General features: G+C 33.0%; 2 protein-coding genes, 1 long non-coding RNA gene and 1 other non-coding gene across 5 annotated transcripts; 2 read left to right on the top strand and 2 right to left on the bottom strand.

The window, feature by feature from the left end:
* Nucleotides 1–6769: 6769 nt before the first annotated feature.
* Nucleotides 6770–6852, bottom strand: Trnal-cag (transfer RNA leucine (anticodon CAG)). The gene has a single exon. It is a non-coding gene; the product is annotated as a tRNA-Leu (tRNA).
* A 147545-nt stretch (nt 6853–154397) lies between these two features.
* On the top strand, nt 154398–533201 carry LOC114331488 (patched domain-containing protein 3). The gene is made up of 16 exons (XM_050642776.1): nt 154398–154715; nt 357963–358236; nt 385218–385432; nt 441829–442010; nt 444554–444741; nt 455290–455448; nt 465542–465742; nt 466674–466805; nt 495608–495914; nt 499009–499228; nt 502229–502438; nt 507500–507710; nt 514473–514742; nt 514865–515018; nt 518297–518536; nt 524699–533201. Exons 2-16 carry the CDS (start codon nt 357963–357965, stop codon nt 524931–524933), a joined length of 3198 nt encoding a protein of 1065 aa, XP_050498733.1. The 5' UTR covers nt 154398–154715; the 3' UTR covers nt 524934–533201.
* On the bottom strand, nt 348386–349823 carry LOC114331487 (uncharacterized). The gene is made up of 3 exons (XR_007696154.1): nt 349604–349823; nt 349243–349504; nt 348386–348895 (listed from the first exon to the last, which is right to left on the bottom strand). It is a non-coding gene; the product is annotated as an uncharacterized LOC114331487 (long non-coding RNA).
* On the top strand, nt 432893–572926 carry LOC126879610 (cilia- and flagella-associated protein 251-like). Of its 2 annotated transcripts, none has more exons than XM_050642778.1 (2): nt 432893–435051; nt 572495–572926. In XM_050642778.1, exon 1 carries the CDS (start codon nt 433487–433489, stop codon nt 434297–434299), a length of 813 nt encoding a protein of 270 aa, XP_050498735.1. In that variant the 5' UTR covers nt 432893–433486; the 3' UTR covers nt 434300–435051; nt 572495–572926. The 2 variants fall into 2 exon arrangements, with proteins under 2 accessions (XP_050498735.1, XP_050498737.1); XM_050642780.1 differs by lacking the exon at nt 572495–572926 and adding an exon at nt 565831–566234.
* The last annotated feature ends 3790 nt before the right edge of the window (nt 572927–576716 follow it).

The raw sequence follows: 576716 nt of genomic DNA, 5'->3' as shown, positions 1-576716 counted from the left end.
AGGTCATACAGCTTTTCTCAAAAAATAGTGCGTGGGTGCTTAACGGCAATGTTTTCGTGAAAAATAAAATTAACAAAGTTTTTCGCATTCACAGTGAGCCCGAATTGGAAAAAATTTATCATGGAAACTAACCACTATGCTATGAATTAATAAAACACCGAATTATGGTATGGATTAAAGTTATTTACATCTCTTCTTTGCTGAAGGTAACCTTGTATGCTGTGTTTTATGTTGATTGTTTGTGTAGATAAGTGATATTTGTCTATAATAATACAATATTTAATAATAAAATTATTACATTATAAGACTAGGTACCTTTCTAACATTTAAAAACTGGCTCTTTTCTATACTGTTTATTATTCATGTCTTCATTTTTTATTATTTTTTTCTTCCGAATCGATATCAAAAAATATCAAAACTTTTCGTTAACTAATATTAATAGCCTAGTAGCAAACTTACATTATAATAATATAATAATGGGTAGGCTTATCGTTCCATCTTATTCAAAAAGTCGAAAAATTTATGTATATGTATACGCATACTTACTTTGTAAAATTGTAAACAATAACAAAACAAACAGAAACTCTTTAAAAAATGTTATTATCTATTAGTAGATTTTCTTTTTTGTATATATTTTTTTTTCTTTCTTTTTTTCCGGGACATTAGTAACTACTTAGATAAAGTTAAATAGGCGGATTGTGAGATAAAATTGAAAAATATGAATTATTTAGTTAGGGCACTTTTTTTACTTATTAAAACTTTTTTAAATAATCTTTTGGGCAAAACTGAACTGTGTAATCTGGGAAGAGGTAATTTGACCTACATTGGTGCGGGGAGAGGAGCTATTATGGGATATGGCTAAGTATTTGGGCACTCGACAGTTGGAAAATAATAACGACGATTTTTTAATAAGAAATTTGAGTAATTTTTCAGTAGGCCATTTAAATGTACGATCTTTAAATACTGGTTTTGACGAGTTTACAAACTATATGATGGAATTGGACATTGACATGTTGGGGTTGACTGAGACTTGGCTAAACTCCGAGATGCCAAGTTTCACCTACAGACTTCCGGGATATAGGTTTGTAAGAAAGGACAGATTGGCAAGAGGGGGTGGCGTTGCACTTTATATTAAAAATAATATAAAATTTTCTTTGATTAATTTAAACTTTCCCTTTTTTGAACACATTGCCATAGAATTCACTGTAAAAAATATAAACTATATACTTATTAATATTTACAGGCCACCTTCTGTAAGCGAATCTGTTTTTCTAGACCAGTTTGAGGATTTACTGGGTTATGTAACCGTTGCACATAACAACATTATTATTGTCGGCGATTTAAATATCAACTTTTTAAGTAATACAACATATCCAAACAGACTAAAAAACTTGTTAAAAACTTTACAATTTGATCAACATATTAAAGAGCCCACGAGGTTTAATTTTACAAATAACACATCTAGTTTAATCGATATAATTATTACTAGTCAAAACATACAATGCATAAAATCAGGATCATTGGCAATATCTCAATGTGTGACGGATCATAACCTGGTCTATACAATACTGAATCTACCTAAAATAACCTGCCACAAAAAACTGTAACGTACAGAGACTACAGTAACATCATTTATGATTTATTAATGGAAGAAGGAAGAATGCTCGATTGGCAGCAGCTTTTCGTGACTGATAGTATTGAAGAAAAAGTGGAGATTTTCACGTCTCACATAAATAAAATTTTAAATAAGCATGCTCCAGTGAAAACCAGGAAAATTTCCGAAAAACCTTATTTGCCATGGATAACTACCAACATAAAGCAGTTGATTAAGCTTAGAGATAAAGCACATAAAAAATATATGAGAACAAAAACGGAAGGGTCTCTACAGTACTACAGACAATTGAGGAATTTTACCAAACATGCTATAATACGGGAAAAAATCACATTTTTTAATACATTTGGACAGAGTAAAGGGAAGGAATTTTGGAAAACAGCAAAAAAACTCAATCTTACTTATAACGAAAATCAATTCTATATACCAGATAATCTTAACAATGCGACAAATATACACAACTTTTTTTCAGAAATCGATAACAAAAACAACACAGTTTCTACAGATTTGATAGAATTTTATAAAAGCAACAGGCTTACAGACAACACTGACGAGTTTAATTTTACACTATTGGACAGGGAAAATTTAAATAAAATCGTCTCCAAAATATCGTCTAATGCCGCTGGTGATGATGGGTTAACAATAAAAGATATAAAATTGTGCTACCCTTTTTGTGCAGATGCATTATTGAATATAATTAATTCGTGTATTTTGAATTCATTCTATCCATCTGGCTGGAAAAAAGCTATAATTAAACCATTACCTAAAATACCTGAACCAAAGGAGCTGAAAGATCTGAGACCAATAAGTATACTTCCTGTCTTATCCAAAATTTTTGAAAAGCACTTATATAATCAAATTGAGTCATTTGTTGAAATTAACAAAATAATACCTGATTGCCAGTCGGGTTTCGGGAAAAATTTTAGTACCACTACAACACTTGTCAGCATCTTGAATGACATCAGAGAAAATGAAGAAAAACAAAATAGTACTTGCATGACCCTTTTGGATTTTAGTAAAGCATTTGATACTATTGGTCACGAGATGCTGTTGGCCAAACTTCATTACTTTGGCTTTTCCAACAGTGCAGTCAATCTCATGCAAAACCTACTGACGAATAGATTTAGTTGTGTTCCTGTTAAAAAAGACTCGAGTGTTGATAAGTCAGAATTTAAATTAGTTAAAAATGGCGTCCCACAAGGTTCGGTAATTTCACCTCTGTTATTTTCCATTTATGTTGCTGACATGAAAAACTGCATTAATTTCTGCAAATTTAAGCAGTTTGCTGATGACTCCCAGTTAAAAATACCTATAAATAGACACACTATAATAGACACTCAAAATAAATTAAATGCGGACCTTAAATGTTTATCTTCCTATGCAGAAAATCACAATTTACAATTAAATGCATCCAAATCGCAAATAATAATTATAAATAAAAATAAAAATGCCAGAGAGCTTATCGAAAATACATTACAAATTAACATTAATAACAATTCAATCCCCATTGTAAAACATGCAAAAAATTTGGGTATTATCTTTGATAATGAACTTTCTTTCCAAAAACATGTAAAGAAATAGTTAACTGCAGGATATCTCAGATTAAAAAATTTATATAAAATAAAAAAATACTTAACATCTAAACAAAAATATTATCTTTGCAATACTCTTGTCTTGTCCCTGTTTGATTATGGTGACGTTGTTTATGGCGACTCTATATCTTGGTTACTTAAAAAGTCAATCCAAAAAATCCAAAATAGTTGTGTAAGATTTTCATATAGAATTCCGTATAATCGCCATATAACACCTTACCTTAATCAACATAACATCCTCAAAATGGTTTATCGAAGGAGGCAACATATGTATAATTTTATATACAAAATTGTTAAGACTGGGAAACCTCCATATTTAAATGAAAAATTTTCAGATTTGTCTAGAATACATACTACACGGAACACTGGAACATTTCTTCTTCCGCGACACAGAACTGCGGCTTTCCAAAAATCATTTTCTTATCTAGCTGTCAAAATGTGGAACGGGCTGTCAAAAAGAACAAAAAACTTGTCTCTGGTTAAATTTAGAAAGTATATAAGAAACATGTTATTACAAGAACAACTTAACTAAATTAAATTATTAACAACTATTTTTCTACCATCTATCCAGCTGTCGAGAATCTGCACACTGTCCGGCTTCTCGTCCTTGGCACTTTTTCGTTGGGTCTAGAAGTTATATTATAAATATTATCGTATTTGATTTGTTAATGCCCTTCTCCTTCAACACAGTTCAGTTTTGGTTTAGTTTATTAATTTTTTCTTTTGTCTTATATTAAATATTACTTCTCATTGGGGTCTTTTCGCAAAGGTCTACCTTTGTGGTGGACTTTTTGTAATCGGTTTTATAATCGTGAGAAGATCCTTTTTTTGTCTAAAAACGTTTTGTATATTCTCTGTTGTATATTGTAATATTCTGTTTTTTTGGCAAAATAAACTTTTTGTATTGTATTGTATTGTATTGTATTGTATTGTTGACCCTTCCCAAATTCTACGCCACTGACGAAATTGTTATTTAGTGAAATTTTTTGATTTTGCAATAGTTTTTATGTAAATAATATATTTTTCATTCGTAACGATAAAATGATTAGTTTTCGAGATATTTGAAATTAAAAATGAAGCGACACAATACACTGATCAAAATAACCGTGTGGTTTTATTTTTATATTCAAATAACTCGAAAACATATGACTTTATAGTTACGAATAAGGAGTATATTATTTTCATGGAAAGTATTGGAGCATGCAAAAATTGAACTAAAATAACAATTTCGCCAGTGGCGTAGAATTTGGAAAGGGTCAACCATTCACTTTCCCCCGTTGTACGCCTCTGGTAATACCCATAAACGTTTTTTTAACATAATTTAGTAGCTTGTATAGTACCTATACTTTCTGCCAAGTATGAAAAGGATACGTCGAATAGTTTTAAAATGCTGGGCAAAAATATTTTTTAAATTTTTAGATAAAACACCCTGTAACTCAGTAAGGAACCACATTTTATTTAAGAGGATCGGTACGTATTTTCGGCTGCAATGCTATTCAAATGGGGATTCATTTTTTTCGAATCCTGAGAAAACTAATAAGTATTTTTGAAAAATTTAAACGCAGAATGAAAGATCACGTTATTAGCGAGGGCCGAAAGTCCCTGAGAACTTCTATAATGTTTATTTTAATAAGTTACAGGGGTGAAAAACTAAGAGAAAATTTAGTGTGATTTTTAATTTCAAATATATCATTCAAAATAAACTTTTTATTTATTCTAAGGGACTTTCGGCCCTCGGTAATAATTTAGTCTTTCATTCTGCGTTTGAATTTTTCAAAAATATTTATTGGTTTTTTCAGGATTCGAAAAAAATGAACACAATGCCGTGATAATATTTTCCAAATCTATCTTTGTCTTACAACGCACTCAGCCGAATATAATATTGTCAGCATATATTGTCAGTCAGACACTGACAATCAGTGACAATTTTAAATATTTGACATTGCATCGGGAATATGTTTAGTTATTGATTAAATATTATTGAAATATAGTGTATTTGATAAATAATTGATTTAAGACGTAGGGCCAGTTGTTCGAACGCTGATCAAAAATGATCATTATCAACTATTTAATTACAATTACATTTGATTAAGCGTACTTCTGATAGATGTCACATTTTGAGGTTATGTTGACATTTTTTACTGATTTATTTTATTATTTTGGTTTTAATCTAAAATAAACCATAATTAAACTCTTTCTGATGTTAATTTCTTGTTTATACTTACAAATCAATAATAATAATAAGTATTTTTTAATAATTTAACAGCTGCGGCTATATTTTAATTACTGCTTTACCTACAATCAATGAATGGTTAGTGTTTAACATGTATTTTTGATGTCTCGATTGATTCCCATCAAGAAAATTGATTACAATAAACTGATTGATTATAATTAACTTCTTGATTAGCGTTCGAACAACCGGCCCGTAAACTTAATAAAAAGTTATTTATTGTGTATTATTTGTGGAAGATCCAAGCAGAGAATACATCAGGATAATATATTCTGTGATCCAAGTATTTTGTTGTTAAAGATGTTCAAAATTGTAAGCGTTCCATAACAATATATTATTAAAAAATCACTTTAACACTTTTCTTATTTTCTCGATTGAGTATTAGTCTTTGTTGTACAAATAAATTATTACAATCACTGAATACATAGTTAGTGAAAAAATTATCACATTTATTAACTGAATTAATAATTTCCAATTATAAAAATAACAGTTATCCGAGAACATTCAAAACCCATCTCTTTAAATTAATGATGACATTTTCAAGTTAGAATGACATTCTAGTAATGTTTACATATCAATACCAGTGTGAATTTTACTATACCCTATTCCACGAACATACGCCTGTTTTGGATTACTTCGACAACGAATATTTTACTGTGCAAAATAAGAAGAACGAAAGTAAATTGCAAATTACATTGTTGTTTATTGGAATAATTATTAGCGCCATTTACTTTCGTACTTCTTATGTTGTACAGTAAAATATTCGTTGTCGAAGTAATCCAAAACAGGCGTATCTTCGTGGAATGGCCCATACACGTAATTTGCCGTGTAAAAACAGAAAAAGTAGGGATACACGTAAAATATTTGCGAATTATGTACCCATAGCCTTAAGTGTTTTAGGTTACATCTTCGTATTTTGTGCTAAGGTTTCTCCAGTTACTATATGGACAATTATTAATGAAACACCCTGTATATAAATAATCGTAAACATTTCAATATTCATTTCAGTCTGATTATTTTGCCACATACGGCATACTGTACCAAAGAAAAATCTAAAATAATGAAAAAAAATTAGCGGAATCTATTAATTAACCTGTTCACGAAAAAGTCAACTATGAAAATGAGCATAGTTTTCTATATTCCTAACTTATACCTCGCAGTATACCGATTATAAGGTATTAATTAATACATAATTTTTGCTTTTAATTTACTATAAACAGTTATAAGCATATTTGTGGATTGTTAGCAACTTATTATAATAGTCAATGTTTTAATCAATATACTATCATTATTATAGTCAATTAAAAAAAACATGTAAAAAAAAATAAAAAAGTTTGTCAGAAGTGGGATTCGAACCCACGCCCACAGAGTGGACTGCGACCTGAACGCAGCGCCTTAGACCGCTCGGCCATCCTGACTTGGAAACAGGTTTTCTTATAAAAGTAAAGTAAATTTAAATAGTACGTACTGTTTAATTTTTTATTCAGTAATATTCTTATATTCAGTTATTTCTCAGATTATATTTTTAAAATAAGTATCTTTTGTGATGCATTGTTAATAAAGCACATGAATGATTCATGACTAAATGACGGATTTCCTTTTTTGTATTGGCTTGAATAGATTTTATTTTTATAAGTAGATTAATTATTATTATAGGTATTTTTATAAGTAGGTGTACCTAATTATTTTAGATAACGAGAAATTTATGCTAATATTGATTATACAGGGAAGGTATCCCGAATAAAGTACGTGCTTCCTAGTGGCGGGATACGGGCAACAATACATTGGGTCTATTGAATAAAAATAAGTATTTGCTTTTACATGTTTTTACTTACAAATATTTAAGTATTTATTTAATAGTAATTGAATAAAGTCATTTCTTTAATGCTTTATTTAATAACTATTAAGTAAATACTTAAGTACATACTTGTAAGTACAAGCAAATACTTCTTTTCTTACAGTCCTTACAGTAGGGATCCTGGCCTATACAGAAAAATGCAGGCGGCTGTGGGGTAATACTGCACTTTGGTTGCATTGGTGGTGTATTGGCTAAACGTGCAGGGCAGGGTATGGTGCTAACAGAAAAGGCATTCAGGCATCAAATATCCAAAAATCTTTTCAGGCCATAATAATGAAAAGACCTTCTCCAAACGCAATAAAAACTTATACTGAAATGATTCCGGAAGTAAAATGAGCCTCCGTTCGGATCTCCGGGTGAGGACTATCTCAGGGGGAACACCATTGCAGGTTAGAAAAATCAGGATAGGGTCTTGGAATCTTGGTAGTTTTACAGGTAAGAGTCTGGAGTTAGTGGATGCGCTCAAACGAAGAAGAGTTCAAATTGCTTGTATTCAAGAAACTAGGTGGAGATGACAAAGGGCGAAAGAACTAGGTGATGGATATAAATTGTGGTATGTAGGGAGTAGTAACACTAGAAATGGAGTTGGTATAATTGCTGATAGTGAAATGAAAGATAACGTAGTAGAAGTTGTAATAACGAGGGATAGAATGATGTCAGTGAAATTTGTAATTGATAAAGAGGTATTGAATGTTGTGTGTGTATGCTCCTCAAACAGGTCTGGGTGAGAATGAAAGAAGAGCTTTCTATGACCAATTAGGAGACGTAGGTACTGAGTGATATTCCAGCAGAGGAGAAAGTTATAATAGGAGGTGATTTCAATGCACATGTGGGCCAAACCAAGACAGGATATGAAACAATACATGGGGGATTGGGCTTTGGAACTAGAAATGAAGCTGGAGATGACATGCTAGAATTAGCAACAGCATTGGATATGGTGATTGTTAACACATTCTTTAAAAAGAGAGAAACTCAACTTATTACCTACAAAAGTGGACAACATCAATCCCAAATAGACTACTTCATGATAAGGAAAGAAGACATACGTGAATGCAAGAACTGCAAGGTAACAGTTAGTGAGACAGTAAGCCAACAACATAAGCTGCTTGTTCTGGACATCGAAGGAAAAACCGAAACTAAACAAAAATATCGGAGAGGACCACAAAAAATCAAGTGGTGGATGCTAAAAGATGAGAAGGAAGGTCTATTCAGGGAAAGAATAGTAGAAAAAAATATGTTGGAACATGAAAGGAAGCCCTAATACAATTTGGACAAAAATGGCCAATATTATTAGAGAGACGGCTATTGAAATACTTGGGAAAACGTCAGGAAAGAAGTTTGAGGATAAAGAGACTTGGTGGTGGTCAAATGAAGTGCAAGGAAAAATAAAAGAGAAGGGAAAATTATATAAAAAGTGGCAAGAAACCAGATCGTACATAGATCTTCAAAACTATATGGTCTCCAAAAAGGAAGCGAAAGTAGCAGTAGCAAAAGCTAAAGCAGAAGCGTATTCAAACCTATACGAACAACTTGATACCAGGGAAGGCGAAGCAAAGGTATATAAAATAGCCAAACAGAGAGCAAAGAAAGCAAGAGATTTTAATCAGATTAGATGTATCCGAGATGAAAATAATAAAATACTAATTCACGAAAAGGATGTCAAAAAGAGATGGAGAAAGTATTTTGATAGTTTATTAAATGAAGAATTTGACAGACAGCCTGTGGAGTTAACGGAGACAGTAACAGCAATGGTTACCAGAATAACAAACGAGGAAATGTCTCAAGCGTTTCAAAAATAAAGAAAGGAAAAGCAGTCGGACCAGATGATATTCCTGGGGGAGTATGGAGAGCATTGGGTGAGACAGGAATAAGTTGGCTAGCAGGTCTATTTAATAGAATTATGGAAGTTGGACAAATGCCAGACGAATGAAAAAGCAGTATATTAGTACCTGTCTACAAAAACAAGGGAGACATACAACAATGCACAAACTACAGGGCTATAAAACTACTTAGCCACACCATGAAAATATGATAGTAATTGATAGACGGATACGTGAAGAAACCGAAATATCCGATAATCAATTTGGCTTTATGCAGGGCAGATCAACAACAGATGCAATTTTCATTGTAAGGCAACTGATGGAAAAATACAGGAATAAAGAGACCAACGCCAACGCTCATATGGTATTCATTGATCTTGAGAAAGCATATGATAGAGTTCCTCGAGAGATTCTGTGGTGGGCACTCAATTAGAAAGGAGTCCCTGACGAATATGTAAAGATTGTGAGAGATATGTATGAGGGAGTAACAACTAGGGTTAGGACAGGTGTGGGAGAGAGTGATAAATTTCATGTGAAAGTAGGATTGCACCAAGGCTCGGTGTTTAGTCCTTATTTATTCTCATTAGTTTTGGACCAGATAACAGCGAAACTACAGGGTAGTATTCCATGGTGCCTAATGTATGCTGATGATGTAGTGTTAATAGGAAATAGTGAAAGAGACAGAACAAAAACTGGAACAGTGGAGACAAGCTCTGGAGGAAAAAGGTTTAAAACTTAGTAGGACAAAAACAGAGTATTTGGAATGTTGATTTAAAGATGGAGTTACTACAAATAAAATGGCATCTTTGGATGGTGAAATGATTGTGGAAAGCAATAGTTTTAAGTACCTAGGATCGGTATTACAGAGTAATGGAGAAATAGATGGAGATGTATGCAGTAGAATTAGGGATGGATGGATGAAGTGGAAAGAAGCGAGTGGTGTGTTGTGTAACAGAAAAATTCCAATGAAGCTGAAGGGAAAATTCTATAAAACAGCCATAAGACCGGCTATGATGCACGGAACTGAATGTTGGGCAGTGAAAAAGAAAGAGGAACAACGAATGCATGTGGCGGAAATGATAATGCTTAGATGGATGAGTAGAGTGACAAAGAAGGATAAAATTAGAAATGAGTATATTAGGGGAAGTCTAGGTGTGGCACCAATTGATGCCAAAATGAGAGAGCATAGGTTAAGATGGTTTGGTCATGTTCAACGTCGAGACGTTAATCACCCAATACGAAGAATAGCTGAAGTGCAGATTCCTGGAAGGAGTAGGAGAGGAAGACCAAAGAAGACCTGGGGAGAGACGATAAGGCAGGACATGTTGGTAAAGGGGATTAACATTGATATGACCCAAGATAGAATTGTGTGGAAAAATGCAATTAGGGAAGCCGACCCCGCTTAGGAATAAGGCAAAGAGAATGATGATGACTGATCATACAGGGAAAGGTAAGAGGGAGTAAGAGGAGGACGGAGTACCTATAGGAAAAAGGAGAGCAGGGGCGTAACAGGCAACCGCAGCATGAAGCTTGCGAGGGGGCCTATATGCCAGGGGCACCATCTTGTCGTCTAATATAATGCAAAAATGTGTTATTGTTATATTATTTTGCACATACATATTAGTGTAGGAAACAAAGGTTGAACCTTGCAAAATGGACACAAGTCCGGTTTTATTTTTTTTCTGGTATATCAAGGGGTGCTTATTATAAGACTAACTTTTTCTGAAAAAATTTCGCCCCGGAACCTCCCTTTTCACCCCTTTAAAGGGGGTAATTTGTGGTTTTTGCGGAACGTAGCCCTTCCTGTAACTTTTACAAAAAATTTCTTTTATAGAAATATGAAATGGACTATATTTTCTACGATTTATTTCCGACACCATCTCTCTATTATCCACCGTTTAGCGGGGGTGGCGCCCTAAAGTTGACAAGTGTTTAAAAAAGATGTTTTTAAAAAAAATATATTTTTCCCTAACTGTAACGGAAATTAAGAATAAATCCTGCGGCAATTATTCACAAATAATTGACTGATTTTTTTGTATAGGTTTCACTTAAGGCTAATTGCCCTTTTTTTAATTACAGGGTGTTACATTTTAAAAAACCTCTTTTTATACCATCTGAACCGTTTATGCTGGAGTAAAAAGACTTTCAGCGATTACCCATGTACTTGTGCTATTTACAAATTTGTATAATGCACCCCCATTTTTTTCCCGGAACCACCCCAAAAAAAAGAAGAATTAATAAATAAATTTATTTTCTTGGAATCCTTCACACACAATGCCCGTTATTAATATGCTTCATATATCACTTTGTGCACGTTATTATTACCCATGCATGGACACCACAAGCAATTTCCTAGCGCAACCCCTGTAGCAAAAAAAAATAATAAAATGGGTGGTTGAAAATTTCTTTTTGTTTTTTGCTTTTTGATCCATATGGGCATATGCTTCATCAATAGTGCTTTTCAAAAATATATATGGTTATTGCAACATCTCTGCGAAAACCACCCCTATCCTTGAAAATTTACTGCAGAATCTACCCCTATCCCTTGGCGAGCATGTTTTTACGATTTTCTCATTACCTATGTATTCTTTTTAAACAAAACTTATACAAGGTTAAAGACCACTATTTATTCTAAAAATTATGTTTTATTCATTTTTTCGTATAAGCAACCGTTACGGCACAGTGGCGCCGTAAACCTCATATATGCTTTGGCGGGCTCCAGTTTTTGTTTTTTTTTTCGTCATCTGTTCGTTTTATTGATAAAGTACTTATGCAAAATAAAACAACACAGTGTAACCTACAAATTATGACTTATGCACATTTTACATTCTTTGCTCCCCAAAGCCACAGTGGTGGCCCAAAATAAATGTTTGCATATTTTCGCCACCTACATGCATTTTATTGCATTAATGCTACCTTAACAGCACAATATTTACCCTTAGGTGGTCGCTACGCAGTGGCGGATCCAGGGAGGGGTGATGGAGGTGATCACCTCCCCCCCTCTCAAACCAAGTGATATTATATTCAAAGATTATAAAAATATTCATTTATTTTTATAGAAATTTAACCAATTGCCACCCCCCTCTTAACGATGCTGGATCCGCCACTGTCGCTAAAGCATAAAAAGTCATTCTTATAAAAATAATATTAATATAAGTATTTCTATAAAAATAAATGAATATTTTTATAATCTTCAAATATAATATCACTTGGTTTGAGAGGGGTGGGGGTGATCGCCCCCATCACCCCTCCCTGGATCCGCCACTGCTTAGCGACCACTTAGGGGTGAATATTGTGCTATTAAGGTAGCATTAACGCAATAAAATGCGTGTAGGTGGCGAAAATATGAAAAAATTTATTTTGGGCCACCACTGTAGCTTTGGGGAGCAAAGAATGTAAAATGTGCATATGTCATGATTTGTAGGTTACACTGTGTTGTTTAATTTTACATAAGTACTTTATCAATAAAACAAACAGATGACGAAAAAATAAACAAAAACTGGAGCCCGTCAAAGCATATATGAGGTTTACGGCGCCACTGTGCCGTAACGGTTGCTTAAACGAAAAAAATGAATAGGACCTAATTTTTAGAGTAAATAGTGGTCTTTAACCTTGTATAAGTTTTGTTTAAAAAAAATGAATAGGTAATGAGGAAATCGTAAAAACATGCTGGATAAGGTATAGGGGTAGTTTCTGCAGTATATTTTCAAGGATAGGGGTGGTTTGCGCAGGGATGTTGCAATAACCATATATATTTTTGAAAAGCACTATTGATGAAGCATATGCCCATATGGATCAAAAAGCAAAAAACAAAAAAAAATTTTCAACCCCCCATTTTATTTATTGTTTTTGGCTACAGGGGTTGCACTAGGAAATCGCTTTTAGTGTCCATGAATGGGTAATAATAACTTGCACAAAATGATATATGAAGCATATTAATGAAGGGCATTGTGTGTGAAGGATTCCAAGAAAATCACTTTATTTATTAATTTTTCTTTTTTTTTGGTGGTTCCGGGGAAAAAATGGGGGTGCATTATACAATTTTGTAAATAACACCAATACATGGGTAATCGCTGAAAGTCTTTTTACTCTAGCATAAACGGTTCAGATGGTATAAAAAGGGGTTTTTTAAAATGTAACACCCTGTAATTAAAAAAAGGGCAATTACCCTTAAGTGAAACCTATACCAAAAAATCAGTCAATTATTTGTGAATAATTGCCGCAGGATTTATCTTTAATTTCCGTTACAGTTAGGGAAAAATATATTTTTTTTAAAAACATCTTTTTTAAAAACTTGTTAACTTTGGGGCGCCACCCTTGCTAAACGGTGGATGATAGAGAGATGCTGTTGGAAATAAATCGTAGAAAATATAGTCCTCTTCATATTTCTATAAAATAAATTTTTTGTAAAATGTACAGGAAGGGCTACGTTCTGCAAAAACCATAAATTACCCCCTTTAAAGGGGTGAAATGGGGGGTTCCGGGGCGAAATTTTTTCAGAAAAAGTTAGTCTTATAATAAGCACCCCTTGATATGCCAGAAAAAAAATAAAACCGGACTTGTGTCCATTTTGCAAGGTTCAACCTCTGTTTCCTACACTATATGCAAAGTTTTTTAAGCAATGTAGGATTGAAAATTAAGTTGCCCATCAGATAGATACAATGTATCGTATGTATGTATTGTATGTACTAATAAAATTGTAGATATATTCGCTGATAGTAGTGCACGTAGAAAAATGTTCATCTCATAGAATAATACTATGTAATAATGTAGTCGTTTATTAATTTTCTTTCTATTTGATGCTATACGAATAAAGATGAAAAATGTAAGTTGTCATAAACAGTGCATGAATATTCTAATAGCCCAGTAAATGACCGTTTTGGAGTGTAATTTTATCAGCGTCACGACATATTTGCTTGGCAATTTGGATTTCGATTTTACTTATCCTCATAATTTCAAAGTTGGAGTTGTGCCGTTGGTTGCTTTACTTGGGGGGTGAAAGTCATCCCTTCTCTGGGGTGAAAAATATATGCGTTTAAAATAAGTCCGGAAATGGATAAATTGACAATTATAAGTAACTTTTGTTCTATAGAGTCTTCTTTATCTAAGTCAATACTTTCCAAGTGACTTGCGAGTGAACATGTTTATTTTTCAACAAAAAAACCATGTATTCAGGCGGCTTTTCGCAAATAACTCAAAACATAAATATTTTATCGAATTAAATATTATATAAAAATTATCGAAAAAATATTTTTAGCAAAAATGTAGCTTATAAAAAACAAAAAACAAATGGTGTACCTATTCATGAAGTCTATCGACACAGTAAAAAGAAAGCTCTAGCTCATTAAAAATTGTTCTTATCCGTTCAATTTCAAATCGAATATTTTAACGTGAAATAACCAACAAACGAAGCACTTTTCGGGGAAAACCCATTGAAACTTTTTTTTAATGTTTAAAAAAGTTAACATTTTATAGCAAACTTCTACCATCAAAACTAAGCGAGTTACGCTCAAAATAAAGTTGGCCCCTTTTTTTACTAAAAAGAAAACATGAAAATCTCCCCCTAAGTTGGATCGGTTCGAAGTTATTATTTTTGAAAAAAAATGGTTTTATAGTAAAAAAAGTTTTTTATTTTAGAAAAATGCCATTTTTTCAAAATAACTTAAAAAGTATTAGCAAGGGCGGATCTAGAGAGCCCAGAGCCCCCCCCCTTAAAATAATATAAATTTAAATATTTGCCATTTAAATGAATTTAGTTTCAAACACATATCCCGCTTGCCACGAGAAAAATGTTTTCAGCTTTGTGCTGAACGGTAGTTAAGAATAAACAGTAGCGATGAACAGGTAGCAACAAAATATAACTTCGGGAGATAGTATCATAAACTTTGGCAACAGTGGTAATCTTTGACATTATCTAAGATTAATATTTTGACAATATCATAGTCGAGCTAAATGGAAGTAATAGAAAACGATTTTATTATTAATAAATAGATATTTATAAAAATAAACCAAAATGGGTGAAAATTTTATGTTAAGATAGGTATTTAGAAAGGTATTTGCATGAAATATCTAATAAAACAATAATAAATAATCATATTTTTCGTTTGATTTACTTTTTCCATTTTGTTAAACTATTGATAATATTTTTAGAATAAAAAATCCTCCTAAAACTTTATATACTCGCATTAGAATTCGAAATATTTTTACGTAAAATATACTTACCTACCTACATATAACTAAAGCTCACAATTAACAACAATCTATTCTTTCAAAGAGGCCAACAACTTATACAACAACAACAAATATATAATAAATTAACTAGCAATAAGCACTACTTTCTTATGAAACGAATTCTTAAATTAACACACTACTGCACTAAACAGATATCGATAAAGATGACAGAACAGATTAGAAAAAATCTGACGCAGGTTTGTCAAAATGACAGTGATAATTTCTCTATGTTGCCTAATTAGTTATTTAGTTATAATATGTTCGATTTCTTGTTAGAAATAAAAAATTTTAGTAGTTCCAAGATTACACAAAATCTAGCCATGGGATAAAAAAGTTTATTTGAAGAAAGTTTTTCTTTCTTCTTAATGGCGGTACAGGCTCCTTTTTCCAATATTTTATTTAGTTATAGAGTAATTTCCACGTAGTAACATATTTCTGAAATTGGGCTCTGTACCGCCATTCTTTATTATATTACGAATATGTGTGCCAAATATCTCGAAAAAATATTCAAAATTAGAGCCGCAATCTTGGAACGCGATTGTTGCTACCTGTTGATCGCTACTGTAGCCTCTTAATGTGTGAGGTAACTTAAGCTATGCATGTATCATAAAAAAAGTTCATGGTCCCTCCGAAAATCGGTCTTGGATTCGCCCTTAAGTATTAGTGATACGAAAAATCTCAAAGAGTAAAGAAATGTAGGTTTTGCTTTTATAAATATTTTGGTTATTTTTTGTTTTTCTGTAAGACAAAAATTCGTTCAGATATGGCTGTTCAAAATGTGCACACACTCGTAATTAGTGACTCGTTAGAGAGTCCTTTCAAATAAAACCCATTTAAAAATAAGCACTTTGACCGGTGAAATTTACAGGTCATATAAAAAAAGTTAAGTAATTTGTAAAGCGGTAATGATTAGTTTCATGATACAATAACAGATGGGTTATTGTATCATGGATTAGTTTCATTTGGAGTGCTAAATAGGGGGAGATTTTCACATTTTTTTACCAAAAAAGGATTTAACTGTATTTTGAGCGTAACTCGCTTAGTTTTGATGATAGAAATTTTTATAAAAAGTAAAAATACCTAAAACTTTTTTAAACACTTTAAAACAGTTTTAATGAGTTTTCCCCGAAAAGTGCCTCATTTTTTGGTTATTTCACGTTGAAATATTCGATTTGAAATTTGACGAATAAGAAAAAATTTTCAAGAACTACAAATTTGCATTTACTTGGCCGATAGACTTCATTTTTGTATAAGCTACACTTTTGCTACGTACTTACGAATACTTACTTTTTGAGTTACTTGCGAAAACCGACTGGAAAAGTGTTTTTTTGTGTTGAACCATGTTGAACATTTTTACTCGTAAATAACTCGAAAAGTATTGACTGGACCACATCGGTGAAAATTACACGGTATCGCCGTATTTCACGTTCATTTACTGGGCTATAACACATATAATTTTTTGTTACACATTTCGCATTTAGAAATATTTTTTAAAGGGTGCCCCATTTCCAATTCTGCAGGGGGCCCGACGGATTTTGTTACTCCACTGAAGGAGAGTGTCATGGTTGAAGAATTTAAGGGTCTGCTTTAAATGCAGTTCTACAGAACTCTTCACAGCAGCGGTAGATAGAGTAAAGATAGTAATGATGATATCCAACATCCGATTGGGAAACTGTACTTAAAGAAGAAGATTTTAGATAATATTTTGGGATAGATAATATGCTAATATTGTTATAAAAAAAAACAAAGAACAAATAGGTACATAATTGCAAATACCTTCTACAACCTACTCATGTGAAGACTGTATACCTAGAGACCTATGTGGTGACGGTGAGGCAAAGGACAAAGGACTCGCTGCTAAGATGGGAAGGAAAGAAGAAAAGAGGACGACCACGAAAAAGGGGATAGAAACGTGTATGGGAAAACCTGGAAACAATCGGGATCACAAATTGGAGAACAAGAAAATTGGACAAAAGGCGAAAGAATTAGGCAAAGGAAACAAATTGTGCTATGTAGTGAAAAGTACTACCAGAAATAGGGTTGGTATAATTGCTGATAGAGAAATGAAAGAAAGCGTAGGTACTAGAAGTTGTAAGAACGAGAAATAGAATAAGGTCATTAAAATTTGTACTTGATAAAGAAGATTGAATGTTGTGTGTCTGTGCCTGTGCGAGCATATGTGAGTGTGTGTATATGCACTTCAAGTTGAAAATGTACTTCGAGTGAATTTGTCAAGTGAAAGAAGGTTTATTCAGATCATAATTCAGATCAATAAGTTAATGATCGCCACATTCATGAAGGAATAAAGACAAAAAGCAGCAAGAAAGTAACATAACATCAGTCATATGTCATATCATTCAGATATAATTGAGAAATGTATTCAGAAATACACGTTTTGCTATCGAGTTGCTAATAGATGATAACGACTTTAATAATTATACAGTTTTATTATTTTATTGTTATCAAATCAAAGCATCACATTAGTAGATATCACACAAGAATAATATTTATGACACGTAGAGACTCAAAAACAAAATAACATTGTTGGTGCGTCACTGGCAGATTTCCAGATTCAGGTCGATCTTCAACAAACTCACAAAGGGCCATTACATTCGCAAACAAAAAGAAAACAAAAAAGTAAGCAGAAAAATAAAGGAACATAGAAAACATTGGATACGGTTATTATCCGAACAGGTCCGGTTTGACCTTAATAAGAAAAAGCGGGAGATGACGATAATAGTTGGGGCAGGTTTTAATAAAACGAAAATATTAAAATGAAAAAAAAAATGTATAAAGAACAACATTTAGTAATAAAGAAGATAAAAGAAATGTAATGAAAAACTGGTTCTAATATAAACTGGATATTAAGAGTGCTTTGATTTTAATGATAAATTACAGTGAGCTATATGCTCTGTTCTGCAAACTTTTGAGTTGAAGGTGAACACACCGAATATGTGAAAATCATGAGTGGAGTGAGGCAAAGCTGTATTTTGGCCCTCTAATTTTTAATCTTTACTCTGAAAGACTATTTATCGAAGCTATGTACAAAACTGAAAAACGTATTTTATTTAAATAACATCAGGTATGCAGATGACACCATAGTATTTGCGGACAACCTAGAAGATCTACAAATCCTTATGAGCAAAATTACGAATTACAATCAACAATATGGACTCAATATAAACGTAAATAAGACAAATCTTATGATCATCTGCAAGAAAAATATATCAGAAGGTCAACTCTACATCAACCAAACTCCTGTAAGAAGAAGAACATCCTGAACCTGGTACAACACAACATCTTTTCCGCGTCACTGCAGATAAAATAAAGATTGTTATGATGATCGCCAACATCCGTCACGGACAGACTCATCCAGAAGAATAGGTTCTGTTGAAGTTATGTAATTTAAAGAAACAATAATTGAAATTAGAAACCAAATTGATTATGTCTTAATAAATAAATGATTCTAAAATAGTACTAAAAGAGTTGCCTCTTACCCTGCAGCAGATATTAGTTCTTACTATATCCCACTATAGCGATACGCTTTAATTACTATTTTTGCTAATTGTAATTTTAATATTTTTTCTCAAAAACAAAACAACGTTAGTCATTCAAACTGCATATTCAAATACGAAGGTTATGGCCTTACCCTGTGACATCTGTTGTTCGTCTATGCGGCAACAAACTGCACCCTCATTAATTAAGTATTTTATCAGACAGTTAATGTGTCAACAGCCTAGCTATGCATTCGAAATTGTTTTTCTTAAAAACCGTAAAAGTAGACGCCAGACTTGATAGTGATTTATGTGATCATCTGGTCAGGGGAAAAGGAATACAAACATGATCATCGTTTGTGGTTGCTTTCTTTAGTCACTACGCAGCATGCGAACCATTCACACATACCGACGCGACCCTCTCCGAGAGACCTAAACGAACACATTTTCGTTGCAAAAATAAAATTACCGTTTGTTTTATTATATCCATTTTTAATTAAATTCCGCAACTCACCCATCGGAATACCACTAATTAGTGACTTTATGTTTAAAGGTCCAAAAAAGGATACAAAACGTTGTGCAAAAACTACAGAGGTATAAGTATAACCAGTGCAATGGGGAGGTTGTACGGCCGAGTACTAAAGAAAAGGGTGGAATTAGAAATCGAGGACATGGAAGAACAAAGTGGTTTTCGCGCCGGTAGATCGTGCACAGATAACATATTCGCGATGCAACAAATAATAGAGAAAAGAAAAGCCAGGAATCTGTCTACTCACCTAAATTTATTGATCTGGATAAAGCCTACGACACGGTACCTTTAAAGAAACTCTTTGAAATTTTGACGACGATAGGCGTAAGTGAAGCATATGTGCGAGCAATTAAAAATATGTATCAAAACCCGAAAATCTGTATTAGGCAAAGAAAATCTGTGGCGAAACCATTCCGTGTTACAAAAGGTCTGAGGCAAGGTTGCTGCTTATCGCCAACACTATTTAAAATATACATCCAGAAAGCTCTGGAGCAATTGAAGAACACAGTTGCTGGGATGGGAATAATGATTGACGAAAAATGCTTAACTACTTTTTTGTTTGCTGATGACCAAGTAATTCTTGCCAACGATAAACATGATATGGATTATATGCTAAGAAAGTTACAGATTGAATATGAAAAATAAGACCTATGTATGAACATGGAGAAAACGGAATCTCTGAGAATACGAGAGGAAACCGAAGATCCGGAATTAGAGTTAAGAAGTATAAGAAAATGTAAGGAATATAGATATTTAGGAAGCATAATATCTGAAGAAGGAACTACAAAAAGATACATACAGGATTGGATACAGCAAGGAAGGAAAGCAACTCATATTTTAAATGCTCTGCAATCTGCAGAACAATTGTGGAACCTATTCTAACTTATGGGGCAGAGTGTTGACAAGTCACAGGAAAGGAAAGGAAAGAAAAAATATAGAAGTAGCGGAAATGGATTTACGGGCAAAAAAAGCATTAAATTACACGCCTATAAATAGAAAAAGAAGAGGAAGGCGTATAGAAACATGGAAGAAAGGCATAGAAGAGTCTATGGAAGATAGAGCTATAGAAAAGAAAGAGTGGATGAATAGAAAACTATGACGAGCGAAATGTGGGATGCGGAGGAGACCGTAGGAACCCCACTGCTTGTAATATATCATCAAAGGTTAAAAATACGTTGAATATAAAATTGAAGCGTTAAAAAATAATAAAACTAGGGAAAATAGTACAAATGTAATTAGAAAACTAACACTAAAAAAACAAAAAATACTACAAAGAAAGCCTCACAATATGTTTTAGTTACAAAGGAATACAAACTAAGGTCCTGTCTTTTCACTTCCGGATAACTAGTTATCGGGAGATGAAAAGACCGAGCCTAAGAAAAGTTGGAGGACACCATAAATAAATACATATATAGCGATACGCTTTAATTACTATTTTTGCTAAATTTTTAATAACTTTTCTCAAAACGAAATAACATTAGTCATTTAAAACTCACATTTAATATACACACCATATGCTAACACGGGCCGTTAAGTTTAAGAAACGAAATGTATTAAATTTTAGCAGCAGATTGTATCAAATTAATGTTTTTTTCAAGGAAACACTAATAGATTTCGAGTCCAGATTGCCACTCTCTTTATGTCAACTTCTTAAAATACAGAAAGGTTCTCATATTTTAAAACGCAGATGTAGTAATTTATTGCCTTTCTAGCCATATTGTAAAACCGCAAGAGCATGATGACATAATAGAGTGTGGTGGTCTCGCAGTATCGACACAGCAGGCGCGCGGTTCAGACACACCCTCGCTAAAACAACAACAAAACCCTTACGAGATAATAAACGAAGCACGCTTGTTTACCCAAAAATAAATAAGTATATTATTGACAATTGTTTGCGTTTTAATTAATATTATTTTCTATAATTGTTTCCGTCAACACACCACCAACGGAATAAATAGATAATTGCCAAAAACAAGTCTCTTTCGACTTTCACACAAAAAACTCAAAGGAATAGCAAACACCTTCAGGAAAAGTATCAAGGCAAAGTACTCAAAAATGACAAAAGACAATAACATTCCAACAGATCCCAACGAGCTATGCACACTCTGGCAAACATATTTGATATATACTAGACCTTTTCTCTAACGATCTTAACTTAGATACTACGAATGAACAGACAAATTAAACTGGACCATCCTTATTAGAATCAGAAGTAGAATATGCCGTCTCAGGTTTAAAAATTAAAAAAATATTTAATTACCAGAGAACGGCAGTTCTCGCCAGTGGTGCACACCAACATCCCTCTACACGCGACACTATATACACGAAATTTTCGATTTTCTAAATCTGACTGATTTGAAAGATGGGCCAAGTTCCATCTTAAAGTTCAGGAAAAGACTCACCCATTCATATGTCAACCATCCATTTTGGTCTAAGGGTGTGGATTTTGCGGCCCTTTCTATTTAGGGTCTGTTTTTCGTTCTCGTCCCCAAAACACCCAAAAACTTCAAAAATTATTCAAGTCCGACCTTTACGGCTTCTAATAGTACTGATCATTACCTTTCCAACGCATGTCTAATTTTGAAAATCGGTTATACCATTCAAAAGTTACCGAGCTCAGAAGTATGACTCAATTTTTATTTAAAAAAGGGAAAATGTTTGTGGATATGTATGTATATATATGTATGTATTGTGTTTGAAGTTTAAACCGATTTGAATTTATTTTTCTGTGTTTGAAGAGGGGGTCAAGGCCGATTCAGAACCGGTGTAGTTTGTGACTTTTGACCACCCATAAGCCAGCTAGAGGACTTGGTAAGTACAAAACGGCATATTTTTTGGGGGTATATATCTTCAGATCAAGAAAAGACAGGAGAACCGCAAATACACCAAATCAATAGTGTTGAGTTAAGCTTTCAAGTGGTATCTAATCCGTCAGGATCAGACATACACCACGGCTCAGTATAGCCGAAAAACTGAAAAACTATACTTTGAAAATTTTGGTTTTTCGACAATTACTCAAAATTTCAACCTACGAATTGCGCCAATAACTGAGCGTTTGTAGAAGGACTCTAGACTCTAGACAAATCTAACGGTGTATACGTCATATCCGGGAAAACTCGAATTTTTAAGTTATAGGTTTCATAAGTATGATCAAATCTATTTCCTACGGGAAGAACGGTTTCTCAAGCTCAATAATTCCTGTAATAGTTTCAGTTATCATACTGACCTTAGATCCGTCAGATACTATTGGTAAATACGTTTCAAACTTATGTTTACTGATCAAAATCGGTTAAGCCTTTTAGAAGTTATTAAGCTACAAAAGTATAATCCAATTAACGATTATTCCCGAAATGGTTTACGTAGTTGTAGTGATTACGACGCTAAATTTGATCTGGCAACGGGCAATCCGACTTCATTTACCGGTCATCTTAATATTTTTTTTTCAATCTATTTCGAATAGAAAAAGATCTAGTGTACATTCTATGGACACTAGATCATTTGGGAGATAATACAACAAAGGTGACCATTTATAAAGCTTAACGAGTAATAGAGGAACATTGCATTTAACTTCATACATTTAATTTATAAATAAATTTGAAAAACTCCTGATACAAGAATAAAAAACCGCTAAACGCCTTAAAAATGAGTGGCGCATACAATATTCCAGCTATAAAAGATCTGATATGAATATTACGTGGCGCGAAAATGTATTTTCATTTTGATGTAAAACAAAATTCTAGTTTTATTTTAAAAGATTTTTCCATAATATTTGCTAAACTTGAAGTAAACGCGCCACAAAAGAGTTTCAAAATTCAAACTGTATCAAAGTTACTCTTTTGTTGCGCGTTTACTTCAAATTTACCAAATATTATGGAAAAATCTTTTAAAATAAAACTAGAATTTTGTTTTACATCAAAATGAAAATACATTTTCACGCCACGTAATATTCATATCAGATCTTTTGTAGCTGGAATATTGTATGCGCCACTCATTTTTAAGGCGTTTAGCGGTTTTTTATTCTTGTAAAATATACAATAATGCGACAATATTATCAGCTGGCTGAAGCTTTCAACAACTTTCGTTTCAAAGAAGCACAATGCCAGTCGTATCAAATATAATTGCTTAATAAGCTTAATAAGCCACGCACTTAAAGCGTTCTTAAAAGTAATTCATAAGCTGATTTACAATAATCGTGAAGAAGAGAGAACAAGAGATAGTTCAATTGGATGCTGTTAGTGATGTAGAAATGCCTGAGAAGCACCGGAGAAAGCATGTCTTTATTTAATATACTTTATAGATTACCAAAAGGCGTTTTACAATGTAATGGCTTCTTGGCTATTTGACTAACACAATGTAAGACATGATCTGTTAATATAGGCGTTAAGGGAGACTAATTTCTATGGAAAAATATAAGGATGATCTAACAGCAGAATCGGTGACAGTAAAAATGATCTAAATAATCCAAGGGCCGAATCAAGGATCACCTCTCCCCTTTGTTATTTAACATATATGTAGAAAAGATTTTTCAACAAGAAAATAAATAGAATTCCCTCAAATAATTTGCAATATGCTAATGATACATCTGTCGTCATATAGTAGGCCAATATGGCCAATAAAAATGGAAGGCAGCGCGATCTGGTCACTAAGATAATATCGCTAGACTGTAATAAAGAGTTCGAAATGTGGTGTCTCAGTAGATTGCCTAAATACGCCAGGGAAATAAGGCAAAAAATATACCATGTTCGGGACACTTGGGCAGCCAGGTTTCAAATGGGTTTTTTGGGTACTATATACCTAATATATTATAAATACAAAAATAAGTATCAAAAATGGGAGTTTTTTCGTTTAAATCGCTACAGGTAAAAATAGGGAAATTAAATATCTTATTTATAATATTTTTCTTTAAGTAGATGAGCCAAGGTTTAAAATAGCGCTTTTTGAATTTTGGTCCGATTATTTGTTGCTTCGGATATTGCAAAATAAAACTAAAATTTCGAAAATAAAAAATTTGCTATAACTTTTGCGAAAATGAATTTAAGACTTTCATATTGCAAGAAAAGTTCAGTTAAATAGTCCACACAATGCACAAAAATTTTTAAGACGATTCGTCAATTAGTTTAAATTTTAATCCATTTGTTTTTCCCAAAGAGCTTTTTTCGCAATGTTATTGTTCAGAAAATAATAATGATATAGCAATTCCGTGGAAACAACATGAAATAAGAAGAGTCATATTTTTAATGCATTTAAAATAGTTATTTTCCTAACAAGTACAGAAAGTCATACTTTTCCGCACGCGACTGCAGTTTGCCGAACGACGCGAAGCGGGAGTTCGGCAAGCAGTCGAATGCGGAAAAGAGACTTTCTTCAAGCGTTAGGAACAATATTTTTTCTACAAGTCTTTAAAAAATGACCAAATCTTAATCAATTAATGTAATTAATATGAAAATACATACACAAATTAATTCTTTGACAAGGTTGTCAAAACCAATAAGTTTCAGCATAATTGGTTAGCATGACGACGATCTTGGTTTCCATGACGACGATTCAAAACCACTGTTATTGTCTACTGATTTGACTTTCGAATATTATGTCAAAATTATTTTATTTTATCGAATTCTCAGTAGTAATTGCACAAGAGCTCTAAAATTCTATATTAATTTTAGAGATCGAGTGTAATTTGTTGCGATTATTTCATGAATAAAACTGTTCAAAACCAAAATTTTATTGTAATTTATTTATGTAAGTACACATTAGTACTGTTAAACACACAGTTGATATAAAATATTTTTTCTACAACCGTGTTAAAAATGCAATTTTTAACACTCCATACGAGCGTTAAAAATGCTACTTTAAGGCACTAGTACTTTAAAATATTTTTAAGGCACTGCAGTTCGTATTGACCGTATAGGCTCTGAGCTTTGCTGGTGGCGCTCCTGGCGGATTACTAATTCAATTTTCACCGGTAATTTTTAAATTTATTATTTAATTGTTATCGCTTAATATTTACAACGCAAAAAATTAATTAAATTATACTCGATTTTTTATAAATTTTGCTAATCATTTTGACGTTCTATTGATAAAATATGAATTTCTTACTTTGGATACTTTCCCAATTATCGTGTAGATGGCGCTAAGATTACCGTTTATTTCAATCAACGATATTACGGAACATTAAAAAAACTTAAATTCAGTATTTAAAACGTAAGTATATTTAAGGTAAAAATATATACCACAGCTTTCACCAACTAATATTTTTTATAATTAATGTTTTTACTTTTAATTTTAAATTAACCACTTTGACATTTATGTCAAATTTCCGGTAAACGTTTACAGACTTGCCACTACTGGCGTTCGCGAATTTGTAAATATCCCCTCTACGTACGAGCTCACAGCGTATAGACAATTTTGGTGTAATGTCAAAAAAATATAAAAATGGAATGTCAGTCACGTTCAAGTAAAAGTTTTTGTAGATATTGTCATGTAATTACGTTTGTAGAAAAAATATTGTATGATATGGGTGTTAAAAAGTACATTTTTAAGGCACTCATGTGGATTGCAGAACTCGCTATCGCTCATTCTGCAAACTTTCACATGCGTGCTTTAAACGTGTACTTTTAACACTTATATCATAAGTAACTAATACGGTTGAAAGTCATCACTTTTATAACTTTTAAAACATTAATTGTCATTAATGTCACTGAATATATTTTTTCGTAGCAACGAAGGGCATCTGACGTAATATACTTGACGACGGGATATTATCAAAAATTATCACCTTAATTTGCATTTATGTAGCTTTCTATTGGTCAGAATCTCCTATGAATGAAATAATCGCGTTAATTTCATTAAAACATGTAGACAATAAGATATATTTGAAATGAATTAGTAAATAATATCTAAATATTAGTTTATTGCATGTATTATAATTACTTTAAAACTTTAAGGCCATATTAACATATCTAAATTAACACGCGTGCGGAAAAGTAAAACGCGTGCGGAAAAGTAAAACGCGTGCGGAAAAGTAACACGCGTGCGGAAAAGTAAAACTTTCTAAACTAAAATGCGTGCGCGAAAGTAGACATTTTTGCACGCTCGTAGAAAAAAATCATTAAATAGTTATTTATAATATAAGTGTTAAAAGTACACGTTTGAGGCACGCATGTGAAAGTTTGCAGAATGAGCGATAGCGAGTTCTGCAATTCACATTAGTGCCTTAAAAATGTACTTTTTAACACGCATTTCATACAATATTTTTTCTACAAACGTAATTACAGAACAATATCTACAAAATCTTTTACTTGAACTTGACTGACATTCCATTTTTATATTTTTTTGACATTACATCAAAATTGCCTATACAGTCAATACGAACTGCAGTGCCTTAAAATTTTTAAAGCACTAGTGCTTTAAAGTAGCATTTTTAACGCTCGTATGGAGTGCTAAAAATTGCATTTCTAACACGGTTGTAGAAAAAAGTCATTTTTATCACTCCGAAATTATTTTACTAAAATAGAGTCATTTTTAGCTTATAAACAATTTGAATAACTTTGTAAATATTAACTGTAGGCTAAAACTACAATGGGATTTGAAAAACTGGTATTTTTATACGAATTTTCAAAGAAAAACTGATTGCCTAGGTTACTTACGCTTAAAGTTAGCCACTTTTTTTATTTAATTGACGGCTACTTTGTTTATAACAATTAAGCAACTTAACTAGAGCCATTTTGAAGTTGAAGGTATATAGTTTATGTGTAAAAGTTTGAGTAAACTTTGAACCTAAATAGAGTGGTTAATAAAGTTTTAAAAATGGCATCCTAACGGAACGGGTAGCACATTTTTTATTTTTGAAATTTTAGTTTTATTTTGCAATTTTCGAAGCAAAGAATGATCGTACCAAATTTCAAAAAGTGCCATTTTAAACCTTGGATCATCTACTAAAAGAAACATATTATAAATAAGATATTTAATTACCCTATTTCTAATTGTAGCGATTTAAACGAAAAAACTGCCATATTTGACCGTTATTTGTTAATAACTAAAATTCTCGTCCGAACTGTGACGGGAATTTTTGTATTTATATTGTATTAGGTATATAGTACCCATAAAACCTATTTGCAACCTGGCTGCTCAAGTGTCCCGACAAAAACCTTATTTCTCTGGTCTAAAAATTTCATTTCAATTCTAGCTAATACCCCAAGAAAGCTTTTAAATATCGTTAAACAGCGAAAGGTCTCATATGTACGACTCAGTTTAAGGGACCACAAATAATATAACCTTTTAAAACCAATTTTGGTGGGCAAAATTAAAGGCCAATGTAAAACAGGTTGGAAACGATACTCTTGGTTCAGAGACACAAGAAACTGGTGAAGTATATCTGATATTCAATAACAAGGAGAGAAGAAAGGTCCCTACGCATATTCCAACCAGCATGAACGCCTACACGCTGCATACTACGGCATCAGAAGAAGAAGAATGATTATAAAAATACTTACATCATAGTCTAAAATTCTAAGCTACGACTTAATCTGGAATAAGCTGGTGTCTTATCGGCCTATGGAGGACTTGGTGACACTCCTCCATAGATCCCTACCGAAAGGGCGTTGGCGCCTAAAATCGGTGATATAATTTATAGGTTCGTATCAGCTCAGGTCTCAGCAGTGACAACTGTCTTTCTCGTCTACATACAGCTATATTTACTCTGGTCTTTATGTTTACATATTCTGATCACTTTAGTTCTTTGTTTTTTCTCTATTATTTGGCCGCTGGATAGATTAAGCCAATATACTGAAATAATGCAAATGTATGGACAACAAAAAATTTCAAACATTACGATGTTTGCAAACAACACTAAGATGACTCGGACACAGTTAGAATTCAGGAAGGAAGAGTCCTCAAAGGATTAATAAATACTGAAGCTGGCAGAAAAAGGAACAGAGGACGACCACGAAGAAAATGGATGGAATCGGTAAAAGACGACTTGGGATTGTTAGTAGTACAAAAAGGGAAAAACCTAGCACAAGACAGGAAGAACTGGAAGAAAACCATTGAAACCTTGGGCCTCTAGGGCCTGTTTGAGCTGATGATGGATATATTAAATCTTAGATAACACATTTTCATCGCTTGATTTAACTATTTTGTCTTAACACAACAAAAAGGAGGAAAAATGACATCCACAACAAAGACTATATATAGCAAAAATCGGCGAATAAAAAATTGATATAATACTTAGATAGATAAACTACTGGGTAAGTCCGACTGTGATCATTTTCCAAGACGACCGACAGGGCGATATCACGTGCTGTTCTAGTTTTTCGCGTGTTGATCTCAACTTGCAATACGAGTGGTTACAATCAAGAAATATATCTGAAGTTTTAAAACTTTAAAGTGATATAGTAAACGTAAATAAGAGAAAGCTATAAAAATATATAACAACGTTTATGTGAGCTAAAACATTAGGATTCTAAATGGATTAGAACAAAGGAAATACAAACTTTTTTCTAAAAACAAAAATACAATCAACAGAAAACCACAAAGCAGGCTTGGAAATCGATGGTTTTCAAACAAAAACTTGGTATTTATTAGGATTACCTAAAACCAAATTATAACCAACATCAATAATAAAGACAGCATCATAATTCAGAATATCCATATGTATACAGGGTGAGGCAGATAGTCGGCCTATTAGAAATATCTCGAGAACTAAAGGCAACATAATAATGAAAATTGGAATGAAGGGGTTTTGAAGAGTGATCTATTTAATGAAAATATTTTCATCTATTTGCTACTTCCGTTTATACCAGAAGTTGCTTATAACTTCGTTTTTTTTTTAAATGTGATACCCTGTATATTTTTACATTTTTGGATTCTCCTTGATGTCTTTCTTAAAATATTAGGTTTTGTAATATTATAAAGGGCAATTAAAAAGATAATTGCGTGCTTCTTTTATTAATTTCGTAGCGACATTCACACTCTGTAAAATGTAGTATTGTACTGATATGACATCAAAAACTCTATTTATGATCAAATGATTTTTAATATAGTCTTATTGTTAAGAATTATTAGCATAGCTAAATTTTTAATTTTAGTGTATATACTTGGTCGAAACTCGGAATGAGTATTTTCTGAGTTTTCGTAAATCGAACACCCTGTATTTTATTATTGTAATGAAATTATATTTTATGGTACTTTTTTATTTCTTAAGCATTCCCTATACCGAACTGCATTAATTTGTAAGATATTTGTGATTCCAGCCAAACATTAATTGCAACAAGAAATACGTGAAATTTTATTAGGTTGGCCGTAAAAATATTAAATCACAAACATTTTTTCGGAAATAAATACATATTAATCTAGACTAATCCTTAAAATTACCAATAATTACGTAATACATAATACGTAGTTAAGATTGTTGGTGCGATTAACAATAGGGATGTTCACAAAAAATTAAAAAGTCATTTCAAACATGTAAAACGATTAAGAAACACCCTAGGAATAATTGTCCAAAATTTCAACAAAATTGAAAAAGCCTTTCTATAAAAAATCTTTATTAGAAATCTAGCATTATTTTAAATTTCAAGAACGCTTCTCTATTGGCCTGACGTCACTAGTTGCATACCCCAAGCGCGCGCCATTCTCATAGTGTTACTGTTTACCTTTTTGACGTTTCAGGTCATTTTATTTTGTTCTCTTCTTGTTTTATCAGGGTTAAAGTGGAGTTTTATAGTGAATTTGTTTAGTTTAAAGTGGATAGACTGTTTGTAAGGACATATTTTGGGTTTTACAAAAATAAACAAATAAAATGGAATAAGGTTTTCAGAAAGCCGATTCGTATAAACTACCGACTGTAGTGTAGATGTAACAATGGTATATGATTTATTGGCATCTTGTAAAAAAATAAATCTACCACAGCTTTACTGAGTGTATATTCCATATAATTTTCCATGTCTTCTTTAAGCTAAAAAAATAAATGCTTAATACTCCACAAAAAAAAATAGAGAAAGTTGTATGCATGCATTGTACGCATGCATATTGTATACATACTACAATACATACATTGGCTGGTTATTATTTTACCTTGGTTAGGTGTATTAAAAATAATTTTATTCTTCTTCATGTGCCTTGTCCGTTGTGGACGTTGGCTATCATCATGGCAATTTTAATTTCATTTGAGGCGTTTCTGAATAACTCGATCGATTTTTGTCCAAATCATTGGCGTAAGTTTTTAAGTCATGAGTGTCTTTTCTTCCGGGTCCGCGTTTGCTCTCTATTTTACCTTGCGTTATCAGTTGGAGTATACAATATTTATCATGCCTCATGATATGACCGAAATATTTAAGATTTCGTTTCTTAATTGTAAAAGAGATTTCTTTTTGTTTTCCCATTCGACGCAATACCTGCACGTTGGTGTGGGTCGCCCAGGATATTTTGAGGATACGTGGGTACACCCACATCTCGAATGCCTCTAGCTTTTTCATTAATGTTTCCATTATTGTCCAGGCCTCTGCGCCATATAGCAAGACCGGAAATAATAACATTTTAGCAGCCGCATTTTTAGTGGGAGAGATATTATGTCGCAATGGGTGAAAATATTTCTCAAGCATGTTGTTAAATGTTGCTATGTCCTTTTCAACTCTAGATCTTATTTCGGTTGTTTCGTATTTCGAGTTGACAACTGTTCCAAGGTAAAAAATATTTTTGAACTTGGGTATTATACATTTTCATTTCAACCAATCTTTTCACTAAATTATTAATGATTTTAATATAATATAAAGTCATACCTACATCCACATGTAGTTATTTCAAGGTTTACTTTTACTGTATGTATTATTAGAATCCCGTTTTTAGGAATATCCCAGTTTAAGGAATATAAATTTGAGGTCCCGAAACTTTTTCATTTACTCTTTAAGGGGGTAGGTGCAAAATCTTGGTCCAATGCTATTTAAATTCATTCATTTTTTTCGAATCCTGAGAAAACTAATAAGTAGGTATTTTTGAAAAATGTAAATGCAGAAAGAACAATTACATTATTACCAAGAGCCGAAAGTCTCTGGAAAACTTCTATAATGTTTATTTTATTAAGTTAGTTCTTTAAGTTAGTTATTTTAAGTTCTAGTTGCAACAAACCATTTCTTTTTCTGTTTTAAATTGGCTGGAACGGTAATAAAAATCTTGTCAGAACTGTTTTTTGATGTATTTACACACCCAGGAACAAAACACCACTTATTTGGCTTTATTTTTAATAATTAAATACGTAAAAAACTGCGCACATTCAAATACACTGAGTAAATAAGTATACAAAACTAGTCGCCGATCAAAGACGTTACGACTGCTGACGTCACAGACCGTAGCCTCGCTGCAGGGTACCGTTTTTCTAGCCTCCAAGAAAATCAACATTATGAACTCATTTATCTTAAAAAATATACATTTTTAAACAGTTTTATGATTGTTACGTTTTTATATACCTTGTAATCTATTGAATTTAACTATATTTAAAAATTAGTGAACATCCCTATTAAGCACAAATTAAAGCAGTTAAATATTTAGCTATACTAATAATTTTTACTACTTTTTACGGCTAAATTTTGAACAGCTAATAAGAACAACTGAAGACAGAGAAGAGTTTGCAATTGTTTCTGATGTCAAACTACTAAAATTCTACAGTGTGAAAGTTGCTACGAAATTAATAAATAAACGTAATTATGTTTTAAACTACCCTGTATAGTGTATAATATTACACAGCTACATATTTTAGAAAAGAAGAAATCGAGGAGAATCAAAAAATGTAAAAATATACAGCGTATCCCATTAAAAAAACGAAGTTATACGAAACTCCCGGTATAACCAGAAGTAGCAAGTAGATGAACATATTTTCATTAAATAGACCACTCTTCAAAACCCCTTTATTCCGATTTTCATGATTCACCCTGGCTATATACATACTCAGAAAGATAAACAGACAATTAGATGACTTTGAAGGAGTTTGAAGGCACATTTAGCAAGACTTAATTTTATTAGCAGTTGAACATGAACATGTGTAAAATGCTATAGACCTCTAAATTTTACACCTAATAGTCCAAGCTGTGGGTGAAAAATAGGTCGATTTTAGGATATAATTCAGGAATTTTTGAAACCTATCAAGTGTTGTAAAGGACGATGACAGGAATAACTTATACTAAAATGTAACCAAAAATTTTGTGCGCTTTTTACGCGTTACATTTGTCATTTTTAGAGATCTTTAATTTTGCAGCTTAGGATATTCATTTTAGAGAAAAACATTTAAATAGAAAGTTGTAGTAAATTAAAAACCTACAATCTGAGCTATGGCAAGTTTAATTTCGTTAATTGGTTTTTGCAAAGCAGCCTGCGAAAGGTCCAAAATGGCTGTTTTTTGCAATTGCATTATTTATTGTAAAAATAACTTTTGTATTTTTTTAAGGCTTTAACATGAAGATCTTTCAATTCCAAACATAAAAAATTTGTAAAGCCCGATTGGTGAACTCGTTGCTTAGATATTATAAATTGTTTATCTCGAAAGGTCAAATGTCGAAGGCTATAACTTTTTGAAAAAAAAATCGTAGAGAGTTAATGCTAGATCCACTCTCCTTCTAAAGACTTATATATTTTCATATCTAATGTAAATAAATGCATAAAACATTTTAAAATCTCTTATTTCGGGTTTTAAAATAAGGGGCCAAATTTCGTTATAAACATTTAAAAGTGAAGCGGCCCCTATACATCTTATGAGTTTCTAACTTGCAGATTAATTATTATTGCTGGAGACAAAATAAAGATTTGAACCTCCTGAAGCCGAGATAATTGTTTTTGTTTTCTTAAATAATGGTGACTTTATTTATAACAATTAAGAAATTATTTCACAGTCATTGACTAAAGATAGACCTACGTTATCTTAAAATAAAAATTTATTTTAAAAGAAAATTACATTTAATTAATAAAAATGATTTTTAAAATGGAGTGGAGAATTATTTTTCTTTACGATTGTGATTTATTGTATCGGTTACCCTTAGCAACGTATAGTACATTGAATCACTGTGTTTGCCCCAAATTTTTAAAGAACCGCTTGGATTGATATGAAATTTGGCATACACATAGATAACATCTCAAAGAAGAAAAGTGGTATTGGGCCGATGTGTGCTTTTGCTCTGGGGGTAAGTTTAACCTCTTATAGGGGGTGAAGAAATATACGTTCAAAATAAGTCCGTAAATGGATAAAATGACTAATTCTAAGCAACTTTGGTTCTATAGCATGTTTTCACTAAGTTAATACTTTTTGAGTTATTTTCGAGTAAATATGTTCAGTTTTCAACGTTTTTAGTCAGTTTCTTGCAAGTAACTAAAAAAATAAGTATTTCATTGAAAAAACATTCTTAGCAAAAATATAGCCCACAAAAAAGTGAAAAAAATGTTGTATGTATGTTAAATATTCATTTTGTCTTCAGCAACAATAATCTGCAAGTTAGAAACTCATAGGATGTATAGGGTCCGCTTCACGTCTAAATGTTTATAACGAAATTTGCCCCCTTATTTTCAAACCTGAAATAAGAGATTGAAAAATGTTTTATGCATTTATTTACATTAGAATTTGAAAATATAAGTGTTTAAAAAGGAGAGTGGATCTAGTATTAACTCTCTACGATTTTTTTTTCAAAAAGTTATAGTCTTCGACATTTGACCTCTCGTGATAAACAATTTATAATATCTAAGCAACGGGATCATTAATAGGGCTTTACAATTTTTTTATGTTTGAAATTGAAAGAGATAAAGAAAATTTTAAAGCCTTAAAAAATAAAAATAGTAATTTTTACAATAAATAATGCAATTGCAAAAAAGAGCCATTTTGGATTTTCGCAGGCTGTTTTGCAATAACCAATTAAGGAAATTAAACTTGTCATAGCTCAATTTGTAGGTTTTTTAATTTACTACAACTTTATATTTAAAAGTTATTCTCCAATATGAATATCCTAAGCTGCAAAATTAAAAACCTTTAAAAATAGCAAATTTAACAAATGAAAAACGTCATAAATAAAAAAGCGCACAAAAGTTTTGGTTACATTTTAGTATAAGTTATTCCTGGCATCGTCCTTTACAACACCTGATAGGTTTCAAAAATTCCTGAATTATAACACATTTTTTTACTCACAGCCTGGGGTATTAATGAATTGCTTATCATATTATACTTTGGGTCTTTCCTTGTTCGATTGTACAATCGTACTTTTGACGGTAAATTTTAGCTATCTAGCTATTTTTAAAGGGCCTTCCTCATGGCTTGGTGGCTGTTTAGATTAATGATTCGTGTAAAAATGGCTCCAGTACACGTTGGGCCAACTAGTTAGCCAATGAGTTGGGACAATAAGTTGGGCCAAGTAAGAACACTGATTACACGTTGGTGGAGTTGCTCGCCGTAAGTAACTAAAAAATACTGGTATTGAGTAATTACTTCTGATATACACCAATCAACTTAAATAATGATCCACAAGGAAAAAAATTCCTGTAGCCTGGATGTATACCATTAATCACAAAAAATGTATTGAAGAATATTTTATAAAAGGTATAAATTTATTTGAAAACCTTCAAAGGGCCACATCTAAATCACAGAACGATTTCGATCTATGTACATAGATTATCATCAGTGCTGATACAGACAACTCACATGCTGAGCCACGAAAAATACATGCGTAAAAACCCTTTAAACCCTAACAAAATATGTTAGATTTACATTATTATTATAAAATCCAAGTGATGGATAAAAATCCGTATGGATACGGCCTTTGGAATCTTATGACTCCCCACAAGGCACTTGGGTTGCTTGCTTGAATTCTAGTATGTATTTACATTACAGATACTGCGGTCAACTTACACATCCGAGGTTACAAAAATTACCATCAAGCTGAAAATTGGCAGAATTGTTCAAAATAAATGAAATCTAAAGAGTCCTCATAAATCCGACCCGAGCTAAAAAATTTACGCGGGGTCAAAGCTCACCAAATATAGTTTTTAGCGATTTTCAGCGAAACGGTAAGTTTTAGCATAAAATTAGTTCTAACAAAAAATGTAGATCAAATAATTATCTATAAAAAATGTCTTATTACTTTTTTTCCTAAGAGCCATCGTTTTTGAGATACAACGGTTCAAAAAGTTGTAATCGTCATAATATGCGCACACGTTTCCACATCACCTTTTAGGTAGTGTACTTAGCGCGTTTTTTTAACGTGGTTACCCCAGTAGGCCTATTTTATGGAACTTTTATTATTCCGCTTAATTTGAAGCTATTGAGTAATTTATATTGGCAACGGTTACAAATGATAAAAGTTATAAAAAGCGGTATAAATTAAAAAAAAAAATGGAAATTTATCCAACTGGTTCATAATTTTCTAATACTTCTGCTTCCTCTTCTCCTTGTTCTTCTTCTTCTTCTTCACCTTCTAGTTTTTCTTCTTGTTCTTCTTCTTCTTCTTCTTGTTCATCCTGGGTGCAAGTAAATTGTTCCAATAATGACACATCGCATGGCTCCTCCATAGAATCAATTTAATCCTCAATTGTTGGTGATTCAACATTGGAGCACGACCAGTTTTGACAATTAGTGCATGCTACCAAACAAAACAGTCCAACTTTTTTGCAACCACATTTAGCGCTACATCCCTTTTTACAGTTGCAAAAAATTGTGCTCAGGAGTTTTTCCGGCGCAGGTGGGAGTAAAGTTTGAATTAGTTCTAATGAACTGTCGACTAATTTCCATCCCCAGTCTTTTGGATCTAGCTGATAACCAAGCCACACTTGAACTTGGTAATATACCCGAAAAAGATGTTGATGAGCAGCCGCTGGGGTTGGAGGAAGACAAGATAACTGCACTTGTTTTTTATTTCGAGTATTTTTAAAGAAACATGCATATCGAAACTTATCTAACACGTAGTTTTTTTAGACGCTCCATACATAGAGAGAAGAAAGCTAATTCCGTTGGAAATAACTTCTTGTGGAGTTAAATTAGTTTTTTCAAAAACTTTCATTAAAAGCAGCACATTCAAGTAAATCTTATTTTTCAATCATTTTAAAAACAGTCGTTTTACCCCTCCTAAAAAATGCAGATGTATCATAGCCAGTTATTGCGTGTAAAAGTAGTATATGATTTTGACACTTTGCAAAAGTAGATAAATTTTTCGATGAATATATTTCCGATTGTCGTTGAGCTTTTCCAGTTAAAAAAAAGATAGTTTTTTCGATTGGAGTTCGAGCAGTGAGTAGTACGAGCAAGTCTACATCTTCACCTACAACAATAGTTGTATTTGTTAAATTGAATTGCTCTATAGCTGTTTCAATTATCTGTTTTTTTTTCAAATTTTCAACATTTTTCCTAGAAAGTTGGCTTTCATTATTATGTTCAAACCCTTCTGAGAAAAGAATAGGTAGGGTGATTAGATTAGCCGACGTACGGATAGTACGTGTTTATTCCGACAAAACCCATCTATACAAATTGAATTAGACACATAAGTAAGAAGAATTATTATGAGATATATAATTGATATAATTGATATTACTTTGTAATATCAATTTACTATTTTTGTTAAGAATAAGCCGTAAAATTGAAATAATAATTCTTATTATTTTCGCGTTATATTAACTTGGTAAAAATTTTTTTGTTGGCACTGTAATATAATACAGCTTATACATTGCACCCCTCGGTAGACCGCAAGCTGTATAGTAGAAACATCATATTTATAATATCTTATATTATTATGTATAATATAAGTTAAGTTGACCGATAGAATATTATCCTTACTTGTATTACAGCTTCAGTGATGTATATACGTGGTGTACTAATATTATACATGTACATATTATATTATGACGATTAGAACTCTTTCAACTCTTTGAATCATTGAATCTCAAAAACGGTGGCTCTAAGAAAAAAAGTATTAACATATTTTTTAGAGATATTTATCTAATCTACATTTTTTGTTAGAACTAATTTTATAATAAAACTTACCGTTTCGCTGAAAATCGCTAAAAACCATATTTGGTGACCTTTGACCCCGCGTAAATTTTTTAACTCGGGTCGGATTTATGAGGACTTTTTAGATTTCATTTATGATGGTATTTCAAACAATGCTGCCAATTTTCAGCTGGACGGTAATTATTGTAACCTCACTCCTATTTTTGAGTCTAAGTAGACCGGTCTAAGACGGTGAGTAGCAACTGGTTGCTTGTTTATTGTAGTATATCTTTACATTACAGACGGTTAGTGGCAACGATTCAAACAAGCAACTCACGTGCCTTGTGGGGTGTCATAAGATGCCAAAGGCCATATCCATACGGATTTTTGTCCATCACTTGGATTTTCTAATAATAATGTAATCTATCATGTTTTGCTAACCTTTTAAAGGGGTTTACCCACGTATTTTTGGTGGCTCACCATGTGATCTGCCTGTATTAGCACTGATGATAATCTATGTAGATCTAAAACTTATTTCTGTGATTTAAATGTAGCCCTCTGAGGGTTTTATATTTAATTTAATATAATGATGCCATTCTCCGGAAAATCTTAATATCAGACAGACTTCGATCTTTCACAGTAACATATATACTAAATAAAGTTGAATTGATAGAAAATCAAAAACCAATTTCCATATTTATGTAGATTGGTACATAAAAGTAATAAAAATGCCATCAGAATATAACCGAATTGTATGTCATCTTCTTAAATTTTATCAGGATACGCGAACAGCCAAACGACAACCAATTTGCACAAATCTATTCTGAGGGCATCTAAGCTGATTCTGATTAGATTAAATACAGTTTATGTGGAATTGTGTAGAACAGTGTTTTTCAATCTTTTTTATTTCGCGACCCCTTTACAGGTTAAAATAATCTGGCGACCCCCATGGTATCATAGAAAGCCAAAGAAATAAATAAACTACATACGTTCTGCAATAATTTTTTTCTATTTTGATACATTTATCTTTTATTCTACAAATCTTTCCGACTGTGCACAGTTTGTAGTATTTATGCGCTTTGAAACAGATGACAGTATTGTATCATGGAAGAAATATTATTTTGCAAAGCACTTTCTGCTGTGTTTGTACTGTAACGTTGCAAACGTCACATCTTTGATATTTTATTTTTAAATAATTAGTTTACCTTATTTCCTTTAATATTTCATTAATAATTATCTTCTTCTATTTGGTTTACCCACTTCCCCTTTAAAAATTGGTTGGCGTCCGTTCTATAATAGGCAACCCTATTTACATTGTATCATCTCTTGTGTTCCATGTTCGTTATTTCAAATTTCGGTCCAAGGTTCGTTGTCATGTCATTTTAATGACAGTGACAACCCCCATATCTCATTCTCAAAATGGAGGCGTAATGTTTTAAAAGGCAGAGCAGCTTCAAAAATAAATCATTTCTATTTCAACAAATCTTCCTCTTGGGGTGAGTTACATATAGTTAGTTTTTTTTAATAATTTCTTACAGTCATTATATTCCATCCATTCCATTCCTTCTTATAACATTTTTTATATCTAACCTTCAAATGTTCTATCATGTGTTTGGTTTTTATATTTTTTTTCATCTATTAATATGCACGTGTGAATCAAATTTTAACTATTCTCCTCATCTTAATTTCATTTAAGTAATTTGTTCTTGTCATCTGCTACTCTTTTTGATTTTATCTTGAAGAATGGTAGACTGGCACACTTTGGTTATTAACTTCTTGATCGTTGATATGTGTTTTACTCTTCTAGTTTTTGGGATAAAAATCAACGTCCTCACTCCGGGAGCTTCAGGAATCCTCAATCGCCGGCGATATAACAACGAGGGACATGTCATCTAGACTGCAACCACATTCCATCTTGACTGCAACCAACCAACACCTGTAGGCCTGGTGGCCTAGAACATTCACGTCTCCAGAGCCAGTTGCATAACCAGCAGCAGTACCATTCAACATCAAGAAGATACCATCAGCTACCAAAAGCCATAAGTATAATCCAGAATTGTTAGTTTTTGGCAAGAATTTGAATACATTTGTTAATGCAATTTACTAAGTCATTTTATTTATTATATCTTTATGAACAATAAACATGATTAGTTAAAATTATTGTTTTGTTTGCTTCCATTTCAATTTTCATAATTCATATCTAAGGTTAGGACAAGACGAACACACACCTGAGTGACTGAGCTAAGCTAAGGGTGTACCGATGGCTATCTTGGATGATTGAGGTAATATTTTCGAATATTATTTCAATTAGCTGGGTAGTCTATCGCTGTACTCGTTTCACTGGCGCCCAAGGTGGGGCGCCAAAAGTGAGGCGATAAACTACCCCAGATAATTGAAATAATATTCGAGAATAATATTTCAATCAACTATGATAGCTATCGTCTACCCTAGACTAGCTCAATCTCCCAAGTTGTGAGTCCACCTTGTCCTAATTAAAAACATGAACAATGAAAATGCAGAATGGAGCAAACAAAACAATAATATTTAACTAATCATGTTTATTTTTCATAAAAGACATAATCAATGTATTAAAAAATAATTTACAAGACCTTGCCGAAACTTTATAGATCAGAGATTATACTTATCGATGGCACTTGGTATCTGTCTGCGGGTTCTTGGTGTCTTGCTCTTGTTCCGCAACGGGCTCTGGGGGCTTGTAGATGTTCTGTCCACCAGGCCTGAAGGTGTTAGTTGATGGTGTGGTGTCTATGCTATGTTACTGCAGCATCGCCGGCGATATTGGGGGCTCCAGGTTCAGGGAGTCCTCCCACGAGGTGAAGGGTTGTCCGGTGAAGATTATTATTTGTCCAGAAAACTAGAATACATACAGGTACATTAGACACCAAGAATAAATGAAAGATATCCTTGCCATTCCAAGAAATAATCCAGAAATGTTGCAGAAAGGCAAGGTTAAACAAAATGAATAGTATTAAATAATGTTAGTAGTTAAATAGTTGTGGATTACTACATACATATGAAGATAATAGATAATATAAATAGTTTTACCATGCGGTACAAAAATAAAAAGTACGAAAAGTAAGGTTAGATAGGAACATAAAAAAGATTACAGATATAGGCTTAGAAAAATGTGTACAATTATATTTAAACACTTACCCCAAACAAGAACGTCTGTTTGAAAATGTTCTTCATTTTGACAAAGAGGAAGGGTTCACTTGACATTGACAGAGTTGGTGAGTGGGGGCTTAAAATTTGAAATGAGAAACGACAGTGCGAAGTCACTGTCATGAACCACAGAACGATTGAATAAGAATGTGAATTCTGAGATAGAACAAGAATGTTGAGATATGCCTATAAATACCGAAAGAGGGCGCCAACCATTTTTTAACGGGAAAAAAGGTAAAACAAATAGAAAAGGATTATTATTAAATAATTATTAAAGAAAATAGAATAAAATAATTATTTGAAAATAAAATAGCAAATATGTGACGTTTGTAACGTTACAGTACGAATCACAAGTATGCATGTGTCGTACAAACACTACTGACCAGTGTTTGTACGATATGTTTATAGAAAGCTCTTCTTGCGACTATAATATTGATTGGAAAAAATATATAGCAAAAATAGTGAACTCATTGCAAAATAAAAACGACAATGCCAAACATATCCTGGACACACTGTTTTCTTCATCGAGAGGCTTTAGCCGCTAAGGTAGTACCTTTTGATTTAAATGACGTGCTCAAGGAGGTAATAAAAATTGTAAATTCTATCAAAGGTAAAGCTTTGCAAACCCGGCTATTCAGAATCGTTTGTGAAGATATAGGCTCATTTCAATCAAAATCTTCTTTATCACATAGAGGTCAGGTGGCTATTCAAAGAAAGATATTGACAAGAGTTCTGGAACTGAGAGCTGAATTGTTAATTTTCTTACAAAATGCAAAATCTAAATATGCTTATCATTTTTCTGGCCACATTGACTCTTAACATTAGCATTTTGGCAGGTCTCTTTAGCCATATTAACAATTTGAACAAGAACTTTCAAAGAAGAGAAGAGAATGTTTTAACAACTAAATATAAAGTAAAAACATCTCACGCAAAACTTCGTTTGTGGTCAACCTTTCTGCAAAACAAAATGTTTGAGTCTATTCCATGTGTTCACAAGATTGATGAAAATAATGCAACATGCCAATGTTTTTCAGTATCGGCTCAAATTCCTTGCATCATTCAGAGTTTGCATAATTTACAAGAGCAACTTTTGACATACTTTCCAGACTTGTACTCGGAAGCTAACAATGGGCGTAGATGGATTTTAAACCCTTTTTGTTGGACAAATCAATAGATCTGGCTGATGTCACCAAAAAAATAAAAGAATGTGTTCCAGATTTAGCTGTTGATGGCATGCTTAAAATGGAATTTTATTCGCCAAGTGTCCAAGTACTTTGGATGAAAATAAAACTCCAACATCCAGAGCTGGTAAGGGAAGCTCTTAAATTATTAGTGCGATTCGCCACTTTATACTTGTGTGAACTGACATTTTCTTCAGTGGCAGACATTAAAATAATTAAAAAGAGAAATATACATATGTAATACAGTAATACCTCGACTTACGCTACCACGACTTACGCGAACCCAGAGTTACGTGATTTTCAAATCTTGTCAATTAGTCATTTCAGCGCCACACAATTGCTCGATTATCGGTGAAATAGAATTACCGCCCATAATATTATTGCTTATCCAATGAAGATATTTGGACTTTTCGCACGAAATCAGCACATCACTAAAATTTATTTTGTACACAATATTAGGTATTTCTTATCCACAGTTTTGTCTGCGAGTGGGTGTTTGTTATTTTTATGAAATTAGTAAGGCGATTAAAGAAGTTGTTGATAGTGATGACGTTGAAGAACTGTTGAATTCCCACGATCGGGAGCTAACTATTGATGACCTCATAGAAATGCATGAGGAAGAACAAGATATTGAAAATCTTGATTGTTTGTATCGTGGTTTGGATCCAGTTTAAACTGAAGATCAAATAATGGTTGAAAACTTGACTGAAGGTCTCAGTATAATTGAAAAGGGCTTATAAATTTTAGAAAATATAAACTATAACAAAGATCACATTTCTTCTACCAAACAAGGGATAAACAAATTATTAGCCTGCTATGAAGAAATTTTGCGGGAGAAAACAAATCTTTCAGTTGCCTCTTTGTTAGATTTTATGCAGCCTTCTACATCAAAATAAATTAAATATTTTACGACGATTTTATATTTGTATATGCTATTTTTCTTAGCTTCCGGTCCCAATTAAAAATAATTTATATACATACATATGCGCAATTACACCCCGACTTACGCGAATTTGACTTACGCGGTTATTGCTTGGTCCCACCTATCGCGTAAGTGCGGGGTATTACTGTACTGCAATTAGAAAATGATTTGATCATTAACCTTTTAAAAAATAGCACAACAATTTGATAAACTTTTGAAAAACAGATAAGCACAAACACCCTTCCCACTAAAATTGTGTTTTAAGAACCTAAACTTTTTCTTTCAGTCGGCGACCCCCTGAGAAAGGCTTCGCGACCCCCCGGAGTGTCGCGACCCACAGATTAAAAAACACTAAAACACTGGTGTAGAACATTTCAAAATTTAAGTAATCAATATGAGTGTTTTGATGTCTTGTTATTTTATTTATTTTTTGTCCATGTAACGCTAAATGTTTACAATATATGTAGCTAGTCTCATATTTATTGACCATAGCAGAACGAAAAATATTTGCTGCAAAAAAAGATAGCAAGTTTTCAGATTTTTAACGATAATTGTTTTTTTTTTTCTAACATTCTTACCGTACGAATGGATTGTACTCTTCTTCTTCATGTGCCATGATCGATTATGGAGTATCGTTGGCTGTCAAATTGGCTATAGTCAGACCCGGCTCCAGGGATGGGAAAACTGGGTGGCTGCACAGGGCGGTGAATTTAGGGGCGGCAAATTTTAGAGGACAGCCAATTTTTGAAATTGAATTAATAATAAATTATGTTCAATATTATGAACAAGAGCGGCAAAAATGTAACTGTAAAAACGAGTAAAAAATAAGTGAAACAATAGCAAATGCAAGGTTCATTCGACGGGACCGTCCTCTTCATCATCGCATAAGAATAGTGGGATCAAAACTACCCCTCCTTACCCCTTCCTCACAGGATAGTTTTTATGGTTCAGGTGCATTCACACCGACTGATAACTGATATCGATATCTGTTCTGTTGACTCGCGCTTTTCGTAACCTGTTACCAAGTTTCCATAGATCATAGATGTGTCGTTATAACATAGATGTATTAACATAGATGTTTCCATAGATCATAGATGTGCCATAGATCATAGATGTTATGTGTGTTATTAACAATTTTATTGTATGTGTGTGTGTATTTCGTTTAATTGTATAGGCTTGCTGGTATTTTACTGTATTTAGTTTTTAAATCAATTCAGATCAATAATTGTTGTATACAGTGTAGTTTTCGTGCCGGTGTGTTCTAGGATACTATTAAGTGTTTAGTGTTATTAAAAATATTTGTGTAAGTGCAATAATGGATGGTAGTCACTACAGGAAAAAGAGAGCAGAGAAGGAGATTGAAACAAAAAGGCTTAACATTTCCCTAGGTAAATTTTTAAAACCGTTACACACGGATGATGATTATACGTTGCAGAGGCTGAGTTGTGCCCGAAAGATAATTCAGATTGTAGATTTACAATTAACTACTACAGTTGTTAGTTGTTAGTATAAAATACTATGTATTGTTTTTTCTGTAAAATATTTTCCAATGTCAAAAATTAAGGAACAATATCGGATTGGGTGGAACAGATGAAAAACAACCACCTGTACGAACAAATGGGTCTCAAATATTCGAAGGCTTTTATACATAAACCTTTGAAGAAGAGATCCAAAGATCTAATATAATCTCTGCTAAATCCAATTATCTTCTTTATAAAATATATCCTTAAATTGTTCCAGAAAATTCCTTGCAAATTTTGTTTGCACGAATGATATGGAGAATTGATAATTTCGGCATGATAGTTGCCAGAAAATTTTTTTTACTAGAAATAAACATTCAACATAATTTGATAAAAAGCCTTTATCATATCAAATATGTAACAGGACGAATCTCTGATCTTTTTCGATATTTTTTGATTTTCCTGACAAATTTATGCCTCCAATTTATAATATTGCAGCGCTTCATCATTACCGTTTCTATTTTTTTCGCAAGTAACATACAATAAATAATAAATGAATAATGCTACCTCCTTAGAGTAAATTAAGAGTGCACAGGATATCTTAACGTGAGAGCCATTGCATTTATGTAAAATAAATTTATGAGGACAAGTCAGTTCAATTAACCCCTCTCGTTGTAAGTAAACTCCGGTTGAAACTCTTTTAATTCATTGACAAAGATTTTTTGGAATCTTGGGGCAAATTTTCAGCAGTCATTACACAAGAGCTCTAAAATTCTATATTAATTTTAGAGATCGAGTGCAATTTGTTGCGATTATTTCACGAATAAAACTGTTCTAAACCAAAATTTTATTGTAATTTATTTATGTAAGTACAAATTAGTACAATTAAACGGACAGTTGTTATAAATATTTGACGGTTGAAAGTCATCACTTTTATAATTTTTAAAACATTAATTGTCATTAATGTCACTGAATGTATTTTTTCGTAGCAACGAAGGGCATCTGACGTAATATACTTGACGACGGGAAATTATCAAAAATTATCAGTTTAATTTAGATTTCTGTAGCTTTCTATTGGCCAGAATCTCTTATGAATGAAATAATCATTATTATCCAATGTTTTCTGACGAATTTCCCGAAATGCTCTGTCGCTAATGCCAAGTATTACCTATACTTGTAGAAGCAATTTGTTTTGTAGATCGAAATTTCTTTTTGTAGAATAAATTAACTTATTTAAAATCATTTGCCATGCTTATAAATCTTAAGTTTACCTTTGATGAAGGTTGTATTTTTAAAGGCTTCGTGGTGTGTCTACAGCAGGCAAAATAATTACATTTATAGTAACCGGTTAGCGCTTATTCTCGAATGCACATTATTAGCTGTTAGCTACCAAATCGTTTATCATCATCATCATCACACAGCCAAATTTGTCCACTGTCGGACATAGGCCTCCTCAAGATGTCTCCACTCTTCTCTGTCCTGCGCAGCTTCAATCCAGTTTGTCGGTATTCTTTTAATGTCGTCGGTCCATCTAGTAGGTGGTCTTCCACGACCGCTTGTCTGCACTTGGTCGTCACTCTAAAATCTTCTTGTCCATCTGTTGTCTCTTTGTCTTGCGACGTGTCCTGACCATTTCCACTTCAACTTCGCAATGCGTTTTATGACGTCTTCCACTCCAGTTCTTCATCGTATCTCACCATTTCGTATTCTGTCTCTCAAAGTTAGGCCAAGCATCGATCTTTCCATTTTTCGTTGTGCTACTTGTAATTTGCTTATTGATGCTTTAGTCAATGTCAGTGTTTCAGCTCCATAAGTAAGCACCGGAAGTAGGCACTGGTTAAATGCTTTTCTTTTTAGCTTTATTGGGATGTTTTCCTTGAACACGTTACTTAGTTTGCCATACGCTGCCCATCCTAAAGCTATTCTTCTAGATAATTCGCATGTTTGGTTGTTTCTACTTATTTGTATTTCGTGGTCCAGATAGATGTATTTGTCCACTGTTTCGATATGGCAGTTTTCTAGTTTCAATGGTTCGCTAGGTATTAAATTGGTCATCATTTAGCACCTCTGCTCAAAGAGTGTCATAACTCAAAAAATTTTAAAATCGGTTTTATTGCACCAACAGTTTAATAAAACTATAAACTCGTATCTCACAAAGTGTCACGTCTATGGGTCAAGTATTTCTCGTTAGATGGCACTAGTGTCATATAATATAAGACAGTATAGGTGATTACTTTATTCAAAACAATCTGCGTATGTGCTCAAGAAAAGTGACACATTTATCACTAATTTATCTTTCTTTTTGCAATATTTAATACGCTATTTTATAGAGCTTCAAAAACCATTGTAACTGACTAAAGTAGTTATTATTCTAATTTTAATAGTTTTTTAATTAAACCCGAAAATGTTGTAGTACAATCTTTAAACGTCGTTTTCTCGAAACTTTGCTTTTTTGACTTATATGACACTCTTTGAGCGGTTTTAGTTTTCCCAAAGATTATTTTCAACACTACTTTTTGGTAAACTCGTTGTAGTTCTTGTAACATTTCGTGGGCTTCCTTAAGTCGTCGGTTATTAGAACGATGTCATCTGCAATTCGTAGGTCGTTCAGCCTTTCGCCATCGACCTTCAAACCTCTGTTTTCCCATTCTAACATATGGAATGCATGCTGCATTACGGCATTGAATAGTTTTGATGACATGATATCTCCTTGTCTAACTCCCCCTTTTAGGTTTATTTTTTGAGTTTGGGTGTGGACGTTTATTGCTGTTATGGCATTTGCATATACTGGATGGTGCAAATGTTTGGAATAAATTCGTTATTTTGTAAGCCAGTGGCTTTATGGAAAAATCCTGAAACAGGTCGATTTTTATTTTTGAATTATGATTTTTTGACATATATAGCTATCATACTAGTGACGTCATCCATTTAAGCGTGATGACGTAATTAAGAATTTTCTTAAATAATAATAGAAATCGTGTGCTAGCTCATTCGAAAGGTTATTTAATGCTCTATTCAGTAATAGAAACATTGACATAATTATTTTTACAGTTTGTCCAAGAAAAATTATTTTGAATTAAATTAATTTTCACAAAAAGAAGAATGTATGTAATTTATTCAATTCAAGATACGTTCTACTGCTATCAGAAAACAGAAAAAATGTTTATTTGATAAATAAACATTGCTTTTCGTTTAAATTCAATGTTCTGACTGCCAAGAGGCAGATGGGTGGCAGATTAAACATTATGGTAGGGGAGTCCAAGCGGGGATTTTTGCAGTAACTCGAGCGCGTCAGATTATCATATGGGGAGAAACCTGGTGCCCTGCAGATGTACCTCTACCATATATTGGCTCTTAACACAGGGGAGTTCGTTAAGGGGGGCCGAAAAAAAAATCTATCCTTAAAAATACTCGAAATTGTCAGATTAAGATAAGGTAAGTTAAGGACATGCAAAACAGTGTATATTTCAAAAATCTGACGATTTGAGCGTAAGGAAACGGGCGAGTTAAAAAGTTTCACAAAAAAAACGAATAATTCGCGAAATGAACGTTAGATCTAAAACCTAAAAAATACGTTTTTAAAAATCTATCGAATGATACCAAACATGAACCCCCACGGAGAGGGGTGGGGGGTAAATTTTAAATTTTAAATACAAATCCCGTGATATTTCGCAAAATAAACATTAGGCCGAAAAACTGCAAAATACACTTAATCAATATTTTTGAAAAATCTATCGAATGGTACCAAACACGACCCCCCACGCAGGTGGTGTGGGGGGTTACTTTAAAATCTGAAATAGGAGCCCCCATTTTTTATTGCAGATTTGGATTTCTTACGTAAAAATAAGTAACTTTTATTCGAAACATTTTTTCGAATTATGGATAGATGGCGTTATAATTGGAAAAAACGATTGTTGGAAATGGAAAATTAAATTAAAAATGGAAAATCCCCACTAAAATAGAAAACTTTACTTAACTTTTTTTGGTTTTAGGACCTACTCGTCACAACCCAATAGGTCCACAAAGCGCTCGAGTGACTGCACATTTAGCAAACTTCACTCCCCTACTATTAAAATTAAGCGAAAAGTAATGTTTATTTATAAAATAAAAACATGTTTTCTGTTTTCTGATAGCAGTAGAATGTATTTTGAATTAAATAAATTACATACATTCTTCTTTTTGTGTCAATTAATTTAATCCAAAAAAATTTTCTTTGGCACCCTGTATAAATAATTATGTTAATGTTTATATTACTAAATAGAGAATTAAATAATCTTTTAAATGAGCCAGCACACGACCCCTATTCTCATTTAAAAAAATCATTGCTTTTACTGTCAATACGGGTGGCCCTGTATATTTGAAAATATTTTTAAATTATGGTCCTTTCCGTGCCCCAACTTTTACCTAAATAACTTTTTTTCGTATCTCTTACGACAAACGTGTAATTGGACTTTGTCCAGTGACACTAGGGATTACATTTAATTCCTTTTTTTTTAGTTACAATAGTTTTTTTCGATCAGATTCATCATAATCTAAGTGTCTAGTCCGTTAAAACCGTTCTAGTATACCCTCAAAAGTTTCTCTTCTTGGTTCGCGTCTATCAGGGAAATGTTGATGAAAAATTCTTATTGCTAGTAACACATTTTTGTTATGCTCTCCTAGTACAAAAACCATTTTAATCAGTTCTTCATTAGAAAAATTCATATTAGTAATGGTAACAAAGCAACTGGAACTATAAAAATAGTATGATGTCAAATGTTTAAGCAAATTTAGTGTCATAGCACACTAGGTAGGATATTGTCTGTTTTTATTAATATTTCACGTACCAACAAATTTAAGTACATAGGTATTTTGATATCTCATCCAATATTAATAAAACAAGGATCGGTCTAGATTAACATGTATTTTTTTTAATTATTTTTGTTTGAATATTTTCACGGTCACCTAATAAAATTTCACTTAATTTTTGTTGCAATTAATGTTTGGCTTAAAGAATCACAAATAACTCACAAATTAAAGCACTTAGGTATAGGGAATGCTTAATAAATAAAAAAGTATAAAATATTATTTTACTATAATACTAAAATACAGGGTGTTCCATTTAAGAAAACTAGGAAAATGCTCATTCCGAGTTTCGATCAACCCTGTATACTAAAATTAAACATTTCGCTATATTATTAATGTTTAACAATAGTAAAATATATTAAAAATCGTTTAAAGATAATAGAAAGGATGTCAAATCACTACAATTCTAAAGGGTGTGAATGTTATAATATTCGCATAATATTACAAAACCCTATATTTTAAGAAAAAAGACATGGAGGAGAATCAAAAAATGTAAAAATATACAGGAGGTTTCATTAAAAGAAAAACATAATTTTGTGTTACCCTGTCACTACGGGTGGCCCTGTATATTTGAAAGTATTTTTAAGTTATGGTTCTGTCTGTGCCCCAACTTTTACCTCAATAACTTTTTTCGCATCTCTTATGACAAACGCGTAATTGGACTTTGTCACACTAATGCCCCATCCTGTATATAAACAATTTCCCATTCAAAAATTTATTATTCTAACTGTGAAATAAGCCACAATTTAACTTAAAAAATGATTTTATTGACGTTTAAACTTCCACCTCGGACGTCGTTATCAAAATACAAAATATTACTAAAATAACCAAAAATTTTGTTGCTTAGTAAAAAAAATTCTTCTAATAATTTAATTTAATCTGACTCATTCATATCGGCAATTTAGACATATTAAATTATGTTATACATTAAAACGACATTTCCAATATTTATTGAGTTGCGTTCCTGGGACGACTTTATTGAAAGATACTTCATTCGATTACATGAAATCAACTTTAACTCAAGAATATCCGGCACAAAAAAATCATACCATGCGATTTGTCTTTAAAAAGACAACAACATGCAATGGTGACAGTAAAATTCTCGTGTTAGTGACGCCATAGTAAATCACGAGGAAACACCAGGGAAAGTTATTTAGTATGGAACCACTAACACGAGAATTTTACTGTCACCATTGCATGTGGTTGTCTTTTTAAAGACAAATCACATGCTATGATTTTTTTTGTGACGGAGAGCTATTCTTCTGTTAAAGTTGATTTCATGTAATCAAAATCAAATGAACTATCTTTCAATAAAGTCGTCCCAGGAACGCACCTCACAAATACTGGCAATATCATTTTAAAGTATTCTACTTTAAAATGTATAATATATATGTCTGAATTGCCGATATGAATGACGAATGAGTCAGATTAAATTAAAATATTAGAAGAATTTTTTTACTAAGCAAGAACATTTTGTTTAATTTAGTAATATTTTCTATTTTGATAACGAAGTCCGAGGTGGAAGTCGAAACGTCAATAAAATAATTTTTTAAGTTAAATTGTGGCTTATTTCCCAGTTAGAATAATAAATTACATCATAAATGCCACAAATAAATAGATTCATAACCATATAAATATCGAAAAATAGATATGGTTATTATTATCAAGAATTTTTTTATTAGTTGGACTTTTGAAAATTTAAAATTTTTTCATTTGTTGCATTTGTAATTGATTTGTCTACTATGAGAATGAAATTTTGTTTTGAAAAATTTTAGTCACAATACCTACAAGTTATACGACCACTATAACAACGTCTCCCGTAAAGAATTCTGGTATTTCCAATAGTTTAAATCTACATGTCTCCGGTAGATGGCACGTGGAGTAAGTGTTAATAAAAATTATAGTTTTTATTAGTAGTTAATCTGGTGAAAGTTTAATATTTTTTTAATTCACATAATTCATAATACACCTGAAAATAAAAATATAATTTAATATTTTCTTTTATTTTAGTAAGAGAGAGACAGATGTTGGCATTAAAAATATTAACAAAAAAATTAGGTATTTAAAATACAAAAACTACGTATGTACGTATAACTAACTAAAGTACGTACATATATAAATATTAATTAATTATAAATGTGTAGTTTTAAATAAATATAAATAAGAAAATTATAATAAAAATGCACTGCAAATAGTAAATAAGCAAATAAAAATAGCAAAGTGAAACAGTCGAAATTTGTTCCAATCAAGTATTCCTCTTCCTCTTCCTCTTTAGGTGCACTGTCAGCTAGTCAGCAGCGAACGATGGCTAATAATATTCTAACATGGCAATTGTAATCGTACCACTTCTAAAGTAAAGAACCACTTCTATAGTTTTGGAGTCTCGAGTGTCTTGTCCTGCCACTCCCCTGCCTGCTGTAGGTATATTTTTCTCTGGATAATCAATAATCAGTAAAAGTAGACGGTACTATCTCTTATCTTGTCTTAATACCTATGTGGCCTAGATATTCAAGTTTTGTTTCTTTAGTTGTACTTACAAATTCTTTCTCCTTTCCAATTCTGTGGATTATCTGTATATTAATTGAATTAAATCAGGTGGCTGAGTTTAGATAAATTAAGTACACCCAAATCATAAAACGCTCTACTTGGTACTCTATAATAATGACTGATCACAGTAACAGAGTGGGTGTTTTATAGGGCTTTTCATTCACAGTCATTTGTTTCGAGCTTCTGTCATATGTCGTATAATCCGTTTATATTAATATTATACACATATTATACAACATATGACAAACTCTGTGTAACTATAATATTAATATACAAGGATTATACGACATGTGACAGAAGCTCGAAACAAATGACTGTGAATGAAAAGCATAGATATAGAAGCATAGAATAACACATATATTAGGCCAGGTCCGAAAAAAAGAGTAACGCGGAGCAGTTCGGGTCAGTGGTCTATCTATCTCTCTCTACCGGTGCTTAGCTTTCTCTCTCTAGCATATGATGGCCGCCGCCTCTGTGTCTGTGTCGTTCCATTACTCCCACCTCTTGGTAGATCCCGCTGTACTTGATATTGGCGTTACACCCCGATGCATTGAGTGGCATATCCCTAGCCTGGTCTATCGTTAACATGTCTATGATGAAAAGCCCTATAGGGCTTTTCATCGATTGTCATTTTTTCGAGCTTCTGTAATGTGTCACATAATATTAATATATCTACGTCATACGTCTTTGGTTTGTATCATTGGTATATGCTTTTTCTCATGAGCATCTTTCAGTGCGTCACAGTTTTTCGGTTTCATTAAATTAAATTGTATGTGAAAGAAAAAAACACACGTCGGTGATTACATTTCATCGGTGACATTTATAACATTTATTCTAGTTGTTAATAGATGGCGCTATAATCGGAAAAAAATTATTTACGAATTATATAATATATCTACGAATATAATCTGTACAATTTATAAGACTATACAAATCAAAGAAAATACGATTTTATAAATGCAATAAACACAATTGATTTGTTTTTATGCCAAATTGCAAATAAAATGTGACAACTGTCAGATTTAACTAAAATGTCATGCTACTAAAATGTATATTATCACGGACTTACCTTTTTTTCTATCATTTGTGACGCACTAAAAAATGCTCATGAAAAGAAGCATATACCAATAACGTATGATGTAGATATTAATATTATGTGACACATGACAGAAGCTCGAAACAAATGACTGTGAATTTTCAAAAATACACGTATTCAATATTTTTGAAAAATCTATCGAATGGCACCAAACACGACCCCCCAGGGAGATGGGGTGGGGGGTTACTTTAAAATCTTAAATAGGAGCCCCCAATTTTTATTCCAGATTTGGATTCTTTACGTAAAAATAAGCAACTTTTATTCGAGACATTTTTTCGAATTATAGATAGATGGCGCTATAATCGGAAAAAACGATTGTTGGAAATGGAAAATAAAATCAAAATATGGAAAGTCCCCCACTTTATGGAAAACTTAACTTTTTTGCTTTTAGGACCTACTCTTCACGCCCAATAAGTCCCCATAACGCTGGAGTAACTGCAAATTTAGCATACTTTCCTCCCCTACTATTACATAGTTTCCCACCTTTAGGCGTCTGTGGCAGGAGAATTTTATAAAATTCTCTTGTCACAATGACAGTTGTCATACTCTTCCGATACATCTAAAGGTGGGAAACTATGTAATGTAATCTAAATTTATAAGTTCCTATCAATAATCAATTTACACCTCTACTAGTTTCATTTCTTTTTAGTTCACAACGTTTTCAATTAAATTTCAATGTTTTCCATCTTTTGCGTTATTTTGCCGGTTTTTAGCGCGCTCATCACTGTATAAGTAATGTAGTAAAAATTTACGGTACCGAGCCCAATTTGAGAAATATGTTCTTCTTCTTTGTGTGTCGTGCTTGTTAAGCGTTGGCTGTCGTCGTCTTAACAAGCTGATGAAATGTTTCTTGGTCAGCAGCTATATGAAACAATTCCTCCACCATTCGACCTGTCCATTGTTGTCGCAGACAGGACAGTTGTTTTCTTAAAACCCAACGTTTTCCTTCGATTTTGCCCTGAATGATCAACCGGAGTAAGCGATATTTAGGTCCTCTCATTATATGACCGAAGTATTGAACCTTTCTGATTTTTCTGATGTTGATCAATTCTCGTTCTTTGTACATGGTCTCCGGCAAACGTTCGTTGGATATGTGTGCTGTCCACGGAATTCTGAGCACGCGACGGTAACACCACAACTGGAACGCTTCTAATTTTTTAAGATTCTTCAGTTTTGTTGTCCAAGTTTCACATCCATAAAACAAAACGGACCAGACGTAGCACTTCAATACTCTTAGACGTGTGGTCAATGACAAACTTCTGCTGCATAATACAGAACGCCAACTAATAAAGCTTTTTCTGTAGCCAATCCTGCAGGCAAACTCTGCAGTCAATCCAGCTACCCAGATATCTAAAGTGTTACTCTATAATTAAATAAAATATTACAAAAACGAGTCTGTACCACCATTCATCATCATCAATGGTACTACAGCCCTAAGAAAGAGCCTCGATCTTCCCAAGTCTATTACGCCAGTCAGTCCTATCCATTGCCAACCGTTGCCAGTTTGCTGCCTATTTTTCACCTATCCTCATCTACACCATCCTTCCATCTAAGTTTTGGCCTACCCCTATTTCTACTTCCCACAGGTTGTGACATAAGGATTCTTCTAGGAGGGTTGTTATGCTATGATCTTGCTAGATGTCCTGCCCATCATAGTCTTCCTATTCTTATAAGAGATACTACGTCTTTGCCAAAATGAAAAAGTTCCTATGCAGCCGGGACATAAATATAAACTTAAAAACGAGAATGTTAAGATGCTATGTTTTCTCCGTTCTGCTGGGACATAAATATAAACTTAAGAACGAGAATGTTAAGATGCTCTGTTTTTTCCGTTCTGCTGTACGGCATGGAAGCTTGGAAACTGAAAAAGATAAACATCAAAAACATTGAGGCATTCGAGATGTGGTGTTACAAGAGAATGTGGAAAATACCATGGACAGAAAGAGTAACAAATCAAGATGTTTTGCTGAAGATGGGGAAGGAATGCGAAGTCATAAAAACCATACAAACGAAAAAACTGGAGTATCTAGGCCACATAATGAGAGGAGAAAAGTACTGTCTGTTAAGACTCATAATCCAAGGAAAAATCTCGGGAAAGAGAAATGTGGGACGTAGGAGGATTTCCTGGTTGCGAAATTTAAGGGAGTGGTATGAGTGCAGTTCAATACAGTTGTTCAGAGTTGCAGCCAACAAAGTTAAGATTGCTGTGATGGTAGCCAACCTCCGATAGGAGACGGTACTGCAAGAAGAAGAAGACGTCTTTCCCACCAAATATTTGTTTATATCTGTGGTATACTTCGTAGTTATACCTCCTCCTCCCAATACTATTTTCACAGATGCCACCGAATATTCCTCTCAGGATCCTTCGTTCAAATATAAGCAGAAGGTTTTTATCTGCCTTGGAGATGGTCCATGTCTCCGATCCATATGTCAACACTGGTTGTATAAGGGTTTTGTATATGCTTATTTTTGTTTTTTTGGCTTAAGTTTCTGCTTCTCATATGTCTACTCAGTCCAAAATAGCATTTGTTCGCTAGGATTAGTGTTGTCCAAATGCAAGACCAAGACGAGACTTGGACAGTCTTGGTCTTGGTCTTGCACCAGTACACCTGGTCTTGGTCTTGGTCTTGGTATCGCACTCCCAGTCTTGGTCTTGGTCTTGAGCAAGAGTCTTGCAAGTCTCGCAGTTACCCACTAGCATATTGCTATTTATTAATAAACAACTCACATTAGGTGGGTTTGAACGCACGATCTAAACTATCCCTGCCTATACTCTAACTAACTGGGCTATCTACCATGTCCCACGGGAGTCAGTCTGTTTCTTAATAAACGTTTGACTTTAATAACCTGACATGTGCTAAAACATGGTGAAAACACAAAAAATCAAACAAATGACATAAACTTATCTAGACTGTATTTTAAAGAACATTATCTGTCTAGAATGGGATTGATGGACTCTCACATTAGGTATATGAAATGAAATGGAATAAAAGAGTTCTACAATTTGCCATTTATTCAAATAAAAAATAAAAAAAATACAAATTAAATTACAGCACAGTACGCAATAGCTTTGACACTATTATTAGTTGAAAATTTTTGTTTGCTATTAGTTGAAAATTTTAAGATTGACTTTTTTTTAACAAGAATTAATACAAAGTAATACACGCAGTTTAATTATATAACATTTATACAGAGTGAGTTTTATGCATGGAACGCCTCAAATATCTCGGAAACGACTTGAACGATTTTTATAGAATTTGGTGAGTAAAGGTCTTCTAAGGCCGATGCCACATTATGCGTTTTGACCGGATGCGTTTTCGACGCATCCGGTGAAAACGCATAGTGTGACAGATCGGTCCGGTTGCGTTGAAAACGGATGCGTTTTGAGTCATCGGTACGCGCTTACAAACTTCACCAGACTAAACGCATAGTGTGACAGGTTGGTCCGGTTGCGTTGGAAACGGATGCGTTTTCACCGCATCCGGTCAAAACGCATAATGTGGCATCGGCCTAATGCTGCAGATATTATAGTGGTAATTACAGATTGTTACCAGATCTTGCGTTTTTTTGAAAATATAATGAACTTTAGTATTTCGAATAGAACACCCTGTATATTTTTGCATTTTGAACCATAATAACTACTAATTAATTTTCATGTAATATTTCCTATACCGAAATGCCGTAATTTCTGAGATATTTCTATATTTATTTAAAAAAAAATTAAACAAATTATAAAAATCAATTGTTTTAGCCCTGGCAGACTTATTTTAGGTTCTTTGAATCATATGGAACAAAAAAGGTCTTTTGTAGTTTTTGTCTAAAGTTATTCGTTTCCGAGTTATAAACAATTTAAAACTGAAAAAAATCGAAAAATGACGACGTTCAAGGCTCAAAAACACAAGTAATAGCTATTTGTATAACAAGGGAGGAAAGTGCTACTTTTTCTCCCGAGAATGAAGTTTACTGCCCGACGCGTAGCGGAGGGTAGTAATCATTCAAGGGAGGAAAAGGCACTTTACTCCCATGTTATACACTGCGCGTCATAGAAAACGGGCACCCTAAAAAATGGGTCACTTTTGATGTCGCGTATCTCCTAAACCTGTTGTCCGATTTAAGTGATTTTTTGAATATGTTATAGCCCTATTCTTTGTCAATATCACTGTAATAATATTTTTGCAAAACAGGTAAATTTTCATTGTAGACCGGGTGTACGAATCAAACTGTGTTTTTTTCTCAAAGTTCGCAACACCCTGTGGAATATTCTAGCATTTATAAAATACTGAAATTAAAACCAACTATAGCCTCAGGTTTTCTTAACATTCTGTTTTTTGATTCATTCGCTTATGTTGGACAATAAAAGAGTTATGTACTTTAACAACTAGACATGCTCTTTATCAGTACAGGGTGTTTCTAAAGAAGTACGACAAACTTTAAAGGGTAATTCTGCATGGAAACATAATGACCGGTTGCTTTATAAACATATGTCCGCAAATGGTTCGTTTCCGACATACTGGATGTTGAATTTTTTCTTACAAATTGACGATTCATTTATTGCCCTAAAACCGGTTGAGATATGAAAATGAAATTTGGTGGGTTTTAAGACATAATTTTTGAACATTTTTTGACATACAATTAAGAATTTTTTATTCACCATTGGCGTGCATACGAATAATATGATCGGTCATATTACACGTATGCGCTCCAATAGTGAATATAAAATTTTTAGCTGAATGTCAAAATATGCGCAATAACCATCTCTTAAAACCTACCAAATTTTATTTGAATATCTCAACCGGTTTTATAGCAATAAATAAATCATTAGTTTGTAAGAAAAAATTTAACATCCCGTATCTCAGAAACGAAGCTTTTGCGGATATATGATTATAAAGCAAACTGTTATTATTTTTAATGCAGAATTACCCCTTAAAGTTTGTCGAACTTATTTAGTCCCTAAAACCCCTTAGACTTATAACACCCTGTTATGTACTACATGTAACTACATGTATAACACATGTACTAATGAAGAACATGGCTAGTTGTTAAAGTACATAACTTTTGTATTATCCAACATAAGCGAATGAATCAGAAAACATAATGTTAAGAAAACCTGAGTTTATAGTCGGGTTTTAATTTCAGTATTTTATAAATGCTACAATATTCCACAGGGTGTTGCGAACTTTGAGAAAAAAGCACAGTTTGATTCGTACACCCGGTATACAATGAAAATTTACCTGTTTAGCAAAAACAGATTTAGGAGATACGCGACATCAAAAATGACCCATTTTTTAGGGTGCCCGTTTTCTATGACGCGCAGTTTACATATGGTTTTTCCACCTTCCTCAAATAACAAGTCATTTTTTCATTTTTACTTAATTTATTTTATGTAACTAACCAATAAAATTTATTAGAACTAAATCTAACAAGTAGGTACAATATAACTGTCAACTGTCAAATATAAGTCAAATTATTAATGTAAACATTGTTAAATCAAAATAACAATTTACTGTTTTTTACCATTCTGCAAAATACAGAGTGTTTTATAAATAAATGTTAAAATGTATATATACTTACGTAATAGAAAATAGATATTATACAGGGCGTCAATAAGTTATATTTCATGAATGACATACCATGACGTTACTTTTACTTTTCCTCCCTAGGGAGGAAAAGTACAACTTTGCTCCCTACAATCAGGTCCGAAAAAGTATACTTTCGGTAGAGGTAGGTGGAAAAAAATATTATTTTCGAAATCTCGAAGTGCCTAAACTGAAGTTTAAACTTTATTTATCAGTTGTCGATAAGTAATTTGTTTATTTCATTTTAAAAAACATTGTTTTTTAGTTTTTAATACAGCCCGATCACCCATCCTCTCATAAGTTCTTCATTAACAATAAAAAACAATGGCAAAATCACACATCGGCCAATATCTCTTTTTATATAATAATAAATATCTCTTTTTTTGAAATTTGAAGGTTTTGCAGCATTTTACCGTGCGCGAATGGACTATACATGGTAGTCAGGCATCATCTTATCTACTGCTTTTTCAGCAAAAAATTTTGTTTGGCCGATTGATCTAATATCTAATTGCACACCGTGCAAAAAGTAGGACGTTTAGTCTTTACGATATGGATAAGGAAAAACAATTGAGTGGTTGTCCGTAACAGTGAATATGGTATTCGTATTATATTTTTATCACCTTATAGGCGACATACTTCTTTAAAAGTTTCAATGCGATATTGTTATACACACAACACAAGAAGATTATTTTATGAAAGGTTGCTATTCTCAAAATCTAGACAATTGCTCAATTGTAATTAATTTCGGAGCGAAGGCGTCGTCTGATATTAGGAAAGAATGAAATATTTTATTTTTACATTGTATAATAATTTATTATGACCTCTGAGTACGTATCCAATAAATAAGTGTTCATATTTTTAATTCGGTATCGGTATATATGTTCATCGTATTGTTCATAATGCGGATAAATCCATTTTTCCAAATTTTTGTTACATATTTTTTTGTATCTCATAGTCTCTAAGCATATACCCGAACTAATATACAGGGTGTAACAAAAATACAGGTCATAAATTAAATCACCTATTCTAGGACCAAAAATAGTTCTAATGAACCTAACTTACCTTAGTACAAATATGCATATAAAAAAAGATACAGCCCTTTGAAGTTACAAAATGAAAATCGATTTTTTCCAATATATCGAAAACTATTAGAGATTTTTTATTGAAAATGGACATGTGGCATTTTTATGACAGGAATATCTTAAAGAAAAATTATAGTGAAATTTGTGCACCCCATAAAAATGTTATGGGGGTTTTATTCCCTTAAACCCACCCAAACTTTTGTGTACGTCCCAATTAAATTATTATTGTGATACTATTAGTTAAATTCAATATTTTTAAAACTTTTTTGGTTCTTAGTATTTTTTCGACAAGGCAGTTTTTATCGAGTTGCGGCTTCTTTTCTAATATGTATGTTTACGTAGAGATTTTATGGGGGTTTTGTTCCTTTAAACCTCCCAAATGGTTGTGTACGTTCCAATTAAACTATTACTGCGATACCATTAGTTAAACACAGTGTTTTTAAAACTTTTTTGCTTCTGTGTATTTTTTCGATAAGGCACATTTTATCGAGATGTGACTTCTTTTTTAATATGGTTTAAAATATACCTAAATATGTATACCCATGTTCATTTTCAATAAAAAATCTCCAATAGTTTTCGATATATTGGAAAAAATCGATTTTCATTTTGTAACTTCAAAGGGCTGTAACTTTTTTTATGTGCACATATGTACTAAGGTAAGTTAGGTTCAATCGAACTATTTTTGATCCCAAAATATGTGATTAAATTTATGACCTGTATTTTTGTTACACCCTGTATTATTCCATAAAACGACACTCAAACTGCAAGACGCAAGAGTCTCGCAGGCTTGGTCTTGTTCTTGCTCAAGTCTTGCACGGTCAGTCTTGGTCTTGGTTTTGCTAAAATAAGGCGGTCTTGGTCTTGGTCTTGGTCTTGCTAAAACGCAAGAACAAGATCAAGACTGCAAGACCAAGACCGATTTTGGGCAACACTAGCTAGGATTATCCTTCGCTTGATTTCTTCCGTCATGACGTTCTACTTGGTGATCAGGGAGCCTAAGTATAGCCTAAGCCTATGTGAATTTGTCCACCACTTCAAAGGTAGAGTTATCAACAGTGAATTGGTGACCGATGTTTCTGGCTCTTTTGTTGGGTGTTGATGCCAACATCTTAGTTTTCTCCTCGTTTACTTTCAGGTCCATATTTTTTGAGGCATTTGAGAAGGTGGTATAAATTTCTTCTAGTTTGCGTGCGGGCAACTAGGTCCACGTCATCTGCATATGCCAAAATTTGGGATGATTTATTAAAAATATTTCCTCTGTTGTCTATTCGTGCATCTCTGACCGCCTTTTCCAGAGCTATGTTGAAGAGGAGACACGCCAGCGCATCTCCCTGTCGCAGCCCAACATCTGTTTCAAACGCCTGTGATTGTTCGCCCTGTATTTCGACTTTGCAAACGACTTTACGCATTGTAGCCTTAACCAATCTTATCAGTTTATCAGGGATGTGGAATTCATCCATGGCTTCATACAATTTATTTCTTAAAACACTATCATAGGCCGATTTAAAATCTACGAAAAGATGGTATGTGTCGATATTGAATTCATTCGTTTTTTCTAGTATTTGCCTTAGCACAAAGATCTGGTCTATTGTTGATCGATCAGGCCTAAAACCACTTTGATATTCTCCAAGCAGCTCCTCTGAATGTGCACTTAGGCGACCATATAAGATACTCGAAAATATTTTGTAAGCTGTATTAAGGAGGGTTATTCCACTATAGTTTCTACATTCCAATTGATCACCCTTTTTGTGTAGCGGGCAAACGATTCCAATACACAACTCTTCCGGGATTTGTTCCTCATTCCAGGCTCTTAGTATTATTTTATATATTTGATTAGTCAGAGTAGCGCCTCCATATTTAATAAGTTCCGCGGATATACCACCACTTCCTGGAGATTTATTATTTTTTAGGTGTTTTATTGCATCCCGTATTTCTTGAACTGATGGAGGCTCTAATGGTGTATTATTGGTTGCTCTTGGGTTTGGTTGATTTGGATCTTCTACTTCGATGGTAAGTAGTTCTTTATAGTGTTCCACATACCTTTTCAATATTTCTTCTTTTGCATTGAGTATGTGCCCTCCTTATCCTTACATAGTCTTAGCCTTGGTTTGAATTCCTTTCTTGCATTATTCAGAGTTTGATAAAATTATCGTGTTTGATTTTTCTGTTTTAATACCTCAAGTTCTTCCAGAATTCTATTTTCATAAATTCTCTTTTTTCTTCTATGAATGCACTTCTCTTCTCTTCTAAGGTCTTTATATTTTTGTTGTTTTTCTCGGGTTATTCTTTGCTGCATCTGTTTATATGCATCGTTCTTTCTTCTTGTAATGTCCTCACACTCAACATCGAACCAGTCATTGCGTGATGGTGGTTTTTCTGGTCCTAGGATATTATTGTACCACCATTAAGAAGAACAAAAAAATACACTTTCTTCAAATAACTTTTTTATCCCATGCCTAGATTTTGTGTCACATTGGAACTATTAAAATCGATTATCTATAATAAGAAATCGCACTTAACTGACTGATTTGGCAACATTTAACGCACTTATGAGTATATTATTATCACAATATTGTGCTTTCGTCTCTGACAGTGTCATGTACAAGCGACGCACTGGCACTGTTGCCAAAGTTTCGCAGAACTGTCGAAAAACGGTGCGGCTATTACTATCCTCTCGAATTACTATTCATGACGCGCTGTTGTAGCCTCTTAAAGAAAGCTATGAGAGGAAGGTGCTGCGTAAGATGTATAGAGATGTTAGAAATTAGGACGGAATACGGAGAAGAAAAATAATTAATGAACGACGAAGTAATGAAAATGTACGTAAGTTTTTATTTGTACAAAAAAAATATTTTTTAGAAGCTTTACGTTTCATATGGACATGGAGTGATTGCGAAGAGGAGTATAAAATTTAATATTATTATCACGTTCACACAAACAATGTATTATTTAAATCAAAATAGCAGAATTATTAGTTGGTAAATTTAAAGAATGATGGTAAACCGTTTGTGGTGGGCTGTTCAAAAACAAAAAAAAATTCTTTGTCTTTAGCGATTGTGAGTAATAACATTTTAATATTCTTTTGCAGTATCCTTCGTCCTGATGGCCATCAATCACCACAATTTTTATATTCAATAATATTTATTGTCAAAATACTATTGTTTCCCAATTACTAAATACCACGATTTTATATGACTAATAAACAGACAAAATGACGTGGTGTATACCTGCAAACCTTATTGGTGGTTTGCTCAAAATATGTTATTAATTTGATTACTATATCTTCTCAAAAACATCTTATAAAAACCAGTCATATGGTTGTTTAACAACACAGCATGTTTTTGAAGCGGTTAATGTATTGTTCCTTTTAAATAATATATATATATATATATATATATACAGTGAGCACGTAAAGGTTGGAATAAATTCATTTTCTCGAGAAAGAACGATTTTGGAAAAAAATCCTGAAACAGGTCAATTTTTATTTTTAAATTACGACTTTTTGACAAATATATTATACTAGTGACGTCATCCATCTGGGCGTGATGACGTCATCGTTGATTTTTTTAAATGAAAATAGGGATCGTGTGATAGCTCATTTGAAAGCTAATTTAATTATCTATTCAGTAATATAAACATTAACATAATTATTTATACAGGGCGTCCAAAAAAAAATTTTTTTGAATTAAATTTATTGACATAAAAGAAGAATGTGTGTAATTTATTTAATTCAAAATTCATTTTACTGCTATCAGAAAACAGCAAAAAATGTTTATTTGGCAGATAAATATTGTTTTTTGCTTAAATTCAATATTAAAGCAGCCACCCACTAGGTTCGTGACAGTTTAAACATTTAATTCAAGCGAAAAGCCATGATTATTTTTCAAATAAACATTTTTTTTCTGTTTTCTGAGAGCAGTAAAATTTATTTTGAATTAAATAAATTATATACATTCTTCTTTTTATGTTAATAAATTTAATCCAAAAAAAATTTTTTTTGGACACCCTGTATAAATAATTATTTTAATGTCTATATTACTGAATAGAGAATTGAATTACCTTTCAAATGAGCTATCACACGACCCATATTCTCATTTAAAAAAATCATTGATGACGTCATCACGCGCAGATGGGTGACGTCACTAGTATGACATATATGCCAAGAAGTCGTAATTTAAAAATAAAAATTGACCTGTTTTGGGATTTTTTTCCAAAATCGTCCATTCTCGAGAAAATGAATTTATTCCAACCTTTACGTGCTCACTGTATATATTGTTATATTTCTATTTGATATGAAAATTAAATTTTGATAATTATAAACAGAATTCAATTTAATATAAAATATTTTCAATTTTCTCAACCACGGGCATATAAATTTAGAACAACCTGTATACAACAAATTGTTATATTTAATTTTAAGAAGTGATTAGAAAAAGCTTACGGAAATCGGGACAATGCGCTTAGAAAAAACAAAGTGAATGGCGCGTACCATTATCGTTGTTCGCGGAAGGTTCGATCATTAGCCTATGCTAAATAAAACTCAAGTGAAATCGATAATAGGTCATTATCGTTGTTCGCGGAAGGTTCGATCATTAGCCGATGCTAAATAAGACTTAGTGGAAATAGAGAATAGGTCATTAAATTTTGTAAATAGTAGAAAGTAATTTTAGAATGGGAATTAACTATTTTCTTTGAAATCCATTAAGCATATTTAGAAAGATTAAAAATTGGTTTTGAGGAAGACTGCGAATGAGAGATGGTGGTGGAAGGTTGATTTGTGAATCTGGAAGGGATATTTAGAAAGTAGGGGAATGAATGACAGATAGAGATCAGAATGTTTTGAGCTGTCGAGAAATGAAGTCCAGTAGTAGACGGTAGTGTACGGAGAGTGAGAAAGCCGGTGTAGTTCCGTGAGTGTGGAGTATCTATCGTGGAACGAGAGGTAGGCCAGGTTGAGAGTAAAAGAACCTCCTTGAGCCAAGAGTGTCCCGGTAGCAGATTGCAGTTTCGAAAAAGGCAGAATACAGCATCACGACATAAGCAGGAACGAGAACTATACGAGCTAGTTTTCAAAGGAGAACATTACTGGAAGCCAGGACGAGGTTTTGATCGCAGCCAAGGATAGCAGGAAACGGGTCTTGTGTGAAGACATTCTCAGTTCACCAGAAAAAGGTCAGTCTCATTTGTTTGGACATGAATGTATGGGTTTTTCGTATTAAATACCACATTTAAAATAGAAGAACATAATCAATAATATCAGAAAAGCTTCATCAAACTTAAATAGAATTGTTGCAAATAAATCATAATAGTTAAATGTTAATAAAAACTTTCAATTGGAAACCAAAAGGAAATAAGATTCCCATGTGTAAATGTTATGTTTAAGAATAATAAGATATAGCAAATATTAAGCAGTGATTGCCATTTAAATAAAATAAACAATATTTTGATTATAATTGTAACCCATATGTGTGTATTATTTAACTCTTTTCTCTCCTATCCCGATTAGGAACCATTGAGAAATACTTAGAAGCCACGTAAGTAAGTAATTAATTTTATAAAAAGCCCTGAGATTGAAAACATATTGATATGTGATCTGGTAAATTAATTAGATTATTATTAATGCATTGATTAAATTAAATGACATATAAGAATATTATCTCATATCAATAATCAAGATCACATCAATATATATATATATATATATATATATATATATATATATATATATATATATATATATATATATTTTATATATATATATATATATATATATATATATATATATATATACATATATATATTGATGTGATCTTGATTTTTGATATGAGATAATATTCTTATATGTCACTTAATTTAATCAATGTATTAATACTAATCTAATTAATTAACAGATCACATATCAATATGTTTTCAATCTCAGGGCGAATTATAAATTAATTACTTACTTTCGTGGCTTCTAAATATTTCTTAATGGTTCCTAATCGGGATAGAAAAGAAAAGAGTAAAAAAAATACACATATGGGTTACAATTATAATCAAAATATTTTTTATTTTATTTAACAGGCAATCAATGCTTAATATTTGCTATTTCTTATTATTCTTAAACATAACATTTACAAATGGGAATCTTATTTCCTTTTGGTTTTCAATTGAAAGTTTTTATTAACATTTAACTATTAGGAGTTATTAGGAACAACTCTATTTAAGTTTGATGAAGCTTTTCTGATATAATTGATTATGTTATTCAAATTTTTTATGTGGAATTTAATACGAAAAAACCCATAAATTCATGTCCAAACAAATGAGACTGACCTTTTCCTGGTGAACTGAAAATGTCCTCACACAAAACCCGTTTCCTGCTATCCTTGGCTGCGATCAAACCTCGTCCTGGCTTCCAGTAATGTTCTCCTTTGAAAAACTAGCTCGAATAGATCTCGTTCATGTTTCTGTCGTGATGCTGTGTTCTACCTTTTTCGAAACTGCTATCAGCTACCGGGACACTCTTGGCTCAGGAGGTTCTTTTACTCTCGACCTGGCCTACTTCTCGTTCCACGATAGATACTCCACACTCACGGAACTACACCGGCTTTCTCACTCTCCGTACACTACCGTCTACTACTCGACTTCACTTCTCGACAGCTCAAAACATTCTCCTCTCACTTTGTCATCCATTCCCCTACTTTCTAAATATCCCTTCCAGATTCACAAATCAATCTTCCACCACCAACTCTCATTCGTAATATTCCTCAAAACCAATTTTTAATCTTTCTAAATATGCTTAATGGATTTCAAAAGAAAATATTTAATTCCCATTCTAAAATACTTTCTAACTATTTACAAATTTTAATGACCTATTCTCTCTTTCAAATGAGTCTTATTTATCATAGGCTAATGATCGAAACCTTCCGCGAAAAACGATAATGAACTATCATCTATTTCACTGAGTTTTATTTAGCATAGGCTAATGATCGACCTTCCGAGAAGAACGATAATGGTACGCGTCATTCACTTTGTTTATCTAAGCACATTGTTCCGAGTTTCGTACGCTTATTCTAATCACTTCTTAAAATTAAATATAACAATTTGTTGTATACAGGTTGTTCTAAATTTATATGCCCGAGGTTGAGAAAATTAAAAATATTTTATATTAAAGTGAATTTTGTTTATAATTATCAAATTTTAATTTTTATATCAAATAGAAATATAACAAATCCCCGCCTTGTATTCGATAAAATTTATCTGCATTTTTAAATAAATTTTCTCGAGGCAAAACCAACTCCCTGTATATTTCCTTACTTTAATCTACGTCTTATATCCTAACTTACTATCTACTTCATGTAATTCTGTCTTTTATTCGTGATATTTGTATACATCGTGAATATTATAAATTCCTCGGATCTTTTCCGAGTTCCTGTGCCTCAACTCATAACTATTTATCCCATTTTCATTATTCACGATGTACGGGCCTTCGAAAACAGGCATCAACTTTGCGCAAATGCCGCCAGGAAGATTTGATACTCGTAATGCCCTCACGAGTACTTTTTCACCCTTTTGGAAAGTCACTGGTCTTCTTTTTCTATTTTGTTCCTGTCTTTGGATATATTTTTCGTTGCTTCGCCGTAATCTTCTCTGTACGGTTTCAATCACCTGTTGATATTCTTTTGGCTCTTGGTCTTCCCATGACCTTATCGGCAATACACCCTTCATGATGTATTCTGGGGTCTCTTTTGTTACTGTGCTCGGAATTGTATTTAGATACCTTTCTATTTCCGCCATTTTCCTGTCCCAGTGGCGATGTTGACCATCTGTTGCAATGCGAAGAAATTTCGTCACTTCCTGTATGAATCGTTCCGAAGGATTACTCTGTGGATGCCTGATGCTGACAAAATTTGTCTCTATTCCTCGTTCTCGAAGTTGTCCCTTGAAACGATCATTTCGGAAATACGTTGCATTGTCCAGTAGGATCTTTTTTGGTGTTCCTACTATGGCTATAAAATTGTCGATTTTTCTTAATATTTCCTCCCCCTTTGTGGTGCGGCAACTATATAATTTTACGTATTTTGAAAACACATCCACCATTACCAGAATATGTTTGTTCCTTTTAGTGGTCATAATTAGATCGCTTAACATATCTATTGCTACAATGTCTAGTTTGTTTCGGGCTTCAATATTTTTGGCAACATTTTCGTTTTTGAAATTCCGACTCTTATATTTTTGACATACATCGCACTTCTGGGTAATTTCCTTTGCAATGCGGTAATCCTGTCGGCTGATGTAATTTTCCCTAAAAACGAGCCAAACTTTTCTGCTACCGATATGCCCATTGTCCTCATGTAATTTCTTTATTATCTTTTCGGCCAATGTCTGTGTCACTAAATATAGTTCCTTTCCGTCTATTCTCTTAAAATATATGTCATTTTCTACTTCCGCTCTTCTTTTCTCTCTTTCCTCTAGGTCTTCTTGGTTTGTCCTTATCTCATTTAACGAATATATCCCTTCTTCTTGTATTAATCTATTTAGTCCCACCTGTAGAGTAATTGTTTCCTTTTTTCCCGTGTCCTCATCCCGTGTTAGAGCGTCGGCTATTATGTTGTCTTTTCCTTTTATATATCGGAACTCAAAATCATACTCCTGTAATAATAGAATACCTCTATGTATTCTATTATTTACTAATCTATTCTTCATGATATGTACTAAAGCTGCATGGTCTGTTTCGATTGTGAATTTTGCTCCCAATAAGTAAAACCTCAATTTGTTTACGCAATATAGTACACTGGCAAACTCCAATTCTGTAACACTATATTTTCTCTCATGTGTTTTAGTCACTCGCGATATAAAACATATCGGCACTTCTTGGTCGTTTTGTATTTGAGACAGAACTCCTGCAAATTTTTGTATGGACGCATCAGTTCGGAGTATAAAAGGTAAATTGTAAATGGGGTGGTATATTTTCGTTCCTTTTGCGAATTCTCGTTTTAATGTTTCGAAAGCTTCCTCCTGTTCTTCTTTCCAATTCCATTTTATTCCTTTTTTAAGCAACTTTATCAGAGGGATTTCCTTTTGGCTCAAATCGGGAATCAGTTTTTTAAAATAATTAATCGTGCCAAGAAAACCTCTCAATGTTTTCAAATTCGTTGGTCTTGGGTATTCATCTATGAGCTTGACTCTGTCTTCGGATAATCTTACTGTTTTGGTGTCCAATTGAAAACCCAAATAAATGACTTCTTTTTAAAAAAATTGACATTTTTCAATGTTTAATTTCAATCCCGCTGTGTCCAATTCTTCCAGAATTATTTCTATGTGTTTCAGATGACTCTGAGTATCTTGTGAAAAAATTAATAAATCATCGATATAATGAACTATGAAATCTTCGTGGCGATTCAAAATGGTATGTAGAGCTCGGACGAGTGCAGCACAAGCACTCTGCAATCCAAACGGCACTACCTTAAACCGGTAGACAATACCATCAATAGAAAAAGCGGTGTAGTTTCTACACTTTTCAGCTAACGGTATCAACCAAAAACTGTGTTTTAAGTCAATTTTCGAAAATATGTGTGACCCGGTGATTCTTCCAAAAATGGCCTCGATGTTTAGAGGTGATTCATATTGTGATACAGTGTGCTGGTTGATATTCCTGGCATCTAAACATAATCTCAATTCTCCACTGCTTTTCTTTACTATCACAATCGGGTTAACATACGGTGAATCACATCTTTCGATGATTTGATCTTCCAACATTTTATTTATTTCTTCTTTCACCTCTTGTCGATACTTGTATGGAATCGGGTAAGTCTTTGATCGAAAATTTCCCAAGTTTTTCACCTCAAATGAATGTTCGTACTTTTTAGCCACTCTGTTTTCCTCATTGATCAAATTTTCGTAGTTTCTTAACATCAACCGCAATTCTTTTTCTTTCCCTTCTCCACATATCAATTTTCTGTCTTTTTTCTCAGATTCTTCACACATGTTTACCGTGCATACCTCCTCTTCAAATACCACTGTTTCAATCATATTCTTTTCACTTTCATTTTTTAGCTTTATTTCTTCTTCTCCTGAGCCCGTCTCTTCTTTTGAGGAATCCCAGGTTTCCTTTGTTTCTGATACTCTCAAATTTTCTTCTTCTGGGCTCAACTCTTCTTTTGAGGAGCCACAGGTTTCATTTTCTTTTATCTTTTTCTGACCTTTTCTCCTTTTTCTTCTTTGTCCTTGCTTCGCTGCCAAATTCATTTCCACTGTTTGTTCTTTACCTGATTCGTCCGTATTTTGTTTCTCATGTTCCTTGTCCTGTTCTTTTTCTTTTTCTTCTGTTAGTTTCATCGTATTATTTTTAAAATCTATCACTACATGTTTTTCTGCCAATTCGTCCACTCCTACTATCATGTCATGCGACATGTTTGGCATTATTACACATTGTAGTGCATACATATTCTTACCCAGTCGTACCATTACTCGTATGCCTTCATTTATAGTTGCCAATGTCCGTTTGTTTGCGCCCACTAAATTTACCCTAGGTATTTTGTAAATTAAATTTGTTAAGTTAACTTCTTCTATTAGTTTTCTGTTGACCAATGTTATTTCAGATCCAGTGTCTATCATAATTTTAATTGGTTTCTCGTTGATAAATCCATCCACAAATTTTAAATTAACTCCATTTTTCTTTTCGTTGTTTCCTGCCAATTTAATAAACTCCTTGGGGTGACAAAAGATTCCTGTTTGATTTTTGGTTTTTAGTGAGCGCCGTCGTGAAAAGACGCCGGTTGCTCATCGTTGTTTATATTTTCGTCATAATGTCTCTCTCCGTCATATTCATCTGTCTGGGTATTATTTACTTCTCTTCTATTTTCTCTTGGTCTGTCGGATCTGTTTCGGTTTTCTCGATATCCCTGTTCATTTTGTCTACCATTATTTCTGTTTTCTTGATTTGAGCGTGTGGTGTTTCTATTCTGGTATTCTCGATTTCTGTCCTCATTCCATTGCCTATTTCTTTGTTCATAATTTCCTCTTCCGTTGTCTCTATTTTCGTTTTCCCTTCTGGGATTAAAATCTCGTCTTGTATAGTCTCTCCTATTTTGATTTCTATCTCTGTAATCTTGTGTTTCTCGGGGCCTGTAATCTTCTCGCGACCTTCTTGATTTTCTTTCTCTTAGACGTGATTCTCTTATTTGTAGGAATTGGCATAAACTATCTATGTCTTTGTAATTTTGCAATGTGATATGGTCTTCCAGCGTTTCCTCGAAATGTCTTGCAATCAGTTCGACTAATTGTTCCGATGGGTAATTATATTGTAAATGTTTTGCATTATTGTAAATTTGCAAAGCATATGTCCTTTCTGATACACCCATCCTATCATTGTATTTCCCATTTTGCAATTCCTTGTTAATTTCCAATTGTTGGACTTTTCCCCAGAAATAATTCAAAAATTTTTGTTCAAATTGTTGCCAATTGCCGAATTCTTCTTCTTTGCTATCGAACCATAGGCTTGCTTCATATTTGAGATGGTTTCTGATAGTTTCTTTTGCTGTTTCGAAATTTCCGATGTGCTGTATTTTCTTTTTCAGGCTATTTATGAACGGCACTGGGTGTAATCTTCTTACATCCCCGCCAAACCTTATCTTCACGTCATCTGTGCTATGTATAACCATTTCTCTTCTCTCTCCGACATTCTGTTGCGTATTGATTTCCGCAATCTTTCTTTCCACTTCTTCTATGTCTGCTTGAATAGCGTTTTGCAACTTGTTTTCCAAACTTTCCATTTCTTTTTTCTGGCAATTCGTTATCTCCTTTATTTTGCTTTTGATTTCTTTAATCTCTGTCTCTTGTTGTCCCATATCGTTCTTGATCATTGTCAAAAATCCTTTTACTTCCTTTTCATACTTTCCTATGCGTTCCTCCATTTTCTTGTTGTTCTCTTCTATTGCTTGTTTCATTTTTTGTTGTGTTTCATCCATTTTTTGATCCAATTTTTGTTGTGTTTCATCCATTTTTTGTTGTGTTTCATTTTGATTTTTATCCATTGTCCTTTTTGCTTCATCCATTGCTAGTTTTGTTTCCTCCTGATTTTTATCCATTGTCCTTTTTGCTTCATCCATTTGTTGTGACTGGAGTTGCATCAGTTGTAATAGTTTATCTATTCCTGATAATTCTTGCTGTTCTGATGCCATGATTGTCTTGTCTAAAATATCTTCTTGGTCTGAATGTTCTTTTTGTTTTTTGTTGTCCTTGCTTTGGCTTCTTGTCACAGACATTTGTTTTCAAGAAGTACTGTCCCCGCCAAATATGAAATTTTACTAGTATGTTACCAAGACGACTTTTTCTCACCCAAATATTATAAATTGTCAATAAATATATCAAATGCAAATATCGTAAAAATAAAATATTAAATCAGTTATGTAAAATTTGTGCCTAAAGAGATCTAAAATTTTATGTTATCAAATGTAAGTATCTCACTTTTTACCACAGGCATATAAATTTTCAAATACCGGCTTTACTCTTTCTATCCTTCAAATTTGCCACTAGAAATACTTTACAATGCTTTCCACGTTGGACGACAGTTGATGTGATCTTGATTTTTGATATGAGATAATATTCTTATATGTCACTTAATTTAATCAATGTATTAATACTAATCTAATTAATTAACCAGATCACATATCAATATGTTTTCAATCTCAGGGCGAATTATAAATTAATTACTTACTTTCGTGGCTTCTAAATATTTCTTAATGGTTCCTAATCGGGATAGAAAAGAAAAGAGTAAAAAAAATACACATATGGGTTACAATTATAATCAAAATATTTTTTATTTTATTTAACAGGCAATCAATGCTTAATATTTGCTATTTCTTATTATTCTTAAACATAACATTTACAAATGGGAATCTTATTTCCTTTTGGTTTTCAATTGAAAGTTTTTATTAACATTTAACTATTAGGAGTTATTAGGAACAACTCTATTTAAGTTTGATGAAGCTTTTCTGATATAATTGATTATGTTATTCAAATTTTTTATGTGGAATTTAATACGAAAAAACCCATACATTCATGTCCAAACAAATGAGACTGACCTTTTCCTGGTGAACTGAAAATGTCCTCACACAAAACCCGTTTCCTGCTATCCTTGGCTGCGATCAAACCTCGTCCTGGCTTCCAGTAATGTTCTCCTTTGAAAAACTAGCTCGAATAGATCTCGTTCATGTTTCTGTCGTGATGCTGTGTTCTACCTTTTTCGAAACTGCTATCAGCTACCGGGACACTCTTGGCTCAGGAGGTTCTTTTACTCTCGACCTGGCCTACTTCTCGTTCCACGATAGATACTCCACACTCACGGAACTACACCGGCTTTCTCACTCTCCGTACACTACCGTCTACTACTCGACTTCACTTCTCGACAGCTCAAAACATTCTCCTCTCACTTTGTCATCCATTCCCCTACTTTCTAAATATCCCTTCCAGATTCACAAATCAATCTTCCACCACCAACTCTCATTCGTAATATTCCTCAAAACCAATTTTTAATCTTTCTAAATATGCTTAATGGATTTCAAAAGAAAATATTTAATTCCCATTCTAAAATACTTTCTAACTATTTACAAATTTTAATGACCTATTCTCTCTTTCAAATGAGTCTTATTTAGCATAGGCTAATGATCGAAACCTTCCGCGAAAAACGATAATGAACTATCATCTATTTCACTGAGTTTTATTTAGCATAGGCTAATGATCGACCTTCCGAGAAGAACGATAATGGTACGCGTCATTCACTTTGTTTATCTAAGCACATTGTTCCGAGTTTCGTACGCTTATTCTAATCACTTCTTAAAATTAAATATAACAATTTGTTGTATACAGGTTGTTCTAAATTTATATGCCCGAGGTTGAGAAAATTAAAAATATTTTATATTAAAGTGAATTTTGTTTATAATTATCAAATTTTAATTTTTATATCAAATAGAAATATAACAATATATATATATATATATATATATATATATATATATATATATATATATATATATATATATATATATATATATATATATATATATATATATATTTTAAAACTCACACATTTCGAGATAATTTTTAATCTTTAACTGGATTAACACTTACTACTGTTTATGTTTGTGCCACCAAATTTGGTTTGTTATAAGCCTTTTAGTACAGTCACTGAAGGCTTTCAACTTCGATTTCGTTGAACCTCCATCGATTCTTGGTGAGTACTTAGGTAATAAAAAAACAAAGAGATTCGCGTCGAAAAGACCCAGGAAAACCCAATAACGACTGATATGAGTTATTGATTGCTCTTTAAAGGATGGTTATTTTCTAAGAACCTCGAAATGGAGAACCTTCAAATCTCAAATAACTCGAATGTACTGCAATTTTTTTGGAAAACTTAACAGACATCTTTTAAAACTCATTAAAGAACGTTACAAATGGGCTTTGATAAAAGTTTTTTGCATAAGAACTAACTGACTATTACGAAAATAAAGTCGCTCCCTGCTTTTTTGAAATGTAACAAAATTAAACCCTCGTCATTACAATTCTAATAGAAATGAATAGCTTCCCACTTTATTTAGGCATAATTCATACGATCCATGTGATTTAACCGGTTTGGAATGCTTAGTTTAGAAAAAATAGTTGATTAAATCGGAAATGACATTTTTATAATAAGAAAGTGCATTTTTCTTAAATAAACCTAAAAGTATTCATAATATGAAAACATATTTTAAATATTAATTGTAGGATTTCTTTACTAAAAATTCTGATTTTTGTTTGTTTTTGTATTATGAATACTTTTAGGTTTATTTAAGAAAAATGCACTTTCTTTTTAAATTATAAAAATGTCATTTTCGATTTAATCAACTATTTTTTCTACACTAAGCATTCTAAACCGGTCAAATGACATGGATCGCATTAATTATACCTAAATAAAGTTAATTTTAAGTGGGAAGCTATTAATTTCTTTTAGGATTGTAATGACGAGGGTTTAATTGCTACATTTTAAATGTAGCAATTAAACCCTTTTTCGTCATGTCCTTAACTTAGACCTCATTTGAAAGGTTTTTTAATGAGGTTTAAAAGATGTTTCTTAAGTGTTCCCAAAAAATTGCAGTACATTCGAGTTATTTGAGATTAAAGGTTCTCCATTTCGAGGTTCTTCGAAAATAACCATCCTTTAAAAAGCAATAACTCTGTCGTTATTGGGTGTACATAGGTCTTTCTGACCGTATCTCTTGGGTTTTTATTAGCTACAACTTTGTTTCTAATGATTTTTTCTGTAAAATTAATTTTTTTTAAGTTATTCATGAAAACGGTATAAAACGTGAGTTTTTCAATAAAAAATGCCTAGTTTCAATCGTTAATAACTTGGAAAGTATCAACTTTGCAAAAAAATTTTATAGAACAAAATTTACTCAGAATTGGTCAATCTATCGACTTCCATAGTTATTTTGATTGAAAAAATTTTCATCTTCTAGATGGGGTTGTTTTCACCCCAGGACAAAAGCCAGGTTCGGCATAGAGTAGATTTTAAAGAAGAGAGTCAACCGAGCTTAAATCCAGATTTTCATTGAAATCTTCAGTTTGCGTATCTCGGAGGGTTTAATGTTACGGGCGGTTATAAAGGGATAAGTTCATACACGTCCGATTAGGGAGTCCAAAACGGCAACAGATATAAATAAAAATTAAAGTTATTGGAATAATATTATAAAACAAGATTTTTTCTTTCAGTTCCGAGAAATCTAGAAAAAAACATTTGTGCTCGTAAGCTATGAGACCATGCTTTTACACTTTTCTGATGTGACTGAGTATCTAGTTTTTAAAGCATTCAATAATTTTTAAATAGCAATGTCATTCAATGTAGACTGACTACTTTTTTTCTTCTTCTAGGTCCATGACCGTTATTAATCATTGGATATCATTTTGGGTACCATGCTCGCTATTGTGGCGTTCGATTGTCCATACTACTGCCTTAGATTTTTCTAAGGTATAATGTTTTTCTTCTACCAGGACCACGTTTACTTTGGATCTTTCCCTGAATGATCAGATGTAAAAGTTTATATTTTTTAGGGTGGCTCATAATGTGACCGAAGTATTCCAGCTTGCGTATCTTTATTATATTGACCAATTGTGTTAAGGTAGAATTCCGCACCAAGCGACCGAGACAGGAGACCGCGACAGGCGACAGATAGGCGAGGTCTCCCCACCACTGCTCTCAATGCAATTATATCAGGGTAGTTCTGCAGCCCGCGACCGAGACCAGCGACCAACTATCGTCTATCGCGACCTGTCTGTCGCCTGTCGCGGTCTCCTGTCTCGGTCGCTTGGTGCGGAATTCTACCTTTAAATTTGGTTCAGGCGACTTAGGACCTCCTCATTTCTAACTCTGTCGATCCAGCTTTTTTTCAGTAGTAGTACAACACAAAAACCAATATATACGAGGTACAGTTTTCTCACCAGAGAAAACTTTTAAAAATATAGTAGGTACACAGGAGAGCACTTCAATACAGGCTTCACAATATGCGCTATTGATATACTAAAGTATAAGAATGTATTCAATATTTTGATTTATTTAGAATAACAGACAACTTAAAAGTCTAGGGTCTAAAGTAACAAATCTCGTATCATCTGTATCATTAATTATTCCATATTATAACCAGGGCCGCCGAGAGGAATGGTCGATAGGGGCAGACAAGACAAGAATTCTTGTCTTGACCAGTGACGGTTTAAGGCATCATGGGGCCCTAGGCGGCCATAAGAAGAAGGGCCCTTTATATCGACCATTTACTTAAAACTTTACAGATATTTATGTTGATTTGGAAAGTAGTTATTCCAAAAATAAATTACAACAATGTAAAAAAGAACATTTTTCTTTTTTTTACATTTCGCAATAACTCATTAATATTCCATAGCTAATATGCCAAAGAAAAAGGGATATTGAGTCGATATGTGATTTTGCCCTGGGTATAAGTGCCACCCCTTCGGGGGTGAAAAAACATACATTCAAAATAATGGATAACTGATTAATTCTAAGTAACTTTTGTTCTATCGAGTTTTTTCACTAAATCAATACTATTTGAGTCATTCGCGAGTGAATATATTCATTTTTCAACAAAAAAAAAACACCATTTTAGACGGTTTTTCGCAAATTACTCCAAAATTAAGTATTTTATCGAAAAAACATTCTTAGAAAAAATATAGCGTATACAAAATTTTAAAAAATGGTGTACGTATTAAGTATGTAGACCCAGTATAAGCAGAACTGGAGCTAATGAAAAGTAGATTCTTATTCGACAAATTCCATATCAAATATTTCAACGTAAATTACCAAAAAATGAAGCACTTTTCGGTGAAAAATCATCACAACTTTTTTAAATTGTTAAAAAAGTTTTATTTTTGTTTTTTTTTTAAACAAGTTTCAAGTATCAAAATTAAGCAAGTAAAGCTTAAAATAATGTTGATTCCTTTTTTTGGCACAAAAATCTTGAAAATTTATGAAAATTTTGAAAAAACTTATAAGTATATTATTTAGACAATCTGTAAGTTTCACCGCTTCACAGTGCTTATATTTCAAAACATTGGGATTTAAAGTAAAACAAATTTTTTGAAATTTTGAAAAAAGAAATGTCTTTTTTTTTTCAAAATAACTTAAAAATTATTAGTGGTACCAAAAATCTTAAAGAGTAAAAAATATAGGTTTTGATTTTCTGAATATTTCAGAATTTTGATTTTTTGGAAGATAAAAATTGGTTAAGAAATGACTGTTCAAAATTTGCATACCCTGGGTAAAGAATTTTTCATTTATTAAAAATTAATAAATGAAAATAGTTTCTATCCTTGTGGGATCGGTACTCACCGGAGGGACCGCAGACGTCCGGATACAATTAGCGTCTCTTTGCAAAAACAATGACGACTTTGCTAAGTAATAAGACATTTACTCAACACACACACTACCCACTATACTAGGTACCTGATTGGAAAAATCCACTCTACCATGCCAATGGCCATTAGTTGTCGAGGCATTAAGCCAAATAAAAAAATTGCATACACTCGTGATTAGTGACTTGTTCAAGCCCTTTCTACTACAGCCCTTTTATAAATAAGCACTTTATACCGATTAAACTTACAGAGCATATAAACAATACATAAGTAAAGTAGCTTGTGAAGCGGTAAGGATTAATTTCATTTGGGATGCTAATTAGGGTTATTTTCACCAGTTTTTTTATCCAAAAAATGGGATCAACTTTATTCTGAGCGTATATTGCTTACTTTTTATGATAGGATTTTTTTTAAAACAAGAATAATGCTTTTTTAAAATATTTAAACAAGTTATGATGAGTTTTCCATGAAAAGTGCTTCATTTTTTGATTATTTCACGTTGCAATATTCGATTTGGAATTTGACGAATAAGAACCTACTTTTCATTAGCTACAACTCTGCTTCTACTGGGTCTACAGACTGCACACATACACCATTTTTTCAATTTTTTAAAAGCTATATTTTTGCTAAGAATATTTTTTCGATAAATACTTACTTTTTGAGCTATTTACGAAAAACCGTCTAAAAATGTGTTATTTTTTGTTGAAAAATGAAGATATTCACTTGCAAATAGCTCTAAATATATTGACTTGACGAAAAAACTCTATTGAACAAAAGTTGCTTAGAATTAGCCAGTTTATCCACTACCGGACGTATTTTGACGGTATATTTTTCACCCCCGAGAAGGGGTGGACTCAACCGTAGAACAAAAACACACATTGGCACAATATCACTTTTTTAGTTGACATGTTAGCTATGCTTATACCAAATTTCATGTCAATCCAAGCTCTTGTTTCAAATCCAAAGGTTCTTTAATATCCGGAGGTTTTGCAATATTTTACCGTGAGTGAATGGACTATAAGGCCCATCGGTGGGTAGAAATTGAAAACAAAACGTACCATACCAAAATAATTACCAGCTTTTATCAAGATTTGCTTGCAAAATTGATTACCAAATTGAAGGAATGATTAGAACATGGAATACAAAAATGCCTTTGAAGATAACTGCTTAATTTGTCTTGAAGTCGGTTGTATTTTTCTGATATTTGACAAAAGACAAAGCAAAAAACTGGCTGAGTTTGATTGGAAATTATAAATTAACCATTTTCTTTTTTTTGTCTCAGTTAGCCCTATTTGATTTTTTTAACATTTTAATTTTTTTTTAAATAACTGCTTAAATAATTAAATATGAATTAATGTATTTGTGTGGGCTGCGGGCCCCAACAAGTGCCCGGCCCTAGGCGGCCGCCTAGTCCGCCTAATGGTTAATCCGGCACTGGTCTTGACAACAACTTCTTGTCTTGTCTTGAGAAAAAATCAAGAAATTTAAAAAAATCTTGTCTTGACGTTTTCTTGACATTTTATATCTTGTCTTGACTCAAGAAATTTCAAGATCTTGAAATTTCTTGATTGCCCCTGTTCGGTGATTCCCCGGCGACCTTTTTATTGCGTTGCGTGTTAACACGGCCACTGGGGGGAGTCCCGATCGAAAATCTAAATAAATGCAAAATATTAGATAAAGAATGGGTTCTGATCAGTAAATTTTGTCAGTATCTGAGAAGCTTTAAAACACTTTCTTCAATACTCGAAGGCTCGAAAGGGAAAAATATTGCACACTCTTATTGGTGGTAATTAGAGTAAACTTACTTTTAGACAAACTGGAAATATTGGGCTCATTAACTTGATAATTAAATTGATAGAGACACTACCGACGAGTAATTAATTTACTCCATTCAAGCTGCGAGAGATAAAATATTGAAACCCTATAACAAAACTAATTGGATATACTCTATAGTTCTTATTTTGGATTCTCGGCATAAAGTAGAGGCATTTTCCTCTTCATATTGGAGAAAGCTTCTACAATCAGAGGCAGTACAAAAATTTGAGGAAATACTTTTAATAAATCTCAGAATGATCAATAGTAATACCACTAGTGATTCAATTTTCGCGATAAGTCTGTCGATTTACTTCTAAACGAAACTGAGTTGCTTGAAAACACCACGAGTCCGTAGGACGAGTGGTGTTTTCTTTAAGCAACTCAGTTGAGTTTAGAAATAAAAGATAGACTTATAAGATAAATTAAATCACGAGTGGTATTTTATTAGACTATTTCACGAACAAAGTGATAGGTCAAAAATTCAGTAGAATGAGAGGAAGGAATTTAATAATAATACATTTGATCTAGGTAACCCAAATCTACCCATTTTTTGAATAATTCACAATTAGTCATAATCATGAAATATTTATTATAACTATAAATAAATAAATTATAACATCATAAATTGTCTCCATATATAAGATTTAGATTTTCTTGTGTTACTCGGTATATTTTCTTCAATGTTTTGGTTTATAACTTCGTTTGAAGTACCACCGAAACGACTCATTTTGACGTATACAGCTACAATAATTTTTTTGGCAAACGTCAAACTTTGCTTTGCGATCGGTATCCATGTCGGTATCCATGGTTACGTCGTTGAAAACACGAAGCTGATAGACCAATCAGAATTAAAAGACAGTTGGTGTCAGTGTTGCCAATCGCATTTCTCTAGATTATCCGATGATCGCTCGAAAAATATCCGATTTGTCACGAAAAGGTACGCTAGGTCAAAAATTATTCTGTTATTAAAATCAATGTTGCCAATGTTATTCTTTTAGTCCCCTCAACAACCATCAAATAAAAAAATCCGTTGTTCATACGCCAATCATTTGATTGTAATCAATTATCATTATGATAATTAACATAATTGATTGATTAATTAATTATTAATTATCAATTAATGTAACAATTATTAACATAATTGATTAATTAATCAATTAATCTCATAATTGTAATAAATTATGTTTTCAGCAACCCAATCAAAGTTGACATTGTCAGTTATTAAATATTTGATAATGATCAGTTGATTCCATTTCTAATTAGTGTTCGAACAACCGGCCCTTTAATCTACTGGATTCTCTATTTCACAGTTTAAAAATTTTTGTTTATAGATGAAAATCTCGTATCCTAGCTGATTATTACCTGATTCATGTATGTAAATACTATTTACTTACTATTATTATGTTATTCGTATTTTGTATTATCGTAAGTGTTAAATTCTAAATAAATAAATAAATCTAAATATTTCATTATTTGGATCGTTATATTAATTTATTATAATTATTTAAGTAAAAAAAGACTTTTAAATATTATTTTATTAAAACGTAATAACTACCTAAAACTAGGTACTGGAAAAATAAATATTAAATAAATCAATACAAAATAAACTACAGCTACATTAATAGCATAGGCGCAAAATTTCTGGTCAATGCATTTTAAAATGCATTATTTTTTTCGAGTCCTGAGAAAGCTAATAAATATTATTTAAAAATTTAAACGCAGAATGAAAGATTACATTATTACTGAGAGCCGAAAGTCCCTGAAGATTTCTATAATTTTTATTCTAATATGTTACAGGGGTAAAAGAAAAGAGAATATTAAGTGTGATATTTAATTTCAAATATCTCATTCAAAAGAAACATTTTGTTTATTCTAATGGACTTTCAGCCCTCGGTAATAATGTAATCTTTTATTCCGCGTTCAAATTTTTCAAAAATATTTATTAGTTTTCTCAGAATTCGAAAAAAATAAATACGTTTAAAGATTATTGGTCCGAAACTTTGCGCCTACGCTCCTTTGACAACTAAAGATTTATTACAACTAAAAAAATAGAGATGTATTTGACAGTCTTGTAGTTATTATAGTTATTGGTATCAAAGTTATTATCCATAATACCCATGGTTCGTTCAACGTTAATGCCCGACTAAATAATTTTTATAGGCAAAAAAATTGAAGGATTTTTGAGTTAATTAGTAGATATCTAGATATTACTAGTTTCAAATAAGTAGATTTTTCTACAACCACTATTCCAAATGCATTTTTCTGCACAATTTTATGTTAACAAACTTAATATTTTCTCACACCATAACTGACAGTAGTGTGCAGAAAAGTGACGTTTCTCCGCAAAGTTCTTTTCTGCATAGTACCATTACATTCCTCAAAAAAATCATAAATATAATTAGGTAAGTATAACATGTTTTGAGGAAATGGTTTTGTTTAAGATATTAGATTTGATAGAACTTTACAAAAACTAACTACATCTCATGTCCGAGAAATCGGAAAACGTTTACTTAAGCACTGCACTACATAAAATGAAAATAAAACTAAATCGCGCGTGAATTAGCTTTCATAAGTTTAAAGACTAAAAACTAAAAACTCATAAATAACATCGGAGGGCAGACGGTTTTTGAAATTTGAATTGGATTAGTATGCCTTAAGTGGATGCACTTGTGCATTTAAATTCTAAACAAAAGAATCGGCACATGTCCCTTTTGTCAAAAGATGAAAAGTATCGGATGTCACTAACATTCATCCAGTATAGGCTATTTATAAAAATTTGGGTGAAACCAAACAAAATTAATGTGTTGCTGGTGTTGGGAATATATGGATGAGAAAGTTTTAGTCGATGGTAGATATCTACACTGAAAATTATCCGCAAATATCCGATTTATTGAAAGATACGAAGAAGATACGACAACTCTCAAAAAGGTACGCAAATCGGATAATTATCCGCCGATTGGCAACACTGGTTGGTGTTTTCGCTATAACACAAGCTGTCTTTGGTTTGTGATTTGTCAGATTATGTGAAAATTTTAAGATGAGTGAAATAGTCTACAGAATCCAATACCAGAGCACTTAGTCTGAAAAAAGAAGAAACGAATTTGATTTAGGTATTACTTACCTATTTAAGAACGCTGACAATGATAACTTACAATCTTGGAAGTATGAAACTTTTAAAATACATAAATGAGCCTAGGCCAGAATATACTGGTCCGATAATATACTTGATTGGTGTGGAAGACACGAAAATATCTACCCGTCATTATCGACCAAGGATTTTCTCGGAAAGCCAGTAACATCTGTACCTTCGGAAATGCTATTTCCAAGAGCAGCTTTAAAGCCAAGAAATCTGCTAGGCGTTGACTCCATGAGAAGTGTTTGCCTTAATTCATGGCTTATCAATTCTGATTTAAAAATGTGCTAAATTTGTTATTTAAGATAAAATCTCGTTTGCAATTTTATTTTCAACAGGATTAGGTAAGTATCATTAATTATTATTTTTAATTTACATTTTTGTAAATCGTTTTAGGAAAAAAAGTGTTCAATAAATTAAAATATGTTTTGTTATGTTAAAATAATGTTGTCTTTTTCACAAAAAAATACGTTTTAGAGTTTTCATTATTAGTCAAGATATTTCAAGATTTCTTATTTTCTTGACAAGAAATCTTGGTATTGATATAAAATTTCTTGTCTTGTCTTGAAATCTAAATCAAGACAAGATCAAGACAAGATCTTGAAATTTTCAAGAAGTTGGCGACCCCTAGGCCCCGGTAAGAAGTGAAGAGTCGGCCCCCGGCAAAAAGTGAAGAGTGCCCCCGGCAAAAAGCGAAGAACAAAAAAATTGTTTAATTTTTCTAGAAATAAAATTATTAATAATAAATACAAACCTAATAAGAAACATTTCAACTATAAATTTTATTAAATTTTGATTATATTAATAGTGAAAATATTTATAATACAGCTGCTTTTTGACTTTTCAGATTGGCAACGATGTCTCAGAAAATCGCAAGATTTTATTAAATCATTCTTAACGCACAAAGTTGCTCGGCCAGTTAACGAATCCTGTTTCATTATAGATCTCCTATAATGGCAACATTGTTTATGCGAGAAAGACAACTAAAGTATCAAGGATCTTTCCGCTTCTGCAACTGTCACTGGTAATGTGCAAAATACTCTTAACGCAATAAAAAAGTTAGGAAATAATGACTCAAATTTGAGATTTTAATAAGTAAATATATTGGGGAAAGATGAGATTCACCAATATTATCATTATATGTCGCTCTCAAAGAACGAAAAATTTCATCTATCAATTCTTCTCTGGTGTCATTATTAATTTTTTTCTTAATATTGTCGTCATCTTCATCTCGGAATGTCCACAAAATGTTTTAATAGTAAATGAATTTCGTTTACCGCATTAAATATTTTGTTTAAATTGCTAATAATACAATCTATGACAATATTAAATATTTCACAGCGAAATATTGCGCCGGGCTGAATATTATTAGTAACGTAACTACTAGGCCCAGGTAAATCATCAAAAAATTCGCAGGCTTTTTGCATCATTTTTCTTTATTTGATGTAAATTCTGGATTTATTCCATAATGCTGGCAACTAATTTAGATTCTTCAACAATGGAGACCATGAATTTCTAATTTTTTTGTAAATCTTGCATAAAGGTCGCCCAAATCATCATATTTCAATTCTATAAAGTACGTTAGATAATTATATAGAGTGCTTTTTTATATTTAAAAAAATGGCAAACTTCTATATGGTATAGTTTTTGTTGTGCAATATTTTAAATATTTTTAATTTAGAATTATTATGCGAAATATATTAAATCGATTTTAATGAAATTTGGTGGACTTATTATATGACAAAAATTTTCTGGGAGAATGATGAAAGTACTAAGTGCAATTTAAGTGGTTGAAAATCATTGATTAAAAACAATCTTATTTTCTCCCATGTTTTCTATTTATTTCCATTTATGCAAGGGTAATAAATTAAAACATTTTTAACCAGCCGTATCGAATAAAAAATTCAATTATCGTTAATTTAATTTCCGCACGACTTTGCTTCAAATGAATCCTTTTGAAGTTATAGGCAAGGAAAGTAGAAAAGCCATGTTTTGAGTAATTTTTAAATATTTTAAATATCCTTTTATTAATATTCCTGGCTTCTTAAAAAGGGAGGATAAGTCAATCATTATTACTAAATATGCCACACAAGTTTTCTTAAAATATCAAAATTCCACTTTTCACATCCAAATGTGGTCGTTTGTTTACAAATCAGCATCTAAAGAAGCCCTGATATATTTTTAATCTCCATATCCAAAGTTAGCTGACTGCATTGTAATATTATGTATTTGAAAAAATTTTAAACCAAACAGATGACATTAGTACACATATATGCATATGTGTATACCGTTGTTATATTTAAATTTAATTACTTCTTCTTAGAGCTTTATTATTTCCAGGTAATTTCTGTGCTAGTGGTTTAATGCTTTCAACCCTAGCAGACGATCAATGAAAGGGCGGTAACCAAAATATCAACGTATGATGTCGCAACACAATAAAATATATTTCAAAATAGAGGTAAAGGTCATATTAAATATAGCCGATTATTAATTGAACGCATATTGGACATAAAGTGAATAACAAAAAAAAAACGGGGAAAATTACTTCTTTGGTCTGGTCGACGCCGGGCCCCTTACATCGCCGGGCCCCTGTAAAATGTACCGACTGTACCGCGCCCTCGGCGAGCCTGATTATAACATTCTAAATATAAAATATAATGTTACAAAAATAATATTTCGTAACTTTATTTTGCATAGACAATAATAGTAGCTCCAATCGATTTTCATACTCCACGAAAATAAATAAATAATAAAACAGTTATAATCCTAATGACTAAGGACACTAAGGTGAAACAAATAAAACTTCTTTTCTAATTATTGTTATGCGAGAGTGACTTTTCTGATTTATTTTTATATTTAGACACTTATAATCAAGTATATTCAAATGGGAAATAAACCACAATTTTACCTAAAAATGATTTTATTAACGTTTCGACGCCCAAGTTGGGTGTCGTTGTCAAAATACAAAATAATACTAAATAAACAAAAATGTTGCTTAGTAAAAAATTCTTCTAATAATTTATTTAATCTGACTCATTTATATCGGCAATTCAGACACGTATTATACATTTTAAAGTAGACGACTTTAAAATGATATTGCCAATATTGATGAGTTGCGTTCCTGGGACGACTTTACTAAAAGATAGTTCATTCGATTACATGAAATCAATCCCAACTCAAGAATATCCGCCACAAAAAATCATAGCATGTGATCTGTCTTTAAAAAGACAACCAAATGCAACGGTGGTACTGAAATTCTCGCGTTAGAGATTCCATAGTAAATCACGAGGGAAAACCAGGAAAAACCTCGTGATACTATCCCGACATCGTAAGTATTTGGGTTTACATTTAGTTTACTCTCAAAAACTAATACCAAATTCTGACTTGATATTTTAAATTTTAAATAATACTAAAATACTAAATATGTACTAACTCGATATGTTACTGATTTACTAATTGTGGTATTTTCTTTCTATTGACTTCCTCCTTTAATATGGGTAACCACATCCTACTGCATTCTACCGAGGAATTTGCGACACAATTGGTTTCATTTAGCATAATTAGAGCCGCTTCTTTTGGGATGAATAATTCATTTTTGAGTTGGGATTGATTTCATGTAATCGAATGAACTATCTTTTAGTAAAGTCGTCCCAGGAACGCAACTCATCAATATTGGCAATATCATTTTAAAGTCGTCTACTTTAAAATGTATAATACATTTTTATTAGAAGAATTTTTTACTAAGCAACAACATTTTTGTTTATTTAGTATTATTTTGTATTTTGACAACGACACCCGACTTGGGCGTCGAAACGTTAATAAAATCATTTTTAGGTAAAATTGTGGCTTATTTCCCATTTGAATATACTTGATTATAAAAATGCCACAAGAAAATAGCTTCAGAACAACATTTAAACACTTATATTTATATTATAACTTATATTTATTTAAATAAAAGGACTTACTTCATTTTATTTTATTTACAAACACAAAACAACTAATACTAAACACAAATAACTAAACACATTTAATTTATTTATAATCTCAAATTACAATAATTGATTTGTTATACGGACCGCGAGAGTATCCAACACCGCCTGAGTGACTAATTTAAAAGCGTCTTATATACTCTAGAATCTAGAACATTAAAATATTATAGAAATATTTCGAATAAAACTGATTATTACAGAAGATTTTACAGTGTAAACACCTTTTTCTAGAATAACAAAGAATATTCACTTAAATAAATCAAAGACAGGCCATACATTATCCTCATTTAGGTAGACAAAAAATTGTTTGCCGGAATCTTCGGTGGTCAATCGCTGTCTAGGAGCGACATATTGCCCCCTCTTTAGGAGATGGTCCCTCCTGGAACCTTGTCGGGACTCAAACTAGATGTTGGTATCGGCAACTGGACACTCTTGTACAACTCCCAGTTGTATAAAAGTGGCAAGGGACGGTCTTCGCTTCGCACCAGTAACTATGGGGATTGCAACAGAATAACCTAGACCTCTATAAAAATTTCTTCCACCATATTGCGGACAACTCTCCAGTCTAATTGGCGGCATTCTAACTTTGGCATGGCTAACTTTTGCACGTCGGACTCCAACACGTGTTCTCTCAATTAGAATGATGTATCCCCTATATCTTGGTAGGTAGGTTGGTCATAAACAGTGTTTTTTGTTACCAGATAGAAAAGGTAACGTGATGCATCTTGGGGTTTCAATTCAGATGCCAACCCTCATGCGTCTTTAATACTGGCCGGGATGGTATGGGCCAGTGAGTAGTCATCGGGAAGTGCGAGTAGATTTTGCTCTTCTTCAGTGGTAACACCATGTCTCGCTTTACCGGTACCTCTATAGGACCCCATGAACTCCTCAAACGTGAGGTGAGGTACTTCTCGGACTTGGTTCACTTCCTCTTCTTCATCTACTTCGTGGTCTCCCTCGAATGGCACCAACCGGTTATGGTATCTTACTTTTTCGGTTGATAACGTCGTTAATCTTCTTGAAAATGAGGTACGGACCTTCCAGAACTAATGTAACTTAAGGGGGATTAACCCTTTCGCTTCTTTGCCAAACATCCCTTTTCGGCTTGGGTGTCGTACCGTTTTTCATTAGGTCGCTAGCCGAGATAGATCGATCGCTGGATGGGAAAGGACCGACTCGTGTATATCGCCCATTCTTCTTCGCAACTCATTCATAAATCCTCACCAGCCACATCTTCTGCAGGTCGACGTCCAAACTCTAGATCACAAGGTAGACGCATCTCGCCCCAAATAGGACTTTTGCTGGTGGTTGGCCTGTTTACTCATTGACACCGGATCTGTAGACCATTACGAAGAATGGAAGGTACTAGTCCCAGTCTCGCTGGTGATTGGACACCATCTTAGTCAAATACTTGCCGACTGTCTTATTTATTCGCTCTACCATTCTATCCGATTGCGGCTGCTAGACTGTATTTCTTGTTCTTTCAAACGGACTTTCAACAGTGTACTATATTATAGGAGCCTTTTTTCCGAAGTCCGTTACACATAGCACAGGTAAATTTCACACATTTCTTACACCAGTCCTTTACATCGTCGGAACTATTCATCCAATAAAACCGTTCCCGAATTCTCTGAATGGTTTTCTTTACACCAAAATGCCCTCCGTATGGACTACCGTGTAGCTGATGAAGTACTTCGGCTGTTCTGCTTTTGGAATCACCAACTGTGTCCTCCTCGCTGAACCATCATCATTTTCCAGTACTCGTTTAAGCAAGCTGTCTTTCATAATAAAGGAGTCCCACTGGGCAAAATACGTCTGAGCTACTGATCCTAGGCTTGATATTTGTTGTCAAGATGGTAGACGATTTTCCTCTTACCGTTTTCGAATTATCTGTTCTTCTTAGCATCGCTGCTTCCTTTGATTCTGTTTTGTTGCAAATGGGAACACTCCGCAGGGCTCGGCCTTCTAGAAAGAGAATAAGCGAGAATTTGCTCAAAAAGTAACTCTAGAGGTATTTAGCAGATACCATTTTATAAAAATTGTTATTAAATAAACCGTTTGAAAAAGGGCTGACTTTTTAGTTTATAATTTATAAACATTGTTATAATCAACTTTGACATTTTTTATGGCACCCGCTTGTAGGTAGACTCACTGAACAGATGGTGAAAAATACAAAATTAAAAAAACAAACGTTTTATGACCAACACGAACCAGGATAGCATTTTTTCTTACTTTTAGAACATTCAAAAATGTGTAGGTATAAGATGTGTTCAGTTGTTTTTTCTTTACTGGCCTAATAGTTTACATATTTGTTTTTAAGAAAATTGAGCTTATTTAATATATTAATTAAATAAAGCTAATTTTATAGAAATAATGGAGAAATCAGAGATGCAAACATATTATTTCTAAGCGCAGCTGTTTTTGCTTTTTAACCCAATACTACAACACTACCTTCTAAAACTTTTTTTATACTCAATAAATGCATGTGTATAAATAGTAAATAAAAAATCTCATCAGACAGGTCAGTTTCTTATGTAAGGGTTCCAGGTAGAGGAACTCAGGTAAGGCATTCCTCGAAGAATAGTGACCCTTGGACTACAATGAAGGTATACGGTAATTTATGCCATTTTATACTCACTTTTCAATTCTTTTCCAAAGTCTATGTCTTGATCGTTTCACATAAAACTATTGTACATAAACTTTAAGTTTCAAGCAAAAGTATCGCTACAAAATTGAACACCTGCGGATAAGTAGTTTTGGTTAAAATTCAGGGAAATTTTAAAGAAATTAGAAAAAGGTCCTTAAATAAAGGTCCATTCATTGTAACAGTTAAAATAATTTAATTTTAGAGGACATGGTTTTATTTTAATAAAAAGTTACTAAGTTACTTATATAAAAAGTTACTTATATAAAACTTATAATCTCAACAAAATTGCGATTTTATCGGTTTGAACGCTATTACTTGTCTATCTCGTGGTCTTGAGAAAACTAATTGATTTAATGTAAACATCTTATACATATATACTCCATCTAATTTACTTACCGTTGCACGTCATCCGCGTCATAGCTCGTGACGTCACATGATACCAACATGAAATATTTAGGCGGTAGGTGTGTTCTTTTTTAGAATCACTTTGCAGTGTACACTGGCATTACAGCCACTAGACATATTTTATTATATACGCATAAAAATAATATTTAAAGATTTCTATTAATGTTAACTTAAAGAAATACACAATAATATGTTTCATTTAATTTGTATAAATGTATTATAAAGCGTTTTTATGAAGCACATTTGTTCGGAATACACTGTAACTATAATCGAACGAAGGTGATATTTTGGTATAAATTGGTAACATTTATTTGACAGTTGCGGTCATGACACTTCATATTTGTTTATATTCTTTACTATAACTATTTGTTTCATTATATTTACTGTTTTTATTATGTACTTTAACGTAAGATTATAACTTAATTCTTGTTTTCTATTTCTAAAGTTTTTATTTATTTAGATTGAATATTAATTTGTTTTGCTGTATAATCATCCACTTCCGCAAAAATTGTGTGATGTATTTGATTTAAAATAAATTCAAAAATTTTTTGTAATTGGGCAACAATGTCAATTAGATCTCTAACGTAGATAATGACGTGCAACGGTAAGTAAATTAGACGGACCATATTTGAATGTTCTAAACGGTATATGAGGGGTAGTTGATGAAAAATCTGCGAAGCCGTACAGCTGATTTTGCCTTTTTTTTAAACAATCGTAAAAAGTAAAAAAAAATTTGCCTAAAAAACGTTTCTTATACATTTCAGAGAAAAATGGCTTAAATAGAACATGTATTTCATAAAAAGTTTTTAGTAAATTCTTTCACGGTTTTTGCTGTGAATTTTAAAGAACCGTTTGGATTAACATGAAATTTGGCATACGCATAGCTAACATGTCACAGAAAAAAAGTGATATGGTACCGATATGTGCTTTTACCCTGGGGTGAGTTTCACCCCATCTCAGGGGTGAAAAAATATATGTCCAATATAAGTCCCGAAATGGATAAACTGACTAATTTTAAGCAACTTTTGTTCTATAGAGTTTCTTCACCAAATCAATACTTTTCGAGTTCATTGCAAGTGAATATGTTCATTCTTCAACAAAATAACCACGTTTTTAGACGGTTTTTTGCAAATAACTCAAAACGTAAGCATTTTTTCGAAAAAAACATTCTTAACAAAACTATAGCCTATAAAAAAGTGAAAAACGGTGTATACATTAGGTCTCTATATAAAGCAAAAGCAGAGTTATAGCTAATGAAAAATAGGTTCATATTCGAAAAATTCCAAATAGAATAATTCAATGTGAAATATCTAAATAATAAAGCATTCTTGGGGAAAACACATTACAACTTTTTTAAAGTGTTTATAAAAAGCTTTATTTCTGTTGTTACAAAAAAATTTCTAGTATCAAATATAAGCAAGTTACGCTCAAAATAAAGTTGGTCCCTTTTGTTTTGGCAAAAAAAAATCAGGAAGATCACCCCCCATTAGAAACTTAAATGAAATTAATCGTTACCGCTTCACACGATACTTTACTTACGTTGTGTTTATATGATCTGTAAATTTCATCGATTCAAAGTGCTTATTTTTAAAAAAATTTGGTTTTAAAGTAAAATTTTTAAAATGCCTTTTTTCAAAATAACTTAAAGATTGTTAGAGATACCAAAAATCGTATACAATAAAAAAAGTCAGCTTTACTTTTATGAATACATTGTATTTTTTTGTTTTTCTGTAAGACAAAGATTCGGTGTTTCTAAATTTGCATACACTTGTGATAAGTAAATCGTTCAAGTTATTTTAACTACAGCTCTTTCAAAAATAAGGACTTTAAACCGATGAAACTTACAGATCATATATCGTCGGTATACTACGAAAACCAGATAAAAATGTCGAAATACCGAAATCGAGAAAAAACGTTTTTAAAGTTTAGCGCTTTATTTTGAATTAAGCGTACCAGTTGTGTTTGATATTCGATATGCTAGTGAAAGATGCATATATCAGAAATAATATTCTATCAGTAGTTTGAAATAGTTAAGAGACCTAGCTGATTAAACCTAAATTTAAGATCGAGGTGCGATCACTTACCTGGTTTTACCTGTAAATCTAAATAAATCACACTGTGTTAAAGACACTTATCACCTTTTTACTGAATATGGTAGATATACAGCAGTAGAAATATATTGTTGTCCGGCAAATATATATGTGCGCTTAGTTGGTTTTACATGCAACAGAACTTTGATTTTATGGAAGTAAGTAGCGATATATTGTTTTATTTGAAAATGAAAAGTTGGTTAGGTGTAACTTATTTGTTTATTACACAAACTATCTGCTGAATGGTAAGTCGTATCATTTATTGAGTTTTACCTGTATGTAGAGCGTAAAAACCTGAGAATTTTGGTATACTTAACTCAATATTTTAAAATTTTTCATTTATCTGGTTTTCGCAGTATACCGACGATATGATCAATACATACGCGAGTAAAAAACTTGTGAAGTGGTGACAATTAAGTTCATTTGAAATGCAGTTAAGGGGTGATTTTCCCGATTTCTTACCAAAAAAGGGACCAACTTTATTTTGAGCGTAACTTGTTTACTTTTGATGCTAAAATTTTTTTTAAAATACATAAATTAACATTCTTCAAACACTTTAAAAAAGTTAAAATGATTTTTCCCCAAAAAATGCTTTGTTTTTTGGTTATGGCACGTTAAAATATTCGATTTGGAATTTGACGAATATGAACCTATGTATTTTTCATTAGCTATAACTCTGCTTCTACTAGTAGGCTATTGATTATGTACTATAGAAAGGAACTACAACGTTAACGGGGTTTTATTATTTCATATGGTCAATGAATCTCTCTATATTCTCTCTATATGAAAAAACCGTGGAGTGCTACCATTTAAAGGGGTGCGTTTTTGAGAAATGGGTGAATTAGTCCCTGGGAACAGGTTACATTAGGGTGAGTTCTATGCACTTTTGGTACAAACACGTCTACATAAAAATTGTAAAAGGTTAAATTTCCTATCTAAATGTAACTTTTTAAAGTCAAAGATACTTTTTTTACAAAAATATATTCAAAAGAAAAAGCACAAAGAAACCCAAAAGAAAGAAATTTTGTTTTTTGTCCCATAACTTTTGTCCACGGGGATATAGGTATAGACATTGCTTCACAGAAAAAAAACTTACATATTTTCTCTTTAAAATGATGTTTAGTAGAGGTCCTAAGGATTTACAGTTTTTGAAATATGATGTTTCAAAGTTCACCACTCACAGCAATTTTGGGCAATTTTCCTTGTTATTTTGCAAATATTGTTCTGTAACTTTTTTCTACGTAACTTTAGGTATATGCAATGCTACATGTAAGAGGAATAGAAATCAATTACCTTTAAAATGTTCTACTGAATAATGTTGTACGACTTCTTTTAAAGAGGTTATCTTTTTCAATACTTTTAACGAGTTTTTATATTTTTACGATTATTTTTAAATTTCCCATTATAACTTTTTTCTATATGATATATATTATATAATAAAAAAGAAATCTTATTCTGTTTACTTTAAAATGGTGTATTATAAAAAATTCTAGGGTGTTTTTTGAATAAGATATGCTTTTTCAAAATGTAATAAGTATTTGCAACGATTTTTGATTTTAGGATTATTTTTTAAATTCCTCATTATAACTTTTTTATGTGATTGTGTGTTATGATTGAATCTTATTTTTTATAGGAAATATTTTTGATCCACTTGACTCGGCCGGGCAAACTTGAAAATATGGATTAATTCCAATATTTACTGTCAAAGCTCCTGCACCACAAGCTTTGCTTGAAAAAATAGCATGTAAATGTACCAAAGGATGTACAAAAAACTGCGGTTGTAGGAAGATAGGAATTAGTTGTTCAATATTCTGCAAAGGGTGCATGTGCACATTGTGCATGGGTACTAATTGTGGGAACTCTAAGATAACTGAGGTGTCGGAGGAAGATATTGAAGCTAATGCCAACGAAGAGATCGACTTTGATTTTGAAAATTTTTTAAATGTCAACGTTTAAATAATTTTAACTAAAGTGATGTTTTTTAAGACTAACGTTTTTGTAATTTTTGTAAAAGAAATAATTTTAAATAATACAGAAACAGAAAGTAAACCCTCTTTGTTGCGCAATATATAGATAGTATATTCATGTACAAGAAAAAAAAAGTTATAATGAGAAATTTCAAAAATAATCGTAAAAAATAATATTTTTTTTATATTAGGTATTATATAATATATAATAATTTTGTTTTACTTTGATATTATATTTTATAAAAAAATCGTTAAAAGTATAAAACCTTGAAAAACCACAATCTCTTTAAAAAAAGTCGTACAACGTTATACAGTAGACCATTTTAAAGGTAATTGATTTCTATTCCTATTACGTATACCATTGCATATACCTAAAGTTACGTAGAAAAAAATTACAGAACAATATTTGCGAAATAACAAGGAAAATTGCCCAAAATTGCTGTGAGTGGCGAACTTTGAAAAATCATATTTCGAAAACTGTAAATCCTAATGACCTATACCAAACATCATTTTAAAGAGAAAATATGTAAGTTTTTTTTCTGTGAAGCAATGTCTATACCTATATCCCCGTGGACAAAACTTATGGGACAAAAAACAAAATTTATTTCTTTTGGGTTACTTTGTGCTTTTTCTTTTGAATATATTTTTGTAAAAAAAAGTACCTTTGACTTTAAAAAGTTATATTTAGATAGGAAATTTAACCAGGAACAATTTTTATGTAGACGCATTTGTACCGAAAGTGCATAGAACTCACCCTAATGTAACCTGTGCCCAAGGACTAATTCACCCATTTCTCAAAAACGCACTTAAAAGGTAGCACTCCGCGGTTTTTTCATATATAGATGTCCATTGACCATATAAAATAATAAAACCCCGTTAACGTTGTAGTTCCTTTTAGCTATCTTATTTTGAATATAATCAATAGCCTATAGGCATAGTGACCTAATATATACAACATGTTTTTCACTTTTTTGCGTGCTATACTTTTGATAAGAATTTTTGTTTCGACCAAATACTGACTTTTTGAGTTATTTAAAACCGTCCGAAAACGTGGTAATTTTGTAGAAAAATTAACATATTCACTCGTAAATAACTCGAAAAGTATTAACTTGGTGAAAAAACTTTATAAAACAAAAGTTGCTTAGAATTAGTCATTTTATCAATTTCCGGACTTATTTGGAACATATATTTTTCACCCCCAAAAGGGGGTGAAAATCACCCCTAGGGCAAAAGCACACATCGGCACAATATCACTTTTTTTCTTTGACTTGTTAGCTATGTGTATGCCAAATTTCATGTCAATCCAAGCGGTTCTTTAAAATTTAGAGGTTTTGCAATATTTTACCTTTAACGAACGTACTATTTTCAATTTTGGAGTTTCCAAATTAAAATCCAGCGTTGTTAGGTTTGGTCCAAAACCAACAACGCACAAGACATCAAAGAACAGCATCTATAAAATACCCTGAGAAAGTAAAATTTTTAATGTGAGAGAAACCACAAGATCACTGAGTTTTAGGATAAACGAGCATGACACATACATCAAAAAAAGAGACTTCGACAACAGATATGCAAATATAACTGGGACAATGAGCATACAGTACAATGAAAAGATGCATCAATAGTCATGAAAAAACAGACAAGAAAAAGAGAAAAATCAAAGAGGCAGCCCTTATTCCCTTATCCTCCTTAATGAAGAAAAATGTATAGCAAACCTATCAGCAGAATGTAACCGGTTCTATACTAAGTTTGAAAATTATTGCTAGCACAGAATCTATTCGAAGTATTCGAAGTGATAAACTACGAATGCAATGCAACATACAAAACAAATGATCTGCGTCGTAAAAACTGTGCTATCAATAATTGTCAAACGGATGATAGTTACTTCTAAAAGAAGTCGGCAAAAAGAATATACCAACATTCTCGGGGTCCCGGTGAATTTGTAACTATTTTAATCCCCCATCCTAATTACAGGCCAACTGGCAACTCTGGCGCGCATGTAATTTTTCGATAACCCACTAACTACCGGTGAATTTGTAACTTTCATTTTTTAAGTAATGTTGATAATCTACTACCGGTATTCCAGGTATGTACCTGTATAAATTACCCTCTTTGAAGGTGGTGTAAAAGGTATTCATCATTTACGTATTGTCTCCTGGAACAGTTACTAGAGAAAATCCAAATAAATTTTGTGAAAATGGCTGAAATTCCTGTAACAGATTTCGTAATGAGTGATCGTGGGTGTAAGTTATTGGTGGTAAATAATTTTAAATTTCACTTAAAGAAAGTGCTAAAAAGTGAAAAACATTTATGGTACTGTTCTGCATCTGGTTGCAAGGCAACGTGTTATACCGACGGTAAGTTTTTTTAATATTTTGAGTAGTAACAAACACTTATATGTTGGTTATCAACAATTTGATGTCAAAAGTGCACATTTTTGCTATTTTTTGTCTACCAGTAAGAAGAAAAGCATTTAAAACAAAATTTAAGATAACCGCATTATAGTACATGCAAAACAATTTAGACAAGGTTTTATAAATCTTGCTATACTTAATTGTTTCTTATAAAACTATAAATTAAGTCAATTAAACGTTAATAACTTATGTAAAAATAAAACTTCTATCTAGATATTACGTGAAATAGCCCAAAGAAGTGAGTAAAAATACACGGTTTTTATGACACTCAGTGTAACTACTATATGTCACAATTGTTTTAATTTCTGTACGGATAGAATAACAAAATTTATGCAAATCTCACCAATTTTTCTCAATTTATTCATTTATTGACAATTTAAATGAAAAATAACCGATTTTAAGAATTTTCGTCTATAACTTACATTTACCAAAAAACTGAAAAAAGAACCGATTAGTTTATTGAAATAGCTTTAAAATGAGTCGAGTAAAATAGAATTGGAGCTTTGTTTATCAATAAACATTAATGAGAGGTATACATTTACGATAGGCCCCGTGTTGACTTAATCCGTTACTGTTCAAATTTATTTCTTACGTTTTAACCTAACTACCTGAGGTATTAGATTTAATCCATGGTTTTGAATTCATCTGTAGAAGGTTTCGAGTTGGCAGGTTCAGGTAGTAGAAAGTCCCCAGATGATATTCCTGGGGAAGTATGGAGAGCATTGGGAGAGACAGGAACAAGGTGGCTAGCAGGTCTATTTAATAGAATTATGGAAGTCGGACAAATGCCAGACGAATGGAGAAGCAGTATACTGGTACCTGTTTACAAAAACAAGGGAGATATACAACAATGTACAAACTACAGGGCTATAAAACTGCTTAGCCACACCATGAAAATATGGGAAAGAGTAATTGACAGACGGATACGTGAAGAGACCGAAATATCCGAGAATCAATTTGGCTTTATGCAGGGTAGATCAACAACAGATGCAATTTTCATTATAAGGCAGTTGATGGAAAAATACAGGAGTAAAGAAACAAACGCTCATATGGTATTCATTGATCTTGAGAAAGCATATGATAGAGTTCCTCGAGAGATTCTGTGGTGGGCACTCAATAAGAAAGGAGTCCCTGGTGAATATGTAAAGATTGTGAGGGATATGTATGAGGGAGTAACGACTAGTGTTAGGACAGGTGTGGGAGAGACTGATAAATTTCATGTGAAAGTAGGATTGCACCAAGGCTCTGTGCTTAGTCCGTATTTATTCTCATTAGTTTTGGACCAGATAACAGCGAAACTACAGGGTAACATTCCATGGTGCTTAATGTATGCTGATGATGTCGTGTTAGTAGGAAATAGTGAAAGAGACTTAGAACAAAAACTGGAACAGTGGAGACAAGCTCTGGAGGAAAAAGGTTTAAAACTTAGTAGGACAAAAACAGAGTATTTGGAATGTTCATTTAAAGATGGAGCTAGTACAAATAAAATGGTATCTTTGGATGGTGAAATGATTGTGAAAAGCAATAGTTTTAAGTACCTAGGATCGGTATTACAGAGTAATGGAGAAATAGATGGAGATGCATGCAGTAGAATTAGGGCTGGATGGATGAAGTGGAAAGAAGCGAGTGGTGTGTTGTGTGACAGAAAAATTCCAATGAAGCTGAAGGGAAAATTCTATAAAACAGCCATAAGACCGGCTATGATGTACGGAACTGAATGTTGGGCAGTGAAAAAGAAAGAGGAACAACGAATGCATGTGGCGGAAATGAGAATGCTTAGATGGATGAGTGGAGTGACAAAGAAGGATAAAATTAGAAATGAGTATATTAGGGGAAGTCTAGGTGTGGCACCAATTGATGCCAAAATGAGAGAGCATAGGTTAAGATGGTTCGGTCATGTTCAACGTCGAGACGTTAATCGCCCAATACGAAGAATAGCTGAAGTGCAGATTCCTGGAAGGAGTAGGAGAGGAAGACCAAAGAAGACCTGGGGGGAGGCGATAAGGCAGGACATGTTGGTAAAGGGGATTAACATTGATATGACCCAAGACAGAATTGTGTGGAGAAATGCAATTAGGGAAGCCGACCCCGCATAGGGATAAGGCAAAGAGAATGATGATGAGGTTCAGGTAGTAGAAAAGTTACGAATTGACCAGTGTATATTTTATTTGAAAATGTTTGTTATTAAAAGTTGCGAGTTGGCGCGTGTCCCATTCTCGGATGCTTGGATGAAGTCGCACACACATAATCTACAATTACATAATAAATATACTATTCACAATACCGACATAAACACATAATTTACAAACGCATATTACCCAAATAAATATTACACAAAATGTTCAGAATTTGATATCATCCTGAGGACGCAAACACCACCCTTAGATTTTTTCTAAGCAGAATATAACATAAGAAATTTTTTCTAACTAAAAGCATAGCTATTTGTCTATTAGATTGAGGACAAGATAGTTTGAAAAAACATAATATCTAAACACAACTTGTTATAATTTTCTCACATTTTGTAAAATAAACTTTTTTGGAAACGATATCCGGAAATTGAAACGACGAAAACAATAATTATAAAAAAATAAAATCAATGGGAAAATCCCAATAGTTGGCTGTATACCATAGTTTAAAAAACTCATACACAAGTAAAAACTTCAAGTTGTATACTGGTATAAAATTGTTTATTAAAAAACTTCATGAAACGTCGTGCAAAACGTTTTTGTTCTAATTCAGAACATCTTCAGTGCCTAGAATGAAGTATTTCCACGTTAGATTAAGGCAAAAGGTTAAAATTGTGACTGTTAATAAGAAAAACATGTGGAGAATACTTACATTCTGCTAAGTTATTGTAACTAGCACACTATTTAAAGTGGTAACTTCATAATACATGGTTTACATTTTAAATTTTGTAAAAATATGGTGACTACCAGTCGATGTTACAAAATTAAATTAAGTGCATGCTTAAAGGGCACCATGCTTCCCTGCTCGAAAAATACTAGGTACTTGCCAGTTCAATGGGCACAGACCAACTGATAAAAAAGGAAATGGACTTTCAATATGACAAAGAGTGACATAACAAGACAAGGTGAAGTCAATTTTTGGTTAAGAACTTCAAAAAGTGCAATTTTAATTTTGGATTTAATTAAAATGTAATGGTTGTTAATAACTGTTTGAAAATGTAATTAAAATTGTTTAAAATTTTTAAAAAAATTAGAATCTATTGTAAAGTCTAAATTAGCAACTCTCTATTCCAGAAATAACTTTTGGATTGTTGGATATAAGGTGGGTATGTTTCATGGTTGAAAATGTGACGTCATCGATTGTAAAATGATAAGGTGAAAGTTTAATTTAGTTTAATAAAATGAGATATATACTACATAGTAAACAATTAATGACCTGACGTGGAAGGATTGGAGGCTAAATAAGCTTACAATCGATGACGTCACATTTTCAACCATGAAACATACCACCTTATATCCAACAATCCAAAAGTTTTTTCTGGAATAGAGAGTTGCTAATTTAGACTTTACAATAGATTCTAATTTTTTTAAAATCTTTTAAATAATTTTAATTACATTTTCAAACAGTTATTAACAACCATTACATTTTAATTAAATCCAAAATTAAAATTACACTTTTTGAAGTTCTTAACAAATTGGCTTTACCTTGTCTTGTCATGTTACTCTTTGTCATATTGAAAGTCCATTTCCGATTTTATCAGTTGGTATGTGCCCATTGAACTGGCAAGTACCTAGTTTTTTTCGAGCAGGGAAGCATGGTGCCCTTTAAGCATGTACTTAATTTAATCTTGTAACATCGACCGGTAGTCACCATATTTTTACAAAATTTAAAATGTAAACGATGTATTATGAAGTTACCACTTTAATTAGTGTGCTAGTTACAATTACTTAGCAGAATGTACGTATTCTCCACATGTCTTTCTTATTAACAGTCACAATTTTAACCTTTTGCCTTAATCTAACGTGGAAATACTTCTTTCTAGGCACTGAAGATGTTCTGAATTAGAATGAAAACGTTTTGCACGACATTTTATGAAGTTTTTTAATAAACAATTTTATACCAGTATACAACTTGAAGTTTTTGCTTCGGTATGAGTTTAATAATTATAAAATGTAATTTTCATTCTCTTGGACAGAGCACGTCACCAACAACGACGTGCTGAGAAGAATGGGGACTGAGAGAGAACACCTAAATATTGTAAAAACCAGAAAAACGAGTTATCTAGGACATATTTACAGAGGAGAAAGATACAACTTTTTACGACTCATAATGGACGGAAAAGTGGAAGGAAGAAGAGGTCCAGGAAGAAGAAAATGCTCCTGGCTGAAAAACGTAAAAGACTGGATAGGCATGGACACACATTCGATACTAAGAACCGTTCAACATACAGAGCAATTTGCTGCAGCTATAGCCAACCTTCAGTAATGGAGAAGGCACCTTAAGAAGAGGAAGAATTTTCATTAAGAAAACATAAATTAAGGCGAGAATAGAACGAGCTAGAGCAGCATTTAACAAAATATGAAAAAGCTCGTGATAAACAAGGATTTGCCTCTTACCCTAAAACTACGCCTAGTTAAATGCTAAATTTTTCCGATCATACTATATGGCGTAGAGCTCTGGACGCTGACAGAGGCGCCCATGAAAAAACTGGAAGCATTCGAAATGTGGGTGTACCGACGCATTCTTCGTATATCCTAGACCGAACATGTTACCAACATAGAGATAATTAACTGAATCGGAAAAGAGAAAGAAATTGTGAGCACAATTACACAAAGAAAACTTGAATATCTAGGCCACATATTGAGATACGATTAGTACCGTCTACTGCAATTGAATATCCAGGGGAAAATGTAAGCGAGGGCCAGGCAGAAGACGACACACGTGGCTTCAAAATCTGCGGACATGGTCCGAATGGACCGAATTCGGACCGAAACGGTCCGAATGCTTGAAGAAGAAGAATATTCATTACAGTAAATTGTCGCTTAAACCCATATAAACATATAGCCGGGGAGGTAGCTTCAAATTTGACCGGAGCATTTTAGCATGTTTTTTTTTCTATAGTTAGTTGTTCCAAAGCTTATTAACAAATTATGCGCCAGCTGGCTCAAAACCGGGGCTTTTAGGCAAGAAAAGATAAACTATGAAAGTAGATGGAAAAACCCTGCAACTTATATGTCAAATATTTATCTCCGCGCCTTTCATCCATAATGGCTTTCACCCAAGGCGAGTCGGGTTCGATTTCCTGCGTCGGAAATATTTTTTGTTTTTAAAATTGACATTTTGATTTGAAAAATAATTGTTTTTATACTATTTTTTTTATATTGTCTCATATAAATAATAAAAACGTTGTTCAAATCAAAATGTCAATTTTAAAAATCAAAAAAGATTTCCGACGCCAGGAATCGAATCCGACTCGCCTGGGTGAAAGCCAGGAGCCAGGTATTCTAATCACTAGGCCATTATGGATGTAAGGCAACGAGATAAATATTTGACATATAAGTTTCAGGCCAGGGCTTTTCCATCTACTTTCATATTTTATCTTTTTTACCTAAAAGCCCCGAACTCGCGCCAACTGACAGACATTTTTGTTATCAAATAAGTATGTTGTTCTGAAGCTATTTTCTTGTGGCATTTTTATAATCAAGTATATTCAAATGGGAAATAAGCCACAATTTTACCTAAAAATGATTTTATTAACGTTTCGACGCCCAAGTCGGGTGTCGTTGTCAAAATACAAAATAATACTAAATAAACAAAAATGTTGTTGCTTAGTAAAAAATTCTTCTAATAATTTATTTAATCTGACTCATTTATATCGGCAATTCAGACACGTATTATACATTTTAAAGTAGACGACTTTAAAATGATATTGCCAATATTGATGAGTTGCGTTCCTGGGACGACTTTACTAAAAGATAGTTCATTCGATTACATGAAATCAATCCCAACTCAAGAATATCCGCCACAAAAAATCATAGCATGTGATCTGTCTTTAAAAAGACAACCAAATGCAACGGTGGCACTGAAATTCTCGCGTTAGAGATCCCATAGTAAATCACGAGGGAAAACCAGGAAAAACCTCGTGATACTATCCGGACATCGTAAGTATTTGGGTTTACATTTAGTTTACTCTCAAAACTAATACCAAATTCCGACTTGATATTTTAAATTTTAAATAATACTAAAATACTAAATATGTACTAACTCGATATGTTACTGATTTACTAATTGTGGTATTTTCTTTCTATTGACTTCCTCCTTTAATATGGGTAACCACATCCTACTGCATTCTACCGAGGAATTTGCGACACAATTGGTTTCATTTAGCATAATTAGAGCCGCTTATTTGATTTTTCTCTTTTTACTATCTGCTTCTTTTAGGACTATACTTGAATCTCTCCACTGAACTCTATGTTCATTATCCCATGCGTGTTGACATATTTGAGATCTATCTAAAATAATTTTTAGGTAAAATTGTGGCTTATTTCCCATTTGAATATACTTGATTATCAAATAAGTACTATCCACCAAAATAAATTCAAACAATCCGTGCTAAAATCACCGTAAAAAATTGACACTATGCTTCTTTTCATAAGCATTTTTCAGTGCGTCACAAATGATAGAAAAAAAGGTAAGTCCCTGATAATATACATTTTAGTGACATGACATTTTAGTTAAATCTGACAGTTGTCAAATTTTATTTGCAATTTGGCATAAACACAAATCGTTTATTGCGTTTATAAAATGGTATTTTCTTTGATTTGTATAGTCTTTTAAATTGTTCAGATTATATTTGTAGATATATTATATAATTCGCAAATTATTTTTATTTTCGATTACAGCTCCATCTATTGACAACTAGAATAAATGTTATAAATTTCACCGGCGAAATGTAATCACCGACGTGCGTTTTTTCTGTCACATACCATTTAATGCGTTAGAAAGAAATCGAAAAACTGTGACGCACTGAAAGATCCTCATGAGAAAAAGCATACCTTCCAGACTAATGTAAACGTTTCAAAATTCAAGCAGAATCATTTTTTCTTTTACTGCCCAAAAAAGGTTAACTGTAAGTACTTACTGCTATTTTTTTTAAGTTTCATAAAATAGCTATTTTCCTTTAACTACAGCCAGTCTTACATCTCATTTAATAATTTAGCAATTTCTTTTTTGATATTGCATTTATGTAACAACGCACTAAGAACAATAATATACATATTAGACCAGGGTGCATCTGTAAAAATATTAGTACATTATTTGGACGTTGAGAGGTGACTCAAATTTGTTTGCAGAAATTGCTTGAAAAGAACTGAAATAATAATATTTGAGTTATCCTCCCTCTCAAAAAGGTCCGGAACATTTTTTAAATAATCAAAATGTCAAAAAATGAAGGAAAAATTCGGTTTTTTTCTTCGTTTTTTGATTATAACTCTAAAAGTATTCATTTCCGAGAAAAGTTGTACTAACATAAAAGTTGGGTAATTAAATTTCCTACAATATAGAATTAGTTACAAATTTAAAAAATAGTCACCTTTGTTGCAAAATATCAACAATTGCGAAAAAACCATACAAAACAAGTATTCGCATTTTACATTTTTCAACCACTTTTGCTACACTTAGGACCTTCATGTTTCACCCAGAAAAACTTTATGATACAGTTAAACAATACTGTAAATGTCATTAAGATCGGTTTAATAGATTTTGCAAAATAAATTTTGCAATCCAGCGTACGCAAAAAAATTCATTTTTTAAAAATGTTACAGGACTGAAAACAAAGCAGATAGAATTTTTTTTTACATATATAAGAATACCGTACCTTTCATTTGCAATTTGCAAAATTAAAAACGGTTAACTACCACGGCGTCAGGATTTTTTTTTAAATAAACATTAATTTTTGGTGCTACGCGCAGGACAGCGGATACGCTTGCTCTGATTGGGCATTCCAATGACCTTTGATAATGATTGATAAATTTTAATTTCTAGTACATTTCGATATAAATAAATAAATTTGTTTATTGCAAAATTAAAACATATACTTTGTCCTTTGAAATTACACTTTTTTTTTTACCAACAACTTTCTTTGTTTATATATTTTAACTTAAAGAATAAAAAATTATTATTCTTAAACGTATGCAATTGTTTAAACAATATTTCACAAACAATAACTAAATGAGTTTGATTTTTGTGAAATTAAAATTGCTTATAGAGAAAGTTTTTTGCTTATAGAAGTATACTGTACCTTTCATTTGCAATTTGCAAAATTAAAATCCATTAACTATTACGGCATCAGAAATTTTTTTAAAATAAACATTAATTATTGGTGCTACGCGCAGGACAGCGGATAGTTTGCTCTGATTGGGCATTCCAATGCCCTTTGATAATGATTGATACATTTTAATTTTTATTACATTTCTATATAAATAAATAAATTTGTTTATTGCAAAATAAAAACACATACTCTATCCTTTAGCCAAAACTTTCTTTGTTCATATATTTTAACTTAGAGAATAAAAGTTTATTATTTTTAAACATATGCAATTGTTTAAACAATATTTCACAAACAATAATAAAATTAGTTTGATTTTTGTGAAATTAAAATATTAAAATACAACAAAATATAGAGTAAGAAAATAATATATTAGATGAAGATTGGAAGAAATTTTGGTGGAAATCAACTTGTGTGAATCGAACACCGCTGATTCGAAATTTCTTGACGCCGTGGTAATTAATCGATTTTAATTTTGCAAATTGCAACTGAAAGGTACAGTACACTTCTATAAGCGCCCTGAACTAATATATAATGTTATAATCAATTACTTTTTTATGCAGCGCTCTAATGAATCTTTGATCGATTCAGAGTAGCAGAGAAAGTGATAGAAGATTCATTTACAATGCATGTACTGTTTGCACATACTTACCATTTACTTACCATAAAATAATTTATACTGAACGCATTGTTGCATAATTGATCTGTTATAAAACTAGTCCTCTACGTTATTTTGGTATTACGAAATGGTTATAAGAAGTCCTTTTACAATAAATAATAGTCCTGGATCCCCCGTACCAAATAAAAGATTATTAATAGCAAGCTGAAAATTTGTTCATAGCTTAACGGTGTCGAGTCGGACGACCTTTCATGTATGGGAACACTGGAACAGAGGAATCTTTAATTGTGGAACAACGTGATAAACGTGTCATCCTGACAAGTTTATGATTATAAAAACTAGAAGGCTGTTTGTAAGGTTATTCAATAGCCAACGTTATATAATAACTGAAAAAATATTTGTCCGACAAAAATGTTGGCCATTTTAATCAGTCCGACACGTAGAACATGTCAAACGACAGGAATTATGTTGGTGGTTAATAGCAGTCTGATTTTTGCATGAGAGTTTAATAAATGAGTAAAAAATCAATTGGAACTTCTGTCCGATAAAATTCATGGGAAGTTTCCATAGTCCGACGTTCGAAACCTGTAAGATATAGACAGTTTCGAACGTAGGACTATAAACGTGCGACTACGAAAATTTCCCATTAATTTTGTCGGACAGGACTTCCAATTAATTTTTTACTCTTTCATTAAACTCTCATGTAACGATCAGTCTGCTATTTATCAACAAAATAATAATTCCTGTCATTTGACATGTTCTACGTGTCGGACTGGTTAAAATGCAAACATTTTTGTTAATATTTTGTTATATATTATTTCGACAAATATTTTGTTATATATTATATAACGTTGGATATTTACTTTAACGCGATATTCACTTCGATAAGATATGCTGGCTGAAGTGACACAACGTGTGAAGTGTGAAAGATATGACTTTATTGGCTCTAAAAACAAGAAATTAAACAGTAAAATATAGGATAAGTCCGCTAACACTTTGAACTGTCTAAGCTTGATAAAACCACACGAACCACTTGAAGAGATTGTTGCACTCTAAAGAAAAAATCTGACAGAGCGTGGAGCGACATTCTGAGTGAAATAGAAAAATGTAACAGAAAAAGATAAAAACTGAAGACGGGATTCAACCCAACGTGAAAAAGATTAAACGCAATGAGAGATAGAGAAATTTCTGTCAAAATTTGGTATTTATGACCCTTAAAATAACACCAAATGCTAAAATTTATTGCCCTGTGGATGTCTTGTCAACCGAGGGTACGATCAGTCGCGTGGTAATTTTATGGTCAAACTACGTTTTGTTCTAATTTTTATCAGTATGAGAATTAAAAAAACCAACTAATATTTTTATCTCCACCACTGGGGGCGGTTACCTTTTTGGTTGCCTGTATTCTTCGGGACATATGCTGTGACCCATTTTATCACAAAGTAAATATTACTAATTTTACCGTCTTGTAGGGTAACTGCGTTCTCTTTCTTTTCCACTATTATATATATTATATCTCTCTTTTCCGACGTTTAAACTAGAACCCACTTGAAGTTCGCTTCAACACGCTCTTCGACCTTGTCGTGAGATTTCCCCTTAAAGGATTGTCTCACCCTATGACTTGGCTATGGTTTTTGACGACTCGACGACTGCTTTTCGACTGCCCTTTTCGTATGAGAATTTGTAGATATATCGGCAAAAAAATTACCACGTTGCAACGTCATAAGAAAAGGCATGAAATTAAAATAACTTAGAAGAGGGCATAAACAGATATTGAATAAAGGACACCGCACATATCTTATGGAAAATATAATATCACTCAAATTCAATAAAATTTATATGAATAGATTCGTTTCAAATTAACGGTCAATTCTTATCATTGCGTCAACTCTGTATTTTCAATAATAAGAGCAGAAATTGATATAAATAAATCTGAAATCAAATGGGTAGGTACATAAGTTAGAGAGAGAAAAAATATTTTAAAATACCCAAATTACCGGTACTCCATAAATCAGCGGATTAGTTTCACTAATCCGCTTAGGCCCAGCGGGGTTTAAGCTGTTTTGAATAGCACCCAGAGCAATAGTGATTGTAACTGACACATTTATGGAGTCCAAAAATGTGATTTCGATAAACTTTAATTGCAATTTGCGCCGTAATGAATCATAACTAAGAGTTGGCGCAATGATAAGAATTGACAGTTAATTTAAAACGAATCTATTCATATAAATTTTATTGAATTTGAGTGACATTATATTTTCCATAAGATGTGTGCGGTGTCCTTTATAAACAGCCTGCTAGTTTTCACAATTATAAACTTGTCCGGATGACACGTTTATTACGTTTCACAATTAAAAATTCCTCGGGTAAAGTGTTTCAATATGTCAAAGTTTGTCCGACTCGACAGCGTTAATCTGTGGACACATTTTCAGCTTGCTATTATAGACCAGGTCGCATCTGTAAAAATATTAGTACATTTGGACGTTGAGAGGTGACTCAAATTTTTTTGCAGAAAAAACTTGAAAATTACTCAAATAATAATATTTGAGTTATCCTCCCTCTCAAAAAGGTCCGGAACATTGTTTAAATAATCAAAATGTCAAAAAATGAAGAAGAAATTCGATTTTTTTCTTCGTTTTTTGATTATAACTTTAAAAGTATTTATTTCCGAGAAAAGTTGTACCAACGTAAAAGTTGCGTAATTAAATTTACTACAATATAAAATTGGTTATAAAGTTAGAAAATAGTCACCTTTGTTGCAAAATAGCAATAATTGTGAAAAAACATACAAAAACAAGTATTCGCATTTAACGTTTTTCAACCATTTATGATACATTTAGGACCTTCATATTTCACCCAGAAAAACTTTATAATACAGTAAAACAATACTATAAATTTAATTAAGACCGGTTCAATAGATTTTGCAAAATAAATTTTGGCATCCAGCTTTCTAAAAAAAAATTCATTTTTTCAAAATGTTACAGGACTGAAAATAAAGCAGACAGCAAGTTGAATTTCTTTTGGCATATAGAAGTGTACTCTGCCTTTCATTTGAAATTTGCAAAATTAAAATCGATTAACTACCACGGCGTCAGGAATTTTTTAAATAAACATTAATTATTGGTGATACGCGCAGGACAGCGGATAGTTTGATCTGATTGGGCATTCCAATGAACTTTGATAATGATTGATACATTTTAATTTTTATTACATTTCGATATAAATAAATAAATTTGTTTATTGCAAAATAAAAACACATACTCTATCCTTTGAAATAACACTTTTTTTAGCAAAAACTTTCTTTGTTCATATATTTTAACTTAGAGAATAAAAGTTTATTATTTTTAAACATATGCAATTGTTTAAACAATATTTCACAAACAATAATACAATTAGTTTGATTCTTGTGGAATTAAAATATTAAAATACAACAAAATATAGAGTAAGAAAATAATATATTAGATAAAGATTGGAAGAAATTTTGGTGGAAATCAACTTGTGTGAATCGAACACCGCTGATTCGAAATTTCTTGACACCGTGGTAATTAATCGATTTTAATTTTGCAAATTGCAACTGAAAGGTACAGTACACTTCTATAAGCAAAAAAAGAATGTGTGTGTACTTTGTACGCACGTAAGAAGTTATACTTCTATTATAATATAATTTCAACGAAATAAATATACCTACTTAACAGTTACAATACAAAAAATTAACAATAATTACCAAAAACCAAAACTTAACAATGCCAAATATTAAAAAAAAAAGAAAAAAATACGAATCGTCCGGGATTTGAACCCGCAATCTCGCGATTTTTTTATCTCTGGTCCAAAGCTCTACCAACAAGGCCATCAAGCCGCATGCTACTTACCTTTCAGATATACATCATTATACATCACGGTGACAAGTGAAATATAAAAATAGATGTTTTATTATTTTACGCCCAAGGAAGACAAATCCAAAGACACAAAATTATAATAAAAAACCTTTTAAACCACCTTTTTCAAATTGCGCAAGTTGTATTATTAATATTAATGTTAATAAATGAAATATAAATATTTTGACGTTTCACAATTTGACAATTCACTTTTAACTGCAGTGCCTTAAAAATTTTAAAGCACTAGTGCCTTAAAGTAGCATTTTTAACGCTCCTATGGAGTCCTAAAAATTGCATTTTTAACAGGTTTGTAGAAACATATATTTAAAAACAGTAATATATTCTTTCCACACCTTTTCTGGACTGATACATACATAAATTAAAACATTTTGAAGTATAACTTCAAAAATATAATATGAAAACTATTTAAAAAGGCAGTATAACTACATATTAACTAACCTTTGTTGTTTCTCTTCCCACAAATTTTAAAACGCAACAACCATACATAACGAAACCGTCAACCGTCCAAACCACAGCTGCGCTACAGCTGCCATATTGGATAATTTTTGACATGTCATTTGAACATCCAATCAGAACAAAGTTATAATGCGCATGCGCCGGGATCGTAGGTTTTAACATATAAAAATTCACCCTCATATCGCGCGTAAAGAAGTATAACTTCAAAAAAAATTCAACTTGCTATCTGCTTTATTTTCAGTCCTGCAACATTAAAAAAAAAATGAATTTTTTTTGCAAAAGCTGGATTGCAAAATTTATTTTGCAAAATCTGTTAAACCGATCTTAATGAAATTTACAGTGTTGTTTTACTATATCATAACGTTTTTCTGGGTAAAATATGAAGGTCGTAAGTGTAGGATAAATGGTTGAAAAACGTAAAATGCGAATACTTGTTTTTGTATGGTTTTCTTCGCAATTATTGCTATTTTGCAACAAGGGTGACTATTTTATAAATTTTTAACCAATTCTATATTGTAGGAAATTTAATTACGCAACTTTTGTCAGTACAACTTTTCTCAGAAATGAACAGTTTTATAATCAAAAAACCAATAAAAAAATCGAATTTTTCCTTCATATTTTGACATTTTGATTATTTAAACAATGTTCCGGACCATTCTGAGTGGGAGGATAACTCAAATATTATTATTTAAGTTATTTTCAAGCAATTTCTGCAAAAAAATTTGAGTCACCTCTCAACGTCCATCTTAAAATAGATGCGCCCTGGACTATTAATAATCTTTTATTTGGTACGCGAGATACAGTACTATAATCAATATTTTGAATTATCGAAAGAAATTTCGCTTCTGCGAATTTTGAACTTGTTTAAATCGAATTAAGAAATGGCCATTTCTTGTTGCCGGTCGTTAAACTTTTACTTATTTTTATATAAACCCATTACATCGTACCGGATACGATAACATTTTTAAAGATATTGAGATATTAAAAAGAAAAGTAGTAGCATTTCAAAATCATAATATATAATATGGTACAAGGAAGATATTTATTATCAATCAGTACACACTATTAGGCTGTGGTCTCCAATACACGCTTTACGCAGCCTACGGCGTCTATTAGAGAAAACCGGCTAAGTCAGTGGTCGCTTCAATTCACCCCGTAATGTGAATTTGTTTAAGAATTACTCTTTTTAAACTATTTTCGGTTATAAGATCGTTTTTGTCCTTCGAAGTTTATTAAAAGTAACGAAAATGAACAATCCTCCTACGGCGTGACGCTGTACGCAGTCTACAGGCAGCGTCTATTGGAGACCACCAGCTTAGATAGCTATCATCATCATGACATCTACGTCCTAGCGGAGTGACTGCCGTCCTCTTTGGGATCTTCCGATTCTATACTTCTAATCTACTTCTAACTATATTTCTAATGCTTTCCAGATTTTCCGTCAGGTTTGCCACTCTCAAAAAACAGAAAAACTGATTTATTAGGGGTTTTTGGGGATTATCTTTATTTTATAGAGTTCGAAACAGATCAAATCATAATTCTTTTACCTGAGTTCTTTAAACTCTTCAAAAATTGGGCTCAACCCCTTCAAGAATAATGTTTTTAGGGGTTTTTGAGATCGATATATCCCGAACAATTTTTTTATTTTTTACGTGTTTTATGAGATTAAAAAATAAGATCTAATTTTATCCCGCCATCCATTTTCCCCCTAATTAAAAAAACTTCATTATTGATTTTTATGTTTTTTAGGTAGGATACAATCAATTTAAAAATTTAAAAAAAATTATAGGCACAGTTCAAGATTTTAAAAAACATGTCTATGTTTTATAACCCGTAGGTTGAGTGTAGATAAGCTCAAAATGAACTTCTTTTCAAAAAAAGAATATAATTCTTTCTATTTGATTTATTTTAGCAAAATCTATATTTCTCATATTTTTTCAGATTTTTCAATAAGGTGTGCCATGTTCAAAAATCAGAAAAATTGGGTTTTTAGGAGGTTTGGGTGATTTTCCCATTTTTTAGACTTCAAATGAGGTTTTTATAGCTTATATACTATAATATAGATAGTCCGTCCGCTATAACTTTTCCCATGCGGTACGATTCATTTGCAATCAAATTAAGTCAAAACAGAAAGTGAAACGTACGCCGATGTGTGTAGTATATAGTATACAGTATATAAAATGTATATACACATCGACGTTCGTTTCAATTTATGTTTTGACTTAATTTGATTGAAAATGAATCGTACCGCATGGGAAAAGTTATAGCGGACGGACTATACCTATAATTTGAAGTAACTGAGTCATTTAGGACATTCAAAAATTTAGCGAAATATGTTCAATCCCTCCACCTTAAAACCGAAAATAACCCCACGTTTTTGGGGGGTTGAATGTGTTTTCCTATTTTTGACCTATAAAAAAACCTTGATTGGATCTATTTTGAAGTCAATAAAATGGGAAAAATCCCCAAAAACCTCTAAAAAACAAGTTTTTTGGATTTTTGAAGGTGACCTTACGGAAAAATCTGAAAAATTAGAAATATAGTTTATGATAAAATACAAAAAAAATACCTGCAGCCATCTCAAAAAAAAAGTTAAATATTAGTTTCCAAGAAAAAAAAAATAGTAAATAAAAATACATTTGGAGGTTATGTACACTCAACTTTCTTCTTCACGTGCCATCTCCGCGACGGAGGTTGGCAATCATCATGGCTATTCTGATCTTAGATGCTGCTGCTCTGAACAGTTCGGTTGATGTGCATCCGTACCATTCCCTCAAGTTACGCAACCACGAGATTCGTCTCCTTCCTACACTTCTCTTGCCCTGGATTTTCCCTGTATAATTAACTGAAGTATGTTGTATCTCACATTACACTCAACCTAGGCGTGTATTAGGCAATCCATCGACCTGTCAAAGATAAACCACGTGATCTTTGGTTGGCACACAAAACTGTTCCTAACCTAAACTCAATGTAATTATTGATTTTTCTTATTTGTTTTTTGTCGTGATTTTGAGGTAGTATAGTATTTAAAGACATTCATTAGATTAATTATTTTATAAACTTTACGTTTTTGGTGATTTTAAGTGCTGACAACATGCCTGTGACTTGTATAGTAGTGAACTGTGGAAGTCCAACTGATCGGGATAATGTTAATTTTAATTTGTTTTTTGTCCTGATTTTGAGCTAATATAGTATTTAAAGACATTCATTGGATTAATTATTTTATAAACTTTACGTTTTTGGTGATTTTGAGTGCTGACAACATGCCTGTCACTTGTATAATAGTGAACTGTGGAAGTCCAACTGATCAGAATAATGTTAATTTTAATTTGTTTTTTGTCGTGATTTTGAGCTTAATATAGTATTTAAAGACATTCATTAGATTGATTATTTTATAAACTTTTCGTTTTTGGTGATTTTAAGTGCTGAAAACATGCCTGTAACTCAGGAGCGTCATTTGAAATTTTGTTTGGGGGGGGGGGCAAACACTATATATACAATACATTATATATGATATTATGATGAATATTGATGTATTTTCTGTAAATTTCAGTCATTTTCAGGGCCAGGGGAGGGGGCAAATGCCCCCCTGGACGCCCAAATGACGCCCCTGCTGTAACTTGTATAGTAGTGAACTGTGGAAGTCGAGCTGATCGGTTAATGTTAATTTTTTTCGTGTTCCCTCTAAAGGGCTTTTCATTCACAGTCATTTGTTTTGAGCTTCTGTCATATGTCATATAATCCGTGTATAGTAATATTATACACGGATTATACAACATCTAACAGAAGCTCGAAACAAATGACAATCGATGAAAAGCCCTATTAGAAACTCATTTATGTTTCCTCGCCTAACTAAATTATCAAAAAACAGGACGCACTCATGCTAGGAATTATGGTTTTTATTAATATTATTACAATTATTTATATGTGACACTAACGTAACTAGTGACAATAATTTTTAGGCCAATGTGACAAACTTTATTAATACTAAATTTTAACATTTATCCCCTATTTTCTTAAAACAATATTATTTTGTTTTTCATTATATTCAAAATAAATGCAGTTTTGACAGGGAATTTGTTTTGTTACTTATTTATTCCATATAGACCTGGATCCCGCGTATCAAACAAAAGTTGATTAATAGCAAGCTGAAAATTTATTAATAGCTTAACGGTGTCTAGTCCGACAAACTTTGATGTACGGGAACACTGGAAGTTTTAACTGTGGAACAGGTTAAAAATTTGGAACGTCAAACTACGAAAATGTTTATGTAATTTGTCAGATAAACCTTCCAATTGATTTGCTAGCAATTCATTAAACTCTCATGCAAAAACCAGACTGGTGAAAAAATCACCAACTGGGCATTTTAATGAGTAGAACACGAAGACCATGTCAAACTACAGGAATCATGTTGGTTAGTAATAGCAGTCTGATTTTTGCATGAGAATTTAATGAAAGGATAACAAATCAATTGGATGTTCTGTCCGACAAAATATGTGGGATGTTTTTGTAATCTGATGTTCCAAATCTGAGTTTCCAAACTGTTTCACAATTAAAACTATCCCTGTTCCAGTGTCACAATACATCAAAATTTGTTCAACTGGACACCGTTAAGCTATTAACAAATTTTCAGCTTGCTATTAATCAATTTTTTTGGTACATGGGATCCAGACCTTATAGGTTTGTTCGTACTATGACACAAACGATTAGCAACTGCTGCCAACCATCAGATGCATGAGCAGTTAATAGTTAGCATTCATAGACTACGAATGCGCATGTGTCTGATGGTTGGCAAGAGTTGCTGATCATTCTACGAACAAACCTATCAGTAATCACTATTTGTGATATCCATGGGTAGTTACTAACAGAAAGAGGCAGGATTCGATTTTTAAATCATTTATTTTAGAGTCAAAACATAGTCATACCTTAAACGATAAATGTATATTATCATTACAAGTTGATACTAATTACAAAAATAAATACACATTTAAAAGACCAATACATAATTACTCATGATGAAGAAGTACATTATAATTAAAAATGAATAACCATTTTCATATCGCTGCAACACAATGCCAAAGCCATCTTATATTTTAGTTCGTTTAGTGAGCACAACAATCACTCTGACCGAACAGTTTCAAAACTCATTAGTTTTTCATCAGAGAATGCATATGTTGCTATCTCCAAACCATGTAGCTGTAACATATATGAACGTGCATTGGGTTCTTCTTCGTCTGTCTTGCCCTGGACATACTCAGCTAAAAATAGGATTGCTGCAATATGGCTGCAGACTTCACTATTACCGACCATACGCATACAATGTGCATTTGCTATGTCATCAGAACTGGCTATCACCCCACCCAAGCATTTAGTCGTTTAGCATTAGCTTTTTGGAAATGCTTCACCTAAAAAAATATTTTATTTTTTTGGAAATTCTTCAACTACAAAAATTTATTTTTATTAGAGTATTTGCGTTCTTTACAATGATTGAGAATATTTTATTTAAAATCAGACATTCATATAATATAATTTTAGAACAATCATGACAGTAATTCAAATAGATGGCAGTAATCAATCATTTTCAGATAATTATGGAGTTCGCAGTTTACAGATTAGGACGACGATATGTCTGGTTTCATACAGATATATAAACGTAAATAAATCTAATATTTAGAACAAATTTATCCAAAAGACACTAATACTGTTATCCATATATTTCTTAATGGTGAATAAATAAAATAAAGGCATACGTTTCCAACAATAATATGGAAATCAGGAAATCATTAACAATTTTTACTCCATTCAAAACAAATCCAGCTGTAAAATATTTATGTGCCTGAAGGCTTTTGTATGCTTTCATCTGCTGCTTAGAGTAGCAACTGCGAGATTCCACCAGATATGTATAAATATCTATAATAGTAACTTGATGGTCTGCACTTTACTGTAAAATCCAATTCTGACTGAATTGCGTATGGATCTAAATCCCAAATTATTTTCAGCTTCAATAAATATCTAAAACAATAAAAGAAATAATGTTATTGCTTGCAAAATTCATCATTATTGATAAATATCCGGGCAAAATGAACAGTAAATAATAGCTATTTGTATAACAAGGGAGGAAAGTGCTACTTTTCCTCCCGAGAATGAAGTTTACTGCCCGACGCGTAGCGGAGGGCAGTAATCATTCAAGGGAGGAAAAGGCACTTTACTCCCATGTTATACATATGGTTTTTCCACCTTCCTCAAATAACAAGTCATTTTTTCATTTTTACTTAATTTATTTATGTAACTAACCAACAAAATTTATTAGAACTAAAACTAACAAGTAGCTACAATATAACTGTCAACTGTCAAATACAAGTCAAATTATTAATGTAAACAATGTTAAATCAGAATAACAATTTACTGTTTTTTACCATTCTGCAAAATACAGAGTGTTTTTAAATAAACGTTAAAATGTATAGATACTTACGTAATATAAAATAGATATTGTACAGGGCGTCAATAAGTTATATTTCATGAATGAAATACCATGACGTCACTTTTACTTTTCCTCCCTAGGGAGGAAAAATATTTTCCTCCCTAGGGAGGAAAAGTACAACTTTGCTCCCTACAATCAGGTCCGGAAAAGTATACTTTCGGTAGAGGTAGGTGGAAAAATTTGTTTCGCCTACCTTTCTCGCAACATCTGGAGTTTCCAATAATAATTTCCTTAAATAATCAGTTTGCATTGTGGTAAAGTTTATAAAGTTCACAAAAACAGGAAACGAAATCCAAATGAATCCAAAATACGACGATAAACAATGAAAAATCATTGAAAAATAGATACAAACATAACCTCTTTGTTAGTTTGTGTGCCAACCAGAGGTCACGTGGTTTGGATTGCCTAATAAAAATATACATGTTTCATAAAACCCTCAAATACGCGTGTGATTTTTTGAAATTTTGAAATTGACTTCATCTCACCTAAAGAAAACAAAAACAAAAAAATTATGTTTAGGAGGTAGGAGGAGGGCGAGGAGTGGCGGGTAAAAATAGAACGTAAAAAATGAAAAAAATGGAATCTGGGAGTGAGACCATTTTACCTTTAACAAGGGGTGCCTTTTGAATAGACTCTTTCTTTTATTATTTAGCTTAACTAACTGTAGGTCCTCTGTAGGTTCTACGGAGTTTGTCCACTGAAATATACAAAACTATATACAAGAATTTGTATAAAATGGTGAGTTACATTTTTGCCTATTGACTAAATCTGAAACTCGTGTAAATGCACTGAATATACATTCCAATATTAGTCGTAAATAATCTGTTTTGATCCTTTTTCTTTTCTTAGGGTTTTCGAAGGTTCTCGACCATCATGTATATTAGAACTTCAAACATAATAAAATAAGAGATTTTATTAATAAAAAAAAGGATGTGTGTGTACTTTGTACGCACGTAAGAAGTTATACTTCTATTATATGATTTCTTAAAAATAAATATACTTTAAAAACTTTGTTTTAATTTTGTTAAACACCAAACTAATTTTGTGCTTACCGCTTTCAAAAAAATAAAAAAAAAAGTATAGGATTGCTCCGGACTCGAACTCAAGACCTGTGATCTTTGGCCGAATGCTATACCAAATACGCTACGAGGACTGTGTCTGTATCGGTTCGGACGTACCTAATTACACTTCACGTTAACAAATATACAATAAAATGTTTTAATAATACTCATCTTACTCCTGAGGAAGACAAATCCAAAGGCACAAAAATTATAATAAATATATTTACTAAAAACACTAATATATTCTTTTCACACCTTTTGTTGCACTGATATATTTATACATAACTTGAAAGATTCAGCAACTAAACGCCATACTGTCTGTGTGCGCATGCGCGCAGTATTATGAAATTTTACTCTCAATCGCGCCTAAAGAAGTATAACTTCAAAAATATTTTAAAAATGGATTCCAATCTGGAAGAGGTCATGTTATGATTTGAGCTTTATTTGATCTACCTTTTATCTCTACGATATAAAAATGTTTTAAAATAAAAATAAGATTTTAAAGTATCTCATTATTTACTGATTATACAGGGTGTAACAAAAGGCAAGTCATAAATTAAATGACATAATCTGGAACCAAAAAAATTTAATTTACATTAACTAACTAACTTACCTCAGTACAAATGTGCACATAAAAAAGTTCATATCTTCAGTCCTTTGAAGATACAAAATGAAAATCGATTTTTTCCAATATATCGAAAACTATTAAAGATTTTTTATTGAAAATGGACATGTGATATTATTATGGCTGAAACATCTTAAAAAAATAACAGTGAAAATTGTGTGCCCCATAAAAATTTCATGAGGGTTTTGTTCGCTTAAACCCCCCAAATATTTGTGTACGTTCCAATTAAATGATTATTCTGGTAACATTAGTTAAACACAATGTTTTTAAAATATTTCGATAAAAACTGGTTTATTGAAAAAATACTAAGAGGCAAAAACTTTTAAAGACATTGTGTTTAATGGTACCACAATAATAATTCAATTGGAACGTACACAAACATTTGGGGGGTGGTTTAAGGGAAACAACGCCCCATACCATTTTTACGGGGTGCACAAATTTCACTGTTATTTTTTTTAAGATGTTCCTGCCATGAGAATATCACATGTCCATTTTCAATAAAAAATCTCTAATAGTTTTCGATATATTGGAAAAAATCGACTTTCATTTTATAACTGCAAAGGGTTGTAACTTTTTTCATGTGCATATTTGTACTAAGTTAGGTTCAATCGAACTATTTTTAGTTCCAGAATATGTGATTTAATTTATGACCTTAATTTTTGTTACATCCTGTATCTTGTTTATTATTTCATATTTACATGTTTCTGTAGCTTTTCCCAACTTCAGTATTACTTTAAATTCTTCTATCACTTGTAGTTCATAGGGTACCTACTTGAATATTACGTTGATCTTACTTAATCATTTTCTGCCTAATGGAAGTTATAAATGTATTACATTGCAGAAATATCCTCATTAGTTTACAGAACATGACGTTTCATTCCATTTTGGTCTGTATCTGAATTAGAACAAAGGTACTTAACTTGTCACGATATGCCATGTAATGGGGTTCGTGCAAATATTTTTTAAAACAGAAGTATAACAATTGTTACATATTCTACAGTTGGTATCAATAACGCAATATTGCAGAATAAATGTATGCAAAATAATTTATAAAAGCAAGATGTTTCGAGTTTCTTGTTTTTAACATTATTCTGTGACGATAAAATAAACCTTTCAAATCAAGATTGGACTTAACAGACAAATAATTTATAAGAGGTAATTGAAATGTGTCTGAATACATCAATTTTCAATAATTAATAATTTAGCATTTTTCTAGACAAAAAAAATATTGGTAGCAATCTATAACCTGTGATTTTTACAATATTTAAAGCAAACAGACCGAAAAATAATGGACATGAACGAATCTACGATTTGCATTCATCACGTGTCTACTTGTATACATAAAGGTCAAACAGAATTATGCTTCCTTACTACTCATGGGCGAACAAGAAATCAAAAATACATCCTAATAAGATCAAGATGGAAGTCGTCGGCCATCGACAGTACAACATATCCTGGCGCAGACTGTGGAAGCGATCATCAACTCCTGATATTTAACATTCGACTTCGTTTTAATGTCCCCAAAAGAAGACCCAGAGAAAAGTCATGTCTCTAAATCCATCAAAAATCAGTGACTTCCAACAAAACCTAGAAGAAACTCTTTCTTTAGACCAAGTAGATAGTGACCCTGAGAGCACTTGGATCTATCTCAAAGATAAGGTAATCGAGGCTGCAAAAGACTTCTTGAAGGTCTTGCAACATTATTCTAATATCCTTTAAAGTAAAAAAAATCCACGGGGAAAATAAAATTCCTGTAGCTGGCTGTATACCATAAATCACAAAAAATACTGGACTCTTCGTAAAAGGTATATTTAAAAGACCCCAATAAGGGTTACATCACATTAACAAAACGTTTTCGGATTAACAAATAATCCATCATCAGTGTTAAAAGCCAATAGCATACATGCGGAAGCCACCAAAATGTTATGGGTAAAAACCCTTCAAATGTTACAAGATCTTAAATGGTACTACATATTGTTTAAAAACATGTAGTACCATTTAAGATCTTGTAACATTTAAAGGGTTTTTGCCCATAACATTTTGGTGGCTCACGCATGCATGCTATTGGCCTTTAGCATTTGGTAGGTATGGCTTATTGGTAGCTTCACTACCATTGCGGCGTTGATGTTGTATATTAGCTTAGTATATCGATAGTCGATACGGCATACACGTAAAGCATTTAAGACTGCGTCCAGCTCAACGATATCAAAGGCCTTATGGAAGTCCACAAAGGCAAGGACAAGTGGCCTATTAATTGTACTCAATTGATTTTTCAATTACCGTCTTAACACTTTGAAGATGATGATTTGTTCCGAATCCACTACGAAAACCGCCCTGTTCTATTAGTTGGTAAAAGTCCAATTTGTTTTCCAGTCTAGTGGTCATTATTCTTGTGAAAAGTTTATAGAGATGGCTCAGTAAACTAGTTGGTCATTAGTTTTCCAAATCAGCTGTATCCTCTTTTTTGTGGGTTAGTATCACTAAGGTGTTATACCATTTGTCTGGTACAGTGCTGTTAAAAAGACAGAGATTTAACAACTCTCTTATTTTCTTGAGTAAATAGTTACCACCAGGGCCGGCGATAACGGGCCTGCAAGGGATGCACTGCAGGCAGGCGCCCCTGTTTGGGGGGCGCCAAAATGACCTTTTTTCTGTCGGTGCTATACAAAATACTAATTTAAAAGACACCGAAGGTCGCCTATGCTTCTTTTGCAGGCGGGCGCCTTATACCCTAGCGCCGGTACTGGTTACCACCAATCTTAATTGCATCAGCAACCACACACTCCTCGCCAGGGGAGTTATTGTTTTTTGTTTTCTTCAAGGCTAGATTTATTTCGTTCAGGGTGATATCCGGTTGTAGCTCAGGTCCTTGCTTTACGATACCTTTTTTAGTTTTTAGTAAATCTGGTTCAGCACCCGAGTCAAAAGTGAATTCTTTTTGGCTTTTATAAAGTAGCTGGTAGAAGTCTTCAACTACTTTAAGGATATGTTCTCTATTTGTTGTAATACTTTCCTGTTTTAATTAAAATATTATTTGTTTATTGATGGTAGAAAGATAGAAGAGAAGAGACTGACAAAATAATGAGAATTTATAGGATACGTACATATTTTATATTCGAGACACAAAACCTTCATACTCAATTATTTTCATAGATTAAAAACAGATTGTTCGTGTATAGATTATTATTATTGTTTAGGGAACATTATAGGGAAGAGGAATATACAATGAAAATAATTGTTAAATAAACAATTTGTAAAACATATGCTCTAATATATTTGTTATTTCGAATGTAGGAAATTAACAATTATTTCTGGATTTAAAACAATTTTTCTAATATACGTCAAAAAGATTATTATCAAAGTTTTCCATAAACAATCAAAACTAATTTATTATGATAATATTTAGTAAACTATGTGTAGTTCCTTTTATATAAACAATTATTTACCGATATAATCATATATCTATTAAAATATTATGTTCTGGTTTATTAACTTATCTTTACTAATAATAATATATTATAGGTCTGGATCCCGCGTATGAAAAAAAAGTTGATTAATAGCAAGCTGAAAATTTGTTAATAGCTTAAGGGTGTCTAGTCGGACAAACTTTGATATATGGGAACACTGGAACAGGGGAAGTTTTAATTGTGGAACAGGTTAAAAATTTGGAACGGTCAGACCACGAAAACGGCACATGTATTTTGTCCGACAGAACAGACTTAAACTCTCCGAACAGAGATTAAACTCTCATGCAAAAATCAGACTGCTATTTATCACCAAATGGGCGTTTTAATGAGTGGAACATGTAGAATATGTAAAATGACAGGAATTATGACAGGTGATAAATAGCAGTCTGATTTTTGCATGAGAGTTTAATCTCTGTTTGGAGAGTTTAAGTCTGTTCTGTCGGACAAAATAAATTCGCCGTTTTCGTGGTCCGACCGTTCCAAATTTTTAACCTGTTCCACAATTAAAACTGCCCCTCTTCCAGTGTTCCCATATATCAAAGTTTATCCGACTAGACACCCTTAAGCTATTAACAAATTTTCAGCTTGCTATTAATCAACTTTTTTTTCATACGCGGGATCCAGACCTATTATTTTTAATTTACTGTAATCTCCAAGTAACTGATTGCTATAATACTAATTTTCCTTTAAATATTTAAAAGCTCTATATTTAGCTTTAAAGACTTTTAACTTTAAAAGAGATATAAAAGTTATAAAGTTAGAAAGCGGTTTCAATCATTTTTTTTAATAAAAAATATACTTCGGGTCGAAGTGTAAAGATTTATTTAAATTTTAAGGATATACCAGAAATCTTTTCCGAAATCGAGAATTTTTATTAGCGAGTTTTTATCAAAAAAACTAAGTCTGGTCTCTTGAGCACTCCGCGCACCACAAGACAGACTGAGTGTTGAAGTTCTCGTTTTCGACAGTGGACGTTTTATGCATAAGACTGTACAGTCTTATGGCTAGGACATACACCTATGTGAATAAAGCAAAACCAAATAAACAGAGATGAGTAGATTTGTTGATTGAAGGTGACACACATATTTATAGGACAGGTCCTGACCGAATACGGAGCACCGGTGGCGCTAGTAGTAGCACAGGGGACAGTATTTTCACCCCGACTGTACTGCATATACACAGCTGACGTTCCAGAAACACCTGGAACTCTACTCAGCCTATATGCAGACGACACTGCTATAGCGGCGAAACATAGAAGTCTTGATATACCAGTTGATTTTAGTTGTCTTTAGACGGCAATTGATACAAAAGGAGGCTAGTGTATCCAATTTAAAAAAGCAATAAATCCAGGGAAGACCCAACAGATTATCTTAAAAAAAAGAAAAAATCACTGAAGAACAACAACTAATAGTATAAGACAGATTCATCGAATGGAACAACGAAGCCAAATATCTGGAAGTCACATTGGATAAGAGTCCCCATCGCTTGCATGGGGACACGTGCAAAAATAAAAAGAAATAGTAGATAGACGACGAAAGTTTGCTAAATTTGCAGTTATTCGAGCGTTATGGGGACCTATTGGGCTGTGAAAAGTAGGTCCTAAAACCAAAAAAGTTAAGTTAAATTTTCTATAAAGTGGGGGACTTTCCATTTTTAATTTAATTTTCCATTTCCAACAATAGTTTTTTCCCATTATACTGCGATCTATCCATAATTCGAAGAAATGTTTCGAATAAAAGTTACATACTTATTTTTACGTAAGAAATCCAAATCTGCAGTAAAGAATGGGGGCTTCTATTTAGGATTTTAAAGTAACTCCCACTCCACCTACGTAAAAGGTCGTGTTTGGTATAATTCGATAGATTTTGCAAAAATATTAAATACGTGTATTTTTCAATTTTTCGATCTGATGTTCATAGTGCAGTCACTGAAGGTTTTCACCTCCGATTTCGTTGAACCTCCATCGATTTTCATGAAAATTTGTGAGTAATTAGAGGATACCCCAAGGAACAAAGGTGACATGATGCCAACTTGCGCTTTTACCCTGGGGGTGGATGCCACCCCTTCTCGGGGGTGAAAATTATTTTATTTAAAATAATACCATAAGTCGATAGAGGGACAAATTATAAGCAAAATTATATAAAGTTATTAAAATAAATCAACACTTTTTGAGTTATTAAAGACCAAAAAATTTATTTTTTCGTAAAAAAATGCATGTTTTAAATCGGTTTTTTACGTATAAATAAAAAACTATAAGCTTTTACAAAAAAGTTGTTATTACTGAAATTGAAGATAATAAAAAATTGAATACATTCTTCATATAAAGAACTAAACTGATGTTAGTTCAAAGTGAGTTATTGGCAATTGAATATGTGTTTTTTTGGCCAATTACTCAAATCTAAGTATTCAAGCTTAAATAACGGGAAAACGATGCAATGTATAAAATATTCCTGCTAAACATTTGTCAAAGTACTTTGGAATACCTATAAAATGAGCTTCAGAACAAGGTAATAGCGTCAAAATTAAGTAAGTTATAATGAAAATAAAAGAACCGTTTCGAATTTTTTAGGAAGAAGTGAAAAATAAAACATACGCCATTTCCACAAAAATTAAAATATATAGTAATCCTTAAAAAAACTTCTTTATATTAGCATAAGTAATGTTTTTGATAATTTTGACCGGTTTAGAATGCATATTTTTGAAAAAAAAGATATAATTTAAAAAAATCATAATTTTCAAAATTATTGTAATTGTCATACATATTCTTTTGATAATACTCCAAAAATACTCAATATACGTAACAAATTATACGTAACCAAATTTTAGTTTTTTTTGTGCCCAATATTTTACCTGTTTTACTATTTCTATAGGGGAAAAATAACCGAGATAGAAACGTTTAAATCTTAAATTTTGCTGTGAGAACCATGCAACCGGGGCCATTTAACCTTTTATTTTTAAAAAAGAAAGGAGTTTAAAAGATTAGGTTTAACGTGCTTAAATAGCACTTGGAATTAACTTTGAAACAGTTTATAGATGAACCTGATATCGCAAACAGGAACGGAGTTATTAAAAAAAAAAACAATAACATTTTTTGGAAAAATTTTTTAAAGATAAATTTTGAAAAAATTTTGGAGCATAAATTTTAACGCTATCAACATGTTCGGGAGCTCATTTGATAGATATTTTTAAGTACTTTGACAAATGTTTAATAAGTTTATGTTATAAAATGCATCAATGTTCAGTTATTTCAGCTTGAATAGAGTTTTTTACTCGCCGAAAAAAATATACATTCAATTACCTATAACTTACTTTTAGTTAACGTTAAAAGGTTTTTCTAGTAAGCGGTTTCGCGGAGGTAATAGCTCATATCCACCTTCAGTGACTCCACTATCATTCATTTCATGAAATATAGCGGGGTTCGTATTTGAAATTTGAAATTTACCCCTCCCCCTCTCCGTGGGGTGTCGTGTTTGGTATCATTCGATAGATTTTTGAAAAACTGAACACATATTTTTTAGTTTTTCGATTTGACGTTCATTTCGCGAAATATTCGCTTTTTTTGGGAAACTTTGGGACAACCTATTTCATTACGCCACCCTCACATCGTCAGATTTTTTAAATATACACTGTTTTGCATGTACATGGTTAACTTACCTTATCTTAATCTGACTAATTCCGAGTTTTTCTAAGGATATATTTTTTTTTCGGACAACCCCGAACTCCTTTGTATTAAAAGCCAATATATGGTAGGGGTACATTTACAGAATACAAGGCTTCTACCCATGTGATAATCTGACGCGCTCGAGGGGCTCCCCTACCAAAAGAAGATACAAGCAGCCCACAACAATGTTTAAACAAATAATAAGATGACAAAATAACCACGTAGCTTTATCTGAAGAATCCAAGTCCAAGTTCAAATCGCAAGAAGATAACACTTTACGCACAGAATGTAACAATTTATCCCAAAAAAAAGAATGTGTGTGTACTTTGTATGCACGTAAGAAGTTATACTTCTATTCTTCTTCTTCTTCAAATGCAAATCCACTAATGGATGTTGGCGATCACATTTTCCATTAACTCTCTGTTTCTTGCAATGTGGATCAGTGATTGTATGTCGGTAATCCCTGTCCATTGCCTTATGTTTCGGAGCCAGGACATTTTCTTGCGTCCTATTCCTCTCTTGCCTTCAATTTTACCCTGGATTATAAGTTGAAGGAACTGGTATTTTTCGTTTCGCATGATGTGACCCAAATACGCCGTTTTTCTTTTCTTGATGTTTTCGAAAAGCTGACGTTCTTGGTTGATTCTTTTAAGGACATCCACATTTGTGACTTTCGCCGTCCATGGTATCTTTAGGATACGGCGATAAAGCCACATTTCGAAGGCTTCTAATCTGTTTATATCCCTCGTTTTGATTTTCCCTTCGATATACTTCTATTATATTTTATAATTTCAACGAAATAAATATACTTAACAGTTACAATACCAAAAATTAACCAAAACTTAACAATACCAAAAAAAAATAATATGAATATGAATCATCCGTGATTCGAACCCGCGATCTCTCGATCTCTGGTCCAATACTATACAAACCGAGCTATGAAGCCCCGTGCTATTGACGTGTCGGATATAATTACACATCACGGTGACAAATAGATCAAAGTGAAGTATAAAAATAGATATTGTATTATCTTACGCCCGAGGAAGTCAAATCTAAAGACACAAAAATTATAATAAATAATACATTTACTCTCTCTCTCCTGTCGTTTCCCCATTACTGAGGATCGTGATTTCTTCCAATATTCCTAACAATGTTTCTCCATTGGTCTCTATCTTCAGCTGCTCTAAGAGCTTCGCAGAATGAGTTTCTAGCTGAATGCTTTATTTGGTCAGACCATCTAATTGGTGATTGTCCTCTTGATCTTCTCCCCGGAACGTTTCCAGAAACAATTAATCTCTCCAAACTGTCGTCACCTCTGCGAACCACGTGACCAAAGAATTGCAGAATTCGTTGCAGACATATTGTGGACATATACATTTACTAAGAACACTATAATAAGAACATTTACTAAGAATCTATAAAGCAGCAATTAGACCTATATTGACATACACGGCGGAGACAAGACCTGACACATCTCAAACGAGACGACTACTGGAAACAACAGATATGAAAATACTCCGACGAATATCAGGGAAAAGTCTGTTGGATAGGGAGAGAAACGAAATCATGAGAAGATCATGCAATGTAGAAGACATAAATGAATGAGTGACAAAACGGAAACAGGAGTGGAACGAACACATTAGTAGAATGGCAGAGGATAGGATATTACGAATAGCATGAGATAAGTCACCAAATGGACGAAGAAGTATTGGCAGACCAAGAAAAAGATGGTGCGATAAATTAAACAATTAAGGAGGCTAATTTTAAAGAAGAAACAGGCTTTAAAGCCTACATATAAAAGGAAGAAGAAGAAGACTAATAACACTAATATATTCTTTTAATGACTTATTTGCGCTGATACATACATAATTTGAAAGATTAGCAACGCGTCTGTCCCTGTCCCTGTCCCTGTCCCTGACCCTGTGTGTCTGCGCATGCTCCAGGAAATTATAAAATTTCACCCCCTATCGTAAAGAAGTACCTATAACTTCAAAAAATAAAAAAAAATAAAAGTTTCCATTGGGGTTCCAACTCGCTTATCAGCGCAGTTAGTATTAAAATTCATTCACCTTAAACTTTTACCCACGGAGACCATGTGTCATCATGTGCGAAGATCAACTAACTAAACGGATTAAACTTTTGACGGTTCTGAATTTAACCAAATTATTTTGATTTTGAATTGAAATTATTTAGAATTGAAAGAAATATTAGAATACAACAAAACATAGAGTAAGAAAACAATATATTAGGTGAATATTGATAGAAATCTTGATGGTAATCCAATTATGTAAATCAAAGCATTACATACTATTTTAGTAGGTTCTTTTTAAATTTTCCAAATAGGTAGGTCCTACCTATGAAATTTTTTATTAGGATACTGAAACATTTTCAATTATTACGTACCTGTCGCTTTTAAAAACTATTTAAAAAGTCACTACAATATTATAAACTTGCATTTTTTTCTGCCATCACAACAATAAAAACTAATATACACAACATTAATTTGTTTATCCAAAATCTCCATATTGAACAATTATTGACAGATGATTTTAACACCCAATCAGATCCCGTATAACGTTTATGCCATACTGTCTGTGTGCGCATGCGCGCAGAATTATGAAATTTTACTCTCAATCGCGTCTAAAGAAGTATAACTTCAAAAATATATAAAAAAAAACAAAAACCGGCATTGGCCAATAAAAAAATTAACAAAAACCGGGTTAGGCCAGGGTAATAAGACAAAAATATACCCTGTTCGTGACACTTCAGCAGCCAGGGTACTGAAGCGTTTTTTCGACAAGTAATACCTCTAGGAACAAATTGTAACTATTTTCTGCGTAGGATCTGGCTGCCATTTTTATTTATAAACACTTAACTGTCAAAAAATGGCATTTTTCCCTTTTTTTTCAAATCAATGGAAAACAGTGAAACTTATGATTTTTTAGTACAAACATCTTTGAGATTGTGGAAAAAGCTTTACAATGACATATTACAAAGTTTTATATACTCATTTATTGTTAATATAATTGCGAAAAAAGTCGGAATTGCAAAAAAAATTATTTTCGCAATACCTGTTGTAAAAATAAGTGTACAGGTTTGAAATTTTTGTCAAATGAGGGTTCTTTGGTGCTTTATATGTGATAAAAATTTCAAAGCGATTCATACAATTGTTTAAATTTTATTCAAATTGTTTTTCTCAGAGAGCATTCTTTTTGCAATAACATAAGTCAGAAAAACATGACGTTAGAACCATTTCATAGGTGTCAAATGAAAGAGCATGAGCTATGTTTTCAACTTGGTTTAAAAAAAGCGAATAAAAAATGCATTTATTAGTAATAAATAATTATGCAAAAGTATCGTAAATCTTTTTTTATAAACTTTGTGGATAACTTTTTCCAAAAAAATTAACTTTTTTACCCTGTTTTAAGTGCACAACTACCAAGAAGTAATGCTATTTATATCATAATTGATAAAAAATTTTAATAAATATATATAATTTCTTATATAACAAAATAAAAAGTTTATACGGAAAGATTGACGATACTTTTGCATAATTATTTATTACTAATAAATGCATTTTTTATTCGCTTTTTTTAAACCAAGTTGAAAATATAGCTCATGCTCTTTTATTTGACACCTGTGGAATGGTTCTAACATCATGTTTTTCTGACTTATGGTTTTGCAAAAAAACTGCTCTCTAGGATAAACAATTTGAATAAAATTTAAACAATTGAATGAATCGCTTTGAAATTTTTATCACATATTAAGCACCAAAGAATCCTTATATGATAAAAATTTCAAAGCTGTATACTAATTTTTACAATATATATTGCGAAATTATTTTTTTTTTGCAATTCCGACTTTTTTCGCAATTATATCAACAATAAATAAGTATATCAATCTTTGTAATATGTCATTTTAAATCTTTTTCCATAATCTCAAAGATATTTGTACTAAAAAATCATAAGTTCCACTATTTTCCATTGATTTGAAAAAAAAAAGGGAAAAATGCCATTTTTTGACACTTAATTGTTTATAAATAAAAATGCCGCCAGATCCTACGCAGGAAATAGTTACAATTTGCTCTTATAGGGCTTTTAATCGATTGTCATTTGTTTCGAGCTTCTGTCATATGTTGTATAATCTGTGTATAATATTAATATACACGGATTATACGACACATGACAGAAGCTCGAAACAAATGACTGTGAATGAAAATCCCTATAGGTATTACCTGTCGAAAAAACGCTTCAGTACCCTGGCTGCTGGAGTGTCATGGGAAAAACCTTATTACCCTGAACTAGGTACTCGACGTCCGGGCAAGAAAAAGTCGGTGTCAGAAAGTTGGCCGAGAACACTTCGTCGACGGAAAATTAGTCGACAACATTAATTTGGTCGACAAACAGTTGGTCGAATGCACAATTCATCGAATGTACAATTCATCGACGAACATTTGACCGCGTTTTTCCACACGCGTTTTAACACGCGTTTTTTCACCTCCACGAAGGGGTGACTGTCACCCCCCAAGTAAAAGCAACCAACGGCATAAGTTTAGCTTTGAAATGGAGGGTAAGTAGAAGCTAATCCAAATTTTCGTGCAATTCGGAGTTGACGCAGAAAATTACACTTAAAAACCGTCATTTGCTGGGCTATTTTCAGGTAATTGATATTTTATTGGAAATAAAAATGTATACCATTTTTATTCAGTTGCAATGCGAAGGCAAAATTGTCTTATTTTTCACTTGGAACAGAGAGTGTAAGCCAGCACTCTAAATCGACGATTTTCGACTCTATTTGGAGTCATCGTCAGAAAGGCGTAGGCCTGCTGATCTCTGCCCCAAGTTACCAATCTCCGAGAGCTTATCCCCGCATTGCAACTGACGTTAATGGAGTAGGTGTCTAACGACATCTAGTAACTGAAAGTCAATGTTTTAAAGTTTCAACCTAATAGAAATATTAAAAATATTAAAAAATATTAAAAAATATTAAAAAATATTAAAAATATTCCTAAAAGATATTTAATTGAAAACTTCTTGGACCATTTTCCTGGTAATACCTGCATGGCTTCTGAAAATTGCAAGCCAGATGGATGCTGAAGCGAAGAAGACAAGAGGGAATTCAAAAGCTTACAATTCACGACCCCGTCTGTTCAGCTGGTAAATTCCAACGGAAAATGGACCTAGTTACTCAAAGGAGTAAAACCAACATAAAATGAAATAAAAATGTATACCATTTTTATTCAGTTGCAATGCGAAGGCAAAACTGTCTTATTTTTCACTTAGAACAGAGAGCGCAAGCCAGCACTCTAAATCGACGATTTTCGACTCTATTTGGAGTCATCATCAGAGAGGCGTAGGCCTGCTGCTTTTTGATTTCTGTTGGAATTTACCAGCTGAATAGACGGGGTCGTGAATTATAAGTATTTTGAATTCCCTCTTGTCTTCTTCGCTTCAGTATCTATCTGGTTTGCAATTTTTAGAAGCCGTGGAGGTGTTACCAGGAAAATGGTCCAATAAGTTTTCAGTTAAATATCTTTTGGGAATATTTTTAATATTTTTCAATATTTTTAATATTTCTATTAGGTTGAAAACTTTAAAACTTTGATATTTAATTGTTTTAATATAGACACTACATTACTTTTCGACTAATCGTACTGGAGGATTTTTTTCAAAATAAATTCCAAAAAACTTCTTTTTAAAAATACTCTTTTAAGCATAATTTTTTGGCCTACATTTTATATTTTCTTAGCTTTTGATATACATAATATATTCAATTTTATTTTATATAATATCTTTCTGCTAAAAATGCCCGTTATTTAAAATCGTTCTAAACTAATTATTTCCTAAATTTTCCTAGAAAGTTTTCTAGCATTTTCCAGTTTTTAATTTGGATAAAAATGTTTTTATGAAAAATTTAAGATTCTCAAGGTTATTTTCTTTTTTATACCATCGCAAAAAAAATTTTTTCACACACTTGCGACAAATATTCTAAATCAAATATTCCAAATATTGTTACACGTCTAAATACATATTTTAACTTTATTCACATTTTTGTTCATTGTTTAGTTTTCACTCATTTCTAATTTTAACCTTACTAAGTTAATATTTACACTAAAAATTATTTTGACGAAAAGGCAAATAAAAATTAACAAGGTTAGTAAAAGTAAATTAAATCTTAGATTTAAACGAAATTTTAATGTTTTTAACTAAATTAAGTGAATCAATAATTAACTGTATGTACTTGTTATTGGTCATCAACAAATTAAATTACAATAAATTAATAAACTTTTACAAGAAACTATCACCTACCAATTGAGCGTTTGTTAGTTTGGAAATGGAACCTTAAGATCGTAGAAAATAGAGGGCAATAGTGGATACGGCTAAGACTCACCCCAAATTGTAAGGCCAGAAAAGAATGAGAAATAAGATGCTTATGCCTGGTTGCACCAACAGAGAACAAAAACTTGAATGGTGGAAACAAGCTCTGGAGGAAAAAGATACTGGAGGAAAACTTAGTAGGACAAAAACAGAGTATTAGGAGTGTTCAGTTAAAGATGGAGTTACTACAAATAAAATGGTATCTTTGGATGGTGAAATGATTGTGAAAAGCAATAGTTTTAAGTACCTAGGATCGGTATTATAGAGTAATGGAGAAATAGATGGAGATGCATGCAGTAGAATTAGGGCTAGATGGATGAAGTGGAAAGAAGCGAGTGGTGTGTTGTGCGACAGAAAAATTCCAATGAAGCTGAAGAGGAAATTCTATAAAACAGCCATTAGACCGGATATGATGTACGGAACTGAATGTTGGGCAGTGAAAAAGAAAGAGGAACAACGAATGCATGTGGCGGAAATGAGAATGCTTAGATGGATGGGTGGAGTGACAAAGAAGGATAAAATTAGAAATGAGTATATTAGGGAAAGCCTAGGTGTGGCACCAATTGATGCCAAAATGAGAGAGCATAGGTTAAGATGGTTTGGTCATGTTCAACGTCGAGACGTTAACCACCCAATACGAAGAATAGCTTAAGTGCAGATTCCTAGAAGGAGTAGTAGAGGAAGACCAAGGAAGACCTGGGGGAGACGATAAGGCAGGACATGTTGGTAAAGTGGATTAACATTGATATGACCCAAGATAGAATTGTTTGGAGAAATGCAATTAGGGAAGCCGACCCCGCATAGGGATAAGGCAAAGAGAATGACATGAGTCCGTATTTTACGTGTAACAACTGGGCGAATAATAATTGACATGTGCAGTCTTACTTTAGATTTTCCTTATAGCAGCTTAGATCGTAATAATAATTATGATAGGGAGTATAATACTCTATTCTTCGCAGCTATCCTCGCTGAGACCTCTTTTTTTGTGTGGTTGTCATCTGTGATTAACGCCCCCAGTTATTTAGACTCTTTTACTACTTCGAAGTTGTGGTCATTAATAGTTATGTTTTGCCTAACTCTTGGTCTAGGATTTTTAGTTACGATGTATGTCGTCTTCTCTTCATTTATTCGAAAGCCCAGACTACCTGTTTCTTCCTCGAGTTCTGGAATAACCTCTCTTGCCTGTAGAATGAGCGACTGCATCTAGATCATCAGCAAAAGCCAACACTAGTTTTGATCCTCGATTCGCAAATCCCCCTATCAGCTCAGATGAGATGTTACTATTGCAGATTCTAAGGCCAGATTGAATAGCAATTGTGATAAGGGGTCTCCTGATGTTATAAATAACAACCTTAAAATGGAATTGGGCAGAATGTGTAGTAAGACTTTTTTAATAGCTTCTAACTTTTTGTTTATCCAGTTATTTTGATTCATTTTATTTATGAAGTTGCATCAATTTTTCGCTTTTTCATAGTTTTTTCGCTTTTCTTCAGATGGGTTATTTAACAATGTGATTCTGGTGATGTTTCCTGTTACTCCTAATGTACCACATTTTGGTCACACCAGTATTTGTTTTCTTTATTGATTATTATTGTTTTCTTCTTCCCTTCTATTTTGTTTGCTGCTGTTTTTTTATCTTTTATTTGTTTCCATTTTTCATTTATGCATCTCAAACTACCCGGGTCTGATCACAATCCCATAGTAGCTGTAACCCAATTAAAATTAAAAAAGGTGATCAAAAAGAAGTACATCTTTTCTTAAATTATTACCCTTTCTGCAAAATATCAATAAATACAAAATAAGGGGGCAAAATAAGCCTGTTTTTGTTCAATGTTTTTCAACCACTTTGGATGCACTTAGAACCTTCGTAATTCGCTTAGAAAATTCTTACAACATAGGTACTTAATCCGTCCCCCGAATTTCATTAAAATCGATATAATAGATTTTGCAATACAGTGGAACCCCGATAAGTCGGCCCCCGATAACCCGGAAGTCCGGCTAACCCGGACCGATTTTCATCAGACAAACATTTTAACAAATAAACAATTTAACAATTTTATCAAATAAAATTGTATGTAGGCAAAATAATATTTGAGAGATAATAATATGTATTTGTGTAATTTGAACTATTGATAGTAATAAATGACTCATGGCACACGGCGGCAGAGCGACCGTCTCGGCTTATCGGAAGGAACAGGCACATGTGTGTATTCCTTTTCCTTTATTTATGTCAAACTGTCTTAGCATTGTTTAAAATAGACTAAAAGACTATTTAAAATTTTTTTTTAAACAATGGTCTTAGTCTGTTCTTAAATAACAACATTGTTCCTTGTGACCGTATTGTGTGTAGTACAGTCGCGTCATATTGTTCACTTCCGTTCTGTAGTTGTGCTTCAGATTGAGTTTGTGTGTTTTTTGTGTACGTAATGGCAACAAAACGTAAAAATGTTGTATAGTGGAGTCACTGAAGGTGGATATGAGCTATTACCTCCGATTTCGTTGGACCTCCATCGATTTGGATGAAAATTGGGGAGTGGTTAGAGGATATCTCAAGGAACAAAGGTGACATGGTGCCAACTTGCGCTTTTACCATGGGGGTGGGTGCCACCCCTTCTCGGGGGTGAAAATTATTTTATTAAAAATAACCCCATAATTCGATAGAGGAACTAACTCTAAGCAAAATTTGTTATATAAAGTTATTGAAATTAATCATAACTTTTTGAGTTATTAAAGATTAGAGATTTTAATTTTTCTTGAGAAAAATGCACGTTTTTAACCGATTTTTTATAAATAATTCAAAACCTATAAGTTTTTACAAAAAAGTTATTATCACCAAAATTGAAGATAATAAAAAATGAAATAAATTTCTTACTAGAAAAACCTTTTAGTGTTAACTAAAAGTGAGTTATAGGTAATTGAATGTATATTTCTCTCGGCTACTACCCAAATCTAAGTATTAAAGCTTAAATAACGGGAAAATTATGCATTTTATAACACAAACTTATTAAACATTTGTCAAAGTATTTAAAAATATCTATCAGATGAGCCCACGAACAAGTTGATAGCATTAAAATTTATGCTCCAAAAATGTTTCAAAATTTATCTTTTAAAAATTTTTCCAAAAAATGTTATTGTTTTTTTTTTTTTAATAATTCCGTTAATTTTGAGACATGAGATTTGCCTAAAAAACCATTTGAAAGCTGAAACTAAAGGCTTTTAAACCATGTTTAATTTAATTTTCTAAACCCCTTACTTTTTTACAAATAAAAGGTTAAATTTCCCGGTTACATGGTTCTCGCAAGCAAAATTTAAGCTTTAAACGTTTCTATCTCGGTTATTTTGTACCCTACAGAAATAGTAAGACAGATAAAATATTTGATACAGAAAAAACTAAAACTTAATTATATATCATTTTTTTCGTATATTGAGTATTTTTGGAGTTATTATTAAAAGAAAATAAAAATTACAATAACCTGAAAAATTCTGATTTTTTTAAATTACATCTTTTTTTCAAAAATATGCATTCTAAACCGGTCAAAATTGTTGAAATCATTACTTATGCTATTATAAAGAAACTTTTGTAAGAATTTCAATAAATTTTAATTTTTGTGGAAATGACGATGTTTTATTTTTAACTTTTTCCAAAAAAAAATCCAAAGGATTCTCTTATTTTCATCATAACTTGCTTAATTTTGATGCTATTAACGTCTTATGGAGCTCATTTTATAGGTATTCGAAAGTACTTTGACAAGTTTTTAGTAGGTATATTTTATAAAATGCATCGTTTTCCCGTTATTTAAGGTTGAATACTTAGATTTGCGTACTCGTCGAAAAAAATATACTTTCAATTACCCATAACTTACTTTGAATTAACATTAGTGTAGTTCTTTAAATGAGGAGTGTATTCAACTTTTCATTATCTTTAATTTTGGTAATAATAACTTTTTTGTACAAGCTTATAGTTTTTAAGTTACACGTGAAAAACAGCTTTAAAACATGCATTTTTTTACGAAAAAATAAAATTTTTGATCTTTAATAACTCAAAAAGTATTGATTTATATTAATAACTTTATATAACAAATTTTGCTTAGAATTTGTCCCTTTATCGATTTATGGTATTATTTTTAATGAAATAATTTTCACCCCCGAGAAGGGGTGGCATCCACCCCCAGGGTAAAAGCGCAAGTTGGCATCATGTCACCTTTGTTCCTTGAGGTATCCTCTAACTACTCACCAATTTTCATAAAAATCGATGAAGGTTCAACGAAATCGGAGGTGAAAACCTTCATTGACTCCACTAGTAGTGACAATGGAAAAGAAACTAGAAGCATTAGGTAGGATTGATAAAGGCGAATCTTTAAAATCAATTTATTGCAGCATCATATGGTCGGTACATCTACAGTATGACTGAGTTTTTACCAAGAAATGAACAATACTCTACACTCTATACAACTATACGTTTTTGTAATTATAATGGAGGTTATCTGTAAGTATACCGTATTTTATTAATTTTTACCATATTCTCCGGCTAACCCGGATTTTCGATAACCCGGATCGGCCGCGGTCCCGATTAATCCGAGTTATCAAGGTTCCACTGTATATACTTTTTTTTTAAAAAGTTAAAATTTTTTAAAAACTTTCTGAGCAAAAAGTAGACAATTTAGAAGTTTGCTAATTTTTTTACATATCAAGAGGCGCTCTACCTATCTAATACACTTTACAGAATTAAAATCTGATTATTTAAGCGGCCTCAGCACCGTTTTAAAGTTATAAACAAATTTTTGGCTTATAAACAAATATATTGAGGACTTGAGGACGCTTGGGTTGGAATAAATTCATTTTCTCGAGAACGAGTGACTCAGGAGATAAATCCCGAAACAGGTCGATTTTTATATTTACATTATAATTTTTTGGCATAATATATATCATACTAGTGACGTCATCCATCTGGGTGTGATGACGTAATCGATAATTTTTTTAAATGAGAATAGAGGTCGTGTGCTAGCTTATTTAAAAGGTTGTTCAATTTTCTATTCATTAATATAGACATTAACATAATTATTTATACAGGGTGCCCAAATTTTTTTTAATTAATTGAGACAAAAAGAAGAAAGTATATAATTTATTTAATTCGAAATACATTTTACTGTTGTCCGAAAACAGAAAACAATGTTTATTTGATAAATAACTGAAAAATAAATTTATACCAACTCAAAGGTCCTCACTGTATTTGTTTATAAACCAAAAAATTATTTATAACTTTAAAACAGCTGAGGCCGCTTAAATAATCCAATTTTAGTTCTGTAAAGTGCATTAGATAGGAAGAGCGCCTCTTTAAATGTAAAAAAATTCTTCTAAATGGTCTACTTTTTGAAAATTTTTTAACTGTTTTAAAAAAATTTAGATTGCAAAATTTATTAAGTCGAGAGAGAGAGAGAGAGCGTGAGAGAGAGAGAGAGAGAGAGAGAGAGAGAGAGAGAGAGAGAGAGAGAGAGAGAGAGAGAGAGAGAGAGAGAGAGAGAGAGAGAGAGAGAGAGAGAGAGAGAGAGAGAGAGAGAAAGAGAGAGAGAGAGAGAGAGAGAGAGAGAGAGAGAGAGAGAGACATACTTTATTGATACAATGGACCAAACGGCCATCGACCGAAGTCGTCGATTTTAATGATTGGTGGACCATTCAAGTAGGTTTTAAGAATTTTCTAAGCGAATTACGAAGGTTCTAAGTGCAACCAAAGTGGTTGAAAAACATTGAATAAGAATATGCTTATTTTGCTCCCTTATTTTGTATTTATTGCTATTTTGCAGAAAGGTTAATAATTTAAGACATTTTTAACCAGACGAATATGATACAAAATTTAATTATCTTTATTTTACTTCCCCACGACTTTTTTTCCAAAATGAATCGTTTTAAAGTTATAAGCAAAGAAAATAAAGAAAATCGATGTTTTTAGAAATTTTTATATATTTTAATGTTTTTATTAATGATCCGGGCATATTTGAGAAGGAGCATAAGTCAATTATTATTATTGAAGCTGTCACCTAACCTAACTTTATCTGCAATAATCCGAATGACACCTCGCACATCCAAAAATAGACGTTTTTTCACAAATTCGTCCTGGTCTATTAGTCTATTTTTGATTTTGACTAAGACTGAATTAAGTTTTTTGTTGGTTTCTTGTTTTAAAAAGATATTCGATATGTATTTTATTTTATTTTTAAAAAATAATTCAAAAAATGAAGTTTTTTTATAAAAGCATTACTATGTATACCTGTTTAAATAAAAATTACTTTATCACAAATCTTTCTATCTCCAGAAGCAGATTAAATTTCGTCTCAATTTTCTTAGAAAAAAGACGCCATAAATCGGTTACCTGACGAATTTTGATCTTTCAGCTTTAAATCTAACACTTTCACATGATAAATGATAATGCAATATTCTAGTGGCTTTTTACCTAGCCCAACAATTCTTTTGTCGTCTTTATTAAGTCTATAACTTCAGCGAAAACAAACCGGAAATAGAACTTACAGAGTGATTTAAAACACTAAACCTATTTTATTGTTTGTTGATATATTTCTAAGACAAACATAGTTAAAAAGTAAACATCGTATGTAAGCTATTTAGAAAGAAGCTGTAGCTCTTAAGTTCCTCCTATTTTTAATAATATTTTTGGTAACAATATAAGACAAAAATAATGCATGAAAGACGTTTCGTCGATATTAGTGTATGGCAAAAATCTCACAACATTATTTTAACTCACGACTTTATCTCACGACAAACTTATTTTATTTATAATGTCCCAAAGAAACTAGAAAACATATTTTTTGTATGAAAATTGGAGATTTTTAAAATAGAGCGCGCCGCACCGGCAAAAAAATCGGATGAACATGCATATTTAACAATTAAAAAACAACGATTTAAATTAAGGTTAGACGCAATCACTTAGAATCTTAAAGCTGAATGTTTAGACTTCAATTTAAGTATGTGGCAACCCCAAAAATACTAATTTAAATATGAGTTTTTAGTCCTCGAAACTGCGTATTTTCGGAACTATAATCGATCGCCTATAACTCGAAAACTATCAATTTTTAGGAAAAATTACAAGATACCTTTCTTGTTTAGAATGACCCAGAATCCCTTAAAATATATATATATATATATATATATATATATATATATATATATATATATATATATATATATTTATGCACAGATATCAAAGTGAGGTCCTGACATTACGCGCACTTAGTGAGGACCGGTAGAAAACGTAGACATAATCGTTTCAACTCTTCATAGTGACCTTGATAAGTAAATAGCAATTAAAAAATGACCAGTATACACAAAAAAGTATACGTATAAGTGTCCCGTATTGTTCAAGTATATTGCCACCCAAGTGAGGCCATTACACCCAGCTATTAAAGTGAGACTGTATATACTTTTCAGTTATGCGCACAAAGTGAGGACAACTTTACGTGTATATTTCCTTACAGCTCATCAAGTGAGGACCGTACAGTGTTGTCGGTAAATATGAGATTAGTCGTTTCTACCGACGTTTCCTGTTTCAGTCACTTGTAGTTATAAGAAGGATGTTGACGAATTGTACTTGCTCGTACTGTTTGTTAATTTTATTTACAGGCAAAACACTTATTTGATTTCAACTCCACTATAATAACAAAAATAAAACTAACAAAATAAATATAAACAAAGTAATAACTTTAATACATACAGGGTGTTTGGTAAAGAATGGGCCATAGTTTTACCTTAGATTCCTGTGAGCTCTAAATAGGTCGATTTAAGCTAACTTACCTTAGTAGAGAATTTGATAATAACCTAAATACAGGGTGTCAAAGTTAAACTTTTATTTTATTTATTTTTGAATATTTCCTGATAGGCATGGGACAACAACACGAAATTTGATAAGTGGTGATCTTATTATATAATCTACTAAATTATGTTAAACAAACGTCTCTGGCTACTACCAGAGGCGTACGACAGGGAACATGGATGGTTGACCCTTCCCAAATTCTACGCCACGGGCGGAATTGCCATTTTAGTGCAATTTTTTGATTCTCTAATACTTTTTATGTAAAAAACATACTCTTCATTCGTAACGACAAAGCCATTAGTTTTCGAGATATTTGAAGCTAAAAACGAAGGAGCATAATACAGTAATCAAAATAAGGGTGCCTTTTCATTTTTAATTTCAAATTATTTAAGTTCAAAAATTATGCTAAAATAGCAGTTTTTTCAGTGGCGTAGAATGTGGGAAGGGTCAACCATTCACTTTCCCCTGCCGTACGCCTCTGGTATTAACCACAAACGATTATTTAACATAATTTAGTAGGGTGTACAGTACCTACACTTTCTGCCAAGTACCATAAGGATATGTCAAATAGTTTTTAAAGTTCTTAAAGTTTTAAATAAAGAATAAATTATTTAAAAAAATACTTTAAAATAATTTGACATATCCATGTGATACGTGGCAGAAAGTGTAGGCACTATACACGCTACTAAATAATGTTGAATAATAGTTTCTGGCTATGACCAGAGGCGTACGATAGGGGAAAGTGAATGGTCCTTCCGAAATTCTACGCCACTGATGAAACTGCTATTTTAGCATAATTTTTAGATTTTGCAATACTTTCTCTGCAAATAATATACTTTTTATTCGTAACGGTAAAGTCATGAGTTTTTGAGATATTTGAAGTTAAAAATGAAAAGGCACACTTATTTTGGTTAATGTTTTATGCTCCTTCGTTTTACCTTCAAATATCTCGAAAACTAATGGCTTTGTATAATAAAGTATTGGAGAATCAAAAAATTGCACTAAAATATCAATTCCGCGAGTGGCGTAGAATTTGGGAAGGGTCAACCATTCACGGTCCGCCGTCGTACGCCTCTGGTAGTAGCCAGAAACGTTTGTTTAAACATAATTTAGTAGATTGTATAATACCAGCACCATATACAAATTTCGTGTTGTTGTCCCATGCCTGTCAGGAAATATTCAAAAATAAATAAAATAAAAGTTTAACTTTGACTTTCGGTGATTAACAACTTTTGTACCAAGGTAAGTTAGCTTAAATCGACCAATTCTAAGCTCAGGAATCTGAGGTTAAGTTATGGCCCATTCTTTACCAAACACCCTGTATATTCAATTAGATGTAGATATGCACTAGTTTGATATTAAATGTATAGTTATAAACCGCATTGTAATAGTGGTAGGGGAGCCCAAGCAGGGATTTTTGCAGTTACTCGAGCGCGTCAAGCGAAACTTGGTACCCTGCAGATGTACCTCTACCGTATATTGGCTGTAAACACAAGGAAGTTCGTTAAGAGGGGCCCGAAAAATAAATCTATCCTTAAAAATACTCGAAATGTCAGATTAAGATAAGGTAAGTTCAGTACAAGCAAAAGAGTGTATATTTCAAAAATCTGACGATTTGAGCGGGGCGTAAGGAAATGGGTGAGTCAAAATCTTTCACAAAAAAAAGCGAATATTTCGCGAAATGAACATCAGATCGAAAAACTAAAGAATACGTTTTCACTATTTTTCAAAAATCTATCGAATGAACATGACCCCCCAAGGAAAGGGGTGGGGAGTAAATTTAAAATTTTAAATACAAACCCCACGATATTTCGCAAAATGAACATCAGATCGAAAAACTGCAAATAACACTTTCAAAGTTTTGTTGAAAAATCTATCGGATGGTATCAAACACGACCCCCAACGGAAGTGAGGTGGGGGGTTACTCTAAAATCTTAAATGGGACCCCCAAATTTTTATTGCAGATTTGGATTCTTTGCGTAAAAATAAGCAACTTTTATTCGAGACATTTTTTCGAATTATAGATAGATGGCGCTATATTCGGAAAAAACGATTACCTATTGGAAATGGAAAATTAAATTAAAAAATGAATTTTACTTAACTTTTTTTGGTTTTAGGACCTAATAGTCACAACCCAATTGGTCCTCATAACGCTCGAGTGACTGCAAATTTAGCATACTTTGCTCCCCCCCTATAGATTGCAACATTGTCTATAGACATGAATGCAGTAACAATAAATACAAAATTCGGAGATCCACACCCCAGATTTGAACTCGAAACCTCTGGTTTACGAATACGAGGTCTACTCACTAGGTTATCGCTCTTATACAACAATTTTTCCTGTAACGTGGTTATACAGTAGAACCCCGCAAATCCGAACTAATTGGGGGGACAGCCTGTTCGGATTCCGAAAAGTTCGGATTATCCGAAAGTTAGCCTAAGAAGCTAACGAAGATGATTTTTAAAAGATTTGGACTGCCACCGATCCCTTTATGAAACCCTATCCGCACGTTTATGCCTCCAATATTCTAAAGCTGAAAAATATTTAGATCACTGAAATATTAAATCGCTAACGCCAGTAGTTTTGTTTCGTCAGGGGACATGGAAATTCGGCCATGTAAATGATTCATTTAATTTGTAATCTGGATATTGATTACACTATGTTTCTCATGTCTCTTATCTTTTTCAATGTTTTCGTTCATAGTATACCATGGAAAATGTGTATTATGCACATTCCTTTATTGATTGTGTTTAGTCTAACTCGACGCTTTTATTCACCCATTAGTGTTCCAGTGTTTAATACTGTAGCTAGCATCTTACGCAATTATTTTCTCACATAATAAACATGTTTTTAAATTTTTATTTTGAATTTTTAAAATTTTTTTTCACTTTCCGTTGGTTCGGATTTGCCGAAAGGTCGGATTTGCGGGGTTCGGATTTGCGGGGTTCTACTGTATACTATTAACAGTAACTTCTTATAATATCTACACCTCAAGTTTCTGAATATTTTTAATTGGCTTATTACACCAATCTAGTATGTATTTAGACCACAAACTGCAATAATATCATATTTAAAATATATTTTAGACAATAAAATGTAGTTTACTGTAAACTTATGCGATATACATTTTGACAATGTCAAGTAATTTTTATTTAGGTGGGTACCTAATAAACGTCAAAATCCTAGCTACCTATTGGTAGGGGAGCCCAAGCGGAGATTTTTGCAGTAACTCGAGCGCGTCAGATTATCATATGGGGAGAAATCTGGTACCCTGTAGATGTATCTCTACCACATATAGGCTCTAAACACAGCGGAGTTCGTTAAAGGGGGCCGAAAAAAAATGTATCCTTAGAAAAACTCGAAATCATCAGATTCAGATAAGGTAAGTTAACTACATGCAAAACAGTTTATATTTCAAAAATCTGACGATTTGGGCGGGGCGTAAGGAAATGGATGAGTCACAAAGTTTCACAAGGAAAAAGCGAATATTTCGTGAAAAATACGTGCTGAATATTTGTCATAAATCTATCTAATGATACCAAACACGACTCCCCACGGAGAGGGGTGGGGGGGTAAACTTTAAATTTTTAATACGAATCCCGCGATATTTCGCAAAATGATCAGATCGAAAAGCTTAAAAATACACTTATTCAAATGTTTAAAAAATCTATCGAATGGCACCAAACACGACCCCCCACGGAGGTTGGGTTGGAGGGTTACTTAAAATTTTAAATAGGAGCCCCCATTTTCTATTGCAGATTCGGATTCCTTACGTACAATAAGTAACTTTTATTTGAAACAAGTCCCCACTAAAACGGAAAACTTTACTTAATTTTTTTTGGTTTTAGAACCTACTCTTCACAACCCAATAGGTCCCCTAAGCGCTCGAGTGACTGCAAATTTAGCATACTTTCCTCCCCTACTATATGTAGTTTCATTTTTTAACTAGTGAAAAAAGTAATACAGTAAACTCTCTCTTAACGGACACCTCTCTTCGCCGGACAACTCCTTTGTACGGACGATTTTTAAAACAAAAATCATTCGGCAATATGCGAACCTGTACTTTTTAACTCCTTTCAACGGACACTCTCAACAACAGACGCGGATAATAAATAATGGTACAAATGCGGACAGTAAATGTGAAAATAAAAATTTTTATCCAAATATTTTACATTATATTATGTTATAGAACTAACTAGATTTATTATTTCAAATCAATACAGATATTACAGATGTCCATGAGTGATGAGTGATATTTGATATTACAAATGTTTACGTTATCGACACCAAGCAATAAAAGTTTGATGTTTCCGCTTCACATTAACAAACTGTATTAAGCAAAGCAAGTGAAATAATAAATTTTACTAATGTCCTGTGTCAGCCGATGAAAAGAATGCCGATATGTAAAAGGAACGTTAAATTTTATAATAACGTTATTGTGTTTTGTCTAGAATACAATTTTAACGGAAAATTGCATATGAAGCATATTCAAAAATTCAAGTTAAATTTTGATATTTTCGGATTAAGTTTCGCAATTGATTTTATCTGAACATCGACCTATATAAAATTAAAGTAACTGAAATAATTTTAGTTTTAAAGTTTTTGCAACGTAAATAACATAGCGTCCACCAAAAGGAAGTTTTTAAGTTTGAGAGAAAAAGTCGATATGGTTCATTATGAGGGGACGCATAAGTCGAGTGTTAGAAAGTTGGCAGAAAAATTTTGAATTGGAAAAACTCAAGCCATTAAAATTTTGAAACATAAAAGTTATTTAATTAATCAATTTTCTGAGTGCGGAAACCTGGAAGCCAAAAGAAAATTTTTGAAAACCGAGGGTGCTGCATTAGACCAAATTGTTTTCGATTGGTTTTGTAAAGTGAGGTCTAAAAATATTCCCGTTTCTGGTAAAATCATCCAAGAAAAAGCAATAGAAGTTGCAAAGGAGCTAAGTGTTGATATGAAAGCTTCTGGTGGATGGCTCGAGAAATTTTGTAAGCGACATAATATTTCGTTCAAATCCATATGTGGCGAAGCAGCTGCTGTAGATTTGTTAGTGGTTTCTGACTGGAAGGAAAAACTGCTCACTTTAATTAAAGGATACTCTCCGCGAGATATTTGTAACGCAGATGAGACGGGATTATTTTTTAGAGCCCTACCCAACAAAACTTATACCCTGAAAGGAGAAAGATGCACTGGAGGTAAGGCTTCCAAAGAAAGAATCACAATACTATTTTGCACCAACATGATAGGGGACAAAGAAAAACCACTCGTAATTGGAAAAAGTAAAAACCCCCGTTGTTTCAAGGGTTCACACAGAGAAAAATTACCTATCGAATGGTATAGCAATAAGAAGTCGTGGATGATAAGGGAAATCAGGACAGACTGGCTAAATAAATTTGATAGAAGAATGCAAAGAGAAAATCGAAAAGTTCTTTTGTTTCTAGACAATGCCACGTCTCATCCACAACTTGTTTTATCCAATGTTAAACTAATATTTCTACCGCCAAATACTACATCAGAATGCCAACCCTTGGAACAAGGGATTATAAAATGTTTTAAAACATACTACCGACAATTTTTGATTCGAAGGCTACTGTCGTCAATTGACGAATATGATTCTAAAAAGGAGATTGAGAAGTCTATTAATATTACCAACGCCTTAATTTGGACCGTAAGTGCATGGAAGAAAGTGCAACCGAAAACAATTAATACTTAATTGCTTTCTTAAAGCTGGATTCGGTTCACAGACCGATATTGTGATATTGTGGCTGAAGAAGAAGATTCTAATGACCATCTTCCAGTTTCTCAGTTGTCAAAAATAAACAAAGACTTTTCTACAGATTTATTAACTTATACGAAAATTGATGAAACCTTGTTGACAGAAAATCCCGATATAAGTAGTTAAAAGTGTGTACGAGAGTTTCAGGTGAACCAGAACCAGGCTGTTGCAACTTTATCAGAAAGTGAAAGTAACGACGAAGAAATGAATAGTTCGAATATAAAAGATATTAATGAAGCCTACAAAAACATTAAAGACGTTAAAACATTTTTTGTGTTAAAGGGAAATTCTAGTCTGGCAGAAGGCGTCTCTGAACTTGTAGATTCGGTAGAAACTCAAATTTTAAAAAATAAATTAACTAATCTTAAGCAAACCACCTTCGACGGTTTTTTTAAATAACGTAGATATTGAAGTCTACACTTTATAGTTTAATTAAATATTTAGTATTCAGAACTTATTTCTATTAAACAACTGCAATTTATTAAATGAAGTCATCATCATCATCATCATTCCTCAACCTTTTGCATCAATTGTTGGATATAGGTATCCCCCATATTCTTCCATTGTTCTCTATCTTGTGTTTTATGTATCCAATTTCAAACCGTCTTCATCAAGTCATCCATCCTTCTTTTTGGTGGTCTACCTAGGTGTCGTTTATCCTCTCTTGGTCTCCATTCTATGAGTCTTTTGGTCCACCTATTATCATTTAAACGTGCTACATGTCCAGCCCATCTCTATTAGGCTTGTGCAATTTTTTCTATGACATTTGTCACATTAGTCCTATCTCTAACTATCCTATTTAGTATCATATCACTTCTTCTTATTCCCAACATTGCTCTTTCCCTTTTTATTTGGGTAATTCTCAATTTCTTTGCATAATGTTTAGTCAAAGTTATGGTTACGGAACCATAAGTTATTGCCGACAGTATACATTGGTTGTAAATCTTTTTCTTGAAGTAAATCGGTAGCGTTCCTTTTAGATATGTCCCAGCTTGCCAACTACTGCCCATCCCAAGCATCTACGACGCTGGATCTCACAAGTTTGATTGTCTTTCCCTATTCCATGAAACTAATAGAAGAAGAAGTCTTTTCCTATTCTAATTTCATCCCCTAAATAGATCTAAAAATATGAAGTAAGTATGTACATAAACTAGTCATATTTATGTATATAGGTACGTTATACAGGGTGTCCCGAAAAGATTGGTCATAAATTATACCACAGATTCTGGGGTCAAAAATAGGTTGTTTGGATCTCACTTACCTATATACAATATTGCACACAAAAAAAGTTACAGCCCTTTGAAGTTACAAAATGAAAATCGATTTTTTTTCATATATCGAAAACTCTTAGAGATTTTTTATAGACATGTGGCATACTCATGGCAGCAACATCTTAAAAAAAATTAAAGTAAAATTTGTGCATCCCATAAAAATTTTATGGGGGTTTTGTTCCCTTAATCCCCCCCAAACTTTTGTGTACGTTCCAATTAAATTATTAATGTGGCACCATTAGTTAAATACGATATTTTTAAAACTTTTTTGCTTCTTAGTACTTTTTCGATAAGCCAGTGTTTATGGAGATATTTTGAATATTTGTCGAATCCACCACATATTTGTATATGGTTAAGTACGATTATAGAGACCTGTCAATAATCTGAAAATTTATTTATAATTTACATTATTAGGTATATTTTGAAAAAGAAGCCATATCTCGATAAAAGGTGACTTATCAAAAAAAGACTAGGAGACAAAAAAGTTTTTAAAACACTTTGTTTAGCTAATGGTTACTACAATAATAGTTTAATTGGAACGTACCCAAACATTTGGGGGGTTTAAAGAAACAAAACCCCCATAAAATTTTAATGTGGACATATTAAAAAAGAAGCCGCATCTCGATAAAAACTGGCTTACCGAAAAAATACTAAGAAACAAAAAAGTTTTAAAAACGTTGTGTTTAACTAATAATACCACAATAATGAATTAATTGGAACGTACACAAAAGTTTGGGGGGGTTTAAGGGAGCAAAAACCCCATAAAATTTTTATGGGGTGGACAATTTACGGCATAATTTTGTTTTAAGATATTCCTGCCATAAGAATGCCACATGTCCATTTTCAATAAAAACTCTCTAAAGTTTTCGATATATTGAAAAAAATCGATTTTCATTTTGTAACTTCAAAGGGCTGTAACTTTTTTTATGAGCATATTTGTATTAAGGTAAGTTAGGTTCAGTTGAACTATTTTTGACCCCAGAATGTGTGGTATAATTTATGACCATTCTTTTCGGGACACCCTGTATAATGTATGTGCCTGCATGCATTTATTTTTAAAAATTGTAAGTTTACATATTTATTTTTACCTTCAACGGACACCTCCATTAAACGGACACTTTATGCGGAACGACTACTATTCGTTCAAGGGAGAGTTTACTGTATGTACTTTATGAACTGTAAAACGTGTATTAATATGAAAGCGATACTTTATGCACGGCTGTAGAAAAAAGTAATTTAATAAATGTTTACCAGTATTTAACCAGTTTATTTAATAAAAGTATTGCCACCAGTAATAAACAGGCAACATCTAAGGTGATCTTTAAATTCTTGTAATTCAAGATAATTTCTGGATTTATTGGAACTTTAAAATAGAAATATTTTTTGGTTTAAACTGGTTTTTAGGAACTAAATATTAGAGAAGTGTAAACAAAAATTTTAATGATGTAGTTACTATTTTTCATTTAAATCAAATTGTTACAGCTTTGTGTAGGTATTCCTTTATATTCAAATGTATAATTAGTTAGAAAAATGGGTGTTACTAAGCGGTCTACCGTCGTGTTTCTGCTACAGTTTGCGGTCTACCGAGAGAATTGGCGTATAAGCTTTAATATTACTATGCCGATAAAAAAATGTTTAGAAATCATTTTGTATTTTTGTGTATTTTTTAAAAACATGTAGAGTTTGTGTAAGGTCTAAAGTTAATAATTTTCGAAATATTTAAAATGGCATGAGAATTTAACCAGTATAGTGTCATTTTTAAATAATTTAATATCTTTGACATAGGTATATTAATATAATATACAATGTGAACACTATTTGCACATAAAATTTTGTTTTCATTTTTTTAAATGGTACACCCTGTATATTAGTATTGCATTTTGTAGTAAATATTACAGGACAGGCTTTCTTTTCATATCAGGTTGTATGGACCTAGCATGTTTCGTTTTGTAGATATTTAAAAAATAACTGTATATTTTACGTTTTTGCGGATTTTTTATTACTAAACAAATACATTAAAATATCATATTTTAAATTAAATAAACAACAAATTTTAAAGTCTACCTTGGTAATTTTTCTACCCTAACAGGTAGTGGCATCGGCAATCCAATCGCTGCCGATACAGTGGACGCAGTGTGAAAAATTAATCCGATGCGTACGATGCGGACCTATGGACACTTGCCTTTACCTATGGTCGAAAGTCCGTTAGAACTTCTATATTTATTTTAATAAGTCACAGGGGTGAAAAAAAATTAGTCTGATATTTAATTTTAAATATATTATTCAAAGAAACTTTTTGTTTATGATAAGGGACTTTCTGACCTCGGCAATAATGTAGACTTTTATTCTGCGTTTAAATTTTTTAAAAATACCTATAAGTTTTCTCAGGATTCGAAAAAAATAAATGCGTTTAAAAAGCATTCCACCGAAATTTTGGGCCTACGCTCTCAAAAAGGATTAAATTATACATTTTTATACTGTTTGAATTTATTACGCGACGATCCACTGTTTTAAAGATTGGTTGAACGATGTTGCCAGTTGTATGGTCCTCACTATGTGTATCGTAAGATATTCAACAGGGCATAGAATATACATGGTTAGAAAATATACGCCAAAGTCAGCGCCTCTATGCGGAAAATGTCTGAACTAAAAATTGATGTGTACCATACAAAGTGAGGTCCCACTTTTTTTTGTAAAAAAACAGTGTTTGCTATCAGTACATGTCTACGAAAAAGTCTTACATTGATTGACAAAGTGAGGTCCGTATATTGGACCTCACTTTGTATAGGACCTCACTTCAACCGCAGTTTCTTTTGATAAGTGGCTCACTTCATACGCTGGGAGTAAATATATATATATATATATATATATATATATATATATATATATATATATATATATATATATATATATATATTCCAGAGCAAAAACACGTGATCGGTTGTATTTGTTTAAAAAAACATTGTTTAAACAATTTCTGCCAAAAATTTCGCCCGGCACCCTTCAGATTTGTTTAAACGGGACATTTTAGAATAGGAATCCACAAAGAAACTTAATCAGAAATTTTTCCAGACGGGAGCGGTCTCACCACATGGACTAAATTGAGATGGTATAGCTGCTAATAAAGAAATAAGATAACGTAGTAGAATTTGTAATAATGGGTGATGGAATAATGACGATAATGACAGTGAAATTTGTACTTTGTTGAATGCTAGGGTTCTTTATGCTTCTTAAATCGGTCTGGTTGATATCGCAATACAATTTTTTATAATCATTTACAATAAATACTAAGTGATATTCCATCAGAAAAGAGGATAATAATAGTAGGTGATTTTATTGCACATGGGCGCCAAATGGAGAATATTAAGCAATACATGGACGACTAGGCTTTTGAACTAGAAATGGAGCTGGAAACAATGTGTCACAATTAGCAATATCATTGGATATGGTGATTGGTTCAATAGATTCCTTTAATAGAGAGAAAGTCAACTTATCGTACACAAAAGTGACTAAAATCACTCTAAAATAGATTATTTCATGACAAGAAAAGAAAATATACGTGAATGTAAGGACTGCAAGGTACTAATAGTGAGATTGTGAGCCAACAACATAAGTTGCTTATGCTGGACATAAAATTAAAATGCTAAGAGAGACCCACATATCAGAGAGAATCATAAAAATCAAGTGGTGAATGTTAAAAGAAAAGAAATAAGGTCTATTCAGTGCAAAAATAGTAATTATAATAGTTAATAAATCTTATTTAATATTTTATTCACCCTATAAAAATCCCAAGACACTTTACACCTTGCCCAACTAACTCTATTATCAAATCTTACCGTTCTTGCTGTCTGCAGCAAAATCAAGAGTGCCCCTCATATCATCATCGTAGTCATCGAGAGATAAACAAATGAGGACCGAAACAAGTGGGAAACGGGCCCAAATCCGACTGGATCGCCTGTAGAAGGCCCAATCAAACCCTTAGATACTATTCCAGTGCCAGTAATACACAGAAAATTGCCAATGGGTAATTTTCTACAATACACCTCTCTTTTTAAATATTGTTGAATATACAATTTACTTATTGTTCCTAATATTAATTACAATAAATCAATAGATCTAAAGAAAAGGTTATTCAACAGTTGTATTCTACCAGTTATGACCTATTTAATGGAGACCTTAGAGAGGTATCAGCCAACAGATTGAGAATGACACAGTCATGGACAAAACGACAATTTGTTTTGCCCACCGACTGAAATAAAAATCAATTCCATAATTATAAAAAAAAGAGAAACCGGGAGCCGCCAAACAAAAATAAAATTAATCCCTTACAAAAAATAATTGAGAACCCACTTATTATAGGGATGGTAAGACTAAGTGACCTCGCATCAGAGAAAAGTAATTAACTCATTCTCAAGATTCATGAACCCCCCCTCCAAATTTCTGGATCCGCTACTGGCTATGTGGGGGGTGTCTCTGAGGGAGCGTATGCGAAATGAGGACGTGCGAAGTAGGTCGAAAGTGAAGGATGTAATTGGAAGATTTGCGCAAATGAAATGAAACTGGGTAGGAAACGTGACACGGAAAAACAATGAAAGGTGGACGAGAAACATTATACATTGGAGACCACGCGAGCACAGTCGTGGTAGAGGAAGACTACATAAACGATGGCTAGACGACATCAAAGCAAAAATGGAGAGAAACTAGCTCCAAACATCACAAACAGAGAAGAATGGAGAACTTATGGGGAGGCCTTTGCCCAGGAGTGGATGCATTCAGACTGAAGAAGAAGAAGAAGAATAATTACATTATTACAGATTTAAATATATTTGGATGTTAAATAAAAACATTATCACAAGTCCTAGACAAATTAATTTCTTTGTCTCTATTTTTAGCTGTTATTATTCCAATCAAGTCTATTGATTGATTTTGCTCAATAAACCCTGCTTGAACTAGAAAAAAGACGAAGAAGTAAAGTCAGAAGTGTTAAGAAGAGTTACAAATAGAAGTTAATAAACATATTTTTTGTGGTAGTCCAGTATTCCATTTCTTTTTCTAATCTCATATATATCATATTATGATAATTTGTAAATAAAAAGTAATTAAATTTTTTCAAAGAGCTTAGAGCGACCTATTTACTAATAAATCGCATTTCATATTTGATTCATTCTATAGAAACTCTTTAAATAGAATTTGGCAAACAAACGAAAGATCGGAAACAACAAAAATTAAAATCTTTAATAGTAGTTGCATTAAAAGTATACTGCTCTATGGAGCAGAAACATGGAAACACGACGAAAATAAAACTAAAAAACTACAAACATTTGTAAACAAATCTCTAAGAAAAATCCTGAAAATATACTGAAATTTATATATATTATATTTCCTGAAACATAGAAACAGGACGAAAATACAACTAAAAAACTACAAACATTTGTAAACAAATCTCTAAGAAAAATCCTGAAAATATACTGGCCAAACAAAATAACTAATACAGAACTATGGGAAAGAACAAATCAAACTAACATATCTACTACAGTCAAGGAAAAAAAATGGAAATGAATCGGCCACACTTTGAGGAAAGACCAAAGCAGCATAGACAAGCACTCCAATACCAACCAGAGGGGAAAATAAATAGTGGCAGACCAGACAACAGCTGGAAAAGAACAACAACGAGAGAACACAAAAAATTTGACTAAGTTTGGGCGAAGTTAAAAAGAGAGCAAAAGATAGAAGAGAGTGGATTGCAGAGAATAAAAACAATAGAAGATGCGCTGTCCAGGCCAGACAGCAATCCTACACTTTTGGCCAAGAAACGCATAAGCGCCAATACTCCACAAGGAAGGATGGAACGAGAGAGATTGTTAAGCTGTTATTGCCCCAATCAAGACTATTGAGTGACTTTCTTCAACAAACCTTGCTTGGACAAGAAAAAAAGACGAAGAAGTAAAGACAGAAGTGTTAAGAAGAAATAGAAGTTCTAAGACATATTTTTTGTGTGGTGCAGTATTCCATTTCCTTTTCTAATGTCATATCTTATAATACATATATATGTAAATCGAAAGCAATTAATTTTTTTTTAAATAGTTTAGAGCCAGCTACATATTTATTACTAATAAATCTCATTTCATATTTGATTCACCCTATAGAAATACCAAGACACTTTACACCTTGCCCAACCAACCCTCTTATTAAATCTTACTGTTCTTGCTGTCTCCAGTGAAATCAAGAGTGTCCCTCATATCATCATCGCAGTCATCTAGAGAGAAAAAAATGAGAACCGAAACAAGTGGGAAACGAGCCCAAATCCGACTAGATCGCTTGTAGAAGACCCAATGAAACCCCAAAACATATGTGACACTATTTCAGTTCCAGTAATAACACAGAAAAGTGTCAATGGACTATTTTCTACAATACACCTTTTTTTATATATTGTTAAATATTGTAGACAATTTACTTATCGTAACTAATAATTACAATAAATCAATAAATCTAAAGAAATCAACAGTTGTATTCTACCAGTTATGACCTATGGAATGGAGACCATGACACTTAAAGAAGTTAGCCAACAGATTGAGAACGACATAGAGAGAGGTCGAACGAGCTATGTTGTGGGTGTCTCTGAGGGAGCGTACACGAAATGAGAACATGCGAAGCAGGACGAAAGTGGAGGATGTAATTGGAAGTATTGCGCAATTGAAATAAAACTGGGTAAGACATGTCCCAAGTAGCACAATAAAAACATTTTAGTTTTATTTAAGGTCTATAAAGGTTTTATTGTGGTAAATAAGAAGATACAAGTTTTAAAGTTACCTTGTAGATATACTGCCAAAACTTTAAAACTTTTAAGCATTTGTCACTAGTCTTAAAGTATCCAACAAGAGTATCAAATAAGACTAATTAATCTTAATAGATAATTTGTCTTATTGTAGTTTTAAAATGGTTTATTCTCAGTTCACTTTAAAACTAATCAGTTTTATGAAGAACTTCCGGACTGTTTGGTTTTATTAGATTCTAGTTTGTGACCTTTTAGTTTTATTGCAGTTTTAAATATTCTCTTAATATGACTAATAAAACCTATTATTAAAACTACTTGATCTCAAGACTATTATGTCAGTAAAACATATGCCTTAAAACTATTTCTTTACTTTCTTTAAAGTTGCTTTCTTAAAAGCAATTAGTAGGCTATATTAAAACCAAACGCTCTTAACTGAATCAATTTGGTTATCGTAAATACTAAACTATGCTTCTTGTTAGAAACAATAAAACTAAACTCATCCTCTCTTTTTTCATGTCCAAAATGGTCGGCCATTTGATTTAGAGCGAAACAGTGGTGCAGTGTGTTGTAAGAAGTGGAAGTACAGTTAGTATGGAAGAAATAAGTCGCAAGTACTTAAAATATAAACCAACAGGTCATTTTAAAAGAAAAAGACAACACACACAGCACTACGACGCCCCTATTTTAGGTTAGATTCACATTAAAACCGAGTGGCATTATTGACAGCAGCATTAAAACTAAACCGTTTTAATTCCAAGGCAACCTTGCATTTATGTAGGATATATGCTCTTGGAAAGGCTTAAAATAAAACCATTTGATCTTAACAATTCTTTGTCGATAGACTAAATAGTTTTATTTGGATTTCGGCCATATTGCTTTCTGGGGATGCTGAAAGCCATGATAGATTACAATATAAGGCTTCGATTTATTTTAACATTAAAACATTAAAATTGTAGATAAAATTATTTTTCTTTCAAATTAATGTCTTTTGGATTCAAATTTTTTTATTTATTTTTATTTTTTAATCGACAAAAGTCAGAAATTTTAGGGCGCGTGAGTTATTTAGACCTATATTTGTTAACATTATCAATAAAGTTGGATGCGCAAGTGTCTTCTATCTTGACAGTCTGAAATAACCAAGTATGTACTTTTTATTATTTTATGGTTACAAATACGTATCAACCTATCATAACACATGTAAAAATTTGTTGGGCCTATATGGAAGTATAGGTATGGTTTTAAAGAATCATTTAATATGGTAAATTGTCTTTAAAAGTCTCCATTTAAGAAACCTTTTTAAGTTTGATATGCCTGGACTGAAAGTGTCTTTTAACATGGTTTTAAAAGTATCTTCACAGCAGCTTGCTCTCCAGTTGCTTAAGAAAACAAAGTTTTAAGAAGGTTTTTATTTTTGGTTTTATTGATCTCTTTCAGAGTGGGCCCTTTCATGCTGAAAGCGGTTTTATTGCAACCTTAAGGTTTACTTAGATACCAAATAGTGTTAATTTTAGTTTTATTCTACAGTTTTAAAGCATCCTTAAAAGACTTAATAAATCCGTTCGGTGCTACTTGGGGTGACACGGCAAAACAACGAAAGGTGGACGAAAAACATTATACATTGGAGACCATGCGAGCACAGTCGTAGTAGAGAAAGACCACAAAAACGATGACTAGACGACAAAAATGGGCAGAAACTGGCACCAAATAGCACAAAACAGAAAAGAATCGATAACTCATGCCGAGGCATTTGTACAAGAGAGGGTGCAAACAGACTGAAGAAGAAGAAGAAGAATAATTACTATATTACAGATTATAATTGTATTAGAATGTTAAATAAAAAATAGCACGAGTCCTAGAAAAATTAATTTCTTTGCCTCTATTCTTAAGCTGTTATTGTCCCAATCAAGTCAATTGATCAACTTTCCTCAACAAACCCTGCTTGAACAAGAAATAAGACGAAGAAGTAAAGTCAGAATAATTGTTAAGAAGGGTTACAAATAGGAGTTCTAAAACATATGTTTTGTGGTGGTGCAACACTCCATTTATTTTTGTAATGTCATATTGTAAATAAAAAGTAATTAAATTTTTTCAAATAGTTTGGAGCGACCTATTTACTTTATTTCTTATTTGATTCACCCTATAGAAATCCCAAGACACTTTACACCTTGCCCAACCAACCCTCTTATCAAATCTTAACCGTTCTTGCTGTCTCCAGCGAAATCAAGAGTGCCCCTCATATCATCATCGTAGTCATCGAGAGAGAAACAAGTGAGGACCGAAACAAGTGGGAAACGGGCCCAAATCCGACTAGATCGCTTGTCGAAGGCGAAGTCGTAGCTTACCAGTCCATCGAGGACGGCACACCGGACGATTAACAGAAGACGAGCGGTGAGAAATTTGTACCGGAAGATATAAAAGTGGGGTGAACATTTCATAATTTTTCATTTTTTTTATCAAGTAAAATTTATATTTTTGGGATTTTGGGACAATATGTGGACATAAACTTTTGAAACGAATAAAAAACATTGTGTTACCGCGAGTGAATTTTGTTTTGTTTTTGTGAATTTTTGGATTACTTGGAGTAACAATATTTTTAAGGTTTGTCATCTAAATTCTATATTATTTAAGCAGAATTTAAAATATTTTACTTTTTATATCTCAGGAAAATTAAAACACGGTTACAAACAATTTTAAAATATTTTCTAAAAAATGAGTACCTAGTACAATAATGTTTTTCTTATTTAGTATTAATTTTCTAACATATTTTTAATAGGTATATTTTATGTTATACACTCATTTTTGATATAACCGTTTTAAAAATCATCGTTCAATTGACAATTCTTTCACAACAAAATAAGATATCCAAAGGACTAAAAGGGGGTGAAATTTCATAATTTTTCATTTTTTATCAAGGAATTTTTTTTTATCTTTTTGGTATTTTGGGAAAATATGTGGACATAAAATTTTGAACAGAATTAAAAATATTGTGTTACCGCGAGCGACTGCATTTTGTTTTAATTGGCGAAAATTGTATAAATTTTTGTATTATTTGGAGTAACAGTATTTTTATGATTTGTCATATAAAAGACATTTTTGTCATTGTCTATTATTTAGGCAACATTTAAAATATTTTATTTTTTTATGACTCTCAGGAATTTAAAAAAAATTCTTATTTAGTATTTATTTTTTAAACGATGTTTAGTATGCAGATATTTGACATACTCATTTTTTATTGAACCACCTATTTTAACTTTTAGTTCACCACCATTTTTCTAATTAAGAATAAACAGTAGCGATCAACAGGTAGCGAAAACGCGTTCCAAGATTGCGGCTGTAATTTTGAATATTTTTTGGAGATATTTGGCACACGTATTCGTAATATAATAAAGAATGGCGGTACAGAGCCCAATTTGAAAAATATATTAATATGTGGAAATTACTCTGTAATTAAATACATTAAAAAACAAGCCTGTACCGCCATTAAGAACAAAAAAAAAACACTTTCTTTAAATAAACTTTTTTATCCGATGCCTAGATTTTGTGTCATTTTGGAACTACATACTAATGAAATAAAAAATTACAGAGTAATTTCCACATATTAATATATATATTTTTCAAATTGGACTCTGTACCGCCATTCTTTATTATGTTACGAATACGTGTGCCAAATATCTCCAAAAAATTTTCAAAATTACAGCCGCAATCTTGGAACGCATTTTTGCTACCTGTTGATCGCTACTGTATCACCTTAATTACAAAAACAAAAATGGTCATTTTATTATCGAAAATCATCCTAGAAAAATATGATTTGAATTTTATGCACTTTTAGCAAATTATGAGATTTAAGAAATACTAGGATAAAACCACGGGCGTCATTTGAAATTTTGATTTGGGGGGGGGGCGGTTGGGCAAGCAATATATGTAATGATGAAAATTGGTGTATTTTTTGTAAATTTCAGTCATGTTCAGGGTCATATCAAATGACGCCCCTGGATAAAACAAAAAAGTAAGCTTTATCGATAATAAAGTTTTTATACTTTTAGAACGCTCATTAAAGCGGCTTTTGGATTTGTAGCTTTTTCATTAATTAAAAAAAAACAGACTTGAAAATTTGACCCACTACCCCAGAAACTCAGAAACCAAAAGTTTCTTTAAAAAAAAAGCTCGTTAATTTATACTGAGACGGGGAAGCATTTTAATGCAAAATTTATGTAACCAAATACTAATACGTAACTCAAATGTAACCCCCTACTGCCCCTCATCAACCTCCAATTTTTTTAAATAGCGAGTGTGGTCGAGTGACACATCATTTGAAAGGTAGTTTTATTCTCTACAAGCCACTAATTTTTTTTTAAATTAGCGGAATAACTTTGAAGATAATTTTGGATTTAACTAATTTATTGGTTGAACGTCATAATAACAAAAAACAAAAAAATTCATCAAATTAACCAATAATTAAATGTTCGAAATAACCTTCTCTGACCTCCCTACAATAATACAGTCTATTTTCAAAGCCTCTTCGTATACATATTTGCAAACACCTCAATATTATATATTGAGATTAGATATTCAACCAATAAAGTAGTCAAATTCACAATTAGAAATTTTGGTTCCTGAGTTTCTGGGGGGGGGGGGGGGGTCAAATTTTCGTTGGAACACGGTGTATTTAGATTTTATTCAAAATACTTAGTTTATATTTAAAAATTAGTTCTTGCTACCATTTAACAAAATTCCATATAATTTTAACGAATTGCTGTTCCCCCTATTAATTTGTTAGTGCAGTTGAGTTTTTTATGTCAACAATTCTCGTTAGGATCCCAGATGGATAACAATTATTCTTATAGTTTTGTAGAAAAATTAAAGATTGTTTTGGAAAATATCAACACATGAAGGTATTGTTGGACAAATCAATGTTAAGTATATCCTTTATATTTTAATCATCGACTGTTATTATTTTAAATTAGTAACCGATTGTTACTTATATGGATAGAGTATGGTTTTGATTATAAATCAACATTATCGACCGTTCATTACAAGCCTTCACCATTTTTTCATTTCATCATTTTTCTTGTGGTGTTTCATCGAGGAGCTAAAAGCAGATATTGCGATGGGGCAGCCTACGATGTAACAGCTACGAGATATAGCTTTGACAATAAGTTCACAATTAATATAGCAGGCAGAAAAGACTGAAAGACAGGTGTACCCATACAAGCTGCTGCTGCTTGGTACACTGATGGGTTAAAAATCATCGAAGGTGTGGGAGCCGGCATAGTGCATAGTAGGGGCAAATCAAGGGATGGACATTTCCCGGTAAGGTCTATCTGAAGGATGTCACAGTTTTCTAGGCGGAAGAAACAGCAATCCATGACCGCGCGGAAGAAATAGAAAGATAGTAAAGAACTTTCCGTTCAAATGCCATCTTCACAGGTTCACAGATAGTCAGGCAGCGCTTAATGCACTCAATTCTGTAGAGGTCAATTTTAAGCTAGTGTGAGAATGTGTGGATGCCTTAAATAAACTAGGAGACCGTAGCAAGGTTACGATAGTCTGGCTAGTCATAATGGCAATGAAATGGCCAAACAACGCTCATCAATGCCATTAGTTGGACCGGAATCCTTCTGCGGCATTGCAAAGGAAGTAACGAGAACGGCTACAAGAATGTGGGTAGCTCACGAATCTTTGGAATGGTGGAGGACTTCACCAGGACAAAGACAGGCGAAATAGTTCATTATAGAACATTCGCAAAAATTTACAGCAGAATTATAAGCAAAGTTATGAAAACAGTCAAAGCCATAGTAGGTCTGCTAACAGGGCACTGTAAACTGAATAGGCACTTAAAGCTGATGGGATTGTCAGATGACATGTACAGATTCTGTCACCTGTCAGTTTGACAGTCTGGCAAATGTGCGGTTCTTTGCATTAGGAAAAGAAAATCTACCGGCAAATATCTACATTGAAGGTTCATTTTCGAAGCTATTATATTAGACCTTTTAAAAAGGGTCAGGCTGGCGAATGTAATCTAGGACTAAAGGACCACAATAGAAAGGTCGAAGTGGAATAGGCCAAAAGGCCGCCTCTTTAAATTCATCTGTCTATCTATCAACCTGCAAAAAGGGACAACATAAATACAAGGGTGCAATAGTCACATTAGCAGGATGGCAAAAAAATCATAAGAATAGCCCGAGATACATCACCAGTGGAAAGAAGGATACCTAGACCTAGAAAGAAATGGAATTATAATATTCGAATAACAAAAGGGACAATGCTCTAGAAAAATTTGTAAATGTTTTTTACACATAAACACTACATAAACTAACTATTCACCTAATACCCTTTAAGGGCGGGTTTATGGTACGATGGGGACGTGGACGGCATGGGGCACTGGTGAGTTTATCTTACAACGGAACGGGGCCACACCGGGAAGCATCTAAACATTCCGTATATGTATTTGGAACTTAGGAGTTTTCTATTGGTTCGTTACAGCACGCGGTCATATTTTAACCAATAAGCGGCGAGGTTCCAAACGCATATACGGAATGTTATTCGGTGTCAAATTCATATACGGAATGTTAAATATTCGTACACCGAAAAAGATAAGTTTTTATTAGAGTCTGTTAAAAGGAGATTGATTTTAAAATACTTGTTACTGTATTATTAAATAAAAATGAAACAATTATAGTATTTGGAATGTTTTTTTGGTGCGAAATTCATATACGGTATGTTAAATATTCGTAGAATAAAAAGACGATTTTTATTAAAGCCAGTCAAAAAGGGACTAATAGTATATTATGCAACGAGCATTTAATGATGGTCATTATAAAGCGAGTGTAAGGGAGAGTACGAGCGTCATGATGATTATTGATGATAATTAAATGCAAGTTGTATACACGATTTTTTCTATGATCATTCACAAAAAAATATATTAAAATTTAGTAATTTTGTAACGCAAACAAATTAAGTACTTTTTAAGTCTGACACTTGGTTTACATATTGAGAACTGTCAAAGCGTATGTATGTGACTCGCCATTGGTTACTGCGCGTGTGCCACTTTTATCGCGAATGTCATATCGCGATCCTATTGGTTAAAAATATGTATCTTAATGAAAATCTGTGTCATAATGAAGTTCATTATGATACAGGTAGTGACATCATAATTGATATTATAGTATGAAAATATAAAAATTATTATTAATGTATTATTAAAGATCCACAAGGAAAAAGGTTTTCCTGTAGTTGGCTGTATACGTATACCATATAATACACAAAAACGAATCCTTTATAATAGGTATATATTTAAAATTCCTAAAAAGGGCTACATCACAGAATTAGTTTTCGATTGGTTGACCAATCATCATCAGTGCTTTCCTAAAATGAATATAACCTTATAAATTGGTGCAAAGGTTTTAAAATTTTGACTACGGTTAAAAAAAGTTGTAGGTTATACTCACGTGATCTTACAGGTTAACCACCAAAATATTTGTAATTATGTAATACATGTAAATAAAATTTGTAATATTTTGGCGGATAGCATGGTAAGGTCACGTGTGTATAACCTACCTTTTTTTAACCGTAGTCAAAATTTTATAACCTTTGCACCATTTTATAAGGTTATATTCATTTTAGGAAAGAAAAAAAATCCACAAGGAAAAAGTTTTCTTGTCTTTCCTTTCCTTTCCTTTCCTTTCCTCTTTTAGGAAAGCACTGATGATGATTGGTCAACCAATCGAAAACTAGTTCTGTGATGTAGCCTTTTTAGAGATTTTAAATATTGACCTTTTATAAAGGATTCGTATTTTTGTATTATATGGTATACAGCCAACTACAGGAAAACCTTTTTCCTTGTGGATCTTTAATAATACCATTGTTTATATAGGGAGATAGTTGGTCAGCCCAATAGGAAAATATGTTTGATTCAAATTGAGCCAGCCACCAGATGTCCTCACATTTTATGTCATGGTCGCAATGTCTAAATGCATAGACACCAAGTTGGATACGATCCTATTCATAACACCCCAACTCGCATACATATTAAGAATTGAATTAATGATGTATGCTATATAATGTATAGTAGAATTCAATTTCTAAATATATTCTTCCATATATATTTATTTTTCTTAATATGTATGCGAGTTAGGGTATTATGAATAGGATCGTATCCAACTTGGTGTCTATGCATTTTGACGTTACGACCCTGACAGAAATTGTGGGGACATCTGGTGACTGTCTCAATTTGAATCAAACAAATTTTCCTATTGGGTTGACCAACTATCCCTACATAAACAATGATAATACATTAAGAGGATGGGTACGTATTTTCGGCTGCAATGCTATTCAAGTAGGGATTCATTTTTTTCGAATCCTGAGAAAACTAATAAGTATTTTTAAAAAATTTAAACGCAGAATGAAAGATTAAGTTGTTATTGGCGAGGGTTGAAAGTCCCTGAGAACTTCTAAAATGTTTATTTTAATAAGTTACAGGGGTGAAAAATTAAGAGAAAATTTAGTGTGATATTTAATTTAAAATATCTCATTCAGAATAAACTTTTTATTAATTCTAAGGGACTTTCGGTTCTCGGCAATAATATAGTCTTTCATTATGCGTTTAAATTTTTCAAAAATATTTATTGGTTTTTTCAGGATTCGAAAAAAATGAACACAACGTCCGTGGTAATATTTCCAAATCTGTCTTTGTCATACAACGCACTCAGTCGAATAGATTATTGTCAGCATACTGTCAGTCAGACTGACAATCAGTGACAATTTTAAATATTTGACATGGCATCGGGAATATTTAGAGTTGTTGATTAAATAATATTGATATATAGTGTATTTGATAAATAATTGATTTAGGACGTGAACTTAATAAAAATTTCTGTATAGGGATTTTAACACATATACCTTTTATAAAGGATTTTATGTAATAAAAATTTATTTATTGTGTATTATTTCTGGAAGATCCAAGCAGAGAATACATCAGGACAATATATTCTGTGATCCAAGTATTTTATTGTTAAAGATGTTCAAAATTGTAAGCGTTCCATAGTATCAATATAATATGTATTATTGAAAAATCACTTTAACACTTTTCGTCTTTTCTCGATTGAGTATTAGTTTTTGTTGTACATAGTATAAATTATTACAATCACTGAATACATAGTTAGTGAAAATATTATCACATTTATTAACTGAATTAATAATTTGCAATTATAAAAATAACAGTTATCCAAGAACATTCAAAAGCCATCTCTTTAAATTAATGATGACATTTTCAAGTAGAATCACATTCTCGTAATGTTTACATATCCATACCAGTGTGAATTTTACTACACGTAATTTGCCGCGTAAAGACAGAAAAAGTAGGGATACCCATAAAATATTTGCGAATTATATACCGATGGCCTTAACAATAATTTTTCTATTCTCATACTTATATCAATTATGATGTCACTACCTGTATCATAATGAACTTCATTATGATACATATTTTCATTAAGATACAGATTTTTAACCAATAGGATCGCGATATGACATTCGCGATAAAGGTGGGACACGCGCAGAAACCAATGGCGAGTCAAATACATACGCTTTGACAGTTCTCAATATGTAAACAAACTGTCAGACTGACAAACTACTTAATTTGTTTGCGTTACAAAATTAATAAATTTTAATATATATTTTTTGTGAATGATCATAGAAAAAATCGTGTATACAACTTGCATTTAATTATCATTATGACGCTCGTACTCTATACGAAACGAGCCGCCTAGCGGCGAGTATCCCTTATACTCGCTTCATAATGACCATCATTAAATGCTCGTTGCATAATATACTATTAAAAACCAGTCTCATTTCAACTGGCTTTAATAAAAATCGTCTTTTTGTTCTACGAATATTTAACATACCGTATATGAATTTCGCACCAAATAACATTCCAAATACTATAATTGTTTTATTTTTATTTAATAATACAGTAACAAGTAGTTTAAAATCAATCTCCTTTTAACATACTCTAATAAAAACTTATCTTTTTCGGTGTACGAATATTTAACATTCCGTATATGAATTTGGCACCGAATAACATTCCGTATATGCGTTTGGAACCTCGCCGCCTATTGGTTAAAATATGACCGCGTGCTGCAACGAACCAATAGAAAACTCCTAGATTCCAAATACATATACGGAATGTTTAGATGCCACCGGGAAGTGCCGAGGACATGCGCTTTCTATTGTTCTACGCGCCGTTCCGTCCACGTCCCGATGTAAGATAAAGCAGCCTTATTATTCAGCTATCCACATGTACGACAATACTGTCTGTGTTTGTGTCCCTTAATGGTATTTAAACATCAGGGCCAAGGGTTTACGTGGTTTTGTTTTTGCACCTTTATCTTCATTATATTATAATATGTAAAAATTCGTCTTTAAATGGAACTTAAGTTTTTAAATGATACCTTGAAGGTAAGGATGTAGCAGTACTAAGATTATCAGAGTCAATATTTCAGCTTTAGGCTAAGTATATATTTGCAATCATGCCATGTAATTATTGGATAAAACCTGTAATCACATGTTATAAAAATATAAATGATACACATAATTAGTCCAAAAAGTCAGGCATTGTAAATTGATAATAGGGTATAATTATTTAGTGTGATCTGAGTAATAAAAAATAAAAGAGGTTTTAAACCAACTTGGTGAGGAAAGTAAGATATTTATAGAAAGTTTAATTTTAAAAAGGTTCTGAAACGGTTTTCTTTTGGCATGACAAACAAAACACAAACAAGAAAAATATAACGAAAAATATGTAAAATATTACGACACATTTAATAACTCGCTTAAAACTTAGCACTAACAATAACTAGCTTAAAACAACACAAAGTTAATTTGAGAAAATGTAAACTAAACTTCTATCACACACAAAATCCTAATGAGGAAAGCCAGTTACCAAGGTCAAAAACCAAGGGGACACACATTTGGAGAAGAGGAAATTCTAGAATATTCACACAAAGAAAGGTAAACTAGGGAGCAAGGCTCATAACGTCACCTCTACCAAAGCGGCATCACCGCAGAAAGGCCTCTTAGATGCCTCATTTTCCAGAACATCCAAGATAAAAAAAAATTAAATCCTTCCAACGTTATGTCTGCGATGGGGATGGGTAGGTGGTAGCTTGGGAGTCATGGGTCTCCACGAGACGTGACCCTTTGATCTTCGGACATGAGTACATTACTTCGAGAATCTTATGTTCCCTGGAGCTGAGATGTACGGCCCCAAAAGCACTCCAAGTGGCTGCTGTCCTCTTTTGGACGACCTACAACTCAGGATTGGGAAAAAAGTTAAGTAAAGGTTTGGAAAGTAATATTTACCATAGGTGGCGAGGCATGCATTTCCAGGCGTATTGTGCCGTCACATGCCTCGTGTAAACGTACTTATTTTATTTTTTGTTATGTTTCTCTCTTTAATCTTCGGGTTGATATCCTACTAGTTGGTGTCTGTTATCATCGCAATTTGTTAAGTTCCTTAGCTATTCATTCGCATGATTTCTTTCTAGTTCGTTGAACATTCCATACGGTCTTTCATTAATTTTATCTAGAATCCTTACCGGCTAAAGTCCTTAGAACGGGGTCGAAGATATCAGCTTATTCTACATCTTGCATTCCCCCAGGATACCTATTTCAGGATTCTGGATTATGGAACACTTCTATAAACATACATTCCGTTCAAATCTATTGTTAGCATAGTTTGTACGATACAGCTTATTTGTATTTTATGTTGTATTCGAAGTATTTGAAGTTTATCGGAGACGTTATATTATTAGTGCTACTATAGTATGCGGTTTACAACGTCGATGTGGTCTACCTGTGCATATCTATTATAGTGTGCAGAATGGGCAGGCGAACTTTTGACACCAAATTGTGTGTGTACCTGAGGTAATCGAAGGGTCAAATTTTATTTCAGGAAGTTTCGACACCGCGCCTTAAAGCAGGTAAGATAGGCAGGTAACTTGTCGCAATGAAAATTTTGTGTTTTTAAACCATCCTGAATTTGATATAATTTTATTTTCTTGCGAAACAAATATTCGTTTGTTGTATAAATTAAAAACTTTGTCTATGGATGGTACATTTTCATACAGTACCAAATTTTTTCTCCAACTATTTACTATGCATGGCATGAAAATTATTTATTAATTATGGTATTTTATTTATTGCGCCCCTATTTGGTGTCGAATATACATGTAAGATAAAAACAGGAATTGGGTCTGGTGTCGAAAATTGCCATTAAATTTTAGTCGCTACCTGTTTAGTGTCGAAATTTCCTACGCCCTGCAGAATATGCCAATTTTGTGGCTTATTCTAAACTAAAACAGCTAATTGATATGACAAAATATTAATTTGTAAAATTAAAATAATAATTTTTCTGGTTTATGAGTTTGATCCACTTTATAAAGATTTTTTGCCGGCACTGTAATATAATACCTGCAGGTTACAATAATAGACCGCTAGCTATAGCAGAAACGCGACGGTAGACCGCATACTCTAGTGACGCTCATATCATTTTATAATTTTTCTTCTTTAAACAGTCCTGTATAAAGACCGCTTTTTTAAGGAAATTACTTTTAGTGCACTAATTTTCTAGTTATCGTATTACCAAAAAGTAGTTCCGTTTTTCCGGTTTTATTCCACACGAATGAAAAGTTTAGTGCAAGCAGATCATTATCTATACGGAATATTTTGTGTATTCACATTGTGTATATTTTTAGAATTCACCCTCAAAATACGTTAATTACTTCTCCGTTATTTGCTATTATCTTGTCGATCATTGTCGACATTTCTTGAAATTCTGAGATGGAAAATTTCAAGGAATTCTTGGCTGTGTTGATAAATAGAGTATACTCCATCTAATTTACTTACCGTTGCACTTCATCCGCGTCATAGCCCGTGACGTCACATGATACCAACACGAAATATTTAGGCGGTAGGTGTGTTCTTTTTTAGAATCCTTTTGCCGAGTACACTGGAATTACAGCCACTAGACATATTTTATTATATACGCGTAGGAATAATATTCAAAGATTTCTATTAATGTTAACCTAAATAAATACACAATAATATGTTTCGTTTAATTTGTATAAATGGACTATAAAGCGTTTTTATGAAGCACATTTGTTCGGAACACACTGTAACTGTAATCGAACGAAGGTGACATTTTGGCATAAATTGGTAACATTTATTTGACCGTTGCGGTATTGACACTTTAGATTTGTTTTATTCTTTACTCGTATTTGTTTTATTATATTTATTGTTTTTATTATTTACTTTAAGGTAAGATTATAACTTAATTCTAGTTTTCTATTTCTAATGTTTTTATTTATTTACATTGAAATTGAATATTAATTTGTTTTATTGTATAATCCAAGTTTGCAATAATTATGTGATTTATTTGATTTAAAATGGATTCAGGATTTTTTATACCTTGGCAACAATGTCAACTTAGATCTCTGACATAGATAATGACGTGCAACGGTAAGTAAATTAGACAAACTGTAGATAGGTAATATTCGATTTTATAGATACTGATATTAGTCCAGGGTAATAAGCTAGAAATAGACCATGTTCGGGACACTCAAAGATCCAGGTAGCTGACTACTTTTTTAGTAATTATAGGCCTATAGGAAGAAAACCTACCTGTTTTCTGCCTAGAATTCGCGTCCGTTTTTTAACTATTAACAATTTAGTGCAAAAATCGCGATTTTTTCGATTTTTTGCACCCCATTCAAAAGCTAAACAGTTGACATAAAACTACAAAATTTAATTTTTTAGAACATTGAAAAACCTTCAAATTGCCGATTTTTGAAAGATAAAATGTTAATTTGTTGCTACGGAAACTGCAAAATAAGTGAAAATCGTTATTTGTTAATAAGTTTTACTAAAACTACTTTAGAATTTTAGTGTTTCACCCAAATTTGTGCATTGGGGTACTTAACAAACCCTCAAAATTTGAGACCGATCCATTAATTAGTTTAAAAGTTATTCTATTTGTTTATCCCAGAGACCTTTATTTTGCAATAACATAAGACAGAAAATAATGAAGATAAGACAATTCTGCGTATGTCAAGTGAAAGTAGAATCGTAATACTATCAAAATGTACTAAAAAAATAAAAAAATTATCTCATATAGTCAAAAATACTAATGCCAAATTTTTGAAATTTTGTAGTTTATAAACATTTAGAACAATTTTAAAAATATTGTCCGTAGAAAAATCATTTTATATATTCGAAAAGTTGGTATTTTACACGAGTTTTTAAAAATGTTGTTTAGTTGGTGACTAGTCGTGGTAAGTGAAGGGGGAGCTGGGAGCCGACAAATGCATGAGTTCAAAAACTAAAAAAGGCAACTTAAAACTACTATCATTTTCTATATCTCGAGATCTGCTGAATATATTTTGATCTTTTTTTTAATTAGTATGTAATTTTTCTGTACATTACAAATATGTAATTCGTCTATTTGCAATTTGACATTTGTTAATTAATAAAAAGTTTAATTTGTTTAAACAGTTTTTGAAAAAATAATTTTTTCCCAAAAATCTAAGCTTTTAATCAGACTATCATAAATAATCATACAAAAAGTTAAGGTATACTTTAATAAATAAATCATCTTCAATAAATAATTATCTAATAAAAATATTTTATTTATTAAAGTGAACTTTAAATTTTTGTATGATCATTAATGATACTATGATTAAAAAATAGATATTTGTAAAAAATATTTTTTCCAGTATTGTTTAAACAAATTAGACTGATTATAAATTAATAAATTTATAAACAAATTGCATATTTGTAATGTACGTAGAAATTACATACAAATTAAAAAAAAAATGAATATCCATTGAGTTGATCCGGAGATACAGAAAATTGTATTAGTTTGAAATTGCTTTTTCGGTATTTTAAACTCGGTGGATTCGTAGGTTCCCCCTAGTAACCGTTTGAACTACAATTTTGAAAAATCGTAGAGGGTGCTGTGAAGATACAATGTTTATGCAAATTTTTTAACCAAAAATACGAATCCCATTATTTAAAATGGCATCAATGAAATTCCTTAATTATTTTATATAACAAATTAGCTGTGAATTAAAAAAAAACACATGGCTAACTTTGTCCCTAATGAACCCAGGCTAAATTTTTTTATTTGAAAATTCGTGTTCAAATACTAGCTTTTCGAATATATGAAAAGATTGTTCCTACGGACAATATTTGTAAAGTTATTCTAAATGTTTATAAACTACAAAATTTCAAAGATTGGGCATTAGGATTTTTGATTTTATTGATTAATTTTTTTATCTTTTTTTAATATATTTTGATACTATCACTCTTGTACTTTCATTTGGCATACTCAAAATTGCCATATATTCATTATTTTCTGTCTTATGTTATTGCAAAATAAAGGTCTCTGGGATAAACAAATAGAATAACTCTTAAACTAATTAATGGACCGGTCTCAAATTTTAAAGGTTTGTTAAGTACCCCAATACCCAACTTTGGGTGAAACACTAAAGTTCTAGGATAGTTTTAGTAAAAGTTATTAACAAATAACGATTTTCACTTATATTGCAGTTTTCGTAGCAACAAATTAACTTTTTAACTTTTAATAATCGGCATTTTAAAGGTTTTTCAATGTTCTAAAAAACTGAATTTTGTAATTTTATTTCAACTATTTAGCTTTTAAATGGGGTGCAAAAAATCGAAAAAACCGCGATTTTTGCACTAAATTGTTAATAATTAAAAAACGGACGCGAACTCTCGGCAGGAAACAGGTAGGTTTTCTTCGTACCATATTGTAGAAATTGCCAACGACTAATTCCCAATGAGAGATGGTTTAAAAATGAGTCCAATAGGTTATTTATAAAAACATTAAATAGAATAAGATCAAATCACGCACCTACCCCAGCATACAAACACAGCATAGGTATCAGTGATAACCCATATTGCGCCTGTGGTGGAATTGGAGATCTACAGCACCTCATATTGGAGTGTGGACAGTACAGACAAAATATTAAAATAATGTATGAAGAGTTAGTTGATCTAAATTGCCCTTTACCTATTAATTTAAATGAAATTATTTTTTCAAATAATAAGCAGACGTTAAAATGTCTTTACAAATATGTAACGTCCTGTAAATTTAAATTTTAAATAGGCTTAGGTAATAAAATCTATATATATAAAAGAAAGTCGAGTTATGTTAGTTACACTGATAATAACTCGAGAACGGCTCATCAGATTGTTATGAAATTTTACAAGTGTATTCTACCGGACTGGGAATAGGCATAACTCTGAATTCATGCCCGTACGTCATAAAGGGGCTGGCCCCCCCTGATATATTTTTTTAATTTTTTGACAAACCGTTTTTTCTTAATTTTTTATGATGTAGAAGCAAAAGATACATACAATCCTAAATTTTCACTTTTTTATCTTCCACCGTTATTTTTTAATAGCCATTTAAATATTTTACATCTATATATATAAAAGAAAGTCGAGTTATGTTAGTTACACTGATAATAACTCGAGAACGGCTCATCAGATTGTTATGAAATTTTACAAGTGTATTCTACCGGACTGGGAATAGGCATAACTCTGAATTCATGCCCGTACGTCATAAAGGGGCTGGCCCCCCCTGATATATTTTTTTAATTTTTTGACAAACCGTTTTTTCTTAATTTTTTATGATGTAGAAGCAAAAGATACATACAATCCTAAATTTTCACTTTTTTATCTTCCACCGTTATTTTTTAATAGCCATTTAAATATTTTACATCTATATATATAAAAGAAAGTCGAGTTATGTTAGTTACACTGATAATAACTCGAGAACGGCTCATCAGATTGTTATGAAATTTTACAAGTGTATTCTACCGGACTGGGAATAGGCATAACTCTGAATTCATGCCCGTACGTCATAAAGGGGCTTGCCCCCCCTGATATATTTTTTTAATTTTTTGACAAACCGTTTTTTCTTAATTTTGTATGATGTAGAAGCAAAAGATACATACAATCCTAAATTTTCACTTTTTTATCTTCAACCGTTATTTTTTAATAGCCATTTAAATATTTTACATCTATATATATAAAAGAAAGTCGAGTTATGTTAGTTACACTGATAATAACTCGAGAACGGCTCATCAGATTGTTATGAAATTTTACAAGTGTATTCTACCGGACTGGGAATAGGCATAACTCTGAATTCATGCCCGTACGTCATAAAGGGGCTGGCCCCCCTGATATATTTTTTTAATTTTTTGACAAACCGTTTTTTCTTAATTTTTTATGATGTAGAAGCAAAAGATACATACAATCCTAAATTTTCACTTTTTTATCTTCCACCGTTATTTTTTAATAGCCATTTAAATATTTTACATCTATATATATAAAAGAAAGTCGAGTTATGTTAGTTACACTGATAATAACTCGAGAACGGCTCATCAGATTGTTATGAAATTTTACAAGTGTATTCTACCGGACTGGGAATAGGCATAACTCTGAATTCATGCCCGTACGTCATAAAGGGGCTGGCCCCCCCTGATATATTTTTTTAATTTTTTGACAAACCGTTTTTTCTTAATTTTTTATGATGTAGAAGCAAAAGATACATACAATCCTAAATTTTCACTTTTTTATCTTCCACCGTTATTTTTTAATAGCCATTTAAATATTTTACATCTATATATATATATAAAAGAAAGTCGAGTTATGTTAGTTACACTGATAATAACTCGAGAACGGCTCATCAGATTGTTATGAAATTTTACAAGTGTATTCTACCGGACTGGGAATAGGCATAACTCTGAATTCATGCCCGTACGTCATAAAGGGGCTTGCCCCCCCTGATATATTTTTTTAATTTTTTGACAAACCGTTTTTTCTTAATTTTGTATGATGTAGAAGCAAAAGATACATACAATCCTAAATTTTCACTTTTTTATCTTCAACCGTTATTTTTTAATAGCCATTTAAATATTTTACATCTATATATATATAAAAGAAAGTCGAGTTATGTTAGTTACACTGATAATAACTCGAGAACGGCTCATCAGATTGTTATGAAATTTTACAAGTGTATTCTACCGGACTGGGAATAGGCATAACTCTGAATTCATGCCCGTACGTCATAAAGGGGCTGGCCCCCCCTGATATATTTTTTTAATTTTTTGACAAACCGTTTTTTCTTAATTTTTTATGATGTAGAAGCAAAAGATACATACAATCCTAAATTTTCACTTTTTTATCTTCCACCGTTATTTTTTAATAGCCATTTAAATATTTTACATTTTTACATCTATATATATAAAAGAAAGTCGAGTTATGTTAGTTACACTTTGTTAGTTTGTTGCCATACTCCTCCGAAACGAATTGACCGATTTTCATGAAATTTGGCAGGTAGATTCCCTGCTGAATTCCGAACAAAACGCTGCTATTTTTTCTTCTCTAGCGCAGTCCGTTTCCGAAATAGCGAACCGTAAGCCGTGGCAAAATTCTGAGCACAGAAGAAGAACCAATGGGAAATTTCATAAAAGAAAACTGCAACAGATTAGCTTTTGGACTCAAATTGGATAAAATATGAATTTTTTAATTTTACGAATTTTTAAAAAATCTTGCTTTCGCGTGGGCAAACCATCCAGTTTATTTATGTTTAGTAGATGAACTAACGAAAAATATCATGTACACTATTGCATGTATTAAATGATTGATAATATTTTTTGTTATTGTGATAATTAATTAATATTTAGAATTTTAACCTTTAACTACCCGCACATCAAAATATAACATAACTACACGCGTGGCGTTCTTTATACGCCACAAGAAAATATACTTAAAAACAGCGGATTTGTTTTTTTTTTGAAAAATTACACTTATTTGTTTGTTATAAACCTTACTCGGCGTCAGCGGATACTTGGAGTTCCTTCTCAGTAAGCAAATTGGGATATATAACTGGAATCTGATTCCATGATAAATAAAATTGCTAATAATATTTTTTTGAAACGATATTTTTTACCTGAGAAAAAGTATTGTTTATAAAGAAAAATATATTTGTGCCATAATGACTAAAAAACATTTGAAATATGTACTTATATTACTAATTGTATTACTATAATTGTGGCGTATGTTATCCACCACCGGAAACAACAAATAATAAATTGTAAATTACGATCTTCCTAGAATGCCGATTATAACGAAACTAAATCCAGTGTAAAGCACATTCCAGTGATAGGTTAGATAAATAAACAAAGACAAAAATTAAATTTTTAAATTCATTTGTAGTAGAATTCTTATATGTGGCATACAAAAATACGCCAGCGCGTGTAGTTAAAGTTTAAGGTATGAATTAAAATAATAAAATTTATTTTACTTTAAAACCTAAACAGTTTTTCCATTCTCTTAGGCCAAAAATATTTAGCTACCTACTACATTCTCATATTTTGACGTTTATTTGTGTCAGTCGAAATGATTTGTAAATTTTGAGGTTAATGCCCCTTAATGCTAACAACCATATTGTCATCGAGAAAACTCAGTTGCCTCAGTTATCTCAATATAATACAATGTATGTATTTATGTATCTAAATCTATATATTGTATGTTCCCTATGTCCAGCTGAACGATTTACGTACTGTATACGTGGAATATCATATAATTTGTCATATTATGTATCTTTCTTATGTATTGTACCCTCGGAGATCGCTGGGAAAATTTAGACTCAAAATAACAAAATCCAGTTTGGCAACACTGTGTGAATGTTGATAGTATCATATCCCTTTTAAGATAAACATATCTGTAATTTAGTCCAGACAAATTAATATATTTTTGGCCAGCAAAAATGAGATTTTTCAACCAAATACTGTCTCAAATATGATATGCAAAATAATTTTTAATTGTTTTCCACTCATTAAATCGTTATCGTCCAATTATTGTCTTAATTATTTTAACTTTTAATAAGTGTCGACTAATTCTGAATGATTAATAAGTTGTTAAAACATTTTATCTGTAGCGGCTTCTGGAATGCCTTAAAACTATCGGATTTCATTCGACCATACTTACAAATTTTGCATAAAATATTTGGACATATAATTTTCTTTTTTATTCGAGGAAATTGCATTTCGATCAATTTTCATGTCTAGAAATTCATTTTTGAGCAGTTGATTTTGAGTAATTGATTTTTAGCCATTACGTTCAAGCAACTGATCTATAATCAAAATTATGACAGATTATCTAATTATGACACACTATCTAAGGTGCAACGAAGTTCACCGGGTCAGCTAGTTAAAAATAATTGTAAACATATCACACAAAATTGAAAAATGTATTCATGAATATTATAACACACTGTAAATTTCGATTATAAGTAGGCTTAGATGATTAAATTAATTGTTATTGTAATACCATACAAAAAACAAATAGTCTGGCTAATTGGCTAAGCCAAAGCCATTATAAATTAAAAAAAACTAAAAAAAGTAGTCAGCTACATGGATCTTTGAGTGTCCCGAGAAAATCCTTATTACCCTGGACTATTCATATATTATTTTCACAACAAAGGATGTTTATTCACCTAAATGCATTGCCAATCTCACAGCTTTTTATATGTACAGTTTAATTATATTTTATAAAAAGTTTGTTGGGTTTAGGAAGATTGAATTAATTCAGAAAAAATATAGTTGTCTGATTTTTAATCTCTACATTCTACGAAAATACTTTAAGTTATTACGTCCCTGTTATTTGCTATTATCCTATGGATAATTAACGACATTTCTTGAAATTCTGAGATGGAAAATTTCGAGGAATTTTTGGTTGTGTCGATAAATACATTATATATACATTTGCTTTTATAGGTACTGATATTATTTTCTAGCATTTCTAAGGATATTTTTTATGCATTGAAATAAATTGTCGATCTAGCAGCTTTTATACAAAAGATATATATTTTTTACAAAGTTTGGGTTAAGAAAGATTGAAGTAATACAGAAAAAAAAATTGTTGTCTGATTTTAAATTTCTACATTCTACGAATCTTTTGAATTTTATTAGAAAAAATAAACAAGGTAACATCTTACGGGCCCCGGTGAATTCGTAACTATTTTAATCCCCCATCCTAATTACAGACCAATTGGTAACTGTGGCCTTGGGTAATTTTTCGGTAACCAATCAACTACCGGTGAATTCGTAACTAAATAAAGGTATGTCCTCTTAGTGTCCCGGTGAATTCGTAACTATTTTAATCCCAAATCCTAATTACAGGCCAATTGGTAACTCTGGCCCTCAAGTAATTTTTCGGTACCCAATCAACTACCGGTGAATTCATAACTAAATAAAGGTATAATCTTTTAGACGTGAAATAAACATATGGAAAATATCTTTGCTTTTAAATAATCAGATGAATTTAAATAATTTATCATTGCTAAACACCTAAATATTGAATTTACAATTACATACTTGATAAAAACTAAGCTCGTGTAGAGCTATACTTGATGGAAATAATATTTATAATACGTGTTAATGAAACACTATAATATTGTTTCAATTATGTTATTAAGATTGTGCAATTTTTGCTATTTTTTATAGGTACATATAATACAAATATAATGTTTTTAAGCAAACCAAGAAACATACGGTTTAGATTTAAGGTATCAGATTTAATCAATGGTTTCGAATTCACCTGAAGAAAGTTTCGAGTTGGCAGGTCAGGTAATAGAAAAGTTACGAATTGGCCGGTGTACATTTTGATTTGAAAATTTTTGTCATTAAAAGTTACGAGTTGGCGCATGTCCCGAAAATAGTTCCCTTCGTACTCCAATCAGAGTAAACATGTTAGTTAAAAATGAATAACTATTTTCAATTTCGTTGCAACACGAAACTACAGCCAAATTATATTCTAGTTCAATCAGAGAGTGCAGCAAGCACCTCTACCGGTTTCGAAACTTATTAGTCTCTCATCAGGAGGCACATATTATGCTGCTCTCTCTGACCCAACCAGGACAAACCCCGGCGCGCAGTTACGGATTGCAACGAACGAAATGGCAGGGATGCCCTAGCGTCAACTGCTAGCAAAACGAAGTGTTTACGATTATTACAACCGCAGATATCGCTAACAAACGAAAAAATACGTTTTCATTTTTTTAGGGGTTAAACATTTTGTTGAATACTTTTTGATGTAGAATAACATGGTATTTTTATTTTGGAGTTTGGAATGTCGCTGGCAGCACGTTTCACTATCTTATCCGGCTAGACGCTTTAATTATAAGTTTAAGTTTAAGTAATTATATATACTGTTGTGATCTTGATTATTGATATGAGATAATATTTTTATATGTCATTTAATTTAATCAATGCTTTAATAATCTAATTAATTTACCAGATCACATATCAATGTGTTTTCAATCTCAGGGCTTTTTATAAAATTAAGTACTTACATACGTGGCTTCTAAGTATTTCTTAATGGTTCCTAATCGGGATAGGAAAGAAAAGAGTAAAATAATAACACATATGGGTTACAATTGTAATCAAAATATTGTTTATTTTATTTAAATGGCAATCACTGCTTAATATTTGCTATATCTTATTATTCTTAAACATAACATTTACACATGGGAATCTTATTTCCTTTTTGTTTCCAATTGAAAGTTTTTATTAACATTTAACTATTATGATTTATTAGCAACAATTCTATTTAAGTTTGATGAAGCTTTTCTGATATTATTGATTATGTTTCTTCAATTTTAAATGTGGTATTTACTACGAAAAACCCATACATTCATGTCCAAACAAATGAGACTGACCTTTTTCTGCTGAACTGAGAATGTCTTCACACAAGACCCGTTTCCTGCTATCCTTGGCTGCAATCAAAACCTCGTCCTGGCTTCCAGTAATGTTCTCCTCTGAAACTAGCTCGTATAGCTCTCGTTTCCTGCTTCTGTCGTGATGCTGTGTTCTACCTTTTTTGAAACTGCAATCAGCTACCGGGAACTCTTGGCTCAAGGAGGTTCTTTTACTCTCAACCTGGCCTACCTCTCGTTCTACGATATATACTCCACACTCACGGAACTACACCGGCTATCTCACTCCTCGAACACTACCGTCTACTACTCGACTTCACTTCTCGGCAGCTCAAAACATTCTGATCTCTATTTGTCATTCATTCCCCTACTTTCTAAATATCCCTTCCATATTCACAAATCAAAATTCCACCACCAACTCTCATTCGCAGTATTCCTCAAAACCAATTTTTAAACTTTCTAAATATGCTTAATGGATTTCAAAGAAAATAGTTAATTCCCATTCTAAAATTACTTTCTACTATATACAAATTTTAATGACCTATTCTCTATTTCCACTTAGTCTTATTTAGCATCGGCTAATGATCGATCCTTCCGCGAACAAACATAATTACCTATTATCGATTTCACTTGAGTCTTATTTAATCACTTCTTAAAATTAAATATAACAATTTGTTGTATACAGGTTGTTCTAAATTTATATGCCCGTGGTTGAGAAAATTGAAAATATTTTATATTAAATTGAATTTTGTCTATAATTATCAAATTTTAATTTTCATATCAAATAGAAATATAACAAATCCCCGCCTTGTATTCGATAAAATTTATCTGCATTTTTAAATAAATTTTCTCGAGGCAAAACCAACTCCCTGTATATTTCCTTACTTTAATCTGCGTCTTATATCCTAACTTACTATCTACTTCATGTAATTCTGTCTTTTATTCGTGATATTTGTATACATCGTGAATATTATAAATTCCTCGGATCTTTTCCGAGTTCCTGTGCCTCAACTCATAACTATTTATCCCATTTTCATTATTCACGATATACGGGCCTTCGAAAACAGGCATCAACTTTGCGCAAATGCCCCCAGGAAGATTTGATACTCGTAATGCCCTCACGAGTACTTTTTCACCCTTTTGGAAAGTCACTGTTCTTCTTTTTCTATTTTGTTCCTGTCTTTGGATATATTTTTCGTTGCTTCGCCGTAATCTTCTCTGTACGGTTTCAATCACCTGTTGATATTCTTTTGGCTCTTGGTCTTCCCATGGCCTTATCGGCAGTACACCCTTCATGATGTATTCTGGGGTCTCTTTTGTTACTGTGCTCGGAATTGTATTTAGATACCTTTCTATTTCCGCCATTTTCCTGTCCCAGTGGCGATGTTGACCATCTGTTGCAATGCGAAGAAATTTCGTCACTTCCTGTATGAATCGTTCCGAAGGATTACTCTGTGGATGCCTGATGCTGACAAAATTTGTCTCTATTCCTCGTTCTCGAAGTTGTCCCTTGAAACGATCATTTCGGAAATACGTTGCATTGTCCAGTAGGATCTTTTTTGGTGTTCCTACTATGGCTATAAAATTGTCGATTTTTCTTAATATTTCCTCCCCCTTTGTGGTGCGGCAACTATATAATTTTACGTATTTTGAAAACACATCCACCATTACCAGAATATGTTTGTTCCTTTTAGTGGTCATAATTAGATCGCTTAACATATCTATTGCTACAATGTCTAGTTTGTTTCGGGCTTCAATATTTTTGGCAACATTTTCGTTTTTGAAATTCCGACTCTTATATTTTTGACATACATCGCACTTCTGGGTAATTTCCTTTGCAATGCGGTAATCCTGTCGGCTGATGTAATTTTCCCTAAAAACGAGCCAAACTTTTCTGCTACCGATATGCCCATTGTCCTCATGTAATTTCTTTGTTATCTTTTCGGCCAATGTCTGTGTCACTAAATATAGTTCCTTTCCGTCTATTCTCTTAAAATATATGTTATTTTCTACTTCCGCTCTTCTTTTCTCTCTTTCCTCTAGGTCTTCCTGGTTTGTCCTTATCTCATTTAACGAATATATCCCTTCTTCTTGTATTAATCTATTTAGTCCCACCTGTAGAGTAATTGTTTCCTTTTTTCCGGTGTCCTCATCCCGTGTTAGAGCGTCGGCTATTATGTTGTCTTTTCCTTTTATATATCGGAACTCAAAATCATACTCCTGTAATAACAGAATGCCTCTATGTATTCTATTATTTACTAATCTATTCTTCATGATATGTACTAAAGCTGCATGGTCTGTTTCGATTGTGAATTTTGGTCCCAATAAGTAAAACCTCAATTTGTTTACGCAATATAGTACACTGGCAAACTCCAATTCTGTAACACTATATTTTCTCTCATGTGTTTTAGTCACTCGAGATATAAAACATATCGGTACTTCTTGGTCGTTTTGTATTTGAGACAGAACTCCTGCAAATTTTTGTATGGACGCATCAGTTCGGAGTATAAAAGGTAAATTGTAAATGGGGTGGTATATTTTCGTTCCTTTTGCGAATTCTCGTTTTAATGTTTCGAAAGCTTCCTCCTGTTCTTCTTTCCAATTCCATTTTATTCCTTTTTTAAGCAATTTTATCAGAGGGATTTCCTTTTGGCTCAAATCGGGAATCAGCTTTTTAAAATAATTTATCGTGCCAAGAAAACCTCTCAATGTTTTCAAATTCGTTGGTCTTGGGTATTCATCTATGAGCTTGACTCTGTCTTCGGCTAATCTTACTGTTTTGGTGTCCAATTGAAAACCCAAATAAATGACTTCTTTTTGAAAAAATTGACATTTTTCAATGTTTAATTTCAATCCCGCTGTGTCCAATTCTTTCAGAATTATTTCTATGTGTTCCAGATGACTCTGAGTATCTTGTGAAAAAATTAATAAATCATCGATATAATGAACTATGAAATCTTCATGGCGATTCAAAATGGTATGTAGTGCTCGGACGAGTGCAGCACAAGCACTCTGCAATCCAAATGGCACTACCTTAAACCGGTAGACAATACCATCAATAGAAAAAGCGGTGTAGTTTCTACACTTTTCAGCTAACGGTATCAACCAAAAACTGTGTTTTAAGTCAATTTTCGAAAATATGTGTGACCCGGTGATTCTTCCAAAAATGGCCTCGATGTTTAGAGGTGATTCATATTGTGATACAGTGTGCTGGTTGATATTCCTGGCATCTAAACATAATCTCAATTCTCCATTGCTTTTCTTTACTATCACAATCGGGTTAACATACGGTGAATCACATCTTTCGATGATTTGATCTTCCAACATTTTATTTATTTCTTCTTTCACCTCTTGTCGATACTTGTATGGAATCGGGTAAGTCTTTGATCGAAAATTTCCCAAGTTTTTCACCTCAAATGAATGTTCGTACTTTTTAGCCACTCTGTTTTCCTCATTGATCAAATTTTCGTAGTTTCTTAACATCAACCGCAATTCTTTTTCTTTCCCTTCTCCACATATCAATTTTCTGTCTTTTTTTTTCAGATTCTTCACACATGTTTACCGTGCATTCTGCATCCTCGTTTGCATATACCTCCTCTTCAAATACCACTGTTTCAATCATATTCTTTTCACTTTCATTTTTTAGCTTTATTTCTTCTTCTCCTGAGCTCGTCTCTTCTTTTGAGGAATCCCAGGTTTCCTTTGTTTCTGATACTCTCAAATTTTCTTCTTCTGGGCTCAACTCTTCTTTTGAGGAGCCACAGGTTTCATTTTCTTTTATCCTTTTCTGACTTTTTCTCCCTTTTCTTCTTTGTCCTTGCTTCGTTGCCAAATTCATTTCCACTGTTTGTTCTTTACCTGATTCGTCCGTATTTTGTTTCTCCTGTTCCTTGTCCTGTTCCTTTTCTTTTTCTTCTGTTAGTTTCATCGTATTATTTTTAAAATCTATCACTACATGTTTTTCTGCCAATTCGTCAACTCCTACTATCATGTCATGTGACATATTTGGCATTATTACACATTGTAGTGCATACATATTTTTACCCAGTCGTACCATTACTCGTATGCCTTCATTTATAGTTGCCAATGTCCGTTTGTTTGCGCCCACTAAATTTACCCTAGGTATTTTGTAAATTAAATTTGTTAAGTTAACTTCTTCTATTAGTTTTCTGTTGACCAATGTTATTTCCGATCCAGTATCTATCATAATTTTAATTGGTGTCTCGTTGATAAATCCATCCACAAATTTTAAATTAATTCCATTTTTCTTTTCGTTGTTTCCTGCCAATTTAATAAACTCCTTGGGGTGACAAAAGATTCCTGTTTGTTTTTTTGTTTTTAGTGAGCGCCGTCGTGAAAAGACGCCGGTTGCTCATTGTTGTTTATATTTTCGTCATAATTTCTCTCTCCGTCATATTCTTCTGTCTGGGTATTATTTACCTCTCTTCTATTTTCTCTTGGTCTGTCGGATCTGTTTCGGTTTTCTCGATATCCCTGTTCATTTTGTCTACCATTATTTCTGTTTTCTTGATTTGAGCGTGTGGTGTTTCTATTCTGGTATTCTCGATTTCTGTCCTCATTCCATTGCCTATTTCTTTGTTCATAATTTCCTCTTCCGTTGTCTCTATTTTCGTTTTCCCTTCTGGGATTAAAATCTCGTCTTGTATAGTCCCTCCTATTTTGATTTCTATCTCTGTAATCTTGTGTTTCTCGGGGCTTGTAATCTTCTCGCGACTTTCTTGATTTTCTTTCTCTTAGACGTGATTCTCTTATTTGTAGGAATTGGCATAAACTATCTATGTCTTTGTAGTTTTGCAATGTGATATGGTCTTCCAGCGTTTCCTCGAAATGTCTTGCAATCAGTTCGACTAATTGTTCCGATGAGTAATTATATTGTAAATGTTTTGCATTATTGTAAATTTGCAAAGCATATGTCCTTTCTGATACACCCATCCTATCATTCTATTTCCCATTTTGCAATTCCTTGTTAATTTCCAATTGTTGGACCTTTCCCCAGAAATAATTCAAAAATTTTTGTTCAAATTGTTGCCAATTGCCGAATTCTTCTTCTTTACTATCGAACCATAGGCTTGCTTCATATTTGAGATGGTTTCTGATAGTTTCTTTTGCTGTTTCGAAATTTCCGATGTGTTGTATTTTCTTTTTCAGGCTATTTATGAACGGCACTGGGTGTAATCTTCTTACATCCCCGCCAAACCTTATCTTCACGTCATCTGTGCTATGTATAACCATTTCTCTTCTTTCTCCGACATTTTGTTGAGTATTGATTTCCGCAATCTTTCTTTCCACTTCTTCTATGTCTGCTTGAATAGCGTTTTGCAACTTGTTTTCCAAACTTTCCATTTCTTTTTTCTGGCAATTCGTTATCTCCTTTATTTTATTTTGAATTTTCATTTCTTGTTCTTTCATGTGGTCCTTCATTCTCATTTCTTGTTTTTGCATGTGATCTTTAATTTTCATTTCATACTTTTCTATGCGTTCCTCTATTTTCTTATTGTTCTCTTCTATCGCTTGTTTTGTTTCCTGTTGATTGTCATCCATTTTTTGCTCCACTTTATCCATTTTCTGTTCCATTTTTTTTTGTGATTCATCCATTTTTTGATCCACTTTATCCATTTTCTTTGATGTTTCTTCCTGATTTTTATCCATTGTCCTTTTCGCTTCATCCATTTTTTGTGACTGGAGTTGCATCAGTTGTAATAGTTTATCTATTCCTGATAATTCTTGCCGTTCTGATGCCATGATTGTCGTGTCTAAAATATCTTCTTGGTCTGAATGTTCTTTTTGTTTTTTGTTGTCCTTGCTTTGGCTTCTTGTCACAGACATTTGTTTTCAAGAAGTACTGTCCCCGCCAAATATGAAATTTTACTAGTATGTTACCAAGACGACTTTTTCTCACCCAAATATTATAAATTGTCAATAAATATATCAAATGTAATATCGTAAAAATAAAATATTAAATCAGTTATGTAAAATTTGTACCTAAAGAGATCTAAAATTTTATGTTATAAAATGTAAGTATCTCACTTTTTACCACAGGCATATAAATTTTCAAATACCGGCTTTACTCTTTCTATCCTTCAAATTTGCCACTAGAAATACTTTACAATGCCCCACGTTGGGCGCCAGTTGTTGTGATCTTGATTATTGATATGAGATAATATTTTTATATGTCATTTAATTTAATCAATGCTTTAATAATAATCTAATTAATTTACCAGATCACATATCAATGTGTTTTCAATCTCAGGGCTTTTTATAAAATTAAGTACTTACATACGTGGCTTCTAAGTATTTCTTAATGGTTCCTAATCGGGATAGGAAAGAAAAGAGTAAAATAATAACACATATGGGTTACAATTGTAATCAAAATATTGTTTATTTTATTTAAATGGCAATCACTGCTTAATATTTGCTATATCTTATTATTCTTAAACATAACATTTACACATGGGAATCTTATTTCCTTTTTGTTTCCAATTGAAAGTTTTTATTAACATTTAACTATTATGATTTATTAGCAACAATTCTATTTAAGTTTGATGAAGTTTTTCTGATATTATTGATTATGTTTCTTCAATTTTAAATGTGGTATTTACTACGAAAAACCCATACATTCATGTCCAAACAAATGAGACTGACCTTTTTCTGCTGAACTGAGAATGTCTTCACACAAGACCCGTTTCCTGCTATCATTGGCTGCAATCAAAACCTCGTCCTGGCTTCCAGTAATGTTCTCCTCTGAAACTAGCTCGTATAGCTCTCGTTTCCTGCTTCTGTCGTGATGCTGTGTTCTACCTTTTTTGAAACTGCAATCAGCTACCGGGAACTCTTGGCTCAAGGAGGTTCTTTTACTCTCAACCTGGCCTACCTCTCGTTCTACGATAGATACTCCACACTCACGGAACTACACCGGCTATCTCACTCCTCGAACACTACCGTCTACTACTCGACTTCACTTCTCGACAGATCAAAACATTCTGATCTCTATTTGTCATTCATTCCCCTACTTTCTAAATATCCCTTCCATATTCACAAATCAAAATTCCACCACCAACTCTCATTCGCAGTATTCCTCAAAACCAATTTTTAAACTTTCTAAATATGCTTAATGGATTTCAAAGAAAATAGTTAATTCCCATTCTAAAATTACTTTCTACTATATACAAATTTTAATGACCTATTCTCTATTTCCACTTAGTCTTATTTAGCATCGGCTAATGATCGATCCTTCCGCGAACAAACATAATTACCTATTATCGATTTCACTTGAGTCTTATTTAATCACTTCTTAAAATTAAATATAACAATTTGTTGTATACAGGTTGTTCTAAATTTATATGCCCGTGGTTGAGAAAATTGAAAATATTTTATATTAAATTGAATTTTGTCTATAATTATCAAATTTTAATTTTCATATCAAATAGAAATATAACAATACATAAGTCTAAGTAATTCTGTAATGTTTTAAACTTATATTTTCTTTTACTGTCGTGTATTTGTAGAAACTATGCTTAAAAGTTGATTTATGATAATTATTGATAAAACATCTAGGTCAAATCACTATTCTGTGTCGCTCTTGAGAGAACAACAATATCATTATAATTATGATGCTCCTCCAATAATTTTCTCGGGTAGCAGCGCAGATTCCCATGGTTTAGAATTTAAGAAAAAGTTTATAATGAATGCTTCGGGATCACCACACTATGAGAAATTCTTGTCTTCAATTTTAATACAATGAATTGTTAAATCTTTAAATAAGTAAAAGTCTATTTTGAACTTTCTCTATCCGCATATGGCGACGTTAGAAGTAGACTTTATGATTATTTTATTATTTGTTTTTTTATTTATATCTCTATAATATTAATTACATCTTCGTGTATTTAAATTTTATAAAGTACGCAAATATATACGTTATCTTGCAGTGTCATATTAGTTTAAATGTATTTAAACGTACTTTAAATATACTTTTTACTGGAGACTTTCTCTGCTTTTTTACACGTAATTTAGTAAATCTATCTATTTAATTGTAAAATCAAGCAACTGACAACGATCTAGCTAGAAAGAAAACAGTATGAATGCAGAACAAAAGAATGAGAAAAAAATATTGAAAGGATTTAGGCTTAACTCATAGATGTAAATTGAAAATAAAACAACTAAAAAAACAATTAGAAATTGTAGAAGCCAAGAATAACAAGTTTTAGCAAAGTTCAGTATTATTCTCTTCTGCGCCTGCCATTAGGTCATTTAGATCCTCCACTCTGATTCCTTCCAGAAACTTGCAAATAAGCAATTCATCGTATTTGATGATTATTATTATCTCGACATTGAACAAACTCTAATCATTTTAATCAATGCTCTCTCATTTTTATACTTATTAGTGCTACCACTACACTTCCCCTAAGCTATCCATTCTTTATTATCCTTGTTTGTCTCTAGACTAATCCATCTAATCTAATCTCATTTCTGCCACATACACTCGTTGTACCTTGTTCTTTTTCACTACACAAGATTAAGTTCTTAACTGGCGTTTTGGCTGTGTTATAAATTTTTCTTTAGTTTCATTGAAATCTTTTTGTCACACAACACCCAACTTGCCTCCTACACTTATCCCATCCTACCACTACTGCATGCATCTTCATTTATTTAACCAGTACTCTGTAATACCATCATCATCATTCTCTTTGCCTTATCCCCATGCGGGGTCGGCTTCCCTAATTGCATTTCTCCATACAATTCTATCTTGGGTCATATCAATATTAATCCCCTTTACCAACATGTCCTGCCTAAGCGTCTGCCTCCACGTCTTCTTTGGTCTTCCTCTCCTACTCCTTCCAGGAATCTGCACTTCAGCAATTCTTCGTATTGGGTGATTAGCGTCTCGATGTTGAACATGACCAAACCATCTCAACCTATGCTCTCTCATTTTGGCATCAATTGGTGCCACACCTAGACTTCCCCTAATATACTCATTTTTAATTTTATCCTTTTTTGTAACTCCACTCATTCATCTAAGCATTCTCATTTACGCCACATGCATTCGTTGTTCCTCTTTTTTTTTCACTGCCCAACATTCAGTTCCGTACATCATAGCCGGTCTTATCGCTGATTTATAGAATTTTCCCTTTAACTTCATTGGAATTTTCCTGTCACACAGCACACCACTCGCTTCCTTCCACTTCATCCATCCAGACTGCATGCATCTCCATCTATTTCTCCATTACTCTGTAATACCGATCCCAGGTACTTAAAACTATTGCTTTTTACAATCAGTTTACCATCTAAAGATACCATTTTATGTGTAGTAACTTCATCTTTAAATGAACATTGCAAATACTCTGTCTTTGTTCTACTAAGTTTTAAACCTTTTTCCTCCAGAGCTTGTCTCCACTGTTCCAGTTTTTGTTCTAAGTCTCTTTCGCTATTTCCTACTAACACGACATCATCAGCATACATTAAGCACCATGGAATGTTACCCTGTAGTTTCGCTGTTATCTGGTCCAAAACTAATGAGAATAAATACGGACTAAGCATGGAGCCTTGATGCAATCCTACTTTCACATGAAATTTATCAGTCTCTTCCACACCTGTCCTAACACTAGTCGTTACTCCCTCATACATATCCCTCACAATCTTTACATATTCACCAGGGATTCCTTTTTTATTGAGTGCCCACCACAGAATCTCTCAAGGAACTCTATCATATGCTTTCTCAAGATCAATGAATACCATATGAGCGTTTGTTTCTCTACTCCTGTATTTTTCCATCAACTGCCTTATAATGAAAATTGCATCTGTTGTTGATCTGCCCTGCATAAAGCCAAATTGATTCTCGGATATCTCGGTCTCTTCACGTATCCGTCTATCAATTACTCTTTCCCATATTTTCATGGTGTGGCTAAGCAGTTTTATAGCCCTGTAGTTTGTACATTTTTGTATATCTCTCTTGATTTTCTACACAGGCACGAGTATACTGCTTCTCAATTCGTCTGGCATTTGTCCAACTTCCATAATTCTATTAAATAAACCTGCTAGCCATATTGTTCCTGTCTCTTCCAATGCTCTCCATACTTCCCCAGGAATATCATCTGGTCCTACTGCTTTTCCTTTCTTTAATTTTTGAAGCGCTTGAGCCACTTCCTCGTTTGTTATTTTGGTGACAATTGCTGCTACTGTCTCCGTTGACTCTACAGGCTGTCTGTCAAATTCTTCATTTAATAAGCTGGAAAAGTACTTTGTCCATCTCTTTTTGACATCCTTTTCGTGAACTAGTATTTTATTATTTTCATCTCGGATACATCTAATCTGATTAAAATCTTTTGCATTCTTTGCTCCTTGTTTGGCTATTTTATACATCTTCGTTTCGCCTTCCCTGGTATCAAGTTGATCGTATAGGTTTGAATACGCTAATTACCTGTTATTATAATAAACCTTGTGATTGGTAATAGCTTTGGGGCATTAAATCAACGGTTATAGTTGATAAGAGGGATGGCTTGTAATACTTTAATACTTGGTTTAAATACTTTTATTACATTCTGAAACACGAAATATGAAATGCCTTAAATATGTTTATCCTGATACTGATTCGTTAAATTGATAAACATAATTCCATTAATAACTGTAATAACAGTCAGTTTCCACGCTAACAAAAATAAACAGAATAATTCAATTTGGACGTTACGAATTGTCCGTTACGAATTTGTATAGTTACGAACTGTCGCCGTTACCAAGTGTCGCCGTTACGAATTGTCCGTTACCAACTGTCCGGTTACGAACTGTCGCGTTACGAGGTGTCTGGTCACGATAATTTTCCCTTCTCTTCTATTTTTCCTTGTACTTCGGTTTGACCACCACCAAGTCTCTTTATCCACAAACTTTTTTCCTGACGTTTTCCCAAGTATTTCAATAGTAGTCTCTTTAATACTACTGGCAATTTTTCTCCAAATTGTATTAGGGCTTCCTTTCATGGTCCAACATATTTTGTCTACTATTCTTTCCCTGAATAGGCCTTTGTTCTCATCTTTTAGCATCCACCACTTGATTTGATTTTTTGTGGTCCTCGCCGATATTTTGGTTTAGCTTCCCTTTTTACTTCAATGTCCAGAACAAGCAGCTTATGTGGTTGGCTTTCTGTCTCACTAACTATTACCATGCAGTCCTTGCATGTCTTCTTTCCTTATCATGAAATAGTCTATTTGGGATTGATGGTGTCCACTTTTGTTATACTCTGTAATACCAATCTTAGGTATTTAATCAATACTTTTGATAATAATTTCATGATTTAAAAGTTATCATCTTATTTTTTATTTAAATTTGTAATTCCAGATACTGTGTTTTTGTTTTACTAAGTTTTATATTTTTTCTTCAAGGAGTTCAGCATACCTTAAGCTTAAACATGAAGGGGTATTACCCTGTAATTTTTTGTGTTATCTGATCTAACATTGATGAGAATGATTAAGGACTAATAATGGAGCCCTGATGCCATCCTAGTTTCACATGGAATTTACCAGTCTTCAACCCAGATATCCTTACACTACTTGTTACTCTCCCTCTTAATTTGTCTCAATCTTTGCATACTTACCAGAGACTAATTTCTTGCCGAGCTTCTACTACAGAACTTCGCGAGAAACTCTATTATGAATTACTGTCTTTTCTTTCAATTCTCCTCTGTTTAAATGTTTGTTTTTGGAAACGGGTAATAATACTCTGATTCTCCATTATTTTTCTGCCATTGCCATTATTGTTCGACTTTCTTACTTCTATTAAACAAATCTGTTAGCCAACTTCTTCACGTCTCTCCTAAATCAGCCTATACTACCACAGGGATACCAAATAAGGTTGAAATGGTCATAGTATGCTGGTGTTTACCGATTTAAATAATACGGAGACTGACAAATCGTGCTTCTACGACATACATACAATAATCGCTTTGTAGCGTAGTGTGTTATCGACCTGGGCACTGTAGAAGTTTAAAAATATCTAGATGTTCTGGCCGGGATCCTGGGCCTTCTACGTGGAAGGCAGACACTCTAAAGCCTGAGCTATCCGGCCCATTTCTACGACCCATACTGTCTTAAGTATGTACATTATAAGCTAAGACCACTTTTCTTAGACCAGGTCATTTAGCACAAAATAAATCGATTTTTAAATACAGCGCCTAGAAACTTGCTACTTTCTGCATTATGTTCAGGATGGTATCAAGAAAAAAAATCTACTATAGACTATAGAACAATAGGTGGAAATGCATTGTTGCATTTTAAATTACATAAACATGTCAAAAGAGGTGTATTAAGGGCCAAATTTTGTTAGTCGGGGGTGTGCTAGTGCTCCAGTCCACCACTGGAGCACCGGAGCACCTGGTGCCGAGGTACACTGCTGTGAACCTGGTGCAAGACACGTCATCTGAAATTTCGAGGGTTTTCGGTACTAAATTGATTCAAGCAGATTACTCGAGGGGTTTTTGCGGTTGCTGAACACGAATATGCCATCAGAACTGACACCCGTTGCACCTGATATCCAAAAACCCTCCAAACTCCAGAATATGATGCGACCTTAGACACCAGGTGCTCCGGGTGTCGTTCTGTGATCCCTTTTATGCCGAGACTCTAAACTCCAGAAGATACCTTAGCAGTGACACTGGGCACTAGGTGTTCGGGGGATAGGTTGTGATGGCGTATTCGTGTTCAGCGACTTCAAAAACCTTCAAGTAACCTGTTGGCATCAATCTAGTGCCGATAACCCTCGAACCATCAGATGACGTGTCTTAGCAGTGATCCTGGGTGCTAGGTGCTCCGGGAGTCGGTTTTGATGGCATAAGCGTCTTCAGCGACCCCAAAAACCCCCCAAATAACAAAATCTGGTCCATGCCATGATACACCTCTCTTGACATGTTTATGCACTTTTGGATGCATTTTATGCACTTTAAAATGTAACTGTATTTTCACCCATTTTTCTATAGTGGAATTTTTTCTTGACAACATCCTGAACATAATGCAGAAAGTTGCAAGTTTCTAGGTGCGGTATTGGTATTAGTGCTAAATACCCTGATCTGGAAGATTTACATTTTGTATGTCTATAATTTACTCTCTTAACATCTGAGGAACGCATTTTAGTTAGGATCGCTAATACAACTTTTTTGCATATCTAGTGGAAGTTTCACACCGTTGATTTAGAAACCTGCTGTTTAAGATATATTTATGTTGTATAGTTTTCGATAATTATAAATATTACGTAAATACGATAGTATCCTTTTTGGTAATCCAAAAGATAAATCTTAAAAATGTAAGTAGTACATAATACGGTTTGTAGTTACTGTATACCTCCTTCAGCTGATTTAAATGTTATATGAATATCCAAATTCGCATGAGCCAACTACTTTCATGCTTCAGCTGGATTTGTAATATTAATTGGGTTGCGTAGGATTAAATAATGTAGTTATAAGAAATAACAGTAAATAATGATACAATTGCTGAAAAGTGTAAGCAATCATTCTATAAAAATAATAATTAAAACTCCTACAAAATCCAATTTTTATTTATAAACTGCAGGCCTACAAATATTCTAATAATAGAAAGCTACACTGTAATCAGATTTTTTTTATATTGGTTGTATAATTTAAAAATTAGCCACATCTTTTGCCATTTACTATTTTTGTTCGTGTGGCATCTAGAACAAAGTTTTCATTGGATTTGTGAAAGTTTGTGAAGTTGTGAAAATTTAGACTATTGTGCAGGGTCTAGGACGTTTCATCGCCGCCGTTTCGATGCCGCCAGTTCGTCGCCGGCCGATTCATCGCCGGCCGATTCATCGCCAGTCAGTTAATCGCTAACTGATATATTTCCGAATTTTCGACAGTTGCATTTATTATTTATTTTTAGTATTAATTAGGAATTCTAGGAAATGCGAGACACATATGACCAATCCTGTTGCCATACTTAATATTTTAATAGACTTTTAAACTTTTATAATATAAAATATAATTTAACACTACAAATTTAATACTATTTAGTATCAAATTTAGGGGAAGTAGAAATAGAACAGTAAATTAATATAATAATATTTTTTATCCTTTTATTGGTCATATATAATAAGTTTTGAACTGAATTTAACGTCGTGTCGTGTCATCTCCCATAATACAAAATAAAATACAAAAATCAACTGACTAACTGGCGATGAAACGGCCGGCGATGAAACGGCCGGCGATGAAATGGACTGGCGATGAACCGGCGGCATCGAAACGGCGGCGATGAACCGGCGGCGATGAACCGGCGGCGATGAACCGGCGGCGATGAAACGTCCCATTACGATTGTGCATTATAGTTAACCATTTAAGATTTATTATTTTCTGTGATGTTTATTGATTAATTATAGTAAATCAAAAGTTTTGGAAAAACTTTATTATTTTTCACCAGTGGCGGATCTAGACCTTTGCCATGGGAGGGGAATTTTGCCTTAGGTGGGAACTTCCAATGAAACACCAAACAAAAGACATAAAAAGATAAACCGAACCTACATAAAAGATATAAATAATAACTTATATGCATTAACTAACTAGCATGTTTATTGGGTTAAATTTGTTTGTTTGTGGTTTAACTCTTTTCTTTAATTTTGGACCTTGTTAGGGAAGGAAGTTTTCCCATTTTCCCTCTCCGTAGATCCGCCACTGCTTTAACGTCATATGCCTGACGCTTTTGTACAGTAATGGTAGGGAAGCCCAAGCGGGGATTTTGTGCGTTACTCGAGCGCGTCAGAAAATCGCATGGAAGAAACCTTGACCCCTGTAAATGTACCCGTACCATTATATGGACTCTTAATACAGGGGCGTGCGTTGGGGGCAGTCCGTAAAAAATCTATACTTAGAAAAACTCGAAAACGTCACATTAAGACAATGTAAGTTAAGTACTTGAAGAACAGTGTATATTTAAAAAATTCGCGATTTCAGCGGGGCGTAAGTAAATGGGCTAGCTACACAAAGTTTCACACAAAAAGCGAATATTTCGCGAAAAGAACATCAGATCGAAAAACTGAAAAATATGTGTTCAATACTTTTCAAAAACCTATTAAAGGATACCAAACACGACCCCTCACGGAAATGGGGTGGGGGTAACTTTAAAATATTTATAGGCACCCCCACGATATTTCGCGAAATGAACATCAGATCGTAAAATTGAAAAATACGTGTCCAATAGTTTTCAAAAATCTATCGAATCAGACACGACCCCCCACGGAGGGAGGTGGGGGTTACTTTAAATCTGAAATAGGATCCCAATTTTTTATTGAAAATTTGGATTCCTTACTTCTTCTTCTTCTTCTTCTTCTTCTTCTTCTTCTTCTTCTTCTTCTTCTTTTTATATAGACATGACTCTGTCTGTTTTTTCAATGTGCCTCTTGCAAGTTGTCGTTCCATCGTTTTCGTGGTCTTCCCACTGATCGTCTTCCTATTGGGGAACCGTCTCTCGCTGTCCTGACTACCCTATTTGTTGCCATTCGGCTTATTTGGTCATTCCATTCTATTCTTCTGTTTCTTACCCAGTTATTAATGTTATCCACCTTGCATCTCCGTCGTATATCTGTACTTCTAGCTCTATCCCATAGAGTCTTACCATCGATTTTTCGAAGGGTTTTCATCTCCGCTGTTTCGAGCAGTCTTTTTGTCCTCTCTGTGTCGGGTCGTGTTTCTGCCGCGTATGCCATTATTGGTCTGATGACTGTTTTGTAAATTCTGCCTTTCATTTCTTTTCCGATATTTTTATTTCTTCATATTGTGTCATTCAAGCAACCTGCGGCTCTGTTTGCTCTATTCACTTGATCTTCCACTTCTGTTTCAAGTCTTCCGTAGCTAGATAGTGTGATGCCTAGGTATTTAAACTCCATCACTTGTTCTATTATCTGACCTTCCAGCTCCAATTTACATCTTATTGGATCTGCTGTTATAACCATGCATTTTGTCTTTTTTGAGGAAATTAACATGTTAAATTTTCTGGCAGTTATGTTGAATTGGTGCAGCATACGTTGTAAATCATCTTCAGTTTGAGAGATTAGTATTGCATCGTCTGCATAGCAGATTACTTTAAGTTGCTTTTCTCCCATTTGGTATCCTTTTTTGTTCTTACTTTTTTTATTATTTCGTCCATGATCAGGTTGAATAATAAAGGACTCAAGGAATCCCCCTATCTCATCCCATTGTCAGCTTCAATTGGGTCAGTTAGTTCATCTTCCACTTTTACTTTTATTGTGTTGTTCTGGTAGACGTTTTCTATCGTTTTATTTATTCCCAGAGGTACCTCTCTCAAGTATAACAAGTGGATAACGTTCTTTAATGTGACCCTGTCAAATGCTTTCTTAAGGTCCACGAAACATAAATATGCCGGTTTGTTGTATTCCAACGATTTCTCTTGAACTTGTCTCATTATAAGCGTCCTAGTCCCCTATAAGCATTATAGCGTCAGTGCATGACCTTCCCGACCTAAAACCTTGTTGTTCTTCTGCTAATGTTATAATTTCATTCAATTTGTTTGTTATCACTTTTGTTGTTAATTTTATTGTTGTGTTTAATAAGTTAATCCCTCCGGAAATGGTAATTCTCCGGATCTGATTTGTCTCCTTTTTTGAAGAGAGGTATTAGGATGCTTGATCTCCATTCTTGTGGTATTCTGTTTTGTTCTATTATTTTTTGTATTAGTTTTAATAGTTGTTTAGTTAGATCTTGTCCTCCGTACTTTAGGAGTTCTTACTTAGGAGAGGATTCCTTACTTAAAGTAAGTAACTTTTATTCGAGACATTTTTTCGAATTGTGCATAGGGCGCAATAATCGGTCAAAACGATTTTTGGAAATGGAAAACTAAATTAAAAATTGGAAAATTCCCACTAAAGTAGAAAATTTAACTTAACTTTTGGTTTCGGACCTAATCTTCACAACCTAATAAGTCCCCATAATCCATAACGCTTTAATAACTACAAATTTAGCATTCACGGCTCCCCTACTATATATCTACTATACGATTATCTACTATATCTACATGTACCTACTTATCTATTTCTTTTTCTTCTTCTTCTTCGGCTAGCCATTGACGTCCACATCTGAACATAAGCCTCTTCAAGTCTTCCTTTCCATTGTTTTTTGTTGTACGCCACTTGTAGCCAATTTTCCCGGCAGTTCGTTTCAGATCATCTGTCCATCTCATAGGAGGTCTGCCTCTGGGTCTTTTGTGTTGGTATGGTCTCAAGGTTAGAATTGTTCTGTGCCATTTGTTTAGATCGCTCCTAGCTACATGTCCAGCGTATTCCCATTTCAATTTTAATGATTTTTTTACTACATCGGTGACTTTGGTATTCTGTCTTATCCATTTCTTATCCAAACACAAACACTTATCTACTATAAGATTAAAAAAATGGCACTAAGCTAATCATTGATTTCTGTAACATATTGCTTTTAGTATCTTTAGCGCGGACTTCTTTCTCATTTTCCCAATCTGTATAAGATAATTATTACATATTATAGAAGTGAACTATATAAGGTTATAACCATAACGTAAATAAAAGCAAACATTGCTTAAAAGAAAACGATTGAGGATAGTATAAGTAAAGAAAAATCAGGATAATAAGATATAATATAATATACGAACGGTTATTAGCAGAGTCCATTGGATACTATTAATAACCCGATCAAAGAACAATCTGACAAAAAAAAATAAAGGAAGGATGAAAATTTGGGAATAGGTAGTTGAAATTGTCTATTATTATATAAGAAAAACTTTAAAAGGGTAAACCCTGTAGTTGGCTGTATACCTTTGTTAAGACAACGTAGAATGAAGTAAACACTTCTGTTGTATGTAGGTATATAATTTATTAAAAAATTCTTAAAATTTATCCACAAGGGAGTGGAAGTACAACAAAACGTTTTCGGTCAAACTGACCATCCTCAGTGTAAACCTGGAAATAAGTGAACCACTTAGATTGAAATGCAAAAGGGTGAAATTTTGACAGTTAAAAAAAGAAAATGTGGTTACTTACGTCCAGTGTACAAGTAATTGAAACTAACCACTTGAATAGGTGTAAAACCTCAAAATAACATTATTGCTACATTATGAGCTGTGTAGTAATCGACAATAAGTCGATGTCTTAAGATTAAAAATATATCACATGTGGATGTATGTCATCCTTGCTCGGAATTTACACAAGGTTGTGATCAGGTGAGAGGTTAACAACCAACTGATTAGACAGATTGGTGCCTGAAAATTCATGACAAGATGTCAAAGAAGATAGGTGGATTTCTCAAATGTCAACCGGAAAATTTGACAGAGTGAATTAATATTTAACTTAATTATTAAATTCGGAATATGCCACTATTAAAAATGTTTGTTATGAATTCTAAGTTGTAAATAAAGGTTAATAAGCTGTAATAATATGTAATAATAATGTATATATAAGCTGTAATAATATTCATTAATGCACCGAAAACAAAGGCAAAATTCTACTCATATGCTGTGACGTCATAGACCGTTTGTCAACTGTATAGGACTAAGAATAATTATATTTATTTGAGTAAAGTTATAATGAATGAATATTATTGAAAATTATATAGAAAAATTTTTTTATATAGAAAATTTTTTTAAATATGACATCTTAATAGAGTAGCAGCTGTAGAGTTGGAAGAAATGCTAATAGGGAATGGTCGGTTGCATATGTTTCAGGGAACCAACGAATATAATGAGGAAATACCAATCTATAGATCTGTAATGTAAATTATTGGAGGTATTAAAGGAAATGGTATTAAATGAGGAAGTGGAATTGAAAAAACCTATGTACATATTTTGATCAAGAAATTTTTTTTTTTAAATTTTTGTTATGACTGAATATAAAAAGTTTGTCGCATATAGAACTATTGAAATTCTAAATGTAGAAAAATTATTAAAACGGGTGATAAGGTAAGTTGCCTATGTTCAGTGGACAAATAAATGAAATATAATTACTGTTTTGAAAATAAATTGTGTGAATTGTTAAATGGATAAAGAATAAAGACTGATATTAAATTAGGAAAATTGCGCTGAAAGAAATGTACATGTTTTGATCAAAGAAAAAAAAAATTAATTTAGATTGTAAGCTCTAAATGTAAAAAGAATATGTCACATATATTAAACTATTGAAATTCTAGATTGAATATTGTATTGACCAAAGTTGATATTAAGTAAATTTATTAAATGCTGATAGCTGAGACTTTGCTTCATAACATCCAAGATAAGAATACCCTTCGTTTAGATCTATATGAGGATTTAGAGATTGTCAGGGACGCAAGGACAAGTCCAAACTGTGTTAACCGTCAACTTTCTCTTAACCGTGATTTCACCCCAATTCATAGACAATTATTTCCATAATTCTATATTTTATCCACCTTCACATTGGCCTTCTTTCCTATACATACCACTACAAACCTAAAATAAACAAAAACCCAAACAATATACCCAATCAAATATTCTTTTGTATCTTTCAGTTTCTTTCACTCTGTGCTCCAGGCAAGACTCTATTTCTTTCATCTCATTCTCTAATTATTTTCACTTAACATAATCATTTTCTCATTATATCAAAATCACACCATGGAACCCTTGATCTTTTCAGATATGACATTCTAATATAGACAATAACCAAAAAAAAAAAAAATTTTGTTGCATTTCCAACATTTTTAATTGATTCACTCTATTTTTTCATTTAGATTAAAATTAAAAAATATATCTCAGCTATCAGCATTTAATAAATTTACTTAATATCAACTTTGGTCAATACAATATTCAATCTAGAATTTCAATAGTTTAATATATGTGACATATTCTTTTTACATTTAGAGCTTACAATCTAAATTAATTTTTTTTTCTTTGATCAAAACATGTACATTTCTTTCAGCGCAATTTTCCTAATTTAATATCAGTCTTTATCCATTTAACAATTCACACAATTTATTTTCAAAACAGTAATTATATTTCATTTATTTGTCCACTGAACATAGGCAACTTACCTTATCACCCGTTTTAATAATTTTTCTACATTTAGAATTTCAATAGTTCTATATGCGACAAACTTTTTATATTCAGTCATAACAAAAATTAAAAAAAAACATTTCTTGATCAAAATATGTACATAGGTTTTTTCAATTCCACTTCCTCATTTAATACCATTTCCTTTAATACCTCCAATAATTTACATTACAGATCTATAGATTGGTATTTCCTCATTATATTCGTTGGTTCCCTGAAACATATGCAACCGACCATTCCCTATTAGCATTTCTTCCAACTCTACAGCTGCTACTCTATTAAGATGTCATATTTAAAAAAAATTTCTATATAAAAAAAATTTTTCTATATAATTTTCAATAATATTCATTCATTATAACTTTACTCAAATAAATATAATTATTCTTAGTCCTATACAGTTGACAAACGGTCTATGACGTCACAGCATATGAGTAGAATTTTGCCTTTGTTTTCGGTGCATTAATGAATATATTATTACAGCTTATTAACCTTTATTTACAACTTAGAATTCATAACAAACATTTTTAATAGTGGCATATTCCCAATTTAATAATTAAGTTAAATATTAATTCACTCTGTCAAATTTTCCGGTTGACATTTGAGAAATCCACCTATCTTCTTTGACATCTTGTCATGAATTTTCAGGCACCAATCTGTCTAATCAGTTGGTTGTTAACCTCTCACCTGATCACAACCTTGTGTAAATTCCGAGCAAGGATGACATACATCCACATGTGATATATTTTTAATCTTAAGACATCGACTTATTGTCGATTACTACACAGCTCATAATGTAGCAGTAATGTTATTTTGAGGTTTTACACCTATTCAAGTGGCTAGTTTCAATTACTTGTACACTGGACGTAAGTAACCACATTTTCTTTTTTTAACTGTCAAAATTTCACCCTTTTGCATTTCAATCTAAGTGGTTCACTTATTTCCAGGTTTACACTGAGGATGGTCAGTTTGACCGAAAACGTTTTGTTGTACTTCCACTCCCTTGTGGATAAATTTTAAGAATTTTTTAATAAATTATATACCTACATACAACAGAAGTGTTTACTTCATTCTACGTTGATATAAGAAAAAGTTTACAATTCTACATCCCCTCCATTTTAGAGAAATGGAGGGGTATACCCCCTTCTCGGGGGTGAAAAATATACATTCAAAATAAGTCCGAAATTGAATAAAATGACTAATTCTAAGCAACTTTTGTTCTATAGAGTTTTTTCACTAAGTTAGTACTTTTCGAGTTATTTGCGAGTGAATATGTTAATTTTTAACAAAGAAAAACATGTTTTTGGACGGTTTTCGCAAATAACTCAAAAAGTAAGTATTTTATCGAAAAAATATTTTTAACAAAAATATAGCTTATAAAAAAGTAAAAAAAAAATGGTGTATGCATGAAGTCTGTAGAGCCAGTAGAAGTAGAGTTGTAGCTAATGAAAAGTAAGTTCTTCTTCGTCAAATTTCAAATCGAATATTTCAACGTCAAATAACCAAAAAAGGGAGCACTTTTCGGGGAAAACTCATTACAACTTTTTTAAAGTGTTTAAGAAAATGTTTTTTTTTTAAACTTCTAACATTAAAAGTAAGTGAGTTATGCTCAAAATATTGTTGGTCTCTTTTATTTTTTGGTAAAAAGAATCGCGAAAATGTCCCCCTAATTAGCATCTAAATAAAATTAATCATTACCGCTTCACAGGTTACTTTATTTATGTATTGTATTTTCTTTATGTGCCGTCTTCTACCGAAGGTTGGCAACCATCAAACGATAGGTTTCTCTGTTTTGTGCCGCATGTATAATGTTCGCAGCTTCTAGTATTTGAAACCATTCTCTCAAGTTTCTCAGCCAGGATTTCTTCTTTCTGCCCAGACATCTTCTACCTTCAATCTTGCCTTCCACGATAAGCTGTAGCAGACTGTACCTATCATGTATTGTTTATATGATCTATAAATTTCATTGGTTCAAAGTGCTCTTTGGTTCAAAGTTTCATTGTTTCAAAGACCTCTTCTACCTTCAATATTACCTTCCACGATAAGCTGTAGCAGACTGTACCTATCATGTATTGTTTATATGATCTATAAGTTTCATTGGTTCAAAGTGCTCCTTTTGAACAAAATTGGTTTTAAAATAAAAAAAATTATTTGAAAAAAATTCTATTTTTTTTTTCAAAATAACTTAAAAAATTATTGGTAATACCAAAAATCTCAAAAAGTAATAAAATAATTGGTTTGCTTTTCTGAATATGTTGGATTTCTTGTTTTCCTGTTAGACAAACATTGGTTATGCTATGTCTGTTCAAAATTTGCATAAACTCGTGATTAGTGACTCGTTCAAGCAATTTTAACTACAGCCTTTTCAAAAAGAAGCACTTTGAACCGATGAAACTTACAGATCATACATAAAGAATACATAAGCAAAGTAACTTGTGAAGCGGTAACGATTAATTTTATTTGGGATGCTAATTAGGGGGGAATTTTCGTGATTCTTTTACCAAAAAATAAATAGGACCAACAATATTTTGAGCGTAACTTACTTACTTTTAATGTTTTTTTTTTAACCAAAAATAAACCTTTTTTAAAACACTTTAAAAATATTGTAATGAGTTTTCCCCGAATAGTGCTCAGTTTTTTGGTTATTTCACGTTGAATTATTCGATTTGGAATTTGACGAAAAAGAACCTACTTTTGGTCAGTTACAACTCTGCTTCTACCTACTGGGTCTACAGACTTCATGCATACACAATTTTTTTACTTTTTTATAAGCTATATTTTTTTAAGAACAGTTTTTCGATAAAATACTTAATTTTTGAGTTATTTGCGAAAAACCGTCCGAAATCATGTTTTTCTTTGTTAAAAATGAACAATATTCACTCGCAAATAACTCGAAAAGTATTGACTTTTCAGTCCCTGAAAAAACCCTATAGAACAATTCATTTTATCTCACTTTATAGAACCCATTTTATCCAATTGTGGACTAATTTTTAATGAATATTTACAATTTTTGTAAAATGGAGGGAATGTAGAATTGTAAACTTTTTCATATAGGTATAATAATAGACAATTTCAACTACCTATTCCCAAATTTTCATGCTTCCTTTATTTTTTTTGAGGTTTTCGTAAAGTTTTGTGTTCTTGATCGGGCTATAATCATATGATGGACAACTGGCAGAAAAATAAGAGTTCACATCATTACAATGACCAACAATAAACTAGATCAGTTTAAAATATGAAAATATGTATATTAAATATTCAGATGTTTTATTTAGCAATTTCTGAAGAATTAGTTAACAAGAAATTATTGAAACTATCGAATTTGGTAAATTTAAATAACTTAAAACTACTAAAATATTAACATAATCCTAAAGTCGGGATATAAACTATACAGCCGATTATGTAAACAAAAAGTTAAACTTGGCAAAAATGAATAAGTTTCCGAAAACTATGAGATCCATTTGAATCTATAATGAACTATGATAATCATCGTATGTCCTAAGTAATTAAAAATTCGACAATTTTATATGGAGTCAAGAACTGGACTGTAAAAATTCTCAAAATGAGAAAAAAGATCTTTTGGAATTCGGCTATAAATAGTTAAAGATACAAATTCTAGAACAAAATATACAAAAAACATTTATTCGAGACTAACATAATAATATACTCTCCAATGGTATCGCTACTAATACGAGCCTATTTATAAAATAAGGTTCCTTTATAATAGGTCTGGATCCCGAGTATGAAAAAAAGTTGATTAATAGCAAGCTGAAAATTTTTTAATAGCTTAAGGGGTGTCTAGTCGGACAAACTTTGATGTATAGGAACACTGGAACAGGGGAAGTTTTAATTGTGGAACAGGTTAAAAATTTGGAACGTCAGACTACGAAAACGTCCCATGTATTTTGTCGGACAGAACTTCCAATTAATTTGTTACCCTTTCATTAAACTGTCCTGCAAAAATCAGACTGCTATTTATCACCAACTGGACATTTTAATGAGTGGAACACATAGAACATGTCAAATGACAGGAATTATGACAGGTGACAAATAACAGTCTGATTTTTGCATGAGAGTTTAATGAAAGGGTAACAAATCAATTAGAAGTTGTGTCTGAAAAAATACATGGGACGTTTTCGTGGTCTGACGTTCCAAATTTTTAACCGGTGTCACAATTAAAACTTTCCCTGTTTTAGTGTTCCCATACATCAAAGTTTGTCCGACTAGACACCCTTAAACTATTAACAAATTTTCAGCTTGCTATTGATCAACTTTTTTTCATACGCGGGATCCAGACCTATAAGTTTCCTACAAATAATACTTATAAATGTAATGATTTTGTAATATTGATTGGCATAATCAGCAATGAGGTCGATATTGTTGTGTACTTTTCTTTTTTCTTTCAACTTCATGCTTTACGGAAAATACTTTCAGTAGGCATTAGTTTCAAATTGTAGAGTACGTTCGAGGATATCTCTGCCAAATTTGGAAATTTTGTAAGACCAACTTTTGACCAGAAGATATGGTGGACCAGTGTTGCCACAATTAAAACACTTGAACGGAGTCGAAAACATTTAAATATATTTTATAGTAAAATTGTGGCTTATTCCTAATCAAAATATACCCAATAAAATGTTGCTCTAGAAAAAAGAGGCAGCTTTTTAACGTTAACTTTTTTTCGTTTTTCTTTGAAATGAAGTCAATTTCTATAAAGCTGTTAAATAAATAATAAACATTGCGTTTGGAGATTTTGAGATTAATACAATTTCTCACTTCTGCTCTATCTCACTATAAAATTTCAAGTGATAGATTTGCGATTTCTCAATACTTAAAAAACATAAAACATGAAATTTAAATTTTGAGTTTGGACAACAAATACGAAGCATGTGAAATATACCTAAAAATCGCTAAAATCAAACTTCCACATTAAAAACGATATGCAACGTTTTAAAATGCTTCCTTTCGATTTCACAAGTACTTTTTTCGAAACTGCACAACTGCAGCTACAAAATTGAACGTTTATTTATTTAACAGCTTTATAGATACCTACTTCATTTGAGCAGAAACGCAAAAATTGCATACAAAAACTGCAACCTTCATCTTTAAAACTCATATCGAATTTTTACCGTCGCGACGTGTTGATAAAAAATCCTATTTTAAAAATCATTTCGCTCGTATTTATATTTCGCACGTGTATCTAATATTCAAAATCGCCGGTCACTTCAAGCAATGTTTTTGAGAGAACGGTTCATTCTACACAGACACTGCTAATAAACATTTGTGTTCAAAATTATCTCAGCTATATTTGCTGTTTGAAACATTTTTTTCTACTGCGTACAGATTTTTGACAAATCGATGTTTTCATCCCCTCCTACTGGAGGGGTTAAGGGGGTAGCGCGGGGATAGGAGTGGCAATTATTGTTTTGCATCTTTTTTGGGGTCCTAAAATTTATGCAAAAATTTTATCAGCAAAATTCAAATTTTAACCGTTCAAGTATTACGTGGTTTGTGTAAATCTTCAAAAATCGCGTTACATAATACTTTAACGCTCCCTTACATATCTAGCTACTGGACTATTAATAGTAAAGACCTGATCATAACAAACAGTATAAATAAATATTTTGAATTATGTCAATTGATCTTTGAGGCAGACGATAATTATTGTCAACATTTCTTAATTGTAGTAACCTTTTTTCACAATGGATATGTATGATTTTATAAGATTTATATTCGGTATTTATAATTTTATATTAATACTGTTATCATTTTGACCCTAATTGGAACAATTGGTAGATTATGGTAGGGGAGTCCAAGCGGGGATTTTTGCAGTTACTTTAGCGCGTCATAAAATCACATGGGGAGAATCCTTGTACCCTGTAAATGTACCCCTACCATATAGGGACTCTTAATACAGGTCCGTGCGCTGGGGACAACCCGTAAAAAATCTATCCTTAGAAAACTCAAAATCGTCAGATTAAGACAACATAAGTGAAGTACATGAAGAACAGTGCATGTTTCAAAAATAATATGACGATTTGAGCGTAAGGAAATGGGCAAGTGATAAAGTTTTACAAAAAAAGCGAATATTTCGTGAAATGAACATCAGATCGAGAGACCGAAAAAAAAAGTTTCCAATATTTTTCAAATATCTATCGTATGATACTAAACACGACCCCTCCACGGTGGGGGGTAACTTTAAAATTAGAAGGTTCCATTTTTATTGCAGATTTGGATTCCTTATGTAAAAATAAGTAACTTTTATCCGAGACATTTTTTCGAGTTATGGGTAGATGGCGCTCTAAGCGGAAAAACGGTCTTGTGGAAATGGAAAATTAAATTAGAAAGATAAAAGTCACCACTGAAATGGAAAACTTAACTTTTTTGGATTTAGGACCTAATGTTCACAATCCAATAGGTCCCCATAACGCTTTAGTAACTTCAAATTTAGCATCCATGCCTCCTCTACTATTACACTTATTTATTTTTCGTATCCCAAGTTTTTAAGCTTTATAAAATAAAAGAATATTACAAAGATTACAATCTTAAGCCTAATTCGCTAATAATGCTACTCCAGAGAGTGCGGTATGTTATCAAAGAAGTGACAAAGGGTTACTAGATAATCGAGTTGAATAAACTTGGGGCTATGGTGGCTCTAGCTGCAGGAAACGTACCCAATTAGATGGCCATTATTCACTACCAAACGTTTATTAAATAAATGTGAGACAAACCAGTTTTATTATCCAATTGCTAATGCAGTCCAAATTTATTTCGTCTTTCAATTTTTATTATTGATATATGACTCACAATTTTTTTAAAGTACATGGCTTCGTAGGTGTATTCAAAAGGGGGACTGAAATGAAGCATGTGCCTTCCTTATTACAAGTAATTGTGAGGTAAATGGATGATCGAAATATATCCTTGGATTAAAAAATTTATTTAGTTGTACGACATAACGGTTCACTTACAATTTTTATTAACTGAATGACTGGGAAAAGACAAGTATTTTTGAAGTCTGTAAAATTTTTTAATTCCTAGCTGAGCGCTTTCGGCTTACAAAGAGGCAAAGCCATATTCAGATATGATACAATGAAATGTCTAGTATAATTAAATAATTTTCTAAAATTTACCAAAGTTTAACTTACATCAAATATTTAGGTACCATTATAAAGAGAGAATCTATCTAGAATCCTAGCAGGTAAAGTGCTTACGTAGAATCTGTTTTTCCATTACTTTGAGCCATTTTGTGTTCTGTTAAACGTTTGTTAAAGGTTCTGTCTTTTTGACCGATATAAGTTTTTAGTCAGTCACCACATGTCAGTTTGTATATGTTATAGTCAAAGCCCGATTTTCAGATACTCCTAGGTTTGACCAGGCAATCCTCAGGTCTGACTGACGGTCTTAGTCAAAGCCCGAAATAAATCACAGTTTCGGCCTTTGACTAGTCAAACCTAGGAGAGACTAAGTTGGTCAGGCAAAGGTCGAAATTTAATTTTATGAAATCGGGGTTTGACTAGTCAAACCCCGATCAGCTATTAAAACGTCGTAATTTGTTAGATTAGGTTTAATAAAACGTCATTTCTTAATTGTAATGTTTATTATTTTTATATTTTCGTAATTAAAATAAAAAAAAATGTGTTTATTCTCGCATGTTGAGGCATTATGGCATTTAGAGTTGCACAATACGTTAGACCTTTTACACTTACATGGTTTTGAAGAGCACTTCTTATTGCAGTGGTATTTTATAAATCCTTGTCCTCCAAATTTAAAATCTTTTGTGCTAATTTCTCTTAGAGACAGCTCAACGTCTGGAACATCTTCGAAATTAGGAAAATTCTTTTTGTTTGTAAGGAATCCTTTTTGTTTTCTATATTAGTCGTCTGCGGTCTTATAAATTGTAAAAGTAGCAGATTAAGGATGTACCAGAAAGAACTTTCAACACGAAAAGTCTCAGATTTAAATAACTATTTACCATTTATTATAATGGTGAATTCTGCATCTGAGACTCTTCAATTTGTTAAGAGATGTCGCTGGATAGCGTCAGAATGGGAATTTGAATGATCTTTCACATTCCCCTTAAATTGATGGTTGAGCCAAAGAATACATATCTCCCAAGAACCGACACAAACGGATTATCTATGAACTAAATTTTTATGCGCATGTGCCAGATCGGCCATTTCTCAATTTGTATGAATAGCAAATAATTTTGGTGACATTTGTCTTGTACAGGATCGGCGTTTGTTGTCACAGTTTTTTGTTTGGCTTGGCTTGGCGTTAGTATTTTGTTTTTGTATCAGTTTGTAGCTCATAATATTTTGTATAGACTTATTTTCTATATATATTTTCTTATATAGCCTACAACTATTAATTGTTATTTTCCAACATTTATACAATTTAATTCTTTTTGAGATATCTTGATTATGTGAATTAATTATTTTAAGCTTTTTCATGAACTATAAACTAACGTATAAAAAATTAATTTTGTATTTATTGGGATTTCACAAAGAATTTGAATCTAAAATATCATACACATTCTCTAACCTTTCTTTGACCTCTACTGTACCAAATGCATCTGCAGGAAGAGCACAAAGTCATATTTTATATGTGTTCATTCCACAAGCCACGTGCTGTGTTTAAAAAGTTGAGAATCCAATACTCACAAAAACTTCCATAAAGTACTCTTATCAGCAAACCTAAATTAAATTTAATAAACTATGTGTCATTAAATTGTTTCTGTAGTTTGTATAAAACAATAACTTAGGTCAAATATATAAAACAGTTTATGACTGACTACTTGAAATTCAGGATTTTCAGGAGTAACATTATATAATTTAGCTAATTCAAAAAGTTTGATCCAATATCACTTGAAATTGTTTCAACATTCAAGTTAATGCTTGATAATTGACAATACACTCTTCATAATAGGTTTACATTATCTTGATTATACTTGCGATCCAACAAAAAAAGCTAAAGGCTGCTTTCATATGGAATATAAGCTTCTGACCATAATGATCAAAACGTTTCCATATATATATATATATATATATATATATATATATATATATATATATATATATATATATATATATATATTAATTAATATATTAATTAAAAAAATTACTTTTTCTCTTTTCTCGATTGCTTATTAGTTTTTATTGTATACTATATATATTTTTTCAGTTATTACATCTTTATATTTATAGAAATAAAATAGTACAATACTTATTGGTTTTTTATTTATTTACCCCGATATTCGACTTTAAAGAATGTACTGGCTGGTTTTGGCTGGAATGTACGGAATGTTTTGGCTGGTTTCCAAGACAATAAAAATTGAAAATATTGACATTCGATTTTAACATACAGTTTCTTGTTGTTAATCACGAACATTTGTCATCCAAAAAGAATTGGATTCCGTGACGGTTACAACGGCTGTTATTTTTCGATTATTTTACGAAATAACGAATATAATGAATTAGGAAATACCTCGACAAACAAGTAATTGGTCCTAGGTTTTCACCCAAAGTAATCGAAAGTAGAACTGGAAGTCGATATTGGAACTCTTCGTGTAACTTTGCGTCGATTGATCTACGATTTTACTAATTTTGTCATCTTGTTTTACATTCATATCATATTTTGAGTGACTTTAAAGCAGTACCTACGGTTGTAACTCTAAAACCGAAGTCCGATGTCAAATTTCTCATCTTTAATACCATCCATGGGTTATAAGCTTTAATTCGACACCTCATTTTTCATTCTATCTGTATTAGTAACTGAGGAGTTGTATTCGCGGTCGGACGGACAGACAGTCATGAAACCAGAAGTATATATTTGTTCTCGTCTTGCGAATGCGCGTCGAATAATATATCACTATAAAAAGAGTACTTCCGGTCGCATTTCTAAAACCGGAAGTCCTAGGTCAAATTTCCCACCTTTAGTACCATCCATGTATTATGAGCTTTCATTCGACACCTCATTTGTGATTCTACCTGGTATAGTGACGGAGGAGTTACATTTCCGGTCGGACGGACAGACAGTCTAGGTCAAATGTCTCACCTTGAGTACCATCCATGGATTATAAGCTTTCATTTGACACCTCATTTGTCATTCTACCTGGTATAGTGACTGAAGGAGTTATATTCGCGGTCGGACGGACAGACAGCCTATTAGGTCACACCAAGTCGTTCAAATTCTCACCAACTTGTTCACACTTTTTCAAAATTGGTGAAAACAACAAATTATATTTTGTATCGTTGTATCAATATAAGCCAAAAAGAATAATTAGTGAATGTCACGCCACTATAATATATTTTATTATTGGTCTTTCAATGCTAAAATCAGGATAAAAAAGGTATTTTATCCATGGTTTTAATCAATATAATTCTCACCATTACTTTGTGTTGTATTTGCAACCTTTTGTAAATCAAAAATAATTCCACCATATTAAGAATGTCAACAAAAGCCGGCCCTGCATGCAACCTTTCTCTCAGTGCAACTAAAATTTTATTGATACACGCCAGAAATGTGCGAGACTTTTCTCAGTGTACTCGCGTGTACACTTGCCAACTCGATACTAAAATTAAGTACATGCTAACAACAAAAGAATCGCCGTCCGTGTCGGTTCTTGTGAGAGATATGTATTCTTTGGTTGAGCTGTTATTCGATTCAGAGGAGTGCACGCTAGCGCTGTTGAAAAAGCCTGAAATGGTGGAAACAGCTGTCCAGCGATTGTGCATCCCTCTGAATCAAAAACAAGCAAAACCATCTTTTACTTTTCTATCTTTACTCAGATTTGAGTACTAGAAAGTTCCTCTTCTGTTCTTTTCCTAGACGAATGAAAACGGAATGTGATTGCAAGGAATCCTTTTTGTTTTCTATATTCGTCGTCTGCGGTCTTATAAATTGTAAAGGTCGCAGATTAAGGATGTACCAGAAAGAACTTTCAACACGAAAAGTCTCAGATTTAAATAACTATGGTGAATTATGCATCTGAGACTCTTCAATTTGTAGGAAAATGCTCTTTGCATTCTCTTATTTGATTTGTTGAAAAAAGTGTTTTATTGTTCCGTATTTCGTACCAACTCTATATAAACCGTCAATTATTGTTTTATCTTGTATGATATCCAAAATATTTCGAGCATCTCTTTGGCACGCGTTCGAGCCTGCGTTGTGCACAGACAGAAAAGATTAAAATAAATAAAGGAATTGCGATTGAAGGTTTTTATGCCAGGCTAATTCTATGAAACAATTAAGTGAAAAAAAATATCCTCCAATTTCGATCGGAAAAACTGTAACAATACCTATCCCCAGCTTTGATAGAGCCAAAGAGGATGCTCGAAATATTTTGAGTAGCGTACAAGATTGGCAGTACAAACAATTGACGGTTTATATAGAGTTGGTACGAAATACGGAACAATAAACACACTTTTTTCCAAAAATCAAATAAGAGAATGCAAAGAGAAATTTTCTAATTTCGAAGATGTTCCAGAGGTTACGCTGTCTCTGTCTCTAAGAGAAATTAGTACAAAATATTCTAAATTTGGAGGACAAGGATTTATAAAATGCTACTGCAATGAGAAATGCTCTTTCAAATTACGTAAAGTGTAAAAGGTCTAACGTATTTTGCAACTCTAAATGCCATATTGCCTCAACATGTTAGAATAAACACTAATTTTTTTTTATTTTAATTACGATAATATAAAAATAATAAACATTAAAATTAAAAAATGACGTTTTATTAAACCTAATCTAACAAATTACGACATTTTAATAGCTGATCGGGGTTTGACTAGTCAAACCCCGATTTCATAAAATTAAATTTCGACCTTTGCCTGACCAACGTAGTCTCTCCTAGGTTTGACTAGTCAAAGGCCGAAACTGTAATTTATTTCGGGCTTTGACTAAGACCGTCAGTCAGACCTGAGGATTGCCTAGTCAAACCTAGGAGTGCCTGAAATTCGGGCTTTGAGTATAACATATATATTACTCTGTAATTGCCTTTTCTTTTTGCACTTAATGTACTTGCTTGAGTTGTTGTTTATTCTGATATCTAGTGTTATTTCTTTCTTTTTGAAATTACTTTTGTGGTTTAAATTGCTGTATATATCTATTCTAAAACATAACTATTTATGTTTTACAAATATTACCTTAATTAACTAATTAAATAATTTATTAAACATTTTATTTATTTAAATAATGCACATTCGTAATGTACGCAAAAAGTACTTACCAATTAAAAAAGAAACGTCGAAATCCATAAACAAGAACCAAAGATATAGTTAAAATAGCTTCTTCCTCTCCATCGCTCCGCGACTTTCGAAGCCGGCTGATTTTCATGACCACATTTGAAAGATTTGTAAAATAAAATTTTTTTGAATTTGGCAGATTAAAACTGTATTTAAATTTAAACTTTAATTGTAAAGCTGCTGTGAATTTTAAAAAAAGGTACTCACTTTGTCTTAAATTGTTCTAGGATAACTTTGCAAGCTTCCAAATAGGAACAATAATTTTCCTGTAGGCAATCGTTAAAACGTTATTCTAAATGAAGCAGAAAATCGACGTGTTTGTGAAAAATAATTTTGCAATGTTTTGCATAAATTAAAATTAATTTTATTTTTTTTGGCATTTTTCTTAATAATATTGATATAATAAACTTTCTTTTTTCATAAGTTACCCTGAGAATTACTGTAAAATTAATATTTTCTGACTATTATTGTTATAAAAAAATTTAGTTTGGGATAAGTCAATAAAATAGCTTTTAAACTATTTGACCGATAGCTTTTGAAATTTTGGACATACTTTAAGCACCTGTAAGACCCAAAATTGTTCTACGTTCATTTTAAAAAAATTTATTAACAATAATAAATAGCCGAAATGTATGACTTATTTGCAATTTTCTAAGCAATACATAAGGATAGAAACATTTAAAAAAACGCCATTTTGAAGATTTTTATATAAGTTTCTTACTCTTTTTGTTTCGAATGCTTTACTTTTTGCTGATAGTCGAAAAAACCGAGAACTAACTTGTTAATAACAAAGACGTCAAAAAATCGACTGCAGAAAACATAAAATAAGTTCGTGTTCTAGAGCTCCATACTATTCAACTTATTTCTTGAGCCTAATAGATTGTTCAGGTAAGCAATATTCGGCTGTTACTGCTGTTTTTTCTTTATTGTCCTCAGTACCAATAATTATTATAAGAATAATTTTAATAATTTGTCCCCATCTTTGCCTGCAGTAGGAGCATAAATCTCTATGATTATTTCATTCATAGGAGATTCTGACCAATAGAAAGCTACAGAAATCTGAATTAAATCGATAATTTTTGATAATTTCCCGTCGTTAAGTATATTACGTCAGATGCCCTTCGTTGCTACGAAAAAATACATTCAGGGCCGGTTGTTCGAACGCTAATCAACAATGATCATTATTAAATATTTAATTACTGTTACCAAAACTGTCAATGTCAACTTTGTTTGGGTTGCTGAAAACATAATTAATTACAATTATGAGATTCATTATTAATTATGTTAATAATTATTGTTATATTAATTGATTATAGTTTCAGAATTGTAATTAATTATGTTTTAACAATTGACATTGACAGTAATTAATTATTTGATAATGATCATTGTTGATTAGCGTTCGAACAACCGGCCCTTAGTGACATTAATGACAATCAATGTTTTAAAAATTATAAAATTGATGACTTTCAATCGTCAAATATTTATAAAAACTGTGTGTTTAATTGTACTTACATAAATAAATTACAATAAAATTTTGGTTTTGAACAGTTTTATTCATGAAATAATCGCAACAAATTGCACTCGACCTCTGAAATTAATATAGAATTTTTGCTCTCGTGACATAAATTAAAACTGTCAGTGTCACTCGGGAAAAATTCAATAATTTCAGAGCTCTTGTGCAATTACTACTGATAATTTCAGCATAATTGCATATTCAGTGATTTTTGTTGTGAACTTTTTTAATAAACTTTTAAACCTTTAGCAATGCAATTAATTAAATTTTTAAAATTTTTAAAGTTAATGCGTTAATAATAGTGGGATAAAATTACTATCAATGATACGGCAATTTTTTCAGTCGCCTGATGTATAATTTTCAACTACCGCTTACTTTTTATTACCTGTATTTTAATAAAAAATTATTAAATGAATTATTACTTTCGCTTTAGGACTTTCTCGATTCTGGTTGATCGGGTGGTAAAATTATATACAAAAACAAATATGGTAGTGTCATACACTCATACAGATAAAGTTGAGTATCATATACTTTCCAATTTTTTATTTAGTGTATCAATCATTTACAATGTGCTATTAAATGATAACACAGATGACAAATAAAACAAAAGGTAATAAAAATAGTAATAAAAAGTTTTGGTAATAACGAGAATACTTTTAATAAGTAAACAACAGAATATAAAACTGTCTATACTTATAAGTAAATAGTACCAAACTTTAGCAAGTTGATCAAATTTTTTACCTTGGATATCAATTACATTGTAGAGCCACTTTTAGATGGATCACCAGGGTATTATGTAACCGAGACCTAAAATTGGCATTGAGGATCCGCCTACTGTGCTACTACTATATATGTATTCACGGTACTACTTTATGGTGTCGAGTCCTGGACTGTTAATAAAATCGATCTAAATTGCCTTGAGGCTTTCGAAATGTGGTGCTATAGAAGAATTTTAAGAGTTTCTTGGGTGGAGAAGATTCGAAACTCCATAATACTAGAACGTCAGCAAGACTGCTGACTATAGAATGACACATGACGTGTCAACTGAAAGCTTGCAAGCCAAAGATGGTAATAAAGGTAAAGAAATTTAACCTCACAAATCAGGTTTTAGAGTTACAACTAAAAGTACTATTTGAAAGTCACCGAAATAGTACAAGCGATATATGATTCGACGCGCTTTCGTAAGACGGGAACCAATTTAATGTACTTCCAGTTTTTATATCACTTTCGGTTAAAAAGTGGTAACCGGAAGTGCCATATTATAGTCGCAGAAATAGTACATATTATGATATATAAGTATACTCGTATTAAAAATTCAAGCTCGTATAATTTGCTCCGGTTTTGAAGTAATTTCCGGTCAAAAAGTTATAACCAGAAGTATTGCAAAAATGACTCGAAATGATTGAAATCATGTATCAGTCGACGCAAAGTTTACACCAAGTGTTCAATATCGACTTTCGGTTCTACTTCCGGTCAGGCTGGGTGAAAACCTAGGAGTTACGAAGTCCAATTGAATCGGTCATTTCGAAAACAATACATGTTACAATGTATAAATTTTTCATGAAACGTAAAAATCTTCCCATTAATACTTGGGTATTTTGAGGAAATAGGTACTATATTTTATACAACTATTATGGGTTATATTATAAGTGCATATTTTTGAAAGAAAAAAATCCTAAATGTTACTTAGTTTTTTTTTAATATCAAGTTTTTAATTTTGTGGACTTATGTTGTTTTCGAAATGAATCATAAGTTTTAATGTTTTTACTAACTTCAGCAAGACACAGTCAAAATATATAGAAGCTTAGGTATATTATGTATGTGTGTACAACAAAAAGACTAAATGATACTTATGTTTTTTGATATTAAATTTTTAATTTTGTGGACTTATGTTGTTTTCGAAATGAACCATAATTTTTAATGTCACCAAAACTTTCTTTATTTTCAGCAAGAAACAGTCAAAATAAGACGTAAATATAGAGGCTTGAATATTATTATGTGTATATTTCACATTGTTAAAAAACTAAACAATATTTAATATTATGTGTTAAACTCCTAAACGTTGATATGGATAAGGACATAATGTTTTCGAACTGACCGAAAAACATACCGGCCTGTCGTACAGTATTCTAAACTCTAAACAGTACTTGCATTGTTTTCACGCGAAATGGTTGATTTCAATCTTGAAATCATCATAGCGTCATTTTATCCCAAATATGGACTTATATTGTTTTAGAATTGGCCGATTCAATTGCTTGTTTTGTTATCATTATCTTCTTTAGGAATTATTTGGACCGATTCTTATTAAGCATTTCAAATCTCATTGGTTTGAGTCATATATTTTTATGATATTCATATATTTTGTCATAATTTTAATTAGTCTTAAAAGTATTTATCAGATTTAAGTTGTTTATAAACTTGTTTCACTGATGAGAAATTCGGACCTGAAATAAATCCGTCTGGCCAAAAGCAAAAAACAGTTTATATCATCAACCACAAAAAAACTTAATTATAACTTTCTCTCGAGGAAGCAAAATTCGGAGTTTGACCGTTGTCATCTCCGTTGACCCCTTATTCACGAATATTTAACGTTCTTATAAAAAATGTAAATCTGCACACCTTATTAGGAAAGTTGCAAAAGTATGTCGGTATTATCATACGTACCGAGACTCACAAATCATCAGTTTTCAATTTCTTAAAACTTGAATGGCTCTTCTGAAGATTAACCCAGACCTTGCCTTAAAATTTCAAGATGCGAACACAATAATTTACCTCAATAGTTTTACATACACTGCTCCAAATAACCAGATTAGGAAATATTTACTGTTCTTTTATTTCTAGTCAATATATTATGATATTTTCTATAGTTCCTCGTTTATTATGATTAATTTAGCGTGGTGAAATAGTCAGTTTGTTTCTTTTCATTTTAGCGTTTGCCTTATAAACATGTAAACAAGTATATATATCATTTATCTTCTCTTTTTCTCTGTTTCTTTAACATAATTATTCTCGACTGCTTATTTACTCTTAAAATCCTTATAGTAATTTTTATGTTTAGTTAATTATATGTTATGGTATCCCAAGTATATACACTTCAAAAGATAGAAAGTCAACTTGTTAGATATAGATGTGAAGAAAATCACTACTAGATAGATTATTTCATGACAGGAAAAGATGGATAATAATATGTAAATGAAAGCTACTTGGATGTTAACCGAGATCTTTTTGTAAGCTTTATAGACTACAACAAAGTATTCGATAAGGTAAAACAGGACGTAGATACTTGATAGAAGTACTTAAAAACAAGAATCTGGATGTGAGGGATTTATATCAAATTTATACTACAGCCAACGATCAAATGTGAAAATTGGAAGAGAAATGTCAAAAGAAATGGAGATAAGGCTGTCCTTATCAAGGACACCCTTGTGTATTTTACCAACTTAAGGCAAGAGTATGGTATGTTTAACAGTAAATGGTTGAGTTCAATTAGTTACCACTATAAACATCCTGGATTAACCGATAATAGTATAAAAGGCCCGGTTTCAGGTAAAATTTATTTCAGGCTTTATTATGGGAGTACCGTCACAGTATATAGAGGATGAAACCTCAATCTACTGTGGTACCGTCTAGTCCAGGGGTGGGCAAAGTGCGGCCCGGGGGCCGCATGCGGCCCTTTAGACATTTTTTGCGGCCCACGAAAAAAAGTAAAATATTTTCATTTAAAGATGTTTTTTCAATTATTATAACGAGGACATAAAACTAAACTAAAGCCATTAAGGTTCGATTTTCATATTTAAAAAAGAATATGATTAAAAGTTTGTAAATAATAAATAATGTGTTTCATAAATATTTTTTTACTATTTAATCCTTTCAAAGAAAACAAAAACACTGCAGGAAACCTAAAATTTTTCAAATTTATAACTTTGTTAATATTTATTTAAATTCCGTTTCCATCTATTTAAGTACGAAACTTCCGTTCAAATATGTAAGTAACTAATAGCAATGTGAAAAGAGAATTTACTATTTTATTTGGAAATAAGCCACAATTTAAGTTTGAAATTAAATTTATTTGACGTTTCGATTTCCACTTCGGAAAATAAAAGTTGTCAAAACTTTAAACGCTTTTTTCTCAAAACTGCTTTTTTCAAAGGCAGTGTACATTGTAACTCAAAAACTACTTGATAGATTCGCGTAAAATTTTTCATAATTTTTTTGTTTTATGCTTATTTTGTGTTTAACAATAATAAATGTGTTGATTTTCATCCTTTTTTTACACAAAAATCCGATATTTTCACTTCTGAGTGATATCAAAAATTGTTCAAACTAAAAAAGAAGTTTAACGCTCTTTAAACAGCGTTAGTTTAAACAACTACCTAATGCTGTTCAACAGCGTTGCCTCAAGAAACTCATAACCTAATAAAATATTTTTGAATTTTTTGTTTCATATGATTCAATGACGAGTTCTAATATCTAGCAAAACCCATTTTTTGAGGTGTCTGCAAAAATTTGCCAACGTTGTTTTTTTTTCAATATTTGGTCATGAATTTTTTTTTTGATATTCTTTGAATTGTTATGATATGTGTTAATTTAAATATAAAATATTTCTACCATAGTTTCAAAGAAATTCACAAAAATGTGCTTAAAATGTTGATTTCATACCATACCCCTCCGCTTTAAGGGGTTACATAGGTCTTGCTGGTAAAAAAGTGACTTTTTAAAAAAATTATATCTCGAAAACTAAAAATTATTTTTATTTATAATTGAAACATGTAAAAGTATAGTACTTAAGGTACTCTCAAAAAAATTTTCAGCTAAAAATATTCATTTTCGTAGAGTTGACTGCAATTTTTCGACAACAGCCCTTTTTTGCGGTGGACAGCATAACTAAGTCCAGTCTCATTTGAAATCAAAAAATCAAAAAGTTTCTTGTAGTTTATACCTCTGGCTAGTGAATGAACGAAGGAATTAAAAAAAATATTCAAAGATTTTACATAAGTTTAAACACATTTTCGACCCCAATTTTTCTTATTTTTTCAAAAATGACTATTTTTAAAGTAGTTTTTTTACAAAACAAAAACAACTTCACCTAATAAAAATTTCTTCGTTCATTCACTAGCCAGAGGTATAAACTACAAGAAACTTTTTGATTTTTTTATTTCAGATGAGAGTGGACTTAGTTATGCTGCCCACCGCAAAAAAGGGCTGTTGTCGAAAAATTGCAGTCAACTCTACAAAAATTAAATATTTTTGGCTGAAAATATTTTTGAGAGTACCTTAAGTACTATACTTTTACATGTTCCAATTATAAATAAAAATAATTTTTAGTTTTCGAGATATAATTTTTTTAAAAAGACATTTTTTTACCCGCAAGATCTATGTAACACCTTAAAGAAAACTAGTAACAAGTTAAAAATTCGAACATGTAACAAACAGGTAACAAATTTTGCGGCCCTCGGTAATAGACCAAAAACATTTTGTGGCCCTTACTCAAAAAAGTTACTAGATCCCTGGTCTAGTCAGTGTTAATTGCAACTCTGTCTACCTCGGTGGCTTATCGCTCTGGGTGGGTCTTAACAATGGGCCAGGTCAGATAAATTTAATAATATTTACGACCGCACTAATTGAACTCAACCATTTACTGTTGAACAAACCATACCTTTAAGTACTCGAATACCTCACAATTTAATAATCCAGTATAATCATGCTTAAAAATTAAAGACAAAATAGTTATGCTATAAAATAATAACCATTGCCCTAGCCAAAACGGATGCCCATGACCGGTGCTAGAAATTCGCAATTGATTTATTTCTGGAAGATAAATAGTGTGATTGGCGTACAAAAGCAGACAAGTCACTTTTTGAGTTTTAAAGTTAAAATTATGTAATTAAAGTTAAAATTTTGATTATGAAAAAGTTCACTATTGGATATTGAACTACACATACAGTGCGCTGGAATAAGTGTTACTCCCCCTTATTAACTTCTTTGTTTTTAGCACGTAAGGGGAAAGCTCGGACAGGTCGATTTTTAAAATTATCATAGTATATTATAGCATCAATGTTTCGAACTTTACGCGATCCTTCTTCAGGTGACAGGCATAACTTTGACTTTAAATGGAAAAGTATCATGTGATACCTCATTTAAAAGCTTTTAAAATCCTGATCACAAAATTGCGTAATCTTTTATAGTCTAAGAGCTAGTGAACCCTCCGACTAACGGTCTTCCTGTAGGGCTAGAAATTTGTATAGTGATAATTCATAGCACACCAAGGCTAAAAACCATGACCTGGTAGGCATCAGCCGTGCACGTGTATCTACCAGGTGAATCGAAAAGTGCATAGTTTAGGGGAAAAATAAACATTCTCCTGTAAAGTTTAAATTTAAGTATGTGTTTGAGTAAGTCATTTAGAAGAAATGTGTACAATGACAGGCGATTCTGAAGAGCATAAGACCTTGCCAGGCTGGGGGAAAGATTAGGGGTTTTTGCTAAAATTATTTTTTTTGCATCGAACAAATTTTTTTAGATTTTTGAATCATTCCAAACAGAAAAGGTCTTTGGTGACTTTTCTCTTAGGTTAACAGTTTTTGTTATATAAGCGATTAAAAATTGTGAAAATTGCGAAATCGGCCACTTTGAACCCTAAATCGGACATTTAACTAAAAATTTCAATATTGCCAAGGTAGGTAGATATTCTTTAAATATTGATTGATGAAATCCCGAAGAGTTTTTTGCAATACAATATCGAAAACCAATTTGTTTTTTAATTGCTAATCAAGCGGGCGCGACACTGTAGTATTAGTGAGGACGTTTGAGTTTGCATAAATTCATTAGGGAGCATCCATAAACTACGTCGTAAAAAATTTGAACTTTTTAATACCCCCCTCCGTCGTAATTCGTCGTTTAGAGACGACTCCCTCCCCCCATGTCGACGTCGTCGTTGCAACTCACGACCCCCTTTCATTGATTAAAAAAAATCAATATTATTTCTGTTTTTTTAATAAAATATGAGGGGGTAGGTGTAAAATCTTGGTCCAATGCTATTTAAATGCATTAATTTTTTTCGAATCCTGAGAAAACTAATAAATATATTTGAAAAATTTAAACGCAGAATAAAAGATTACATTATTACCGAGGGTTGAAAGTCCCTTAGAATAAACAAAAGGTTTCTTTTGAACGAAATATTTGAAATGAAAAATCAGACAAAATTTTCTCTTTATTTTCACCCCTGTAACTTATTAAAATAAACATTATATATGTTTTCAGGAACTTTTTCCCCTAGGCAATAATGCAGTCTTTCAATCTGCGTTTAAAGTTTTCAAAAATCTTTATTAGTTTTCTTAGTATTCGAAAAAAAATGAATGCATTTAAATAGCATTGGACCAAGATTTTGCGGGGTATGCTTTTTTAACTGCATTATATAAATCTTTATACAGTTGAGTCCGCGAATCTTTACCCGTGCGTCATCACTTAAAGCATACGAAATAAGTCGATAATAAGGCGGAAATTGAAATTTATTAAACGCAACAGCAAGTCACTTACTATCACTTGCTGTTGCGTTTAGTAAATTTCAATTTTCGACTTATCATCGACTTATTTCGTATGCTTTAAGCGATGACGCACGGGTAAAGATTCGCGGACTCAACTGTATTTATTTTGTTTTGATTTCGATGCCATTTCTTCTAAAGTATAAATAAATACGACTTACTAACTAAATATAAAACAATATTTTATTTCTATTCGTTCTTTCAGAACTGTTGTTTCACACACAGGTTAACAAAGGTATATTTATTCGTAAACGTTTTGTTTTATTTTCAATTTCATATCAAAAACTATACGTTTTTATATGAATATCTGATGACTTTAATGCTGGTAGAAGCTAGTAAAAAATTATTTTTATAGACACAATAGCGACAAATTTAAATATACCAATATATTAAACAAAGTCGAATGGGCACTCATACCCCCCTCCCCCTGTCGTACTCCGTCGTAATAAGCAAGACCCCCCCACTTTTCTCAACGACGTAGTTTATGGATGACCCCTTACCTCGAGAATGGGCAAATTTGAAGAGAAATCCTCAGACAGGTCTATTTTTATTCTTAAATTAGGACTTTTTGGCATATATCTAGTACTAGTGACGTCATCCATCTGGGCGTGATGACGTAATCGATGACTTTTTTTAAATAAGAGTAGGTGTTGTGTGATAGCTCATTTGAAAGGGTATTTAATTCTCTATTCAGTAATATAAACATTATCATAATTATTTATACAGGATGTACAAAAAATTTTTTTCTTCTTTTTGTCTAAATTAATTAAATAAAAAAAATTTTTTTGTATAAATAATTATGTTAATGTGTATATTACTGTATAGAGAATTAAATAACCTTTCAAATGAGCTATCACACAACCCCTACTCTCATTTAAAAAAATCATCTATTACGTCATCACGCCCAGATGGATGACGTCACTAGTATTATATATATGCCAAAAAGTCCTAATTTAAGAATAAAAATCGACCTGTCTGAGGATTTCTCTTCAAATTTGCCCATTCTCGAGGTAATGAATTTATGCAAACTCAAACGTCCTCACTTATACTACAATGTCGCGCCCGCTTGATTAACAATTAAAAAACAAAAATGTTTTCGATATTGTATTGCAAAAAACTGTTCGGGATTTCATCAATCAATATTTAAAGAATATCTACCTACCTTAGCAATATTGAAATTTTTAGTTAAATGTCCAATTTAGGGTTAAAAATGGCCGATTTCGCAATTTTCAAAATTTTTAATCGCCTATATAACAAAAACTATTAACCTAAGAGAAAAATCAATAAAGACCTTTTCTGTTTGGAATGATTCAAAAAACCTAAAAAAAATTTGTTCGATGCAAAAAAAATAATTTTAGGAGAAACACCTAATCTTTCCCCTCGCCTGGCAAAGTCTTATGCTCTTCAGAATCGCCTGTCATTGTACACATTTCTTCTAAATGACTTCTCAAACACATACTTAAATTTAAACTTTACAGGAGATTGTTTATTTTTCCCCTAAACTATGCACTTTTCGATTCACCTGGTAGATACACGTGCACGGCTGATGCCTGCCAGGTCATGGTTTTTAGCCTTGGTGTGCTATGAATTATCACTAGACAAATTTCTAGCCTTACAGGAAGACCGTTAGTCGGAGGGTTCACTAGCTCTTAGACTATTACTCCTATTTGAGAGCGTAAGCGCAAAATTTTGGTCGAATTCCTTTTAAGCGCATTAATTTTTTTCGAATTCTGAGAAAACTAATAAGTACTTTTAAAAAATTTAAACACAGAATGAAAGATTAGATTATTACAGAGGGCTGAAAGTCCCTTACACTAAACAAAAAGTTTCTTTTGAATGCTATATTTGAAATTAAAAATCAGACTAAATTTTCTCTTTTTTTCACCCCTGTGACTTATTAAAAAAACATTATAGAAGTTCTCAGGAACTCTCGACCCTCGATAATATTGTAATATTTCATTCTGCGTTTAAATTTTTCAAAAATACTGATCAGTTTTCTCAGGATTCGAAAAAAATGAATGCATTTAAAAATAATTCGACCGAAATTTTGCGCCTACGCTCTCAAATAGGATTAAAGTATTATACATTTTTGTAATCAGTATTTCAAAAGCTTTTAAATGAGGTATCACATGATGTACTTCCCCGTTTAAAAAAATCAAAGTTATGCCTGTCATCTGTAGAGGGATCGCGTAAATTTCGAAACATTGACGCTATAATATATGTATGTACTATATTTATTTTGAAAATCGACCTGTCCGAACGTTTTGCGTATGTGCTAAAAATAAATAAGTTAATAAGGGAGGGTAACACTTATTCCAGCGCACCGTATAAAAATTTATTTTTCTGTTATATTTCAGCAGTAGATAATTTTTTTCGTAGGTGTTTTTAATAATTGAAAATGTTTTATAAAAATTGACTTGTCTACTTTTGTCCGCCGATAGGCGTACCAGTTTTCGTCTTTCTGCATAGAAGGGTTCTGGAAGTATTTGAAAAAAACTAATTACGAGACTCCATCTTCTCAAAGGGCTCTAGCTCCTTTAGGAATCATATTCGGACTAGGTGAATTGTGTTTAATTGTCTTAAAATAATCTGAGGAATCTCCGGTCTTCGTTTGTCGGGAGAGTTTCTGGGCACCCTATATAAAATAACAAACAAGCAAACTTAAAACTAATATGCTAATACTATAGCATATTGTACAGCTGGTTCCAAAAAAAACTGATACTGACTCTTAAAGCGTATTTTGTAGATAATTGAGCAGTGTATTTTGAAGGATACATACTTGTTATTTACATACTGTCACTGTCCCTGCCAAATCTTAAAATTTGTCAGATAACTTATTCTGCTCAACCTCAAAAATGGCTCCACATGCTGGCAAAGAGCAAATATCAAGAATTGTAACGAAGTTAGAAGATGGTTGGTCACTATCTGCTGTAGCGAACCATTTTAACGTAAGCAGAACAACCGTTTTTAATATTAATAAAAGATGGAGAGAACAAGAAACTATCGAAAGAAAGCAAGGTTTGGGAACAGCTCTCTGAAAAAGACAATTTCATAGTTCCTTTCACGCAGATGGACCTAAGATACAAGCTGTTATCACTGCTGATGGAGATACTTATTACAAAATATTAATTTTATTTTTACATACCTAAATTTAGCATAGTTTTGTATAGTAAATGAAGAGTCTTCATACTGACACATCATACTGACAATTCCTCATACTGACACAGCACACATCAGATGGTAAGGTCTCTTGACCTTACCATGATCAAATTTTTGTTATATGTAATGTAGTTTTTCGTGAAAGTCCTGTGTGCTTGTAATATAAATATTTTTTCAACTTTTCCGACTAAGAACAGCAAGAATTGACCACCTTTTTTCAACAGACAGACAAGGTTTTTTTCTATATTTTTCCATCTTTAAAAAAACTGCACAAGTAATAGAAGTATTTTTTGTATATCGTACATGGGATCCATCTCTCTTCAGAGTGGTATTTTGAACCTTTTGACCATAGCTCCGAAGATGGCTTTATAAGCCGAAAGCGCTCAGCTAGGAATTATTTGTTTTACACACTTCAAAAGTACACTTTTCCCTGTTCACCTGTTGTCATAAGTGTGTACAAAACTATTTCAGTCTTTACATTTCTTTATAAAATGCAGAAATTCAAAATAATATAAAAATTTAGACGTTAATAATTATTACAATTTATGAATAAACATAAATATGTAATCAGTTGTTTGTTTGTTTATTTTAACTGACTTTGACAGTCTGTCATAATAAATATAATATAATGTCAGACCAATCAAATACACTGCTCAAAATAATCAAATCCTACTAATGCCCGGTTGCACCAACAGATCTTAAGCTTAAGTCGAGAATATCATAAGAATTAATATAAAATAATTATAATATATTACAATAAGAGTACCATAATATAATAATAGATATAATTGATAATAAGGTAAGAATCTAAAATTATGGTTCAACGTAAGTGATACTCAAGGAGGCCCTATCTATAAGTAGAGCTTAGCTAAGCTAGAGCTTAAGATCTGTTGGTGCAACCAGGCATAAGAGTCGTATCAGTTTTTTTAGGAACCAGCTGTACAACAAGTGAGAAAAAAGACGGATATTTCTCACGAGCGCAGAAGTTCTCGCAAATCAAGCGAGGGAGAAATATGTCATTTTCTCATGTGTTGTACACTGTACTTTTTCTATGGATGCGGTTTTGTTAAGAATTCATCAAATTTTAAAATTAAACCATTTAGGTGCTTTTAGGTATGCTTATTCTCATGAGGATCTTTCAGTGCGTCACAGTTTTTCGATTTCTTCCTAACGCATTAAATTGCATGTGACAGAAAAAAACGCACGTCGGTGATTACATTTCGTCGGTGACATTTATAACATTTATTCTAGTTGTCAATAGATGGCGCCATAATCGAAAAAAAAATATTTACGAATTATATAATATATCTACGAATATAATCTGTTAAATTTATAAGACTATACAAATCAAAAAAAATACCATTTTATAAATGCAATAAACACAATTGATTTGATTTTATGCAAAATTGCAAATAAAATGTGACAACTGTCAGATTTAACTAAAATGTCATGTCACTAAAATGTATATTATCACGGACTTACCTTTTTTTCTATCATTTGTGCCGCACTGAAAAATGCTCATGAAAAGAAGCATACATATACGTATTATATGCCTAACTTGAAATAAAGTACATATACATGTAGGTATTTAATATTCTTAAAATTTATATACGTTATTTATTTAAAATTCTAATTAACAGTTATTTTTGAACAGTTTTGAAGGTAATTCCTGGTAAGTCTTGCTTCAACACATTTTATTTAACAATCCCGCAACAGGCCTAAAGATTATGAAAAAAAAAAAATGAAATTTTACCTTTTTTCCAAAAATTTTTATTTATTCCTCGTGTACGTTTTATTTATCGCTATAGTAAAATTTATTTACAGTTTGCATGGTAGAGTAGTAGAAAAAATTGATTTACGCATTTAACGAATATTTTCCGATCCCGCAAGGTCAATCAAAATCTATAAAAATTTGAAATTTTTGATGATTTTGATAAATTAAAAACATCTAGTTATCTCATTTTTCTGTTACATTGTGAAGCTCTTCGCTTGTTTAGATATTGTATGACAATATTTAAACAACCCAGGACTCAAAACGAGGGGGTGGTTGCAGTTCTAGCTCCACACGCACCCTCTATCCAACCAACCAATGAGTGTGTGTTTTTTACATTATTTACATAAGTACATTTCTTTTTTATCTGTTTCTGTCCAGTTCTTAAACATCAACTTTGTATTGTGATTTATTGGTAAAATCTGGCAGCATGGATCTTGATTTAAATGTTTTTCTGATGAATCCATCTGTTGATTGAGGCCCACATACATTAGCATTAGACGATGCTTCCGTGGGCAACTTTAGACAGCGCTCGTCAGCTTGCATGTGGCAGGGATAGTTTTGTACATTCCAGTCTGGCATGTCTCCTGATGTAATGCAAGAAGTTATATGTATCTTCATTTGAAACTCTTCGAAGAACTGGTGGAGAAGACAGTTTTGTAACATTTCAGTCTATTATTTCAGTGTAGTCCTGTGCTTGAAAATTTAAAGTAGGGGGGATGAAATTTCTAATACTTTTGCCCTTGGCTTTAGTCTGTCCTACTTTTAACACTCTTCTTGGAGCTCTCTATAATGTGTTTACTTTCTCCCTATTACTTGAAATTTTGAAGCACAGGACTAAACTAAAATAATAGACTGGAATGATGCAAAACTATCTTCTCCACCACTTCTTCGAAGAGTTTCAAATGAAGATATAACTCCCTGTATTACATCGGGCTACATGTAAGACTGGAATGTATGTACAAAATTATCCCTGCCACAAGCCAGCTGATGAGCGGTGTCTAAAGTTGGCCACGGAAGCATCGTCTAATGCTAATGTATGTGGGCCTCAATCAAGAGATGGATGCATCAGGACAACACTTAAATCAAGGTCAATGCTGCCAGATTTTATCAAGAAATCACAATGCAAAGTTGGTGTTTGAGAGCTGGACACAAACAGATGAAAAAGAAATGTACATATGTAAATAATGTAAAAAACACACACTCATTGGTTGGTTGGAGACAAGGGTGCGTGTGGAGCTAGAAGTGCAACCACCCCCTCGTTTTGAGATCTGGGTTGTTTAAATATTGTCATACAATATCTAAACAAGCGAAGAGCTTCACAATGTAACAAAAAAATGAGAAAAATAAATGTTTTATAATTTTTCAAAATCTTCAAAAATTTCAATTTTTTATAGATTTTGATTGACCTTGCAGGATCGGAAAATATCCGTTAAATCCGTAAAACAATTTTTTTTAGTACTCAAACATGTAAAGTGTAAATAAATTTTACTATAGCGATAAATAAAACGTACTCGAAGGGTAAATAAAATTTTTTGAAAAAAAGGTAAAATTTCATTTTTTTCATAATCTTTAGGTCCGTTGCGGGATCGGAAGATAAAGTCCGATTTGAATAATTCTTTTTTTGTTTTTCTTGTAATTACCAATCGCAACTTTTCCGCACTATAGCGATACGGAATTATCAACTTGACTTTTTTCGCACCACCCTACTAGACATGCCACAAGAAAACAATTTCAGATGATAGAGTTTTATTTTTTATTTCTTACATTGATTTAATATGGCTCAATAATTACATTTTAGTATTATATCAATTCGAGTCCTACGACTTGGTAGAAGTGTCACCTAAAGGCCATAATAAACTTTGTTAAAGAGGCTGGGTTAAAGGGATAAAATTTAACCTAGGGATGAGCCACAATAGACCCTTTATATCGACTGGAAGGGTAGTTAAGCTTATATTAATATTGAACCTAACCTAACCTACACTACATTGTTTTTTAATAATCAATTTTTAAGTTGCTATTTTAATAATATTTACTTACATTTCTAATTTGTATCCCGAATGAAGTACGTGCCTCCTAGTGGCGGGATACGGGCAACAATACATTGGCTTATAGGGCAGTCCTTACAGTAGGGATCCTGGCCTATACAGAAAAATGCAGGCGGGTGTGGGGTAATACTGCACTTTGGTTGCATTGGTGGTGTATTGGCTAAACGTGCAGGACAGGGCAGGGTATGGTGCTGATAGAAAAGGCATTCAGGCATCAAATATCCAAAAATCTTTTCAGGCCATAATAATGAAAAGACCTTCTCCAAACGAAATAAAAACTTATACTGAAATGATGCCTCCATTCGGATCTCCGGGTGAGGACTATCTCAGGGGGAACACCATTGCAGGTTAGAAAAATCAGGATAGGGTCTTGGAATCTTGGTAGTCTTACAGGTAAGAGTCTGGAGTTAGTGGATGCGCTCAAACGAAGAGGAGTTCAAATTGCTTGTATTCAAGAAACTAGGTGGAAAGGACAAAGGGCGAAAGAACTAGGTGGTGGATATAAATTGTGGTATGTAGGGAGTAGTAACACTAGAAATGGAGTTGGTATAATTGCTGATAGTGAAATGAAAGATAACGTAGTAGATGTTGTAAGAACGAGTGATAGAATGATGTCAGTGAAATTTGTAATTGATAAAGAAGTATTGAATGTTATGTGTGTGTATGCTCCTCAAACAGGTCTGGGTGAGAATGAAAGAAGAGCTTTCTATGATCAATTGGGAGACATACTGAGTGATATTCCAGCGGAGGAGAAAGTTATAATAGGAGGTGATTTCAATGCACATGTGGGCCAAGCCAAGACAGGATATGAAACAATACATGGGGGATTAGGCTTTGGAACTAGAAATGAAGCTGGAGATGACATGCTAGAATTAGCAACAGCATTGGATATGGCGATTGTTAACACATTCTTTAAAAAGAGAGAAACTCAACTTATTACCTACAAAAGTGGACGACATCAATCCCAAATAGACTACTTCATGATAAGGAAAGAAGACATACGTGAATGCAAGGACTGCAAGGTAATAGTTAGTGAGACAGTAAGCCAACAACATAAGCTGCTTGTTCTGGACATCGAAGTAAAAAGCGAAACTAAACAAAAATATCGGAGAGGACCACAAAAAATCAAGTGGTGGATGCTAAAAGATGAGAAGGAAGGTCTATTCAGGGAAAGAATAGTAGAAAAAATATATTGGAACATGAAAGGAAGCCCTAACATAATTTGGAGAAAAATGGCCAATATTATTAGAGAGACGGCTATTGAAATACTTGGGAAAACGTCAGGAAAGAAGTTTGAAGATAAAGAGACTTGGTGGTGGTCAAATGAAGTACAAGGAAACATAAAAGAGAAGAGAAAATTATATAAAAAGTGGCAAGAAACCAGATCGGACATAGATCTTCAAAACTATATGGTCGCCAAAAAGGAAGCGAAAGTAGCAGTAGCAAAAGCTAAAGCAGAAGCGTATTCAAACCTATACGATCAACTTGATACCAGGGAAGGCGAAACGAAGATATATACAATAGCCAAACAGAGAGCAAAGAAAGCAAAAGATTTTAATCAGATTAGATGTATCCGAGATGAAAATAATAAAATACTAGTTCACGAAAGGGATGTCAAAAATAGATGGAGAAAGTACTTTGACAGCTTATTAAATGAAGAATTTGACAGACAGCCTGTAGAGTCAACGGAGACAGTAGCAGCAATGGTCACCAAAATAACCAACGAGGAAGTGGCTCAAGCGCTTCAAAAAATAAAGAAAGGAAAAGCGGTAGGACCAGATGATATTCCTGGGGAAGTATGGAGAGCATTGGGAGAGACAGGAACAAGGTGGCTAGCAGGTCTATTTAATAGAATTATGGAAGTTGGACAAATGCCAGACGAATGGAGAAGCAGTATACTGGTACCTGTTTACAAAAACAAGGGAGATATACAACAATGTACAAACTACAGGGCTATAAAACTGCTTAGCCACACCATGAAAATATGGGAAAGAGTAATTGATAGACGGATACGTGAAGAAACCGAAATATCCGAGAATCAATTTGGCTTTATGCAGGGTAGATCAACAACAGATGCAATTTTCATTATAAGGCAGTTGATGGAAAAATACAGGAGTAAAGAAACAAACGCTCATATGGTATTCATTGATCTTGAGAAAGCATATGATAGAGTTCCTCGAGAGATTCTGTGGTGGGCACTCAATAAGAAAGGAGTCCCTGGTGAATATGTAAAGATTGTGAGGGATATGTATGAGGGAGTAACGACTAGTGTTAGGACAGGTGTGGGAGAGACTGATAAATTTCATGTGAAAGTAGGATTGCATCAAGGTTCTGTGCTTAGTCCGTATTTATTCTCATTAGTTTTGGACCAGATAACAGCGAAAATACAGGGTAACATTCCATGGTGCTTAATGTATGCTGATGATGTCGTGTTAGTAGGAAATAGTGAAAGAGACTTAGAACAAAAACTGGAACAGTGGAGGCAAGCTCTGGAGGAAAAAGGTTTAAAACTTAGTAGGACAAAAACAGAGTATTTGGAATGTTCATTTAAAGATGGAGCTACTACAAATAAAATGGTATCTTTGGATGGTGAAATGATTGTAAAAAGCAATAGTTTTAAGTACCTAGGATCGGTATTACAGAGTAATGGAGAAATAGATGGAGATGCATGCAGTAGAATTAGGGCTGGATGGATGAAGTGGAAAGAAGCGAGTGGTGTGTTGTGTGACAGAAAAATTCCAATGAAGCTGAAGGGAAAATTCTATAAAACAGCCATAAGACCAGCTATGATGTACGGAACTGAATGTTGGGCAGTGAAAAAGAAAGAGGAACAGCGAATGCATGTGGCGGAAATGAGAATGCTTAGATGGATGAGTGGAGTGACAAAGAAGGATAAAATTAGAAATGAGTATATTAGGGGAAGTCTAGGTGTGGCACCAATTGATGCCAAAATGAGAGAGCATAGGTTAAGATGGTTTGGTCATGTTCAACGTCGAGACGTTAACCACCCAATACGAAGAATAGCTGAAGTGCAGATTCCTGGAAGGAGTAGGAGAGGAAGACCAAAGAAGAGCTGGGGGGAGACGATAAGGCAGGACATGTTGGTAAAGGGGATTAACATTGATATGGCCCAAGATAGAATTGTGTGGAGAAATGCAATTAGGGAAGCCGACCCCGCATAGGGATAAGGCAAAGAGAATGATGATGATGATGACTTACATTTCTAATTTGTATAAAAAATATTGGTTGTATTTGAGTTTAGAGTCAGCCTACCTACCCGCTTCATTTATGGATCAATAATAATGACATCAGCATTTTGTGGAATGTTGTAAAATATTTTAATGAAGTACCCACATAAGAACATGAAACTGGCAGAATTACCTAAACATTATGATTTATAAAATATATAAAATCTATAAAAGCGCGAATTATCTAGTTTTAAAAGTACCAAAGTATTTCTATGGTGCTTTTTTCGCACCACTACGTCATAGAAAATATTTATGAAAGAAAACCATATAAAGAGTAGCCGACAATTAAAGATAACGACATTATAACAAGGAACTTAATTTTTTTAAAGAACATTTGTGTAGTTTTATGTCAGACTAATAATAAAATACCTAATAATAAAATTTTTGATAAAAAACATGAATAAAAATGTCCAATATTGTTAGGTTTGGCTAAAAATAAATTATTTCAGTATTGTTACTAGCAATAAATTTATGTAACTATTTTTCTTGGTATTAGTATTTTGAATTAATGTAATCAAATAAAAATGAGGTCAGTTTCCCGGATTTCGTGATGATATTTATACGATTTATCTTTGTTAAACTTTGATGAATAGAAATTGATAAAAAGAACATCGAACTTTTGGTATAAATAATAACAAATGACAAACACACTACATAATTTAGATAATAATTACAAAATGGGATAAGAATTATAGTTGCGGAAAAAAGACGACTGAGAAGAAAATGGCTGCAACGCAGAATAACTGTAATAAATCCAAGTTATAAGTAAAATAACTCAAAATATAAGCAGAGAAATTTAAAAAATTAATCACAAATCAATAAACAAATTCTTAAGGGAGCTTACATATAAAACAGATAGTGATTAATTGTTATGGAGAGCCAAGAGGAGTCTCAAAAGGGCATTGAGACAAAATCCACCCATTAGAAAATCTCGTGACCCATGAGCTAAAAGTAACCAAGAAATAGCAGGCATATTTGTGATCATTTGTAAAATCCTTTTAAACCGCATGATATGCAATCGGAGGATGACAACTTTCCAACAATATATGAAAATATTACAGAGACAACACAATTAGTAACACCTAGTAAAGAAATTATAACTGAAATATGTACTAACAAACATCAATCCAAAAAAGGCTTAAATACGAATCACTTTAAAACAGGAGAAAATCACTTTAAAATAAGTATGACTTTAAAACCGGAGGAATCTTAAAAAAGTTTCCCAGAAAAGCAATAGTTAAGCTATCAAATCTATTAAATGCGTCGATTAGTCTTAAATACTTCCCAACATGCTAGAACTAGAAGGTAGCGGAAATAACTATATATATAAGCACCTAACTAACAATAAAACAAATTGTATAAAGACATAGTCTTTAGCTAAGGCCGGTATTATATTAGGCAACTGGTGACGCCACCAAGTTGCTCCACCAGTGACTCATGACGTCACGGGGCATTTAAGTAAATGAGACCTATTAGACTACGGCAACTGGTTGCGCCACCAGAAATTGTTGTCGATCTGGTGGCCGAACCAGTCTACCAGCCGGGTAACCGGGTCTGGTGGCGCCACCAAGCCGGGGCATTATGTTATATGGACCCTATTAGACTGAGCAACTGGTGTCGGCCACCTCTAGTTCATTTGTATTGTAATCGAGTGCTTCGTATTTCTTTTCTATTAACTTCTATATTTTCTATTAACAAGCGTATATTTTTCTAAAACCTTTTTTGTTGATTTATAAATATGCTATATTAAAAAGTTCTTCTCGCAGATTTAGCCGTTAACTGTTTATTCATTGTTTAAACAATAAAAGCTCTTTTTATATTTTAGAAATATCGGTGAATTCATCACTTTACCTTGATAAAAAATGTTTCTATTTTGTTTTTGATTATGCTGAATCCGAATGTGACGTTAATTGGACAATTTAAAAAAAATTGAGCTCTTTTATATAGGCACAGTATGTCTGCGTAACTTGGAACCATATGGGAAACTTTTTTCTTATCAATTTAACGAAAAAAAAAATATTCTTTATAAAATGCTCTGCATAGTCTATGTTATACGAGGTATGTCAAAAAAATTGTATGTAAAGTACCTTAGATTTCACAACATCGAAAATTGTTATTATGAAAAGTTGTTAAGAATTAAAAAAACTATGTTTTGGGACGCATTAATTTTATTACATCATTCTAATTGACAAAAAAATGCATTTTTTTTTTAAATTACGGATACCCAACATCATTTTATTACAAATATCTATAAGTATTTTATTATTAATTTTACGAAAAAAGTTACTTTTTACAAAAAGCTTTATGTGATCTAAAATCTAAGATGCAATCATAATATATACTCCTGTCGCCAGGGGGGTACAACGGCCTCCTGTATTCAGATGCACATACCCAAGTTTTTTTTTATGTATTTTGACCTGTAGAACATGAATTTTTTGGGTAACAGTTGATCCGGATGTCGATAAGATTGTTATAAACCAAGAAGTTGAGGAATCACATAACAGCGGTTTCTCGCAAAACTAAAAACATTTTTTTGTATTATTTGGACCATTCTAACAAAAAAATGTTCCTACAAATTTTTTCGTAGGATGCATAGTTTTAGAGATAAACGCGGTTGATCTTTCAAAAAATCGAAAAATTGCAATTTTTGAACCGGAATAACTTTTGATTAAAAAATAAAATAGCAATTCTGCTTACCGCATTTGAAAGTTAAAGTCAAATTATATCGGTTTTAATTATTTTTATTGCTAAAAATTTATTATTTTATTGTTAAAAAAAGCTATAAAAACCTAGTGCTTGAGTGATGTTTTTAATGATTTCTCATTTAAAATCGAACGAGTAGGTAGAATAGGTAAAAGTGCAAGCGAGGCTATTTCTACGTAGCATGCATTAAAACACATGTATTAGGCACGGGAAACACTATGTGTTTATACCTTTTTTAATTTAACAATCAAAAATAAATTTTTAGCAATGCAAATATTCAAAACAGATATAATTTGACTCAAACTTTTAAAGATGGTAAGCAGAATTGCTATTTTATTTCTTATTCAAAGGTTATTCGGGTTCAAAAATTGCAATTTGTCGATTTTTTGAAAGTTCAACCGCGTTTATCTCGAAAACTATGCATCCTACGAAAAAACTTGTAGGAACATTTTTTGGTTAGAATGGCCCAAAAAATACAAAAAAATGTTTTGTTTTGCGAGAAATCGCTGTTATGTAATTCCTCAACTTCTTTGTTTATAACAATCTTATCGACATCCGGATCAACTGTTACCCAAAAAATTCGTGTTCTACGGGCCAAAATACATAAAAAAAACTTGGGTAAGTCCATCTGAATTAAGAAGGCCGTTGTACTCCCCCTGGCGACAGGACTAATATAAACATTTATCAATTCTATACGAGGTATGTTAAAAAATATTAATTTCGTCCAAGAGTAAAGTACCTTTACAGTTCACAATATTTCAATTAGAAGAATGTAATTGCATATTCAAACATAGCTTTTAATTCCGAACAACTTTTTATAAAACATTTTTCGATATTGTTTAACATAAAGATACTTTACTCTTGAGCGAAATTCATCTTTTTTGACATACCTCGTATAAAATTCACAAAATTTGAATCTGATGGTTGAATCTTATATTTTATACTATTAAGAGCATTTAATGAAGAATAACTTTTTTTCGTAAAATTGATAACAAACAAGTTTCCAATTGCATTTGATTATTTTTCCAATTCCAATTCATTTTATTATGTTTGCTGGTTAGACCAGGGCGCATCTGTAAAAATATTAGTACATTTGGACGTTGAGAGGTGACTCAAATTTTTTTGTAGAAATTGCTTGAAAATAACTCAATTAATAATATTTGAGTTATCCTCCCTCTCAAAAAGGTCCGGAACATTGTTTAAATAATCAAAATGTCAAAAAATGAAGGAAAAATTCGATTTTTTTTCTTCGTTTTTTTGATTATAACTTTAAGAGTATTAATTTTCGAAAAAAGTTGTATTGAAATAAAAGTTGTGTAATTAAATTTTCTACAATATAGAGTTGGTTGAAAATTTAAAAAATAGTCACCCTTGTTGCAAAATAGCAATAATTGGGAAAAAAACTATACAAAAAGAAGTATTTGCATTTTACGTTTTTCAACCATTTATGCTAAACTTAGGACCTTCAAATTTCAGCCAGAAAAACTATATGATACAGTTAAACAATACTGTAAATTTCATTAAGATCGGTTCAATAGATTTTGCAAAATAAATTTTGCAATCCAGCTTTCGCAAAAAAAATTCATTTTTTCAAACTGGTACAGGACTGAATATAAAGCAGATAGCAAGTTGAAATTTTTTTTGCTTATAGAAGTGTACTGTACCTTTCATTTTCAATTTGCAAAACTAAAATCGATTAACCACCACGGCGTCAGGAATTTTTTTAAATAAACATTAATTATTGGTGTTGCGCGCAGGACACCGGATAGTTTGCTCTGATTGGGCATTCCAATGACCTTTGATAATTATTGATACATTTTAATTTTTATTACATTTCGATATAAATAAATAAATTTGTTTATTGCAAAATAAAAACACATACTCTATCCTTTGAAATAACACTTTTTTTAGCAAAAACTTTCTTTGTTCATATATTTTAACTTGAGAATAAATGTTTATTATTTTTAAACATAAACAATTGTTTAAACAATATTTCACAAACAATAATAAATTAGTTTGATTTTTGTGGAATTAAAATATTAAAATACAACAAAATATAGAGTAAGAAAATAATATATTAGATGAAGATTGGAAGAAATTTTGGTGGAAATCAACTTCATGTAAATCGAACACCGCTGTCCTGCGCGTAGCACCAATAATTAATGTTTATTTAAAAATATTCCTGACGCCGTGGTAGTTAATCGATTTTAATTTTGAAAATTACAAATGAAAGATACAGTACACTTCTATACGCAAAAAAAATTTCAACTTGCTATCTGCTTTATTTTCAGTCCTATAACATTTTTAAAAAATGAATTGTTTTTGCGAAAGCTGGATTGCAAAATTTATTTTGCAAAATTTATTGAACCGCTCTTAATGAAATTTACAGTATTGTTTTACTGTATCATAAAGTTTTTCTGGGTAAAATATGAAGGTCATAAGTATAGCATAAATAGTTGAAAAACGTAAAATGCGAATACTTGTTTTTGTATGGTTTTTTTCGCAAATATTGCTATTTTCCAACAAGGGTGACTATTTTTTCAACTTTTAACTAATTTTATAGTATAGGAAATTTAATTACGCAACTTTTATGTCAGTACATCTTTTCTGGAAAATGAACACTTTTAAAGTTATAATCAAAAAACGAAGAGAAAAATCGAATTTTTCCTTCATTTTTTGACATTTTAATTATTTAAACAATGTTCCGGACCTTTTTGAAAGGGAGGATAACTCAAATATTATTATTTGAGATATTTTCAACCAATTTCTGCAAAAAAATTTGAGTCACCTCTCAACGTCCATCTCAAAACAGATGAGCCCTGGACTAGGTGGCTATTCTCGGCCACCAGTTGCCCGTGCTCACAATTTGGTGGGCCCACTAGTTGCGCCACTAGTTGCGCCACCAGTTACCTAGACTAATAGAGCCCTAAGAGGTTGTGCTAGTAATAGTAAATTGCATATCGGCCGTTTTAAAATACAGTTCTAAGAAACATTGTCATCGTACCTTTGTCGGGATTTTCAGATGAATACTGTTAATAAGATTGAAAACGTGGCTATAAATCACGAACAGCGAGTTCTTTAATACGACAATTTAAGGCCATTCAGCTCCTTAATAACATTATTTGGTTAAGCGACTCATGAGGAAGAAAGCCTTTAAAGTTTAGCTAAGTAAAAAGTGGTAAGCAGAACATATTATTCAGTGGTAGCACCTGTTATAGGTAATGGATTCTGGGAAGAGCTACGACTTTGAAAATTTCACATAAACTTTTGTACTAAATCAGCATAATTCATAGCCCTTCCCAAAATCCGTTACCTATAATATTTTTTGATTAATTGTTAGGGTCTATGGAATACCAGTTAGTCTGTCGAGTCTGTCCGAGTTTTAAGTCTCTTAGTAGTAATTTATTTTAAACAAAAATTGCTTATTGATTAGATGGTGATAAGGTTCTAATGTTAATAAACATCTTAGTAGACATTAACAATAGAAAATATTTCTTTTAATTTATTATCCGTTAATAATCCGGACTGATTGGGACCGGACCCCATCCGGAATATCAAATTATCCGGATTATCTAAATTACCTCAAAAAAGGCCAGTATACACATTAAAGTACAACAAACATTTTAAAATTTTATGTTTTCTCTTGTACAGTAAAGTGTATAGAGGTGAAATTAATCAAAACATTTTTTTTACGTTTAAACACTGTATTGTAATTAATTTAAAATAGCAGCATGTGTACAGTAAAACATCAGATACTATTTGGGATTTTAAAAAAATGTGTAAAATATTTTTGAACTGCGGTAGAGGTTCGTTTTTCGCAGCTAAGTTCTTAATTTATTTTAAAAGAATCAGATATTTTCGCTAGATACAAATCCGGATTATTGACGGTCCGGATTTTTGACGTCCGTATTATCGACGTTCTACTGTACATAGGATTATGTCCATAACTATCTTATGGACATGGGAATACTATAACATTATAAAATGTTATAGTTACTATCAAATTATATACTTTATATTTCCTTTTTTTATTAAGTTTTTAATATTCTTTGAATTTTTTCTGTGTGTATACATTTTTTTGTAGTGTGTAACTTACAACGGTGTGGTCTTTGTCGGTTGTGTGGTAGCCCACTTCGTAAACTGGTACATATTGCATAATTGTGAAGAAGATACTGCCCTCTGTAGATTTTGGGCATAGTCCCCTCAAAACAATTGGGACAGTGTGCCAAGACTTTTCTACAGTGGATAGTCATATTTTCCTGCTGGTTTCATCTGCGGTAGTTTACACTTAAGGCATTTTCTTTGAAACAGAGTCAGGCCACTAGTATTTTTGCGCTTTTCGGAAAACGGTTGTCGCAATCCCTAAATGGTCTGCTGCTATGGGGATCCTATTCTCTTTTTATTCGGATTCATTTCCTATTCGGGTCCGGTTCCTTGTTAGTTCACCATGGTGGTATATATGTAAGTAAAATCGGAGGCTGATACTGGGGCTGATGCAATATATGCCGCCTATACGGGATAGCATCTTGTCTTCAATTTTATTTCGTGTTTTATTAAGTTGGTGGGTCCTTTTCTTCTCAAATTACAGTGTTTAGTTCTTTTCATAGGAATTTTTCTAACTCTGTGTTTTGGGTGGTGTTCTTTAATGTTACACCTTTTTTCTCGATGATGTGTATATTAAATATTGTTCAGTCATATTTATCTCTATCGAACTTAAGTTCGATATAATTTTTTCTGAGCAATTTGACCCCTAGTATGACGAGTATATAAAGATTAAATTAGATCTTATTTTTAAAATCACAAAATACGACAGACCAGAATATAAAATTAGTATTGATTTTTGTCGTTTTATTTATTTATAGTTTCCTTCAATTTCTTATAATAGTTTTGCTATTAGCTTGGTAGAGGTAAACATGATACCTAATAATAAAAATACAGACATATGTTTAAATTGTAACAAAATATTAGCTTCCGTTGAATCTTCCTGTAAATATTAAATATTAAAGATAGTCAAGCAATTTCGTCCTTTCCTCCCTAAGGAATAACTGTACCTACTTCAACGTCACCCTTTCTATACCCCTTGTTTAATTGTTTGATTATCATTACTACGATCCATCTTGTCTTCACAGAGCAGCTATCCAATACCGAGTATTCATCAATGTACTACTTTTACTGGGAATGAGCCACAATTTTACTTTAAAATAAGTTTATTTTGAAGTATCGATTTCCACTTCGGAAATCTTTCTGAAAATACAAATTAGACAAATTTTGTTTTTGTTAGTTGATAATAAAATTAATGCTGATGAAACGCTGAATATGTATAAACTAATACGAAACAGAATAAGTGCTACAATCAGTGACGAAGTGGTAGAAGCAAAGATCAAGAAGCTAAAAAACATGTACCAAGAATGTAAAAAACAGAAAATCACCGGGAACGGATGGTATACCCACTGAACTTTTAAAATATGGAGGTCCTGAACTTTCAAATAATCTGCCGCAACTATTTAACAAAATCTTAAACGAAACAGAAACACCAGATTAATGGCATAAAAGCATCACAATCCCCATATTTAAAAAAGGACAAAAACTTGCCCACAAAACCACAGAGGAATAACCCTCTTAAATACAACGATGAAACTTTTCATGGTATTTTTAAGGACAAATTGGAAAGGCAAATCACTAATGCTGAAAACAACAAGGTTTTACAAAGGGGCGGTCTATAGCAGACGAAGTATTTATAATAAAACAAATAAAAGAAAAAGCTATAGAATTCGGTATGCTAGGGTATATTTGTTTCATTGATCTGACGAAGGCGTTTGACAGAGTTTACCTGGGAGACATTCTAAATATATTAATAGAACATAAAACACCGACCAGCATAACAAAGATAGTCCATAACCTAAATAACAACAACGTAACCAAAGTTAGAGCATGAGACCAATTCACTGAAAATATTCCAACACCGGAAGGAATTAAAGAAGGCGACAGTTTAAGCCCCTTCTTGTTTAACCTACTCATGGGCAAAATTATAAATAAAGTCACATCCCTTAATCTTGGATATAGAATGGGCAACAAAAGAATTGCTATGGTGTGTTACGCAGATGATGCAGCAATTATTGCCGAATCAGAAGATGATCTTCAGAGACAGCTTTTTCAGTTTTTTCAAATAAGCCGCCAACTAAAAATGAACATTTCTACCAACAAAACTAAATGTATGACAATAGCAAAAGATGCGCTCAGATGTAAGTTAGTGGTTGAGAATAACCCCATAGAACATGGTGATACAATTCAGATATCTGGGCATAGATATATCAAGCACCCATGATCCACTAAAGGACCTGAGGAGTCAGATCAACAAAGCGTCTGCATTGTCAGGGTGTCTGCGGGAAATAGTCTGGTCAAAACCGTATATGTGCACAGATAGTAAAATTAGAATCTACAAGACTTGCCTACGACCGATCATGACATATGGCATAGAAGCGCGCGAAGACACCAACACAACGAAACAAATGCTAAGGGTTGCCGAAATAAAAACCCCAAGAAAAATAGTGGGGAAAACAAGAAGAGACAGGGTGAGAAATACAAACATTAGGGAGCAATGCAAAATTCAAGATATTGTAAGATGGGGAAGGTAGCGCAAGACGATGTGGTACAACCATGTAAGACGAATGGATGAGAATAGACACCCAAAAATTGCGCTAGAAAACAACCCGCCCTGTTCAAGACCCCCCAGAAGACAGAAGACCACCTAAAAGATGGAGGTATAGTTGGCAACCTACCTCCCAGGAAATTAACCAGAGACAACTTCCGAATTAAAAATATCGAAAGATCTCCAAGAAGTAAAAGAAGAAGAAGAAGAAGATAAGGTAATACCTAATTCATGTTGATAATTTAGACTTTAGACTTATACATTCTAAATTAATGAATTTAAAGTGATATTTGTATTTTAATGATATATTTAAAATTATATGATACTAAATGAGTTGATTCGATTATATGGCATTAACCTTAACTTAAGAATATCCGTCAGAAAAATCATGGCATGCACGTCTTAAATAGGCGACCACGTGTAAGATGGATAGTAAAATACGCTAATTAGTGATTCCGTGGTAAAGCATGAGAAAAACTCAGGAAAAACTCATGATACTACCTTGACATGATAATGTCAATACTCATATTTGAGGTCTATCAAATTCTCTGCTTTTACAACCTTGTAACATATCGTCAAAAACATATTTCTTTCCTAATACGGCCCTTATATATTTTTTTATTAATACTACAGAGTACGCCTCCGTACCACTAGTTCTTCATTAATAAATGTGTTAACTGGCATATGTTCGGGTTAACCGGCAAAGGGTTAACTGGCAAAAATATGTTAACTGGCAGTTGCCTCATAAATGAATAAAACTTATAACATTTAAGAAATAATTTTTATTATCTCAACCCTACTTCGTATCTTTTTTTTCTAATTTGCACAAGATGCCACAAGAAAATAGCTTTAGAACAATATTAAAAATCCTTTTTTGTATCGATACTTAATCTATTTAAAACTTCATAAAAACAATTTAAGCGACCCTCTAATATTTTTGTTTATGGTCATTCGAACCGTATTCATGATGTATTTTTTGTTTCTATAATTCTACTGAGAGGGTTTCATATTGGACTACAAAAAACACTTTATTTGCTTCAAGACTCCAAACGGTAACCCACAAAAAGTTCGTTAAAAGTTGTCGGCTAAATATACGTTCAAACGGTTGAAAAATCGTGTTCTACCTGTGTTCTCCCTTTTGCAAGATTCCTATAAAAGGCTGTTTACTTTCTCGGTACAATTATTATCACGTCCCAAGTTAAGACGGTCACATCACGCGTATACGTACATTTACTCAAAATCAATTCGCATCAAGAGAGCAAAGTGGTACAGTCGAACCCGCTTATTGGAATAGCCTTCGTGCCAATCAAAAGTATTCCTATAACCGGGATATTTTAATAACCGATCATTGGTCGTTACTGGAAATGTTTCGGGACCTCAAAATTTTATTCCTTAAACCGGGATATTCCTTTAAGAGGTATTCTAATAAGCGGGTTTGACTGTATATGTTAAAGTTAGTAATTTGTTGTATTGCAAAATTGTTTGTGCACCTGCTAAGTTGCACCTTGCTAAGACAAAAATTTATTAATCAGAGTCTTTTTGCAATCAACCACTTAGAAGCTGGTTCTCGTTTTATGTGGAGAACAAGAGACATCCACAAAGTAAATTTGAATCTTTAGAAGAGCATTCCGCATATTAACTTTAGCCTTTTTTTGATGTTGCTCTCTTTAAATCTTCTTCAACTGTCAGAGTATTATTATTATACACTAAGATGATAACATCTAAGTTGCGAATTCACACATCATTCCTCTTTTGATAAGACGGAATCATTCGGCTACTTATTTTGATTGTAAAATCAAGAACACTAACGTAATACGTGAAATTCTGTTATTACACTTCATCGAAGACACGCCATGTACAACACAATAATAAGGCATATAATTTAGGTAATCAAGTGAAAATGATAACTGCTAGGCAAGTCGACAATACGCGACACGGCTATATACTTCGAATTGATTCACTTTCATTTTATTGGTGATGTTTTGCGAAATCCATACTGACGACTTGAGTTTGACGAACTGAATAAATAATTGCTAGTCAAGGCTAAATTTCAAATCAATGAATAATTTTACTAAAAGTAAGAAGGAAATATAGGCGTTGTCGATAGCTTTATTTGTAAATACAGCAAGAAAAAGTCATAACATTGTCTATTAATGGTATTGCCGATTGAATTGCTATTTCAGAGTTACCAAAACGGTGATTCCTTTTATGTTGAGTGAAATACTGTGTAACACTGTCAAGTAACATAATATTTTTTTATTCCTATGGACACTAGAGGGCAGCGATAAGGAATACGGTAAATTCCTGAAGTAGACAGAAGTTATCTTGGACCTATGCCCAAACGGAGACATTCTAGTATCATCCTCGTTGATTTAGAAGTTAAAAATAATGTAAAGATATACTTACACTTAAGATCGAGTCGGCGAGTACTGGTTACATAACTCAAATATATATTTCAGTAAACACGTTGAAACGAAATAGGCGATAGACTACCCCAGCTAATTGAAATACTATTCGACAATAATATTTCAACCAGCCAAAATAGCTATCGTTCACCCCAGCCTAGCTCAGTCTCTCAGGGTGGAAGGAAACACAACAGTATTTTTAACTAATCATGTTTATTGTTCAATAAAGATATAATAAGAATATGACTTATTCAATGCAATAACAAATATATTCAAATTCTTGCCAAAAAACTAACAATTTCTGGAATATACTTAGGGCTTTTGGTATCTGGTTCGATGGTAACTTCTTGATGTCGAATGGTACTGCTGTAGACTTCTTGTAGATCTGGCAGATGTTCGGCCCCTGAAGCTGTAGATGGTAGTCGTTGCAGTCTAGATGTCATGTCTTTATAGTTGCATCACCGGTGATGGAAGCTGGTGGCTCCCGAATGGAGAAAAGTTGATTTTTACCCAAAAATTGTAAGATAAAAATACATATCAAACATCAAGAAGAAAAACCAAAAACGAGCCTTTGCCAAATAATCGTAAAAAGTAGTAATTGGCAAAGGAATAAAATAAAATTAATACTGACGGGACTAGTCAAATAATTTGATTAACCTTGCATATATATGTAAGTTAAAAATTTATATTTAAAACTAAAATATCAGAACACATGCTTTGATATTGGAGGTTACGTATAAAAAATATTAGAAAGACTGTTAGATATAGAAATTTAATTAAAATATAATATTATGTATTCTTACCCCAAGAGAATAAGGTCTGATGAAATAAATGGGGCCTTATGGGCCCATCTCTTTAAATATATTAATTTTGCCCCTCCATTACTAATTGTCACTCTCATTGACATGACAGCGCAAAGTATGAGTAGATGGGCAACCATATTCCGTATTGAAGGACAGATATCTACAGAGTAAGAATATATGAAGTGCGTTCCGTATGATCATTTAGATTTTAGATGAAAATAGAGATAGGAAATAGAAGATAATAAAAGAGGGCGTCAACGAGTTTTTAACGAAGAAAACAGGTAAAACAAATATAAGAAAATTATTAATGAAATATTAAAGAAAATAGAGTAAAATAATTTATTCCTTGCAAATTTTAGAAGGATGGGGAATAAGTAGAAGAGAGAATCTGTTTCCGAATTAAGAAATCCAAAGATTTTATTTTTAAATTATTTATTTGTTTGAAAATGGAGTCGCTTGGGTTTCCTCGTTTCAGTAAAATAATTATTTAAAAATAAAATATCAAAGATGTGACGTTTGTAACGTTACAACGTGCAGTGGCAAACAATGGCAACCTAATAAATTTTAATAAACTAAAATCGACACAGAAATTAAATTCTTGTAGCTGGATGTATAGGTATCATTAATCACGAAGAATTACAAAAATCCTTTACAAAAGGTGTATTTTATTAAAATCTCTTAAAGGAATAACAATTCCATCATCAGTGCTTTTTACTTGAATTAAGTAATATAACCGTTTTAATGAAAACAAATGTAAGGTTAAAGTTTGACTAAGGTTGAAAAAAGGCGGTTATACTTACAGATTAAAGACATGCTTGAGCCACCCAGATATGTGGGTGAAAACCTTTTAAACCTTGTATAGTTATAAAATAAAAAACTATTAGTAAAAAAACTCGAACCCTGGATCAAAAATCGAATTCCAGACCACCAGTTTGGATTTCGGCCCCATCACTTAACAATCCAACAAGTTCACAGAGTGGTAAAACATATAAATGCTGATTTTGAGGCCAAAAGGTACTGTTCAGCGGCATTTCTTGACGTTAGGCAGGCATTTGACAAGGTATGGCATGAAGGCCTCCTATACAAGCTAAAAAGGACATTACCGCACAGCTTTTACATTCTTTTTTTCTTACAGACTTACAGTCTGTTTTTCAATGTGCCTCCAGTAAGTTGTCATTCCATCTTTTTCGTGGTCTTCCCACTGATCGTCTTCCTATTGGGGAACCGTCTCTCGCCGTCCTTACTACTCTGTTTGTTGTCATTCGGCTTATGTAGTCGTTCCATTCTACTCTTCTGCTTTTCACCCAGTTATTAATGTTGTCCACCTTGCATCTCCTTCGTATATCTGCACTTCTAGCTCTATCCCACATCGTCTTACCATCGATTTTTATCAATGTTTTCATCTCTGCTGTTTCTAGCATTCTTTTTGCCCTTTCTGTATCAGGCCGTGTTTCTGCCGCGTATGTCATTATTGGTCTGATGACTGTTTTGTAAATTCTGGCTTTCACTTCTTTTCCGATGTTTTTATTTCTCCATATTGTTTCATTCAGGCAACCTGCGGCTCTGTGTGCTTTATTCACCTGATCTTCCACTTCTGTTTCGAGCTTTCCGTAGCTGCATAGTGTGATGCCTAGATATTTAAACTCCATGACTTGTTCTATTATTTGACCCTCCAGCTCTAATTTACACCTTATTAGATCTGCTGTTATAACCACGCATTTAGTCTTTTTTGGGGAAATTAACATGTTAAATTTTCTAGCGGTTATATTAAATTCGTGCAGCATACGTTGTAAATCATCTTCACTTTGAGAGATTAGTATTGCTTCTTCTGCATAGCAGATTATTTTAAGTTGTTTTTATCCCATTTGGTATCTTTTTTTTGTTCTTACTTTTTTTATTATTTCGTCCATGATCAGGTTGAACAACAGCCAGCTTCAATAGGGTCAGTTAGTTCATCATCTACTTTTACTTTTATTGTGTTGTTCTGGTAGATATTTTCGATCGTTTTAATTATTCCTAGATGTACCTCTCTTGCGTACAATAAATGGATAACGTCCTTTAATTTGACCCTGTCGAATGCCTTCTTAAGGTCCACGAAACATAAGTATGCCGGTTTGTTGTATTCTAACGATTTTTCTTGAATCTGCCTCATTATAAATATAGCGTCAGTGCATGATCTTCCCGACCTAAAACCTTGTTGTTCTTCTGCTAATGTCATAATTTTATTCAGTTTGTTTGTTATCACTTTGGTCGTTAATTTTAGTGTTGTGTTTAATAATTTAATTCCTCTGTAATTCTCCGGGTCCGATTTTTCTCCCTTTTTGAAGAGAGGTATTAGGATGCTTGATCTCCATTCTTGTGGTATTCTGTTTTGTTCTATTATTTTTTGGATTAGTTTTAATAATTGTTTGGTCAGGTCTTGTCCTCTATACTTTAGGAGTTCATTCGATATTCTGTCCTCTCCTGGTGATTTTCTATTTTTTAATTTCCTTAATGCTTCCGTTACCTCTGCTTCTTCAATATTTGTTTCTTCGTTTGTTGTCACTTCAGGTGTTGGTGGTTCGTTATCGTTATCTTTAGCAAACAGAGATCGAAAATAATCTGCCCAAGTTTCCTTCTGAATGTGTTTCGTTTTTATTAGTTCGTTCATCTTTTTCTTTGTCCTCTGATCATTCTCCATATTTCCTTTTGTGTTCCGTAGATATTTTCTTTGTGATATTTTCACTATCTGGAAAATTGCAGTTTAAAAGACATTTCTCGTTAAAAATTATCTTTAGGGATTTCTGTTAAACCTTCTGGTATTCATTGTTTGCTAAATTTGTAAAAAGAACCGAAAAACCAAATAGCATTTGGTTAAAATATGTGCGTTTTTAACTATTTTATTTTAGTTTTTTCATTCGACAGTTTATTAAGCTCCACTGTTTTCACATGACCAAAGTTCACAAAACCAGTTGACCTTTGATAAACCTAAATTTCACATTGGTAAATCATAATAGGACATTACCGGTTTGCTTTACTACATACGAAATACAATATTTTATGGATTCTCGACGTTGGTTATTAGTTACAGCCGGAATAAATTAGTAATTGAATATATTAACCCATTAAAATGCCTACTGTCTAATTTTTGAGTTGTCAATTTTTTATTTAAAAATAAACAAAAATAATTTATTATCGTGATGTATTATGCGTAAAAAACATATCTCATTCATAAAACCAAAATTAAAATTTAGTTTTTCTTCGTATGGTGTCGACACGTGCCGGATATTAATGATCATTGTTGGAATTACACTCTGCTTAGAACATTGATATCAGTGTTCTGTTTACATAGTCCATGTTGTATGGGCTCTGCCGGACTATGGATATGGACTATTAAAAGTATGCCGGGCAAAATTGTTAAGCAGAAATTGTTGAAATATATTTTTAAACAAATTCAAAAGATCAAATATTTTTTGTTCTGGAATTTTTTTTAGGTTTTTGTGCCATTTTAAACAAAAAAGGTATGTTGCCATTTTTCTGAAAAGTTGATAGTTTTCGAGATCTAAGCGATTTAAAATCTGAAAAATGCGAAAATATGCATTTTCGATGCTTGAATGCTAATATGCAAATTATTATTTTTGAGGTTGCCAAGTGCATAAATTGCAGTATAAATATGATTCTGATAAGTCAAGTGTGACAAGTCTGTGATTCTACTAAGTCTCCTTTTGCCGCCGCGCGTCGCACTATATGGTACGTCTTTACTACACTCTATGATTTTCATATTTAATTAGCACATTAGCAATAATTAATTGAATAAATAAGTAAATTTAATCACAAAACTTTCTTATGTCTTTACAACATTTTTCTAAAATTAATAGCTGCCCAGACATGGCAACGAAAATCAGAAATAAAATGAATTTTTCTAATTTTATTCACAAATCGTTTCACTAAAGATTTAGCCTACCTTTTGAAGTGTCCGCTTAGTAAAATTTTATCATTTCTAATAATAATTCAAAGTGATTAAAGCACAAAATAGGGTGTTTTAGAGCAGATACTTCCTGGACTAACGTAAAAACGCTAAGACCCGTCGATTTTTATATGTAATCATGAGCTTCTTAAACATAAATATACATGTACAGGGTGATCCACATAATCCTAGCATAGTCCATAAGTTATATTTTTAATAAGACAACCTGAGCACAACAAACTATTTTATATCATCAGGGGTCTATAATGAATATTACAGGGTGAAATTTTGAAATTATAAAGTGTGGAAACCACTTATGAAATAAAAATTTTTGTGTCCTTATTTTAGAAAATTATAAAAACTTCAACTTTTAAATTTAAATGTGGTTTTTAAATGTAAATTTAAATGTACTCACGCAAGTCTAGCATAGTCCATAATTTTTATTTTTAATGGAATACCTTGTTTATTTTTATGGTTTTAAAAGCTCCTTAACGTCCTCCTGATCTTAACAAACTATATTATGTAGAGTTTATTATAAATAATACAGGGTGAAATTTTAAAATTATGTATAATTTTCGTCAAGGAATTAAATACAAACCCCAATATATTGATACATAGTTTAGAAAATTATTGATGGCGGTATTTTGCTAATTAAAAAAATACCATTATTATTCCGGGTGTCCACTTATATTTTCCCCCATTTTAACTGCCTGTAACTTCTAAACGGTTCATGATAGAAATATGCGGTTTTCGCTGAAATGTTTTATTTTAGTAAAAGTTTTGTCTGAATGGATTGAATTTTTTATATCACTTTCAAATACGAAATAAAAAATGGCGGATTTTTGAAAAAAACTTTGTTGACTTTTTTTTAATGGAACACCAAGTATATTTTTTTGTAAATTGAAAGAAAGGTCATTCACCTATCCAGCGATATAAAGTTTTTCAAAATCGGTTGTCAAATCACTGAGTAATTAATTTTTAAAATGAGGGGTGCAACGTGGATATCACATACCTAAATAACATAACTGAGCAAAATGATATTATGTTATGCGATTTCCACATTGCATCTCCAATTTTAAAAATTAATTGCTCAGTCATTTCGCAACCGATTTTAAAATTTTTTATATCTCTGGATAGGTAAATGACCGTTTGTTCAAAACACAGAAAAATATACTGGGTGTTTTAATAAAAAAAGTCAACAACTTTTTTTTTCAAAAATCCGCCCTTTTTTATTTAAAAGCGATATAAAAAATGGTCATTTAGCTAGAAACTTGAAAAAACGGTCATTTATCTATCCAGCGATATAAAATTTTTTAAAATCGGTTGTCAAATGACTGAGCAATTAATTTTTAAAATGAGAGATGCAATGTGGAAATCACATAACTTGCTTAGTAATGTTATTTAGGTATGTGATATCCACGTTGCACCTCTCATTTTAAAAATTAATTACTCAGTGATTTGACAACCGATTTTGAAAGACTTTATATCGCTAGATAGGTAAATGAATGACCATTCTTTCAATTTACAAAAGAATATACTGGGTGTTCCATTAAAAAAAAGTCAACTATTTAGAAACTATAAAATTTTTAATCAAAAGTATTAATACACTTTCATTTTCATGTCATCTTCTTTTGGTTCCTATACGTTTCAAATCGTATTGCAAATCATATTAGCAATCATAACCTTCCTAACTGTGATTCGAAACAGTTCCATTGATATTCTCCCTCTACCAGGTTTTCACTTACCTTTGACTGTACCTTGCAATATGTACTGCAGCAGGGAGTAATGGTGCTGATTTCTCACATGTGTCCCAGATACTGCAGTTTTATGCGTTTAATGGTAAATACAATGTCCAATTCCTTCTTCATTCCTCCTAGAACCCCCTTGTTCGTGATCCATTTCATGCCATCATTATTTGTTTATTTAAGCACTGCCAAAAAAATTAATAAAAAACCACCATAAAGCTTAATTCTTCTATTATATTTTTGTCTATCGGGAAGTTTATCTGACAGATTAGATATTAGAGGTCTTTTCATTTCTAGATAACTAATTATTGGGAAGTTTATATAACAGTATTCTTGGTACACGACAATTAGACCGAAAGCAGTAGACCGAACTCATTGGACCGAAAAGCACTTTACCGAAACCTCACTAGACCGAACAGCATTAGACCGAAATGGTACATACATTGAAAATGATTGCAGTAAATAATTATGCTAAGATTTTGAATATCTGTCTTTCTGTTGATTGTATTTTTTTGTATTATTTTATATATAGACTGGGTAGAGTCTGATATAAAATAATTTTCATCCGTTAAACAAATTAGTGGCGGTAAAAATAAATTAAGGGTAGAGAGTGACGTTAACACCATTTTAACTGTTTCTAATAACCATCCAAATAACATTTAGTTATAATTATATTATTTGTCTTATCTCTTTTACTGCGACAAGTAAAAAGAAGAAGAAAAAATAAACAAAAAACAAAGCAAAACAAACAACCTCCAAACTCGCCAGTACTTTGTGCTGCGAGTCCTAAGCCTGGTTAAAAGGTGAGGCGAGGTTGATGTTACCCTTGCTCAGATTACAATCCTGTTTGAGCACCCTGTATTATGTACCTATTGCTTTTCGGTCTCCTACTGTTCGGTAAAGTGCTTTTCGGTCTAATGAGTTCGGTCTACTGCTTTCGCTCTCTACAGTAAACCAGTATCCTTAGTATCTGTCTTTTCAGCTCCGGATTACTAGTTTACGGAAGTTTTTCTCTGTCAGATATCTATTAGTATCTAATCTGTCAGATAAACTTCCTGATAACTAGTTATCCAGAGGTGAAAAGAGAGGGCCATAATGGATCGTAATGAACATATTTTAAATGATAAAAGATCAAACCCCAATAGCATGTATATATTTATACATTTATTATTTAAAACCTGCTAATGATCATAAAATACTTAAAATCAGTCACCAATATAATATTTATATTTATTTATAAATTTATTAACAAACTGCAGTCCAATAAAAATAAAATTAGTTTAAACTATAATTTATTTTTTAAAATGTTCCTGCCATAAGAATGCCACGTGTCCATTTTCATTAAAAAATCTCTAATAGTTCTCGATATATCGGAAAAAATCGATTTTTATCGTGTAACTTCAAAGGGCTTTTTACTACAAATTCGTGTAACTTTTTTTGTATGCATATTTGTACTAAGGTAAGTTAGGTTCAATCTAACTATTTTTGGTCCCAAAATATGTGATTTAATTTATGACCTGTATTTTTGTTACACCCTGTATACTCTATACTCTACATATTATATACTCGTATACCTATATACACACGACACAGTGTGTCGCATTTAAGATGAAGACAACCCTTTATTGCGGCTATCAAAATAAATACAGATTTAAAATTTTGCAGTCAAGCAAGTGTGATGGTTCACATTTTTTAAGATAGTCATAGTCAAGTCAAATTTAAATTTTAAACGCTATCTACTGCGAATCTACAAACAGGGCGAATTTTCGATAGTTTGCTTCGCGTTAGAGATATCGGAAAAAAGTTATTTGGAAAAGTTGTTCCAAATATTATTCTAACTCCACGTACCAAATTTCATGACAAAATTCGCACTTTTAGTTTTTTCAGAATTTGTAGTCAGGATCCTAACACATACAATTGGCTATCCGGAGATGCAGCTCGGGACAACCATTACCGAAGGCGCAAACAAATGTAGCCTAACCTAGCCCCAAAAAGTTCCCGGAAATTATCGTCCACTAGGGCTAGACAAGCCACAGTTACAGCGCTGTGCTAGTGTAAGAATGAGAGACGCATATCATTCTGTTCTGTTCTTTAGGTTAGGCGGATTTTAAAGTGCCTGACCCAGTGATGTGGGAGGGAGCCCTCCCCACATCACTGGCCTGACCATAGGGTAATGCCATAATAGAAGTCAGTAGTACTACTACGAGGAGCGTACAATAATTACAACTTCGAAGAGAAATTAAAAAGTAGCTTTTTTATTTTAGATACTTACGCATTGTGTCAAAATTTATAAATTACCACTTTGAAATAAATAATTGATATTAATAAATTATTTATTATTGTATTGTATATTTGAAGAGGTTAGGCAGCGCCTACCTTGCCTACCCCGACGGGCCGCCCTAGTTTTGAATACTTTGTAAGCGTTGAGATGTTTGATTTATTGCATGAAAACGGCACGTCGTATGAAAAAAGGGAAGATATATTTTTTGTCGCAAATTGAACGAGGAATACGAAAATTATTTTTAATTTGAAATAACTTTTCTTTAAAAAAATTCAGACTTTTACCATAACCCCTATGCCCTCCTTATGGTGAATATAAAATTATTAGTTGTCTGTCAAAAAACGCTCAATAACTACCTATTAAATCTCACCAAATTTTGTTTACCTACCTCAGCCCGTTGTAGAGTAATAAATAAATTGTCAGTTTGTAAGAAAAATTTCAACACTCCGTATCTCGGAAACGAAGCATTTGTGGACATATACGTTCAGCAAGTAAACTGGTATTACTTTTTCATGTAGAATTATCCCTTGAAGTTTGTCACACTTATTCAGAAACACCCTCTATAAAAGTATCTATTAGTTCAATGTATATTACACGTTTTAATTTGTATCACTAGATGAAATTATTGAAAAAGAACGAAAATTTGTTCCAATAGATATTATATGCAACAATTGCATTATTCATAAAACTCAGGGTCATTACATTTAGATACCTACTCGTATATCCACATATTATTATTTTTAAAATTCTATAACGAAATTACCAACCTTAAAATCGTTCTGGCTGTTAATTATTTCGTAGTACGAAAGTAAGATCTTTAGCAACGTGACATGTTTAAATGTTACCAAATTTGATTTTTTTCGTAATGTCGATCCTTAATTACTGGAAAATAGTAATAGGAATTGTCGTTTTGTTTATTTTTTATGTAATCTTTTGTGAAATTTCATGGTGGTTGGTTTTTCGATTTTTTAATAGCTGTAATATAAATATAAATATTTGGCGATAAGTTTAAGAAAAAAAAAGAATGTGTGTACTTTGTACGCAAGTAAGAAGTTATACTTTTTTTTTCTCTGATTCTGGCCTTGGTTTAGAACTAGAACCTTTAGCCACGTAAGTGTATAACTTATCACTAACTCAGCTCAGGTGTAATGTGTAGTGAGTGTGTTGAGTAAGTGTCTTGTTACTTTGCAAAGTCGACGTCATTGTCTTTGCAAAGAGACGCTAATTGTATCCGAACGTCTGCGGTCCCTAAGTTATACTTTTATTATATGATTTCAACGAAATAAATATACTTAAAAGTTTATTTGTATTTTATTTAATTAATAAACTAATTGTGATATTACCACTTTCAAAAACTTTTTATTAAAACAACACCCAAAATTAAAAAAAAAGGATAAAATCGTCCGTTTCAGGATTTGAACCCGGGACCTTCGCGTTATGTAGTCGAATGCGCTACCAATAACCCATCAGGGTTTTGTTTTTACGGCTTCTGGGACGTAATAACAAACGACGGTGACAAATAGATCAAGTGAAATATTAAATATAAAAATGTTTAAAATACTTATTATCTTACTCCCGAGGAAGACAAATCCAAAGACACAAAAATTATAATAAATAGATTTACTAAAAACACTAATATATTATTTTCAAACCTTAGTTGCGCTGATACATACATAAATTGGATGATTTAGCAACAACATACTGTAGGTGTGCGCATGCGCCAGGGAATGTAAAAATTCACCCTCGTGCCTAAAGAAGTATAACTTCAAAAAGGTATTTTTTGAAGCATTCTTTTGGTATTTATTAATCTTATTTCATGTTGTATGGAATTTGTTGAGCACAAATAGTACAGCTTCTGAGATAAGCAAAAGTTCAGGAACACAATAAATAAATTATGATGTAGAATTCTAGAATTTAAAATTCTGTAACAATTATTTTTATAATTTAGCAAATATCGTACGGTTTGGGTTTGGTTTTATAGCACATCAAGTATCAAGATATGTTAAGTAGTTGAATCAAAATTTACGAAATTTCTACGGAGTACTAGGAAATGCATGGTGAAGTAGAAGATAATATATGTATGGAGATTATAAGTTTCAACAAAATATATGATGACTCCATTAGGGTTCAGCGCTCATCTATTTTTATTATTGCTACTTTTTACAACAGGGTAGTTCTAAGGAGATATATTCCTTAGATATCCATTCTATTTGGTTTTGTCCTTTGCAAACTTCGACTCGTATTCTAATTTGTATCTGTAACTGACCTTTTTTAACTTAGGTATTAAGTGATGCTCTGTGCAATTCTTAAAAATGCTATTTTTTAGTCTTCTTGAAGTGACTACTTTTTATTGCTCGGTAAGCCTATAGTGCATAAAATGCATCCAAAAGTGCATAAACATATCAAAATAAGAGTATTATGGGCAAGATTTTTGTTACTCGGGGGGTTTTTGAGGTCACTGAAGACGAATACGCCATCAGAACCGACCACATGACCACCTGGTGCCGAGGTTCACTGTTAGGACACGTCATTTTAAGTTTGGGTTCGCTGAACAAAAATACGCTCTCAGAAGCGATCCCTGGTGCCCAAAAACCCTCCAAACTCCATGATAACGTGCTTTGGCAGTGACCTCGGGCACCAGGTGGTCCGGAGGTCAGTGATGATGGCGTACTCGTATTCACCGAACCCCAAAAACCGTCTAGTAATCTAATTGCATGCAATCAAGGCCGAAAAAATCCTAAAGATGACGTGTCTTAACAGTGACCGTGGGTATCAGGTGCTTCGGGGGTCAGGTCTGATGGCCCTCGAAAACTTTACGGGTTACTGACACGTATTCGTTCAGAAAATCATTTAGTAACCCCTAAAACTCTGCGTGTAATCTACTTGCATCAATTTAGTACCGAAATCGCTCGCAATTCCAGAAGCGACCCCAAAAACCCCCCCAAGTAACAAAATTTGGCCCTGAATATGCTTATTTTGACATGTTTATGCACTTTTGGATGCATTTTAGGCACTTTAAAATACAATTATGCATTTCTACCCATTATTCTATAGTAGACTTTATTCCTGACCTTATCCAAAACACAATGCACAAAGTTGTAAGGCTCTAGGTGCTGTATTTAAAAATCGATTCATTCCGGTGTTTTTAGTGCTAAATGCGCTGGCCCATCTGCCGCATCTCGCATTTCGATCTCTACCTTTTTAGGTCGGTTCATTCCTACTCATTTATGGCTCTCTCTCTCATTAGTCCTCCGATTCCTTCTCTCCATTCAAATGCTGGTCGTCCTCTCCTTCTTCTATTTCATGGAACATAGTTTAAGGCCTGTTTTTACCATCGTTCATCTTTCATTCGCATTACATGCTCGTACCATAACAGCTGCTCGGATTCTGTCGTTTCTACGGTATTGTAAATCCTTCCTCTTCTTCTTCTTAGTTCTTCATTTGGGATGTGATCAAGTCTGGATATCTGACAAGCTCTTCTTAGATAGTCTATTTCTACTACTTCCAAGCTTTTCATCTCTTTTATCATCAGTTGCCAACATTCAGATCCGTACGTCAAAATTGGTTCTACAATCGACTTGTAGATTGTCATTTTTCTTCGTAAACTAACTTAAGGAGACCAAAGTAACGAATTTAGTGTTTGTACCACATTTCGGGATGTAATCAAGTCTAGATATCCGATAAGCTCTTCTTAGATAGTCCATTTCTACTACTTTCAGTTTTTCTTCTCTTTAATCGTCATTTGCCAACATTCAGATCCGTACATCAAAATTGGTTCTACAACCGACTTGTAGATTGACATTTTTGTTCGTAAACTAATTTTAGGAGACCAAAGTAACGAATTTAGCGTTTGTCCCACATTTCGGCACTGTTGTATTTTCTGCTGGATGCCCCGTTTCGATGTTCCTTCCTTTGCTATCACTGTCCCTAGATATTTAAATTCAGTCCCTTCAGTTACTTAGTGCTTCCTGAATATAGATTTTAAATAGAGTTGGAGACAACGAACCTGCTTGTCTTAAGTCTATTGTGTCAGGAAATATAATAGTCTTAAATTTTATTCTCCATTTTAACGGCACTTTTTGCATTTGTGTAGGTACGTTAGCTATAGAGCGTTGATGTATGATTGCTTAGGCATGTCTTCGGTCTTCGTCAATATTTCAAATAATCTGTTTAAGGGTACTACATAGGCATTCTCTAAGTCACCGATCATTAAATGAGTCGGTAAATTTCAAGCTGCTCTTTGAACAATTAGCAAATTAGAAAAAGAAGCAACAAGAAATTGTACTCTTTCATGAAATGTGTTATTTAATATTAATTAGTTGATACCAAACACAGCTTGCAATATTGAGAGCGTTTTAATAGATACATTCGCACAATACTGTGCGAAAAATGTGAAAGGATATTTCAATACGATTGTTATAATTAAACATAGGGAATCACCGAATATGAAGAAATTTTTTACCTATCTTAAACATATCGTCGGTTTACTGCCAAAACCCACTAACTCCATTTTTAAAATTTTGAGAGATCTACTTTTTAAACTTTAATTTGAAATTGAAGATCGACTGAATTTAAAAAAATTATTTAAGAACTGAAAAATATTTTTGTCATATTTTTCAGTTCTTAAATAATTTTTTTAAATTCAGTCGATCTTCAATTTCAAATTAAAGTTTAAAAAGTAGATCTCTCAAAATTTTAAAAATGGAGTTAGTGGGTTTTGGCAGTAAGCCGACGATATATCTTTAGAGATTTAATTATTTATTAATAGATGAATTACCACTACCACTTCATGTTACGCACTCTTTCATCAATTCAATGAAACAAGATTTATTATTGCCATTAGTAAAGTAAAAAGTGGAATAAAAACGGAACCAAATTAACGATAAGGTATAAACTGAAAGTTATTTATTTCCAATTAACGCCAAAAAATTCATTAACATGTTTCTTAACTGAAACGTAGCGTGAAAGCAGAATATGTCGCATAAAAACGTTTATTGCTTTTTTATAGTTGGTAAAAGAAATTATATAATGTAACGGTCTCAGGATTTAACTAAAACAAATACCTTTAACTCACTGAAGACTAACGGCGCTAAATGTCTAAATACTCAACCTAGTGTTTGTTTTTATGGTCTCTGTAGATTGGTAATTAGAACAAGAAACGTTAAATACCTGTTTACAGTTGTTAATACACTCATTAAAATATGAATAGATAGACCAGGGCATTTAGAACAAAAAACACTGGAATAAATCGATTTTGAAATACAGCATCTAAATGCATCAAAAAGTGCACAAAACACGTCAAAATCAGTCTATTAAGACAGGAAACAGACTGGTATATGCTTTAAAAAATAAATTGTAAGGAATTTGAGTCTGTTGCGTCTCTTATGGAGGGTTAAATCAATTTTCTAGCCAGTGTATTTAAATTGATACCCGCGGATTGATTACACAATCTTAAAAAATGATAAGACAAGACTGGACAATAGAACCAACAATGAAGACATTTTTGTTTTCATTTACATTTTTGTTCGATATGGACTAGACAATGTAGCGAAAATAGAAGATATTTTCTAAGACAGCTACAAAATAAAATATTTAAAATTAATGTTGTAATATAGTACATAATATTATGTACAAATTCTTTTGTACACCCACAGCTTGAATAATTACAGTTTTTTCATTGATACTTCACTCAAGGTCCAAGCTTCCATTCCATAAAAGGAAGTCGAGGAAACGTAGCATCTATTCAAATATCTTGAGCAGAGCACTCTTCTCATTTTGTGAAAAGTTCCTCTAGCCTTTTCTATTCTAATTTTGATTTCCTGGAAGTAATCATTTGTGGAGCTGATTATTGTTCCAATATATGCATTTTGGTCTACTCGTTCGGCATTCGTTCCGTTTACGAAAAGATTCTCGTTATTTCTTTGAGTTTTCGATATTTTCATAAATTTTGTCTTCCTGATGTTCATTGTTAGACCGTATTCTTCTCCATCCTCCGCGATTTTGGCCACCAGCCTCTGAAGATCCTCTATATTTTCGGCTAAGGCCGGTTTTTCAGTGCTGGGTTAACCCATTTATTTTTCGGTCACCGAAATATTTATGGTTAATCAGTTTTTCAGTACTAGGTTAGAGTTTAAACCCGTTTAAGTTGACCAAGATTTTAACCGATACCCATATAGATGGTTTAACTCCGAATTTTTTGGTTACGCTTGCGCATAATATGTGCAGTGAATGCATCAGAGTCGAATTTGTTTATTTTGAGAATTGCCTGACAGAAGAGGTTAGTTAGGTTATGTTATTTTGTTTTTATCGGGGGAGATAATTTATTTTTTTTACCCCGTTATTACAAGGAAACTAATATTCTTGGTAATATTTTAAAAGGATAATTTTAAATTTGTCTATACAGCAAAATAATTATTTACCAAACAGTTAAACTTCTTATTTCCTGGTCAATCTGTTCCAATAGCGATACCACCGTGGTCTTTGACAAACGAAATCGGCAAAAAAGGCTAAATCGTCCCAGTAATTGTAAATAGTGTCTTCTGTTATAAAACCGAGATTAGATATGAATCAAATGAAGATTTAAATAATTTTTTAAATTTGGTTATGAAATTGTTCTATTTATTTTTCTGTCAAATTTATCGTAATTTCTCGAACTGCACATGCGCAAGTACAATTAGTGCAGCCAACAGAAGAAAAAAAAAGTGGTTAGCTAACCGATATTTTTTTAACTTGGTTTAAAGCACTGAAAAACGTTAGGAGGGTTAAAATATTGGTTAAAATTTAAACTTGGTTAGCTAACCAAAATTTTAACCAGTCGCTGAAAAACTGGGCCTTAGATGACAGTGTCATCTGCATAATATCTAATGTTGTTAATGAGAACTCCATTTACCTTTATTCCAGCTGTTTCACCCTCAAGAACTTTTTTCAGAATCAGCACGCATCCCTGTGTCACCCCACGTCTGATTTCAATTTCCTCTGTCAACTGTTCATTAACACGTACATATATTGACTGGGCGCATCTGTTTTTGCAGAAATTGCTTGAAAATAACTCATATTATAATATTTGAGTTATCCTCCCACTCAAAAAGGTCCTTAACGTTGTTTAAATAATCAAAATGTCAAAAAATGAAGGAAAAACTCGATTTTTTCTTCGTTTTTTGATTATAACTTTAAAAGTATTCATTTCCGAGAAAAGTTGTACTGACATAAAAGTTGCGTAATTCAATTTTCTACAATATAGGATTAGGTACAAATTTTAAAAATTATCACCCTTGTTGCAAAATAGCAATAATTTCGAAAAAAACATAAAAAGACAGGTATTCGCATTTTACTTTTTTTTTTAACCATTTATGCTACACTTTCATATTTCACCTAAAAAAACTTTATGACATAGTAAAACAATGCTTTAAATTTCATCAAGATCGGTTCAATAGATTTTGCAAAATAAATTTTGCAATCCAGCTTTCGCAAAAAAAATTTATTTTTTCAAAATGTTTCAGGACTGAAAATAAAGCAGACAGCAAGTTGAATTTTTTTTTCATTTATATAGGAATACTGTACCTTTCATTTTCAATTTGCAAAATAAAAATCGGTTAACTACCACGGCGTCAGGAATTTTTTTAAATAAACATTAATTTTTTATGCTACGCGCAGGACAGCGGATACGTTTGCTCTGATTGGGCATTCCAATGACCTTTGATAATGATTGATAAATTTTAATTTTTAGTACATTTCGATATAAATAAATAAATTTGTTTATTGCAAAATAAAAACACATACTTTGTCCTTTGAAATTACACTTTTTTTTACCAAAAACTTTCTTTGTTCATATATTTTAACTTAGAGAATAAAAAATTATTATTCTTAAACATATGCAATTGTTTAAACAATATTTCCCAAACAATAATTAAGTGAGTCTGATTTTTGCGGAATTAAAATATTTAAATACAACAAAATATAGAGTAAGAAAATAATATACAGTAAAGCGTCGATTATTCTAACTAATTGGGGGACATGGGTTTTCGGAAAACCGATTTGTTCGGATAATCGAACTATATTGAGATTGTCATATATATTTATCCACAAGTGAATAAAAACCATATTTATATAACTATATTTGTTTATACCTTGATAATGACAAATAGCAATTAAACAAAAAAGTGCAACAACATATTTTTGAATACACAATTGAAGAAAATTGAAGTGCGGGGCGCGGGAGTCGGGAGTTCGGATAACCGATCGTTCGGTTGATCGACGTTCGGATAATCGACGATCTACTGTATTAGATAAAGATTGGAAGAAATTTTGGTGGAAATCACATGTGTGAAGCGAACAACGCTGTCCTGCGCGTAGCACCAAAAATTAATGTTTATTTAAAAAAATTCCTGACGCTGTGGTACTTAACCGATTTTTATTTTGCAAATTGCAAATAAAAGGTACAGTATTCCTATATAAGTAAAAAAAATTTAAAGCACTTATGGGAGTGCCGACAGAAGTAAAAACTTCTTATAGTATATAAATTACGAGCTCAATGCTTTTTCCCATCCAAAAAGAAGTTCTATACCTATATTATATACGCGTTCCGTACGTTCTACGCTATTTATGTATGGGTGGTTCGCCAAAATAAGCGGCATATTGTGTAACTCGCTTTTTTCTTAAGTCCTTTACATACTGTGTTTCAAATTGTGTTGCCAAAGTTAAGTTATGCAATAGATGAATGTATGCCACTTAACATTAATTAAAAAAATAGTATTTTTACAAGCATTCTATGCAATTTTAATGTCAAAATATCAACTCCGAGGCTGTAACTCACCTTGGTTTTTCATCTGTTTTATAGTATTACACACTGAAAAGTTACAAAAGTGCAGATTATTTTATCAATAATTAATTAAAAACCCAATGTAATTTAAAACTGTCAAATTAATCATTTTCATTTTTAAAATTATACATAAAAATCTACTACTAAAAACTGTAACCAACTTTGTGCATCAACACCGAGGCCTCATGAAAATATATGAAAATTTAGGCCAAACTGCACTTATACTGTATGGCAGGCAGCTTGACAAGAGAGGAACGCTTCAGTCTAACCCAAATTGTGGAAGAAGGTGGACGAATATAATATCGTTAAGCGATAGAAAAATTTTCAAGGTGTCTTAAGCTAAGCGTATGTTTTTATACAGTCAACACCGAAGCCTTCGTAAAAGCTTAATTTTGCTAATTTTTTAATATGTTTTTCTTCTAAGTATGCGCTATAAAGTTTTTTTGACACACGATGAATAAAGCAGAATTATTTTTAATATTTTGTAGAAAGTAGAATTAAAAATGTATGAAATCATCAACACCGAAGCAATCAACTCCGAAGCCTAGTCGTTGCCCGGAGTTGACGAACGTGCCTCGGAGTTGTTTAAAGTGTGTGAATAGTCATTCTTAAACTAAAAAAATACAATTTTAATTTAGTCTGATATAGGAAAAGGGTTACTGGGTAAGCTGTCAAGATGTTTCGGTCGGTTTGGTAATTATCTTCTTTTTATAGAAAATGGCTCGTATATACTGGAGTACGACGGAAAAATGAAGTCGAAACCCCCAAAATCGTTAAATAAAGATTTTATGAAAGAAAGTAATTTTTTATGCAGCTATGCTTATTTCTGTAAGAATATACCATTTTGGGTAGTCTTCTCTAATGTTGATAAAAGAGACATCTGCTGTCTATGTAGGCACATTATGTGAAAACATGGAGCTCGTGTGTGGAAGCGGATAACAAATAATTATGTTGACATGGAGAAAAGACAGAAGAATATGTAGAAAGGAAATGCCAAGATTGTGCTCAAAATCAGATTAGATTTTTGAAGTTTAACGGAAAAAGCACGGCTAAATATTGGAAAGATTTTTCAACACGAAGGCCGGTCTAAATCAACTCCGACGCAATTGATATTTTACCTATTTTTCATGCTTTTCTGTAGGACTTTATATCAAAATGGAAGTGTTTTGTATAGTTTTATTACATACTAGTTTTTATTTAATTGTTACGATCATAAATTTCAATTAACAGAGAACTACGTCAACACCGTGGACACTTGTCAACTCCGAAGTCACAACATTTTCGAAATTGCCGTCTATTTTGGCGAATCACCCGTATACATACAGATAATATATACGTCAAGTGATGACGGTCGCAAACTTAATACTTTTTTTCTATATAAAAAGTGAACAACGTCCCAAAAAAGTTTTCACTTTAAAAATTTATTTCGTCAAACAATGACGGTCGCTAATTCAATACTTCTTCCCCATCCAAAAAGTACACAACGTCCCTAAAGAAGTGTTTACTTCAAAAATTTATTTCGTCGAAGCAATGACGGTCGCGATGACGGTCGCTAATTCAATATTTTTTCCCCATCTAAAAAGGGCAAAACGTCCCTAAAGAAGTTTTCACTTCAAAACATTATTTCCTCGAAGCAATAGCGTTCGCTAATTCAATACTTCTTCCCCATTAAAAAAGTGCACAACGTCCCTAAGAAAGTTTTCATTTCAAAAATTTATTTCGTCGAAGCAATGACGGTCGATAATTTAATACTTTTTCTCCATCTAAAAAGGGCACAACGTCCCTAAAGAAGTTTTCAGTTTAAAAATTTATTTCGTCTATCCAATAATGGTCGCTACTTTAATACTTTTTCCCCATCTAAAAAGTGCACAACGTCCCTAAAGAACTTTTCCCTTCAAAAATTTATTTCGCCGAAGCGACGACGGTCGCTAATTTAATATTTTTTCCCATCTAAAAAGTGCACAACGTCTCTAAAGAAGTGTTAATTTCAAAAATGTATTTCGTCGAAGGAATGACGGTCGCTAATTCAATACATTTTTCCCATCTAAAAAGTGCACAACGTCCCTAAAGAAGTGTTCACTTCAAAAATGTATTTCGTCGAAGCAATGACGGTCGCGATGACGCGACGGTCGCTAATTCAATACTTTTTCCCCATCTAAAAAGTGCACAACGTCCCTAAAGAAGTTTTCACTTCAAAAAAAATCTACCTGCTATCTGCTTTATTTTCAGTCCTGCAACATTTTGAAAAAATGAATTTTTTGCGAAAGCTGGATTGCAAAACTTATTTTGCAAAATCTTTTAAAATAATCTTAATGAAATCTACAGCATTGTTTTATTATATCATAACGTTTTTCTGGGTAAAATATGAACGTCATAAGTGTAGCATAAATGGTTTACAAACGTAAAATGCAAGACTTGTTTTTATGGTTTTTCGCTCTTATTACTATTTTGGAACAAGGGTGAAAATTTTCAAAATTTTTAGCCAATCCTGTATTACAGGAAATTTAATTGCGCAACTTTTATGTTAGTGTAACTTTTCTCGGAAGTGAATACTTTTCCTCATAAAACGAGGAAAAGAATCGAATATTTCCTTCATTTTTTGACATTTTGATTATTTAAACAATGTTCCGGACCTTTTTGAGTGGGAGGATAACTCAAATATTATTATATCAGTTAATTCCAAGCAATTTCTGCAAAAAAAATATGAGTCACCTCTCAACGTCCATCTCAAAACAGATGCGCCCTGGACTAATAAAGATACACGTGTAATAGATTTCAGAAATTAGAATTAGATTATTATCATAGATTTTGTGATGGTACAAAACACAACAGAAACACAAATTAGCTTTATCCGCGTCTATTGTCTGCTTCCATAATTAAATGATTCTATTTCTCTTCGATCATATCTCAAACTATTTTCTTTTAGCCAGGCTTTACTACTACTTGCCAAAAATCATTTAAAGTAACTGTAAGTGTAACAATAATAATTATTGTTAGTTTCAATAAATAACCATAAGAATATTGTACTATTTCCTACCCAGGTTTGAATGGTATATCATTAGATCAAGAAAATAAAACTTTGTAAATGAGAATAAAAAAAATTTCCTGTCGTGAGCCACGACGCATTTTCGAACTCATTTTTCAGATCACAGAATTTTATCTTGCTATTGACATCTAGGCATAATATGTTTAATCACGTTTATGTTACGAGTATTCAAGAAATTAAAGCAAATAAAACAAAGCATAATGTTAAAAATTGAATTAAAAATTCTCGTGATGTCATTATATTAGTAAGCAATAAGTTTAAACAACAAAGCACTGAATACAAATTAGTTTGATCACCGAAACAAAAATTAAAGGATTTTGGTATAAATACAATGTGGAAACCAGTTATGGGATAAATGAAAATTACACGGTATCGCCTTATTTCATGCTATCAATAGCTATTAATTGTAGTGGCGATATTTTCCGAGACTTTTCTGTTGCAAATTCATTAATCACATCGCTAAAATTTATACCATCAAAATTTTTTTCTTCAATTGCTAATATTGCTAGCCCAGACAATCTTTCTTGAAGAATTGTCATTAAATGATTTGTCCTTTATGAGTTTTAACATTGAAAAAGATCGCTCGCCAAAAGCTACAGATTAGACAATGTCAAAAAATTCTTAGTGAAATGCTTACGTTTGAAAGGATTGAGATTAAATTGTTTTCAAATAATATTATGTATTGTATATGTATTGTAAAATATTTACGGGGTCAGTATCATCAAGTAATAAAAATAACTTTTTTGCACGATTGATCATTTTTGACTGTTTACCGTGACAGATTTTACGTCAGTAGGTGACATTTACTAGCAACTCGACGGTAAGTAATCCAACTCGACGGTAAGTACTCCAACTCGACGGTAAGTAATTCATTTACCGTCGAGTTACAAAATCTCTTAATTTTAATTTATTTTTTGAAAGAATAAAGAAAACTAACGAATTATTTATTAATATTGAAACTTATGGTACAATTTGTTAAATTATTTAATGAAATCCCACTTGTTTGGGCTGTGGTTTCACTTCTAACAGAAACTCCTGCAGAATCGCATACATTAGTAGTATCCAACATTTTTTCTCTTCAAATACGCGATCAAAGTTGAAAACTTGGAAATATCAATGCCATCATAAAGAAAAACGGTGGATTTAATCATTGAATATTCTGCCCAGAGGCTTCCAGGAGCTTTCAACTGCATATGTATTTGAACGAAATATGCCAATAGAGTCTTTTCTTCGATTCTTAAATTCTTGCCTTTGCACCATTTTTTAAAACTTTGGTAGGTATTTTGATAAAGGATTTTGGATTTTTCGGGAATAATTGCGGAACACCCTTCTTCCCAATCCCGTTCAATTTCTTCAAATTCACTTTCGCTCATATTTTAATTTATAATAATCAAAATTGTACTTAAAATTATTGACAACTAAATAAAAACTCAATTCTCCATTGTTGTTATGCACCCTAGTTACTACCTAACAACCAAAGTATATATCTTGATAAAATGAATGAAACTAGTCAATATGACGAAAATGTTTAATTTTATAATTTATAATGGTATCAATCGTGCAAAAAACGTTATAAGCATGTCGAACGTTAAAGGTAACCGATCTCAGACAATAATTAGAGTCGTCGCTCCGCTCCTCCTCCAAACAATTGTCTTCAATCGGTAGAAAACCCTTACCGTTCTCCATACTTAATATACTATAACGCTTTAATTTCAAAACAAATCACTGGAGTCTGTATCCGTATTATCCTGATCTCCCAGTTATTCTTCAAGAACAAAACAACGTTTTAAAATATTGCTGTCACTTAATTTAAATATGTTTCGTGTGTATTTATACCTTCTTCTTTCTGCTTAATTAACAGGCTCATGCCTGCTCCATCTTCGGATGCCTCCTCATCAGATATCCAGGTTATCACTCAATCTCTTCCTTGGCCTTCCTATACTCCTTCAGCCGTTTGGTGATCTGTCTCGTGCTATCTTTACCAGTCTTCCTTCTCCCATTCTGCTTACATAGCTATACCATTATTTTTTTCTTTTCAGTGTCCAGTCATTCATGTTCTCTGTATTACAGCTTTACCTGAGGTCTGCGCTACGTTGTCTGTCCCATAATGATTTTCCTGTGATATTTCGGACTATATTTTCATTTCACACGTTTCCATCAGTCTTTTTGTTCTTGTGGTGTCCGGTCTTGCCGTGCTGTCCTATAAATCTTGGTCTTTGTTTCCGTCCGTAGATGTGTGTTGCGCCAGATAGTGTGTTTAAGACATCCTGTTATTCTGTTGGCTTTGTTTATTTGTTGGGCAACTTCCCCTCCTGTATCTGTGCATCAGTACTCCCAGGTAGCTCTTTATAATATATCATTAGCTGGATTATTTTGCTGTACACTTCCAGCTTGGACCTTATTGGATCTTTAGAGATTATTCTTTAGAGCATTTATACCTATTTCTATTTAATCTTTCAACTTTTGTTTTAAAATTAATTGTTTTTTTGCAAATTTTTAAAAAAAATTTGAGCCTGGGTTTTGGCGCCCCTAAAGGATGGCGCCCGTGTGCATTGCACACTTTGCACATATGGTAGCGGTGCCCTGACGCCAGTCAATGAGAGCAAAACTAGGATATTACCTCCAAATTATATCCTACTACATGGATTTTAATGAAATTTTGGGAATAGTCTATACTTATCTTTTAATTCAAAGTATACCCTATACCAATGTGCGCTTTTACCTTGGGGGTGGTTCCCACCCCTTCTCGGGGATGGAAAAGTTTTTGGTCAAACTAACCACGGAATTAACTATAGAACCTAATTCTAAGCAAAAAGTGGTAATATTAGTATAATAGAGGTAGTAAGTGTATAATTTTTTTCAAGAAGCAATACTGTTTGAGTTGTTCGTGGTTGAAAATTTGCCATTTTCATTGAAAAATGTCACTTTTCGGACGGTTTTTTGTGAATACCTTAAAAATTCTGCATCTAACGAAAAAAAACTATATAAAACTTTTTTGTAGCTTATCAAAAATTAAAAAGATTAGTTTCTTAGGCCCGATTGTACATTGGTGGCTTAAGCGATCGCTTAGTTGAACCGGGTTCAATTTTGAGCGTCGGTTTAACTTCATTCGGGTTGTTCAATGCCAAGTTCAGTTAAGCCGAGGTTCATACAAATTTTGGTAAGGTTGGCCACGTTAAGGCATGCGTATTCAAAGCAATTCTCCTCAATTCTTGACATAAATTTTCCTGCCATTTATGTATTATTTTGTCAATATAATTCTTTTATTACTGTTATTAGTTTAATCGGTATTTTTTATCGTTTGGTTTATTAGTTTAATCAATTTCCTACGTTAAATTTGTGAACAAACCATTTGAATAGGTATTATAAATATTATGATATTATTGGAATGTGTTTATTTTCTTTTTGTAAAAAATTGTTTGTTGGTATTTTTTTCTACAATGGACGCAAAAATACCTTCCAATTTCACCTCTCAAGAAGAAATATTGATATCATTGGCCAAACAATACAGCAAAATTATACAAAATAAAATGAAACAAATGTCAGCCCCCAAAATTTTAAAGAAGTTCATCAAAGCCATTGATTGTAGCAGATATTAAGATATTTTTATAAATAAATAGTTGTATGTATTAGTTTAAATTTCTAAATTTTAAATTAACAAAGTATTCCTGCAAAAGATTTTCAACCTCTTCCTACGTTTGACAAATTGTATTGCTTCTCATGATTCTCTAGATTTTCTAAATTTTTGGCTAATGCCATTGCTACTTCCTCTTCTTCATGTAGTATGGGAAAGGGTTATTAAAAAGCATTGCAATATTGTCTAACTTTGATGTTCCAATTACAGTTGAATGGGTCTACCGAATAACAAGTGCCATGTGATTCGTTTTTAAGAAATCGAACAAAAACTGTTAAAATTATAATAATGGTAAATTTATACATTTTAAGGATTAGTAATTAATTACTTCAGCTTAGTACCATCCGTTTAATTTCAGTACTTAAATTACATCTCAACTGAACTAACTTTTCTTCGTTATTGATATTTTATGAAGTTTACGGTCTTTAAATGTATATTCTTCTTAACTAGTCATGTTTTGATTGGCTGATTGACATATAGTCCATGCCATTAAAAAAGGATTAATAATACAGTACAGTTAGTTACAAACTGTATTAATAACTAACCCTTAAATGTATAAATTTACCATTATTCCAATTTTAACAGTTCGATTTCTTAAAAACGAATCACATGGCACTTAACAATTGTTATTCGGTATACCCATTCAATTGTGTCTCTGCATTCTCATTGTGCCTCATTAAATAAAATTTTAGCTTGTGATGAAGGATTGTGTAATGGTGTTATTAGGTTTTTCTTGACTCCGTAACCACTATCACCAACGAAGATACTAATTCAATCTTCACATTCTCTTCTCATAAATATTTAACTGTTTACAGCTATGATTTCAAATTTAATCAAAAATGTTAATAATTGCCTTATTCTAGTGAAGTAGGAAGTAGGTAGGGTAGGTATTTAAATAATTTTAGAATGTAAATTAATTTGTAATCATTATTAAATAAAGTGATAGGTACCTATACATAAGCATGGTACAAATATAATTAATTTTAAATTTATTAATAAATTATGTACATTTAATTTAATAGATTAACAAAATCATTTTCTACATTTGCTTCAAAATCATCCACAAGTTGCAAATAGGAGCCTGTTGCTTAAAACTGATATGGGTCCACTTCACTGCATAAAACCTTACATAATTTAGGGCAATAAAAACCATGTTCTTAGAAGATACAGCTTGGTTCTTGAAATGTCAATAACAAATTTGCCACTTGTTTTCGTTCTTACCTATCTGTTCGATTTTTTATTCTATGAGCAATAGTTTCATGCAAATAGTGAACAGCACAGCATCTTAGATATCCAAAATCTTTGCAAAAATTCATTATCATTCCATTTTTCAAAATGATTTTCTCTAGCCCTACACTGTTTTCTGTATTCTCCTTCCTTCTACAATATTTATCATTTCCAGAAAATCTTCATTACTAGTTAAAATTTTCAGTGAGGTTCATTTTTAAGGTGTAAATATTATGATTTCCGTTGACAATGACAAAAATGTGAGGTTAAAAATCCTTGAACCAGCGTTAAACTGCCGAACATCGACCGCTCAGCTGAACCCGGGCTTAAACCGAGTTCAAGAATTAAACTTTGTATGTACAACGCACTTCTTGCCCTGAATTCGGTAATGGCGCTGAGCCGGAGTTGAACTTCGATTGTACAACCGGGCCTTAATAAACTTTCTAGTTATAATACAACACGAGATATATGGTGGGTGAAAAGAGATTTTTTTATGCATGCTCAAATCGATTGTTCAACTTAAAATAATAGAGAAATGGTCGATTTTAAGGGCATAATGCTATCAATATCTTTTATAGTGCTTGAAAAGACCTTTAAAAAACGAGCAATATTAAATATCGATTACAATCAAACTAAGCGAGATATAGTGCAAAAAATTGATGGCTGATTTATTTTAAGATAAAATGCGAAGTATGTTTAACCCATCATCCATCAGATTTAAATACATCATTTTACTTCTAAAATACCTTTTATTATAGTGTTATTTCTATGTTCAAAAAGTTGGATGAATTTAAAATGCCTGGTTTTTGAAAAAAAAAGATCAAATTATAGAGCGCATTTTTTATCTGAAAAAAACCCTATATTTTTGTAGTACATATATCTCTTTTTCCTATCACTTATCACTTTCGAGTTGCATGGAGAAAAAGGAAGATTTTTAAGAAAATTTAAAAATGCGTTCTATAATTTGATCTTACTTTTTTTTTCAAAATACATTTATTTACCCCGACCAACTTTTGAAACATAGAAATAACACTATAATAAAAAGTACTGTTGAAGGAAAACGATGCATTTAGATTCTGGTGGATGAGGGGTTAAATATACTTCTCATTTTTCCTTAAAATACATTAGTCATAAATTTTGTCGCACCATATTTAGCTTAGTTTGAATGTAATCGACATTTAAACGGTGCTCGCTTTAAAGGTCGTTTCAAGCACTACAAAAGGTATTGGCAGCATTATACCCCTAAAATCGACCATATCTCTGTTATTTAAAGTTGAAAACACCGATTTGAGCATGCACCAAAAAAAAATCTCTTTTCACCTACCATATCTCTTTTTGTATTATAACTAGAAGATATACGAAGAAATGAGTCTCTTTGAGTTTAAATAAGCTACAAAAATGCTTTATACAGGGTGTTTCATTGGGAAAGTAACATACGTTAACTGTAGAAAGAGGACACTTAGGCAGTCTCAAAAATACCATATTTAATGGGTAATAATTTATATAATTATTACATTATTATATATTAATTTATATAATAATCTCCATTAATAACAAAGATACTGGGTGTTTATCTATTTTGCCATTTTCTTATTTGGTTCATAACTTTTTAACCACACTGTATATTTATTTTATATTTGGCAGCCAATTAGCCTTTACGGTGTACAATAAATTAATTTATTTAATTGTAAAAAATCCAGGTCCGAATTAAATAATATTGGATAAATGTTCCAACTCAAAAACAACACGCTGTACATTAAATTTTTTTAAAATGGTAAAATTTAGTGGTATACTTTGACTTTTCGGCAAAATGATTTTTCTGGTCAAATTTTAAATTTGAATTCTGAAATTATGTGACTTGCGAGAGCTCTAAGTAGAAAAAATTTAAATACAACTTACAACTTGTAAACCGCACTGTATATTAATTTTATATTTAACGCGCAAATATTCTTTTAGGTGTCCAATAAATTTATTTATTTGCAATTATAAAAAATCCAGGTCCGGATTAAAAAATATTGTAAATATGTTCAGACCCAAAAAACACGCTGTATATTAAATTTTTTTAAAATGGATTTTGCATTTGAAAAGAGGATGAAAAACTAAATTTAGTGGTAGGTATACTTTGAATTTTCGGTAAAATAATTTTTCTGGTAAAATTTTGAATTTGAACTCTGAATTTATGTCAATTGCGAGAGCTCTAATTAGAAAAAATTAAAATGGACTTAATTTTAATTAATACCATTATTTAATCTAAATTGGTGAAATGTTAATATTTCAGTGTTTTTTATTATGTGTGACAAATAGTATATGGCGAATATTCATCTTTAAATAATGAATAAATAACAAAGGGTCAATAAAGATTACGTCACTTTAATCAACAAAGTATCTAAAAATTATAACAAAACAGCGAAAATTTACAGCATAATAACTATTTAAAACTAAAGTACTTATTCAAAATTACCACCATCAAAAATTATTGTTATGTGTGCAAATGTTAATATTTTACCAATTTATATTAAATAATGGTATTAATTAAAATTAAGTCATATTTTAATTTATTTTACTTTGAGCTTCGCATTTCACATAATTTCAGAATTCAAATTAAAAATTTTACCAGAAAAATCATTTTGCCGAAAATTCAAAGTATACCACTAAATTTAGTTTTTCATCTCCTTTTCAAATGCAAAATCCATTTTAAAAAAATTTAATATACAGGGTGTTTTTTTGGGTCGGAACATTTATACATTATTGTTTAATACGGACCTGGTTTTTTATAATAACTGTAAATAAATTAATTGATTGGACACCTAAAATAATATTCGCGTGTTAAATATAAAATGAATATACACTGCGGTTGACAAGTTGTAAGCTGTATTTCAATTTTTTCTACTTAGAGCTCTCGCAATACGCATAATTTCAGAATTCAAATTCAAAATTTGACCAGAAAACCGAAAATTGAAAGTATACCACTAAATTTAGTTTTTCGTCCTCTTTTCAACTGAAAAATCTATTTTAAAAAAAATTTTATGTACAGGGTGTTGTTTTCGGGTCGGAACATTTTTCCAATATTTTTAATCCGGATCTGGATTTTTTACAATTTTAAATAAATTAATTTATTGTACACCGTAAAGGATAATTGGAGGCCAAATATAAAATAAATATACAGTGTGCTTAAAAAGTTATGAACCAATTAAGAAAATGGCAAAATAGATAAAACACCCAGTATCTTTGTTATTAATGGAGTAAGACCCATTAAGTATAGTATTTTTGAGACCGCCTAAGTGTCCTCTTTCTACAGTTAACGTATGTTACTTTCCCAATGAAACACCCTGTATAGTTTTTTTTTTCGTTAGATGCATCATTTTTAAGGTATTCGCAAAAAACCGTCCGACTAATAATAACAATTTACAAATGTCTTTTATTAGTAAACTAATGAGGTCTACATCAGCAAAAAAATAAACAAGTATTTTTTTAAAATACATATTGAGATTAAATTAATATCTTCAAAAATATGACGAACATGAAGAACGTCCTAAAAGAGAGATGTACAAACATAAGTTGCTAGTTGAAAAATATGAGGCTCTTGCCTGTAATATAGGGATGTCTTAATACTATTGGTTCAAAAAGCTTTTTCAATGAGGTGCTAACGATTTATTGTAGAGAAATTACCAAATAGAGGACAACTTAGAAATAAAGAGAAGAACAACATACATGTAAACAAATGGATCTAATACTGGATCATACAGAGAAACAAAAAGTTGAAGTCCTTTGATTGTCTATGTACACTACTTGTCTAGAAAAAAAACTCACTGGTACGCAGATCCCGGCTATAGTGGTATGAGGAAGACATGGAAACGTTGACCGGGTCCAGCTACCAAAAGCGATACAAACTTCTGACCACTTGTGTACATATAGAGCACTACTAACAACTTTCTATTGATTGCTTGTATATCAAACAATGCACAATCTTTGTCAATTTATAGAGAGCACATGGAGTCAATGTACAGTGTGTACAGATTATTCTTGAGGAATTCGTGATACACAGTCAAACAGAGATGTTGTTTGGTCTTGATTTGCTCTTTTAACACGTTCACATGTGAGCCACATGATGCCTTTACCAATGTGCGGACGGCGTGCATGTATGCCATTGATTATACACATTTTAAATATGTGCTTTTTTGTCCGTTCAGAGTAGAAGACAATGTGTTAAGTGGAATAAAATCCGGGACGGATTTTATTTACGCGCAACAAGGAAGTTGCGTCTACTTCTTACACTTTTGAGAGTACGGCAACAGACCGGAGCGCAACAGAGATCTTGCTTGTTGACCATCTAAACTCAATCTGAGACCTGAGGGTAAAAAGCTGCCCTGTATTGGAAAGTCTTGTCGAGCACATGTCTTTTTGGCACACTTAAAACTACTACATGTTCAACAAATTTTTCGAACACTATGTTCTTTATGTTTAAAATTAATAATCATTATTTTTCTTTTTTTTTTATTTCAAATTAGATACATAAAATGTGTAATAAAATATAAAATTCAAGATACCGGATCTGCAATTACGCGAGGGTGTAGTGTAAACACAAGCCTACAATTATTTACGATACAACAAGGAATGATTTGCTACAATTGTCGATTGATTTAGATCAAAGCAAAGTAAAAGGAATGTCGTTCAAAGATTGAAAGTCGACATCGGAGTGTAAATTATGAGCAATTAAGTAAATGCAACAATGCAATGATAGAGGTTAGGTTTAAGTGTTCGATTTAAAAGTTTTGAAATATAACGCAGGTACTTTGTAGAGTACTTTCAAGGATATCGTATTTAAATTAGTTTTTTGTCTACTGTCAACTGTCTCAAACACTATTATTTACACATTTAACAACTTCTTAGAATACATAATAAAGGTGTGAAAACCTATATATACCAAATGGGGCCTCATAGAAAGTATTTAAATTTTGATTGTTACTATACACTATGCGTTACTGTGATAAAGTTCAAGGCGTAAAATATTTCCAGGAGTATAAATAATCATTTTAAAACCTTGACTTAAAAGCAAAAATGCTTGTGAAAATTTCACCAGGTTTAAGTTACTTTTGTAGATACTACAACTTGTTTTTCTCCGGACAACTTGATAAAAGGTTTGTTTCAATACAACCAAGGACCATCATGTAACGATCACATTACTAGATATAGTCTGGGCTGATTATCGGAGAATAGGCCATTTTTGGAAAAAGTTATTTACCAGCAATTTTATTGCTGGAATCGAATCTTATGATTGTATATATTAATAATATAGGTATGCAAAGTCCGCAGATAGTGTGCTACTTTTTTTATAAACAAAATGGCGCCCGAAAATCGTGTTTTTTTCAATTTTTGCTCTATAACTCCAAATATTTTGACTTTACACCAAAAACACTCAAATAAAAATTCACCGCAATAAAATTCTGCATAGAGACGTGTTTTTTCTGATTTACTTTGACGAAAACTTTCCCGGGAAAAAGCGGGTTTTTCCAACAAAATCTTTAATTTTCAACTAAACTTTTAGGTAAGTAATTGTTAATCAATAATTAAATAACTTGGTAATCTAAAAGCCCTTTTTATATAGATTATAATTCCAGAAGCCGATTAAAATTGAATGAACAATTTAGCAACAATTGAATTGTTAATTAAAAATTTACGGTCGCTATAATAACGACAATAATTACGAAGCATAAGAATAATTATGATTTTTTCATAAAAAGGCACTATACCTATCTAATGTACTTTACAGAATTGAAATTGGACTATTTAAGCGGTCTCAGGAATATTTTAAAATTATAAAGAATTTTTTGGCTTATAAACAAATAGAATATCTCGGGAAATATTAAACTAAATTAAATTGTGAAAACGCTGTTCGAAAAACAGCGGCAGGACGCTTCTTTTAAAAGAAAAAATATTTAATTATGATGAGTAGTTCCTGAGATACAACCGGTCAAAGTTGACCGGAATTTACGGCAAAGATATAAACAATAGGATCATAATTTTCAAACCATCACCTTTTTATTTTTGTCCTCTTTCTCCACACCAATTTCCATATCCTTAAAGTACTCATAACATATATTTTTATAATAAAAACTATCGATAATACGTGTGAAAATTGCCAAAAATAGCAAAATTCCAATCAAAAATTAGGTTGGAGAAAATGTAACCCTCAAAGTTCAAAATCGGTATACGTTAAAAAAATGCATTTTCTCGGCTTCCCATGGAGCAATTTCCTTCATTCTTTTTTTGTTCCCAAGTAACTCGAGTAGAGAAATCCAACTAATGCATTATTAAATGTCAGACTTGCTTTTGTTTTGTTATAATAAATTAGTTTATTTATTATAACACAAAATTTAATTTCTTTAAATAAAAATTGTTTAAATAATTATACAGCTTTCAAATGAGAATATTTATGTTTTTAACTTTAAAAGGTACCCTTGTAGTAAGTTTATCTAAAAAAAAGCTTAAAACTGGAAAAAATATGTAGTTTTCTGTTCTTATAAATAAATTAATTTATTATAACAAAACAAAAGCAAGTCTGATATTTAATAATGCGTTAGTTGGATTTATCTACTCGAGTTACTTGGGAACAAAAAAGAATGAAGGAAATTGCTCCATGGGAAGCCGAGAAAATGCATTTTTTTTAACGTATACCGATTTTGAACTTTGATGGTTACATTTTCTCCAACCTAATTTTTGATTGGAATTTTGCTATTTTTGGCAATTTTCACACGTATTATCGACAGTTTTTATTATAATAATATATGTTATGAGTATTTTAAGGATATGAAAATTGGTGTGGAGAAAGAGGACAAAAATAAAAAGGTGATGGTTTGAAAATTATGATCCTATTGTTTATATCTTTGCCGTAAATTCCGGTCAACTTTGACCGATTGTATCACAGGAACTACTCATTATAGTTAAACGTTTTTTCTTTTAAAAGAAGCGTCCTGCCGCTGTTTTTCGAACAGCGTTTTCACAATTTAATTTAGTTTAATATTTCCCGAGATATTCTATTTGTTTATAAGTCAAAAATTTGTTTATAATTTTAAAATATTCCTGAGGCCGCTTAAATAGACCAATTTTAATTCTGTAAAGTACATTAGATAGGTATAGTGCCTTTTTATGAAAAAATCATATTTATTATTATATATCATAATTATTGTCGTCATTATAGCGACCGTAAATTTTTAATTAACAATTCAATTGTTGCTAAAATGTTCATTCCATTTACATCGGCTTCTGAAATTATAATCTATACCAAAAGAGCTTTTACATTACCAAGTTATTTAATTATTGATTAACAATTACTTATCTAAAATTTTAGTTGAAAATTTAAGATTTTGTTGGATAAACCCGCTTTTTCCGGGGAAAGTTTTCGTCGAAGTGAATCAGGAAAAACACGTCTCTATGCAGAATTTAATTGCGGTGAATATTTATTTGAGTGTTTTTGGTGTAAAGTTAAAATATTTGGCGTTATAGAGCAAAAATTGAAAAAAACACGCTTTTCGGGCGCCATTTTGTTTATAAAAAAAGTAGCACACTATCTGCGGACTTTGCATACCTATATTATTAATACATACAATAATAAGATTCGATTCCAGCAATAAAATTGCTGGTAAATAACTTTGCCTTGTATTTTGCTAATTAGCCTAGAGTAATAATAATTAACGTTCCATGGGTTCCATGAGAACGAAATAATACGTTCCATATACTGCGCAGGACGGTGATCGTTATATGGACGGTTTCTCGTCATGTTGGAAGAAACCTAAAATAAAAATGAACTTCGGATATTTATATTCGCATTTTAGTTAAGGCTTCGTACAAATGCAGGCGGTTGCGTTGCGTTTTACCTGAAAAATCCAACTGCTGCTGTTCATAGAAACTAATGCAACCGCTCAACATGCGTACACGTGCACCCGCGAGTTTACCAGCATTTAAACAGGGAAATCGCGGCGTAACAGCCTGCATGTGTACAAAGCGTTAGTCTGTACACTAACAGTTATATTTTTAATATACTTTTACAAAAGGTCGCTAGTACTTTATATGTAGTCATGTTAAAATATATAGTGCCTGGTGCCCAATCAACAGCCTGAATCTAAATTGAGTCTATGTAATCAAGAACTAAGCCACTATCATACAGTCGGGCATTATTATGAAATAATATGAATCTTCTTCTTCTTTACTGTCTTTACAACTTCTAACTGTCTTTACAACTGGGGGTGAGTCTTCGCCGCATCCACTATAGTCCTCCACCTTCTATGATATTGCGCTTCCATTTCCCATTGTTGTACCCCAATCCTAGATGAATCGGCTTCAACATCATCCTTCCATCTTTTCTGGGACGGCATACTGATCTTACACCTTCTGGTCTCTCGAAAGATACTGTCTTTAACACGCTCTACTTCCTCTGATCTGAGCACATGACCTGCCCATCTTATCTTACTTACTTACTCCGTGGCGTTACAACCCTTCGTGGATTTTAGCCGACTCGACAACATGCCTCTATTGTTTTCTGTCCTGAGCAACCTCCATTCAATTCTCCACGCCGATAGTGTTCAGGTCTCCTGCTATATTATCTTGCCACCGGAGTCGAGGGCGTCCGCGTGGTCTCCTTCCAGTTGGGATTTTCTCCCACACCAGTCTTACCGTTCTTTGGCCATAATGTCTTTAGAGGTGACCTGCCCATTTGAGTCTTCGGGACCTTATTTCTATTATGATGTTGGCGTCTGGGTAAAGTCATAAAAGATATAAAGTCCAGAAGACTCCAATGGGCAGGTCACCTCAGAAGACATTCTGACCAAAGAACGGTAAGACTAGTGTGGTAGGAAGTCCCAAATGAAAGAAGACCACGCGGACGCCCCCGACTCCGGTGGCGAGATAATATAGCAGGAGACCTGAACACTATGCCCATCTGATCCGGTTGCCTTTTATATGTCTGACGATGTTTTCAGTTCCATAAAGAGTCACCAATTCAGCATCTCGGCGCCTTCTCCATCCATTTGAGGGCTTGAGGGACAAATATCATTCTGATAACTAGAGAGCGGAATATATGCAAAGTGCATATAGATGCATATATTGCATATTTTCAGACAACAAACACAACATTGCATATTTAAGCTAAACACGATTTATTTTGCATATTTTAAAAATAAATTATATAAAAGTTTAAAATTTTCCTCTCTTAGTTGGAATTTTATAACTTCGATATGAACGAGCTCGTTATTTATCTATCTATCGCTCATTATTATCTATCTGGACTTTCCCATTACTACCTGAATTTAACAATTATGGGTGTTCCCAGAAAAATATTATTTTATTAGCGTAGCAAGTCGTAGGTACCTACCTGCTTTTAAGGGTCTAATATTTATTTTGTCAGTTTCCGGCCAACATTTGTTTAAAGTAAACGTTGTATCGTATTTAGTGTTTTTGAAGTGATTGGTATATATTAAATTTAAATATGTCTACCATTCAAAAAAGTGCTTGGATAAAGTGTTTTCCCGAGTTAAAGCTAAGTGGAGACAAAGTATTTTGCAAGGCCTGTTCCAAAATCGTAAGTTACATTCACTTTCACATTTCATCTTTTAAATGAGGAACTGACAAACAAAAGCATCATGTACCATAAATAAAAGCATAAATTAAAAAATGTTTTAGAAAAAAAATGAGGGCTTCGATTGTTTGAGGAAAGTTGTACGTATTTTTGAAGGCAACTTTTCTGAAGATCTTACGACTTGGCAAATTAGTTTACTGCCTAAATTAAAATATTATCCAATAACATCAGTAGATGTAGAACGAACTTTTTCTGTGTACAAACACGTTTTTAGTGATAGAAGGCAAAAGTTGCTAGTTGAAAATTTTGAAAAATATTTGATTATAAATTCATACTATAATTTAGATTCTTAATTTAATTATAATATCAGTTTTTGTGTGTCATTTCATTTGTTTTTATGTGAAAAATAAATATGTATTAAACATAAATGTAGGTTGAATTTTTTAAACATAAATGTTTATATTTAATATATTGTTTTATTTTTGAGTATTTTTAATATGCATTTGCATATTTAGACAAATTTAGAAAAAATACCTGCATATTTGTAGTAAAAGTAATGCATATATATGCGCATATTTTGGTAATGTTGTGTTGCATATATTCCGCTCTCTACTGATAATCTTTCTTTCAAATACCATAGCAGCTTATTTATTTCCCTCTGCAGAATCTCCCTATTGCAGAATCCATGTTTATCTGCCATATGTAACAAATGGGCGAATAATTAACATGTACATTCTTAATTTAGTTTGTCTTTTTAGCTGCTGAGATCTTAATAATGATAAAAGGGAATATAATCCTTTATTCCCCGTAGCGATCCTTGCTGATATCTCATTTTATATGTGGTTGTCATCTGTAAATATTTAAACTATTTCGAAGTTGTGGCCACTAATTATCTTCTGCCTAATTCTTGTAGCAAGAAACAAGAGTGCTATTTTGTAGCATTCAAAATAGATATAGTATTATCCTGTTGTATTTCAAGAATGAAACAAAGGGGTGTGTTAGGCTACATATTTTCCTACATATTATCCTGTTGTATTTCAAGAATGAAACAAAGGGGTGTGTTAGGCTACATATTTTGGGTAACGAGACCGGTAGCTCAATTTGAAAGAGATGTAGGTCTCTAATATCTTTTTATTAGCACATAATATTAGATGATCTTCTTCTTCTTAAAGTGCCTTCTCCTCAACGGAGGTTGGCTACTACAATTGCAAACTCTTCTCTGTCTTCAGCTGTTCTTATTAGCTGTCCAAAATTAAGCGCTTTCCATTTTCGGATGTTTCTGAGCCACGATAGTCTTTTCCATCCTAGTCCTCTCTTTCCCTCGATATTTCCTTTCACTATAAGTTGAGCATACTGGTACTTATTATTTCTCAGTATGTGGCCTAGGTCGTGACCCGTTAAAATGGCCCGGTCAAAACAGCCCCGTCAGAAAAGCGCCGTCAAAATAGCCCGGATACAAAAGGGCCTCGACAAAATAGCCCGCAAACAAAATAGCCCCGACAAAACAGATCCCACACACAATAGCCCCGGCCGAGAGAGCCCCGGCTAAAACAGCTCCAGCAAAAAGCCCCCAATAAAAAGTTTTACCTTTTAACGGAGTACCATTTCTTCGTGACCCGTCAAAATAGCCCGGTCAAAACAGCCCCGTCAAAAAAGCCCCGTCAAAATAGCCCGAACACAAAATAGCCTCGACAAAATAGCCCGCAAACAAAATAGCCCCGACAAAATAGATCGCACACAAAATAGCCCCGGTCAAAACAGCCCCGGCTAAAGTAGCCCCGGCTAAAACAGCCTCTTATAAACAATTACATAATTATTTATAAAAGGTGTCCAAAAACTTTTTTTAATTTAAATTATTTGACAAAAAGGGTAATGTATTTAATTTATTTAATTTAAAATACATTTTACTGTTGCCCGAAAACAGAAAAATGTTTATATCATTGTTTATATCAAGACAATATCATGTTTATATCAAGACAATTTTTATTTAATGTGGTTAAGATAAACATCTGAATAGAAGATAATAACCATTTCCGAAAGAATGTATTTTTAAGGAATCATTTCATGATGAATTCTGAAGGGAGCTTTTTTTTCGGGGCTATTTTGTCGGTGCTATTTTGTCGGGGCTATTTTGTCGGCGTGCTATTATTCCGCGGCTATTTTGTCTGCAGGCTATTTTGTCGGAGCTATTTTGTGTGCGGGATATTATGTCGGGGCTATTTTGTCGGAGCTTTTTTGACGGGGCTATTTTGACGGGGTACCCCATTTCTTTTATCATAACATCAAGAATTTAAACATTCTCATCCAAAACAATATAATTCTAATTTGACAAGAATTATCCTAATGATTTGTCAAATCCTTTACATAACAGAACGCATTGTACGAACTTGACCTAACAGAAGACACATGATTCGAGTTCTCTAAAAAAAAACTTTTTTATTTAATGTGATTAAGATAAACATTCTAAATAGAGGATAATTCTTCTTCTTCTACGGCACTACAGATCAAATTGAGCCTTGGTCTCCTTTATTTTTTGCCTCCACCCTTTTTGTTTGTGGCTGCTCTTCTCCATAATTAAATAGTGGAGTCACTGAAGTTGGATATGAGCTATTACCTCCGATTTCGTTGAACCTCACATCTATTTGCATGAAAATTGGTAAGTGGTTAGAGGATATCTAAAGGAACAAAGGTGACATGGTGCCAACTTGAACTTTTACCCTGGGGGTGGATGCCACCCCTTCTCGCGGGTGAAAATTATTTTATTAAAAATAGCCCCATAATTCGATAGAGGGACAAATTTCAAGCAAAATTTGTTATATAAAGTTATTAAAATAAATCAAAACTTTTTAAGTTATTAAAGATCAAAGATTTTAATTTTTCTTGTAAAGTGTAAGTTTTTACAAAAAAGTTATAATTATCAAAATTGAATCTAATAAAAAATGAAATAAACCTCTTACTAGAAAAATCTTTTAATGTTAACTAAAAGTGAGTTATAGGTAATTGAATGTATATTTTTTTCGGCGAGTAAAAACTCAGTATTCAAGCTGAAATAACGGGACATTGATGCATTTTATAACATAAACTTATTAAACATTTGTCAAAGTACTTAAAAATATCTATCAAATGAGCCCCCGAACATGTTGATAGCGTTAAAATGTATGCTCCAAAATTTTTTCAAAATTTATCTTTTAAAAATTTTTCCAAAAAATGTTATTGTTTTTTTTTAATAACTCTGTTCGTGTTTACGATATCAGGTTCATCTAAAAACTGTTTGAAAGTTAATTCCAAGTGTTATTTAAGCACGTTGAACCTAATCTTTTAAACCCCTTACTTTTTTAAAAATAAAAGGTTAAATGGCCCCAGTTGCATGCTTCCCACAGCAAAATTTAAGATTTAAACGTTTCTATCTCGGTTATTTTTTACCCTATAGAAATAGTAAAACAGGTAAAATATTTGGCACAGAAAAAACTAAAATTTGGTTATTATATAAATATATAATTTTTTACGTATATTGAGTATTTTTGGAGTATTATCAAAAGAGTTATATTCTGTATGCTATATAATATGAATTATATCTTTTTTTCAAAAATATGCATTCTAAACCGGTCAAAATTATCGAAAACATTAGTTATGCTAATATAAAGAAGTTCCTCTAAGGATTACTATAAATTTTAATTTTTGTGGAAATGGCGTATGTTTTTATTTTTTACTTTTTCCTAAAAAATTCGAAACGGTTCTTTTATGTTCATTATAACTTACTTAATTTTGACGCTATTTCCTTGTTCTAAAGCTCATTTGATAGGTATTCCGAAGTAGGTACTTTGACAAATGTTAAGCAGGAATATTTTATACATTGCATCGTTTTCCCGTTATTTAAGCTTGAATACTTAGATTTGAGTACTCGTCGAAAAAATACACATTAAATTGCCAATAACTCACTTTGAACTAACATTTGTTTAGTTCTTTATGTGAGGAACGTATTCAATTTTTTTTTATTTTCAATTTCAGTAATAACAACTTCTTTGTAAAAGCCTATAGTTTTTGATTTATACGTGAAAACCGATTTAAAACATGCATTTTTTACTAAAAAATAAAATCTTTGGTCTTTAATAACTCAAAAAGTGTTGATTTATTTTAATAACTTTATATAACAAACTTTGCTTATAATTTTTTCCTCTATCGACTTATGGTATTATTTTTAATAAAATAATTTTCACCCCCGAGAAGGGGTGGCAGCCACCCCCAGGGTAAAAGCGCAAGTTGGTATAATGTCACCTTTGTTCCTTGAGGTACTCTGAGGGGCTAATTTCTCACCAATTTTCATGAAAATCGATGGAGGTTCAACGAAATCAGAGGTGAAAATCTTCAGTGACTGCACTAAATAGTTACCATTTCCGAAAAAATGTATTTTTAATGGAATTATTTCATGATGATTTCTGAAGGGAGCTCTTTTGTCGGGACTATTTTGTCGGGGCTATTTTGTCGAATCTGTTTTGTGTGCGGGATATTATGTCGGGGCTATTTCGACGGAGATTTTTTGACGGGGCTACTTTAACGGGGTACCGGCCTAGGTATGATGTTTTTCTGACTTTCTCTGTATTGAAAAGTTGTCTTTCCTTGCCTATTCTATGCAGCACTTTTTCGTTTGAGGTATGCGATGTCCATGAAATTTTGAGGATTCTTCCTTAGATCCAGATTTTAAAGACCTCCAGTTTATTTACTGTTGATGTTTTATGGGTCCATGTCTCAATTGAATAGAGAAGAGTCAACAAGACGTAGCATTTTGATAAACGTAGTCGAATTTCGAGTTTTATTCGAGAATCGCAAAACAGATTTTTTATTTTTTTCGAAAGATTTTCTGGCCTGTTCTATTCTCGATTTTATTTCTAGATCAGGATTTAGGCTGCTATCAATCCAACATCCCAAGTACTTCAGTCTATTGACCTGTTCTAAAATGTGCCCATTTATTGTGCAAGGTTGAGGTACATTTTGGTTTTTTCGGATTGACATCACTTTGATTTTTTAATGTTTATTTTCATACCAAATTGCTCACAAGTCGAGTTGGTCTTGTCGATGACTCGTTGTAGAAGTCGGAATCCGCAATCAACACCGTATCATCGGCGTATTTGATGCTGTTGATATTTATGCTATTCACCTTGACTCTATCCTTGGAATCTTCTAGTGCCTCTTTAAATAGAAACTCGGAGTAAAGCAGTTTACACAGCAGGGGCGACAGAACACATCCTTGTCTGATTTCTCTCCTAATTTCTACTTCTGCGAATGTGTAAATTATGAGCAAGTTTTCTTCTTTATAAGCAACGAGTTTCTCAGGATTCGAAAAAAATGAATACCTACATTTAAAACACATTGAACATTTTGACAGGCGAAATTTTTCGCCTATGCCCTTAATTCATATAGTTACTGTACTTATCATTAATAACTTATAATGTTTGGACCATAATAAAGAGGAAAAAAAATTGAGTTAATAGAAAACATGAAAATCATATAGTAAAAATGTTTGGAATCATATGGGTTTTCTTTCCAATAAAGAATATCCATTTTCTTTGACGTTTTTTATAGTCACTGATAACTTTTCTCTCATCCTTCAAGTTTATTGCGTATGTTGTTCTGATAGCCAGTACAATATAAGCACACTCCACGGCTATTACTTTCTTATCTCTACATAGGGGTTGTAACTAAAAGAAATTTACCAAATCCGAACTTTATCTTAAGTTATATAGGTGGTAACTCTATACATTTTTATTAAATCTTTTGTCCTTTCAACATTAGTCGATAATTACTTAAATTATTACTTTACAGTAAATCTATTATATTATCTAATATATCTATTATAATATCTAATATATAACATAAAAAATATCGGCATTCTTGCAACAAAATATAGTGACAGAATCAATGTGATCACAAATCTGTGGCTCAAATAAAATACCCTACCTGATAGAATGATAAAAATTTAAATTTTTGTTTGCTTATTATCTTGGCACATAGCTTGGTATATCGTCGGTATAATATCCAGAAGTGTTATCTGACCAGAGACCCCAAATGATTCTGGAAGCATATACCGAAGACATCGACATTGTAGGAAGTAGTAAATCCAAAAAACAGGAAATGTTTATAAAAATAGAAAAGAACGCAAAAAGATAGGACTAAACATCAATGACGAAAGAACCAAATATATGCACATCAATGGCCACGAATACAGAAAGGTAACAGCAGTACCGGCGCTAGGGTATAAGGCGCCCGCCTGAGAAAGTAGCATAGGCGCCCTTCGGATTCTTTTAATTTAGTATTTTGTATAGTACCAGCAGAAAAAAACTCATTTTGGCGCCCCCTAACCAGGGGCGCCCGCCTGCAGTGCATCCCTTGCAGGCCCGTTATCGCCGGCCCTGGGTAACAGAGTCTTTTATTCCTTACAAGACCTTCTGAATAGGGATGGTCTCGAGCCGAGCCGATCCGAGCTTTTGACAAGCTTACTTGGCTCGAAATTTCGAGTCGAGCTCGAGATAGAAGCTCGGCTTGAACTTCGAGCTGCAAGTTGAGCTCGTGGCTCGTGTGGGTCATTTGTCGAACATTTCAAGAATTTATGCCATATTTTACGGACACACTGTATATTAAAAATACATAGTTGTAGACTTAATTACTTATTCTCATACAAAAGTATCAGTCGTAGCAGAAATAAATGAATTAGAAAAAGTATTATGCCCGATTTCACCAACGATACCTAAACAGTTGCCTTATTAAGTAATTCTTATCGATAGGAACTTCCTAAGTCAGTACTTAAGAACAATAGCGTTTCACAACTAAAAGAACTGTTTATCTAGGAAATTTTTCCTAGGTATTAATTCGGGTACGTTTGAACTATTTTTGATAAATAAGAAGAAGAATAAGATGACATTACCTTACTTTTTTGATTATTTGTCAAAATTGTTTGTTTGCTAGGTTGGTTTTATTCAGTTTTGTACCTACTGTTATAGTTATTTTATTTAGTAGTTATAGTTATTTGTGAATTCAGTTTGTTAAGTTTTGTATGTTATTTGTATATGTACAGTGAAATGGAGGAAAAGAAAATAGTTGTAAATTTCACATATGACGAAAAATTAAAAGGTGAATTGTCATTAATGAAATAATTTTAAAATAAATACCATGTTAAAAATTGCTTCTTTTATTATTAATTTTTAATGATAGACTTAAATAATATCAGGAATGGGTTTTTGAAACACAACACTAGTTTGTTAGGTAGTAGGTAGACTACATAATTTTGACAATAGACCTGTAAAAAACTCCAATTTTCCAACACATATTATATTATTAATATAAAAGATAACACAAAATTACGACTAATATACCTAATATTATAGTATAGTATAGTTGATCCAAAAGATGGCATAACCCAGACATCCAAAGTGAAAGTTATCCTTCAACACCAAATTGTTCTATATGGTACACACAATGTCCAGAAAAAAGTCACACATTTTGAGCGTCGGGTTTGGGGGGACAGGGGGGAGAAATCGGTAAATTCGTAGTTTTTTAAGTCTTTCGCCAATATTTCTAAAACTATACGGTTTAGCATGAACAACCCTCTATACAAAATTGTTCTACATTAAATTTGAAATAAAAAAGGCCCTATGCATAATCTTTCTAAAATGAATGGTTCCAAAGTTACGGAGGTAGTATAGTATAACTGGTCCAAAAAAGGCCTAACCCAAACATCCAAAGTAAAAGTTTTCCTCCAACACCAAAATGTTCTATATGGTCCACATATTGTTCAGTAAAAAGTTACACCATTTTGAGGTGGGAGGGAGATGGGAGAGAAGCCGGTAAATTAGTAGTTTTTTTTTTAAGTTTTTCGTCAATATTTATAAAACTATCCTTTAGACTAAGGAATGTTCTATAGAAAAATGTTCTACATAAAATTTAAAACAAAAAATGTTCTATGCATAATTGTTATAAAATCAACGGTTTCAGAGTTACAGAGGGTGAAAAGTCGAGGTTTTCGATACTTTTTATATTTTTTGGGCAATATTTATGATATAACTATAACAAAAACCCAGACATCCAAAGTGAAAGTTACACTCCAACACCAAATTGTTCTAAATGGTCCACATAATGTTCAAAAAAAAGTCTCACCATTTTGAACGTCGGGTTTGGGGGGAGAAGGGGGAGAAATCTGTAAATTCGTAGTTTTTTATCGAAAACCTCCACTTTTCACCCCCCGGAACTCTGGAACCGTTGATTTTATAACAATTATGTATAGAACCTTTTTTGTTTTAAATTTCATGTAGAACATTTTTCTATAGAACATTCCTTAGTCTAAAGGATAGTTTTAGAAATATTGACGAAAAACTTAAAAAAACTACTAATTTACCGACTTTTCCCCATCTCCCATCCAAACCGGACGTTCAAAATGGTGTAACTTTTTACTGAACAATATGTGGACCATATAGAACAATTTGGTCTTGAAGGAAAACTTTTACTTTGGATGTCTGGGTTGGGCCTTTTTTTGGACCAATTATACTATACTACCTCCGTAACTTTGGAACCGTTCATTTTAGAAGGGTTATGCATAGGGCCTTTTTTATTTCAAATTTAATGTAGAACAATTTTGTGTAGAAGGTTGTTTATGCTAAACCGCTTAGTTTTAGAAATATTGACGAGAAACGTGAAAAACTACGAATTTGCAGATTTCTCCCCCCTCTCCCCCCCAAACCCGACGCTCAAAATGGTGTGACTTTTTTCTGAACATTATGTGGGCCATATAGAACAATTTGGTGTTGGAGGATAACTTTCACTTTGGATGTCTGGGTTTCGGTCTAACTGTACCATACTATTACAGAATAACAGAAAAATTAAGGTAAGAAACAAATTATTGACAAACGTCACAAGTATATTAGTCAAAATTGCAAAAATATAACCTGACTGTCAACGATAAGTAATACCTAAAGTTTAGGGAGATCGAAAACCGTATTCTAACGTAAGGTAATGCTAGCGGTTTAGGCAATTCTTATGGTATGGTGAAATCCGTTTTAGAGTTAGGAACTACCTAAATCCACTTAGGTAATTCTTAAATATTTAGGTATCGTTGGTGAAATCGGGCATTGAGTATTAGCTAAAATATTGACAAGCTCGTTAAGGAAAGCTCGGCTCGTTTCGAATTCAGTTCGGATCAGCTCGAAAAATATTTGATTCAGCTCGAAGCTCGGCTCGCAAGAAACAAACCGGCTTAAGCTTGAAGCTCGGCTCCTCAAACGGGCCAAGCTCAGCTATGCTCGAGCTTGTGACCATCCATAATTCTGAATTCAAATATGCTGTCTTCATCATAGAAGATCAAAATATACAGAACAGTGAGTAGGCCAGCCGTAACGTACTGCTTATAAACCTGGACCATCACAAAACAAAAAGAACTATTGTTAAGGCGTGCTGTCGTGCTGAACGCAAAGTACTGAGAAAAATATATGGATCCACACTTGATAGAATAACCAGAAACTATCAAATTAGAACAAGTGAAGAACTGGAAATCTTGTATACAGAAAAAACATCATCAACGAGAAAAGTCCAGAGACTGAGGTAGACAGGACATATAATCAATGAAGAACGTTTCATGAAATATATGGAAAAGAAATCCGATCCGGAAGAGAGCCATAGACAAACCTGGACTCAAGTGGAGGAATACAATTCTAAATAATGTGTATGCCATGGGAATATACAACTGGCAAGAAGATATGATTGACTAGATGTAACAAGATGTAACTACCATGTATAAGAACATATTTTTTGTTCTGATTTATGATACGATTTTTATAGGATATATCAATTTTTCACAATTTCAGATTCTTTTTGAAATGGATTGTGGTTTATTCCCATGTATAAAATATTTAGGGTTAGTGTTGTGACTGAGCATTGTATTTTCCAATATACTAAATAATCTTCGATTTTTTGTTATGACTGATCTTTGAATTCCACAATATAATCTAATCGCAAAATTTGAAAGGGGCTTATAAAATTTATATAATTTTATATATGAAATTCTAAGAAAAAAATATGTCTTTCAAGTTCTTTATTTTTTACGTGAGGATAATTTACCAAAATTAAATTATTTAAAAATTAATTTGAAAGATAAACATTTCCATACTTTACTAAAATTTAAATTGGGAACAAGGCTATTTTCAAAATCAAGGTAAAGGCCACGACTATTATTTAAAGATTGTAAAGGAATGATATAAAATGTAATTTGAAAACATCTTTATAAAGTTACTATAATAATTTTATTAGCAATACTCGTCTAAACAGGTAAACAAAAAACTTCTAAATGAAAGATCACCTCTAGAATTTGGTCAAATATAAAGAAGTGGCTAAAAATATTAGGAATGACTAAAATAGAAAAAAGAAGAAAAATAAAAAAATGACAAAACAAGTTAAAAGGCATATTATTATATTATAATTACGGTGACCATATCTTTTTAAAGAAAAAAAAGTACAAAAAACAAAAATGTATTAAAAACGCAAAATGTATCTTGTTATTGGACAAATATAGCTTTTTGGCATTAAAAATAAATAAACTATGTAGCTAAACATAAAAAATTATATCAATTAAACTAAACATAACACATTACATTAACTTTGAAAAAGTTACAAGCCTGTAATAATTAAAGAGTTTTTAGATGAGGGACCTGGAATAGCCTCATCTTCTTCCGGTGTTTTGCATCATTCATATTTTTCTGAACTTAAAATTAATTTAAGAAGGTCCGGCTTCGACTGAAGTAAATGAAACATTTCATACAAGTCTCATCAAAATTTGCGTACACCAGCATCGCTGCCTTGAGAGTGATATGGATATTTGTGACTTTTCCGACGTCCAATAATAATTATTTATTACAGAAAATAAACGCTCGATAGCCGCACTAGTACCCGGAAGACAAAAAATAAATTCGCATAATATTTGTAAGTTTTTCAGTTTGAATTGATCTACACACTTAAAAACTTTAAGGCATCGATCCTGACTATTTTTTCTTCTCTGTTCCACTCAGCAATTTTTTCACTTGTAGCCATGTCTTTCAAAATTCCCAGTTCGTCAAAGAGTTGATCTTCGTTTAACATGGTTGCCTCGATTTACAATTTATTAAAAGCTTCGAGAGAATAACAAACATCGTTCCATGTTATTTCACTTCTTATACGAGCTCCACACTCTCGCCGAAGTCGATCGAGGTTCAACAAGTACGAGAGTGTAGACGGCCACCTTGTGTAACTTTGCCTCACTTCGTTCTACTTCCATTCTCTGTCGCTGTCGGTCTGGTCAAAGGGATCTTTGTCGGTATCGCACTTCCTCGCGAAGTAGAACGAGTGTGTAGAGAGGGTACTTCGGACTTCGGTCAACTTTGGCGAAGTAGCTTTGCTCATGTGGCAATTCTAAGTATGTTTAACATTAACAATTCCTTCGGTTAATGACTTGTGTGAGTAAGTTTAATATCATACTATTTTGACTCATGAGTTGTGAGAACACGTTTTTGAACTCGTTAAGGAATGTTATTAGTTGTAGTTCTATGTTACTTTTAGGTTCTTGGTCGTGGTTGATTTGATGTGCTGTCACATTTGCATATGTTCTGTAATGATTTTGTAGAGTAGTGTTTAGCTGATTTGTTTCATTACTTACATGAGGGTTGTTAAATGTTTTTCTTTGGGGCTGTTGGTTTCCTCTTTTTGGCATATTTCTGTTTTCTACTAGTTCCATGTAGACAACACAGCCCTTATAGTTAGCAGTTGTATATAAATTTATGAGGATATCAAAAACCCAAAATAATGGTGAAAGCCTGACAATTAAAGGTAAAACTTTAGAACAAGTTGAAGACTACAACTATCTTGGCACAATAATTAATCACACAAACGATTACCTACTCCAAAGAAATCAAAGTTCGAATAGAGAAGACAAGAACCAACTTCAATAAAATAAGAAAGGTAGTTTGTGCAAGAGAACTTAAATAATTAAGACTTGAGAGTTAGGCTGGCAAGGTGTTATATTTTCTCGACTCTGCTTTACGGGATAGAAGCATGGTCAATTAACGCGTCGACTACTAAAAAGTTGGAAGCATTTGAACTGTGGGTGAAGGTACCTGAAGATAGCATGGACCGAGCCTGTAACAAACAACGAAGTCATGAGAAGAGTCAACAAAAGAATGGAAATATTGGAGACCATATATGTATACAAAAAGAAAAATATACAAAGAAATTTGTTTAAAAGTAGTAAAAGATAAAAATATTCATTTTTTAGAAAAAATAAGTACATTCGCGTGTCCTTAGAAAGGTTTTAAAGTACATTAGGACAATATTTAAAAATAAGTACTGTCCTACTTAAATAAGTACATATGGTCACCGTAATTATAATCAACCCAAGAATATTAACAGATCTGTACAATAATTGTACAGAACCCCCTAAAAAACAGTTTTTTGTATTTCTAAAGGTGGCGAGCCTTACGAACAAATCTGAAAAAAAAATATAAATATAGTGTTTGATAAAATACACAAGATTGAAAAAAATTAGACCTGCAGTGCAGCCATCCCCAAAAAAAGTTATACGTTTTTTCCAAACAAAAAAAAATTATTTGAGGTTATGTACACTCAACCTACGGGTCTCTAAAAAATAGACAGGTTTATTAAAAGCCTCAACTATGCGTGTGAATTTTTTGAAATTTTAAAATTGATTGCATCCCACAAAAAAAAATAAAAACCAAAAATTAAGTTTTTGATGGTGGGGGAAGGGGGTGGTGGGTTAATATTACGCTGAATCTTATTTGTTAATAACATAGAACTTAAAAAAATGAAAAAAGTTGAATTTTGGTAGTGAGGGAGGGTAACTTTTAATTTATTTATCCCGTCCATAAGTGGAAAGTTTTATGCGCCACTGTCGACGCATGTGCCAGTAAAAAGTGACGGCACAGTGTTCATACGTTTTCTTTTAGGTTCTATTATTTAAGTTATAGGCACTTATCGTGCCTAATGTCTCCTCTACACATCGGCAGACGCGTCTGCGGAACTACACATCTGCAAATAGTTCCTCTACACATCTGTAAATGGTTCAGTTTGTATTAATTCTCGGGTGACGCAATATCTACTTTGAATTCGCTGCGAAAACTAATGCGTCGTAGAGGTCAGAGGTCCGATGTGTGGAGAGGCATCGGGCGTTCGCACCGAAACCCTTTGATCTGTGCTAGGAAAACCGACAATAATCGGATATTTCGCAGATGCGTCCGTTCGTGTGATATATAAACAACAAACTATCAAATTACCCCACCTACACATCTGCGGATGTATACGCAGATGCCATCCGCGGACGCGTCTGCTGATGTGTAGAGGAGGCATAAAATGATAAAGAAATTTCACCTATACCGGATCTTAGGGCCGGTTGTTCGAACACTAATCAAGGAGTTGATTATAATCAAGTCCCCTTAACAACCATCAAATAACAAAATCCGTTGTTCGTATGCCAATCAGTTGATTGTAATCAATTTTCTTGATGGGAATCAAATCGAGATATCAAATACATGTAAAACACTAATCATTCATTGTGATGCGTTGCATAAACGTCAACGTTTATGCAACAAATAATCAATAAATAACTAATATATAATATAATATAGTATAATTTAATCAAATAATAACTAATTAATTAGTGACAATTCAGCAACCCAATCAAAGTTGATAGTAATTAAATATTTGATAATGATCAGATGATTCCATTTTTGATTAGCGTTCGAACAACCGGCCCTTAGTCTATTAAGCCGTCCTCTTATGCAGGGCCGTAACTACGATGTTGGGGGCCCCGGGGCAAATGTGATCTGGTGGCCCCTACCGGGAGGTCTGGGGAATTGACCCCCATGTCCGAAAAAATGTTTGATATTTAACCCCTTGAAAGCGCATTTCACTCCTATGTGAACACCACACTCTCTTCTTTCTTTTTTTTTTTCAGCATGTCCTGCAATAACTATAAAATTAGCAGCGCTAATTATTACTGCTTCATCTGTATATGACATTGCGGACGGATTATCAACGAATGCGTTCGTTCGCTACAATGTAAATGGTCTAACTTTGTACCGAACGAATAACCAAGCGAACATCTACGAATTCGTTCCTTCGTTCATGTTCACTTTGATTTAAAAGCACCTTAAGGTGCCTTAAGCTACTGCAGTGTGAGCCAAGCACACTCAGTGAAGCTGGTCAGTGTACTGGTGGGACTGATCCTAATGTGCTCATTTTATCTTATGAATACCTTTCTTTTCAATGTGTGGTTCCTTTCACGTACCAAGATGTGGTCTGTGGTAAATTGATTAAGACAAAGTAGCTGGGACCTGGGGACCCTATTCCGGTTGCATTTTAGTTTTTATTTCGCCAAAATAACTATTTTCCTCAGTCACAATTTATATGTTTACGAAAGGTCTCGGGGGCCCCAGCTTAGCCCGGGCCCCCTCTTCCACTGGCATTTTCTGTTTTATTACGCCGAAATAACTAATTTCTTAAGTAATAATTTAAATTTTTATGTTAAGGTCTCAAGGGCCCCAGATTAGCTCAGGCCTCAGGGGCTCTGTTATGTTCCAATTGCATTTTAGTCTTCTTCTTCTTCTTCTTCTTCTTCTTCTTTTATATAGGCAGTACTGCCTGTTTTTCTTCAACGGTGCCTTTCATTCTGCTCCTAAGTTGTCATTCCATCTTTTCCTTGGGCGTCCTATACTTCTCCTGCCTAACGGTGACTTGTCCCTGGCTATTCTTACTATCCTTGATTCAGACATCCTGCTTATGTGCTCATTCCACTCTTCTTTTCTGTTCTTTACCCAGGTATTTATATTGTCTATCCCACATATGCGTCTGATTTCCTCACTTCTTACCCTATCCTATCTTTTCCAGCAATCCTTCTTAAGATCTTCATTTCGTTGGTTTCCAGATGTCTTCGTGTTTTGCTTGTATCTGGTCTTGTTTCGGCCGTGTAAGTCATAACTGGCCTTATAACTGACTTATATATTCGGGCCTTTGTTTCCAATCTTAGGTGTTTGTTTTTCCAAATTGTGTCGTTTAGGCATCCGGCTGTTCTACTGGCTTTAATTATTTGGTATTTTACCTCTTCTTCGATATTATTGTCGGCTGACAGATTAATTCCCAGATATTTGAAAGTCATTACTTGTTGTATAATTTGATTGTCTAACTCCAATTTGCATCTTATTGGTTCTTTGGCAATTACTAAGCTTTTCGTTTTTTGGGCTTATATTTTCATATTCATTTCTTTTGCGTTAATGTTGAACTCGTGCAATAATCTTTGTAGGTCGTCTTCGCACTCTGCTACTAACACGGTGTCATCAGCGTAACAGAGTATTTTTATCTCTCTATTGCCCATTTTGTACCCTCTTTTTTTCTTCACTTGTTTTATTATTGCATCCAATATTATGTTAAACAGTAGAGGGCTTAGTGAATCTCCTTGCCTGATTCCTGTGTTTGTTTCTATAGGTTCTGTTATTATTCCATTGACTTTCATTTCTATTTTATTTCTTACATATATGTTTTCTATCAGTTTTATTAAATCCAGTGGTAAATTTTTCTCATATAGTAGGTGTATCAGATCTTTTAATTGGATTCTATCAAACGCTTGAAACGCAAAGAAAGCGTTTGATAGCATTTTAGTCTAAAAGGCTAATTTCCCCAGTGAAAAAGTACAACTATGTTGCGGTCTTTTTAAAATTGTGTCATTTGAAAATATTTCATTGGGATCGGCTTTTAAAATAGGTACATATTTTTATTTTCCTCGTTAAAATATAGGCACGGGGCCCCCTTTGGTCGGGGGCCCCGGGGCACCGCCCCGGTTGCCACAATGGTAGTTACGGCCCTGCTCTTATGCCTTACGGTGTCGAGAAGAATTCGCTAGCAATGCCATGTTTGTAAAATTCATCTTTAAACCCACTCAACATACCAGCAAATAATTTTTAAAAACCCCTTGCAGAATCCGGAAGCGACCCGTCGCGTCGTAGCATAAATCAAAACCACGTGCGGATCCAGGTTGTTACACCGCCCGTGTCGTACACGTCCCGTCCTAAGGAAACGAAGACTTTTAAACGATTTGACAATGGACCCATCTTCTGTTTTCATTTTTTTAAGTTGGTAATAAACTTTTTACTTTCAAAACGATTTACTGCATAATGTTCAACAATTGTGATTGTTTCGTGCAGATTAAACTGTCGGAACGGTCTTGACATAATGGTATAAGTGCGCTATTGATACGAAGCAAATTTAAAAAATCACGAATACAAGTGTCCACTGCATGCACGTACATAATTGATTAATGGTGGTATAACCACGATGTCCTAGATTTCGTTAGAAATTCAGGACTATCTTTATTTAAATTTTTATTTCACTTGAAGGATGTTTCTTAATATGATAGGCATGTTGAGAATTAATTAGATATAGATTAGATTATTACTTAATGAAAAAAAAATCGTTTCACAGTTGAACAAGATGATTTATTAAACGAAGTTTTAGTTTATGGTTTGAAGGTGGTTGAGTTTAGAATGTCTAATTGCCTAAAAATCAACAGTTTATACACATTTTTTAATTAGTCCTTTCCTATATGCCGATCATATTTTATTCAAGGTGTATATTGCACCATAGATACAGAAGCTCGCGATATGTACATGCCGAAATACTTAACTCTATTAATTTAATTGCTTTTAATCCATATTACGATTCTTAATTAATTAGTGGATATTTAATTAATTACTAGTTACTAATTTATTCGTAAACATATAGGGCCTAAACAAATGTTGGATCAATCAGTTAACCAAAGTTAACATTTAAAATCTACCCACATCATATGGAACATAATAATTTAAAAATTGGAACGTTAAATCTTTGGACGTGTTCATCCATTTTCATCAAACTTCTGTCGATCCGATACCAATCAACACAAATTCAATTTGAGTAGTATGTTTATATGGGATTGAGCTACAATTATTGGTGTAGGTACTAAAAAATTACATTTTTAATTAACTAATGTTTGACGTTTCTATTTCCTATTCGGAAATGGTCCAGAAAAATTGAAGATAATTTTCCTTGTGAATTTAAAAAAAAATTGTTGAGAAAGAGAGGATGTTATTACCCTAGGTATGTAGGCATATCAAATATTGACTTTTGCATGTAAATTAAGTTTTTAAATTTTGTACATAGATGTACAGTGCACATATTCAAACGGTGCCGGTGAGGGACGGCGTATATGCCTAGTATTATAGTCGGTGTATGAGAGAGAAAGTATTCGAAATAATGAAATAACAAATTTTATATTATTTGTTATTTCGTTATTTCGAATATAGTCCATGTGGTGAGACCGCTCCCGTCTGAAAAAATTTCTGATTCGATTTCTTTGTGGATTCCCCTTCAAAAATGTCCCCTTTAAACAAATCTGAAGGGTTCTGGGCGGAATTTTTGGGCAGAAATTGTTTAAACAATTTTTTTAAACAAATACAAAAGATCACCTTTTTTTGCTCTGAATCATATACTTATAGGTTTTTGGGTTATTTTAAACAAGAAAGGTATCGTGTAATTATTCTTAAAAATTGATAGTTTTCGAGTTATAGGCGATTTAAAATCTGAAAAATGCTAAAATACGCATTTTCGAGGCTTAAAAACTCATATTTAAATTAGTATTTTTGAGGTTGCCAGATACTTAAATTGAAGATTAAGCATTCAGCTTCAAGATTCTGAAGAGTGATCGCGTCTAACCTTAATTTATACAGTTGTTTTTTAATTGTTAAATATGCGTGTTTATCCGATTTTTTGCCGGTACGGCGAGCTCTTTGGCATTTTTCGGATGTTAAATCGTTTATAACTTTAAAACTATTAACTTTTGAGAAAAATGTCAAGAAACTTATTTTATGTAGAATATCCTAAATAATCTAGAAAAAATATTTTTCGGAGGAAAATAGGAGATTTTTGAAATAGAGCTCGCCGCACCGGCAAAAAAATCGGATAAACACGCATATTTAACAATTAAAAAACAACGGTATAAATTAAGGCTAGACGCGATCACTCTTTAGAATCTGGAAGCTGAATGTTTAATATTCAATTTAAGTATCTGGAAACCTTAAAAATACTAATTTAAATATGAGTTTTTAGGCATCGAAAATGCGTATTTTCGCATTTTTCAGATTTTAAATCGCTTATAACTCGAAAATTATCAATTTTAGAGAAAATTTACAAGATACCTTTCTTGTTTAGAATGATCCACAAAACTTAAAAATATATGTTTTGGAGCAAAAAAGCGTGATCTTTTGTATTTGTTTAAAATGATTGTTTAAACAATTTCTGCCCAAAAGTTCCGCCCGGCACCCTTCAGATTTGTTTAAAGAGGACATTTTTGAATAGGAATCCACAAAGAAACCGAATCAGAAATTTTTCCAGACGGGAGCGGTCTCACCACATGGACTAAATAGTTTGTCTCTCATACACCTACTATAATACTGCGTGTAGACGTCATCCCCCACCGCCACCTTTATAATTTGTGAACTGTATGTTCGTGTATTATATGTTGCATATGTATTGTGTATGAGACTGTCGATGATTGGTTCTTCGACTTCCTTTTTCTTTTGTTGTTGACTTTTTCTTTTAATATTGGCAACCACATCCTGCTGCATTCTGCTGACGGGTTTACTACAAATTTTTCTTCGTTAAGTAGGATGAGGACTGCTTCTTTGACTTTTCTTCTTTTCTTGTCTGCTTTTTCATGATTATTGATGCATCATTCCATTGTACTCTGTGCCCATTGTCCCAAGCATGTTTGCATATTTGGGAGTTTTCGAAGACTATGTTCTTGATGTAGTTTGTTTTATGCTCGTTTAGCTTGACACTTAGTGGTCTTGCAGCTTTTCGATATTATTCTTATGGAGGAACAAACGCTGTAAGTTTGTTACATATTGTCAATTTTTGTTCGATTGTCTATTTAATCTGTGGTCCGCTACCGCTATATGTAGTTTTGACATGCTTTCTCTACCGATTTTTGCATTGTACTACCCAAGTATTATTAACAATAATTAACATGTTCTGTTTTTGTACCTGGTCTATGGCTTGCTCTAAGATATAATATAATTCATTTTTATGTCTTCCTCTTTATCCTTTGTTGGTGCATACACTGATATTAGCGTATAGCTGTGCTATTTTCACTTGATCTTCAGACCAGTAATTCGATGTTTTACTGGCTTAAGTTCATGAATTTCCCTACATAGTTATGAGTCACTGCGAAAACTGTTTAATAATATATTATGCAACGAGCATTTAATGATGGGCATTACGAAACGAGTATGAGAGATACGAAACGAGCCGCCTAGCGGCGAGTATAGAGTACGAGCTTAGTAATGATAATTCAATGCAAGTTGTATACACGATTTTTTATATGATCATTGACAACAAAACATATATTCGGTACATTCCATGTCAAATCACTCAGGCAAAAAATTTTGGATCTCCGATTTGTCTGAAAATTGGTATATAGCTTCTGCGGTACGTAAAAATAAGATATTTAAGGTCAAAAAATCTTCTTCTTTTTTTCTCAAAATGTTATTTTATGCGATTTAACAGTGATTTGGTGTTTATTTAAACAAATTTGCATTTTCTGTCCTAAAGTATCAATGAAAAACATAATATTTTAATAACAAAGACTCAAAAATGTCATTATATGGCATTATAACAAGTTATTTTGAAACAAAACAGGTTTTTGATCAAATTTTATAGTGTAAAAAACGTTAAAATACCGTTTTTTACATTTTCCTCCATTCCCAAAATACATCATCATCGATATGGCTGATTTGCCCACAGATAGCCAAAAGATAGGACTTTAAGCGGTTATAAGGATTTGAATTATATTACAATACCAAAAAAGTTACATGCAGTAATATCAGACTCAAAAGTATATATTACCAGTATATAGTCCAGTCGGGATAGCATTTGACCTTGAATGCCGAGCTGCCCAAAATTTTATTTTTCTGATCTTTAGGGGAGTAAATAGTAGCCTAAATTTAAAAACACGAATGAATTCCTCCGTTACATTAGCCGCCATCTTGATTTTAAAAGAGAACCTGTTTTGCGCAATATCTCCGCCATTTTTAACTTTTCGACAAAAATGGTAGAAACCAGCGGCGGCTCGTGGGTCAATCTTCAGGGGGGTCATTTTGGTTTGAAAACTTCAAACTGTTGATTTTTTAAAGTATTTAAAAGATCTTTTAGCATTTATATTTTAGATAAAAAATACAGACTTAGATAAAACTCAATACTATTTACCCTAGTTTTCCGAAAATTAAATTTGTCTTTTTTTAGAGTAAATCTTTTAAAAAATATAGGAAAAATGGTATGAACAGGTTATTGACTGATATATAGATAGGAATATTTATAGTATAATAAATTGTAAATTTATTAAAACGAAACTTACTTTAAATATTTTTATATTTTAAGTCAATTCTTCTATCCTTTAGTTCTGCAAAATAGTCTATGACCTTCTCATTGAAATTTGGAATGCTCTTGACAAGCGTTTTCTCGATGCTCAGCATAGACAAGGCACTAAGTCTAGGTTGTCCCATCGTATTACGCAGGAATGTTTTTACTCTTTTTAAAGTAGAAAAACATCTCTCACTTTCCACGGTTGTCATAGGGAGTGTGCACAAAATATTTAATAACTTCACTGCTTCAGAAAATGTTTCAGACAAATTCATGTTAATAAAAAGCTGAAGTATGGCTACTGCACCAGCACTATTGCGAAAATCCTCACGACAATATAAGACTTCAAGTTCCGATTTTAGTTTGGAAATATTCACTGTGGGATAATTAGCCGTCACCATTTTTAAAATATTTTGCGGAAAGTTGGTAGTGTATGCTTCAAATTTCTCTATGTAGAATAACTGTGAAATCATGAGATGATCATTGAAACTAAACCTGTGATTTATTTCAGATATAATAATATCACAAATTTCAAGTGCAGTTCGTCGCTTTGGATCCTCTGCAGTAGTTTTTCTTTTTTTTGCTGTTGATGTGCTTGGTACTTCTGATTCCAAAATAGTATTTCTAATTATTTGGATATTGTTGTTAAAAGACAGGATACAATTTTTGACAGATATAACATCAATGTCTCGCATTTGCAATTGTTTAAACAATATATCAACATGGGGCATTATTTTATGGAAAAAATTTAACCAAAATAAAAAATGCTCATCTTCCAAATGTCTTTTTAAACCAGTTGCTTGATTTATATTGTTACCATCTTGCTCCTCATCAATAATTTCCTCTAAGCAAGATTTTAAATCATCTTTATAAGTGTATACAATTTCAACACATTTTGTATTGAAAGCCCATCGAGTAGGCGCAGCTTTAGGTAGCCTTACTTTAACCACTCTATCCAGAACCATCGTACGTTTTGGAGATCGGCCGAAAAAGGACGAAAATCCGTGTAAATTTGCAAAAAATATTTTTATCGGTTTGTGTTGACTCGCCGCTTTTTGGAGGATAAGATTAAATTGATGGGCATAGCAGTGAATGAAGTGTGCATTTGGGTATATTTCTTTAATTTTTGTTTGTACTCCTCCCAGTTTACCGCTCATGACTGATGCACCATCGTAACTTTGGGCAATCAATTTTTCAGGTGCTTCATTAATTTTTAATAATTGAAGTTCTTCCAATATTACATTAGTTAAATGTTGTGCTGTAGTACCTAGGGGGTTAACAAATTTCCAAAATCTTTCATGTACAATACCAGTTAATACATATCGCAATATGATAATCATCTGCGTTTTATTGGAGCTGTCTGTGGTCTCATCTACTTGAATGGCCACAAAATTTGTCTGGCCAATCTCCTTCATGATATGAGTATGCACAATGGCTAACATTGATTCTAAAATATCGTTCTGAATTGTTTTCGATGTTCCTTTAAATACTGTACTTTTTTCAATGTGTTCTTTAAACATTAAATCCAGTTCAGAAACAAAATCGATAAGGCCCAGAAAAATTCCACGATTATTGGAGCTGTCACTTTCGTCATGACCGCGCAATGCAATTTCGAAAACTCCACAAAATTTTACACAGTCGATTAGTTTGTTTAAAATATACCTATTTTTAGATACCAATTCATTAAAGTCATGCACAGATTTACGATATACACTATCAAGTTGCTGTCTTATGTTAACACGTCCTAAACTTGCGTAACTCATTGATGAATTTATATGAGTAGTTGAAGAGGCATGTTTTGTAATTTTCACTTTTAAATGCTTAATGTCAGTTACTCCATTTTTCGCCCATACAGCGTCATTCGAAAACAGTAAACACGGATAGCAAAAAAATGCATTTCTCACACTGCAGCCACAAATCCAATCACACAAATTGTACATTGATTCTTTAAAATATCTTTGAATGTCCTTACCCCTATCCTTTGTTGTTTGTTTTAAATTCATGTTTGGTTTTGGTCGACCACTTTCTTTTTTCTCAAGCCGCCGTTCATAATTTAGTGTTCCAGCAGATTTTAAGGCAATTATTTCGTCAACAACACTCATCTTGTTTTTGTTACAATCACAAAAAAATCCAACAAAACAAAATAAATTACGCAAATACGCCGCGATCGATATAGACCTGCCGTGAAGTGCGGTCAGCAGACGGTAACTAACTAAACGTGAGGCCGTCGACTCTACTAGAGGTATACGACGGAAAGGTCACTCCCACTCTCGCCCACGAAATTGCTATCTGCCGTCTCTTTTCTATTTTACATGCATTTGTCCATAAGCCATAAGAACTGTATATAGACAATTTAAAATACGGCCCAGCCACGGGCTTGTGTATAGCGCGAGGCGCGACGTTATTATATCTATTATATTTGTTTTGCCAATGCAGACTGCTGAGAGAGAATTTTATATTTCAGAGTGAAGTTTTAGATAAAAGATATTTTTAATAAAATTGGTATTTTTATGAGATTATTTTAGGGGGGTCATTGACCAATTGACCCTAAGGAGGAGCCGCGCTTGGTAGAAACTGAAATTGTTCCAAATAAATCGTATTTACAATTATTATAATTTCTTTTTAACAATTTTTGTCGTGAGGTCGATATTTTCGAGCTAATTTTACTTACAGTAGACGCCTATATTTTTGACTATAATATTGTATGTAACTTTTTTGGTTTTGTAAAATAATTCAAATCCTTCTTACCACTTAAAGTCCTATATTTTGTCTATCTGTGGGCATATTTTCAGCCAAATCGATTATGATGTATTTTGGGAATGGAGAAAAATGTAAAAACGTATTTTAACGTTTTCTACACTATAAAATTTGATCAAAAGCTTGTTTTGAGTCAAAGTAACTTGTTATAATGCCATATAATGACATTTTTGAGTTCCTTCTATTAAAATTTTATGTTTTCCATTGATACTTTACGATAGAAAATGCAAATTTGTATAAATAAACACCAAATCACTGTAAAATATCATAAAATAACATTTTGAGAAAAAAAGAAGAAGAAGAGTTTTTGACCTTAAATATCTTATTTTTACGTCCCGCAGAAGCTATATACCCATTTTCAGACAAATCGGTGGTCCAAAATTTTTTTTGCTCCAAAATTGAGTGATTTGAAATGGAATGACCCATTCACATTTATTAATTTTGTAACGCAAATAAATAAAGAGTTTTTCAGTTTGCTTACATATTGAGAACTGCCAAAGCGTATGTATTTGACTCGCCATTGGTCACTGCTCGTATGCCACCTTCATCGCGAATGCCATATCGCGATTCTATTGGTTAAAAATCTATATCGTAATGAAAATCTGTATCTTTATTATTATATGATACAGGTAGTGAAATCATAATTGATATATGAAAAAAGAAAAAAAAATTATATTTGTTGTTTTCTGTGCCACCATTAAATATTGTATAGCCATCAGTATGAGTTGATGCGATTGGATATACAAGGAAAAGTTAAAAGAAAAAGATGACATGGGAGACGATGCACGTCCTAGTTAAAAAAAGAATGTGTGTACTTTGTACGCACGTAAGAAGTTATACTTCTATTATATGATTTCTTAAAAATAAATATACTTTAAACAGTTTCTCTAGTACTTTCCAAAAATTTCTTTTAAAACAATACCAAAAATAAAAAAAAAAGAATAAAACACACACAAACACATTGAAAATGTGTTTGTGTGTGACCTAGGAGATGCATGGCAGCGAGTGGCATCAGTGATAGAACAAGCAGCGAAAGAAACCATTGGGAAAAAGAGGACTCGCCCAAAACAGAAATGGTTTGACAAACAATGCGAAGAAATGCTGGAAACAAAAACTCACAAAAGAATGAAAATGCTACAAAACCCTACAGATGAGAACAAAGCAGATTTTCGCAGAACGAGGGCACAGACAAGGCAACTACTTAGTACTAAAAAGAGAAGCTACATAGAACAGCAAATACGAGTAATGGAAATAAGTGGCGAGAGGAATCAAATAAGAAAATTCTTTAGGGAAGTGAAGACAGTCAGACAAGGTGGAAATGTTGGGGTAACACAAGCTATGAGAAATGAAGCAGGTGAACTGATAATGATGGAAACAGAAATCGTAGAGCGATGGAAGGAATACTTTCGGAATTTACTAAATATTGAAAGTGAGATGGAGGAATCAGAGACTACATTTCATTCTGCAGATGTGGAAATACCACCACCAACACTCCAAGAAGTAAAGAATGCAATAGCATCTCTTAAAGATCGATCACAAAGCACCAGGAAATGATGGTATAAATGGAGAATTGATAAAAAAAGGAGAAAACGTTTTACATCAAAAATTGTATGACATTATTCTCAGAGTATAGCAACAGCAGAAAATGCCTACAGAATGGAATGGAAGCGCTATAATACCCATACATAAGAAGGGAAATAAAGAGCAATTCCGAAACTACAGAGGCATATCGCTTATTAGTACAGCGTATAAGATTCTATCAATTATCTTACTAAAGAGACTCACTCCGTATTCGGAAGATATTCTAGGCAACTACCAATGCGGCTTTCGAAGTGGAAGGTCAACAATAGATCAAATATTTACCATCCGACAAATATTAGAAAAAAACTGGGAATTCAACCGAGATGTACACCAAATCTTCGTAGATTTCCAGCAAGCATATGACTCGATAAACAGAAGCAGACTATGGCTAGCAATGCTAGAAATGGGAATACCAAGAAAATTAGTGCAGCTCACTCAAATGTGCGTGGCAGACTCATATGCACAGGTAAAGATAGGAAACAGAACATCGATGCCATTTAGTATAACATCAGGGCTTAGACAAGGAGACCCTTTATCACCATTGCTATTCAATTTGGCTTTAGAATACGCAATAAGTAAAATATCGTCTGAAATAACAGGGGGATTCGCAAATCGAGGATCAAAACTATTGTTGGCCTTTGCCGATGATCTAGATGCAGTCGCTCATTCTACAAGAGACGTAAGAGAGGTGTTTTCACAGCTCGAGGAGGAAACAGGTAACCTGGGCCTTCGAATAAATAAAGAGAAGACGAAATATATGCTGGTGACCAAAAATCCAAGACCAAGAGTTAGGCAGAACGTAACTATTAACGACCACAACTTTGAAGTAGTAAAAGAGTTTAAATATCTGGGAGCAGTAATCACAGATGACAATCACATAGAAAAAGAGGTCTCAGCAAGAATAGCTGCGGGAAATAGAGCATTATACTCCCTATCATCATTATTAAGATCTAAGCTGCTGAAAAGACAATCTAAATTAAGACTGTACATGCCAATTATTCGCCCAGTTGTTACATATGGGAGTGAAACATGGACTCTACATCAGCGAGAAATAAATAAATTGCTGATATTTGAAAGGAAAGTCCTCAGAATGATATTTGGTCCTCAAAGAGATGAATTGACAGGAGAGTGGAAAAGGCGCCGCAATGCTGAATTGGTGACTCTATATGGTACTGAAAACATCGTCAGACATATAAAAGCTAATCGGATAAGATGGGCAGGTCATGTAGTAAGATCAGAGGAAGACAGAGTGCTAAAGACAGTGTTCTTCGAGAGACCAGATGGTAGAAGATCAGTGGGCCGTTCCAGAAAAAAATGGAAGGATGATGTTGAAACCGATCTATCTAGGATTGGGGTACAACAATGGCAAATCGAAGCGCAAGATCGCAGACGATGGAGGGCCATAGTGGATGCGGCGAAGACTCATCCCGAGTTGTAAAGCCAGTCAAGAAGAAGAAGAAGAAGAAACACATTGAAAAATGCCACAAATGATTTCTGAACAATAATTGTTGCCAAAAATTTGAATTAAATACGTATTTTCTGAAAAAAATTATATAGTAATATACTTACAATCATCAAATCTATAAAAAAAAATAAAAAAATGATATAACTTGCATTGGGCTTGAACCTACTTCCCGTGTATCCCGCCGTACGAGAGTCGAAGCGATTTCAAACTGCACCACCTTCGCGTATACTTCATGTGGGAATATACACAAACTGAACAACTTTTTGACATTTTGTTTATATGAATTTTTGTTAGTTTGATTTTTGTCGAATTAAAATACAACAATATATAGAGTAAGAAAACGATACATTAGATGAAAATTTGTAGAAAGTTTGTTCGTAATCAGATTATGTAAATTAAAGCATTGCCTACTAGGGGTATAGCATAGCAAGTACTAGGTAAGTACATTATTTTTTTTACATTTTCCAAATAGGTAGGTATGAAGATAATTTTTTATTGGAATACAACTGAAACATTTAGAATTACGTACCTGTGGCTTTTCAAAACTATTTAAAAAGTCACTATATTTATAAATTTGATTTTATTTCTGTCCTCACAACAATAAAAACTAATATATTGTACAACATTTTTGTTTACCGATAACCTCCATATTGAACCATTATTGACAGATCATTTCAACACAAAATCAGAGCCCGTATAAAGACTAATACCAAACTGTCGGTGTGCACATGCGCGCAGATCAATATAAATTCACCCTCAATCTCAATGGCGCCTAAAGAAATATAACTTCAAAAATTTAAGGTAGTGAAGTGGAAAAACAGCAATACAACTCTTCAGAATCGCTGCAGACAGAGTAAAATGGGCCATGATGATCGCCAATGTCCTTAGAGGATGAAGCACATGAAGAAGGAAGATAGCCGTCCATCCTCATCCCTCATCTGGCCATCTAATATCTTGGAGGGCTGTTACGTCTTTTTTAGATATTCAATAGTTCTCTTAGTCCTGGTCTAATCCAGCTGAGCACGTTTTATGTTCCTATAATCATATACCATGTTCGTTGCTTGTTCTGTTTCCTGATCTCCGGTAAGATTGTTCAGATTTTCGGCTCGTGAAGATATGAATTGAGAAGTCTTTTTCTTCTTCAAGTGCCCTGTCCGTTGCGAACGTTGGCTATTAACATGGCAATTCTGATCTTGCTTACGGCACTTCTGAATAGTTCGACTGATGTGAGCCCGAACGACTTCCGCAGATTTTGGAGCAGCGAGTGCCGTCTGCTACCTGGTCCTCGCTTACTGTTTACGTAAGTAAACGGTACTTATCGTGTCCCAATATGTGGCCTAGATATTCAAGTTTTTTTTGTTTCATTATGCTCACGATATCTTTCTCTTTTCCGATTCTGTGGATATCGTCTATGTTGGTGACATGGTCGGTCTAGGATATACGAAGAATGCGTCGATACACGCACATTTCGAATGCTTCTAGTTTTTTCGTGAGCGTCTCTGTCAGCCTCCAGGCCTCCACACCATATAGTAAGAGCGGAAAAATGTAACATTTAACTAGACGTAGTTTTAGGGGAAGAGATAAATCTTTGCTTATGAGGAGCTTTTTCATATTGTTAAATACTGCGCTAGCTCGTTCTATTCTTGCCTTAATTTCGGAGCCCTGTTCCCATTTTGCATTTACGTTGGTGCCAAGGTATACATAAGAATCTACATGGTCCATTAGAATGTTGTTTATCCGTAATTGTCGAGCAGCTTCTTGCTTTTTGCTTGTCAGCATCCATTTTGTCTTCTTGAAGTGGAGGCTCAAGCCGTTTTCATCACTAACTGAATTAACCCTTTCCATTGCCTGTTGTAATTTATCTATGCTACTGGCAAGGATCACCGTGTCATCGGCATATCTTAAATTGTTGGTTAACTCACCGTTTATTTGTATGCCCTCATTTGCATTTTCTATACATATTTTAAATATTTCCTCGGAGTAAATATTGAATAGGAGTGGGGATAAAATACACCCCTGCCGGACACCTCTTTTGATTCCACACTTTCAGTTAGTTCGTTGCCAATTTTTGCTCTTGATGTTTGACCCCAGTATAGGTTTGCCACAATCCTAATATCCTTGTCGTCAATGCCTGTCTTTCGCAGAATATCTATTAATTGTTCATGATTTATATTGTCAAATGCTTTTCTAAACTCCTCAATTGAGGAGTCGCTAGAAGGAAACTTGAAACATTTTCAACATTTAATGAGCAACAGAAAGTAGAACCTACTCCAAATAAGGAATAGGTTAACTATCTATTTATAAGACAAAAGCTACAAATAAGGAACTCGTCGATGTATTCTTCCAAAAATATGAGAAGATATAAGGAGATTCAAACTCATCTGACAGCTTTTTTTATTTTTTTTTCAGCAAAGGAGAATTGAAAAGCATACACCCAATGAAAAATAATGTATCATAATTATGGGTAATTTCATTAACAACAGATATTGCATATAACCTGTCTGATTCTTGGAACTTATTAATTCAATAGTTTTTTCTTTAGTTTTTTCAATAATCTTTTAGATTGCATTTAGTTGCTGGTGATTAATAATTGTAGATCCGCAATTTACAGTTAAGTGTTATTATACAAATATTGTACTGCTACCGATTATTATAATTTTTTTTGTATTAAATATTACTACTATTAAAGATCATACAAGGCCACATTACTACATTCGCACCTTGTTTAAACCACAAATTGTCTTTCTTCTATTTACTATGCTCAACCATACTTCGGTTATGATTTTTCAATTGTGTATTGAACCCAATTTGGCACGGGTGCATACGTTAAGTCACATTTAAAACCAACGTTAACTTACAGTACGTTCAATTGTTTTGATCAAGGTTTCACCAAGCTATCAGGTTGTGGCAATGTATAAGGTTAAGGGACAAATAATACCAAGTTGCAGAAAGTGTTGAAATTTAATTTTACGTTTATTTTTCTTAATTAGTCATATGGTGAGATGTAAGGATGTAGTGATAAAAATCTTTAATTAATTTTAAATAGAAATATAATGTAAAATCATAAAAGCGAAATAACAAAACTTTGTTCTAAATGTCAAAAAATGTGAGATAAGTTCAAAAAGATATCATTACCTTTAGTGCGAAACTAATAAATGTAGTGCAATACTGTATACTTAAAGAGCTACTATAGATAATTCAATACAATATAATTACACTAGAGTTACGGTAAGAGTTTTTTTTAATGACATGGACTATATGTCAATCAGACAGTCACAACATGACTACTATATCAAGGGGAATAAACATTTAAAGACCGTAAAGTCCATAAAATATCAATAACGAAGAAAAGTTAGTTCATTTGCTGTTGAGACGTAATGTAAGTACATACTGAAATTAAAAAGATGGTACTAAGCTGAGGTAAGCTAATTATAGCTTCCTTTCAACATCATAGGCGTGTTTAAAAACGATCTACAGAAATTTAACAACAATAACAATAATATAAGAATAATAAACAAGACGGTAAGGTCCTCAAAGTTCCATAGCAAGTTTTTTTTTGGTTGTTGTCTTCGCGGCTCCCTACTCAATTCGAAAGCTGCCTTGCCATGGATTGTCCAAATTGCTCACCATATTTTCTCTATATATATACTTGTACATACATACATACACATATACACCTGAAGGAGATATTGGGTCTGGTCACGATACATTTTTTAGTTCATATAATACACATTCCTGACAAATGATAGCAGCCATATTATATAGCTTCTTCTGTTAAATTGGCTGTCATTTCTTCAGTTAATTTTGCCACATCATTATGGATTACATACAACGATACGTACAACTGAGAAGATTGTTTTATCAAAATGGGCGTTTTGTTCTAGTAACATTCTGCGCTCTTCGTTCATTTTATGGTCGTCATATTCGCAGTGCGGTGAATAAATTTGAGGACACTGGTTCAGTAAACAGTCAACGAACACCTGAATATGCAGAGTGTGCAAGAGAATCCGAGTCAGTCGATTTCACGTCGCTCACAAGAACAAGAACTCTGCTCTCGTAGACCATAACTTGTCGAATTTTGCATTGCGACTTGGGGCTACAGCCAAATAAAATTCATGAATTTAGGACCTGAAGGCAAATGACCACATACAACGGTATGGGCACTAGTAGTGCAGTCACTGAAGGTGGATATGAGCTATTACCTCCGATTTCGTTGAACCTCCATCGACTTGCATGAAAATTGGTGAGTGGTTAGAGGATATCTCAAGGAACAAAGGTGACATGGTGCCAACTTGCGCTTTTACCCTAGGGGTGGATGCCACCCCTCCTCATGGGTGAAAATTATTTTATTAAAAATAACCCCACAATTCGATAGGGGGGCAAATTATAAGCAAAATTTGTTATATAAAGGTATTAAAATAAATCAAAACTTTTTGAGTTATTAAAGATCAAAGATTTTCATTTTTCGTGAGAAAAATGCATGTTTTTAACCGATTTTGCATATATAACTCAAAAATTATAAGTTCTTACAAAAAAGTTATTATTATCAAAATTAGGGCTAATAAAAAATCAAATAAACTCCTTACTAGAAAAACTTTTCTATGTTAACTAAAAGTAAGTTACAGGTAATTGAATGTATATTTCTTTCGTCGAGTACCCAAATTTAAGTATTCAAGCATAAATACCGGCAAAATGATGCATTTTATAACATAAACTTAATAAACATTTGTCAAAGTTCATATAAATATATATCAAATTAGCCCTCGAACAAGTTGATAGCATTAAAATGTATGCACCAAAAATGTTTCAAAATGTATCTTTTAAAAAATTTTCCAAAAAATGTTATTGTTTTTTTTTTGTAAATAACTCCGTTAATTTTTAAGATATTAGGTTCACCTAAAAACTAATTAAAAGATTATTCCAGGAGCTATTAAAAATGTCGAAATTAGCCTTTTAAACCTCTCACTGGTTCTCCCAGTCTCCCAGGTTAAATGGCCTCGGTTACATGGTTCTCGCAGCAGAATTGAAATTTTAAACGTTTCTATCTCGGTTATTTTTTACTCTACGGAAATAGTAAAATGGGTAAAGTATTTGGAACAGAAAAAACTAAATTTAGTTATATATCATTTTTTACGTATATCGAGTATTTTTGGAGTTATTATCAAAAGAAAATGAAAAGAACGATAATTTTAAAAATTCTGATTTTTTAAAATTGTATCTTTTTTCCAAAAATATGCATTCTAAACCGGTAAAAATTGTTGAAATCATTAACTATGTTAACCTAAAGAAATTCTTGTGAGGATTACTTTAAACTTTAATTTTTGTGGAAATGGCGTATGTTTTATTTTTCCCTTTTTCCTAAAATAATCGAAAGGGTTCTCTTATTTTCTTCATAACTTGCTTAATATTGATGGTATTAACTTCTACTGGAGCTCATTTGATAGGTACTCCGAAGTACTTTGACAAGTGCTTAACAAGTATATTCTATAAAATGCATCGTTTTCCCGTTATGTGAGCTTGAATACTTAGATTTGAGTACTCGTCGAAAAAAATATACATTCAATTACCCATAACTCACTTTGAAATAACATAAGTTTAGTTCTTTAATAACTTTATATAACAAATTTTGCTTAGAAGTTGCCCCTCCATCGATTTCTGGTATTTTTTTATTTAAAAAAATTTCACCCCCGAGAAGGGGTGGCATCCACCCCCAGGGTAAAAGCGCAAGTTGGCATCATGTCACCTTTGTTCCTTGAAGTATCTTCTAACTACTCACCAATTTCCATGAATATCGATGAAGGTTTAACGAAATCGGAGGTGAAAACCTTCAGTGACTCCACTATAGTATGTAGTTCGAAACTGATCCCAATTTTCACCGAAAATCATTTTTAGCCATAAAGACAGTTTTTGGGCTTCAAATTTGCACGAAACTAATCCAAACGAAATCCAAGAGCGTCCAGTGCATCTTCATAAAGTTATTATTTTTTATATATTTTGGGCATACAGCGTCATCTTTCACAACAAAGTTGGCCAGGACATTACCGTCAACTATAAGTCGATGACTACTAACTTTTTACGGCCTAAACAGGCTGATATAAACACCCATAATATATGGTTTTAACAGGATGGCGGTATATGCAAGACAGCCCAAGTCACATTGGACATTCTGAAAGAGCGATTTGACCGCATATTTATCTCACATGGAGATGATGTGATCTGTTCACCGAGATTGTGTGATTTTACCCCGTTAGACTCTTTCTTGTATAAGTCACAGGTCTACGCGACTAAGCGACATACGACGCCTGCCCTCGCAACCAACATAAACCATGCCGTCGATAAAATTTAGTCTGACATGCGCCATATTCATGGAAAATTGGATATTTCAAATGGGCGCCACCCAGCGAAACCGCGGCGGACATTTGAACTTATTGTATTCCATACATAATGGCATCGAGAAGCTTTTTAAATGATTAAAAATTTTGATGATATCTCACACACACTTTATTTTATTTAAATTTAAAGATGCTCATAATTAAAGACCCACGTTAAAAGCCGTATCTTTTATGATTTTAACTCTTTTTATAATACATTATTAGAGAAGTTTTCCTAGTAAATTAATTCATGTATTTTTTATACCTAATTAATTCAAATAAGACCACACCTGACAAAATTCGATAGTGGTATTTCTTGCTTTTACTTTTATTCTCATCGAACATCTGATTCTCGTAACTTCCGAGTTAGTAGGTCTTACAACTGGGTCACTCGAGCCCATCGCTTGCCTTGTCGTTATCGCTATGGTTAGCTGTTGATACCGTACTGGTGGAATGATCACTTCTGGTTGCATGCAGAATAGTACCGTTACATTTAGTGCAAGGTGAATAGCTTTGGACGAAACGGAATAAAGTTAATGAATATGTACTATTTATCAGAGGTAGAAGGGCAACATATTGACATGTTATGGCGACTTTAAAAATTTACGTGACGTATCAAAGATAGTTTACTATTTTTAGGTGACAACTTTGTTCTATTGTTTTTTGCTTTAAAATAAGTTAATAATAATTTACAATAAGGAAATTTAAATGTCAAAATTAACTTCCCACTAATCCAGTTTTGATGTCACTGCTGGTTAAAAAGTTATGACCGGAGGTTTGGCAAAAATGACTCAAAATTAGTGAAATCGTATATCAATCGACGCAAAATTACACGAAAATTTCAAATATCAACTTTTGGTTCTATTTCCGGCCACGTTTGGTGAAAATCTTGGACTTGCAAAGTCCAATTGCTTTTTTTTTTTTTAATTAATATCCTCTTATGATTTTTTTTAATGAAAATTGTCTCATGGAATTTAACAGAATTAATTTAGTAACATTTATCTCTAACGTATTGATTGCAAACACGTTGATGAAATACGTGCAAAAAACGATTTTAAAATATTTACATCGATCTAAAAATATTATTTATAAGATGTTATATAGCCCAGTAAATGAACGGGAAATACGGCGATACCGTGTAATTTTCAGGGGCAACTCCGAATTGCATGAAAATTCGGAACTTACCCTCCACTTCATAGTTGAATTTGTGCCGTTGCGTTGGTTGCTTTCACTTGGGGGGTGACAGTCACCACAGTTGAGCTACAACTTTGCTTTTACTGCGTTTATAGACTTCACTGATACACCATTTTCTTAGCTTTTTTATAAGCTACACTTTTGCTAAGAATATTTTTTTTGATAAAATATTTACTTTAGTTATTTGTGATAAACCGTCTGAAATCGTAGTTTTTTTGTCGAAAAATAAACATTTTCAATCGCAAATAACTCGAAAAGTATTGACTTACATAAAAATTCTATAGAGCGAAAGTTGCTTATAATCAGTCAGTTTATCCATTTCCGGGCGTATTTTTTTAAACACTTGTTTTTCACCCCCGAGAAGGGGTAAGTGTCACCCCCCAAGTAAAAGCAACCAACGGCACAAGTTCAACTTTGAAGTGGAGGGCAAGTAGAACCTAAATCCAAATTTTCATGCAATTCGAAGTTGCCCCTGAAAATCACACTACACTACACTACACTACAACCAATAGGTTGGTCTGTGCCCATTGAACTGGCAAGTACCTAGCATTTTCGAGCGGGGAAACATGTTGCCCTTTGAGCATGTATTTTATTATATCTAACAACATCGACTTGTATGTAGTCACCATATTCTATTAAAATATAATATGTAAACCATATATTATGCGGTTACCACTTTAAATAGTGTGCTAGTTTCAAACTACTCAGCAGAATGCTCTGAAGATGTTTTGAATTAGAACGAAAACGTTTTCCAATCCATTTGGATGACATTTTAGATAGATTTTAATAAACGATTTTATAACAGAGTACAATTTGAAGTTTTTACTTCTGTATGAGTTTTTTAAACTATGGTGTACAGCAAACTATTGGGATTTTCCCATTGATTTTATATTATTTATTTCTATTCGTTTACTCCTAACAGAGTATGTGGGACTTCGTTGAAATTTTTGCCACCCTGAGCTGACAGGAAGTCAGAGGCAATTCATAGATCTGCCCTAGCCTTCTTTGCCTTAGCATTCGTATGGTTTGCAAATTTTAGAAACCGCAAAGGCGTTACCAGAAACTTGGTCTCAATCAAAGTTTTATTTTAATATTATTTTTAATTTTATTCAAGTAAAACTTTCGATTGCCTAAGCTATCTTTATTTAGTATGGTATAGTTAGACCCAAACCCAGACATCCAAAGTGAAAGTTATCCTCCAACACCAAATTGTTCTATATGGTCCACATAATGTTCAGAAAAAAGTCACACCATTTTGAGCGTCGGGTTTGGGGGGAGCGGGGGAGTAATCTGCAAATTCGTAGTTTTTTACGTTTTTCCTCAATATTACTAAAACTAAGCGGTTTAGCATGAACAACCCTCTACACAAAATTGTTCTACATTAAATTTGAAATAAAAAAGGCACTATGCATAACCCTTCTAAAATGAACGGTTCCAAAGAAAAAGTTTTAGAAATTGTGGTGTACAATCAGCTGATTAAATTTATTACTTCAAATAATATCCTGTATAATTACCAGTCTGGATTTAGAAATTCTCATTCATGTGAGACCGCATTACAGTTAGTTGTCTCAGATATGAAAAGTATTTTAGATACGACAGGGGTCGGTATATGCGCAGTTTTTATAGATCTCAAAAGAGCATTTGAAACAATAGATCGTCATATACTTCTTTTGAAATTAAAAAAAATAACGTTTTAACGGGACAGTTTTTAATTGGCTGGAAAATTATCTGTCAAATAGGTACCAAAGGACTAAATTAAATAGTGAAATGTCAAATCCACAGTTAAATGATATTGGTGTGTCGCAAGGCAGTGTACTTGGACCTCTACTTTTCATATTATACATTAATGATTTGGGAAACGTATTAAGTAAATGTGAAATTCATCTTTTTGATGATGACACATTAATATATTTTTATGGGGAAGATTTTGTTGATGTAGTGGACACGATGAATCGTGAATTGCATTTATTAACTGAAAGATTTAAGTTAAACAAATTGAAAGTCAATGAGTTAAAATCCAAATACATGTTTATTGGTAATAATACTCTTTTCGGGAAATTCTTAAGTTTGGATGTTCACATTAAATTAAATAATGAAAAAATTGAAATGGTTCAGGAAATAAAGTATTTGGGGATATTGGATAGGGAACTAACTTTTAGTAAACATGTTGATTACATTTGCAGAAAGATAGGGAAAAAAATAGGTTTTTTTTTCGAAGAGTATCACCATTTTTGACATTTCAAACTAAATTAACAATTTATAATTCGTTAATATTACCTCAGTTTTTATATTGTTGTTCATTGATTTTTTCAGGATGTTCTAATTATGACAGGCTTCAAATTCTCCAAAATAAGGCTATGCGAGTAATCTTGAGATGCAATCGATATACTCGAATTCAAGCAGTGGCGGCTCGTGACATCTGCTATAGGGTGTGCTGCATGAACCACGGCCAATATAAAATAATAGAAATAGAATAACATACGAAAACAAAAACAATAAAATTAGCTTTAATACTAATTAATAGTAACTAATAACGACATGCTATAAAAATCTGATTAACTTACATTTATTGCATTTTTCTAAATTGGAAATTAATACGCCGGTCCTTTTTTGTCGCAAACTTTTCGATTACTTTATCGTTAAAGTTCGGTATTGAAGCGATGAACTTTTTTTCTATCGAGAGTGTGGAAAGGGCTGTTAATCTGTCTTCGCGCATTGAATTTCTTAAAAATGTTTTGATCCGTTTTAAAGTTGAAAAACTACGTTCAGCTTCTGCTGTGGTCATTGGCGTAGTCACCAGAATTTGTATCAACTTTTTGGTTTCTGTTAATGTGTCCTCTAAATTATTAGAAATTATAAATTTTAGTAAAGGCACTGCACCTTTTAATGTTCTACACTCGATATTGGAATACAAAACTGACAGTTCTGTTCGCAAACGGTTTTTATCAAAGAAGTTATAAGCTGTACAAGTTAAATCCAATTCATTTTCAGGAAACTTATTATTATATTTTTCGAAATGTTCTGAAGATAAAAGTGTTGCGGCAACTAGATGATTTGTATATGCAAACCGTTCTTTTGCATTGTTTATAATAACATCACAAACTTCTAGACAGGCAATACGGTGATCCTGTTGGCTGTTATTTGGGCGTTTCCTTTTTTGGACACTAGGCGCCGCATTTAAATTTGAAGCTTGATGTATGATAGGGTCTATTTTATTTCGGACATTGTTAATACTTTGCTCAAAAACATGTATAGCTTTCTGTGCTTCGGTTGGGTCCATGTTCTTTTTTTGAAGATTATTGTACAAAACGTCAACATGTGGCATAATATAATGAAAAACAGTCAGCCAGAAAGTAAAATTTTGATCTTCCAGAATACGTCTAAGTCCTCTTGCTTCCTTGGAAGTAATAGCATTTGACTCTTCTTCTAGTTGCTCCATACACTCAATAATAAAGTCTCTATATTCGTAAACGACATTTACTGTACGAATATTGAAATTCCAGCGTGTAGGGATTGAACGAGGAATATTTTTTCCAACTATTTGATTTAAGACAGCTATTCTTTGAGGTGAATGACTAAAAAATCCAGGTATATCATGTAAATCTCCAAAAAATACGCGTACTTGGGAATTAATAGAACATGCTCTTGACATTATTAGATTCAATTGATGGGCGTAACAGTGCACAAAATGAGCAGTTTCATATTTTCTCTTAATTATTGTTTGCACTCCGCCATGTATCCCACTCATAACAGCTGCTCCGTCATAACTTTGTGCAATGAGCTTATTTTTGTTATTCTTTAATATTGGGTCTAAAACATTCAAAATTGTGTTAGCTAAGGTTTCAGCATCATGTTTTTCTGGAAGCAAAAAAGTCCAAAACCTTTCAACTGGAGCACCGTTTTTTACATAACGAAAAACAATGACCATTTGAAATTTCATAGAAACATCCGTTGTCTCATCAGCTATCACTGCTAAAAATGGGGCTTCATTGATTTCGTTTAAAATCTCCTCAGCGTATACTTCTAGCATGCAATCCAAAATATCATTTTGTATTGTTTTTGAGGTACCTTTGAAAATTGTCGCATTTGTAAGGTGTTCACTAAGTGTTTTATCAAGTTCAGCAGAAAAATTCACTAAACCACGAAAAATTCCAGGGTTATCTGATGTTTCAGATTCATCGTGTCCTCGTAAGGCGAGCTCAAAAGCCCCACAGAATTTTATACAGTCAATTATTTTTGACAAAACATACCTGTTTTTCGTCACCTCTTCATTGTGTTTTTGTATATTTATCCAATAAGCAGAGTCAAGTTGGGCCTGTATATTAAGTTTCCCAAATAATGCAAATCGCATTTCATTGTTCATATGAGTTTGCGTGTTTTCATGCTTCTTTATTTTTTCACTTAAATGCACTAGATCCCGCACTCCTGTCTCGCGCCACAATTTTTCCTCTTTATCTGCGCCGAATAATGCACACGGAAAACAGAAAAAAGCATTTTTTTCGGAACATCCACAAATCCACTGATTTCGTAGATACATGTCTTTATTAAATTTACGCGTATATGTTTTTCCACGGCTTTTACCGGACACTTCAATATTAAGATCAGGCATAGGACGGCCACGTTCTTTTATAATCAACTGTTGTTGATAGTGAAGTTTTTGAAATTTATTTACACCTAATTTAAATTGAAACTCCATTGTTTTAAACACGCTCGAACAAAACAAATTAAACAAAATTGTAACCTAAGAATTTCTAAACACGGCACAGATGCAACGGTCACGAATAACTGTCGTGAATTGCAGCTCGCAAACACATTTCCGAGGCCGTTAATCAGCCGATTGCCGAAGCACATCGGCTAAGATCGCCGTTTGCCTAATAAATGCATTTTACCGCTGCCAGTGTTTCGATTGTTATCGACGCGGCTTCACTGGAGCAGCAAATACGTAAAAAGATTGCTTCACTGGAGCACCAAATACGTAAAAAAATTATACGGTTTCACTAGAGGAGTAAATACGTAAAAAAAATAATATTAATCATCGTTGTTGGTGAATTATTATTAACAGTTGATGTTTAATATGATAATATGGCAGATTTGAAATAAAACTATATTAATTATTCTTTAATAATTAAGATTTGTTATGGTTGTTTGGTAGTTCTGCAGCTCAGCAGCACATAAAGAAAAGCCGCCACTGAATTCAAGATATGCTGAAAACTTTAAATTGGTTAAAAGTTGAACATTTTATGTATGTCCAATCTATGACATTCTTATTTAAGATGGTAAACCATTTAGTGCCTGAGTATTTGAACAGTCAGTTGGTCCCGATAGCAAATGTTCATGAGCATTGCACTAGAGCTGCAAATTCAATAAATTTTTATGTTAGAACAACCAACAAGCCCAGTTCAATGAAAAGCTTGTTTCATAAAGGAATTGTACAGTTCAATAATATACCTATATCTAATAATAGCCATAATGAAACTATCTTTAAGAGATTATTAGTCCATTATATTGAAACTAAGACCTAGAAATCAATTGGCAATGTTTGTTGTACTTCCAGTGTTTTTATTTTTATTTTATTTTCTCTTTTTTTTTTTGTTTATATATTGAATGTTTCTGATTAATTTAATTTGACAATGCTTATTTCTTTATTTGTTTAGTCTCATGTTTTTAATTTTTGTAATACTTTATGATAATTATACAGCGCTCCTTGCCTTGACAATTCTTATGTAATTTGTACAGGTGTGGAGTGCAATGTTTTTGTTTTGTGTATTATCTATTATGATAAATAAATAAATGGTTTGGGGGGGGGGATGGGGAAGAAGTCGGTAAATTAGTAGTTTTTTTACGTTTTTCGTCGACCATATAGAACATTTTGGTGTTAAAGGAAAACTTTTACTTTGGATGTTTTGGTTAGGCCTTTTTTTGGACCAGTTATACTATATTACCTCCGTAACTTTGGAACCATTCATTTTAGAAACATTATGCATAGGGCCTTTGTTATTTCAAATTTAATGTAGAACAATTTTGTATAGAAGGTTGTTCATGCTAAACCGCTTAGTTTTAGAAATATTGGCGAAAAACTTAAAAAACTACGAATTTACCGATTTCTCCCCCCTCCCCCCCCCCCAAACTCGACGCTCAACATGGTGTGACTTTTTTCTGGACATTGTGTGGACCATATAGAACAATTTGGTGTTGAAGGATAACTTTCACTTTGGATGTCTGGGTTATACTAATTAGAATCTATAGAAATTAATAAATTAAAAAATACAGATACACTTCTGAATGACTAACTTGAGGAAAACAGCTCCCTATTCCTCAAACTATTCATTTAACGACTTAATGTGGAGAAACATACTCTTGAGAAAACTCATATTATATTATGCAGTGAGGTCGTTTGAGTTGGAATAAATTCATTTTATCGAGAATGGATGACTCTAGAGATAAATCCCGAAACAAGTCGATTTTTATTTTCAAATTAAAATTTTGTGGCATATATATCATACTGGTGACATCATCCATCTGGGCGTGATGACGTAATCGATGATTTTTTAAATGAGAGTAGGGGTCGTGTGATAGCTCATTCGAAAGGTTACTCAATTCTCTATTGAATAATATAAACATTAACATAATTATTTATACAGGGTGCCCAAGAAATTTTGAATTAAATTAATTGGGACAAAAAGAAGAATGTATTTAATTTATTTAATGCAAAATACATACATATTTATTTATTAAATATTAAATATTAAATATTACATATTAAATATTAAATATTAAATATTAAATATTAAATATTAAATATTAAATATTAAATATTAAATATTAAATATTAAATAATAAATATTAAATATTAAATAATAAATATTAAATATTAAATATTAAATATTAAATATTAAATATTAAATATTAAATATTAAATATTAAATAATAAATATTAAATATTAAATATTAAATATTAAATATTAAATATTAAATATTAAATATTAAATATTAAATATTAAATATTAAATATTAAATATTAAATATTAAATATTAAATATTTTAAATATTAAATATTAAATATTAAATATTAAATATTAAATATTAAATATTAAATATTAAATATTAAATATTAAATATTAAATATTAAATATTAAATATTAAATATTAAATATTAAATATTAAATATTAAATATTAAATATTAAATATTAAATATTAAATATTAAATATTAAATATTAAAACAATATTTATTTATTTAATAAACATTTTTTCCTGTTTTTAATTAATTTAAAATAAAAACAAATTTTGGGCACCCTGTATAAATAATTATGTTCATGTTTATATTAGTGAATACAACATTGAATAACCGTTCGAATGAGCTTTCGTACGACCCCCTATTCTCATTTAAAAAATAATGACCTCACTAGTATAATATATTATGCCAAAAAATTATAATTTAAAAATACAAATCGACCGGTTTCGGGATTTATCTCCAGAGTCGCCCATTCTAGAGAAAACGAATTTATTCCAACTCAAACGTCCTCATACTTTTACATACTTTTACAATTTTACTTATATTAAATTTGTATTATACTTATATTAAATTTTGTGGACGTACTGAAAACAAAAGTTTTCAGTGTTTTAGATTTGACCCACGATTTTTGATTTGATTTGATTTTTGACGGAACAGTCTTATTGTTAAATAAAATGAACTTCCATCAAGTAACGGTCGAATCCATCAATTTCTATAGAATCTTTTAAATTTACTCAATTATGTTTTACTAATCATAGTTGCATATGACTAAATAAAAAATTGTGCAATCTTTCATTTACGATACCAGCAATTTGTTTAGGCAACCCAATTACAATTAAGACTCAGTTAAGTATTTTTATGTAGTTCGGCTATTACTTATAATGAAAATAAATTGATAGTTTCCTACTTATTTAGGAGATTTCGGTGTACTAAGTAGTAGCAGGCATTATTATGTAATCTTTGGTGTAGCGAATTAAAATTGCATAATGGCCATAACCATACTAAATGAAAGTTTTTATTGTTTAATATTATTTTATAAACGTGACGGTATTTTAATTCGAATAAAACCCGCGTAAACATAAATTATATTTTTATAAAAAATCATACAGAAGTAAAAACTTCGTTTGTACAATGGTATAAAAAAGTTTATTAAAAACTATTAAAAGTCATTCAAAAGGATTTGCAAAACGTTTTCGATATAGATCAGATCATCTTCAGTGCTTAGAACGAAGTATTTCCACGTTAGAATGAATGCAAAAGGTTAAAATTGTGACCAGTTGAAGAAAAAATGTGGTAATACTTACGTTCTGCCTAGTACATGGAACTAGCAACCTTATGAAATAGGTAACATCGAGAAATATGGTTTACATGATAACTATATAATATTTATATCGACTCCAAGTCGATGTTAAAAGATTAAATGTGTTAGGAGTGCTCAAAGGGCAACATGGTACCCTGCTCGATAACAAAACCGTGGTTCTTGCCAGTTCAATGGACACAGACCAACAAAGGTGAAGGAGATGACAATCCAATTATTAGACAGAAGCGACATGACAAGACAGGTAGTCAATTTTTGGTTATGAATTTAAAATAGTGTTGTTTAGAATTTAGATTATTAGTTAAACTGAATGTAGATTAATAACTGTATTAAAGTGAAATTTAAAATTATAATAAATTAGATTTTAATGAAAAATCGGAAAGGCTACTCTCTGTTACAGAAAGAACTGTCGTTAATGTTAAATTGATAAAAATATTACTCATAGTAGAGTCAGTGACGTCACTGATGACAGTTTTGAAAGAAGACGAAGTTTAATTTAGTTTAAATTTAATTTAGTTTAAATTAAACTTCGTCTTCTTTCAAAACTGTCATCAGTAGAGAGCGGAATATATGCAAAGTGCATATAGATGCATATATTGCATATTTTCAGACAGCAAACACAACATTGCATATTTAAGCTAAACACGATTTATTTTGCATATTTTAAAAATAAATTATATAAAAGTTTAAAATTTTCCTCTCTTAGTTGGAATTTTATAACTTCGATATGAACGAGCTCGTTATTTATCTATCTATCGCTCATCTGGACTTTCCCATTACTACCTGAATTTAACAATTATGGGTGTTCCCAGAAAAATATTATTTTATTAGCGTAGTAAGTCGTAGGTACCTACCTGCTTTTAAGGGTCTAATAATTATTTTGTCAGTTTCAGGCCAACATTTGTTTAAAGTAAACGTTGTATCGTATTTAGTGTTTTTGAAGTAATTGGTATATATTAAATTTAAATATGTCTACCATTCAAAAAAGTGCTTGGATAAAGTGTTTTCACGAGTTAATGCTAAGTGGAGACAAAGTATTTTGCAAGGCCTGTTCCAAAATCGTAAGTTACATTCATTTTCACATTTAATTTTTTAAATGAGGAACTGACAAACAAAAGCATCATGTCCCACAAAAGAATTTTTTCTGGAAAGAGTGTTTTTATTCGACAAATTCGCTTTTACTTCTATAAAGACGGACATAGAGAGAAGCATCAAAATACAAAAATCCATCAAATTGTAGACAATTCCGCTTTTGTTCTTCAGCTTAAGTAACGTACTTTGTTCTTTAAGTAACGTACAAATTGCTAAAGAACTTATGTTCATAAAAGTTAATTTTAGTTTTTTACCGGATCCAATAAAGTAATTAGAACAAAGGAATTTACAATTAAGTGATTCGGTTAATCTTGTTAACACTTTTTCTGCTCATTGTCAAAAAATTCCCGGAAATACAGGGATTACAATTAGAAATAAATTAAAAAATGTTTTAGAAAAAAATGAGGGCTTCGATTGCTTGAGGAAAGTTGTACGTATTTTTGAAGGCAACTTTTCTGAAGATCTTACGACGTAATATATTGTTTTATTTTTGAATATTTTTAATATGCATTTGCATATTTAGACAAATTTAGAAAAAATACCTGCATATTTGTAGTAAAAGTAATGCATATATATATATATATATATATATATATATATATATATATATATATATATATATATATATTGTTATATTCTTATTTGATATGAGAATTAAAATTTTATAATTATAAGCAAAATTCAAATTAATATAAAAGATCTTCAATTTTCTCAACCACGGGCATGTAAATTTAGAACAACCTGTATACAACAAATTATTATATTTAGTTTTTAAGAAAGTGATTCGAAGAGGTGTACGAAACTCGATAACAATGCGCATAAGATAAACAAGTTGAGTGACGCGGAACATTATAGTGTTCGCGGAAGATTCGATCATTAGCCTATGCTAAATAAGACTCAGTGAAATAGATAATAGGTCATTAAGTTTTGTAAAAAGTAGAAAGTAATTTTAAATTGGGAAATGATTATTTTTTCTTGAAATCCATTAAACATATTTAGAAAGATTAAAAGTTGGTATTGAGGAATACGGCGAATTAAAATTTGTGGTGGAATGTTGATTTTTGAATCTGGAAGGGATATTTAGAAAGTAGGGAAATGAATGAGATGGAGAGATCAGAATGTTTTGAGCTGTCGAGAGGTGAAGTCCAGTGGTAGACGGTAGTGTACGAAGAGTGAAAAAGCCGGTAGTTCCGTGAGTGTTGAGTACCCAAGGGGAACGAGAGGTAGGCCGAGTCGAGAGAAAAGAATCTCCTTGAGCAAAGAGTGTCCCGGTAGCTGATTGAAGTGGTTCGAAAAAGGTAGAACACGGCATCACGAGAAAAGCATGAACGAGAGCTATACGAGGTAGTTTTCAAAGGAGAACATTACTGGAGGCCAGGACGAGTTTTTCATCGCAACCAAGGGTAGGAGGAAACGGGTTTTGTGTGAGGACATTCGCAGTTCAACAGATAAAGTTCAGTCTCATTTGTCAGGACATGAATGTATGGGTTTTGTATTAAATACCACATTAAAAATTGAAGAACATAATCGCTAATATCTGAAGATTTTCATCAAACTTAAATCAATTTGTTGCTAATAAATCCTAATAGTTCATTATTAATAAAAATTCTAAATTGGAAACCAAAAGGAAATAAGATTCCCATTTTTAAATTTTTGTATTAAATAAATATAAGATCTAACAAATATTAAGCAGTAATTGCCATTTACATAAAATAAACAAAATTTTGATTTATAATTGTAATCCATATGTGTGTATTATTTTATTTTTTTCCTATCCCGATTAGGAACCACTGAGAAATACTTAGAAGTCACGAAAGTAAGTAAGTAACTTTATAATTCGTCCTGAGATTGAAAACATATTGATGTGTGATCTGGTTGATTAATTAGACTATCATTAATGCATTAATTAAATTAAATTACATATAAGAATATCATCACAAATAAATAAATAATATCTCAACAATATATATATATATATATATATATATATATATATATATATATATATATATATATATATATATATATATGCGCATATTTTGGTAATGTTGTGTTGCATATATTCCGCTCTCTAGTCATCAGTGACGCCACTGACTCTACTATGAGTAATATTTTTATCAATTTCACATTAACAACAGTTCTTTCTGTAACAGAGAGTAGCCTTTTCGATTTTTCATTAAAATTTAATTTATTATAATTTTAAATTTCACTTTAATGCAGTTATTCATCTACATTCAGTTTAACTAATAATCTAAATTCTAAACAACACTATTTTAAATTCATAACCAAAAATTGACTACCTGTCTTGTCATGTCGCTTCTGTCTAATAATTGGATTGTCATCTCCTTCACCTTTGTTGGTCTGTGTCCATTGAACTGGCAAGAACCACGGTTTTGTTATCGAGCAGGGTACCATGTTGCCCTTTGAGCACTCCTAACACATTTAATCTTTTAACATCGACTTGGAGTCGCTATAAATATTATATAGTTATCATGTAAACCATATTTCTCGATGTTACCTATTTCATAAGGTTGCTAGTTCCATGTACTAGGCAGAACGTATGTATTACCACATTTTGTCTTCAACTAGTCACAATTTTAACCTTTTGCATTCATTCTAACGTGGAAATACTTCGTTCTAGGCACTGAAGATGATCTGATCTAGATCGAAAACGTTTTGCAAATCCTTTTGGATGACTTTTAATAGTTTTTAATAAACTTTTTTATACCATTGTACAAACGAAGTTTTTACTTCTGTATGATTTTTTAATTATGATATACAGCCAGCTACTGGGTATTTTCCCATTGATTTTGTTTTTATATTTTTATAGATTCAAAAAATATATGAATGGCTCGGAACCAGAAGTACCTATTCAATATAACTCTAATTTTTGAGTTATGGTATACAAAAATAAAGTTTTCTCTGTTTTTATTTAACTCAAACATACGTACTGATATTACATTTCGATTAAAAAACACAGTATGTAGAATATATGAAAAGTTTGGGAAACAGATATATCATTGAATATGACTTTAATACAAAGCACATCCAATGTTACTCAAGATTGACAACAACTAACGGAAGAGAGTACTGGCAGCCATAAAAGCACAGAAATGTGAAGTAATTATCAACAGGTAGATAGACGTATTACGTATTGGCCAACAGATAGAAACAAAATACCGGACTTACCTAATTGATTTCTTTGTTAATAAAAATAGTTCATCCAAACATATAGATATTAATGATGGTTGGGATATGAATTCAGAACATTCACCCATAATGCTCACTGTGAGTGACATGATTATTAGAAAAGATTGTAACCCAATACTAACAAATTAACTTACAGACTGGGAAAGTAGATCAATCTTTGAAGATAGAAATGGAATTAGCACTACCAATAAAAAAAACCTGTACAGCTAGATGAATAAGTAGTCGCTTATTCAAAATATACAAAAATTAGCATGGGAAAGTACCCCTACTCTAAGATCAAAAGTAAAAGGAAACAACTATCCGAAAGAAATTAAAAAATTAATTAAAGAGAAAAGAAAACTAAGCAGGAAGTGGCAATAAACTAGAGCTCCCAAGATAAAATAAATTTGAATAATTCTTTTAAGTTATTGACTAGCATTGAGATTCAAAACATAAAGAATGAGTCAATCAGTTCTTACCTGAGAGAGTTGACGGATGATAGCAGCATTGAGTACTCTGTATGGAAAGCCACAAAAATACTAAAAAGACCAGAAACCCATTCTCCGCCCATTAAACTGGAAGACGGTAACTGAGCTAGAAGCAATAAGCAAAAGACAAGAGAGATTTGCCACATATTTAGAGAATACATTGAAACCGCATGATGATCAAATTAATGATCAAATATAGTTAGAGCCTAATAAGACAGAAGAGAGAATCACACCAACATCCCCGAAGAAAGTAGCTGATAAGATAAAAGACAACATATGTAATAAAAAACTCCAGAACATTCCAATTAGAATAAATGATGTCCAAAAGCCATAGCCCAAAATACTTAAGCTATCCAACTTAATGCAAGACTTCGCTGGAAAGTCCATATTAAAAAGCAAAGGGAAGAACTAGGTATCCGTTACACAAAAATGTTTTGGCTGATGGGAAGAAACTCGGCATTGTCTATATATATATATATATATAGCAAACAACTGGTATATAAATAAATACTGAGACCAGTATGGACATATGGTTGCCAACTCTTCTTCTTCTTCTTCAGGTGCCATCTCCGCTACGGAGGTTGGCAATCATCATAGCTATTTTAATTTTTGAGGCAGTAGCTCTAAATAGTTGTTTCGAGCTGCATCCAAACCACTCTCTCAGGTTCTTCAACCATGAAATTCGTCTTCTTCCGATGCTTCTTCTGCCATCTATCTTTCCCTGCATTATGAGTCGTAGGATGCCATACTTCTCGCCCCGCATCACATGTCCGAGATACTGTAGCTTCTTTTCTTTCATTGTAAGTTCAACTTCCTTTTCTTTACCTATTCTTCTCAGTACTTCATTGTTTGTAACTCTATCTACCCAGGAAACCCTCATAATTTTTCTATAGGTCCACATTTCAAAGGCGTTAAGTCGTCTCATTGTCTCTACATTTAACGTCCATGATTCCACTCCATAGTATAGAACACTGTAGACGTAACATTTTGTTAGGCGTACTTTAAGAGCTAATGTTAAATCTTTGCTACATAGGACCTTTTTCATTTTTATAAAATTAGAACGTGCTTTTTCGATTCTGACTTTTATTTCTGCAGTGTAGTCGTTATTTTCTGTTATAAGTGTTCCTAGGTAAGTGTACTTTTTTACTTTTTCGATCTGCTGGCCCTCTACTATCAAGATTTCGTTAGTATTATGGTTGTTTTTACTAATTTTCATAAACTTCGTCTTTTTGATATTGAGAGAGAGTCCGTACTCCCTACTACACCTTACTATTTTACTCATGAGTCTTTGCAGGTGTTGTAAACTATCGGCTATTATTACTGTATCATCTGCATATCTGATGTTGTTAACTAAGACTCCATTTACTCTTATGCCGACTGTTTCATCTTCCAGAGTTTCTCGCATTACCTCTTCAGAATAAGCGTTAAATAATAGAGGTGATAGTATGCAGCCTTGCCTGACTCCTCTCTTTATTTCCATTTCTTCAGATGTTTCTTTTTCAATTCTTACTATTGCTCGCTGATTGTAATAGAGGTGTGTTATTAGTCTTAAATCTCTTTCATCTAGATTTTTATTTTTTAGGATTTCCATGAGTCGATCATGTTTTACTTTATCAAACGCCTTATTGTAGTCTATAAAACAGACGTAAAGAGGATGGTTAACATCCAAACATCTCTGTGTCAGCACGTTGAAGGAGAATAATGCCTCTCTGGTACCCATGCCATTGCGGAACCCATATTGAGTGTCACTAATATCCAGCTCCAGTTTAGAGTGTATTCTGGCGTGGATAATTTTCAATAGAATTTTCAAGGTATGTGACATTAAGCTTATGGTTCGGTAGTCACTGCATTCTTTTGCATTCACCTTCTTTGGCAAACACACAAAGGCTGATGTCAACATTTCTCTAGGGATGATTCCTGTAGTATAGATAGCGTTGAACAGTTCTACTATTATGTCCAGGTTTTTCTCGTTGACCAATTTTATCAGCTCGCTAGGCAATTCATCTGGACCAGCAGATTTATTGGTTTTCATAGAGTTTATTGCCTGACTAACCTCTGCTTTGGTTATCTCTGGGCCTACATCTCCCGTTTGGCTATCTACGGATGTACTAGCTTCTCTCTGGTCATGAAATAGTTCCTCGATATACTCTTTCCATCGTCGTAGTTTTCGTTTTGTCTCCATTATAATATTTCCATTTTTGTCGAGCAATATATTTGAGGTTCTTCTATTTCCTATTCCGGCTAGTTCTTTGACTTTTTTATGTAGGTTGAAGTTGTCATATGTGTTTTGCAGTTCTTCTATTTCTTTACATTTTTCAGAGAAGTAGGTTTCTTTAGCCTCCCTAATTTTTCTTCTTATTTGGTTTTGAAGCTGTTTATAGCGGGTCTTATTAATGGTTTTGTTTTTTCTTCTTTCATTCATCAACTCTAGAATTTCCTCCGTCATCCATTCTTCTTTCTTACATTTGGTTGTAGTAAGTACTTTCTTACTTGGTTCTAATATAGAGGTTTTGAAGAATTGCCACTGCTGTTCTACGTTGCAATTATTTCCTGGGTTTCTGTCTAGATTTGTGTTGATTTCGTGTTTCAGATTTTCTTTTGTTTCTTCTGACTTTAGTTTCTGTATGTTAAGTTTATTGTTGTTGCGGCTTTTTTGCGTCTTTTTTAGTTGAAGTTGAAACCTAGCAATAAGAAGACTGTGATCAGAGGATACGTCTGCTCCTGGATATGCCTTTACTGCCTGAATTGAGTTTCGATATCTGTGCTTTATTAGGATGTAGTCAATTTGATTTCTGACAATTTTGTGCTCTTTGTCAGCTGGTGATTTCCATGTATACAGGCGTCGCTTAGGTAATTTAAAGAATGTATTTGCGGCTATAACATTATGCTCCTGGCAAAATTCTATTAGGCGATCTCCTCTGTCGTTTCGTTCGCCAAGCCCATATGATCCTACATTAGGGTAGCATTTTCCTTCGCCAATTTTTGCGTTGAAATCACCCATGATCACTGTTATGTCTCTAGATGCTGTGAGATGTAATGTTTTCTGGAGTTCGCTATAAAAGTTTTCTATTTCTTCTTCATTTTTGTCAGCAGTTGGCGCATAAATCTGGATTGGGTTCATTTTTCCATGGGTTGTCAATAACTGCAACATTATTATTCTTTCGGACATCGGAACGAAGCCTGTTACTGATCTCGTTACTTTTTCGCTGAGGATCATAGCAACTCCATATCTGTGTTGGGTGTCGCTGCTTCCAGAGTAATAGATTCGTCCATTGTCTGTATTGAGTTCGCCAGAGCTGACCCATCTTGTATCGCTTATTCCTAATATATCGATATCTAGTCGCATCATCTCTTGCTGTATATTCTTCAGTTTCCCAGGTTCATACATACTTCTTACATTCCATGTAGCGATTTTGTAGGTAGATTTGTATATATTTAGTGAACAGGGATTTTGCTGACTAACGGCCTGGGAAGCCCTGTCGTTACTGTTGTTTCTTCCCCTGCCGAATCTTGGCATCCGAGAACCATGATTAGTAGGTTGTTGATTGTCATTTCTGTAAGCCATGACGATTTCTAGGGATACTCCATGAGTCTTTAATGCAGTGGTTTCCCGTTGCCTTCTGCATCCTTATACCGTTGACCATTCTGTAGGGTTCATCCGCCTTCGAGACCGATTTCTCAGTCTCAGGACAAAAGAGTGCCCTGCCACTTACCAACTCATCCGCCCGAAGCCGTTGGTTAGTAAGTGGGGGGATTGCTTATACCGGCAATCATTCGGTGAAGAGTAGGTATGTAGTAGAAAGAAATATAGTGATCCGTCTGCCCTCGGAAACCTAATAGCCATTCGGGGTCGGAATAACAAGAGGTAGCCAAGAGAGGCCGATTGGAAAGATTAAAGACATTTTACTCAAGACTAGTTGAAAAAGAGTAAAATGTGAAGGCCCTTATGATCCGCCAGGTGCGTTTCATAAGCGTATGAGTATTAGTACACTTTGTATTCCCGCTCATACTTCGGGGTGTTGACTACAGGCTGTATGGCTCGTCCAGCATGCCATAGCATGGAGGATAGGGTGCATGCCATTTTACAATGTAAACACCCCAACTCCATGGCCTGCCAACTCTTGGGCTGTGCCAATTCAAGTGATATCCACATCATCCAGAGATTCCAGACTGTAGTTAAAGTTATCAGGAAGATGACAGGTAGTCACGAACAACGGCTCCATAGTCATGTAAACATAAAAACTATCCAGTTCCTCGATAATACTCGGTTACAAAGAAGGCTCAAACAAAGAAACCATTTAAATTAGTGTAAGGTGTTAACTATTGTAAAAGAAGAGCATTATCCATAGCGCTGTGTTGCGCGTTAACATACTTCTTAGTTTACACTCCGAAAATCGAAATTCAACGTATTTTCCATTAATATAGCTATATAGAACGTTTAGAACGTATAATATAGAACGTTAGCTATTAACAAGGCAATTCTGATCTTGCTTGCAGCATTTCTGAATAGTTCGACTGATGTGAGTCCGAACCACTTCCACAGATTTTGGAGCCACAAGTGTCTTCTCCTGCCTGACCCTAGCTTACTGTCTATTTTCCCATGGATATAATCAATTGCAGTAGATGGTACTTATCGTGTCTTAATATGTGGCCTGTATATTTAAGTTTATTTTATTTAATTGTGCTCAAGATTTCTTTCTCTACTCCGATTCTGTGGATTACCTCTACGTCGGTGACATGTTCGGTCCGGGATATACTAAGAATGCGTCGGTACACCACATTTCGAATGTTTCTAGTTTTTTCTTGAGCGTGTCTGTCAGCGTCCAGGACTTCACTCCATAATGTAAGATCGGAAAAATGTAGCATTTAACTAGACGTAGTTTTAGGGGAAGAGATAAATCGTTGATTATGAGGAGCTTTTTCATATTGTTAAAACATACTGATCATTTCCCTTTAAAAATAGTAGATAACATAGATGATATTAATGATAATAGGTTTTAACATAATATCGTCGCCTTAGTACTATAATTGATAACTCCAAAATTGGCGTTTTGGAGATAACTAGTTTACAATATGTATTTTATTTGCCTCCATATTGTGTAAAAACTTGATAACTCGCTTCAAACGGGTTAAGGATTTATTTATATGATTAACGAAAGTTGATAACATTAAAATGCCCTTAACATTCAGTGCTAAAACTTGACAAGATGAGTTATCAAATTATTTTTTAATCGAAATAATCGTACATTGAATGCTAGAACTAGCTAACTCTAGTTATCTTGTTTTAGCGCGTGTTGTTCTAAAACCATTGAGCCCACCACGTGATTGCTACTTGTTGATTCGGTTCACATTAATGCAAAAATTCGAGAACTGTTAGCAGATTTAGCAACCTCAAATAGATTGTCCTTAAACAGACTAAGCACACATTAAAATATTGCCTTTAATGAAGGATTGTGTTAAGAGTAAGAGTGTATAATCAAACGTTTGTTCTCCTTTTTGAAAACAATGTGGTAACGTAAACGTTGTGATAAACGATTTGAATATCGTAGCATATTTTTTATTCATATGAGCAGTTCAGATTGTAAAAACAGTCGACATCTTTTGCCATGTGAACCTTCAACGAGTTTGATTAAAGGATCAACGAGTTCTTATAATGAAAAAAATACAGTAAGTAGGCTTTATTACTAAATCTAAATTTTATTGTAAATAAATTATTCATTTCTAGCACCAGTCTATGTACCCGGCTGATAATTGCGATAAAGCCATTTCCTCGAAAACAAATGACAAGCAAGACTTTAAAGATGTAAATGCAGCTCCCGGAGTGAACCATGACCGGTGAGAGAAATCCTGTCTGCGTAAAGATTAGGTGGGTGTACGACCGACGAGAGTGTGTGTGTCACCGTCAATGGTTCGCTCCGGGAGCTGTATTTTTCATCACGAATCGGGTGATCCAACTTGTATGGAAGAAAATCTACAGGATTTACCAAGAACGCTCTGTTTTACAAATGCAGGCTTGCTACCTACGTTTCACGATTAACAACAATGTCATTGGTCAAGAAGACTGTTTCATGTGGGACGAAACACAGGGTGCTCGAGGTAGTTGTGAGATAGCAAGTGCAATATACATGTACCTGAAACACTGAAACTGTACCGTTAACACTCTCGACAACCGACGTCACATTTTACAGTAGGCCGGGCCGAAAAAGGGCAAAACAAATTTTTTTGGGAAATTTTAAACGGGCTAGTAAAAAAAAAGTTTTGTATGGTAGTCCTAATACTGTGTACCAAACATAGGCCAAATTAAATTATTTTTGACCGGGCCCCCGGGGGCCTAAAAAAATGATTTTTTTTGCTTTATTTTTGGAGCGGGCTAGTGTCCAAGATATTAATATCAATGCCACTATCCTGTTAAAAACTTTTCATCATGATCTAAAAATATTTAACCGGCCCCCAGGACCAAAAATATAAAAGAGGGTTAACCAATGCATATTTATTTACTATTTTTGCGCTGTGAACTGTGCAGCTTTTTGCTTGAATGAATATTCGGCACAAAAGGTTTTTATATTGAACTAGTATGCACATATTTAACATTATTTCGTATATTCATTTAACCCAGAACTCACCACGATGAGGTTGCTGCACGGTGAGTTCCACTCGTCCACCCTCCTTTGCTCAACATTTTTACTTACTCATTCCTTGAAGCATAGTGTCGACATTTACTTTCAAATATTGCCTAATTCTTTCTGGCATCAAGTTTAGCTCGAATATAACCATCTCTAGATTCTTCACCACACACTTTTATTGATGCATCAGTAATTACCTTCACACACCTCTCCACCGCTTGAGTATGGCAAGGAAAATTGTCAAACTTTGGAACTTGTTTCACCATGTCGCACAATTATTCTTCGTCTGCTAAACACTGTATTAGAGGAGGATCTGTTACAATACTATTCATCCAGTCTATGAGATCTATGTAATCTTCTGCATCGAAATTGATTTAGCGATTTGGGATACTATGAAAGCACAATTTTTATACCGGCCTTCCTACATTTTAAAATCGTTCTGAGAGCATCCTCTCTAATACGTTGACGTTAATCTGTTAACATACAAATTTGAATGATTTCCGGGTGCGCAAAGTAAGCATTGTCTTAATTAACTTTATTGATAAATTGATGAGACAATATTCGGAAAATCTCTCGAAGGCTGCATTGATTTCCATAGATGCCTGGCACCGTATTCCAATTTTGGTTGTGTTTTTATCTCAAACCTCATACGTGAATATACTTGTATTACAAACTCAGCTAAAATATTTAAGCTTTCTTAAGGATCAGTTGTAGCTACATAAACTCTAAGAATGCGGTTAGCTGTCGTGAACCAACGTGTTTGTGCCATCTTCCCTGGACTTTTCTCTACCAAACTTTGAGAACATATTCCATCTCCAATTATTGCTTAGGATAGTTTGGACAAATACTATTGATCTAAACTTGGATCATTTTCATTTACAAGAGGCAGGACAGCTTCTGTGGTGTTATATTTAATAACAGGCATTTTTTCGTAATCGGGAAGAAGGGATCCAATCTGCTCAGAATATGAATAGAGACCTTTTGTGTGGTCATCTAGTTTTTGCAGCAAATATCGCAAGGAAAGTTCATTAGCGTGCAATGAGCATACACTCCACTGTAATGGTTTATTTACTCGCCTTTCTATAACTCGTATGATTCCACCTTCCAGCCCGTATTTACATTTGAACCATCACATCCCATAACACCTAATTTGCTTAGATCTATATTATGTCTTTGTAAGTAGTCTAATATTCCTTCGACAATATCTATGACATGAGACTGGCTAAGATCCAAGTACCCAAAAAATAAACTACCGGGTCCTTCAATTAAAGCTATATGGTCTTTAATTTTCATAATTCGTCTCGCCTTTCCGAATACCATGGTTTGATCTTTCCTTTCATCAAAGTGTAGCCCTTCAATATTAACTTTTCCCTTAACTCCTCTCCGAATTTTATTTTTGTCGATGACTAGCACTGTATTATCTTTGAAGATTTAGTTAAGATCTTCTAAAACGGCATTTAAAAGCTTAAGTATTTTTTCTGTCTACTGTATTATCTTTCTTTTGCTTAATAATAAAATATGACAACAGAAGCTTTTTTAATAGCCCCAAACATTTTTTTAACAATATAAAAATTCTTTAAAGGCCGGGGGGCCCGGTTAATTACTTTCTAAATCGTCCCAAATTTGGTATAGGATTATATAAATACTAGTTACAACTTTTAGCAACTAGCCTTGTACAAGAATTTAAAAGGAAATTTTCGACCCAAAAAAATTTTTTTAAGGGCCAGGGGGCCCGGTTAAATATTTTTTAAACCGGCCCAAATTTGGTCTAGGATTATATAAGCACTAGTCCCAACTTTTGGAAACTAGCCGTGTAGAAAAATTAAAAAAACAAGATTTTCGGCCCGGCCTATTCTACAGTGCAGGTGTGGTGGTCAAAAACTCAACATGTTTACAGCAGCAATGTTTATAACAGCCGTGCAGGAGATTGAAAACCTCTGATGCATAGATATGAAGTTTTTGGTCTCCGGGCATAACCAAATGGGATGTGACTCTATGCACGCTGCCATCAATACAGAGTTCAAAAGAATTGAAAAGCTTTGTGGCGAGAAGATTGGAAAATGATTGCTAGAGAAGCTAGGCGTTAAGGCGACAAACCTCACATTGTGCACGATTTAAAAAGAGAGGATATAAAAGATTTTAAAACTTTTGCTAAAGAAAACATGACTGCAAGAAAGAAAGATGAAAATTCTAAGCCAGTTCTGAGGCAAAAGATGTGCTTGCAACGATTGCTTCATTCTTGCAACGATTCATATTGCTTCAATCTATGTGAAAGAGGGTGTGCTTTGGAAGGAACGTTCTAATATATGTTCTCAATCTGAGAAATATAATTTTGAAGTGAGTGCTGTTGAAATAGACTATTGCCTTTTTAATTGTGTTGTGTTGTGTATTTATCTGCCTGGACGTGGCTCTATTGATGTTTTTATGTCAAAACTGGATCTAATACTTAATGTGCTGGTCTCCGAAGGTAAGGCTATAATATTAACAGGTGATTTTAATATAGATTTCAAATCAAATTCACTAAGTAAGCAGAACTTGGTAAATGTTTTAGATTCTTATGGCTTAACCGTAACTGTAAATGATTATACAAGAGTAACTACAACTAGTAAAACTCAAATTGATTATATTGCTACAAACATAAATCACCAACAAAAAACAATGGTTGTGGAAGGTTTTATCTCTGATCATCGTGCGCAATTGTTCCAATGTAGCATTAACACAGACAATGATGCCTATATATTCATCCGTTCATATAGTGAAAGGAACATACATCGTTTTGTTCAAACCCTTGAGTCAACAAATTGGTCAGAGGTATTTAATACAATTTCTGCTGAGGATAAATCATTAGCTTTTTTAAACACTATCCAAAATTACTTTCGGTCCCATTTTCCACTACTTAAATGTAAACCTAAAAAATGTACACGTTCGAATTGGTTTACGCAGGAACTGTACAATTTAAGGGATCAGCTAAAACTTTTAGAAACGATCTGTCAGCAAAATAGTAATCTTAGGCCAGTCCTTCATTTGGCAAAGACAGAATATTCGATTAAATTAAAAGCAGCTAAAAGTAGTCACTTCATGAGACAGTTAAACGAATCATCAAATAAAATAAAATGTATTTGGCATTTAGTAAACTTAACAGTCGGGAAACAAAACAACTCAAAAGTACCTAGTGATAATAATAATAATTTAGCAGACAAATTTAACCACCATTTTGTTGAAATGGCTCTAAAGTTACTTGCTGCTTTGGATCCTATTAAAATAGGTGGGTTTACATCAGCATCAAAAAACCGTAATAGTTGTTCTATGTTTTTATATCCAACTAACCCACAGGAAATAACTAGTGTAGTCGGAAGTTTTAAATCCAAACACAGTTGTGGTTTTGATCAGATTTCCCCTAAGTTATTAAAACAATGCATTCACGCTTTCGCAGATCCACTGACGGATATTTGTAATGCCTCTTTTCAACAAGGAATATTTCCTAGTATGTTTAAACTATCTATTGTAATCCCTTTATTCAAAAGTGGTGATAAAGATGACCTTAACAACTACCGTCCCATAAGTCTCTTATCTGTGTTTTCAAAGATAATTGAAACTCTGTTTTATACTAGAATAAACGCATTCCTAAAAAAGCATAGTGTCTTGCATAATTTTCAACATGGTTTTACATCTTCTAAGTCTACAACTACAGCTCTTGCAAATTTCGTCAGCTTAGTGTTGGATGCTTTGGACAGACGAGAGAAGGCATGTGGTTTATTTCTCGATTTGTCCAAGGCTTTTGATACTTTGGATCATAATTTGTTGCTAATAAAACTTGAGGGGATTGGTATTCGTGGTGTAGTTCTAAAATGGTTTACTTCCTACCTAGAAAATAGAAGACAAAAAGTAAAGATAACATCTAATGGACTTAAATACGAATCAAACACGTTGGATATCCACTATGGTGTCCCTCAGGGTAGTGTATTGGGTCCTCTACTTTTTATAGTATATATTAATGATATAGCTTTGATAACTAATTCACCGAGTGGAGTTAACATCATCAGTTATGCGGATGATACCAACATTCTAGTCACAGCAACATCCAATCAAAATTTGCAAAATAAAACTACACAGATACTATCCACCATCAACAGTTATTTTCTATCCAACAAACTAGTTTTAAATGAAGAGAAATCAAAGTATATGATTTTCACGTCAAATAATTTATTAAACCATCAAGCCACTATACAAGCAGCAATAGATAAAACAGACTGCACGAAGTTGCTGGGGGTCCTGTTAGACAGTAATTTTAAATGGTCAAACCACATTTCTAATTTGAAATCCAGATTAAGTAGCGCATGCTATGCATTGAGAATTCTTTCACGTCTCTTTAATACATCAATATTAAAAACAGTATACTTTGCCCATTTTTACTCAATAGCCAAATATGGCATTGAAGTATGGGGTTGTACCTCTGAATTAGAGCAGATATTCGTACTTCAGAAAAGAGCTATTAGGATAATATATAAAATGAAATTTAGAGATTCTTGTAGAGGTATCTTTAGACAAAATAATATTCTTACAATTCCTGGTCTGTATATATTTTCGTGTATAATGTATTTACATTGCAAAATTTATGAATTCAATAAATTTCAATTTAACCATATTTATTCAACAAGATTCAGAGACAATCACTTTATGCTTCCACAGCATCGTTCTGTTTTGTTGGAAGGTAGCACACATTATGCAGCCATAAGTTTCTTTAACAAATTGCCAATAGATATACGAATGAATTTACATCAGCCAAACTTTCGGAGGTGTGTACATCAATACATTTGTGAGCTAGAGCCATATTCTACAAATAACTTTTAAGTATGTTTTGTCGTATTTATTAATTTATATACTTTTAATATGTACATTATATATGTCTGTAACTTTGACTTGTCTCATACATGTACAACTTTGTATAATGTCGCATGTGATGAATAAATTTGACTTGACTTTGAAATTTGACTTGACTTTGAAAATTTCTCAAATCACAGCCCATGACCATTAACTTCAAAGAAACTGTTGAAGGAGTATTTAGGCGACTGGATTTTAGCAAAAGAAACTGTCGCTCAGCCCAAACCTGTTTAAAAATTTTGCACTCTATTAAGCCTATCCCAATAACGGAAAGCAAGTATCAAGATTTAATTTCATTGTTTAGTATGAATCCTCCAGCGTTATGTAAAAATGCAAGCCTTTTTATACCACATTACGACAGTAACGATGACAACGCTGACGAAACCTATGAAGACGTTTTGTGTTAGTTTTTTTTTATTTTTATGTTAATGTTAGTTTAGCCTTTACGGTGGACAATAAAAAAACTGTAAATTGAAAATTTCATTTTATTTAAGCTAATTCTAGCCTACCCATAATAAATCCATGGTTGAGGGCTACTTTTCACCAAAATAATGCTTAAAATATTTCTTTTGTTAAAAAGTTCACTTAGATGCAACTTGTCATGACATTTCCAAATGTTACAATATGTTAGTGCTAAAAGTTGATAGAATGTTGATAGCTTCACTTTTTCTTGTTTTTTCCACATTGGAAAACAATTTTGCATCGTATCTCTAAATAGATCAGTAGTAACTAACTAAATAAACTACTAATTTCGAGTTATCAAGTTATAGTATTAAGGCGACGATATGTTATACAATCGTAATGTTAATAACTTTTTCTTAATTTTCTAAATTTTCATAACCCGATTATAAAATACTTTATTTAAATTTAAAAACTTTCTATGTATTTATTTTTTTATCCTATCCCATAGCAATAACCCATTACAGCGTTAAAAATTGAAACAGAACCAATACAACGTCTTTAAAAAACATTAGTCATGGCTGTCTAGTTTTACCTGTCCATAAAACGTCAATGACTGAAACAACAAACAACTATTCAAAAAGAATCTAGAGCTAGTTGTCTGGTCATAGTTGAGATGCCTACAAGATTAACGTATCCCAAAAACTAGGTCACTAGTCACTTGATCAAATCATTTCACCTGTTTGGAAGTCGTTAAATGTTTATCTTACGCAATTTCTATTTATGTGGACACTGAACTTAATCGAACGATTAAAAAAAGATGATCACCTTTGAATTAATCATGGATATTTTGCTATAGGTTAATTTTATTTTTGAAATAAATCTCGTTCGTCGTCTATCTTGTAATGTCAATGAAGTTTTTATAATTAATTTATGTTATTAACAAATTAATTTTGATATTTAGTTTGTTTATATTAATTGTTTTTGCATTAAAAAATCAGAGAAACGCAATTGGTTTTGGTTAGTCAAAGGGTAACTACTTATCTAGTTCCAGTCATATAGAGAATACAGGCAAAGGTAGAATTGTCCTGGGAAATAAGATTTTTTTTCTTCTTCTTCTTTAAGTACCATCTTATATCGAACGTTGGAAATCATTATGGCTATGCTGACCTTGTTGAATGTTGCTCTAAATATTTCTGCATCTGCACTAAAGCATTTAAACCATTGTCTCAAGTTCTTAAGCCAGTATATACGTGCAGTCCTGCCAGCTGCTCCCTTTCCCATTATTCCGAAGTGTGATGGTACCCACAAAAATTGAACTCTTCTTTCATGTTGATGAGCTAAGGCTGTAGTAACTTTTCAAAATGATGTTTCGGAAAAATATGTTTTAATGAGTTTAGAGAGCTAAGGGAATCTGTTATGATCAGGGCTTTTGTTAACTCATCAAAAAGTTTCACAGTACGGTATATGGCGTAGAGCTAAGCGGAATATGTGCTACATGCTGAAGTAGACGGAAGAGAAGATTGTTTTCTGAGGAAACGATTGATGCCCCCACTTCGTCTTCGGATTTAGATGTATCTGTGCTGATTTTATGGTGTACTTTTCTAAGAGGGCCTCAAACTTATGCCCAATCAGGCAATTGTTTGTACTAAATTTATCGACATAGGTCAGATATGTATCATAGATTGGTAAATCGATCAGCCAAGACTCAGGATATTTAATATCTGAGGAAAAGACATCCGGAAAATGACTGTTTAGATTTGAAAGTATGGATTTAATTCTTTAATTTTGAAGTATGAATTTAATTCTAATAAGCAGAGTCAGGCAAATATGCAAGAGTGCATATGCATATGCATTTGCATATTTTTGTATTTTCTTTTGAATTTTGCATATACTGGTATATTTAAAAATAAAGTGCATATAATAGGTTTTCAAAACGAATTTATTTGTTGATTCATGGTTCAAATACCTTCGTACCTGATATTTCCAAAATATGTAATATGTATTATTCTAATCTAGGTTCTTACAATCAACTAATCGGAAATCAAGTGAGCAATAGATATTTAACCATGATTTGTGTGAAGCATTGTTAAGCTCGAATGTAGTACCTTTGTCCAAATTATCAAACGAACATTTGCACATGTTTCTTGGAAAACACTGCAAATAGAATATTTCAAGTGAAAAAAGCTTAAGAAAAAACGAGGTCGATTCTGTATATTCTGCGATACTGTGTAAAATAAAATAAGATATAGGAGACAATTATTTTTATGTATGTGTGGATGAAACAATTATTGATTCTTCTGGACGTTACATCGCACATTTATTAATCGGATCTCTTAAAAATGAACAAGTATGTAAATCGCATTTAATTGCTTCTAATCAATTGGATAAAACCAACGCACTAACAGTTACAAGGTTTTTGCAAGACAGTTTAGTAAATTTTTTTCTTCCTTTAGCTGTTCCCAACAAAAAATTTTTGCTATTTCTTTCAGATGCTGCACCTTACATGGTTAACGTAGGAAACAATTTTAAAATTGTTTATCCACGTTTAGTACATACAACTTGCCTAGCATATTGTTTAAATAAGGGCGCAGAAGAAATTAGAAATAAATTTCCTCTTGTTAATAATTTAATTTCAAATATGAAAAAATATTTCTTAAGGCACCTATAAGAACTCAGTTGTATAGAGAACATTTGCCCAATCTTCCTCTTCCACCAAAACCTATTATTAGATGGGGAACTTGGTTAGAGGCTACAATGTTTTATGCAGAACATTTTGCTGAATTGAAGCCGATAATAATGGAATTAGCTTCCGAACCACTGACACTTTACAAAGAATTGCTGAAAAAGAAAATAGTACCGCAACAACTTCTATATATAAAATCAAACTATGATTTTGTGCCAAGTTGCATCCTTCAGCTACAGGATACAAGTTTATCTTTAATTGAAGCAGTTAAATTAATAAAAAAATTTGAAGTATCTTGCAAAATTGTTGAGTGTCAAATTGGCAAAGAAATTTTAAAAAAATTTGTTTATTCAGTCATTGATAAAAATACTGGTTTCATATTACTATCAAGGTTGCAAATGTTTTAAGTGAGGTGTTTGATGAAACACTAAACGGAGCTTTTCTATATACAAACATAATATTAGATATGTATACAGATAGGCGACATAACTTTCTGTTAGAAAATTTTAAAAAACATATCCCATACTGTTTTTTAAATAAATAATCATGTATATATATTTATCTAATTAAATTAAGTGCTTAAAAGTTCTGTTTTATTTTATAATATCAAGCTTACAACTAATATTGTACAATATTGTTCTGAAGGTATTGCCTTGTGGCATTTTTGTAATCAACACATCGGAGGTTGTTGTCAAATATTTTGTAAAGGTATTATATTTAAACGGTTTATGATGTGCACATTTTGTTTAAATAAATGCATATACATGCAAATTTGGCACAAATAATATATGCATATACATGCCTATTTGACATAAATAAATGCATATGCATGCATATTTGGCAGAAATAATATGCATATATATGAGCATATATCTTACTTTTCAGCCTGCATATTTGCCTGACTCTGCTAATAAGTATGGTTTTTTAGTATAGCGAATATCTTGGAATGTGTTTACATATTTTTTTGTAAAAGTGTGTTATATTGGTTTTTAAATATTACAAGCGACTGAGACTGCACATGGTAGGGCGATGAACATGTGGCGGTGATATAGCGGTGATTCTCCTAAAAGAGAATAAATGCTGAGTACAGTGGAAGTTGGAAAAGTCCCTGTGATTAATCTAGGGCTTTTATTATGAATAATAATATCTAACTATTAGAGTACAGATTGACTAGTAGTGGAATAGGCAATTACTCCGTAGTCTATGTCTATAAGCTTATAATAGTCTATAAGCTTATAGCTTAGAATGTATTAAAGATTTATACAGAAGAAACATAGTGGATTGGTCTGCGCCTTAGTTGTTGTTACATAGAGATCAGGGGCGTCACTTGAAATTTTGATTGGGGGGGAAGCATTATATATACAATACATTATACAATACTATAGTAATAAAATTGATGTATTTTTTGTAAATTTCAGTCATTGTCATGGTCAGATGGGGGGCAAATGACCCTGACCCTGTCAAATAACGCCCCTGATAGAGATCTTAATACATTTAATATTTTATTACAGGAAAGAATGAGTTGTGAGATGTGATCTTCACCTGTTACCTTTGAATCGAAGATTAAAAATTCAATTGTGATGATCTTTAAACTCCGGCTGTTTCTCATACATTCCCAGGGTTGGGTGTTATTGTTTGGAAGTAGTTAAATGTTTATCTCGCGCAATTTCTATTTATGTGGACACTGAACTTAATCGAACGATTAAAAAAGATGATCACCTTTGAATTAATCGTGAATATTTTGCTGTAGGTTAACTTTATTTTTGAAATATATTTCGTCTGTCTTGTAATGTCAATAAAAATTTTATAATTTATGTCATTAAAAAATTAATTTTAGTATTTAGTTTGTTTATACTAATTTTTTTTGTAGATATTGATATCAATAATTATTAAAAGTTAATAAATTCTACTTAAAAAAACACAGAAACGCAATTTGTTTATATTTACTTCCAGTCATATACAGAGGAAGGTAGAATTATAGAAATAGGATTTTCTCAGAATATCGCAATTTTGTACCTCATGGAGGAAAGGCGAAGAAATAAAACCAACAAGACAAAAAATACAAAGAAGTGAGCCGTGAGATTAAGAGAAAAATTAGAGAAGCCAAAGAGAAGTGGGTTCTGGGAAATTCTGGTTCTGGTTTTAAACTGCAAGGAAATAGAAGAATATGAAAGAAAGTACGATAGCTTTAGCATGCATAAAAAGATCAAGGAAATAACGATAAAAAAAAGTGAAACAAGCATCTATCGTAAAGGACAAAAAAGGTAAAATAATTACAGATTTAAATGAAAAACGGGCAAGATGGCCAGAATACATTGAAGAACTTTTTGCAGACGAAAGACCAGAAATAGCAGTGGCAGAACCTACAGACGACACAACAGGGCCTGAAATCCTAAAAAGCGAGATAGAATATGCTATAAGGAACACAAAAGTGGGTAAAGCTGCAGGACTAGATGAAATTCCTGTAGAATTGTTGAAACTTATATACACACTAGAAATAATGGTGAATTTCTTTAACACAATTTATAGAACAAGCATCATACCAAAGAAATGCCTCTCCTCTACTTTTGTCATAATCCCGAAGACGAATAACGCCAGAGAGTGTTCAGACTACAGAACTATAGCATTGATGAGCCACACACTAAAAGTATTTTTAAAAATAATTCGCAAAAGAATATTTAATAAATTAGAAGAGGACATAAGTGCCACACAGTTTGGATTCAGAAGTGGACTGGGAACACGGGAAGCTTTGTTTGGTCTGAGTGTGCTAATGCAAAGACGTTTGGATGTAAACCAAGACCTCTACGTAGGTTTCATAGATTTTAAGAAGGCCTTCGATAAAGTCAGACACCAAAAGCTGTATGAAAGGGCAGACTGCAATTGCGCGCAGCGGTCAGGGTTCTCAACAGGGTGTCTAAGCCAATGGTGCAATTGCGCGCACGTCTTTAAAAAGGTATGCTGTGATTGCGCGCAAAGTCGTAAATTATAGTAAACGGAAGTTTTATTTACTTCTTATTCGTTTTGAACGGAAATTTTGCTAATTTTAAAAAATTAAGATAATTTTCGAAATACTATATATTTATTTGTGATTTCTGTATTTATGCTGTCTTCAACAAATAAGAATTTACAAAATGTCATTAGTATCGTTCGCGGTAACGATCCCGTACTTGTCCAGGATTACTTCGCATGCGCACTTTAAAAAAGAGCGTTCGCGGTAATCGAGTTCTGAACTGCTAGTCCGTGATTTTGTCCGTGATATTTATTTTATTTGTGATACAAAAATAACCAATGTAATGTACATGTATTAGGTTTAGGTACTTGAAAGAATGAATAAAATAACATAGGTATATCTATGAAATCTTTATTAGACGAGGCTACCCTATTATAATATTGATTAATTAATTAAAAAATTAATATATTATATATATTATATATTATACAGTACAATTTTCAAAGGAGGAAGACCTAATTCTTCGGTCCAAACCTAACTTTCGGGTATTAGAGTGTAGAGTACCCCAGGAGGTATTTGACCGCTGCGCGCAATCACAACCCACCCGTATGAAATCTTAAGAAACAAAAACATCGACAGTCGCGACATTAACATCATATCCAGGTTGTACTGGGGACAAACAGCAACAATCAAGGTTGATAATGAGTTAACCGAAGAAATTGAGATTCGTCGAGGTGTGCGTCAGTGTTGTGTGCTTTCTCCACTACTATTCAATATACATAGCGAAACAATATGCCAGGAAGCGCACCTATAGCAAAACATTGGTATGAACATTAATGGAGAGTTAATTAACAATATACGATACGCTGATGACACGCTAATAGTAACAGATAACCTAGCAAATTTACAGTATTTGATGGAAAACATAAACACTCATACCAATAAGACTAAATTCATGATTGTAACAAAGAAGCTATACACCAATGTGAATTTAACCATAAATAATCAGCCAGTTGAAAGAGTTTCGTCCTACAAATATTTAGGGGTTTGCTTCACTGATACTAATAATAATAATAATAATAATACTAAGAATTCGGACTAGACAAGTGCCGTATTTTAAATATAGTCAGAGGAAAAGTACAGCCCGGAGGATTCGATATGCAAAATGGCCAGAACATCGAGGCCATGGGTGAAAACGATATGTATAAATATCTTGGAGTAAAGCAAGCGCGGAAAATTGACCATAAACAAATGAAAACAGAGATAACTACAGAGTTTATGCGAAGGGTAAAACAGCTGCTTCGCTCACACCTTAATAGTAGAAATTTGTTTAAGGCACTAAACACCTACGCATGTTCCGCGCTTAGCTATTCGTTTGGCATTGTTAAGTGGACAAAAACGGACATAGAGAATCTTCAGCGAAAAGTAAGAACACACCTCACAAAGGCACAAAAACACCATCCTAAAAGTGCAGTAGAAAGAACAACATTACCACGGAATCTAGGAGGAAGAGGACTTATGGATATAGCTGAGCAATTAGATAAACAAATTGCTAATTTAAGAAATTATTTTCAGTTGCAAGCTGAGACATCTACTCTACATCGCGCTATTTGCGCAGTAGATGACACAACACCGATCAAACTGAGGGAACCAGAAATGCGCATAAACCACCTCACTAAAGACGAAAAAATGCGCACCTGGATGGGTAAACCTCTGCACGGGCGACATCCCAATGAGGTCAGCCAAGACTATGTCGACAATACAGCGTCGAACTATTGGTTGACATCAGGAAAGATGTTCCCTGAAACGGAGGGTTCATTACTGGCCATTCAGGATCAGGTTATACCAACCAGAAATTACCTGAAATATATCGTCAAAGACCCTCAGGTTCAAAACGACAAATGCCGATATGGATGTCAAGCCCAAGAAACCATCCAACATATTACAGGGGGCTGCCAGGCATTTGCTGCAACTGAATACAAGGAACGGCATGACGCAGTGGGAAAAATCCTTCATCAGGAGATAGCTATCAAGCTGGGACTTCTCCAAACGGACCATCTCCCGTATTATCAATACGTCCCTGACAGTATGCTTGAGGATGGCAACTACAAGCTATACTGGGACCGCGCTGTGCTCACAGACCAAACAGTGGCACATAATAGACCAGATCTCGTACTAGTTAATAAATTAACAAAACAAACAACACTAATTGATGTGGCGATACCTAACAACAATAATCTACGTAGTAAATTACTGAAACGATCGCCAAGTACAGAGATCTGGAAATTCAAATACGAAGGCAATGGAGAATGCAAAGTACCCAGACGATACCGATTATCATGTCTACTACTGGAGTCATTCCGAAGACCCTCCTCGAAAGCATCAAAAAGCTGGGTCTGAATGAACATCTTTATAAGACCATGCAGAAAGCTGTACTACTCGCGACGGCCAGAAGTGTACGAAAATTTTTGGGAGATACACCTGCATTCCAAGTCACCTAGGGCTCGATAACACGGAAAGAGTCCCACCAGAGCTCAATCCTTTTGATACCGTAGGTATCTGGGATGAGTCAATTTTCCCCTCAGAGGGAGTGTGAGCCGTATGGCTAAATCTGATAATAATAATAATGACTTTATTGCTTTTTTTCAAAAAAAAATACAAACTAGACAAACAGTAATAATTAAAATAAAGCAAAAGGCGACGTTCGCTCTTAGATGATGTTCCTAGAAACACCAGCTAAGAAGCGCTCTTCCACGTAACCGCAAAACCACGTACTAATGACCAGAAAAGAGAAATCAAGAGGCGAATTGAGATAGCGAGACAATCGTTTGTCAAAATGAAAAAGTTCCTATGCAGCCGGGACATAAATATAAACTTAAGAACGAGAATGTTAAGGTGCTATGTTTTCTCCGTTCTGCTGTACGGTATGGAAGCTTGGACACTGAAAAAGATAAACATCATTGAGGCATTCGAGATGTGGTGTTACAGGAGAATGTGGAAAATACCATGGACAGAAAGAGTAACAAATCAAGATGTTTTGCTGAAGATGGGGAAGAAATGCGAAGTCATAAAAACCATACAAACGAAAAAACTGGAGTATCTAGGCCACATAATGAGAGGAGAAAAGTACTCTCTGCTAAGACTCATAATCCAAGGAAAAATCTCGGGAAAGAGAAATGTGGGACGTAGGAGGATTTCCTGGTTGCGAAATTTAAGGGAGTGGTATGGGTGCAGTTCAATACAGTTGTTCAGAGCTGCAGCCAACAAAGTTAAGATTGCTGTGATGGTAGCCAACCTCCGGTAGGAGACGGTACTGCAAGAAGAAGAAGAATATCGCAATATTTGATAAGCTTTTGCGTTAAAGTGTTACTATAGAAATCTATTTATGTTTTCGGCAAAAATTTCGCATTGGATTTTTAATTAATAATAATTTACTGCAAACATGTGATTTTTTTAGATTCTTCGCTTACCATTAAAAAACTATATATTTAAGCATAAATATAAAAATTTTATCTCTTAATAGGTAAAAAAAAACCTTTTTATCCTGGAGTATTGTAAACTTTTTAAATTAATTTGCTTCTTGAAAAACAGCAAAATATGGCAAAAGTATTATATGTTAATAACTTTTGTAAAAATTACAATAAACTTTTTTGATTGCTGTCGTAGGAATGACTTGTAACGCTTAAAAAACCATGAAAATTTCAGCTCGATCCATCCATTAGTTTGAAAGTTATGTATTAGAATGATTTATTCCAGAGGTAATATTTTTGTAATAACAAGACATAAAATAATAAAGATACTGTAGTTCTACGTTTATAAAAAAAATACCATATGGAAGGTGAAGACTTTTACTTTTAATATCTTTCCGATATTAAATACTTTTAATACCTTTCCGTCCATCAAAGTAACTACAACAGTCGCGAGACATACGACTCTTTATTTATAATTTTTAAGCAATAATTGAAAATAACATAATATAATTTATATTTTATTTAAATCTACAGACGACTATTTAGTCCACTGAAATATTCTCAACTGCTCAAAATTGGCAGAGAAGACGAAAACCTTTTGCAAATATGTTTTCGACCCTCAAGAATTCGAATTTGAAATTAGTTTTGCGAGAAAATGCCGAGAAATCCGAAAAAATTGGAAAATAGAGATTTTACTCAACTTTAAAATCTTAAATTTGGCTCGGCCAAGGCCATCAAATTCACAAAAAAAAAATAGGAACCAACATATTTTATTGCAAATTCGGATTGCTTACGCAAAAATAATTAGGTAACTTTTATGAGAGACTTATTTCCAAATTGTGGATATATGGCGCTATAATCGAAAAAGCTATTTATCCTGATAACCTAGATAAATCGACGGGTTTTTGACAAAACATCGTAAGCATCAATTTTCCGAAAATGGGATTTTTATCTTAAATAGTTCCTTACGATAGTATACAGCTAATTAAAAATTATTTTTTTCCTAATAACATCCGAAGTGTCTAAAATTGAATTTAATGTTTATCGTAACCACCGCATTTCAAACTCATTTTGTGCCTATGGTATCGTAAACGCCAAGGTAGTACCGACAGTTGATGGTAAGCGCCATCAAGCTTGTCGTTTACGTTTGCATATTTTGCCGCTTACGATAAGATTCAATGACCAAAATGACCGTTAGGATTACTCAATTATTATCTTAAATGTGTTAGAATTCAGTGGAAATTTTATTTCGCTCCAACAATTTAAAACGAAAATAGTGGTGATTTTCATAAATCCTTTTATTAATAGGTGCGGTAAGTTTTTAATACTTGTTTTGATGGTTTATTGTCTTTTTCATTGAATTTGAAGTCTAATTTACTAATTTGGTAATGACGTAACCTATGGTTTTTAGTTGTTCTTGTGCAAATATCATAAATATTATATTTGCAACAAAAATATATCAACTGATTAGTAAATATATCAACGTAGTAAGTTCACTGAAACCTGAAACAAATGTAGGGGAGTCAATATAGAACGAACATTGAAACATAGTTTTTAATTCCAAACAACTTTTTTTATTAACAATTTTCGATATTGTGAAATATAAAGCTACTTTACTCTTGAACAAGATCACATTTTTGACATACCTCGTATGAAATTAATGAAATTGAATATCTGATAAGTAGTTTTTTTAAACTAATAATAAAAAGTAATCAATAGGTTCCAAGTTATGCAGACATTGTAAGAGCTCAAAAACAATTACATTTATACATTTTTAAGCTTGTTATTATTTAGGTAAGTTGTAGGTACAGAAAAAGGTTTTGATGACTTTGTACAAACATTTTTTTAACTGATATTTTTCGGTTATTGTATTACCTACATTTGTTTTATCTTTCTTAATTTTCTCAAAAAGATGTTGTTTATTTCATGTCTAATGCAAAATAATTTAGTGCGTTTAAAGAGTACATCTTAAGCTTTAACAAATACATAAACTTATGTCGGGAACATGTCATACCACAGGAATTTGTGCAAGAATATGAAGAGTTAAGTTACAAAAGTGAAATTCCTGACACATTGGCAGAAACTGATGAAGAAGATCAGAGTGTCACATATTAATATATGTATTAAATTTTATTTTTCTTTGTCGATTTTTGTCATGAGTCATGAATAATATTTTCCCTCTTAAGATACTTACGTTATTTATGAATATTCATTTATAAATTGATACCTTAAAACTATCGGTGTTTATCTTAAGCGACAAGCTTCAACTAAAATTTACACAGACAAGGTCTCACAAAGTATCGTATGCCACATAATTTAATTAAATAATGTTATATTACAGTTTTTTTTCTTTAATTATTATCTTTTTTTATGTACTAATTTATCACAGTTTCAAAATTTTAATAATATTAACCGAAAAGTCGGTAGCAGAAAAAGTCGTCTCCTGTAAAATTTGCGTTTTGTCGGTTACGATGTTTTGTCAAAAACCCATCGAAATTATAGAGACAGTCTAATATCTAGAGCTTCACGATACGATACAATATCGATACTTTTTAAGTATTGAGTATTGTATTGGTTATGCCAATGAAGTATCGTATCGTGTATCGATATCGGAAATACTTTCTTATAAAAGTATTGTATTGATATTGATTTCGATGCGATATCGATACAATACTCGATAAAATATCGACATAAAAAGGATTAAATTAAATAAAAAAAAAACGATTCTTTCCTCACAAATATTATCCTTTAAAGAACTCTTCATCCAGCTCTTCACACAAATGAGTTCTTTAATACATTAATCTTTTAAAGAGAATCTTTTATTCGTTAGTACCAGCGCTGCTTTAGAAAAAAGCCGCTCGACTGGTACGGAGGTTGCGTGGACACACAAAATATCACTAGCCGACCGAGACAAAATATTACTATAATAAAATATTTGTCTCTGGTCCAGGTCCTGGAGATTGCAAGTAGTTTTCAGTTTACTTTTCAAAAACATCGATATTGCCTGATGATTTTAAAAATAAAATATCGAAATTGATTGACTTATTGGGTTCATCGTTCTTCTCTCTCGCACTAATGGAGAGCATACGCGCTTGTGTGTCTTAATACTATTTTAACTGTATAATAGGCCTTATGCAGCACTCACATGGCGTTTTATTATTATTTTTTTCGATACCGATATTCTCAATAATATCAACTCAAACGTCTCGACAATACAAAAGCATTGTATTGATTTCAGATAATGAGTATCGTATCGACATTAATATTGCTAATATATGTATTGTATCGGTATCGACATTTTTATCGAATATCGTGAAGCTCTACTAATATCTCGAGAACTACACTTCCAAATAAACAACCAAAAAACACACGTTTAATATTTTTCAAAAGCCTATCGGCTAACACTAAACAAGATATCCCACTTCATACCATGGAGATGGGGTAGAAGTAACTTTAAAATCTTAAATAGGAACCCCCGAATCATTATAGAAGAAAAAGTCCCAACATACCTATGCGTTGTAGTAAGGTATTCAAGAACTGCAACTAAGTTAAATTTTAAAAGCGTTAATTCATTTTCAGTAGCTTAAAAATACACATTTAAAGTAAGTATTGTGATTGTGTTGGTATACTTTGTTTTATGCTATTTCCAAGAATAAATTACTTTAATATTTTTTTCTCTGAAATGATTCATAAAAATTTTTTATGTTTTCAATGTCATCTGCGTCTTCAGATTCTATCGCATTTTGTTAAGACTAAGAATTTCCTTCACATTGCTAGATAGCCTCCACATTATCGATGTCATTGTCGTGGGTGATATTTTCGTTATCACTCGAATCACTACCTATAATCATATTTCTAATAGACTAAGGGCCGGTTGTTCGAACGCTAATCAACATTGATCACTATCAAATATTTAATTACTGTCACAACTGACAATGTCAACTTTGGTTGGGTTGCTAAAAACATAGTTAATTATAATTATGAGATTAGTTAGTCAATTAACATAACAATTATTAACATAATTGACTAACTAATTTCATAATTGTCATCAATAATTATGTTTTCGCCAACCCAACCAAAGTTGACATTGACAGTTGTGACAGTAATTAAGTATTTGATAGTGATCAATGTTGATTATCGTTCGAACAACCGGCCCTAAGAGCCGCTATAGGTGAAATTTCTTAATCATTTTAGGCACGACGGGACCCTATAACTTAAATAGTAGAACCTAAAAGAAAACGTTTGAGCACTGTGCCGTCACTTTTCAGTGGCACATGCGTCTACAGTGGCGTATCAAACTTTCCACTTATGGACGGGATACATAAATTAAAAAATACCCTCCCTCATTACCAGAATTTAATTTTTTTCATTTTTTTAAGTTCTATGTGATTAAGATATAAGATTCATCGTAATTTTAACCCACCATCCCCTTCTCCCTGCCCCCACCATCAAAAACTTTATTTTTCGATTTTATTTTTTTTGGTGGGATGCAATCAATTTTAAGATTTCAAAAAATTCACACGCATAGCTAAGGCTTTTATAAAACACGTCTATTTTTATAGACCTGTAGGTTGAGTGTACATAACCTCAAAAAAATTTTAAAATTTTTTTTTGGAAAAAAGTATATAACTTTTTTTTGGGGATAGCTGCACATCTAATTTTTTCTTAGCCTTGTGTATTTTATCAAACACTATATTTCTGATTTTTTTGAGATTTTTCTGTAACGCTGGTTACCTTCAAAAATCCAAAAAATGTTTTTTAAGGGGGTTTTGGGGGGTTTGAACGTGTTTTTATGATTTTTAAATATTCTAAAGGACTCAGTTACTTCAAGTTACATATAACCTATAAAAACAAAATTGATTTGATGTAATATGAAGTCTATAAAATAGGGAAAATCCCCGAAAACCCCCCAAAAAACAGTTTTTCGGATTTTTGAAGGTGGGGAGCCTTACGAAAAAATCTGAAAAAATTAAAAATATAGTGTTTGATAAAATACACAAGATTAAGAAAAAAATTAGACCTGCAGCTATTCCTCAAAAAAAGTTATACGCTTTTTTGAAAAAAAAAAATACTTTTAATTTTTTGAGGTTATGTACACTCTACCTATTAGGGAATCCATCGACCTGTCAAAGTTAAATCACGTGATCTTTGGTTGGCACACAAAACCGTTCTTAACCTAAACTCAATGTAATTTTTGATTTTTCGTATTTGTTTTTCGTCGTGATTTTTTAGCTAATTTAGTATTAAAAGACATTCATTAGATTAATTAGTTTACAAACTTTACGTTTTTGGTGATTTTGAGTGCTGACAACATGCCTGTGACTTGTATAGTAGTGAACTGCGGAAGTCCAACTGATCGGGATAATGTTAATTTTAATTTGTTTTTTGTCGTGATTTTGAGCTTAATATAGTATTTAAAGACATTCATTGGATTAATTATTTTATAAACTTTACGTTTTTGGTGATTTTGAGTTCTGACAACATGCCTGTGACCTGTATAGGTAGTAGTGAACTGTGGAAGTCCAACTGATCAGAATAATGTTAATTTTAATTTGTTTTTTGTCGTGATTCTGAGCTTAATATACATAGTATTTAAAGACATTCATTGGATTAATTATTTTATAAACTTTACGTTTTTGGTGATTTTGAGTGCTGACAACATGCCTGTGACCTGTATAGGTAGTAGTGAACTGTGGAAGTCAACTGATCAGAATAATGTTAATTTTAATTTGTTTTTTATCGTGATTTTGAGCTTAATATAGTATTTAAAGACATTCATTAGATTGATTATTTTATAAACTTTTCGTTTTTGGTGATTTTAAGTGCTGAAAACATGCCTGTAACTTGTATAGTAGTGAACTGTGAAAGTCGAGCTGATCGGATAATGTTAATTTTTTTTCGTCTTCCTTCTATAGGGCCTTTCATTCACAGTCATTTGTTTTGAACTTCTGTCATATGTCCTATAATCCGTGTATAGTAATATTATACACGAATTATACAACATCTAATGCAAGCTCGAAACAAATGACAATCGATGAAAAGCCCTATTAGAAACTCATTTATGTTTCCTCGCCTAACTAAATTATCAAAAAACGGGACGCACTCATGCTAGGAATTATGGTTTTTATTAATATTATTACAATTATTTATATGTGACACTAACGTAACTAGTGACATTAATATTAGGCCAATGTGACAAACTTTATTAATACTAAATTTTAACATTTGTCCCCTATTTTGTTAAAACAATATTATTTTGTTTTTCATTCTATTCAAAATAAATGCAGTTTTGACAGGGAATTTGTTTTGTTATTTATTTATTCCATATAGACCTGGATCCCGCGTACCAAAAAAAGTTGATTAATAGCAAGCTGAAAATTTATTAATAGCTTAACAGTGTCTAGTCCGACAAACTTTGATGTATGGGAACACTAGAAGTTTTAACTGTGGAACAGGTTAAAAATTTGGAACGTCAAACTACGAAAATGTTTATGTAATTTGTCAGATAAAACTTCCAATTGATTTGCTACCAATTCAATAAAACCCTCATGCAAAAACCAGATTGGTGAAAAAATCATCAACTGGGCATTTTAATGAGTAGAACACGAAGACCATGTCAAACTACGGGAATTATGTTGGTTAGTAATAGCAGTCTGATTTTTGCATGACAATTTAATGAAAGGGTAACAGATCAATTGGATGTTCTGTCCGACAAAATATATGGGATGTTTTTGTAATCTGATGTTCCAAATCTGAGTTTCCAAACTGTTTCACAATTAAAACTACCCCTGTTCCAGTGTCACAATACATCAAAGTTTGTCCAACTGGACACCGTTAAGCTATTAACAAATTTTCAGCTTGCTATTAATCAATTTTTTTGGTACACAGGATCCAGACCTAATAGGTTTGTTCGTAGTACGACACAAACGATTAGCAACTGCTGTCAACCATCAGATGCATGAGCAGTTAACAGTTAGCGTTGTGCAGTTAATAGTTAGCATTCATAGACTATGAATGCGCATGTGTCTGATGGTTGGCAAGAGTTGCTGATCGTTCTACGAACAAACCTATCAGTAAGCACAATTTGTGATATCCATGGGTAGTTACTAACAGAAAGAGGCAGGATTCGATTTTTAAAACATTTATTTTAGAGTCAAAACATAGTCGTACCTTAAACGATAAATGTATATTATCATTACAAGTTGATACTAATTACAAAAATAAATACACATCTAAAAGACCAATACATAATTACTCATGATGAAGAAGTACATTATAATTAAAAATGAATAACCATTTTCCTATCGCTGCAACACAATGCCAAAGCCATCTTATATTTCAGTTCGTTTAGTGAGCGCAACAAGCACTCTGACCGAACAGTTTCAAAACTCATTAGTTTTTCATCAGAGAATGCATATGTTGCTATCTCCAAACCATGTAGCTGTAACATGTACATGCATTGGGTTCTTCTTCGTCTGTCTTGCTCTGGGCATACTCAGCTAAAAATAGGATTGCTGCAGACTTCACTATTACCGGCCATACACATACAATGTGCATTTGCTATGTCATCAGAACTGGCTATCACCCCACCCAAGCATTTAGTCGTTTAGCATTAGCTTTTTGGAAATGCTTCACCTAAAAAAAATATTTTATTTTTTTTGGAAATTCTTCAACTACAAAAATTTATTTTTATTAGAGTATTTGCGTTCTTTACAATGATTGAGAATATTTTATTTAAAATCAGACATTCATATAATATAATTTTAGAACAATCATGACAGTAATTCAAATCGATGGCAGTAATAAATCATTTTCAGAGAATTATGGAGTTCGCAGTTTACATATTAGGACAACGATATGTCTGGTTTCATACAGATATATAAACATAAATAAATCTAATATTTAGAACCAATTTATCCAAAAGACACTAATACTGTTATCCATATATTTCTTAATGGTGAATAAATAAAATAAAGGCATACCTTTCCAACAATAATATGGAAATCAGGAAATCATTAACAATTTTTACTCCATTCAAAACAAATCCAGCTGTAAAATATTTATGTGCCTGAAGGCTTTTGTATGCTTTCATCTGCTGCTTAGAGTAGCAACTGTGAGACTCCACCAGATCTGTATAAATATCTATAATAGTAACTTGATGGACTGCACTTTACTGTAAAATCCAATTCTGACTGAATTCCGTATGGATCTAAATCCCCAATTATTTTCAGCTTCAATAAATATCTAAAACAATAAAAGAAATAATGTTATTGCTTGCAAAATTCATCATTATTGATAAATATCGGGGCAAAATGAACAGTAAATAAACATTGTTTCGCCTACCTTTCTCGCAACATCTGGAGTTTCCAATAATAATTTCCTTAAATAATCAGTTTGCATTGTGGTAAAGTTTATAAAGTTCACAAAAACAGGAAACGAAATCCAAATGAATTGAAAATAGACAAAATACGACGATAAACAATGAAAAATCATTGAAAAATAGATACAAACATAACCTCTTCGTTAGTTTGTGTGCCAACCAGAGGTCACGTGGTTTGGATTGCCTAATGGGTCTATGAAAAATAGGCATCTTTTATAAAAGCCTCAGCTATGCGTGTGAATATTTTGAAATTTTAAAATTGATTGCATCCCACCAAAAAAAATAAAAACGAAAAATGAAGTTTTTGATGGTGGGGGCAGGGGGAAGGGGGTGGTGGGTTAAAATTACGCTGAATCCTATGTGTTAATCACATAGAACTTAAAAAAATAAAAAAATCTAATTCTGTTTGTAAGGGAGGGTAACTTTTAATTTATTTATTCCGTCCATAAGTGGAAAGTTTGATGCGCCACTGTCGACGTATGTGCCACTGAAAAGTGACGGCACAGTGCTTAAACGTTTTTTTTTTAGGTTCTACTATTAAGTTATAGGGTCCGATCGTGCCTAAAATGATTAAGAAATTTCACCTATAGCGGCTCTTAGTCTATAAGTGCTGCGACATCTTCTGGATTACCAAAGTTAAAATAATGTTTTCTGTTACCCCTATTGCCAAAAAAATACATTTTTAAAATTATTGCATTAAATTTGCGAAAACGGGTTAAAACAATATACCTGTAATAATATCCGTTTGACACAATAAAATTATAAACACTTATATGAAAGGTCGAGCGTATTTAGTAAATACCATAGAGGACTACTAGGTCTGGATCCCGCGTATGAAAAAAAAGTTGATTAATAGCAAGCTGAAAATTTGATAATAGCTTAAGGGGGTCTAGTCGGATAAACTTTGATATATGGGAACACTGGAACAGGGGCAGTTTTAATTGTGGAACAGGTTAAAAATTTGGAACGGTCATAACACGAAAACAGAGATTAAACTCTCATGCAAAAATCAGAATGCTATTTATCACCTGTCATAATTCCTGTCATTTGACATATTCTACATGTTCCACTCATTAAAACGCCGATTTGGTGATAAATAGCAGTCTGATATTTGCATGAGAGTTTAATCTTTGTTCGGAGAGTTGAAGTCTGTTCTGTCGGACAAAATAAATGTGCCGTTTTCGTGGTCTGACCGTTCCAAATATTTAGCCTGTTCCACAATTAAAACTGCCCCTGTTCCAGTGTTCCCATATATCAAAGTTTGTCCGACTAGACACCCTTAAGCTATTAACAAATTTTCAGCTTGCTATTAATCAACTTTTTTTTTCATACGCGGGATCCAGACCTATACTTGAAACACTGACCTTAAAACGGCACAATTTGAAAAATAGATAAATAGATAAAAGGACGATCCCCCACTCCGTCGAAGGCTGTAGGTGTCCGTATGTACTACATACGCGTGCCTATCACTGACTAAAAAGTGGGGTAAAAAGGTATCACTGGCTCCTCAATTGAAAAAGTACCCTCATATGGCCTGTGTATTACGTGACATCTTTTTCAAACTCGGTGTATCATTGGTTGTACGAATATTTGTCTTAAAATCATCAGTTATTGACTTATTTTATACTATACATTACTGTGATGGGTAATTGATATTTGATACTTAAGTCAAGGTAGATTCTGGGAAACTTCCAAGATCGCGTACATACCAAAATTGCTTGATTCCTTCAAATGTTAGTTTTGGTGCGATTTCCTTACCATATCCTACCATATTGTTGCAAGTATGTAATACTAAAAAGTTAGGTTATCCTTATTTCAAAGAACTCTTCATTTAAATATCTACTGAACTAACTACATGTAGGTACTCAAAACTGGCCCAGGTTCATCCAGTTCATCAAGGAGTTCATACACCTGATCTGGATTGGCTATAAGCTTTTTCAAATTTACTGCTCTCTTGAACCATACAAAAGGCAAAAATATTACATTACCTGACCTCGCCTTTTCTGTGTGTTTTGGGGCTCCCGGTCGTTTATTTGCGATACCTCAAAGTACGAATATTAAAAAAAACGTCAAAATTTTTTGAAATAGTTTTGATCTTATCATGTAAACATTGCGTTTTTTATATAACTGTATATTCAAAACCCCAAACTTGTATTCGCTATCATAATTCGCAAATATGTACACATAAAAACAATAAAGCTGTTATTGCAACCTCGAATTCTAACGTAATTATGGGGACTAAATGAACCAAGTGCGGTAAAACCGATAATAGATTTCCAACAACCGTGTCGTGTGCGAATAAATTAATGTAAAATTTTGATTCACAATTCACGCGTTAATAAGACCTACACAATTGTGACGTCCTGGAGCTTAAGGATTAACAGGATTATTGTAAGAATTAATGTGCTATATTCATGAAAGAATAATAATTATTGGAAGATCTATTAACAACATAAGATCTTCAGATGACACTGTGATTATGGCAAGCTCTTCTGAACAACTCCAATTACTACTAAACAAAACAGACAGTTTCTTTGAAAAATATGGACTGAAAATGAATATAAAAAAGACCAAATACACGATAATAACAAAGAACACAAATATATACAAACAAACATTCGGAAATGTAAAATGTATCGATAGAAAAGGTTGATAAATACAAGTACCTAGGAACCTAGATTTCCGACAAAATAACAAAAAAACATAAATAAGCGCCGGGATAGAAATAGCAAGAATTAGTTTGTAAATAATTACACTTTTATAAAAAAGAACTTTTTTATACTAAGACGTTTTTATTATTTATAGGAGAGAATACAAAATAATTTGACGATATAAAATGCTTAAAATTCCAAAAATTACACTGTAATAAAAAAGTATTTTTAATAATAAAACGGTTTTGTTATATACAGGACACAACATGTCGAAAGAATAAAATATGAATTTTTAGTAGGTAATAAAAATAATATCGTATGGCATTTTTGCCGGGGAGATCCTTTCGGATAGTTCCAGCGCCAATTACATCTTTAACCCTGTTTCAAGTAACTAGTGTCGATGTACACTAGCCCAAGGGGACCGACGGCTTAACGTACTCTCCGAGGCACGGTGAGACGGCTCGTGTCATTATTGGAAATGAAAATGGTTTGACTTTGGCAGGAATCGAACCCACGTCTACTGGCGTATGAGGCCAGCGTTTATGCCGTTACCCACGGCCGCTCACTAGTAGGTGTATTAACTGTTAAAATTATAATTTCAAAAATTACACTAGTATAAAAAAAGTACTTTTTATAATACCACGGTTGTTTAAAATGGTATATATAATAATTAACTTATAAAATATGAATTTTAAGTATATCAACTGTTAACTATTTATTAAAAAAATTAAAAAAAGATACGCAACAGCCGTGTTCGAACTAGGGAACTCTCGATCTGCAGTCTAATGCCACTGACCCACCATCAATTTGTAGATATCGATTTATTAACGTACTTTAAAATATCATTGCATTAGTCACATTTTTAAAATAGTTTGAAATAAGAAAAATCGATTTATCCATACATATCCGTAGACCTGTATAGTAATAGATAGCAATAAAAGTTAATAACAAAAATTGTAACCAACTTTGATTACAGATTGATAATCAGTAATCGTAATTTGTCAGTTTTAGACAATTCAGTCATGGCTTGCCTAAAATTTGGATAGACTTAGACCCGTAATTAACAATTTGCTCTGAAAAATGAAAAAAATCTCGAAAACTAATAAATTGAGATATAGGGAGTGTTCCATTAAAAAAAAACATAACTTTGATCTGTCACTATGTTATCGAACACCTTGTAATATTCTAACTAATTTTGTAATGTGAAGTTCAAAGTTGGCTACAATTTTTGTTAGGTATTAACTTTTATCGCTATCCATTACTAATAACGGATCTACTGAGCTTTACTCCAATAATCAATCACCCGGTATAATAGCAGTTACATAGTTGTGGACTAATGGGAATCATGATCGGAGATGACTGCCTGTTTAACATCCACTTTGCTGACGATCAAGCAGTACTGGCACAAGATTCGTATGACATGGAATTCATGTTAACCCGCCTGTATTCAACCTACAAAAAATGGGGATTAAATATAAATATAGAAAAAACAGAATATCTAGTCGTGAATTCTGACGCCCACTTTGAAATCCTAATAACAGAGAACACATCAATTAAACAGGTTGAAGAATTCAAATATCTGGGAGCTGTAATAAACAGAGAAGGCCTAGGCAATAAAGAAATTCAAAGGCGAGTTGAACAAAGTAGGAAGGTAGTAGGTTGCTTGAATTCCGTGTGGTGGGATAAAAATATATCCAGAACTACAAAATTAAGAATAGGGAAGACATTTGTGGAATCGGTACTCATGTATGGAAGCGAAGTCTGGACATTAACAGCAGAGTCCAGAAGAAGGATCAATGCTGTGGAAATGGACTACATACGTAGAAGTGCTGGAATCTCCCGATTGGACAGAATACGTAACGAAGAAATAAGAAGAAGGATGCAGGCACACGATACAGCGGTAGACAGGCTCGAGAGAAGAAGCCTAAAATGGTTCGGTCACTTACTTAGAATGGACGACCAACGATGGCCAAAGAAACTCCTGGAATGGAAACCCCCAGGTAGGAAGAAAAGGGGAAGACCAAGACTATCCTGGAATGACACGATAAGGAAGGCCATGGAACACCGAGATTTGGAAGAGGAAGATGCCCAGGATAGAAATAGATGGCGGTTAGGTGTGGGGATGCGGCGTCAGCCGATATGACACCCCGTATATATATATATATATATATATATATATATATATATATATATATATATATATATATATATATATATATACATATTTGCATTATTAGTTAGTTCTAAGCTATTCTGAAAATTGCAGGTACCTACGTAGCCTAGAACTATTTTTAAAATGGATTACAAAATTTGCGGAGACCGTGACAACAACCAAGCCAAGTATATAAAAACGTTTTAAAACGAAAACAATTCTCTGCAACGTACACCTTAGATTAGAACTGATTAGAACTTAGATTAGAGTAAGAGCTTTGAGATGCTACGTGTTTGCGATACTGCAATATGGACTTGCGAGCGGGGCATTGAAGCAAGAACACATAAATAAGCTGCAGTCATTTGAAATGTGGAGTTACAGGAGAATACGTAGAATAGGATGTACACAGAAAAAAACGAATACGGAAGTATTGCGAGAAATGGGCAAAGAACAGGGATAATAAACACAAAAAATAAGAAAGTTACAATATCTGGGACACGTATTGAGGGGACAACGATATGAAATACTAATACTGATTATTTCATTCATAGGAGATTCTGACCAATAGAAAGCTACAGAAATCTGAATTAAATCGATAATTTTTGATAATCTCCCGTCGTTAAGTATATTACGTCAGATGCCCTTCGTTGCTACGAAAAAATACATTCAGTGACATTAATGACAATTAATGTTTTAAAAATTATAAAAGTGATGACTTTCAATCGTCAAATATTTATAAAAACTGTGTGTTTAATGGTACTTACATAAATAAATTACAATAAAATTTTGGTTTTGAACAGTTTTATTCATGAAATAATTGCAACAAATTGCACTCGACCTCTGAAATTAATATAGAATTTTTGCTCTCGTGACACTTTGACATAATTTCACTCGCCTTCGGCTCGTGAAATTAAAACTGTCAAAGTGTCACTCGGGAAAAATTCAATAATTTCAGAGCTCTTGTGCAATTACTACTGATAATACAGGAAAGATACTTACGAGGAGAAATAGCCCAATAAATGACCGTTTTGGAGTGTAATTTCCAGGGATAACTCCGAATTGCATAAAAATTTGGATTTAGGTTCTACTTACCCTCCACTTCAAAGTTGAATTTGTGCCGTTGGTTGCTTTTACTTGGGGGGTGATATTTACTTACCCCTTCTCGGGGGTGAAAAACGCGTGTTTAAAATAAGGCCGTAAATGGAAAAATTCACTTATTTTAAGCACCTTTTGTTCTATAAAGTTTTTTACGTAAGTCAATACTTTTCGAGTTATTCGCGATTTAAAATGTGAATTTTTCGACAAAAAAACTATGTTTTCAGACCGTTTTTCCCAAATAACTCAAAAAGTAAATATTTTATCGAAAAAAATATTTTTAGCAAAAGTGTAGCCTATAAAAAAATGAAAAATGGTGTACCAGTAAAGTCTACAAATTGAGTAAAAAGAGAGTTGTAGCTCATGAAAAATACGTTCTTATTCGTCTAATTCCAAATCGAATAATTCAACGCGGAATCACCGAAGAAAGAAGCATTTTTCGGAAAAACCTTATTAACATTTTTAAAGTATTGAAAAAAAGCTTATTATTTCTTTTTTACAAAAGTATACAGCATCAAAAATAAACGAGTTACACTGAAAAAAAAGTACGCCCCTTCTTTGGTAAAAAAAAATCGTGAAAACCTCCCTCTATTTAGCACAATAAATGAAATTAATCGTTTGGCTTTACCATCTATTTTAACTGTATGTGTATTGTTTATATGATCTGTAAGTTTGATTGGTTTGAAGTGCTTATTTTTCAAAACATTTGGTTTTATATTAAAAAAAATTTTCTAAAAATTTTTGAAAAATTTCATTTTTTCAACATAACTTAAAAAGTATTAGTGATAAGAAAAATCTTAAAGAGTAAAAAAATGTTTTGCTATTATAAATATGCTAGTTTCATTTTGTTTCTCCGTAAGACAAAAATTGGTTAAGATATATCTGTTCAAAATTTGCATACATTCCTGGTTAGTGACCCATTCAAGCGTTCTCAATTATAACCCTTTCAAAAATAAACACTTTAATCCGGTGAGACTGACAGATCATATAAAAAATAGATAGGTAAGTAAATTGTTTGTAAAGCGGTAGCCATTAATTTCATTTGGGGAGCTAAACACGGCGAGATTTTCATGAGTTTTTACAAAAAAAAAAAGACGGCTAACTTTATTTTGAGCGTAACTCGCTTATTTTTAATGCTAAAACTTTTGTTAACAATTAAAACAAAGCTTTTTATAAACACTTTAAAAAAGTTTGAATGGCTTTTCCAGAAAAGTGCTTAATTTTTCGGTGATTTCACCTTGAAATATTCGATTTGGAATTAGACGAATAAGAACGTATTTTTCATGAGATACAACTTTGTTTTTGCTTGATTGATAGACTTTGCTAATACACCATTTTTTTCGGCTTTTTATAAGCTACACTTTTGGTAAGGATATGTTTTTCGCTATAGTATTTACTTTTTGAGTTATTTGCGAAAAACCGTCTGAAAACGTAGTTTTTTTGTCGAAAAATCAACATTTTCAATGGCAAATAACTTGAAAAGTATTGACTAACGTAAAAGCTCTATAGAACAAAAGTTGCTTAAAATCAGTCAGTTTATCCATTTCCGGTCTTATCTTGAACGTATGTTTTTTCACCCCCGAGAAGGGGTGATTGTCACCCCCCAAGTAAAAGCAACGAACGGCACAATTTCACGAAAACGAAACAAGTGGAGGGTAAGTAGAACCTAAATCCAAATTTTCATATAATTCGGAGTTGCCCCTGAAAATTACACGGTATCGCCGAATTTCCCGTTCATTTACTGGGCTAAAAGGAGTATGGGAAGAAGGAGAGTGTCATGGTTGAAGAATTTAAGGGACTGGTTTAAATGCAGTTATATGTGTCTATGATTAAAAATTTTGTTGTTATTCATTGTCTATATTAAAATTATTTGTTTTCTTGATATGCTTTGCATAAACTGGAGTTAAAATATCTATCTTTTAAATCTGCATGACGTTGGACCTTATTTCGCATAAAATGGATAAAGAAAATAGGTACATTCGTTGAAAGTCAATTTAGAATTACTATAAAATGGTTTAGTTTTGTAGTGATCTTTACCTGTAGAATATTATTTTATCTTTTTAACTTAACTTACATGTAACTAGAAATACGTATTTTTTATGGTCGCTTCCCATATTTTTGTATGTGATGTTAGCCCAAGTTACATGTGCTAAATAGATTCATACCAAGAAACTGAAAATCCAATGATTTACTAAAAGAATATTGTATTTTCAATTAGAGTAGTGTTATATAATCAAAATTGCTTTATAAATTCCATAAGCTATTCATTCTTACACTATAGATTTATAACGTAGGATGTAATTAGAAGCATACCGGTATATTTTTTATTAATTCTGCACTGCCTACGCTGTGACAAGGCCAGCAGGTTTACAATTTACAAATTTCAATACATTACTATCAGCTAACTTATTTTTTTTATTTCAGATGGTGGGCTTACGAATAGTGGATAAAAACCTAAACAAAGCATTCTACAAACTAGGCTATATAGTCGGCCAACACCCAGGATATTTTTTAATCGTTCCGGTTCTTCTAACACTCTTGGGTATGACGGGATTTCAACGAATTCACAACAATATCGACCCGGAATACCTGTTCAGTCCTCTTAACGGCGCGGGAAAGCACGAGAGAGCTGTGGTGGAGAGCTTCTTTAAGGTTAACTACAGCAGTCGATTTAGTGTTTCTAGGATAACTAGAGCAGGTGAGAAATAAACAATAGATAAAAAGCTATAACTTTAATAAATCCTTATGTAATTAAAACCCTGAAAGATAATGTTGGATTTTTGACAAAACAAAAATTTATCAGCAAGCAATCAAGCAATAGTATTTAAGAGTACGTCCAAGGTGCACGTTGGCTTTTGGAGTCAGTGCCGAGTAGGGATGGGAAAAACCTACCGGTTTAAACCTAAAACCGGTTTTTTTTTCGCAATAACCGGTTTTAGCGGTTGTTATTTTGTCTCGGTTATAACCGGTTTTTTCTTTTTAAAGTAAAAACCGGTTATTAGGTTTTTATGGTGATTAGGATTAGGTTAGGTATTATTTAGGATCCCAATCATAATTATTATTCTCAAGTAATTATTCCAAACAAAACCATAATTCAAATTTTATTTTATTTTAAGAAGCAAACTGAAAGTGCAATCTCATATCAGCCAGAAACAATTATTAGTTTTATTATAATATTTCCTTGAAAAGGTATTTGTAATCATAATATTTACATAAGAAGTGATCTGGTTGAGTTGGACGCAAACATCATCATCTATTTTTCACACTTAACTCTTGACATTGAAAGTGGGTGAATGACATTTTCTGATTACCAAAAATAATGCTCTGACCATGAATATCGAATTACTGATTACGAATACCAATCTCCAAGAATTTCGCTACGTTTTCAAAACGATACACTCATACAGGAAGTATTAAATGAGATAAAATGTACCTATTCTCCAAATATACAAACGTATTAAAAGTAATACATGCTCTTTCGATAGTACTAATTTTGATCATATTGAATCGAGTCGAATGGAGTATCGCAAACTAAAGTGTATTGTAAATGTAACTTTGTAACCTATTGGATTAAAAAAACCAAAAACCGGTTTTTCCAAAAACCGGTTTTTTTGGCCGGTTATAACCGCCAGGTTAAACCGTAAGCAAAAAAAACCGGTATAACCGAAAACCTGTGTTTTGTCAAAAACCGCCATCTCTAGTGCCGAGTGCTTGTGCGAATAATCCTTCGTTTTTAAACGGGCCTGTCCAAAGTACACCTGCGCGCTGACAACTGAATACAAAGGGTTATTCGCACAAGGACTCAGCGCTGACTCTAAAAACCAGCGTGCAAATTGGACGTACCCTAACCCAGCAATATTGGCTCTCTATCAGAAAAGTTCTGGGTACAAGGATCACAAACAAAATCCTACCTCGCGCAATACAGGCCAGCGTGAGGCGCTCCATTCCCGCTAAGTATCTTTATAATAGTGGCCTATCATCGGTGACTCGGCGCTCGACGATGTGGGCCCCTCTTGACCGTTTTATGGCTTTCGTTAGAATTTGTTTGTGGCATGTGCCTTTGGATAGTGTTTTGCCAACGTTAGTAAATAAACTTCGATGCGAAAGGTGATCGCGTTGTCTTTTTTTGATAGAGCTACGATTATCTAGACTTTATTATATTTGCTAATATTTGTTTGCTGTTTGGGACTTCTGTACTTACATCTAAGGTACACATCATACCTTAATATATCTCGCAGGATCCAGTTTGTGTGGTCTTCTAATTTAGCGAATTTTCTTCTGGCTTTTTCCTTCATCATATTGGGTACTCTTATTTGTTTTAGGTCTCTGAATAAAAACCGCTTAGCGACGTATTTGGGAACGTTTGCAGCTTCTCTAAGCAGTTATTGTGTCCTGCTTGAATCTTTTTTTGTTGATATGACGTGTGTGTCCCATACAAGAGATAAAGTTGTAATAATTGGTGGCATGATGCTGTTTATACTTCTAACCTGTGAGTACTTTTATTCCGGATCTTTGCTGTTTTCTGGACTGATGGTTACATCTTGGTCCATTGTGACTTTTAGGTATTTAGCTTCGGTTTGCCATTCGATACGTCTGTCTTGCACTTTTAGCTATTCTAGGTTATATCTTTTTTTTTGAAGATGACTGCTTGGGGATTTTTTGAATTTAATACTATTTTTCATTGGACACTCCATTCTTCTATTATATCCAGTGCCGTCTGTAGATTTCTTACAGCTATATCCAGGTTCCAGTAATTTGCCGCTATTGCAGTGTCATTTGCATAAAGGCTAATTAGTCTTCCGGGTGTTTTTGGCACGTCTGCTGTATATATGCTATATAGGAGGGGCGATAAGACTGCTCCTCCTGGAAGAACACCTGAAACACTAATCAGCATTTATGCAGACAACTGGTCGGTTACTTCATTTACTATAAAAAACGTGCCTTTTTGACGGAATATGAAGTGCTAGCTGTAAGTCGTTAGAGTAGGGATCCAGGTCTAAAGAAAAATGTAAGCGTGTCAAAGATTAAGCATGCATTTATTAGGAGAAGTCTAGAGATACCAAAATGAGAGAGCTCAGGTTAAAATATGGAGTCAACTACACTACCTTTTCAATGGTTTTGTTTTCAAATATTTTACTGATTAACTGATTGTTTTCTTCTTCTTCATAGTCTTTAACCTAAGGCACGTATCGTGATCTCATAAAGCTATTAGCTTACATCTCAACTTCAGCCTATCTTCTGCCATTCTAGCACCTTCTGACTTCTCTATCGTGACTTCTTTTGTTTTCTAGTTTCTTCTGGAAGCATTCGCCTCCAGCTGTACATCTCAAATGCATCTATAATATTTTTGTCTTTCTTCATAATGGTACAGTATTATACACAAATTTATCTAAAACAACAATATTATTTATTGTATTATTAACTACAATACTGACAATATGTTTCTGGTAAGTACACCAAAATTTGGGAATAAGTAGGTAATGACGTAACTAAGTAAAATCACCAGGGGTGGAGCGCTGCGTGGCCGACAAAGGGGTGGGTCAGGGGTGACTATAAAAAATATAAGGGGTTTTTTGCGACGTTCGTGATTGAGATAGTGCACCAAAATTTGGGAATTAGTAGACCATGACATAACTAAAGTAAAATCCCCAGAGGCGGAAACCAGACTGGGGGACGAGGGTAGTTATAATAGGTCAAAGGCGCGGTTTTTATTATTTTTTTTGTGGCGCTCATGATCGAGATAGTGCACCAAAATTTGGTAACTAAGTAAAATCTCCCGGGGCGGAACTCAACGTGGCCGACAAAGGGGTGGGGTCAGGGGTAAATATAAAAATTATAAGGGATTTTTTGTGACGTTCGTGATCGAGATAGTGAACCAAAATTTAGGAGTAAGTAGATCATGGCGTAATTAAGCAAAATCTCCAGGGGCGGAAACCAGAGTTGGGGACGAGGGTAATTTTAAGGGGTCAAAGTCGCAGCTTGTAATATTTTTTTTGCGACGCAGCACAACATTAATTTGTCCTTACGCAACGTTCCGCCCCTGGAGATTTTACTTAGTAATGTCATGATCTACTTATTCCCAAATGTTGGAGCACTATCTCGATCACGAACGGCAAAAAAACCCTTATATTTTTATACTCACCCCTGCCTACTACCCCTTTGTACCCCAAGCAGCGTTCCGCCCCTGGAGATTTTACTTAGTAATATCATCATCTACTTACTCCCAAATTTTGGTAAACTATCTCCATTATGAGCGTCACAAAAAAATAATAAAAACCGCGACTTTGACCCCTTATAACTACCCTCGTCCCCCACTCTGGTTTCCGGCCGTTGGGGAAAGTCATGTACACAACTAATTCAACATATTTCCTTATAGTTTTTCCATATTACTTATCACGCACAAAATCCGCTCCCAGCACTTAGACTATTACGTTCAAAGAATAAATAGGAAATTTATATAATTTACTTGATTTTATTGAGTTCAATGACATTCATCAGTTTTGTAAGCAAATTTTTTTTAACTTATCTTCAAAACAAGCAGTTACAATGTTTTTGTTTTATACTACTAGATTATAATAGCAGATTGAAGTTGGAGAAGTAGAATAAAATATGTGCAATAGCGCGGTAGAAATCTGAAAAATCCGTAAAGTAGGATAATATTTATATCGGATATCCTTTTAACGATTTATTAGTGTTGTTAATCTGATAATTAAAAGAAAAACTTTAAGTACACCAGCAAAAATTATTCCTACAAGAAGAAAAAAACAATCAATATAATATGTAATATGTATAAAAGGATATTACATAGCATATAAGTAGTAGGTATGTCAAAGATTCAAGTTGAACGTGTTGGAAAGAGGTGGCACAGCGACTGACCCCTATGGACTCTTGGAAGCCCATTTTTCGGTTTTCTTTCCTTATTTATGTTGTCACATACATGGAACAACTTAAAATCGTCTGTGGCACTGTATCTTGTTGAGTAATAACAGTAGTTTTTTTTCTTCTTTTATGGCCTTTGGGAACTGCGCCCATTTAGCCAGCAACACTTCTTAAAATCAAACGCCTAACCAAACCCACCATACACCAAGACCATTACGAATAACAGTAGTTTTGCAAAGAACCATAACTATTATAAGAGCTTGTTTATCGTTGTCCCCACATTGCATCATACTTTGCTGTGGTATCTGTTACAGTTCCAGTTGATTCTCAGTTAAAGTTGACTATTCCTATTAGTTCGAGTCAACTCCAACTAAAACGAGCAGTAAGACTTGATTTGAAAAATTTAATTCAACTTTTACTAGTTGAAGTAGACTATTCTTAGTGAAGTAGACCCTTGTTAGTAAAAGCAGATCGCGGGAAAAATAGAATCAACTTTTACTAGTTTGAGTTGACTATTCCTGGATCGATTCAGTAAATGTAGATTATACGAGTATAATCTCACTTGCTTTTTTGATGAGTGTGCGTCTCTTTGTTTTGACCGTTTCAACTACTTATCACGATTTGAACATATCCAATAACATTTAATTTTTAGAATCGATTGTTTGTGTAAATCAACTCTTACTAAATGGCATTGGGAAGAGTATACTTTTTCTAGTTGGAGTCTACTTTTACTAGTAAATTAATGTTGAATAAAAATCTTTATTTTCTATTTAAAATCAACTTTTACTAAAACCAGCCGTTTGAGTTGACTCGAACTAGGAATAGTCAACTACTCCAACTGGATAATCAACTTGAACTGTAACATCTACAATAATTGCCACGGATGTTTTGAGGCGATTTTGAAAATAGGTTTTTATATAGATTTGTAGTGCTAATACTTAGCCATAATATTAGGTAGTTAATATAGGATTCTGCCAGCGATTCTATTGTAAATAATTTTTTCCAAAAGTTTGTAGGCACAGCTAAGTAAAAATATGGGTATGAAGTTGTAGTTTGTCATTTTTGAATTGTTTGGTGAGATTACCACCATGGAAAATTTTTGAAAAAATCTTACTCAAACATTCACTTCTTTTGAGTCTCATTTTATAAATAAAAATTCGTTAAATAGTCTGTTATATCCGGAGGATCTAATCGTTTTTTTAAATATCAACCATTTCAATCTCGATAGAACACTATTATATCTTGTGTTTCCCTGTTAAGAAGACTGAGTAACTATTTGTTCAAATAAAATTATAACAAACTGTAAAGACCTTGGGCCCACACTTAAAAAAAAATATTACCTCCGTCATAAGACTTTTTTTATTTAGTTCGTTAAGAAGTTCGTTAAGAAGGGGCCGAAAAAAAATCTATACTTAAAAAAAGTCGAAATCGTCAGATTAAGATAAAATAAGTTAGGTATATGCGAAACAGTGTATACATATTTCAAAAATTTGACTTTGGGCGGAGTGTAAGGAAATGGGTGAGTCACAAAGTTTCACAAGAAAAAAGCGAATATTTCGCGAAATGAACGATAGATCTGAAGACCAAAAAATACGTGCTCAATATTTGCCAAAAATCTATCGAATGATACCAAACACGACTCCCCACGGAGAGGGGTTGGGGGTAAATTTGGCTATAACATACTAAAAAAATCACTCAAATCGAACAACAGGTTTAGGAATTTCCACGTGTACAATTATTCAGCAAGTGAGTCGATTATTTTGCTCTCAAATGTAGAAGTTTCTAAACTTTGGTGCGTCCGACAATAATTGGACTACCCTTAAAAATTTGTCGAACAATATTACCAGTAAATTGTGAGTATTTTTATCAAACAATCCTGCAAAACAAATCATGATTTATAACTCCATAGTGCACCCCCCACGTGGGGGCACCATAAAGAGTCATAAAATTTATACAATCATAGCTGATTTTTGCAAGATTGTTTGATAAACATATTTATGGTAGGTGAGCCCAAGCGGAGATTTTTGCAGTAACTCGAGCGCGTCAGATTATCATATGGGGAGAAACCTGGTACTCTGTAGATGTACCTCTACCATATATTGGCTCTAAACACAGGGGAGTTCGTTAAGAAGGGGCCGAAAAAAAATCTCCCTAGGGAGGAAAAATATTTTCCTCCCTAGGGAGGAAAAGTACAACTTTGCTCCCTACAATCAGGTCCGGAAAAGTATACTTTCGGTAGAGGTAGGTGGAAATAGCTATTTGTATAACAAGGGAGGAAAGTGCTACTTTTCCTCCCGAGAATGAAGTTTACTGCCCGACGCGTAGCGGAGGGCAGTAATCATTCAAGGGAGGAAAAGGCACTTTACTCCCATGTTATACATATGGTTTTTCCACCTTCCTCAAATAACAAGTCATTTTTCATTTTTACTTAATATATTTATGTAACTAACCAACAAAATTTATTAGAACTAAAACTAACAAGTACGTACAATATAACTGTCAACTGTCAAATATAAGTCAAATTAATAATGTAAACATTGTTAAATCAAAATAACAATTTACTGTTTTTTACCATTCTACAAAATACAGAGTGTTTTATAAATAAACGTTAAAATGTATAGAAACTTACGTAATAGAAAATAGATATTGTACAGGGCGTTCAATAAGTTACATTTCATGAATGAAATACCATGACGTCACTTTTACTTTTCCTCCCTAGGGAGGAAAAATATTTTCCTCCCCAGGGAGGAAAAGTACAACTTTGCTCCCTACAATCAGGTCCGGAAAAGTATACTTTCGGTAGAGGTAGGTGGAAATAATATTTTAAGTGTGGGCCCAAAACCTACTAGATTTATACTGCATTTACTAAAATTTTTATGTAGAATAAATAGACGGGATGTGGCTGCATATTTTAGACTCCCTTTCGTTATTCGTCGTCTCCTTGCCTTATAAATTGTAAAAAGGCAGAGATTAAGGATGTTACCAGAAAGTGGTTCCACGGGAATTTTCAGATTTATTGTTTAGATCTGGGACTTCTCATTTCTCTCTCACTAAAATTTTCGTTTTAATTTGTGAAATAAAAATATTTTTATAAAAAAACTTAGTTTTCAATCTAATATTACATAAAATAATATCAACAGAGAACGGCAGTTCTCACCAGTGGCGCACAACATCCCTACAAGCGACACTATATATACACACAATTTTCGATTTTCTAAACCTGACTGAATTGAGCCAAATTGGGCCAAATCCCATCTTAAAGTATAGGAAAAGACTCGTCCATCCATATGTTACATCTCCATTTTGGGTCAAGGGTGTGGATTTTACGGCCCTTCCCATTTAGAGTCTGTTTTTCGTTCTCGTCCCCAAAACTCCCAAAAATTTCAAAAACTTAAGCCCGATCTTTGCGGCTTCTGATAGCACAGATCATTACTTTTCCAACGCATGTTTAATTTTAAAAAGTCGGTTATACCATTCAAAAGTTACCGAGCTCAGAATTATTACTCAATTTTTATTTAAAAATGGGAAAATGTTTGTGGATATGTATGTATGTATGTATGTATGTATGTATGTGTGTTTGAAAGTTAAACCGATTTGAATTTTTTTCTGTATTTAAAGAGGGTGTGAGGGCTGATTCAGAACCGGTGTAATTTTTTACTTCTGACTACCCGTAAGCCAGCTAGACGGCTAGGAAGATAGAAAATGACATATTTTTTGGGCGTATATATCTTAGGTTCAAGGAGGGACAGGAAAATTATAAATACACCAAATCAATAGGGTTGATTCAAGCTTTCAAATGGTGCTTCACCGATCAAGCTGAGATATACACACTGCTCACCATAGCCAAAAAACTGAAAAAGTAAACTTTGAAAATTTTGGTTTTTTGACAATTACTCAAAATGTCAACCTACGAATTGCGCCAATAACTGAGAGTTTGTATGAGGACTCAGGACACGTCTAACGGTGTATATCTCATATCTGAAAAATTTCGAAATTTTAAGTTATAGGCTTCATAAATATGATCAAATCTATTTCTTATGGGAAAACGGTTTTTCAAGCTCAATAATTCCTCTAATACGTTCAGTTATTATACTTGATATTGAATGCATCAGATACTACTTGTCAATACGTTTCAAACTCATGTTTAGTGGTCAAAATCAGTCAAGCCGTTCAGAAGTTATAGAGCTCCTAAAGTAGAATTAGTCCAGAAACTGAAACTTTTCACTTCGCAATTTTTACAGAATGGATGGATTTGCTTAAATAAAAAAAGTCTTGAAGATCTTATAAAAACCTACAAAAAAAAATTTCTAACAAACTTTCTAATATAAAAAATAAAAAAGTTACGGTTAACAAACCAATAAATTTTTTTGGAAAATAAAAAAATGGAAAAATCTAATTCGAAGCATAATAATGTAGGTTAGCGGTGTTTTTTTGTATGGTGTACGTTAAAAACTTAAAAAATTACTTAAAAACTTTAAAAAACTACCAGAGAACGGTAGTTCTCACCAGTGGCGCACAACCCCATACATGCGACACTATAATATAATATATACAAAAAAAAACTGGTATATGTACATTCGATAGACACTATATCATTTGGAAGATAATGCGTGAAAGGCAACCATTTATAAGGCTTAACGTGTAATCGAGACACATTACATTGAACTTAATACATTTAATTTATAAATAACTTTGAAAAACTCCTGATACAAGAATAAAAAACCGCTAAACGCCGTAAAAATGAGTGGCGCATACAATATTTCAGCTACAAAAGATCTGATATGAATATTACGTGGCGCGAAAATGTATTTTCATTTTGACGCAAAACAAAATTCTAGTTTTATTTTAAAAGATTTTTCCATAATGTTTAGTAAATTTGAAGTAAACGCGCCACAAAAGAGTTTCAAACTTCAAACTGTATAAAAGTTACTCTTTTGTGGCGCGTTTACTTTAAATTTAGCAAACATTATGGAAAAATCTTTTAAAATAAAACTAAAATTTTATTTTGCGTCAAAATGAAAATACATTTTCGCGCCACGTAATATTCATATCAGATCTTTTGTAGCTGAAATATTGTATGCGCCACTCATTTTTACGGCGTTTAGTGGTTTTTTATTCTTGTTAAAAATATTACTCTACATCCCACCAGATTGAAAACAATGGGAACCTTCTGGTTACATCTCCGAGGATTCTAAAATTTGCAAGCCATATTTTTATAATTTTAAAGTGTAACTCTCGAAAATGCTATTTTCATACTTCTTAGGCATAATGCACACGAAGCGTATCGTCATAGACGCGTATTAGATGCGACGTACGAAAAGCATACGCTTTCGTGCTGCTCACTTGTGTCTCTATGGAATACTGTACACGAAGCGTAAGCGGCGCGGAATCGTCAACGCAGACAAGCTTCAAGTCGCCAGGCGTACAACGATGTCAGTCGCTTGTAGCATTGTTTATCTACACTATACAATGCTTGTAGTACGCTTGAGTGTTAAAACACCTTTTTTGACGGAATTTTATGACAATGGCGTGAAAATTATCAATGTTTATATAGTGGAGTCACTGAAGGTGGATATGAGCTATTACCTCCGATTTCGTTGAACCTCCATCGATTTGCATGAAAATTGGTGAGTGGTTAGAGGATATCTCAAAGAACAAAGGTGACATGGTGCCAACTTGCGCTTTTACGCTGGGGGTGGATGCCACACCTTCTCGGGGGTGAACATTTTTTTCTTAAAATTAACCCCATAATTCGATAGAGGGACAAATTTCAAGCAAAATTTGTTATATAAAGTTATTAAAATAAATCAAAACTTTTTGAGTTATTAAAGATCAAAGATTTTAATTGTTCTTGAGAAAAATGCATGTTTTTAACCAATTTTTCATCAATAACTCAAAAAGTGTAAGTTTTTAGAAAAAAGTTATTATTATCAAAACTAAAGCTAATAAAAAATGAAATAAACCTCTTACTAGAAAAATCTTTTAATGTTAACTAAAAGTGAGTTGTAGGTAATTGAATGTATATTTTTTTCGGCGAGTAAAAAACTTTCAAGTATTCAAGCTGAAATAACGGGAAATTGATGCATTTTATAACATAAACTTATTAAACATTTGTCAAAGAACTTAAAAATATTTATCAAATGAGCCCCCGAACATGTTGATAGCGTTAAAATTTATGCTCCAAAATTTTTTCAAAATTTTTCCAAAAACTGTTATTGTTTTTTTTAATAACTCGGTTCGTGTTTAAGATATCAGGTTCATCTAAAAACTGTTTGAAAGTTAATTAATAAGTTCTATTTAAGCACGTTGAACCTAATATTTATACCCCTTACTTTTTTAAAAATAAAAGGTTAAATGACCCCGGTTGCATGGTTCTCACAGCAAAATTTAAGATTTAAACGTTTCTCTCTCGGTTATTTTTTACCCTATAGAAATAGTAAAACAGGTAAAATATTTGGAACAGAAAAAACTAAAATTTGGTTGTATATAATTTTTTACGCATATTGAGTATTTTTGGAGTAATTATCAAAAGAATATGAGGATTACAATAATTTTAAAAATTATGATTTTTTAAATTATACCTTTTTTGAAAAATATGCATTCAAAACCGGTCAAAATGATCGAAAACATTAATTATGCTAATATAAAGAAGTTCTTGTAAGTATTACTATAAATTTTATTTTTTGTGGAAACGGCGTATGTTTTATTTTTCACTTTTTCCTCAAAAATTCGAAACGGTTCTTTTATTTTCATTATAACTTTCTTAATTTTGACGCTATTACCTTATTCTAAAGCTCATTTGATAGGTATTCCGAAGTACTTTGACAAATGTTTAGCAGGAATATTTTATATATTGCGTCGTTTTCCCGTTATTTAAGCTTGAATACTTAGATTTGAGTACTCGTCGAAAAAATACACATTCAATTGCCAATAACTCACTTTGAACTAACATTAGTTTAGTTCTTTATGTAAGTAATGCATTCAATGTTTTATTATCTACAAATCCTGTAATAACTTTTTTTGTAGAAGCTTATAGTTTTTGATTTATACGTGAAAAACCGATTTAAAACATGCATTTTTTTACGAAAAATTAAAATTTTTGGTCTTTAATAACTCAAAGAGTGTTGATTTATTTTAATAACTTCATATAACAAATTTTGCTTATAATTTGTCCCCCTATCGACTTATGGTATTATTTTCAATACAATAATTTTCACCCCCGAGAAGGGGTGACATCCACCCCCAGGGTAAAAGCGCAAATTGGCATCATGTCACCTTTGTTCCTTGAGGTATCCTCTAATTATTCCTTAATTTTTATGAAAATCGATGGAGGTTCAACGAAATCGGAGGTGAAAACCTTCAGTGACTGCACTAATAATAATACTCAAACAAGAGGATTCCAGAAAAATGTGTGGAATTTAGAGTCATCTTCCGACAACTCTTTGGCGGCAATAAATAACCTTCTGTTGTAGTTTTTGTAGATATAAGTATGCACCCAAAATTTCCCCTGTTTCTTTTTTTTTGCGGTGGCGAAGATAATTTAACAAAAGTAAGTCCTCTTCATCACTTAACATCTTTGCAACTACTATAAAAGCATGGAAAACCTTAATACAAGACGATCACATGCCGCTCGCAAATCCAATCGTTTGCAGATTTTAAGGCGTAAAGGAATCGTCGCTGCATGACGAAACTTATACATACGCGTCTATGACGAGACGCTTCGTGTGCACAATGTCTTACTTCTTCTTTTCCGTTGAGGACGTCGTCGATCATCTTGGCCCATTTTACTGTGTCTGCACCGGTTCTGAAGAGTTCTATTGTTGTTTTTCCACTCCACTGCTTTAAATTTTTCAACCTGGACGTGCGTCGGCCCAGGGTTCTCTTTTTCCTTCTACTTTCCCTTGTATAACTAATCATCATCTTTTTTTTTCCTTCTAGCTCATCTTTTTTTCCTTCATAGTGTTGAGTATTCTTTTTCTTTTTTCACCTTTCTTAACATTTCCGTGATTGTTACGTGTGGTGTCCATGATATTTTCTACATTTTTCTATAACACCACATCTCAATGCTGGCAAGTCTTTTTTTAGTTGCGTCATTAATTGTCCATCCTTCAACTCCATACAAAAGGACAGGGAATACGTAGCAATAATAGGACAGAGATTATTCTAGTTCTAATTCAGTGTTCGTTTGCCAAAAGCAGTCCATTTTTGGTACTTTTCAGGAGAGCAAATTGAAATTTCCACGACGGGCATAAAATTACAGCTTTTTCTTATATGTCAACTAACATAAATAGCTGTATAAACATTAAACTCAAACCCAAATATGACATTTGAATTTGCTCTTCTGAAAAATATCGAAAGTGGACATATCAGCTTTTGGCAAACGGCCACTCATTTTATATTCACAGTTTTCCATTGCATAATATTGTTTTCATCTTATTTAAAGCGCTTTTGGCATCACAATGTGTGGTTTTATTTGCGATCCCATGGTCCATTTAGCTCGCATCCCAAATAATTGTATCTGCGTACTTTCTCTAAAGTTTTTCCTTTAACGTAGATTGTTTCGTCTTGTCGTCTTAATAAGTTAATAAAATACTAGAGTAAAATAAAAATAATACTACACTAGAAAAGCAAAAGCGATTGCACTGACAAGGACTTTATAAATGTGAAGACTTAATTAATTAATTTAAGATCAACAATAACATATACTTCAGGAAGATGTTCGTGTGTTTAATAATGCATAAAATTATCATCGTTTTATCCTGTTTTCACTTGTCAATCAACCTAGATATTCCCATTATTTAAATTGAGGCTTAACTAGTTATTTATTGTTTATAATAGAAGAAGAAGATTTCTCAAGCTTTGTCAGTTCATCACTTTTTCAAATTTCAATTAATACGTTCTTGAAATGTCCAATCTTAATTTAAGTATATACACAAGGGTTTTTGTGACATATTAGACATGTTTTCAATAGAAAAAAGTGAGAGATTTAAATACAAGGAGCATTCTACTTTTGTTAGATGTCACAAATATTTTCTAAGAAGAAAATCAAATAAAATATAAAATAACAAGAAAAATTTAGGGGAATGCAAAATAAATTGTGTAATTTAAAAAGGGTAAAAGTACATACCCAAATTTATTGTTCATGTCATTAACTAAAAAAATTAGAAATATTGTCAAAGAGTCATAAAACAGTACTTAGAATGAAACAAATACGCGGATAGTCTACCCCAGCTCATTGAAATACCATTCGAAAATAATATTTTAACCAACCAACATAGCCATCATTGGAAGCAAACAAAATAATATTTTAACCAATCATGTTTATTGTTCAATAAAGATATAATAAAAATGTGACTTATTAAATGCATTAACAAATATATTCAAATTGTTGCCAAAACTAACAATTCTTGGATTATACTTATGGCTTTTAGTATCTGGTTCGATGGTAACTTCTTGATGTCGAATGGTACTACTGTTGGTTCTGCAACAGGCTCTGGGGTTGTAGGTGTTCAGGACTACCAGGCCTACAGGTGTTGGTTGTTGCAGTCTAGATGACATGTTCCTCGTTCGTGTGTCGCCGGCGATTAAGGATTCTTGAAGCTCCCGGAGGGAGGATTTATCCCAAAAACTAGAGAATAATAAAACACATATCAAACACCAAGAAGTAGAAACCAAAATGTGCCAAGTCTGCCTTTCTTTTAAGAAATAATCGTCCAAAAGAGTAGCAGATGACAAGAATAAATTAAATGGAATTAAGATTGATACTACTAGTTAAAATTTGATTACTAAAAGCATATTAATAGATGAAAAGAAATATAGAAACCAAACACATGGTTGGACATTTGGAGGTTAGAGAAAAAAAATATTATAAAAACTATTATAAAAAGCTAGGTATGCATGTAGGAATATAATAATTGTACTTAATATGATTAGAATAAAAACTCACCCTAAGAGAATAACTGTTGATAGATAAATAAATCTAATATTTAAATTTCATGCATATTTAAGGAATAATTCTTCCTTTCCATTTTCACTTTGTGTCAGTGATTAGGGATGAAGTGTCACTGCCATATCAGCGAAACACACAACACAGAACATGAAATTTGAAATAACGACTATGGAACAAAATATTAGATCAGATGCTAGAATATAAGATTATGAAGTATGTTTAGTATGACTTAGATGAAAAGAGAGTTGCCTATAAACGGGCGCCAAACAGGTTTTTAACGGAAAAACAAGTTAAAACGAATACAGAAGATAATTATTAATGAAATATTAAAGAAAATAAAGTAAAATAATTATTTAAAAATAAAATAGCTAAGATGTGACGTTTGCAACGGTACAAGAATTTTATATCACATTGTCATCCCTATTTGTTCTTAATTATCACTTAAATTATTGTTGTTTGTAGAAAAGATGGATATGTATAAAAAATTCATTTTGAAAGTATTATATCTACCCCTCAAACTTTTGTAAACAAATCTTTAAGAAAAATCCTTAAAATATACTGGCCCAACAGAATAACTAATACAAAACTATGGTAACGAATATAGCAAACTAACATTATTATCTACTACAATAATTATGCAAAAAAGGGAAAATGGATTGGCCATGCTTTGACTAAAGAGCAACATAGCGAGACAAGCATTTGAATAGCACCAGAAGGAAAAAGAAAGAGAGGAAGACCTGACAACTACTCGAAAGCAATAATATCACTTTGTGCTTGTAATACATACAACATTTTTTCTACAATCACTTAATAAAATGAAACAATTTTCAAACCATTAACTTTATTGTAACTATTTTATATCTGTCATTATAATGTCATAACTTTAACTTTTATATCTGTCAGTTTGAATATTCAATGAACTAAATAAACTAAAGAAGAAGAAGAAGAATATTCAATGTGTTTGTATTGTATGGTTGTACGGTTGCTATGGACGACGCGCGTTATTCAAACTTTAACGCGCGAGAGAGATAAAGTGACGGTACTCAGTAAACGTCAACTTTTCGTTGCCATTGACAAGCGAAAAAGTCTTCTTTATCAAGTGATTGTAGAAAAAGATACTTTACTCGAAATTCATATTTTTTATATACCTCATATAAAGTTAATAAAATTTGATATATGATGGTTGCATCATAAATCTTAGACAATGAAGAGCTTTTTATGAAGAATAAGTTTTCTTCGTCAAATTAAAAATACAAGAGTTATAAATGAAAATGATTTTGGTATTATATCCATAATTTGAGAAAAAATCTTTAAATATTTTTTTCCATTAGAAGGATGTAATTGTATCAGAACATAATTTTTTATTCGAAACAACATTTCATAATAACAATTTTCAAATGTTGTGAAATACATAAAGATACTTTTTACTGATGAAGTGTAGTAAAGTGTTTTGAATAATTGTCAACAATATATGGAAGTGGAAACAGTCTATTTATCATTAAATGGGAGGCCGTATATTCGTACAAACCTTTTTAAAGTTGTTAATACATTATTGCTTTCAAACTAAAATTGTATTTTTAAACATCTTATTAAGTGTCAAACTTAAGAGCAAACAGTAGCGATCAACAGGTAGCAACAAACGCGTTCCAAAATTGCGGCTCTAAATTTGAATATTTTGTCGAGATATTTGGCACACATATTCGTAATATAATAAAGAGTGGCGGTACAGAGCCCAATTTCAGAAATATGTTAGTATGTGGAAATTACTCTATAACTACAGTGCCGGCAAAAAAAATCTTTACATTGCCAAATAAATCACCAAATTTGAAGACAATTTGCATGCGTTCTGTCTGCGTTTGGAGGGGAGGGGAGGGGAGGGGGATAGCGTACTTGCGACGGCAATTGTCTGTAGTTTACGGACCGCTTAGCTTATTTAGGGTATTCTGCGCGTTTGTACTGTAAACAGTTGGCTTTGTGCGGGTAGTCAGTGGTAAACTTCGTCTCATTTACCGCGTAAAGTTTGAGATCGTCAAATTCTAAATTGCACTGACAAATATGGGTCGAAAGAAACTCACAAAAGAGGAGAAGGTTCGTGCTTTAACATTACTGGAGAAAGGGGACTCTGTAATTACCGTAGCACGTGATATTGGTGCTTCAAGAGAGGCTATTTATCAACTGAAACGTTGCCGCCAAACATTTCAGTTGATAAATAGCCTCTCTTGAAGCACCAATATCACGTGCTACGGTAATTACAGAGTCCGCTTTCTCCAGTAATGTTAAATCACGAACCTTCTCCTCTTTTGTGAGTTTCTTTCGACCCATATTTGTCAGTTCAATTTAGAATTTGACGATCTCAAACTTTACGCGGTAAATGAGACGAAGTTTAACACTGACTGACTACCCGCACAAAGCCTACTGTTTACAGTACAAACGCGCAGAATACCCTAAATAAGCTAAGCGGTCCGTAAACTATAGAGAATTGCCGTCGCAAGTACGCTATCCCCCCACCCTTCCAAGCGCAGACAGAACGCATGCAAATTGTCTTCAAATTTGGTGATTTATTTGGTAATGTAAAGATTTTTTTTGCCGGCACTCTAAATAAAATATTGAAAAAAGGAGCCTGTACCGCCAAAGACAAAAAATACACTTTCTTCAAATACACTTTTTTATCCCGTGCTTAGATTTTGTGTCACATTGGAACTACTAAAAATCGATTTTTTTATAACAAGAAATCGAACGTCACTGACTTGGCAACATTTCGCGCCTATGTGTATAAAAATTATTGTTTTTGATAGTATAAACGTCACTGTCAGTGTCGAATTACCGACGCACTGTTGCCTCATTTGAAAGTTCACATAACTTTCGCAATCTTGGACCACGTTTGTTGCTACCTGTTGATCGCTACTGTGTGCTCTTAAATGTAAATAATAACCTATAGTCTACTTACTAGCAACGATTTCAGATGACGTTTACTGTGTCGGCAGAAAATAAAAGGATTTTGGCGTCATATTTTACACTTTACCGGTTATCTCGAAGATGGTTAGAGATATCGAAATGCCGTTTTCAGATTTGGATTCAGAAGACAAAACTACATACGAATCCATCGGTAAATCGGCTCTAGGTATTGCAAAAGCGGCAACGCACGAACGAACAGACTTTGCGAATTTATAAACGAAAAGTTTTCGTTGAAAATTCCACACCTGTAATTTTGAACCAATCAAAATACGTTATTTTGACAGATCACCATGGCAACGGAGGTATTTTATCGTAAATTTTTTGCTCGTGGGGTACCCAACAGCGAATTATAGTGGAAATTTTTTGACGTTTACAATAACAGAACATTTTTGACAGACTGGTTTTTATTTGTTTACATAATTTAGTTTTGATTCATTTTCTATCACTTGTAGTTACTCAAAACTTATGTAAAATTGAAGAATATACTATTTTCTATCTTGAAATGGTATTCCCATGCAACTACAATGAGTAGAAATTACGAATTTGAAAGCCTAAATAATTGCTGACAAAGCTATGGCGCGCTATTAGTCTGTTCATGCAGCTTTGGATTTTCAAATGCAAATTTGGTGTGGAATTTTCTTACCGAATACCACGCGAAGTCAAATTAATATCCGGAAATTTTTTTTTGATCATGAATATTTTTAGAAAATTTCCCTCGTCTGCGACTCGGGAAATTTTCAAAATATTCATGATCTCAAAAAAATTTCCGGAAATAATTTGACCTCTAGTGGTATTACTAGTGAAAATCTCCAATGTAGGTTTTTCGTCCAAAACATTTTCCTGAATTGTTATCCAGTTATTGAACTGGAGCATAATAAAATACTTATGTGCTTAACTGTTATAAATAACATTCCGTAAACAATTCTACACTAATGTTAAGGACCGACTTACTACAACTAACTTAAGCTTTGTTGCACATATGAATAGATTTCAGATCATAAAAGCTTATCATCATCACCAATACTGTATTATTACAGTAACACCAGTGCGTGGAAAATGCGTTCCAAGATTGCAGCTTTAATTTTGAAGATGTATATGCAGCTTTAATTTTGTCGAGATGTTTGGCACATATGTTCGCAATACATCTCAATTACATCGACAATGCAAATCGCAATGACATCGACAACCAGACTATTCAGAATAGCAGCAAGCAAAGTTGGAATGGCCATGATGATCCCAATATCCGGAATGGTTAGGCACCGTAAGAAGAAGATTCGCAGTATAGTAAATAATGGCTTTACAGAGCCCAATTTGAGAAGTATGTTATGTGGAAATTACTCTATAATTAAATAAAATATTAAAACAACGACTCTGTACCGCTATTAAGAAGAACAAAAAAATACACTTTCTTCAAATAAACTTTTTTATCCCATGCCTAGATTTTGTGTTACATTGGAATAACTAAAAATCGATTATCTATAACAAGAAATCGAGCTTGACTGACTTGGCAACATTTAGCGCGTCTGCATCTTCTTCTTCTTCTTCTTCAGCCTGTCTGCTTCCACTCCTGGACAAGGGCCTCCACATGAGTTCTCCATTTTTCTCTGTTTTGTGCTATTTGGTACCAGTTTATTCTCATGTTTGCTTTGATGTCGTCTAGCCTTCGTTTTTGTGGTCTTCCTCTACTACGACTATGCTCACGTGGTCTCCAATGTACAATGTTTCTCGTCCACCTTTCCATGTTTTGCCCTGCCACGTGTCCTACCCAGTTCAATTTTATTTGCGCAATTCTTCCAATTCATCTTCCACCTTCGTCCTGCTTCGCACGTCCTCATTTCGCATATGTTCCCTCAGGGATGTTCCTAACATAACTCGCTCGATCGCCCTCTGTGTCGTTCTCAATCTTTTGGCTGATACCTCTGTTAGTGTTATCGTCTCCATTCCATAGATCAGAACTGGTAGAACTTTAAGCACGCCTATGGGTATAATGTATAATAATAATTATTAAAGTAAAAGATAGTTTTGCTTGTTTGACTCTTCAATTTGTATAATAATTATTGTTATCATAATAGTGTGCCTTCGTTTTTGATAGTATAGTGTCACTGTCCCTGTCGTACTGCCGAGGAACTGTTGCCGCACTGTTGAAAGTTCGCAGAACTTTCGAAAAAAAAATATTGATGAAGCGCTGATGTAGCCTCTTAATAAACGTAGGTTTTAGATTTTTATTTTAAATATTTTATTTAAGAACTTTTACATGCTACACTCGTGACACGGGGTGTCCTCCTCCTCCTTCTTCTTTGGTTTACTGATCTCTACCTACTTGAGCATTTTGCCAGTTCATAGACGCGGAATAAAGGAACATCTCTTACTCACCTATAATTTACAATTACTATGGCATAAACCCAATATTACAATGTCATCCGATAGGAAGACAAAAAAAAAGGAAGGCACAGAACTGGATGGTTGGATGACATAGATGACGTTCTGAAAACTTTCAATGTCAGACAATGGTGAAGAAAAGCCACAAGAGAGGTCTGAATGGAAAGACATAGTCAGTCAGGCAATGATCCAGGGTTATGACACCAAAAGAAGAAGAAGAAGATGGAATAAACAAAACAGAGGTACAAACTTTTCTCATGCAGGGGCAACTGCCGAGACTTAAAAAATCCCGAAATGTTACCTCGGATAGGTATAGAAAAATCTGCAAAAATAATTACTTTGTTAATACATATTTGTTTTATATGCAAATTTATACTTTATTGCGATTATTTTAGCATTGTAAATTTGAATATGACTGAATAACTTGCCGGAAATAATAATTATGTACACCCTAAAGAAGGGATATGTACACGTACACCCATATGTGAAGTATTTAATATGGGGTACATTAAACGATCAGTGCATCACGGGCGGTCATATATCTTAATTCAGGGGGGGGGGGCATTTTGTACAATTAGATATTAGCTCTCAATTTCAATACAGACACAAAACGCAGAATGGGATGTTTTATATATTGAAAATAGAAAATAACAATAACTCGAATGAAATGAAATTATAAACAAAAAACTAATACTCTACATGACGAACTCTATGTTTCGGCTCACTCCACTTTTAGCGAAACGTTCTATTATATTGTCTTCGTTAATAACAATGTCCTTGTGGGCATGCATTAGTGCAAGGCCAGTTAACCGTTCTTCACCCATATTGGCCCTCAGCCAACTCTTAAGTCTTCTCAGTCCTGAAAAACTCCTCTCTGCAGATGCAACACTTACTGGAAGAGTACACAATATTTTTAAAATTTTATTAATGATTGGATACATCATTTCATCACATTGTATGAGAGCATTTAGATCATCGCTCGGAATTTCCGATTCTTTGCTGTGGTTCCATCTCATTTTCCATAAATGTATCTCTGCAATAAAAGTTGACTTCAGCACGTCTCTAACTGTCTCAAACAAACTTCCATATTTTGCAATCAAAATTTCTACGGCGGAATGGATGTCATCTTCATTTGAATGAATTAATATAACAGGAACACATATTTGCAGATTAAATACATCCATGGTTTCTTGCTGGAAACGACACTCAATGTCGGAAATGATACTTTCAAGTAAAGGAATATATATCGTTATTCGAAAGTATTCTGTGGAGGAATGAATATCTGGATTAGGTCGATTTTTCATGAATTTATTCACTCTTGGAATACATAAATCTATATTCAAATTTTCTAGACATGGCATTATTTCTTTAAGCAAAGCATTGAAATTTGTTTCTGCATTGTTGCGTTTGTCTTTCAAAACAAGCAGCGTATTTAGAACAGCATTCTGTGTAGAGCTTATAGCCAAATTTTTTGTTTGCAATAATTTGCTCAGAGGTAACGTTATTGCGAGTACTTCATTTAGACAAAACAAAGTGATAATAAAGCTGCAATTTGATGAGATCGCAAGTATATGCGTCCTAGCTTTACTGGAAGATTCTCTTTCGTTCCATTCGGAAATCAAATTCAAAGCTTGCAAAATTTTTTCAATCGATGCTTTAAACTGCAGAACGGAGTCGTGCCGTTCTACCCATCGCGTTTCACACAATCCAGAGAGCTGATAGCTGATCACCCAATGTTTGTTTGAGGACATAATTGCGTTTAGAAGAGGCTTTGAAAAAAGATATTATTTCCTTCATTACCCCTACAGAATTTCTCACACATTGAACGTTTGATGATTTCGACAAACTCAAATTTAAAGCATAATTGAAACATGGACATCGTACAGCTATATTCATTTCTTTTAGAATTTCTTGGACGGCTCCTTGTTGTTTTGATGTCATTACGCTGCATCCGTCTGTACAAATTCCTACACAATTTTCCAATGGTAAACGAAATTTTTGAACTTGTTTTATCACTCATTTTCCTAAAATAGTACCAATCAAAACCGGTTCCAACGTATCGGGACTGAGCTCATAGTTCTCAGAATGACAATCTATGAATGACACAAAATCCTCCCGCACGTTGTTACCTTCTAAGTATCTAATAACAATCGACATTTGGGAAACATGTGCTATGTCAGTAGTTTCGTCAAACATAATGCTGTAATATTTAGCATCACTAATTTTTTTCACGATAACAGACAAAATTTCGTCTTTACAACATTCAATCAACTCATTTTGCGTTCTTTTGCTAATATATGTGGCACGTGACGACGTGTTTCTTAAATGCTCTTCTAAAGTTTTGTCTCCTGCTTCGATTCTGAATCGAATAAGCTCTCGGAAGTTTCCCTCATTATTTGTCACATTGCTTTCTTCTAATAATGGCCCGTCATCTCTATGGCCACGGAAAGGTATACATTGTTTGGCTAAAAAAATTATAGATCGAATGATTGGTTTGAGCCGATTTCGATTATCCTCTATCTGCCTGGCTCGAGCACTATCTATCAAATTTCTTATATCTAAAGATCGGTTTTCGTAACATTTTAAAAAATTATCGCTCGATAAAACCGCTTCAATGTGATATCGATTTGTATTATGTTTATCTAGCACACCATCCATTCCAAATAATTTTGCAAATTTTGTAACTGGTGTGGTAACCAAACTTTGCAAACTTGTTGCTTTATTTTTACCACCTGAATTTGCGAAGATAGCACAGTGCTTACAAAAAAGTCCTTTCTTCAAGTCCGAAAACGCAATCCAGTTATATTTTTGAAGATGATCGTATCTCAAGTACCGCTTAACTAACTTGTTATTTTTGTTATGTTCAGAAAATGGAAATGAGTAGTTTTTTTCCGGAACCCACGTATTTTTCAAATAATTATATTTTTGAAAGTCTCCCAAACCACTCAAACCATCAACAACTCGACCAATGTCGTAGTTACTAACTTCATTGGACTTTTCTACAGCGACTTGCTTTAGAGTATTTTCATTATTAACTGATGTTTGTAATGTTGATACTGTTGTAAGTCGTTCTGGCACTACGAGATTCTGTTGAGAAGACGATGAGGAAGATGACCGGGATGACCCATTATCACCCACATCTTTAGTTACTTTCTTCGGAACAACAGAAAAATACGAATTCAACGTATTCGTATTGTTTGCCCTCTTCATTTTCTGAAAAAAAGAACATTTGTGATTCCGGCCAAACGAGAGATGGATATGCCCAGGTTTTTTAATTTGAGCCTAATAATAATTTGCAGTCACTTTTCGTTCAAATCGGAATCTATTAACTTTTGTATTTCGAAATAGCATCCTATATAGCGAACATTTGCGCTGGACGAGAGAAAACTGCAGAGTATTATTTACTCATTGCTGATGTATTCGTTCCGTTAGCAAACAGAAAATTATTCCTAACCTATCTATGGATTTTTACTCACCTGTCACCCTGGAATAAAATGATGATTACAATCCGGCAATATATATAGTGCACTGCACCTATGTCACCTCTATAACTACGATACGATAGTGTATATCGGGTAGACGATAGATACTTCAGAACGTTCAAATTTCTACACAATACACAACGATATAACTTCCATAAAAAAATATTTACATAGGCATTCTTATGTTTCTGTTTCTACACTGGACGTCGCCGGTGTCGGGATTCGCGCGGGAGGCGATGCACTTGCATTGGCGTAACCAGAGTTGAAGAGACAGGCATTATGATTAATTATCATTATTACAGATTGCAGTATCTAGGTATTTCAAAATCCGTATGTGAATCCATTCAAAATAATTAATATACAGAGTAAATAATTTAAAATATATTATCATAACATTATCCTGTGTTACTAGACAAGTTTATTTAAGGTGCATTGCCACCTTTGGGGGGGGGCATGGCCCCCATGGCCCCCCCTTATGACCGCCCTTGCAGTGCATACCCATGTATATGTATAATATTTTCCCAAAATTCAGGGTAATCCTTAATCTGATATCTAATAAGGTGTATGTACATCAAACACAAAACATAAAACTCACAGAACAATATTTAGAGCTAAATACAGGACATCTTCCTAGATAAGCTAAAGATTGAGTTGTTCTTATCCAAGCGCTAAGTTTGTCCTTTGTCCACTACATTCCAAATTCATCAATTCTTCGTTCATCTGCAACTATACCTAGATATGAATGTACCAATACAAATTTAAAATACAGACTTATGTATGATTAGCATGATTACAGAAAAGTATGTCAAGTATACCATCAAACGAAGTTTCAAACTTGCTTACAAAAAATTATTTTACACCTTACTGGCAATACAAAAAAACTTTTGCGAAATAATATGGTACAAACTACTTACTATTTTTTTTACTATTACACAAATTGTTAATTCACTTAACAGCTCATTTGCGCTTAAACCGAGATATACTCGTATAGACCTGGATCCCGCGTACCAAAAAAAGTTGATTAATAGCAAGCTGAAAATTTGTTAATAGTTTAACGGGGCCTAGTCGGACAAACTTTGATGTATGGGAACACTGGAACAGGGGAAGTTTTAATTGTGGAACAGGTTAAAAATTTGGAACCTTAGACTACGAAAACGCTCCATGTATTTTGTCGGACAGAACTTTCAATTGATTTGTTACCATGTCATCAAACTCTCATGAAAAAATCAGACTGGTGTTTATCACTAATTGGGGATTTTAATAAGTTAAACACGAAGAACATGTTAAACGACAGGAAGTATGTTGGTTAGTAATAGCAGTCTGATTGTTGCATGAGAGTTTAATGAAAGGGTAACAAATCAATTGAATGTTCTGTCGGACAAAATACATGGGACGTTTTCGTAATCTGACGTTCCAAATTTTTAAATTGTTCCCCAATTAAAACTTCCCCTGTTCCAGTGTTCCCGTACATCAAAATTTGTACGACTAGACACCGTTAAGCTATTAACACATTTTCAGCTTGCTATTAATAAACTTTTTTTGGTACGCGGGATCCAGGTCTATATACAGTTGAATTCTTGCATGTTAAGATACAATTTTACATGAATATTAGTTAAGAAATAAGTCCTTCCTTACTGAAACTATAATTATTATAAAATTAAAGAGATCACCATATTAATAGTTGTTAAATGCTTAACACTTTGAAGAGATTGAAATGAAAACTTTATCTGTTCCTAAATGATCTGTAAAATATTATAGTAAAAGATAAGTTATTATTGCGTGTAAGGTGTTTCTTACATATTATACAAAGAAAAACAATAACATTTCAAAATAACATTAATAACATATCGATGTTTTGTATTTTGAGAACGATTTCCGAAGTGGAAGTCGAAACGTCAAATAAAATTATTTTAAAGTAAAATGTGGCTTATTTCCAATAAAAAATAGTAAATTTTATTAAGATATCATAAGAAAATGGCTTCAGAACGTTAATAATGTATATGATTCTAATGTTCTAAAAGTATTCAATATGGAGATGACAAAGTGTTTATTATGCGTGGCACTGGAGGAAATAAGAATAAAAGATTATGAAAGAGTAAAAAATCTTATGTTTTTGAAAATAATATTTTTGTCTTCTTGTTGTTGTGCCATTCCTATTGGAACTCATCAAGGCTATCCTGAACTTAATCAAAGCTGATCTAAAGAGCTTATTATTGGTGCAGCAAAACCACTCTCTTAAATTTTGAATTCATGACATTCTTCTACGGGTTGGACTTCTACCCTTCATTTTTCTTTCTATTTTTCTCTGCAGTATATTTGAAATAACGCGTATTTTTGTCCTCGAATCTGGTGACCCAAATATTCGAGTTTTCTTCGCTATTCGAGTTATCAGCCGAATAAGGGGGTGTTTTCTCGTAAATAGAGGTTTTAAATAGCTATATCTCGCTAACTGTTTACTGTAATGAAAATCTATGTAAAAGGGAATTTTAGTTATTAAAATAGGGGTCTAGGACGTTTCATCGCCGCCGTTTCGAAGCCGCCAGTTCGATGCCGATGTCAATTAATCGCTATCTGATATATTTCCGAATTTTCGACAGTTACAATTATTAGTTATTTTTAGTATTAATTAGGAATTCTAGGAAATGCGAGATATGACGGCGATGAAATGGACTGGCGATGAACCGGCGGCATCGAAACGGCCGGCGATGAACCGGCGGCATCGAAACGTCCCATTCCGTTAAAATAGCTACAATTTAGTGATCTTTCATTTTTTTTATTATCTCCAGTATTTTCGGAGATATTTTGAAGTAAAAGGTAAAAAATGAGAAATTCCAAAAAATTAATTTTTTTAAACTCCAATTTTTTTTAAAATTAGCACTTTTAAATATGTCAAACTTCTTGGGTGTATTGATAATACAAATGGAAAATAAATTACAGAATAGTGAAGACCAATTTTTAATTAGGAGGGTAGTTAGGGGGTTCTTTTCACTAATTTTTTCATAGAGAATAGCAGGTACCGACATTTTTTTGATCATAACTCGCTTAATTTTCAGGCTAGAAACTTTTAATTATTATTTTTTAAAAGCCCTTACTATATACTTGAAAAAATATTATTTAAGTTTTCCTCGAAAAATGCAAAGTTTTTCCGTTATTTTACTTTGAATATTTCAAATTATGCACTTGACGAAAAAAGCTAACTTTTAACATGCCGTATCTCGGTTTGTATTAGTCTTAAAGATATTACAGAAAAATAATTTGGTTTGTATTACTAAAAGATACAATTTTGATATCTACAGTTTTTTTGATTAAATGCATATTTTTCGAGGTATTCTCACAAACCCTCTAAAAAAGTCGATTTTTTCATCGAAAAACTGTTACTTTCAAGCGCGAATAACTCGAAAAATATTAGTTTTACGAAAAAAATGTAAAAAACATTTTTTCTTAGAATTACTTTTTACATCAATTTACATGGTTAAAATGTAATTAAAAATTCCCACCCCCGAGATGGGGTGGCAACCACCCCCAAGGTTTTAGCGTACAGCGGCATGATATAGATAGAAAATGATCCTTGGACTATTCCCTACCTTTTGTGAAAATTTCAAGTAAATCCATGTTGGACGAAAAAATTGCGAGCCAAAATGCTTCATTTCCTCGATTAATGACACCACTGATTTAGACGTATTTTATAAGTTGGTAAAGTTAGCTCTCTTATAAGTTTGGAGTCGGCTTAAGCTCGGTTCTGATATCAGAGACATCTTAAAAGTGGATTTTCAGCAAAAATTTTGTATTTTGAAAAAAATAATATTTTGTGTTTGAAAAATGACTTTTCGACGAATTTTCTGGTACCATGTTTCAACGACAAACGTCAAACGATTTCTTAAATGTAAAATCTTTGAATGTCCGGACAATATTTATAAAAGCCGCTAAATGACATTCTCGTTCGTAATAAATCAAAACGGTTACCATTCTCTCACGTAATTTCTAACCAGCGGTATCATTGCTTACTGATAATTTTATAATTTGTGGTGTTTTCAGGTCGTTTTGGAAGAGTGATCCTAACCTCAAAAGATGGCGAGAAAAATATGCTAAGAGTCAACGTTTGGAAGGAATTGCGATTGTTGGATGAGTACATTCAGAACATGACGATAACGTACGATGATGTAGAATATACTTACAGAGACATATGCGCGAGGTGGTTGACGGATTGCTTCAACAACGATATCTTAAATTTGGATTACATAATGGAAGACGTAAGTTTTTTAATGATTAAACCTAATTAGCACTACCGAAATTTATAAATCTGTTACATATATGTTATTTCCTCGTTATTGTTTCCTTAATTTATTACACTTATTACATAATCTGATGCTCGTAAAAGCTGAGTAAACAATTAACTTATTTAACCACTATAATTAAAAAACCTAATAATTCATTATTCAATTTGTAGCACGAATATACAGGGTGTCCAAAAACTCTCCCGACAAACGCAGACCAGAGATTCTTCATATAATTTTAAGAGAATTTAGCCCATTTCACCTAGTCCGAAAATGCCTCCTGAGGGAGATATAGTTCTTTGAAGATAGCGTCTTTGAATTTGTTTTTCTCAAATATCTTCAGAACGCTTCGATTTAAAAAAACGAAAATTGGAACGCCTATTTATCTTCCAGAGATAAATGTATTCTATAAATTTCGAATCATTCTTTTGCAACACAAGATGATACTATTTATCCTAAGTCTAAATGGAATACTAAAAAGGCGATTGGCCTGAATATAACCTCTTTTCACAACTTCATTATGATAACATACCCTTTTTCGATAACACTAATCAAAAATACGAATTTCTCTTAAATAATATCGAATTTATGTCAAGCCATATTTATTCCTTTATATGAACAATTAATTAATATTTATATTTTTTCTTATATGTGGGTTTAACTGAATCCTTAACATGCCAAGAAATATATTATTTATTTTCTGCACGTACAAAAAATCGTCCAATGACACACAACTTTCTACGGTGTGTTATGGCAGGAAATTATGTTTTACACAAAAAAGTTGAAAAATATTTTTTATTAAACTTGTTTTAAACGTGACTACTTTCTCGCTGAAAAATTCGAATAGAAAATATGGTTCGTATGTACCTATATTAAATTATTTGATGTTTTATAATAAACATGTAGTTTAAACTAAATAAAAAAGCACTATTTAGCAGATCCGGTTGATATTATGGTAAAAAGAAGGTGCATACTTCTGCAGAAAATAAGGATTTAAATGGATATTGGCAATGACTTCTAGAAATTCGTCTCTATTATGTGCTATTCTTTTTAAGGTTTGGAGATTTAGTCCTGTACAATACTTGATGTCACGTAGTCAGGTGTCACCTAGATGTCATTTTCCTTCTATCAGAACCACATTTTCCTATCATCATTAGTTGAAGAGCTAAATACTGATACTATATACTGTTATATGTATACCCTCTTCAGGAGGTTACCCCTGGTGCAATCAGCGTTCAACATTGAGTCTATTGGTGGTACTCGGATCTATAGCGGGTTCTACTTTGCATCTGTTGTGTCAGTACGGTTAGCTCTACATCCCCTGAAAAGCTCACTTCTCTGAATCCTTTTAATTTTTGGGATATACAATTCAATCTTAAAAGTCCTCATCTAAGCCTGCTCCCAATAAAAAATAGTGGAGTACATTACCAATCATGGCAATATCTTTGTACTGGCCATGGATCTGCCCACATTGCCCATCGCACCGGCCCAAAATTTGTAACTGTGTTCATATTGTTTTAGGTTAAAAAGGCATGGAGCTTTTTCAATTAATTAGCTACGCATTAAGCATTAATATAATAATACCAAAACTCAAACCAGACATAACTGCTCGGGGATCAAAAATCATACTCGCCTTTGCCGATGACGTAGACACAGTAGCACAATCAACATTAGAAATTAAGGATATTTTCTCGAGCTTTGAAGAAGCTGCATTAAACATCGGTATAAAAATAAATGAAGACAAAACAAAATGCATGGTCGACTCAAAACAAGAACGACGGCGAATAAGACAAAATATTACTATAAACGATCATAACTTCGAAGTGGTTAAAGAATTTAAATATCTAGGAGCAACAATCACAAATGACAACAAATTAGAGCGAGAAGTTGAAACGCGAATAATGGCGGGAAACAGATCTTTCTTTGCAATGAAACATCTAATAAAGTCAAAACTTCTTTCACGAGGTGCACAGATCCAGATATACAGGGTGTTCAGAAACTCTACCGACAAACGAAGACAGGAGATTCCTCAGATAATTTTAAGACAATTTAACTAAATTCACCTAGTCCGAAAATGCTTCCTAAGGAAGCTAGAGCTCTCTGAAGATGGCGTCGTGTAATTAGTTTTTCTTAAATACCTCCAGAACGCTTCTAGTTAGAAAAACGAAAATTAGTACAGCCATTTATCTCTCAGAGGTAAATCGATTCCATCCATTGTGAATTTCTAGTACCAGTCATAGGCGTCCGTTTTGGGTGGGGCAACGGTTATTTTATCGCATAACTTTTTTGTCATTAACTTTTAAGCATTTTTGATACTGGATGATTAAATTGGGAGGTATTCTAGAACTAAAAGGTACTCTTGCTTTAAGTCAGTAGGACACACCCTTTTCTAGAAAAATCGATTTGAAAATTTTTCGTTCCTTGAAATTGAAAAAAAAATTGAAACATTTTTTCAAAAAAATCAGTGTATTTTGCGAACTTAAAGCAAGAGTAACTTTTAGTACTTGAATTCCTCATAATTTAATAATCTCGTGTAAAAAATTCTTAAAAATTAAAGACAAAAAATTGATGCGATAAAATAACCGTTGACCTACCCAAAACGGACGCATATAACCGGTAGTAGAAATTCGCAATTAATGAAATCGATTCATCTCTGGAATATAAATAAACGTACCAGTTTTCGTTTTTCTAAATAGTTTTTTTTTTAATTTTTTTTTTGATATTTAAAAAACGAAAAATTTTCAAATTGATTTATCTAGAAAACGGTGTATCCTATCGACTTAAAGTAAGAATACCTTTTAGTACTATAATACCTCATGTTTTAAAAATCGAGGCTCAAAAATGCTTATAAGTTAAAGACAAAAAAGTAATGCGATAAAATAACCGTTGCCCCACCCAAAACGTACGCCTATGACTGGTACTAGAAATTCACAATGGATAAAATCGATTTATCCCTGGAAGATAATTAAGTGTACCAATTTTCTTTTTTCTACATGGAAGCGTTCTGGAGATATTTAAGAAAAACTAATTACCAGACGCCATCTTCAAAGAGCTCTAGCTCCCTTATGCCGCGTTCAGAGTGGACGAGCAAAGAGCAAAGAGCAAGGAGCAAAGAGCAAAGCGGAGAAATCAAACTCATACTGGGAAATGGAGGTACACAGAGTGCTAGCAAAGAGCAAAGCGGCGAAACCAAACAAGTTTGATTTCTCCGCTCGCACTCTTTGGTCCATGTTGTGAGACCGCTCCCGTCTGAAAAAATTTTTGATTCGGTTTCTTTGTCAATTCCTATTCAAAAATGTCCCCTTTAAACAAATCTGAAGAGTACCGGGCGGAATTTTTGGGCAGAAATTGTTTAAACAATTTTATCTTATGTTATGTTATGTGTAAGTTTTTAGTTTGTGAATACTGTCATTATGGATAGCAGTGCGTGAAGTGTTTAAAGTGAGCGTGAAGTAACAATGTATTTTAAATGGGACTTACTTTTTCGCACTGTTTTTAACACACTTTCATATAATCAAATATCCTTAACTTTGGCGTTGTCATGGTGATGACATAATGAGCAATAAATTACGACAAAAGTTTTTACAGTTTTGTGGTTTGAAAGAAGTTAGAATTTTTAAATGTCAAAGTTCTAAAAATTGTAGAATAGAAATGAATTCCAGTGACGAAGAGTTACAGTTTTTTTATTTGTTTATGGTAGAGTAGATAAAATATTGTATGAAACTGTGCACGAAGTACTTTTTGCGAACTTACGCGATGTATAGCACTCGCGCCGCTGTCGCTCGTGCTCTAAATATCGCGTGCGTTCGCAAAAAGCATACTTCACGAACTGTTTCATAAATAACTATTTTTAAACAAATACAAAAGATCACGTTTTTTGCTCCGGAACATATATTTTTAGGTTTTTTGGGTTATTCTAAACAAAAAAGGTATCTTGCAATTTTTCCCAAAAATTAATAGTGTTCGAGTTATAGGCGATTTAAAATCTGAAAAATGCGAAAATACGCATTTTAGTGGCTTAAAAATTCATATTTCAATTAGTATTTTTGAGGTTACCAGATACTTAAATTGATGATTAAACATTCAGCTTCGATTCTGAAGAGTGATCGCGTCTAACCTTAATTTATACCGTTGTTTTTTAATTGTTAAATATGTGTGTTTATCAGATTTTTTTGCCGGTGCGGCGCGCTCTGTTTCAAAAATCTCCTATTTCCTCCGAAAATTATTTTTTCTAGATTTTTTGGGATATTCTAACTAAAATAAGTTTCTTGACATTTTTCTCAAAAGTTAATAGTTTTAAAGTTAAGTTAATAAAAAACTCATTTTTGGATTTTAAATATAACTTTAAAACTCTTAACTTTTGAGAAAAATGTCAAGAAACTTATTTTATTTAGAAAATCCCAAAAAATCTAGAAAAAATAATTTTCGGAGGAAAATAGGAGATTTTTGAAATAGAGCGCGCCGCACCGGCAAAAAAATCGGATAAACACGCATATTTAACAATTAAAAAACAACGGTATAAATTAAGGTTAGATGCGATCACTCTTCAGAGTCTTGAAGCTGAATGTTTAAACTTCAATTTAAGTATCTGGCAACCTCAAAAATACAAATTTAAATATGAGTTTTTAGGCCTCGAAAATGCGTATTTTCGCATTTTTCAGATTTTAAATTGCCTATAACTCGAAAACTATCAATTTTTGAGAACATTTACAAGATACCTTTGTTGTTTAGAATGACCCACAAAACTTAAAAATATATGTTCCAGAGCAAAAAACGTGATCTTTTGTATTTGTTTAAAAAAAATTGTTTAAACAATTTCTGCCCAAAAATTCCGCCCGGCACCCTTCAGATTTGTTTAAAGGAAATTTTAAAATATTTTTAAATAGGAATCCACAAAGAGACCGAATCGGAAATTTTTTCAGACGGGAGCGGTCTCACTACATGGACTACTGTGAGAGTAAAGAGCAAATATCCTACCGCTCCTATCCATACTGCCGAGTGGAAAAGAACTAAACTCTCGTCTAGCGTAACTACCTGCTATTAGCACTTCTTTGCTCTTTGCTCTTTGCTCGTCCACTCTGAACGTGCACTTTTTGCTCTTTGCTCTTTGCTCTTTGCTCTTTGCTCTTTGCTCGTTGCTCTTTGCTCTTTGCTCTTTGCTCTTTGCTCGTCCACTCTGAACGCGGCCAGGAAGCATTTTCGGACTAGGTGAATTAGGTTAAATTGTTTTAAAATTGTCTGAGGAATCTCCTGTCTTCGTTTGTCGGTAGAGTTTCTGGACACCCTGTATAAGACCATAATACGACCAGCAGTCGCGTATGGAAGCGAAACATGGACGCTAACAAAAAAAAAGGAAATAAATTGCTGGTGTGGGAACGTAAAATCCTTCGAATGATATATGGCCCTTGCAGAGACAGCGTGACAAACGAATGGAGGCGCAGATACAATAACGAGCTAGAATCTCTATTCGAAAAAGAAAATCTAGTCAGATATATAAAGGCTAATCGACTCAGATGGGCAGGGCATGTCATTCGCAGTAACGACAATCGCCTTATAAAAAATGTGTTCTGGGAAAGGTCAGATGGAAGAAGGTCTGTAGGGCGGCCTAGAAAAAGGTGGAAAGATGCAGTCAGAGAAGATCTAGAGAAAATGGTGAGTGCGACAATGGGAATTAATGGCACAGGACCGACAAATATGGAAGGCAATAGTAAACGCGGCAAAGACTTACGAAGAGTTGTAGCGCCATTGATGATGATGATTATAATAATACCAAATTTTATCCATGTTTTTAGCATATTATAAACGTTTCTCTACGAACTCACTAACTCACCTGCTATATCAAAAATGAAGTTAACACATATATTCTAAATTTGATTTTATACCAAGGTCTGAAAGACTATATTTGATGCAGATTGAAATATCAAGTTTGTATAAATCTGAGATCTATTATTAAATTATGAAAAATTAAAACAAAAATTTAACCTTCGTGCAACGTCTAACTTTCCAATTACATTAAATACAAGGAAAAAGTATTATGGACTAAGAGCCGGTATAGGTGAAATTTGCTAATCATTTTAGGCTCTATACCTTAAATAGTAGAACCTAACAGAAAACGTATGAACACTGTGCTGTCACTTTTTAGTGGCACATGCGTTAACAGTGGCGCATCAAACTTTCCACTACCTTCCTCACTACCAGATTTCATTTTTTTTCATTTTTTTTTAAGTTCTATGTGATTAAAAAATAAGACTCAGCGTAATTTTATTCCACCACCCCCTTCACCCTCCCCACCATCAAAAACTTCATTTCTCGTTTTTATTTTTTTAGGTGGGATGCAATCAATTTTAAACTTTCAAAAAAATTCACATGCGTATTGTAGTTGAGGCTTTTACAAATCATGTCTATTTTTTATAGACCCGTAGGTTAGTCAATAACAAAAAAACTATTTTTTTTAATTTAACTTTTTTATGAGATGGCTGCAGGCCTTTTTTTATCATTTTATGGATTGAATCAAACACTATGTTTCTAATTTTTTCAGATTTTTCCGTAAGGTTCGCCACCTTCAAAAATCCGAAAAACTGTTTTTTAGGGGGATTTGGCTTTGTAAATTTAAGTAACTGAGTCCTTTAGAACATTTAAAAATGGAAGAAACACGTTCAAGCCCCCAAAAACCCCCTAAAAACAGTTTTTTGGATTTTTGAAGGGTGGCGAACCTTCCGGAAAAATCTGAAAAAAAAATTAAAAATACACTGTTTGATAAAATACACTACCACTAAAATGCCACCTAAAAAAATAAAAACGAAAAATGAAGTTTTTGATGCTGGGGGAAGGGAATAGTGGGTTAAAATTACGCCGAGTCCTATTTTTTAATCACATAAATCTTAAAAAAAATGAAAAGCATTGAATTTTGGGAGGGAGAGAGGGTACCTTTTAATTTATTTATCCCGTTTTCTTTTAGGTTCTACTATTTAAGTTATAGACTCTTATCTCTTATCGTGCCTAAAATGATTAGCAAATTTCACCTACACCGACTCTTAGTCTATTATTGTACCATATTTGGGTAAGTTAATTTTTTTATAGCAATGAACCAATTGCTGTCAGAATCTTATAAATATTTAATACTTTTTCGTTTCTAAAACCTCTTGGCCAATTCTACATTTTAAACAGTTGTTAATTATTAGAACTATTAGAGGCCACGGTTATATGGCTCAATTATTTATAATGCAGTTAATTATTTTATGTCAAAGCTAGGTTTGCTTTTACCAAGGTTTTTCCTTCTGAATGCTGAGGACTATGTTTCTATTTTGAATATTATCATGTGTGTTCCAAAATATATGTACATACCATTACGGAAGTCGATTCAGACAAATTGTTGTGCATTACAGAAGCCAACAATGGATAGTAAATACGGTATATGTAGCAAAATAAACAGTACTGAAATGCGTATGCCTCTAATATGTATGTGTCATACGCTGAGACGTAATGAGTGGTTTCCGAACTTAGTTACAGAACTTAGAACATACGTTATAACGTATGTTAATATCGTGTTAATGGTAGATGTACTCAGTTTTGCAGAAAAAAATGTTATCGTGGAGTACCAATTTTGGTCATACGGAAAAGGTCGCGAAAACGGTCTAGACTTAAAACCCTAATAACACCAAACATTCCATGTATGTTCCTAGAATGTACACACAGGACATTGAAAACATACCTGGAATGTCCTCAAAAGCACAAGAACGTCCCCTAAATGTCACAGGAAAGTCCTCTGTCAGCATTTTAAACATTCCCTGTATGTCTTATTGGAACATTCCATGAATGTCTACGAATGTTCTTTGGACATTTACAGTATACTTTTAGACATTCCCTGGATATAGTCCCATAGTCGCTGATGTGATATAATACCTTCGATTTGTTTTTTCATGAGTTTTGTAAGAGAGACGAAAAACTTTTTTTACAGTCACCTCCTGTTTTCATATGATATTTTTTGACATGTTTTGTAGTAAATTCAACTATCTATTTACTACAAAACATGTCAAAAATTACATGTGAAAACAGGAGATGACCCTAAAAATGGTTTTTCGTCTCCTACAAAATTCATGAAAAAGCAGATAGGAGGTATTGTCACATCACCGACGATATACCAGAAGTACATTGTGGCCATACCAAATAATACATCCTTGATAAATATAAACATTTTTATTGCACAAAATCTTGTCATATATTTTTTTCCATAATCATCACTACGATGATTCATTGTATTGAATTGTACATTACAATTACAATCTGGTCATAACTGACCAATGAGCAATTTTAATTTAACCTAAATTACTACTGTTCCTTAAAATGAAGAGCTTACCCCATAGCGTCTCTTATCTAATCTAACAAGATCGTGCACTATTCTAACATACACAGGCACACAAGCACTATGCTCTGCTTTTCACTATCACCTATCACTCAAACTAATTCAAAAGGTTTTGTCCTCTTCAATCTTCTAGTTTACCCAGTAGTATCGAGGAGCTGGATTTCCTTAATATTCTCGTAGGTACTTAAGTTGTTGCTTGTGACTTCCTGCCATCTTCTTGATGATTATATCCAGGTTCCATTCCTAGGTCCTTATGGAGATCACTGTTTGCCCGGTGCCGCCCAAAATCTCGACAGCCAAAATCCCGACAGCCAACATCCCGACGGCCAAAACACCGACACGCCAGAATCCCGACACGCCAGAATCCCGACAGCCCAAAATCTTGACATGCAACAATCCTCGCATAAGTAAAAATTCCGACTTTTGTTTAATACTTAATACAAAATACTTGTTTAGTAACAAAAAATAAATAACAGATGGCCATAAACAAAAAACAAGGAATAAATGTAATTATATGTTAAAAAGAAACTTGTCAAACCTGTCGGGATTCTGGCCTGTCGGGATTTTGGCTTTCGGGATTTTGGGGTATACCCCTGTTTGTCACATACCAAGGAGCATCTACAATATTTTTCAGTATTTTGTACTGGAATCTTTGTATAATTTTTATATTACTTGGTCCATACAGGTCTTAATATTTGTTTATAAAGTAAACTTATTATGCATCGACAATGTGGACTTTCTTCCAACTAGCCAATACACTTTTTATATCTTTCTTTTGGTTATATATGATTTTTTTGTAGATCACTTTCAGCCTATTCTAAAAAAAATTAAAATGAATGGTAATTTTCTATTCTTTACAATTAAAAAGCAAAAGAAAAAGGTACTATTTACAGGTAATAATATGCATGAACAATTCGTTTCATAAAGAATAAAGATTTAAGGATTTTATAATACTTACGTAATTCTTTAAACAAAAGAGATCCAGCCAGAGCAGAGCAAAACTAACAGACAAAACAGCAAAAAAGCCACTAATTTCCATTTTCCACAAATTTTTAGGTTATCATGAAATGTGATGACCACGCGACCCTACACAGATACACGCGCGGCAAAGGACATCGCACACATCTTATGGAAAATATAATGTCACTCAAATTCAATAAAATTTATACGATTAGATTCGTTTTAAATTAACGGTCAATTCTTATCATTGCGCCAACTCTTAATTATGATTAATTACGCCGCAAATTGCAATTAAAGTTGATCGAAATCACATTTTTGGAGTCCATAAAGTGTTAGTTACGATCACTATTGCTCTGAGTGCTATTCAAAACAACTTCAACCCCGCTGGGCGTAAGCGGATTAGTGAAGCAAATCCGCTGATTTATGGAGTACCGATAATCTGGGTATTTTAAAATATTTTTTCTCTCTCTAACTTATGTACGTATCCATTTGATTTCAGATTTATTTATATCAATTTCTGCTCTTATTATTAAAAATACAGAGTTGGCGCAATGATAAGATTTGACCGTTAATTGAAAACGAATCTATTCGTATAGATTTTATTGAATTTGAGTGACATTATATTTTCCATAAGTTGTGCGCGATGTCCTTTGAAAATGAACTCAAATTGAATAGTAAATGGCCTCTCTTAAAATATAGGACATTGGTAGGATGTTCATAGAATGATTTGTGGTAACATTCCACCAATAATTTAATCAGATGTTCACCGAATGTTCCTTGAATGTCCAGGACATTCAAACATTAATATAACTTTGATAGTACATTCCTGGAATGTTTTGTGTTGTTAGGGAATCAACAAGTGGTCCAGCAGGACAGAGCAACCTGTAACACGGTCAAGGAGTTTCTTCGAATATTGCGCGATCATTTTGGTAGACCTAGCTCCACCTGATGCGTGTATATACGGAATGATGAAGAAGTAAGGCGGAATTACTTTCTGACATTCCGGAATTGCATAATAGAATTAAAGAATTTTTTCGTGACAGAGGGCATTTTTAACATCTGTTTTATCGGGACGTTTTTGTGAATAATGTTTGCAAAGCTATATCATGTATACTAAATAAACATAAATAACATAAATAATCATAAAAAACTCAATATTTAGTTCACCTGCTGTTTACTTTGCCGCATACTGTACTAATAGTCTAAGATCCGAATAGGAGGTCGAAATGTACCCATCTGTTTGCCGGATGAAACATTTTTTTATTAAATTTAGAGAATACTAAAAAAAAATTGAAGGAAAAATATTGCAAAATAAGCCAACGGTGGCAAAATTTTAGACACTTCGAAAAAAAAAATGGATTTGGCCGCGGACATCCGAATTTATCATTGGATCATGGTAAACAAAAAATTCAAAAAGATTTTATTTACTATGTTTATCGAGATAACTCTGTCGAGTTTTTTTAGTTATAATGATTTTTGACTTTTTGGTATCACTCAGAAATCAAAACAACGAAATTTTTTGCACAAAAAGGGCGAAAATCAACATATTTATTATTGTTAAATAAAAAAATAAGCATAAAACAAAAAATATATCGACAACGTTACCTTAAGGAATATCTAAAGAAAATATATACAAAATTCCAGGTGGGTCCGTCAAGCAGTTTTTGAGTTACAATGTCTACAGCCTTTGAAAAAAGCAGTTTTGAGGGAAAAAAAGTTTTTGAGTTTTTGCTTTCAATTTCTTTTTTGTCTGTCAAATCGTAAAATGATGTACACCGGAGTATCTTTTTGAATCGCGAAGTAATTTACAAAAGAAAATGAGAACAGCTGTTGACCGTTGTTCATTACGTTTAAGCGTGCTGACGCGAATCTGCTGCAAGGCGAGTCGAAGATGATATTCAACAATAGCTTGAGCGTAGTGAGAAACGATCAACAGCTGTTCTCATTTTCTTTTGTAAATTACCCCGCGATTCAAAAACATATTCCGGTGTGCATTACTTTACGATTTAACAGACAAAAAAAATTGGAAATAAAAGTTGACAATACTTTAAAAGCGTTTTTCTTAAAACTGCTTTTTTCAAAACATGTATACATTGTAACTCAAAAACTACTTGACCAACTCACGTGGAATTTTGTACATATTTTCTTTAGACATTCCTTGAGGTAACACTGTGGAGATATTTTTTGTTTTATGCTTATATTTTGTTTAACAATAATAAATACGTTGATTTTCAACCTTTTTTCTTTAAAAAAATTGGTTGTTTTGATTTCTGAGTGATACTAAAAAGTCAAAGATCATTAAAACTAAAAGAAACTTGACAGCGTTACCTCTAGAAACTCATAAGCTAATAAAATCTTTTTGAATTTTTTGTCTACCATGATCCAATGATAAATTCTGATGTCCACCGCAAAATTCATTGTTTTTTTGAGGCGTCTTTAAAAATTTGCCACCGTTGGCTTATTTTTCAATATTTTTTCTTGAATTTTTTTTAATATTCTTTGAGTTATACTTAATATGCTTATTTAATTTAAAAATAAAATGATTCTCATACTTTCAAAAAAAGAATTCACAAAAATGTGCTTAAAATGTTGATTTCAACCACTACGGATCCCCCTTAAGGATAGCTATGACACGATTTTGATAGGCAACCCATGCTGGTCGTGTTTGTCTATTATGAAATTTAATAAAAAAATGTCTCATCCGGTAAGCAGATGGGTACTTTTCGACCTCCTATTCAGATCCCGTACTATAAATAGGTACACATAGTTTCAAAAAGTATGCACCACCCACCACCTAAGGTAACTTTATGCCCAACAGATTAACGGATTCCGCTTATTTTTTTATTATTTTAGATTTTTCTTTGGTATTTACACACTTAAGCAAAGCATTACCCAAAACTTATTTTTTGAACTTAAACCGGGTGGAAGAAAAAAAAAATGTTTTTCGTATGTTAAGTTTGAGACACCCTCTAGGCAGGACAAGTCCTATTGTAGTCTTATGTTTTGTGAATATTTTGTTTTTTGAATGTACCTAATATCTTTAGAAGCAAATAAAATGGACGGTTTTATTCACTGACATGAGTTTTAACTAAAACGAAAATAAATTAACAATAAAAAATAAAAGTTAATATAACGTTAAAAACAGAAAGGCAAATAACACATGAACAGCGCAACATAAGAGAGACGAGATTGTTTAATGGAGGCTCTGTGATGTGCTGGAGTGGAATTTCCTTGAGCACATCTCTTTAAATAGCAAGAGGTACATTACACTGATTTTCTTTCTCGGAATACTTTGTTCTTTTCGCACTTTATAAAGAAAATAATTTCGTGTAAGTATATTCAGCATGAACGTATTTGGTGTCTTTACGTGGAAAGGTACATTACAGAAATTTTCATTTATTGATCAGTTTGTTCCTTTCGCTCCTTATATAGAAAATACATAATGTCATCTTAATGCGTGATAAGGCAAGGCGTCCTCACGTATCGCACATTGTTATTCCATATTTAAGTGAAGTAAATATTCATATATTAAATTGGCACCCTCTAGACATGACTCCTATTGATAAATTATGGGATATTGTCGGTAACCAATTAAGACGTTGTCAGTCCCTTCCTGTTTTCCTGCAAGATACAGAAACTATAGATACTGCTATCTGAAACTCCATAGACCAAATTCGATTTGAGGCACATTAATGATGGATGTTCCCAATTTAACAGTAATGTTCAGGAGATACCACCTGAACATTTCCGTTAAAATTGAAAACATCCATCATTAAAGTATGTATGTACCTCAAATATTTAAAGAATTGAGCCTGGCATAAAATATTTTAATCTGCTTGTCCTTTTTCCAATGTGTATTATCTATTTTGATTTTAATGTAACGTCCATTCTTTGACAAAATACCCCTGAAAATGCTCTGAGAGCGAAAGTACTTAAGCGGTATTTTTAATAAATTACAGTGTTCTATAAATGCCTTTTGTTTCTAAAATTCATATATTAGAGCATTCAACTATATCTCATTTTGCTTTCTATTTACTCTTCAATAATATATACCTCTTTTATATTTCTCCATGCTATTTGAAAGCACCTATTTTCTGCATACTTTAATAATAACGTCAAACCATCTCTTCTGGGATCTTCCAAAGATACGTTTTGTCTGATTCAGTCGCCATTGTTCTAGTTTAGTTGTCTACCTGGTTTCGTCTTGCGTTTCTACACGAGCTACACATTGTCATATCAGTACTGCAATACGTTTTCACCGATCTGCGACTTTGGTTTTTTGACGGATTTTTCATTTTTTTTATTTGACGTTTTTAGTATTAACACCGAGCATTGTCCATTTAACAGCTGTTTAATCTTCAATGCCATACAATAGTTACAAGTTTCCGTGAGTCTTTTGCCGCGTTTACTACTGTCTTTCATATTTGTTGATTCTGTGTCATTATTTCCCATTGTCTCACTCTCAGTTTCTCCAGATTCTATATGTCTTCATCTTTCCTCCCCTTTCTAGGTCGGTCAATAGATCGTCTCTCATCTGGACTTTCCTAAAACACATTATTAATTCATTGCTCTATGCATAATTCTTAATTGATTTGCATACTTTTTTGTTGCAGTCATCGTTTCTAAGCCATAGCCACTGGTTGCTATTGGTAATATACAGGATTCGTGTAAACTTTTCTCTTCAGATTTACAGTGATATTATTATTTCCAACTATGTATCTCCTTTATTTTTTCCAATGTCATCTAGTCATATTCTTCGATATATCTCGGCTGTCTGATTTTATTTTCCTATTTTAATTGGATGTCCTAAATATTAACACACTCTTCTACGTTTTCCAATTTTGTGTCGTCTATGTATAAGTGTTCGCCTTCAGTTCTAATCACTTTTGTCTTTGAAACGTTCATTTTTACTTTAACATTTTGCGCAGCGTAATTAACAAAATCACTGTTTTGGCAAAATTCGATAAGCCTGTCACCCCATTTGTTTCAATTGTCCAGATCGTATGCTCCTGTACATTTTTCTACTTTTTCTTCCTCAACCTTTCCATTAAAATCTCCCATTATAATTGTAATATCCTGCGTTTTAATCGATTTTAAAATATTGTTCAATTGTTAGTAGGAAGTTACAATATCGCTCTCTGGTTTGTCCATAGTTGGAGCATAAACCTGTACGACGTTTATTTTGGGTTTGTTCTGGTTTAATTGTATTTCTCAGTACTGCTATATTATCTGACTAATGTTTTTGGCTTTTTAGAGGATTTTTAAAAGAATAGTAAAAGCGGTCTATGTTGTTCGAAATTACAGAAAATTTTACTTAAGAAACAACTACTGAACTACTACTAATAAAGAAAGCTGGTTAATTAATTACAAGGTGTTGGCGGCAAAGGTCACCAAAAATTTAGGTAGAACGGAACAGGTTGCGACCGACTGACGTAATTGACATGTTTTATAGAAGAATAGAATGTGTAGACTGGTAGCAGGTATTTTACCTTAAGCGAGAAAGTGACGGAGTTATTGTAATGATCCTAATGCCCATATGATAAATTAATTCTCTCATTTCTATACCGACCTCCTTAACCAAATTACTAGTTAACAATATAGTAGATACTATTTGAACAATATAACAGTAGCGTAGTTTGTAGACTTCTACCTGTAATACCATCTACGTTATTATTATTATTTTACTTTTTTCCTAAAATACTATTAGGTTGTTATTGTTTGGATTCTTCCCTATTATTTGTTGTATTTTGATAAGTAGTTAGTTTAAACTTAGGGATATTTCTTTAGTTTCGATGTCCAGGTTAAGCGCGAAATGTTTTGGGTTGAAAACAAATCAAATTGTCTCACAGTTTATACTTATTTGTCTCAATTTAAAAATGTTAGTATACTTTTTTGGTTGATCGGATAGCCTAGTGCCTAGCGAGACGAGAGGTGGCTCGCACAATAAATATTTTTGAAAAATTTACAGAATGAAATATTATATTATTACCAAGGGCCGAAAGTCCCTTAGAATAAACAAAAAGTTTCTTTTGAATGAGATATTTGAAATTAAAAATCACACTACATTTTCTCTTTTTCTCAATTTTTCAAAAATACATATTAAATATTAGTTTTCTCAGGATTCGAAAAAAATGAATGCATTTACATATCATTGGACCAAGATTTTGCACCTACCCCCTTAATACTCCATACATTCTATTTTGATTAACAATGGCTGTTTTCTAACTAACAACTTTATCTTACATCATGAGAAACTCAAAAAACTCTATGCAATAAAATTTGACCCGAACATAGTAAGTATTGTGCCTAATATTTTGTTTTATGTTAATATTGATATTATTTAGTTCTATTTCTTCTTCTTTTTTACTTCGTTAAAATTTTTTTCATGAAAGATTGATAACTGAAATTATCTTGAAAGGTGGATTGCCATCTATCCATCGAATCGTCGATGGTCTCCCTTGAATATGCTCTCAACCAGGTCCTTTTTCTAGCGCAATTCTCACAAGTCTGTATTTTCCAGTTCTTTTCGGTGCACTTGACCTGTCAGATCGTTGATGCTGTCCTTGTCTTCCCCATCTTGGTACATTGTATACTCAATATTGTTCTCTTATGTCATTATTTCTTACATAGTTCCTTCTAATTTTGGCTGCCCTCAACTTAATATATATTCATTTCCTTTAATCTAAGCATACATTTGTTTTTATTGGTTTCTTCACTCTTTCATACTTCAAATATTATAAAGAGGCTAATGTAAGTCTCGTACATTCTAACTTTACTCTCTGATGTCCTGTATCTGTTTTTTCAAAGTACATTATTTCTGAGACATCGCGACACAGTTACTGCTTTATTGATAAGACTTTTAGTGGTCCACTGGAAAGCTCAATTTTTAGATATGGTATGTAATCTGCTACAATTTTGGTGTTTTGATCACTAGTTTGCATATTATTAGCTCTATAGCTATTTACGGGCAATTTCTTAGTCATGTTCAGTTTACTACGCATCTAATAAAATCTACGCAATTATCGCTGTAGATTGTCCTCGATTTGACTATAATTACAGCATGTGCGGTAGATCATGTGAGTCGTTCGTTTTTCAATATTTATTCCAATTTTACAACTGCTACTTTTGATATCATATCCATTTAAACGAAGCATTTAAAAATCAAAAATCTGGTGGCTGCTATTTTTTAACTAGAATATCTGGAAGACAATGGAAAAGGCGTACCATCTCATGGATATCGAAATTTTTACTGTGTCATGGTTTTTTATCAACATTTAAGCAAAAAAGCGACTTTTTTCATTCATTTCAATATTCTGAAAAAATTACGCATTGTAAGTGTAAACGATCATCAGACGACTTTCTTGAAAATACTAGATATTTCAAATTAGATTTTATAAATTAAAAATACGCCCGCACTGGTGGTAGCATACAGGTGGTAGGTTCTTTTCTCTGTAGACCTCGAGGTCTTGGTTATGTTATGGTTATGGTATATCGGGGCAGGGCCCACTTGTGAGCCCTTCAGACACTTAGACCTCCTACGGCGGGTCCATTGTATCACACCTATCTTACAGACCAGGTCCATAAGAACCTGGTCTTCGGCATTTATGGGGCCCAGGCTGCACCGAGCTCCCGTGCTAGTCCCCCAGAAACCTTATGGCCTCACAGAAAGCCACAAGTCTCTTAAAAGACAACTTGGCTCGGCTGCATAGATGCCGATCCCAGGATCTGCCACCTCCGATAGCCCAATGCTGGGCACTCCCAGAGGACATGTGAAGCGGTTTCCTCCTCCTCATTACATAGACGGCACCGTGAGGCATCCGCCAGTCCAAGCAGATAAAGTTGCCGTCGGAGTCTACAGTGGCCGGTGAGCATATTGACTACCAGGGAGCATCTTCTACGATCCAGAAGAAGCAGTTGGGCTGTAAGACTTTTGGACGGTCCCACTATATGGAGCCTGATCTGTCTCATACCTCCACAACTGGCCCAGGAGTCCTGGAACCTCCGCAGAAGAAGTTCCTTGAGGCTACACCGACCAGTACTGAAGGGCACTCCAATCATAGGTTCGGGTCTCACAGGCAGAGAGGATGAGCCCTGCCTTGCCAGGGCGTCAGCCCGTTCGTTGCCTTCCACACCTGTGTGTCCCGGTACCCATACCAAACTAACCCTGTTGGTTATAGCAACATCATCCAGAGCTCTCTTGCACTCAAGAACTAGTTTTCAAAGCCCTTAGCGCTGCCTGGCTGTCAGAGCAGATAGAGATGGTTCTGACTGAGCAAGCCATATCTGTAATATCTTGAGCACATGCCAGGATCGCAAAGATCTCGGCCTAAAAGACTGATGCATGAGAGCCGAGAGCCTGGCTAAACTCAAATCCGACTCCACCACCACTCCAGCACCTGCCCGCTCGTCTGTTCTAGATATATCTGTGAACCAGGTGAGCCCACTCCGACAGATTAGTATAGGTTCTCGTTCTACCCATTCATCCCGGTCAGGAAATTGAACCAAGAAGGAGGATGAGAACAAAATTGAGGGGACATGCTGTCCTGCACCATAGATAGCACAGGACAACACTCGATAGTCTGTCTCCAAATGTCACAATGGCTCATCCGTCCATTCGTTCCCAACCAGTATCCAGAGCAGTTGAGACGATAGGCTGCCATCATGGCTTCGTGCTCTACAATGAGATGTAGAGGAGAGATGTAAATCCAGCAGAACCTCAAAAGCTGCTGTGAGAGTGGTCCTCATGGCCGCTGAGATGCCAACGCATGCCATCCGCTATAGATAAGCCAACTGGACCTTGACTGAAGACAGTCTAGCCCGGACCCACCACACGATTGCAGCATACGTCAGTATAGGGTTTATCATGGATAATGTCGAATTTTCGGCTGCAGACCCCATTTGGCTCCGAAAGCTCTTCTGCACGCCCAGTAAGCAGCAGCGGCCTTCTTCAATTTAGAGTCCAGATATGTTCCTTCCATGTCAGCTTAGAATCCAGGAACACTCCTAGGTACTTCACTGACCTGAAAATCGATAATATTTTGCCATAAAAGCTAAGATTTCTAGTAGATCCGATGACCCTTCTCCGAGTAAACGAAATCACAGCAGTCTTCTCAGGATTAACCCTGAGTGACTGCCCCCGACACCATTCTTCAACGAGTCCGAGAGCCACCTGAGCGAGCTCGTACACTGTTCCCAAAAAGAGCCCCTCAATCAGTAAAACTACGTCATCGGCGTAGGCTTGTGCATTGTGCATACATACCTTGTTCGGAGAGTCGCTGAAGAAGGCCGTCAACCACCAGGAACCACAGCGGGGGGATAGAACTCCTCCCTGAGGGCAACCTCGAGGTCTTATGCAAGGTGCTAAATGCAAGAGCGAGGAGCTTCTCCTTTAGACTTCTTGATAAAGTTGTTACTGTTTGGAACTTTATTGGATCTTATTTGGATCTTATTTGGACATTTGGTGTTAGCTATTTCTGCAAAGACATTTTCTTCGTCTTGTGTAGAATCGTAGCCTCCATCTTCAGTGCTGTCATCGCTTTCAAATGACCCTTCTAACTTCTCTTGGTCATCTTATTTTTCATTAACTCATTGAAGTCACTTGTATTTATAATACTATGCAATTCTTTTTCAGTGAAAAGACGCCTTAGATAGAAAGAGCGCTCATTTGATTCAATATACTATTTTAGTTTGGAATAAGCCATAATTTTACTTTGCAATTACAAAACATAATTAATTAATTAATTAATTAATATTAATACTAATGTTTTGTATTTTGATATCGATTTTCGAAGTGGAAATCGAAACATCAAATAAACGTAGTTTCAGAGTAACATTGTGGCTTATTCCCAACTAAAATAGTATATTGCATTAGGATGCCACCTGAAAATAGCTTCACAAAAACATTCGATTGTCCCTACATCTTATTTATACCTTGATAATAAATACATGTAAAAATTACGTACAAAATATTTTACGTGGATACTAAGCACACGTAAATTTTACGTACATTGGGTAGTAAATTAGTAGCTGGGAAAGCAACGCCACTGATTAATATAATCTTTGCAGTAGGCGTTAACTTTTCTCCTCTTCTCTCACGAGGCGCATATTTTTGAATGAACCTTGAACCCAAAAGTATGTTATTTTCTCTTAAAAATCTTAATGAGGAAACAGAAGATTTAACGGAGTTTTGTTGTTATTGACAATGACAATGGATACCCATCGAAAGAAAGCGCTATAAGAATATTTCTGTGATTTGTAAACACTAAATTGATTAATGACGAGAGTTACTTCTACTATTTAAATATTTATCTGTAGTAACTTGGGCCAATGCCCCCAAGAAAGTGAGAACGAAAGTTGATATTTTCATAATTTATGCAGTTCTAGAAGAACGTTCTAAAAATATTGCATACATCTAGGACAATAATAATTAAAAAAATATATTTATGTAGAGCTTATATAATAAATTAGTCATGTCGATATTCATCGATTTTAAGAAGCATCTAATGGACAAAAATTGAATTATAAAAATGTAATAGAGTAGTTAATGTCAAAATTTGCACGAACATAAATAATATCAAAGACAAAGATGCTACAAAAGGAACCAATTACAATAGTCCAAGTAATGAAGCTTAAAATAGGACAAAGCCTCGCAATTTTTACAGAATAGATCGATTTGCTTGGAAATTTGAGAATAAGTAGTAGATAGTCCAAGGATCAAAATCTATATGAAGCAGAAAGGCGCTTTTACCAAGGAGGTTGCCACCCCATCTCGAGGGTGGAAATTTTTTATTTTATTTTGAGAGCAAAAGTTGGTAAACACATTCGTTCTAAGCAAACAACGTTCTATAAATTTTTTTGATCAAATTAATAGTTTTCGGTTTATTCGCTATCGAAATTGTTAGTTTTATATCGAAAGAATTAATGTGTTTAATCAGTTTTCTGCTAATAACTCAAAACGTTTTCGTTTTATCAAAACAACTTTGCTTAACAAAAATGTACCTTTTAAAAAAATAAACAAAACAGTTTTTTTTATTTTCTTTAAGACCAATAGTAATCGAGCTATACTTTATTATATGTTAGCTCTTCTTCGTCAAATGCTAAATATTGTAGTTTCAAACTCAAAAGACGGGAAAAATGTGCATTTTTCGAGGATAACTTATTCAAACTAATTTAAAGTATTTAAAAATATCTATCTACAGAGATAAAAAAAGTCTCTAGCTCAAAAATTAAATGACTTATTATGAAAAGAATGTCAGTCCCTATATTTTTCAGCGAAAAAGTGATCGGAAACTTCCCCCCACTTACCACCCTAATAATAATTAGTCATTGACCTGATTTGGTCTTCTATATTTATGTATGATTAATATGTTATAGAGGTTTGACCGGCGTAGAATGATAAGTTTAAAAAAAATGGAGTTAAAAGCAAATAACGAATTTTTGTAGTCTAGTAAAAAATGCCCTTTTCTGCAGAATAGAAAGATTATCATCAGAGATACGAAAAAATAGTTAAATGTAAAATTTTATCTTGTTTAATTCTCAAGAAAGGCGTTAAAGGGATTAAAAATTTTTTCTATGGCAAAAATTGAGTGAGCTATTGACAATTAAAACTTGTAATAACATGCAAAAACCACCTTTACCAATCCTTTTACAGTCACCTGTTTTTGCGACTGAGGAGTTTAAAAGGATTTAATATTAATAGCCGTATAGATCTTGTCAAAGCCTACAAAATTCTTTTTTAACAAACTTTATAGGATCTTGTAGAAACCTACAAAATTCTTTTTTAACAAACTTTATAGGATAAAAAATAAAAAAGTTACGGTTAAAAAATAAATAATAATTTTTGAAAAAAAAAGGAGAAATCCAATTGGAAGCAAAATAATGTAAGTGAGAGATGTTTTTAATCATTGGCCATATTCTCGTACTTCTTTATTTATGTATTAGTAAGAGATGCCAGAAGTTTGACTTTCTTACAATGATTTTTTTTTAAACTGGAGTTAAAAGCGAATAACGAATTTTTGTAGTTTGGTAAAAAATACCATTATCTTCAGAATAGAAACATCAGCATCAGAGATACGAAAAAATTTTTAAATATGAAATTGTAGGTTATTTAATTATTTAATTCCCAAGAACTTGGTTTGAAAAAAATTTTTCTACGACAAAAATTGAGTGAATCGTAAATGAGTGTAATATCGAAAAACATTGATTTTTTCAATATAAAACTAACACTCTCGATAGCGAATAAATCGAAAAATATTAACTTTATCAAAAAAATGTATGGAACATTAATTAACGTTTGCGGTCAAAATATAATAAAAAATTTCCCACCGCCGAGATGGGGTGACAACCACCCCCATAGTAAAAGCGCCTTTCGGCATCATATCGATTTTGATCCTTGGACTATCCACTACTTATTCTCAAATTTTCAAGCAAATCGATCCATTCTGTAAATACTGCGAGGTGAAAAGCTTCGGTTCCTGGACTATAAAGAACCTACCATGCTGTCATACAGCTGTGCTTATAAAATGATTTTTATCTTTCCATTATAGATCAGGAATCTCTAAAACTAGGATTGGGTAATGAGAACGAACAGTAGACTTTTATCATTAATTATAATACATTATATTCAAAAAGAAAGATGTATGAAAGACTCATAAACTAGACTAAAGCCGAGTAGAGTAAAAAATAAATTATAGATTATATGCTGGTACGAAAATAAACTAGAAAATAACTTATAGACGTGAGATTAGGAAGACGGCTCGATATAAAAAGTGATCATTACCTGTTGATTGAGAAGATAAAAGAAAAGATGGTAAAAAAAGAAAAAACGTATTTCTAAAAGTATCGCATAATTTTTGAAACAGAAAAAAAGTTTAAAGATAATTTTTAATTTTTAGCAGAATGTTATAATACTCGTCTCTCCTCTTCTTTAGGTTTCTACAAATCCATAACACTTCAAGGTGAAGCGTGTTTTTGCCAAAAAAAAACAAGAAACAAAACGTTTTCAAAGCAGAATATTTATTTTGGACATTTGTGTTCGAGAATTTGATCTGTGCACTATATCTGCTTGAGTTTTCAATGAGGAAGTGCGTCTTTACAAAAAATGATAACGTCAGAAGAAGCAGCCCAAATTGTAAGTTTAATTGGAGATGGCCGGTCGGAGCAATATCTTGCTGAAGTTATGGGAATCCACCAATCCAGCGTTTCAAGAGCTTTAAGAGGGTATCGAGAAAGTGGAGGATACACAAAAAGACCAGTTCTAGGACTTTCCAGATGCACGAACCTAGCAGATTAACGTAATTTACATCTGCAGACTTTGCGTACACATCATGTTACAGCTAGACAACCGCAAAATGATCTTTCCACAACCCGTGGCCCGTAATGTTCGGTTCATAAAGTGTCAATTCGGTTAGAAACAGATTAAGGGAATTTGGAATCAGAGTCCGAATGACTGCTACTGCGCCATTGTTGACGAGGGCACACCGTATGTCACGTTTAGGTTTTGCACCAGAACATGTCGATTGGGATATTAACGACTGGACTAATATTCTTTTTATTGATGAGTCAAAATTTGCACTTTTTGGATCCGATAGACACTTTGCACTGTCGGATCCACAAAGTGCACAGCTTGACTCCTCAGTAAAAAGAATATTAGTCCAGTCGTTAATATCCCAATCCACATATTCTGGTGCAAAATTTAAACGTGCCATACGGTGTGCCTTCGTTAACAGTGGAACAGTAGCAGACATTCTGACTCTGATTTCAAATTCCCTTAATGTGTTTCTAACCGAATTGGCACTTTACGAACCGAACGTTACGGGACACGGGCTGTGGAAAGATTATTTTGCAGTAGTCTAGCTGTAACATGATGTGTACGTAAAGTCTGCAGATTAGTCCAAATAATGAAGCTTAAAATAGGACAAAACCTCGCAATTTTTACAGAATGGATAGATTTGCTTGAAAATTTGAGAGTAAGTAGTGGATAGTTCAAGGATCAAAATCTATCTGATGCCGAAAGGCGCTTTTACCATGAGGGTGGTTGCCACCCCATCTCGGGGGTGGACATTTTTTATTATATTTTGACCGCAAAAGTTGGTAAAAACATTCATTCTAAGAAAAAACGTTATATACATTTTTTTGATAAAATTAATATTTTTCGATTTATTCGCTATTGAAAGTGTTTTATATCGAAAAAATCAATGTTTTTAATAAGTTTTATGCTAATAACTCCTTCGTTTTATCAAAATAACTCTACTTACCGAATATGTATCTTTTAAAAAAATATACAAAACCATATTTTTTAATTTTCTTTAAGACCAATAGTAATCGAGCTATACTTTATTATATGTTAGCTCTTCTTCGTCAAATGCTAAATATTGTAGTTTCAAAGTCAAAAGACGGGAAGACTATGCACTTTTCGAGGATAACTTGTTGAAAATAATTTGAAGTATTTAAAAATATATATCTCCGGTAATAAAAAAAGTCTCTAGCTGAAAAACTAAGTGACTTATAATGAAAAGAATGTCAGTTCCTATTTTTTCAGCGAAAAAGTGATCGGAAGCAACCTCCTAATTACCACCCTAATTAAAATTAGTCATTGACCTTATTTGATCTTCTTTATTTATGTAATATTAATAGGTTCTAGAAGTTTGACAAACAGAATGATAGTTTTTGAAAAAATGCAGTTAAAAGCGAATAACGAATTTTTGTAGTTTGGAAAAAAATGACCTTATCTTCAGAATAGAAATATTAGCATCAGATATATAGTCCAGGGCGCATCTGTTTTGAGATGGACGTTGAGGGATGACTCCAATTTTTTTGCATATATTGCTTGAAAATAAATCAAATATTAATATTTGAGTTATCCTCCCTCTCAAAAAGTCCGGAACATTGTTTAAATAATCAAAATGTCAAAAAATTAAGGAAAAATTCATATTTTTTCTTCGTTTTTTGATTATAACTTTAAAAGTATTCATTTCCGAGAAAAGTTGTACTGACATAAAAGTTGCGCAATTAAATTTTCTACAATATAGAATTGGTTAAAAATTTAAAAAATAGTCACCCTTGTTGCAAAATAGCAATAATTGCGAAAGAACCATACAAAAACAAGTGTTCGCATTTTACGTTTTTCAACCATTTATGCTACACTTAGGACCTTTGTATTTCACCCAGAAAAACTTTATGATACATTAAAACAATACTGTAAATTTTATTAAGATCGGCTAATTAGATTTTGCAAAATAAATTCTGCAATTCAGCTTTCGCAAAAATAGTTCATTTTTTCAAAATGTTACAGGACTTAAAATAAAGCAGATAGCAAGTTTAAATTTGTTTTGCCTATAGAAGTGTACTGTACCTTTCATTTGGAATTTGCAAAATTGAAATCGATTAATTACCACGGCGTCAGGAAATTTTTTAAATAAACATTAATTTTTGGTGCTACGCGCAGGACAGCGGTGTTCGATTCACACAAGTTGATTTCCACCAAAATTTATTCCAATCTTTATCTAATATATTATTTTCCTACTCTATATTTTGTTGCATTTTAATATTTTAATTCCACAAAAATCAAACTAATTTTATTATTGTTTGTGAAATATTGTTTAAACAATTGCATATGTTTAAAAATAAAAACCTTTTATTCTCTAAGTTAAAATATATGAACAAAGAAAGTGTTTGCTAATAAAAGTGTTATTTCAAAGGATAGAGTATGTGTTTTTATTTTGCAATAAACAAATGTATTTATTTATATCGAAATGTAATAAAAATTAAAATGTATCAATCATTATCAAAGGTCATTGTAATGCCCAATCAGAGCAAACTATCCGCTGTCCTGCGCGTAGCACCAATTGTTTATTTAAAAAAATTCCTGACGCCGTGGTGTTAATCGATTTTAATTTTGCAAAATTGCAAATTAAAGGTACAGTACACTTCTATACGCAAAAAAAATTTCAACTTGCTATCTGCTTTATTTTCAGTCCTGTAACATTTTGAAAAAATAATTTTTTTTTGCGAAAGCTGGATTGCAAAATTTATTTTGCAAAATCTATTAAACCGATCTTAATGAAATTTACAGTGTTGTTTTACTGTATCATATAGTTTTTCTGGGTCAAACACGAAGGTCCTAAGTGCAGCATAAATGGTTGAAAAACGTAAAATTCGAATACTTGTTTTTGTAAGGTTTTTTCGCAATTATTGCTATTTTGCAACAAGAGTGACTATTTTTTAAATTTGTAACCAATTCTATATTGTATAAAATTTAATTACGCAACTTTTATGTTAGTACAACTTTTCTCGGAAATGAATACTTTTAAAGTTATAATCAAAAAACGAAGAAAAAAATCGAATTTTTCCTTAATTTTTTGACATTTTAATTATTTAAACAATGTTCCGGACCTTTTTGAGAGGTAGGATAACTCAAATATTATTATTTGATTTATTTTCAAGCAATTTCTGCAAAGAAATTTGAGTCACCTCTCAACGTTCAAATGTACTAATATTTTTACAGATGCGCCCTGGTCTAATACGAAATAATGTTTAAATATGATCTTGTAGCAATTCTCAAGAACTTGGTTTGCAAAAATTTTTCTACGGTAAAAATTGAGTGAGCTATTATTAAAACTTGTAATAGCATGCAAAAACTACCTTTATCAACCCTTTCAAAGTCACCTCTTTTTGCGACTGAGGATTTTAAAAAGATTTAATATTAATAGGCTTATAGATCTTGTAAAAATCTACAAAATTCTTTTAACAAACTTTCTAAGATAAAAAATAATAAAGTTATGGTTAAAAAATCAATATATTTTTTTGAAAAAAAAAGGAGAAATCCAATTGGAAGCATAACAATGTAAGTTACCGGTGTTTTTAGTCACTCAGCTGTGCTAGGATTTAAAAGGTCGTAATTTTTATATCAGCAATTTTGATTTTAATAGGCAATTTCACAAACTAGTGTTACCGTTTTCAAAGCAATTGACGATAATGTGTTTTTTAATATTTGCAATAAAAATATGCTCTCTATCTTTGTTTTATAAATCCAAAAACCTCTTTCAATCGAAGTTATTGGTTCTGTTTTATCTTGTTTATTTCTAGTGCATATTTACTATACTTTTCTAGTCCATATTTACCATACTTTTTTAGATATGATAAACATAGAATAAAGCATAAATCTCAAAAAAATATTGGTCATGTTAGAAAAAGCACAGTTTTTGTTGTTGAATTAATTTTAATATAAATATACTATTACACGTAGTTAAAGTGCTTGACACACTTTCAAAATAATTTCATCCAGAACGGGGTGTCAGACAAGGATATAATATACTACTATCTCCACAATTATTCAATATATACAGGGTAAAATTTAATAAAAAAACAGCCCTATAGGGGCTACAAACATGGAAACAAAACGTTTTCGCTCTGTAACAAGAGCATCATCAGTGTTACAAGAACATGGTGAGCCAACCAAAAAATACAAAGGTCAATGCCTTTTAAAAACAGACTAAAAGTTTTATATAGATGCAAACATTGCAAAATCCAAAGGATGGATAAAATTCCAATAGCTACGGCCCTAGCGCAACATATGACTCCCACACATGGTAAGTGGGTCAATAGGTAAAAATTAGGTCATTCTGTTACAAGAGGTGACAGGCAACTCTGTTGCATGTCACATATCATATGTCGATAACATATCAATGACAAAGATCATGATAGTGGATAGACTACATAACAATCATTCACACATTAACCACAATTGACCTGTTTGAAGTTGTGAGCTCATACTTATATCTGTGATCATTAATCACAAACACAGGGTCACTACAGGAAGAAATAAAACGTAGATGTGATCTAGCAAAAGTTGCCACAGAAAAAATGACCACAATATGGAAGGACTGTCATATTTCAAGAGCGTTAAAGATGGAGTTAATTAACTGCTTAATATTCCCAATACTGACCTACGGATGTGAATCTTGGACCCTGAAAAATTCGGAAAGAAGAAAGATAGACGCCACTAAAATGTTCTGTTGGAAACGAATGCTACGAATTCCTTGGATCGACCGTAGGACAAATAATTTTACTTTAAGAGAGCTAAAAGACTCCAGTAAAGTCCATCTCCAACAACTAAAATACTTTGGACATGTTATGAGAGTAAACACAGAAAACATAGACAGACTCATTATACAAGGAAAGGTGGAAGACCGAAGATCACGAGGAAGATCCCCAACAAGAGGAATATGCAAAAGACCAATGCATAAGTTAAAAAAAATGACCAGAGACAGAGAGAAATTGAAAATGGCTATTCATTTTTGATTTACATTTACTCTGTGTGGAATATGAAGGGAACCATTCTCGTTGGAACTTTACCGCGCTGAGCAGATGGGACGTGAATTGTAAATTGTAGAATTCCCTCATCTTCCGTAGTCTCAGCATCCGTATGGCTTGCAAATTGTAGAAGCCTCGGAATTGTAACCAGAGAAGGTTCCCATTGTTTTCATTCTGGTGGGATGTAGAATAGCATTATGTTGTTTTATATGCCATTAGAGTGAAAACAGTCTTTTTGGTAGCAGTTGCCGCTAGGGCATCTATGCCATTTCGTTCGTTGTAATCCGGGACTGCATGCTGGGGTTTGTTTTGGTTGGATCAGGTAGAGCAGCATATGTGCCTCCTGATGAGAGACTAATAAGTTTCGAAACCGGTAGAGGTGCTTGCAGCACTCTCTGATTGGACTAGAATATGGTTCGGTTGTATTTTCGTTTTGCAACGAAATTGAAAATGGTTATTCATTTTTTATTTACATTTACTCTGTGTGGAGTATGAAGGGAACCATTCTCGTTGGAACTTTACCGCGCTGAGCAGATGGGACGTGAATTGTAAATTGCAGAATTCCCTCATCTTCCTTAGTCTCAGCATCCGTATGGCTTGCAAATTGTAGAAGCCTCGGAGGTATAACCAGAGAAGGTTCCCATTGTTTTCATTCTGGTGGGATGTAGAATAGCATTATGTTGTTTTATATGCCATTAGAGTGAAAACTTAGCCTTTTTGGTAGCAGTTGCCGCTAGGGCATCTATGCCATTTCGTTCGTTGCAATCCGGGACTTTTGTTTTGGTTGGATCAGGGAGAGCAGCATATCTGCCTCCTGATGAGAGACTAATAAGTTTCGAAACCGGTAGAGGTGCTTGCAGCACTCTCTGATTGGACTAGAATATGGTTCGGTTGTATTTTCGTTTTGCAACGAAATTGAAAATGGTTATTCATTTTTGACATATTTATTTATTTAGCGTATGGCTTAAGTACATCACAGAATATATTTAGATTGATGCATTATACAATGCATCACAAACAGATGTCCAGTTTTTTTATATATTCGATTTACCCTTCGGTTGCCATTACAAAGTCTATAGGGTCGCCTGTGTATGCTCTGCGTGGGCAGTCCTGAACAATATGACTGATCGTTTGTCTTGCAGCGCCGCAGTCACAACAAGGCGAGGGAAGTTTACCCCATCCTGTAGGGAGTCGGCGCATCTTCCACAGTTTGTTCTAATTCGATTAAGGGCTGCCCAAATCTTACGGGGACGTTCAAATTCGCTAGGTTTTCCTATGATGTTCGGTAGACTATGGTAATGCGGATCTGTCTTACTTTCCCAATCTTCTCTCCATCGGGTATTTATGTCAAAGTTGGATTGCTGCAGCGCTTGAGCAGATTTTAGAGGGGGTAACGTGGATCGGAGACGGTTTCCAATAATATCGGGGATGTCGTTGTGGACTAGAAGCTGGCGACTGTCCATTATTTTGTTATATTCTTTAACCAATGTATGTTCGCGGCATAGGTTGGGTGGTGCTATATTACTAAGGGTAGGTAGCCACATTGTAGGAGTGGGCTTAATTGTGCCTGTTATCATACGCATAGCACGGTTTAGTTGGGTGTAGACCAGGTGGGTGTACCTGCTATTTAGCCATACTGGTGCACAGTATTCTCCCACCGGATATATCAGGCCAAGAGCAGAGGATCTTAAAGTTAATGCTGTGGACCCCCAGGTGGTGCGGCAGAGTTTCTGTATTATATTGTTGCGTGTTTTCAATTTTGCTGCTGTTTTCGTCAGGTGTTCTCTGAATGTGAGCGTTCTGTCTAGAGTAACCCCAAGGTATTTCGGGTATTTATTGTGTTTCAACATATTGTTAATAAAATACACTCGCAATTCTCTGTTTGCCAGCTTGTTATTGAGATGAAAAGCTGATACTTAAGTTTTTGTAGTACTTGGTTGTAGTCTCCATTTCTTAAGGTATTCGCTGAGGATGGATAAGTCATTCGTGAGAGTGATTTCTGTAGTTTCCAAAGATTGGTGGCTTGTTGCAAGGGTCCAGTCGTCAGCATATCCAAACTTTCGAGATTCGGTTTCAGGCATGTCAGCAATATAGAGGCTGAAAAGTAAAGGGACAAGGATAGAACCCTGTGGAAGGCCATTGTTAAGTTTCATCTGTCTACTCGTCTCCTTTCCCATTATAATCTGGAAGGCTCTGTTTGTCAGCATGTTGTCAATGAGATTAATTATCTTTCTGCAGGGGATAATACGGGCCAGTTTATATATTAATCCCTATCTATCTTTTGCTGTTGCTGTCTTTTGTTTCTTTTGAACCAGAGACACAGACCAGAGACACAGATCTTTAAAGACGGACAATACTCGGACATCACCTCGACCAATTCATTCCCTCCAGGGAGTCAGGATTGAAGAGAGATTACACATAATTTTGATTTAACATTCGAGAAATGTGCCTTTTATAGTTTAATTTACAAGATTTTACTTGCTACTTGTATTGGTTTCTAAGTAATTTTATTAAACAATACCCATGGGAAGTTTATGATGGAGCTCGCTTTCAATTTTTTAATGTAGTTTTAACTATCTAGAACGCCACAAGTCTTACTAAGTGGTCGAAACAATTCTATTGTGTTTATGAGAATTGATAAAACATCAACTTAAGTAGTAAATCAAAATTTCACTTTCGTTGAAACTATCATCTTACAAACCTTTCAAATTAGTTAGTACCAAAATTAATAATAATCCGCGAGACAGGCAGTATTTTGTTGAAATATCTTTTCAACAACAAACTGATTTTCTAATTATTGTACTAATATCGGATATGCCCCAATAGTTTCTGAGACTCTGAACCATGAATATTGCTTGCGACTAGGACTCCTTAGACCTATAATTTTATAACTTTTAAGATCTAATAAAAATTCCTTTTATAATAATTGGTATAGTTTTAATTAAGAATTAGAATTTGAAACCATTCAAATGAATCGCATAAGTGTTCAGAACATTTGGAGAACTATCAGTCTATCTTCAGTGTCATTTTACTTGGTAAATAGCCCCAGAAGCAAACAGTGCTTGTATTTAATATGAGATTTGCAGTATAAAGTTGTAAAAATGAAACGATTAAAACCGATGAAACTGGATAATTATCCAGGAACATGAAATCTTTGGAAGGAGATCTCCCAGGAGATCTTTGGAAGGAGAAAGCAGAAGAGGGCAAAAACATGGTATGACGATGAATGTCGAAAACAGCTAAAAAAAGGCAAACAGTAAATAAGACATGGATACAACTACAAACAGACAAAAGTAGAAAGGAATACGACGACTGCCGAAAAGAAACAAGAAAACAGGCTCCAGAGAATTCTATAAAGCAATCTCCACTGGGAGAAGAGGACATAGAACCAATTCTATCCATACTCTGAGAGACAATTAAGGCCATATGATAATCGACGATAAAGAACTAACAGAAGAATGGAAAGGGTATTTCAGGGACCTTCTAAACATCATACAGGAAGAACAGCACAAAGAAGAGATCTATACAACAGCAGATATGCCCGTCGAAAATCCCTCTTTTGAAGAAACCCGAAAGGCCTAGATACCATACAGTATCGAAAGTACGGACGAGATACCATACAGTATGGTGCAAATGAAAGGAATAATTTCTTATTTCGTAAACCGGAGATATTAAGGAAAAATCCCGAAACACGTCAATTTTTATTTTTAATTTACGATATTTTGGCATATATACCATATGAGTGACGTCATCTATCTGAGCGCGATGACGTGATCGATAATTTTTTAAATATGAATAGGGGTCGTGTGATAGCTCATTTAAAAGGCTATAAAATTCTCTATTGAGTAATATAAACATTGACATAAATATTTATACAGGGTGGCCAAAAAAATTATGTTTAATTAAATTAATTGACAAAAAAAGAAGAATGTATGTAATTTGTTTAACTCAAAATATATTTTACTGTTGTCAATAAACAGAAATAAATGTTTATTTCACCAATAACCATTAGTTTTCGCTTAAATTCAATGTCCAAGCCAACTACTTGCCTCTTGGAAGTTTGAACATTTAATTTAAGCGAAAAGCAATATTAATTTGTGAAATAAACATTTTTTTCTGATTTCTGACAGCAGTAAAATGTATTTTGAAATAATTAACTTACATACATTCTTCTTTTTTTGTCAATTAATATAATTCAAAAAACATTTTTTTGGCCACCCTGTATACATAATTATGTCAATGTTTATATTCCTGCCTAGAGAATTTAATACCCTTTTAACTGAGCTGTCACACGACCCCTAGTCTTATTTAAAAAAATCATCGATTACGTCATCACTTCCAGACGAATGAAGTGTCTAATATTAGGTTTGTTCTAGCATCAGTTTCAAACAAAAAGGATACCAGCAAGATGGAAGGAAAACATCATAGTGCCCATCCACAAAAAAGGAGACAAAACAAAATGCGCAAATTACAGAGGAATTTCACTCTTAAACACGGCATATAAAATCCTCTCAAACATCATTCTTAGTAGACTAACCCCTTATGCTGAAAATGTCCTAGGAGAATATCAAGCCGGTTTTAGGGCAAACAGATCCACAATAGATCAACTAGATCAACTATTCACGCTGAGACAGCTTCTAGAAAAGGGATGGGAGTATAACAGACCCCAGTGGCGGCCCGTGAGGTAGTGCCATAGAGCCATGGCACTACCTTGCTAACTATGCAGAAACATATTTTTTATCTTAAAAACATTTTAATGCCTGTTTATTTTTTTTGTGAATATTTGTCTTTATTTTTATAAATTATATCAAATCTGGCAACTGTGTAGCGCAATGCAAATCTACCGACTCTGGCCACCCACAGCTGACCGGATAAATGTGTGTGTGTTTATGTTTTATTGGCACTGGTTTAAGCAACCAACTGGCCAGTCAATGTGTTTTGAATTCTCTCTTTTACAAAATATATGCTTAGTATCTAAATTTAAAACTATTAGTACTACTGTTTTTTTTTTTACTCTGTTTTTTTTATTATTTTTTTTATTATATTTTTTAACATTTTTTTTATTACATTTTTTATTTTTTTTTTTATTTTTTTTTTTAGTTTTTTTTTTTAGTTTTTTTTTTTTTTTTTTTTTTGTATATTTTTTTATCGCGCTAAGACCTAAACCCGATTCAACCTCGCGGAGGTTTAGATCTTAGTAACTTTTTATTTTATTTAATTATTTTTTTTTTTTTATTTTTTTTTCTTTTTTTCTCAGAGCTTTAATTTTAAACAATTAACATGGTTGTACAAAATTTTATAAACATCTAGATTGTTTGATTGTAAAAGGTATATAAGATTAAAAGGAAATTGTACATTAATTTGAACTAGATTGGCAAAAAAGTTTGATATTTCAATAAAATGTAAAGGACATTCTAATAGCATATGTTGTAGATCAGCTAGCTCTCCACATAAACATTCATCATTATCTACAAGTCCTATTTCTCTTTTGTAGACTGGAGTCAGACAGTGATTACTTCTTATTCGACAAATAGTTTTGATAAAGCCTTTGTTGGAAACTTGATTAAACCATGTCTTGATGGGAAGTGTAGGCTGGATTTTTTTGTAATAATTTCCTTTGTCTGAATTATTGTATTGTTCCTGCCATTTCGTCCGTTTGATAGATCTCATAATAGAAATTATGTCTCCCATAGGAAGTTGATAAGTATGCAGAGTGGATTCCTTCGTTGTTGCTTTTTTAGCCAGATCATCTACTATTTCGTTGTTTTTTATACCAATGTGTGCTTTTATCCAACACAATATTATATTTTTGCCCGATTTCAAAGCTTCACTGTTCATTGCTATGATGTCACTGATGATATAATTTTCTGCAAAATTATGTACATTGTATTTCAATGTCTTTACAATGCTTTGGCAGTCTGTAAATATAACATAATTGAGTTCTTTTTGATTAATACATATTTTGTATGCTTCTTTGATTGCAATGAGTTCAGCTGTGAAAATTGTCATTTTATCAGGTAATCTGTTGTTTATTTTTATACTTTTTTGTGGGTAATATATAGCATATCCAACTTTTCCTTCCATTTTTGAACCATCCGTATATAATTTCTGATAACTCCCCCAGTTTTTTTGTACACACTGAAGGTGGTCTATTTTAGTAAGGAAGTCTGTCGCACGAATATTACTTAAATGACAGTTAAATGGAGATAAATAATCTTCATAATCTAGCTTTCGAGACGAGCTTTGTTCAATTTGGTGTATGTCGCCAATGGAATTAGAAACGTTGAGGAAGCTTTCCACAACTAAAAGCAGTTTCTTTTTTTCCCAGTAATAATGAGTTAGGTATGAGGTGGTTAAATGAACAATTTTATTTAATAGCAGTTTATCGTTAACCGCTGTTTTAACTATAAATTTCTCACTTAGGTATTCCCTGCGTAATGAAAGTGGAGGTTCATTAAGCTCACATTCCATGACCAATATAGGTGTGCTACGAAGATAACCAGTGCATAACCTAAGTGCCTTATTTTTGATCCTCTCGATTTTTTGGAGTACAGAGTTTGATGCTGAGCCATAAAAAATAGATCCATAGTCTAAGATTGATCTTATCAAATTTCTGTATAGTAATATTGATATGTTTGGATCAGCTCCCCAGTTACTGACACTTACAGTCTTCATGATATTCATTGCATTTTCCATTCTTCGTAATATGTAATTTGTGTGTTCTTTCCAATTTAATTTGGAGTCTAAAAATACGCCAAGAAATTTTATTGAAGTTTTATAAGGAATACTAGTATTATCAAATTGTAGATGGCTTTGAGGAACATATCGTTTTTTAGTGAAGGTAACAATGGTTGATTTACTCTCTGATATTGTTAAGTTATTATCGGTAGCCCATTTTTTTATAATATTCAATGTCGATTTAAGGTAGTTATTACATCTATCTATTGACTTATTTTCTGCATATATCGCAACATCATCAGCGTACTGTAGGATTTTTATGTGTTGAGGAAGTTTAGTTTCTAAGTCAGCAGTATACAGTATATATAATATAGGACTTAGGATGCTACCCTGAGGTAGTCCCAAAGATGTGTATCGGGAGTTAGATTGATCTCCATTTAATCTAACGTGAACTGCTCGATTAATGTATAAGTTAATGATGTTCCATGTTACTATCTCGGGTATTCCTATTTCCAACATTTTCGCGTATAGTATGTGAAGATTAACGTTGTCGTAAGCCCCTTTTATATCTAAGAACAAAGCACTAACTGCTTTCTTATAAGTAAAGGAACTATAAATGTCTATTAAAAAGTGGCAGAGGCTATCTTGTGTGGATTTACCTTTTCTAAAACCAAACTGACTTCTTGGTAATAGGTCGTTCTTTTCTAGCCAAAATTCCAGACGGTTTTTAATAAGTCTCTCATATGTTTTTAGTATACAGGAAGCCAGACCGATTGGACGGTAAGAATCCCAATTCTTTGATGATTTTCCTGGTTTTAAAACCGGGATAATAGTGTAAACGTGCCAATCGTCAGGAATCTTTATGCGGCGCATCCAAATTTCATTATATATATTTAGTAGTGCAGCCTTACCAATTCTTGGAAGATTTGATAGCATCGAGTAATGGATATTATCGGCACCTGGTGCTGAATTTGAGTTTTTCTTCAACGTAAAGTTTAGTTCAGTGGCAGAAAATGGTTTGACTAGGAAACGGATTGGTTCTGGATAGTCGTACAGAGCATTTAGTTGTAAATCAGGAATTACTAATTCTGCAGACGGCGGTGTGATATTTTGATGGAACTCTTCTATCCACGAAGCTTCCGACAGAATAACAGGGACTTTGTTCTTTGTTTTTCTATTTTTTATTCGGTTAACTTTTGACCATACATCTTTAATAGGGACTGACCTATTTAGGGATCCGACATAATCTCTCCAGCTATTTCTTTTAGTTTGTTTAGTGATCTTCTTGACATGTGCATCATCTTTTTTATACTTAAGTAGGTTTTCATGGTTTGGATTTTCTTTGAATATACAAAAACTTTCCTGTCTTCTTCTGACTGCTTCTTCACATTCTAAATCCCACCAGTATTTTCCTCTGGAAGTCGGTTTTTTTATTTTAAATTTGGGGATGCAGTAGGATGCAGTTGTATTTATATTGTGCAAAATTTGTTCATAAGAATTTATATCTTTAAATTGAGAGAATACATCTTCCGAATACTGTTCATATAATTTCCAGTCGACATTCTTTAAATTCCACTTTTGTGAATATGGATTATATGTATGAGTTGGTTGATCCTCTAACTCTACTCTTATAGGTGTATGGTCTGAACCAAATAGGCCTTGAAGTGTTTTCCAAGTGATCAGGTGGTTTAAGTCAGGAGTACAAATGGTCAGGTCTATTGCCGATTTCGAGAAGTTCCTAAAGAAAGTAGGAGAGCCATCATTTTTGAATATTAAATTATTATCGTCTATACAGTCCATCAAGATTTTACCTTTCATATCTGTTTGGTTGTCTAGGCCCCAGGCAATGTGGTGAGCATTAAGGTCACCTCCTATTATAAATGGTCTTTCTATAGATGTTATGAAATTGTTCCATTGTTGTAACAATAACTTGGTTCCTGGGGGAACATACATAGATATAAATGTGACAGTATATGACTTAAACTTTATTTTTATTGCTACTTTATTGACGTTTATTAAATCTACTTTCATGGTGACTTCCTCGTAATATAGGTTTGAATTTATTAAAATTGCTGAGCCACCGCCAACAGTTACTGAAAAGCGGTCGTCTCTGACAATATTGTACCCGTGAAAGTTATAATACTTTTCTGGTTTAAATCTAGTTTCTGATAATAATGCGATATCAACTTTCTGGTCTTCTAATAGGTGGATAAGGTTTTCTCTATTAGAGTTAGCCGATCTACAATTCCATTGACAAATTACCAATCTATTCATTATTATATAAGAGAGAACTTAAAACTGATTGAATTGAATTTACTAGAACTGATTTTTCTGGAATTTCAAAATTTTTGTGATTTATATTAGAGATAATACTTGTAACTATATTTGATATTAATTCTGTTAATTCTTTTGATGGTTCATGTATTTTAGATCCTTGTTCTGGATTAAATGTAGATTGATACGAAGAAGAGGTGATAATACCACCAGGTCTGTTGGACATGGGGTTTAACTTTATTATTTTTTGATATTCCATTGTTACTTGGTCTGGTGAGGAAGAGATAGGTCGTTTGTATTTTGGTGGTTTTATTATTGTATATCTATTTGAAACTGAAGGTAGAGCGAACTGATTGGAAGATGTTTGAGACGTGGACAATTGAGTAAAGGAATATGAAGAGGATGGTGCATTCATATTTGGAGTTTGATGAGAATTTATTGAGGAATTATTGGCTGCTATAGATGCATAAGTTATCTTAGGAAAGAGTTTAATTGTTTCCTTAAAAGATAAGCTGTTTTCAGACATATAATGTTTTATTTTCTTTTGGCGATCAAATTCTGGGCATATCTCCCATTCATTAGTGAAGTGTTCACCTTCACAGGATAGACATTTTTTGTTAAACGATGATAAAGAACAAGAATCGGAAAGGTGAGATTCATGACACTTAAAACAGCGAGGATTACTTTTACACTGCTTACTCATGTGCCCATACCTATAGCAGTGGTAACAGATAATTACCTTTTGCTGGTATTTTTCAACAGTGTGTAAGACATGATTAATTACTACATACTTTGGTATATTCTGGCATTTAAAAGACACAATAACTGATTTTGTTGGATTAAATATTACTTTGTCATCTGCTACTATTTTTCTTGTTATTCGTTTCACATACTCAACCGAGAATTTGCAATGGTGATCAAATTCCTTTATTCTATTTTTAAGATATTCTTCCGATATATCTGAATCTATATCCCTTACTACACCTAGTTTAAACAATTGAAATTTTGGAATGTATGCGGTCAGATTTTTTTGAATAAGGAATTTGGAAGTAACTAAAGCATTTGCGCTACTATAATTTTTAAATGAGACCCTAACTCGGTTGCGTCCGATTGAGTCAATTTTTTTTATATATTTGTCAATTTCTGGATGTAACGTAAATAGGATCTCGCCTATTTTAACAGCGTTTAATTTTCCTGTAAAATTTAAACTGGAGTTTTCAATGAAAATGTAAAAAGGTCCTAAATCAATTTTTTCGTATAAATAAACAGGCCTGGTTTTTTCTGGTTGATCTGAGTTTACTAAAGTATTTTGTTTTTCATTAATATTGTTAAGATTAATACTACTACTTATCTTATTTTGAGGCTGGTTGGGTAGAAATCCATTTAAATCTTGTAAATCACAGCTACTATCCATCGAATTCTCAATATCAGGCGGTTCGCCTCCACTAGATGACTCCATAGAGGAGTTTTCAAGTAACGTTTAACTTATGAACACTTTCAAAATGTAAACTAAATAAGGAAAAGTTTAACAAAACTAAACAAACTAAATTAGAACGGTATAAATCAAATAATCCGCCAAAAATTAATATTTTTCGGAGAGATTTCCAAATTTAAATTAACTTTGACAATTATTTTGGACCGGATAAAGGATGAAAATCATAAAAATCCCAGTGTCGAACGGCATAGTGGCTCGTGAGAAAAGAGAAAGATTGTATGAGCATCCTGTGTAAGTGACAGAGAGAGAGCGGTATTGCACTTTTAACATACGTTTAAATTGGAGTCTCCGTGCCAGGCTCGAAATCTCGAAAAGGAAGTTAGTGGATCTTAAGATACAATGTTTTAGATCTACATATTTCTAGTTTCTTTACGCGTTCGCTTGACGCTATTGTGTTTATTGTCTACTACTGTATTGTATATTTGTGTTTATACTCTACTATATTTTTTAATTTGTAATTATTAGTTAGTGCGTTGTGATCGTGGGTGTCGTAGGTATAAAAATAATATTTTGATTATTTTCTACGTTTAATTTATTTATTGACAATGAATCAAATTAGTATATTAAAAAACTCTTTTGGTGGTTTTCGTTAGAAAAAAAAACTACAAATTAAAGAACTCGGTCGGCCTTTACCCGATTTAAAAATTGAAAAACAAAGTGGAAATGGACAAAAACTTCGCTGTCGTAAGTTTAATAAAATTATTTATGATAAAAATAGCTGGTTGTGTGGTTGCGAACAAACTAATAAACTCTTCTGTTTTGTATGCGTTTTGTTTGGAGGTGACGAGACTTGGTCAAACAAAGGCACCGATGATCTTGTACATATATGGGAGAAATTGAAATCCCATGAAAAATCTAAAGTGCACATGAATAACGTTTTTAGCTTTTCAATGCTTGGTAAGTTAAATATAAAAACCCAATTAAATTCAGCTTATCGTGATACTCTATTTATATTTTATATCCTTTTTGACCATATCGTAAAACCGCCACAAAAAATTTAGGCAGCTGCCCGGATTCTGGCACTACCTTCCTAAAGTTATACGAGCCGCCACTGACAGACCCATACACAATCTCCTCATAGACTTTCGACAGGCATATGACAGCGTAAAAATAAGCCAAGTATGGAATGCCATGGCGGAGTTCTCAATACCAAAGAATTCGGATGACTAATGTCTGTATGGAAGGTGGAATATCAAAAATACGTGTAAATAATAAACTGTCTGACAGCTTCGAAATCAACAGTGGACTCAAACAGGGTGATGCGTTATCTCCACTACTTTTTAACCTTGTATTAGAGAAAGCCATGAGGTCGGCCTAAATAAAAACAGAACTGCTATCGGTTCAAGGTTCCAAGTTATTACTAGCATACGCAGATGACATTGATCTCGTTGGAGACTCCATCCTATCCACAAAAGCCATTTTCAACAAGGTGGAAGGAGCAACAAGCGAAGTAGGACTGAGAATTAATGAAGAGAAGACGAAATATATGTGTATAAAATGTGTATAAATAAAATAAATAAAATGTGACGGTCAACACCTTCAATTTCGAAAAAGTACAACGTTTTAAGTATCTGGGGGACGTAATCACAGCTGACAACGATGTAACTGAAGATAAGCTTATAAAATCAAAAAATCTTACAAGAAGTTCAAAGATCAAAATCTATAAATCCATCGTCAGACCTGTACTAACATATGGTTGCGAAACGTAGACCATGACCAAATCAAACGAAGAAAAGCTCAGTCGTTTTGAACGAAAAATACTTAGAAAAATTTTCGGACCTCACCACGACATTAACACAAACCAGTATAGGATCAGAACCAACTTCGAATTAAAAGAACTCTACAATGACACCGATATTGTCCAAGAAATTAAATCACAGCGACTAAGATGGGCAGGCCACTTGCACAGACTTCATAACGAGAGACTTGTAAGACTGGTATGGGAGGAGATTCCTACAGGCAAAAGATCACTCGGACGTCCCAGAATGCGATGGAGAGATAACATTCAAGCAGATCTCCGAAAAATAAACTTCCCATTTGACCATAGGTTGATGGAAGACCGAACCAATTGGAAGAAAGTTGTACATGAAAGGTCTAATTCCGAATGATCTAATTCATGATGATGAACATGAAAGGTCTAATTTAGAAATGTCGAGTTCAGAATTATAATTATTTAGGGACAAACACTAGTGAAACAAACGATTATACCAAAGAAATCGGAATTAGAATAAAAAAGGCTAGAAGTGCATTCACTAATATAAAACAAATATTATGTAATAGAGATCTCAGCCTAAATCTTAGAAAGCGAGTACTATGTATTTTCTGTTATTGAGAGAGACATGGACTCTTAATAAACAATGCCAGAATAGATTGGAAGCATTTGAAATGTGGACATATCGAAGAATGCTGAGAATCTCTTGGACAGACAGAATAACCAATGAGGAAGTACTAACAAGAATACAGAACAGCAGGGAGATACTGGATTCCATCAAAATAAGAAAACTTCAATACTTGGGTCATACAATACGTGGTGACAGATATGAACTCCTAAAATTAATTATGCAGGGAAAGATTCCAGGAAGACGCAGTATAAGCAGGAGAAAAATGTCCTGGCTGAGAAATCTAAGAGGATGCAGTTCAGCTGAAATCTTTCGGGCTGTAGTGTCAAAAGTAAGAATAGCAATGATGATTGCCAATCTTCGTCGCGGAGATGGCACGCAAAGAAGAAGAAGATGAAATGTCTCTACCTGAAATGAAATGAAACATCTCTTCTTCTTCAAGTGCCATCTCCTAGACGGAGATCAGCAATCATCATAGCTATTTTGACTTTAAAGACGGCCGCTCTGAAAAGTTCATTTAATGTACATTCTCTCAGGTTGCGTAACCATGATATTTTACATCTCTCTCTGCTTAATTTTCCTTGGATCTTTCCCTGCATAATTAGTTGGAGCAATTTGTATCTCCGCGTGTAATATGTCCGAGATATTCCAGTTTTCTGGTTTTGATTGTATTTAAGACTTATCATACATTTTGTCTTCTTGATGTTCATTTTTAGACCGTGTCCTTGGCTATAGTACACCGCTATCCTGTTTCTGTTCACCAGTCTCTGAAGATCTTCAAGATATTATCTGGTTGTGAGCGTCTCTGTATAATACGTCCTATCAATTCTAAGCTAAGAGGTTTTATGTATCCGACTATATTTTTTCTCTTTAATCCTTCAATTTCGACATTTGTTTTCATTCTTATTTCTATTTCTCTTGTTAAATTGTGCTCAAGTGTTGTTCTCATTATTTATCTTTCAAATTACCGCTTTTAGCGGTTGTTTGATTCTTCTATTTTCTATTATACAGTACGTAAATCGTCAGCTGGAAATAGAAAACATACATTGCATATATTTAGATGCATAAATACATATATTGTATTATATTGAGGTAATTGTGGCAACTGAGCTCTCTCGAGGACAATTTGATTGTAAGCATTAAGGGGCATTAACCTCAAAATTGACAACTCACTTCTTCTTCTTCTTCTTCCGTTTATTGGCCTCCACCTACTTGGGTATTTGGCCAGCTCATCGTCTCGGAACAAGGGGAAAATCCCTTATTCACTTACAATTTGGAGTTAGTACATTGTACAATTTGCTTCTTCTTCTTCATCTTCTTCTTCTTCTTCTTTAGTTAACTAACAATTTTGTTTGGTGTGGGACAAACATGACAAGATAAAAAAATTTCTCGCTAGGGGCAACCTCTCTTTCCTTGTCTAAGTGGGCAACTACTGCCTATCAATACACAATCTTCTTTTTCTTCTTTGATTTAGTAGAAATTTTGAGTTGGCATGGGACAAATACAACAACTTAACTTTTTTTTCAACCACATTAAACTTTTTTCTCTCGGCGGCAACTGCTGACTACTACACAATTTTATTCTTCTACTCACTTCGACTGACAACTCACTTCTTCTTCTTCTTTAGTTTATTTGCCTCCACCTACTTGGGTATTTGGCCAGCTCATCGTCGCGGAATAAGGGAAAAATCCCTTATTCACTTACAATTTGGACAACTTATTTTACAATTTTACAGACTGACAACTCACTTCGACTGACACAAATAAATGTCAAAATATGACAATGCAGTAGCTAAATATGTTTGGCCTAAGAGAATGGGAAAACTGTTTAGTTTTGAAATTAGTTTCTAAATAAATATTTTAAAAATTAAATTCAAACTATTAACTCATTGATCATAAACTTTGTTTCTGATTTATTTATGGACAGCCTTGTTTCACTCATTCTATTCGTTCTAACAGCTGTATTGCACCAAAAACTCGTACTCGAACAGAAGCTTCAACGAACACAGGTTAGCGCACTTGCCACAATTCTCTCAATGTATATTCCCTATGTCCAGCTGAACGATTTACGTACGTATATGCGAATCAAATATTATTCTGCAGCCATATTATAATTTGGCTTCACTTCAACGAAATTCCTTAAAACTATTCGTCAGTTCTTAAATTATATTAAAAGAAATAAGTGTGAACCAACAGCAACTACCAGTAGGACAAAGGATATTATAACCACAGGGTCGTTGAGGAAGTTGAGTAATATCGTTTGTTTTTAATGTTATAATTTTTATTATATCCGGCGTTTTCTTTAGACAGTCACGACCAACGTCTGCGACAAATGGAATTGCAAAGTTTTTATTCACTTTCAAGAAGTGGGTTATTAGTTATTACGTATTATTTTAATTCCTCGAAATTCAAATTATATTTAGAAAACTATTTCATAATAATTTTTTGTTCAATGACCTTTTACATGATTTAATGAAAATACGGATATAGACCAGTAAGGATCTGCGAAAAAACGTCTATTTTTGGATGTGAGAGGTGGCATTCGGATTTTTGCAGATAAAGTTAGGTGACACCTTCAGTAATAATAATTGACTTATGCTCCTTCTCAAATATGCCCGGAACATTAATAAAAAATTAAAATATTTAAAAATTTCGAAAATCATGGATTGTTTTCTACTTTCTTTGCTTATAACTTTAAAACGATTCGTTTTGGAACTCCGTATAGAAATAAAATGAAGATAATTGAATTTTGTATGATATACGACTGGTAAAAAAATGTCTTAAGGTATTACCTTTTCTGCAATATAGCAATAAATACAAAATAAGGGGGCAAAATAAGTCTGTTGTTATTCAATATTTTTTAACCACTTTGGTGGCACTTAGAACCTTAGTAATTCGCTTAAGAAATTCTTTGTAACATACTTAAATCGTGTACCAAATTTCATTAAAAGCGACCTAATAAATTTTGCATAATAAAGCAATCTAAATGTTTTTAAAAAAGTTCAAATTTTTTAAAATCTTTCTGAACAAAAAGTAGACCATTTAGAAGTTGGATAATTTTTTAACATATAATGAGGTGCTCTACCTATCTAATACACTTTACAGAATTACAATCGGATTATTTAAGGGGCCCCAGCAATGTTTTAAATTTATAAACAATTTTTTTGGCTTATAAAAAATAGCTTTGTTTAATAATAAAAAAATTAATTTTTAGCAATGCAAATAATTAAAACCGGTATAATTTGACTTAAACTTTCAAATGCTGTCAGTAGAATTGCTATTTTATTTTTTAATCAAACGTTATTCGCGTTCAAAAATTGCAATTTTTCGATTTTTTGAAAGTTCCACCGCGTTTATCTCAAAAACTATGCATCCTACGAAAAAACTTGTAAGAACATTTTTTGCTTAGAATTACCCAAGAAATACAAAAAATGTTTTATTTTGCGAAAAATCGATTTCATGTAATTCCTCAAGTTCTTTGTTTATAACAATCTTATCGACATCCGGATCAACTGTTACCCAAAAAAATCGTGTTCTATGGGCCAAAATATATATATAAAAAAAAACTTTCTTAAGTCCATCTAAATAAAGGAGCCCCCCCTCCTGGCCACAGCACTAATTTGTTTATAAGCCAAAAAATTGTTTATAACTTGAAAACATTGCTGAGGCTGCTTAAATAATCCGATTTCAATTCTGTAAAGTGCATTGGATGGAGTACTTCTTTATATGTAAAAGAATTGACAAATCTTTGTATGTTCTAGTTTTTGTTGTGCAAGATTTTAAAAAATTTTAATTTTTTAAAAAAAGTTTAGATTGCAAAGTTATTATGCAAAATCTAGTAAGTCAATTTTAATGAAATTTGGTGTACGGTTTTAGCACATTACAAAAATTTTCTAAGCGATTTAGGAAGCTTCCAAGTGTAACCTAAGTGATGGAAAATCATTGAATAAGGACAGGCTTGTTTTGCCCCCTTATTTTATATTTATTGCCATTTTGAAGCAAGGGTGATAAATTAAGACATTTTTAACCAATCGCATCTGATAGAAAATTTAATTATCTTTGTTTTATTCCTATAGGAATTTGTTTGTCCTAAATTGAATAGTTTTTAAGTTATAAGCAAAAAAAGTAGAAAAAAAAACGAAATTTTTTGAAATTTTTAAATGTTTTATTTTTTTACTAATGTTCCGGGCATATTTGAAAATGAGTATAAATCAATTATTATTAACGAAGTTATCGCCTAACTTTATCCGCAAAAATCTGAATGCCACCTCTCACATCCACCTACAAACAGATCCTTACTGGTCTAATAGCAAATTATTTAACTATTGTAGGAAAACTTTATTTATATATATATATATATATATATATATATATATATATATATATATATATATATATATATTGTTATATTTCTATGTGATATGAAAATTAAAATTTGATAATTATAAACAGAATTCAATTTAATATAAAATATTTTCAATTTTCTCAACCACGGGCATATAAATTTAGAACAACCTGTATACAACAAATTGTTATATTTAATTTTAAGAAGTGATTAAATAAGACTCAAGTGAAATCGTTAAAAGGTCATTAAAATTTGTATATAGTAGAAAGTAATTTTAGAATGGGAATTAACTATTTTCTTTGAAATCCATTAAGCATATTTAGAAAGTTTAAAAATTGGTTTTGAGGAATACTGCGAATGAGAGTTGGTGGTGGAATTTTGGTTTGTGAATCTGGAAGGGATATTTAGAAAGTAGGGGAATGAATGACAAATAGAGATCAGAATGTTTTGAGCTGTCGAGAAGTGAAGTCGAGTAGTAGACGGTAGTGTACGGAGAGTGAGAAAGCCTGTGTAGTTCCGTGAGTGTGGAGTATCTATCGTAGAACGAGAGGTAGGCCAGGTTGAGAGTAAAAGAACCTCCTTGAGCCAAGAGTTCCCGGTAGCTGATTGCAGTTTCGAAAAAGGTAGAAGACAGCATCACGACAGAAGCAGGAAACGAGAGCTATACGAGCTAGTTTCAGAGGAGAACATTACTGGAAGCCAGGACGAGGTTTTGATTGCAGCCAAGGATAGCAGGAAACGGGTCTTGTGTGAAGACTTTCTCAGTGCACCAGAAAAAGGTCAGTCTCATTTTTTTGGACATGAATGTATGGGTTTTTCGTAGTAAATACCACATTTAAATTTGAAGAAACATAATCAATAATATCAGAAAAGCTTCATCAAACTTAAATAGAATTGTTGCTAATAAATTATAATAGTTAAATGTTAATAAAAACTTTCAATTGGAAATCAAAAGAAAATAAGATTCCCATGTGTAAATGTTCTGTTTAAGAATAATAAGATATAGCAAATATTAAGCAGTGATTGCCATTTGAATAAAATAAACAATATTTTGATTACAATTGTAACCCATATGTGTTATTATTTTACTCTTTTCTTTCCTATCCCGATTAGGAACCATTAAGAAATACTTAGAAGCCACGTATGTAAGTAATTAATTTTATAAAAAGCCCTGAGATTGAAAACATATTGATATGTGATCTGGTAAATTAATTAGATTATTAGTTATGCATTGATTAAATTAAATGACATATAAAATTATCATCTCATATCAATAATCAAGATCACAACAACTGGCGCCCAACGTGGGGCATTGTAAAGTATTTCTAGTGGCAAATTTGAAGGATAGAAAGAGTAAAGCCGGTATTTGAAAATTTATATGCCTGTGGTAAAAAGTGAGATACTTACATTTGATAACATAAAATTTTAGATCTCTTTAGGTACAAATTTTACATAACTGATTTAATATTTTATTTTTACGATATTTACATTTGATATATTTATTGACAATTTATAATATTTGGGTGAGAAAAAGTCGTCTTGGTAACATACTAGTAAAATTTCATATTTGGCGGGGACAGTACTTCTTGAAAACAAATGTCTGTGACAAGAAGCCAAAGCAAAGACAACAAAAAACAAAAAGAACATTCAGACCAAGAAGATATCTTAGACACGACAATCATGGCATCAGAACAGCAAGAATTATCAGGAATAGATAAACTATTACAAATGATGCAACTCCAGTCACAAAGAATGGAACAGAAAATGGATGAAACACAACAAAAACTGGATGACAATCAAAGAGAAACAAAACAAGCAATGGATGAAGCAAAAAGGACAATGGATAAAGTGGATCAAAAAATGGATGAAACACAACAAAAATTGGATCAAAAAATGGATGAAACACAACAAAAAATGAAACAAGCAATAGAAGAGGACAACAAGAAAATGGAGGAACGCATAGGAAAGTATGAAAAGGAAGTAAAAGGATGTTTGACAATGATCAAGAACGATATGGGACAACAAGAGACAGAGATTAAAGAAATCAAAAGCAAAATAAAGGAAATAACGAATTGTCAGAAAAAGGAAATAGAAAATTTGGAAAATAAGTTGGAAAATGCTATTCAAGTAGACAGAGAAGAAGTGGAAAAAAGAATCACAGAAATAGAAAAACAAGTCAACGAAAACCGGACACAACAAAATGTAGGAGAAAGAAGAGAAATGGTTATACATAGCACAGATGACGTGAAGATAAGGTTTGGCGGGGACGTAAGAAGATTACACCCAGTGCCGTTCATAAATAGCCTGAAAAAGAAAATACAGCACATCGGAAATTTCGAAACAGCAAAAGAAACTATCAGAAACCATCTCAAATATGAAGCAAGCCTATGGTTCGACAGTAAAGAAGAAGAATTCGGCAATTGGCAACAATTTGAACAAAAATTTTTGAATTATTTCTGGGGAAAAGTCCAACAATTGGAAATTAACAAGGAATTGCAAAATGGGAAATACAATGATAGGATGGGTGTATCAGAAAGGACATATGCTTTGCAAATTTACAATAATGCAAAACATTTACAATATAATTACTCATCGGAACAATTAGTCGAACTGATTGCAAGACATTTCGAGGAAACGCTGGAAGACCATATCACATTGCAAAATTACAAAGACATAGATAGTTTATGCCAATTCCTACAAATAAGAGAATCACGTCTAAGAGAAAGAAAATCAAGAAGGTCGCGAGAAGATTACAGGCCCCGAGAAACACAAGATTACAGAGGTAGAAATCAAAATAGCAGGGACTATACAAGACGAGATTTTAATCCCAGAAGGGAAAACGAAAATAGAGACAACGGAAGAGGAAATTATGAACAAAGAAATAGGCAATGGAATGAGGACAGAAATCGAGAATACCAGAATAGAAACACCACACGCTCAAATCAAGAAAACAGAAATAATGGTAGACAAAATGAACAGGGATATCGAGAAAACCGAAACAGATCCGACAGACCAAGAGAAAATAGAAGAGAAGTAAATAATACCCAGACAGATGAATATGACGGAGAGAGACATTATGACGAAAATATAAACAACGATGAGCAACCGGCGTCTTTTCACGACGGCGCTCACTAAAAACCAAAAATCAAACAGGAATCTTTTGTCACCCCAAGGAGTTTATTAAATTGGCAGGAAACAACGAAAAGAAAAATGGAGTTAATTTAAAATTTGTGGATGGATTTATCAACGAGAAACCAATTAAAATTATGATAGACACTGGATCTGAAATAACATTGGTCAACAGAAAACTAATAGAAGAAGTTAACTTAACAAATTTAATTTATAAAATACCTAGGGTAAATTTAGTGGGCGCAAACAAACGGACATTGGCAACTATAAATGAAGGCATACGAGTAATGGTACGACTGGGTAAGAAGATGTATGCACTACAATGTGTAATAATGCCAAACATGTCACATGACATGATAGTAGGAGTTGACGAATTGGCAGAAAAACATGTAGTGATAGATTTTAAAAATAATACGATGAATCTAACAGAAGAAAAAGAAGAAGAACAGGACAAGGAACAGGAGAAACAAAATACGGACGAATCAGGTAAAGACCAAACAGTGGAAATGAATTTGGCAACGAAGCAAGGACAAAGAAGAAAAGGGAGAAAAAGTCAGAAAAAGACAAAAGAAAATGAAACCTGTGGCTCCTCAAAAGAAGAGTTGAGCCCAGAAGAAGAAAAATTGAGAGTATCAAAAGCAAAAGAAAACTGGGATTCCTCAAAAGAAGAGATGAGCTCAGGAGAAGGAGAAATAAAGCTAACAAATGAAAGCGAAAAAGATATAATCGAAACAGTGGCATTTGAAGAGGAGGCATATGAAAACGAGGATGCAGAATGCACGGTAAAAGTATGTGAAAAATCTGAGGAAAAAGACAGAAGATTGATATGGGAAAAAGGGAAAGACAACATAATAGCCGACACTCTAACACAGGATGAGGACACTGAAAATAAGGAAACAATTACTCTACAGGTGGGACTAATTAGAGTAATACAAGAAGAAGGGGTATAAGAGGTAGATTAAAGTAAGGAAATATACAGGGAGTTGGTTTTGCCTCGAGAAAATTTATTTAAAAATGCAGATAAATTTTATCGAATACAAGGCGGGGATTTGTTATATTTCTATGTGATATGAAAATTAAAATTTGATAATTATAAACAGAATTCAATTTAATATAAAATATTTTCAATTTTCTCAACCACGGGCATATAAATTTAGAACAACCTGTATACAACAAATTGTTATATTTAATTTTAAGAAGTGATTAAATAAGACTCAAGTGAAATCGTTAAAAGGTCATTAAAATTTGTATATAGTAGAAAGTAATTTTAGAATGGGAATTAACTATTTTCTTTGAAATCCATTAAGCATATTTAGAAAGTTTAAAAATTGGTTTTGAGGAATACTGCGAATGAGAGTTGGTGGTGGAATTTTGGTTTGTGAATCTGGAAGGGATATTTAGAAAGTAGGGGAATGAATGACAAATAGAGATCAGAATGTTTTGAGCTGTCGAGAAGTGAAGTCGAGTAGTAGACGGTAGTGTACGGAGAGTGAGAAAGCCTGTGTAGTTCCGTGAGTGTGGAGTATCTATCGTAGAACGAGAGGTAGGCCAGGTTGAGAGTAAAAGAACCTCCTTGAGCCAAGAGTTCCCGGTAGCTGATTGCAGTTTCGAAAAAGGTAGAAGACAGCATCACGACAGAAGCAGGAAACGAGAGCTATACGAGCTAGTTTCAGAGGAGAACATTACTGGAAGCCAGGACGAGGTTTTGATTGCAGCCAAGGATAGCAGGAAACGGGTCTTGTGTGAAGACTTTCTCAGTGCACCAGAAAAAGGTCAGTCTCATTTTTTTGGACATGAATGTATGGGTTTTTCGTAGTAAATACCACATTTAAATTTGAAGAAACATAATCAATAATATCAGAAAAGCTTCATCAAACTTAAATAGAATTGTTGCTAATAAATTATAATAGTTAAATGTTAATAAAAACTTTCAATTGGAAATCAAAAGAAAATAAGATTCCCATGTGTAAATGTTATGTTTAAGAATAATAAGATATAGCAAATATTAAGCAGTGATTGCCATTTGAATAAAATAAACAATATTTTGATTACAATTGTAACCCATATGTGTTATTATTTTACTCTTTTCTTTCCTATCCCGATTAGGAACCATTAAGAAATACTTAGAAGCCACGTATGTAAGTAATTAATTTTATAAAAAGCCCTGAGATTGAAAACATATTGATATGTGATCTGGTAAATTAATTAGATTATTAGTTATGCATTGATTAAATTAAATGACATATAAAATTATCATCTCATATCAATAATCAAGATCACAACAATATATATATATATATATATATATATATATATATATATAGTCTTTTGAGTCCCTTTTACTTTTCAGTGTCGGGACTGGCACATCCTTTCACGTGTGTACAAATGTTGACCATTGTTTCTTATTGTATGCTAATCGGCTTGCTTCTGCTATTGTTTTCCCCTTCCTTTGGATGATTTTAGCGACTACTGTATCCCAATCTTCTCTAGGTCTTCCTCTACTTCTTTTCTTTTGTATCCTGGCTTCCCATATTTTCTTCACCGGTATGTTATCTTTCATTCTTTTCATGTGTCCCCACCAACTTAGTTGTTTTTCTTCAATATACTCAAGTACAGATTTCGTCTTAAGATATGTGCGTATATCTGTGCTTCTTATTCTGTCTCTCATTGTCACTCCTCTAACTGTTCGTAAATACTTCATTTCTAGGGCTTGTATCTTGCTTTTTAGTTTTCTAGTTAGTATCCATGATTCACAGCCGTATGTGAGCACTGGTCTATATATGGTGTTGAATACAGTTAGTTTGGTTTTTCTTGTGATTTCCTTTTTGTTTAAGAAGCTATTTTTTATTGCATGAAATAGTTTTGATGTTTTACTTATCCTCTCTTCAACATCTTTGTCCTGCCTTCCATTATTTTCGATTGTAACGCCCAAGTATTGGAAATGGTTTACTTGTTCTATTGCCTCCTCATTAATTTGCATATTTATTACGACTGGTTCTTGCGATATTACCATGGTCTTCGTCTTATGTGTATTTATCTTCATACCCTGTTTACATAATGCGTGATTCCATGCTTGCAGGTTATTTTGCAGGTCTTCTTCTTTTTCTGAGATAACTACTACATCATCTGCGAATGCACATTCCGAAATGGTTACGCTATGGAGATTCCTGTACCCTACATGCAATTTCTTTAGTTGTGGTGTGCACTCTATAATGATTTCGTCCATAAAGATGTTGAAGAGGGTTGGGCTCTTGACACCTCCTTGCCTTAGTCCTTCAGTTGTTTCGAATTCTGTTGATTTCATGTTTTTATGTATTATGTAGTTCCTATTTCTCTTATAAAGACTTTTGATGATTTCAACTAGTTTATCGTCAACCCCTCTTCTTATCAAGCTGTCCCACACAGTTTGTCGTTTCACCCTGTCGAATGCCTTTTCCAGGTCTATGAAGGCCATATATGCTTTCTTTTTAGACAGTAACGTTTTTTCAATTATTTGTTTTACCGTGAAAATATGGTCTTGCACTCCTCGTCCCTTTCTAAAGCCACTCTGTGCTTCATTTAAAGTTGTTTCTGTAATGTTTCTCAGCTTTTTTTCTAGTACTGTTTCATAGACTTTGAGAGAAGAACATAACAGTGTAATTCCTCGATAGTTGTTACAATCTTTGTGGTCTCCTTTCTTATATATCGGCACTATTACTCCTATCTCCCAGTCCTTCGGTATTGTTTCTTTTTTGCTTGCTTCTTTGAATATTTCAGCTAATTGTTTTACGCCTTTCATTCCCATGTACTTCAGCATTTCCGGTGGTATATGGTCGTGTCCAGGTGCCTTTCCGTTTTTAAGTTTGCCTATTGCTTCTATTGTATCTTCGATTGTTATCTCGATGCTTGTTCTCTGTTCTTCACTACTTGTCGCGTTACTGTTTTCTTTATCCCTATCCTCTTTTGTGGTAGTTAATAATTCTTGGAAGTGTTGTCGCCATCTTTCAATAATTTCTTTTTCTTCTGTTATTATTTTTCCTTCTTTGTTTTTAATTCTCATATCCTTACTAGGTTTGTCTGTTCTCAGAGATTTTAATGTTCTATAAAAAAGTTTTTGATTTTCTTTGCTATTGTGTTCCAGCTGTTGTCCAAATTGATGCCAACTCTTTTCCTTTTCTGTTTTTATCATATCTCTCACTGCAGTTCTTGCCTCTTTGTATTTGTTGTAATTATTTACTGTTTTGTTTCCTAAATAATTATTCCAAAGTCTTTTCTTAGTTTTCACTTGTTGTTTTATTTCGGCATTCCACCAGTTTGTTTGTTTCACCTTGTCATTCCTTTTACTAATGCCACATACTTTTTTCGCAGCTTCCAGTAATATATTTTTAAATGATTGCCATTTTTGTTCTAGGTTGTTACTATCATTTGCATTTTCCAGAGCTGCTATTTCTAAATCAACCATTTCTTTGTATCTTAGGGCAATCTCTTTGTTTCTGAGCTTGTAAGTTCTGATTGATTCGTATTCAATTTTTCTTTTGTTTTCTTTTGTATATTCCTGGGGTTTTTTGTTTTTATTCTTTATTCTAGCTTCCAACAAATAATGGTCACTACTTATTTCTGGTCCTCTTCTGACTCTAACGTCTTGAATTACCTTTCGATTGTCGCGTTCTACTAGTATGTAATCAATTATTGACTTTTCTGATTCTCTTGGTCCTTGCCTAGTAAATTTATGTATGTCTTTGTGTTGGTAGTGTGTGTTTGTTACTATTAAATTATTTAGTACGCAGAATTCTATTAACCGTTTTCCATTATCATTTCTCACTTCTTCACCGTACCTTCCAATTACATCCGTTACTGTCTCATCTTTGATTCCTACTCTTCCGTTGAAGTCTCCAATGACGTAAATCCGCCCTTTACTGTTTTCTATTGCTATATTTAGGTCTGTCCAGAATTTTTCTTTGATTTCTTTTTTCTCATTTTCATCGGGTCCATATGCCGTAATTATTGTCTGTGGCTCTCCCTGTTCATCTTTCATCTCAAGAGCGACTATTCTTTCTGACCAGCCTTTCCAGTCCTGTATATTTATTACTTTTTCTTTTTTAATTATAGTACCTACTCCTGCAGCTGCTCTCTTTTCCGGTGGAACCCCGCTATATATAAGCAAATGACCGCCTTCTAGGTATATTTCACCAATTCCTTTCTTTTTTGTTTCTGTAATACCTAATATTTCTATTTTGTTTTTATCGAACTCGTAGCTCAATTCTGTTTCTTTACCATTTAGTCCTCTGATATTCCACGTTGCTAGTTTCCAAATATTTTTCTTATTCTGTTTGCCAGTGTCATTACCTATTTCTTGCCTTGTCGTTTCCTTATGGTCCTTGCACTTGCTTTTCCTTGCAGTTAATTTGTCCAGTTTTTTGTATTGGCATTATCCCTTTCCAATTCGCTGCTTTTTGTATTCCAAGTCCATTTCTGCCCATTGATTATAAGTTTTTGGTATCCAATTTTTACTGTTTTCCTTTCTTCTATTTTTTGTTTTGCAATTTCCTTCAGTTTTTGTTGAATTTTTCTTTCGTTTTGGGTCAAGTCGTTATTTATATATACTTGATTATATTTCCCCCTAGTTAATTTAGCTTTGTTTTTCATTATCTCCAATTTTTGTGCAAAATTCTCTACTTTAATCAGGTATGTCTTCTCCTTTATTTCCTTTATTTTTGGGACAGAAATTTTTATCTTTAACTGGTTTTCGAAAAAATGTTTTACATTATCTTCCATTTCCTTTTCTGTAGCATTTGGAATTTCCAGACCACTTATAATAATATTGTTCTTTCTGTCTTTCCTATCAGCTACTTCTAGCCTTTCTTCTATTTCTTCAATTTTAATCATTTTAACTCGCAATTCTTTCATTTCCTGTTTTATCTTCAAATTTTCCTCTTTTAGCTGTTTTATTTCTTCTCTGTATATTTTATTCATTTCTTTTACCTCGTTAATCAGTTCCTTCGTATCTTTCATAATTTCAGCTGTAGTCTCGTTTATTAATTCCTTGATAATTTCCTTAAATTGCATAATTTCTTCATTAGTCATGTTCATCCTGATTTATTTGCCCTTATCTCAGCACGCCACTGCTGTAATGTGTGCTGTCTATATGTCTAGCGTAAGATAACGTCCACAGAGGTTCGCTCTTCAGAGGTTCGTTACCTATCCAGACACTTTTGGTAAAACTGGTTGCCTATCAACTAAATTTGTATTTCAAGTCTTTTTAGTAATTATTATATTTATAAGTTATTCTCTAGGCTATTCTCACCTGCAATCCACTTCTTGGGTATTTAATTCGCCAATGATCACTAGTACGTATTTTATCAGTCCGTATTATCCCGGTATTTCGAGTTTTTAATACGGAGCACAAATTCACACGTGTGTAAACAATCACCAGTAGCGTATCACCCAACTTTATTTATTTTAATTTAAATTTTGTTTCATTAATTTTATAAAAACAACTTTTTTTAAATAATTTTTTTAATTTAATAATATTTACAGAAGGTGGGCCCTAGAAACAACTTAAGCATACAAGTAAAAATAAATAATAATTTTGGTATAAAACGAAAACTAGAGACATCTTATATTTCAATTCATTCAGAGAGTGCCATAAACATCCTAACCGGTTTCAAGCTCCTAAGCTATCATCAGAGAAGATAGTGTATATGTGACTTTCTCTGAATGAACTAAAACACATCCAATTGCTAGTACCGAATTACAGCAAAATAACGCGATACGGGTGCCGCGGCGGCATCTGCTTACAACAAGCTAAAGTTTAACTTCAATAAAATCAAACATTTTTTTGAAAGTAATATTAAAATAAAGCTTTTATTGAGACCAATTTTCTGGTAACACCTTCGCGGTTTCTGTAATTTGCAAACCATACGAATGCTGAGGCAAAGAAGGTTAGGGGAGATCTAGGAATTGCATCTCTGGAGCAGGCAGGAACTAAAAATGATCAATGGATTAAACACTATTTTATAAAACTTTAATTTGAGTTTCATAACAACTTATCAAATATCTCGCGAAGAAACAACATATAAAGTAAAATGTATATTACAACCCTATGGTTTTTAATTTGACTATACAATTTTTAATTACAGGTACATATTCCGAAGAAAAGGTTTCAGAACAAATTATTCGATATTATTACCGCTTTATCTAATAGTATGGTATAACTAGACCCAAACCCAGACATCCAAAGTGAAAGTTATCCTCCAACACCAAATTGTTCTATATGGTCCACATAATGTTCAGAAAAAAGTCACACCATTTTGAGCGTCGTGTTTGGGGGGAAAGGGGGGAGAAATCGGTAAATTCTTAGTTTTTTACGTTTTTCGTCAATATTTCTAAAACTATGCGGTTTAGCATAAAGAACCCTCTATACAAAAATGTTCTACATTAAATTTAAAATAAAAAAAGTCGTACGCATAATCCTTCTAAAATGACCAGTTCCAAAGTTACGGAGGTAGTATAGTATAATTGGTCCAAAAAAAGGCCTAACCCAGACATCCAAAGTGAAAGTTTTCCTTTAACACCAAATTGTTCTATATGGTCCACATATTCTTCAGTAAAAAGTTACACCATTTTGAGCGTCCGGTTTGAGGGGGAGATGGGGGAAAAGTCGGTAAATTAGTAGTTTTTTTACGTTTTTCGTCAATATTTCTAAAACTATGCTTTAGCGTAAACAATGTATTATACAAAAATCGTCAATTGCCCAAATGATATAAAAAGTATCGAAAACCTCCACTTTCACCCTCCGTAACTCGGGAACCGTTGATTTTATAACAATTATGTATAGGACCTTTATTGTTTTAAATTTTATGTAGAACATTTTTGTATAGAACATTGTTTACGCTAAAGCATAGCTTTAAAATATTGACGAAAAACGTAAAAAAAATTACTAATTTACCGACTTCTCCCCCATCTCTCCCCCCCCCCCCCCAAAACCAGACTCTCAAAATGGTGTAACTTTTTACTGAACAATATGTGGACCATATAGAACAATTTGGTGTTGGGGGACAACTTTTACTTTGGATGTCTGGGTTAGGCCTTTTTTTGGACCAATTATACTATACTACCTCCGTAACTTTGGAACCGTTCCATTTAGAACTATTATGCATAGGGCCTTTCTTATTTCAAATTTAATGTAGAACATTTTTGTATGTAAGGTTGTTCATGCTAAACCGCATAGTTTTAGAAATATTGACGAAAAGCATAAAGAACTACGAATTTACCAATTTCTCCCCCCTCTCTCCAGCCCCCAAACCCGACGCTCAAAATGGTGTGACTTTTTTCTGAACATTATATGGACCATATAGAACAATTTGGTGTTGAAAGATAACTTTCACTTTGGATGTCTGGGTTATGCCATTATTTGGATCAATTGTATCATACTATAATAAACTGTCCAATCAATTGAAATGACTGAGTACTTACATTAATTTTTCCTTTATTGTTACAGGTCGAAAAGAAAGCTCTCAATTTGACTTTTCCCTTAATGTTTAATCCTGTGACTTGGGACGCTCATGCCTTTCCTGTGTTTTTTGGAGGTTCAGAAGTCAGTGAGGATGGACTTATAATTAGCGTGCCGTCTGTACAACTTGTCTATTTTGGTAATGCTGATACAAAAAAGTATGATCAAATGTAAGTAGTGGAAAATTAATATTAACAAATAAGTAGTTTATTCTTTAATTTTTCTTTCAAGTTTTAAAATAATTTTTTGTAGTAAGTTTTAAATACTAGTCACTAGTTTTGAATATTTCCATATGTCAACAACAATATCAAGTAGTGTATAAAGCATAAATATACGTTTTCCTTTAAGATTTCTGAAAGATAAATTAGAAGTTGAAAGAGAAAATAAACAACGAACGAAGTAACAGCGGCTACTTAAGTAGTACTTTTGACACTTTTCGTAAGTTCCGACACCTAACCGCCACTGATCTCTGTCGTCCCCCATATCATCAGTTAACTGTCTCCTTTCCATTTCTTCATCTGTACCTCGTTTTCAAATTTTCATATGTCTTTCTCTTCTCCTTCTTCTTTCCCTCGGTGTCCGTTCCAAAATCTGTTTTGGTAGACATTCCCTCGTTCCTGCGTTGTACGTGGTCCTACCAAATTAGTTAACTATTCTAAGGGTCGGTTGTTCGAGCGCTAATCAAGAAGTTGATTGTAATCAAGTCCCCTTAACAACCATCAAATAACAAAATCTGTTGTTCGTACGCCAATCAGTTGATTGTAAATAATTTTCTTGATGGGAATCAAATCGAGATATCAAATACACGTAAAACACTAATCATTCATTGTGATGCGTTGCATAAACGTCAATCAAATTGACGTTTATGCAACAAATAATCAATCAATAACTAATATAATATAATATGTTATAATATAATATAATATAATATAATATAATATAATATAATATAATATAATATAATATAATATAATATAATATAATATAATATAATATAATATAATATAATATAATATAATATAATATAATATAATATAATATAATATAATATAATATAATATAATATAATATAATATAATATAATATAATATAATATAATATAATATAATATACAATTTAATCGAAAAATAACTAATTAATTAGTGACAATTCAGCAATCTAATCAAAGTTTATTGTAATTAAATATTTGATAATGATCAGTTGATTCCATTTTTGATTAGCGTTCGAACAACCGGCCCTAAATGGGAAATAAGCCAAAATTTAACTAAAAAATGATTTTATTACCGTTTCGACGTTCAAATGGGACATCGTTGTCAAAATACAAAATATTAATAAATTAAACAAAAATGTTGTTGCTTAGTAAATAATTCTTCTAATAATTTAATTTAATCTGACTTATTTATATCGGCAATTCAGATTATATAAATGATTATATTAAATTAAATTATTAGAAGAATTTTTTACTAAGCAACAACATTTTTGTTTAATTTATTAATATTTTGTATTTTGACAACGACGTTCGATTTTGACGTCGAAACGTTAATAAAATCATTTTTTAGTTAAATTGTGGCTTATTTCCCATCAAAACTAGTTAATTGCAAAAATGCCACAAGGAAACAGTTATTTGTAGAGGAGCAATGCAGTTAAACACGACCTTATTACAGGTAGTGTGTTGTTTTGTTCTGAATTGTGGTGCCTTATCCTGTTATTAATGCCTTCTCTTCATCCAGTAATTCTATGGGAAGAACTCAGGTGATAACTTGCAACGCAGCAGTTGATGCCGTATGGTAATCCGAGGCCATTCTCAATGGAGTTTTTCACTGTGTTCTCTCAAGCATCTACCTATATTTTACCTTGTACTTGGCCTATATTTGGCCTGACTTACAAATGGAATCGTCATTCAACTAAGCACTGATTAAAATAGGTCTAATAGTCACTGTAGTGCCCTTTTTTAGCAAAATTGACAACTACTATTTTTTTGGGAGTTGGCCATTATAGGTCCTCACCCGTATGCCTACCTCGATCAGAGTGAACTACTGAGATTGTTTCCACCAAACGTTCTATGAACATAATTACCAGATCATCTGCATCTCCAAGACAGTAAAGATTTTCCTTTAACAGCTTCGTTAATAGATCGTTTATCAGTATAGCCCCCAGTAATGAAGATAATACTTCTCTAATGAGCAACCGCTTTTTACTATGACATAAGTTTTATCTTCGCGCACCAATTGACAGATGAAGACCAGAAACAAAATTCTAAAGTTCGATAAAGTTCTGATAAAAACTGATATAATATTACGTTTATCTTCATTAGCCAAAAACTGATTCTACATAAAAATATCAAAATTGATACTTTTGGTTGGTGTAAAATTTTATCATTATACGTTGTTTTTGAGTTTATATGCAATGCGGTTTCTAGAGAATATGATCATCTTTCTTTTCTTAGTTTCTATAGTTTTCTGTTCATCTAGTCCATTTTCTCATACAAAGTGTTTAAACATGAGACCAATGTTTGAAATTCTTTTGCTTGTGTATTTTGTAGGCGCAATAAAATCCACTGTGTCTATCTTCATCCATAAACAAAGCATCTCCATATAAAATAATCCAAACTTTTTTGTAGGAAATAAAGTGTAGTAGGAGAGTAAAAATGGGTAGAAATTTAAATCTAACTATAAACTTAACTGCACTAATTTTATATTTTTATCTTTTTTAGTGGTGCTGCGTGGGAAGATGGCTTTTTAGATCTTATCGAAAAAATTCAAGACAAAGAAAACAGATTTAAACATATCCGAATTGCCCGATTTTCTTCACGAACATTGGACCACGAATTGGAGAAAAATACAAAATCTGTTGTGCCTTATTTTACGTCGACTTTTGCTATTATGGCAATCTTTTCTGTGGGTAAGTAAAAAAAATATTTCTTGATTTGAAAATTATTTAAAATTATTTTAAATACACCAGAAAAGTTAGTTCTAAATAATACTGTAAATAATAAAACCTACAATTGAGGCCTATAGAATCAAAACCTGCTAGATCCATGTATTGAAATTTTGTCAGGAGGCTAAAAGATCATTAAAAATGTAAATTTTCGAAAAAGTGTCCCAGCATTTATCAATAAATATCATAAAATGCACACTAACTTGTGATTTTTCTGCATGCCCCTTACATCTTCAGAAATTTGTACTTTGGTTTGAATTTAGAAGAACGAAAAATTTAGGATTTAGTAAGTTTTGATTCTGATGGGCTCAATTAATCATACATGTATATACCGGAATATAATATAGGGATTTTTCTATGCAACTGCTTCAATCAAAGCCCTTCTGTGTTAAATATACTCTTGGGTTATACCTAACACCTCCGTGTACATACCAAACTTGATTAAACTTATTGAATCTTAAAAAAATATGTAATTACTATTTACAATTTTACTTTCTTATCATTCAACGTCACACATCTTGCGACACTCTTCGGAACTACAGTGGAACCCCGATAACGTCCGGGTAACCCGGACCGATTTTCATCAGACAAAACAAAAATGTTTTCACTTCGACTGAGTTTTTTACCAAAAAATAAACAGTACTGTACACTGTTTTGCAATTATAATGGAGTTTATTCGGTAAGTATACTGTATTTTATTAATTTATACCATATTCTCCGGCTAACCCTGATTTTCGATAACCCGGATCGGCCGCGGTCCCGATTAATCCGACTTATCGAGATTCCACTGTACTCGTTTCTTATCGTTGGATAATGGGAAACAAATATAATCACAGAAAACCTTTCTTTTCTTTGAAAAAATGTTAAAATTTAATATCTTTCGGGAGAATCGTTATAATTTCTGTTTTTAATTTGACAGTTTTTTGACAATTCTTTACAATATAAATCAAGTTATATGAGGATATAATATGATGGGTAGATCAGGTTACTTTATCGTATGATACATTATTATATGTACTTATTTAATCTAAAGTTTTTATTGAACATAATTTATTTTAAAATAATTCTAAAACTCATTATACAGGGTGTCCCGGAAAATAGTGCGTTCCTTAAAGGTATAGGTAGAAGGCACCATGTAGAACAAAAAACTCTTATAACATTTTTTTCTAAATGCAACCGTTTGACCAAAAAATTAAAATGTATTTTGGTATCCAAATTTAAATCTGACAACTATGTGCGGTACGCAAATTTAAGCATAGACAGTCCCATGTAAATAGATAGAAGATGATAGTAAACAGATAGTTTTAAAGAATCCTGTTTAGTGTCAATGCCGAAAATGTTTTCGAATAGTGAGTGTATTACCTATTATGTTATTACCTATGAATGGTGTTTGTGAAAGGTTACTTGAAACATCTATTCGGTATATTAATTATTTTCAAGTAAGTACAACTTAGTTATTTCAGTTCACAAGTAAACAAATTACTGAGACATTATCTGGTGTATTTAAGTTCCACTGTAAACTATTAAAAATTTGTAATTCAGTTAAAGCCCTCAGCAATACTCAGCATTCAACCCATTTAAACCTTACTAAATACATAATACTAGTTTAGTTAAAAGATGTGTTTTTATGTTTAAAGATGTGTAATTCGTTTAAAATTATGCAATAGGTATTTCAATACATTTCAAAAGAAAATAATTTTAGTAAACAAATAGTAAATACATAAGTATTACCTACTATTAGGTTGGATTATTTTAAATACTGTTAATCACAATCACAAACGAGTTCTTATTATGTTATTATGCCGTAGTGCGTACGATGTTGCCAGTTTATTAAAATTTCCAAACATTAAAATACAGGTATATGGAAAACAATATTAACTTTTTTTTGGAAACCGTTAACTTTAGAAAAAAATGGTATAGGACTTTTTTGTTCCAAATTGTGTATTCTCTCCACACCTTAAAGGAACGCACTATTTTCCGGGACACCCTGTATTAATATATTAATGTCCGACTGGCCTATTATTTGACAAATAATGACATTATTTCGAAGTCTATTAAGTACGATATAACGCCCAAGGGCGTGTTATTGAAAAATAACGCCCTAGGGCCTATTAAATTTAAATTACTAGTTAAATACTGTCAAATTGACAAATAAAACTCTAAGTAAAACTATGGTTATTATACCACAATTACGTTACGACTATTTTTGATAAGTGTACTTATTTGAAAACTAATTAATTCAAAATTCATTCAAATTTTTTGCATATAAAGAATAACTTAGTCGGACATTAAACGTTGAAGGCACCACGGGTATTATAATAATAACGCTTTCGGTCAACGTATATACCTCGGGCCGAAGGCCCTCGGTTTATACACCATTGGCCTCAAGCGTTATTATCCTTATAATACCCTTGGTATCTTAATAACTATAATACATGGATAACATAAATACATAACATAACAACAAAATGATTTATTTATTCATTTAATTATTTATACTAAATTTCATTATATACTGGGTGTCCAGAAACTTTCCTGGCAAACGAAGACTGGAGATTCCTCAGATAATTTTAAGACAATTTAACCCAATTTAGAGCTCTTTGAAGAAGGCATCTTGTAACTAGTTTTTTTAATCCCTCTAGAAGGCTTCTATTTAGAAAAACGAAAGCTGGTACGCCTCTTTATCTTCCAGAGATAAATCGATTCCATCAATTGCGAATTTCTAGTACCGTCCATAGGCTTCCGCTTTTGAGTAGGGAAACGGTTATGTTATCGCATAACCTTTTTGTCTTTAGACGCTACAAGGTTCGACTGGTACCAGTCCAATTTTACGCTGCAAGATTAGATTGGTACCAATAATCAAAACTGGATGCAAATTATCTACTAATCACTAGTAGGTATCACTACAACTCTATTATTATTTATCCAAAACAACTACAGAATAAATTACGTCTCTTTCTTAAAATATTCCTAGACTTTTCCGATGTGTGTATATCAAAGTTTAACATATTGCAGTAGTAGCAATAAAAGTAGTCAATAATAATTGTTATCCATTAGGCCAGGGCAATAAGACAAAAATATACCCTGTTCGTGACACTTCAGCAGCCAGAGTATTGAAGCGTTTTTTCGACAGGTAATACCTAAAGGAACAAATTATAACTATTTCCTGCGTAGGATCTGGCGGCCATTTTTATTTATAATGGCATTTCAAATCAACGGAAAACAGTGAAACTTATGATTTTTTTAGTAAAAATATCTTCGAGATTATGGAAATAGTTATTTTCCTAACAAGTGCAGAAAGTCATTCTTTTCCGCACGCGACTGCAGTTTGCCGAACGCGACGCGAAGCGGGAGTTCGGCAAGCAGTCGAGTGCGGAACAGAGACTTTCTGCAAGAGTTAGGAATAATATTTTTTCTAAGAGTTTTTAAAAAATTACCAAATCTTAATCAATTAATTTAATTAATATGAAAATTCCACACCTGTAATTTTGAACCAATCAAAATACGTTATTTTGACAGATCACCATGGCAACGGAGGTATTTTATCGGAAATTTTTTGCTCGTGGGGTACCCAACAGCGAATTATAGTGGAAATTTTTTGACGTTTACAATAACAGAACATTTTTGACAGACTGGTTTTTATTTGTTTACATAATTTAGTTTTTATTCATTTTCTATCACTTGTAGTTACTCAAAACTTATGTAAAATTGAAGAATATACTATTTTCTATCTTGAAATGGTATTCCCATGCAACTACAATGAGTAGAAATTACGAATTTGAAAGCCTAAATAATTGCTGACAAAGCTATGGCGCGCTATTAATCTGTTCATGCAGCTTTGGATTTTCAAATGCAAATTTGGTGTGGGAATTTTCTTACCGAATACCACGCGAAGTCAAATTAATATCCGGAATTTTTTTTTTGATTATGAATATTTTTAGAAAATTTCCGGAAATAATTTGACCTCTAGTGGTATTACTAGTGAAAATACATACACAAATTAATTCTTTGACAAGGTTGTCAAAACCAAACTTTCAATATAATTAGTTAGCATGACGACGATCTTGGTTTCCATGACGACGATTCAAAACGACTGTTATTGTCTACCGATTTGACTTTCGAATATTATGTCAAAAAAATTTTATTTCGTCGAATTGTCGCGTTAATTTCATTAAAACAGGAAAACAATATATATTTGAAATAAATTAGTAAATAATATCTAAAAATATTAGTTTATTGTATGTATTATAATTACTTTAAGGCCATATTAACATATCTAAATTAACACGCTTGCGGAAAAGTAAAAACCGCGTGCCGAAAAGTAACACGCGTGTGGAAAAGTGAAAACGCTTTTTTCACGCTCGTAGAAAAAAGCTTTAAAATGACGTATTACAAAGTTTGATATACTCAATTTTTATTGTTAATATTATTGCGAAAAAAGGTCGGAATTGCAAAAATAGTTATTTTCCTAACAAGTGCAGAAAGTCATTCTTTTCCGCACGCGACTGCAGTTTGCCGAACGACGCGAAGCGGGAGTTCGGCAAGCAGTCGAGTGCGGAAAAGAGACTTTCTGCAAGAGTTAGGAACAATATTTTTTCTAAGTGTCTTTAAAAAATTACCAAAATTAATTTAATTAATATGAAAATACATACACAAATTAATTCTTTGACAAGGTTGTCAAAACCAAACTTTCAATATAATTAGTTAGCACGAGGACGATCTTGGTTTCCATGACGATGATTCAAAACGACTGTTATTGTCTACCGATTTGACTTTCGAATATTATGTAAAAATAATTTTATTTCATCGAATTGTCGCGTTAATTTCATTAAAACAGGAACACAATAAGATATATTTAAAATAAATTAGTAAATAACATCTAAATATTAGTTTATTGCATGTATTATAATTACTTTAAGGCCATATTAACATATCTAAATTAACACGCGTGCGGAAAAGTAAAAACCGCGTGCGGAAAAGTAACACGCGTGCGGAAAAGTAACACGCGTGCGGAAAAGTAACAGGCGTGCGGAAAAGTGAAACTTTCTAAACTAAAATGCGTGCGCGAAAGTAGACATTTTTGCACGCTCGTAGAAAAAAATATTTTCTCAATAACTGTTGTAAAAATTAGTGTACAGCTTTGAAATTTTTGTCAAATGAGGGTTCTTTGGTGCTTAATATGTGATAAAAATTTCAAAGCGATTCATTAAATTGTTTAAATTTTATTCAAATTGTTTATCCCAGAGAGCATTTTTTTGCAATAACATAAGTCAGAAGAAAATGACGTTAGAACCATTCCACAGGTGTCAAATGAAAGAGCATGAGCTATAGTTTCAACATGGTTTAAAAAAGTGAATAAAAAATGCATTTATTAATAATAAATAATTATGCAAAGGTATCCTGAACTACATAGCACACAGTGCAAAATATTTTTAGTAGAGAAAACTAAGGAAAAATTGGGTTGATTTTGAAACTCGTGTAGAAAAATTGTCCTAGTTTGCAATTTCGGAAACAGTGTTCAGCGTGTAGAACTATCACTTTAATCTCCGTTAACAATGGCAAGTGTATCGTACCACATTTCAACTAAGTAGTTAATCTTGTTTATATATTCACGACATTTTAGTATCAAAAACAAAAATTCATTATCTAATAAATGTTGTAGATTCTAAAACGAAAACAAGAAAAGTCTAGATATAGGTACATTATTTTTTTCGTGGATTCTAAAACAAAAAATTGAAAAGTGTACTCTAGATGTACACAATTATTTTGATAAATTGTACAAGAGTGCTTATAAAGGTATTTCATTTTGTATAAAAATGCACGTATTTTTATGATGCTTGTTTGAGAAAACAGGCATCATAAAAATACGTGCATTATGAGATTGTACGTGCATTATCTTACTTTCTGTTTCAGACAAACATCCCATTTCAATAGAAATACTTTCATAAACACCTTATGAAAGTATTGCCTAAAATTGTCTAAAATAATTTGCCCTTTACTTACAATTTTCCGTATACTGTTGTTAGCCGTGATTTGCGTTGACTCGTTCGTTCTATAATATAATGTATTGCATAAAGTACAAAAATTATTGTATTAAATAAACAATTTTAAGTAATTTTATTTGCAGTTTATATACGACTAATATATTAAAAGTGGCATGCACCACTTCAACCTAACTTCTGTCCGTGAGTAATGACCCGTGAATAATAGTTCATTACTCACGGGTAAAGTAATGGGTATTGTTATCTATTCAAAAATAGTGAGTAATGAGCATGTTATTAAACAGTCGTAGAAAAAAGTATTTTCTTGTAATTTAACTCTAAGTACTAATTTGAAATATTTTTGAGGTTACTACTATAATTCCGTCTCATCTTGACTTTACAGTATAAGGAACATAGGCAATGCAGTCCTTATGAGAGTTTTTAGCGCGGTGATGCCCATTTTATCAAAAAGAATTTGTAATCGAACCTTAGAGAGATTAAATTAAAACTGTTTTAGAAAGACGATCTACAATTTTAGGATTTATATGCGTTTGAATTTATTTGATGTACTATTGGGATAAACCAGAATCGTACCCTCCACATTGTCAAAGTGTCATGGCGACCGTCGGGTCCTATTGTGCTGGAATTTACATTGTTACATATTACATATGGAAAATGTCTTATTTTTCTGCTAGGCTTCGTACAAATACAGGCAGTTACGCCGCGATTTACCAGTATAAACGCTGGTAAACTCGCGGTTGCACATGTACGATGATGAGCGGTTGCATTTGTTCTATGTTAACTTGAACCACGGCCGTTGGGTTTTTCAGGTAAAACGCGACGCTCACGTTGGCAAACCGCTCTCATATGGACTTAGCGTTATAATGTGGTTTTCTAATGATATCAGTGAAAAAAATCAACTTTCTAAAAATGTTTAATATTTTAAAATGTGCTAAAATTTAATTCAGCAACAAAAGTCGCATAAATAACGACTTTTGTTTACCTAATCCAAATGCGGTTATGTGGTTTAAACTGTTTATTGTAAAAAAAACTATATCATTCACAGTTCACTTCATCTTAAGGAAGATAATTATTATATACAATAAACATTTATATACTCTCAGGTACTTTTAAGATTAATTTTTGTACTTTTGACCGTTTTCCATACGTTATAATGAAGCGTTACCTGTGCAATATTTAGATTTCTCAACAAAAGTTACACTATAAAGGCCAAACGCAATTCCTCCGCTAAAGTTATCAAATAAAAATACCAGTAGTATAGTTAATGAAAATAAATTACAAAGGCGTTTAAAAAGAATATAAATTAACACGTCTGCACAGTAGCGAATATATGATCTGTTATCGTTATTAAACATAAGGGATTCCGTAATTTACGGAGGTTTAAAGTAGTGCTTATCGTTATCGTTATAGTAATGGTTAAATTGCTTTGTTGCCAGAATGTAAAAAAATCAGTAAAATTACATTTACATAGATTCTAATTTTGATGACCTATAAATTAAAATATCAAAAACTGTTCAAGTATATGCTTAAAATTACAATAACGTTGTGAAGTGAGGTGTGAGGTTATGTTTAAATACCCATAACGATAACCAAAGATCTTATACACATATATTTGGCCAACTCGGAAAAATAGCGTAACGCGGAACAGTTCGGGTCGGTGTCTATCTATCTCTTTCGACTGGCGCTTAGCTTTCTCTCTCTAGCATATGATGGCTGCCGCCTGTGTGTAACTGTCGTTCCATTACTCCCACCTCTTGGTAGATACGCTCACACTCGCACGACAGACAAAGATAGCTAGACCACCCTACTTAATATCGGCGTTACACCCCGATGCATTGAGCAGCATATCACTAGCCAGATCTATTTTCCTTATGGCTCCAGTACACGTTGGGCCAACTAGTTGGCCAATGAGTTGGGCCAAGTAAGAACAGTGAATACATGGTGATTACACGTTGGTGGAGTTATCAGTCTGCATTAACCTTTCTTAGTGGATAAACAAAAAACAAACTCTAATTATGGATATGGATGTGGAGATTGTAGCAGCTGCCGCAATTAATTTGTACAATGCGTTCAATGCTTATAGAAAAGTGTACCAAACAAGAGTGATTAAAAAACAATGGCGCAAACGACGGTGCTGTTACACCGAAAAAAGTATTCATATTAAAACACAACCTTAAAATTAATACTTATAAACAGTATCAGTATTGTGAGAAGAGAAAACAAATATTTTAAACTCAACGACAACAACGTGTTCAGTGTTCATAACCAAACAGCTGTTTGGCAGATCGCGCAAGTCCCAAAAATCCTTTGATTTGTGCACCAAATACCGACAAGATTCGGTTTGTAGACCAGCGCTGACCGCCAATCGCAAACTCATGCCAAGTGGTCCTGTACACGTTGGCCCAACTCCTTGGCCCAACTGATTGGCCCAACGTGTACTAGCCCCATTACATATCTCTGACGATAACACGGAAAACCTACTTGACAGGCGGCAAAAACTCTGCTTTTTAACGTTGCCGTAATCGTTATGCTTAATAAAGTTAACCATAGCGGAGCCAAAATCAGCGGTTATTTTAAAAGGTGCAAAATCTCTCTAATATACAGTTAACCACAACCACATTTGGATTAAGTAAACAAAAGTCGTTATTTATGCGACTTTTACTGTTAAATCCAATTTTAGCACATTTAAAATATTTAAATTTTTTCAGTAATTTGATTTTTTTCACTGATATCATTAGAAAACGAAATTATTAAAAGAAAAAACGAACTTTTCTATATGAAAACAATGTAAATGCCAGCACAATAGGAGCCGACGGCCGCCATAACACTGGGAATGTGGAGGGGGTACGATTCCGGTTTATCCCAATAATTACTACGCATTTGAATCCTAAAATTGTAGATTGCCTTTCTAAAACAGTTTAATTTAATCTCTCTAACGTTCGATTACAAATTATTTTTGATAAAATCAACATCACCGCGCTTAAAATTCTCATAAGGACTGCATTTCCTATGTTCCTTGTACTGTAAAGTCAAGCTGAGACGGACTATAGGTCCAAATATCTGGTAACGTTTCACTTACCGCACAGCATAACCCAAAAAGAAAAGCTTTTGCGCCTCAATTTTGTCGTTATTAATTCTTCATTTTTGTACAAAAATTTAATGTTGATGAGTTATGAGCATGACAAAATAGTGTCACTGGTAGCAGCTTATTCAAAATAAATAATTATTTTCCATTTATTACTAAAAATAATTAAATAGTTTCTAACAATATCCGTAACTTTTTTGTTAGGGGTATTATTATATAGGGCTATAGGGTTATTCTGTTTTATTGACTATAAGAAAGCTTTCGATAAAGTACGACATGAACAATTAATGAAGGTCCTGAAATTAAAGAAGATAGACTACAATGACCTCAGGTTCATATCTAATTTATACTATAAGCAGCGAGCAAAAGTACGTGTTAACGAACAGCTGTCAGAGGAAATAGAAATTAGACGTGGAGTGAGACAGGGATGCGTATTGTCGCCAGTTCTCTTTAATGCCTACTCGGAAGAGATCCTAAAAAAGGCTCTTGAGGGTGAAACAGCTGGAATAAAGGTGAACGGAGTTCCCATTAACAACATTAGATATGCGGATGACACTGTCGTCTTAGCCGAAAATATTGAAGATCTTCAGAGACTGGTTAACAGAATAGCGATATATAGCCAAGAATACGGTCTAACAATGAACATCAAGAAGACAAAGTTTATGAGAATATCTAAAACTCAAAGATATAACGAGAATCTCCTTATAAATGGAACCAATGTCGAACGAGTAGACCAATATGCATATCTTGGAACAATGATCAACTCTACAAATGATTACTTTCAGGAGATTAAAATTAGAATAGAAAAGGCTAGAGCAAATTTTAACAAAATGAGAAAAGTGCTCTGCACAAGAGATCTAAAGCTAGAGCTAAGAGTAAGGTTGGCTAGGTGCTACGTTTTCTCGACTCTGTTTTACGGAATGGAAGCTTGGACCTTGAATGCGGCATCAATGAAAAAACTGGAATAATTTGAGTTGTGGGTATATAGAAGAATTCTGAAAATGTCATGGACAGAACACGTCACAAACAAAGAGGTTCTGAGAAAGATGAATAAAGAATTGTAAATTCTAAATACAATCAAAACCAGAAAATTCGAATATGTCGGACATATTACACGTGGAGAGCGATACAACTTGCTCTAACTCATTATGCAGGGAAAGATCCAAGAAAAAAAGAAGCATAGGAAGACGTAGAATATCTATCTATCGTGGCTGCGCAACGTGAGAGAATGGTACGGATGTAATGAACTTTTCAGAGCAGCCGGGTCCAAAGTCCGAATAGCTATGATAATTGCCGACCTTCGTCGCGGATGTGGCACTTGAAGAAGATAGGGTTATTCTAAATAAGCAGTTTTGAATATTCTAGCTTACTAGTATTCTATATTTACATATGACTGAAGAATTAACACTTTTCTTTTGTTTCCAGTTACATGTATGATGTGCGACTGGGTCCGATCTAAACCATACCTAGGACTTTTGGGAAACTTGAGTGCAGCTATGGCAACATTATGTGCTTTTGGAGTATGTATGTATGCTGGAGTTGACTTCATAGGTTTAAATTTAGCAGCACCATTTTTAATGATAGGTAAGTAACTATTATTTAAAAATATTTCTATCAATATGTTTTAAGAATTATTGTTTGTACAATAGGCTCAAACTATAATTCCCTGATTGGACACTGAACAGGATGACTATAAAACATCATTAATAAAGATAAAGGGAAATGGACTCTTGCACAATGCCACGAAGCAGAAAATCACCAACTGCACGATTCAGTAACTTTCATAAAAAGTAAAACAATTAAAAGATTGAAAGACTAAGTTTTCAATCTAATGGCAAAAAAACAACGTAATGTTACTCTACATCCCACCAGACTGAAAACAATGGGAACCTTCTCTGGTTACACCTCCGAGGCTTCTACAATTTGCAAGCCATAACGGATGCTAAGACTAAGGAAGATAAGTGAATTTTACAATTTATAACTCGCGTCCCATCTGCTCAGTGCGGTAAAGTTCCAACGAGAATGGTTCCCTTCGTACTCCAATCAGAGTAAACATGTAAATCAAAAATTAAAAACCATTTTCAATTTCGTTGCAAAACGAAAATACAGCCGCACCATATTCTAGTCCATTCAGAGAGTGCAGCAATCACCTCTACCGGTTTCGAAACTTATTAGTCTCTCATCAGGAGGCACATATGCTGCACTCTCTGATCCAACCAAAACAAACCCCGGCGTGCAGTCGCAGATTGCAACGGACGAAACGGCATAGATGCCCTAGCGGCAACTGTTATCAAAAGACTAAGTTTTCAATCTAATGGCATATAAAACAACACAATGTTACTCTACATCTGACCATGACTGAAAACAATGGGAACCTTCTCTGGTTACACCTCCGAGGCTTCTCCCGAGGAAGATGAGGGAATTTTACAATTTATAATTCACGTCCCATCTGCTCAGCGCGGTAAAGTTCCAACGAGAATGGTTCCCTTCGTACTCCAATCAGAGTAAACATGTAAATCAAAAATTAAAAACCATTTTCAATTTCGTTGCAAAACGAAAATACAGCCGCACCATATTCTAGTCCAATCAGAGAGTGCAGCAATCACCTCTACCGGTTTCGAAACTTATTAGTCTCTCATCAGGAGGCACATATGCTGCACTCTCTGATCCAACCAAAACAAACCCCGGCGTGCAGTCGCAGATTGCAACGGACGAAACGGCATAGATGCCCTAGCGGCAACTGTTATCAAAAGACTAAGTTTTCAATCTAATGGCATATAAAACAACACAATGTTACTCTACATCTGACCATGACTGAAAACAATGGGAACCTTCTCTGGTTACACCTCCGAGGCTTCTCCCGAGGAAGATGAGGGAATTTTACAATTTATAATTCACGTCCCATCTGCTCAGCGCGGTAAAGTTCCAACGAGAATGGTTCTCTTCGTACTCCAATCAGAGTGAACATGTAAATCAAAAATGAATAACCATTTTCAATTTCGTTGCAAAACGACAATACAGCCGCACCATATTCTAGTCCAATACAGCAAACATTTGAATGTACTTGATTATAAAAATGCCACAAGAAAATAGCTTCAGAACAACAGCAAACACTTACATTAGCAACATCAGCAAAACATTAGATTGAAAACTTAGTCTTTTGATAGCAGTTGCCGCTAGGGCATCTATGCCGTTTCGTTCGTTGCAATCCGTAACTGCACGCCGGGGTTTGTTTTGGTTGGATCAGTGAGAGCAGCATATGTGCCTCCTGATGAGAGTTTCAAAATCGGTAGAGGTGCTTGCTGCACTCTCTGATTGGACTAGAATATGCTGCGGCTGTTTTTTTGGTTTTGCAACGAAATTGAAAATGGTTATTAATTTTTGAATTAAAGATTGCATAAAGAAAAACAGCTTTACCAGCACTGGGAAAATACGTCGCCGGCCAATATTGGCCATAAGGTACCTTGGAAGAATTAGGCGGAGAACCTTTTTAATGAACAAATTTAAATAATTATATGAACTACAAATTCTATTGAATTGGTTCAAAATCAAATCAACTTTTGTCGCCATACCAAATAAACAAACTCTCAAAGTTTGTAAAAACTATAGTCATTTCCGAGGGTAATAGATTCGAGGATATACAAAGAAATGCGAAAATATGATTGGGGATACACACAGTTTGGATTTACCAAAGGGCTTGCTACTATAGATAATTACTATTTTCTGTAAGTTACTAGTACAAAAGTTCTCTTACGAAAGGCTTGATGTGTTTATATGCTTCACTTACTATCAAAAAGCCTTTGATAATATAGGGCATGAGTCACTTTTAGAGATATTACCGAAAATCGGTATTGACGACAGGAATGATAAACTAATAAAATAACTGTTGGAGCCAGTCAGCAGAAATCTGCATTAATCTTTTAACTGAAACTTTCGAAATACCAAGGGGTGTTCGAGAGGGATGTATTTGATATATATTATTTAATATATTTAGTATATCTAAGGGCTCTATTAGTCTAGGTAACTGGTGGCGCAACTAGTGGCGCAACTAGTGGGCCCACCAAATTGTGAGCACGGGCAACTGGTGACCGAGAATAGCCACCAGCAAAAATAATAAAATGAATTGGAATTGGAAAAATAATCAAATGCAATTGGAAACTTGTTTGTTATCAATTTTACGAAAAAAAGTTATTCTTCATAAAATACTCTTAATAGTATAAAACATAAGATGCAACCATCAGATTAAAATTTTGTGAATTTTATACGAGGTATGTCAAAAAAGATGAATTTCGCTCAAGAGTAAAGTATCCTTATATTAAACAATATCGAAAAATGTTTTATAAAAAGTTGTTCGGGATTAAAAGCTATGTTTGAATATGCAATTACATTCTTCTAATTGAAATATTGCGAACTGTAAAGGTACTTTACTCTTGGACGAAATTCATATTTTTTAACATACCTCGTATAGAATTGATAAAAGTTTATATATTATGATTGCATCTTAGATTTTAGACCATATAAAGCTTTTTGTAAAAAATAACGTTTTTCGTAAAATTAATAATAAAATACTTATAGATATTTGTAATAAAATGATGTTGGGTATCCGTAATTTAAAAAAAATGCATTTTTTTTTCAATTAGAATGATGTAATAAAATTAATGAGTCCCAAAACATAGTTTTTTTAAATTCTTAACAACTTTTCATAATAACAATTTTCGATGTTGTGAAATTTAAAGATACTTTACATACAATTTTTTTGACATACCTCGTATAACATAGACTATGCAGAGCATTTTATAAAGAATATTTTTTTTTCGTAAAATTGATAAGAAAAAGTTTCCCATATGGTTCCAAGTTACGCAGACATACTGTACCTATATATAAAAGCTCAATTTTTTTAAATTTTCCAAATAACGTCACATTCGGATTCAGCATAATTAAAAACAAAATAGAAACATTTTTGATCAAGGTAAAGTGATGAATTCACCCATATTTCTAAAATATAAAAAGAGCTTTTATTGTTTAAACAATGAATAAACAATTAACGGCTAAATCTGCGAGTATAACTTTTTAATATAGCATATTTTTATAAAGCAACAAAAAAGGTTTTAGAAAAATATACGCTTGTTAATAGAAAATATAGAAGTTAATAGAAAAGAAATACGAAGCACTCGATTACAATACAAATGAACTAGTGGTGGCCGACACCAGTTGCTCAGTCTAATAGGGTCCATATAACATAATGCCCCGGCTTGGTGGCGCCACCAGACCCGGTTACCCGGTGGTTCGGCCACCAGATCGACAACAATTTCTGGTGGCGCAACCAGTTGCCGTAGTCTAATAGGTCTCATTTACTTAAATGCCCCGTGACGTCATGAGTCACTGGTGGAGCAACTTGGTGGCGTCACCAGTTGCCTAATATAATAGCGGCCTAAGGATTTCCATAGTTTTCGCTCTATTCCTTCACTTAACCGTTCTCTCCAGTTCTTTCTGTCTTGCCAGTCCCTATCCTGTAGATTTTTATCCAACGATTTTGGCCTGATCTTCTGACATGTCCGTACCAGGTTAATCTATTCTGTTCGATGTAGTCTATTATATCTCAGTACATTCCCATTCTTTTCTTAATCTCTATGTTATTTATCCATCTCTTCTTGTTACTCTGCAGCTTCTCCTTAGGAATTATACCTGTGTTGCTCTTATTTTATATTTAATTTTCTTATTTATTATCCAATTTTCACACCCTTAAGTGAGTATACTTCTTGTCATGGTATTATATATTCTTCTTTTTATTTTTATGCTGATGTTCTTATCGCACAATGACGGGTTCAATTTTCGTATAGAATAGAATGGAATAGAAATATGCTTTATTGTCACTGAAAATTTTTACAATTTTATGGACAAAGCTTACATACAGTCAAAAGAAAACATAATATCAATAACAAATAACAACTACAATTTACTAAAATTAGATAAATCGTCAATAAATGTACAGTATAATATAAGATATAAAAGCCAAGACAAAAACAATTTATTGCAAAATTTATATAAATTGCAAATTGAACATACTTACAACAAATAAAATAAAAATACATAAGGAACTGACAAGTTTATGCTACTGCGTATGAAACCCAATTTTTTTAGTTATTCATTAAGAAATTCTTCTATTGAATACTATGGTCTTTTAGATAGATAGGCTTTTGTCATTTTACGGAACTTTGGGAAAGATGTTGCAGATTTAAGTTGTAACGGGAGATGGTTGTACAATTTCTTTGCGGAATATAATATAGATTTCTTTACTAACTCAGTGGATGGAATCGGTAAATAAATGTCAAAGATTGAATTTCTGGTAAAGTAAAGATGATTGGGCCTTGCTGGAAAGACATGAAGGTGTTTACGAATTAAACAAACCGTTTCTAGAATATATAAAGATGGAAGTGTTAAAATCCGTGATCTCTGAAGTAACTTCTGCAATGTGTAGATCTTCTGAGGCCAAGCATATATCTTATTGCTCTTTTTTGCAATTCAAAAATAACATCAAATTGAGCAGCTGTACTAGAATCCCAAAAAGGAAGACCATATCGAAGATGAGACTCGAACAACGAAAAATATGTTATTTTAGAAGATGCTAAATTGAGTTCCCTTGAGACAGATCTTATTGCATAGCAAGCTGAGGCGAGTTTCTTACTTAACGAATCGATATGAAGGGACCATTTGAGGTTGCTGTCTAAAAAAATACCAAGAAATTTTACAGAATCAACCGTACTGATCTGGCTGTTATTAAGAGGCAGATATTGAAGAGCTCCTTTATAGGATATTGCGACTGTTTTATTTACGTTAAAAGAGAGTAAATTAGAGTCAGACCAGGTCTTTATCGTCAGTAGATCCGAAGTTATAGTTTCATGAAGAGATGCAATAGTTGAGTTGCTCCAAGTGATACTGGTATCATCAGCAAAAAGAAAAATTTTCCCATCGATTTTTACATTAGTGATGTCATTTATAAAGATAAGGAACAGAAGAGGACCCAATACTGAACCTTGTGGTACTCCACATACAATGTATTTGAGACTAGAGTCAGTATCATTTGCTCTAACTAGGTGTTTCCTATCATTTAAGTAGGATTGGAACCAATTTAAAGAAATACCTCGAATTCCATAGAAATTTAGTTTTGTAATCAAGATGTCGTGATTTACACAATCAAAAGCTTTGGCATAGTCGCAGAAAACAGTGGCAGTATAAAGATTATTGTTTAGTGCTTGGTAAACCTCATGTAGTACAGAAAACATTGCATAAGTGGTACAATTATTTGTTAAAAAGCCGAACTGATTTTGTGATAAAAATGTTGTTATCAACAGTACCGGCGCTAGGGTATAAGGCGCCCGCCTGCAAAAGAAGCATAGGCGCCCTTCGGTGTCTTTTAAATTAGTAATTTGTATAGCACCGACAGAAAAAAGGTCATTTTGGCGCCCCCCAAACAGGGGCGCCCGCCTGCAGTGCATCCCTTGCAGGCCCCTTATCGCCGGCCCTGGTTATCAACGATAAAGGACATAAGTCGAGTTTGAATGAGTCTCTCGATAATTTTGGAGAGTACCGGTAGTAAGGCAATAATAGGTCTATGGTTGCAGGCATCAGTATGCAGTCTCTTGTTTGTTCCAATCTATTTTTTATATCTGCTTCCGTTTTTCCTTTGTTTGATATTACGAAACCTAAATACTTGTACTTGGGAAGGTCGAGGCTCTTTAATAGGGCTATAGCACCATTGATGATGATGATGAAATACTTGTACTTGTCTGTTCCTTTGATTTGTTTACCTTCATCTATTTCCAGCTGTTTTATTTCTGTATTCTCCGTTGTGAGGTTTTCAGTTTTCTTTAGGTTTATTTCCATCCCATTCCTGTTCCAGTTTCCTCATCATAAAACTGAGGTCATCTTCGTCTTGTGCGATGCGATCACTATGTGGCCGTCAGCAAATCTTAAGGATGTATATATAGTATCTCTTATTTTGTTCAAGATTTAAGTTGCGAAATAATGTCAACCAGCTTAAGGAAATAAGACACAAGGTGTCAAGAACAAAATGGCGTTTCAATAGATAATATTTGATACCCAGATGAATACTACGATAATAGCTAACAATATAAAACACCTTCAAGGAATTTTGAACAATGTTAACGACTCAAGTGAACAGCTTGAAACGCTATAAGTGAGAAATGGGATTGTAATGAAGAAGTAAAAGAGCTGATTGGCCTCTTTTGTACTTAAAACATTTTTTAAAACTAAGAATATTCTTTGTAGGCATTTACCATTAAGCAACAGAACATATGTTCACAGAATTTTATGTGTGGCATATTGTGTTAACCACTTAAAATGAAATTTTGAGGAGTTTGGCGAAGGCAATTAATTGTTTAATAAGTAAAACATCGTAAAATATTTTACCTGGATATGTATTGAGGGAAACCCGATACTCAAAACCAAAACTAATATTGCAAGGAAACATTGAAGGAAGACGCGGACCTGGTATAAACAAAAATTCCTGGTTAAGAAATATAAGGGACTGGTGTGTGGAATACCTGATACCGTTACTATATTCGGACAGGCCAAACATTGTGTTCTGGTCAACTTACGGTCCATAAAAAAGAATTGGATATTAAATCGCCCATATGCAGCTTTGCATATGGCACTCGAAGAAGAAGGTAGATATTAATATCATAAAATATTACGTGTAAATTATGTTGAGAACCAACTATTTAACATCAAATCTTACGCATCAATGGAATATAAAAAGCGTTACTTGTAATGTAAATTAGTAGTAATAAACTACTAGTGTTCATCATATAATTGATGGTGACTACTCTAACTGTAAAAATATAAAAGATTAGACATTAGATGAATGAATGAAAATGAATAAGATATTCTTGTGAAGATAAAAACGTTAACTACAGATAAATATATCAAAATCAAGTCAATGATTTCATGTTACCATATGCGTAACAAGTTTATGAGAATAAATCATTGACTAACCAAGCCATAAAATCATAGATTTACACCAATATTATTTATGGGTTAAATTTTTTATGTTACTTAAGTAACATAAAAAGCTGGAAATATTATATACAAACTTAACTTCAAACAAATGTGTAACAACTTTCATTTTCTATAGTACCTATTTTAATAGAATCTACTTTTGTTTAATATGTTTGTATCCTTACCTATGTGTTAAGTTTTAAACTTTCGATGTTTCTAACCCATGTTTCACTTATTTGCTCTCTTACTCTGTGGCAGGAGATTGCATTAATCATTAATCTATTCCATAGCCTTATTCATTAGTATCATTTGGATTACTTTAGGTTTTTTTATTTTTCATTCATCAGATGATCTTGTTTTGTGTTCCACCCAATTTTCGAAGATAAAGCATATCTATTATATCTTCGTGAATTTTCTTATAAGTTACTTTCATTTCTCTTTTTTCTCACCCCTGTAACTTATTAAAATAAGCATTATAGAAATTTTCAGAGATTTTCGGCTCTCGGTAACAATGTAATCTTTCATTCTGCGTTTAAATGTCTCAAAAATACTTATCAGTTTTCTCACGATTCTAAAAAAATTAATGCATTTAAATAGCATTGGACCAAAATTTTGCGCCCACCCCCTTAAGATAATTTATACTCATCAGAGAATAATTATTCTCGGATCAATAGTGTTGCTAGTCAGACGTAAGTACAGCCTGCGTAGAAATCCCCATGCCTTCTGGTTAAAGTGGAAGAAATCAAGATGCTCAAGATACAGTGGATTTCGATTTATTCAATATGGTATATGGTTGCATCTAGAGTGGTCTTGATGTTGATTTAAGGATGGATATCTGTGTTCCTACTTCAATTACAACGGGACGATTCTGGCTGTCAGTGCCAGAAAGAGTGTTGCTTGAAATCCAGCAATAATCAGGGTTATATTGTTTACGCCATCTGGACAAGAAAGTGTATTTATATTTGAAGCTTCAGAAATAGTGTACTCAGCCCATTCCAGATGTTTTTCGCCATTGTCGTCATCATCATCATATCCACACAGAATATGATGGCCGTTAAAGTTTATCCCATAGACGGTAGATTAATGATTGTTTTCTGTATTGATTACATTTTGTCGCTATCTAAGGCCGATGCCACATTATGCGTTTTGACCGGATGCGTTTCCGACGCATCCGGTGAAAACGCATAGTGTGACAGATCGGTCCGGTTGCGTTGGAAGCGGATGCGTTTTGAGTCATCGGTACGCGCTTACTACCTGCACCAGACTAAACGCATAGTGTGACAGGTTGGTCCGGTTGCGTTGGAAACGGGTGCGTTTTCACCGCATCCGTTCAAAACGCATAATGTGGCATCGGCCTAACTATGGGCCATTTGTAAAGCTCCTAAAATTTAAAGATGTATGAGTTATCCCGTTTTTTATTATATTTATCACAAATGTATCATTCCCGTATCATTCTCTATGCTCATCAAACCGAAAGTTCCTGAATCTCTCCATAAACATAAGTGCTGTAGTTGCCGTAAATGGCTCCAATCAGTATCCCGGAATTTTTCCTCCGCTGAGGAGGTTAGGTTCAGAGAATGCGTGTCTTTCTTGAACGGTTATGGTGATGATTCATCGTTGTGCTTGGTCACTAATTTAAAAAGGTGTTCTGATCTTGATCTGTTAATCCCTGGTATATTAAATTGGCATAGACAAATGTTTGGTTCAATCTTCTTCTTCTTCTTCTTCGTCTTCTTCTTCTTCTTCTTCTTCTTCTTCTTCTTGTGTCATCTCCTTTAAGAAGGTCGGCAACCATCATGGTAATTCGCACTGTCGATAACGCTGCTCTAAAGAGATCATCAGAAGTGCAGTTAAACCAAGCTCTCAAATTGTTTAACCAGGAGATGCGTCTTCTTTCACCACTCCTTCTACCCTATAGATAGGGAAATAGCTAATGTGCTTCGTTATATCGGAACTATATATGGTTATATTAGCAAATAAGTATTTTTTACATAAGTGAAACCAGACTACATGATAACTGGAAACTTCACTGGAAACCAATAATCTGTCGGAATTTTCGGCATAAAAATTTAGATTTTTCAAGACACGATATTGTTACTATCTCTCGACTAAAATTTGGCCATGCCTGTTATCCCGCACATCTATATAAAATCAATGTAATACAGTCAGATTTGTGCGAGAATTGCAATACAATAAGTGACTTGGATCATATATTTTTTGCATGTGACAAATATGTGACACAAAGAAATCTATTGAATATGCAGCTATTGCAAGAAAACGTTTATCCCCCATATAATCTGATGAACTTGCTAGCTTTGAACAAACCGTCGATCTTTAGGATTCTTCTAGATTATGTTAAGTCTATACCCCCGTTAATAATACCCCGTATCCCTACTTAGTCTGTGGTTAGTCACCCTGAACGACCTGGGTGCGAAAAGTTTTTTTTCCCTTTCCTACCCTTGATTGTTCGATTGGATTCGTAATGGTCTTGGTGTATGGACAGTCGTTGATTTTAAGAAGTGTTGCTGGCTAAATGGGCGCAGTTCCCAAAGGCCATAAAAGAAGAAAAAAGTGTTTTTTTTTATTCTAATTGAAACTAGAATGTACTAATGATATAAAGTTATAGGGTTGTTTTGTATAATTTGTTTATATTTTATAGGAATCGGCATTGATGATACCTTCGTTATGTTAGCTGCCTGGAGAAGAACATCTATTAAATCACCGGTACCAGTCAGAATGGCAGAGATGTTGAGCGAAGCTGCTGTATCGATAACAATTACTTCTGTGACTGATTTCTTTAGTTTTTGGATTGGTATTTTCAGTCCTTTCCCATCAGTCACAATATTCTGTATATACTCAGGTAAATTTTTTCGATACCTACATTACCTACAGTAACATATACAGGGTGGGACATTAGTGCTAGGAAGTCCAATTACTCGTTTGTCGTAAGACGAAAAAAATTTAGTTGTGGCATAGATAGGACCATAATTTAAAAATATTTCCAAATATACAGGGCCACCCGTATTGACAGGATGACAATAACTTATGTTTTTTTAATAGAACATCCTATTATACCTATTTTTACATTTTTGGATTCTACTCGATGTCATCTTTCATAAAATATAAGGATTTGTAATGTTATATGAGTAAAAGATAATTTCGTTTTATATTAATTTCGTAGCAATATTAACACCCTTTAGAAATTTAGTGATTTGACATAAAAAAATCTATTTATGTTCAAATGATTTTTAATATAAGTAGTCTAATAATTGTTTAAAATTATTAATACAGTGAAATGTTTAATTTTAATATAAAGGGTTGGTCAAAACTCGCAATGAGTTTTTATGAGTTTTCATAAAAATGGAATACCACGGTATTTTAGTAGCATGGTATTTTAGTAGGTATTGTAATGAAATGCTATTTTATTATTTTATGGTACTTTTTTATTTCTTAAGCATTTCCTAGACATAACTGCTTTAAAATGAGAGTTATTCGTGTAACAAAAATTTCATGAAATTTTATTAGGTGGGCCGTGAAAATATTCAATCAAAAATAATTTTTCTAAAAAAAATACGTAGGTAATAATCTAGACTCTAATAGACTGATCCTTAATTTGTTAAATTTGTTAATATTCGAATGAGATATCAAAATATCTAAGTACTTTTACCTGAATATTTTTTTTTTTTCGCATCTCTTACGACAAACGAATAATTGGACATTCTCGCTCCAATGCGTAACACTGTATTTTAAAATATTATTATCGTATATATTTATATATGTTTTTACTTTAGGTGCTGCCACTGTTTTGCTGTTCATTTGGCATTTGACGTTTTTTGCAGCTTGTGTAGCTCTTTCTGGATACTGCGAACAAAAAAATTTACATTCAATCTTCTGCTTTAAAGTTTTACCGAAATCTCAATCTCGTAAGTATTTAAAAGACAGTTTTATTAAATTGATTGGTTAATAACCGAAACTTATTACTTATATCAAGCTATTTGAAATTTGAAACTAAACGATATATTTAAATATGTAATGGTTACCTATCTAAATGATTCGGCATGGTAATGTTTGAATTAAAAAAAAAACACTTTTTCTTTTTTATATACTGGCGTATGGTTGACCCTTTCCAAATTATACGCCACTGGCGCAATTGCTATTTTAGTTCAATTTTTGGATTCTCCAATACTTTCTATGAAAATAATATACTCTTCATTCGTAACTATAAAGTCATTAGTTTTCGGGATCTTTGAAGTTAAAAATGAAACGACACGGTTATTTTGATTAATGTATTGTGTCGCTTCATTTTTAATTTCAAATATCTCGAAAAATAATCATTTTATCGTTACGACTGAAGAGTATATTATTTACATAAAAAGTATTGGAAAATCAAAAAATTACACTAAAATAGCAATTTCGTCACTGGCGTAGAATTTGGGAAGGGTCAGCCAGCCACTATCCCCTGTCGTACGCCTCTGGTAGTAGCTAGAAACGCTTATTTATCTTAATTTAGCAGGGTGTACAGCACCTACACTTTCTGCCAAGTATGATAAGGATACGCCAAATAGTTTTAAAGTATGTATGTATACACCGTTCTTAGGCGTCAACGCCCTTCGGTAGGGATCTATGGAGGAGTATCACCAAGCCGGAAGCCCTTATCCCTTCCCGTACCGCTCCTCCATAGGCCGATCAGACGCCAGTTTATTCCAGACCAAGCCGTAGACTCTATTGAGTTTTATACTACGGCGTTGGCCTTTTATAAATTTCATGACCTAGCTGAGGCTCGAACCAGCGACCGCAAATCGCAAATCCACTAAACTTGTCGATCGACTGAGCCCCAGCTAACTGGACCGTCAAGACCGACGTACTTAGTACGTCAAGTTTTAAAGTACTGGGAAGAAATAATTTTTAAATTTTAATCATATAAATCATATTATTATAAGTTAATCAAAATAACTGTGCCGTTTCATATTTAACTTCAAATATCTCGAAAACTAATGACTTTATCGTTACCAATGTAGAGTATATTATTTACGTAGAAAGTATTGGAGAATCTTAAAATGGCACTAAAATAGTAATTCCTCCAGTGGCGTAGAATTTGAGAATGGTCAACCATTCATTATCCCTTGTCATACGCCTCTGGTAGTAGCTAGAAACGTTTGATTATCATAATTTAGTAGGGTGTATAGTAGTCGCACTTTCTGCCAAGTATGAAAAGGATACGTCGAATAGTTTTAAAATGCTGAGCAAAAATGGTTTTAAAATTTTTAGATAACGCACCCTGTAACTCAGTAAGGAACTACATTTTATTTAAGTGTTTTAGGTCAAATCTTCGTATTTTGTGCTAGATTTTTCCAGTTACTATATGGAAATTTTTAATGAAACACCCTGTTTAAATTAATCGAATTGATGACACATTTCAGATAATAAAGCAAGGCTCTTCTTATAAATAAATAATAATAAAAAGTATTGTCTAAGAGGATACAATAAAAATAAATTGTTTACATGTTTATAAGAAAATAATTCACTATATTAATTATTTATTTTGGTGTTTATAAGTAAGATATTTAATATTTTAAAAATACCAGAAAGTTAACTTTATTGAAATGCATAAAATTACAAGCAAGGCGGATGTAGGTACATATTACTGAAAAAAAATGAAGAATTGCAGTAAAAAATTTGAAAAGAAAAAAAATCTAGTGGTAAAGGTGCTAAAAAATACATATAAAGCGGGCCTTAATAGACACAATGACGAAATCTCTCTTTCTCTCTCTCTCGCTTTTAGAGGAGAGAAACCCAAGAAATAATAGATACAAAACTACAAGAAGGAAACAGGGAAGAGAACAACTCTTGCAACAAAAGAAAAGGGTGCCAATGTTTTTAAATATTTGAATTACAAAAAACAGAAATGAAGTCAACGTGTAGTCAATGTGTAGTCAACTCCTAAATACACGAGGGGCTACGTATTTAGATGCGTGGAGATCTGAACTCCAAAAAAATGGATTCCCAACCATGGCACAAACTTCCTTTATTTATTGAAATCTGTGATCAATGTAACAATAAACAATATGTTTAAAAGATGTAAAAAAAATTTTTACAGTGGGAGCTACACCCAGTTGTGAGCACCCTTTATCTATATTTAGTTTTCATTACTGACTTCTATACAAATAAGTCACTTCTATCTAGTTCCTACCAGTGGAGAGATCTAGAAGACCTAATAGAGGACCCAATCTTTTTAGTCTTCTAAGCAGTGGAGATCAAGTGGGGCAGTAGATCGTTGGCAGTGGATTTGGATAAGATGATAGAGTCTTGTAGTAGTTTGTACACTGAGTGACGGTTACTTCTTTAACTGTGTCAACATTCAGGTCATGATGAATAATATAGTTTGACAAATACCATGAGGCATTGCAGACATCACGAAAGACTTTAGATTGTAATGTTTGTAGTCTTTGTATATTTGTATTACTGATAGTTCCCCAGATTTGAATACCGTCCATCCAGACCATTTATAGTATTAGCTTATAGATAAAAAGCTTGTTCTGGATACTTAATTTTGATCTTCGATTCATAAACAAGCATACTTTCTTGTAAAGCATGCCCAGTTGTAGTCGTGGGGATCATGTATGCTTTCCCAATTTAGGTGATTATCTATGTGGATATCCAGATATTTGACAGCGTTCCTAACATGAAATGATACGAACACCTAATTCGAGTGAATAAAGAAATAATACCACTAAAATTTTGGAAACGGAAACCATCATAGGGAAAGAAACAAATGAGAATTGTCACGAAAAAAAATCTCTTTCACATGAAAATCGAGAAAAATTGCATATTTTATATTTATTCCAATTAATGGTGTTATTCTCTTGATATCGATTTTCTCTTCTTATTTATTATTATTTATTGCTCTTTTAACAGAAACAGAACTGAATAATGAAATAAAGATACGAAAACTACAATAAGCCACGTGATCACGTGAACAAACAAATTACAAGGTACTGCAGAATACCATGCAGGGAAAGATTATACGAAAGCGTAGCGTTGGATGGCAACGAATGTCTTGGCTGCGTATTGCTCGTCTACTGCTTAGCTTTTTAGAGCAGCTGGAGCCATAATAAAAATGGTCATTATGATCGCCAACCTTCGAAAGAAGACGGCATCCTAAGAAGAAGATTGCTCTGCTCATACTAAAATCATCATCATCATCATCATTCATTTTGCCGTATCCCTTTGTGGGGTCGGCTTCCCTAATTGCATTTCTCCATACAATTCTATCTTGGGTCATATCAATGTCAATCCCCTTTACCAACATGTCCTGCCTTATCGTCTCCCCCCAGGTCTTCTTTGGTCTTCCTCTCCTACTCCTTCCAGGAATCTGCACTTCAGCTATTCTTCATATTGAGTGATTAACGTCTCGACGTTGAACATGACCAAACCATCTTAACCTATGCTCTCTCATTTTGGCATCAATTGGTGCCACACCTAGACTTCCCCTAATATACTCATTTTTAATTTTGTCCTTCTTTGTCCCTCCACTCATCCATCTAAGTATTCTCATTTCCGTCACATGCATTCGTTGTTCCTCTTTTTTTTCACTGCCCAACATTCAGTTCCATACATCATAACCGGTCTTATGGCTGTTTTATAGAATTTTCTCTTCAGCTTCATTGGCATTTTTCTGTCACACAACACACCACTCGCTTCTTTCCACTTCATCCATCCAGCCCTAATTCTACTGCATGCATCTCCATATATTTCTCCATTACTCTGTGGTACCGATCCTAGGTACTGAAAATTATTGCTTTTCATACTCATTTCACCATTCAAAGATACCATTTTATTTGTATTACTCCATCTTTAAATGAATATTCCAAATACTCTGTTTCTGTCCTTTTTTAGTTTTAAACCTTTTTCCTCCAGAGCTTGTTTCCACTGTTGGAACCAGTTTTTGTTCTTAAAGTGTCTATTTATTATTTATTAAAATCTCTTTCCTATTAACACCACATCATCAGCATACATTAGGCACCATGGAATGCTACCCTGTAGTTTCGCTGTTATCGGGTCCAAAACTAATGAGAATAAATAAGGACTAAGCACCGAGCCTTGGTGCAATCCTAGTTTCACCTGAAGTTTATCAGTCTCTCCCACACCTGTCCTAACACTAGTCGTTACTACCTCATACATATCTCTCACAATCTTTACATATTCGCCAGGGACCCCTTTCTTATTGAGTGCCCACCACAGAATCTCTCGAGGAACTCTATCATAATATGCTTTCTCAAGATCAATGAATACCGTATGAGCGTTGTTCTCTTTATTTCCGTATTTTTCCATCAGTTGTTTTACAATGAAAATTGCATCTGTTGTTGATCTGCCCTGCATAAAGCCAAATTGATTTTATCGGATATTTTGGTTTCTTCACAGTTCACGTATCCGTCTATCAATTATTACTCTCTCCCATATTCTCATGGTGTGGCTAAATAGTTTTATAGCCCTGTAGTTTGTACATTGTTGTATGTCTCCCTTGTTTTTGTAGACAGGTACTAATATACTGCTTCTCCTAAAATATAATATAATAACATATAATATACTGCTAATACTAAAATATAATAAAAATAATACACGAGTATCTTTACTAATTATATATCAGCTGCACTGGATTCAATTAACACTATGTAGTTAGTTTTGTTAGATAAAACTCATGCAACCTATATTATGTCGACTAATTAATAAAATTACGTTATTGTCAGTTAGATGAAGTATTATTGTTGGCAAAATAATTTAAGGCAGCATGCAGGCGTATACCGAGCGTAAATAATTAACCGTATATGACACAGTTTACAGCGCACTTGCATGAAAATTTCTTCGCTAAATTACCTGGTACTTTAAACGTTACGAGGCAAGGACGAATAAGACCAACAGGTAGTGAAGAGCGAAGAAAGTACTTTTCAGCTAGAGGAACAGAGACGTACTCAAATTAAAATATTATACCCAGGATGTGTCGTAATATTTAGTTTATAAACTTTTGCTGCAGTTGTTAAATTATACTTCAGTTAATAGATAACCTATTTTTTTCTCAAATGAAGGCAGCCAGTGTAAATCTTTTCATCCGTTGTACATATGTCTAACAGAGGATTAAGAAATTTTATCGATATCCCTCATTGCTTTTTTAACATGGGTATTTTATCTTTCCTTTGATCTAACAATTATTTGGGAAGTAGATCTACATTCTGATTATTCTGGTAGATTTCAAAAGATACATTTGGCCTCATATTTGGCCTGAATATTTTTGCTTATACTACACCTACGTAAGTTATACCTAGTCCAACAGAATCTCAATATTGTTCTCTTGACATTTTCCATTATATGGAGTAACATCTCTGAGAAAACAGTATCCAGAAGAAATACCGCCTAGAAAGACTACACAGAGTTCAGTTTTCTGAAGCTCTAAGACCGGCCACTTACAGTCACTTAACAGTTACGCCTGTCAGGTATGAGGAACACACACACTAGTCAGGTATACCGGTCAGGTTACTTGTGACAAGTTTGTCAGTTGACCATGGATTCTCCAAAGATAATCTTCTTTCTCTCCTTATTTTTTGTAATTTTTGCGAAATGTAAAAACAGATGGATGAAAACAAACATTTGTGTAAGGAATGATTGTAGAAAAGAAATGAATTGACTCATATCAATCTCCTTAGTGAATCTAAGACATAAACCATCAAAGTTAAATATTATGTTTTTATTGGGCCAAGCCACACCTGATTGTACTAAAAATTAAATTTCGAGCTAATGTTTGACGTTTCGATTTCCATTCCAGAAATCGTTTTCAAAAAAATATTATCTTCACAGAATTTTTTAAAATAATCTTTGGTTGAAAACGATTTCCGGAGTGGAGATGATCCCATCCTACACATCATAAATTAGCAGCATGCCACATCATGTTGCACAGGTTAACAGAAATTCTCGTGTCAAAAATTCTTTGAGATAGAATTGAACATCGTTAAGCAGATAGCATGAAACAATGGGTAAAACAAACTAACAAACATTTAACAAAATTCCCACCACCACAGAAAAAATCCAGTACTTCCCACCACCACAGAAAAAATCCAGTACTTTCTGCTCTCTCACATATACAGAAAAGATATCAAGAAAAATAGCAAAACTCATAAAAAAGAAAGGAATAACACCAGCTTTCAGAACTAACAACAACTTAAGCAAATACATTAAAAACAATAAGAGCCAAAAGAAAAAGCAATAATTACAGAGTGGTGTTTACAAACTGACATATGGCGACTGTCCGAAAACTTACATCGGTGAAACTGGCAGAACGTTTGAGAAACGAATAGCAGAACACAAAAGTGCTTTCACCAATAGAAAAACACATTATACGTAAGCACTTCATCTTCTAGATTCTAGATCATAATCATTCTTTTAATTAACAGTGTCAAATTCTTCATATTCACAATAAAGGCCTTAAGCTATCTTTATTAGAGTCTATGGAAATAAATAAATTAATAAATACATATACATCTCTGAAAGACAAACAACTACCCACTCCTTAACCTATTCAATTAGAGACTTTAAAATGCAGACATACAGTAAAATAAATCACTTGAGAGAGGCACTCTGCTGAAACAGCTGTAGTGACATTCAGTTATAATAAATTTTGTAGAAGTATTGAAAACAAAAGTTTTCCTTGTTTTATTGTTAGATTATTATGATTTACTTGGCATTTTATAACTTTAAGATTTTTATGCTTATATTGGTTTGTACTACAAATATAAGTAAATTTAGATTAGAAAGGTTAAGAAAGAAACTAAGCCCCAATAATTTCTCTTCCACAGAAGAGACCGATGAAACACATTCTCAGGCAGAACTCGAAAATGTCTAACCCCTTTATATTACAGTGGAATATTGATGGGTTCTATACCCATTTAGAACAATTAAAACTTCTAATAAATGAAACATGCAATAAGATCTTATGTCTTCAAGAAACTCATTTTTAAGCAATCCAATATTAATCTTCGAAACTACCAATGTCTTCCAAAAAACAGAATAGTACAACAGGCAAGTGGCGGAGTAGCCATAAGAACCACCACCAATCTGCTCCAACTAGTCTGAACATTAAAGGTAAAATATGTCTCTTTGTAGATGATACTAGTATTACTTGGAGTAACACGGATATTATGGATCTTCGCAATACCATAGCTACAGACCTAGTCACCATTAAATCGTGGTGCCATTCGAATCTCCTGTTATTTAACGTTTCTAAAACCAAAGTCCTACCTTACAACAGTATGATACAACCTTTAGTACTTAATAACAACAGTCTAGAGGTAGTTGAATCGGTGAAGTTCTTAGGGCTTATTGTGGATAAGTCTCTAAAATGGAACTTGCACATTGATGCCTTACACAAAAAATTAAGTTCTGCTTGTTTTGCGCTAAGATCAGTTGCTACGGAAATGAATTTGTCAACATCTAGGACCGTTTATTATGCCCTTTTTGAGTCTCATCTTCGGTACGCCCTTCCATTCTGGGGTACGTGTTGTGCGACTCAATTTGAGCGTATTTTTAAACTACAAAAGAGAGCTCTTCGTTACTCCCTGAGACTCAATAGCAGAGTTCATTGCCACGAATTCTTTAAAAAATTTAAAATATTAACTCTTCCTTCTTTGTTTGTTTTTGAATCCGTTTGTTTAATCCGTAAACATGCATCAGAAGGTCCAGAGAGATCCACTCACAACTATCCCCTTAGAAACGTGGAGCATAATCTTTATCTGCCAACACCACGGTCTGAGCTGGTTAAGTGCTCTATACTATACAATTCGAGAAAAATGCACAATCACCTGCCATCTAACATCAAATCTATTACAGCATTTCCCGCTTTTCGCAAGGCCTTGAAAGCATATTTGCTAGAGAGAGTTTTTATACAGTGAATGACTTTTTTATAAACGATTTGAATTCAGCAAATTGACTTGCAGGATTATTACTTTCGAGTACTTTTGTACATATTTGCAGCAGCATAGAACTTTTGATTTACTTTCCCTTTCGCTTTTCCTTGTTCGCCTTCTTTTTGCTCTGACGTTGTATACATATTGTTTGCAAAATTTTTAATTTTTTAGTGTGTACTTAATAACTGTAAAATTATATTAAGTAGTATAACTCACGCCATTTACTTGGTGTCTGTTTCTGTTTTTGTTTTGTTTGTAGTTTTTTATTATTTTTTGTTTTTTATTGTATTTTTTTATTTTGTATAAGCTTTGTCCACAAATTGGTAAAATTTTATGACAATAAAGCTTACCTTACTTACTGCTTCGATCCACTGACTGTCAAACATATCCTACTTGAGTGTCCGCAATTCCAGAAAGAAAGAAGATCCCATAGAATCACAGATGATGACCTCAAGACAATTCTCACCAAAAAAATTTCAAAAAAAAGACATCAAATTGTATAACTCTATTTAATGTAATATTTTTGTATTGTTATATCCACGAATAACCCTGCGCGGTTGATGTGGTTTTGTGTTTCTTCTTCTTCTTCAAATGCAAATCCACTAATGGATGTTGGCGATCACATTTTCCATTAACTCTCTGTTTCTTGCAATGTGTATCAGAGATTGTATGTCGTTAATCCCTGTCCACTGCCTTATGTTTCGGAGCCAGGACATTTTCTTGCGCCCTATTCCTCTCTTGCCTTCAATTTTACCCTGGATCATAAGTTGAAGGAACTGGTATTTTTCGTTTCGCATGATGTGACCCAAATAGGCCGTTTTTCTTTTCTTGATGTTTTCGAAAAGCTGACGTTTTTGGTTGATTCTTTTAAGGACATCCACATTTGTGACTTTCGCCGTCCATGGTACCTTTAAAATACGGCGATAAAGCCACATTTCGAAGGCTTCTAATCTGTTTATATCCCTCGTTTTGAGTGTCCAGCCCTCTATGCCATATATCAGCACCGACCACACGTAGCATTTAGTAAACCTTAGTCTCAGTGTAAGGTCGAACTCTGAGCAGGTCAGTACCTTCCTGAATTTTACGAAAGCTTGTCGAGCTTGCTCAATGCGACATTTTACTTCCCTGTCCGATGCCCAGTCTTCAAAAAGCCACGTTCCTAGGTATTTGAATTTGCTCACTCTCCTAATGGACTTAGTATTCACTGTTATGGTGGAGTTTTCAAATGCATCCAAGTTTCTGGAGATGATCATGAATTTGGTCTTTTTGGTATTAATCTCTAATCCCATTCGCTTACTGTATTCTCCGATTATAGTGACAAGTTGTTGAAGATCTGCTATGTTGTCGCAAATTAAGACAGCATCATCAGTATATCGTATGTTGTTGATCAATACTCCATTCACTTTGATTCCCATCTCTGCATCTTCCAAAGACTCTTGAAATATGGCTTTCGAATAAATGTTAAATAAAAGAAGAGAAAGCACACATCCCTGCCGAACACCCCTTCTTATATGTATGGATTTGGATATAGAATTATCTATTTTTAATTGTGCTGCCTGATACCAGTACAAGTTTTCAATGCATCTTATGTCTTTTTGGTCTATATCAAGCTTCTTGAGGATCTGCATTAACTTGTGATGTTGGACACGATAAAACGCTTTCTCGTAGTCTAAAAAGCACAGGAATACGTCCTTCCTCTGATCGTAACAATTTTGGACCAAGACCTGTGTTGCTACTATTGCTTCTCTTGTTCCCAAACCTTGCCTAAACCCAAACTGAGAATCACTGATGTCCCATTCACATTTTTTGTATAATCTTTGATGTAGTATTTTTAAGAATATTTTTAAAGTGTGACTCATCAGGCTAATGAGTCTGTGATCCTCACATCTTTTTGCATTGACTTTTTTGGGTAGGGGAATAAATGTAGAGAGCAACCACTGCTGAGGATAGCAACCAATATTGCCTTATTATATGAATATAATATTGCCTTTTCTATTTCCTCTTTAGTGATTGAAGGGCCAGTCAGCTGGTCATCTGTATAAACTTCACTCATGGGTCTTTCGTCATGAAAGAGCTCCTGGATATAGTTTTCCCATATATGAATTTTCTCTTTTTCACCTAACACTACCTGGTTATCCTGATTAACTATAATAGTTGGTCTTCGTTTTCTGTATATTCCAGCAGTCTCCTTAAGCTTTTTATGTAAATTCCGATCGTCGTGCTGTCGTTGTAAATGTTCTAGATCGATACATTGTTGCTTCAGCCATTCATTGTTTGCTATTCTTATCTTTGCTTTTATTTGCCCGTTAATGTTTTTATACATATTGCTGCCATCTGGGTCATTCTTGTGTCGTCGTCGTTCATCCATTAATAATAGTATTTCTTCTGTCATCCATTTTTGCTTCTTGTTCTTTGGTTTGTACCCCAAGTTGCTTTTCATGATGTCTGTTACAGCACTTGTAATCGTATTCCATGTTGGTGTTAGATCTTCGGTAATGTTTGTCGTCAATATTTGAATTTGTGTGTTTATTTCATTACTTATTTCTGCTTGTATCATTGGATCTTTCAGTTTATCCAATGCGATCTGTTGTTGAGTTTCAGGCTTGTTTTTGCATGAAAGAGCGACATCTGCTCCAGGATATGTGCAAGCTCTTTTGACAGTTGTGCTGAATCTACCGTTGATGAGAATGAAGTCTATCTGATTTCTTATTATGTTCTGAGCTCTATCGGCTGGAGATTTCCAAGTATAAAGGCGACGGGGGTGGAGTTGGAACCATGTGTTGGTAACTCTCATGTTTTCTTCCTGACAAAATTGTACAAGCCGGTCACCCCTTTCGTTCCTTGTTCCAAGACCATAAGGTCCAACTACGTCTTCGAAGCTGCCTTTCCCTATTTTGGAATTAAAATCTCCCATAATTATGTTAAAATCATGGTTCTTTGTCAATTTAAGCAATTCTTTGATTTCACTATAAAAGTTTTCCACCTCTTCATTTGCTGCATCTGCAGTTGGTTCATAGACCTGTATGATGTTGAGATTATTTGGCTTCGCTTCAAGTTTTACCAAGACTGTGCGGTCGGAATATGGTACAAACTCTGTGACAGCTCTCATCAATTTTTTACTTATCATAATCCCGACACCTTTTCTATGATCGCGGTCGTCATTGCCTGAGTAAAAGAATGTTCCGCTCTCTGTGGTGCATTTACCGGATCCAGGCCACCAGGTTTCTAAAATCCCCAGGATATCTAGATCGATTCTGCACATTTCTTGAGTTAGGTTTGCCAGCTTCCCGGCTTCAAATAAGCTGCGTGTATTCCAGGTGCCTATCTTTAATGTCTTTCTTAAGTTTGCTCGTACATTTCTAACATTCAAGACCGTTCCCCCCGGAGATCCGATTGGGGAACCATTTATACCTCCGGATATTTTTGAGTTGAATGTATTCATGTGATTCTCTTGGGAAAAAATAATGAAGGTGGTATCCCGTTGCCTTCCTTCATGCCACTTCCAGGCTTAGTTTTCAGCCGCCCACTATGGAACAGACGCCGTTTGCAACTGCCCATTCTGGGTACAGACGTTGCTATTTTCACCATATCTGGCTACCCTCACTTAGTTTAGCCTGCAGACCAATGCAGTTGCCCAGGGTGTGGCACGTGGAGCACGTTGTGTTTAAATAAAAAAAAAAATAAAAAAAAAGTAAATTTCAGACAGTTCTGACGGGTTCTATTGTTTTGGAAATGGTTTTATTGTTTGAATTTTTATTACAATCTTATTTTTCATCATCACGTAGCGCTACAACCCTGGGTGGGTCCTGGCTGACTGTACAACTTTCTTCCAATTTGTTCGGTCTTCCATCCACCTAGGGTCAAATGGGATGTTCATTTTTCGGAGATCTGCTTGGATGTTATCTCTCCATCGCATTCTGGGACGTCCAAGTGGTCTTTTGCCTGTAGGAATCTCCTACTATACCAGTCTTACAAGTTCCTAGTTATGAAGTCTGTGCACGTGGCCTGCCCATCTTAGTCTCTGTGATTTAATTTCTTGGACGTATAGTTCTTTTAATTCGAAGTTGGTTCTGATCCTATACTGGTTTGTGTTAATGTCGTGGTGAGGTCCGAAAATTGTTCTAAGTATTTTTCGTTGAAAACGCCTGATCTTTTCTTCGTTTGATTTGGTCATGGTCCACGTTTTGCAACCATATATGTTAGTACAGGTCTGACGAGGGATTTATAGATTTTGATCTTGGACCTTCTTGTAAGATTTTTTGATTTTATAAGCTTATCCAGTGCGAATAGACAGCGATTTGCTGATTGGAATCTGTCTTTTATTTCTTTAGTAACACCGTGTCGTTCTATTAATACACATATATTTCGTCTTCTCTTCATTATTCCTCAGCCCTACTTCGCTTGTTGCTCCTTCCACTTTATTGAAAATGGCTTTTGTGGATAGGATCGAGTCTCCAACGAGATCAATGTCATCTGCGTATGCTAGTAATAGCTTGGGACCTTAAACCGATAGCAGTTCTGTTTTTATTTCGGCCGACCTCATGGCTTTCTCTAATACAAGGTTAAAAAGTAGTGGAGATAACGCATCACCCTGTTTGAGTCCACTGTTAATTTCGAAGCTGTCAGACAGTTTATTATTTACACGTACTTTTGATATTCCACCCTCCATACAGACTTTAGTCATCCGAATGAGTTTCTTTGGAATTGAGAACTCCGCCATGGCATTCCATACTTAGCTTCTTTCTACGCTGTCATAGTCCTGTCGAAAGTCTATGAAGAGATTGTGTATGGGTCTGTTATACTCTCATCCCTTTTCTAGAAGCTGCCTCAGCGCGAATAGTTGATCTATTGTGGATCTGTTTGCCCTAAAGCCGGCTTGATATTCTCCTAGGACATTTTCAGCATAAGGGGTTAGTCTACTAAGAATGATGTTTGAGAGGATTTTATATGCCGTGTTTTAGAGTGAAATTCCTCTGTAATTCGCGCATTTTGTTTTGTCCCATTTTTTGTGGATGGGCACTATGATGTTTTCCTTTCATCTTGCTGGTATCCTTTCTTCTAACCGTATCTGTGTTATCAATTGGTGGATTTGGCGATGTAGTGTTTCTCCACCATATTTCAAAAATTCTGCTGGTATCTCGTCCGTACCCGGCGCTTTGTGATTTTTCAGCTTATTTAAGGCCTTTCTACAATCTTATTTTTGTCTTGTATTGTGTCAGGTGGAGTACATTTCATTCTCGGGCTGTATATCTAATATTACTAACTTATATTACCTCTGCCATACCATACATTCACTATACAGGGTGTCCCGGAAAATAGTGCGTTCCTTTAAGGTATGGAGAGAATACACAATTTGGAACAAAAAAGTCCTATACCATTTTTTTCTAAAGTTAGCCGTTTCCAAAAAAAAGTTAACATTGTTTTCCATATACCTGTATTTTAATGTTTGGAAATTTTAATAAACTGGCAACATCGAACGCACTACGGAATAATAACATAATAAAAACTCGTTTGTGATTGTGATTAACAGTATTTAAAATAATCCAACCTAATAGTAGGTAATACTTATGTATTTACGATTTGTTTACTAAAATTATTTTCTTTTGAAATGTATTGAAATACCTATTGCATAATTTTAAACGAATTACACATCTTTTAACATAAAAACACGTCTTTTAACTAAACTAGTATTATGTATTTAGTAAGGTTTAAATGGGTTGAATGCAGAGTACTCCTGAGGGCTTTAACTGAATTACATAGTTTTAATAGTTTACAGTGGAACTTAAATACACCAGATAATGTCTCAGTAATTTGTTTACTTGTGAACTGAAATAACTAAGTTGTACTTACTTGAAAATAATTATTATACCGAATAGATGTTTCAAGTAACCTTTCACAAACACCATTCATAGGTAATAACATAATAGGTAATACACTCACTATTCGAAAACATTTTCGCATTGACACTAAACACTAAACAGGATTCTTTAAAACTACCTGTTTACTATGTATCTTAGTATCTTCTATCTATTTACATGGGACTGTCTATGCTTAAATTTGCGTACCGCACATAGTTGTCAGATTTAAATTTACATACCAAAATACATTTTAATTTTTTGGTCAAACGGTTGCATTTAGAAAAAAATGTTATAAGAGTTTTTTGTTCTACATGGTGCCTTCTACCTATACCTTCAAGGAACGCACTATTTTCCGGGACACCCTGTATAAATTTGCGCATTTAGAAACTAAAAAGAAAATGTGCTTAATATAGCGATAGTACTAAGGTGCTAAATGCGGTACTGGCCAACCTCTCCTCACCGTTTTGGTGCCTCATAAGTGCAAATGCACCATTATGCAACGATTAACGGCAAGTGGCGTCGTACCACTTTTTAGCCGGCAAAGTAATAAAAATTGGAACACAGAATATGAGATTATGAAAACCCCAATTTTATGTAATTTCCTACATGTAACAAATATAAAGAAATTTATTAAACAATCAATGTTTATTAACCGTAATCAATTTACTGTTCTACAAAGTAATCGGACTTTAACGACAGCCACGGTAATAGAATAATATGTGTGTTTGATGATAGCTAAATATAGTTAATTGCATATATTGTCAAAAGGTACACTTTTTAATAATTACCCCATGAAACGAAGCCGAAAAAGTATGTACATACTTGAAAAATCGAAAAATTACTAGCCGTTACTTTTTAAGAAGGAAACAGTAGCGATCAACAGGTATCAAAAACGCGTTCCAAGATTGCGGCTGTAATTTTGAATATTTTTTCGAGATATTTGGCACACGTATTCGTAATGTAGTAAAGAATGGCGGCACAGAGCCCAATTTGAAAAATATATTAATATGTGGAAATTACTCTGTAACTAAATACAATATTAAAAAAACGAGCCTGTACCGCCATTAAGAAGAACAAAAAAAGAATATGTGTACTTTGTACGCACGTAAGAAGTTATACTTCTGTTATATGATTTCAACGAAATCAATATACTTTAAACAGTTTCTCTACTACTTTCCAAAAATTTTTATTAAAACAATACCAAAAATTAAAAAAATAAAAGAATAAAACACACACAAACACATTGAAAATGCCACAAATGATTTCTGAACAATAATTGTTGCCAAAAATTTTAATTAAATACGTATTTTCTGAAAAAAATTATATAATAATATACTTACAATGATAAAATCTATAAAAAAAATTAAAAATAACTTGCTTGGGGCTTGAACCTACTTCACGTCTACCGCGCCGTACGAAAGTCGAAGCGATTTCCTACTGCACCACCTTCGCCTATACGTCATGTGGGAATATACACAAACTAAACGTTTACATCATAAACTTTTTGACATTTTGTTTATTTATATGAATTTAATCAAATTATTAGTTTGATTTTTGTCGAATTAAAATACAACAAAATATAGAGTTAGATGAAGATTTGTAGAAAGTTTGTTCGTAATCAGATTATGTAAATTAAAGCATTGCCTACTAATAGGTAACTACATTATTTTTTTTACATTTTCCAAATAGATAGGTATGAAGATAATTTTTTATTGGAATACAACTGAAACATTTAGAATTACGTACCTGCGGCTTTTCAAAACTATTTAAAAAGTCACTATAATTATAAATTTGATTTTATTTCTGTCCTCACAACAATAAAAACTAATATATACAATATTTTTGTTTACCGATAACCTCCATATTGAACAATTATTGACAGATCATTTCAACACCCAATCAGAGCCCCTATAACGACTAATATCATACTGTCGGTGTGCGCATGCGCGCAGATTAATAAAAATTCACTCTCAATGAAATCGCGCCTAAAGAAGTATAACTTCAAAAATACACTTCCTTCAAATAAACTTTTTTATCCGATGCCTAGATTTTGTGTCATTTTGGAACTACTAATGAAATAAAAAATTTTAGTAGTTCCAAAATGACACAAAATCTAGGCATCGGATAAAAAAGTTTATTTGAAGAAAGTGTATTTTTTGTTCTTCTTAATGGCGGTACAGGCTCGTTTTTTTAATATTATATTTAATTACAGAGTAATTTCCACATATTAATATATTTTTCAAATTGGGCTTTGTATCGCCATTCTTTTTTATATTACGAATACGTAATACGAATACGAAAATAAAACATAGGATAGAACTCCAAACTAGAGCAGCAGAAAATAGAAAAAAGATTGAGTTCGAAACAATTAAAAACTATAAGCTTAGAGACAAACAAATAGCTCAAAAATACGAAGAACTGACAAACTTAAAAATAACAAACTTGATGAGATCAATACAGGTAAGCAATTTGGAACAAAAATGGCAACTACTCAAAGATATATTAATTGAAACGGCAAAAGAAGAGTGTGGGGTGTACAGGAAAAACAACAAAACTAAACAAACGAGCTGGTGGGATGATGAAATCAAAAACCATGTAAAAATGAAGAAGAAAATGTGGGAAAAGTACTTAGGGAACAAAACCGAGGAAAATTACGATAGATACAAAGAAGAAAGAAAGAAAGTAAGAGACATGATAAAAATAGAAAAAGAAAAGACCTTGATACAATTCGGACAACAGATGGAATACAACAGTAAAGAAAATCAGAAACTTTTCTATCGAACAATGAAAAATATAAGAATAGACAAACCAACAAGAGATACAAGAATAAATAACACAGATGGAACAATAATAACAGACGATCAAGAAATAATGGAACGATGGAAGCAACACTTTCAAGAACTACTAACTAGTAATGAAGTAAACAGAGAAGAGAACAACGAAGAAAATGAAGAAAGAACAGAACAGGAAGAAAACACAGATGAAATAACAAACGAAGAAATAGAAACAGCAATAAAGAAACTTAAAAATGGGAAATCTCCTGGACATGATAGAATAACACCAGAAATGCTGAAGTATATGGGACTGGAAGGTAGGAAATTGCTCAGAGAAATATGCAATGAGGCATGGAAGAAAGAAGAAATACCGTCGGACTGGGAGATGGGAGTAATACTGCCCATACATAAGAAAGGAGATATCAAAGAATGTAACAATTATAGAGGAATTACACTATTATGTACGGCACTGAAAGTATGTGAAACAGTATTAGAACAAAAGCTGAAGAATATAATAGAAACGACACTAGAAGAAGCCCAGAGTGGTTTCCGGAAAGGACGAGGGGTGCAAGATCACATATTCACAGTGAAGCAAATAACAGAAAAAACACTACTGACTAAAACCAAAGCGTACATGGCCTTCATCGACCTAGAAAAAGCATTCGACAGAGCGAAAAGAGAAACAATATGGAACAGTCTAATTAGAAGAGGAGTTGATAGAAAACTAATAGAAGTCATCAAAAGTCTATATAAAAGAAACACGAATTACATAATGCATAAAAATATGAAATCGCAACAATTTAAAACATCTGAAGGCTTAAGACAAGGAGGAGTCATGAGCCCTACACTCTTTAACATCTTCATGGACGAAATAATCAAAGAATGTATACCACAATTAAAAAAGCTACATGTAGGTTACCGAAACCTAGAAAGAATAGGAATATCAGAATGTGCATTTGCTGATGATGTAATTGTCATGGCAGATAAAGAGGAAGATCTAAGAAATAATCTACAAACATGGAATGAGGTATTAAATAGGCATGGAATGAAAATAAACACACGCAAAACAAAGATTATGGTAGTAGCACAAGAACAACCCGTATTAAACATACAAATTAATGGAGAAACAATAGAACAGGTAAACTACTTTCAATACCTGGGAGTAACAGTGGAAAACAACGGAAAACAACAGAAAGATATAGAAGAAAGGATTAACAAAACGTCTAAAATATTCCACGCAATTAACAACAAATTTTTAAACAAAAAAGAAATATCCAGAAAAACCAAAATGTGTCTTCAATACGATATACAGACCAGTACTTACATACGGGTGCGAGTCTTGGGTATTAACAAGAAGTATGAAGAGTAAGATCCAGGCACTGGAAATGAAATACCTAAGACGAGTAAAAGGAGTATCAAAAAGAGACAGACTAAGAAATATAGATATACGAGCGGAGCTCAAAACTAAACCACTCCTAGAATACATCGAAGAAAAACAGCTGAGTTGGTGGGGCCACATGAAAAGAATGAGAAGAAACATACCAGTAAGGAAAGTATGGGAAGCAAGAATTCAGAAAAAAAGAAACAGAGGAAGACCATCAGAAAACTGGGATACAACCATTGCGAAGATTATCCAAAAGAAAGGGAAAACCGTAGCAGAAGCAAGCAGACTGGCGCAGGATAGAAAACAATGGTCAAAGTTTGTGCACACGTGAATAGACAGTAGTCCCGACACTGAAAAGTAAAAGGGACTTAAAAGACTATATATATATATATATATATATATATATATATATATATATATATATATATATATATATATATATATATATATATATATATTACGAATACGTGTGCCAAATATCTCGAAAAAATATTCAAAATTACAGCCGCAATCTTGGGACACGTTTTCGCTACCTGTTGATCGCTACTGTTTCACCTTAACTAGAATATCTGGGGAAGTCAGTATTAAAGGCTTGTTGGTATCGAAATTTTTACTGCGTCATTGTTTTTTATTAATATTTAAGCAAAAAAAGTGACTTTTTAATTCGTTTCAATATTGAGAAAAAATTACGCACTATACCTACATGAAAACGTTCATCAGACAACTTTCTTGAAAATATTTGCATTTTAAAATGATATTTTCTAAATTAAAAAATGTTTGTAAACAGAAAAGTTATTGCAAATTAAACCCATTACTATTAGCCCAGGAACCGAAGCTTTTCACCTCGCAATTTTTACAGAATGGATCGATTTGCTTGATAATTTGAGAATAAGTAGTGGATAGACCAAGGATCAAAATCTATATTATACTGAACGGCGCTTTTACCATGGGGGTGGTTGCCACCCCACCTCGGGGTTGGAAATTTTTTATTATATTTTGACCGCAAAAGTCGATAAAAACATTCATTTTAACCAAAAAAATGTTCTTATACATTTTTTTCATAATAGTAAAGAAGAATAAATAAGACCAATGACTAAAAACACCGCCAATTTACATTATTATGCTTTCAATTGGTTTTCTCCTCTTTTTTTTTCTTCAAAAAAAGATATTGATTTTTTAACCGAACTTTTTTATTTTTTATTGTAGAAAGTTTGGTAAAAAAGAATTTTGTAGGTTTTTACAAGCCCTATAGGCTATTAATATTAAATCCTTTTAAAATCCTCAGTCGCAAAAAGAGGTGACTTTGAAAGGGTTGTTAAAGGTGGTTTTTGCATGTTATTACAAGTTTTAATTATCAATAGCTCACTCAATTTGTGCCGTTGAAAAAATTTTTGCAAATCACGTTTTTGGGATTAAATAAGCTACAATTTCATATTTAAACATTTTTTCGTATCTCTGATGCTAATCTTTCTTTTCTGAAGAAAATTCGTTATTCGCTTTTAACTCCATTTTTCTAAAAACTAATCATTCTAAACCGGTTAAACATCTAGAACCTATTAATAATACATAAATAAAGAAGACCAAACAACATCAATGTCTAATTTTAATCAGGGTGGTGAGTAGGGGGAAGATTCCGATCACTTTTTCGCCGAAAAAATAGGGACTGACATTCTTTTTATTATAAGTCACTTAATTTTTGAGCTAGAAACTATTTTTTTATTTCCGGAGATAGATCTTTTTAAACACTTTAAATTAGTTTCAATAAGTTATCCTAGAAAAATGCATAGTTTTCCCGTCTTTTGACTTTGAAACTACAATATTTAGCATTTGACGAAGAAGAGCTTACATTATAATGAAGTATAGCTCTATTACTATTGGTCTTAAAGAAATTAAAAAAAAACAGTTTTGTTTATTTTTTCAAAAGTTACATTTCTGTTAAGTCAAGTTGTTTTGATAAAACGAAAATTTTTGAGTTATTAGCAGAAAACTGATTAAAAACACTGATTTTTCGATATAAAATTAACACATTCGATATCGAATAAATCGAAAACTATTAATTTTATCAAAAAAAATGTATAGAACGTTTTTTCCTTATAATGAACGTTTTTACCAACTTTTGCGGTCAAAATAAAATAAAAAATTTCCACCCTCGACATGGGGTGGCAACCACACCCATGGTAAAAGTGCCTTTCGGCTCCATATAGATTTTGATCCTTGGACTATCCACTGCTTATTCACAAATTTTCAAGCAAATCCATCCATTCTGTAAAAATTGCGAGGTTTTCTCCTATTCTAAGCTTCATTACTTGGACTATATGTAAAAAAGATGGGCCCGATCGGTCTAGTAGTTTTGAAACAATTCTATTTGTTTATCTCATTTGAGAGAAAAAAGGTTTTTTTTTTCAAATGGCTGCGCAGATGCTTTGTCAATATTTAGAAGAGCTTTTTTAGTCTCATTCTCTTCGTAGGGTCTCAAATTGTCATGACTTAATTAAAAAAATGACGAATTAAAAAAGTGTGTTTATTTTTTAATAGTTACTTAATAGGGAACTTGTACATTTTTTTATTACATAATAATGTTCAGTTTTGTATAAAAATGAGATTTCTCTTGAAAACATTTCTTTTGAATTTAAAATTTTATGCAAGTTCCCTATTATTGATGTAGAGTGAAGTATTATTTTTTCGCCATGTAAACAATTAAATTATTTACGCCGTTTTAATCTTTATAAAATAAAAAATACACCATCTGAAAGGTTATGAAAAACACAAGGGTTCTTATAGACAATCACACTAAAACAACCCGAAATCCAGTTTCAGAATTTTAAAACCATCACTGAATAGTATATGCTTTTTAGCTGTATGTATGTAATTAAATATGTCAGATACTCGTAGATTTAAACGATGTAAATTAATGATGTTACAACTTTTTTAAGCTTGTTCCTTATATGCGAAAAGTTGAAAAACGATGTTATCTCGTTCTTCACTGCACTTATATGCATCATTATTCTATGTAGAGGTAAAATAAGGATACCAATAATTCTTATCGATTATTAAAATTTAGGCAAGAAACAAATAAATCTAACACAGATAAGATGTATCAATTATAATAAACATAGTTTCAAAAGTTATACATCACCCAAAATTATGCTCCTTTTCATAGTTAATTCTTTGAACAGATTAACGGATTCCGATAATTTTTTTTATTGTTTTATATTTTTCTATAGTATTTACACAGTTGGACAAAGGTTTACTCGAACTTCTTTTTTGAATTTATACCAGGCGAAAGAAAAGAAAAAATGTGGTTCTTATGTTAAGTTTGAGACACCTTGTAAGGAAGACAAGGTGTGGGTATACATCGAAATCATATTGTAGTCTTATGTTTTGGGAACATTTTGTTTTTTGAATGTCCTTGATATCTTTACAAACAAAGAAAATATACGGTTTATTCTTTAACATGTGTTTTAAATTAAACAAAATTTTTCGACCCCCTGTAGGGAGGAAAATATACAAAGGTCATCGAAAAGGATAGATCGAAATTATATTGTAGTCTCATATTTTGTGAACATTTTATTTTTTTAGTTTCGCCGATATCCTTAATAACAAAGGAACTAGATGATTTTACTTTTTAATATGTGTTTTAAATTTTAAATGACGATATACGATACGTGAGGAAGCCCACGACTTATTATACGTGTTCAAAGAAAGAAAAATGTGCAATGTACCTCTGGCTATTTAAAGAGACTCCACGTATACACCAAATTCGTACTTACTCTCAAGGAAATTCCAGTCAAAACACAGAGCCTCCATTAAAAATTCTCGTCTCTCTTATGTTGCTCTGTGCATACCACTCACTTGGTCGACAAATAACTCTTAAGGTGTCCACTAGAATTGTTAACGTTATGTGCCTTTCTGTTTTTAAAGTTTTTTAACTGTTATTTTTTATTGCTAATTTAGTTTTGATTGAGTTAAAAAGCGTCATGTTAAAGAATATAACTGTGTATTTTCTTTATTTCCAAAGATATCAGGGACATTCAAAAAACAGAATGCTCAGAAAATATAAGACTACAATATGATTTCGATGTATACCCACACTTACACCTTGTCCTACCTACAGGGTGTCTCACACTTAACATAAGAAAAACATTTCTTTTCTTCCACTCGGTATAAATTCAAAAAAGAAGTTTGAGTATACATTTGCCCAACTGTGTAAATATCAAAGCAAAATATAAAATAATAAAAAAAATTAGAGGAATCGGTTAATCTGTTCACGAAAGAATTAATGAAAATGAGCATAATTATATATAACTTTTGAATCTATGTGTATAATTACACTTCGTACAATTACCTATTTCGACTGAAATTCTAATGTATTTTTTCTGCCATGTTCTTCTTCATAGAATACAATCTCCGCGACCGGAATGGGACGTTTCATCGCCATCCGTTTCATCGCCGTCCGTTTCATCGCCGTCCGTTTCATCGCCGTTCGTTTAATCGCCAGTTTAGTCAGTTGATTTTGTATTATGGGAGATGACACGACACGACGCTTAAATTCAGTTCAAGACTTAGGATAAAAAAGATAAAAAATATTATTATATTTACTGTTCTATTTCTACTTCCCCTAAATTTTATACTAAATAGTACTATAGTACTAATTTAAATAGTACTAAATTTGTAGTGTTAAATGGCTTTTGTAGAAATATATATGTTCAAATTTATGTAGTATTAGGTCAGGTTATGTTAGGTTAGGTCATTTCCTAGAATTTCTAATTAATATTAAAAATAAATAATAAATGTAACCGTCGAAAATTGGTGGGAAATTCGGAAATAAATCGGTCAGCGATTAACTGACTGGCGATGAATCGGCCGGCGATGAATCGACAGGCGATGAACTGGCGGCCATGAAACGTCCTAGACTCTCCGCGAAGGAGGTCGGCAATCATGATAGCTATTCGTACTTTAGAGATGGCTGAAAAGTTCATTATTTGATGTACATCCGTACCATCCTCTCAGGTGCGCACTGATGATATTCTACGTCTATTAAGGTACGTATCCATTAGGTTGGTGCTCCGTGTAGCAGCTCCACATAATGGATACGTTGGTGCTTCTGATCGGCGCTCACCCTAGGCGATCCAATCGGTGGCGGTTTATAATGTAGAGGAGCGCATGCCGTATCCATTCGAGCAGCTACACGGAGCACCAATATAATGGATACGTACCTTTATGTGCTTCTCTTTCCTCTTTTTTGCATTTTTTTTCTGATTTTGGATTTTTCTCTGCATAATCAATTGGAGCAAGATGTATCTCTCTCCACGTGTAATGTGTACGAGATATTCCAATTTCCTTGTTTTGATCCTATTTAAGATTTTCATTTCTTTATTCATCTTTCTCAGAACCACTTTGTTTGTAACGTGTTGTGTCCACAATATTTTGAGAATTCTTCTATACACCCACAACTCGAATAATTCCAGTTTTTTCATTGTTTTTTCATTTCATTTTAATATTAGTCACATAAAACTCATCGCTTAATTTTTTTTTAATCCTATTCATAAGGCACTAACAAGTTAAACTTGTTTCTACCCCCTCAGTGGCTCAGTGGTAAGAGCGCCTGCCTTTGGATCGAAAAAATCCGAAAGGTTGTGGGTTCGAATCTCACCAGGGTCAGAAATTTTTCATTTATTATAAATTAATAAATCAATTTGGTTTCTGTTCTTGTGGGATCGGTACTCACCGGAGGGACCGCAGACGTTCGGATACAATTAGCTTCTCTTTGCAAAGACAATGACGTCGACTTTGCAAAGTAACAAGACACTTACTCAACACACACACTACACATGACACTAGGTACCTAACTGTTCAACATTACCGTACCTACCATGCCAATGGCCATTAGTTGTCGAGGCATTAGCTAAATAAAAAAATAACTTGTTTCTAATTAATTCGCATTCGAATTGTTTATAATTATTCAAACAAAAATATTCATTTTACAGGCGTTACAAATCGTGTTTGCATAAATGCATATAAAAATATTTCATTCAACAAAGTGATTTAAAAAGAACTGCTGGTAAAGTAGGTGATCGTACTAGAAAAGACATTTAAGAAATGCCTTATCAAAGCGTCCGGTATCAGAGAAAGTGAACCATCAGGTTGGAATTAACATTCCTGATGTTTATATTCTTCAATTATGCAATTATATTGGTGATGTATCTAACATTACAAGCTCTGCTTAAAAGCGGAAAAAAAAGGTATTTATCTACTATATGTCATATTATGTATAAGTATTTAGTTTGTGAAAACTGTCATTATAGATAGCAGTGCGTGAAGGGTTTAAAGTGTGCGTGAAGTAACAATGTATTTTAAATGAAATTTACTTTTTCGCACTGTTTTTGACACACTTTCATATTATCAAATATCCTTAACGTTCGCGTTGTCATGGTGATGACATAATGAGCAATAAATTACAACAAAAGTTTTGGCAGTTTTGTGGTTTGAAAGAAGTTAGAATTTTTAGATGTCAAGTTCTAAAAATTGTAGAATAGAAATGAATTCTAGTGACGAAGTGTTACAGTGTTTTTATTTGTTTATCGTAGATAAAATATTGTATGAAACTGTGCGTAAAGTACTTTTTGCGAACTTACGCGATGTATAGCACTCGCCCCGCTGTCGCTCGTGCTCTAAACATCACGTGCGTTCGCAAAAGGCATACTTCACGAACTGTTTCATAAATAACTATTTTGACGTAGGTATACAAAAGATTAACGACGAACAGTTTTCTACTATATATTGTTCTAAAAAAAGGAAACCGGATTATACATAAAGAGCCATCAAACAATATCTTTACTAGAATTAAGTTTGAAATTTAAATGTGTTGGTTAGAAACTTTTACCATGTAAAGTTATCATCATCTACATAATACATATTATATTATGTTAGGTATCTAAATATTTTCTTTTTTATTATTAATATAGTATAGTTGATCCAAAAGATGGCATAACCCAGACATCCAAAGTGAAAGTTATCCTTCAACACTAAATTGTTCTATATGGTCCACACAATGTCCAGAAAAAAGTCACACCATTTTGAGCGTCGGGTTTGGGGGGGAGAGGGGGAGAAATCGGTAAATTCGTAGTTTTTTAAGTTTTTCGCCAATATTTCTAAAACTTTGCGGTTTAGCATGAACAACCCTCTATACAAAAATGTTTTACATTAAATTTGACATAAAAAAGGCCCTATGCATAATCTTTCTAAAATGAATGGTTCCAAAGTTACGGAGGTAGTATAGTATAAGTGGTCAAAAAAAAAGGCCTAACCCAAACATCCAAAGTAAAAGTTTTCCTCCAACACCAAAATGTTCTATATGGTCCACATATTGTTCAGTAAAAAGTTACACCATTTTGAGCGTCCGGTTTGGGAGGGAGATGGGAGAGAAGCCGGTAAATTAGTAGTTTTTTTACGTTTTTCGTCAATATTTCCAAAACTATGCTTTAGCATATACAACGTTATACAGTGCTAGTCAAAAGTCCGTACCCCCCTCGTATCTTTTGAACGGTTATAGCTATAATAGTGAAATTTGGAGGGAGGAAATAAACGGACGTAAGCTTCTTAACTAGTCATGACAGGTGACGTAACAGTGACAGATGACTTTACAGCGCCACGGTGATAGATATTTTTAAATGGGAACTTATGGCAAGTGATACCTCGTTTGAAAGGTATTGAAAATACCTATTCAGTCATACTAATTTTGTTTGAATTTAAGCTAAGTTTGATGAATAAATGAAATAAATATAAAATTTTAGTTTCGCATTTAATTAAAAAAATTCAAAATTCCGCCTATGATTACTTGTCAAAAAGGTTGACGTTGACGTAAAAACTACTAGAGAATTGAAAAACGTCATCTTTTTGACAAAAAAACCCATAGGCGGACATTTGAATTTTTATTAATTAAATACGAAACTACAATATTATATTTATTTAATTTTTTCACCAAAATCAAAATCAACTTAAACCCAAAAAAATTAGTATAACTGAATAGGTATTTGGAATACCTTTCAAATGAGGTATCACTTGTCATAAGGTCCCATTTAAAATTATCGGTCACAGTGGCTCTGTAACGTCATCTGTCACTATTACGCCACCTGTCATGACTAGTTAAGAAGCTTACCTCCGTTTATTTCCTCCCTCCCAATTTCACTATTATAGGTATAACCGATCAAAAGATACAAGGGGGGGTACGGACTTTTGACTAGCACTGTATACAAAAATGTGCTACATGAAATTTAAAACAAAAAATGTTCTATACATAATTGTTATAAAATCAACGGTTCCAGAGTTACGGAGGGTGAAAAGTCGAGGTTTTCGATACTTTTTATATATCTTGGGCAATATTTATGATATAAATATACCAAAAACCTAGACATCCAAAGTGAAAGTTGTCCTCCAACACCAAATTGTTCTATATGGTCCACGTAATGTTAAAAAAAAGTCACACCATTTTGAGCGTCGGGTTTGGGGGGGAGAGGGGGGATAAATCGGTAAATATAAAAAGTATCGAAAACCTCCACCTTTCACCCTCCGTAACTCTGGAACCGTTGATTTTATAACAATTATGTATCGAACTTTTTTTGTTTTAAATTTTATGTACAACATTTTTCTATAGAACATTCCTTACGCTAAAGCATAGTTTTAGAAATATTGACAAAAAACGTAAAAAAACTACTGATTTACCGACTTCTCCCCCATCTCCCCCCCAAACGGAACGCTCAAAATGGTGTAACTTTTTACTCAACAATTTGTGGACCCTATAGAACAATTTGGTGTTGAAGGAAAACTTTTACTTTGGATGTCTGGGTTAGGCCTTTTTTTGGACCAATTATACTATACTACCTCCGTAACTTTGGAACCGTTCATTTTAGAAGGGTTATGCATAGAGCCTTTTTTATTTCAAATTTAATGTAAAACAATTTTGTGTAAAGGGTTATTCATGTTAAACCGCTTAGTATTAGAAATACAGTAGAACCCCGCAAATCCGAACCCCGCAAATCCGAACTTTCGGCAAATCCGAACCAACGGAAAGTGAAAAAAATATTAAAAATTCAAAATAAAAATTTTAAAACATGTTTATTATGTGAGAAAATAATTATGTAAGATGACACTGCAACACTAATGGGTGAATAAAAGTGTGGAGTTAGACTAAACACAATCAATAAAGGAATGTGCATAATACATATTTCCTATGGTATACTATGAACGAAAACATTAAAAAAGATAAGAAACATGAGAAATATAGTGTAATCAATATCCAGATTACAAATTAAATGAATAATGAATTTTTTACATGGCCGAATTCACATGTTCCGTGACGAAACAAAACTACTGGCGTTAGCGATTTAATATTTCAGTGATCTAAATATTTTTCAGCTTTAGAATATTGGAGGCATAAACGTGCGGATAAAGTTTCATAAAGGGATCGGTGTCAGTCCAAATCTTTTAAAAACCATCTTCGTTAGCTTCTTAGGCTAACTTTCGGATAATCCGAACTTTTCGGAATCCGAACAGGCTGTCCCCCCAATTAGTTCGGATTTACGGGGTTCTACTGTATTGACGAAAAACGTAAAAAACTACGAATTTGCAGATTTCTCACCCCTCTCCCCTCCAGACCCGACGCTCAAAATGGTGTGACTTTTTTCTGAACATTATGTGGACCATATAGAACAATTTGGTGTTGGAGGATAACTTTCACTTTGGATGTCTGGGTTTGGGTCTAACTATACCATACTATATCAGCAATCTTGGTAAAGTATTAATAATTCGACATGACAAGAAGAAAATAAACGAAAAGTTCACTTAATATTTACAGAAAGAGTTCGTATAGAAATAGAATATTGAGATGTTACGTATTCTCTGTCCTTTATCCACATATAGACGAAGCAACGAAGCCGGTCAGGTGTCACCTGACCGGCTCACATGATGGTTCCTCTACATGCGGAAGTTCTTGACGATTTTACAATACAATAATAACAAAATGCTATTAATAGCTAATTATTAATGAAGAAATGTGTACATCTATATATTTTATAATGTAAACTAGCTGATTCTTCCTCCTTCCTGTTTTTCTGGTCAGTCCGTTGTTTTTGTCCTGTATTTAAGCTGATGATGGCTTGTGTAAAGCCGAAACGCGTCCTTTTATATGTTTTTTAACAATAATAAATAACCTTGTGGTACATCTTCGAGTTTTTTGTAATTGGTTTAAATTATGTGATATTATTCCACAATGAAGGGAATACCTAAAGAAACGTGTTAGGCCAAAAACAGATTTTCCATTTTTTTAGAGTTATGACACTATTGAAGTCGGGGTGCGCTGTTTTATAAGAATATTTTTTGCATAAATAGGATTTGAAGACGTTGTTAATATAACTGGTATTCTCTATAATTGTATTCGTATCAGTTATTGATTAGGAGATTAGTAGACGTGGTCAACCGAGTAAAAACAACCTAAGTTATGTACAAGAAAATATACATAAAACATCTTCTCCATACCTCTGTTAAAAGTTCCTCGTATGTATCAATTATTTTACTAAAATATAAAAGGATTTAAACAACAAAAAAATGTTACCTTAGGACAATATAAATTAGAATAGGAAAATGGAAGTAGCCAATACAAAATACAAATCAAACGCTTATACAGTATTAAGTAATAGCACCCCTTTCTCAATACTATACTATCATACCAAAACAATATTTTAACAAAAATTGTCTTTACAGAAAAGAAAAACTTCCTTTACCGATGGTTCTGCAGCGGTGGTGTTAATCCCAACGACATGGACAACCCTCAAGACAACAAAGAGCACGGATTCATGGTATTCTTCCGAGATTATTTTGGAGCGATGTTGAACAACGGATGCGTTAAGTTTTTGGTTATCCTGGTTTTCGCAGTATACCTTTTAGGAGCTGGTTATGGCATTACTAAAATACAAGAAGGTCTAGAAAGAAGAAAGGTTGCCAAAAACGATTCTTACGCGATTGAATTTTTCGACAGGGAAGATGACTACTATAGGGAATTCCCATACAGGTAATAATTGTTCTCGTGTCATATCAAATAGCTACAGAATCTAGTTAACTTCTTATCAGCAAATAGAGCAGGTGGATTTTTGAAGAGAATGTAGTACTGCTGACCACCTTTAGGAAGTTTGAACTCTAAGGCCGCTTACAGACGAACCACTTTTTGAAGTCGAAGTCGGCAGCCAAAAGTCGAGCGTTTGTGGTTGTCTGTCGCTACTTGAAGGCGTCATTTAACAACAATGCAAAACGCATTTCCTTTTCACACGGGCGTTTTCTCGACTGCATGACAACTTCTGTCGTCGTTTGTCGCCGATCCCGACGGCTGACTTCTCAATAATTGTAGCGATTCTCTTTTCACACGAAACTACTTAGAAACGCCGGTAGCAGCGACAAAAGCAATGTTTCTTCGTTCGAATTCATAATTAATCTGCTTGTACAGACTACATTCTGTCGCCGCTTGTTAACTACTTTTGTCGCCGCTTGTTAACTACAAAGAGAAGTCGATCAGAACCACAGCAAACGCCGATACTAGCGACAAGCGAGCGACTTTTGCGGTTGGCTTCGACTTCAAAAAGTGGTTCTGTCTGTAAGCGACCTAAATGGCTTCTGATTATATGATGCTTAAACTAAAGCCGCGTCTTCACTGGTAAATTTTTACGTTCGTATTGAATTAATGGTTCGTGCGCGTCTGCTCAGGTTGTGTGGGATAAATAACTCAGCATCCACACTGCAAACCGTATGCGACGCAAATCCTTTGACCTTCGCTCAAAAACCGACAACCAATGGAGCATTTGCGTTGTGTTCGTCGAAAATTCTTGCGTCCGATTTATGCGACTAACACGTCCACAATTAGCACAATTTACCTCAAGCATGCAAATATTTGCGACGAACAGCTGGTTCGTCACAAATTTTTACCAAAGAGGACGCGGCTTAAGGGACTGGGTGTAGAAACTACTCATCCCAGGCTGCAGGGTTATATCTGGTATACAGATGAGTCTAGCACTGCAGATGGGTTAGGTCTAGGAGAATTTGTATATATGCATACATTTCTATTCCACTAGTAGATCGTTGTATTTTGTACCCAGGCAGAGATTTATATAATATTTCATTGTACAATGAACATAACATGATAGACAAGGCGAAACCGGCGGGTTCGTTGGAAAAAATATTCCCATGAGATTTTTTTGCATAATCATATTCATGAGACATCCCAGAATAAGGTTCAAGAAGTCGCCCAGATGAAAAGTGGTCCAAATTTTTTTTTTCAATTTTTTTAATCAAATTGCAAAAATTCATATTTTCGGCCCGGGCACATTTTTTAGATTTTTTGGACCATTCTGGACAAAAAAGGTCTCCTATAATTTTTCTCTAGAGTTGCTCGTTTTCGAGTTATAAGCAATTTAAAATTGAAAAAAACGAAGAATGTCGATTTTTAAAGCTTAATAACTCGGTTAAAAGTTATTATTATGAAAGTGAGAAGTGATCAAATAAAAGCTTAAAGCCCGCCCTATATGATCCTGAAGAAATTTTCGTCATTATTTTATCACTAAGCTGTTATTTTTAAGTAAAAATAATGAGCGCCATGCACGTATTAGGCGGCCGGCAATGATGAGTGCTAGAGAGATGCCATTCCGGCAGTCAATGTTGCATCTTACTCGCACTCACATTTACAGCCGCGTCAATACGATCTTACGGCTCATTATTAATAATTAAAAATAACAGCTTAGTAATAAATTAATGACACTTTCTTCAGGATCATGTAGTGGAGGCTTTAGTCTTTGATTTGGTCTCTTTCTGAAATTCATAATAATAATTTTTAACCGAGTTATTAAGCCTTGAAAATCGCCATTTTCGCGTTTTTCAAATTTTAAATTGCGTAAACTCTAAAACGATCAACTTTAGAGAAACTTTATAATAGACCTTTTTTGTCCAGAATGGCCCAAAAAACCTACAAAAAATTGTCTGGACCGAAAATAATTATTTTTAAATTTTATTAAAAAAAAAATTGTTAAAAAAAAATTGGACCAGTTTTCGTGTGGGCGACTTCTTGAACCTTATTCTGGAGTGTCTCACAAATGTGATTATGCAAAAAATCTCATGGGAATATTTTTTCCAACGAACCCGCCGTTTTCGCCTTGTCTATGGGCGCTTTCGAAGGATCAATATATGCACAAATAGCCAAACTCATAGAAGCTCTAAGGTAGATTTTAAACTGGTGTGGGAATGCCAAGAACTCAATAAACTGGCAGAACATAACAGTGTCACACTGGTATGAGTCTCATTTCATCGGGGCATAAAAGGCAATACAAGAGCTGATGAACTTGATAGAGGAGGATCCGTAACAAAATACTTCGGTCGGTCAAGCAAATGCCAAAAATATATTGAACGAACATGAGTTGATAGGGCTGTAGTATTGCGGAAAATAACCAGAAATCCTTACTGGACATGTTCAAGAAACACCTGCATACAATGGAGATGGTTTAATAAAGACTTAAGCTGCAACTCCGCAGTAGAGAGCCTGAAACAGTCAAGCGTATCTTGTATAACCTTGAGTACTAGATCGAAGGCAGCAAACACCATTTTCAGACTACTCAGTTACTTCAAAAACATAGGAGACCAATCTATTTAACTTTTACTTACGAGTATTGGGTTCCAAAATTCTGGAAAGCATATCATAAATTACAATTATGATATGCTTATATATTGTACATCAAATACGTCAATACACTGCAGTAAGATCGGTTTATAGCACTGTTAACGAAAAAGAAAAGTTGAAGAAAGTGCAGCATATACATAATGTAATTATAATGTAACACTACACCTGGATTCGATATACATATTTCAAAAAATCATTTGAATCCTGTGAAAACATGGACAATTTTTAAGACCCTCGATAACGCAAGAATTGACTTTAAATATTGAAAGTCGATCACATATTGTATAAAAATGTTAGTATGTAACTCTGGATATATGCAGAAAAAGGAGACATAACATCCATCACTAGTGGTTATTATTTTTTAAACTTTTACCAGATTTCTATCATTATTTATTTTTATAATAGGTTTCTAATTCGTTATAGTAATTAATAAGTAATTATTTTTTAGGGTTCAAGTTATCATTTCTGGTCAATACGACTATTCCGACCCAAAGATCCAAGCACAGGTGGAAAACTTAACTCAAACATTTGAAAACACTTCCTATATTTCAAACACGTTATATACAGAATCTTGGTTGAGAAGTTTTATTCAATATACGGAAAGAAATCAAGACTATCTTAATCTTACAGTCAATACTAAAAAAGGATTTACAGATGCTTTAAAAGAAGTAAGTATGATAAATGAAGAAAAGCTAAAAGTAGTAGTAGGTGACTGCTAAGTATTTAATAGTATAAAGACATGTATATCTGATACCATTTTACTTGTTTACCAGCTTATAATATTATTTCCAACATATCTTTAGTTACTAATAATTTGTTTTTCTATTCTCATATTATAATATATAAATTATGATGTCACTACCTGTATCATAATGAACTTCATTATGATACAGATTTTCATTAAGATACAGATTTTTAACCAATAGAATCGCGATATGGCATTCGCGATAAAGGTGGTCACGCGCAGTGACCAATGGTGAGTCAAATACTTACGCTTTGACAGTTCTCAATTGTAAACAAACTGTCAAACTGACAAACTACTGAATTTATTTGTGTTACAAAATTAATAAATTTGAATATATTTTTTGTTGTGAATGATCATAGAAAAATAGTGTATACAACTTGCATTGAATTATCATTATGAAGCTCGTACTCTATACGAAACTCGCCGCATACGGCTCGTTTCGTAACCCTCATACTCGCTTCATAATGACAATCATTAAATGCTTGTTGCATAATATACTATTAAGGGCCAGTTGTTCAATCAGTAGTTAACTCATGGATTAAGTAAACCATGTTTAATTGTAATTCAAAGATTATTTCTTAAGTTGTTCAATGTTGGTTAACTTTCGGATTTATTAAACCCGAGTACTGAAGCGGTGACAATGTTGCCAGTTATTAATCAACGGCTTGGAACAAATTTTATCATGAAAATTGTACTTAAAAATGTGTTCTGTGGTATAAAGTTAATAATTTTTGAAGTAAGGTTTTTAAATTTTCTTCTAAGAGTCATGTGTATTTTTGTTATGTTAATTTGTATCAGTGATTATTTTTATTTAATTTACACAATTAAACATAATTAAAATGAAAGAAAGTAATAAAAGAAAGAGAACTGCTAACTTTATGTCATAAAACATATGTTTAATGTAATGTTAATTTTTAGCTTTTAACAATAAAAATTCTATATCACTCCTTCCCAAAAAAATTCATAAAAAGTTTTTCCAATTTATTCCAATTTATTTTTACCTGATTTCTACACATAATCAAAAGCAAGTGAAACGTATGGAAATACGTATAGTCCTGTCGCCAGGGGGGGTACAACGGCCTCCTGTATTCAGATGGACTTACCCAAGATTTTTTATGTATTTTGACCTGTAGAACACGAATTTTTTGGGTAACAGTTGATCCGGATGTCGATAAGATTGTTATAAACCAAGAAGTTGAGGAATCACATAACAGCGATTTCTTGCAAAAGAAAACTTTTTTTTTGTATTTTTTGGGCCTTTCTAACCAAAAAATGTTCCTACAAATTTTTTCGTAGGATGCATAGTTTTCGAGATAAACGCGGTTAAACTTTCAAAAAATCGAAAAATTGCAATTTTTGAACCCGAATAACTTTTGATTAAAAAATAAAATAGTAATTCTGCTTACCGCATTTGAAAGTTCAAGTCAAATTATATCGGTTTTAATTATTTGTATTGGTAAAAATTTATTATTTTATTGTTAAAACAAAGCTATAAACACCTAGTGCTTGAGTGATGTTTTCAATGATTTCTCATTTAAAATCGAATGAGTAGGTAGAGGAGGTAAAAGTGCAAGCGGCGCTATTTCTACGTAGCATGCATTAAAACGCATGTATTAGGCACGGGAAACACTATGTGTTTATAGCTTTTTTTAACAATCAAAGAATAAATTTTTAGCAAGGCAAATATTCAAAACAGATAAAATTTTACTTAAACTTTTAAAGACGGTAAGCAGAATTGCTATTTTATTTTTTAATCAAAAGTTATTCGGGTTCAAAAATTGCAATTTTTCGATTTTTTGAAAGTTCAACCGCGTTTGTCTCGAAAACTATGCATCCTAAGAAAAAATTTGTAGAAACATTTTTTGGTTAGAATGGCCCAAAAAATACAAAAAAATGTTTTGTTTTGCGAGAAATCGCTGTTATGTGCTTCCTCAACTTCTTGGTTTATAACAATCTTATCGACATCCGGATCAACTGTTACCCAAAAAATTCGTGTTCTACAGGTCAAAATACATAAAAAAAAACTTGGGTAAGTCCATCTGAATACAGGAGGCCGTTGTACCCCCCTTGGCGACAGGACTAGTATTTACGTATAAATAATTATCATAAATAAATTTTTAGAAAGCATAAGCATAAGTACCTATACACTGAGAAATCTAATTTATTTGTGTACTGCTTATGTGCATATATGTATTATGGGTTATAATAATATAAATTATTTAAGAAGTACATTTTTTTGAAATAAAAAAAAAATTGTATTAACAACAGCTAAGAAATATTCGTCCTCTGTGATATGGCATATCATCAAAATCAAAAACACCAATATTAGAAATAGCCATTATTATTATTAGCGACACCAAATTATAATAGATTATTACTGCAAATCTCATCTACTACTAAACATTTGTAGAAAGAACAATTCAATACCTACCTAGTGCAATAACTATGGTTGTTTCAATGTGAAATTTTCTTGAAAATATTTAATTGAAAAACAGAAAGTTAGGTTACAAATCTTTAGTTCACACCGTTAATCCTTCGTTTTTGAGCGATTAATATAATCTCTTGTTAATAGATGGTTAGGTGTTAAACTTGCATTGAACAACGAAATATTAAGTTTAATTGAAGATTATTTTTAATCTGAAGGTAATCTTCAATTGAACAATCGGCCCTTAAGAACGTAAAAAATACTTCTATATCCTATTTGAGCGTCTATTAAACCATTTATCTATTTTTTTATCTATTGTTTTTCTTGTTTTTTGTCCGTTGAAATATTTTATTTATCCAGCCTTCTGCGTCCAAAGTTGAACATAGGCCTCCCCTAATTTTTGTAAAAATCCTCCTAAAAAGTTAACTGTTATTTTATGTTAAAATCATTCTCTGCCTACGAAAATACTACTTACTAAATTAATCTAATTTATTTTAGTTATGGTTAGCTCCCAGCAGTGCTTTTTCTTTGGATGTAAAATTTGACGATAGCGGTGAAAATATTATAGCCATGAGGTTTCTTATACAAGCTGTGAATATATCAGGTACAGAGCAAGAAAAGGAAATGGTTAGAGCCATCAGGAAAATAAGTGAACAATCTTCGTTGAACGCTACTGTGTTTAATCCATATTTTGTTTATTTTGACCAGGTAAGAAGTATGAAAAACAGATAGTTTACCTACTGAACTATTGGTTGTTATAATATATTGGCAAATTATATAGGTACCTAGATTGATTTGGATTCCCAGTCTAGTTATTATACTAAGTTGATGTTAGTTTTGTTAGTGAAACCCAAAAACTGACAAATCGTGCTCCTACGATATTATATACTACCATAAATTGCGATTGCAAACTGTTCTTCTAGCAGTGCCTATCAGTTAGGAATATTGGCTACCGGAATGGCGATTCTAATTTTAATGACTGCTGCTTTAATCTGTTCTGGACTATAAAGTTGCAATAATCTCGGAAATTGTGCAGACCAGACATCTTCCGCCTTCCTGGGTCGGCGTCTCTTGTTGTGGATCTTACCCTGCAGAATCATTTGGAGCAGGCTGCACCGATATTTGTTACGTTTTAGGCTGCACCTACATTGGATCCGTCTTTCTCCGATCCGATGCGACGTCGGATTGAAAACAAACTCTTCTTCTTCTTCTTCTTCTTCCTCTTTATAAGCAATTCTGCTTGTTCATTGGCGGATTGATACCTCTATGGAAGGTTGTCGCTCCATCTTTTGCGCGGTCGGCCGATACTTCTTCTGCCGATTGGTGATTTATCTCGTGCTATTTTGACCACACGTGTCTCCCCCATTCTGGTTATATGGTTGTTCTATTCTTTTTTTCTATTTAGTGTCCATTCGTTTATACACTGTACGTTACATTGTCTTCTAATATCTTCGTTCCTCTTTCGATCTCTCAGTGTATTTCCTGTAATTCTTCTCAGTACTCTCATCTCTGCCGTTTCCAGTAGTCTTTGTGTTGTGGCTGTATCGGGTCTTGTTTCTGATGCATATGTCATTATTGGTCTTACACTGGCTTTATAAATTCTTGACTTCATCTCAGTGTTAATATGTCGGTTTCGCCATATAGTGTTATTAAGGCATCCTGCCAATCTATTTGCTTTTTGTACTTGATTTCTCACTTCTTTGTCTAGGTCTCTGTAACTTGACAATGTAATTCCAAGGTATTTTACTTCCATTACTTGTTCAATACTGATACCATCAATTTCTATTTTGCATCTGATTGGTTCTTTACTAATTACTAAAGTTTTAGTTTTTTGAGATGAAATTGTCATATTGAATTCTTTTGCCCTTATGTTAAATCTGTGGACTAATCTTTGCAGACTATCTTCATCTTGGGCTATCAATATTGCGTCGTCTGCGTAGCAGAGTATTTTTACTTCCTTGTTTCCCATTCTATATCCTCTTCCTTTGTTGACGTTTTTGATGATTTCATCCATGATTAAATTGAAAAGCAGAGGACTCAATGAGTCTCCCTGTCTTATTCCGCTGCCTATATCTACGGGTTCATAAAGCAAATTACTGAGAAAACAAACTCAAGGTATTAAAACGTAGTGCGTAGTATTAAAGCGTAAATCGCCCGATATCGAATCGGGCTTCCCACTGCAGTGTAGGCACTACGCTTTAATACTTTGACCTTGACCGGGTGTAACAATGATAGTGTGTTTTTTCCTCAAAGTTTGGAACACCCTGTAAAATATTCTAGTGTATATAAAATATTGAAATTAAAACTCGACTGTAGCCTTAGGCTTTCCTAACATTTTGCTTTTTGATTCATTCGTTTATGTTGGATAATAAAAAAGTTAGGTACTTTAACAACTACCATCTTTATCTACGATCTTCATCAATACAGGGTGTTTCTAAATAAGTGCGACAAACTTTAAGGGGTAATTCTGCATGAAAAAATAATGACCGTTTGCTTTATATACATATTGATTCAATAAAATTGTGTTGTTACTAGGAAAGTTTTGGGGTAGTTCTGATTTTTTTCATTGTATATGGATTTTAGGCTGCTGAATCCGAATATGAGGTTTGCGGACAAAATTTCTTGCTGAAACATTAAAAAAATCGCGAAAAAAGCGAAAAATTTCAGCTTTTTTCCACTTTTTTGCTCAAATCTCGAAAACTATTAACTTTTAGTAAATGGTCTGTTAACAGAAATTAAGGTAATTAAAATTATCTACAAATATCACTTTTTACTTTTTTTCTCAGACGAACCGTTCGGTCTAAAGTGAAAGTTGAAAATTGGCAAATTCTAACGGTCTCGGCAAAACCCACTTTTTATATTCCAAAACTTTATTTTTTATTAGAATGACATTTGATAAATTTCTCCAAGTTTTCTGTACAAATAATAAATGTTAGTTCATAGGTATGGTATATCTCTTGTGACAGCTTCCATGAGTCCATTCCGTCCTAAGAGGCCGGGAATATCTCTGCTTTTCCCTTAGAGCCACAGAAGATCAGGCACAGGTGGAGTCACAGTTTCAGTTGGTGTGAACATTTCCTTCGGATCTGTTATCTTGATTTCTGATAAGCCTTGAGGTTTTGTCCTTTTAAAATGAATTAGTTGAACAGCTCCCTGACTTCCATAAACCTCAGGCGCGGGTTTCTTTTTTATCCGAGGAATGGATTGCTTAGGAGCTACTGCATGTTTTGGTGCAATACAAGAAATGCCACATATGACGTGAAAAGTGTGGTATTCGTCGATTGTATGTACGTTAAAATCAGCGTTATCGTACACCTGCTGTGTAAAGCACGGCAAGTCAATTTTCTGCGGATCGCCTGCGAATGCTGACACTTCCAGGCCAACAGCTTCTGTATAGGATGAACAAAACCCCAAAGAGGAAACTACATCAACCTATCTTCTTAAGCCGTACTTTTTGTAGAGAAAACGGCCAACCCTGCAAGGGCCTGCAACGACCAACCCTGAAAGGGCCTGCAACGACCAACTATCTGGGCCTTACTGCCGCTACAAGACTTTGGGTAAGTGCGTTGCTTATCTGGAAGTGTCAGCAATCGCAGGCAATCCGCAGAAAATTGACCAGCCGTGCTTTACATAACAGGTGTACGAAAACGCTGATTTTAACTCTTTCTATGCCAGGCCTTAATTTGCATGTTGGTCTCTCAATCCCAAAGGTTTTTTCATGCTTAGAGTCCCATTGCCTTATATATACGTCGCATATAAATAAACAAATAAATGACCAAAACATGTTTTTTAATGAGTTTTTTTTAACCAACTGAAACGTTTTCTTTTCAAAAGTACTCATTAGAGAGCAAAACCATCTTAAAAAAAATGTAACTAACTTTAAAAAAATAATGTAATGTAAATTAAAATTAAAAGTTTTCTTTTGTGTGGTACTCCTCAAAACATGACACTACGCAAAGGCCGAATTTGCATCTTGCACAAATGTTTCTGGATTCGCTTCTTTTTTTTTCTGGTCTTTTCTGTGACTACAAACGCTTCACCTTCTAGCAGCTACCTGTAAGCGTTGCCACCAGTGCTACAATATAGTATATATCTAAAATATGTGAACAAATATATATGGCAATGGGTCCGCAAGACCTGTCTTACGTGCCAACATTTTGAGGCTTTGGGAACAATAATCTAACATTTTCGGACATATTTCTACGGCATTGGGAAACCAATCAGTCTAAAATTTTATAAGCAACGCATATTTTCGGCTTCGGTAAATTGAGACCATAACACCTTGAACGTATATATACGGCGGCTGGGAATACGGACCCACTTTTTCAAAAACGTATATACGCAGCGTTGGGACAGAAAGGATTAACGTGCCTACAATCGACGGATACCACACTTTTTACGTCATGGGTGACATTTCTGGTATTGCACCAAAACATGCAATAGCTCCTAACCAATCCATTCTTCGGCTAAAAACTAAACCCGTACCAGAGGTTTATGGAAGTCAGAGAGCTGTTCAACTAATACATTTTTAAAGGACAAAACCTCAAGGTTTATCAGAAATCAAGAGCCGAAGGGAATGTTCACACCAACTGAAATTGTGACTCCATCTGTGCCTGATCTGTGACTCTAAGGGAAAAGCAGAGACATTTTCGGTATCTTAGGATGGAATGGATTCATGGAAGCTGTGAGAAGAGACATACCATATTCATATTATGAACTAACATTTATTATTTGTACAGAAAACTAGGAGAAATTTATCAAATGACAGCATTCTAATAAAAAGTAAAGTTTTGGAATGTAAAAAGTGGCTTTTTCCGAGACCGTTAAAAATTGGCAATTTTCAACTGGCACTTTAAACCGAACGGTTCGTCTGAGAACAAAAGTAAATAGTGATATTTGTAGATAATTTTAAGTACTTTAATTTCTGTTAACAGACCATTTACAAAAATTTAATAGTTTTCGAGATTTGAGCAAAAAAGCGGAAAAAAGCTGAAATTTTTCGATTTTTTCAATGTTCCGGCAAGAAGTTTTGTCCGCAAACCTCATATTCGGATTCAGCAGCCCAAAATCCATATATAATGAAAGAAATCAGAACTACCCCAAAACTTTCCCACTAGCGAGCTCGTAGAGTACAAATTGACTGAATCATATGTCCGCAAATGCTTCGTTTCCGAGATACGGGATGTTGAATTTTTTCTAACAAACTGACGATTTATTTATTGCTCTAAAACCGGTTGAGATAAGCAAATTAAATTTAGTAGGTTTTAAGAGGTAGTTATTGCGCATTTTTTGACATAAAATTAAAAATTTTATATTCACCATTGGCGTGCATGCGGGTCATATTACACCGTCATATTACCCGTACGCACGCCAATGGTGAATATAAAATTCTTAATTGTATGCCAAAAAAATGGGCAATAACTACCTCTTAAAATGTACCAAAGTTAATTTGCATATCTCAACCGGTTTTAGAGCAATAAATAAATCGTGAGTTTGCACGAAAAAATTCAACATCTCGTATCTAGGAAACGAGGCATTTGCGGACATATCTTTATAAAGCAAACGTTCATTATTTTTTGCTTTATACTTAATACTACATACTTTACGCGATTATAACTGTTTAGATAGAAGAAATATAGGCATCTCTTATGTTGTCGATGACGACATCGCCATCAACTAATCTTTACATCCCGTGCATAGCTCATGCGAATTAACTAGGGTATAAAGCATATTATTAAACCATTATTTAATTCTTTTTTTAATTTTCAGTTCGAACTAGTAAAACCACTCTCGATTCAAAATATGGTGCTTGGAGCTATTATAATGATGTTAGTGACGTTTATATTTATACCCAATATATTATGCTCCTTCTGGGTCGCTTTGTCCATCATATCAATCGAAGCAGGAGTAGTAGGTTACATGGCTCTATGGGGAGTCAACTTGGATTCCATATCTATGATCAACTTAATTATGTGTATCGGTAAGTACTACTAATTAAAAAACGGTAAAATAAGAAAATAAAACCAACGACATGCCTATATAATAAATTAAAAGAATTTTCTCAGAACCATACAATCTTACATATAGAAGAAACACTTTTAAAGTTAATATACTGAACATAAAAGCAATGATATTCTTGACGAAATTAATACAGATCTAAGTAGTAGAATATGGAATATATTTGTATTGGATTCAGAAATGAAAGCAAAATGCTTTAGTATATTTCCAGATATTCGGAAATAGCTTTCCTATTGATAAGAAAACGTAGACGTTTCAATGAAGTCTCATCATCATATTCGATATATAATGTTGAGCACTGCATTAAAACTGAAAATATTTGTAATGTATCTCCTCTATGTCTTTCATGTCTTTCATAATACACATGTAATACTAAAATTGCTAATAATAAGGCTCGTAGTGGACAGGTTTACCATGGACAGTTTTTTAGGCCATACCGCTTACGGCAAACCAACACACAGATATATGTATTTAAATACACCCTTTACAAGTACAATGCTTTACCAACATGATTGATCAACAAGAAGATCCCTAAAGCTAATTGATTACTGCAACAAGCAACAGAAGCTCTTATGCAACATGACTGAAAGAACTTCTTCATACGGAAATCATTACAACTAAGATAATCAAAAGGTGCTATAAAAATTAAATCAAAAGCTTTCTTATTCTATATTAGGACAACCACAGTTAATTTTGGTCGAGTTTTAAATTAATTCAATATAATATTTGCACGGATATATGTACCTATACAAGTACAGCATATACCTACTATAAAATATACTTCCTGCAAACTTCAGATTAAAATAGCTCCTGCAAACAAATTACAGCCATCCAACACTATAAAATCAGAATAATAAAATAAGCCATAGCAATAAGACAAGGAAGCAAGAAGAAGTCCCGATAGTAGAGATAACGCCCCAACCCTATACCCAACATAGAAATCACTAAACACACAAAAAACTCAACACCAAAATTCACAAGCAAAAATCCTACCAGAGCTACTTTAGGTAGATCAAGCAAACATTATTCGCCTCTCATCATTCTTCGTCTCAGCAGCATACTGCTTCTCTTACCGCTTAATAATGATACATTTAAAAAAATCTTTAGGTTCAAGGCACAGTTAAACTATAATCTGCCCCCATCATATGAGGGTAAAGACACTACAGAAAACAGAAGGGAAGAAATGTAGGATTTTGACCCTCCATTAACATAACCACATGCAGGGCTGCGTAATAAGTCTCATTGCGTTTAACATATATGAAGAAGCCATCATTCATGAAATCATCCCAGAATCGGAAAGGAGCTTATCCATTGGCGGCAGAGTAATCAACAACGCTTTTCGCCGAATCTTTGAACGAATTGACGGAGCTGATAGAACAAGTAAGTTTGGAAGCAGGGCTGTCCATACATAAATCAAAAACAAAAATTATGCTCATAGATCGAAGAAATATCAACCAGCCAGACATTGACAGCATCAATGACATCGAAGTGGTAAATCAATTTGTGTATCTGGGAACCCTCATAACCAATTCCGGAGGATGCTTCAAAGAAATAAAAAGAACGTTATCCATGGCAAAGGGAGCAATGACAAAACTCACCAAAATATGGATAATCCATAGCATCACCCTATTACAAAGATAAGGCTTCTAAAAACAATAGTCTTCTCCTTTTTTCTATATGGATCTGAATGCTGGTCTTTGAAAGAAGTTGATAAACGCACTATAGACGCATTTGAAATGTTTTGTTGGCAAAGAAGGTTGCAAATACTATGGACCGCAAGCAGAATCAACGAGTATATTCTTAGACAGCTGTACGTTAGAAGGAGGCTTCGAAACATTGCGACCGAAAAAATCACGACTAACTTTGATTATGTATTGCATAGAGGTGGTCTGGAGAAGCTGGCATTGCAGGGGATGGTGCAAGGAGCGAGAGCCAGGGAATCACTAACAAGGTATGTGGACTACATTGCAAAAGAGGTCGGAGCTCCACAAAACCTATGCTTCAGAGTTGCAGAGGAGAGAGACATATATCATTGAAAGTTCAAGGTGGTACGATGTCCGAATCGGACGACTGACTAGGAAAGAGAACATCACTACCTAAATTAATGAATCTCCCAAAAAAAACTGCAATATTAGCAAACGTGCACTTAAAAACAACATTATTTGAATACAGTTTTGACATTTTTTTTTTGTATGATAGCTCATCGTAAAGTTTTTGTAAAACTCTCTGATAATTTTCTTACGCTATGTAAATGGCAGTTAAAACTTACTATAGGCTTTAGTTTAGTTGTTATACTCCGGAGAAATAATAGGTCTGGATCCCGCGTATGACAAAAAGTTGATTAATAGCAAGCTGAAAATTTGTTAATAGCTTAAGGGTGTCTAGTCGGACAAACTTTGATATATGGGAACAGGTTAAAAATTTGGAACGGTCAGACCACGAAAACGGCACATGTATTTTGTCTGACAGAACAGACTTTACTCTCCGAACAGAGAGTCGATTCATCGCCAGTCAGTTAATCGCTATCTGATATATTTCCGAATTTCCGACAGTTACAATTATTATTTATTTTTAGTATTAATTAGGAATTCTAAGAAATGCGAGATATGACGGCGATGAAATGGACTGGCGATGAACCGCCGGCATCGAAACGGCGGCGATGAACCGGCGGCGATGAAACGTCCCATTCCGATTGTAGACCTATAGGAAGAAAACCTACCTGTTTCCTGCCTAGAGTTCACGTCCGTTTTTTAATTATTAACAATTTAGTGGAAAAACGCGATTTTTTCGATTTTTGCATCCCATTAAAAAACTAAATTGTTGACATAAAATTACAAAATGTTATTTTTTACAACATTGAAAAAGCTTCAAAATGCCGATTCTGAACGTTCAAAGTCAATTTGTTGCTTTGCAAAGTGCAAAATAAATAAAAATCGATATTTGTTAATAACTTTTACTACATTTAGCTTAAAATTGTTAAAATTTTAGGATTTCACCCAAAGTTGGGCATTCTGGTACTTAACAAACCCTCAAAATTAGAGACGGATCCATTAATTATTAGTTTAAAAGTTATAGGTCTGGATCCCGCGTATGAAAAAAAGTTGATTAATAGCAAGCTGGAAATTTGTTAATAGCTTAACGGTGTCTAGTCGGTCAAACTTTGATATATGGGAACACTGGAACAGGGGCCGTTTTAATTGTGGAACAGGTTAAAAATTTGGAACGGTCAGACCACGAAAACGGCACATTTATTTTGTCCGACAGAAAAACTCAAACTCTCCGAACAGAGATTAAACTCTCATGCAAAAATCAGACTGCTATTTATCACCTGTCATAATTCCTGTCATTTGACATATTCTACATGTTCCACTCATTAAAACGCCCATTCGTGATAAATAGCAGTGGCGGTTGTCCCTTTAGGTCAATTCGTCAATGACCATTTTGTTGTTGTAAAATATAGCGATAAAGATTCCGCCAAAAGATTACCGATAAATTAACATGAAATACGAGCTGTTTGACGGTACCGAAAAGCCAAATTTATCTTTGACTGAAACTACCGCAGTATTACTCTTAAACAGCTAAATACTAACATCCACGATGGTCAAGAAATTTATTTGACCTCACTGTGAGAATACAGCACTGAGAATCCGAACGCTCACGAAAATACGCACTTATATGCAAGTTGGTACCAAATCGTGGTCATTGACCGTAGACCGTAGGTATCGTTTTCGTTGTTGAGACTAAAATCTCTCAGTTTCTATCTTATCTACGGTTGAGACGTGACTATCTACGCAGGGAGTAAGATTAGTTCGGAATTTACAAAGTTAAGTTAAGTGCGTTCGTGAGATTAATATTATTTTATTATTTATTTATGTTATATTTTATTTATTTATTACCGAACTTGAAGTGATGTATGATCGTGAAGATTTTGATAAAAACAGCGGGATTATTTCAATTCTACAGTTATTCATAAATAACAATTTATGTGATACCTTTTCTGAATGTGTAAAATTATTGAACGTTTTATGTACTTTGCCGATGACTACAGTGGAAAGTGAACGTTGCTTTTCTACGTTAAAACGCATCAAGACGTTTTTAAGAAATACTATGGGAGAGGACAGGTTGTGTGCTTTAGCTATGTTAACTATGGAGAAATCTTTAATTCGAACGATCACAAATTTCAACGAGCAAGTGATCGATCATTTCGCAAAATCTAAGGCCAGAAGAATCGATTTACTTTTTAAATCCGCATAAAAATGTAAGTTTTTATTTATTTTAGGTTTTGAGTTTAAGTAGTTTGTTGATATTCTGGCTGTTATAATTACATATTATATCATACTATTTATCTGATTTATTTGACAATTAGTAATGAAGACTTGTTCCTTTTACTTATTTCATATTTACTTGTCAAATAAAGATCCGCTTAAATTTAAACAACATATTGCAAAATAAGTTATAAGAAACCAATACAGATGATGGAATAAGAAATTATTTAAAATGGGATTTGTAGGTCTTGTTTTTCCAAAAAAATCTTGAACCACCGGATATGACCTCCCCCTTCACTTACAGACCAGCCGCCACTGAAGCAGTCTGACTTTTGCATGAGAGTTTAATCTCTGTTCGAAGAGTTTAAGTCTGTTCTGTCGAACAAAATAAATGTGCCGTTTTCGTGGTGTGACCGTTTCAAATTTTTAACCTGTTCCACAATTAAAACTGCCCCTGTTCCAGTGTTCCCATATATCAAAGTTTATCCGACTAGACACCCTTAAGCTATTAACAAATTTTCAGCTTGCTATTAATCAACTTTTTTTTCAAACGCGGGATCCAGACCTATTATTCTATTTGTTTATCCCAGAGACCTTTTGCTTTGCAATAACATAAGACAGAAAATAATGAATATAGGGCAATTTATGTGTATGCCAAATAAAAGTAGAAGAGTGATAGTATCACAATGTATTAAAAAAAAATGAAAAAATTAATTAATATAGTCAAAAATCCTAATGCCAAATTTTTGAAATTTTGTAGTTTATAAACATTTAATAACTTTAAAAATATTATCTGTAGAAAAGATAATTTTATACCTTCGAAAAGCTAGAATTTTAACACGAATTTTTACATTTGGGCCAAAGTGAGCCATGTGTTTTTTTTAATTCACAGCTAATTTGTTTATAATAATTAAGGAATCTCATTGACACCATTTTAAAAAAGGGATTTGTATTTTTCGTTGAAAAATTTGCACAAAGACTGCACCTTCACAGCACCCTCTACGAATTTTCAAAAATGTAGTTCAAACGGTTGTTAGGGGGATCCTACAGATCCACTGAATTCAAATACCGAAAAGACAATTTTGAACTAATACAATTTTCTGTATCGCCGGATCAATTCAATGGATTTTTATCTTTCTTTTTTTAATTTCAATGTAATTTCTACATACATTACAAATATGCAATTTTTTTATAAATTTATTAATTAATAAGCAGTCTAATTTGTTTAAACAATTCTTGAAAAATTAATTTTTTTACAAAAGTCTATTTTTTTAATCACAGTATCATGAATGATCATAGTAAAAGGTAAAGGACACTTTAATAAATTAATTATTTTTATTGTATAATTATTTATTGAAGATTATTTATTAACGTATACCTTAACTTTTTCTATGATTAGGAATTATAGTATGATTAAAAACATGGATTTTTGGGAAAAAAATATTTTTTCAAAAATTGTTTAAACAAATTAGACTGTCTATTAATTAATAAATGTCTAGACAAATTGCATATTTTAGTTGTATACAAGAATTATATACAAATTAAAAAAAGAAAGATCAAAATCCATTGAGTATATCCTGAGATACAGAGAATGATTGTAGTTTTAAGTTGCTTTTTTAGTTTTTGAACTCTTGCATTTGTCTGCTCCCAGATCCCCCTTCACTTACCACGACTAGTCCCCATTTAAACTACATTTTTAAAAATTCCTGTAAAATACCAGCTTTTCGAATATGTTAAATAATTTTTACTACGGGCAATATTTTTAAAGTTATTTTAAATGTTTATAAACTACAAAATTTCAAAAATTTGGCAGTAGATCATTTTTTTATCTTTTTTTAATATCTAAATTTTGATAGTATCACTTTTCTACTTTCATTTGCCATACGCCGAATTGGCCTTATTATTATTAATCTGCATTATTTTCTGTCTTATATTATTGCAAAATAAAGGTCTCTGGGATAAACAAATAGAATAACTTTTAAACTAATTAATTGATCGGTCTCAAATTTTGAGAGTTTGTTAAGTACCTCAATATCCAACTTTGCGTGAAACACTCAAGTTCTAAGTTAGATTTAGTAAAAGTTATTAACAAATAACCATTTTCACTTATTTTGCAATTTGCGAAGCAACTAATTAACTTTTTAACTTTCATAAATCGGCATTTTAAAGGTTTTTCAATGTTCTAAAAAATTAAATTTTGTAATTTTATGTCAACTATTTAGCTTCTGAATGAGGTGCAAAAAATCAAAAACTCGCGATTTTTGCACTAAATTGTTAATAATTAAAAAACGGACGCGAACTCTAGGCAGGAAACAGATTGGTTTTCTTCCTATAGGTCTACAATAACTAAAAAAGTAGTCAGCTACCTGGATATTTGAGTGTCCCTAACATGGTCTATGTCTAGCTTATTTCCCTGGAGGATTAGAGTATTATAATTTTGATATATTCATTCATTTTAGGATTCAGTGTCGACTTTACGGCTCACATTTGCTACGCATACATGTCGTCGAAAGGACGAACTCCGGAAGAAAAAGTTAAAGATTCCTTATATGCACTCGGGCTGCCCATATTCCAAGGATCAATAAGTACCATACTTGGCATGATAGCTCTTCTTCTAGCTAACAACTATATATTCTCCGTATTCTTTAAGATGGTATTTTTGGTGGTGTTTTGTGGAGCGATGCATGGTCTGTTTCTACTTCCGGTACTTCTCTCTTTGTTTGGACCCGGTAAGTATATGTTATAAATAAACATATTAGGTATCTTAGAAACTGTGGAAGTTGTGTAATAAATTATTGATAGAGAACTTGTAATGTATACTAAATTATTAATATTGATTTTTAATACTTAGGATCTTGCACCAAATACACACCCGAGGATGATATTAAACTCTCAAAAATAGAACAGTCCTTACCTCATCCATACTGCATACCCCATCCGCAGTTTACATTAAATGGTAATAATTTAGGAGGGGCACTGAAGGGAACTACCCCAGTTATGGATAAGTAAGTAAATCATAGTACATACCAATATTATACTGATGGCCACACTGATCAAAAAAATGCAATACTTTGTATACGGTTATTTATTTCGATTAAAAGTATTTCTTTGTAACTCTTATCTAGAAATATATAATATGTGATAAAGTTTTTACCTCGCTATCTTTTCTTTAACTGATGTTTTTTCTTTTTTTTTGGCAAAAACAAAAATGATAAGAAAGTTTATTTTATTGTATTTAACTTTAGATTATTTTTAATTTTTAGTCCTTTTGGATTTTTTTTAATTTACCCAAAAAACTTTAAATGCCAAGAGTTCACGGTCTTCGGCAATTTCTGGTTTTGGTTTACAGGAAATTTGACGAAGGGTTGATACTAATCCGTTAAAGGTATTAAAAATTTGGAGAAGGCGGTCCAATGATGAGACTTATCGGCACCGTGGAGGATCTGGACGTCCTAGAATAGACTGGCAAAGCCATGATTGGCGCCATCTTAGACTTCTTGCTCTCAGAAATAGACGTGACAATGTACATCAAGTAAGAGATGATAGTAGTTGTAGCTAGAAGAAGGGCAGTCGTAAGCAGAACAGTTAATCAAAGATTACTTGAAATGGGACTTAGCTTACCGTCCGCTTTTGGCATTACCTTTGACAGCAGAACATACGAGTAAGGCTCGATGCTTAGAATGGTGTAGAGCTCGGCAACTGGAATGGCAACGGAATTTTGTCTGCTTCAGTGATCAATCTAGGTTTTATTTGAGTGGCTCTGATGGGCGCATAAGGTTAAGACGTTTTCAAGTAGGTTTTGTTTGGGTGGCTCTGATGGGCGCATAGGGGTAAGACGTTTTCAAGGTGAGAGGCGAAATATAGCCTTTGTTGTTGAACGTCATACACCAAGACAACCAATCATTATGGTATTGGGTGCTATATGTTCTCTTCATGCTACTATAACTTCTGATCTACTTACAATAAAAACCTGGTCCGACTCTAATTTACTTTCGTTTAACGTAGATAAAACAAGTAGCATTGTCTTACAAAGGAGCTCTTCAACCCTTACCTCTTAATAACAGCCAGATCAGTACCGTTGATTCTGTAAAATTTCTTGGTATTTTTTTAGACAGCAACCTTAAATGGTCCCACCATATCGATTTGTTAAGGAAGAAACTATCCTCAGCTTGCTATGCTATAAGATCTGTTTCGAATGAACTCAATTTAGCAAAATAATCAATAACTCAATCTACCAAAATAACATATTTTTCTTTGTTCGAGTCACATCTTCGTTATGGTCTTCTTTTTGGGGTTCTGGTACAGCTGCCCAATTCGATGTTATTTTCAAATTACAAAAAAGAGCAATAAGATATCTGTTTGGCCTCAGAAGAACAACACATTGCAGAAGTTACTTCAAAGATCACGGAATTTTAACGCTTCCATCTTTGTATATCTTAGAAACTGTTTGCTTAATTCGTAAACATCTACATGTCTTTCCACCAAGACCTAATCATGACTACTTCACGAGAAATTCTACGTTTGACGTCTATTTGCCGACCCCGTCCTCTGAGTTAGTAAAGAAATCTATATTATATTCCACAAAAAAACTTTACAACCATCTCCCTCTACAACTTAAATCTGCAGCATCGTTCCCCAAATTCCGTAAACTGACAAAAGCCTCTGAAAGACCATATTATTCAGTAGAAGATTTTCTTAATCAATAACTAAGAAATTACAGTACCCTTTGCACAAATAGTATTTTTATTATTATTTTTTTGTCTATATTTGGGTGTCACATGCAGCAACTTAACTTTTAAACTTATTAATTGCTAGGTAGACTATGCATTTGCAATTTATTTAAATTTTGCAATTGATTATTTCTGTTAACTTCATTATTATTATTATTGTAAAAATATTGACGAATTATGTAATTTTTGTAAATTGGATTGTTATTGTTTTGTTTTCTTGACTTTTTATAAGCTTTGTCGATAAAATTGTACAATTTTTCATGACAATAAAGCATATTTCTATTCTATTCTATGTTTGTGAAGCAGATCACCTCTAGTTCTTATCAACGGCACTCTGACAGCTCGACGATATCTTGGTGAAGTACTGCAACCAGTTTTACATCCCTACCTACAAAACATTCCAAATTCGATCTTTCAACAGGATAACGCAAGACCTGATATTGTTCTGAAGCTATTTCCTTGTGGCATTTGTATGATTAATTATTTATATGGGAAATAAGCCACAATTAAAATAAAAAAATAATTTTATTAACGTTTCGACGCCCAAATCGGGTGCCGTTGTCAAAATACAAAATATTACTAAAATAAACAAAAATGTTGTTGCTAAGTAAAAAATTCTTCTAATAATTTATTTAATCTGACTCATTTATATTGGCAATTCAGACATATATTATACATTTTAAAGTAGAAGACTTTAAAATGATATTGCCAATATTTATGAGTTGCGTTCCTGGGACGACTTACTGAAAGATAGTTCATTCGATTACATGAAATCAACCCCAACTCAAGAATATCCGTCACAAAAAAATTATAGCATGTGATCTGTCTTTAAAAAGACAACCAAATGCAGCGACAGTAATAACAACAACCTGATATTGCCCGTGAAACTACGGAGTTCGTACAAAAATCTGGAGACTTTGAACTGGTCATCAATGTCAGCTGATTTGTCATCCATCGAAAATATGTGGGATATAGGTCAAAACTTATATCGGTTGCTACGTACTCCAGCAAACTTAGAAGACCTGTGGCATGCCATAAGAAGAATCTGGATATCGACCAGTGCCAACCAATATGATATAGACCAATTAATTCGATCAATGCCGTATAGAGTATAGAGTATCTGCGTGAATAGAAAATCAAGGAGGAGTCACTTATTATTAATTTTTTAACGAAAGTGACGTTGCAAATTTCTTTAAAATATTATCAAATATTATAATGTAGGTATACAACCATAAATACATTTAAAAATATTGCCTTTCTAGGTGTTGCATTTTGTTTGGCCATTAGTATATTTGAATCATGCCAACAATTTCAAAAATTAAGTACCTAATTAAAATCTTTATCAGAAATAATAAAACTTTTTTTGAATCCTTAACTTAACAGCTAAATATTACAATCGGATTTTTTTTTAATTATTTACTGTTTTTTTAATAGATCTAATTAGTATTTTTATTTTCATTATCAGCTAAGTAGTAGGTAAGCAGTTAATTTACATCTATTTAGTAACTCGTTTTTTTCACGTTTTTATTATATAATGTATTTTTGATTTTTAGATATACAAAAAAAACTAAAAACTATACCGATATCGATAAGGATCTTGGATTAGGAACGTCTGAAGAGAATTCCAGCGAATCGTCAATACATTCTCAAAAGAAGCTCCCGATGGATGATGCAGCATTAGAAAGGCGTTATAGGGATGCTTGGAGACGTAATTCGGAAGCAGCCATCATTGGTTTTAGGAACTCACAAGTGTTAGACATATTCGGCACCGACTCAGAAGCTGAATACTATAGGTAAAGTTCGTTTCAGTACTTTGCAGTGTTGATTTTTTTGTGATTTGATATTTCTGGTGTTACATTTTTCGCAGCAGTGTGGATGATGTTTGTTAAGTGATTTACTGCAGTTTCAATTTCTGTTTTTGTTTTTAATGATATTTTTAAGTCAATTTCTGCATTAATTTGGTTTTTACATTGTTCCCAATTGGTATTCTTGTTGAACAGCATTACAGGAAGTTCTTTTTCTATAATTGTGGCACTAACTTGTGCTATTATTGGTGTGTGATCAGAATAAAGGTCTAGATTTGATTCTACATTTAGGTATCCAGCTCCTGTGCTTCAACTATGAAGAAATCAAGTAGGTCTAGTATCTTCGCTGGATCCTTAGGCCAGTACGTTGGAGTGTATGTGGATAGGTAACTCAACTGCGGTTCTTGGATGATGTTATATAGTATTCTACCTCTACCTAGCGCTGTTAGTCTTGAGCCCCATGCTATGTTTTTCGCATTGTAATCACCTCCGGCTAGGATCCTGTGACTTAAAGACAAGAAGTATTCTTCCATGTCTTGTTTATTTGGTGGGCATTTTGGTGGGAAGTATGCCGCTGAAACTGTTAATGGACCTAGCCCATCTTTAATTACGATACTGGTTGCTTTTAGAAAGTTTTTCTGAATTTCGGTACCTAACTCATAATGTTTAATTTGGTGTCTAATAAGCACTGTCGTTCCTCCTCTGACTATCATGTCAGCTTGGATGTGTTGTGTGGTAGGTACATTAAATAATTTGTAATATTAAAGTAAGAACTACTGTTAAAGTGGGATTCTGATATTAGAAGAATGTCTATGTCGTTGTGCGCAAGAAATACTTCTACTTCATGTTTGTGTTTGGCAAGGCCATTTGCATTCCAAAGGGCAATTTTATACAGTTGGGCCATTTCTAATTAAGAGATTAGTTAGTTGTGTGAGTTGTTCTCTAAGTGATTTTATTTCGTCTGCCAGTTCATTATTTGCTGTTGGTTTGTAATAATTGTATTTTGAAGAATGGATAATATATGATTGTCACCGGCAACTTGCACATATGTTGGCCTGTATTGTTGTTGGTGCGTTGGTGCAGCCTGTACATTTTGTGGAGTAGGTTGTTGTGGGATCTGTGGATTAGTTTGTTGCGGGATCGTTTGTTGTTAGTGGGGTACAGGCATAAGCTGCTTCTTTTGTTGCTGTTGTTGTCGTTGTGTTTGTAATGCTACTGGTACGATGTTTTCATTTGGGAAACGTCTATTAATTATTTCTTGGTATACTTTGCACATTTTTGCAGTGGCAGGATGGTTTCCACTGCATAATGAGCATTTTGGATCTCTACCATCCACTTTTTTCTGTTCGCATGTTTTGTAGTTGTAGTTTCCAGCCCATTTGTAGCATCTCATTGGGCGTGTGCAATTGCTTTTAGTGTGTCCATAGCAGCAACATCTCATGCATTGTACCAGCTTGGATTTTTTCTTGGATTCTTCGAATTTTATGACTGCATTTAGTAGTAAGGTGATATGAAATATCTCATTATTGTCTTCCTTTTTTTCAAGATCAATGAAGAAAATATTTTTTGGGGAGCCTTGCTGGTTTTTTAAGTATCCGCTGTTTATACTGTGCACCGTGTGTCCTTTTTCCTGTAATGCAGTTCTTATTTCATTATGATCAGTGGTATGGTGCAGGTTATGGTACCACTCTGAATTTTTTATTTTCTTCTAATGTACATTATGTGTCGTATTACTTTATTGTCATCTAGTACTTGTTTGAATTTTTTGTAGTTTTCTAACGACTTTACCTGCAATTTTATTTTCATTAAGTACTTCGTAGTAGTAGTCTTTTTGCGCTACTGTATTATTTAATATTTTGATAGTGAAGGTATCTTTTCACCGTAGTGGAGAATAAATGGTGGTACTTTCTCCTTGTTTTCTTGAGGGGTAATATCATTATTTTTTCGTTTTTTTCTGTAGACGGTATGGATGTTAGCTTTTCAAAACGGTTTTGAGTTTTGATTTTATGACTTTTTTATGATTTATTTATTGTGTATCCACGTCCCCCTTTGTGTCCGAGTCACTGTAGTATTCAGAGGTTAGCTCCCCTGATTTCCATTGATTTTGAGCATTACTGTTTGAATCATGTTGTGAGTGCAGAATTTCAGCTATTTGAATTGGCTGGTTTTGGATTTGACTTGATAATCCCATGTAATATGTTTGCACAGGATGCATCATATCATGTGGTTGTATTGCTGTTGATATGTCATAGGTTGAATGTGAGTGGGATGCAATGGCATATTGTTTACATTAGAAAGCATATATGTACTTGCCTACATATACGCCTAGAGTTGTGGGGCATTGTGATTGGTAATTATATCCAGGTTCGTTGTAACTGGAGGTACACCATTGCTATTTCGTAACGGTGTGAATGTTACACCACTGCTGTAACATTCACTTTAGTAAAAATTTTTGTATTTATTTCCCGGACAAACAGATTGAAGTTTATTATTATTATTTTTTGTCTCTTTTAAAACCGATATTACGTTAATCGATAAAAGCAAAACGATAAGAAAGCCTATACTGGTCGACCCGTCTAATGCAGACAAACTTCTTTTTGCACCTTACTAGTTTAATAAACGATAATAATATAATTTGAATAAAACACATTCACAAACATTTTAAAATAATTAGCTTTTACAATGATCGTCCTGTCGCAAGGGGGTAGAGGGGGATTACAACGGCCTCCTTTATTCAGAGGGACTTATCCAAGTTTTTTTTGTGTATTTTGACCCGTATAATACGAATTTTTTGAGTAACAGTTGATCCGGATGTCGATAAGATTGTTATAAACAATAACAGAAATTACATAACAGCGATTTTTCGCAAAACAAAACATTTTTTTATGTTTTTTTGGGTCATTCTAAGCAAAAAATGTTCTTACAAGTTTTTTCGTAGGATGCAAATTTTTTGAGATAGACGCGGTAGAACTTTCAAAAAATCGAAAAATTGCAATTGTTGAACCCGAATAAGTTTTGATTAAAAAAAAATGGCAAGTCTGCTTACTGCATTTGAAAGTTCATGTCAAATTATATCGGTTTTGATTGTTTGCATTGCTAAAAATTAATTTTTTTATTGTTAAACAAAGCTATAAACAAATAGTGTTTCCCGTGCCCAATGAATGCGTTTTAATGCATGCTACGTAGAAATTGCCTGTTTGTAGGCGCGCCTACTCGTTCGATTTTAAATGAGATATGTATTGAAAACATCACTTAAGCACTAATGTGTTTATAGCTTTGTTTAACAATAAAAAATTAATTTTTAGCAGTGCTAATAATCAAAACCGATCGAATTTGACTTGAACTTCCAAATGCGGTAAGCAGAATTTCTATTTTATTTTTTATTCATAAGTTATTCGGGTTCAAAAATTGCAATTTTTCGATTTTTTGAAAGTTGTAGGAAAAAACTTGTAGGAGCATCTTTTGCTTAGAATGACCCAAAAAATACAAAAACATGTTTTGTTTTGCGAAAAATCGCTGTTATATAATTCCTTAAGTTCTTTGTTTATAACAATCTTATCGACATCCGGATCAACTGTTGCCCAAAAAGTTCGTGTTCTACGGGTCAAAATACATAAATAAAACTTGGGTTAGTCCATCTGAATAAAAGAGGCCGTTGTACCCCCTGGCTACAGGACTATGAGGAACGAATATAATAAGACAACAGGCTTGTGCGATGTCTCTAGCAATACTCGGGCTCACAATGGAATAGAATTTATCACAATTAATTATGAAAAATCACACCACAAGAACAAATAATAAGCAATAAAATTGTGGGACAAACTAAACATCATGAGAACTGCAAATAGAATCAAGTGTCTGGGACATGAATGAGGAATGTAAATTGAAACAGTTTAAAAAATGATAATGTCAAAAATAATAGGTGGAAAAATACAACTAGAAAGACCGAATGGGGGATGGGGTGTTCAAGTAGAACATACTCTAAAGATACTCAAAGATACTATATTGAATGGATGAAAGAAGCAACAAATAAGAAAATATAAGCAAAAATTACAAAGCAAGCTTTAATCCTACTGGACCTCTACAGCTAGATACGTTCGTGTGTCTATTATTTTATTATTCAGGTTTTCATTTTTTGCCATATTTATTTAGTTTATTGGCCTAGAGCCTAAACGATACAATTCTAAGGTAAACAATACAAATTAAGAGTATATAAGTTCAAAAACAAAATGCGTTCTTATAAATTACAAAATTAGAAATTATTTTATTATATTTTAAACCTTTATCTGCTCAGTATTCTTAGCTTTCTCACTATTTCTTATCATTTTTGTTGTTTGACGCTTTCTTTCAATTTTCAACTTTTTTATTTTAAATCTTGAATGACTACTATGAATTCTCAAACTATAAGAACAATGGGTCGGTATTTCAACAGGTATTTAAGCTTTTGCTTAGCTAAGCCTGTGTAAAAAGTTAAGGAGAAGCTTAAGCTGGGTGCCGTATTTCCATTATTTCCTTAACTAAACTGGTCCTTAACTGTAAAGTTAATTGGTTTGGTACCTCTGAATACGTCAAAACGCCAGAACTAATTGTTCTGAGGTAAAAACCAATACTGTTGACATTTAATCTTGTCATCTGTATCTGTGTCATTTACTTATGATTTACTTCCGTTATAGGCCTGGACCCCGCGTATCAAAAAAAGTTAATTAATAGCAAGCTGAAAATTTGTTAATAGCTTAACGGTGTCTAGTCGGACAAACTTTGATGTACGGAAACACTAGAACAGGGGAAGCTTGAATTGTGGAACAGTTTAAAAATTTGAAACGTCAGATTACGAAAACGTCCCATGTATTTTGTCGGACAGACCATCCAATTAAATTGTTACCCTTTAATTAAACTCTCATGCAAAAATCAGACTGCTATTACTAACCAACATGATTCCTGTCATTTGACATGTTCTTCGTGTTCCACTCATTAAAATGCTTAGTTGGTGATAAACATCAGTCTGATTTTTGCATGAGAGTTGAATGAAATGGTAACAACTCAATTGGAAGTTCTGTCCGACAAAATACATGGAACGTTTTCGTAGTCTGGAGTTCCAAATTTTTAACCTGTCCACAATTAAAACTTCCCTTGTTCCAATGCATCAAAGTTTGTCCGACTAGACACCGTTAAGCTGTTAACAAATTTTCAGCTTGCTATTTATCAATTAATTTTTTTTGTACACGGGATCCAGGTCTATTAATTTTGTGTACATGGTACATGTGCTGTTAACATATTGTGTATATTTTCTCTGATTATATTTTTTATTGTTATTTTGATTAAGCAATAGCGTACTTTTATAATTACAATCTTTGTAATTTTGTTTGTTGGATATATTCCTTAAAATGTCAAATTGGAATGTAAGTTTACTTTTTTAAAATAAATATAGGTACCAAGCATCGTAGAAATAAATAATTTTCAGGTGCCTAAACCTTCCAAAAGACGTAAGAATTTTAATCCCATAATAACTGGCAAAAGTTATTACGGGGTTATTATTAAGGTTTTCAAAATAACTCTATAATTATTAATCTATAGAAATAACCTCAAAAAACAGAAAACAAATTTTAAGCAGAGGCTTAAACCAACTCCCGCGCGAGCTTAAAATGTTTTAAGCCTTTTAATTTGGTTTAAGCCTACGCTTAAGCCTCTAATTGAAATGGAAATACAGGCATCTAAGCTAAAGTTTAGGCTTAAAGTAAGCTTTTGCTTAAGTGCGGTTGGAAATACCGGCCCTTTATGTTATGATTTCCCTTTTCTTTGCATATGAACACCTTCAGTACCAATTTCACATTATTTCACGTTTCAGGCTGTTTATTATACGCCACATCCAATCTTGTATTCTTGACTAGAATAGTCGATTTATCGTAGGCTTAAAAGTCTACGGAGCCTTGTACAATTAGGTAATAGACTCTTACTATAAATAGTATAAATATACAAATATAAACATGCAGCTGTGTCGCTGCCAATACAGATGTGATCTGTAAGCTTTTCTCTACCTCTAACATTGATTGCAGTCTTGACTATCCGTTTTCGATATTTAGTTTTAGTACCTATAGCACAAACTTACTACTACAAATATAAATTTTTAATAAACAGTTTATTTTGTTTTAGGCGTAGATCTAAAGCAACAGAAACAGCAAATCATACAGTAGTAGACAACCACACTGAAAATTATTTAAGGCCAAATAGATACGAACCAAACAGAAGATATTCACCACCACAAGAAAGATACCATCACAGGAAAAACAATGATCTAGCAAGGTCCAGTTCTTACCACAATATTGTACATCCTAGATATACTAAAGAATCAAGTCCGAAGTTTATGAAGGAATCTAGATTTCCCTAGTGTTAAATATGATGAATAGTTGTTCAGTTTCAGTAATATGTATCATATTATTTAAGAGGCTTTCAAATATAAATTTAGATTGTTATAAATTGGAAGAAGCTATTAGTATTTGAATAGCAGACATTTTAATTTTTTATTTATATATCACAAGTTTTTTTCTGAAACTAGAAGTATAATAGATTTGACATTTCTTTTATTATGTTGTAAAACAGAACATGTTGTATAAAAGCGTACCCTGTGAATAGATCAGTTTTTAAAAAGAAATATAAATTAAACCATATATTTTGTTGTTTGGAATCAACAGCTAACAATGATTTGCTAAGGAGTTGATTAAGTCTTCTATCGACATCAATCAGCCCTGATTTGTCCATTGTTGAACATAGGCCTTCTCCAGATATTTCCATATTCTTTTGTTCAGCGCCTCTGCTATTCAGTTGGTCACAATTCTTTTGACGTCGTTGGTCGATCGCGTTGGGGTCTTCCTCGGTTTCGCTTGTCTGTCCGTGGTCTACATTTAAAAAATATTTTTGTCCATCTTTCGTCTTTCATTCTTGCAACATGTCCTGCCCATCTCCATTTTTGCCTTGTAATACATTCGATGTATTCGTTAAATACCTAGGAAGTTGGATAAACGAGACACTAAATCCGGATGAAGAAATTAAAACTCGTATAGAAATTGCAAGAGGAGCATTTATGAAACTTAGATCTATTCTGAGCAACTCTCTGCTGAACTTACAACTAAAAATCAAGTTCCTAAAATGTTATGTGTATCCTGTATTACTATATGGATGTGAAACCTGGATCATGAAGGTTAACATGATGAACAAATTAGAAGCCTTTGAGATGTGGTCGTATCGTAGAATGCTCAGAATATCTTGGGTTCAACGCATTTCAAACAGAGAAGTCTTAAACAGAGTAGGTCAAGGCGAAGGTGACTTAATGAAGATGATAAAAAAGAGAAAACTTGAATATCTGGGGCATATAATGAGAGGTAGCAGATACAGGATGCTGCAGTTAATACTCAATGGAAAGATCGACGGAAAAAGAGGAATTGGTCGAAAGAAATATTCATGGCTCCGAAACCTTCGTCAATGGACTGGCTTATCAGCAGATCAATTGTTACATGCCGCACAAGATCGAGAACGATATCGGCAAATTGTTATGGAAGCTACCCACGCCTAAAAATTTGGGCACGGTACTTAAAGAAGAAGAATACATTCGATAATATCTTCCACTCCGGTTCCTCTACGACCTTCCTCGTTTCTGACTCAGTTTCTTAAGCTTATTATAAGCATTGATCTCTCCATCTTTCGTTGTGTCCTCAAATTTTCAGCTGAGGATTTTGTGGGAGTTGAGGTTTCTGCTCCGTATGTGAGGACCTATAGAAGGCACTGGTTAAAATTTTTCCTTTTTAAATGGAATTTTTTAAATGGATGTAACTTATTATTATATTTAATATAACTTATTCTGTAGAATAAGTCTATGGCATAGCAATACCATAGATTGGTATATCAATATCTTCAAATATAACTTATTACAAATTCTCAAGGATTATGAAACATTACTGTTTCTAAATAGTCTTCTTCTCATAGCACTACAGCCCGGAGTGGGTATTGGCTGAATCGACAACTTGCTTCCTCGGACACTTTGACACGGACTTCCATTTCATGGTCGTCCAGGATAGATGGGTCGGTAGGTAGCCACATTGTTTTAAATCTGATAATATTTTATCTCTCCATCGCATTCGTGCGCATCCTAAGGGCTTTCTCCCTGTCGGGGCCTCATCCCAGATTAACATAGACATTTTAGTATAAATAGATATAATTTTCATAAACAAATTGAAATTATACAAACTAGTTATATCATATTTGCAATTAACCTAATAAAATAAACATGTAATTCCGTACAGGTTGGAATAAATTTTATATCAAAGTTTAGGTGAATACAAAAGATATTTTCAAAAAAGTATCCAAATCATATGAGAAGATCATTGTTTAAATAATTAAAAAGGGGTCATTTTTGCACAATATTTACTTTTTTAATTGCTGAGGTAATTTAGGACAAAAGCTGAAGAACAAATCTTTCACCTAAGACTTAATAAATTAAATTTGACCCCCTATTTATTTAAATAATTATATCAAATTTGCAAAAAAATATTTTTTGCGTTTGAAATAAGCACTATAAATTTATTTTATTTAATAGAAGTTGCGCTATGTTACCAGTATTAAGCAAAAAAAATTGGTTCAAAAATATTTAATAATTTGAGATATTTAATTTGTTTAACAATTGTTACTATATTTTCAATTGCAAAAACGCGGTTGTTATCAAATGAATATAAACCTGCTTAAAATCTCATCACTTTTATTTTTATGCATAATTTCGAGAAATGTATTGATAAGTTCAAATTTCAATTTAACTCCCCTCTAAAATGACATTTGAAAATTGTTCTAGTTTGTTTATAATTTGTTTTTTAATAACTTCGCGGGGATTAAACATTTTGAAATTCTGTTCCGATAATCGGGTTCCTGGGTATTTTTCACTAATTAACAAATTTTTTTTGTCGTTTTTTCTTTTTCTTTTTTTCCTTATAGTAAAAGATATAGTTTTACTCATGATACTATAAATAAAGAGATAGTATTTTCCCGTAGCGCAAATACGTCCGAGCTCGCGCATTGATGATGTAACTGGAGACCGGAAGTGGAATTTGAATTCTTGTTAAAGTTAAATGGGATTTGTATGCATTTTGTGATGAAATTATTCAATTAGCAAAATAAAATTAAACTTCAATGTATTCGAAAAAAATTTAATGTTGAGATTCCAGTCAAAATAACTGTCAAAGATAAAATATAAAATACAACCGCTAACAATTCAAAGTAATCGGACATTACGAATGATTACGAACCATTACGATCTTGCCGGTCTCCAGTTACGTCACGACTTCCGGATGTGCAATATATTATCTTGTTATTTATAGTATCATGGTTTTACTTATAGAGGGGGTTTCATTAAGAATGTCCAATCTCTGAGTTGTCGATTCTAGACCTCAAAATATTAAGATTTAGCCAAAATCATTTTAATAAAATATGGCTCCTTATTGAGTTACAGGGTGTTTTATTTAAAAATTTAAAAATTATTTTTGCTCAGTATTTTAAAACTATTCGACATATCCTTTTCATACTTGGTAGAAAGTGTAGGTATTATACACCCTATGAAATTATGTTAAATACAGGTTTCCGGCTATTACCCGAGGCGTACGACAGGCGGACAGGGGAAAGCAAATGGTTGACCCTTCCCAAATTCTACGTCACTGGTGAAATTGCCATTTTAGCACAATTTCTAAATTCTTCAATACTGTCTATGTAAATAAGATCCTCTTTACTCGTAACGATAAAGTCATTAGTATTCGAGATATTTGAAGTTAAACATGTAAGGGCAAAGTTATTTAGTTATTTTGATTAAAATATTGTGCCGCTTAATTTTTAGTTTCAAATATCTCAAAAACTAATGATTTTATCTTTAAAGAATGAATAATATACTCTTCAGTCTTAACGATAAAATCATTAGCTTTCGAGATATTTGAAATAAAAAATTAAGCGGCACAAAACCTTAATCAAAATAAAATAACTATGCCGTTACATGTTTAACTGCAAATATCTCGAAAACTAATGACTTTATCGTTACGAGTGAAAAGTAAGTTATTTACATTGAGAGTATGGGAGAATCTAAAAATTGCGCTAAAATGGCAATTTCTCCAGTGACGTAGAATTTGGGAAGGGTCAACCATTTGCTTTCCCCTGTCCGCCTGTCGAACGCCTCTGGTAATAGCCGAAAACCTGTATTTAACATAACTTTATAGGGTGTATAGTACCTACACTTTCTACCAAGTATGAAAAGGATATCTCGAATAGTTTTAAAATACTGAGCAAAAATAATTTTTAAATTTTTAAATAAAACACCCTGTAACTCAATAAGGAGCCATATTTTATTAAAGTAATTTTGATTAAATCTTAATATTTTGAGGTCTAGAATCGACAACTCAGAGATTGGACATTCTTAATGAAACCCCCTCTATAAGCAAAACTATATCTTTTACTATAGGGAAAAAAAGAAGAAGAAAAAACAACAACAAAATTTGTTAATTAGTGAAAAATTCCCAGAAACCGGATTATCGGAACAGCATTTTAAAATGTTTAATCCCCGTGACGTTATTAAAAAAACAAATTATAAACAAATTAGAACAATTTTCAAATGTCATTTTAGAGGGGAGTTAAACTGAAATTTGAATTTATCAATACATTTATCGAAAATATACATAAAAATAAAAGCAACGAGGTTTTACACAGTTTTATATTCTTTTGGTAACAACCGCGTTTTTGCAATTGAAAATATAGTAACATTTAATAAACAAATGAAATATCTCATAAATTATTAAATATTTTTCAACTAATTTTATTTTCTTAATATGTACTGGTAATATAGCGCAACTTCTTCGATTAAATAGAATAATTTATAGTGCTTATATAAAACGCAAAAAATACCTTTTTGCAAATTTGATTTTTAAATTTTCAAAATCAATTCAAATTTAATTTAGTAAGTCTTAGGTGAAAGATTTGTCCTTCAGCTTTGTAGAAAAAGAAACCCTAAAGACCTTCACTAAAATGTAAATTACCTCAGCAGTTAAAAAATTAAATATTGTGCAAAAATGACCCCTTTTTAATTATTTAAACAATGAATGATCCCCTTATATGATTTGGATACTTTTTTGAAAATATCTTTTGTACTCACTTAAACTTTGATATAAAATTTGTTCCAACCTGTACGAATTTACATTTTGATTTACATGTAGTGTAATCTTATTTTACTAGACTGAACACAAATTTTACTGTGCGAAAGCTTCCTAAATATAAACTACTGAAATTTAATAACTTCGAAATAAGTGTTCATTTTTTTTTTCAGTCACAGTTTATTTATTTTACCCTAATAAATGGATCATCGGATTCCACAAAACTTTTGTAAATATTTAGGTTTAATGATTCAGTTGCAATTAATATTATAATTTTAGATGTAGGTATAAAACGAGCTAATACTCTATAATGCCGTAATAACCTTTAGGACACGTTGACACATGACAAGCGCTTAGCGAGCGATTTGATAACGCGCGAAACGCGCGATTACAACAAACTATGGTAATACATGTTACATACATTTTTTTCAAGCCGTTCACATGCTAACGCACGTTTCGTTATCAAAACGCCCGTTAACTGCTTGTCATGTGAACGTGCCTTTAAACTCCCATAGTTTTTAATAAATGTTTTCGTAGAGTGAAACTACTGTTTCAATTTCAATATTCTTTGTTATGCTTGCCTTGTATAAAACTGGATATGAAAATAAGAGTACAATCTTTTAAGGTGGCCTTTTTAAAATTATTAAATACTTAAATGCCGCTATTAGATATACTCACACTCGTATATTAATACAGGTCTTTTTTATTTTTGGTTTTTCGGTGTTGTTGTTTTCGTTATTATTGATAAGGCAGATAAAAATTGCTGTGCATGAAAGACAGTACTTCTAATTTTTCTCTCTCTATTTTATCCCAAAATAAAATCTCACCCTTCGTTTTATGTAAAAACAATTTGTTGCGTTAAATGGCACTATTTTCATTTGATAATGCTATTGAACTCTACTGTCGTATCTGTAATTTGTTGCTTCTTAGTTTAAATTTAAGGTTAAAATGTATGGAAGCATTAAAGTCATTAGAGCATATCACATAATTGACGTATTAATCCATTTCTTAGGGATGGTGACCTCTTTGCCTCATAAGTACATTTATGCTAAGTTTAAACATTTTCTTGTGTAGTTGATATTTCTGTAAAACTGTGTGGAATCGGTTTCGTTTCTAAAGGCGGCCTCGTTTCTAAATACTCCGAAATCTTCAGGAATTTTAGTTTCACGTTTTCTTTTCATTCTCTTGTATAAATGCTTTTGTTACGAGATCATTTAAAGATTCAGAGTTGACATGTTTTTTTGTTATTGTCTCACCATATAGTCCTGTCGCCAGGGGGGTACAACGACCTTCTTAATTCAGATGGACTTACCCAAGTTTTTTTATGTATTTTGACCCGTAGAACACGAATTTTTTGGGTAACAGTTGATCCGGATGGCGATAAGATTGTTATAAACAAAGAACTTGAGAAATTACGTAACAGCGATTTTTCGCAAAACAAAACATTTTTTTGTATTTTTTGGGCGATTCTCAGCAAAAAATGGTTTTACAATTTTTTTCGTAGGATGCATAGTTTTCGAGATAAACGCGGTTAAACTTTCAAAAAATCGAAAAAGTGCAATTTGTGAACCCGAATAACTTTTGATTAAAAAATAAAATAGCAATTCTGCTTACTGCATTTGAAAGTTCAAGTCAAATTCTATCGGTTTCGATTATTTGCATTGCTAAAAATTAAGTTTTTATTTGTTAAACAAATCCATAAACACATAGTATTTCCCGTGCCCAATGCATACGTTTTAATGTACATACGTAATCTACGTAAAAATTGTCTGTATGCATTGAAAACATCATTCAATCACTATGCGTTTATAGCTTTGTTTAACAATAAAAAAAATTAATTTTTAGCAATAAAAGTAATCAAAACCGATTGAATTTGACTTTAACTTTCAAATGCGATAAGCAGAATTACTATTTTATTTTTCAATCAAAAGTTATTCGGGTTCAAAAATTGCAATTTTTCGATTTTTTTCAAAGTTCAACCGCGTTTATGTCGAAAACTTTGCATCCTACGAAAAAACTTGTAAAAACATTTTTTGCTTAGAATGACCCAAAAGATACAAAAAACATGTTTTGTTTTGCGAAAAATCGCTGTTATGTGATTCTTCATGATCTTTGTTTATAACAATCTTATCGACATCCGGATCGACTGTTACCCAAAAAATTCGTGTTTTAAGGGTCAAAATACATAAAAAAACTTAGTAAGTCCATCTGAATTAACGAGACCGTTGTAACCCCACTGGCGACAGGAGTAATAGTGTTTTATATACCGTGTCAGTTTTGATTGCGCGATCAATATATTTCATATTTTTTATTGCTACTCAAGTAACAATAAAATAATAGCAGTTTGTGCCTTCCTATTATTCCTCTCTTTATATTGATCGATGTTCCATCAGAAAGGGAGCTTTTCTTAAAAATAAATTGAATTAAGACCAAAAACACAAAATAATAGTAGAATAAACATTGTCATAGAAAAATAGACGGAAAATATATTAAGAGATTATTAAGATTATTTTTTATTATAATCACAATAGTTTGTTACGTTGATTTCTTAATAGTAATTGTTTTAAGTTTTACTTTTTGGTAGTTAATGTTGACTGATTTTTATGAGAATTATATATGAACAAAACTAATGCATCAACTAGACGAGAGTTTTGCAACAACTCACGTAAAAAGTTCTCTGAGCCAACGTCAATGTATTGTTCTTTTCATTTAGAAACAAAAAGGTACCTAGGTACTGTTTTTCGAAATGAAGTTCGAAAATATGTTTTTTCAAAATATTCAACAACATACGCTAGCAAATGTTGAAATAAATTGAATTTGTTAGCTAGAATTTAAACAGAAGTAGAGAAAATCAGTAATGATTTTCTCTACTTCAAAATTTTAGTGATACATATAATATGACAAATTTTCGGTGCTATAATAATAATTATACTACTTTTAATTTAAAATTTCTAGACCAAATTATTTCACAATTGATGCATTGGCACTGTCCATTTTATCGTGTTAATTTTAGGTAGACAATTCTATGTATACTAAATTTACAATCAAGATGCAGAATAAATAAACAAACCAAGACACGTTAAATGCTACTAGGAGCACTCCCAAATCATAATTTACAATGTATGTACATTTTAAATCCCAAATCATGATTTACAAAGTTTATACATTGTAAATTATGATTCGGGAGTGGTCTTAGTAACATTTAACGTGTCTTGGTTTGTTTACTTCTACTGCATCTTGATTGTAAATTTAGTATAATATAAATTTAAAGTACAATTGTTATTGGTTTTAGCAGGGATCGGACTTGGTTTTATGTTCTTTATTAGAAATATATTAATTTATTTCATAATAGACGGCAGATTGCTCAAATACCTTAGAATCTTAGAATGATCCTAAATGAACGTCATAGTTTTAAGTTTGTACAGTTAAGTAATTTTTGTAAAATATTTTTGCTATTGTATATCTAAATAAACATATCTAAATTATTTTGAAATTTTAAATCTTACCCAGTGATCTGTCACACTTTGAACTTTAAAAATATATGTTTGTATAAATAACAAGAATAAAAAACCGCTTAACGCCGTAAAAATGAGTGGCGCATACAATATTCCAGCTACAAAAGAGCTGATATGAGTATTACGTGGCGCGTGGCGCGAAATTGTATTTTCATTTTGATGGAAAATAAAATTCTAGTTTTATTTTAAAATATGTTTCCATAATTGCTAAATTTGAAGTTAAACGCGCCACAAAATAGTAACTTTGATACAGTTTGTATTTTGAAGCTCTATTGTGGCGCGTTTTACTTCAAATTTAGCAAATATTATGGAAATATCTTTTAAAATAAAACTAGCATTTTATTTTCCATCAAAATGAAAATTAATTTTCGCGCCACGTAATACATATTCATATCAGCTCTTTTGTAACTGGATATTGGAAGTTATTTTTATAAATTAAATGTATGAAGTTGAATGTAATGTTTCTCGATTCCACATTAAGCGTCACAAACGGTCGCCTTTCTCGCATTATCTCCAAATGATCTAGTGTTCATCGAATGTACTTACACTAGATTTTTTCTATTCGAAATTACTTACTTAATCCAGAACTCATCTACGTTTTGGTGTGAGTTATTACGGAGTTGGGTTCTCCAACGTTTTCTTCCACATTTCCTTCTATGCACGGCGAATGCTTTTGATTTCTCCCATTTCTTCCCTCACTTCTTCTGTCCACGTCTTTCTTGGTCTTCCTCTCTTCTTTCTTCCCATATCTTTCGCTTCATATATCTGTCTTAGTATATTTTCTTTTCCTTGTTGTTGAGTTGTCCTTGTTCTCTAAAGGTTTGATTTCTAATTTTATCTATCCTTGTTTTTCCCTCTATTGTTCTCAAATAGATCGAAATAGATTGAAAAAAAAATATTGGGATGGCCGGTAAATGGACTCGGATTGCCCTATTAAATTTAGCGCCGTAACCACTACAACTACAGTTCAACTACATAAACCATTTCGGAGATAATGGTTAAATTGATTACACTGTGATCACTAAACATGAGTTTGAAACGTATTGACAAGTAGTATTTGATGCATCCAAGGTCAAGTATGATAACTGAAGGTATTACAGGAATTATTGAGCTTGAAAAACCGTTTTCCCATAGGAAATACATTTGATCACATTTATGAAGCCTACAACTTAAAAATTCAAATATTTCCAGATATGAGGTATACAGCGTTAAACGCGCTTAGAGTCCTCCTACGAACGCAAAATTTTCAAAGTTTATTTTTCAGTATTATGGCTATACTGAGCCGTGTGTATGTCTGATCCTAACCTCTTAGGCACCATTTGACCTCCCGCCTCGTTTGAATTCATATGAAGATTTTGAAATATTTAATTTATCTGAAACGTGGGAATTCATATGAATATAACCAACCCAAAAAACCCTAAAGGAAAAAATAACGACGATCAAAGGCCAAGGACAATGACGACGCATTAAAATGCATCGTCTGCCGACTGTCGACGAAATCATACACTGATATATTAAAAGAGATTCATCAGAAAATTAATATAGGGAAGATGGGCTTAAAAGTAAATAGGCCAAAAAAACAGAAGGGGGAGACATTGTCGTAAAACTAAAGGGGAAGGGAGCAGACGAGAAACTGAAGATGGAGACGAACAGTAAAATAACAGGAATGGGCATGGCTGTCCGGAAGAAAGAAAATTATTTTTCCATCATGGGATTAGACCCTGTGGTCACAGAAGAATAATAATTAATAAGCGCGATAAAAACATATATTATCACAATTTTAGAGGAGAGGCATTTTAAAATTTTATAGATATGATTATGGGTATAACTCCGATTAAATTGTTACTTTACAGGAATTACCTATACAATTTTGTTAGAAATATATCTAAATACAAACTGTGATAAGTAGGTAAATTTATAATTTATGAAGTGTTAAAATGGTTAAATTTGATCATTTTGTTACCCCTATTAGATTTGAGTCTTTCTTCCTGAGAAAGATTTACTTCAACTTTATTAAAACTCTGACATAACTATAAAATGGGTCCTTATTTTAGAGAGAATTTTCACAAAAACTAATCGTAAATATAAGAAGCTGCCTTGACGAGAAGTAAATACATAAATTGCTTCACAATCTGCGGCGTAGCTAACTTACGCCTGTATTCATACGAAAATGTTAAGTACTACTTTTCGCGCCAAACGAATATCGACACTTGGTGCCATCTCTTAGCGACTATTATTATTAACGTAATAGGTCCTTATTCACGTGATTAATACTGTTTTTTTAGTAAATCTGCATTAATAACTCCAGTTCGTCAAATTTTGACATATGGCCATCGGTACATATTTCGCAAATATTTTACGGCTACCCCTACTTTTTCTGTCTTTACACGGCAAATTACGTGTAGTAAAATTCACACTGGTATGGATATGTAAACATTACTAATTAGAACGTCATTCTACTTGACAATGTCATGATTAACTTTAAAGAGATGACTCTTGAATGTTCTTGGATAACTGTTTAATTATTTGTATAATTGCAAATTATTAATTCAGTTAATAAATTTGATAGTTTTTTCACTAACTATATGTATTCAGTGATTGTAATAATTTATATGTACAACAAAAACTAATACTCAATCGAGAAAAGAGGAAAAGTGTTAAAGTGATTTTTTAATAATATATTGTTACTATGGAACGCTTACAATTTTGAACATCTTTAACAACAAAATACTTGGATCACAGAATATATTATCCTGATGCATTCTCTGCTTGGATCTTCCACAAATAATACACAATAATAAGTTCACGTCTTAAATCAATTATTTATCAAATACACTATATATCAACATTATTTTAATCAATAACTCAAAATATTCCCGATGCCATGTCAAATATTTAAAATTGTCACTGTCTGACTGACAATATGCTGACAATATTCTATTCGACTGAGTGCGTTGTAAGACAAAGATAGATTTGGAAAATATTACCACGGACATTGTGTTCATTTTTTTCGAATCCTGAAAAAACCAATTAATATTTTTGAAAAATTTAAACGCAGAATGAAAGACTAAATTATTACCGAGTGCCGAAAGTCCCTTAGAATAAATAAAAAGTTTATTTTGAATGAGATATTTGAAATTAAAAATCACACTAAATTTTCTCTAAGTTTTTTACCCCTGTAACTTATTAAAATAAACATTATAGAAGTTCTGAGGGACTTTCGGCCCTCGCTAATAACGTAATCTTTCATTCTGCATTTAAATTTTTCAAAAATACTTATTAGTTTTCTCAGGATTCGAAAAAAATGAATCCCCATTTGAATAGCATTGCAGCCGAAAATACGTACCCATCCTCTTAAAGCAAATACTATTGACTGAAAGGGTCGATTTCTCATACCTGCGGTAATCTATGGTTCAGTTGAACCAGGTTCACCGGTGAACTTCGGTGTTCTAGTTTGTTTGGAATGCATTTCTCATTGCACGTTCATGCATATCAGTGCACGTTCTACAGCTTTCGAGAAATGCTAATAGATGGCAAAAGGTAAAAAACTGTCGCCATTTTGAACTACATTTTTTATGCTGTTTTTGAATAATGTTAAATTTGAATGGCATTGCAGCCGAAAATACGTACCCATCCCCTTAATCCTACGTTCTTGCGAAGCGGCGATATGTACCGGTATCCCCGAAGACGAACTAGATGTCAAAATGTTACGTATAAATAGGCATGGTGAACAGGTGGCGACCACAGCCGTACGCCCCTCAAAAGCAGAAGAACTACACAGGTGTAGCACAATAATAATAGGTTGTTTACCCATCACCGATACATTAAATACGAAATTAAGGTGAAAAGGGGAAAAAGACAGTCGGTAGGACACACTGACATCTATTTTAACAAAACCACGTAAGTACCTATCGGAGGTCAGAAAGATCAACGAGGAAGAGATTTCTGACCTTGGCCAACTGAGAAGAGCACTAAAAGATGCAGCAAAGTTGGCCACCGTGAAGAAAAATAATGATAAAAAATCCGCATATTGGTGGACGGATGAGGTTGAAGGTCTATGGGATAGATGCCTCAGATCTCGAAGGAATTACATGAGAGGCCAGGGCAGGCTCGAGCTCAAAGAAAGATACAAGGAGTTAAAGAAAGAATTAAATAAAAAAATAAAACAGGCAAAAAGGAAAAGTGGCAGGCCCTTATAAAAGCATTGGACGAAGATGTATGGGGCGACGCCTTCAAGATAACTATGAAGGCCCTGAAAATAATCGCCCCATATAAATTGGATGAGGACCAGCGGATGGAATCGGCTGAATTGCTCTTCCCCACCAGACATCCAGAATTTTATAAAAATATTTCCAAATATGGTGAAGGAGTTCACAGAAGAGGAAATAAAAATCGCTGGTCAAGAGATGAAGACAGGGAAAGCTCTCGGCCCTGACGGGCTGCCACCAGAGGCAATCTTGGTAGCAACGGAGAAACCAGGTTCTATCAGAAGAATATGCAACGACTTACTGCAAAAACAATAGTTTCTCGGAGAAAGGAAGCGAACCTAGTTCTGCTCCTAAAACCTGGGAAACCCCCTGATTCGGCATTCTCTGATCGGCCAATATGCCTCCTAGACTGACTTGGCAAGTTCTACGAGATGCTTATCAAGAAGAGGTTGGAAGGCGTGTTGGAAGATGAGAGAGAGAGAGAGAGAGAGAGAGAGAGAGCTATCAAACCAGCAATATGGATTAAGAAAAAGCCGATCGGGGCAGTCGATGCCGCTGCCTGGATAAGAAACACGACTAGAGTAAACAAAAAAAGGTGGGTGGTCCTTGTTCTGTTGGACATTAAAAACGCTTTCAACTCATCAGACTGGGGCCTCATTATAGACTGTATAGTCGAATGTGGGGCTCCAGAATATGTTTCCAACATAATAAAGGACTCAGTGCCGGTTTAACCTAACTTCGGGCCCTGGGCGCTGGAGGTTTAGGGGCCCCCTTCATTGCTATTCGTTTTCAGTTTTTTAGCAAGAAAACACATGCACGAACTATAAAGGTTTATTTTATAAAATATTTTTTTAACAAGCAAGGAGAATAACAAACGTAAAAAATAATCCAAAAAATACATTTAAAAACATAAATAAAACACACAAAGTTCCACAAAACAACACATGACAAACAAAAAAACATATTCTAAAAAATACATAAAGACAAAATTTAGATCAGTTTTTTTCTTGACTTGGCGTTCGCAAACTCGAATATAATATTATCACAATTCAGTTTCTCCAGTTCTTCATTCTCTATATACAATAGTGATAATGCGTCTAGGTTTTCTTGGCCCAAATTTGACCTTAAATATGTTTTTATTCTTTTTAAAGCCGAAAAAGACCGCTCGCCTGACGCATTAGAAATTGGTATGGTTAAATAAATTTGCAGTAAAGTTAAAATATTGGGAAAAGTTGCCTTTACACCCTGGATGACATCAAATTTTTCATAAATTGCATGTTTATTCAAATTTTGGCATAACGTTACAAAATGGGTTATTTCATTATGCAAATTCTCTTCGGTTTCATCAACATCTTTTTTATATTTCTCACATAAAGTCATAATTGACTTCTTGATTTCTTCTTTATCTAGCATAAAAAAACATCTAAAAGCTGATGTAACACCCTTGTAGCATTCAATTCTCTTTAAAAGATCTTGAGTAATATTGTCGCATATAACATTAAATACTTCAATTCTGAATCTCTCTTGCCCATTTAAAATCGTTTCACTTTCACCTGCTTCATCGAAAAATGTTTTTCTTTTCTTTGTTCTTTGAAGGTCAGCTGTATAGTAGATGTTTGAAATATCCTCGCCTTCGCAAAAGAAAATTTTCGCTTCTTGTTCAATTTCGCTAAACTTATTTCTTACGTCTCCAACAAAGCTCAAAAGAGATGTCATTAATTCTACTCCAATTGTCACGTTTAAGTCCACAGTTTCTAACGTTTTGCTTGTTGCATTCACTCGTTCCAAAATTCTTGCCCAAATCAGTGTCAATAGAGCTGTCTCAAAGGTATCCATTTTATTGTGCAGTACCTTGGCTTCATTTCTAACTGCTGATTTTTCATCTCTATTATTGCTTAACTGAAAAAAAATATGTTTGATGGCTACGTAGTTTTTAAGCAATGCATTTACAGCGTCAAATCGGGCGGACCATCTGGGTTCAATTAATCTTTTTACACAACATTTACCGCTTTCTTTCAGCAAATTCCACCTTTGAGGAGAAGCCGAAAAAAACGTGTAGATACTTTGAACAGTGCTGAAATAACCACTTGCTTCCAAGCTGGATTCACATGCAAAATTCACTGCTAGATTTAGAGAATGATTCGCACATGGGACATAAATAGCAGTTGGTGATAACGCTCGTATTCTTGCTTGAAGCCCTGTGTAACGACCCGACATATTTGCGGCATTATCATAGGTCTGTCCTCGACAATTTTCAATATCTAAGCCTAACTTTTCTAATTTGTTTATAACCACATCTGTTAAATACTGTGCGGTGTGTCTCTCCAACTGAATAAAACCAAAGAATCTCTCAACTACCGTATTGTCCTTTACATACCTGAGGATAAAAGTAAGCTGGTCTTGATGGCTGATGTCTGGAGTAGAGTCTACAATTATAGAGAAGTATTTGGCTTCTTTAATTTCCTGTATAAAAGTTTCTACAAGTTTTGCTTTCATCACTTCCAGGAATTCATTGCAAATTTGGTGAGACAGATAGCTAACTGAACCTTTTCCTGTATTCGCATACCGCTGTAAATGTTCAGCTAAGAAGTTGTCAAATTTAGCCAAGTATACAAGACAACTTAAGTAATTGCCTCTATGACGACTTGTTAAATCCTCATTGGATCCACGGAAAGCAAGTCCTTGAGAAGCAAGTAATTTAATGGTAGCAACAACTCTTCTTAGGACTTTTACCCAATAGTCAGCTTCGCGTTCCACTTGCTCTTTCAAGCCAGCGTCTATAACTCCAATTAATGATGATCTTGTTATTAACGTGACCATAGAGTTCAGATGAAATTTACTCTCTTCGTGGGATTTGAGCACACTATTCAAATGTTTCCAGTCGGTACATCCAAAATCACTTAAGCTATTTTTTTCAATTGAAAATAATTTGCATGGGTAACAATAAACAGCTTTAACACTTGCGTCGTATATTAGCCAATCTCTCTTTTCTTTGCCTCCATTGGGTTTAACTCTATAAAAGTTGCTTTCATTTAATCGTCTATAATAAATTTTGTCTCCATCTTGATACATTTTTTTACAATTTTCTAAGGGATCGCTCTTTGGTTTAAAAGTTATCACAGTTCTTATAAAATCATCAGTCTTAAAATCAGGCCATATAGAGATCGCAGGTATTTCATCGTATTTTTGAATAACTGTGTCCACCGGTACTACATCAAATCTGCTAGAATTTTCTAATGAGATAGGATCATCTTGCCTGTCTATATTTTCCTGTTCATTTGTTTGAGATCCAGTGACAGTGTTCCCGCTGACTTCCATTAGAAAAGAACAACCAGCTTCTGCTTCTTGGGCTTCATTTTCGGTATTTGTAGCAAAAAAAGTTGTTATTTTTGTTAATTTTTCCTTGGATTGTTCTTGCACCTTCTTCCTTTTTCTTTTTTCCGCGCCTGATTGATGTCGGTAACTCATTTTTGCACCTGCAACAGAAAAAAAATCTTATTTTTAAAAGACACTTTTCTTTTAAAATTATTGTTTTTATTTATATGCAAACTTAAGAATGTTTCACACGGGAAAATAGGGATCACAGAGAATCTCACAAATGAAAATGAAAACTTTAAGAACTAAAGCAAGAGAGATAAGGAAAAATGGAAAAATGATCAAAATAGGATACCTCATAATAGGAAACACATTCAGTGAACAAACCATTGAAGACAAATATAACATGTGTGGCTAAAGACAGAAATGCAAAGAGCTTAATCGATTATATATAGTGTCTACGAGAAATTTAGAATAAAACATACAAAATATCTTAACGGAAAAGGAACCGGAGCTGTCCACATAACACAGGCTTGTCACTGCAAAACTGAACGATGAAAAAATAGAGGAGGTGGAACGAAAAGAGTACAAGAAAGTAAAGGTATACAAACTCAAGCTAGAACGTGTGCGAGAACTTTACAAGAAGGAAACTAATAAAATATTCAGACAGATAGAGTGCCAAAAAAACATGAACCATGGAAAAAGATGGAATACTTACATCACTACAGGGAAGTATTAAAGAAAACAGCTGCTGAAGTATGTTCAATTAAAAAATGTAATAATCAATAATCGAAAAGGATAATGTGGTGGAAAAAAAGAAGTAAAAACGGAAATAAAAAAGAAGAAAATGGTATGGAAAAAATACATCGAAACGGGATTAGAAGAAGATAAAGATGAATATTACAAGCAGAGACGATTGGTAAAAAAGACAGTCACACAAGCAACACCAAAATCATGGAAAGAATTTGGAGAAGAACTACAAGAAGAATATGTTACAAGTAACAGAAATTTTTGGACGACAATACGACAAATGAAGGGGGAAGAGCGAAAGGAAATAAATGCAGTAAGAGATACATCAATGCAAATTCAAATATATTTATACAACAAATATGGAAAGAATATTATGAGGAAAAATCTGGTAACGAAGTAGTAAAGGAAGACAATGTAATAAATGAAGAAAGAAAGAAAAGAATGGGTAGAAAGAAAGAAATCGGTAAGAGTATCAACGTGTAAAAAATAAAATAAAATATTATTTCTTACCTCTCAATTTGTTCATCAATTAATATAGGTACTTTCGCATTAAGACTTAACGCCCTATTATATCAATCCTAATAATAATTATTCTTGTAAACTATAACACAGAATATACATATACAATAACTTATAAAATATCGACCGAGAAAATCACCTGACTCGTCCTATCTGTACGAATATTTGTGTATTAGTGTGTGTTCTTCCGTGTCTGACAAAAATCCATTTAAAAAAATTGAACAAAATACTTATTCTACAATTTCACTATTGGGTCGTTTTGAAACAGTAGTATGTATGGTTACGGTGTTGGCATTTTCGTGTAATGCAGCGTTTCCCAACCGGTGGGTCGCGACCCACTAGTGGGTCGCGGGCAGATTTCAGGTGGGTCGCGGCGTGGCTCTTAGAGTAGCTGAGTGACGTACAGAGTACAGAATAGCGTATCATCATGGGCGAGGGATGGGTCGCGAATATGAAAAAACATCAAAAGGTGGGTCGCCAGACATAAAAGGTGTGTAATGTATTCTTTATCTAAACCTATATTATAAATGATATTTATATTATGTAGGTATAATATCTATCTGCCTGTTATAAGAGTTTCTTTGTTAAATTAATTTTCATTGTCCATTTATCGTTAGCTGTGTGTGGCCACTGTATAATGCGAAATTGCAATTTTTGTAATCGCTTTACTTTTGAATATTCGAAACAGATACCTATTGTTTGGGTATTGGCATTTTCGAGTATAATCTATTCTTTATTTATAAATTAGATGTCTATTTTTGTCGTTCGTCAAATAATAAATTATAATCCTATTTTAAAAAAACTTATTTTAAAGCAAAAAAGTGACATAAATTATTAGTTAACCCCCACAATTCAAAATGAAATTATTAGTTTACTTGGAAGGTACAGCAGTTAGGGAAACAATTGTCTCAGAAACAAAAAAAACTCCGTTTATGCGATTATTTTGGATACAATTCGAGACATGGCTGAATCTGACAACTTTCTGTAGTTTTTGGAAAAGGGCCCCGCCATAAACATGCCCTGTGGGGGCATTAGCGTGTCTGCGTATGAGATTATTTTCGGAAAATATGTAGAGTATTTAGCAACTTTATTTTTTTATAACTAAAAGGAACGGGCCCCTCCGGGCCCCTCCGGGGCCCGGGCCCCTGGGCGCCAGCCCCAAGCGCCCAGTGGATAAACCGGCACTGAAGGACTGCCTCTACCTATCTGAAAGAACCGTATGCGTATCAAAAAAAAAGAAGATGAAAATGACCGCGGGAGTACCCCAGAGGTCAGTTCTGGGACCCTCACTATGGAATATATTATACAGAGAGAGTCTGTAAAGTGGAATAAATTCAATATCTCAAATACTAATTGTTTTTTTGGAAAATGCTCAGACCCCTCGATTAGTATTTCAAATTGTCCTTTTTGACATTCAATAATAATGTATACAGGGTGTCCCAATTTAGAGATATGACGTCATCGTCGATTTTCTTAAATGGCAACACTGTCATTTTGATAGCTAATTTGATAGGGTTTGTAAAGTTATACATAACTGCAAAATATCAAATTTTTATTCTCTACCATTTACAAGATAATAGAAAATAACAAAGTTATATCTGTAATTTGGAATATATTCAATAATTAAAATACTAACTGTTTTTTTGAAAAATGCTCAGACCCGTCGATTAGTATATCAAATTGTCCTTTTTGACATATAATAATAATGTATACAGGGTGTCCCAATTTAGAGATATGACGTCATCGTTGATTTTCTTAAATGGCAACACTGTCATTTTGATAGCTATTTTGATAGGGTGTGTAAAGTTATACACAACTGCAAAATTTCAAATTTGTATTCTCTACCATTTAGATGATAATAAAAAATAACAAAGTTATGAAAAAGAAGTAATCAACTAATAATTGAATTTAATTATTTCAATAAATTAAGCAAAAACTCATAATGTTGCCCTCAATTATTGTCAAATTGTCAATGGGCAACGTTATGAGCATTTGCTTAATTGAAATAAATAAATTCAATTATTATTTGATTACTTCTTGTTCTTCATAACTTTGTTATTTTTTATTATCTTGTAAATGGTAGGGAATAAAATTTTGAAATTTTTCAGATGTGTATAACTTTACACACGCTATCAAAATAGCTATCAAAATGATAGTGTTGCCATTTAAGAAAATCAACGATGACGTCATATCTCTAAATTGGGACACCCTGTATACATTATTATTATATGTCAAAAATGACAATTTGATATACTAATCGACGAGTCTGAGCATTTTTCAAAAAAACGGTTAGTATTTTAATTATTGAATATATTCCAAATTACAGATATAACTTTGTTATTTTCTATTATCTTGTAAATGGTAGAGAATAAAAATTTGATATTTTGCAGTTAAGTATAACTTTACAAACCCTATCAAATTAGCTATCAAAATGACAGTGTTGCCATTTAAGAAAATCGACGATGACGTCATATCTCTAAATTGGGACACCCTGTATACATTTTTATTGAATGTCAAAAAGGACAATTTGAAATACTAATCGACGGGTCTGAGCATTTTCCAAAAAAACAATTAGTATTTGAGATATTGAATTTATTCCACTTTACAGACTCTCTCTGTATAACGGGGTACTAGAAGTAAACAAGGAGAGAGGAGTAAGGCCGATTGCATATGCGGACGATCTGGCCTTACTAGTTGAATGTCGAAAACGATTAGGGCATATTAGAAAAAGTAAACCGAGCATCTGAAAATAAAAAAAAAAACGGCGGAATAGATAGAAGAAAATGATTTAAAGCTAGCAGTAGGGAAAACGGAAGCGATAATCTTGAGGGGACCGAGATATAGAGAAAATATATTATTCGAGTACAAGGACTTCGTAGTAAGACCCCAGAAGACAGATACTTAGGAATAACTTTTGATGACAAAATGAAATTCAGACCACACATAATGGGGAATTCTCACGACGAGGTCGAGGCGCGTGTTGAAGCGAGATTCAAGTGGGTCCTAATTTAAACGTCGGCAAAGAGAGATATAATATATATAATAGTGGAAAAGAAAGAGAACGCAGATACCCTACAAGACGGTAAAATTAGTAATATTTACACTTTGTGATAAAATGTCCCGAATATGTCCCGAAGAATACAGGCAACCAAAAAGTTGACCGCTCTCAGTGGTGGAGATAAAAATATTGGTTGGTTTTTTTAATTCTCACAATGATAAAAATTAGAACAAAACGTAGTTTGACCATAAAATTACCACGCCACTGATCATACCCTCGGCTGACGAGACATCCACACTATCTACAGGCTAATAAATTTTAGCATTTGGTGTTATTTTAAGGGTCATAAATACCAAATTTTGACAGAAATTTCTCTATCTCTTCTTACGTTTAATCTTTTTCACGTTGGGTTGAATTCCGTCTTCAGTTTTTATCTTTTTCTGTTACATTTTTTTATTTCACTCATAATGTCGCAACACGCTCTGTCAGTTTTCCTCTTAAGAGGCACGTCGCGGTGACGCGTGACTTTTTCTAAAGTGTTACCAAACCCAGATGTAAAAAATCTTGTTTAAAAGAACCTCGCAAATATAAGTTTTTGTTTATTTTATCTGGAAAAATGTTAATAACAGAATCGTAGAAAGAAGGTTCTGTCATTAATCCATTTAAAAAGCGTTACTCAATACAAATTAAAGAACATGACGACATCCGATCTTGCAATTGGGTATTTCTTTGGCATGTTTTAATCCGTTTCATTGCTGAAAAACTTCTTTCAACGGATGCACTTGTAGCCAGAATTATTAAAAATAAGTTTGCCAATTTAAAGGGTTCCTAAAATGCATTATTAAGTTCTGAAGACGTTAAATATTGATACAATTATTGTACATATTTTTTAATATAATCTGGATCATTATAAAGAACTGTCAATTCTGTTTTTTAACTTTACTGTGTCAGATTTTTGTCCATATAGCTGTACAAATTGATGAAAAGTCCTCTCTGAAAATTTTTTGATTTAAATTAGAAAACCTATTTTTAAGTTAAATAATCAGTGTCAAAAATTTCAAAAAGAAGTCGTCAACGAAAATCGTCCATGTTTAATTGCACGCACACTGTGATAGGTAAGTAACCATTGTAACCATTCCAAAAAGTGGTATTAAGAATACTAATACCCACAGTGCGCTTACGCCTTTGACTTTCAAAATTTTCAGACACGAGCCGTCTTCGACCGTCCGACCGATAGCCGATGTACCTTCATTTGATTTAAAAATGGTAACATTAACCTGCAACCAAGTCGCTTAAATTCGCCAATATTTTTGTGCGTCTAGTTGGCTTTTTAGTGAATTACTATTAACACTCATATTTCTATTAAAAAAAAAATAAAATGGAATTATTTCACAGTAGTCATAAAATATTTATTTGCAAGATTTTTAACTGTTACCAATGGTAACAGTCGTTACATGGACGCTTCGCCAGTGTTAATATAGGGGGTCCTGGATCACAAAAACGAATTGTAATGTTGCAGTGTGGCACGAGGTTCTAGATATGGGCAAATATAGATATATGCTTCTTAGAGCACAGAGGAAACCTCTGATCAGGGTGAGCAGCGCGTACAGAACGGTTTCAACCATTGCCACAGGTGGTGGCTGGGTATGTACCGGTGCATATTCTGGCCAGAGAAAGGGTCCGAATGCATCAGAGGGGCAACGGGCAATTGGTTCAGGAACACAAGAAAAAAGAGGAGCTTGGAGATATGGCAGAAGGAATGGGCAACCGAAGTCGGAAAGGCTACCTGGACAAGATGCCTGATTCCAGATGTAGGGAGGTGGTATGAGTGCCGATATCGGCGCGTCAACTACTACTTCACACAGTTCTTGGGCACGGATCGTTCAGGAACTATACCTACCGTAGAAGGAAAACCGCGGACGACCTATGTTCTGAGTGTGGGGTGGTGGATGACGCGCGGCATGTCGTATTCGTATGCCCTGCATATCATGCGGGGCGAACCGAGCTGCAGCTGGGTCTGGGGTTTGCTCTAGGTGAGCCACATGATATAGAGCTCATGGATAGAGTTATCAGGAGCAAAAGAGACTTCGACTTGGTCATTGCTTTTGTCACAAAAACCATGAAGCATAAAGAAGAAAAAGAGAGACGACTACGTCTACGTCTACGTCTTGGTAGATAGCGGGGGAGGACCCTATACACCCTAACCATGCTGAATGCCTATTTTATTTTATCTATTTTACTTGTTATCTGATTTTATCTTTTCATTTATTATTTTATCGGATTTTATCTATTAATCTATTTAATTTAATTTTTCAACTTTCACCGTTTAGTTCAGAGAAATAAGGGAAAAAAATATCGTGTTGGTGACACAACCCCCTCCAGGCCGAAACCAAATTTTTCGAGTAATATGGTCATCTACAATAATAACCTATATGTTTCCTGCAGCCGATTTTGATGATATACATAGTTATAAACAAATGAAAATCAAAAAACCGTAAATTTTCGCTTTTTTCGCCTATTAATAAAAAATTGGGCATTTTAAACAAATTTGAGAGTAATAAACTCATAAACCGTATAAAAAACTTCAATATGGCGTTCGCTGAATATGTCTATCCTTATTGGTTGCTTAGAAAATTATAAATCATAAATTTTGAGTTTTTATAAATATTCATAACTTATGTAAAAATTAACTTAGAACCTTCTTATTACACGGAATGCTGATACTTATGGTGCTTAAATCATAACCTAAATTTCAAAGCAATTGGTCAAATAGTTTAAAAGTTATTTAATTTGCTTATCCAAAATTAATTTTTTTTGCAACACTGTACGTCAGAAAATGATGAAGTTACAGTAATATTTTGGATAGTTTATGAAAGAAGAAAATTTGCAGTATTTATTTAATTAAAAAAAATGACAAAAAATAATTATAAATATTGCAAAATAATTTTGCAGAAACATGTGAATTAAAAAAATGGGGGGGGGGCTAACTTTGTCCCTAAATGTCCTAGAACAGTTGTTTTTCTTTCTAAATGTGTATAAAAATTCAGTCTTTCTAGATGTGAAAAATAATTTTTCTACGGGTAACGGTTAAAAAGTTATTCTAATTGTTTATAAGTAAGCAAAAAATCGACATGTTTCTGCAAAATAATTTTACACTGTTTAAAATTATTTTTTGTCATTTATTTTTAATTAAGGTAATAGTATAAATGTTCTTCTTTCATAAACTGTCTGAATTATTGTAACCTCGTAATTTTCTGACTTATAGTGTTGCAAAAAAATGAATTTGGGAAAAACAAATTAAATAACTTTTAAACTATTTGACCAATTGCTTTGAAATTTAAAATATAATTTAAGTACAAGAAGTCTCGGCATTCCGTGTAATAAGAAGATTCTAAGTTAATTTTTACCTAAGTTATGAATATTTTTTTATACGATTTATGAGTTTCTTACTCTCAAATTGGTTTAAAGTGCTTAACTTTTTGGTAATAGACGAAAAAAGCGATAATTTACCGTTTTTCGATCTTCATTTGTTTATAACTATGTATATCATCACAATCGGCTGCAGGAAACATATAGGTTAATAATATAGATGTCCATACTACTCAAAAAATTTGGTTTCGGCCTGGAGGGGGATGTGTCACGAGAAAAATCTTATTTCTCTGGACTAGTTCTTTAAACAATTATTTTCACTTTCTATTTTTTTCCTGTTCATATTCTCTTTCTTTTCTTTCTCTTCTCTGTTTCTCTCCCTTTTAATTTCTCTTCTTATCTCCTTCTATTCTCTTCCATCATACTCTCTTTGCTCTTTTCCTTATAAAGATGTTCATTCAGACCCAGCTTTTTTATGCTTTCGGGGAGGGTTTTCGGAATGACTCCAGTAGTAGACATAATAATAGGTATTGTCTGGGTACTTTGCATTCTCCATTGCCTCCGTATTTGAATTTCCAGATCTCTGTACGTGGCGATCTTTTCAGTAAATTTAGTACGTAGATTATTGTTGTTAGGAATCGCCACATTAATGAGTGTTATTTGTCTCGTTAATTTATTGACTAATACGAGATCTGGTCTATTATGTGCCACTGTTTGGTCTGTGAGCACAGTGCGGTCCCAGTATAGCTTATAGTTGTCATTCTTAAGCATACTCTCAGGAACGTATTGATAATATGGGAGATGGTCCGTTTGGAGAAGTCCCAGTTTTATAGCTATCTCTTGATGAATAATTTTTTCAACTGAGTCATGCCGTTCCTTGTATTCAGTTGCAGTAAATGGCCTGGTTGTTTGTCTCATTAATTTATTGACTAATACGAGATCTAGTCTATTATGTGCCACTGTTTGTTCTGTGAGCACAGTGCGGTCCCAGTATAGCTTATAGTTGTCATTCTCAAGCATACTCTCAGGAGCGTCTTGATAATATGGGAGATGGTCCGTTTGGAGAAGTCCCAGTTTTATAGCTATCTCTTGATGAATGATTTTTCCTACTGTCATGCCGTTCCTTGTATTCAGTTGCAGTAAATCCCTGGCAGCCCCCGGTAATTATTTAGGATGGTTTCTTGGGCTTTGACGATATATTTCAGGTAATTTCTGGTTGGTATAACCTGATCCTGAATGGCTAGTAATGAACCTTCTGTTTCAGGGAACATCTTTCCTGATGTCAACCAATAGTTCGACGCTGTAGTGTCGACAAAGTCTTGGCTGACCTCATTGGGATGTCGCCCGTGCAGAAGTTTACCCATCCAGGTGCGCATTTTTTCGTCCTTTGTAAGGTGGTTTATGCGCATTTCTGGTTCCCTCAGTTTGATCGGTGTTGTATCATCCACTGCACAAATAGCTCGATGTAGAGTAGATGTCTCAGCCTGCATCTGAAAATTAGTTCGTAAATAAAATTAGCAATCTGTTTATCTAATTGCTCACCTATATCCATAAGTCCTCGTCCTCCTAAATACCGGGGTAGTGTCGTTCTTTCTACTGCACTTCCTGGATGGTGTTTTTGTGCCTTTGTGAGGTGTGTTCCTATTTATCGCTCTGAAGATTTTCTATATCCGTTTTTGTCCACTTAACAATACCAAATGAATAGCTGAACGCGGAACAAGCGTAGGTGTTTAGTGCTTTAAACAAATTTTTACTGTTAAGCTGTGAATGAAGCAGCTGTTTTACCCTTCGTATAAACTCAGTAGTTATCTCAGTTTTTATTTGCTTTTGGTCAATTTTCCGCGCCGGCTTTACTCCAAGATATTTGTACATATCATTTTCACCCATGGCCTCGATGTTCTGGCCATTTTGCATATCGAATCCACCGGGCTGTACCTTTCCTCTGACTATATTTAAAACGGGATACGGACGTTTCGCCCCCGCCGATTCGCCCCCGACCGTTTCGCCCCCGCCGTTTCGTCCCCAGCCGTTTCGCCCCCGAACCGTTTCGCCCCCGGGATTTTACCTAACATTTTTAACTAGTTGCATTGAGTTATAAATACAATGTTAGTAATACATTTACCTATTGATCATTTTTTGTTCTTAGCTTAGGTTAGGTTAGGTTAGGTCCGTAAATTATAAGTAAGGCAAAATGAGTTTTCTGAGAACAAAATCCTTTGTGTAAGAAAATATGTAAAATTATTTTTGAGAACAATTATGTATTAATCCTGTCTATCTACTATAAATATGTGTAACAAAGCACTTCTAAGAAAAACAAACAAAAAATGAGCAATAGGTAAATGTATTATTAACATTGTATTTATAACTCAAACTAGTTAAAAATGTTGGGTAAAATCCCGGGGGCGAAACGGTTCGGGGGCGAAACCGTTCGGGGGCGAAACGGCTGGGGACGAAACGGCGGGGGGCGAAACGGTCGGGGGCGAAACGGCGGGGGCGAAACGCCCGTAAACCATTTAAAACACTGCACTTGTCTAGTCCGAAGTGCATACTAATATCATTAGGGAATATGTCTACAGTCTTCAGCATTTGTTCTAGGTTGACTCGAGTGGAAGCCATTAATTTCAAATCATCCATATACAACAGATGATTAAGCTTCGCTACTACAGTATTGTTGTTTTTATTTTTAATGTTAAAGCCTGAGTCAGTGGAGTTTAATAGCTGGGATAGGGGTTTCATAGCTAAACAGAACCACAATGGACTCAGCGAGTCTCCTTGAAACAGGCCCCCGGTTGATTGCGATATTTTCCGTTTCGATATTGTTTTCATCAGGTATTTGGAAGTGAATTTTAGTCTTCTAACTTGTCATTATATGCCTTAAAAAGGTCCCTATGTTATCATCGACTCTGTATATACTTAATATATCTATAAGCCATTCATCCGGCACTGAATCAAAGGCCTTTTTGTAGTCAATAAAGGCAGTAAAGAGGTTCCTTTTTTTTGGTGAATGTCTGGTTAGAAATGACTGAATCGATGATAAGTTGTTCTTTGCAACCCATGAAACCCTTAGCGCATTTTAAGTCAGAAGTTCTTAACTCCGCCTGACCAGGAGATTTCCAGTTATGAAGCTCTTTGATGATATTTGAGACCTCTTCGGTGGTGAATGGTTCGTAGTTAGCAGTAACGTAGTGTGTTGACAGTTGTTCGTCGTGTCTTCAATCCATCCAGCATTGTTATTAACAGCAGCTGGTGTGGAAAGTCGATTTCCCCAAAACTCATGAATTTCTTCTTGGCTTGGGTAAGACTTGTCGACACTTTCTACGTGGAATTGAGTTTTCGGTAGAACGCCTTCTCAGAATTCTCAAAAAGTGCATTGTCACATTTTAGGTTGTTACTAACTTTGTATCTCCTTAGTCGCCCTGAATACATAGATGCAGAGTTTTTGTTTTAATGTATCCAGACACTGTTGGGCTATGTTATTTTCTGGATCATATCTCGAGTGTCTTGCAGTGCTCAGAATTATTTCTTCAGCTCTCCTTATAACTTTTGTAGTTGTTACACCTCTAATATATTCTGTTACTTCACCAATATCCTACGCAGTAATTCAATCATCCCGAGCAGTCTTTTTTCCCAGGGTGCAATTCTGTTACCAGTTCTTCCGTTATTATTTTATTATTTTTTTCAGTTATAACTCTTTTATTATTAATTTTACGAAAAACATTTATTCTTTATAAAATGTTCTGCATGGTTTAAAATCTAAAATACAACCATCTTATGTCAAATTTTGTCAAGTTTATACGAGGTATATAAAAAAATATGAATTCGCTCAAGAGTACTTAAAAAAAATACCGTTATTTTTCACAATATTGAAAATTGTGATTATGTAGAAACTTATGTAGTTTAGAACTAAAAACCATGTTCCAATATGTAATTATATTCTTCTTATTGAGATATTCTGAACTATAAAGGTACTTTATTCTTGATCGAAATTCATCTTTTTTGACATACCTCGTATAAAATTGATCAAATTTAATATTAGATAGTTGTATTTAAGGTTTTTGACCATGCATAACTTTTTTACAAAGAATAACTTTTTTTCGTAAAATTAATAATAAAAAAATTATCGTAATTGAAATAACTGAAACTAATGTTGGTTATCCATAATTAAAAAAAATCAAAAATTTTTTCAATTAGAAGGATGAAATTGCATATTAGAATATGGTTCTTAATTCCAAACAACTTTTCATAAAAAAAAAGCTACTTTACTCTTGAGTAAAATTCATATTTTTTGACATACCTCGTATATTCGGCTTAAAACAATTGATAACTGATGGTTGTATTTTAAGTTTTAGACCATTCACAACTTCTTATAAAGAATAACTTTTTTCATAAAACTAAGAATAAAAAAGATTCCCATATGATGCCGACTTAAATTAGACACACTGTATATCCAACGAAAATAGTCTTTTTGTTTTTTTGCTTTAATAATATAGCTTGTATTTCTTCATGTACGCTGCTCATAACAGCTGCATTATCGTATCTCTCTGAACAGTACTTCATAAGATACAATAATATAATATATTACAATAAGAATACCATAATATAACGATAGATATCTATAATTGATAATAAGGTAAGAATCTAAAATTATGGTTCAATGTAAGTGATACTCAAGGAGGCCATATCTATAAGTAGAGCTTAGCTAAGCTGTAGCTTAAGATCTGTTGGAGCAACCAGGCATAAATATTCCACAATATAGGATTACACTTAGGCCCATTATATTTCACCTAGAAAAACTTTATGATATAGTAAAACTGTGAAAACTGTAAATTTTATTAAGATCGGTTTAATAGATTTTGCAAAATAAATTTTGCAATCCAGCTTTCGCAAAAAAAAATCATTTTTTCAAAATGTTGCAGGACTGAAAATGAAGCAGACAGCAAGTTGATTTTTTTTTAAATAGAAGAATACTGTTCCTTTCATTTGCAATTTGCAAAATTAAAATCGGTTAACAACCACGGCGGCGGGAATTTTTTAAATAAACATTAATTTTTGGTGCTACGCGCAGGACAGCGGATACGTTTGCTCTGATTGGACATTCCAATGACCTTTGATAATGATTAATAAATTTTAATTTTTAGTGCATTTCGATATAAATAAACAAATTTGTTTATTGCAAAATAAAAACACATACTCTGTCCTTTAAAATTACACTTTTTTTAACAAAATCTTTCTTTGTTCATGTATTTTAATTTATAAAATAAAAGTTTATAATTTTTCTAAGTTATAATAACATAATATGTAATTGTTTAAACAATATTTCACAAACAATAATCAAATTAGTTTGATTTTGTGGAATTAAAATATTAAAATACAACAAAATATAGAGTAAAAAAATAATATATTAAATACAGGTTGGCAGAAATTTTGGTGGAAATCAACTTGTGTGAATCGAACACTGCTGTCCTGCGCGTAGCACCAAAAATTAATGATTATTTAAAAAAAAATCCTGACGACAACGTGGTAGTTAACCGATTTTAATTTTGCTAATTGCAACTGAAAGGTACAGTATTTTAAAGGAAAAAAAAATCAACTTGCTATCTGATTTATTTTCAGTCCTGCAACATTTTGAAAAAATGAATCTTTTTGAGAAAACTGGATTGCAAAATTTATTTTGCAAAATCTATTGAACCGATCTTAATGAAATTTACAGTATTATTTTATTATATCATAAAGTTTTTCTGGGTAAGAAAAAGGTCCTAAGTGTAGCATAAATGGTTAAAAAACGGAAAATGCGAATACTTGTTTTTTATGGTTTTTTTCGCAATTTTTGCTATTTTGCCGCGAAGGATGACAATTTTTAAAAATTTTAACCAATTCTGTATTGTAGGAAATTTAACTATGCAACTTTTATGTCAATGCAACCTTCCTCGGAAGTGAATACTTTTAAAGTTATAATCAAAAACGAAAAAAAATCGAATTTTTCTTTCATTTTTTGACATTTTGATTATTTAAACAATGTTCCGGACCTTTTTGAGTGGGAGAATAACTCAATTATTATTATATCAGTTAATTCCAAGCAATTTCTGCAAAAAATATGAGTCACATCTCAACGTCCATCTCAAAACAGATGCGCCCTGGACTAGAACTGCTTTTTTGCTTTTAACGTGAAAACTCCAAGAAATGCCTTTTTGACCTCGACTTTTCTCGGTTTCGTGTGTTCACAAAATAATATCGAATTGTATTTTGATTGTAAAGCTGTAAAGTTACAAATTACCGATTCATTCTTTTGTAATCGAGTCTCTCGAGTGTCACCCCCGAACGGGTGACACCCGGAGAGGACCCCCTCCCAGCTACGCCACTGATCAGAAGCAAATAAAAACATTTTTTAGGGAAATAGTAGCTGCATCTTCTTTGGTTAAAGTTTCAAAAATTATTTTTGCATTAAATTTTAATGTAGATACTAACAAACGCAAAAGGTCCAGTCCGGGCTTGAATGAAAGATACATTAGTCTTAACTATTATTTGTGTATTAGGATGGAACAAAATTAGCCATTAGTTATGAAAACTAGTTTTACTTAAAATTGAATAAAAATGATATTTTTTATTAATTTAACTAAAAGTAAATAATATAAAAACAATGGCGTACGTGTCTGCGCCATCTATACACAAAAGTGAGGTTTATTAGATATAGAATTTCTATTTAAATCAAGACAAGTTAGATTAATAATTTTGTGCTACTAGATGATGCTAGTTGCTGCAAATGGCAAATTTTTAAATAATTTAGCGAATGAAAAATCAAAATATTTTTTATCAAAATATTTTAAAAGACTTCGTTAAAAATATTTAAGGGTAATTATGCAAGAAATCTAAAAAATATTTAAAATACCCTAATACGGTCTTAATGACTAAAATTCTTAATTTAATATCTTATATTTCGGATTTTTGAAGTAAAAACTTCTTTAGGGACGTTGAGCGATTTTCGGATATGGGAAAAAGCATTGAATTCGCGACCGTCATCGCGACCGTCATCGCTTATGCTATATATTATTTGTTTGTATATGTTACAGTTCAAGTTGATTATCCAGTTGGAGTTGACTCCAACTAGTTGGAGTCAACTCTAACGGCTGGTTTCAGTAAAAGTTGATTATAAATATAAAATGAAGATTTATATTCAATATTTACTAGTAAAAGTAGACTCCAACTAGGAAAAGTATACTCTTCCCAATGCCATTTAGTAAAAGTTGATTCTGATTCATACAAACAGCTGATTCTACAAATTAAATGTTACTGAAAATGTTCAAATTAGTCTAGGCTATATCGTCGCCCCCGTTAGGTAAATTACTCCGATTCAAATTTTTTGCACAAACTTACTCAAAAAGAGGTCCTTATAACAAATCTACTGGGTGCCAGGCAGTACCTTGATCGATAAATTGTTTAAACAATTTTTTTTAAACAAATTCACAAAAATAATTTTTTCACTTCGAACAATATTGTTTTAGATCATTTGGGTTATTCTGAGCAAAAAAATGTATTTTGTGATTTTTCTCTAAAATTGATTGTTGTCGAGTTATACGCGATTTAAAATTTGAAAAATGCGAAAATAGTCATTTTCAAGGCTTAATAACTCGGTTAAAATCCATTATTATGAAAGTCAGAACGTGACCAAACCAAAGTTTATAGCCAGCCCCCTCTACAAGATCCAGCAGAAATTTTTGTGACTATTTTATTACTAAGCTTTATCTTTAATTATTAACAATGAGCGCTAAGTGCGTATTAGGCGACCGTCAATAGTGAGTGCTAAAGAGATGCACCATTCCGGCCGTCCAATGGTGAATCTCACTCGCACTCACATTGACGGCCGCCTCAATACACGCTTAGCGCTCATTGTTGATAATTAAAAATAATATCTTATTAATGAAATAATGACAAAAATTTCTTCAGGATCTTATAGAGGTAGCTTTAATTTTTGATTTTTTTTAGTTTCTGACTTTCATAATATATAATATTGTATATCATTTTTGCCTTTCGGACAGTTCCGGCGCCAATTACAACTTTAACCCTGTTTCAAGTAACTAGTGTCGATGTACACTAACCGAGGCACGGTGAGACGGCTCGTGTCATTATTGGAAATGAAAATGGTTTGTCTTTGGCAGGGCTCGAACCCACGTACACTGGCGTATGAGGCCAGCAATTATGCCGTTACTCCACGGCCGCTCGCTCGACTTTCACAATAATTATCTTTAACCGAGTTATTAAACCTTAAAAATGGTTATTTTGGCGTTTTTCAAAATTTAAGTCGCTAATAACTCGACAACAGTCAATTTTAGAGAAAAAAGGCCCAAAGGATCTTAAAAAAATTTGTGCGAAGTGAAAAAATTATTTTAGCGAATTTGTTTAAAATCATTGTTTATCGCCAAACGTCACTAAAATCATCCATTATTGTACTCATTTGCCCTCATTTTCGGCAGTAAAGTAACACTTTGTTGTATTGAAAGAAGAATGTTACTTTACCTGCCGCGATTATTAATCAAATTAACCGAGATTGAATGTAAGTGGTCAATGGCAGCAATCGATTATTTATTTGAGTGAAATTAAAATTTATTTACTTCAATTATTAAAAATATTGTACAAAATTTATCTTATTATTAATAAAATTTATGTCAAAAAGTAAAATTCTGTAGTGTTTCGCAATTATATTCATACAAAATAAATCAAAACTTTACAGATTTAGTAATTAGGTAGGTATACAATATTCTAAAGTCATCTGTCATTACTGTCATACGAATTTTAACGACCCCCCTACAAGATACTGGAGAAATTTTTGTTATTATTTTATTACTAAGCGGTTATTTTTAATTATTAACAATGAGTGCTAGGAGCGTATTGACGCAGCTATCAATGTGAGTGCGAGTGAGATGCACCATTGCACCATTTTGGCATTTAAAAATTCAAACTTCTGTCAAACCACAAAACTGTCAAAACTTTTTTTGTAATTTAGTGCTCACATGTCAGCACCATGACAAGACGAAAGTTCTTCTTCTTGTGGTGCTTTCTCCTTTAGTGGAGGTTAGCGACTACACTGGCAAATCTGTCTCTGTCCAATGCGGCTCTAAACAAAGATGTTGAATCAAGGCCGGTCCAGTCTCTGATATTTGTAAGCCATGAAATCTGGCGCCTACCGGGACCCCGTTTTCCTTCAATCGTACCCTGGATGATCAGTTGCGTGAGGCGGTACTTTTTGTTTCTCATTATGTGTCCCAGGTAGCTAACTTTTCTGACTTTAATGATTTTTAGCAGTTCCCTATCTGTACCTATTCTCCTCAGAACCTATTCGTTGGTGGTGTGGGTTGTCCAAGGTATTTTCAAGTTTCTTCTATAAAGCCAGAGTTCAAAGGCGTCCAACTTGTTCATCAGTGTTGTGTTGTGTCCAGGCCTCCGTTCCATACAAAAGTATTGACCACACATAGCAATGCAGAAAACGACATCTAAGGCTGATATTAATGCTACTGTTACAAAATAAGCTTTTCATTTTGATAAACCCCTGCTGGGCTACCTCGATTCTCGCTCTTGACTTCTTGTTTATAATCAAGTTGATTGTTGAACCAGCAACCAAGATATTTGTACTGGCTTACGTATTCAAGCTGTTGGTGTTTCACATACTTATTGGAAGAGGTAAATTGTTGTTCCTTAATATTCTTATAACTTTGGTTTTCGCAGTATTGATCTTCATCCCCATTTTTTCACAACTCTCAGTAACCCTATCCAACAGTATCTGCAGACTATGGTCCGAATCAGTCATTAATACTGTGTCATCTGCATACCGGATGTTATTTACTCTCTGCCCTTTTATCCTGATTCCTTCTGAAGAATGCGATAAAGAGTTCGCAAATTTTACCTCAGAGTAGACGTTAAAAGTATGGGTGATAGCACACAACCCTGTCTAACAGCTTGTTGTATTTCTATTGGCCTTGACGTATTACCATTGGTCTTTATGATTGCTGTCTGATTCCAATAAATTGCCTCTATAATTTTAGAATCTCTAAAAAAACTATTTAGAAAAACGAAAACTGATACGTTTATTTCTCTTCCAGAGATGAATCGATTTTATCAATTGTAAATTTCTAGTACTGGTCATAGGCGTCCGTCTTGGGTAAATCAACGGATTATTTTATCTCATAATTTATTGGTATTTAATTTTTAAGTATTTTTGACAGCAGAGTATTAAAAAATTATGAGATATTCTAGTACTAAAAGTTACTCTTGCTGTGGTAAATACACCGTTTTTTTTAGATTTTTTCTTCAAATTTGTTTTATATTCAAAATACGAAAAAATTTTAAATCGATTTTTCTGGAAAACGGTGCATCCTACTGACTTAAAGCAGTATACCTTTTAGTACTAGAATACATCACAATTTAATAATCTTGTGTCAAAAATGCTTAAAAGTTAAAGACAAAAAAGTTATGCGATAAAATAACCGTTGCCCTACCCAAAACGGACTACTATGACCGAAACTAGAGATTCGCAATTGATGAAATCGATTTATTTCTGGAAGACAAAAAGGCGGACATGTTTTGTCTATCGAAATGGAAGCGTTCTGGAGATATAAAAAACTAATTACAAGGCGCCACCTTCAAAGAGCTCTAGTAGGAAGCATTTTTGGATTAGGTGAATTGTGTTAAATGGTCTTAAGATTATCTTAGGAATCATAAAATTATATACAGGGTGTTCCATTAAAAAAACATAAGTTTGGGTCACCCTGTCAATACGGGTAGCCCTGTATATTAGAAAATATTTTTAAATCATGGTCTTACGGTTGATCCTTGCCTTACGTTTTACCTAAATAACTTTTTTTCGTATCTCTTACGACAAACGAGTAAGTGGACTTTGTCACACTAATGCCCCACCCTGTATACGAAATAACTATAAAACCATCCTGCCTCTTTGTTAATAGACTTATATTAAGGTTCTTGAAACATATGCAAAAGGGCATGACTCAGAAAATCGTGGTATTTTTCACGAATTTTCTTACATATCTAGGACTCCTGCAGTCTTACAAGAACTGTTTAACCTTCCTACTGAGTACCGAAAAAGTATTGATTGCATTTGAGTATTATAACTTCTTAAAGGCAGGACAGAAAATGGACATAAGTATACTTAAACAGTAGGAGACGTCATGCCAACATTTTTTTGATCATTTTGAAATAAATATGTTTAATTTATTTAGTTGGCAGGACCCAGAAAATCATGAAAATTTCATTATTTTTCTTGCATGTATGTATACATATATACTCCATAAGTCCATTTGCAACCCTACTGCCCAAAAAATTTTCTTCTTAAAATCCATAGTATCCTGTCATTCTACGGATATGGCAGGACTCATAAATTCATCGCAAAACCCTATTTTTATTTTTTTACAGAAAAATCTAATTTTTACAGGAAAATGTCACAGGAGATTTGTGGATGTTTCCACAAATTGTAAGTACCTCGTCTACCCTTCCAGTATTGCAAAAGGCAGGACTCAGAAAATCGTGGCTGAACTTCTGTATAATGTCTCCCTATAATATCTCCCAGTCTATTACTATACGTTTGTCAAAGTGCTCAGGAGTAGCTACGGACGAAGTTGATATCATCAAAATTAAACAAGTTACAATGAAAATAAGACGACGCCAATTTTTTAGGAAATAGTGAAAAATGAAACGCCTTTTTCACAAAAATTTAAAAAATTTAGTAATCCCTATGAGACTTTTTTTACTTTGGTATAAGCAAATAATGACCTCAAATATTTTGACCGTTTTAGAATGCATATTGTTGAAGAAGTCTGACGTCTAAAAATCAGAATTTTTCAAAGTTTCGTAAATTACATTTTCTTTTGATAATAGCTCCAAAAATGCTCAATAGCAGTTATAAATGATAGACAACGAAATTAGAGCTTTTTTGTTAGCAAATATTTTACTTGTTTATATTTTTGTAGTATACAATATAACCGAGATAGAAACGTTTAAATCCTAAATGTTACTGCCAGAACGATGTAACCAAGGGTCATTTAACTCTTTATTAAAAAAAAATAAGTGATTTAAAAGATTAGATTTAATAAATTTTTATAGCTCTTGAAATTACTTTTCAAATGGTTTTGTGATGAACCTGATGTCATAAAAATGAACGGAGTTATTCTAAAAAAACAATTACATTTTCTTGGAAAAATTTTTGAAGCATTTTCGATGTTATTAATTTCGTTTGGAGCTCATTTGATAGGTATTTCTAAGTATGTACTTTGACAAGTATTTAGTAGTGTAGTAGTGTCAAGTAATTATATGTTATAGAATATAGAATACATCGTTTTCCCGTTATTTAAGCTTGACTACTTAGATATGAGTACTTGTCGAAAAAAAAATGGATTCAACTAACTCACTTTAAAATGAATATTAGAAGACTTTTCAAGTAAGTTTATTTTATTTTTTATTAGCTTCAATTTTGGCAATACATATTTGTAAATATTTATAGTTGAATTATTTATGAAAAACCCCTTTACCATGCACCTTTTCCCCAAAACTAAAATCTTTTATCTTTAATAACTCAAAAAGCATTGATTTATTTTAATAAATTTATATAACAAATTTTGCTTAGAATTTGTCCCTCTATCGATTTCGGTAGTTATTTATAATTTTCTCCCCGGAGAAGGGGAAGGGGTGGTATCCATCCTCACGGTAAAAGCGCAAGGTGGCACCATATCACTTTTGTTTCTTGAGGCATCCTCTAACCACTCACTAATTTTCGTGAAAATCTATGGAGGTTCACCGAAATCGAAGGTAATAGTTCATTTTTACCTTCAGTGACTGCTCTATACAAAATAAATTGCAAATTAATGATCTAAATGCGCGTATTTTGTGAGCTCATAAATTATTAAACGATACGTAGTCGCCAAATAATTAATTTAATTCATTTTAAGTACAACTCTCTCTTAAGTCGGGAAGATGGGGTGGTTTTCTTGCGACGGGGTTGTAAGCTCAATAATAGAAATGCGCGTGATTTGAGAGTTTATTCTTAGAGTCTATACGCTATACGACTTATATCAGCAATAAGATATTCTTGATTTCTTTATCCTATATTTGAGATCTAGAAATTGGTCCCAATTTTCATTGACGATTGTACCAAGATAGGTGTATATTTTTACTTTTTTTTTATTTGTTGGCCGTTCAGCTGATATAAATTTCAATGCATAAAATTTACAAATGTAGGTAGTTCGCCTATAGTAGTGATCTGGTACACGAGCCTTGAAGGCTGTCTAGTTCAAGATCAAGAGGTGTGTGAATCGCCCTATACATGAAACTAGTAATTAGTGCGTATTAATTAAGCAAGCAGTTTATATCATTATTATTTTTAACGATTCTGTAATATGATATATGCGTCAGGAGGCAAGACAATTGTTTTAAATTTGATTGAATTGTATTCAGGAGGCGTGTGCATTTTTTTAATGACGTACTTTTTCGTTTAATCATTGATATACACATTTGATTCTACATTACGAAAAAACAATTATTATTAGAATTTTTTTAATCAACATTTTTGGAATTTCTTACTGAATATTACCTCCAATAGAATACTATTTGTATGTTGTTGTATGTTGCTATATTTGGGGTATCTTCCGTGTCTCTGTTAAAATCGACATTTTTCATTTTTGGAGGTTTTGTTGGAAATAACCCACCACTCTGGCCAGACGGGTTGGTGGGGGTGAGGGGTATATATAGGGAAGGAATTTGAGGTTTGGGTGCACTGGAGATTCCCCTCAAATGAAATCCATAACCTTTCTAATATCCCCACAATTATCGAGAGAATCAACTCTCTGAAAAGAACTTCACATCTAAAGTAATCAAGAGTCCCCTATCTGACACCCAACAATCTCTAAAATGTTCCTGTTCTTCTCTCGGCCACGTATTCTGTCCCCGAAAGCCCAAACGGAAAGCGCTTCACCCACCGTCTGCTCTAATGCAAACATGCATTGACGAACTCCCGGCAGAATATGAAGAAATCCTTGAGGCTACCCCGTTAGCTTACCGTACCCCCTCATCTAACTCCTCTTCCCTACCACGAACAGGGAGAAGTTGGTTTTTTGCGCTCCAACTTCATTGCGCAATTATACCTGTTTGCACTTGAACGCTCACTGTCCACGCAATGTCTAAAACCACCTCCTGACCGCCGACGAAGAATGCAGGCTTGCCTATCCATTGCACAATGGTTTCTAGAGAGCTTGGTCGAGGGCAAAGCACGGACAATACACACACATGTCAATGGAACCACACCACATTACATCAAACTTTCTTCTCTGATTTCCGATAGTCAGCTGGACCACCACCGCCCAGCAACACACAGGCCTCACCACACCTTTCCCCAGTGTTTTTTCGGACTGTTTGCTTTTTCTGCCATACTAACAAAATTCAACGCATGCCCTGAAGAGGACAAAATCCTAACCAGGGACAACTCAATGCAATCCTTTCAAATAAAGAAATCCTTTACCCTCCCACGAAACCTACATTGAGAAGAAGAAGAGGTTTGGGTAGGATAATACTGTTAGGACTGGTTTCCTCTAAGTAGGAAGTGGAGGAAAACCAAGAGCTCGAGTGGACAGGAAGGCTAAATCCCTGAAGTAAGTCTACCTCTATCGGGATCATAGAGAGGTCCCTATACCTGCTATCGCGACAGCACCAGCAACATCCGTTCCATGGCAAAAGATGAAAAACTCTACGAACTACAAGAGGAATTGGGAAACATGAATTGGGACATAATGCGACTATCAGAAGTTAAAAAAGAGGTGAAGGGTATATGGACTTACATTCAGGCAACAGGCTCTACTATAACGGCAATGAAGACTATACATACGGTGGAGTAGGTTTCTTAATCAACAAGAAGAGAAAATCACAAATTCAAATAATTGACAGTATCTCAGACAGTTTTAAACTAAATCCAAAAACCAAAATAGAGATTTTGGAAGTTTATGCTCCAACTGAAAAAGCAAGTGATGAGGCAATAAATACTTTTTACGAATATCTTAAAAAAGCTATAGACACCAACTACCAACAGAGAATTCAAAATAATAATAATGGGAGATTTTAACGCCAAAATTGGAAGTAAGATTGAAGATTCTGAAAACAATATTGGAAATTTTGGATTCGCAGAAGAAACACAAGGGAAGAAAATCTTATGGAATTCCTGGAACAAGAAAACATGTATGTCATGAATAACTTTTAATAGACTATGTTCTCTCAAACAACAAAAGAATATTTGAAGACGTCACAACAATAAACAAGGCAATAACGGATAGCGACCATCGAATAGTTAGAGCAAAAATAAATATTAACATGAAAGAAGAAAGAAGAAAAATATTTAAAAAAACAACGCGGATAGATGCCTTTAAACTAAGAATAAATGAAGAGCAATTACGAGAGGTCTTAGCGGATAAGTTCGAATATTATGATCCTTCACACAATCAAGATCAAATTGACGAAATTAACAAAAACAATTATGGAGACCCACATTGAAGATGACCTTTTCGTTCGCTCGTCAGACTGAAAGTAAAAAAAATGATTCTCTTAAGAATCTTAATTCGGGAATTAGTTTGGCGAAAATTGCCATCGACTATCGGCTTTCGAGGCCAAACCGATAATGAATTCACATCCTGGGATGGATTCACTTCCTACCGCCAAATAGAATACTTAGCCCCCGCAATTCATATCTCGCCTGATCACTTTTAACAAATCAAATCAGGACACACAAGACCATTATGTAGAACGATTTTTCCACCAGTAACGAAACAACACACCATGCTCTAACTAAAACGCAAAGTTAAAACTCAAATCTCTATACTGGATTTAACAAAAGTTTTTTCTCTGAATAAAAGACCGAATTATAACAAAATTGAAAAAGCCCTTTTTATAATCGTTACAATGTCTGGGTATTTATCTGGGACCGAAGATGGTCTCAGCGAACTAAATATGAGGAACATAATAATTATTCAAGCCATACAACAGTCAAACTCGCTGTTATATTCAAAAAACATAATGGTAGGGGAGCCCAATCGGGGATTTTTGCAGTTACTCGAGCGCGTCAGATTATGGCGTGGGGAGAAACCTTGTACCCTGTAAATGTACCCCTACCATATATTGAATCTTAAACAGGGGAGTTCGTTAAGAAAGACCGAAAAAAAATCTATCCTAAGTTAAGTACCTACATGCAGAACAGTGTATATTTAAAAAATCTGACGGTCTGAGCAGGGCCTAAGGAAATGGGTAAGTCACAAAGTTTCACAAGAAAAAAGCGAATATTTCGAGAAACAAACGTCTAATCGAAAAACTAAAAAATACGTCTTCTATAGTTTTTAAAAATCTATCGAACGACACTAAACACGCCCCCCACGGAGAGGGTTGGAGGGTAAATTTAAAATTTTAAATAGAAACCCCGCGATACTTCGCGAAATTAGCATCAGATCGAAAAACTACAAAATACTCGTATTCAATATGTTTGAAAAATCTATCAAATGACACTAAACACGACCCCCCACGGACGTGGGGAAAGGGTTACTTTAAAATATTAAATAGGAGCCCCCATTTTTTATTACAGATTTGGACTCCTTTTAACTATAACATATAGATAAATATAATATATATATATATATATATATATATATATATATATATATATATATATATATATATTGTTATATTTCTATTTGATATGAAAATTAAAATTTGATAATTATAGACAAAATTCAATTTAATATAAAATATTTTCAATTTTCTCAACCACGGGCATATAAATTTAAAACAACCTGTATACAACAAATTGTTATATTTAATTTTAAGAAGTGATTAAATAAGACTCAAGTGAAATCGTTAATAGGTCATTATCGTTGTTCGCGGAAGGTCGTTCGTTATCATCATTAGCCGATGCTAAATAAGACTAAGTGGAAATAGAGAATAGGTCATTAAAATTTGTATATAGTAGAAAGTAATTTTAGAATGGGAATTAACTATTTTCTTTGAAATCCATTAAGCATATTTAGAAAGTTTAAAAATTGGTTTTGAGGAATACTGCGAATGAGAGTTGGTGGTGGAATTTTGATTTGTGAATCTGGAAGGGATATTTAGAAAGTAGGGGAATGAATGACAAATAGAGAGCAGAATGTTTTGAACTGTCGAGAAGTGAAGTCGAGTCGTAGACGGTAGTGTACGGAGAGTGAGAAAGCCGGTGTAGTTCCGTGAGTGTGGAGTATCTATCGTAGAACGAGAGGTAGGCCAAGTTGAGAGTAAAAGAACCTCCTTGAGCCAAGAGTTCCCGGTAGCTGATTGCAGTTTCGAAAAAGGTAGAACACAGCATCACGACAGAAGCAGGAAACGAGAGCTATACGAGCTAGTTTCGGAGGAGAACATTACTGGAAGCCAGGACGAGGTTTTGATTGCAGCCAAGGATAGCAGGAAACGGGTCTTGTGTGAAGACATTCTCAGTGCACCAGAAAAAGGTCAGTCTCATTTGTTTGGACATGAATGTATGGGTTTTTCGTAGTAAATGCCACATTTAAAATTGAAAAAACATAATCAATAATATCAGAAAAGCTTCATCAAACTTAAATAGAATTGTTGCTGATAAATCATAATAGTTAAATGTTAATAAAAACTTTCAATTGGAAATCAAAAGGAAATAAGATTCCCATGTATAAATGTTATGTTTAAGAATAATAAGATATAGCAAATATTAAGCAGTGATTGCCATTTAAATAAAATAAACAATATTTTGATTACAATTGTAACCCATATGTGTTATTATTTTACTCTTTTCTTTCCTATCCCGATTAGGTACCATTAAGAAATACTTAGAAGCCACGTATGTAAGTAATTAATTTTATAAAAAGCCCTGAGATTGAAAACATATTGATATGTGATCTGGTAAATTAATTAGATTATTAGTAATGCATTGATTAAATTAAATGACATATAAAATTATCATCTCATATAAATAATCAAGATCACAACAACTGTCGTCCAACGTGGAGGGCATTGTAAAGTATTTCTAGTGGCAAATTTGAAGGATAGAAAGAGTAAAGCCGGTATTTGAAAATTTATATGCCTGTGGTAAAAAGTGAGATACTTACATTTGATAACATAAAATTTTAGATCTCTTTAGGTACAAATTTTACATAACTGATTTAATATTTTATTTTTACGATATTTACATTTGATATATTTATTGACAATTTATAATATTTGGGTGAGAAAAAGTCGTCTTGGTAACATACTAGTAAAATTTCATATTTGGCGGGGACAGTACTTCTTGAAAACAAATGTCTGTGACAAGAAGCCAAAGCAAAGACAACAAAAAACAAAAAGAACATTCAGACCAAGAAGATATCTTAGACACGACAATCATGGCATCAGAACAGCAAGAATTATCAGGAATAGATAAACTATTACAACTGATGCAACTCCAGTCACAAAAAATGGATGAAGCAAAAAGGACAATGGATAAAAATCAGGAAGAAACATCAAAGAAAATGGATGAATCACAAAAAAAAATGGATAAAGTGGATCAAAAAATGGATGAAACACAGAAAAAAATGGATGACAATCAACAGGAAACAAAACAAGCCATAGAAGAAAACAACAGAAATATAGAGAGTATTAAGAAGGAAATGGTTAAAAAAATAGAAGAGATTGCAGAAAAGAGCGAGAAACAGGAGTTAGAGATTAAAGAAATCAAAATCAAAATAAAGGAGGTAACGAATTGCCAGAAAAAGGAAATAGAAAATTTGGAAAATAAGTTGGAAAATGCTATTCAAGTAGACAGAGAAGAAGTGGAAAAAAGAATCACAGAAATAGAAAAACAAGTCACCGAAAACAGGACGCAACAGAATGTCGGAGAAAGAAGAGAAATGGTTATACATAGCACAGATGACGTGAAGATAAGGTTTGGCGGGGATGTAAGAAGATTGCACCCAGTGCCGTTCATAAATAGCCTGAAAAAGAAAATACAGCACATCGGAAATTTCGAAACAGCAAAAGAAACTATCAGAAACCATCTCAAATATGAAGCAAGCCTATGGTTTGATAGCAAAGAAGAAGAATTCGGCAATTGGCAACAATTTGAACAAAAATTTTTGAATTATTTCTGGGGAAAGGTCCAACAATTGGAAATTAACAAGGAATTGCAAAATGGGAAATACAATGATAGGATGGGTGTATCAGAAAGGACATATGCTTTGCAAATTTACAATAATGCAAAACATTTACAATATAATTACTCATCGGAACAATTAGTCGAACTGATTGCAAGACATTTCGAGGAAACGCTGGAAGACCATATCACATTGCAAAATTACAAAGACATAGATAGTTTATGCCAATTCCTACAAATAAGAGAATCACGTCTAAGAGAAAGAAAATCAAGAAGGTCGCGAGAAGATTACAGGCCCCGAGAAACACAAGATTACAGAGATAGAAATCAAAATAGGAGGGACTATACAAGACGAGATTTTAATCCCAGAAGGGAAAACGAAAATAGAGACAACGGAAGAGGAAATTATGAACAAAGAAATAGGCAATGGAATGAGGACAGAAATCGAGAATACCAGAATAGAAACACCACACGCTCAAATCAAGAAAACAGAAATAATGGTAGACAAAATGAACAGGGATATCGAGAAAACCGAAACAGATCCGACAGACCAAGAGAAAATAGAAGAGAAGTAAATAATACCCAGACAGATGAATATGACGGAGAGAGACATTATGACGAAAATATAAACAACGATGAGCAACCGGCGTCTTTTCACGACGGCGCTCACTAAAAACCAAAAATCAAACAGGAATCTTTTGTCACCCCAAGGAGTTTATTAAATTGGCAGGAAACAACGAAAAGAAAAATGGAATTAATTTAAAATTTGTGGATGGATTTATCAACGAGAAACCAATTAAAATTATGATAGACACTGGATCTGAAATAACATTGGTCAACAGAAAACTAATAGAAGAAGTTAACTTAACAAATTTAATTTATAAAATACCTAGGGTAAATTTAGTGGGCGCAAACAAACGGACATTGGCAACTATAAATGAAGGCATACGAGTAATGGTACGACTGGGCAAGAATATGTATGCACTACAATGTGTAATAATGCCAAACATGTCACATGACATGATAGTAGGAGTGGACGAATTGGCAGAAAAACATGTAGTGATAGATTTTAAAAATAATACGATGAAACTAACAGAAGAAAAAGAAAAAGAACAGGACAAGGAACATGAGAAACAAAATACGGACGAATCAGGTAAAGAACAAACAGTGGAAATGAATTTGGCAGCGAAGCAAGGACAAAGAAGAAAAAGGAGAAAAGGTCAGAAAAAGATAAAAGAAAATGAAACCTGTGGCTCCTCAAAAGAAGAGTTGAGCCCAGAAGAAGAAAATTTGAGAGTATCAGAAACAAAGGAAACCTGGGATTCCTCAAAAGAAGAGACGGGCTCAGGAGAAGAAGAAATAAAGCTAAAAAATGAAAGTGAAAAGAATATGATTGAAACAGTGGTATTTGAAGAGGAGGTATATGCAAACGAGGATGCAGAATGCACGGTAAACATGTGTGAAGAATCTGAGAAAAAAGACAGAAAATTGATATGTGGAGAAGGGAAAGAAAAAGAATTGCGGTTGATGTTAAGAAACTACGAAAATTTGATCAATGAGGAAAACAGAGTGGCTAAAAAGTACGAACATTCATTTGAGGTGAAAAACTTGGGAAATTTTCGATCAAAGACTTACCCGATTCCATACAAGTATCGACAAGAGGTGAAAGAAGAAATAAATAAAATGTTGGAAGATCAAATCATCGAAAGATGTGATTCACCGTATATTAACCCGATTGTGATAGTAAAGAAAAGCAGTGGAGAATTGAGATTATGTTTAGATGCCAGGAATATCAACCAGCACACTGTATCACAATATGAATCACCTCTAAACATCGAGGCCATTTTTGGAAGAATCACCGGGTCACACATATTTTCGAAAATTGACTTAAAACACAGTTTTTGGTTGATACCGTTGGCTGAAAAGTGTAGAAACTACACCGCTTTTTCTATTGATGGTATTGTCTACCGGTTTAAGGTAGTGCCGTTTGGATTGCAGAGTGCTTGTGCTGCACTCGTCCGAGCTCTACATACCATTTTGAATCGCCACGAAGATTTCATAGTTCATTATATCGATGATTTATTAATTTTTTCACAAGATACTCAGAGTCATCTGAAACACATAGAAATAATTCTGCAAGAATTGGACACAGCGGGATTGAAATTAAACATTGAAAAATGTCAATTTTTTCAAAAAGAAGTCATTTATTTGGGTTTTCAATTGGACACCAAAACAGTAAGATTATCCGAAGACAGAGTCAAGCTCATAGATGAATACCCAAGACCAACGAATTTGAAAACATTGAGAGGTTTTCTTGGCACGATTAATTATTTTAAAAAACTGATTTCCGATTTGAGCCAAAAGGAAATCCCTCTGATAAAGTTGCTTAAAAAAGGAATAAAATGGAATTGGAAAGAAGAACAGGAGGAAGCTTTCGAAACATTAAAACGAGAATTCGCAAAAGGAACGAAAATATACCACCCCATTTACAATTTACCTTTTATACTCCGAACTGATGCGTCCATACAAAAATTTGCAGGAGTTCTGTCTCAAATACAAAACGACCAAGAAGTGCCGATATGTTTTATATCGCGAGTGACTAAAACACATGAGAGAAAATATAGTGTTACAGAATTGGAGTTTGCCAGTGTACTATATTGCGTAAACAAATTGAGGTTTTACTTATTGGGAGCAAAATTCACAATCGAAACAGACCATGCAGCTTTAGTACATATCATGAAGAATAGATTAGTAAATAATAGAATACATAGAGGCATTCTATTATTACAGGAGTATGATTTTGAGTTCCGATATATAAAAGGAAAAGACAACATAATAGCCGACGCTCTAACACGGGATGAGGACACGGGAAAAAAGGAAACAATTACTCTACAGGTGGGACTAAATAGATTAATACAAGAAGAAGGGATATATTCGTTAAATGAGATAAGGACAAACCAAGAAGACCTAGAGGAAAGAGAGAAAAGAAGAGCGGAAGTAGAAAATGACATATATTTTAAGAGAATAGACGGAGAGGAACTATATTTAGTGACACAGACATTGGCCGAAAAGATAATAAAGAAATTACATGAGGACAATGGGCATATCGGTAGCAGAAAAGTTTGGCTCGTTTTTAGGGAAAATTACATAAGCCGACAGGATTACCGCATTGCAAAGGAAATTACCCAGAAGTGCGATGTATGTCAAAAATATAAGAGTCGGAATTTCAAAAACGAAAATGTTACCAAAAATATTGAAGCCCGAAACAAACTAGACATTGTAGCAATAGATATGTTAAGCGATCTAATTATGACCACTAAAAGGAACAAACATATTCTGGTAATGGTGGATGTGTTTTCAAAATACGTAAAATTATATAGTTGCCGCACCACAAAGGGGGAAGAAATATTAAGAAAAATCGACAATTTTATAGCCATAGTAGGAACACCAAAAAAGATTCTACTGGACAATGCAACGTATTTCCGAAATGATCGTTTCAAGGGACAACTTCGAGAACGAGGAATAGAGACAAATTTTGTCAGCATCAGGCATCCACAGAGTAATCCTTCGGAACGATTCATACAGGAAGTGACGAAATTTCTCCGCATTGCAACAGATGGTCAACATCGCCACTGGGACAGGAAAATGGCGGAAATAGAAAGGTATCTAAATACAATTCCGAGCACAGTAACAAAAGAGACCCCAGAATACATCATGAAGGGTGTACTGCCGATAAGGCCATGGGAAGACCAAGAGCCAAAAGAATATCAACAGGTGATTGAAACCGTACAGAGAAGATTACGGCGAAGCAACGAAAAATATATCCAAAGACAGGAACAAAATAGAAAAAGAAGACCAGTGACTTTCCAAAAGGGTGAAAAAGTACTCGTGAGGGCATTACGAGTATCAAATCTTCCTGGGGGCATTTGCGCAAAGTTGATGCCTGTTTTCGAAGGCCCGTATATCGTGAATAATGAAAATGGGATAAATAGTTATGAGTTGAGGCATAGGAACTCGGAAAAGATCCGAGGAATTTATAATATTCACGATGTATACAAATATCACGAATAAAAGACAGAATTACATGAAGTAGATAGTAAGTTAGGATATAAGACGTAGATTAAAGTAAGGAAATATACAGGGAGTTGGTTTTGCCTCGAGAAAATTTATTTAAAAATGCAGATAAATTTTATCAAATACAAGGCGGGGATTTGTTATATTTCTATTTGATATGAAAATTAAAATTTGATAATTATAGACAAAATTCAATTTAATATAAAATATTTTCAATTTTCTCAACCACGGGCATATAAATTTAAAACAACCTGTATACAACAAATTGTTATATTTAATTTTAAGAAGTGATTAAATAAGACTCAAGTGAAATCGTTAATAGGTCATTATCGTTGTTCGCGGAAGGTCGTTCGTTATCATCATTAGCCGATGCTAAATAAGACTAAGTGGAAATAGAGAATAGGTCATTAAAATTTGTATATAGTAGAAAGTAATTTTAGAATGGGAATTAACTATTTTCTTTGAAATCCATTAAGCATATTTAGAAAGTTTAAAAATTGGTTTTGAGGAATACTGCGAATGAGAGTTGGTGGTGGAATTTTGATTTGTGAATCTGGAAGGGATATTTAGAAAGTAGGGGAATGAATGACAAATAGAGAGCAGAATGTTTTGAACTGTCGAGAAGTGAAGTCGAGTCGTAGACGGTAGTGTACGGAGAGTGAGAAAGCCGGTGTAGTTCCGTGAGTGTGGAGTATCTATCGTAGAACGAGAGGTAGGCCAAGTTGAGAGTAAAAGAACCTCCTTGAGCCAAGAGTTCCCGGTAGCTGATTGCAGTTTCGAAAAAGGTAGAACACAGCATCACGACAGAAGCAGGAAACGAGAGCTATACGAGCTAGTTTCGGAGGAGAACATTACTGGAAGCCAGGACGAGGTTTTGATTGCAGCCAAGGATAGCAGGAAACGGGTCTTGTGTGAAGACATTCTCAGTGCACCAGAAAAAGGTCAGTCTCATTTGTTTGGACATGAATGTATGGGTTTTTCGTAGTAAATACCACATTTAAAATTGAAAAAACATAATCAATAATATCAGAAAAGCTTCATCAAACTTAAATAGAATTGTTGCTGATAAATCATAATAGTTAAATGTTAATAAAAACTTTCAATTGGAAATCAAAAGGAAATAAGATTCCCATGTATAAATGTTATGTTTAAGAATAATAAGATATAGCAAATATTAAGCAGTGATTGCCATTTAAATAAAATAAACAATATTTTGATTACAATTGTAACCCATATGTGTTATTATTTTACTCTTTTCTTTCCTATCCCGATTAGGTACCATTAAGAAATACTTAGAAGCCACGTATGTAAGTAATTAATTTTATAAAAAGCCATGAGATTGAAAACATATTGATATGTGATCTGGTAAATTAATTAGATTATTAGTAATGCATTGATTAAATTAAATGACATATAAAATTATCATCTCATATAAATAATCAAGATCACAACAATATATATATATATATATATATATATATATATATATATATATATATATATATATATATATATATATATATATATATATATATGAAAATTACTAAGTTCTCGGGAAGAACCGCGTTGAGAATTTATAACTCGACGTTTCGGCACCCTTTTTGGAGCCATTATCAAGAGGGGTATGGTTCCGTTCGAGTTCGGGGTCTCAATCTGCCTACTCCCCTCACTCGTGACGTACCAGTAGTGTCTTGTTCTCTAGGAGAACGGTCAAGCGGCACTGAGGTCTCAATCTGCCTACTCCTCAGTGTCGAGTGACGACCTGTCTTCGCCTGTGTAGCTCCTTTTATACTCTCAGTGCGCGCGGGAACTGTATGCGCGGGAGAGGCCTGAGTGGGATCGACTGACGTGGGGATTCGCCGAAGCAGCGGTCGCCATGTTGTCGGCAGTCTTTTGGCGTCATCGCGTGTGTTTAGGCTGTGAGCGCGTTTTTCAATTTCGATGGCTTCACGGATGATTCTCGATTTTAAGGAGCGGACAGGGCCGATGGTTTTTGCTTTCTCGAAATCTATTTGGTGACCTGTCTGAATATGATGTTGGGCAAGGGCTGAAGTAGTGTCGGAATGTTTTACAGATATGGAATGTTCGTAGATACGGTTTTGGATTCGTCGGTTTGTCTGTCCTATGTATGTCCGTGGGCAACTGGAACAAGGTATCTCGTAGACACCATGGTCTTCATTGGGGATTTGGTCTTTTACGGATCTGACAAGATTGCACAACTTGGAGTGAGTAGTGAAGACGGTTTTGATATTTAGAGGGGTAAGAATTCTACTAATCTTGTCAGTGACACCTTTGATAAAAGGTAGAAAGATTTTGGGTTGATCGGGCGGGCCGCCCGATCAACCCAAAATCTTTCTACCTTTTATCAAAGGTGTCACTGACAAGATTAGTAGAATTCTTACCCCTCTAAATATCAAAACCGTCTTCACTACTCACTCCAAGTTGTGCAATCTTGTCAGATCCGTAAAAGACCAAATCCCCAATGAAGACCATGGTGTCTACGAGATACCTTGTTCCAGTTGCCCACGGACATACATAGGACAGACAAACCGACGAATCCAAAACCGTATCTACGAACATTCAATATCTGTAAAACATTCCGACACTACTTCAGCCCTTGCCCAACATCATATTCAGACAGGTCACCAAATAGATTTCGAGAAAGCAAAAACCATCGCCCCTGTCCGCTCCTTAAAATCGAGAATCATCCGTGAAGCCATCGAAATTGAAAAACGCCCTCACAGCCTAAACACACGCGATGACGCCAAAAGACTGCCGACAACATGGCGACCGCTGCTTCGGCGAATCCCCACGTCAGTCGATCCCACTCAGGCCTCTCCCGCGCATACAGTTCCCGCGCGCACTGAGAGTATAAAAGGAGCTACACAGGCGAAGACAGGTCGTCACTCGACACTGAGGAGTAGGCAGATTGAGACCTCAGTGCCGCTTGACCGTTCTCCTAGAGAACAAGACACTACTGGTACGTCACGAGTGAGGGGAGTAGGCAGATTGAGACCCCGAACTCGAACGGAACCATACCCCTCTTGATAATGGCTCCAAAAAGGGTGCCGAAACGTCGAGTTATAAATTCTCAACGCGGTTCTTCCCGAGAACTTAGTAATTTTCATTTACCTGACCGCGGAAATCTTTCCGAACATATATATATATATATATATATATATATATATATATATATATATATATATATATATATATATATATATATATATATATATGTATATATGTATATATATGAAAAATAGATAATTGCATTTCAGTTAGATTCGAACCCCACCGGTGCCCCGACTAGTTTCGACTCATGTCAAGTCGTCATCAGGAGACACTAGGTAGGTGTTCGAAGCTAACTGATTTGCCGCTATTCCTTGGTGAATTTATAAACTAAATCCACCAGAGTATACTTAGTACGACCTCTATATGTGAAAAGAGAAAATAATTATTCTCTTGGTAGCCCGGCGAATAGCAAAATCAAGCTTTATAACAATAAAGCTATGAAAGGCGATGTAACGGAATCCTTTTTCCGACAATACATCATGCAAACACCGTTTGGGCTAACCAATTCGTCTCTTACTGGAGAATACAGTAAAAAGAAAAATAGATAATTGCATTTCAGTTAGATTCGAACCCCACCGGTGCCCCGACTAGTTTCGACTCATGTCAAGTCGTCATCAGGAGACACTAGGTAGGTGTTCGAAGCTAACTGATTTGCCGCTATTCCTTGGTGAATTTATAAAGCTATATATTGTTATAAAGCTTGATTTTGCTATTCGCCGGGCTACCAAGAGAATAATTATTTTCTCTTTTCACATATAGAGGTCGTACTAAGTATACTCTGGTGGGTTTAGTTTATAAATTCACCAAGGAATAGCGGCAAATCAGTTAGCTTCGAACACCTACCTAGTGTCTCCTGATGACGACTTGACATGAGTCGAAACTAGTCGGGGCACCGGTGGGGTTCGAATCTAACTGAAATGCAATTATCTATTTTTCATTTTACTGTATTCTCCAGTAAGAGACGAATTGGTTAGCCCAAACGGTGTTTGCATGATGTATTGTCGGAAAAAGGATTCCGTTACATCGCCTTTCATAGCTTTATTGTTATAAAGCTTGATTTTGCTATTCGCCGGGCTACCAAGAGAATAATTATTTTCTCTTTTCACATATAGAGGTCGTACTAAGTATACTCTGGTGGATTTAGTTTATAAATTCACCAAGGAATAGCGGCAAATCAGTTAGCTTCGAACACCTACCTAGTGTCTCCTGATTACGACTTGACATGAGTCGAAACTAGTCGGGGCACCGGTGGGGTTCGAATCTAACTGAAATGCAATTATCTATTTTTCATTTTACTGTATTCTCCAGTAAGAGACGAATTCGTTAGCCCAAACGGTGTTTGCATGATGTATTGTCGGAAAAAGGATTCCGTTACATCGCCTTTCATAGCTTTATTGTTATAAAGCTTGATTTTGCTATTCGCCGGGCTACCAAGAGAATAATTATTTTCTCTATTCATATATATATATATATATTATATTTATTTATATGTTATAGTTAAAAGGAGTCCAAACATACAGGGTGTCCCGGAAAATAGTGCGTTCCTTAAAGGTATAGGTAGAAGGCACCATGTAGAACAAAAAACTCTTATAACATTTTTTTCTAAATTCTCAACCGTTTGACCAAAAAACTATAAAACATTTTGGAATGTAAATTCAAATCTGGCAACTCTGTGAAGTACAAAAATCTAAACGTAAATAGTCCCATGTTTAGTAAACAGATAATTTGGAAGAATCCTGTTTAGTGTCAACGCCGAAAATGTTTTTGAATCGTGTGTTCATGAGTAATATTATGATATGTTGATTATTTATGGCAGATCAATAAATGGAGAGGCATAATACCTACTATAATTTCTTTCAAAATGTTTTGCTGGAATTTCTCGTCGTATGAGTGTAAGATACTCTATGAATTCATGTGTTTGCAAAAGTGGTGGTTCAGTTAAAATGTGTTTTCATGTTAAAATATTATGTAAGTATAATTTGTTTAAAATTATGCCATATTTCAACTACATTTAAAAAAAA

Source organism: Diabrotica virgifera, chromosome 2 (genome assembly GCF_917563875.1).
Source record: "Diabrotica virgifera virgifera chromosome 2, PGI_DIABVI_V3a".
Lineage (NCBI taxonomy): Eukaryota > Metazoa > Arthropoda > Insecta > Coleoptera > Chrysomelidae > Diabrotica > Diabrotica virgifera.
Note: the sequence above shows the minus strand (reverse complement) of the source record. Positions and strands in the feature narration are given on the sequence as shown.

What these genes read in the sequence shown, in the direction of transcription:
- LOC114331488 (XM_050642776.1), top strand. Translation starts at nt 357,963, where the DNA reads ATGGTGGGCTTACGAATAGTGGATAAAAACCTAAACAAAGCATTCTAC. An exon ending in TGGATTACATAATGGAAGAC is followed by an intron (nt 385,433 to 441,828) that starts GTAAGTTTTTTA and finishes TTATTGTTACAG; the next exon opens with GTCGAAAAGAAAGCTCTCAA. An exon ending in TATGGCAATCTTTTCTGTGG is followed by an intron (nt 444,742 to 455,289) that starts GTAAGTAAAAAA and finishes TTTTGTTTCCAG; the next exon opens with TTACATGTATGATGTGCGAC.
- LOC126879610 (XM_050642778.1), top strand. Translation starts at nt 433,487, where the DNA reads ATGATAGACACTGGATCTGAAATAACATTGGTCAACAGAAAACTAATA.